Source organism: Schistocerca cancellata, chromosome 1 (genome assembly GCF_023864275.1).
Source record: "Schistocerca cancellata isolate TAMUIC-IGC-003103 chromosome 1, iqSchCanc2.1, whole genome shotgun sequence".
Taxonomy (NCBI): domain Eukaryota; kingdom Metazoa; phylum Arthropoda; class Insecta; order Orthoptera; family Acrididae; genus Schistocerca; species Schistocerca cancellata.
In genome coordinates this window covers 681,425,835-682,002,550 of record NC_064626.1, presented here as the reverse complement: position 1 = coordinate 682,002,550, position 576,716 = coordinate 681,425,835, and the positions used below count along the sequence as shown (strand labels likewise).

The window sequence follows — 576,716 nt, the reverse complement described above, 5'->3', positions numbered from 1 at the left end:
ATCCAAATTTCGTTAATTGCTGTTGATTTTACGCATAATATACTTTTTAAAGACTTACTGATGTGAAAGTAGGGTCCTGAACCTGAAAATACTGAATATGACATTCATTGTGAAAAGCCACATCTACTACTTTAACTGAAATTTTGTATTAAATTTAGCTGATAATTTTTTTTAAATTAAGGAATCTAGTGGAAGATCTCAATAAAAACAACTAATATATTTTTCGAAATCTTAAAATATGACGTATCTGACTAGATTAAAATAGTTTTAAAAGGCGGGCAGGAGGTAAATGTCTCCTCCCGTAACCCGCACGCCTTTGGTATTGTGGCGGTTAATCGCATTTTATGTTCGTTGCTGCAATGAACTAAATTTCATAATGTGCATCTTAATTAGTTCACACTGTTCATGTAATTCGCCACTGAATACTTTTTTTTTATTTCCGCAATCACGTTCTTGTCATCGGTGCAGCATGTAGAGCAATGGTATTTGCACTGTTGCCTGAGAGTTTTGCATATTTCGGAGAGAGAGTTTCCGATTCATCCCCGGGCGTATGAAAGATAACCCTTTTAGCTCAGTGGCCATCATCAGATGATATATCCGAGTTCTGTGCAGAGATATCGCAGGCGTTTGTTTGACGGTTTTTGGTACTTTTCTTTGTCCGGACGCGACAATAGCTGGTTTCGGCCCCGTGCGCGTCGTCGCAATAAATCTCACGCCGGGCACAGGTGGGGGACACGGCGCGCTGGTCCGAAGTGTCCCCCTTTAATCTCGGTGTCCGCTTTGTTGTGATGCACTCTGCCGCCGGCGCATTAAATTATCGTAGCGTGAAACAGCGAGGCGCGGCGCCGCGCTATGATCGAGTTTTATCGAACGGCACCGTCGATACTGCTTCCGATACGCTGGCCACGAACGGACGCGCTGTGGCAGGAGCACACCGCGGATGGCTGGATGGTTGCCTGTCTACCTGCACAACAGCCGCGCATGCCAGCCTGGCCGCTTGTTGTGGTTTCCACAACAAATTTTACTTTCGCTCTTCACGCCTGTGTCTGGTCTCAGCGAAGGAGACGTTCACAGACGCACTGTCATTGCATCCGGAATCGGGGAAAGGAAGTAAAACATCTTCAATCATTTTCACTGGGAGCACCAATTAATACCTATTACAAAAATCAGTTGCTACATCTATGAAATATCATCAGCTGAGAATGTCTTAACCGGTTACGTTTATTTTTGTCTTTGGTGTGTTCGTAATTGCCAGGACAAGATTTGTATGAACGAAAATTTTTGGAAAAACCGCCGGAAAAATCTAAAAGTAAAGTCAATTGCGAAACATCATCACTTGAGAATAGCTCGACCGGTTTGGTTCATTTCTTTTCTTCTTAATTGCCTTCGTAATTATGAATGCTAATGGTGTTTTTAGTATGAGAAAGAAAATAAAAAACGCATTCAGTTTGACAGTTCTGTTGTCAAATGTTTTCATAACATGAAACATTAATTTGACAGTTATATATAAAATACATAAGCACATATATAAAGGGAAATCGTTGTTACCGAAAATCTCGAAAGTTCTTGGCCGATTTACTACAAATTTTTACACGACAGTCTAATTAATGTTCACATCGACATAGGTTACATATTTTTTTTGTAATCAGTTTATATACATATATATATATAATGTGTGTGTGTGTGTGTGTGTGTGTGTGTGTGTAATATATAAAGGGAAAACGTAGTTACCACAAATCTCTTTAAAGTTCTTGGCCAATTTGTTTCTAATTTTTACACTATATTCTAATGAACATTCGGGCAAAAAAATGGTTCAAATGGCTCTGAGCACTATGGGACTTAACATCTGAGGTAATCAGTCACCTAGAACTTAGAACTACTTAAACCTAACTAACCTAAGGACATCACACACATCCATGCCCGAGGCAGGATTCGAACCTGCGACTGTAGTGGTCGCGCGGTTCCAGACTGATGCGCCTAGAACCGCTCGGCCACACCGGCCGGCGAACATTCGGGCAAACAAAGCTATATATTTTTAATACATAATATAAATATATCTATAAATGAATATAAATATAATATAAATAAATAATAAATAAATATGTATGTGATACATAAAGGGGAAACGTCGCTATGAAAAATCTTGATAAGATCTTGACGGATGTACTATAAAGTTTTACACTATACCGAACACTCAGAAAAAAACTGACAGAGTGGAGGAGGAGATGCACAGAGAGATAGGGGAGAAGGAGATGTACGGAGAGGGAGGAAGCATTAGAAGAGAGGCAGAGAGGGGGATAAGGAATTTAGGTTGTATATGTAATTCCCATACATATTTAACAACTGCGAAGCATTGCCGAATTTGCTAATTATTAATTAAAAATTTATCTACTCTTCCAGCTGAGCCATTCGAGCACGCCTCACAGACGATTCACAACTAGAATTAGGTTCCTCTCCACTCGTTCTGCTGACGTTAAGTCGAATTCAGTGCTAGAACAATTCTTTCAGAGATGCAGAGGAACTCTGTCGACTGTGGAAGAAACGAAACACTAATTGACGGAAGAATATCCTCACGTGGCTCAATAGCAAGACCAGTGGCTGCGAGAGGCAGGTATGCGGCTTCGAGTGCGGAGTAATGTACAGTTTTAGTTTGTTACGAAATATAACACAGCCTGAACCGCGACATTAATAATAGAATATTTCTCAATATGTAACACCACGTTTCTTCAGTAGTGGCTTCCTTTTGTGTTATGGTTACGATGAACGTTTGAAATCTGGATTTTTCCACCTACAATCTTTGGTGTAACGTAGTGGCATAGTGATTAAACACTGGCCTTGTTTTCAGACGGATACGTGTGGCAGTCTTGCACTCCTGGTTAATATTTTCCTTGACTGTCCTGAAGAACTTCAGATGAATGCCGAGATGGTTCCTTTAAGGAGGGAAACACCGATTCCTTCTCCCCTACTTGTCGCACCGAACTAGTGATACCCTCGCGGTCACCATGTGTTCATTTAAAATATTCTTTATGGTGTTTTTTGTCATCTCTATGGAACATACTGATATCAAAGAAAAGAACGCAGATTACCGCACACCATTTCTAGTGAAATGGTCGAAATTACCTCACGTTTGTAACAGTATTTAATTAACGCTCAGTCAAGATGTCAGAGAGCGGTAACGTGTTCTAAGACCAACTCGTAATTATACTAACTGACAAACGCAGTATTGCTCGGGTATTTATTTTGCCACTTTTCTATTAGAAACAAAAACGAAAAAAAAAATTAACTGTGTTTGTAGTGTACTGTCGAAAAATTTTTATTTCTGTGCCTTCGTGAAAACACTTTCGAAATTATGAAACAATGGTACAAAGAAGTATGGATAATGGACAAATGTGTATGTACAGTATCCCGAACAGTTTCTGTACGCTGGGCGCAACTGCTTCACGTATCTACAGCGCGATTTTGTAAGCGACTGTATAGCAACGCCCTTTCACACCCTATATACGGCGAAGACGTTTGCACTTCGCTCAAATGGTTCAAATGGCTCTGAGCACTATGTGACTTAACATCTGAGGTCATCAGTCCTCTAGTACTTAGAACTACTTAAAACTAAGGACATCACACACATCCATGCCTGAGGCAGGATTCGAACCTGCGACTGTAGCAGTCGCGCGGTTCCAAACTGAAGCGCCTAGAACCGCTCGGCCACCACGGCCGGCTTTGCACTTCGCAGTTGAAAAGATTTCAAAAAGCGCTCCCTGGTGTCAGGGATTTCCTTAAGCTCACTTGACTGTAAGAGTGTCTTAGTAGTGAAGATTAAATTTATTAACACTTCATACATGATGAGTTTTTCACGCATCTCAATGTCTATCGCGTCATATCTCCTGAACTGAGTGTGGTACCATGATATAATTTTGTAGATATATTCAGATATGTGGATACCGTCTGCATATATGCAGATATGTGGATACCGTCTGCATATATGCAGATATGTGGATACCGTCTGCAAAATTTGTTGCGGATAGAGTTAGTATCAAAGAAGTAATTAAATTAAAACGCATGGAAAATGCGGCAGTTTATCACGCATCTCACTGTATATGATGTCATGTTTCCTGAACTATGATAGGCACGTGGTTCTCACAGCGACTGTTGTCTGAAAGTAACGGATATGTGTACCAAGTATGGCTGAAATCGGTCCAGTTGTGTAGGAAGTAAAGTGGAAAACAAACACACACACACTTTATAAAGTGTATGAATATGTAGCTATACATAATAAGAAGGAGGGCAGGATAAAAGTAACTGTCGAGAACAAGCAGTTTGCATGGAAATTCCATTTAGCTCGTGTATTTCAATTTACATTTGCTGCGAGAATATGTATAAAGCAATAGAACAACATTGTCTGAGTGTTCGTTCCGAAAAGAAAGTAGTTAATGAAGTGCTTCATTTACTGAAACGCTGGTTATCTTCCGTTTGAGGCAGTCCACTGCTCGAGAATGTTGTTATAATGCCAATATGTTTATGTTCCTAAATGCAAGATATTGATTACAGTATTGGTAATCATGACATGCAGCTGATGCATGTAAAGAAACAAGAATATCTCTGTTTTGAGAAATTCTGCCTCGATAATAATATTGGACCTGCTCCTCTCGAAAACACGTCAGTGGAACATTAGCATATTTTTGAAGTCCCCACGACCTCCTATTTTGCTGCGGGCCAGGTTATCCGCCAGCTGCCGCCGCTCCCAAGTCGCGAGGCGGCAAAATCTGCGAGGTGAGAAGCGGCGCAGCGTTGATCGGATTTCCGTATAAATACTTAAACGGCAGGGCCGGCCAAGTTGGGCGGCAGCATTGTGTCTGGCGTGGAGGCAGCAGATTAGCTGCCGGTGGCCGCCTCACTCGGGAAACACTGTGGCTTTCGTACCACCTCTGCGGCCACTCAGAGCCGAGGCGGGATGCGCCACCAGGAACGTTTAGGGAACAGTCAGTGACGGCAATGTGCCGTAGCGTGTCAAAGACGTGGATACCAATATAAAAAAAAAAAAGATGTACTCAGTTCGTGAATTGCTTCCAGAAGAAATATCGGCGATGCGATTAGTTCTTTTATGAAAGATTAGTGATCTGCAGTGCATTTTGTTGCGTAGGATTTAGGTGGAGTGTTGAATTGTGAGTCTCAATTTAATAGTATTTTTTAAATATCAAATTATTTCTGATTACAGAATAATAATAAAACTTCAATAAAACAATACATCTTTCAGTAGCCCATATAGATCCTAAACTAGGACTCAAAACAATCAATACGAATTCCATCCAACCAATAAACACAGGCCGGCCGGAGTGGCCGTGCGGTTCTAGGCGCTACAGTCTGGAACCGAGCGACCGCTACGGTCGCAGGTTCGAATCATGCCTCGGGCATGGATGTGTGTGATGTCCTTAGGTTAGTTAGGTTTAATTAGTTCTAAGTTCTAGGCGACTGATGACCTCAGAAGTTAAGTCGCATAGCGCTCAGAGCCATTTGAACCATTTTGAATAAACACAGTTAAAATAGACTCTTTGCCCGATACTCAATCTGGCAACAGCATTAAGAATTTAAAATGCTTGGCCCTCAGCCATAACTGCAAACACACACACACACACACACACACACACACACACACACACACACACACACACACATACGCGCGCGCGCTGATGCATGTACGTGTATGAATATGTAGCTCCAGCTTCCAGCGTGCCATCAATAAACAGCCACAACTTGTCATATGACAACCACAGATTTCCGTGCAGAACTTTGTTTGCTAGTGAATATACCCAATACATGGCTCGTACAAAGAACTTTTTTTTACAAGAGGGAAAGCACCACCTGGTTTCAGTACATGTGTCCCTCTTCAGATACATTGTACTAACCACAAAATCGGCACGATTCAACCATCAGCTGCTAAAGCATGCAGATAGTGCTCTTCTTAATACCCAAAGCCCGTTTATCCACCTCTAATGGGATCGTTGTCCTTGCGGCCAGGGAAAGGTACTAACTGCTCCACCAGACTTGTTGCGTCCACACAACAGCCACACCCTGCACTGACCGAACCGCAGCGCACCAGGTACTTGAGGCCTTCGCTCTTCACTCTGCCCAGTCGTTCATGTCCGTGCAGCAAATTGGCTACCCACTCCAACACCTGTAGGTCCAGCCCCCCATTAAGCCGTCGGCACACAGACCGTGCATTCGAACGTTGAAGTTTCTGGCGTCACTGCGTGGAAAAGCACATTAGGGAGCCTTTCCGAACGTGGAGAGGAATATCTAGCATGACAGATATTCTGAACGTGTGTTCGAACGTTGACCAATGAGATGGCATGCCATCTCTCATCACTAGAGCCGCGGGACGCCATATTGGCTTTCAGTTGAAGCCCTTATGTAATATTCCGTTTGTAAGCATCAGCAAACTGAGCATCTCTCGAAAACGCGTCGTTAATTATTCTATGTCTTGTTGTAATGAAATGAAGGGAAACGTCGTATTGCTGAGTAAAGAATTACTGTAAATTGCATATTATGAATGTATGTATGGCACACTGAGGATCCACAAGAAATGCAATGTTCTTGGTACAATTTGTTATAACTAAATGGCAGTTAATAACATATCTATGATTAAAGCTTTCAGTTAATATATCTACGATTGATGCTTTCAGCAGAGGGTAACACGCAAAATATGGCCGTATAACAGTCTTGGCCGGTATAACGTAGAGTCGTAATAGTGTAAGGTATCGGGCGATGTGGTGGTGGTTCGCGTCTCACAGTATTCAAAAATCTTTTTACCATCTTCGCGTTTTCCGAATGGGTTATGATACTTCCTTATTAGGGTAGAAAAAGTATATTCTATAATATTTACTATTATTTAAATAAGTGCGCTCTTTGTCATGAGTAATTTTGTCCAGTTGGCTTGATCTACAAGACAGCTTGCACAACTTGCAAAGCACATTTTTTGTTTTAAGTAGTGTAAAGATTCTGCTGCTGAATAGTAAGGGTGATCAAGTAAGAATGACCTTAGAGTACTACTAAAAAGTGAGAATGATGGAGTAATTTTTATCTTGCGTGGAGAATTATTGTAAGTTTGCATCGCACTATTTGTGATGGAACTTTTGTGAGCCAATGCGCTTATTGACTGGACTTGCTCCCCCCCCCCCCCCCCCCCCATGCCTTGTAACATGTCCACTGATATTGAAGTTCTTGTTTATCTATGCTACAGACAGAACAACATGATTAGCATATGGACAACGTAGGAAATGTGAGTTTTAATAGAACTCACGTAGGAAATTTACTTCTGTCCATTTCGTAAACAGTGCGATTTGCGGGCCAGTCACAGTCGACTGCGGCTGCAGCACGCAGCAATCGCGTACACCACGTTAAGACACACGTACCATGTGTAAGAGTCGCATCGTTTCGGAGCGTTCAGCAGCACGCGGAACTCAGCACGTTCAGCGTTGACGTTCGACAGCACGGTCCGTGTGCAGACGGCGTTAGGGACATTTCCACTGCCGGGCCCATGCGGTCCCTGGCGACACCCTGGAGGCTTGTTCACCGCAGCACGGCGCCGGCCTCCAGAAGATGTTGAGGTTCCACTTCCTGCCGCTGAACGACCACACCGCTTACGACGCAGCTCGGCAACGTAAGCGCTCGCCGGTCGTCCTCTCTCGCGGCTCCAGTGCGGCGCTCCACTAAAACGACTCTCCGGAGTCGGGGAAAACAACTGTGCCTCTCGACACGGCGTAATTCTCCCCCGTAAATCGACTAGAAATGCTCGATTTTGTTCCAATATAATTACCAAGCACGCGACGGTAGAGTCGGAAATTCATTCAAAAGTTACTGAAATTACGCCTGGCTTTTTGATATGCTCCCTTATCGACGGTAGATATCCGTACCACGAGAAATGTCTGACACCTGTAATCTCTACGTATCGGCGACATTTGCTTCACCTACTCGTTCTCTGCAGTACACATTCACAACGCGGTGAGTGTTATTGGGCACATGCTGTACCCGTGCCATTTCCCCTACTTTGTTCCATCTGCGGGTGGTGCATTGGATGACCTACCATCGCTATGCATCCATGTTGCCAACAATTTAGTAATTTTACTTCATGGTTACTTATCTAAGAGGAATAACGGAACGTTTCAATAACATTAATCATGTGTCACAAAACCGTTTCTTCTACACTAGGAAGACTGAAATTTGGGATAAAATTTGAATACGCATAAGAGTACTGAAGCGTGATTTATTTTAAAAAAATATTCTTAAGAATTTATTTTATTTATTAGCGATTCATCAAGAACATTAACACATTTAATCACACTATGTAAGCATGGAAGTAGTTGCCAGGGAGTAACTGATGAAATCATAACCAAATTCCGTTTAACAAATGGGAATTTTATTCACTTTAATAGTGCCTAAAAGCATTTTTTAAAAGAAACAGTTTTAAAATTATAATCAGAAAGCACCCTCTAAGTATCAAAGTTACAATTTATTCAGAGGCAGAAAGAAACAAGTTTTGACTGTATGAGCTTTCAGGCAGAGAACTTTGCCGCTCCCTTTTGACACGGCCGTAGTTATGACCGCTCACAACAGCCTCTGAAAGACTACACTGGTGCAAATCTGTAACACACCAGATAACTTTAAAATAAGAATTTTAACAATTTACACAAGCACACACAGCTATCCACCCCCCCCCCTCCCCTGTAGGAGGGATGGAAATGGTACAAAACACTAACAATTAAAATATTAACCTTGCTACCGAAGGTGCAACTTGATTTTAATTTCCAAGAAAAGTCTTACGGTGAAAGGGTGGCAACTTTATATACTAAAATGATCATTTAAATAAAATCCCATGAAATGCAATCTTATATAAAATTTTACAAGGTTGACCAAACAATAGTTAAGATGCTCTACAGTACACAGACACCGCCTCTCAAGATCTTAGGCAATAATATCAAAGCTTCCAAAGATCAAATCATATTTCAGGTATTAGGCCGTTACACTCTAAGCAATAAATTCGTTAACACACCAAATCCAACAAACATGACAGAGGCAGTTACTAACGTACGATAGATTGATAGGGAGATTACAGAACAACCCGAACCGCAGGTTGCTCTAACCCACCCCTACTCCACAAGGGAAAAACGGACCACCCAATTTATAGACAACCACCTCCCAGCGGGTGGGCAAACGGAAAAGAATGGTGGGACGACCCCAAAGCAAAACGGCTGGTGACCTCACCAAGAAAACAAGTAGAATTTCACAAGAGTAAATCAAACAACATATCACCAATCACTTAACTTCTAATAAACTGCGATTTATCGAGAAGACCTGGCGCAGCACCCCCAATCGCTCTCCCGAACCGTCCGCTGCCAGCCGCTTTAACGGACGCAGGAAGGCGCGCCGATCTCCCGTCTCATGGCGTCGCAGCTCGCACCGGCCAGACTGATGTCGTGGGTTGATTCCTGTTGCTCTCGTGTCGACCGCGAAGTCACTACCCCTCGCTATACGCCGCGGCGCACTGGACTCACGTGGCGACCTCACATGCGCCGACGCTCAAGACGGACAAGTCATCTTGTGTCTCAGTGCGCGACTGACCAACCGATCGATCCAACCGCCAATGACCATTGCCTGAGCAAAATCGAGCAGACTGGCGGCCTAACGCGCAGATTCAGATGCAGGAACTAAGCCCCGACCGGGCAACCACTCGCTGAGTTCTCTTACTGGCGGAGTGGAAAGACTCTCATTTTGCCGGCTTTAAAGGTTGATCCGAACGACAGACATACTAGCACTCTGAACGACAGGCAGACACTAACTGCCTAAAATGATGCGAACTAGAGACAGACTAGCAAGCTGGGGACGAGAGACTGGCCGACTGGCGAGCTCATAGCGCCCCTTAAATGCACGTCAACAGGCAACCTTTCCCCTTTCCCACCAGAGGGAGACACCAAAGCTGCGATTGCCACAGCGGCGCCACCGCCAGAAACGGAGGGCGACTGCTTCACACTACGCGCTGCGGCGCGCTCTTCAAAACAGTAATTTTTACCACGTCTCAAGTACAATGTCTTCAAAAGCACCATCTGAATGTTTTCATCGTAAAAATCACCACATCTATTATATGGGCGCACATAATACCTCGAGGTACTTGTTACAATAGTGTAAGATCAAACTTTTCATTTATTTATCCCAAATGTTCAATGTACTCTCCGCCGGACGCACGACGAACACCCAGACGAGAGTCAAACTCGTCCATACTTCTACTAGCACGTCTCTAGTTGTTTCATTCACTCGTATTGCTATATCGTGACATGGTTCATCCAAAGTTGATGTAAGGGAAGGCACATAGACGGGGGATTCCATAAAACCCATATTTAAAAAGAGTTACCTGCCGTGTGATCAGGCGACCTTTGAGGCTTTAAGAGGTATGTGGTAGTGCCTTACCCTCGACGGAAAGCACACCGCACTATTGCAACTGAATTGAAGCTATTCAAACTGAGAACACAAAACGGCTTTTGCTGCTGAATTATCCTTATTTGGACTTGACACACATTGGAGACAGAGAGCTACACCTACATCAAGGAGACCTCTATCGGCACCAAGATAAACTCTTAGTTTCATTATCTATGTTAAAATTCTTCCCAACTTTCTATATTTACTGATGCGGAACATATAGTCATGTGAAATGAGTTGAACGGTTTAGAAACAATCTGTAACATGTTTCTAGATTCGTCTGCGAATGTCCCACTGTTGGAATTTTAAAAAGGAAAATTTTGACGGTGCTCTACATCTTGCTTGTGCGTCTTCCTCCAGAGTTTGTTGGACATTTCTCCGACGGTCACTCGCTGAATAAGCAAACTCATAACGAATTATTACACAGAGCTCATTTAAATTTTCTGTGTAGTGCAGATTGCTGCTCTAGATTCAAACAACGTGTCCCCTTTGAGAGCGAGGTATTGAGTTACATCTGTAAACGAGTCTTCAGTCCACAGTAATCCTAACGCTGGTGAGCTGTTTCGTAGGCACGTATTTTGTTTACAAGGCAGCAGTCGTGGACTGTGGCGGAGGTTTTCCGGAAGTCTATGAACATCCCGTCAACTAGAGCTTTGCTCCCGGCATTTTTCACCCTCTCATAAACTAAAACAGTTGCGTTTTCTAAGGCCTTCGCTTGCGGAGTCCGTATTGATTTGTTACAGAGAGATCTTTTGACCGTGAAATACACTCCTGGAAATGGAAAAAAGAACACATTGACACCGGTGTGTCAGACCCACCATACTTGCTCCGGACACTGCGAGAAGGCTGTACAAGCAATGATCACACGCACGGCACAGCGGACACACCAGGAACCGCGGTGTTGGCCGTCGAATGGCGCTAGCTGCGCAGCATTTGTGCACCGCCGCCGTCAGTGTCAGCCAGGTTGCCGTAGCATACGGAGCTCCATCGCAGTCTTTAACACTGGTAGCATGCCGCGACAGCGTGGACGTGAACCGTATGTGCAGTTGACGGACTTTGAGCGAGGGCGTACAGTGGGCATGCGGGAGGCCGGGTGGACGTACCGCCGAATTGCTCAACACGTGGGGCGTGAGGTCTCCACAGTACATCGATGTTGTCGCCAGTGGTCGGCGGAAGGTGCACGTGCCCGTCGACCTGGGACCAGACCGTAGCGACGCACGGATGCACGCCAAGACCGTAGGATCCTACGCAGTGCCGTAGGGGACCGCACCGCCACTTCCCAGCAAATTAGGGACACTGTTGCTCCTGGGGTATCGGCGAGGACCATTCGCAACCGTCTCCATGAAGCTGGGCTACGGTCCCGCACACCGTTAGGCCGTCTTCCGCTCACGCCCCAACATCGTGCAGCCCGCCTCCAGTGGTGTCGCGACAGGCGTGAATGGAGGGACGAATGGAGACGTGTCGTCTTCAGCGATGAGAGTCGCTTCTGCCTTGGTGCCAATGATGGTCGTATGCGTGTTTGGCGCCGTGCAGGTGAGCGCCACAATCAGGACTGCATACGACCGAGGCACACAGGGCCAACACCCGGCATCATGGTGCGGGGAGCGATCTCCTACACTGGCCGTACACCACTGGTGATCGTCGAGGGGACACTGAATAGTGCACGGTACATCCAAACCGTCATCGAACCCATCGTTCTACCATTCCTAGACCGGCAAGGGAACTTGCTGTTCCAACAGGACAATGCACGTCCGCATGTATCCCGTGCCACCCAACGTGCTCTAGAAGGTGTAAGTCAACTACCCTGGCCAGCAAGATCTCCGGATCTGTCCCCCATTGAGCATGTTTGGGACTGGATGAAGCGTCGTCTCACGCGGTCTGCACGTCCAGCACGAACGCTTGTCCAACTGAGGCGCCAGGTGGAAATGGCATGGCAAGCCGTTCCACAGGACTACATCCAGCATCTCTACGATCGTCTCCATGGGAGAATAGCAGCCTGCATTGCTGCGAAAGGTGGATATACACTGTACTAGTGCCGACATTGTGCATGCTCTGTTGCCTGTGTCTGTGTGCCTGTGGTTCTGTCAGTGTGATCATGTGATGTATCTGACCCCAGGAATGTGTCAATAAAGTTTCCCCTTCCTGGGACAATGAATTCACGGTGTTCTTATTTCAATTTCCAGGAGTGTTGTTTTCCAAGGCCTTCGCTTGCGGAGTCCGTATTGATTTGTTACAGAGAGATCTTTTGACCGTGAAATAAGTTATCATACTCGATTCCAACAAATATTTCCGAAATCTACCTCTGCGGCCATTTGTGACAATTATGCTCGGAGTTTAGCTGCCACCACCACTGAGACTTTTATGTGTTGTGCAGCGGCGCGTCGTCTTACGTATTTCTGCGCATGTCATATTACTCACCTTGGTGAGTTCTTCAGAAGTACAGCCTACCCTGAAGCGACATATTTCTCACCTAAGAAAAGCTGTGAAGAAACTAGCTGCATTACACGTGTCAGCAGGGTGAATAGAGCATTTTAATGCATTATAGCTCTAAACTGTTCCTTTCATTAGGTCTGACTATAACTACTAAATCAAGAAACATTCTTTAGTAAAGTTTCTGTCCTGTATTATCACTTTGAGTACACAAGTACTGATACCACGTCAGTCTTAGAACACAGCTTCAAAAATGGAAGTACGAAAATAGTCACACTTCACATTGATTCTCCCACTCTTACAGGACCCTTTCTCCTTTTGTTAGCCAGCTTAAGATTTGAACTAGTAGCTTGTTATTCAGAGAACCGCACATTTTAACCAGCAGCTTGTAAAAGCGCACAACGTTCCGTGATTTTCAGTGCCTGCTCGAATACTGCGTAGATAATCACTTTTGGACTCTGAAAGTTCAAGGTTATGACTGCTCAGCAAGGCACGTGGAATTTACACCCTCCGAAAGAAAGTCTCAGTTCTCACTGAAATACTAGAAATTTCAGTAGATGTCATCCACTACTGATCACAAAAGTCTTAGACACTAATCCAGTTCTCCGAAAAAAAAGAAAAAAAAAACACCTACTGCGAAATCTTAACGAAACCGACTAGAGCATCGCACTACATGACCTCAAATCACAAGAGCTGAGCACGGACTCCTTGTGACTTGCGATCATCTCTCGATAACAAAGCACGCTAAAGATTTCTTGCCTGATTGGTTTCGTAACACAGTGGCCAATCAGTTTCCTATTTCGATCCGTACAACTCGTTATAGTTCCTGTTTTCGCTAATCCCATTTACGCGAACACAGAAAATAATAAATTCCAAAAAGCAAGTAAATAAAATTAATTCTGCCTGAACCTGACCATACGCCGGCCGCTTCTACTTCCGGCACAACGCCCGCGACCAGCGGGTAGCGTGTTCAAGTGCGGCAGGCGCCCCTCCACCGGAGACAGAACGCGCCGATCATCGCTAGTACACGGCGTGTTGTGGGAACTCTAATGTAGACAAACCATAACACTCCTGTTGCCTAACCGATCTCTAGCAGGTTCCACCAGGGCCGCCAGCGTAGCTCTCGAGCAGTCCGACGGTGTACATCGGCAGTAGTGTTGCTGCCAACACCGCCATCACGCGCTCGCCGACGGCTGCACGACATCCTACTGCCTGCTGCCTATAAACTTGCCGTTTGGTTGCAAGTAGGTAGCAGTGCGCAGCTCCCGCTTCGGGCTTAACGAAGGTTTCAAGGCCCACCACAGGAGCTCACACCAGGCACGACAGTCGCTTTCCGAGTTTTCGGCCATCCGACAGTGGCCTTCCCCGAACTCGGTACCTCAGCGTCCACTGCAGTTACCATCACGACCCAAGTCACGATGGAACACCATAACGAACTAAGTCGCGATATCAGCACGACCCAGGTCACGACAGACACTTGGCTATGCCACATTACCAGATCGGGAGGATCCCCGATCCCTTTCAGTTGTACCATCCAGAAGGAACATTATGTTAAACCTTTGTTGTTTCTGTGTAGTGTTAATAAAGCATCGTTTTCATGCCACTTGGGAACTCATCATTTATTGTATGCAGCCTACCACTCAGAACACTAAAATCCCCATCTTTACTCGTCTGAAGGACCGAAATAAGCATTACACATCCGAAGTTCTGAAAACTGACTACTTTACAATCATTACATTCCCCCATGTATACGATTCACATCAACGTTTCACAGTTTGATTCCCACATTCTCTCAGTTATTACCAATTTCTGTGATTCGTACAACAAATAACACCACATCCACGCACACAATACAACAGACGAAAATAATGGAATGCAACAAGTGAAATGCTAATGGCTACGTAAAACTGAAAATGTTTTGTAAATAGTATCTATTTAGCCAAAATACTGTTTACTTTGTTGTTTAGTGATACAGTGTTTAGTTAAAGTTCTTCACTGACTTTTACACAATAAAGATTATTAGCGGATAGAGAAAGAATGCCCACTGTTAGCACTTCACTGGGGTCTTGAAATATAGGTGTTTCAATATTTTGCTAACCGTGTGAACACATGTGTGGCTACACTGACCAGTCCTACATTAGAAATCCTGACGCCTAGGTGTCAATCTACAGTCGCTCCTACGGTTTGATCCGACACCTATTGCTTCTTTCACCTCTGATAAAGATTTGTTAATGGGAGAAATACTCAACTACACCGTGGTTCTAAGTCCACGTTAGCCTGTAGTAGTCCCTGTGTCTGCTTGGATAAGTCAGTTGAAAGGTCGGAGGAAACCAAGGGCATATTATTTCCAGTCAAATATCCCGAATGGTTAAAACGCATCGGTGTTCAAATAACTTAGCTTTTTAATACGTGTATACTGGAATTTGTTACTGTCAATGGTGGTGTGGCATTAAAATTGAGAAAGTTACATTGTGGCAATAAAAACTCAGAATGTCGCCGTTTTGAGTAATGGCACGTGGAATCCCGCCAGAGTCTGTTATCTCCACAAGTGCGCTCCCTCGGGAGAGCTTTGCATCCGAAACCAAACTGGCAGCAATTTTTCCTACCGGCGCCTGGAATAAGCCCCTCGCGCAACTACATCCCACCCTCTTCTCTTCTCAACAGCACGGTGAAATAAGGCCGCTCTGGAAAAGAACGTCATTAGTTCGTGAATGTCACTTCTCTCACGAGTTCGCCGGAAAGGGGCGCTTCCTTTTCTCTCCTTCCTCTTGTTATGGATCAGGCACTCAGACTCTACGTTTTCTCATCAGAAATGAATGAACTTAACATCGCTTGACGTTATAAAACAGCCCGCAGAGCGGTACGTAATGATTTCTGGAGATTTTTTGGGATATCTTTCGCCATATGCCTCCTCTACCACTCCATTTTCCACCTCCCCTCCCCCCTTTCTTTTTCTAATTAGTATATTCTTTTCGTAGTCAGCGAAACACTGTCTAAAATCAGAAATGGGCCAAGAATTTTGATGTGTGTTCGATTAACGGGTATCTCACAGACACTGCTTTATTACACCATATATCGAAAATGAGCCAGTATGGTCAGGACAAACTACACGATACTCGGAATAAATAATTAAATAAATAGTGATTATAAGCTAGTCGCAGATGAGAGAAATCCACTTTCATTTAATCAGATGGCATTTTAGAAATCGCAGCTGAAGTGACACAGTGACCGTCGGACTTTTTCCATTGTCCCTTGAAATTTGTTATTACGAAAGGCAATTGTGCGATAAGTCGTCAATTACTAAAAGTAATAAAATAGAAAAGATTCGTAACATATCTAAAAAATAAAATAACCTGGTAAATAATTGCTCATTTCTTCTAGCCATGGTTAAACTATTCACCGTCGTTCCATAAGGATAAGTTCCGACAACGTAGAAATATCTCTCGACAACGTAAAATAGTACAAGATGTATACCATATTCCTATTTTAATGAGGATAAAAATATAAATGTAGTTTACGGCTGCATTTGTAACATGCAATGTACATAAACTAGAGGGAACAATAAGGACGAAAGACCAAGAAAGAAGTGCTCGGACTGGAAAAGAGCTAATGCAGAGAGGCACTGAAGAAAATAAAAAGAAAGTTTCTGATGTGAGATTAAAATTCATTGCGTAAGAATGTTAATGATAAGATTTGGAGACGATATTGATATCCTACGTAGAAGTGAAGAATTACAAGAAATGGATATACTGAAAGTAAGCTGTAAACATTTAGGGAGCAGCAGTTAAGGGAAAAGCGACTGACTTAATATCAGAATTGGGACCACGTAGTGGAAGGAGGGAAAACTCTAGTAACTTGAAATGAAATAACGTATGAGGATCAAAAATACTCTGTTAATATAAAGAATACTGCTGAAGTTGAGAAAAAACTCTGATAATGGACGTCTGGAGCACAGAACTGTATGGCTGTGATTAAGAAATGTAGGAAAACAGGAAAAGAAGAAAATCGAAGCGTTCGAGGTGTGGCTTTACAGAACGATGCTCACACAAGTGAGTCAGTTCTCCGCAGAATCGGCGAAAGAAGGAAAATGTGGCAAACACTTAACAGTTCGGGCAGGATGATGGTACAATATACTAAGACATCAGGGAATAACTTCTACGGTTATACAGGGCAGTCATAGATGACAAAACTTATAGAGAAGACAGACATTTCAACGTATTCAAAAATTGTAGAGGTTGGGTGTTAATGATACTATCATTTTAAGCGATTGCTTAGTCTGACAACACAAAATAATCACTTCTCCCAGCGTGCTAGTTGGTGAACACGTACCACACGTACTTGAGGTGGACTGAAGCCTTCGATTGGTACGTGTCACGTTCTCGGAGCCTCGGAAGGTAGCGCTTTACCTTATGATGGTGTACCGAAAAGTGGTACCTTACTCTGTTCTCAACATCGGTTGAGGTGTTACATTTCATGCATATTATTCGGTCAACCTGCAAGTTGCAACGCAATGTCGCCAGAGGGCTCCGAATTGCAGCGTGTAATACGGTGCTGTGTGGCGTAACTACGTCGCTGCGTGAGAAACAGCTTGCTGTAATCGAGTTTCTGGCTGCAGAAGAATTCGTCCACACATGACATCCTCTCTTTCAGCATGACAACGCCAGGCCATACACGAGCTCTGCGACGTCAGCAACAGTCTGACGCCATGGATTCGCTGTCATCGATCGTCCCCTATACAGTCCCGACTTGGCCTCATCCGATTTTCATGTATTTCCAGAAATTACAGAACACCTTCAAGAACTTTGATATTGACGAATCGCTGCAAGCAGGGATGAGGTTTTGGCTCCGGCAACAAAGTCAAACAGTGGCGGTATCAACGAACTGGTCTTCGTCGCCGTGGTGACTACGTTGAGAACGAAGAATAAAGATGTTAATAAAATTTGTTTTATTTAATACGCTTTAAGAGATTTCACATAAAAATTATGAGGTATTTTTCTCCACGACCTCGTAGAATGATACGGAAGGATATACCAATATTGAGCCGTTTGTTCAGGAAGACCGAGGAATTACTGAAACATAAACAAGTCACAATCAAAGGTATTTAACATATGTACACTGTGTAGCAGCAGATGAATCATATGAACGCTGTGTGATTTGAATCCCGTGTAGATATCGCTAACGGGTAAAGTTTACTGAGTCTCCAATTGCTTCGCCACATGAACCACTACAGCCTGTTGATTATATTGTTCCGTGGGTCCGCAGCAGCCAAGCCGTGCGTGGACAAATTGGACTGACTATGCTTTCACAATGCCCAACTTTTCAGTAGTTAATGTAGCTTCCAGGTTTCTGTAACTAGTCTTATTAGATCTCGTACTGTCTCGCCATGTACGAGTTGCTCATTAATATGATCAAACGACATTACTTGCTTCTGTTAGGAAGCATAACGAACTCAGTGTTCTCAGAATTAGCTGTGGGCGGCTTGCATATTTTACTAACGAAGCTGGAACTGCTTTCCAGCTACACACAAGCCTTATTCCTGAAGGTAAGTGCTGGGAGGCACTTGCCACTTGCATGCACGGGGGAGCTCGTTTTCTGAAATTGCCTCAGCTTGTCCCTCCCTCCCTTCCAGGTCTTGATAGCCTTGTGCTTCACTCTTCTGTCCAAGCAATTCCTCACTTGCAACGTGCCTGCACATAGTTTAGTAGCGGGATGTTAAAGAAACAGTTTTAATACCGGATACTCGAATGATAGAGCAGTTGTTAAGATTATTCGATAAATTGGGAAACTTCGAAATCGCTGTAGCGAATGCCGTTGTTAGGAAGTATTTCTGGCAGGGAAGTTTGCGGGTGGCGAGAGTAAAAGTTCCCCCTGAAAATTTCCTCCTGTAGGCTCGTAAACAAGATATGAACTTACAGATTTTCGGACGAGATTTATGACGAGATTCATGACTTCATGGTAGATGTAACTCAGTATGCCGTTATTAAATGGAAGAAATCGTCAAATGTAAACGTGAATTTAGGTGTATCCCGCCAAAAGTTGTAGAACTGTTTGTGTCCACGGTATATGTAAACGAAGTGGTGAATGGTGTTGGAAGGTCTTTGCGGCTGTTCGCGAGCGATGCTATTGTTTGCAGAAAAGTTACAGCATCGGGTAGTTGCAGCGACACGCAGAAAGGCCTGTAGACCAGCGACATTTGGTGCAGGGAGTGGCAATTAACCGTCAACATAAATGTAACTTTTTGTGCGTAAACAGGAGGAAAGACACATTGCTGTATGCTTACACGATTGGTGATCAGTCGCAGATAATAGTAACAACTGAAAACTACGTAGAAGTGTGCTTCCGTGGGGACCTAAAGTCGAAGGACCACATAAACAAATTGTGGGAAACGCAAATACAAGAATGAAATTCATTGGTCAGGTATGACGTATGGTCAGCTTGCTTTTCTTACCTATGCGTTTTGCAGTCATTCATAATGTTTTAAGCATTTTATTGAAAGTCTTTACTTGCATGTGTAATTAAGATATCTGCACTGCGTTTGACTTCAACAGTGACATCTGCAGTGACATCTAGAGCTCGTCTTCAGGGTCTTTTAGAAAAACAACACTTACAAGCACATTGAGAGGTCCTGTAACCAAAACTACATGCAGAGATGTTGTTTCGAACGCAAATACTTTCCTTATTAGTAAATTGTTCATCCTGTTCAACAGCTCCTGTAATGTATCCTCACTTTCACAGAAATCTTTTCATCTTGAATTTTAATCTCGCATTGAATTTTTATTTCTTTTATTGCTTCTTAGACATACAGAATGAAAAATAGACCGACTGTCTTTAATACGAGCACTTCTCTCTTGATTTCCCTTGGTTCTTGTACATGTTGCATATTATCCCTCTTTCCTTGTAACGTAAAGCTACTTTTCTGAGAATTTGTAACATTTAGTACCATTTTACATTGTCGCACTCTGTGAAGGTCGACTTTTCTGATACTTCTGTCTTTCCCTAAAACAAAACTTATGGTATTAATTCCCTGACATAGCCAGTATGGGAACAAGCGCTCTAAAAGTTTTACATAAAGTTAAACAATTGATAAATTCTTTGGATGGTCAAGATTGCAAGTAAATAACATTAAGTGATGACTAGTTTCAGCTGATTATACAGCCATCTTCAGATCTGGAATAACAGAAAACTGAGGAAAAAGACAAGAAAGGATTACATAAACCTTAATAATATAGGCAAAAGCTCAGGTACACACCGATTATAAAAAAATGTTTAGTGTCTGCTCGTAAAACGAAGATAAGACGCAACGTCTGCATCAATGTAGACGCTTACGTAACAGAAGAAAGTAGTGAAGCGTACTATTTAGGTGGTATCGAGAAAATCGCAGTAGAAGTTTCACGTGTCAATGATGACCAGTGCGTTGTGACCCAGAGCACGAGATGGCGGCGGTCATGTTGTAAGCGTTCAAGCTCCGGAGCCGATGGATCACTGGATCGAGTCCCTCTCATCTTTTTCTTTCAACTTTATAATTTTTCAACACTAGTCATATTATTGGTTACATATTTCATTTTAGAGGCAATATGGTGAAAAGACACATGTATATTTATGATCTGTTATTGAATTTTTGATGGCATTTGGATGTTTACTAATTTTTATTATAACAACAAATATTAGGCGACTTTTTTTCCATAGGCAAGCTATAAACTTTGTCAAGCGCGTTAAAACTTACTCATATTTGATGGACAACGAACGAAAAATTGCTGCCCGTAAAGATGCTCTTAAAATACATTCAATCGTACATAGCCAATTTTCGGCACCGATATTTACGATTATGTTGCGTTACGCTTCATTTGCATCCAAATTGTCAGAAGAAAGAAAACTTTTTCAAAATGTCAGCGAGCTTTGTTTTTCCTTAGAAACTCTGAAGATTCCTTGTGCAAACGGGAGAATTGCATTCATTCGATGTAGTAGATGCCGTTTTAATATTTGTTTTCCGTGCCTGCATGAAAAACATCATCCTGCAACTTGTAATGTCCAAAGCACATCGGACGGTTAATCGAACATTAGCCTCATATTCTGGTGTATTCTAACCATTGTATTATTGAATAAAGTCATTGACACCCCTGTTTATCGATGTTTGATTTGGGCTTTCCTAGCCTGTCCCTCGTCGTTGAAATCTGGCCCTGGAGATCGAAGCGTCGTGTGTTTGTCGAAAGTTATAAATATAATATTTGTTGTGATGATAAAAATTAGCAAACAACCAAATAACATTGGTAATTCAGTTAAAATTCTACGTCTGCATACATACTCTGCAAACCACTCTATGGTGCGTGGCAGAGGGTACCCTGTACCACAACCAGTCGTTCCCTTTCCTGTTCTACTCGCAGATAGAGCGAGGGAAAAGCGACTGTCTATTTGCCTCCGCATAAGCCCGAATTTCTCGTATCTTATCTTCGTGGTCCTACGCGAAACGTACGTAGGTGGCAGTAGGATCGTTCTGCAGTCAGCTTCAGATTCCGGCCCTCTAAACTTTCTCAGTGGTGTTCTTCGAAATGAATGTCTTCTTCCTCTCACGGATTCTCACTTGAGCCCCCGAAACATATCCGTAACACATGCTGATCGAACCTACCGGTAACAAATCTAGCAGCTCGCCGATGAATTGTATCCCAAACACTCGAGCTTAATTGTGTCCCAAACACTCGAGCAGTACTCAAGAATACATCGCACTAGCTACCTATATGCTGTTTCCCTTACACATGAACCACACTTTCTTAAAAGTCTACCAAAAAACCAAAGACGACCATTCGCCTTCCCTACCACAATCCTGACATGCTCGTTCAATTTCACATCGGTAAAGTCCCAGATATTTAAACGACTTGTCTGTCAAGCAAGACACTACTAATACTGCATCTGAACAGTACGGGTTTGTTTTTCCTATTCATCCGCGTTAACTTACATTTTTCTACATTAACAGCCAGCTGTCACTTATCACACAAATTAGAAAATTTTTCTACGTCATCTTATATCTTCGACATCTTCCTGTACAGATTTTCTCTGCCTCGTGATGACTGGGTGTTGTGTGATGTCCTTAGGTTAGTTAAGTTTAAGTAGTTCTAAGTTCTAAGGGACTGATGACCATAGATGTTAAGCCCCATAGTGCTCAGAGCCATTTGAGCCATTTTCTTCCTGTACACCACAGCGTCATCAGCGCACAAGCGCAGATTCCTGCCCACCCTGCTTGCCAGATAATTTATGTACACAGAAAACAGCAACAACCCTTTCACACTTCCCTGGGGCACTCCTGATGTTACCCCTATCTCCGATCTACACTCGCTGTCGAGGACAGTATACTGTGTTCTATTACTTAAGAAGTCTTCGAGCCAGTCACATATCTGGGAGCCTATTCCGTATGCATGTACCTTCGTTTAACAGTCTGCAGTGGGGTACCGTGGCGAATGCTGTTCGGACATCTAGAAATATGGAATTACCCTATTGCCCTTCGCCCGTAGTTCTCAGTATATGTTGTGAGAAAAGAGTAAGCTGGTTTTCTAAAGCCTTGCTGATTCGTGGACATGAGTTTTTCTGTCTTTAGGAAATTTATTATATTCGAATCCAGAACATGCTTTAGAATAGTGCAGAAAACCGATGTTAACGATATTGGTCTGTAAGTTTGCGGGTCCGTTCTTTTACCCTTCTTATATACAGGAGTCGCCTGCGTTTTTTTCCCAAACGCTTGGGACTGCGCTGGTCGATTCACAATAAAAGCAAACGAAGTAAGGCGCAGAGTACTCTTTGTAAAACCGAATTGAGATTCCATCCGGACCTGGCAATTTATTTGTTTTCAACTCTTTCAGTTGTTTCTCTACAGCAGGGATGCTAATTACTACGTGATCCATATGGGACTCTGGCCGAGGGTCAAGCGACGGAACGTTTGTACGATTCTCCTGCGTGAACGATTTCTTAAATGTGGAATTTAAAACTTCGGCCTTACTTTTGCTTTCTTCTCCTGACAAAGCAGCCTGGTCAACGACTGACTGAATGGAAGCCTTATAGTCGTTTAGCGATTTTACTGAGGAAGAGAATGGTTCTCTGCCAGATCTTTAGCCAAGGTATGACGGTGGTAGCTCTTGTATGCTTCGCGCATAGATCTTTTCACAAATCTGTACTAATCTTTGCCTGTCTTCGTTTGCGCGTCCTCAGCCTTTGCTTCCTCAGAATCTCGTTATTAAACCACAGTGGGTCTTTTCCGTCCTTAATCAACTTACTAGGCACATACTTGTCCAGAGAGATGAATACACTAAGCAGATTCAGAAGGATGTAGGTTGCAGTAGGTACTGGGAGATGAAGAAGCTTGCACAGGATAGAGTAGCATGGAGAGCTGCATCAAACCAGTCTCAGGACTGAAGACCACAACAACAACAACAACAACAATCTGTTTAACATTTTCCCATAATTCCTCTATGGCCATCATTCTGGAACTAAGTGCTAACAACTGCTTATCCGTTCTTTCTAGCAGAAAGTCCTCTTGACAGATTTATTAACTTTCGTAACCAAAGTCGCTATGATATCACGATCACTAATCGCCGTCTCTACACTGACGCCATTGATAAGGTCCGGCTTGTTTGTAGCGGCAAGGTCTAAGATACTTCCATTGCGTGCTGGCTGCCGAGCTAGTTGCTCAAGACAGTTTTCGGAAAACGTGTTTAAAAGTACTTCACAGGAATGTCTTTCTCCACCCCCTCCAATGAATCCGTGCATGTCCCAGTTTATACTCGGTAGGTTAAATTCACCACCAACTATTACTGCATAATCTGGGTATTTGTGCTCAACTGACCATAGACTTTCTTTGAATGACTCTAGAACTCTCACAGCGGAGTCGGGTGGTCGGTGAAAACAGCCAACAATTAACTTGATTTCACCTCGACCTGTTATGCGCCACCAGATAACTTCACTATCACACTCAATTTCAACCTCAGTGGAGACAATATTTTTGTCGACTACAATGAACACCCCCACCCCTCCTACGGCGTCTAATCTGTCTTTCCGATAAACATTCCAAGACTCGCTAAATATCTCAGAGCTTTTTACCTCGAGTCTTAGCCAGCTCTCAATCCCAAGAATAATTTGAGTTTGAGAATTTTCCTGGAGGGCAGTAAATTCGGGAACTTTGTTACGAATACTTCGACAATTTACTGATAAATTTTTTACAGTCGAACTGTCTTTATTATGAACGCGGTTTGATTTCCCTTTATGTGTGTCGAATGGCGAGTGTTCATGAGAGTTCATGCAAATACTCGTGTCTTTTCATCACATTATCTTTCAACTGGAATTTATATGAAATAATATGACTGGTTTTGAAACAAATATAAATTAAAAAATATATGAGCAGGACTCATTTCAGCAATGCACCGAAGACGGAGTTTGAACGCTTAGGACATGACCGACGCCATCTTATGCTTACGGTCGCAACAGAGCGGTACAACACGAGGCTGAAAATTTTTCTTGCGATTTTCTCGAATTCGACTAAGTAGTAAGCCTTACTACTTGTACATTATGTTGTCGTATTGGACTACGAGAAGTGTACAAAGTTTGAAGTAAGTCCGTCATCCGAACGTCGTGGCCACCTCCTGCCTGTAAAATAGTTGCACGTACCAAGGAGACAAAATATTAGGTATTCAAGACCTAAGAAAAAGAAACTAATGATCTTCTAACACACCATCATTTTTAAATTTCATTCTTCTTTGTATTATTCTGGTTGACAACATGGATACATGATCTGCCAAGCTGATAGTGAGGTAGCTGCCTTTGGGATTGTGTGGCTGACATCCCTCAGAAAGCCTGATTATATGTTGTTCAAATGTGTGTGAAATCTTATGGGACTTAACTGCTAAGGTCATCAGTCCCTAAGCTTACACACTACTCAACCTAAATTGTCCTAATGACAAACACACACACCAATGCCCGAGGGAGGACTCGAACCTCCTGATTATATGCCTCCAGTTTAATAGATTCTACACACAAACTTCAATAATTGTTTATTTCTCACTGCAATCAATGATTTTAGAAATTCTGAAGCAATGTAATCTATCCCTTCTGCCATATTTGATTGCAAGTCTTCCAAAGCAATGGCAGGCTCTGACTCTCTGAATGGACCCCCTGTGTGTGCCACAGCGACACACATTTCTTCTTATGTCACGTTAGCAAGCTGTTCTGCCTCCTGGAAGAATCCCTCAAATCACCCTTTCTACCTAACATCTCTTTTTTCTAGGTTTAATATTATAATTCGTTTGACAATCGTAGTGTTGAAACAACTAATTGTCCGAATGTTATTTTGACATTTCTGCATGCTGAGTGTACCGTTCCGATGACTATTTCTTGTTCGATGTCTTCACCTTTGCCTGCATCTATTTCGCTGTAGCATCCTTGCACTTGCTGTTGATTTCATTCCTAAGCGATTCTCGTTACTGTTATTGAGGAATTCCTTTTCTTGATCATTTTTTTATTCCCTTATTTCGCTGATCAATGAAATATTTATTACATTACCACAGTTTCCTAGCAGTCATCTTCCCTAGATTTACATTTGCGTATCCATCATTTTAGGTGTATGTTCCTCTTTCTCTTCTTGAGACTTTTGAGTAGTTGCATAACTCTAGGAATTTTCCTCCTCCCTTAGTCTTATTGCCGAGCCCATATTCTCTCATTTTCCGACATCTATTCCTTCCCCTACTAATTGCGAAAAAATCTCCTACGATTATTAGTTTTTGATCTCTCCTTCTTCCTTTACACGGTGAATTACGCGTTAAATTTCGTAGGGCAAATCCCAAAGAAATTCAGTTACTAAGCCTTCCTTCAAGAAATCAAATCGCTCTGAGCACTATGGGACTTAACTTCTGAGGTCATCAGTCCCCTAGAACTTAGAACTACTTAAACCTAACTAACCTAAGGACATCATACACATCCATGCCCGAGGCAGGATTCGAACCTGCAACCGTAGCGGTAGCGCGGTTCCAGACTGTAGCGCCTAGAACCGCTCGGCCACTCCGGCCGGCAAGCCTTCGTTCGAACGATTCTTGAGTATTGGTAGTCTGAGGACTTTACCAGATAAGATTAACAGAAAAAGATAGGAAACGTCGAAAGAAGAGCGGCTCGTTCAGCACGGATTCGATTACTAAGCGCGAGAGCGTAAGGGACATTACTGTGCCGCTACCCCTTATTAATAGATACTTTTGTGCAACGAGCATGGGTCAGTTTGCAGTGACCAACAAAAATTCCTGGTCCGCTCTCTCTGTTAGGGTCGACCACCCCATCGCGTAATATTTGGTCCATCAACCTGGAATGTCAGAATACAAAATTTTCAGTGGCTAAAATAAATATTGCTTTGGTACAAATGGCAGGCTTTAAATTGCTTTCGCTGACAAAATTTTGTGTGTTTCAGCTCTTTCATTTTAGTCTCCTATAGCTTTCAGTATATTGGTATGAATCAATCAGTATTCAATAACTCGAGATCACCTCAGTTAAATATACTTTCTCACTCAAATATTCATGAATTTTTCATATTTAAACCAATAACAAATGTTCACCTTTATCTGTATGAATTCAACATTACCTGTTCCGAAAGAATGTTTTACACTTGAAAACTAGCGGTCTTGTCGTTTCCATCCGTTACCCAAAGCGTCCCCAGCTCAACTCTTACCTCAACTCCCTCGCTCTCTATCTTCCCATAGGCTGTCCCAAGCGTTCCACCGCCATTTCGCGTACTAATGGACCCATCTCACTGCATGAATCATTACGTAATTAAATTAACACAGGGACATGCTAATTGGATCGTCGGATGCCCATTGGCACGGCGATTAAAATGGTATGTCGCTTACAATTTTATGGCTCAAACTACTATCTAAATCCTTAATTACTAAACTATACTAAATAATAATACACTAAATGATTCAATAGCAATAAATAAGAATACGTGTATCACATCAGTCCATTCTATTTTTGCCTGCTGGTAACACTGACAGAGTTAGTTTTTGCGTATCGCGCATCTGTTTGGACTATAGTAACTGTTTAAGCATTTAACTGCAGTGGCGCAATATACACTCACATCATCTGAAAAAGGTGAATATTTCAACAGATTAATCTCTAACTGTTCTGGTCGTACGTATTTGTTGCTGTTTACATTTTATGCCAACTGTTTATTGCAAATTGGCGTAATCATCGGCCTCTTGAACGTGGTATGGATTTGCATATTACTGGTGCTGAGGTCAAAAGAAAGCATTCCTCCGTAGTTTTCAACTATAAATGGTGCTGTGGGCAGAAGAAGGCATTGCTCAGTAGCTTTCAATTTAGCCCTGGAACATTGTCGTAATATTATTGTATAGCTTTTTATTAATCTACAAAAAAAAAAAAAAAAAAAAAAAATTGGAAAGGTAGGTGAGTGTGTGTGTGTGTGTGTGTGTGTGTGTGTGTGTGTGTGTGTGTGTGTGTAATTGTCGTTAAATGAGCTTTAAAATTGTGTATCTGCTCTCTGAAACCGACGATACTTCCTCGTAAAGACATATCTGTCCGACTGTACATTGCTTTAATATAAGCCATTTCTTCGCCCTCGTCCACAGTCTCTAGTGATATCTTGCGATCCGACCGCTGAGCGACGGGTATTCCTACAAACGTGCCTCCGCCTGCCTGCCTCTATACTCTGACTTGTCAAACTCTAAACGTCTGCGCAAGTATTCTCGTTAGGAATCCGACAGCACCCCTATGAGGGACATATTGACGTCTACTTCTAATGGCATAAGATGTTCATCAAGTTCCAGTGGCAGATGCTACGAGGGATGCGTTGTGCGTCAGGTACAAATTTTCTGTTGAAATTTCGTGTACGTAGATTTCCTCCCACATACACATCGTAATGTCCATGACGGAAAAACATCACTACTTTCAAGAGTAAAGAAAAGTTGTAAAACAATAGTTTTTCCAACGCACGTTTTTTTATGGTCGCTTCTTCGCTGCTGTGAATCGTAGTTGCATTTAACTTTTTTCACTGTTCATACTGATGTCTTGTAAATTTCTGTTAAGGATCATAGAGGAGGTGTGATGTAGGAGCGCGCACAGGTATGTTTTCCGTACGTGAATGAAACAGTAAAGATTTGACGGTAAATGCGTCAGAGTACCCTCCATCACATGCCATTCTATTGTCTGCGGAGTGTGTGTTTTTAATTTCCTTATTCGTGGTGGTATCAAAATGCTAATGAACGAGGTTATTACGTTGATACATATCGCCTTGGTAACCTCTACTCCGCACTAAGATTCTTTCCATATCGGACTGACGGACACTTTCAGGTTTGTGTCAAGAAGAGAAGCCATTCTCATCAAAGGAAGTGCAGTCCAGGAGACGATGCCATCCTTTTTCAGTATCAATAAATAGATTTTAAGGGAGTAAAGTCGACAAAATAAAAGAATGACTTTCCTTTTACTCCTTGGCTTTCACTACAGCCGTTTTACCGTAATGACAAAGTAGACTAGCCTCCAAGTGGTGTACCCCGGGCAAGGTAACTAAGTTACGGCTAAATAGTCTACAGATATAGGCTGCTGGACCTCTGGTGGTTGCAAATTACCTTAGGATATCCCAGCTGTTAGAGGATACATAGCAATGAAGCAAAACAGTTCTGCCAAGAACTACCTGACAAAGGACTTAGGGAATACCCTCCGGCTCTTACAGCTAAACATAGAGGCAACAAGCAGAGCAAAAAGTGAGTATCTCACTCAAATATTGATTGAAAACGAGGTGGACGTTGTTCTACTACAGGAAACCCACTGCTCAGACGAAACCCAACTTCATTCCAGGTGTAAGCTCCCTGGCTACACACGTTAGCTGCTGCGACGTACCGTGCAAGTTACGGATCTGCAACATATATCAAGAACGATGTTGAAGAGGTAACAGATGTCCAAACAAAAACGGAAAATAACATCCATACCATCAGGCTGAAAGTCGCCAACACAGAGATTGTGAACATCTATAAGCCCCCAGCACAACCATGGGTAAATGAAGCTGCTCAAAATATTCCACATCCAGGAATAGTAATTGGAGACTTCAACAGCCATAACACACAATGGGGCTACAGAACCACGAATGAAGATGGTGAGAAAGTATGGCTCAAATGGCTCTGAGCACTATGCGACTTAACTTCTCAGGTCATCAGTCGCCTAGAACTTAGAACTAATTAAACATAACTAACCTAAGAACATCACACACATCCATGCCCGAGGCAGGATTCGAACCTGCGACCGTAGCGGTCGCTCGGTTCCAGACTGTAGCGCCTAGAACCGCACGGCCACTCCGGCTGGCGGTGAGAAAGTATCAGAATGGGCTGAAATGGAACGCCTTTTCTTACTGTTTGACGGGAAGGACAAAGGGACATTCCGCTCAGCTAGATGGGCTCAGGACTACACTCCCGATCTCTGTTTCGTTATCACTAACAACAAAGGATTACCCTTGCAGAGCAGCAGGAAGGTGCTCACTGATTTCCCTAGAAGCCAACACCGACCTGTACTGGTGAAAATTGGACTCGAAATCCCAGTTGTGAAGTCTATACCAAAGCCACGATGGAACTTCCAAAAAGCCAAATGGGAAAAATTATCTGAAGAGGTTGATCATATTATTCAGTTTATTCCACCTAAAGTTAGACACTACGACCGCTTTGTTAGACTAATTCATTCCATTGCCAGAAAACATTTTCCAAGAGGCTACAGAGAGAACTACATTCCTGGATGGAGCCCTAGATGTCAAGAATTGTATGACGAATTTAAAACGACTCGAGACACCAAGGTAGCAGATGAATTGATTTCGGCCCTAGATTCAGCTAGGCAAAATGAATGGATGAAACTAACTGAAAACATGTCTTTCCAACACTCGAGTAAGAAAGCTTGGAATTTATTAAGAAAGCTTGGCAGTGCCACAAAAGTTAATATCTTATCAGACAAAATAAATCCTAACAAAATAGCAGCCAGGATTGTTAGTATAACAGGAACACCAAGCAACAACAACAAACAGAAAGCCAAAGAAATAAAACATGAGCTAAAGTCTAAAATGTCTCAAGCACAGCCTTCCGAATTTGCACAGAAAATCTCTGTAGCCGAAGTTGTTTCAGCCCTAGATACTCTGAAATCTGGTAAAGCGGCTGGTTGTGATGGTATATACCCGGAGTTCCTTAAACATGCTGGCCAGGGTGCAGTGCAGTGGCTAACTGCACTGTTTAATGAAATTCTCGCAACAGGAAGACTGCCAAATCTTTTTAAGAAAACTAAAATAATTGCCATCCTGAAACCGTCAAAATCTGGTAACAGTTCTGAAGACTATAGACCCATTGCACTTCTAAGTGTCTGCTATAAACTGCTGGAGAGAGTACTCTATAATAGAATTGCACCAACTATCCTGAAACACATTCCTGTAGAACAGGCTGGCTTCAGACGAGACCGCAGTTGTAGCGATCAAGTGCTAGCGTTGGCAACATACATAGAGAAGGGCTTCGAAGACGTGAAGAAAGCAATGGTCGTGTTTATTGACCTAACATCAGCATATGATACAGTGTGGCGGAAAGGCATGATTCTTAAGTTCTTAAGAATAATTCCATGTAAAAGAATTGCACAACTACTCAATAACATGCTGTCCAACAGGAAATTCCAAATTCACCTAAAAGGTCAAGTAAGCAAGGTATGCAATTTAAATGACGGACTACCACAAGGATCAGTATTGGCCCCCCTACTTTTCAATTTATATGTCGCTGACTTGCCAGAAACGAAAGCAAGAACATTTATCTATGCTGATGACATAGCCTTGGTGACGCAGGCTAACGATTTTACAACTTCAGAAATGACTCTCACTCAGGATCTGCGAATTCTAGATGAATTTTTTAATGGTTGGTGACTCAAAGTAAACAGAAATAAAACTGAATCCTCCACCTTCCATCTGAGTAATAGGCGTGCTCGCTATAAACCGCAAATTTCCTTTAGAAATCAGTTGCTGTTACATAACCCACTCCCAAAATATCTCGGCGTGACCTTGCATCGTTAGCTAACATATAGAAAACACCTAACTGAAACAGCTTTAAAAATGAGAACCAGAAACAATATATTACACAAACTCTCCGGAACAAGCTGGGGAGCTAAGGCATCAGTACTCAAAACAACTGCCCTCTCACTTGTATACTCTGTTGGGGAATACTGCAGCCCAGTATGGCTGAACAGCGCTCATACAGCCATGGTAGACACGCAGCTGAATGTAGCCATGAGAAGCGTATCCGGAACAATAAAATCCACACCCACAGAATGGCTACCTGTTCTGTCTAATATTGCACCATCGAAGTTACGACGTCAAGCAGCGTTGAAAAGGGAATGGGTTCAAAAATGGTTCAAATGGCTCTGAGCACTATGGGACTTAACATCTATGGTCATCAGTCCCCTAGAACTTAGAACTACTTAAACCTAACTAACCTAAGGGCAGCACACAACACCCAGCCATCACGAAGGGAATGGGAGAAATGCTCCAAGAATCCCGAGTTACCGCTACACCAGGACTGTGATGCCACTCAAAGGCAACGTCTTAAGTCCAGGAAACCCTCCTGGAGACTTGGAAAAAGGCTTACTTCTGAAGGATTCCAACCAGAAACAGCATGGCGGGAAGAATGGTTCGCAGCCAATCCCGATTCTGCAGGTCTCATTGCTGATCCTACACGAGTCCCTCCTGGATTCCACCTACCTAGGAGGCTGTGGACCACCTAAATCGCATACGCACCAAGCACGGAAGATGCCAGGACTTGAAGCATAAGTGGGGAATTGCTGAAAGTGCCGAGTGTGACTGCGGACACCAACGACAAACAATACACCACATAGTCACAGAGTGTCCCCTACGGAAATATGCTGGAACTCTGACCAGCATACATGAGGTCTCTGAGGAAGCAATCTCCTGGCTGGATACTTTAGATATTAACCTATAGTTTTTATTACAACTTGAAGCTCTGTTTGTCAATATTACTGTTTATAAAAACCACATTTTCTCTTTTACATGTAACTCATCCTAGTGTTTTTATCCATATGTATATTATTGATTTATCGATCTAATCTAAGACTTTTATTGGTTGGTTGGTTGGTTTGCGGAAGGAGACCAGACAGCGTGGTCATCGGTCTCATCGGATTAGGGAAGGATTGGGAAGGAAGTCGGCCGTGCCCTTTCAGAGGAACCATCCCGGCATTTGCCTGGAGTGATTTAGGGAAATCACGGAAAACCTAAATCAGGATGGCCGGACGCGGGATTGAACCGTCGTCCTCCCGAATAGACTTTTATTACCATAAATGAATGTAATCTATGTTATTTGTAGTATATGCATATTGTGTTACCAGTAACATCATTGCTGTTCAATTCAAGTAATGTATCCTTGATGCCAAACGAAATTAAAAAAAAAAAAAACCGTAATGACGCCACATCCGTTATGGAGGCCGTAGCGTCCTGCTACTGCGATAGAGGTGCACATTGGCTCTCAGGCTGCTAAAACTGGCGATCATTCAGCCTTTTGCGGTGTTCCGAGTTCTCCATGAACATTCAGTCCCTCTCTTCATGAACTTGTGTCAAAGTAAATACCTGCTTCAATTTGAAACAGATGTTTTCTACATTGCGCTGGGACCTCTGCAAAACGAAGGAAATTTCTTATTTTAATTCCATACACGTACTCTTACCACTATAGTGCAATAAATACTGTCCTCTGTTGTACAGAATACTGTTAGCAAAACAGTTTCGTGAAAAATTGTTTTTTCACTAATTGGTTTTGAGACCTTAATAACACATTACAATATTTTTGCTGCATTTCTTCGTAACTTATTACTAAGAAAGGCAAAGAAAAGATCAGGAAAAGAATCCCATGTGAATCTAAGATGACTCAATTTGAACTGCGCGTTTACAAGGAAAAACTGAAAGATTTGACGATGAAATCTTAGTAAACCAGCGTGACAGATTGCCTAAATAGTTGTATTTTTTATTTCCATTATACATTTGCTTCATCTGTCAATGATGTGCAAAAAATGAAGTATTAGTTTTTACACACAAGAGATGTCGTAGTTGGTGCACACAAAATATTACACATTAACTCTTCCTGAGAAGATCATTGAGACAGTAATACGGAAAAGATTGTAAATGTAATAATGAAATAAATGATTAGTACGTTAAAATATAGGAAATTTGTGGTAAGTTCTATGTAACAAAACTGTGGAGGTCATCGGTCCCTAGGCTTACACACTACTTAATCTAACTTCAACTTACACTAAGGACAACACACACGCCCATGTCCAAGGGAGGACTTGAACTTCCGACGGGGGAGCTGCGCGAACCGTAGTAAGACACCCTAGACCGCACGGCTGTTATATAATTTTATGCTTGGCAGTGTATAAAATATCTCGGAAGGCATTTTATTGTGATTGAGAGAATAATTTAATTAATACAGGATGAAAATTGCTAAAAACAACAAGTAATGACAGTAACAGCAATCGCAGAAATGAAGGTGCGAGAGGCAGATAAGGATAAAATGAAACGAATCTAGAGGCAAGACAAAGTAAATTAAGAAGAGTGTCTGCATAAAGACAAAAAATTCCACCACGCAGCTTCCACATAAAAAAACGTTAAAGCTGTCTCTTACCAGAAGGAATGCTTTAAAACCACAATACCTTCCTAGGAAACGTCCTACTGGAAGTGGTATGCCCCTGCCTCTTTGCCTTTCTTTAACCTATGAACACTCACTTATAGGGCGACGTACAATGTAACGTGGATTCCGAACCGCGGTGCATCTGGCTGTCTTTCACATTAACAAAGTATTGGTGGAAGCGATGGAAGCGTTAAATAATAAATAAAAGTTTTAGAAGCAACTGAGGATTTTGGCTTGGATCTGTAGATTTTTAATCTGACACCTGTTAAACCACCGAGCGACACAGCTAAATGCAATACCATGCTGGAATTTCTTTACCTTCTACAGCGAACCACATTACGCTATAAAGTGCAAAAGCTTCAGAGGGAGTAATGTGGGTAAAGTAAAAGATTCGACAGCTGGCAGAAGCTGTGACTTCGATAATAACTGAAAATGTGCCTCATCCCATTACTTCCCAACCTCACGTTCAGTTGTTTTTAAAAGATACAGCATGCCGTAAAATCGCACATAAAACAACTATAAAAAACGTCTTCTCGGTTACAAACTTTCCTTATAAAATCTCTTACCTTTGTGTAACCATCTCCTTCCGAAAAGTTTGATATTAAAATACGGAGTGAAGCGTTTTTAATCAGAGATTTTATTTATGAGAGTTGGGCAGTAAAATTTGTAATAAAAAAAGGGACCAGTTGTTGCGCAGGAGAGTAGCTGCAATGGAGAGAGTTCGAGAAATGTTTCTTTTTTCTGTAAGGACGTAGCAACAATAGCAGACTATGTGAACCGTGTCTTACAATAACGATAAGTCATGGGATACGTCCTAATATCGTGTCGGATCTCCTTTCGCTCGTCGCAGTGCAGCAACTCAACGTGGCGTGGACTCAACAAGTCCTTTGGACATGAATGCATGTCCAGTGGAACTCTGCATCGTAATTCAGAATAACGTAGGCACTGCAATACCGTATTTATCTGACGAAACAAAGACATGGTTGACGACATGTGGAAGTTTGGGTGTGGCCGCGAGTCGTGAAAGGATAGCCAAATGGTAAGGCGTTTGCTCGCGATAAGAGGGAAATCCGGGTTCGAGTCCCGGTCCGGCATAAATTTTGATTGTCGCCATTCCATTCTACAGCTGACCGTCATTTGTTCGCAATTTCGAATACATTTAATGTCTTTCATAACGGCTGTAGTCGCCGTAGCGCCTGTTTCTTTGGACATGCATGTATGTCCAAAGGAACTTCTTGTCGTAATTCAGAATAATGCAGACACTACAGTATCGTATCCTGATTTTAGGATTTTCGTTATTTCCCTAAATCGATTCAGGAAAATTCCGAGTTTCGATTTCTTCCCTCATTCTTCCCTAATTCAAGCTTGTGCTCCGTCTCTACTAAACTCGTTATCGACGGGACGTTAAACACTAATCTGCTCTTTCTCCTCCAACTTGGGTCCATGGCTTCTTGGGGTCTGCGCCACATTCCTGCTATCAGCTGAAATCGGGGCTCGTCTGACCAGGCCTCGGCTTTCCAGCCGTCTAGGGTCCAACCTGTATGGTGACGAACCCAGGAGAGGCGCTACTGGCGATGTCGTGCTGTTAGCAAGCGCACTCGCGTCGGTCGTCTGATGCCATAGCCCATTAAAATCAAATTTCGCCGCACTGTCGTGACGGATATGATCCTGGTACGTGTCACATTGATTTCTGCGGTTATTTCACGCAGTGTTGCTTGTCTGTTAGCACTAACAACTCTATGCAAAAGCTGCTGCTCACGGTCGTTAAGTGAAAATCGTCGGCCACTTCGTTGTCCGTGGTGAGAGGTAATGCCCGAAATTTGGTATTCTCGCCACACTCTTGACGCTGTGGATATGGGAATACTGAATTGCCTAGCGATTTCCGAAATGGAATGTCCCATGCCTCTAGCTCCAAATACCAGTCCGCGTTCAAAGTCTGTCAATCCCCGTTGGAAACCTTTTCACGTGAATCACGTGAGTGCGAATGACAGCTCAGCCGATGCACAACCCTTTCACACCTTGTGTACGCGATGCTACCGCCAATGTAATGTATATGTGTACATCGCTATCCCATGTCACCTTAGTGTAAATATCGAGACTCTGAAAAAGCTTACGGATACAGAGGAACGGAGAAAGAAGACAACACGTGGCATTCGGCATTCAGAAATGTGAAGGCGGGTTGACATGTGACAAGTGAAGGGATCAAAACAATGAATGTTGCCCGCGTCCTTATGAAATCGTGGACGGAACGTTGAACTCAAATCTACTTTTTTTCGTTGATAGCTCATGATTCAACTAGAGTTTGAGGTGAAAAATAGAAGGGATAACTATTTCTGGCTACGGAACATCAATAGTTGCGACCGTCCCATAGTGACTAGGATGTGACGCAAAATTCTTTTTGAATATACGAGTTTGATTTACAAGGCATGTCTTCCGACATAAAGCTGACTGTCCTCATGAGATACATGGACATACGATCGTGGCCAATTGTTTTAGAGGGACATACCTAGTATTACGCAGTTAGCCCTGCTGACGGCGGCGGCAAATCGTGGCGTGCTCCTATGAGACACTGAAAGTTTTAGAGCCGGCCGAAGTGGCCGTGCGGTTAAAGGCGCTGCAGTCTGGAACCGCAAGACCGCTACGGTCGCAGGTTCGAATCCTGCCTGGGGCATGGATGTTTGTGATGTCCTTAGGTTAGTTAGGTTTAAGTAGTTCTAAGTTCTAGGGGACTGATGACCTCAGATGTTAAGTCCCATAGTGCTCAGAGCCATTTGAACCAATTTAGGCAAAGTTTTAGAAGCCATTGAGGACCGTTTCCACCAAATCTTGCGTCGTAACTCATGGAAATTGCTCTGAGCTGGCAGCAAAATATCCACTCATTGATCTAAAGCATGCGGCCCAAAATTAACCTTATGTTTGATTCCCTACCAAAAAGGAGAGAGCGTTCCGTTGCCGAATTTAGCTCTTTTGAGACCAGTCTATCTGGCGTTGGGGCAGGGGGAGGGTTCCTCCGAGCCATAATACGTAGGTAGCGGTCATCCACTGCAGTAGTAGCCCCTGGGCGGCTTGAGCGAGGCACGTCATTGACAGCTCTTGTCTCTCTGTATCTCCTCCATGTCCGAACAACATCGCTTTGGTTCAGTCCGAGGCGCCTGGAAACTTCCCTTGTTGAGAGCCCTCCCTGGCACAAAGTAACAATGCGGATGCGATCGAACCGCGGAATTGACTGTCTAGGCATGGTTGAACTACAGACAACACGAGCCGTATTCCTCTTTCCTGGTGGAATGACAAATTGATCGCTGTCGGACCCCCTCCGTTTAATAGGCGCTGCTCCTGCATGGTTGTTTACATCTTTTGGCAGGTTTAGTGACATCTCTGAACAGTCAAAGCGACTGTGTCTGTGATACAATATCCACAGTCAACGTCTATCTTCAGGAGTTCTGGGAACCGCGATGATGCAAAACTTTTTTTGATGTGTGCATAATAAATTGCTGATAAGGGAATACAGAATTAATAAAGCGTAGCCTCCTGCAATCTGATCGGGCACTAATTCCAGAGTGAAACCCTGTTTTACAAGTTTAAATTCATATTTCGAGCGAAAGGTGCATTCGCCAAAGCGGTGGAGGAACGAGCTACAAAGCTTAACGACGTCACAGAGCCAGGAACAAAGAGAACAGCAATATTCAACTTAAGGACGAGATCGAGACAGAAGGCCAGCAACATGGATCCTGGTCTAACGAATCACAGTTCCACTGGCAACGGCCAGGTCGTCAAGCCGTGGTGCCACGTCCCACCGTACCGGACGAAATGCACTGCGCTCCGCACAGCTGAAACATAAATCAACTACAACAGCACACTTGATATCGCACATTCATATTACATAAAGGAATTGTAACATCAAAACAAGAAAGTTCGCTTTTTTTTAAACACAGCACTTAATAATTCATTTAAACACTTCAATACAAGCGTAAATAAGATTGTTCCTTGAAACATGATAGTAACAGCTGCGTATTATTTTAAACGGGCAAGAGTCCAATGGGCAAGAGCCCACCAGAGCTGCACTTTGATGGAATCTGATGTAGTTTTACAAGACAGCATAGTATTTCGTTACTCGTAAACTAAGGTGCAAATTTTGGTACTTGATCACCAAAGTTCAACAACTTTAGAGATACAATCACTAAATAATGAGCAGCTCCTTCCTCACATATAGCTGCAGATCCTTCATCGAGTGGTAGGAAACTAAGATGGAAAGCCCAAGCCCCGTTGTCATGCCGTGCGTGACATAACCTTGACATATCAGACTCGTCATCAAATTCACATTGAAGACAATATTAGTTAACCAGTTAACCATTAACAAATATAGATAAGGACACAATTGCACCTGTTTAAATGAAACCCACGCCATATGCCCAGGCGAATGGTTAAGGCGACGCTCCGGCGAGCTGTTCTTCTCAACGTGCACTGCGTGACGAGAAAAGCCAAACACCGTTGTTCGTGCCGGAACCTTTCCGCCGTCTCCGGCCGCAGCACTCCAGTAATACAACGCGCCATGAGCATGCGCACCAAGTGAGGGCCAACCTCCCGACCCCGTTGTAACCGCAACTGACAGACCACACCGTGAGACCAGCTGCCTCGACGCTGCAGACTTAAATAGCCGCACCCGCGATGAACGACCGACTTGCGGCCGGGCGAAGGGAAATCGATGGCAAAGATGACACTACAAGAAAGAGGTACTGACGCCAGCCGCGCGACCTACCAGCGACGTTCCTTTCGAGGAACACTACTGAGGAGACTTACAGGGCCAGCATTTGAAGCTGACTGCAGAATGATTCTACTGCCATCAACGTACATTCCGCGTAAGGAATAGGAAGGTAAGAGAAGAGAAATTAGGGCTCATATGGAAGGGTACAGAAAGTCATTTTTTTCCGTGCCTGTTTGCGAGTGGAACAGGAACCAAAATGACTAGAAGTGGTACAGGGTACCCTCCGCCACGCACCTTATGGTGGTATGCGGAATAAGTATGTAAATGTAGATGAAGATGTAAATGTACTTCCTAAAGTAAACGAGTCCCACTTTGTGCTTGCGGCATGTCACACGAGCGCACGTCTACCACCATAGGACATTGGAAGCATTGCTCTGTCAGTTGCGGTACGCACACCTATACCAGCTGCGCAGGACTATTATTCTAGCAAGCAGTGAAGGTATTCTCAAGTGGGGAACATTTACACGGTATGAAATTGAGTCTCTGATAAGTCAGGAGTCTACAGTATAACCAAGCGTACCCATTTGTTCACCAGCAACACCCCGTGAGTAGTCCATAATTTTCGAAAGGCAACAAACACACCACTTCATCCTCTTGAATTGTGTCAGAAAACTAGAAGTTTTTCGTGAATATGAGAACACTGGTGTCATTCCAGGTCACATATCTCCAATCATTCTGAGACGCCTTAAGAGTCAGATATGCGCTTCTAAGGTGCAGCTGCTACCAACCAGCGTGAGTTGATGTTGATTGAGGATGGCTTCCCACGCTATCTGTGTCTCAGTTGATTGTGAGTGTAATTCTGGCGATAGTACAGGCAAATTCATCACCAAGGGAAAACTTTACTTCACGATTTAGTCAACCGGTCTGTACAATCTCAGTATGGATTCAGTCACGTTTTGTGTAAGGGGTGCTATTTTAAAAATAGTACTTGTATATCCATGTTCACTTTATAATGACCACAACGACTACTTTCGCCTTTGGTTCTAATCTGATTCTGTCTCGCTGACGAGTTCACTGAGTTGCTCCATTACATAGTCATCCGTCGGGTAAGGGCTATCTGTATGCCTTCATTATGTCACTTGTATTATTTGGATTTTATAACTATTCTTAATTCAGTTCCCCAAGTCTGAGTCTTCGTCGCCTAGCTATGGTCTTGCGGAATTCCTAATCCTACTGGTATTCGCGCACATATTACGATGGCTTCTATAAGTTGCTCTGACCTCTCTTTAATTTTATTCTTCCCTGACATTTACACAAACGTTATCAGTATGTAATACAAACTAAAGGAGATCTTTATGTTTCTGACAGTCACAAAATTCGTAATCATGTGAAACAAGAATAGTATGAGAACACTGCCTCCCTATACTGAAACCTGAAAGATTTGTTCGTTTTCGCCAAGTTGATTTGAAGTCTTTGATTCGTTGATACTTCTCACTCGGGGTTCCTCAGTTGGCGTCAAGAGGCTGAGTGCAGCTTCTTCCCCGCCCCTCAAAGAAAAACCTCTGCCAGCACCGTGAATCGAACTCGGGTCCTACGCATAGCTGCAAGATACGCTGATCAATCAGCTACGGAAGCGGACGTGCGTCGCTACACGATAAAACTTAAACCAAAAGTTCTCAGGAACGTATCTGAGCATGATTGTACTTACCAGAAATTATTTTTACATAATACTCGGCGTCTTAGAATGAAACTTTTAACGCTCACGGATCATTCTTAAAGGCTTCCTGCAGCCAAATAAATACCATAGATTCTCTTTGATCATGTGTACGTTTTTCATTACTGATTTTGCAACATGCGTTACGCCTGTTTAGCCATCTGTATGGTAAAGCCAAACTGAAATTTGAGGGGATACTCATTTATGATTAATCCTGCTGTGAATCAAGCTTTATTTTTTCGTTAATACCATTAAATTAAAATGAAGCGTCGAAAATAGCCGCACTGCTCACCCTAGAGATTAGTAGGTGAGATTTTCGGTTAAAATTTGCTTTGCAATTTTGAGGCGACCTCATAAGACCACGCGTACTACTAGATCGTTTGAGTGGTGCACTAATTTTGAACTCTCTACGGAATTTAAGCACGGTGATGGTCCAGAAGACTTGTGTGCCTGGCCCTCACGTACGCCGCAAATATATCCTGTCATACAGTAACAAGAAGGGGGATGCGCAGCCCCTTGGCCAGCGCGCCCCCGATTCCCCTCTTCTCGATTTTCTCCTATGAAGCTACGTGCAGACTGTCGTCTACGTATCGTCACTAGAAACAGTGGATGAGCATAATATGTACAGCATTAGGCACCGAAGAAAGGGGTGGGTGAGCTTTCAGAGATGTAGCTCTAAAACTATGAGTGGTCCGTTATCCGACAATAAGTTATCCGTTGTAATATAAGGTAAAGCCTTATGGCGCTGTTGGGTGGGAAGCTCCGGGAATTTTCAGCATCCTCATTGGAAAAGTTTATCTTCCTTCACGCACAACGGTACCTTTCCTTCATGAAGTCTCAGCGTGTTAATGTATCTGTTGATTGCGTGTGATTGTTATGAGTGTGCATGCCGTGTAGTGTCATGCTTTGTCGTATGATGACGGAGAAAGGGAGAGGGTGAAACTCGATGTCGGCACGTAGCCTAATCCTCTCGAATAGTAACAAGGGGACTTCTGGGCTGAACGTCCCCATCTGAAGTACTGATCGGTATCGAGGCTCATGCCCTCACTCCACCTCACTGCAGAGGGGTTTGGATTTAACTCGTGGCATTTCAAAGTCGATTGGCCTGAAATGGTATAGTATCAGCTCTATTGTTCTAACTAGTCAAATAATGGCAATGAAAATTTCATCCACCCCAAGGATTCCAACAGGCTACACCCTAATTGAAGGCAGTCGCACATTTTTGCTGCTGATCGTGGCTAAAGGGAGTACGAATATGTAGAAAATTAGCCACCCCTGCAACAAGAAAATAAATCAGTCATAATGATATAAATAATGTATTTCTCATTTCAGGCTATAGATTTCCGGGTTACTTATGTTTCCCATAACTGTGCACAACAGAGGCGTGAAACCGCATCCCTTTACCATACCCCTATAAATAGTGTAGATGCGACGAGACCTGTTGAATCCAATCATCGAACATGTGGTCGTCTCCTTATTGCCATGCTACTTTGATGCTGGGGCTATTTAATCCAGCCCTTTTCATAACGTCGAGGGCAATTTAGGAGAGCAGCTGGAGTTAAGGTGTGAGCAGAGTTGGGGCGGTGGATCGGCCTTGCCCTTTAGCCGGGGCCCGGGCGGCAGCTGGCGGCGCTATCGAGTGCCAGGGCCGGGGCACACCCTGCAGCCGCCCACGTGCGGCCCACGTGCTGGCCGCGCCGCGCGACGGGCGTGGCCGCTGTATCGATCTGCCGCCAGGGGCGCCACCGTCTTCCACCCCCGCTGACGTCAGGCCGCGGCGCCCGGCGCCGGGGCGCCACCCCGGTAAACAACAACAGGCGCCGCTGCCCGCCCACCGGCTCGCAAACAACCTCCCAATCAGCGCAGACCTTCTCGGAAACAACCGCACCGGTGGCGGACCACTAAGTACACACAAGTTTGTCTCCTCTCTCAGTGGGCAGGCTGCCAGTATGAGCACCTCCTCGCTTTACGTATCGAGTCAAATGGCAAATATAATACCAGAGTGAGAGGCTACTGTTAGGTACAACGTAAAAAGGACAGATTGCACGCATTAAAATCGGACAAATTGCAACCATCACCGATATGCTGACACTACAACACTGCTTTCGACATCTGCGTGTCTTCTCCTCAAGCGAACTTGTGATGTGTGATGGAGGGTACTGTTGGTGCCACCATCATTTCACCTTACCCTGTTGCAATCGCGAATAAGCGCGGAAACGACGACTGCCTGTAGGCCTCTGTATGCGCTCTACCGTCTTGTGTTTACCCGTCGTGGTCGTTTCGCGAGAGATATGTGGGAGGAAGTAATATGTTGGAACGTACACTCTCGGAACTTTAAGGGTAAACATCTGCGTGATGCACAGCGGCGTTGTAGCATTGCTGTTGGAGTTCGTTGGGCATCTACGTAACATTGTCGCGCAGAGTAAACGAACCCATGACAAAACTGGCCAACCTTCGTTCGATTCTCTCTCTCTTCTATTACGGCAACCTAGTAAGGATCCCAGATTAATGTACAGTACAACACGTATCAGTTGAACAAGAGTTTTGTTAGCCACTCCTTTCGTGAATGAATTGCAGCTCCTTACTATTCTCTATTCTTCCAGTGAATGGCATCTACTTTTCCAGCAACTAGTTATATCTGATCATTTCACTTTCGTTGGCTTTAGATGGTTACTCCTAAATGTTTTACGGTTCTTAGTGTTTTCAGTGATTCGTCGCCAATATACAACTGTTTCCACGTATTTACGCCTGATATTTTACAATTATTTTCGTTCAAGATCAACTGTCAGTCACTTTACCAATCGTTGATTCTACGCAATTTATATGCAGGGTGATGCAGCTAAGACGGGCCACCGCAAATAAAGGACGAGTCAAAAAGGACTTTATAACTTTGGAATGATAAATTTATTGAAATAATTTCCAGAATCGATAACAAACGACATCAAGTTTCCCTTAAAAGTGCCAAGTGTCAATTTGGTTCGACGTGACTACCATTTGTGATGCGGAAAACATCCCACAGGTAGTCAATTTCTTCCCACACTCGTTGCAACAAATCGGGCGTAACTTGTGCAACGGCAGCGCGTAGATTCGATTTTTCAGGTCGGCTAATTTGTTTGGCATGGGAGAAACACACACACGGTCTTTAATGAAATCCCAGAGAAGGAAATTTAGTGGCATCGAGTCTGGGTAGCGAGGTGGCCATGCGATTGGCCCTTCACGGTCGGTCCACCGACCTGGGAAGGAATTATCGAGCAAAACCTCGAATTGTCCTGAAGAAATGAGGTGGTGCACCGTCTTGCAACGAAGTTCTTGTGCCAAGAATAAATTGTAGACCTGCCTGGAGCTTCGTAAACGTATTCGGTGCGAAATTTTACACCGAACAGTTGCTGCAGGCTTTGTTTCATGAAACTAAAACACAAAGCGAGCACGCTCCGCACCATTGAAAGTAGTCATTTAATTGTGCACTGAGCTGACAGTCCTGGTGGTGGAATGATGTACTGATGCACTACGCGAATCAAACTTGTTGTTTGCTAGAATATGACACATCTAAATGGTTCAAATGGCTCTGAGCACTATGGGACTTAACTTCTGAGGTCATCAGTCCCCTAGAACTTAAAACTACTTAAACCTAACCAACCTAAGGACATCACACACATCCATGCCCGAGGCAGGATTCGAACCTGCGACCGTAGCGGTATGACACATCTACCGTTTCCCGTAGTTACCTCTGAAAATTTCTGTATACCTCCAAAATTTTGAAGTCATTTTTGACTCACCCTGTATATTCAGAATGAACAAATTTATCGAGGTGGGGCTTTCGCCAAGATAGAGCAGACAATATAGCGAACTTCCCGACGTTCGCAAATAATTTTTATATTTTATATTTGGCAAATTACATCAACATTATTTTTTCTACCGGATCTATGTACTTTTTTTGGTGACATTTAAAAGAAGCTTCTAAGAGAACTTCAAGGACATAACTTGTATGGACTTGATCAAAAGGTATCAAGATAACAGCGCAGCAAACCACTGCTCCACCGTCAGGAGAAGAAGTTCCACAAACGTCTTTCCTATTACACAAAATGTAAGCAACCATGCAACTCGGATATGGTTCTTGTGTTTATTTGTGCTATTCAGACCTATAAATCTGTGCTCTGCTGTTGTAGCAATCAGATAACTTTCTCGTAAAGCTACTAAGACATTCACAATGTATGTGACAGTCGAAAAAGTAAATATCATTTATGGCGAATATCGCCAAACCATTAGAGCAGCGGGGCGGTTGTATGCCGCAGAGTATCCAGACCGTGCCGAGCATTCGCGTTGGTCTTTGCAAACATTATACAATAAAAGTTCTAGAAACTGGAGGTGTGAAGAATAAAATACGCCAAGGAAAAAGAGGAGCAGCTGATGAAAGAAAACATTGTGATTGTATTTGGCAGCAGAAATAAGCAATGCAAATGTCACTAAGAAGCATCTCGGAAGAACGACATGGATCAATCAAACGAGTGATCTGCCAGCATTGTATTTCATCCGTTTCACATGTCACTGCTTCTACAGCTTCGTGGCAATGGCTTCTAAAATGGCTTCCAGTTCTCCGAATGTTATCTACGAAAAAGGGCAAGGCTATGTGACATATCTATGCAAAATTTTGTTTAAGGAAGGACCATCGTTTAGAAAACATAGACAAGTCAGTCTTCGCAATATGCACTAATCACCAGTTGAAAATCCACGCTAACTCAAAGAACTGGGTAAAAACATGGTCTTGCTCTGTCAACGTTTCGTGCTTCTTTCTCAACACCAGCATCATTTGTCCCTGTTGATTGATGAGAATCTAAATACATTCAAGTAGGTCGAATTCCTAAGAGATGACGGATGTTCCATTCCGCACTCGTAATGACACACCCTCTTAAGGGAACATATGGAGAGCATGGGGTCGGTTGTTCAAGAAACGAAAAATGGTCTGCACACTCACCAGTCTTAACGCTTCTATACTTTTGAGTGTGACGAATGTGTTAGGAAACATAGACGACTCCTGAAGACATGCAATGCCTTATAACACGGGCCTGTGAATTTCAACGTGCAGAATTGTTCCTCCAGAATCACTTAAAAGCGTGTAGCATTGCTCAAGATCAATAATTTGAGCATTTGGTATAACAGCCGCGATAATAAGCACACGAACCGTAACTGAGATAGGTGCTTAATTACGTTTGGTATAACAGGGCAGACGCTTGTGGAAACTCTTTTCCTAATAGCTGGACAGTAGTTATCGACGCTGTTATCTTGATACGATTTGATGAAGTTCCATACATGTTATGTCGTTGAAATTCTCTCGGAAGCCTCTTTCAAATGCCATCAGATGCCACAGAAAAAAATTGGTTGTATTATGAAAAAAAATTAAGTCGATGTCGTAAGTCGGCGACTAAAGTCTATACACACTAAAGAGCCAAAGAAACTGGCACACCTACCTAATATCGTGAAGACATCCGCGAGCACGCAGAACTGCGCAACACGAAGTGGTATGCACTCGACTAATGTCTGAAGTAGTGCTGGAGGGAACTGACACCATGAATCCTGCAGGCTATCCACAAATCCGTAAGAGAACGAGGGGGTGGAGATCTCTTCTGAACAGCACGTTGCAAGGCATCCCAGATATGCTCAATAATGTTCATGTCCGGGGAGTGTGGTGGCCAGCGAAAGTGTTTAAACTCAGAAGAATGTTCCTGGAGCCACTCTGTAGCAATTCTGGACATGTGGGGTGTCGCATTATCCCGCTGGAACTGCCCAAGTCCGTCGGAATGCACACTTTGAAACGAGACTCGTCCGATCAGGCAACATGTTTCCAGTCATCAACAGTCCAATGTCGATGATTACGGGCTTAGGCGACGCTAAAGCTTTGTGTCGTGCAGTCATCAAGTGTACACGAGTGGGATTCGGCTCCGAAAGCCCATATCGAAGATGTTTCGTTGAATTGTACGATCGCGCGTAGACACTTGTGGATGGCCCAGCACTAAAATCTGCCGCAATTTGCGGAATGGTAGCACTTTTGTTACGTTGAACGATTCTCTTCAGTCGTTGGTGGTCTGGTTCTTGCAGAATCTTTTTCCAGCCGCAGCGATATCGGAGATTTGATGTTTTGCCGGTTTCCTGGTGTTCACGGTACACTCGTAAAATGGTCGTACGGGAAAATCCGCATTTCATCGCTACCTCGGAGATGCTATGTCCCATCGCTCGTGCGCCGACCATAACACCACGTTAAAACTCGCTTAAATCTTGATAACCAGCAATTGTAGCAGCAGTAACCGATCTAACGACTGCGTCAGACACTTGTCTTTCATAGGCGTTGCCGACCGCAACGCCTTATTCTTCGTGTTTACATCTCCCTGTATTTGAATACGCATGCCTATGACAGTTTCTTTGGCGCTTCAGTGTATATAATCTGCTGTAATAGCATTTATAACACGCCCTTGCTGCAGTCACGGACTGTGCGTATGGTCCTGGTGGAGGTTCGAGTCCTTCCTCGGGCATGGGTGTGTGTGTTTGTCCTTAGGATAATTTAGGTTAAGTAGTGTGTAAGCTTAGGGACTGGTGACCTTAGCAGTTAAGTCCCATAAGATTTCACGAACATTTGAACATTTTGAACACGCCCTTGGAATACGCTCGATGTTAACATTACTTCTTTCAATAATATAGTCCGATATTCGCCAATGTCCTGTTTTTTGCCCATTAGGCGACAGTGTGGAACTGTATAGAATACCTCTCAGAAGTCAGGGAACATGGCATCAACTTCGGTGCCCATATATCTACTGCTCTCTGGATCTCAAGGACGAACAGAGCGTGATGAGTTTGACAAGGCCTCTGTTTGCAGAATCCCAGTTGGTTCTTTTAGAGGCAATTATCTTTGTCCTGAAAGATTTGAGCATGAAACGTTTTCCAATATTCTGCGATATTGCTTTACAATCATGTACATCTGTCGTATAGCCCTTCATTAAAACGGGAATGACATGCGCTTTCTTTTTTTTCTTCAAAAGGCTTGGTACCCTTCGTTGCTCCTACGACGTAACGATAAATAAATTTTAGAAGGCGAGCAGTTTCTTTCGCAGAAACCCGTGTGGAATCGAACACGCAGACACAATAGTCTGCTCCTAGGATCCAACTTCGTATTGACCACACGTTTAGGGAATCCACAGAAGACCCTAAATCAGGATCGGCTAGTTCCTCGCGACTGCAGTACCAGAATATTAACTTCGCTGGGTTTTCAGAGGAGAGACAATGAAGAATTGAATACATAGGAAACAAAACTGTTAGACAGTACGATGGACGAATGAATAATGAGAATTTCTCGGCGTGATTGACTGTTGAGGAGGAGAGGCAGAAGGGACACGGGACATATCAGAGAGACGTGTGACTGAAGCACACAAGCTTGGCAGCTGTGCGTAAATGAGATACTTCTGTTCATTTAAGGGTACTGCAGACTAAAAGCCTCTGGGACAGCACAGTTAAGGAGCCTCGTACAGATAAGTTGGAATCGCGGTCATCATATTCATAAAAGTGTTCCAACAGAAATTATAATTTATCAGTATATGGTTTTCATGTTGCTATCTTCTGCACTATAGCTATTTATATACAGTTTCTTCCAAGTACGGTACTTTCTATGGAGCGAAAAAGTAGGCCTTGTACTACTGGTGACGTGTGCTATTTTTCAGTTATTTAACAATTACAGAACGAAATTTTCACTCTACAGCGGCACGTGCGCTGATACGAAACTTTCTGGCACATTAAAACTGTGTGCCGGACTGGGACTAGGGTAGTTTAGTCGTTAGAGCAGATACCTGGGAAAAGCAAAGGTCCCTGGTTCGAGGCCCAGCCCGGCATACAGTTTTAATGTGCCAGGAAGTTTCATTTAACGTATTACGGCTACTTATTTGTTACTTCTGTGTTAACACTGCTGTACTCATTTCATTTTTCGTTTCTTTAGGTTTTTGTGACTTTTTGAAGAAGTAATGTGTCTGATTATTCGTTTAGAGAACACGTTGTTAGTGATGGAGTTTGTAAAATTTTTGAGTGTGAGAATGTGCTCGTCATTTTCTTTAACTAGCTTCTTTTTTCGGTGTTAAGGAATCCCCGTTGTCACTACTCCATGAACTACGAATTTCATAAACTTCATCACGAGTAACGTATTTCCCCGACTAATGCAACAATCAGGCACATTATTTCGTAGTCACGTAAGTATAGGGGAAAATCTAGGAAAATAATGAGCGTAGCACTGTTGACAGTAGAAGTAACAAATAAACGGCGGCAGAAAGCTAAATAACTGAAAAATAGTAACAGTCATCACAGTATCAAATTAGGCCTACATTTTCACTCCTTACAGAGTACAGTACTTAAAGAAATAATTGTTTTGCAGTACTTAAAGAAATAACTGTTTGTTGCAACTGACAAAATTTTTCCACGTATCAGCCGTACTGAAGAAAGTGCTATGAGAAACGCACGTGTTGTTGTTGAAATATTTGTTAATACCGTAACCACAGTTCCAACAATGCTAACTGTTTGATAGCAAAATTAAGGTAAATCCAGCTACGTTGGTGTAACATCACCGAAACGTGTGCAGATAAAGGAATAATAATAGGGAATTTTGTTTTTGATCAAGGCCGAACCTTTCAAATTATTTGCAGTTTTGTCAGTTGTGTAATCAGACAGAAGATCTCCTGCGAACCTTGAAGAACTAGCACTCCTGAAAGAAAGGATATTGCGGAGACATGGCTTAGCCACAGCCTTGGGGATGTTTCCAGAATGAGATTTTCACTCTGCAGCGGAGTGTGCGCTGATATGAAACTTCCTGGCAGATTAAAACTGTTTGGAAGGTAGGAGACTAGGTACTGCCAGAAGTGAAGCTGTGAGGACGGGGCGTGAGTCGTGCTTGGGTAGCTCAGTTGGTAGAGCACTTGCCTGCGAAAGGCAAAGATCCCAAGTTCGAGTCTCGGTCCGGCACACAGTTTTAATCTGCCAGGAAGTTTCAACTATTAAACTGCTTATCGAGATTTTGATTCGTGATCTAAATGAGATGCACAAGACTAGATAGCCCCTGAGCGACCGCAACCCGCGGCTCTTGCGCGTGGTGCGGCAGCAGGAGTCTGCGGCTGCAGGAGTCTGCGGCTGCAGCTCAGTGCAGGTGGGACGTGACGCGCCTGCAGACAGCAGTCGGCGCGGACGCCGAGCTCTACAGACGGAATGTCTAACGGGGGGCACGCGAGCCTGAACGCTGTGTTTCGCGGCGCATGCTGCGGCGTGGCTAATCTCGCGAATGACACGCCAGCACATCATCTATGTCGATCTCTGTGCGGGGGACGGGGATTGCCGACACGTATCGGCGCCCACGATTTGCTAAACGTAGGCAATACAGGCGAACGACATGACACCGAAACATAATCGTCCTCGTTTCCCGTCTTTAGGTGTAGCTTGCGAGATGGTGATTGGATCGACACCCTAGATCGATAGTCCCGCACCTGTTGATCGCTGTCTCACTGGTAGGTCTGGTAACGTACGTGTCTATCTTAGTAAACATCTACTGTTTGCGCATATATATATTCAAGAAAGGTAGTAGGAGTAATCCACTAAATTACAGGCCCATAACGTTAACGTCGATATGCAGCAGGATTTTAGAACATATATTGTGTTCGAACATTATGAATTACCTCGAAGGAAACGGTCTATGGACATACAGTCAACATGGGTTTAGAAAACATCGTTCCTGTGAAACATAACTAGCTCTTTATTTACATGAAGTGCTGAGTGATACTGACAAGGGATTTCAGATCGATTCCGTATTCCTGGATTTCCGGAAGGCTTTTGACACTGTACCACACAAGCGCCTCGTAGTAAAATAGCGTGCTTATGAAATATCGTTTCAGTTATGTGACTGGATTTGCCATTTCCTGTCAGAGAGGTCACAGTTCGTAGTAATTGACGGAAAGTCATCGAGTAAAACAGAAGTGATTTCAGGCGTTCCCCAAGGTAGTGTTATAGGCCCTTTGGTGATCCTTATCTATATAAACGATTTGGGAGACAATCTGAGCAGCCATCTTCGGTTGTTTGCAGATTACCCTGTCGTTTATCGACTAATAAAGTCATCAGAAGATCAAAACAAACTGCAAAACGATTTAGAAAAATATCTGAATGGTGCGAAAAGTGGCAGTTGACCCTAAATAACGAAAAGTGTGAGGTCATCCAGCTGAGTACTAAAAGGAACTCATTAAATTTCGGTTACACGATAAATCAGTCTAATCTAGAAGCCGTAAATTCAACTAAATAGCTAGGTATTACAATTACGAATAACTTAAATTGGAAAGAACACACAGAAAATGTTGTGGGGAAGGCTAACCAAAGGCTGCGTTTTATTGGCAGGACACTTAGGAAATGTAACACACCTAGTAAGGAGACTGCGTACACTACGCTTGTCCGTCCTCTTTTAGAATACTGCTGCGCGGTGTGGGATCCTTACCAGGTAGGACTGACGGAGTACATCGAAAAAGTTCAAAGAAGGGCAGCACGTTTTGTATTATCGCGAAATATGGGAGAGAGTGTCACAGAAATGATACAGGATTTGGGCTGGGAATCATTAAAAGAAAGGCGTTTTTCGTTGCGACGGAATCTTCTCACGAAATTCCAGTCACCAACTTTCTCCTCCGAATGCCAAAATATTTTGTTGACACCGACCTACATAGGGCGGAACGATCACCACGATAAAATAAGGGAAATCGGAGCTCGTACGGAAAGATATAGGTGTTCATTCTTTCCGCGCGCTATACGAGATTGGAAAGTAGAGAATTGTGAAGGTGGTTCGATGAACCCTCTGCCAGGCACTTAAATTTGATTTGCAGAGTATCCATGTAGATGTAGATGTAGATGGTCTCAGGTAGCCCTATGAAGTGTACCCAGCAGTCGAATGAAAACCGAACACCCGCCACAACGTGACTATGAAATGGTTCGATTCAAAAGTAACCACAACACGTGCTCAGACATTTATTCGACTGGGAAACGAGAAGATCAATTCCTGTTCCGTAGAACGTGGTTGGCTGCTGACGGATCCACAACCGAAGCCACTCTTGCACTTCCTCATCCGATTGAAACCGAAGTCCACCCATGTCTCTCTTCAGGTCGCCAAAGACGTGACAATCATACTGTGAAACATCCTGGCTGTACGGAGTGTGTTGCAGTGTTTCCCAACCAAATCGCTGAAGCGTAGCCTGCATCCGATTGACAGTGTGGGAGCAACATGGTGCTCCTCGAGTTCCTCTAGCATGGAATCACAATCAGCGCGCACCACTTGAAGACATTTTGTAGAAATTGCGGCGCGCCATTAAGTCAAATCGCCCCAGAATGTTGTCAGACGGAAGCATCCTGTTGCACGATAACGCTCACCCCCACACTGCCGATCGGTCGAAGGCTACGCTTCAGCCATTTGGTTGGGAAACACTGCAACTCTCTCCGTAAAGCAAGGATGTTTCACAGTGTTATATTCACATCTTTGGCGACCTGAAGAAGGCATGCGTGGACGTCGGCTTGAACGGACGAGGAAGTGCAAGGATGGGTCCGATTGTGGATCCGTCAGCGGCCTACCGCGTTCTAAGAAACAGGAATTGATCGTCTCGCCTCCCAGTGGGATACATGTCTTAACGCGTGTGGTGATTACTTCTGAAGGCAACCTTTGTGGCGGATCTTTAGTTTTCATTTGGACGCCCCTCACATGACGAGCATTAAAATTTTTAAACAACAACAGAGGTGCTGCGCGTAAGGGAAACAACCAGCCGTGCAGCAGAATGGTGGTCGGAAGAAATAGAGGCGGCTGTTAAAGAAAAGAGGAACGCATTCAGCCAGTGCTTTAATGATAATTCGGAAACAACAAAATCAATCTACAAGGAAAAGAAGAATCAAGTGATTAAAAGATAAGGATAGCAAAGACTGAAGAATGTAAAAATACATGTGCCACTGTCATCAGCAAACAAGGAGATGGGGAACTAAAAAAGCGTGGTCAGTATCAAAAGGAAATCGACAAGAGACGAATGCCAAAACCAGTCTTCAACACCAAAAGAATAGGATGACTATTTATGGAAATTATTAAATGAGTGTAGAGAAGAGTATCTGGAGAAAAGAATGGAGAAGAGAATCTGGAGGGAAGGATGGGGAAGAGTTTCTGGAGGAAGGAACAGCGGAAAAAAACGGAACAGGAAGGGGAGGAGATCCAAATTTTGGAAAGCGACGTGAGTAAGTGTCTAGAACAGAAAAGAATGATAACTTACCTCGACGAGACAGTATCAGTCTGGAGTGCTTAAAATATGGTGGTGACAAAATTGTGAAACAAATAACACGGCTATTCAATAAAATGTTACATGGAGATTCAGTATCCAAGAAAATGAATCTGGGCTAGATTAAAACAATATTTAAGCAACGGGATCGCAAAATCTACTCGAACTATCGTGGAATTTGTGTTATAAACATAATCAGAATTTTTGGGAAAATAATCAAAAATAGCTGGAAATAAATTTTGAAATCCAGGAAAAACAGTGTGGCTTCACAGCTGGCAGATCATGCGTAGACCACATTTTCGCATTACGACACATCTTAGAGAAAGACAAGGAAAAATTAAAAAACACATAGAATTAATTTTAATTTTAATAGATTTAGAAAAAGCATATGATACTGCCCCGAGAAAACTACTTTAGAGAGCATTAAATATGGCGAATATAAAGGGTCCTTTAATTAAAATAATACAAGAAGTATATAAAGATATATGTCAAGTGAAAATTGGCAGTACACGTTCGCAGAAATTTAGAACAGGCAAGGGTCTCTTACAAGGCTGCCCCACGTCGCCAACATTATTTAAACTCTATATAGGCATAAGCCTTAAGACATGGTCCCGTAAATTCAAAGGGATGGGGCTATCACCTACCATTTGCTGATGATCAAATAGGTGTAGCACAAGTCGGGGAGGATGCATATTATACATGCAACCAGTTAGCAATGGATTGCAGAAACTGGGGATTGAAGATGAATTATCAGAAAACAGTGTACCTCACTAATGATACAAATGACTTTTACACAGAGGGAAAGAAAATTGAGAAGGCCAATACTTTCAGTTATTTGGGAACGACTTTATAGATAGAGGGAAAAATCAGAGGTAGAAATTAATAAAAGAGCAATGGAAGGAAGATCATTAGGATGTTCAACTCAATCTTATGAAGCAGAAATGTAATAAACCGAACCAAAAGAATCATATATAAATCAGTACTAGAGAACATTGTTATGTATGGAGTGGAGACTCGGGCTACTAATATGAAATATGTAAAAAAACTGCAGGCTGTAAAAGTGGACTCCCAGAGGAAAGATCAGCAAGAATTTCTAGAAGAGAGGAAATAAGATACGACGAAATAATAAAGAGAATGGAACTAAGGGAAATAATACATGATGTGATGGATAGAAAGAAGTTACAATGGTATGGCATGTAAAAAGAGTAGAGGAAGCCAGAATACCGAAAATGATCCGGGAATGGGAACCGGAAGGAAAGAAGAGAAGAGGATCCCCTATGACCACCTGGCTCCAAAATGTACGATTAACAATGAGAAGGCTTGGTGCAGAGGAAGAAGATATACAAGATCGAAACGCCTGGAGGGACATCCTGAGGAGATAAATTAAGATCTTACGTAACAGATGTAATAATTTCCGGGCATTTGTTGTGCTGGAGAAAAACCTTTGAGTAGAGAAAAATCTCAATTAGTATATAACAATTTTTTTTTAATTTTATATACAGATGCAGAGTGTTCTGAATGTAAGAAAACTTCAATTTCGGACCCATACGATTAAGATTTCATACGTAAAACATAGTTTTTCGGTATATCTACACACACGTGATAACGAAGGTAAAAACACATTTATTTTTTGCTGAAGATACATTTCTAAGAGAAAATAACTCCTGTTGTCGCACATAATAAATTAACCAAGGAATTGATCTTGCTTTGCGATTTTTCACAAAAATGTTGCATATAAATTCCATGTAGTAATTAGAATAAGTCAACAGCCTCGTCGCATTGGTAACACCGGTTCCCGTCAGATCACAGAAGTTAAGTGGTGTCGGGCTTGGCTAGCCCTTGCATGAGTGACCGTCCAGGTCTGCCGAGTGCTGTTGGCAAGCGGGGTGTACTCAGCCCTTGTGAGGACAGTTGAGGAGATACTTGACAGAGCAGTAGCGGCTCCGATCACGAAAACTGACATCAGCCAGGAGGGCAGTGTGCCGACCACGTTCTCTTCCATATCCGCATCCAATGACACCTACCGGCTGTGGATGACACGGCGGTCGGTCGTTACCGTTAGGCATTCTGCGGTCTGTTCGGACGGAGTTTAATTTAGTTTTAATAATTAGAATAAGTATGAGAGTACTGGTTATCAAGAGGTTTAGCGTTGAGGGTTTACTAGCACTTTTTCCCTTTTATTGCAAAATAAATATTTAGGTAGTAGTGAGTTTTTATCATTTTAAGACAGTGATTGAGACAGCTGCGACAGTGTTTACAAAATCATGCTCGCATAGTTCAAGAGAGGGAAGAGCGTGACTTATCCTTTTATGTTATTTTCTCCAGCATACGAGTAGTGTTGTTGTTTTAAATGGACGTCATGTACTTACATTAAAGTTGAAGAAATGTTTTCTACCAGCAGAACAGTATGAGAACAGCGATCGAGGCGTTTCCATACGCATCTTAAACCAACGTCGTGTGACAAACACATGGGTCACGTTGCTGCTTAATGTTCTCCGCGCGCCCAGAGATTTGCGGTACTTGACAGCTACACAGATGTTATCAGAAAATACCAATTCCTGTCTACGTTATGACACTATTCCACGAAAACACCATATATAATGCTCACTTTCTTTGAAAAGAAACAGTGTATATAAGGAATGGTGAATATTCATGGACATGGTAAAAACAATCATTCGAAGCATAAACGTCTAGTAAACATGGGATCTGAAGTGTATATCTTAATAGCTATGAGCACTTACTCACCTTCGTTATTGTGAAACAGTTCTTCTACTTAATAATTCCTCATAGCTTTTAAGCTATGCATTTTAAAGCCCATATTTACTAGACGCTGTTTTCTTCTTTTGGTCCTTAAAACCTCCGCCCAAAAGCTGGAAAGTAAAGAGCTTGCAGTAGAAGAAATGTGTTTCACAGTAGCGAAGATGAACAGTTGCTCATAGCTCTTAAGGTACGCATGCTGGGATGCTTCCGTCGAAAGCGCACGGCCGATTTCCTTCTCTTCCTTCCCTAATCCGCGCTTGCGCTCCGTCTCTAATGACCTCGTTGTCGACGGAACGTTAAACACTAATCTCATCCTCCTGTTAAGGTACGCATTTAGAGCCCATGTCATGTTTACTAGATTTTTTTTTCCTTCGATTGACCGTTCCTGTCAAAATGATGATACTTCATGTGACACCCTGTGCATACTGAAAGATCATATCCATTCTTGCAATGACAGAAACCTCTATCAGTTAGTGTGTAAGCCAATCTTCATATAATCTTTCGAGCGTGTAGAAAGACTACAGAACTAAATAACTTATTTTCGACTACGTCACCGCATACATCAATCGAAAATACTGAAATTGTGCTTCAACAATGAGATTTGAATTTTTGTATTATCAGTGAGTCCCAGATTTACCCCTGCGAACGGTGTGTGTCAGTTTAAGTCAAGTGTACGTTGGAGCATACGTTTAAGTGTGCAGTTGATATGCAGTGATCTAGGTCATGTAGGCGATAATTTTATCCCCCGCCCCCCGATGCTATTACAAGCACGAAATTTGTTGCTCCAGTGTTTCTCTAGCAGAGACCTGTCAAAAGATAATTGTTGTGTTAGACATATAATACGATCGTTTTCGGTGCCGTTTTATCTGTATTTACCAGCTACATTATTGCTCGTGCCCGAAGACAGTTTGTTACCAAGTTAATAAACCATAGTTAACTACGATCCCTAGATGAAGTTTTACACCAAATACATTGGTTGAACTAATTGCAGTGGCAGTCTGCTAGAAAGCAGCTTTTCCTGTAAAGTATGATGGATTGCCCGTAGAGAGCGTTAGGGATTTTCGCCGGCATTCTTTCCATAGGAGGGATGACCCGATGCTGTTCTCCATCCGCTCCAGGAGGGAGTGTATGGTGTGGGATGAGGTGGGATAGGTCGCTACAGGGTGGCATGCTTAACCGTACCAAGTATGTCCTACACGATTGGCGTCTGCACACCCCATATGCAACTCTATGCTTCTAACAGCAGTCTGCTGCACGGTAACCACTTAGACAACTCGCCCCCACTAATTTCCCTTTGGTTCTAGAAATTACAAAAAAACAAGACGCTCCCGCATAAATACAGAACAATCTTAACTGACAGCGCAGCAAAGTTGCTGGAAAGGTACGATGAGTCTTAAGAGAAAGGAAGGGAGATATTAGCAACATGTATGTACTTTGAAAGCCGCGGCATGGCGTTGGGCCGACGGTACTGGTTGTCCAACAAAAACACCTTGATGTTACAATTAAATAAAATGAAAACAAAGATCGATAGAAGAATGCAACAAACAGTTTATTTATTGTGAAAGCTGTGACAATTTTATACAGAAGTTTCGAAATAGGTACAAAATTCGCTAACAGATGACGCTGTACTGCTTGTAGCTGCACCATAATTAGAATCATCGTTTGCAAGCAGTCGTTGCAATAGTCGTTGCAATTACATCGCAATGCTTTTAAAATACTCACCTCTCGCAGTAAAGTGGGTGCATAAACAAACAGTAAAATCTGCCATAACATCTCGTAGTTTCTTGACGAAATGTATTCAGTTGGCACACATATCGACGATTCTGGGTCTTCCGGCGTGGTGGGATAGTCCCGCTAGACAGTATCTTTCAATGTGTCCCACACCAAGTAGCCACAAAGAGTCAGATAGATTGAATATGGAGACCAGTCCACGTCTGCACTAGTAAATTTAGGGAATTCAACGCAATGGTAATTTTCGAAGTATTCATCAAGATAGCGAACAGGCGTTGGTTGCGATGCCCTTGGCCCTCATCTTGCATGAACCACTCGATGCCTGGTAGATGCTACAACGATTGCTGTGTGGTGACAAATTGTTCCAAAATTGCAACGTAACCTTCCATGGTGATCGTTTGTCGCATGAAAAAAGGCCGATAATACCTCTGCTGCATACTGCAGCCCAAACAGTAACTTTGAGCGAATGCAGCGGTTTCGTTTCACGCAAATAGGGATTTTCAGAACCCGAAAATCGACAGTGTTGTTTATTCACGAACCAGTTCGTGTGGAAGTGTGCTTCATCTGTGAACCAGATGACGCCAACATCATACCCTTTGTCGCATCATGGGTACGTGTATACCTAGTGACTTTGGATTCTGAGTGGAAAACATGTGTAGACTGTTTATTAGTGTCGTATGCTTGCTGGAACGCTTCGTATCAGTCTCTGCTGCATTTTTTCAGACGGCGCTCCTCAGATGCTGCTGAAGAAGTCCAGAAACTGCGGCGACATTTTCAGGCACAGCTGCAGTTGACCTGGGACCAGCATTCTCCACTAGATCATCCGTCACACTGCCGGACCGAATTTAGTGCCGAAAAGCTTGCGAATGGTTTTTTTATCATAGTACTATATTCTGAACCTGTGATATTCCAGTACCAGAACACATCTTGTTCGTTGGAATACATGTTTTCAGCCTCTTACTTCTATACGTTAACGTCATTTCGCGTTTCATCAGTGGAACTGACGCTGTGGGCTTCGGAGACTATTAGTAGGCACTACATTACTGTTGCTTCTGTGTAAAATCCTATAGATTTCACAATAAACTTGGCAACGGCCTTGCCGCAGTGGATACACCGGTTCCCGTGAGATCACCGAAGTTAAGCGCTATCGGGCGTGGTCGGCACTTGGATGGGTGACCATCCAGGCCGCCATGCGCTGTTGCCATTTTTCGGGGTGCACTCAACCTCGTGATGCCAATTGAGGAGCTACTCGACCGAATAGTAGCGGCTTCGGTCAAGAATACCATCATAACGGCTGGGAGAGCGGTGTGCTGACCACACGCCCCTCCTATCCGCATCCTCCACCGAGGATGACACGGCAGTCGGATGGTCCCGGTAGGCCACTCGTGGCCTGAAGACGGAGTGCTTTTTTTTTCACAGTAAACTTACGTTTGGTTGCATTCTTGTATCGATTTTTGTTTTCATGTTATTTAATTTTAAAAACAAGGAGTCCTTTGTTAGACACTCTGTAGTTAATGTAGCAGAACCATCTACTCCATCGCCAGCCTATTTGCTGATGGTACGCAAGAAGACTGTAGATAATGCCCGGTGCGAGCCCGAATTTCTCTAATTTTAGTGTCGCGGTCATTATGCGAGAAATATCTTTAAAGATGTAGTACTTTGTCAACATATTCTGGAACGGGAGCTGTTGCAGTTTTATGAGTACGGTTCTCCGTAAAGCACGACGTATGTCGTGTAACTTCCGCCACTGCAGTTTGTTGGGCAGTTCCACAACTCTCTCACATTGATTGAAATAATCAGTGACGAATCGGGCTGTTCTTCGTCGAATCTTTTTTATCTCTTCCGTTCAGGCAGAATGTTAAGCATCCCAGACGGGGGCTAATGATTCGCAAGCGAACTCTTTCGCTCGTAATTTGGACTGCTTTAGAAAACTCTAAATAAATCTAACCCTGAAGGTCTACCTTTCTCACATTTTATGTGGTCTTCTAGATACAGTCATTTCAAACAGCATCTTCTAGATACTTGAAGGTTGTGACTGTCGACAACAAGTTCCTTACAGTCTTATCAGGGCATGCTCGTGCAGACCAAGGATAGGGAAAGAAATCAGGCATGTCCCTTTCAAAGCAACCATTCATCTTATTGGAAGTAGGGGAGGCTTTATGGTTTTGGATCCTGAATGAAGGTTCAGAGTGTTCACCACTTCTTCAACTCTGCGTAATTCTGGTGACGAAGAAAACATTATCGTTACTATCCCCCCGAACACGCATCGTATCATCGCGAACGTAATTAGATTAGTTCGATGGAGGTTCTTCAGTCTTTTTGCGGCGTTTGTAGCTGCGCACGATTTCGTAGTTTGCGTGATTTAACGAGGAAATTTATGAGCCTGTCTATTCACGGAGGAGACAATAGAGCCAGAAATAGTTTTTGTCGTGGTGGGCCCTGGGCATTAAAGGACAGAAAATCGTGGCTTATAAATAGAAGGCGCCCTCATTAAGTCGCGAGGTCGCGCCCATGCAAATGAAAGCCGCGCTAATCTGCTGAAGCGAGCGCCAGTTGAAAGCGAGGGCGGTGGCTGATGGGTGTCTCCCGCCCGCCAGCGGCCATACCTCCCCTTTGTGACTTCTAGTTCTCTCCTGTATCAACGGCAACTACTCGGCTACTACCTCATCATCACCACATTTAATTTCCGATAAATGGATTGAAATTTGTAAGATACTGAACGCTAATCCAAAAGCTGTTTCGTAAAGTTAATGATGCGTACTGTAATGAGCTTTAGTCATAATAGCTTGCAGTCTTCACGCTTATGAAACCTGCTACCGGGGTAGCAACTATTCTACAACCTTCAATCGCAGCTCGAAGTAGGTGCAGGAGGGGAGTTGCAGTTAAGAACGAACCGCACGGCGCCTTCTCAATTACTCAGTCTTTACCACAAACGGATTCTCGCCACTAACCGGTCGGCGTCAGCTATGTTAAATTTTTTAACTTGCTATGCACAAAAGCAGACCAATAGGTGGCTTTTACTAGAAATGCAGATGATTGTGCTATCACCGCCCAAGACCGCTGCTTTGAAATTGTTGAAGAGAATCTGTTCAGAGCATTGAGAAAACTGTCAGCTTACTACAGGGAAAACCAGTTGAAACCAAATCCTGGAAAAAAACCGGCACGCAGCTAGAGCCCTCAAAGTCACCTGGGAAGAAACATCACTAGAACACTGTACGTATCCCAAATACCTAGGGGTCACCCTTGACCGTGCATTAACATATAAGAAGCACTGCGTAAATACCAAGCAAAAGGTGGCAGCCAGGAACAATATCAACAGAAAGTTAACAGGCACGACGGGGGCAGCACACGCCAACACTGTGAGAACCTCTTTCCTTGCATTGTGTTACTCTGCCGGAGAATACGCAAGCCCAGTGTGGTTCAATTCTTGCCATGCCACAACAGTAGATGTCGCTCTTAATGATACTTGTCGTATCATCACCGGGTGCCTGAAGCCTACTCCTCTGGATAAACTGCACAGCCTTGCGGGAATTGCACCCCCCCCCCCCCCCCCCCCCGACATCCGCCGTGAGGTAGCAGCAAAAAGTGAGAAGAAAAAAATCAAAAACTTCTGAAGCTCACCCCCTGTATGGGTATCAACCAGCAAACCCACGACTAAAACCCAGAAAGAGCTTCCTCATATCTACCGAGGCTCTACTTGGGGCACCACAGCAATGCCGAATCGAACTATGGCGTGCAAGGCTTACCAGTACTGTGGGATGAATCACACCAAGCGAAGCACTACCTCCCGGCTACGCAGAGAATTGGAGTACATGGAGATCCTTCAACAGACTACGCGCGGGTGTCACGAAATGTAAGAGCAATTTGAATAAATGGGGTTACCTAGAGGAGCCGCCACTCTGTCAGTGTGGAGCAACGCAGACGACCTCCCACCTTCTCTAGGGTACCCAATGTCCAGCAACATGCACAACAGAAGACCTGCTACATGCAACGCTAGATGCAATAGAGGTTGCTAAATTGTGGATGGCAAAAGTGTAAATAATTGTCTTATAAATATATATATACACGACATGTAAATATTGTACATTATTTTATGCATCGTAAATGCTTCTGACACGAATAAATAAATAAACTAGAAATGCGAGTACACTTTGTTAGACTGACCTACGCTGCTTTTAAAAGATTGCATCTATTTAGTACCACATTCTGTGCGATTGACCATGATAATTTTAAACACTATAATAGGGCAACATTCCGCTTACATACAAGGTACATTTTCTAATTAAAAACGCTACAAAATCTGACACTGAAAGCTCCCTAAATGCAAGTCTACGCACTCAGCCTAGATCAATACTTTACACATCACTATTGGATGAAACTGAATCCGCCAAGACGTGTTGGCAGTATTACCAACTTTAAAGAACGCCACTGTGCGGCTGCTTGCATTGGTGGTATCACTGGAAAGTCAACAGATATTGCGAGCCTCCCGTTGCGGGCCAGATAGTCCGACCTCGCCAACAGCAAGTGTACAATCTTGCCACCATGTACTACAAAAGATGTAGAAATAGGCGGACGTGCTGCAAGCCACCAACTGAAGGCCGTATTCCTGCGCGATCGTGTGAATTGACTTCTGCATTCGACATAGTGCTACTGGAGTCACACTTCACCTACAGTCATTTTACCTCTCATCTGTGGTCATCACGTAATTAATTTTTCTAAATATATTCTATAAACTTTCAGATACGTCAGATACCATTTCTTCTACAACGTACAAGTATGTTAAGAAGTTCTCACGTAGGGCCGGCCGAGATGGCCGAGCGGTTCTAGGCGCTAGAGTCTGGAACCGCGCGACCGCTACGGTGGCAGGTTCGAATCCTGCCTCGGGCATGGATGTGTGTTACGTCCTTAGGTTAGTTAGGTTAAAGTAGTTCTAAGTTATAGGGGACTGATGACCTTAGAAATTGAGTCCCATAGTGCTCAGAGCCATTTGAACCATTTCCCACGTAGATCATGTTTATTAAGAGTGGCTCGTAAAATTTTCCCCGTGTGATCAGTTGAATGTCCGTTCGCGTCTCTTCCGCGTGATCTCCTGGTATATGTACGTGGACTTTGTAACACGTGGCTTAAATGGCAATTTTGCAATGAAATTGTCTGCCGAAAATCATTACTGCTGACAAGACAGAGTATTATAACATTTCTAGAGACCGGAAACCTCCTTTGTGGGCATCAACATGGATTCCGCAAACGACAGCCGTGACAGCTTGCTATCCAGAAAGCCCAGGCTGATGTCGTGCTCCTTTAATTCCAGAAATCGTTCGTCACGGTTTCACGCTGCCACTTAATGAACTATATACGAGCGTGCGGAATATTAGACCAGTTATGTGACTACTCTCAACAAACAGAACACAGCACGTCATTCTTAACAGAGAGAAAATGGGGAAGTTTTTTTTTTTTTTTTGAGGAAGGGGGGGGGGGGCGGTTCACCAGTCTTCTGACTAGTTTGATGCGAACGGTCACGTATTGCTCTCGTGCAACCCGCGCACTCAGTTACTCGTTCGATGTATTCCAATTTCTGTCTCCCCTTACAGTTTTTACTGTCTACAGCTCCCTCTTAATACCATGAAAGTTCTGTCACTTTGACACTCCTTGTGGTCGGTGTTCTCCTCACGTTCCTTCGCTGATTCTACGGAGAATCTCATTTATTACCTTATTAGACACCTAATTTTAAACATCAAATCTCAGCCGTTTCGAATTTCTTATTTTTCTATTTTCTCACAGTTCAAGAGTTACTTCCATAAAATGCTGTGCTCCAAACGCACGTTCTCATGGATTTATTCCTCAAATTAAGGCCAACGTTTGATACTAGTAGGATTCTCTTGGCCAGGAATGGCCCTCTTTTCCTATGCTAGTCTACCTTTTGTGTCTTCCTTGCTCAAGTCAAGGTAGTAGAATTCCTTCACTTAGTTTAATTTGTGGTCCCCAGTTTTTTATTAAACTTCTCGCTAATCTCATTTCTGCAGTCTCACTCCTGAACCTTTCATTTATTTCCATCATTGTTTCTTCGATGTAGAGATTGAACAGTAGGGACGAAAGACTGCATCCAAGTCTTATACCATTTCTAATCCGCGTACTTCGTTCTTGGTCATCGATTCTTGTTTTTCCCATTTGATCTTTGTATGTATCGTATACAACAGAAAATGATAGTGCTACATAAGATATTCTCCGCCCCCACATCCTAAGGCGGCTTACGGATTATAAATTTAGAGCTAGGTGTAGACAGCTGAGCAAGTAGCTTATATTATTCTTGCGCATTTCCGTTATATCCTCGTTCCATTTAAAAGGAAATTGCGATCTTCCATATACAGTGTGTCACGCAGTTGTTGTGCGCTACTCCCAGGCATAACTACAACCTTCATGGCCATTGCCTGGTGGCTTATGCGCCTTTTGGACGATATCAATGCTTCGACACACTGGAGGTCGCCGATTCTTCCCTCACAAGGAAGTCCTTGAATTCGAGGTCGCAAAAGGCCAATGATGTTTACGGTATTCAACGTCCCACATATTATCTACCATGCAACCATAATATTGGCTGCCAATGTCTACACGGAGCGGAACTGGACGTAACCAGTGATGAGCATAGTATGAGACTACGGAACTTAGTTGAACTGCTTAGTCGACGATTAATTCGCAACAGTGCTAGTGGTGTCGATACAAAGCAGAGCAATGGCGACAATAAACAAAGCAAACATTGCATTATATCTACAACAACAGTTGCCAAAGTTGACATTTCGTCAAAAAGGAACCTAGGGAATTTCGCAGAGTGAGAAAGAAATGGCAGATGAAATATTAGCATTTTTGCAAGATGAGTCAGTGGAATGTATAGTGTCGTATACGCTCGACTTTGCGGACAATGTATATAAGGAGTACAACGATGACGATACGTGCTTAACAAGTGAAAGTGACACTGAACGGGTGTCGAGCCATGTAGTTCATCATCCTTGTAGGATAGGGTGCCACAAATAGCGTCTCCAGTGAAATATATTAAAGGGTAATCGTTGTCAGGGAGTAGCTACTAAATATAATTCTCAGCATAGTATAAAAAAAAAAGAGAGAGAGAAAAAAAGAAAGCTATGAACAGATTTCGAATAAGTCCGCGACAATGTGACCGTGTAGTGCATTAGAAAAACTACGGATTTTCAAGGTAGGGTAAGGCGCAATTGTTATAAACTTGTGTTTGCGCGATTCAAGGAGGCTCGATACATGTTACAGGATGTGATCTACTACGTTGTGCACATCATACTGCGCGCGACATAGATTAAAGTGATTTTAATGGAATCAGTGGACGGTTGCATAGCTTGAAACGATGCTACAGATTTGGTAGACCTGAAGATAACGAAATTTCAGATAAAGTGTCAACTTGACGATGCACAGCAAACTCCGGAATCGGCCCGAAAATTTGATGAGGTAAACAAACTTATTCCATCGTTCAGTAAGAAACATGTTTTCAACTGTGACCAATCGGGATTTGAAGAGTAAATGCATATGAGAAGGAATCCTGAAAATTAGAGGTACCAAGACATTTGTATCAAGATCAACTAACATCAATGCCTTAACGCATTAGTATACAGTTACACCGATTGTGAATCCAGATGGTAAATTGGCTGAGAAGTTATTTATTGTGCTACGTGAAGCTGAAGGTGCTCTGTCCCCTACGATTATTTCTCGCGTGCATTACCTTGCAACGACAGTAGGAAATATTTACGTCACAGCAAGCAAGAGTGGGGAAATGGGCGTAAGAGAACAACAGCTATGGTATGATCATTGATTTTGGCCAATAGCTGGTCAAAATAATTTACATTTACATTTGCTTGATTCCTGGTCTAAGTACAAAAATCATATTCCTTTAGAGTAAACTGTCGCTCCTGAAAGTGTGTAACGTTGCAATTCATACCACCTGGAGCCACTGGACAAATTCAAGCTCTGTATGTTTGTCTTTTCGTGCGTGTAAAATATTTTATCGCACTATATGCAGGTACGCCTTAAAGGATAGCCAGTTTCACGATAAGCTCCACGACGGACTGTTTCCATTCGGTTACAAGCCATCACATTCCATCAGTTCTCATCACCCTGTTACACCAATATGATTCTATATGCATTCCTTAAGAGTGTATACCCAGCTGAACGTCCTGCACTCTCTGTAACTCCCAAGGAGTTCGCCTTCGATCTTGATGTTGCGAACCTTTCTAATCACTGTGGCGCGCCGTTTTTCATTCGATCTTCATGGTGCAAGTTAATGGTTTATTTTGAACATTTCTTGAATGTCGACAATGTCCATTTTATGAAGTGTAATACTTACATCCTATAGAAGGTTGAGCTGTGCGCCTCCCGGATACTCATTTTCTGTTGCCCTCCTGATGTACTTGGTGAGTTATTAGCAGCTGATATTTTTCCTGTCATAATTGTTAACTCAACACTCTCAAATGAGCCTTACAAAAGACTGAACTTGCAACCTCGCGCTCAAGGGATCCCTTGTCAAAGAATGGCACTCCATTATGCGTCTTACTGTTCATTATCGTCATTTGAAAGAATCTTTCTCTCTCTTACAGTCTCGTTCTTTTTGGAATTATTTCTCTACGCAAACGCTAACTCGTCGAGTAGATTATTTGCCCAGCATCCTTTTTCATGGATAAACCATCGCAACAGCAAACGTCCCTCTAAGTAGAAGTGAAGACTATATAGCGCTTCCCGGGGAGTCAGATTCATTGAGACATTCGCAGTGATTCTAGAAGCAGGAACAAAATTTGCTAACATCGCTCATATATTTTATGAGCTCTGCTGCAGGGTCAGGAACAATGATAGCGTCATTTACTGTATTATGTTTGATCATGAAATGATGTTAACACTAAAAAGAAACTCACCTTAATTCGAAATAAAATATTGTTTTGGTCTGTTTGTCATACGCCAGGAAGCGTTTCAATCAGACTATTGAAAAAACACAACGTAATCATTTTCCTGAAAATATTTTGGTACAGATAAGCAGTTCAAGTCAACGCCATCAATACTGAATCTTTGCTCAATTGTCTCGCAGCGTCACTTATTTAATTCTTCTGCACAGCTTCTAGATCGGCAGCTGTTTTTAATACATCGATGCGTTCTTGACGTAACAGGATCCTGTCAGTATTTCCGTTTCTTGTTGCCATTTTTCCACAGCAGAACGTTTGTTTGCTGACAGAACGACTTACAAGCGAACTAAATGAATGACTACAGCTTAACATTCAGTATTGTGTGCGGTAACAGTACATTTTCGCACTGAACGAGGGCAAAAAAGAAAAGAGGAGTAGCGAAAGCGCTTTCACACTTCTGTTTCCACCATCATAAAAGTCAATTGTACACTCAGGTCTGTTTGGAAAGAAGTCTCTGGGAGGAACGTGACGCGAGATCTGCTGGGAACAAGAGCTGTCCCTCGGCTGAACGAGTCAAAGCGCTCCTTTGATGTTTGTTTTCCGCGCCTGAGAGAGAAATGTGAGCTGTGCGCCGTAATAGCGGCTGTTTTCGCGGAGCGCAGCGCTACGGTAATCTCATTCCCCCGCGTCGCCGGCTCTTCACATCGCATCGCGTTTTCTGCTTACTCTTCTGCACTTCTTCCCTGGCTATTTGTTACGCGGAGAATGCGTTCTGTCAATAAGTTGCGTTCCATTTCATTGCGTGACCAAGCACTTTCCAATAATCTTACGGCCGGCGGTTCTCACCTTTTGCAATTTCTTCTCATACTCTTTTCTTTTATTTTCAGATAATAATTCCTGAATCCCCTTATTCCGATCTGAGTTCACCACAGACTTATTCCACCGCCTATTCCCGTAAATATTTCAATTCGTATTTTAGTTCTCCAGCAAAGATTTTTTTTTATGAAATGATTCCAGTTTTTTTCTCTGATTTTCTCACGGACATCATTTCTCTTACGCGCAAGATTGTGCTTCATATGTAGATATTCAGAACTCATTCCGGTGTAAAAGGAGAACGTTTGGTAGCCTGCCAAGTGAAGGGCATTCTATGATGACCTTGGTCTGTTGTAACTGGCGAATATTTGGTTGGTTCAAATGGCTCTGAGCACTATGGGACTTAACTGCTGTGGTCATTAGTCCCCTACAAGTTAGAACTACTTAAACCTATCTAACCTAAGCACGTCACACACATCTATGCCCGAGGCAGGATTCGAACCTGCGACCGTAGCGGTCGCGCGGCTCCAGACTGTAGCGCCTAGAACCGCTCGGCCATTCCGGCCGGCGCGACTATTTGGTTGATATTCACTACATTGAACATTCGCCAGACGTTCGATCAGAGAAATAAAATAAGGCTAAAACTGCAGTACCAAGGAATGATCTGTATCAAACCATTAGGCAATGACGAAACATCCTACAGGGTTAAGGAGGCTCACAGTGTGTTTATTGATCTTCATTGGAAGGTTTTCAGGATTACGATTATTTTTTACGGAACATTCCTCACTTGTACTGGAGAACGAGCTTTCCTTCTCATTTTGCTGTTGATCGTAGCTTTGGGCTCAAAGCGTTTCGAGAACAAGTCGACAATTACTTCATTTTTTATTTACATGAGAAATACTTTCCGGCGATATTCACACGCAACTCTCACGTCAGAGACGAAGTCTTGTGCCTAGTGCCTCGTAAAGTGGCAAGCAACCGGACACCAAAGTTCCGCGGATATGTAGCAGAAAATTCTCGATGTAACTTACCACGTACGGCACTGAAATACCGTTAAAAAAAACAACTGTATTATTTCGTTGTACTCACTATCACATTATTATTGCACTATTACCTATTTCGTATTTCCTAATTAGTGCTGATGCTACTCTTGGCAAAAACGAGTTCAATTTCTAGTCTTCCATCGCCCTAGTGATGAAAATGAGTTGCACCACGAACATTAGATCTGAGTGGCTATGAGCCGGAACTCACCACTCATTGAAGATTAGTTACCTTGGCTACGGAAATGGGTGCAACCGGTTACTTACTGAAAAAGGAAATGCGGTAACAACTCACTGTTTATATCAAATGAAAACAAACTTTATGAAAAACACAGAGTCACGTTACTGCAGTTCCTTCGTGTGTCGTTTACGATACAGTCACGGTATTTCTTAATTCATTATGTAGAAAATCTTGTCACTACAACCAATGTTTCGGGAACCTGTGACATTTCAGGAGACTTAATGTGCCTATAACCAGTCTTAGAACCGCATACAATTTGTCGGTTTGTTTAGAAAGTATTACAACAGTTGTCTCAGGAGACAACATGCAACCCATGAACGAGGTTAACACTGAAATCCTTCGCAGAATTGTGGAAGTTAGTAGCTGTTAAGACATAGTTAACAGCATAAGGCAGTCACGTTCATATGATGATAAAAAGAACTAAAAAATCCAGTAACAGAAGCAGAAATTCCTAGTTATCGTTCAATTTGTGTCTTGTTAAATATAAACAGACTCCGCCTGGATGAGAATAACGAAGTGGCTGCAGGTGAGCACGGAAGCGCAAGCGCACCACAGCTCTGCAGCAGCTGTGCACTTCGGTACTGACAAGGGAACCTTCCCATCGCACCCCCCTCAGATTTAGTTATACGTTGGCACAGTGGATAGGCCTTGAAACACTGTACACAGATCAATCGAGAAAACAAGAAGAAGTTGTGTGGAACTACGAAAAAAAAAGCAAAATATACAAACTGAGTAGTCCATGCGCAAGATATGCAACATCGAGGAGACTTGGTTCAAGTCTTCCCTCGAGTGAAAAAGGCTAATTTTTTATTTTCAACATCGAGGAGACTTGGTTCAAGTCTTCCCTCGAGTGAAAAAGGCTAATTTTTTATTTTCAACATCGAGGAGACTTGGTTCAAGTCTTCCCTCGAGTGAAAAAGGCTAATTTTTTTATTTTCAGACAATTATTATCTGTCCGTCCGTCCGTCCGATGCGATCACTTTTTTGGGAATGATTATCACATCCAGAAGAAAACCTTAATCGGGCAAGGTAGAAGAATCTTTTTACCCATTCGCCAAGTGTACAAGTTAGGTGGGTCGACAACATATTCCTGTCATTTGACGCACATGCCGTCACCAGTTTCGTATAGAATATATCAGACGTGTCTTCCTGTGGAGGAATCGGTTGACCTATGACCTTGCGATCAAATGTTTTCGGTTCCCATTGGAGAGGCACGTTTATTCGTCTACTAATCGCACGGTTTTGCGGTGCGGTCGCAAAACACAGACACTAAACTTATTACAGTGAACAGAGGCGTCAATGAACAAACGGACAGATCATAACTTTGCGAAAGTAAAGAAAGTAAACTTTTCACTCGAGGAAGACTTGAACCAAGGACCTCACGTTCCGCAGCTGCTCACGCTAACCACGGGACCACGGAGCTCCTGATGTGAGACTAACCTTGATGTTGCCTATCTTACGCATGGACTACTCAGTTTGTATATTTTGCTTATTTTTTTCGTAGTTCCATACAACTTCTTCCTGTTTTCTCGATTGATCTGTGTTCAGTTTTTCAAGGCCTATCCACTGTGCCAACTTATAACTAAATCTGAGGGGGGTGCGATGGGGCGGTTCCCTTGTGAGTGCGTTCATACGTTCCGCGTTAACGAGCAGTGGTGAGTTCGCTTTGCCTGATCGTAATAGTCTTATGACTTTCCTAAGCAATTTCACAGTTAGCTACACACAAAATGGTTCAAATGGCTCTAAGCACTATGGGACTTAACATCTGAGTCATCAGTCCCATAGGCTTAGAACTAATTAAACCTAACTAACCTAAGGACATCACACACAACCATACCCGAGGCAGGATTCGAACCTACGACCGTAGCAGCAGCGCGGTTCCGGACAGAAGCGCTTAGAGCCGCACGGCCACCTAGCTTCACACATTCTGCAAAGGAAACAAACCGCACATAGAAACAAAGCAAATAACAAATCACAACAGTTATGTTATACGCCACTATTGTCGCCCGCAGCTGAGGTAACAGAGCGGTATGAGAACTATGCACAAGACGGAGGGTCTGACGAAACCGTTGCTGTGGAAGCTGCCCTGTGAACCACTAGCTGTCAGTCACCTTTTTATTCTGGTCCAGGTACAGATCTACGGTTTGTAGTTACCTGGGTTATTAATGGCACATTTACCACTGAACACACTGAGAACAACTCAGATAAACGTTTCCAGCAATGTCTTCACATAGTCTGTGATTGACATTTGAGAAACCCGAGCGTTGGTGCAATCCACCGCCAACAATTTCCTGTTTACAGAAGGCCCGTTTCGGTCGAGCAACACCTCTTCGACCTTCCGCACACGTGGCCGTTTTTCAAGCGCTACCAACTGCTAACGAGCTTACTTAATTGACAATAAATTGCGTATTTATGAGAGAGGTACTGAAGACGGTATACAAAAATGGTTTTTTTTACAACTGCAACACAGCGTGTGATAGTAACGGTTGGAAGTATCCGAGCAGTTGTAGCTTGTGTAAGCTGTTACCTGACGACTGCGGATGACTAAGACCCACTGCCCCCTCTTCTTCATATGGTAACTATTCACCTTCTTAAAGAACCACTCCTCTTATGTTCTGGAAATGGAGCAACATAGGAAATATCTGTTGGACGTGCCATTCCATTGTCGTTATGGGTTTTCTCCCTCAGCGATCTTCGTAATGCGGTGATGACAGTATTAGTTTCTCGTACTGCCACTGGAGTCTTCACGATTAGAGAAAGCTCGTTCATAAATTCGGATTACGTTGGTTGTAGCAATGGGTGTCACTGCCCCCAACTCCTGATCGAATAACTGCACGTGCACTTTGCCTCTTTACGCTACGCTCCATGCAACCGGGGCTAATTACCCCCTGAGGGGGTAAAATTAAATATTTTGACGGGTAAGAACTAAACTATTCGATTCTGTTTCAGGTACAAAATTAAATTAATTTCAAAAAGTCGTTGCTATTATCACAATTTTGTAAGACTCTAATACTGATTATATAAGTTATCAATAATTACTTTTTCTCAATTAGTAGCATTAATAACGTGGTTATAGGTTCCTCACATAGTCCACTCATTACACACTTATGTTGTACTTTATCCCGGACTTTGCTGATGATAAATGCTAAATATCTCTTGAAAAGCTCTTCTCCAAGTCGTAGATAGTACCTGCGGGCGTCCAGAAATTATTTCATTACTCGCTTCAAAGCAGATAAATGAATTAATCGACAGCACGACACAGCAGTAACTACATAAGGCTGTTCACAGTATTATTTTTATTATTAGACTGGTTAGACACAAAGCATTAACAGCCTGAAGTCGTCCAATTTGTGCCGGTTCAGAAGTAAAGAGTTCAGCAATCAAGTGATTCACAAATAGTAAGTACAGTACACTCATCTGAACTTGTTTGATTTTAAACGGGCTTGCAGTGTGCAGGTAAAGCAAGTGCCGCAATGGGGAGGACTAATGCAGGGGAAGTACCGGGTGATCAAAAAGTCAGTATAAATTTGAAAACTGAATAAATCACGGAATAATGTAGATAGAAAGGTACAAATTGACACACATGCTTGGAATGGCATGGGTATTATTAGAACCAAAAAAATACAAACGTTCAAAAAATGTCCGACATATGGCGCTTCATCTGATCAGAATAGCAATAATTAGCGTAATAAAGTAAGACAAAGAAAAGATGATGTTCTTTACAGGAAATGCTCAATATGTCCACCATCATTACTCAACAATAGCTGTAGTCGAGGAATAATGTTGTGAACAGCACTGTAAAGCCGGCCGGAGTAGCCGTGCAGTTCCAGGCGCTTCAGTTTGGAACCGCGTTACCGCTACGGTCGCAGGTTCGAATCCTGCCTCGGGCATGGATGTGTGTTATGTCCGTAGGTTAGTTATGTTTAAGTAGTTCTAAGTTCTAGGGGACTGATGACCTCAGATGTTAAGTCCCATAGTGCTCAGAGCCATTTGAACCATTTGAACTAAAATAGCGTTGACCTACTTTTAACGTTACACGTAATGCTAACTATTTTTGTTTTACGGAATCGTAGCACTATTTTCTTTCACCGCACCTCCGTTTTCGTGATGTCCAGAATTGTCTCTCCGTGTCCTGCTTTTGCCGCTGTCAGACGCCTGCCTCCTGTAATCGCCGCCGCTCGGCGCGCCTCCGGCTGCCTCGATGCCCCTGTAATCAGCTGGCGGCCTTCGTTATGCCGGCGCGAGCCGCTCGCTCGTAATAACAGCTCTCATTTCGCAGCCCGCCGAGCGCGAGCGCGAGCGCGAGCACCCGCACGGGCGCCCAGCTGCCGCCGCCCACGCCGCCGATGTCTTCGTTTGCGGATGGCAGGTCGTCGCGCCCAGAAGAGGGGTCGAGGGCCGCGCTTTGGTGGCGTAATTAAAAAGTAGGCCAAGCGGAGGGCGCTCTGCCGCCCTAATTACCCTAATGACCTCCCACGCTGCCATTGCCGGCGCATGCGCGTTGCGTGTCATCATTCCAAACAGGCCGCACCTCGAGCCGAGCCGCTATTGACGTTACAGCGAGAGGAACTGATTACTCACTTTTATACGTCACACGCCGCACGAACATGCATAGCCTAGTGACACGACGAGTAAACTCTCTGCAAAGTGTGTGTGTTAACTTCGGGCGAGAAGTTCGTGCGTATGGCAGATATTTATTTTTCATTGTATAAACTTTGAAACTTGGATATTTGGTAGCTTCGATGTATGTGATGAACTTCACTTTTGACACACAAGTTTCGACATTTTTTAATTTGTTTAAACTTTTTTGCCGGACCAGTTTCAGGCATCTCTGTCCATTTCTTAGGCTTTGCCTACATTATGCGTTTCCCATGATGTTTACATATATGCATTCGTGGACGCTGTGGATTGTTCATAGCAGAATGTTGGTTTGCTACGTACGAGCTATAACATGCACAGGCTAATTGCATTGTAGCAGATAGTTTCCTATACCAATATACAAGATAAGAAGTTATAAGCTGACAAATTTACACGAGGCATCACAACAACGTTTCACCAGGCAACGCCGGTCAACTGCTGTTTGTGTATGAGAAATCGGATAGAAACTTTCTTCATGTCAGCACGTTGTAGGTGTCGCCACCGGCGCCAACCGTGTGTGAGTGCTCTGAAAAGCTAATCATTTGCATATCACAGCGTCTTCTTCCTGTCGGTTAAATTTCGCGTCTGTAGCACGTCATCTTCGCGGTGTAGCAACTTTAATGGCCAGTAGTTATTTCTATGCAAGAGATATCACAATTTCTAGCGGCCGCTTGGGGCGCCCAGCTGAGAGGTGCATACAGTGCATATCACAATAATTAGCGAAACTTGATACGATGAAAGTGTACGAGGAAAAGGGGAAGGGAGACTTGGTTGCCAAATGATATCTGGCTTGTGTGATAAATATTAGCGAACCAGCCCTGTAAAGTACACGCAGATGGGCGCCAAATAAGTGGACTTATTTCTTTTATTATTTTCAGTTCCATATGAGTTCTCCTATCTGCAGTAGAATATTCCAGGAAAGAAGAAACTACAGTAGCAGAATAGCACAAACATTGGTCTGCGTCATCCGCGCGAGGGAAATACTGTCGCGTGGGGGACGTGTGAAATTTAATATTCGTGGCGGGCGCTGCGCGTGTCAGCGGAATGAAGGCGCCCAGCGCAGCCTGGGGCGGCGCCAGGCAGCAGCAGCCGGCAGCGTCTGAAAGGAGAGGAAAGGCGACTCGGCCCTGTGTTGGTGGCCGCGCTGTGTGAATGGCCACGCTAATAACGGCGCGGCCTGGCTGCGCGTAGCGGTCGATCCCCAAACTGCGGCCACACATCCCGGGCCTTCCCCGAAACCGGCGCGCTGCACGCCTGTACCTGGCGCCCCACCTACGTTTTGTTCTGTAGCTGAGACGCACGGTGCCTGCTCAGGAAAATGGGGCTGTAGGTCGTGGCGTAATCTAAGGCAGTGTTTCACACGTCGTTGTAAAAATAGCGTCACTGTAATATCGGACAATGAAACACGCCACAGTCAGATTAACAATAAAGTCTACCGGTAGGGCACTGTTTTCCGATGGCCTTTACCACAGACCACGGGCAGCCGCAGGGCAGGGGGGAGCGACGGGAAGCACTGTGTCCCCATTGCTTCTTCGCCTCGTCCCTCACAAGATTCTTCAGCTGCGTACTGTACTCACTCCATGCACGCACCACGCCTCCGGTACAATTACGTCTACATGACTACTCTGGAGTTCACACTAAGTACCTGACACAGCGTTCATCGAATTACCTTTAGACTGTTTCTCTACCTGTTGTGCATTTTCAACTTCTCGCGGCGTAATGAATAATCCATTAAATTTCGGGCATGCAGCCGCGCATATAACATTTCCTCCACGGATATTTCGGCTGCGTATCGTCCGGCCATCCTCAGACTGGCAATGCCAGGCTAAGTAGTACGGATGTGCTTGTTAGTTTTGACGTGGTATCATTACACACCAAGGTACCTTTAAAGGACTCTTTTTCTCTCATCGGCCAACATTTTGATAAGAACATTACGGTCTTATTTGAACACGTGCTTTTATCATCTTATTTTCAGTTTAATGGTGAATTTTATGAGCAAATTGATGCTGTTGCCATGGGAAGCCCCCTCTCCCCTCTGGTAGCTAATTTATTCATGGAAGACTTCGATGACAAGGCACTGGACTCAGTAAGTTTTAAACCTACGGTCTTCAGGAGGTACGTGGACGACACATTCGTGGTATGGCCCCATGGAATGGATGAATTACATCGATTTCTTGAGCATTTGAATTCCATCCATGCTAGCATTAAATTTAGTACGGAAATAGAAAAAGACGGCTGCCTCCCCTTTTTGGATGTTGTCGTTCGCCGTAAAAGTGATGGCACATTAGGACATGCCGTATATCGGAAACCAACGCACACAAATCTATATCTTCATGCCAGTAGCTGTCATCACCCTTCACAGACCATAGGTGTCTTTAAGACCTTACTGCATCGGGCGCATTGTATATCCGATAAAGACAATTTGCAAGAAGAGCTCACATACCTCAAGAGCATTTTTAAATCGAATCGATTTTCTCCGCAACAAATTCGTAGAGCATTCGATGCAAAACCTAAAAAGCAGGTATGTGATGGGGAAGAAGATAGTAATTCCTTCATATCTAGTGCGTTTTTGCTCTATGTGGGTGCTCTTTCCTCGAAGATAGGCCATATTCTTGAGAAACACTGTGTCAAGGTGATCTTCCGGCCCCCCACGAAGATTGCAGCTTTACTCGGCTCTGTGAAGGACGATTTACAGCTTCGTAAAGCGGGTATGTATCAGATTCCTTGCGGAAATTGTGAGAAGTCGTACATAGGTCAAACAACACGCACCGTTCATGAGAGGTGTGTGGAGCATCGAAGATACACACGCTGATTACAGCCAGATAAGTCAGCTGTGGCCGAACATCGTATTGATACAAGTCATTCCATGAATTACAGTGATGTGAAGATTTTAATAGCCACCTCTTCTTTTTGGGAATCTGTCTTCAAAGAAGATATAGAAATTAGATTAGCTAACAATTTAATAAATTGAGATAATGGTTTTAATTTGGACAAAACATGCAATCCGGCTCTTGGAGTAATTAAACTGCAGAGAAGTCGTTATCGTGTCACCGCCGCCGATCATACGTCGATAAGCGAATCAAATGTCTGTACGCCTTAGCCACAGGCGGCGCATGTGTAAGCATATGTCTCTGCCGCCGACCAGCATCTGTGACCCGCATGTGCAGTACCGCCGCAGTGGAGCATATAAGGCCGCGCTTGGCATCTTGTCGTCAGTCTTGTGACTCACTCTGAGGATGACCGGACGATACGCAGCCGAAACATCAAAAAAATGGCTCTGAGCACTATGGGACTTAACTTCTGAGGTCATCAGCCCCCTAGAACTTAGAACTAATTAAACCTAACCAACCCAAGGACATCACACACAGGCATGCCCGAGGCAGGATTCGAACCTGCGACCGTAGCAGTCTCGCCGTTCCGGACTGAAGCGCCTAGAACCGCTTGGCCACCCCGGCCGGCCAGAAATATCAGTGGAGGAAATTTTATTTGCGCGGCTGCATGCCCGAAATTTAATGGATATTTCTCTACCGTTCCGCTCTCGAACGAAAACTTAAATCTTTCCTTGCGAGCTCTGCTGTCTCTTATTTTACAACAATGATAATTTCTTCGTATGTAGGTGGGTGTCAACAAAATATATTCGTATTCAAAGGAGAACTTGGAGACAGAAACTACGTGAAAAGATCTTGCCGCAACGAGAAACATCTTTGTTTGATAATTGCCACTATAAATCACTATCATATCCATGACACTCTCTCCCCTATTTCACGATGGTACAAAACGACATGCCCTCATCTAAACTTTATCAGTGTTCTCCGTCAATCCTACCTGGCAAGGATCGTACGCCGCACAGCAGTATTCAAGTAGAGGACGGACAAGCGTAGTCTAGACAGCCTCTTTAATAGACGTATTGCAGCTTCTAAGTGCTCTGCCACTAAAAAACAGTCCTTGGTTTGCCTGCGCCACAACATCGTCTATTATTGTTCCAACTTAAATGGTTGGTAAACAAAATGACTTGATATGTAGCTGAATTTGACAGCCTTTAGATTTGCGTGATTTATCATGTAACCGAAATTTAACGTATTCCGTTTAGTACACATGTGGATGATCTCACACTTTTCGTCATTTAAGGTCAAGTGCCACATTTCGCATCATAGAGATACATCTTCAAACAATCGAAGAGGGCTGTTCAAACTGTCTCCTAAAATATTTATGTAGATCATCAACATCACAGGGCCTGTAACACATCCATGGAGAACGCCAGATATAACTTCTATTTTACTCGATGACTTCCGTCACTCACAACGGACTGTGACCTTTCTGACAGGAAGCCACGAATCCTATCGCACAGCTGAGACGATACACTATAGGCAAGCAACTCGATTAGACGCTGCTTGAGAGGAACGGTATCAAAAGTCTAGAAATATGGAATCAGTTTGATATCCCCTGTCGATAGCATTCATTACTTCGAAAGAATAGAGTGCTAGTTGTGTTTCACAAGAAAGATATTTTCCGAATCCGTGATAACTGTGTGTCAACCGGTTATTTCCTTCGAGGTGATGCATAATGTTCGCACATAGTTTATATTCCAAAATCCTACCGCAAATGGACGTCATTGAGGTGAGACTGCAATTTATCGGATTACTCCTTCTTGCTTTTTTGAGTGTTGGTGCGACCTATGTAACTACCCAGTCTTTAGATACAAATCTCTCTTCGAGCGAAAGGTTGTATGTGACTGTTAAGTACGGATCTGTTATATCACTATACTCTGAAAGGACTCTAATTGATGTACGGTGTGCACCGGAGAACTTGACATTATTAAGTGATTTAAGCTGCTTTGCTGGAACTGGGATATCTAAGTTACGTTGGCAGTAGTTCTTGATTCGAATTCCGCCATATTTGCTTCGTCTCCTTTGGGGAAGGAATATCGGAACACGGTTTTTAGCGGCACTGTCATCGGTAACATTATCATTGGTAATGATTCTGTTTTGCTGCTGATGTGCGTCATATACGACAAGAATTTGTTTGTAACTTCTGCCAGATTTTGAGGCAGTTCCATTGTTTAAAGCATCTCGCAATGAAGTTCGCTCTAAATTTCAAGCTTCTGAAAAACTTCGCAAATTTTGGGGATTTTGCGTTCTTTTAAATTTGCCATACTTTTTTCGTGCTCCTGCAACAGTATTCTGACCTGTTTTGTATAATTATGGAGGGATTAGTTCCATGTAAAGCTCTCCATTACTGACGATACTATTTCTCTGAATTTAAGCCACACCTGGCCTGTGCTTACATTTTTCGGAACGAATGGAGGCAGTCACTCAGGAAGGTGACAAGCGAATTTTCATCTGCTTTTTTAAATAGACATATTTTGCTTTTGTTTTTGCGGATTTGGATGTTACGGTATTCAGTCTTACTACAATGATCTTGCGGTCACTAATCCCTCTGCCTATGCTATTGCTCCCTATTTTCTCAGGATTATTTGTTACTAAGAGCCGGCCGGAGTGGCCGAGCGGTTCTAGGCGCTACAGTCTGGAACCGCGAGACCGCTACGGTCGCAGGTTCGAATCCTGCTTCGGGCATGGGTGTGTGTGATGTCCTTAGGTTAGTTAGGTTTAAGTAGTTCTAAGTTCTAGGGGACTGATGACCACAGCAGTTAAGTCCCATAGTGCTCAGAGCCATTTTTTTGTTACTAAGAGGTCAACTATGTTTTCGCAACCATATACACTTCTAGTGGGCCCTCGAAGTAATTGTTCAAAACAATTTTCTGAGAAAGCATTTATTGCGATATATGACGATGTTTTATGCCTTCCGACTTTAAACGTGTATTTTCGTCAACATATCGAGGACAGAGTGAAGTTACCACCTATTTTAGTTGTATGCGTGGCGTATCCATGTGAAATGAGACTCAAGTCTTCTCTGAACTGTTCTCTACTGTATGATCTGATTGTGAGTCGGGTGACCGGTAAAAGGACCCCATTATTAATTTATTCCGATTATTCAATTATAACCTCTACCTATTTATTTAAATTTCGCCCAAGATAGATTACTAATTGGCTAAAACAGTAGCTCATATTGGCCTTTTCTGTGGGTTTATGCAATCTGAACGATCCACTGAGTTATTGCACGATCAACACAAGCCATTACAGCGGACGAACCTTTCAATTCCTGTAGCTATAAAATGGGTCGTTAATCGAAGCCCATCTCCAGAGCCGCAGTACGTATGCCTAATGGTTCAAATGGCTCTGAGCACTATGGGACTTAACTGCTGAGGTCATCAGTACCCTAGAACTTAGAACTACTTAAACCTAACTAACCTAAGGTCATCACACACATCCATGCCCGAGGCAGGATTCGAACCTGCGACCGTAACGGTCGCGCGGTTCCAGACTGTAGCGCCTAGAACCGCTCGGCCACTCCGGCCGGCTATGCCTAATGATCAGTAAGCTAAGCTTCAGTGCCGCAGAGTTTTCGAATTATAGTCACAGCAACAAAAATAAGAACCTGAAGCGTGTATTAAAGTAATTGCTGCGGCGAGGAATCGAGTCTGTTCAATGCGTAATAAATTTTATGTAATTTGTGATATCTCCCGGTTATTTTGCCCAAGGTTACTAACGTGAGTGCCCACACCAGAGGAGGAAAATGAGTAGCCACAGGTTAATACTGAATAACTCGTAGGAGACAAACTACATGGTAAAATAATTCAATAGATACTTAAACATGAAGTAATATACAAAAGGCGCTCGAAAAATCTGGAACGTAGAATGTGAAACATTTTAGCACTTTGCTATTGTAGCCAGTCTGAAAAACGCACTAATCGTTCTTTCTTCTATCTTTTGTCACTAGGAAAGGAAGCAGATATGGGCATGCGACAGGCATAGCACACAGACTGGCGCCTAAAGTGTTATTCATTTCTCTCTCTATGCAAACTATTTAATTATCTCCTCAGTCTTCTCCCTTCCTTTTACTCTACTCATTCTTAACTCCCCCCCCCCCCTTTGGACAGTTGAGCTACTCTGTACCTCCGTTAATTTTCCACGCCTTATACCCCCATTCTCCACCTCTTCGTACCCTTTCGCCCCTTTCAATGCACTCTTCACTTCACTCTTCTTCTTTCACTTCTCAGCCCCCTCTATTCCTTGTCGCATCTACACCTCTCTGTCACTCCCCCTTCACTTCTATCTCATCAACCATTGCACTCTTCCCTTCCACTTTTCCTCTAATCAACTATCGGCCCCTACCCGTCACCTCCACCCCTCTACCTTGCACCGAGCGAGGTGGCGCAGTGGTTAGCACACTGGACTCGCATCCGGGAGGACGAAGGTTCAATCCCGTTTCCAACCATCCGGATTTAGGTTTTCCGTGATTTCCCTAAATCGTTTCAGGCAAATTCCGGGATGGTTCCTTTGAAAGGGCACGGCCGATTTCCTTCCCAATCCTTCCCTCAACCGAGCTTGGGCTCCGTCTCTAATGACCTCGTTGTCGACGGGACGTTAAACACTAACCACCTACCTACCTACCTCTACCTTGCTCTCTTTTTATTTCCCTATCATCTGAACTCCTCCTTACCTATACCAGTTATCACCAGTTGTCGCCATCTCCCCCGTCCCTAACCCATTGCAACACTGTTTTGCTCTCTCTCTCTCTCTCTCTCTCTCTCTCTCTCTCTCTCTCTCTCTCTCTCCCTCTCTCCCTCCTTCCCTCCTTCCCTCTCTACCCCACTCCCATAACACTCACATACACACAGGGGAAGAGAATTCTACTCCAGTTAATGAGATTCCAGGTCGAAGTCGTCTATGGAGAAGTCCCGGGCAACGATGGGACACCAACTTGGCTAGCGCCCCCCATACGGACAACTAGGAGTGAGGGTCTGACATGCCATTTCACTTCACAGCAGGACACCGTTGGTTGTCATCCACAGCGCCTTTACGGCACAGCGGTACGTCGACGGTATTCTACGCCCCACTTTGCACTCCATGGTGAGCCAACATGGGCTTAAAATTTCAGCAAGATAATGGCCGCCCTCACAAGGTGAGAGCTTCTACTGCTTGCCTACATGCTTGACAATCCCTGTATTGCCCAGAAAGGCAGCCGCATCTCTCCCCAGTTGATAGCGTTTGGAAATTTATGGGCAGGGCCCCCAACTCGCTCGAGATACTGACGATCTAACGCGTTAGTTGACAGAGTTTGGCACGATATCCGTAAGGAGGACACCCAACAACCCTATCAATCAATGCCAGACCGATAACTGATTGCATAAGAGCCAGAGGTGGACCAACCCGTTATTTCAATTTGTGAAGTTCGTGAAAGATGTGTTCAAATGGTTCAAATGGCTCTGAGCACTATGCGACTTAACTTCTAAGGTCATCAGTCGCCTAGAACTTAGAACTAATTAAACCTAACTAACCTAAGGACATCACACACATCCATGCCCGAGACAGGATTCGAACCTGCGACCGTTGCGGTCGCTCGGCTCCAGACTGTAGCGCCCAGAACCGCACGGCCACTCCGGCCGGCGAAAGATGTGTCGATATACGCTCTGTCCCTCAAGAGACAACTGAATCAACGAGAAGAGAAGGAAAAAAAGGAAATAGAGAAAATCCCGTGGAAAATACAAAGCAAAAGAACAAGCCACAGTACGACAGATGCTTGTGCTACTCACGTCACATGCCCTAAACACGAGAGCTTCTCTTGAAAAGATTACTTCAGATTGAAAAATAAGTTTATCACGTATTATATCCTCAGTTACCGTTAGACAATACTTCTAGAAACACATATTTACGCGTGTAAATCAGCAGCTTTGTATTTTCTGACTGCTTATGAAATATTTTCGAATGCTTTGCCCCTCTTCATCGTTCAAAATACTGCGTGTGGTCACCAAATTATGTGGAGCTTACCTGCTCTAAATTGAAGCGTACGTCTGTGTTAACGACCTCTTTCTTAAACAGCCACAGGGGTCCCGATATTAAACATACGGTCTCACTGTGGCAAGGCATGAAACTCTCCTATTTGAATAACGCTAGCAAAGGCAGCGATATACGCCTATCGCCACGTTGAGTGGCTACCCGCAAGACAGCGCTGTTTGGCGGTTGCACAGCGAAAGCATGGACGGGGGGGAAAAGTTCAACATCCCATCGAACAAGCAGTTGCCAGATCCTACGATTCGGCGATTTTGAAGAGCATCGTCCTACTAGCCGAGGGCCACTTGAAAGCAGCTCCAGCGTAAGGATTTACGCCACTATAATATTATTTCCGAAAAAAACCGTGGACAATTATGACGCCCGATACGATACTTTCGTTAGAAGGTTTGAAAGTATGGGAATTTTACTATACATATCAAGCCCGCAACCTAATAGACTCCGAAAAGTGGATGAATTAGTGATTTAGATTCGTAGTACGCATAGAAGAGGACGAAAGAAGTCTCAGCATTTAAATGTCTGTTGCTAGCCGTAATATGTTTGCGTGAAGCAAGCAGTTCTTGCCGAGAAGTTGTGGTGGACACTGCTTGTAGCTGAAGTTAGAGTGAGATGTGGTAGTGGAGAGTGTTGTTCCATGTTTTATGCAGTGGTTTGATGGGAGAGATAGCAGATGTTGTTCTAATGGAGATATTGTAATGGTCAGAGTGCATTTCGTCAATATATGGAGGTATTTTCTTTTATTCTTTTATTCTTTCAGTGACCTGAATAATGTGTCATTACAGGTTCAGTCAACAAAGCATCTGGCGTGTGTTCTTGTATTAGAGTGTAATTTTGGTTTTCTTGTACAATTATAGTATTTCTAATTTTCTTTTATCACGTTCTTATCACGGTTCTTCTTCAACAAAATAAGAAATTTTAAATACCATTTATACTCACGTGATAAAAGAAAATTAGAAATACTATAATTGTACAAGAAAACCAAAATTACACTCTAATACAAGAACACACGCCAGATGCTTTGTTGACTGAACCTGTAATGACACATTATTCAGGTCACTGAAAGAATAAAAGAATAAAAGAAAATACCTCCATATATTGACGAAATGCACTCTGACCATTACAATATCTCCATTAGAACAACATCTGCTATCTCTCCCATCAAACCACTGCATAAAACATGGAACAACACTCTCCACTACCACATCTCACTCTAACTTCAGCTACAAGCAGTGTCCACCACAACTTCTCGGCAAGAACTGCTTGCCGCTACGTCTCAATAATCACTGCCAGTGGAGGCGGCGGAACAATACTCTCTGGCGCGATTTCTGACGCTGTGGCTCAGTGTAGCCACCTTTCAACTTTCGTGCGGGAAGATTACTCAGCTCAGCGCAATCCGTCAATTTCCTGCCTTCCTGTCACCTGGTTTCTTCTCACATAAAGACGGCAACGAGATTCTTAGTGCAAATTGAAGCAAGTGAATAACACACTGTCTTTAGAGGTTTCATCCAGCAAATGAGTGACAGTAATTGAACGTATTGTTTTCAGTTACCTGATTAGATATGACCATAAAAGACAATTTCTTGGTCACATGTTACTTTCTTATAATTGATTACTGCTTTCCAAATCAGTAGTGCACAGATGATAGTCATAAACAAGTGTATATAGTGTGATTTGTAGTAAACATTACAAGGTTTTGTTTCCTTGGTGCTTCTGGCCACATGTGACATTTTAATACACTACTGGCCATTAAAATTGCTACACCAAGAAGAAATGCAGATGATAAACGGGTATTCATTGGACAAATATATTATATTAGAACTGACATGTGATTACATTTTCACGCAATTTTGGTGCATAGATCCTGAGAAATCAGTACCCAGAACAACCACCTTGATACGCCTAGGCATTGAGTCAAACAGAGCTTGGATGGCGTTTACAGGGACAGCTGCCCATGCAGCTTCAACACGATACCACAGTTCATCAAGAGTAGTGACTGTCGTATTGTGACGAGCCAGTTGCTCGGCCACCATTGACCAGACGTTTTCAATTGGTGAGAGATCTGGAGAATGTGTTGGCCAGGGCAGCAGTCGAACATTTTCTGTATCCAGAAAGACCCGTACAGGACCTGCAACATGCAGTCGTGCATTATCCTGCTGAAATGTAAGGTTTCGCAGGGATCGAATGAAGGGTAGAGCCACGGGTCGTAACACATCTGAAATGTAACGTCCACTGATCAAAGTGCAGTCAATGCGAATAAGAGGTGACCGAGACGTGTAACCAATGGCACCCCATACCATCACGCTGGGTGATACGACAATATGGCTATGAGGAATACACGCTTCCAATGTGCGTTCACCGCGATGTCGCCAAACACGGATGCGACCATCACGATGCTGTAAATAGAACTTGGATTCATCCGAAAAAATGACATTTTGCCATTCGTGCACCCAGGTTCGTCGTTGAGTACACCATCGCAGGCGCTCCTGTCTGTGATGCAGCGTCAAGGGTAACCGCAGCCGTGGTCTCCGAGCTGATAGTCCATTCTGCTGCAAACGCCGTCGAACTGTTCGTGCAGATGGTTGTTGTCTTGCAAACGTCCCCATCTGTTGACTCAGGTATCGAGACCTAGCTGCACGATCCGTTACAGCCATGCGGGATGACTGGGTGTTGTGTGATGTCCTTAGGTTAGTTAGGTCTAAGTAGTTCTAAGTTCTAGGCGACTGATGACCATAGATGTTAAGTCCCATAGTGCTCAGAACCATTTGAACCATTTTGAACAGCCATGCGGATAAGATGCCTGTCATCTCGACTGCTAGTGATACGAGGCCGTTGGGATCCAGCTCGGCGTTCCGTATTACCCTCCTGAACCCACCGATTCCATATTCTGCTAACAGTCATTGGATCTCGACCAACGCGAGCAGCAATGTCGCGATGCGATAAACCGCAATCGCGATAGGCTACAATCCGACCTTTATCAAAGTCGGAAACATGATGATACGCATTTCTCCTCCTTACACGAGGCATCACAACAACGTTTCACGAGGCAACGCCGGTCAACTGCTGTTTGTGTATGAGAAATCGGTTGGAAACTTTCCTCATGTTAGCACGTTGTAGGTGTCGCCACCGGCGCCAACCTTGTGTGAATGTTCTGAAAAGCTAATCATTTGCATATCACAGCGTCTTCTTCCTGTCGGTTAAATTTCGCGTCTGTAGCACATCATCTTCGTGGTGTAGCAATTTTCATGGCCATTAGTTATTTATTTATTTAGCGTATGGCTAACACTGTGATGTGGGGCAGGAATTCTTCGTTCGGTCTGCCGCCAGTTGTGTTAGTTCATTTAGCGTTACCCAGGGTGCACCACGTGGAGGCGAACTAACTTTACACCCCATGGCCATTAGTGTAACTTAGTAATGTTGTTGTTCTTAAAAGCGCATTCATCTCGTGCATCTGGTACGTTAGATGATGACCGTTGACGGCCGTGGTTGGGTGGCCGGGTGGGGGGGGGGGGGGGGGGACCAAACAGCCAGGTCATCGGTCCCATCGGATTAGGGAAGGATTAGGAAGGAAGTCAGCAGTGCCCTTATCAAAGGAACCATCCCGACATTTGCCTGATACGATTTAGGGAAATCAAGGAAAACCTATATCACGATGACCGGACGCCGGTTTGAACCGTCGTCCTCCCGAATGCGAGTCCATTTTGTACTAACCACTGCGCCACCTCGCTCGGTGACGACCGTGCTATGCACAAATATGCATGGCATGCGATTTTTGTAACGAAACGACAACGGCGTATACAGATCTGTTACTACAGATGCGCTTAAGAATGGGCAGTGCCCGAAACTTGTAGTGCAAATAAAATATTTTAAAGCACGATCTAGTGAAATAATATCCTTCTTCAAAAAAATTGTGTTTCCAATGTGCGAATAAAGTGAACAGCTTACCTAAGTATTACATAAGCTCTAAGTAGGCACATAGTGAATACATTGAAGAATAAGAACAGGGAGGAAAAGTTTAGAACGATCTGTGATAGGAAAATACCAGCTGCAGACAGTTGAATATGTACCCCTGAAAGACGTCAGGCACATTCTCTCTGGCGTGTCGCAAGATACGTGCAATTTCGTTTTTTGCATCGTGTAACTGGAGTCAGCCCAAACATATATTCCTTATCACATCTTTCATGCGAAGCATCGTTTCAACGTAAATCGTCGGTATGTTTCTCGTTACAAACAAAATTATTTTTAAAGGACTTTACCTGCCCATTCCATACAGCGACACCAAGTTAATGTAGTGCGATATTCGCTTTAGCGTTGTGTATTAAAAGGGACAGTAAAAACACGAAACATAGTCAGTACGCCGGCCGCGGTGGTCTAGCGGTTCTAGGCGCGCAGTCGGGAACCGCGCGACTGCTACGGTCGCAGGTTCGAATCCTGCCTCGGGCATGGATGTGTGTGATGTCCTTAGGTTAGTTAGGTTTAAGTAGTTCTAAGTTCTAGGGGACTGATGACCTCCTCAGATGTTAAGTGTCATAGTGCTCAGAGCCATTTGAACCATTTTTGAACCATAATCAGTACTCCAACAGCGACTCGTGTGCCACCCTGACCCGCTGTCTGCTACAACCATGCAGCAGCGCTGCTCAGTCGCTGTTGTAGAACTGGTTATTGTTTGTGTTTCACTGTAGCTTTTAATACAAATCGCTAAACCGAGCATCATGGTTGACTGATCTGGGATCACTCTAACGAATGGGCTCGTAAAATTCCTCTTTAAAAATCATTTTGTTTGTAACAGGAAACAAACCGTCGCTTTCCGTTGACATTGTGCGTTGCATGAAACATGTGATGTGCCGTACTAGTTTGGGCTAACTCCATCTACACACTGCAAAAACGGAATTACAAATATCTGCCGAAAGAAGGGAAATGCGTTTGACTACTCTTTAGTGAGACAACCTGTGTGAGAGGAATAACTTTTTTATACATTTCTAAAATATGCAATAATCTGTATCTTTAAGACTAAATGATAAATTCTATATGTGTAAAAGCCGTAAATCACCTCGTTTTACGCCTCATAAGAGAGTGTAGCATATAATGCAAGATACAAGTTAAAAGCCTAAAAAAAGTTTAAAATTTGCTTGAAGATTATATTTATACGGTTGGATCGTGAAGGTGTTATAATGAAAAGTATACCGTACCGCAGCTGCTTACGCCGCCTGCAGAGCTTCGCCTACTTCTACATTACGTCGGATTTTAATTCCATCTTTCTCTCATATGTTTACTTCTTACAATTTTATTCAAATCATCTTACTGTATAGTTAGAATTTTCAAGCTTTTTTTATATCGTCTTTACTTTCGATACAATATCCTGCAATATATGCCATCGAGTGTAAAAGTCAAACATCGCTTGCGCAGTTCCAAACGGCCTCGTTTCACATGCTTGATTAGAGATGGAAAACTCGTTCTTCTTGGACACTCAAGAAAAGAGTTCAGTTTAGACAAAGTGTAGTAAGTATAATGGGCTGAGGTTCCTCAAAACACTTCATCACAGAATTCCCCTATGGGGTTTGCCGAACCACAGGAAGTCTTACTGTTATTTGGTTCTGCATTTACAATAACTGTCTTGATATGGAGAGAGACGGATTTCGTTACCAGTATGATAATGATGCTTGTATAATATGGACTACATTCGTATCTTCAATTTAACTGTTTTGGTACGTACCGTGGATACGTTCCGAAATGTCGTACAGCATTTTGCAATTGTACCCAGATGATGCGGGTTGCGGGGGGCTAGGATACTTGTAAAGTAGCGGTATGACTCATAGTAGAAGAACAGTAAAACAAAATCGAAAGAGATGAGACTGTGGAGGAGCCACAAGTCGCATGTGACGTTTGTTTATTACCAGGTCCGCTCGTCAGACGCATCTTCAGGTATTTGACAGCAAACGACTACACGTTAAATAAATCTGGCTATGTACAGCGTCAGATACATTTAACGTGCAGCTATTGGCTGCTAAATTTCTGAAGATACTCGCATCTGACGAGCGGACCTGGTAATAAAGGAAGTGATATGCGATTTCTGACTACTTCATTATTTTATTCCGAGAATTCAGTATGGTTAGGAGAGATCACACGCTGCAACCAGAGCCGTCAAACGTCGAGGAATGGAATCCAAAAGGCATAACTAGCGAAAACACAAAGCAGTAGTTGTATTTACAGGGGCGAGAATAACAGCTTTTCCACCATCCGCAAACCAAACGTTCCATGAGCGACAGGAGAAGTAAACGTGCTGACAAAGAAAACACTGATAACCGTTCTTCGAATGGCCTTAACATCTGAGGTCATCAGTCCCCTAGACTTAGAACTACTTAAACCTAACTAACTTAAGGACATCACACACATCCATTCCCGAGGCAGGATTCGAACCTGCGACCGTAGCAGCAGCGCGGTTCCAGACTGAAGCGCCTAAGACTGAAGCGCCTAGAACCGCTCGGCCACAGCCGCCGGCTCTTCGTTCTTCGACCAAGGTTTCCGCTACACATTTCATACGGTTATGTCGAGCTGCACGTCGCACACAGTCGTGTTCCAAATCAATCTTACATTGCCTTTGTATTCTATGCCGCCCAACAATTCAAACGGAGAGAAAAGATTAAAGTGTAACGTCCCCCCCAAGAAAGAGGACATCAGAGGAGGATCGGACTGTGCGAGAAATTTAACCGTGTTTCTCAGAGGAGGCATCCCTGCGCTCCTACATCTACATCTACATGTATACTCCGCAAGCCACCGAACGGTGTGTGGCGGAGGGCACTTTACGTGCCACTGTGCCACTGTCATTACCTCCCTTTCCTGTTCCAGTCGCGTATGGTTCGCGGGAAGAACGACTGCCGGAAAGCCTCCGTGCGCGCTCGAATCTTTCTAATTTTACATTCGTGATCTCCTCGGGAGGTATAAGTAGGGGGAAGCAATATATTCGATACCTCATCTAGAAACGCACCCTCTCGAAACCTGGATAGCAAGCTACACCGCGATGCAGAGCGCCGCTCTTGCAGAGTCTGCCACTTGAGTTTGCTAAACATCTCCGTAACGCTATCACGCTTACCAAATAACCCCGTGACGAAACGCACCACTCTTCTTTGGATCTTCTCTATCTCCTCCGCCAACCCGACCTGGTACGGATCCCACACTGATGAGCAATACTCAAGTATAGGTCGAACGAGTGTTTTGTAAGCCATCTCCTTTGTTGATGGACTACATTTTCTAAGGACTCTCCCAATGAAAACCTGGTACCCGCCTTACCAACAATTAATTTTATATGATCATTCCACTTCAAATCGTTCCGCACGCATACTCCCGGATATTTTACAGAAGTAACTGCTAGCAGTGTTTGTTCTGCTATCATATAATCATACAATAAAGGATCCTTCTTTCTATGTATTCGCAATACATTACATTTGTCTATGTTAAGGGCCAGTTGCCACTCCCTGCACCAAGTGCCTATCCTCTGCAGATCTTCCTGCATTTCGCTACAATTTTTTAATGCTACAACTTCTCTGTATACTACAGCATCATCCGCGAAAAGCCGCATGGAACTTCCGACACCATCCACTATCTACTAGGTCATTTATATATATTGTGAAAAGCAATGGTCCCATGACACTCCCCTGTGGCACGCCAGAGGTTACTTTAACGTCTGTAGACATCTCTCCATTGAGAACAACATGCTGTGTTCTGTTTGCTAAAAACTCTTCAATCCAGCCACACAGCTGGTCTGATATTCCGTAGGCGCTTACTTTGTTTATCAGGCGACAGTGCGGAACTGTATCGAACGCCTTCCGGAAGTCAAGGAAAATGGCATCTACCTGGGAGCCTGTATCTAATATTTTCTGGGTCTCATGAACAAATAAAACGAGTTGGGTCTCACACGATCGCTGTTTCCGGAATCCATGTCGATTCCTACAGAGTAGATTCAGGGTTTCCAGAAATGACATGATAAGTGAGCAAAAAACATGTTCTAAAATTCTACAACAGATCGATGTCAGAGATATAGGCCTGTAGTTTTGCGCATCTGCTCGACGACCCTTCTTGAAAACTGGGACTACCTGTGCTCTTTTTCCAATCATTTGGTACCTTCCGTTCCTCTAGAGACTTGCGGTACACGGCTGTTAGAAGGGGGACAAGCTCTTTCGCGTACTCTGTGTAGAATCGAATTGGTATCCCGTCAGGTCCAGTGGACGTTCCTCTGTTGAGTGATTTCAGTTACTTTTCTATTCCTTGGACACTTATTTCCCGCTCTCACCTGCCACTGCCAGTTGTCCCAATAATGGTCGCCGTAGCAACACCCAACAAGTATTTGGACATCACTGCCGAAACTGTCGAAACAGGCACTCGTCCGAAAACAATGCATTTTGGTACTGAGATCGCCAACGCTCACGTAGCCGTCGCAGTATGGGGCGCTCGTGTTTCTGGACAACACGGAGCAGCCAGCACTGTGGGCAGAGGAGGTGTGGACGTCCGCGTCAATGGGCGGCTGCAGTGGGTCACGGCGAGGAACAGAGGAGAAGGAGGCGGCGCAGGGCGGCGCTTCATTACTCTTGGCATCGACCCGGCTCGCAGCCCGCGGCCATCGCCGCCGAATTATTCCGGCAGGACCAGCCGCGCCGCAAGAACACGCCTATCGATCCAGCGGCGTGCCGGCACGCGGCCGTGCTCGCTCCGGCGGCCGCACCACCGCCCTGCCTGCCGCACCTGAGCCGTTTAGCGCCCCCTCTCCACGTCTCGCACTGCCTTAAGATGGGCCGCCGCCGTCGTCCGCGTGACGTACGCGATATCGCTTCGCGCCCTACTTAACGCCAGCAACTGTAGAGTGACAGAACTGATTGACCAAAGTGGCAGGAACATTCCTTCCAGTTGATCGACAGATCTGTGTGGCCGTAAAAATTTAAACAAATCGTTCGTTTAACCTTTTGTTAACTGCTGAAAATGAACGTTTTGAGGTACAGCAATAGTGCTGAACATTTGTAAAAAAATCCGTTTGATATGATTTTCTCAAAGTCAGAAAAGTTCTAAGTCCATGTTCAGCTATGCAGTGCTATCTGAGTCGGATTCTTAAATAGCTCGTTAGGCACTTACAACGCTGATCAACATTCCGTGGTCTGGAGTTTACAGTCAGCTAAAATTTGGCGAATGACATCACAGTCGCTTTTGTGAAATGCAACAGGTCGTAACAGTTAAAAGCAAATAATCAGTTTCGTTTTTCGGCGATCTCCGATGCTGCAGTGGCTGTAACAAAAAAATTGCGAACATGTGCTCCAACAAAATTTGCTGCAACTTGCTGAGTTCGTGACAGTGTAGCTAATGATTTGGGAGTGCCAAGAGAAATTTCTAGAAATTAGGGTTGACACGATGTTTCTTTTTCACAGTTACTGGTTTATTGCCGGCCGGTGTGGCCGAGCGGTCCTAGGCGCTTCAGTCTGGAACCGCGCGACCGCTACGGTCGCAGGTTCTAATCCTGCCTCGGGCGTGGATGTGTGTGATGTCCTTAGGTTAGTTAGGTTTAAGTAGTTCCAAGTTCTAGGGGACCGATGACCTCAGATGTTAAGTCCCATAGTGCTCAGAGCCATTTGAACCATTTTGAACTTGTTCATTGCGTAATACGGTTACAAAACTGTAACAAAACTGGCTCACAAAAACTGTCGGAAAATTGAGATCCTGACTGATTCGCCACTGCTGATATGTTGTTTTAACAATCACTAGTTATGTCATCCATTATTTAACAAACAGAAAATTTACGGATTACAATCAAAAACATGCTGGTGTAAACAGACTCATACCACGGAATCACGTATTAATTCGTTCCTCTCACAGTCTGAGGAAGTTTTACACGGCTTTTAGCTTTTAGTATTGAAATTCCTGAAATCGGTTCGTCAGTAATATTTTTTGTAAGGTTACTTCTTAATTGGAAAATGTTCGCAACATGTACATATCTTATTTACATAAATACTAGCGAAAAGCTAGTTTCACTTCTTGTGTAAAAAAATGGTTCAAATGGCTCTGAGCACTATGGGACTTAACATCTCAGGTCACCAGTCCCCTAGAACTTAGAACTACTTAAACCTAACTAACCTAAGGACATCACACACATCCATGCCCGAGGCAGGATTCGAACCTGCGACCGTAGCAGTCGCGCGGTTCCGGACTGAAACGCCTAGAACCGCTCGGCCATCGCGGCCGGCTTCTTGTGGAAAGTATTCTGGAATTATAAAATGAGAATTGGTTCTCACAGACCTACTCTGAGTAATTTTTACCGTGAATATCGATCATTTAAACTCATAAGAACCCGTTTTACTTCCAAACGTAACGAAAGTTACTTTGTCAACAGACACCAAAAGGACATAACACACGAAACCTCCCGTAAATAAATTCGTAAACAATTAACCAAATGACTACAGTTCTGTTTAGTTATTACTGTAAGAGCCAAATATTTTCGCACTTGGTCATGAGTGTGTCGTAATATGATGTCTTAAAGAATTGTAGATAGTTTACAGCTGTCATATTTAAAATTCCCACCTATAGCGTCCCTTGCACCAATAGCGGACGAGCCCCCTAACTGTCATTGGTCGGTACTCCGAGTCTAATGGCGCACAAACGCGGAACGCCACATACCACAACAAAATACATAAAACCGTCTGATTAAACACTGCAAAAATTCATAAAGGCATGTCTCTCCAAAAGAATACGTAAAACACATGTATCAACAGCCACAATAAAATAAAGGAGAAAGACAAAGGCAGCAAATAGCAAAAATATATTTGTGGTAGGTCAACAAAGTCAACGCAGACTGTAATACAATACACTTCACAATTTACATTTAGTTTTAAAGAAAACAGGTATTAAGAAAAGTTTGTCGCAGAAGAAAAAAAAAATTCATGAAATTGAGTCTTTACAGGGGGAGAGAGCGCCCGGCGTTGCAGTTTACCTTTTTGTAGACGACGCGTCGTGACGTCAGCAGTAACTTATTGGTACTGGCGGCGTAGTTATTATGACTCCATTATTCATGAAACTGACAGGGATACGTCCTCTTGTTTGGTATAGGCTCCTCCAGGCGGCAATATCTACCCTCCGTTATAGTCCTTCAATCACAGGCCGGTCGGACGTAGCTGTGCTGTATAAAATCCAAGGTCATGGGGGTGCGATTACGACGTTCCTTACACACACGATTCCGTTATCAACGTCCTGTACACACTTTTAAAACATTATAAAATCCACTCTGACTCGCTGATAGCGAGTTTATAGTCCTTCCACTTTCAGCAATCACGATCACGGATTCACTGCTATGGGGTAAAGAGCGCCACACGTAATAGGAAATTTAAAAGCCTCCAAGGCGACAGTTAATGTTCAACGCGCGCGAATGTTCATTTAGCTGCAAACGTGATAGTGACTCAAAAGTATATTAGTTTGTGCAGTTCGGTTAGCTGCAAACAGTGTACTTCTCACAACGACGATGACATCACAGTCCATTCGCACAAGCATTGCCACTGCTGTTTATGGTACTCCACGAAACTCACAGTACTCACTCAGTCCAACATCTTGTTCCGTAACGTCTACGCTGAAGTTTAGTTCAAGCCATGTCGGAGAAATAAGAATACGGCCGTAAATTTACGTTTGTTTCAGTCTAGCGCGGTTACACTACATACGAGGGTTAAAAAAAAAAAAAAAAAAAAAAAGGAATAACATTGCCGTGGGCGGAGCTTCTTTAGTACACATTTCTGCCGCTAGGCGCATTTCAAAACTCGATATGTGGGAAACAGGAAACTGGTTCTTCCACGACGATAATGCACCTGCATACACAGCCATCTTTAGTACCCAGTTTTTGGCTAGAAATTGTATGGTTCCGCTGCTCCACGCACCTTACTCGCTTAAACTGGCTCTGTGCGACTTTTTCTTGTTTCCACGTATGAAAAGGTGCATGAAAGGACATCGATTTGACAATACTCATGACGTCAAGAAAAAAATCAAGGGAAGAGCTGTCAGCCATTTCTAAAGATGACTACAAAAAATCTCCCGGTACAGGTGTGACAAATGTAGTAGTTGTAATGGACAGTGTTTTGAAGAGGTAAGGCTGTTCTGTAAATAAGCTGAAAATATATAGCGTTTAAAAAATAATTCCGGTTTTTCTTGGATACTCCCCTGTAAATGCGCGTGCGCCACGACACTGCACGCCCTCCCTTACTATCCAACTGCAATTATCAATGTCGCTCTCGGATTTCAATCCATACAACAGTCCTGCATATTACATTTAGCTTTACACGGTGCACTACATATAAGCATTACAAACAAAATGAAACACGCATTGAAACTTTCGCATACTCAGTTAAACCGTTCACGCAGTAATACAAATGAAGAAAAACATAGTAAAGTTTCATATTATTGAGCAAAACAAAAAAATATTCCACGCCATCAAAGATATACGTACAGAATAAAAGGATGTACAAGAAAAGAAAGAAAAAAATTATCCATTGTAATTAGCAATATCTTCAAATCCTGCATCAGTTATATGACTGTGGGGTAGAAGTGGTCATATCAACAAAAGTAATATCTTCTCATCCTGCATCAATTACATGACTTTGTGGGGTAGAAGAGGCCACATCAAGAAAACAGGTGTCCAGCTAAACGATACAGTGAAAATTGCCACTCGTACAGTAGAATGAACACCATTTCCCTAGTTTGTCTTACGTAACACAACACCAACAGGTCTCTGAAGACACCAGTTATAGGCCGAGAAAGGAGTAAGATATGCAACTTGTCAGTTTAGTAGACTGAGAATGGAATAAGATACGCAACAGGTCAGTTGGTAGAAACTCTCCAATCAAATTCTGTCTCGTCTTCCTAATACCAGGCTCAAATCTATAGAACTGCTATGGATAGCAAATGACGAAATTTTACTTTTTGTGGGTATGCAGCATAATTGACTATTTGCAAGTATATAGAACATCATGGGCAATATGTTATCTTGGATTATCGTGTTGAAAGGTGACATCAAGGATACCTCAAAGGAATGACACAGCCGCCAAGTATAAAACATCAGAAATATAATGTCAGCTGTCCAAACTACTTGTTATATAAACCAGGTTTTTTTTTTTTTTTGTGCGTCGGCAAGGGTACTACCTCCGGAGGAGGTTGTCCCCTCAAGTGTGCGGGGTAGGTTTGCTTACTGGGGACACCATTTATTTGACACAAATGGGACACCTTGTTTTCGTTGGAGAGCCTTTGGGCACAGTATATCGGTCCTTTAGGCCCACATTCTTGGTATTTTTATATTTTGTTGAATCTTCGTTGTTCTGATTGACCTGTTCTTGATTTTTACCTCTCTTAGTTGTCTTGCAGGATGGAGAGTGGAACTCTTATTTTTTGCCAGTGGGCTGGTTCTACCGTTGCTAGATCCTGTAATTGCTGCGTGGTAGGTCTGAGCCTTTGTATTTTCTCGATTAGTCTTCTTGTTGTGGTGATGATTTGAGTGTCGACGGTCGGCATATTAAGTTCTTCATGTATGCGATTTGTCCTTGTCCACCATGGCGCATTAAGGATTAGTTTTAGGCATCTGTTTTGCAATGTTTGGAGTGGTTTCCTATTTGTTCTGCTTGTTATGCCCCACGACGAGCAACCGTAGAGCATCATGGGTATGACTATTGCTTTGTATATGTTTAGTTTAGTTCGTTGAAACATTTCCTTGCTGGCCAGAAGAGGGTAAATTGCATGAATGGTTCTTGATATTCGTAGACGTTTCTGTTCTATGTGCTGCTTGAATAGCATTTTGTTGTCTATTGTTACACCAAGGTATTTGACAGATGTTGTCCATGGTATCAGCGTTCCGTGTAGCTCAATTTGGTCGTGGATCTGTGGTCGACGGCGTGTGAATAGTATGGCAACTGTCTTCTCCGGGTTTAGTTTGATCCTGTTTCTTTTGGCCCATTTTTCTGTGAGGTCCACTTGTTGTTGAAGTCTGTTTATTGTCGTTGATAGTCGTCGGTGTGTTTCTAGGAGTGCCGTGTCGTCTGCAAATTGCGCTATTATTGAAACCAGGGGTGATCATCTTATTTACCCAGTGACACTCCTTACTATCACGTCATGTGCTGGTTCCATATGACGATGACATATAGAACGTTCGTTCTCCTCGGAACCTCCACACCTCGGAATACCTCCATCGTGACACTGTACGCAGAATCTGGACACGTCTGAAAAGATGGCGTCATTAACTGCTGTGTGCAGTGTCGGCGCGCGCAACTCTCTCTCTGCTGTGTCAAAGGAAGCCGTAACAATGGTCGCCGTGCTGACAGTCGGTGGTTCTTCAGACGTCATCGCACTGTCAGTGTTAACTCGTTCTGCGACAGACGTTGGCCTTAAATACGTGACGTGGCTGTACGACCCTGCATGGCCGAGCCAACAATTTGATTGTGCTCTTGGGCGCTAGTCGCGTGTGGTCATTGAAATCGTGCATGGCACTGAATATGAGCTTCCTGCACCCACCGAGCCCATATTCACACGACAGCCATGGGATTCTGACCAACGAGAGCAGAACATCGCAGAACGATAAACTGCAGTATCTACAGGCCACGTTCCTGCCGCTGTCGAATTCCGACAAGTGCTGGTAGACTTTTATCCTTCTTACACGAGGCGTAACACGAACTTCTCACACACAACCAATATTCAAATGCGAGTTTTGAATAAGAAACGCGCTGCTTACTCTTTCCTTATACACAGACTGTAGAGGCTTTACTCCATTATACTTTGTGCGGTCGTGCTGAAATGCTATCCATTTGCATATCCAAGCACAGTACACTTAGTGCCTTTTGACCTTTCCTGCATACCGCCAACGTGGCGTAGAAAGTTTAGTGGCCAGCGGTGTAGAAGAGCGCAGAAGAGCTAGCTGGGTTGTACTCCGCAAGGCCAGGCATGCATCACGCAAGATACAAAGCGACGTTTTATAAATGTAGCATCGTACACAGAACAGATTGTGATTGAGGCAAACAGTGGAATAGAGTGTTAGTAAATGTCCAATAAGATGATGTCAAGGAGACTGAAACGACTGGGTACGACCGCTCAAAAGTACACGACCTGCCTGTCATACGTCTCAGTAACAAGAAAACCATTGAGTTTATCCCTCTCAACGCATTTAATGTACGTAAAGCCACACTATAAATAAATTGCTAAGGCTACTGCACGATTAAGTCCCCTTGATATAGGGACAAAGTCCTAACTGTTCGCTTGCATTAATTTCATACTACGTAGTATGCTAATGTTTTCGTATGTTTATTTTATTTTAGTTTTCCTTTTTATGTGTGTCACATTTTTGTGAAGTTTTTCTAAAGGCTAATAATCATAGTAAGTAATAACCACTGATATGAGCTGTTATGTGATTGCACGTAAAGAAACACGATACAGAATCACTGGATAAGAGATTAAATGCTGTAAATAGTCATAACTTAACCCCAAAACTGGTTTCTTGCAGCCGGCCGGTGTGGCCAAGCGGTTCTAGGCGCTTCAGTCTGGAACCGCGCGACCGCTACGGTCGCAGTTTCGAATCCAGCCTCAGGCATGGATGTGTGTGTTGTCCTTAGGTTGTTAGGTTTAAATAGTTCTAAGTTCTAGGGGACTGATGATCTCAGATGTTAAGTCTCTTAGTGCTCATAGCCATCTGAACCATTTTTTGAAAGGCAATAAGTAGGAACTCTCGCCGCATGGGGGCAGGCATTATCTTGCTGAAACGTAAGCCCAGGATGGCTTGCCATGAAGAGCAACAAAACGGGGCGTAGAGTGTCGTCGACTCACCGCTGTGCTGTAAGGGCGCCGCACATGACAACCAAAGGAGTCCTGCAACGAAAAGAAATGGCACCCCAGACCATCACTCCTGGTTGTCAGGCCGTATGGTGCCTGGAATCGCATTGACTGGAGTAGAATTGTCTCCGTGATAAGCCCCGCTTCGATATGAGCCCCGATGACCAGTTAAAGACGTGTCTGGAGACGCCCCGGACGACGGTGAAATACCAACCTGACTGTCTCTCTCCATACGGCCAGACAACCAGGAATGATGTTCTGGGGTGCCATTTCTTTTCGTAGCAGGATCTCTTTGGTTGTCATGTGCGGCGCCCTTACAGCACAGCGGTGAGTCGACGATATTCTACGCCCCGTTTTGTGAAGGCATCCTGGGCTTACGTTACAACAAGATAATGTCCTCCTGCCCCCCACACAGGGCGAGAGATTCTTCTGTTTGTCTTCGTCCTTGCCAAACCCTACGTTGGCCAGCTAGGTCGCAGAATTCCTCCGCATTTGGAGCATTATGGACAAGGCTCTCCAATCAGCTTTGGAGTTTGACGATCTAACGCTCCAATTGGACAAAACTTGACGAGATATCCCTCAGGAGGACATCCACCAAGTCTATCAGTCAATGCCAAGCTGAATAACTAACTGCTTGTGTAATGTCCAGAGGTGAACCAATACGTTATTAACTTGCTGAATATGTAAAGCTCTTTCTCTTGATTAAATCAATCATACAATTTTTCTGAAATTGCAATCATTTGTTTTGTCTGTATATGTACATCACATCTACTAATTTGCGTCTCATTCGGATGATTCCTTTGTGGTGCGTCGTTGAAAATAACGTTTAAACAGGTCGATATAATTGTTATTGGTAGGTAGGTGGGTATAACGCTAGTCTACTGGACATATGGTCAGGTGAAAAAGACACTGAAATAAACCTTAAATTTAATACAAATCCCTGTTAAAATCTCATCCAAATGTTTAAAATCCAATGAGAAGTTTCATACACACGAAATTAAAAAGCAGAAAATGATTATTTAAATAAAAATAAAATGTGGTTATAACACACTTTTAAACTGAGAAGTATAAAATAATTTTTCCTAGCCCCATCGAGATTCCTAACCGATGCAGACAGTGCTGAAAATTTGTCATTGTTAATGTTTAATAGCTATGAAAACACTTGTAAGATATTTAACGATAACCGTCGAATGCATGAATACATAGTTGATGCTTGAATAGTTCTCCTCTTTAACTATTATCTATTGCAGCGCCCCACGTAGGAGAACTTTTTTATACTTTTTAGTCCGTTTTAAAAAAGTACTGTATTAAAAATTTATCTTATTTATATTCGGTAGTTATTTGAAGACTGAAGTGTACTGTTATACAATCATTTATGTTTTTTATCATTCATGTGATGTAACTGTGTCAAATGTTTAATTACTTTGGTGAGAGTATAAAAAAAAGAGGGCCAAGCTTTGAAATACACGCCCATGCGTGTGAAAGCACTAACGACCTCTCGTCGTAAAGTTGATGACACATAAGCAGCCCTGAATTCCACAGGGTGGATCTGGCAATAAATATCGCAATCAAACTGATTTATAAGTAGGCGCTCGGTCTTTCGCGTAAAAGCGAGTCCGAGCGGGCTTACAACGTGGATCTTCTGTTTACGAGAAGACCGCCACGTATAGTGCAGTAGACTTGCTGTGCATTACAAACATCACAGGGGCTTCCAATTAGAATAGGCTTGGCCTTGTTCGTTGTCTGCTGTGTAATAAATACTCTCAAACCTAATAAGATTATCCCAGAGCAAAAAAAAAATCCACCTGACAGTAACGGAGTAGTTCGAAATTCAAGCTGCGTCAGCAGGAAGTTATACATGGGAAATTGCTGGGCTAGCTGGGTACGGGTGAGCTAATGATGTCCCATGAGCGATCTCACGCCACAGCGCGCCGACAGTTAATTACAGCTCAGCTTAGATTTCACGGTTGTCAAACCCGACTAACGACCACTTTGTTCTCGTGTGTTACAGTTTAAGTTACGCCGGTTAGAGAGTTAATATTTTACGGTTACTCGAATGGTATAATATACAATTGAGAGCCTCTCCATTAATCACATTCTAATCATTTCAACAATATTGTCATAACTAAGCATTGTTTCAAATCGTGAATGAATGGTCCATCGTTCAGGCTTCAATCATTATGATAATTTAATTATGTAGGTCTGCGTACCAGAAACGATGTTAAACTTTTTCAGTGTTAACAGTCTGCATCGCGGACAGCGTTTCCCGTTCTGTCTGTGTGTGTGTGTGTGTGTGCGCGCGCGTGCGTGTGCAATACCTCTATCACTCTGTATTGTATATTAATAAATTAAACACTTGCCTTATCAGAATGAACAATTAAATTTTTGTGGTTGTGGAATGAAACTTGATGGCCACTGTTTGCCATCCTAAGTTGGAGCACCGATTACCTCGCCGTCACCTGGATAGGGAACCTCATCATCCTTCCTTCGCGTAACCAGGATACAGGGTTCTCCACTTACTTCCAGAACACTGCCGAAACAGTTCACCGTTTCCGGCTGGGATGTGATGTATAAAAGCAGTTGATCAGTGTGAGTTTCTCAGTCACATGCGTGATATTCATGATTTTCGTCCTTAGCTCTGAATAACGGGGCATTGCAAGAGCAGAAAGGATTCCTCGCTCTAGAAGTAGCGCAGAATATTCGAGCAATTTGCTTTCAGCTGATATGAATCCACGAGGACAAATCGCTGCAAAAAGATGGTTCAAATGGCTCTTAGCACTATGGGACTTAACATCTGAGGTCATCAGTCCCCTAGAATTTAGAACTACTTAAACCTAACTAACCTAAGGACACCACACACACAGCGATGCCCGAGGCAGGATTCGAACCTGCGACCGTAGCCGTCGCGCGGTTCCGGACTGAAGCGCCTAGGACCGCTCGGCCACCGCTGCAGAATAGGAAAGCAAAAAACTACCAGTTTGAATTGGAAACCTGTCATTCTATTCAAAGGAACTTCAGTTCGACTAGGAAAAGGTGTTCATTAGAGACGGAAAACCATGTAAATTGCCGGCCGCGGTGGCCGAGTGGCTCTAGGCGCTTCAGTCCGGAACCGCGCGATTGCTACGGTCGCAGGAACGCATCCTGCCTCGGACATGGATGTGCGTGATGTTCTTGGGTTAGTTAGGTTTAAGTAGATCAAAGTTCTAGGAGACTAATGACCTCAGATGTTAAGTCCCATAGTGCTCAGAGCCATTTGAACCATCTAAGTTGTACAGGGACGTGGGAAGTATGTAGCCTTACCCCTTTCCATGAATCGTCCCGGCTTTTGCCGGAAATAATTTAGGGAAACCGGGAGTAGCTTAAACCCAGATGACCAGAAGAAGATTTGAACCCCATATTTCCATCTCCAGGTCCTGTAAATACTGCCTCAGGTATTCTACTTTTCTTCTCCTCGTAGTTATACGAAACTCGATCCCATTACAGGGTGTCCCGGCTAGAGGTATACAAAAACATTTGTTTGTATTTCAGTACCTATTACGGTTTATAAATTTATTTGTCCAACACTACACACAGAAGCTCAAACATTTTTTTGCGTGTTGGTAAAGTTCAATGCGGACACCATTTGTAGCTCGACAGATATCGAAATGGTACTCCACTTCTCGCCGTATGTTCGTAAGCATGACAGGCGTTGTGACCTCTGCTGCGTTGTAAATCCGTTGTCTCAAGTCCACCAGATCTTGAACCCTTGTTCTGCAAACAGTGTTCTTGATAAAGCCCTATGCGCTGAAATTCAGCGTAGCCAGATTGGGAGATCGAAGAGGCCTGGCAATGGCACCCCGATTCCGCTCCAAAGCTCAGGAGACGTCTCGTGGAGAAATGGGGTAACATCTCCATGATAGTCGGAGCGGCAGCATCCCGCTGAAAAAGATGTCGGGATGCACCTGTGGAACTGCATAGTTCGCCAACATGTCGAGATATGTGTGTCTTGTCATGCGCCACGCGATTCAGCGCTATTCATGAAATGGTGAGGATCACATCTTGGAGAGTGTCTCTGTCGGTCGCGCATTTATCCAACAACATAAAATGTCGACTTCTTTCCTTATAAGGATTTGTTTGTGTGTACCTCTATCCCCGACACCCTGTACTAGTCTTTATTCGTCATACTTTGCAAGGTTATGAACAACTCCTCCGTCTGCTGACGCTAAAGGAAAAAAAATTCTCCAGTGCTGAATGCTGCCTATTCACCTCGTACTGCAGCAGAAACAGCCCTTTACAACTATAATAGTGTGTTCGTTAGTCTGGAATTAAAATTCCGGTTGCCAAGTGACGACCTCCAATTTAAGCTTTACCCTATCGGATATTCGAGTCCCTGTTACTACAACGATCGCAGTTCTATCTTTCGTGACTAAGCGCAATCACTGTCCAGCGTACAAGCTTCTCGTGAAAGATTGTACTTTACTAAAAACAAAACATCAAGCGTATTTCAGAAAGATTCAGCCGGTTTCAGAAGGCTATATCTTCCACGGGAATGTGGCTACAAATTAGAGGTGAATTTTAAGTTACGCATAGAACTAAAATGTGTTATTTTCAAAACAACCATCCTGCTATACAAAGGTATATCTTTTACATGCGTACAGGTAACACCTTGGGGCACTTTTTAAGTTGTTTTTATTAGGTCGCGCTCTTGTCTGTTCGGTATACGTTTTGCAGTTGGTTTGAACTAACTTCAAAATGGTTCAAATGGCTCTGAGCACTATGTGACTCAACATCTTAGGTCATAAGTCCCCTAGAACTTAGAACTAATTAAACCTAACTAACCTAAGGACATCACACACACCCATGCCCGAGGCAGGATTCGAACCTGCGACCGTAGCAGTCCCGCGGTTCCGGACTGCAGCGCCAGAACCGGAACTAACTTCCCAATGAGCTAGAGACTTAAACTTTCAACATAGCTCAGAACTGCATGACAATACAATTCTTAACTCCCTTTGTTGTGTGGTGTGTGGCGGAGGGCAATTTGTGTACCACTGCCAGTTCCCCCTTTTCCTGTTCCAGTTCCGAATGGTTCGCGGGAAGAACGATTGCTGGCATGCCTCCGTGTAAGTTCGAATCTCTCCAATTGTTACCCTCACGGTCTTTCCTCAAGTTACACACACGTAGGAAGGACCTATACATTGATTGGCTGAGGTGAAGAGAAACTGAAGTAAACCTCAAATTTGCCACACGCCTCTGCTCTAATCTCATCAATTGGTCTGAAATCTACTGAAAAATTACACACACACACACACACACACACACACACACACACACACACACAAACGCGCGCGCGCGTACATACATACAATGGAGTAAAAGACAGAAAATAATTATTTAAATACAAATCAATTTTAATGTATCACGCTTCCGCGAGTCCGTGGCCTAGGTCGCTAACGCACGCTAGTGCAGGGTAAGCCGATTCGAATCCTGTGGGTGGAGACCTTAGCTTGGCGGCCCCCTTGGTGCTATTCGTGAGAAGTAGGCTGTGTGCCGGCACCGGGTTTCACCACCTCCCTAATTTCATCATCATCATTATAATCATCATCATCATCCAACACATGCACTGCAATAGACTCCGCAAAGCTCCACAAATACACATGTAGTATTACAAATATTGTAATGGAGCGCCGGCTGGAGTGGCCGTGCGGCTCTACGCACTACAGTCTGAAACCGAGCGACCGCTACGGTCGCAGGTTCGAATCCTGCCTCGGGCATAGACGTGTGTGTTGTCCTTAGGTTAGTTAGGTTTAATTAGTTCTAAGTTCTAGGCGACTGATGACCTCAGTAGTTAAGTCGCATAGTGCTCAGAGCCATTTGAATCATTTTTTGCAATGGAGCATGTTGCAAATAAATAGAGAAAAAATAATACATCGCGTTTTAAATCGGGCCAAAAAGTGTAAGAGAATTTCTAGTCCTGAAAATTTGTGATTGTGAATTTTCAGGCGCTATCAAAATGCTCGTAAGATTTAAAACGAAAACGTGGAGCACATGCAACAGATAATAGTATGGAGGTGAATTATTCATCCATCAATTGTGTATTTCATGCGCCCCAAGTTTTCCGCCTTAAACCTGACAAGTATTTTCATTTACTCTTACGCATAGTATCAAAGTTTCCATTCACTTGTCACAAATGTTCAACTGTGCATGTCCGCCGCTCGTGGTCTCGCGGTAGCGTTCTCGCTTCCCGAGCACGGGGTCCCGGGTTCGATTCCCGGCGGGGTCAGGGATTTTCACCTGCCTCGAAATGACTGGGTGTTTGTGTTGTCCTCATCATTTCATTATCATCCAGGAAAGTGGCGAAATTGGACTGAGCAAAGATTGGGTAATTGTACGGGCGCTGATAACCACGCAGTTGAGCGCCCCACAAACCAAACATCATCATCATCAACACGAGAAGCATCCAGACAATAGTCAAACTGGTACTATACTTTTCCAATCATGTCTGTAGATACTGCGTTCACTGATGTAGGTGTACGGCATTACTGTTCACCCTAATTCGTTGGAAAGAGAGGCACATAGACGGAATCTTTCACAAACCCTCACACAAAAGTCACGTCCTGCGATAATAGGCGATCTCTATCAAGCCAGTGCCGGCTAGCCGCACAGTCTGACGCGCTGCTTCCCGGGCGGGAAGGAGTGTCGGTCCCCGACACGAATCCGCCCGCCGGCCAACCTGTGGATAGTTTTTAAGGCGGCTTTCCATCTACCTCGGCGACTGCGGGCTGCTTCCCCTTATTTCACCTCAGTTACATTGTGTCGCCGATTGCTGCGCAAACACGGTTTCCACGCACGCGTACACCATAATTATTCAACCACGAAACATTTGATGTTACAGTCGTCTGATATTAGACGTTCCCGCAGGGAGGGTGGGGGGGGGGTGTTAGAGGGGGGGGGGCCCACTGCGGGCCGAACCGCACAATAACCCTGGGTTCGGTGTGGGGCGGCGGTGGGGAGGGTGGACTGCTGTGACCTGTTGTTGGGTTATGAACCACTGAGGGCTACGGCGGGACGAAGCCTCCCCGTCGTTTCTACGTCCCCGGTTTAATACATACATACATACCACATGGCCAAGATAGTTGGTGCCGCAGACCAGGGCATACTCTCCTTTGTCTAATGGTACGAGATGGGAGTAGCCAGTGTGCAGACACATTTGGACGCTGGAAGCGATTTTTTCTGTCGCGGAGCGCGCGTGTGTTGGTTGGTGGGTGTTTGCGCTGTGGGCGGGTGGGGCCTGCAGGCGGCTGGGGCTGCGGCGTCTCAGCGACCAACTGTTGCGCCTCTGCTGGCAGCTGCGCTCCTCACTGTTTACGTTCGCACACTACGGACCCTACCGCCGTCCGCTTGCCGTCTTCCGCCAGACCTTGCGCACTGATTCTGTGGACTCGTTCCAGAACATCACACACGCATTTCTCCACCGTTTTAAATCAACTACTATACACTGAGATGACAAAAATCATGGGATAGCCAGCCATATGTACATACACAGTTTTGGTCGTAACACGTACGCAAGGTATAAATAAATGTCGTGTGACTAGGGCCTCCCGTCGGGTAGACCGTTCGCCGGGTGCAAGTCTTTCGATTTGAGGCTACTTCGGCGACTTGCGCGTCGGTGAGGATGAAATGATGATGATTAGGACAACACAACAACCAGTCCCTGAGTGGAGAAAATCTCCGACCCAGCCGGGAATCGAACCCGGCCCCTTTTTTTTTTTTTAGCATTTTGTTCGTTGTTGATCGTTGTGTTTGGTCGTTGCTGACGTCACATGACATCCGTTCAAGTTCGTTTTATTGATCCTCCCACTCAGTTTTTTATTACAGAGGCCAACCAGCTCTCTGACCGAACACGCTGAGCTACCGTGCCGGCAGCCCTCAGGATTGACATTCTGTCGCGCTGACTACTCAGTTACCGGGGGCGGACCCACATGGTATAAAAGGGCAGTACATTGGCGGAGCTATCATTACTACTCACGCGATTCATGTGAAAAGGTTTCTGACGTGATTATTGCCGCACAGCGGGAATTAACACACTTTGAACGCGGCAAGGCTAGATGCATGGGACATTCCATTTCGGAAATCGTTAGGAAATTCAATAGTTCGAGATCCACAGTGTCAAAAGAGCGCTGAGAATACCAAATTTCAGGCATTACGGACAACGCAGTGGCTGTCGGCCTTCACTTAACGCCGCGCGCGGTAGCTGCGCAGTCCAAGGCGTCTTGTCACAGTCCGTGCGGCTTCCCCCGTCGGAAGTTCGAGTCCTTCCTCCGGCATGGGTGTGTGTTGTCCATAGCGTAAGTTAGATTAAGTAAGATTAAGTAGTGTGTAGGCTTAGGGACCGATGACCTCAGCAATTTGGTCCCATAAGACCTTACCACAAATTTCCAATTTTACTTCACTTCGAAAGTCGCGAGCTCTATCTTCTAATTTCGTGTTTTCTACTGAAAATCTCGTGCTTGTACTCTTGTTAACTTTACTATTACAGAGATCGCCTAAACTATTTTTTTTATTTGGTCCTGTGCGCAGCAAATAACTTGCGTGGTCTTTCTGCTGCCACTGCTTGATCTGCTGCATTCCATTATTTAACAAAAACATAAAAAACCTATTATTCATGCTGAGTGCAATGCATGTTCTGTATGGCGGCTCCTGCAGTTGCTGCGACTACTGCTGCTTACTACAATTACATATAATTCAAGAGAAAGGGTTTGGTCAAATCTAAACTCGATAAATGATAACCCAAACAAGTAATTCCCTTTTTCAATAACTATATTCTGAAAGCGATTCTTTCTCATTCAATTAACAAAACGCTAGGAGCTCTTTGAACAATCGCTTCGTATGTAAATCTGCCTCCAGTGGCATTAAAGCAATATTACAAATTAATCAAACTCTTGAGACAGACTCAAATACTTCTCAATTAAATACATAGTGAAACAATTCCCTGACAATTACAAAAGAAATCAATGACGAAAATCAATACTTAATCTATTCGCCTAACAATAGTTTCCCTTAAGAATTCAACTCCTATCATTATCAAAATTACCGTCTGCTGCTACGCACATACACGAACCCTTTTCTTAAATTAATAAGCGTGCTGCAAATTATAAAAAATATCAACTCAGTACCAAATCCTGTGTCGCTGCTGGCGGACACGGCAGTACGGCAGCTCGGCGACGACCCATCGCCCAACACACGTGCGCACCACAGCAGGCGGGTTCCTACACTGGCTTCTAAACTGCCACAAATTAATCTGTGCGCTGCGAAGCACGACAACAATATCTTAGATTCCAGAGCTTGTGTATTCGCGCTGTAGCCAACCTTTAAATCCTAAGAGAGTATTGCCAACTCTCAACTTAACGACCGAGAGCAGCGGTGTTCGCGTAGTATTGTTAGTGATAATAGACAGGCAATACAGCGTGAAATAACCGCTGAAATCAATGAGGGACGTACGACGAACGTATCCGTTAAGACAGTGCGGCGAAATTTGGTGTTACTGGGCTACGGCAGCAGACGACCGACGCGAGTGCCTCTGCCAACAGCACAACGTCACCTGCAGCGCCTCTCCTGGGCTCGTGACCATATCGGTTGGAACCTGGACTGCTGGAATACTGTGGTCAGGTCAGATAAGACCCGATTTCAGTTGGTAAGAGCTAACGGCAGGGTTTGGGTGCAGCGCAGACCCCACGAAGCCGTGGATCCAGGTCATCAACAAGGCACTGTGCAACCTCGTAGTGGCTGCGTAAGGATGTGGGCTGTGTTTACATTGGGTGGACTGCGTCCTCTAGTCCAACTAAACTGATCATTGACAGGAAATGGTTATTTTCGGGTACTTGGAGACCGTCTGCAGACATTCATGGACTTCATGTTCTCAAGCATCGATGGAATTTTTATGGGCGACAATTCGTCGTGTCACCAGGCTGCAATTTTTCGGATTGGTTTGAAGAACATTTTGGACAGTTCGAGCGAATGTTTAGGCCACCCTGATCGCCCGGCATGTACCCCATCGAACATTTATGGGACAATCGAGAGACCAGTTCGTCCACAAAATCCTGCACCAGCAATACTTTTACAATTATGGACGGATGTAGAGGCAGCTTGGCTCAGTGTTTCTGACTTGTTGAGTCCGACACGACATTAGGAGGTATTCCATGACTTTTGTCACCTCACTGTATAATTTTATACGAATGCATTCCATTTTTGTATTGACGAGAGCAAATATCTCTGTGTGTATTTCAGTCTTTCTTATCTTACTGTCATGATACTAGAAGTTGGTAGCTGACATTCACCCATCTTTGTTCCAGGGATATTTATTTCACTCCCCAAGAATTGATGTTACACTTTAGTATGGTCGATACCGACCTGTTAGGATCCCAACGCGCGTCTTTATTCGTTCGACGTCTGTTGGCACACCTATTTGATATGGACCCCCGTTCTCTAGAACTGGTCGCACTTGTGTTAGTAAACGTTTTCCTTCCTTCCGTTTGCCCACTCAGATATTGATTTTACGTGTACGATTTCATAGTAGTACTCTGAATATGTATTTAAATGGTGTGACATACTCCACATATTCGGCACTAACTTTGAAAGCAGATACTGTCAAGTTCTTTCTCTTTGTTACAGCCATTACATTTTGTTTCTTCACGTTTAAGGAGAGGTGCCATTCATTACACGAGCAAACAGTCTGACAATGTAGTGGCCTTATCAAATGTTTATGTCTATTTGAAACATTATCTGCCTATTAGGCCTACCTGGAACATGTTAAATGTTACTTTCGTTACTATTAGACACTTGGCACCCAATAAGTTACACCGTACGTGGGTTTTGGGAGTTAAAAATCGCGAATCTTCGGCACACTGCATATTTTCCTTTTTTTTCATTAGTGCAATCAACTATGCCAGTTCAATACGTGTTTCAATAACCGTCTCCGGCTTAGCGCGCTAATGATTATGTGAAACGTATATCTGTAATGCAGCGTAAGTGATGCACGCCGCAATGCTGTTACACTGTTTTCATGGTTGACGGCTACTTAGTTTGAAATAGAATCCTTCCAAAGCGAATATGTATTATAAAACAAGTAATTCATTTTTAAGGAATGTGGACGCCATTGTAACATACCCCTTATCTCGCTCGGAATTAGTGCAGCCACTTGAAAATAACTCGATACTTATATTTAAGTTTTCCATCATCGATAGGGCTGCGGAAAACGCAATCGTATGGTTAATCAAGAAAAAAGAAATTTCATCAAAATTTAATAAAAATTCTGCTGTTTTCTGCAACCAGCACCTGGGTACGTCGCTTTGTGGGTGGGGCTTTGGGTGCCTGAATTGACAGGGAGCGTTATTGAAGAACAGTTGACGTCAGTAAACATAATCCTAAAATGAACGTGCCGCGCGTCGTTCCTATGTGCATGTATCAAGTGCATCTGTTGACGAGGCTACAAGTCCCGAAATAGCTCATGATGTAATATAAATTGAAGACCATTTAATTGCAGTCTGAGGCAATTTTTTTTTCTAATTAACTCGATATTTTCCAACGACAGAATCTATCAATTTCAGGCTCGACTGCAGCTAGTGACAAAAGGGAAAGAATATTTGAATAAATAAAAAGTCAGCGATAAGTTGATCTTAGATTTTGGCAGCGTTTGTGGATGCAATATGGACCTTTATGCATGTTCCTTGAGTGATAAGCATGTAGCGGAAGGACAGTCATCCTTGTACGCTACATTATTTCCAAGGCCACCCGCAGACCCAGCCATTTCCAGTCTGCCCATGTCACCAACAATAACGACTGTGATCAGTTCTTCCGTCTTAACAATGTTCGTCTCTCTGAGTGTAGCCTATTGTGCAGTGGTTCCCAATCTTTCAGAGATCGTTACCTTCGAGTGCAATCAGAGGTTAGCTGGTTTGAATCAGCATCACACCGACACGTATTAATGACTGTACGATCGCATGGAGTATCAGACAAAATTCATGGTGGGATTCGGGAATTCTTGGTAGGGAGGACGCAGCATATTGTCTTGTACGGAGGGCTATCGGCAGGTATAAACGTAACTTCAGGCTTACCCTAAGACAGCGTGGTGGGACCCTTGCTCTCATGTCATATATTAATGACCTAGAAGACAACATTAACAGTAACCTCAGACAAATGGTGCCGTTCCATAATGAAGTACTACGTGAAGAAAAGCTGTACAAATATCCCGTTAGTGCTTGACATGATTTCAAAATGGAACAAATATTTTTAAGTTGCTTGAAATGTTCGGTTCAAAATGGTTCAAATGGTTCTGGGCACTATGGGACTTAACATCTGTGGTCATCAGTCCCCTAGAACTTAGAACTACTTAAACCTAACTAACCTAAGGACATCACACACATCCATGCGCGAGGCAGGATTCGAACCTGCGACCGTAGCAGTCGCGCGGTGCAAGAGGGGAAGGGTCAGATTATGTAAAGAAACACCGTAAGGAGCCTGCAGACGAACTTCATAAAGAAAACGCTGTTTTTAACCTAAAACAATAAAAAATGTACAAACGTGTGCATCCAGTTTACAGAATAACCACAGAAAATGCTTTGTAGCCGGCCGGAGTGGCCGAGCGGTTCTAGGCGCTACAGTCTGGAACCGCGCGACCGCTACGGTCGCAGGTTCGAATCCTGCCTCGGGCATGGATGTGTGTGGTGTCCTCAGATTAGTTAGGTTTAATTAGTTCTAAGTTCTAGGCGACTGATGACCTCAGAAGTTAAGTCGCATAGTGCTCAGAGCCATTTGAACCATTTGAATGCTTTGTAAATAAAATCGAAATGCGTTTGGCGTAATTCTTTTTAATCAGATTGCAGTCGCCCAAGACAGATAACCTATAGCAACTTAAACTAACTTATGCTAAGAACAACACACACACCCGTGCCCGTGGGAGGAGTCGTACCTCCGGCGGCAGGGGCCGCGCAATTCGTGACATGGCGCCTCAAACCGCGCGGCCACTCGGCGCGGCGGCGGAACAGATTTGATATTTCACGGCATATGGCTCTGGTCACACTTGCTACTGGAGCCCGGGACAGGTCGAGACGTAGACGGGGATTGCACTGTTGCCGGTTCCAAGCGACAGTTGCGGTATGACCATGCAAGTGCTTTGAGTTTCATGAGAGCGTGTTTCTTGCAAATTATGTCTCTTACTTGCTTGTGTAGAATTTATCGCTTACCACCACCATCAACAGTGACAACTCACAAGAAATGGAATAAAAAGTCACTAAATAATTCGCTACGACCACATTTAAGCCTTTCGTGGGCAAAATTATTGAGCAGTTTTTTTAAATTAATGGAGAGCAGATAGTAGTTAATAGATAGGTATATTTATCATACAGAATATCAAATTTGCTCCAACTGTGAAAGTGAGGTCACGCAACAAGGTGGGAAGTATTCTTCCCACTGCCCTTCCTTGGAGTTAAATGACAAAAACAACTTTTTCAATATATGTCATATTTATTTGACAAATTTACTTCTCTTGTTACAATGATTGTTCACAATTACTTGCCATGAAATGTTCTGAAACATGGGTCTATGCAAAGTGGTATTTGACAATATGTACAAACACAGCGAGTACTCTTTTCCGCAGCTTTGGTACTACAATGATGTCACGTCCAGTAGGTTTCTCCTAAAATGAGTTGATGCTCCCCTACAGCCACGTGACGAAAATCTTCAGGTACTTTACACCTTTTTGCCAGAAAGACAGGTTTTTGTCCACGCCTTTTTTGGGATGAGAAGCCAGCGATCAATTGTCTGGCTATATGGATCCTGTATAAGAGCTGATCATGCTGTCCACTTCCTCTTTTACTTATTTTCCACAGGATAAAACTGTTCACTTCAGCAACGTCCACCAGGAAATAAAATATTCTGTGCCACCATTTTACAGAACGTGTGCCAATAGCATACCTTTCTCGTAACTGATCAAACTTATGGACACCACCCATTATTTTGTTGTATTCAGCCACAACTTCAGGACAAGAAATCTCTGTACTAGTACCATCCTTGTTTTTCCTTTTCACTGTGGCTGTTTCTCATGGGTCATGAATTGAGGACAGGAAAGTGACTGGACGGTTATCCATCCATTTTACTGCAGAAATGGCTCCTTTTGTTTCAAACTGGAATTGTCCTCGTTCCAATTTTACGTTTTCCTTCATAAATTTGGGTAAATCAAAAGTATTTACCTTATACTATAGCTTTGAGGAAAAAATCACAAAATGTCATGCAAACAGCACTGAAAGGCTCCTCTACAGAGCAACACTCAGCTATACATTGCCTCTGCGCGTAGGTACAGCAAAAACGACGGGAACTTCCGATTGGAGGTAGTACCCTATACTGTTCACTAGGTGGTAGCACCGTACAGAGGTGGGAACTGTGAATCCCACGGGACTAGGCGCGAGTTCGTTGTAGTGGGAAACATGTTTCCCACGGCTCACGAAAGGGTTAATGTTCGCATTGACTACGACATTCATAGCTTGGCGCTCGGAACACAACTGAACATTCATTGGCTCTAGGAGAATGAATGATGAAGCGCAGACTCAGTCCGAGTAGACCTCAGAGGGAGCAGCGGTATCGACCTATCGCCGTGTCCTCCTCAGCCGATGGGCGTCACTAGACGCGAATATGAACGCAGAACAAGCAAAAATTCGATCGCCGTCGCTCGTGACTGCAGCTAAACGGATCGGGGAACTTAATTTTCGATGCGTTCATGGACACATCCAAACACGATAGCTCCCTCCTTACCATTCTAGGAGTTGGGAGACATGGCGTCTGTACCCCTCCCTTCGCCCCACCTCTCCCGCACCTTCAGGTACGCCCATGTGTAGATGTATACGCTGTTGTTACCTGTGTTGCAGGAGCACGTGTTCCGCTATCACGGACGCAAGATGGCGGCGCTGGAGCCGCACGTGTTCGCTCTGGCAGAGGCGGCGTACAAGTCCCTGCAGAGCACGTGCCGCAACCAGTCGACCGTCATCTCGGGGGAGAGCGGCGCCGGCAAGACCGAGACCACCAAGTTCATCCTGCAGTACCTCTGCTCCGTCACCAGCAACGTCAGCACCTGGGTTGAGCAGCAGATCCTCGAGGCCAACACCATACTCGAAGCCTTCGGTCAGTGCTCAGAATACAACACTTCTTATTTAAATGCGGTACATACTCGCTACAGCAACATGTTTATTTATTTTTGCGTATGGCTCATAACATCACAGTAAAAATTACAGAAACAACACGATCAAAAAAATCACATATGTATAAACAGAGCAATAAATAACAGTTTGTATATAAGGACACCACCAATTGTAAATTTACACTCACAGACGAGCAATCACAAGCAGACGTCCAGTTTAGATAATATATAGTCGATTGCCTCTTGGGTCGCCATTAGGAAATCCTGTGGGTCACCCTCATATGCCCTTAGTGGGCATTCCTGCACGATGTGTTTGACCGTCTGTCCCTCAGCGCTACAGTCGCAAGCGGCCGAAGGAAGTTTACCCCGTCTGTGTAAGGAGTCGGCGCATCTCCCACGCCCGCATCTCGTGGTCGTGCGGTAGCGTTCTCGCTTCCCACGCCCGGGTTCTCGGGTTCGATTCCCGGCGGGGTCAGGGATTTTCTCTGCCTCGTGATGGCTGGGTGTTGTGTGCTGTCCTTAGGTTAGTTATGTTTAAGTAGTTCTAAGTTCTAGGGGACTGATGACCATAGATGTTTAGTCCCATAGTGCTCAGAGCATCTCCCACAGTTGGTTCTGATGCGATTAAGAGTTGACCAAACTTTGCGAGGGCAATCAAATCCTTTTGGTTTACTAAAGATGCATGGCATACTGTGGCAGTTTACTGCTGTTCTGCTCTCCCATTCCTCTTTCCATCGGTCATTTATTTTAAAGTTGGTTTGGTGCAGAGCCTGTGCGGTCTTTAGTAGAGGATACCTAGACCGGCGTCGGTTTCCTTGGATTTGTAATTGAGGGTTGGTTATGATTTTTCGAAATTCTCTAACCAGAGCGTGTTCTCGGCGCAGGTTAGGAGGGGCTATGTTACTGAGAACGGGCAGCCACACTGTAGGAGTTGGCCTATTGTGCCTGATATAATACGCATTGTTGCATTAAGTTGGCTATGTACCATGTGTGTGTGTTTGCTGTTGAGCCACACTGGAGCACAGTATTCTGCCACTGGATACACCAAGCCAACTGCGGATGTTCTTAAGGTAGATGCTGTGGAGCCCCAAGTGGTGCCACAGAGCTGTATTCTTACCGCAACATGTAATCTCAACAGACAAAACACTGGTCCTTGGAACACTGGTGTTCCGCAGCAAACGAATAAGTGCTCCGCAAGAATTAATAACATGGAGTTCTCTTTTCTCGACATTCTTTAAAAATATTGTTATGATTTATATGTTATTAGCGAGGAAAGGATTTTAAGATTCAGCACTTTTACTAAAATATGATTTTCACATAGATACGTAAATACAGGCATTTGTACACATGAAATGAAGCCAAATAAGCACAATTTCTTGATCCTTTTTGCGAGATTACTACACTTTGCACTTTATCCTTTTATTTAATGCTTAAACACCTTTTTTACCTGCAGTTTTAGTAGATCAGACACAACGTTTTTTTTTAACTTCTTGCCCAGGACCTTAAGATTTTATTTAATCAAATACCTTACGAATTACAGTATTTATGAATTATAGTAATTATTCATATCCCTAACAACAACGGCCAACCTCAGAAACAATAGCTAACCTAAGTAACAGTGGTTAATTTGCAGCTGTGAAATCAAATAAAATTTAAGCAGTGAGGCTGCAACAGTTGAAACCAAAATTCAGTCAGTGCTGGTATGATTTTAAGATTCTCTATAGGATTCAGGTCAGGAATCTGTGCAGGCCAGTCAATTGCAGGGATGTTATTTTCGTTTCGTAACCACTCCACCACAGGTCGTGCATTATGAACAAGTGCTCGATCGTGTTGAAAGATGCAATCGCCATCCCCGAATTGCTCTTCAACAATGGTAAGCAAGAAGGCGCTTAAAACATCAACGTATGCCTGTGCTGTGATAGTGCCACGCAAAACAACAAGGGGTACAAACCCCTCCATGAAAAACACGACCACACCATATCACCACCGCCTACGAATTTTACTGTTGGGACTACACCCGCTGGCAGATGACGTTCACCGGGCATTCTCCATACCCACACCCTGCCATCGGATCGCCACATTCTGTACCGTGAATCTTCACTCCACACAATGCTTTTACACTGTTCAATCGTCCAGTGATTACGCTCCTGACACCAAGCGAGGCGTCGTTTTGCATTTACCAGCGTCATGTGTGGCTTATGAGCAGCCATTCGACCATGAAATAAGAGTTTTCTCACCTCCCGCCTAACTGTCATAGTACTTGCAGTGGATCCTGATGCAGTTTGGAATTCATGTGTGATGATCTGGACAGATGTCTGGCTATTACACATTACGACCCTCTTCAATTGTCAGCGGTCTCTGTCAGTCAACAGACGAGGCCGGCGTGTACGCTTTTGTGCTGTACGTGTCCTTTCACGCTTCCACTTCACAATCACGTCGGAAACAGTGTACCTAGGGATGTTTAGGAGTGTGGAAATCTCGCGTACAGACGTATGGCACAAGTGACACCCAATCACCTGACCACGTTCGAAGTCCGTGAGTTCCGCGGAGCGCCCCATTCTGCTCTCTCACGTGGCTAATGACTACTGAGGTATCTGGCAGTAGGTGGCAGCACAATGCACCTAATATGAAAAATGTATGTTCTTGGGGGTGTCCGGATACTTTTAATCACATAATGGATGTTCCTGGTTTGTCAGGCTCCCTAGTGCGCCTCGACTAGCCCTTATATCACCCATACTTAATCCCATAACGTATGTCTACGACTTTTGAGCAGCAGGTGGCATATCAATAGCCCCTCAATTTGCTAGCTCTATGGGCTCTGATCGTTAGTGGCTTCAGCCTCATATAGGTACCTGAAGGAACTCATGGACTTTTTTCCTCTCTGAACTGAGGCCATTATCAAGACCAGAGGCGTGACGTTTGCGTAATGTCTCCCGTTGATGACATAATTTTTTGTCTGCTCGCAGTGTTTCTAACTCTCCAAAACGAAGTAATCTAAATATGTCTACGAAAAAAGCCAGAAAAAGCTTAAATAAAGCAAGCTGTATTTTTGCAATAGTACACTTTGCTAGGTATTTAAGTGGGGGAAGGACGTAAACGAAAATCCAGTAAGGTAGATACTGTTATCCAACTACATGAAGAACAATCTGATCAAATTTTATACACAGATAAGCCAAAATGAAATCAACGCTGATATTATTCTGATGGACCTTTTTTTTATTTTTTGGAATCAGTTTCTTGAAAAATAGTTTACTCAAATTTAGTCATCTCAGGTATATAATTAAGTTTACAACGACCTGAGGAAATAACTGTTCCATAACATTTTGCATCTTATCTTACAGTGTGTACGATGTTCCATTTTAATGGCTTTAATAGCCCGAGAGGAAAGCACGAAGGAATGAAAATTTAGAATTATGCCTCATGATTTCTGGATGCACTAGTACTTCGATTGCAGATATAACCCTCTTAGATTTTATTCCTATGATATGCATATAAAACATCAGCCACTTTTTAAGGTCTTGATTTTTTACGCAAATATGTGTTTAAATAAACATCTGAATGTCAGTTTCTTTCGCATAACTTCCTTTTTCTCAGAACAAAAATGTAAATACTGCTTCTCCTAGGCACTTGCAGGACAAATTTCATAATATCCACCGAATAAAAAATCGTTGTTGCTCTCTTCAGTCCAGTCGCTGGTACAGTGTTTATTGCAACTGTGAGGTGTATGTCATCCTGCATAAAGTCCGCATTGCTCAGAATAGGTTCCTTAATTACTGGGAAGTCGCGATGTATACTATGCTGCAACAGCGTTTCCAGTAAGGCTCACAATTGTTTATTTTTCGTAGTTCTGTGTCTGGTCTTGTATATGACTATGCTGACGAGCCCATAACACACACAAACATAGACTCAGTTCGCTTTGTTGTGCTTTTTAATTCAATCTAATAATACATTTTCTGGACTATTGAAGTAAGTTTTGAAATCTTAGTTTAATACAAATAATTTTTATTCAGTCAACATGGATTTTAATGCTTTCCTGTTGTCAAGAAAGAAAACTAGGAAAAGCAATCAAATGATTGAAAAAAAAATCCGGACCCCACTGAAACCATTCATTTGCAAGCTAAATGCTATTAAGAAGAAGCCAGTGTTAGCCCTAAAAAGCTTATTTAGCAACACTGTCTGGTGTTCTTACTGAACAAGCCGTAATAGACCATATGGATGACCCCCACCCCTCGAGTCTTTTCAACGACGGAGTCGTTGCAGGTGAACCTCGTACTCAATTGGTAGAGGAAGTTAAGGTACTCGTGACCTGCCTAGGGAAAAATTTCGATATTCGCGTGAACAATCTGCGAAACGGTGATTTGGACTCCATATCTCACAAAATAATATGGATCAAGAGATTCATATTGTTGAGGCAAATAGTTTATAATGACCTCTCAACGACTGTTGACAAAAATACAATAATCAATTTCGTAACTGAAGCTGGTGTGCAGTAACTATACATTAGTGACAACCAATAAGCAGATCATAGTGCACGACTTGTAATTTTTTAATTCAGTGCTCTTATAAATATGTGAGTGGTTCCTGAAACGGCACATTCACTAAGAAGCTCTTGTTTTCTTTGACGCTATCTTATTCGTGAATGTAGCTATCTTAATTCACAGCTATTCTGTTTAGGAAACTACAAGCTAATCCTGTCTAACGTTAAGTGTCATCTTTCACTTAACGTAGTTGTTCTTGTAATTTGTTTGTAAAGACTAGAGTTTTTTTTGTAAAGCACTGCAGATAAAATTACCAATATCTTTTTACTGTCTTTTTTTTTCAGGCAACGCGAAGACCGTCAGGAATGACAACTCCAGTAGGTTTGGGAAGTTTATGCAAGTTTGTTTCGACAGCAAATGGATGATAAAGGGTTGTATAATACAAGACTACCTGCTGGAGCAGTCAAGGATCACGTTCCAGAGCCCCGGAGAAAGGAACTACCACGTTTTCTACCAGCTGGTTGAAGCGGCCAAGGTGAGCCAATACACTGACACTCTCATTATGTGAGCTTCTCTTGACGAGTGTCTGTGCTTCATAAAAAAAAAAAAAAGCGCAGAGGAAAATTTTGGCGAGAGTTGGCAACCTTAAATACTCTTTGGATGTTTTGTACTGAACAGAAGTGATGTATGTCACTAAAGAGACACACTGTTTCAATATGTGCTTTACAGCTTCGGTATATTATAACTTTCGGACTACGTAACGTATATGAAGCTTTTTTTTTGAGGTTGTATGATTCACACACTCGAAAAGATTTCGTTGATTTAGCTCAGGGATTCTCAAACCGGGGTCGCGTGGTCATTTTTGGGGGTCGCGTAATGATGTGGGAAGTAAAGTGTTTTTTCGTAACTTTTAATCACATCACTTTCGGCAACTGTGTTTGTATTGTGCTGTAAAAGATGAATAACTGTAACCACTCGCTTTTTATTACCACTCACACGACCCCAGTCTACCTCGTCATCCCAGCTGACTAATCCAGCACAGGGTTTTAATTTTGCAGTAATTCACCGGTATAGCAGCTTTGAGTACAAATTAATAATTGGCTGAGTGATGGATCGTGCGCTCTGTCTCTCCCCCTTACCCGGAGACTGCGCCTGGATGCGGTGCAGCCCCCCCCCCACCCCCCACCCCTTCCCCAACACTGGGGAAGGGCCGCCTCTGCAACGGTTGGTTGCAGGTTTTCCACTGGTAGTAAGAATGAATGAAATTATTCTGGACCAAAAATTCCCATACGAATAAAACAAGGTTCCTCTATCGTATGACACAATACGCCGACGTATTTTGGATATTAGAAATGACCAGTGGGAGCAAAAATTAAAGCGGGTTCGAAATGTACGATGCAAGTGGATGAATCGACTGATGCTACAAATATCACGCATCTGTTGATATTATGTCAGGTATAGTATTACTGGCCAACGGCCTTGCCGCAGTGGTAACACCGGTTCCCGTCAGATCACCTAAGTTAAGCGCTGTCGGGCTGGGCTAGCACTTGGATGGGTGACCATCCGGTCTGCCGAGCGCTGTTGGCAAGCGGGGTGCACTCAGCTCTTGTGAGGCAAACTGACGAATTACTTGATTGAAAAGTAACGGCTCCGGTCTCGGAGAGCGGGGTGCTGACCACATGACCCTCCATATCCGCATCCAGCGCTGTGGGCTGAGGATGAAACGGCGGCCGGTCGTTTCCGCTGGGCCCGCCAGAGCATGTGGGCGGAGTTTACGTATAGTACTGCTGTGATTGTGCACGAAAATTTGTTATTGTGTACGCTGGGCATGTTACAGGTGACCAGATGTTTAAAACAGTGAATGAACTTTTCTGTGAAATAGGCTTTGAATGGAACAAATGTGTTGGTGTGTGAACCGATGATGCAGCGGTAATGATAGGAAGAATGGCTGGATTCCATGTTAAACCGTCAAGTAATGGTCCTACTACTTCAGCTCTGCATGTTTCGTAGAGGAAATAGTTAAGAAAATTTCTACAGATTCGAATTTCGTATTACAAAATGCATTTATTGTCAAAAATCCTGTTAACATAAAAAAGAAAAATGTATGAAAAACAATTTGCAATTTTTATTTCCGCCATAACGAATTCCGTTAATAACATTTTTCCGTCAAACTTAGTGATTTATCCTTTTTTCTTCTTCTTTTGCAGAATTCTCATAGAAATTTTATGAAGTATGCCTAGAACGGCAAGAGATCCCCTTCCTTTTTTAACGTGAAAATATGCGGTACGCAGTTGGTATGGAACGATTTGTCTGCAATTGTCATGTTGGCAATGCAGGCAGCATACAGATCGTCGATCCCACGATCGTTGTGAATATGGTCCCTTACAGAGTTGAGAAACTGTATCGGAATTATTGTTGTGTTTCCAGGTTTTGAGTATGCGTGACTGAAATGTCTTCGAAGTGAAAGAATGTAATTACTTCCGTGGAGAAAAAGTTGATTGCAAAATGACAGTGTTGTCGGCTACACTACGATGACCGATTACGAAATTTTGATAGCCGTCTGTTGTATTACAGAGGGCGACAGTGGTGTTGAAGTACACAACGAAAGTGACATTTCAAGGGAAGAAATAATATCTCCTACGGAGACAATGGCACGGGTGGAAAGAGTTGTGGTTTACCTAGAGCGTCAATCAGAAACTACCCCAGCTGAACTGATGTTCGTGAAACGTCTACGCGATCGTACTGCCCCCAAACGCCATGTAAATTTGAAACAAACTTACACAATTTTGCAGTAAATAAACGTGAGTGGACTACAGTCTCAGTGCCAAAACACTGCTTCTCGTTAATGTCAAAATGAAAGATTTGTATATTGTACGTATTAGAGTTTTTGCGTTTGTAGAGTATTTTTGGTCATCCGGATTACAGCTTGTCCCACCTAATCTGGATTATAGTTACAAATGTACCGATACAGTACTTGGGTTACGGTTTACTTTCTTCGACAATCAGTGCTGCAATGGTGATATATCCACTGTCGAAAGTTGGCACGCTGGACATTATTATTTAACTTTTCAGTAGTGTTTTGTGTCTCGCTGTTGTTATTCTCGTCATCAGTTAGACACGCTTTTTGCTGGTAACAGCTTTTTAATTATGTGGCTTCAGTGGGGTATGATTAAAGACAGATTTTGTGCGTTCTGGAGAATTCAAATATTGAATCAAAATGCGACTTACCGGATTCAGGTGGTGATTTTCTTCCAGAGACAACTGACGCCGAGGGTAGTGAGGTTGAAAAAGAGAACCGTCAGTAGATGTCTTTCCATCTCAGTTTCCTCCACAACTTTCTCAAGAGCCAGCTGACCAACAGTGAAGATGACTGCTACAGTTGGTACGGAACAGAATGGATGGTCGCTAGCACGCGGTCACCTGGAAGAACAGCCGCTTTGAACGTCGTGAATAACACATGGCGGCCGACTGCGTATACCTGCCACTGGGTGGACGATTCTGTCACCAGTCCCTTCCTGTTTCTTTTTGACGAGTTGATGCTGCGAATCATCAAAAAAATCACAAATAATAATCAATGAAAAAGTCACAAATAACCAGGTGCTCGGAATGAAATGAAAAACACCACTTTCACCGTGTCATTTGAGAAAATGGAAGCTATGACTGCTATCACGTACGCCAGAACTGCTTTTTGTGCTTGAAGTGTTTCCTTGGATGACCCTTCGCTCGCTCTTGGAGGGCTAATTTTATTAGGGAGAAAATGACAAGAGGTAAGACACCGCGAAACTAGGTGAAATTTCCTCTGTTACTGTGGCCCAATAGATCGCAAAGATGATGTTTGCGTAGTTAAAAACACTTTTAATTTTATAAATGTAAAAAATTATTAAAAAATCACAAATAATCAGTTGCTTGGGACAGCAAGCTGAGAGCAGTGCTAGAGGTGCAAAATTTGTACACGGGCTTTATTACGAGCACTAGCGAAAACAACCCGTTTCCACGCTCACCAGATTCAGATATTTTTGTGAAACACTAAGAGCCCAAGGAACTGCAACTAATGTGTGAGAGAGCGATGGGAAGGGATCAGCAAATGATATGTTGCTTGTGTGAAAAAATGGATAGGGGTGGCACCAATGATGTTACCGCTTGAGTGCACATTAAGTGTAAAAATAAGAAACGGAATAGCTGAATTACCTGTATCTGATCATAAAACGGTCAGGAGGATATAATATTGTACGTTCTAGTGTTGGACGAGGCTTACCATTGCAGGGAATTTAATGTGAACTTTCCATCAGCTGCTATTTTCTGATGAATATGGCACAAAATAATCAAATAAAATGTATAAGCCGCAGTCTTGATCACATTTTAAATTATTAGAACGGACAATCGCTTTTGACTTCGCCAGTCCTTTCGAAAGGTCATAGCGACCTCATTTCATAGAGGTGCTTGGGAGAACCACAAATGGTTCAATTATTATGATTGAATGCGCATTTGGATTGTTGCCGACTAGCTTCGACTATTCGGTAAATCTTTAAAAGTTATACGGCAGTATCGTACAAGCGAACTAGTGTGCTGCCTAGACACCATATTTTGGTGACAGGGTAGGTTGTCAGATTCTATGCGGAAGTCCGGTCTGGTCTGGTTTTTTTATCCAGTTACGTTGTTATTGGTTTTGCCTCTTCGCCATCATGCAGGCACCAGTGACGTACAGCCCAATTCAACTGCGTAGTTGCCAATCGTAGGGAAGAAAAATATCCACTGCTGGGGAAACACTGACGATAGCAACTATTTTGAATATCTAAGACAATCAACACTTCGGATGTGCCCCAGGGAAGTGTGTTGGGACCCTTATTATTCATGTTGTATACTAATGACCTTGCAGACATTGTTAATAGTAACATCAGGCTTCTTGTAGATAATGCAGTTATCTGTAATGAAATACCATCTGAAAGAAGCTGCAACAAATATTCAGTCAGAGTTTTATAAGATTTCAAAGTGGTGCAAAGATTGGCAGCTCGCTGTCAATGTTCAGAAATATAAAATTGTGCACTTCACAAAACGAAATAACGTAGTGTGTTATGACTAAATCAGTGAGTTACTGTTGTAATCAGCCGACACATACAAATACCTGGATACAACACTTTGTGGGGATATAAATTGAATGGTCACATAGGCTGAGTCGTGGGTAAAACAGGTGGTAGACTTCGGTTTATTAGTAGAATACTGAGGAAGTGCAATTTGCTTTCAAATCGCTCCTGCGATCCATCCTAAAACATCGCTCAAGAGTGTGGGACCCAAATCAAATAGGACTAACATGGATATTGAACGTATATGGAGAAGAGCAGCACAAATGGTCACAGGTTTGTTTAATCCGTGGTAGAGTGTCACAGTAATTTTGAAGGAACTGAACTGGCAGACTCTTGAAGACAGACGTCTACTATCCTGAGAAAGTCTATTAACAAAGTTTCAAGAACTGACTTTAAATGATGACTCTAGGAATATACTACGATCCCCTATGTGTCGTTCACATAGGGATCGTGAGAATAATTACTGCACGCACAGAGGCATTGAGTCAATCATTCTTCCCGTGCTCCATACGTGAATGGAACGGGAAGAAACCCTAATAACTGGTACAATGGGACGTACCCTCTGCCATGTACTTCACAGTGGTTTTCATAGATGTAGATGAATTGCTCCGACTGGGGCTGACGTGCGATGACCGAAACCAGGGGTCCATCAGGCAACTTCTAGCGCGTTTTCTGTAATCTCTACACCTTTGTTACTTCCACAGTTACATTCTTAACTTCTGCTGCTGCAAGTGTTTTTCTCTCTTTGTTATGTGTTCACATGTTGAAAACAAATGTTAAACAGACCGCGTAGATCAGTTGAGGTCCTTTAACACTAACATAAACTGCTATAGTTTATTTTCTTTGGGGCGTGTAACTGTAGTATTGGTATTTTATTATTATTATTATTATGGTTTCAGCACCGAAAAAGCGAGTTACAAAACAGAAATTTAGGGAAGTGGCACGAGCAAGAATAATTTAATGGGTGGTTAGCTGCAGATCCCAAACACAGTTATCGTGTTCGCTGCAGGATCGCATGATGTTAGTTTGAGTGCTGGAAGAAGCGAACTTTTGAAACACGCGAATCGCGACTTGCCCAGTGGTCGAGTGTCACAATTTACTAAATAGACTGTTTTCATCGTGGGTGCATCGACCAACTACAAGCACCACCAGTCTTAAGCTCGAAGAGGACACCAAAGCTGCTAAAATAAGATTGGAGTCAGTATTTACTGAGCACTCACTATCGTTGCCAACGGTAGATCATATACGTGAGCTCATAAAAGACATTTACGTTGTTTCTAGTTGCCGAAAACTCTAGCAGGAGCAAGCTTCCCAAATAACACCATGAATATTTTGTTTGAAAACAATGATCGTTCAGTGTTTAGAATTGTTAATAAAGGGAAAATGTTATTAGCCAATACTTGATTAACTTTTTTTCCTTTTTGTGTTTCGTCAGTCTATAATTTTTTGCTTATGTAGGCACATTCTAGGTGAACGTAGGGACGTTGCACTTATCTTGTAGGGAAAATGAATTGGCAACACTGCTCAACTGTCACATCCTTATTAAACTAGACGTGCAAGAGATAGCACGCCGATTCAATTATGTCTGTACAATACGTAGCCACGAAATGGATTTTCGTCATTTTTCTGAAGGATTCGATTGAGTGGCATGTCCTCTTTGCTAAAATATAATTCTTTTACTAAGCTGATTGTCTTGAAGTTGTCCTCGACGCCTTCTTTCAGGTGTATGATGGTTTTGGGTACTTTCTGTATGAAGGAATAAACGTTTTATACGTTTGTTCAGTAGATGATTTACTAGCTGTGAAATGAAACAGTTTCGTCATTGAATCTTCGGGGATGATTGGTTCACAAAGTATGTCGTTCATAAGGATCCACAGGTCTCGTCTTTCAATAACTAACCATGATTACTCTTTAAACTTTCTTTCCATTACTTTTCATATAACACATTTTCCTGCCAGGTGTGACCACTGAGCAGACAGCACAAAGACTATTATGCCGGTATATGTACCGGTAATTCAAAGAATTTAGCCATTGGCACAGATATTCAGTAGAAATGTTCCGCATAGTTCTTACATAAATTGTCATTTAAATATTATGTTTGCAAAAAATATTTGTGCTAATGGTTTTACAAAATTACCACATTTATGTCTTAGTTAATTTTAAGTACATCAATGTTAAATATATAGGGTGTTTCAGAAGTGATGGTTAATACTGGGGGATATGCCAGGAATGATCATTCGAAACAAAAAAGTCGGGTAAACATGGGCTCTAAAACTTAAACCTTAAGAGCTATTACAATTCTATGAAACAAATCTCTTCTACTGCAAGCTCTTTGCTTTCTATATTTTGGGAAGTGGTAGCATGGATCAAAACAAGAATAATGTCCAGTAAACATGAGCTCTAAAATGCATACCTTAAGAGCTATGAGCCCTAGTTCATATTTGCTACTTTGAAACACAACTCTTCTAATGGCTAAGTGCTCATAACTTTTACTTTTAAGGTATGCGTTTTAGAGCACATGTTTTCTGGACTTTTTTTCTTGTTTTGGCCCATACTACCACTCCCAAAAATATGGAAAGCAAAGAGCTTGCAGTAGAAAAGATTTGTTTCACAGTATGGAAGATCAAGAATTGCTCATAGCAGATGTTACAGAGCCCATGTTTACTTGACTTTTTTGTTTCGAATGATCGTTCCTGGCATATCCCTGAATATTGACCATCACTTGTGAAAAACCCTGTGTATTCAGTGAAATGGTAGATAATTCACAACCTACAAAAATCGATTTTTGTGCAACATGTCTGTTTAATTTTATGTGAAGAGATCGATACCCACTCATGTTGTAAATTTTGTAATATGTGTTAGGTTTGATTACATCACAGAGTATATATGCAATTGAAAATGTAAATTATTTTTTTTTCTTCTTGCATAATATCATGAGACAGCATTAACTAATCTCAAGTGAGCTATTGCTTCATGGAGGAATTCACAAAAATAGGAGAGATCCCAATATAGTGAGTGTTGTATGGCACTCTGGTTTCAGAACAACAAAGAGCTGGCAGAGCAGCTGAGGCTGAAGCCAGCCGAGCACTACCGCTACCTCGACCAGTCGGGCTGCGTGCACATCGACGGTGTGTGCGATGCACGCAAGTTTGATGCACTGAGGCTCGCTTTCAACGTACTGCACATCCCAGCAGAGATGTGCGACGGCATTTTCAGCGTCTTGTCCGCCATCCTCTGGCTGGGCAACATGAGCTTTGAGGTATTGTCTTCACTTTTATTAATTTTTTACATTTTTGACATGGTGTTAAGGACAGTGTCTGCTGTTGTCACTGTGATGTGTTGAAGGTACCAGACAGTGTCATTGATTTAGGGACAAAAATCAGACAAGGGGGACATCAGCAGCAGCAGCAACTTCGAGTAAAAACAGAAAGTCAGAATGTCCACACGAGCAGTTATGATGCATGTTTTAACTGTGTTTTCTAGCATATGAACAGAGGCCTTGTATATGGTGATTATGAAGATGTGTCTTGTCCCAAGAACTAAATTTGACAGGGAGTGCACAAACGTTATTGTACCCCAAAAGATTGATAGTTATCCATTCAGTATTATTTTAATATAGATTACTTTGAGTGCTAAAAGTAATCGTATTCTACTAGCATACACAAAACACATAGTTTTAAATTCTTAATAATATGATTAAGGGTATCATTTTTTTCAGTTAAGGATCTGAAATTATAACTTCATGTTGTTAAATTCTGTGTGAGTCTAACTAAATGATTAATAAGTTAGAAAATGAAGCTAGAAAAAATATGAAAGATATTTTAATCATATACCAACCGACAGAGAAATTTATGAAAGGGGGGGGGGGGGGGGAGGAACCACTGAAAAAGGTCCTGTTTGTTGTTAGAAAAATTGGAATGATACCTCTACAAACTGAAAAGTATATAAACTAGAAAAATCTGTTGTTCAACTTTGATGATAATTATAACAATTCCTTTCCTTAAAAAACTTCAAAATTAACCATATTAATGGATATATTGAATTATTTTCATCTTTTCTATATTTTAAATGTGCACAATTAAAATTCTATGGACATCTTTTGAAAGATGGACTTCTGTGTTGCTTGTATAATGTGCATCCCAGGCCCAACATTTGAATTATGTTGATGAGAGGAAATCTAAAAACACACTCAAATTGTCTGGCAGAACCAATTTTTAAGATCTTAGGACTGAATTTTGCCATATTAATGTTCAGCTGTGCCAACTGTTTTGCAAAATTCGCTAACTCTAGGACTATATGTTATTCTGTTTTCTGTCTCATACAAATTGAGTATATGCAAACTCATGAAAAGAATATATTTTCAACTTTCAAATGTCATATATTTTTCCTGTTATCTAGCGTAGAAATTAATATTTTCTCTTTCCGACTGATGCTTTAGGATTCATAGGTGAACAAAGTTACACTGTAACTTGGTTGTGTTACACAAGTCTACTACACTTGCCCCTCTATGTAAAACTAAATGTTCTCTCAGCAAGTTGTAACAATTCTAGTTTATACAAAGACAAATACTCAATCTCTACATAATGCAACAATGTGGAACACACAGTCATAGAGTTATGAATTCTGGAACACAGATTCCACTGCTGCAACATTATATAGGATTATGTACAAGTGATTGTGCAGTATTTTTGAGGCATTGGAAATACATCACATATTATCAACAGGGATTATTTGCCTCAACATTCTTATCAAATCTCACCTAAGAATAGTTTATTGATGTATCCTCCTACCATACTGTGTGCCAGGACATTTTACTGTGTGGCACAGCACCTTTTCTGTTCATAACTTTGTGTAGCACTGTAGAGTATGTCGTAAATTTATATGTTTATAATAATATTTAATGTATTTCCTAAAATAAGCTGCTGTAGAAAACTGGTTGAGATAATAGGTACAAGTTTGGGCCTGCAACTGCAGGAAATTGAAAATCTGATGTATCAGTAATTTGAATCATGGTATTAATCTGGTGATAGTCATGAAATCTCTCAGCTATTTTGTTATTCACCTCAAAACTTAGGCAAGCTCACAGTTCATGTCCTCTAGTTTTTAGTCAGTCCTGAGACTAATACCCCAGCCATGTATGAATTCTTGCTTGTGGCTTCATATAACATTGGCTTGAAAATGACAATAGTACTAAAAGGTTAGGTATGGCTCTCAGATTTTCAAATCTTGCTCGGTGCAGTTCTGAACAAACGGTCTTTGCTAGTCATCCTGTCCGTTAAGTCTCCCCTGACCCATCGTTCTGGTTGACTGTACCAAACCCTACCCTTTTTCCTAAACCTCACAGGTTCTTTTCCTTCAATCCTCTTCCTTCATCACTTTTCCTTCACCTCTCTTCCTGACCCTTCAACCCTTCTACCAGAAGAAGTAGCCGCTGGCTCTGAAAGCTAGCAATTCTGTGGATGTTTGGTCTCCTGCTCCCACTTGATAGTAGATTTTCTAGCTTTCCAGTTACTTATATTTTCAAAAATTATTTTTGTCGAAAAGAATAGACTGCAATTCACTATGCAGGGGAGATGTTGGTTTTGCAGATGGCCTAAACAAAAAGATTGCCACTCATTTGAGCTTTCAGTCAAAAGGCCTTCGTCTAAAAATAGAAAACACAATCACACACATGTGACTACTATCTCTGGCTGGGGAGGCCAGACTGCATACAGCAACCGCATCTGATGGTAGAACCAGTCTGTGGGTGATGGAAGTAAGGAAGAGACACAAGTGGTGAGTGGAAGGGATAGCAGGGCAGAGGTGGGAGAAGGTGTACTTCTGCCTGTGGGAGCATGCCAGGAACCTGGTGGACATAGGGTAGGGCTGCTAGATGCAGTCAGGATATTTGAGGGGGGAGAAGGGGAGCACAAAAGGAGAGAAGTACAGGAGAGAAAAAGACTAGGTGTTTTAGTGGAATAGAACACTGTGTAGCACTGTAGTGTGAACAGGGAAGGGGATAGATGGGTAGAGGACAGGAACTAGCGCAGATTGAGGGCAGTTGGGGTAATGGGAATGTAGCATATATTGCAGGTAGAGTTCCCACTCGGACAATTTAGAAAAGCTGGTGTTGGTAGGAAGGACGCAGATGATGCAGACTGTGAAGCAGTCATTGAAGTGAAGCACATTGTGTTACGCAGCATATACAGCAACTAAATGCTACAGCTGCCTGTGTCAGTGGCCATTCATGTAGACAGACAGCTTGTTCATTGTCAAGTCCTTGAAGAAAGCAGCGCAGTGACTAAAGCTTAGTTTATAGACCACATGTCTGCTTTTACAGGTAGCCCTTTCATTGATGCTGTAAGTGATGCCTGTGACTGGACTAGAATAGATTGAGATGGAATGATCTACGGGACAGGTCTTGCATCTAGGTCTATTGCAGGGATTTGGGCCATGAAACAAGGGCTGGGAGCAGGCATTGTGTAGGGATGGACAAGGGCATTGTGTTTGTTCAATGGACAGTAAAATACCACTTTGGATGGGGTGGGAATGATAATTGATAGGATATTAACTCATTTCAGGGAATGATGTGAGGTAGTCAAAACCGTGGTTGAGAACGAGATTTAGTTGCTCCAATGCTGGGTTGTACTGAGTCACAGGGGCTCCTTTGTGGCCGGATTGGAGAAATGCTAGAGTTGGTAGGCGAGTGGAAGGGCAAGGCAGCAGAGATCTGTTGCTGTACAAGGTTTGGAGGGTATTTTGGTCTGTGAAGGCCTCAGCAGGACCCTTGGTGTATTAGGATAGGACTGCTTGTCACTACATATGTGATGGCCATGGGTGGATAACTTGTAGGAAAGTTTTTTTTTATATGGAATGGGGGGCAGCTGTCGATGTAGAGGTATTGCTGGTAGATTGGGAGGTCTGATGTGAATGGAGGTACTAATGTAGCCACCTTTGAGGTGAGGTCAACATCAAGGAAGGTGGCTTATTGGGTTGAAGAGGACCAGGTGAAGTGAATGAGTGTGAATGTGTTAAGGTTATGGAGGAATTTGGCTCAGTTGTCCTCACACTGAGTCCACATCATGAAGATGCCATGAATGAATCTGAACCAGGTGTGAGATTAGGGATTTTGTGTTGTTAGGAAGTATTCCTCTAGGGGGTGGCCCATGAATAGGTTGGCATAGTATGGTGCCATGCATATGTACATTGCTGTACCACGATTTGTTTGTAGGTGATTACTTCGAAGGTGAAATACACTCCTGGAAATTGAAATAAGAACACCGCGAATTCATTGTCCCAGGAAGGGGAAACTTTATTGACACATTCCTGGGGTCAGATACATCACATGATCACACTGACAGAACCACAGGCACATAGACACAGGCAACAGAGCATGCACAATGTCGGCACTAGTACAGTGTATATCCACCTTTCGCAGCAATGCAGGCTGCTATTCTCCCATGGAGACGATCGTAGAGATGCTGGATGTAGTCCTGTGGAACGGCTTGCCATGCCATTTCCACCTGGCGCCTCAGTTGGACCAGCGTTCGTGCTGGACGTGCAGACCGCGTGAGACGACGCTTCATCCAGTCCCAAACATGCTCAATGGGGGACAGATCCGGAGATCTTGCTGGCCAGGATAGTTGACTTACACCTTCTAGAGCACGTTGGGTGGCACGTGATACATGCGGACGTGCATTGTCCTGTTGGAACAGCAAGTTCCCTTGCCGGTCTAGGAATGGTAGAACGATGGGTTCGATGACGGTTTGGATGTACCGTGCACTATTCAGTGTCCCCTCGACGATCACCAGTGGTGTACGGCCAGTGTAGGAGATCACTCCCCACACCATGATGTTGGCCCTGTGTGCCTCGGTCGTATGCAGTCCTGATTGTGGCGCTCACCTGCACGGCGCCAAACACGCATACGACCATCATTGGCACCAAGGCAGAAGCGACTCTCATCGCTGAAGATGACACGTCTCCATTCGTCCCTCCATTCACGCCTGTCGTGACACCACTGGAGGCGGGCTGAACGATGTTGGGGCGTGAGCGGAAGCCGGGCTAACGGTGTGCGGGACCGTAGCCCAGCTTCATGGAGACGGTTGCGAATGGTCCTCGCCGATACCCCAGGAGCAACAGTGTCCCTAATTTGCTGGGAAGTGGCGGTGCGGTCCCCTACGGCACTGTGTAGGATCCTACGGTCTTGGCGTGCATCCGTGCGTCGCTGCGGCCCGGTCCCAGGTCGACGGGCACGTGCACCTTCCGCCGACCACTGGCGACAACATCGATGTACTGTGGAGACCTCACGCCCCACGTGTTGAGCAATTCGGCGGTACGTCCACCCGGCCTCCCGCATGCCCACTATACGCCCTCGCTCAAAGTCCGTCAACTGCACATACGGTTCACGTCCACGCTGTCACGGCATGCTACCAGTGTTAAAGACTGCGATGGAGCTCCGTATGCCACGGCAAACTGGCTGACACTGACGGCGGCGGTGCACAAATGCTGCGCAGCTAGCGCCATTCGACGGCCAACACCGCGGTTCCTGGTGTGTCCGCTGTGCCGTGCGTGTGATCATTGCTTGTACAGCCCTCTCGCAGTGTCCGGAGCAAGTATGGTGGGTCTGACACACCGGTGTCAATGTGTTCTTTTTTCCATTTCCAGGAGTGTAGTTATGTGTGTGAAGGGCATTGATAATCTTGGCATTTAGTGCCAGTAAATGCCAATAACACACACACACACACACACACACACACACACACACACACACACACACACACACACACACATTGATTGTAGGTGAGGCCATGATGTCCAGGAAGGGGGTTGAAGGTTTGATGTCAGTCTAGGTGTTGGGAAAATGGCAAGGCTAAGGGCATTAGGAATTTTGTATACAGGGAGGTGGCATCCATAGTGACAAGCAGGGTGGCGTGTGGTATAGGAACAGTAACAGGAAATCTGTTTGTGGACTAAGTTTTGATTTCCCATGCCATGTCCTCGTACAGACTCCCAGTTCTCCCACCATCCCCAAGATTCAGCTACAAAGGAGTGTCCCCCTCATCACTGATTATCACCTTGGGCTGGAACACCTGAACCATATCCTTCACCTGGGCTTTGATTATCCCTCATCCTGCCTTGAACTGAGGGACATTGTACCCAAGATCCTACCAACCCCTCCTAAAGTGGTGTTCTGTCACCTATCCAACCTACACATCATCTTATTCCATTCCTATCCCACTCTCTCTCCCAAGCCCTCATCACAGGGATCATATACCTTTGGCAGACAGAGGAGCAAGACCTGCCCAATCCACCTACCTACCATCTCATACTCCAGTCCTCTTACAGGCTTATCCTACCTCATCAGAGCCCAGACCACCTGCGAAAGCAGCTATGTAATATACCAACTGTGATGCAAACACTGCACAGCCTGTTATTTTGACATGACTACCAACCAGCTGTCCACCAGGATGAGTGGCCAATGCCAAACTGTTACCAAAAACAAAGTTGACCACCAATGGTGCAACATACAGCTGAGCACAGCATGCTCAGAGTTTCAATGGCTGCTTCACAACCTGAGCCATTTGGTTCCTACCCTCCACCAACAGCTTCTCTGAACTATGAAGAGAGGGAGTTATTTTTACAACACATCCTCTGCTCCTGTAATCGTCCTGGCCACACTGTCATGTGATCCTCTGTCCCCGCACCCTCCACCCAACAATTTCTGCTTTCTCTGCCCTGTCACCCCTTCCTAGTTCAAGTCCTCACATTGCCTTAAGCGTGTGCTGCTGCCCACAGGCCACTACAGTCATGCCAACCTATACACCTGCCAACCCTCCCTCCTGCATTCATAACCAGCAAACGAGGTGCCTCCCTCCGAGCCACTATCCACCCCGCCCCCAAGTCCCTCTCCCTGCCTCCTGTCTCCCTCCCACTCCACCTACCCCACCTGACACTACCCCTACCACAGCCAGTCGTACTGCAAAAGAGCATTAGCACTATCAGTCTATCCGGCACAATGCAAGGCCATAGGTTGTGTGTGTGTGTGTGTGTGTGTGTGTGTGTGTGTGTGTGTGTTGTACTTTAGTTTGTCAAAGGATAAGTCCAAAAGCTAGCAAGTATTTACATTCTATAAAAACTTTCTTAAATATTTTATTCCAATTTCAGTACTAACACAAGCTGTATACTTCCATTTTTGGTCAATTATCAGTTCAACATAATAAACATTAGCTCCAACATTAAAAATACATGTTTTTGTAGCTCCATTCACGTAGCAAAGACCTGCCATCCTCTGTTACATATGTGTCTCTTCATCATCAAGTCATGCTGTCTTGATTCAACCTAGCCTGTTCCAGGCTGGTTCTGATCATCATCCTGAATGTGGTTTTCAGACATGTCATTCTCATCTCAATATTAGGTAGAAAATTGTAACAGTAATTCAGACTAGATACCGTTATTGGCTTCTGAGTGCAAATAAATCAATGTTAATACACAGCTTCACAAATTCTTCTAAATAGAAATGGGATGTAAGACAGCAATACCACTCTATGTGAATTCTCTCTTTTTTGTAAGTTCATAAAATTGTGTACAGTTGCGATTTTTTCCAGATTAAAAGTTTATCTTTGCTGTAAACCACAAGTTATTTAAGCTCACCTGTAGCACTGTTAACAGCAGGACCCCTATTCATCAATATGTTATCATATTTTTTAAACGTATTATATAATTTCATGTTGCATGTGAAGTACAATGTTCCAAATTATGGAAAATCTGGAATGGAATAACGACAAAAATATGAATTGGGTAGATGGGTACTCACCACTCAAGGGAGGTGCTGAGTGGCAGATAGGCACCGGGTGTTGGGTATTATTCCTCTCTCTCTCTCTCTCTCTCTGTGTGTGTGTGTGTGTGTGTGTGTGTGTGTGTGTGTGTGTGTGTGTGTGACTCTGTCATCTTCAGGCATTGTGATCTAGCCTGGGGTGAGTAGTAGGGGTACAGAAAAAGCATGAGGTGGGCAGGGGGGGGGGGGGAGTTAAGCAGGGTAGGGGTTGAGGAAAATTCTTTAGTGGTGCCTGTGAGAGTGTGTCAGTACATGTCAGGGACAGGGATGATGGATTGCTAGTTGCAGCATTAGGAGAGATGTCCTTGTGTGGGGGGAGGGGGGGGGGTGTCAAAATGTCCCTGTCCACATGAACAATCACTACCAAACTGTGACAAAGAGAAAGCTGGGCATGCTGAGCATGCTACCCTTCATAGCCCTTACCATTGCATTTGTTCATACTAACAGTAGCTTACCTAAATTATGCTATTGGGAACTCTCCAAGCAACATTCTTTTGTGCCTTTAACCACATGGCCTCAGCCTTCACTAGTCCCTCTCCTCCACCTGCCTCTATCCCTTTTCCAGTCCCCACTTTAGCCTCATATTTTCCTCCACTTGACTTGCATTCAAGAGGACAACAGTTCAAACCTGCGCCCGGCCATCCTGATTTGGGTTTTTCATGATTTCCCTAAATCTCTTCAGGAAAATGCTGGGATGGTTTTTGAAATGGCACGGAGAGTTCCTTTCCTAATCCGATGGTACCGATGACCTCACTGTTTGGTCCCATCCCCCAAATCAACCAACTGACCAATCAACCATACATACTTTGTTTCACCAAAGCTCTTCAGCATAGTCCTTTCCCTTTCTCTGCTTCTCCCCATTCTCATTTTCCTCCAGCATAGCATCTCCTGATGCTATACCTTGTAAGTGGCACTAGAGCGTTTTCCCCAACTCTTACCCCACTATATCTCCCACTCCAACCCCACATCTATTCTGTACTCCCACAGCCAAGCTTGCTATCACACAGTGGAGTCACAGCAGCTGGAAACAGAAATATTTCAAGACTGTCAAATAGTGAGTACAAGTACCATCTGCATTTCATCCCAGTGACATCCTCAACATGCTCACTAGCATGTGAAAATCAAGTTTGATATTGTTTTCTACAATTGTTAAGTGGTAAGAACAAAGGATGGTAGAGTGTGTGTGTGGTATTACGTGGTATCATTGTTAAGAAACCATACCAGCCTGGTGCTGGTTACAGTCTAACACTGCCAAACCACCGCTTACATCAAATTTGAAAACTTACGTTGCAGACTAACTGTTGGCATTCAAAACAGCCATGAAAAATTTTTCTTTACAATAACGCCATTCCCTGTATTTCTAACAAAGAATTACATCTCAATATAAGTAGTTCTTTTAACTTTTTAGTATGTTTTGAAATAATTTCTGTTATTCTCATTTTATTTTCAGGATATAGATGGTGAGAAATGTAAACTTACAGAAGAGGACATAGAAATCTTATCAGTAGTTGCAAGTCTATTGGGTCTACAGCAGGAAGATCTAGTACAAGTGGCACTTTTACGGCAAATTAATGTACGAGGCAACATCACCGAAATTCCACTGAAGTTGCAGGAGGTCAGATACAAAACTTCTCATCATATGTGTGGTAGGATGTGTACTTCTGAAGATGTGCTTTATTTATTACTTCCATCTATTCTGTTGGTTGTTTCTTTAAATAAAATCTCTTACATTTACAGCTAGCTTGAAAATGAGTGTACTAGGTCTTGATTCTTCTGTCACATTACCTTGAAATCTGAAAATGTAACAAAACATAGTTAATACTAAATGACAAGATATATTATGGCTCTGCTTGCATGTTTACAATTTTGTTGCAATGATGTCTACATAGAAAAAATCTGTGATGTTTTTATTTGTATTTTAAATTCACCATATTAGGAAGGCCATTACTCTTTATTGAGACCAAATCTGGAAGCTATTGTAAAGCATTCTTGTTTGTACAGTGGTTTCACTATCATTGACCGATGCTATTAGCCCATCATAAATCGGGCCCAGGGATTAGCATATACAAGACGAGACGTTTCAGTGAAGGTGTACAGTTTCACAGCCTCTATCTGCACATCTGTTGTTATGAACTGCCACATGTATGATCACCTTACTTAATTATAATATGACAGAGTTCTGTTGTTAGGAATGCATGGCATCCAACATGTTTTTGTGAGTTATTCAGTAGATGTAGTGTCCTTATTTGAGGATGTTTTAATTCAGTCAGATACTGACAAGCTGTTCTGTTAGAGAACCAGGATGTACATGGATTAACAGTTTTGCATATTTTACACAAATTTTGTGCATCATCAAGCTCATGTATCTAGCAACATCTGCAATCTCAGAAGATAACTTACCAAAAAGGACACAAAATTCATTTTGGGGAAACTAAAAGTCCAACAGACTTCTTGAATTCTTTTATAAGGAAGTCTATGGAATGAACAGAAATACTGAACAATGAAGACTGTCTGTGACTGCATAGTGAATGGTGTTGGATATTATGTGGGATTATTTGTGCTTCACTTGAGACAACCTAACAACTGAGAGTTCAGTGTCAGTGCTTATCTTCTCACCTTACCATGGTTCATGCCTAAATGGGGGCAGTGCTTGACTGCTACCTCTGTTGTTAACACATTCAAATTATGCTGTCATTGAGATAACATAATGACATCATCAGCCATTAAGAGGACAAATATAAGGAGGAAGCTTCAGCAGTAAGTTGTACTTTATTCAAAGAAGACTGACAATTTGAAATTCAAAACTGATCCAATTTTATTATCTGCCAGCTCATACACTGAAAGGCTGCTACATCCTGAAGAAACAATTCACATTCCCTAGACATGGTCAGTGCCTCACATTTCCATTACCCATAACTGATGCAGTACCTGTATTTGTCATGCTATTGGTAGCCACTCCCCTCCTCCCTCACACTCTTCCAATTACCATTACTTCCGGAGCTGGCTCAGCTACGTTCTTGGTTCTTACCTGGTCTTAAGCTATATTTGATTATTTTCTCTTCTCAGTGCCACTGGCCCTGCTGCAGTGGTAACACTACTTCCGTCAGATCACAGAAGTTAAGTTCTGGTGGGCATGGCTAGCACTTAGATGGGTGACTATCTGGGGCTGCCGATTGCTGCTGCCAGGTGGGATACACTCAGCCCTTAAGAGACCAGTTGAGGAACTACGACTGAGAAGTAGCGGTTCCAGTCACAAAAGCTGACAAATTCTGGGAGAGCAGTGTGCTGACCATATGCCTCTCATATCTGCACCCAGTGATGCCTATCGGCCGATGATGACAAAGCGGTCTGTTTGTTCTGTTGGGTGTCTGAGGCAGGATCTGGTGGGATTTAATTTAGTCCCTTCTCAATGTATTTCTATGTCTTATTTCTCTGTCCTCTGTCTATTTACTCTCTGAACACTCTTCATCTTCATATCAGTGCCTATCTTTTATTTTTATATAACAATGAAAACAATCAGTTAATGACAAAATTATTTTATTGGATGGATAAAAAAATCTACCTACTGAGCAGTGCCAGAACACACACATAAAAGACTGTTGTAATTGGCAAGCTTCCAATTACAGCAGTCTCTTATGTGTGTGTGCTACTGTCGCTTGGTGAGCAGGTTTTTTTATCTATCCAATTAAATAAATTTGTCAATAATTGATTGTTTTTGTTCTTATGTTAGCCCATGTGGCCTCATCCCTTCTTATTTAACGCTCTTGACAGTCTTGTTCAAACAGTCATCTGTTTTCTACCTTAATGTGCTGATCCATTCATTTATTTATCTGTGTCACCAAGATTAATCAACACTTTGCTTCTACAGCTTTTCTAATATCGATTTCAAATGCTCGTAGAGGGTTCCGTTTTTATTTGCATATAACAGTTCCATTGCTATTTACGAATTAGCATACAACAATTTAAGATCCATTTCACTGCATGTTCTTCTCCTGATCATCTTTTGCCAATTTATTCACAAATTTGACAGCTGTTTTCTTTTCCACCATCCACTTATCTTGTTTATACATTAATTTCTTCACTTTTTGTGCGTTTGTTTTTAGCAAAGTGCTTTGATCGACTTTTATTGCCATTTCTTTTGTCACTTTAATTGCTAAGTTAAATAGTTTACATTTTCTCTCGTGACTTTTGCTTTCTGTTTACCCAGTTTCTAAAATTTCTGTTTTCATGATTTTCCCTGATTGATTTTTTTCCTTTTATCATTTTTTTCATATCATATAGACCTCTTATAAATGATTTTCGTATGAGTATTTCTAATTTTTCTGACTTTTTCCAACTTTTTTCCTTGCTTTTTTCTGATTACTTATCTTTTCCACACTCTGCTTATTTATTTTTTATTTTTTTGCCACTCCCACGATTTCTAACCCTCCAAACTGTCCTCTCTTGCCATGATGAATCCCATCTCTTATTACATCCATTCTTTTTGAAAAGATGCCTTTGTACAGTCAAAACTAAGGTCCCACATTCTGTTTCTTGAAACCTGCTTGTCCCTTGGAGTTACTCCAAAAGGTCTAACATTGAAAGTCCTTGTTTCTGGGTGCAATCCTACTCTACACCAGACTCCTTTACGTTTTAAATATAGCAATCTCTTACTCTTGCCTATCTAATCTGTGACAAAGGTGTCTGTATATGTGCGGATGGATATGTGTGTGTGTGCGAGTGTATACCTGTCCTTTTTCCCCCCTAAGGTAAGTCTTTCTGCTCCCGGGATTGGAATGACTCCTTACCCTCTCCCTTAAAACCCACATCCTTTCGTCTTTCCCTCTCCTTCCCTCTTTCCTGATGAAGCAACCATTGGTTGCGAAAGCTTGAAATTTGTGTGTGTGTTTGTGTTTGTTTGTGTGTTTATCAACATGCCAACGCTTTTGTTTGGTAAGGTACATCATCTTTGTTTTTAGATATATTTTTCCCACGTGGAATGTTTCCCTCTATTATATTCATACAATTAAATAATTTCATTTTTATATTTTATTGTGTACATATTTTATTTTTGTTATAAATTTTTCTGGAATATCTGGTAACTTCTTGTTTAATCTCTGTCCTCTCCAAATCCTTCTGTCAACTTCTTTTTGTAGTTTTGTCATTTGCAACCTGTAGGTCTTATATGTTAGTCTCTTATCTTTATATAGTTATTACTTTTAGCTTGTCAGTAACACTTCGTAGTTTAGATCATAGCTTTTATTCCTTTGTTAATGGCCTTATTATTTCATTTGATGTAAGTGACTTGCCCAGTCATTCAGAATCTATACACCAATGTTTTACTTTTTTTTTAGTATTATTATTATTATTATTATTATTATTACCTATTCCTGTCTCCTGATCAAAAGAATTGTTTAGTAGGTTCTGGAAGCTATATATTCAGTGTCATGAATATGAGTGTGTGCCCGCAAATACACGTCTGATTTCAGCAGCAGTTTCACTGTGGTCCAGATCTGCCTCTATGAAATGCTTGAACTTTTCAGTTTTGATTTTGGCATGTTATGTATTTTGTACTAAAGCCTCTTCTTCTTTCAAAGTAGACAATGAGAACTGTAAATTTCAATGGATACGTAAAATGATTTGTAATTAATTGATTTGGCCAACAGCAACAGCAAATGACACTCAGACATGAATTTCCAGATCCATTGTTCTGTTTTGAAAGCATTATAAAGAATGTTGATGATAGGATATTAAAGAATGGCAGAGACTGCAAAGCAAAGCGAAAATGTTATCAAACTCAGTTTCAGAGAAATCTAAAGTTGCAAGATAAGTTGGGGACTGAATACATATAGCAAAGTGCAGCATATAAAATTTAAAATTGAAATTTGGAGTGAGACAAAATACACAAATGGCCAAACTACAGTGATCAGTCACTTACTCAGTGTGTGCAACAGGCATTGGCACAGGAGCACTTGAACAGTTATGTATATGAAAAAGAAGCACTTTCTTGATCAAATTGAGGCAGAGATAAGTACCAAGTGCAACATAATGAGCCAGGGATCAAGAAAGAACCAATTAAGCTGAATCACCCATAATCACAGCATAATTATTGTTCAAGGCACAGGTATCAATTATGAAAGTTATGGACATTAACTTTTTGACTGTCAAGGATTGAATATTTGTGAAAATTTAAGAGAAGGATCAAACTCTGAATGGCGCTAACTACAATGACATGCGGTAAGGCCTGTATTATACTGCTTAAGACGTTTGACAAATCTGTCATAAAAGCTAGGTCAAAACTACAGCATTTACAAAAGTTAACATAAAAGTACCTCAGTATATTAAAAATATTTTATAAAATATTTTTATAACATTTTTCACAAAGTTATTTTTTAGTGTAATATGGGTCCACGGCAGTTAAAGCCTGCCACATAATGAAATTTCAGAGACTCCTCTAACATGGAAAACTCATACCTCTTAAAGCTGCATGTACTAAGAGTGACAGTTGTGGAAAAATGTTGCCAAGTGTCTTTGTTAGGAAAAATTTGGCCAGGTGCAAGAAGGACTTGCACATGACGATTCCGTACATACTTAATTACATATATAAACATTTCATACATGCTGGAAATCAAGAATATCGACCATTTTTGCCTTTTTTGACATTGATACTGGCAAGATGTCGGTCTCAGGAAGTCCTTGATTTTCAACAATATTTTAATTTCATTAATGTAAATGTGACAAAGTCACGCAGGTGGCCATTATTATAATAATCAGTAGTTGTGCATTCAGGCTGACTGGGTCGCACTGGTGAAAGTAGAAAATCAGGCAAGGAATGACAATTGCTGATGATGCATTTCAGACTTTATCCATCATCAGATACCCAGGAGCAATTGCTGCACTTAGATATGGGGTTTCAAGTTATATATGAAACAAATATTCACAGACTATTCTGCAGACAGCGTGGTAAAAGTTAAACACCAGGCAAGAAATGACTTTATTGGACATTTCGGAATTTCTGGATTTTTTCCTTTGGTTGTACTGTGCAACTTTGCTTCGTGCCAAATTTCATGATTCTAGGCCAACGGAAAGTACAATGTAGGTTTTGATGAGTGATTTTATGAGTATCAAAATAGGGACATAAATGGCTATATATTTTGACTAAATTGACTTAAAAGCTTCAATTTTTATACCAGGAAGGCCTTAGTACGTGTCATAAATTTCAACTTGATGTGTCTACCTGTTTCTTAGAAAAGGGGTTTTTAACAGTCAGACAGACAGACAGACAGACAGACAGATGGACAACAAAGAGATCCTATAAGGTTCTGTATTTGTCGACTGAGGACAAAATCCTAAAAAAGAAAAGAACTTACAGTACTCCAGTTGTCTTACGATGTACAGTAAGAGATAAAATGAAATGTGTAAAATGAAAATAACAAATGATAACTGAAAATATTGTTAATACTATTCCATGTCACAAAAAGTAAAGTGTTTAGTAAAATAAATAAAAAAACACAGGAAACGAAAAATAAAGTAGAAAGATTAAAACTAAGATGAGGTAACAGTTGAAGAAGAGTGCAAACAAGATCAAAAAAGGAGGGAAAGTACCAGAAAATCTAGTATGGATGGGAAAATGTGGATTGGAAGATGGATTCTCAATTAAAATCTGAAACAAAATTTAAATCTGTTCAGAAATTTACATAGAGGATTTACATTGTGTAATGTATTCTGTTTTCTAGCTAACATTCACTGACTTGAAGAACAAGGTGTCATACATTTTAAAAGATGGAGAACTTTATACTCCATTTACAAACCTTGCTCACAAGCAATTGAGATAAAAGTGTGTAAGATTGCTTTAAAAGCAAGTAAAAGAAAGGATGAAGAAAGACAGATTAAAAAGTATATAATAAGATCGTATGAGTAAAATTTTATATGAAAATTGAAAAGCAAGTAAAATGAAAATAACAAATGATAACTGAAAATATTGTTAATACTATTCCATGTCACAAAAAGAAGAGTGTTTTGTAAAAATAAATAAAAAAACACGGGAAGCAAAAGATAACTTATTACACACTAAAATTTGGTATATGACAAACATGCACTTGAAGTCTTGCTAGAATTGCATGAATTAATTAATTCTGCCAGGGAGAAAAGACAACAGTGTTAAAAAAATTATGACTTCTGTGTTTGCCCTTCCCTTTTTATGCTTATCTTTTTTAACCATGTTTTGAATTAGAACCTGTTCATGCTCTTTGTTATCTCTCACACATGGGTAGGTGTGCATCCCTCTTTTTTCGATCTTCATGTTGTTGATTAAAAGATCTTGTATTTTTATGTTACACACCCTTCATGTGTAATGCCTTGATCCAATAGACATCGCCAACAGATAAAAGTTAAGAAGTTCCATTAGAAAATACATATGTGATGTGCTTCATCCCAAAGTTACAGGAATTCTCATATTGACGAATATTTTGAATAATATTTTCTTTTTTTTTCCTTTTCGCAGCATTAGGCATTTCACTTTCCTTATGTTCTGTCATTGTATCAAAATCCTTTCACTGCCCTGTCACCCTCCCTCTCAACTGCCATACGATAGAGCATTAGGCTTTCCCGGGTTTTAAAAATATTCTAACATTCTTCAGTATTTGATATGTTACTCCTAAAATCCTCATAATTTTAATTTTATTTAATACAATTTCCTTAACAGCTATTGTGAACATTGACATTTTTGGTTACTCCTTACAATGGTTTGTTTTTTTCTGTCTGACACTGATTATTAATTTATATGTTTGTAAGCTCATTTATGATGTTTTTGTTGTTATTGCAGGCAAAGGAGAACAGACATGCCATGGCAAAGGCTCTTTACTCTCGGACATTTGCGTGGCTAGTCTCTCACATAAATACATGTACCAATCCTGGGCAGGATTCTTCCCGCTTCCTTGGTGTCCTCGATATTTTTGGTTTTGAGAACTTCACCGTGAATTCATTTGAACAGCTGTGCATCAATTATACAAATGAAAAACTTCACAAATTCTTCAATCACTATGTTTTTGCCTTGGAACAAGAGATTGTAAGTTTTGAGAGGTATACTATAAGTCAACATTATATAATAGTTCCTAGTAATATACTGTACACCAAAGAACTTTTTTACCAGACAAAAATTTAAAATATTTCCTTAAATTAAAGTTGTCATTGGAATAAGCTATGCTATTATGGATTTAACCAATTAACACATTCTCCATTTTTCTGCCTTTGTACGTAACCTATTTGCTAGCCCTTGGGGTAGTCCATCTATTGTCTTGGCATAACATATTGAAAGATTAATCACTGTTGTTTGATTTGTAGTAGAATCAAAGTAATGCTAGGTACAATGTGCAGAACTCTTATGTAGTTAGTAATAATTATTTGTAACTAGTCAAGATCCTGACTCCCAAGTGTCACACTCATATTTCCCCATGTATCCTTGCTTCTTTTCATGTTCATGGTTTGTAAATAAGTTTCACTGTGTTATTTCACAGCAGAAGGAAATTCATTAAGTATGTGCTAAGTTTTTATGTGAAATGCAGAAAATGATTACTTGGTCTGTCCAGAGTGTGGTAATTTGGTGATAAGAGATTTTATTTGACTGTTGGGAATGGATCTTTAGCAGTGGAAGTCAAAAAGCTGGATAACTCATTCAGAACATCATTAGTCTTCTTCCTCACGTTCAATGGTTCCCATACTGTAATGTAGATTTAGCCACTCTGTTGATTTCTTCAATCATTTATATAAGAGAGAGAGAGAGAGAGAGAGAGAGAGAGAGAGAGAAGGGAGGGGTGGGGGAGAGTATAATGTTGACAAGACGGAATAATGTGGTGGAAAATGACAGAAGAGGGCTAGGTGATACTTAAGGGGTAGGTGATGGTAGAGATGTTCAAGTCAGGTGGATTATGAGAATCGAAAATATGAATACCGCAGTGACGTTCGGGCCCTCTCCCTCGATCCCACCTGTGCCCTCCCTTGTGCAGTTCAGAGGAGTTGATGTTATAAAGCAAAGAGCAACCCGAAGGGACAGGTATTGAAGTAGCTGTTGTGTATTCACTGGTATTGCAGTGTACCAGTAACCATGTGAACAGTTAGCAGTTAGCTACAGTTTGGCAACTGCCATTTATGCAAGTAAACAGCTGGTTAGTTGCCATATCCATATACAGACGCACACATTAATTACGGTGCTGCTGGTGGAGTTCACACAGGATAAGATGGCCTGTGTGCAGAAGACTCACTCTTGCTCTAGATATTGGGTGAATCCATCACTTTGTTCCGAAAAAGTGGCCATCTCAGATGCCTAGTGGCTGCCAGCCAGAACACTTTTAAGTGTTGTTATTGCTATATCAGTCATATACATCACGGTATTGTACTCACCAAGTGCAGTAAGTGCAATCAGAGTACGTATTAGTCAGTCATGTGACGTCAAATTTTACTGAATATGTGTCCAAAGAGGCAACTCAGTGAGTTCAGCATTCACATACCCTGTGGTAGTTGTTCTAATGAAACTTCGATCACTACCCAGCACCACCATTATCTCCTCTCCTGACCAAACCATTTGCTTATGCACAGGCCAGTTCTATTACTTATCCTCAGTGTGATGTGGCTGCATGCAAATGTGATGCAACTGGATGGGAATTCCTTGTGATTTGAATACAGTGGGATGTTGTCGGTGAGTGTCTGGGACAAAACTTACACCTGTGTTGTGTACAGGGGAATGGTATGTGGGATTGGGAGAAAGGATGGCATAAGGATGGTCAAGGATACTGTGTAGGTTGGGTGAGCAATGGAATATCACACCAACAAATTGAATGTCATGATAAACCAGCCTACTGCTGATATTCCTCTCATTATCTGGTAGCAACTAAGCCTTGAAAAATGTAACCACATCCTTCATCATGGCTTTGACCCAAAATGAAAGATATCCTATCAGAAACTTATCTTCATTCCTCTAAGTAATATTCTTTCATCTACCTAAACTACTTAACACTTTGGTAGCTAAAAGTCATTTTACACATATTTGATAAATAAAAGGTAAAAAATTGTTTTCTGTTGTGGAAAATATTACACTTTCATCAACAACAAAATTTTAAGATGAAGTTTTGAAAATTGGTGAGGTGGTACGCATGTGTCTCATGAACCTAACTAGGTCCATTTTTTTATTTTCTGTAGGATTCTGTGTGTAAAGGCATCTCTCTTGTAAGTGACAGAAGCGACCAACAGCACAAATCAGTACCAAAACACATTTATTCTCACGACAATGAGAAACATGAAATATCACATACAAATTTTCAACATAAAATTTGAAGAGGACTCTGGCACACCATAGACCAATGTTTTTCACATTGTACGAAGATTGCCAGGGCATGTACATCCCACTAAGACCATGTCCCTTGTAAGTGATAGAAGCGACCAACAGTACACAACATATGAAATGTTACCCTCCAGTTACAAGTGGTAGCATTGTGTGATACGCTCAGGTATGCTATCTGCAAGTGACAAACTCCCACTACAACAAGGCTGCTATAGCGACAAGCTGTTTCTGTAAAACAGCACCCATAAACAGTAGAATATTGTAGCTCAAGAATTAGGTAACAAAATTAGCTTTACTTAGAAAATAAGGCAATACATGAGTGCTGTGTAAGAAATTTACAAAGGGAGCAATCTTCATGGAGAATTTCATAATTTATATCATCAAATACAAAGATCACTAAACAGATTCTTAGAATATCTGTGGATGAGTAGAGATACATTTGGCTATCACTTTCTTATATGGCCACAAACTTCCAGTTGCCGATAGTGCAGAAGAATTACTAATAAAGTAAGAAGGAAAAATGAATGCCTTTCTCCATGAGATCTCCATGGTGTGCTAGTAGTGTCTTTGTTAGTAATGTGAATTGTCGTGCAAAATTAGATCTCATGATGGTTACTTTGATAACCTATTTGTCTGTTTCTCACTCTTTGTTTGGTCTGAAAATTTGGAAACAACTAATTGTATAATTTATAGTGAGGCTTGGTTTTCCTCTGCTCAAACATTTGACCATAATGTTTTAAGTGTTAATCAGATGACAAAACACATCCTCTTTACATGCTGTCATTTCTGAAATATTTCATTTCAGTATCTTTAACCATTTATGAAATATAACAATTTTTACAACCAAGTGATTTGTGATGTGCAGAAATGAAATAGGGCACACTACCCATCCACCACACATACAATCCAAAAGAACTGAGAGAAAGAACATGCTGTTCTCAACTTTAAATACAATTTTGATATATGGGCAACATTTCATATGCATATATGTATGACTTAAAATGAGCTGCATGCAAAGTCTGTACAATGTTTTTTTCTCTCTGCAAACTCTTAATTTAAGTGCAGTTGCTTACTTATTTCCCTGCAGCACACAATTAACAAAAAGAAATTTCCTTAATCAAGTGAAGATATCAAGTTGTAAGATGAGAAAGTATCAAATTTTTTCATTGAATAGTTTTCTTAAAAGAGGTTGATAAGTATTTCATAACAGCTGGCGCATTCACTCCAACATTTCTCTGAGGAGACTCCTAGCTGTCGCTGTCACTGTCACATGTGTTGCAGTGACAAGATTCAAACACATTTGAATGTAAACATCATCCATTGCAGCATACAAGAAGCAGGGAAATGGATGTCACCAATCTGTGAAACTTCTGTAGCTATCTGCAGTTGTGTTTTGTCACCTGAAGCTGTCCCATGTTGTCAATCACTTGTGTCACTTACTCAGGACAAAGCCTAACTGCAAATTATGTCCATACCAGCAAAATTACTGAGAAGTGTAATAATGTATCATAACATATTCTTTGATTTTTAATGTTATCCATAATTTGCAGCTGCAAAAGTGACTGTATTCTATACACTGGATGTATGAATTAAAAATACACCTTCAGTCACAAATTTTCATGTTTTATTAAATGCATGATGCATTTCAGACCCTGTGGGTTCATTATCAGGTGTAACTTGTCTTAATACATGACTTATTTTTGCTCTTGAATGAAGTGAAGTGTATATTCCTGTCTTGAAAGGTTTGATGTTAGGTTATGAATTTTTTAAGCCAATTGCAGAAAATATATGTGAAACAGTGGGCAAAATGAACACTGTAAACTTACTACATAATACAAAAAAAAGCATTTTTGGTGTTAAAAAGTTAAAAACTCCTTTCATAGAACATTTAGTAAGTTTACACTGTTCATTTTCTCTGGTGTTCCACATATTTTTTCCACATTTGGCTTATGAAATTCTTAACCTAAAATCAAACCTTTTCATGATATGAATATGCATTTCTCCCCTTTCAAGAGCAAAAATAAATCATGTATTAAGACAATTTACATGCGATGATCACATCAGACATTCTTGGAACAGAGGTAGTGATGATTTGATTCGATTTTCATGAAGCAGGTTCACTATGCCAGGTGGAAACACACAAATGATTACTCACAGCAATCTTTATGTTCAGCCCAATGGTGCATAGTATTTTTCTCCGAGCTTGGAAAGCTTCTCACTAGCTGTTAACAGTAGGCAGGTATGGAACAGAGATGTCTCAATGTTGAAAACTGTATACTACATTAGTAAGACATATGTGTCCCATCAACCCTGAAACAGTTACCATAGTACCCCAGCCTTAAATTATACACGATGAAACTCCTGCATCCCATGGGTGATTTCCCTGTGGATGATGCAATTGCGAGATATTCACCCCAGAAATTGATCCTATGTAATAATTTGAGCCATATTTCTAATAGTACCCAATAATGACCTTCTGAATGTACAGTTTTTATACTTCACACGCACTAGTTGCTTCTCACTCGCTACGCCCCACTGCCACTGCGTAATGACTGAGCATGAAGTACTGTTCAGGGGAATGACAAACAGAGCTCTCCTATTCACTGGATGTTAAAAAAAAGGCCCAATGTGTTTTAAAATCTTGTTTAAGAACACTTGTTATTCTACGTGAAAAATAGATAGGTGATATGAATACGTAATACATCAACCAGATGCCCTTTTACATTCAGTATTTTTTAACAAGACTCTTGTATTGATATTATGAAGCTATGTATATATGCCTCAAAATCAAAATGAATAAATCTAAGCAGCGGAAGAATTATATTGGAATGAAGTGAAATACTTTCAACTTAACAGTGTCAGCCTTAAAGTGCAAAGAAAATAATACACAACAGTGATGTTAATAATTAAACAGTGCTTATGACACACTCATTTGTTTCATCATTCACACTTTATTTATGAATTGCAAGATAAAAATGTTTAAAGGAAAGAGGTCTCTGGCACAAGGTACACTTTAGAAACTGTGCATTTTCACACAATGGACAAAGTGGGTTACCAGTGCTGAAACATTATTTCATGAACCTCTTACTCACTTAATTGTACAGTTTATCATGTTAAATCTAACATAAATATGATTCTCTCTCTCTCTCTCTCTCTCTCTCTCTCTCTCTCTCTCTCTCTCACACACACACACACACACACACAAGCCAGACGGCGAGCAGCAGTGTATGATGGGAGAGGCAACCGGGTGGTGGGGGTATGGTGGAGGAGGGGTAGGGATAGCAGGGTAGAGGTGGGGAATGATAAAGTGCTGCTTGTGGGAGCATACAGGGACAAAGTGGAGAGAGGGTATGGTAGCTAGGTACAGTTGGGAGGTTAGATGGAGGGCAAGCGGGGAGAGGGTAATGGAAAAGGAGAGAAGTAAAAGACTGAGCATGTGTTGGTGGAATAGAGGTCTGTGTAGTGCTGGAATGGAAGCAGGGAAGGGGCTAGATGGGTAAGACAATGACTAACGAAGGTCGAGACCAGGAGGGTTGTGGGAACGTAGGATATATTGCAAGGAGAATTTCCACATGTGCAATTCAGAAAAGTTGCTGTTGGTGGGGAGGATCCAGATGCCACAGGATGTGAAGCAGTCATTAAAATGAAGAACTTCATGTTGGGTGGTGTGCACAGCTGCGGAGTGGCCCATCTGTTTCTTAGCCAGTTTGTCGGTGACCATTCATGTGAAAAGACAGCTCGTTGGTTGTCATGCCCACTTAGAATGCAACACAGTGGTTGCAGGTTAGCTTGTAGATTACATGACTGGTTTCACAGGTAGCCCTGCCTTTGATGGGAAACGTGATGTTTGTGGCCAAACTGGAGTAGGTGTCGGTGGGAGGATGTATGGGGCAGGTCTTGCATCTAGACCTGTTACAGGGATATGAGACATTAGGCAATGGTTTGTGTAGGGTTTGATGAGGATATTGTGTAAGTTCGGTGGGCAGTGGAATACCACTGTGAGAGATGGGAAGGATAGTGGGTAGGACATTTCTCATTTCAGGGCATGACAAGAGGTAGTCGAAACCCTGGCGGAGATTGTAATTCAGTTGCTCCAGTCCTGGGTGGTACTGAGATGTGAGGGGAATGCTCCACTGTGGCCAGACAGTTGAACTTTTGGGAGGTGTTGGGTGACAGGAAAGATATGGCATGGGAGATCTGCTTTTATCCAAGATTGGGAGGGTAATTACAGTCTGTCAAGGCCTCAGTGAGGTTCTCAGTATATTTCGAGGGGGACTGCTCATCACTACAGATACGACTGCCACAGGTGGCTAGGTTGTATGGAAGGGACTTTTGGTATGGAATGGGTGGCAGCTGTCGAAGTTGAGATATTGGTGGTGGTTGGTAGGTTTGATATGGACAGAGGTATAGATGTAACCATCTTTGAGGTGGAGGTCAACGTCTAGGAAGGTGACTTGATCGGTTGAGTAGGATCAGGTGAAGTGAATGGGTGAGAATGTGTTGAGGTTCTGGAGGAATGTGGTTAGGGAGTCCTCACCCTTGATACAGATCACGAAGATGTCATCAGTGAATCTGAACCTGATGAGGAGTTTGGGATTCTGGGTGTTTAGGATGGATTCCTCTAGACGGCCCATGAATAGGGTGGCATAGGATGGTGCCATGTGAGTGCCCATAGCCATACCCCAGATTTGTTTGTAGGTAATTCCTTCAAAGGAGAAATAATTGTGGTTGAGGATATAGTTGTTCATGGCGACTGGGAAGGAGGTTGTTGGTTTGGAAGCCATCGGGCATTGGGAAAGTAGCGTTCAATAGCGGTAAGGCCGTGGGCATTAGGGATGTTAGTGTAAAGGAAGGTAGCATCAACAGTGATGAGCAGGGCACCATGTGGTAAAGGAGCAGGAACTTTGGAGAATCAGTAAAGGAAATGGTTGGTATATTTTATGTACAAGCATAGGTTGTGAGTAATAGGCTAAAGGTGTTGGTCTACAAGAGCAGAGATTCTCTCAGTGGGAACACAGTAACCAGCCACAATGGGGAATCCTGGGTGGTTGGGTTTATGGACTTGAAGAAAGCATGTAGGAGGTAGGAGAGCAGAGATCGAGAGGGGTGAGGAGAGAGATGGACTCCGGGGAAAGGTTCTGGGATGGGCCCAATGATTTGAGGAAAGACTGTAGATCCTGCTGAATTTCTGGAATGAGGTGACTGTGGCAGGGTTTGTTGGTGGATGAATCAGACAGCTGGCAGAGTCCTTCTGCCAGGTAATCCATGCGGTTCAAGACAACAGTGGTGGAGCCTTTGTCAGCAGGTAGGATTATAAGATCGGGAGCAGTTTTTAGGTGATAGATTACAGTTCTTGCTGTGGATGTCAGGTTAGTTTGCATGTTGTGGGATTTGGGGAATGATAGTGAAGTAAGGTTAGAGGTTAAGAAATTCAGGAAAGCTAACAGGGGATGATTTAGGGTCAGTGGGGGTGGATCATGGTTGGATGGAGGAGTGAACTGAGTCAGGCAGGGAGGCAGTGATGACATCTTTATGATCTGGATTGAGGATGAGGACACCCTATCCAATTTCCTCCAGAACCTCAATTTCTTTCCCATTCGCTTCACCTTGTCCTACTCAACCCAACAAGCCATCTCCTTCAATGTTGACCTCAACCTTAAAGATGGCTATATCAGTACATCTGGCCATATCAGACCCACCAACCGCAAACAATACCTCCACTTCGACAGCTGTCATTCTTTACATACCCACAACTTCCTTCCATACAACCTAGCCATCTGTGGCTGTCCCATCTGTAGTGATGAGCAGTGTCTCTCAAAATATACCAAGGGTCTCACTGAGGCCTTCACAAACCCTAATTACCCATCAAACCTTGTACAAAAACAGATTTCCCATGCCTTATCTTTCTAGTCACCTACCACCTCCCAAAGTCCCACTGTATGGCCACAGAAGAACACTCTCCTCGTGACGCAGTACCACACATAATTGGAGCAACTGAATTACATTCTCCACTAGGGTTTCGACTAGCTCTTATCATGCCCTGAAATGAGAAATGTGCTATCCACTATCCTTCCCATCCCTCCCACAGCGGTATTCCTCTGCCCACCGAACCTACACAATATCCTCATCCAGCCCTATACAACCCCTGCTCCCAACCCCTTGCCTTGTGGCTCATATCCCTGTAATATCCAGATACAAGAGCTGTCCCATACATCCTCCCACCAGTACCTACTCCAGTCCGATTCATAGTTTTTTACTTCTCTCCTCTTCCACTACCCCCCCCCCCCCCTTTTCCCACCTCCCACTGTCTGGCTTCAGCTACCAGAGACTGTGGTCATGTGTGTGAGTTGTGTTTGTGGGAGTGTGTGGGTGTGTACATTATCGATTTTCAATGAAGGCCGTGCCTTGTTCGCCAAAAGCTCACTTTCTGACAGTCTCTTTATTGTGCATATCTGCAACTCAGCATCTCCGCTGTATGATGAGTAGGACTTCTCTTTTCATAATTTTGTTACATTCCGTCCTGGATTTGCCATTGTTTCATGTTTAAAATCAATATGTTCATGCTACAACTGTATACTAATGGAATTATAGCCCAAATTTTCATGTGGGCTCTGTTATATCTCCCATGGGGAAATGCTTGATAAGAAATAATAAGACCAAGTAAACAAGAACAAGGGGAAACTTTACTGAATGAAAAATAATACTGCTTCTCAGATACTAACAGGCATACACCTGGAACACACAGTGAATAAATGTAGTGAGATGTGAAGACTATGCTACTGATAATCCCTAACAATTGAGGTTGAGCATTATGTGTAGTTGGTGGACAGGTATGCCTCTGGATATTGCTGGAAAGTCGTAAGCCCCTCTACGGTGGCTTCCAACCAGGCTCTTACTGATGGGTTGCTAAGAGCCAGCACATAAATTGGCCCAGAGCTCCAGTGGAGCAGACTGCCACTATATTGACTTGTGCTGCCCTAAACAGTCAGGGCATGGAGGAATTCATGCCGATCCAGCTCCACACATGTGACACAGTGGAGGAAATAGGTTCTTGGCACAGAGGACCCCTGGTGGCTCTTGTCCTGCCATCTGCTGTCTGTCTTCCTTGTTGTGATCAATGCAGTTTGGGGAGGTAATGCCTTGTACGTATGCAACCCACGACACCTTAGTGTCTGACGCGTTGCCAATCCCTTTAGGCGAATGATGGGTACATGGCAGGCTACATTGGAGGGACTGATATCTTACAAATGTGTTTTTTTTCTCTGTAAAATGTGAGGTTAAGTTGATGTTTCCTTGTGAGGTGAGAGGTTGTGTAGAGTACAGGTGATGAGTGGAGAAAGAAGGCAAGAAGGGGGAGAGAAGTGTAGAGGGAAGGGTGACTGACAGCTGGGAGAGAGGCAGAATAGGAATTTGGGACTGGGGAGCCTGCCCAGGGATAGGCAGGACCAGCAGTGTGTAGTGAAGTGGAGGAGTGGATTAGGAGTGAGGGAAAGGGGTAGAACACACGAAGAGGGGACGGTTGGGTGTAACACGAGTGAAGTTGGTGGGCATGTAGAAAGCTAAGAGTTGGGTATGGGATAGACCTGCTGGCAGCTAAGGCCAGGAAGATCATGGGGTCGAAGTATGTGTTGTAAGGACATTCTCGTATATGCAAATCAGAGAAATGTGTTTTGAGGGAAATGGAGGGAGGAAGGAGCAGAGCTCACCATTGAAGTCAAGTATACTGTGTTCAACAGCATGTCCTGCCACAGGATGATCTACTTCTCTGTTGCTTATAGTTTGGCAGCAACCATTAGTTTGAGAGTACAGCTGGTTGGTGGTCATGCCCACATAAAAGTCTGTGCAAGAGTTGCTGCGTAGGTGCTGTATGACGTGCCTACTTTCACAGGGACTCGTACCTTTGGTAGTATAAGCTACATCTTTGACATAACTGGAATAGAATGTGCCAGATATGTGCATAGGACAGGTTTTGCAACTGAGTCTTCCATGGAGATGTGTCTCATGTGACAAGGGGTTGGAAGTAGGTATGGCATAAAGGTGGATCAGGATTTTTCATAAGTTGTGTGGGTGGCAAAGTAATGCTTTGAGAGGGGTAAGAAATATTTTTAGTAGGATGTTTCTCATTTCAGGACATGACAATCTGTAATCGAATTTTTGGTGAAGGATGTGGTTAAAATTTTCCACTCTGTAATCATATTGGGTAGTGAAGGATGTGTTCTTTTGTAGCTACTTTATGGGGATTGTTGGAGTAAATAGGGGTGTAAATAGATATGGCATTAGAGATCTCATTTTGATTGGATTTGGAGGGTAGTGTTTGTGTGTGAAAGGCTTTATAAGATCTTCAGCATACTGGACAATGAATTGCCCATCACTGCAGATGTGCCATCTGCAGGTGGTCAGGCGTGTAGCAGAGACTTTTTTGCATATAAAAGATGGAAAGCTATCAAACTGGAGTTACTGTTGATTGTGGGCTCATATGGAACCTCCGGCAAGATGGAGGTCAATGTCTAGAAAGGCGATGGTGAGAAAGTGTTGGGTCTGTGGAGGAAAAGATGTATTCTCTCTCTCTCTCTCTCTCTCTCTCTCTCTCTCTCTCTCTCTCTCTCTCCCCCCCCCCCCTCCCTCTCCCTACCACCCCCCTTCTCTCTCTCTCTCTCTCTCTCTCTCTCTCTCTCTCTGTGTGTGTGTGTGTGTGTGTGTGTGTGTGTATGTGTGTGTGTGTGTGTGTGTGTGTGTGTGTGTTGGTTGTGAAGAAGGACATTGTGTGAAAGCTCAAAAGCATTTTCTGTCTTGTGTATGTGTATATCAAACACTCAAAATCCCCAACTGTACGGTAAGTTGATACCTTCACTCTCTCTGTTATATGTATTTCTTCTGGCACAGATAGTCACTAGGCTTTTATAACACAGTTATTTTATGTTTTCATGGGAAGCTATTATATGACATGTCTTTTTTTGTTGCAGTACCAACAAGAAGGGATCGAATTTGCTCATATTCAGTTCACAGATAATACGTCTTGTTTGGAACTGATTGAGAAACCACCACGGTGCATACTTAAACTCCTAACTGAACAGTGTCATATGCCAAAGGTAAGCATACACCAAATCCAGTGATGTTCATTTAAAATTCTACATATTTGTGCTGGTGATGAAAATAACACTATTGAATCAGTGTTTGCAGACATGAAAATACTGCAGAATAATACAGTGTTTTAAAATTAAGTTTTGTTTGTTGACAAAAATTCAGTAAAATCGTTTTCATTTGTGCAGATTAATGTCTGACATCATGTTTTGAGGAGAGACAAACAATGTGCATTTAAGCAATAGAAGTAGAACAGTGTGTTCTCAGAGTCTTTCGAGACGGCATACATGAATAAAAAGTTCTCGGTTTTCAAGCCGCGTCAATTCGAATAAAATCCTCGAGCTTTTGATGACCATCTCTGCCATCATTGTCAGGAGTTCAGTGAACTCCTGATGACGATGGTGAAGATGGTCATCCAAAGCTCGAGGATTTTATTCGAAGTAGAGCAGTGGTTCTCAACTCAGGGGTAATAACCCTGTGAGGGATAATGAAATTTTTTGAGGAGTAAAAACAAAGGGGTTCAATTGCGTTTTGGTCATGAAACTGTATTATTTTTAAAAGATCATTACTGTTATCAGTAATTTGTAGGACTGTAATGCTAATTGTATAAGTTATGAATAATTACTTTTCTTCTGATACTAACATTGTGTGTGACACAGTGTGGATCTGTGGACAGTAACATTCAGACATATACATCACATATGTTTAAATATCTCTGAAAAATGCCTTATCTGAGTTGTAGTTAGTTCTTACAATACACCAAAAATTTCTTCATTATACACTTTGCAACCATAAATGAATAAACTGACAGCACAGCATAATGGTAATTATGTAATTGCTACTACACTGATGTATGGCTTACACTCTGTTGTTATTATTATTATTACTGTTGTTGTTGTTGTTATTACTGTTATTATTATTATTATTATTATTATTATTATTATTATTATTGTTTACAGTCTCTGGACTGAAGATCACACCAACAACAACATATTTTGTTTAGGCTTTTATTTCTGATGAGCAATTTTTATCCATTGTGGCCTCTTGTTTATGAAACTGAACCCAGATTTCATGTATCACATAAGGATTTTACAGAATTTCATTTTAGATAGGTACTTAACCTCTAATATGAGTATAGGAAATTAAGCACAGAAAGGTAACTATAACTATCTAAAAATGAAATCATTAAAGGTAACTGTGTAATGATTACATTGTTTGTCAATATATAACATTAGGTTTGGCACATGGAAAGTCTAGGATGTACAATTAATGACTTAAAACTCACTTCCTTTTGCTGCAGAAGTGTGATCTTCGAGATTACCTTACGTGTTGAGACTCCACATTGTCCCTCTTCATAGACAGCAATAGTCAGCTAAAAATGCAAAATTCCACTTACCATGATGATGCCTTTGTACCTTTTCTCATATTCTGGTGGAATCGATCCCCTTCTTCTTCACTAAAATCTCCCAAGTTTTCAGGGGAAAAGTCGAAATGGCTTTGAAGGAAATGCAGCTTGGAGCTCATATTACAACCTAAATTTTTCATATCTTCCACAAATTTCTTGTAGCCTGGGTACTTCATCAAATTCTTGAATCCTACCCAAGCCATTCTTTCCTCATAAGTCATCATATCCTTAAATCATACGTCTGTCATTACATTTCTTATCTGTCGTCCACAATGATTCCTTCTTTCAATTTAGCAACAGACAGGAAGGAGAATTTCTGATGGGTGGACTTAAGACTTTCACCATCTTTATTCAATTCCTTTGAAAATTGTTTTGTGATCCTGAGTGTAATGTGGAGGGGTGGAAGAATAATTTTCTCTCAATTCAACAAACTTGCTTTTATAACAGTTTTGTCTCCCGGATCCAGATCTGTTCTAGCTGCCCATTCCTTTCTAACCCAATGTAAATCAGATCCCTGACCATCCCATAGGCAAGGGAAGCATAGATATTTTGTGTAGCCTTTCTGTTGTCCATGAAGCATTCCTACAACCTTTACATCACCATGCACCATCCATTCATGCTCTGAAGATGCAGTGCAGTGTTTTGTAGTGTTCCTTCAAGACATGAGAGTACATTACAGGTATCGAACCACAGTTATTGGTAATGTGTAGGAGTACAGCCTTGATATTTTTTTGGGTTCCGTCAAGAAATAACCTCCATACTTTCTTGTTGTATGTGATTCCACATGTTGATACTACTCCTTCTATGTTATTACCATAAACAAGACAGCCATCTTCAGTGAACTACTAATGAAACTCCTCATCTGCTGTCTGATACTGGGAGAGTGTTGTTCCAAGGGCTATCAGTCTTCCCTTCTTTAAATGAGAACCCAAAATTTGTGACAAATCCTTTGAGAAACCCAGATGTCTTACTAAGTCATTTAGTTCACCTTGGATAAGCAGCTCTGCTTTCAGCTCTTCTGTGGGCACCAAAACTTCATTACTATCTGTAAAATTGGGTTATTACATAGAGTTACAGGTGGGTTAGTTTGGGGAATGCTGAGTCCATGTGGTACGGATGTGGTGGCTGATTTCAACTTTGTGTATACAATGCCTTTAATACTCTTTTTTTGTTATGGCCCTCAGCCTTTTCCATGCAAAAATAACAGTCATTATGTAGCTTGTTTGCTCTCGTCATATCATCAGAATTCCAAAAGATAATGTCTTCTGCTTCCTCTGGATCTGTTTTCTTAATGACACTTATGTGGCACGAATATTTTATCTTGGTCTCCTAATTTGACACCAAAATTAGCAAGGTAAGTTTTTTAGATGAAGCAAAAACATTGGAACTGCCTACACACTGTCATTTTTAGGAGCTTGCTTTTATCACTACTGGCTGTTTTCGATTACTCTAATGTATTATGTTGACCACTGTACATTGTGATTCACCAATTTTAGCAGAAGCAGAAATACATAATTATATAAAAACTGTGTGTGTTAAAGGAAATCTGATACCATATTTGTAAACAGCTCTAAGAAACAATTTAAAAACACCTATTTTCATGCAAAGCCCCAACGTGATGTTACCCAGTGTTATGACTAAACATGAGACACGAAACATTGACAGCCTGTGAAGCCTTAAATTTTAGCCATTTCTGAAGTAAGTAATTCAGCAATCACGTGAATTTACAAACTGTAATTTGTAGCACACAATTGCTGACTTGGTTGATTTTAAATGACGATGCAAGGATGGGCGAAGCAAGTGTCATGGGGAGAGGAGTAGTGGAGGGAAAGCACGTTTTGTAACAAATATCCACCCTCCTGTGGATAGTTAGCTTTCTTTTCTGAGAAGGAGTTGTAGGTAACACTTGTGATGAACTGATGATTGCTTCATCACTTTATTAAAAAAATGGCATTAAAAATAAGCAGCACCAGCTGTCTCATTGACTTTTTTAATAAAAACCTACAAAAGATAAATATCATATACCTTTTGTTGTTTTTAAAGTAAAAGTGTTCAAAAAAGTCTTTTTCATTCTAAAATTTAGTAAGGTGGTAATGTTGATGACAGAGGGGTGAGGAGGGTCTCTAGCTAAAATCTGTTTGCACTCAGTGGCACTGGTCTCAGGGAGGTTCGGAACCACTGAAGTAATGTGCATCATAATAGCTCAAATTAAAATTTGTGGATATTTTTAATGGTATAAATGTGAATGATTAGAGCTAAAGACAGGGAGAAATTTCATAGTGTTAGTGGAAATGAAAAGTTAATAACAACGAAAAATTGGAAGTGGAGGGAGGAAAGGAAGAGAAAAGATTAGAGTAAGTCAGTGGAATGAAGAAACCTTTGATGGAGACAAATATGTAGAATATTGTTTTACTTTAAGTTCTTTTTTCTGAATCTTTTTTATATATTCTTAATGAATTTCTTGCTAGGGATCCGATCTGGCATATTTGACCAATCTTCATGCTGAATTTGAAAATCATCCAAATTATGTGAAAGGTGATGATAGAAGAAAATGGGAGAAGGAATTTGGTATTCATCATTATGCTGGTTGTGTGACATACTGTGTTGAAGGATTTGTTGACAAGAACCGTGATGTCCAGCAGGATGTTTTCTTTGACTTCATGAGTCGCTCGACAAATGACTTTGTACAGGAGATAACCAAATATCAGGTATAGTATGCATTATTTTATTCCTTGTACATAGAGATGACACTCATCAGACATTAGTAATTGAAGAAGGCTCAGTTTGATGATGGCAGGCCTTTAAAAATTTTGAATGTACATAGTGAAATATTTGTTTTGGTCATGAATCTTTACATGGAAAAAATATTTTCATCTTAGTAGCTTTTATAGCAGATGTGCTTTTGAACACCAAAAATCCTTAAATACTGTCTTACCAAAGAGGGCAAAAAAGTAGTAGAACTTAAAGCATTTTGTGATGTTCTGAGACAGTTATAGTAGGACAGTCCACTTACCAGATTGTAACTTACTGTAAGATGAGAAAGCTTTTCTACAGAGAATTTCTTTATTACTACCTTTATAATATAACGTCCATCTCTGACATTAAATAAATAACTGTTTATTATTATTACTATTACTATTTTTAATATTTTACAGTGAAGTAATGCTGTAGATATGTTATTGTTACTGTAAAATACACGTATATAGCTGCAATATTTTAATTTTTCTGCAAGTTTATATAAAATTTTGCCAGCATATATGATGGTGCACCAATTCTTGTCATTAATAACTGTTTCCAGCATGCATTGAAAGATTCTCAATTCTTTTAACAGGATTTAATGTGTTGTGCCACTAGAATGGGTACAATGTCATCTCGTGGTACAAGTAAGGGTAAACCAACAGTAAGTGACACATTTCGCCATCAGCTGCAGGCACTTGTTGATGTACTCCAAGCTACAAATCCATGGTGTGTAAATAATTGTCTTCCTATACTATTGTTTGGTCATTTAATGTTCTGTGTGTTGTCTAATTAATGTAGTGGCCAGGAAATATGAGAATTCTTTCTTTTGTTTCACTGTAAGCACAGATAATAGGTGTCCTCATACAATCTTCTTCCTTTTCAATCCTTATAGACATTTCTCTGAGTTTCATCAGAACAGAACATTAGTTTTTTTAGCATAACATTTTTCCATATACTCGTTATCTCATAGTAAAGCAGCAATTCTATAGTAGGCTACATGTATTAACTATTTATATTAAAAACAGATAGAAAACTGTAAAATATTTTAATGAGCAATATCAGATTGGGATGTGTATGGATTCTATTTTAAGTTAACATGGGCATGTAAGACAAGAAATTATTGTAACTAGGATTAAACTGAATATTTAATTTTTCGGTCACAAGAAATAAAGCATTCATACATTGATGAGTCAAAACATTAAAACCACTGCTCACTATGAGATAGAATGCTGCCTGGTGTATTTATGGACACAGGATATGGACAAGGGACAAATTTTTATGGCTTGGCACCTGTAATCAAGAAACTTTGGAATGGTGAAGCTGTTCCTGTGCTACTGTCATGAGCATCAATGGAAAGTAGTTGGAGGTCAGTGAAATTATGAGTAGGTGAAAAGGTGTTGGGCATCCAGATCATCACAGAATGTGGCAGTTGGTGGCTGCCCTACTGTTAAGCAGAATAGGTGGCAATCTGTCACTATTCTGCTTAACAGTAGGGCAACCACCAACCGCCACATTCTGTGATGACAGAGTACAGTGCTGCTGCATTGCATATAATGTCCAAGTTTTTCAGAGAACAGTGTTCACTGTACATCACTGAGCGTGGGACTCTGCTACGGACAACACCTATGTGCTCCCATGTTGACCCAACAATATAGCCTATTAGAATTGCAGTGGTCATTGGATAATTGAGATTGCACCACAGATCAATGGAAATGTGTCACTTGGTCGTAGCTGTTGCGCTAGCTTGGTGGTCGTGTCCGATATGCTGTCACCCAGGTGAAAGGTTGCTCAAAGCATATACTGTGCCACAGATGCAGGCTGGTTGGAGCAGTATTGTGCTTTGGCGGCACATTCAACTGGGCTTCCAGAGGATCCTTGTTAGTAATTGAAGGCACCTTGACAGCTGTGGACTACATAAATATAATTGTGGACCACTTACATCTCTTCATGCTTGATTTCTTTCCCGAAGGCAAGAGCATCTTCCAGCAGGACCATGACAGCATAAATATAATTTTAAACCACCTACATCTCTTAATGCTTGATTTTTTCCCAATGGCTAGAGCATCTTCCAGCAGGATAACTGTTTGTGTCACGAGGCCAGGGGGTATGAGGAGCATGGTAGTGAACTTACAATAATGTCTTGCCCACCAAATTCACCTGATCTTAACCTGATGGATAACATCTGGGATGCCATCGGACAGGAGTTCTGCACCCGCAAACCACATACCCATAATTTACAGGAATTATGTGATTTGTAAGTAGACTTCTGGTGCCACATACTTCCAGAAACCTACCTAGGACTTGCTGAATCCATACCATCCAGAACTGCTGCTGTGTTATGTTTCAAAAATGGATGAATACCCTATTACAAAGGTGGTTGTAATGTTTTGATTCACCAGTTTATGTCACGATATACTACAGTACCAATGTTGCATATAATATCCAAAATGATAGAGGTAAAAGGGAAAGTTTTATTGTCATAATTAAAAGCACTTTTTTTTTTTTAAGCAAAGGGAAATCTCTGTATCTGTAGGTCAAGGCCTTCAAGCTTCACCGAAACTCAACTGTATCCTTGATTGACTCATAACTGTAGCTGATTGTTGATATGACGATTCCTGCTTCTTTTCATGTGACAGCCTTGGCATATTTTTGCTGATGATTTATCTAAAATTAGGTCCACTTAGTCAACTTTGGAGTTACTGTAATACTTTCTATTTTATATATCGTGTAAAATGATCACAAGATGAAATACTTGCACCTGCTGAATTACCAAATGGGTTTCAAGCAAAGCTCAAAAGCCTTATGCAGTGCACATAAACAGTGTAGTCTTGTTTTGAAATTTATTGTCTCTCACTATAACTTAAAGCAGATAATATTTGTCAACATTTTTAATCTGAATGAACAAGAGCAACAATCTTCACAGTTATGTTAAAAATAGTCGTCTTTGATTGTCGAGAAATCCCTTTCTGTTGGTGGGGTACACCTTGGACCATAACTGACTTCTTGTAAGTTCATTGTGTTGTTCCCTTCTGTTTCCGTCTTGTATTTTCCTGGCTTATCCAGGATTATACATGCTGTTAACATTATTACTTTACAAATGCAGGGTGTAAAACTAATTGATCTAAGTTCCAGGATTTTGGACTTGTGACAGTAAAAATTTTAACAGATTATTTATTTATTCTTTTGTTAAATGCTGAGAATGATGAGCATTTCCAGGTGCAGTAACAACTTTAAGAAAACTAGATCAAACAGATTTTTTTTACAATTTTTCAGTCAGAAAATACCCATATTAAATTTTCCATTCTGCTATAAGTCCAATCCTTATTAAGTTGTAAAATTTCAAATTTTCTTAATTTCTTTTTTAAATATCATCAACAGTAAATAAACATGAAAGTTATGAATTACACAGTAGAAACATAAGCCGTTAAAAAAATTGGAATGAAACCAAAAAAAGTAACAAAATTTATGCAAAACTTGTTTGTTGGTGTGGGGTCAGAGTTATACTTCCTACCAGTTCTTGAATCCTGTTCCATATTTCTTTTCTATTACTCTTTTCCATTTTCTGATAAACTGAAACCTTAGAGACCTACTTCACAAACACACAGATTTAAGTGGAACAGTGAACTGAAAAGGCAGCAAACTACATTACAGTAAGATATGGGTCCCATATCTTTGGTGTACAGTTATCTCTGGCCGTAGTGGTGGCACCAGCCATTGGCATTATAAATAACTACAAGGTGTAAGAGTTTCCACTTAAATCATACAGTTATGCTTTAATGTCCGTGCATAAATTACTGTGGAAGACTAAATTGCCTTTTGCCCATTTAGCTTTTCCACTCTATAAATTATTACTCAAATACTTTTTTTTTTCAGCTCCTTGATATTCCATCTTGCAAAATTTTTGTATTTTATTATTTTGTCCATCCCTTTCCAACACAGTGCTGTATGGTGTCCATGCAAGCATCTTACATTTGAGAGAGGAGCTTCGCAAGCATGGTACTAGAAATGGTGGCAGTACTTCCCTACATTGCTTATTGTTCTAATGAATGTGTTCAGAACTATTCAAGTGTGTTTGATACATTTGGGAAGTCAGTTTGTGATCTCAGATTAAAAATTATTACAAACCAATGAAAGATCATTAACTAGTGTTTAAAAATTAAAAAAAAGATTAGAAATAAAAACCATGTACAAATGAATCAATTGCAGTAAAAGATGGAAAATGCTGTTAATAAAAAGGAAGTTGTAGACTGACTCAATCAATGATAAAACATATTATATTCACCACTGTGGTCTGTTATATAATAATTGCTTCTTATTATACTCAAGCTCTTCTCTTTTTGTATAATATATATTAGTACTTACTTATTCATAACTGTGCAACGAAAATGAATATGCTATCAATGTAAATTGTGTTCTTTGTGGCAGGTATGTGCGATGTATTAAACCAAACATGCAGAAATCCCCTAATAACTATAACGAAAAGTTGGTGCTCGACCAACTTAAATATTTGGGCATGTTGGATATAATACGTATTCGCAAGGAGGGCTATCCAGTACACATGCCATTTGATGAGTTTATACAAAGATACAGGTGTCTCATTGGTTCGGCGCAAAAACTACCATCTTGCCCTAAAGAAGCTGTTAAGTAAGTTGTTGTCACAATTGCACATCTCTTTTCTGCTCTAATAATTCACTCAAAATTAAAGTGAATAATTAGTAGAAGAGGAGTTTTTACTTGTGAGTTTAAAAAATGGAGGAAAAGATAAGGCAATCCACTTTGTGGATCTGAAGAGATATAAGATCCAGGAAATAAAGGGTTTGGAGGGATTTTTCCTTTATTTTAGCAGAATTTCCAGTTTTCTTTTTCTTGCTGAACCAATTAAAGAAAACCCTGGAATCTCAAGATTCATCTGTGTTTTTAAACATATGTGTTCCAGACCAGTTCAGGTTTTTTCAGTTTCAGTGGTTGGAAACTCCTCTTCTGCAGCAGTGTTACCTGGTTTTATTTGGATTTGCTTGTTTCCTTATATTTTGAATGGTACACTGCAATTTGTATGCTAATTTGTATGAATGTGTTACACAAAACCACTGTGGTAAGGAAATTGTCATAAAACTTCAGTGACTTTTTGCACTTCTAGAGGACGTAATTCTTATGAAACCTATTTAGTGCTTAAACAGGCAAGTCCTCCTGCTCAGTGAGAAGGGGGAACCAGTTTTAAATTAACAACTGAGACAAAGATATGTGTTTATAAAATAAAAATAAAAAAAATAAAAAAACTGCAGAGTGTGGAAGGAGAGAAAGCTTTATAAAATATAAGACCAAAACTGCAAACCTGAGTTACAAAAGAGAGAGACAAAGAGGCAGAAAACTGAATGTGGGAAAGGGGTTGGAAAGTTGATAATGGAAATTAGATAGGAAGAAAGAGAGTGGAAAGTAGACAGAAATTACCAGACAATTAGAATGTAGTTTGAAGTTGGATAGATGCAACAGGTCATGGATATGGTCTTGGAAACCATAATTCAGTTTATGTAAACTTTTTATTGAGTAACTTAAAAGAGGATTTTATGGTTTCCAGGAAGCAGCAAACCATGGTGTCTGATACAGTGGTGGTATTATCACTTTCTGAATCCATGGAAAAGTGGGCTGTTGAATCTCAGTAGAAACCAAGGCTGAATTCCACAGCGCTATTATTGTAAGGAGATGAGCACAGATAGTCATCCATCTGTCTTGCCTTTGGTTTTCAATTATTCCCTTGAATCACATGGCGAAAATGTTTAACCTTTGCTTCACTGATACAGCACAATCAATAAAATGTTGACAGAGGAAAAATAATTCCTTCCTGATACATGTCATAATTTATTTACTTTCATTTTCTACCTGCAGATCTCAATAAAAGCTCTCAAATAATCAGCCTATTCATAAAGCTGGAAGTGCATTTGAAAATAAAGGTATTGTGTTTCACTGAGCTCCGCTACTAATTGCGAAGTGAAAGAAGACAGACTAGATTTTGTGATGTTATTGTTCTATTTCCTTGTTGACACAAGGTTAGGACTGCATAAGAGGCAGAGGAAAAAATAGGAAACAGCAATGGACCTCAATTTTCTGTATATACTCATCTATATTTTACAAGTTCAGAAATAAAATTCATCAACCTGTCTAGTTAACAAATCTAGTAACATGCAGATTAAGTTACTGGTTTTATATATAGTCTATCAGCAGTAGATATTTAATTTCTGTTTAACTATTCACATGTCTGCTTTGCCTCCAATTTGGTAGGTATGATCATTATTACCATTTAATAATTACATATTTTGTCATACATATTTTATTGTACTGTATCTCAAAATAGTTGTGAACTGGTATACATTCCTATATTGTCCACCTGCTGCCCCTCCCTCCCACTTTCTTATCCTATGAACCAATTTTCAGTCTTGTTTATGTGCCTTTTGACAACTCAGTACGTCTACTATTTGATGAGTTGATACTTTTCCTCTTAAACTATTTACATTCACCAGGACTTCCAATTACCATATTTATTCCTTCTTGTTCTATAATTTAAAAAGTATGCATCTTTTAATATTATTGCAGATCTATAATCAAACTACAGAAAGCAGAAAGTACAGAATGGCAAGTCGGTAAAAGCAAAGTATTCTTGCGGAATTGTGTACATGAACCCCTGGAAGATGCACGAGGTCAGATAGTGAGGTGCATGGCTACTCGTATTCAGACATGCTGGCGACGACATTGTTGTCAAAGGGGTGAGTGTTATCATAGTGTCATGCTTTCTACTTCACAGAGTGTTCAGTTATAATTTGTGATTAAAATATCACAGAAAACTTATAAAATAACCACTAAGGTTGTACGTCTTACACATTCAAACATCGGCCTTAGAAATATAAAGTCCAGTTTTTCGAATGCTACATTTTTTCATGCTATATCAGTTTCAGTTACTGAGGTTTTCATTTAATTTTGTAGAGAAAACTTACAGTTTGTTCCTTTTGCCTTTTGGAAATTTCTCAATTTTGTTTGCATTTCACATGTCTCTCCTCTTGATTAGGATCTGTTGTGAAGGGATGAAAACTGAACTTTATGAAGTCTCAGGAATTATACAATATCATCCATGTGATCTGGTAGAAAAGAGAATCTCTGCTAAGACAGGTACAAAAAGATAAAGGTCAAATCTCAATTTGATCAAGACGGAGGTCATGATTTAGCAATAAAAATGACATTTATTAGTAAAGTTCAAAAATTACAATACTGAATCAGCAAGTCAAAGACCTAAAGGATTTTACAAAATAATGAAAGTGCAATTGGAAATTAATGAAGGATGCAACATAAGGAAGATTCATTCTGGCATTAAGATTACTTTGGCATATTACAAAGTGGCATATTGTGAATATAAGTTTACAAACCTATGACAAATCAAAAGATAACTTATTGTTACTAGTGGTGGACACATGGTTCAAAATCATATGTCCACTACTAGAAACAGTAAGTTATTTTTAGATTTGTCTTAGATGTGTCACATGTTCATTAATCTGTCAGTGGTTTATGACTGGAAGCAAACACATTCTTTTTGTGTGCAGTAATTTCCTTACTTCTTGAATTGTCAAATACGAGAGCTTTGTTTAGACAAAGTGCAAGAAGTACTTTGACATTCGGGTAGGGGAGAGTGAGACAAAACTGAAACATAAGGCTGCCAAAGTTTATCATATTTTCATGAAATGCCACTTAAGTTGAAATGTTTTTTTTTTTTTTTCTTTTTGCTAATCTAAGGAAATCTCATTCATGTCGAAATATTATATTTTCATTGTCTGCAACAGAATACCTGAGGACACGAAAGGCTGCTCTCAGGATACAGCATGCATACCGTGGCTGGAGGCAACGTCTGCAATTTCTCAAGGAACGCCGCGCTGCAATTGTCATCCAGTCCCACTTACGAGGAGTTTTTGCACGAGAAGTATGTTCAGATCTTAACTGTATCAGTAAAAAGTTGTAGAATTAGCTTTTAAGTACACTGTGTGTGTATATGTGTGTGGGGGAGGGGGGTCGTTGTCAACATGGTCAAGCACATTATACATTTTTGGGTTATTGTATCTTGATTGTTGATATAACAAACAGCATGGACTAAAACTTTCTTAATTTGTCAAACAATGTAGAAATCTCACCAAAAATGCCAAGAAAATATTATAACAATATAATGAAAAGGGTAGCTGCTACTCATCATAAAGCACAGATGCTGAGTCACAGAAAGGCACAACAGAAAGATTGTCAAAAAGTTATCTTTCGGCCAACAAACCCTTTGTCAAAAATATACAACATACACACACTCAGACTAACGCAGCTCTCACACACATGACCACAGTCCCTGGCAGCTGCAGCTAGATTGCTAGCAGCAGGGAATTATGGGAGAGGCAACCAGGTGGGGTTAGGGAGGAGGCTGGGGTGGGGAGTGGGAGAGAGAGCAGGGTAGGGATCTGGGATGGTAAAATGCTGCTGGGAACATCAAGGGACAAGGCAGAGAGTGGAGCAGCTAGGTGCAGTCAGGAGGTGGGGGTAGCAGAAAAGGAGGGGAGTAAAAAGACCAGATGTGTTGGTGGAATAGAAGGTTGTGTAGTGCTGGAATGGGAACAGGAAAGGGGCTAGATGGATAAGGACAATGACTAATGAAGGGTAAGGCCAGGAGGGTTACGGGAACATAGGATGTATTGCAGGGAGAGTTCCCACCTGCACAATTCAGAAAAGCTGGTGTTGATGGATAAGATCCAGATGGCACAGGCTGTGAAGCAGTCATTGAAATGAAGGACGTTGTATTGGGCAGTGTGCTCAACAACAGGATGGTCCAGTTGTTTCCTGGCCACAGTTTGTTGGTGCCCGTTCTTGTTGGTTGTCATGCCTACATAGAATAAAGCACAGTAGTTGCAGGTTAGCTTGTAGATCACATGACTGGTGTCACAGGTAGCCCTACCTTCTATGCGACAGATGATGTTTGTGACAGGACTGGAGTAGGTGATGGTGGGAGGATGTATGGGACAGGTCTTGCATTAGGTCTATTATATGGATATGAGCCATGAGACAAGGGACTGGGAGCAGGGGTTGTGTAGGGATGGGCAAGGATATAGTGTAGGTTTTGGTGGGTGGTGGAATACCACTGTGGGAGGAGTGGGAAGGATAGTGGGTAGCACAATTCTCATTTCAGGGCACAATGAGAGTTAGTCAAAACCCTGGCAGAGAACATAATTCAGTTGCTCGAGCCCTGGGTGTGCTGAGTCAAGGGGGGGAATGTTCTTCTCTGGCTGGACTGTGTAGATTTTGGAGGTGACGGGAAAGATAAGGCATGGGAGATCTGTTCTTGTACAAGGTTTGGAGGGTAATTATGATCTGTAAAGGCCTCAATGAGACCCTCAGTATACACTCCTGGAAATGGAAAAAAGAACACATTGACACCGGTGTGTCAGACCCACCATACTTGCTCCGGACACTGCGAGAGGGCTGTACAAGCAATGATCACACGCACGGCACAGTGGACACACCAGGAACCGCGGTGTTGGCCGTCGAATGGCGCTAGCTGCGCAGCATTTGTGCACCGCCGCCGTCAGTGTCAGCCAGTTGGCCGTGGCATACGGAGCTCCATCGCAGTCTTTAACACTGGAAGCATGCCGCGATAGCGTGGACGTGAATCGTATGTGCAGTTGACGGACTTTGAGCGAGGGCGTATAGTGGGCATGCGGGAGGCCGGGTGGACGTACCGCCGAATTGCTCAACACGTGGGGCGTGAGGTCTCCACAGTACATCGATGTTGTCGCCAGTGGTCGGCGGAAGGTGCACATGCCCGTCGACCTGGGACCGGACCGCAGCGATGCACGGATGCACGCCAAGACCGTAGGATCCTACGCAGTGCCGTAGGGGACCGCACCGCCACTTCCCAGGAAATTAGGGACACTGTTGCTCCTGGGGTATCGGCAAGGAACCATTCGCAACCGTCTCCATGAAGCTGGGTTACGGTCCCGCACACTGTTAGGCCGTCTTCCGCTCACGCCCCAACATCGTGCAGCCCGCCTCCAGTGGTGTCGCAACAGGTGTGAATGGAGGGACGAATGGAGACGTGTCGTCTTCAGCGATGAGAGTCGCTTCTGCCTTGGTGCCAATGATGGTCGTATGCGTATTTGGCGCTGTGCAGGTGAGCGCCACAATCAGGACTGCATACGACCGAGGCACACAGGGCCAACATCATGGTGTGGGGAGTGATCTCCTACACTGGCCGTACACCACTGGTGATCGTCGAGGGGACACTGAATAGTGCACGGTACATCCAAACCGTCATCGAACCCATCGTTCTACCATTCCTAGACCGGCAAGGGAACTTGCTGTTCCAACAGGACAATGCACGTCCGCATGTATCACGTGCCACCCAACGTGCTCTAGAAGGTGTAAGTCAACTATCCTGGCCAGCAAGATCTCCGGATCTGTCCCCCATTGAGCATGTTTGGGACTGGATGAAGCGTCGTCTCACGCGGTCTGCACGTCCAGCACGAACGCTGGTCCAACTGAGGCGCCAGGTGGAAATGGCATGGCAAGCCGTTCCACAGGACTACATCCAGCATCTCTACGATCGTCTCCATGGGAGAATAGCAGCCTGCATTGCTGCGAAAGGTGGATATACACTGTACTAGTGCCGACATTGTGCATGCTCTGTTGCCTGTGTCTATGTGCCTGTGGTTCTGTCAGTGTGATCATGTGATGTATCTGACCCCAGGAATGTGTCAATAAAGTTTCCCCTTCCTGGGACAATGAATTCACGGTGTTCTTATTTCAATTTCCAGGAGTGTATTTCGAGAGGGGCTACTCATTACTACAGGTGCAATGGCCGTGGGTGACTAGGCTGTATGGAAGGGACTAGTTGGTATGGAATGGCTGGCAGCTGTCGAAGTGGAGGTATTGCTGGGGGTTGGTGGGTTTCATATGGAAAGTGTTATATCCTAGCCAGTAATGCCAACCGAGCCCGCTGCCAAAAGGTTGGCAGCATCAAAGTCCGGACGCCGTCCGCATAAGCAGCGCCAGCGATAGAGGAAATCGCCGCAAGTCTGCGCGCGCCACCGCTGGCTTCTGGCTTCTTAAGCGCTGGAGTCGCGAGCGCTAGGACAGTTCTGTATTCGCCGCTCAGTGGTATACTCGCCACCGATTTGTGTACTTGCTAGTCAGTTGTGTGTTCATCGCAGCAGAGTTGTTGTTTGTTGTCAGCCGACGCTGACCTAGCCGCTCCGACTCGAACTAGACAGATTTCTGTAGACACGGAGTTCACTACTGTGTTTCTGTATCTTCGTTAATAAAGATAAGTACCGACTTTTATTTAATCAGAGTGTTTGGGTTTTCATCTTTCTGTTCACTGTTCCAGCGGACCGGTCGGCCCGCTATTAAAAGTGTGGCGGTGACTTCGTAAGCCGTTTCTACAGCGAAGTGTTTGTCGCTACGAACCCCGCCACAAAAGAAAGAGGTATAGATGTAACCATCTTTGAGGTGGAGGTCAACATCGAGGAAGGTGGCTTGATCAGTTGAGTAGGTCCAGGTGAAGTGAATGGGTGAGAAGATGTTGAGGTTATGGAGGGATGTGATTAGGGAATTCTAATCCTTAATCTAGATCATGAAGATATCATCAGTGAATCTTAACGAGATGAGGAGTTTGGGATTCTGGGTGTTTAGGAAGGATTCCTCTAGACGGCCCATACGTAGGGTGGCATAGGATAGTGTGAGTGCCCATAGCCATACTCCAGATTTGTTTGTAGGTAATCCCTTCAAAGGAGAAGTAATTGTGAGTGAGGATGTAGTTGGTCACGGTGACTAGGAAGAAGATAGTTGGCTTCGAATTCCTCAGGCATTGGGAAGGATAGTGTTGAATAGTGATAAGGCCATGGAGATTAGGATATGTTAGTGTAAAGGGAGGTGGCATCAATAGTGACGAGCAGGGAACCATGTGGTGAAGGAACAGGAACTGTGGAGATTTGGTGGAGGAAATGGGTGGTATCTTTTTTATAGGGTAGTTGCGGGTAATAGGCTGAAAGTGTTGTCTACAAGAGCAGAGATTCTCTCAGTGGGGGCACAGTGACCAGCCACAATGGGGCATACTTGGTGGTTGGGTTTATGGACTTTAGGAAGCACGTAGAAGTTAGGAGTGCGGGGAATGGTAGGGGTGAGGAGAGAAATGGGCTCTAGGAAGAGATTCTTGGTCTGACCTAAGGAATTGAGGAGAGACTGGAGATCCTGCTGGAATGGGGTCACTGTGGCAGGGTTTGTAGATGGATGAGTCAGACAGCTGGTGGAGTCCTTCTGCCATGTAATTCTTGTGGTTAAAAACAACAGTGGTGGAGGCTTTGTCAGCAGTTAGGATTGTAAGGTGGAGATTAGTTTTTAGGTGGTGGATTGTGAGCCTTTGTGCAGATGTAAAATTAGTTTGCATGTTGAGGGATTTGGGAAATGTGGTGAGGCAAGGTTCGAGGTTAAGAAATTCTGGGAAGTTAACAGGGGGTGATTTGGGGGCAGTGGGGGTGGATCACAGTTGAAAGGATAGGTGAGCTGAGTTAGGCAGGGCTCAACACTGGTCTATGGTTGAGTCTGATTGGTAGAGTTGGTGGCACTGTAGGAACCTGGATAAGGAGAGAAAGTCTTTAACAAGTCTTGCATGATTGATTTTTTTTCTTTCTGAGGGGGGGGGGGGGGGGTTGTGACCGTGTTTCGTGTCTGTTTAAGTTCTGGATTCTGTGTGGTGTTGGGAGGGAGTTTCGGATGGTTGGGTAAATGAACTAGGTTTGCGAGAGAGAATTTGTCACCTATGAGGGGATGTAGGAGAGGTTTGGAGGTTGTTGTCGAGGTGGTGGTCAGTGTTAGTCCAAGGCAGGAGTAAGAAGCAAGCAGGTTGGAGAGTTTTTTGAGGTGGTGTTGTGATTGTTGCTTTAGTTCTGGAGGGCAAGAGTTTCAGTGTGTGTTATGGGATTTGGGAATTTGTGATTGCATAGCAGGAGAATTTTACGGATATAGAGAAGGTAGTGTAAGGAGATTTGGGCCTGACTGATATGGTTTTGCAATAGTATGTAGGTGAGTGCTAAGGAGTAGCAGAATCTGAACAGAGAGAGGTCATTGTGGAAGGAAAGGTGGCAGCTGGAGATGGGTAATTTGATAGTAAGGCAGTTTGGGGGATTCTATGAAGCAAGCAACAATGCAGGAACAGTATGTGGGACCGGATTCTGGCTAGGGATAAGGAAACTTTTCTGTATTGGTGCAGATGAAAAGAGCAAGGATCTATGGTGGTGGAAAAAATATGTAAGTAATGTAGAATTATGTGCGAAAAAATTTGCAAAAACACACTCAGACACATGGCGGAAAATTACAAAAGGGAAGAAACAGATGAAATAGAAATAAGTTGAAATCTTAGGGAGTACACAGATAGTGATAGGTGAGAACCAAATCAAATCAGGTCAATTCACAAGTCTTTGGCCAGAGCAGTCCCCTGTTGTGTCTTGGTTGACCTACGAATTACACAAAAAGCAGCAGACAACAAAAGAGAATAAAGTAGAACACTGAGAAAGACTCTTAAATATACTACTAACATGAAGTTTCCTATTGCTACGCAATTCCTCCACCTGAATGGCTGCTTATGCTTACTATTTTACAAGTTCCATGATAATGAGGCAGAACAAAATATGTTGCCTGTTCCAGAAGGCACAAACTAACACACTTCTTATAGTTCTGAGAACTCCAAACTGCACACACAAACACAATTGATTAACGTCAGGGAAAAGACTCAGTGACTGGCCATGACCCTTGTAGTAAAAAAGAAAAGTCGCTACACTCACCGTACAACGTGCGCCGCGTGTTGCAGCTTCTGACATATGGATGGCAGCAGTCACTTCTGTTGCCATTTTGACCCCTATGGTAGAGGGTGAATTGGGCTGCTGGTTTTTTTAAGATGTAGTGCAGTTCTCTCACCAGGGTTTGTCTGTAGTTGTGGTGGTGGTGGTGGTGGTGGTGGTGGTGGTGGTGGGTGGTGGTGGTGGTGGTGGTGGTGGTGTTGGCGACGGCAGGTGTCAAGCAGTGGCCCATCAGATAAACATTTCTGGTTGTGAAAGTATTTTATCCAAAACAGTTACATTTGTGGAATTGAAGGTGGAGAGGCAGTTGTTGGCCTCAGTGATGTAGGTGACCACGGCTGCTAAAGCATGCCAGCATCAGCAGTTGTCCACCGGGAGTGCAGAGTGATGGTGACTGGTGGTGTCGTGCTGTGAACAGCACAGCAATGGAGTGCTGGTGCAGCTGAGTGGAAACTACAGGCAATGAGCAGCAGGAAGCAGCCTTAGCTGCTGGCCTGCTTTTGTAACTTGGCTGAAAGTAATCTGGGGCAGGCTGATGACGATGAACAGACAGGATGGTGGTTGCTGTGTAGCTGGATAGCCCAGTTTTGAAGCCATTGCAGTTCTAAGGGATCAGATTCATTTCCCGGACAAGGCCCCAATAACAACAGTACCTAACAGTTGCTGCTTGTGTAATTGCTCTTTTAAAAACTTTCCATTCAAGCAAACCAGTTGTGTGTTTACCAGTTGTTACTTGTACTTTAGGTACTCGGACTATGCGCAGCTCTTTTTAGATAGAATAGCTCGATGTAGTCATAGCATCGAGCTGCGCACATCTGCTTTCATACCTGGCAGTTAGTTTGCTGCAAATAATAACCTCTAGCTGTGAATCTTATCTTAGAAGATAGGTTAAGGAAAGGCAAACCTATGTTTCTAGCATTTGTAGACTTAGAGAAAGTTTTTGACAGTGTTGACTGGAATACTCTCTTTCAAATTTTGACGGTGGCAGGAGTAAAATACAGGGAGAAAAAGGCTATTTACAATTTGTACAGAAACCAGATGGCAGTGATAAGAGTCGAGGGGCATGAAAGGGAAGCAGTGGTTGGGAAGGGAGTGAGACAGGGTTGTAGCCTATCCCCAATGTTATTCAATCTGTATATTGAGCAAGCAGTAAAGGAAACAAAAGTAAATTCGAAGTAGGAATTAAAATCCACGAAGAAGAAATAAAAACTTTGAGGTTCGCCGATGACATTGTAATTCTGTCAGAGACAGCAAAGGACTTGGAAGAGCAGTTGAACGGAATCGACAGTGTCTTGAAAGGAGGATATAAGATGAACATCAACAAAAGCAAAACAAGGATAATGGAAAGTAGTCGAATTAAGTCGGGTGATGATGAGGGAATTAGATTGGGAAATGAGACACTTAAAGTAGCAAAGGAGTTTTGCTATTTGGGGAGCAAAATAACTGAAGATGGTCGAAGTAGAGAGGATATAAAATGTAGACTGGCAATGGCAAGGAAAGCGTTTCTGAAGAAGAGAAATTTGTTAACATCGAGTATAGATTTAAGTGTCAGGAAGTCGTTTCTGAAAGTACTTGTATGGAGTGTAGCCATGTATGGAAGTGAAACATGGACGATAAATAGTTTGGACAAGGAGAGAATAGAAGCTTTCAAAGTGTGGTACTACAGAAGAACGCTGTAGATGAGATGGGTAGATCACATAAATAATGAGGAGGTATTGAATAGAATTGGGGAGAAGAGAAACTTGTGGCACAACTTGACTAAAAGAAGGGGTTGGTTGGTAGGACATGTTCTGAGGCATCAAGGGATCACAAATTTAGCATTGGAGGGCAGCGTGGGGGGCAAAAATCACGTAGGGAGACCAAGAGATGAATACACTAAGCAGATTCAGAAGGATGTGGGTTGTAGTAGGTACTGGGAGATGAAGAAGCTTGCACAGGATTAAGTTACATGGAGAGTTGCATCAAACCAGTCTCTGGACTGAAGACCACAACAACATCAGCTGTGATCCTGCAGTCAAATGGTCTACGCACTGGCTAGAACTGCAGGTTAATAAAGTACACAGAAATACAAAATAAAAGTTAAATGAATAATTGTATAATGCGGATTCTATTTTAATGTCTGTCATTGATTTAGATTACAGAGAATTATGTTGAATAATGTTTATTCAAGAAAGGACATCACAAATAAACAGGAAGTATACCTACTACATTTAGTTGAGATACAGACAGAAAATACACTTATCACAGGCTGTAAAGTTTTGTTGAGAGCATTATGAGAATCTTAGCAAAATTCCCAAACTAACTAGTCATCAAAGACTTATGAGAACTAAGTTCTTTCATGATCACAATGTGCAAAAGACCCACCAGTTCGAAATAGTTCAGAGTTCAGCATGATGATTTACAAATTAATAAATGTGATACAAAGAATATGCTGTCCATGCACAGTTCTGTATTTCAAGCAGAAAAAGTTAAGAATCCTACCGTGGAGCACATTTAAACCTCTTGAATTATAAAGTCCCTTTAGAAGTAAGATAGCGGCTGTTCGCTGCCCAGAATCAAAAACGTTCATGATAGAATCGTTCTCATTACCACAGTCAGTCTGCCTTCTTCCAGGACTCAACATAAAGGATCCAGAATCACTCCCTTGAGTGCTTTACTCGGAAAGTCACTGTTTCCAATTGATTCCAACAAGAATACATCATTCTCAAGCTCTACAGACATGACTTGACTCACTTGACCACTTTCCCCCACTAAACTAATATATTATAATATTTAAATAAAAGAAATATAATAAATGTTTGGTTACATTCAGATGATTTGCAGTAAATAAATAAGCCAGCATTCTTGCACAAGTGCACTCACATTAAATGACAATGAACTGTTGTTAAATATAGTTTGAACAGTTATTTAGCCTTGCTTGTCAGAATTGTCTTTTGGTTTTCTTTTACAAAGGTGGTGTCTACTAACACACACGACTCACCACTTTTAAATTAGCACAGTTTTTTAAGAGCACTTGCAATCAGTATTCAAATAAAATTGCTGACAAAATACTAAACTATTCATTAAATAAAAACACAATTATGACAAAATATGAGGTATTCATGCTGCAGTCCTTTGTTGTGTAAATGTGGAAAATACTATGTTCTGACAAACACTTGCATAATGAAAAAGATGTATAAGACAATGTAAATCAGTAAATGAAATGCATACAGATAGGCAGCTTTCAGGGATGACAGCTAAGGTTCAATACTATCATCTGAGATACCGTATGGAGAAATTGCATGAAACATTTAAAAGTTGTTAATTCAGAGGTTCTTTGTATAACTGTTTATTTACTGTGAGAGCTTAACTTCTGTGGTTTTCAAGATATTGAGATATTATCCTCATTTTTCTGAGATCCCAAAAGTATTCAGATTTGCATTAATAATTGATGTGAGTCATTGTCGAATCCCTAAGAGCTGTAACTTGACCATCTTTAAGATGATCTGACACGCTGCCATTTCTTGGAACATTTCCTGCACAAAGGCCAAATTCCCAGGTTAGAGATTTTCCCCATTTCCAGACCTTTGCTAAAGCATGTCACTCACCTGGAGTGGCCGTGGCTGTCTGCCTGGCTGCGATGCGCTCTCAGTCCTGGAGCTTCACAAACAAATTCTCCTTACCTTGCACCAGTTGTAGGTGAGCGATTATCTTGCCTAAATACGCGTAGCGATACACACCTCTATTTAATGTGGCACATTGGCTTCCTAACTTGGCACAGTAAATAGCACCAAATTTGTCATACATACACAAGATAATAAACACTTATGTAACATAATAAATAGAATACTCTACCGTATTTACTCAAATCTAAGCCGCACTCAAATCTAAGCCGCACCTAGAAAATGAGACTCGAAATCAAGGAAAAAAATATTTTCCCGAATCTAGGCCGCACCTGAAATTTGAGACTCGAAATTCAAGGGGAGAGAAACGTTTTAGGCCGCACCTCCAAATTGAAACAAAGTTGGTCCATTGTAATATGAGACACAATTTAGGTCGAATGAATGACGATACAGCTACAGTAGTTTGCTTTGAGTTGTAAGCTTAGCAGTTAAGCTTTACCAGGTAGCCACTGCTTTGTGTCAGGCGCTCCGTCCATCTTTATACGGGTACCCTTCCTTTTTCACGTGCTTCATCTGGTTTGAATTGATTGTTTATTTTTCTTTGATCTGATAAGCGCCGTTCTCTTTGTTATAGGTGTTTACATCACTCTAAGCTGAAAATGCATTACTGTATTGTGTCATGCACTGTTTGTCGCATTCTGATAATGAGTGTTTACGTCCTGTCACTGCTCACGGCATGGCTTTCTTTCGTGTACGCTACGGCCACTTTTTTTTTTTTTTTTAAAAAAAAAGGAATTGTCTCATTAGTGAAACAATGATAAGAGACTGCTATTTGTTGTTACTTACACTGCGCTTTCTTTGATAATGATCAACAAGAACCAAATAATATACTGCGTATGATAGAATTTTTGAACGAGAGTTTAGCGAAAATTTTTCTCTGTTTGAAAATCTTTGCAGACGCCTCTTTAGTACATAACATTCTGCACAAAAATTAGAGTCATCTTAGATTTAAAAATCTAGTCAATTGCCGTGCTTCATTTCTGACTGTATCACTATTAGGCATAAGGATAATACGCATATAAACATGACACGATATGTATATTCTTCCGCGTTTGCTGTTGTCTCACTCTAGTTTCATAGTTTATTAGGCAGACCGGATTTAAATGACATACCAGCAAACACGAAACAATACATGGCAAAATCCAGAGGTTTTAGCGCCAGTATTTATGTTTGTGCCTGCAAAGCATGCCTGTGTAGCGCTACATATATTCAACTGCAGAAGTTAGTTGTGGCGGCACCTACCAACAGTTTTCAGAACTTCCGCTTACGTTACACTTGGTTCTAAGCCGCAGGCGGTTTTTTGGATTACAAAAAACCGGAAAAAAGTGCAGCTTAGATTCGAGTAAATACGGTACTCGTGTCTCAGAACACTAATGTAATTATCTCTGTGGTGGTGCATGAAACAGCATAACATCTGTTATCAGCACAAATTTACTAAATCTAACACAAATTATAAAAATTACAACATATTAATTAAAAGCCCAACAAAACACTTAAATTTAAATAAACTCTCGAGTGAGCTCATATGCTTCAAAAAAATTTTTAGTGCTTTTGCACTCATTTGATAGCACTTTTTTACTGTGACCTTACTGCAGCTCTTCACCATCACAGCATGTGGTTGGTATTCTGGCGTCAAGGACAGTCCAGCCATCTCTGCCAAAAATCATGATGCTTTTGGCCATGTATTGTGCCACGAAATGCGTCAGTTCACAGTCACCGTCAGTGCTGAAGGATGATAGCTGTCGAATTATGTCTGTATTGTAGTTGACAATAATCGCATGACTTCTCGAATCCCCATAGATCAGGCACTGAACATTCTTCACTGTGGAATAGATAGATTCACAAGTAGGATAGCAAGCAAAAACTGATTTAAACCATCAGCAAAACACATTTGATTTAGCTCGACGTTTCAAACACTCTGTCCATGTTCATACTAGAAAACACAGCTTTTGTGCTATGAAATTTTTGAACACCATAAATCAACTAACATTTTATCATTTGTCTACAATTTTACCACATATATTTAGAAACTTTAAAACTAATAGTACCCTGCGCAGAAATCACCCCTTTAACTTTCTATTTTAACTCTGCGGATAACTGGATCATAAATTCGGCAAATTTTCACTCATATTTGCAATAAAAGCACCAGTTATCCCCAGACTTTTACGTATATAAATCTATTCATAAGCCTTTTCCAAACAAAATGCATTGTATGATTAACCTACATAATATACCCTCAAAAACTTAGCTTATATTTTGCACATCATAACCCCACATCTGTTCCCACAAGTAATTAAAATTTTAATGATGTCTTATGACCTCCATGTACCAAATTTTGTATGAACAATAATTATAATTAAACTAAACATATTGTTGTGACTCGCCGATCTTTCAAAGTGCCACCGCGCAGTTACGTGCGTCCTATACATGTGGCGCTGTCTGCCAGCCATGCAGCAGCCGCGCCACCCAAGCGGCCAGCCAGCCAGCGGCCGCTAGACTTGGACTCAGTGCTGATTTGACTGTTACTGTGTACACGTCTTACCTTGTCTACTTGCTCTGTGACTTACATGTGTTGTGTCATTTTTTGAAATATATGTGTTCAACTTGATGTTATAACAATTGGCGATGAGGTAGTGGATTTTTCCTTTTCATCGTTGACCCACAGGTTTCCATGGCTACTTTAGAGCAACTATAGCAAGGTCTCATTGAACAGCAAACACTTCTTACATCGGCGATTCGCGATTTCATCGTGGCATCAAATGCGGGGCATTTCTCGTCGTTGTCTATACCTCCTTTTCCTCCTTACGACGAGATGGCAGAAGACTGGTCTGATTACGAAAAACGACTTCGACAGCACTTCTTGGCATTTCATTTCGCGGATGAACAAACATGTAAGTCTCTGTTCCTTTCATGGATTTCACCTCAAATGTATCGGTTGTCGCAATTGGCTCCTTTGAAAGATCCTGCATCTTTGTCCTTTGCTGACATGTGCTCCCATCTGTCCGTATATTTTCAAAAGCATACGCATGTGGTAGCCTCTCGTGTTGCCTTTTATCTCTGTCAAAAACAACCGCATCTATCTTATCACGCTTAGGCTGCTGAACTTCACGGCCTCAGTAGAAAGTGTAAATTTGTTACTGAAGTTCACAAAGAATCCTACGCCGATTCCATGGTATGAGATGCTATTATCCAGTCAGTGCCTGACAAAGAAGTTAGGCAACGTGCCCTTCAGTTGGCAAATCCGACTCTAGATGAAGTCCTATCCATCGCGCAGTCGTTTGAAATTTCTCGCGCCGCTGGAGCACGAATAGAGGCGTGGGGTGACGTCGGGGAAATACAACCTTTGTGCGCAGTTGACGATGCGTGCGGCGTGTCCCTGCCAGCCGACGTGGCTGCAGTACGCTCCCAAGCACAGCCTCGGCCTAACCGTAAACAAACGTCTAAGAAACTGCAGCAAAACCCCCGGGAACTTCCTTCATGTCCGCGGTGTTTTACGAAACATTCACGGGAGGATTGGCCCCAACATTGGGCCATGTGTCACAATTGCAAAAAGAAGGGTCATGTGTCATCTGTTTGCAAATCCGACCACATACATGATGTTCATGAACGTGACGCTGATTCTGATTCTTTGTTGTCTGTCAATTGTACTTCTTCCCTTTCAGGGAAGTTATTCCTCACGGTCCAAATACTTGGTCGAGATGTTTGCATGCAGGTGGATACTGGTTCTGCTGTCACTATCATCAATTCTCAGACGTATGTTCAGTTGGGTTCTCCAACCCTATCACCTGTCACTAGGCAATTACAGACGTACAACAAACAGAAGATTTCTCTCTTGGCACAATTTGATGCTGAGGTATCTTACAAATCCGTCGTTCGCACTGTTCCCATATTTGTGGTGGACCATAGTAACGCAGAGAATCTTTTTGGTTTCGATGCCTTTCGCGTTTTTGGGTTCTCCATAGATGACTCTGTCAATATCACTTCTGATGCCATTCCTTATGCTCGATTGGATTCCTTGTCAATGACATTTTTGTCCCTTTTTTCTCATGGGTTAGGCTGTGCAAACGATTTTGAAGCTCATATCACGCTCAAACCCACTGCTCGGCCTAAGTTTTTTCGGCTCGGCCCATTCCTGTGGCCCTTTGTGATCAGGTCAAACGGGAGCTGGATCATCTCACTGCTTCAGGGGTCTTGCTTCCTGTCGCTTCAAGTGAGTGGTCCTCTCCTGTCGTTGTCATTGCTAAGCCTAATGGTGATAATTCGTCTCTGTGGTGATTTCAAAGCCACTGTAAATGCCCAATGCCTCATCGACACTTACGCTATGCCCCGACCTGAAGAATTGTTCACTAAACTTGCTGGAGGCCAGTATTTTTCTAAACTTGACCTGTCAGAAGCTTATCATCAACTTCCTCTCGACACTGCGTCCTGGCAGTTCCTGGTACTTAACACGCCTTTTGGCCTCTATCAATACCAATGATTGCCATTCGGGGTTGCCAGTGCTCCTGCTCTCTTTCAGCGCTTCTTGGAACAATTATTGCTCCCTGTCCCTGGGTGTATAAATTACATGGACGACATTGTTGTCACTGGCTCCACCACTGAAGAACATCTTCAGAATCACCACCAATTTTTTCATGTCTTAAGTGTTACCTTCAGAAATCAAAATTTTTTCAGGCATCTATCACGTACTTGGGGTTTCAAATCTCCCAGGATGGTATTCGTCCGCTTCAGCAAACTGTCACTGCAATCGATGCCCTTCCTCGCCCTACATCTGTTAAGGAGCTGCAGGCCTTCTTGGGGAAAATAGCATACTATCACAGGTTTTTACCGTCTGCTGCTTCGGTGGCTCAGCCGTTGCATCGCCTGTTGCATAAAAACGTGCCTTTTCACTGGTTCGCATCATGCGATGCGGCTTTCCAGAAATTGAAGACTATGCTGAACAGACCCCGTGCCTGGCTATTTATCAACCTGGCCGACATCTTGTTCTTGCCACGGATGCCTCTCAATATGGGGTTGGTGCAGTCCTTGCGCACCGTTTTTCTGACGGTTCTGAACAACCCATTGCTTATGCCTCCAAGACGCTCACAGATGCCCAACGAAAATATTCTCCAATTAAAAAAGAAGCTTTGGCCATTATTTATGCTCTGCATAAGTTTGGTGTTTTCCTTTATGGATCCAAGTTTCATCTTGTTATGGACCACAAGCCACTTGTTTCCTTGTTTCTTCCATCAATGTTGCTTCCCGACAAGGCTGCACACCGCCTCCAGCGTTGGGCTCTTTGCTTGTCTCGTTTCAATTTTGAGATTCATTTCGGGCCGATGGCTCAACATGCGAATGCTGATGCGCTGTCTTGCCTTCCCATGGGTCCTGATCTGGCATTCGATAGGGATGAACTTTTGTGTTTCCACCTGGATGTTGCCGAGCAGTGGGTTGTGGACGGGTTCCCTATCACCGGGGACCGGCTGGCAGCTGCTGTGGGTATTGACCCTACCCTCTCCTGGATTTTAAGCAGTATTCAGAAGGGTTGGCCAGATCGTCCATCTGCTAAGTCTTCTGATCTGTTGCGGAACTACTAAGCTTTGCGTTACCGCCTCACGGCTAGGGATGGTGTTATCCTCCTTTCCACCGAAAATGCTTCGCCGCTTGTAGTGGTACCTGCATCTTTGCGTGCTTCGGTCTTGCGTCTCCTTCACCAAGGGCACTGGGGTGTGTCTCGCACAAAATCTCTGGTGTGCCGTCAAGGGTACTGGCCCAGCATCGACTCTGAAATCTCATACATGGTCACTGCCTGCGGCCCTTGTGCATCACAGGCCGCCGCCCTGAAGTCATCTTTGTCATCGTTCCTTTCACTGAGACGCCCTGGGAGCGTATTCATGCTGACTTCGCGGGACCTTTTTTAGGTACATGTTGGCTGCTCGTAATTGACATCTATTCTAACTTCCCTTTCATTGTCCGTTGCATGTTGCCTACCACCGTGGCAACCACAAATGCTCTAGCTTGCATGTTCTCTTTGGAAGCCCTTCCCTCTACTCTTGGTACTGATAATGGTCCGCTATTTGCCTCTTCCGAATTTCCGGATTTTTGTGCCTGTCACAGCGTCAAGCAGGTCACGGCTCCGCCATTCCATCCACAGTCAAACGGTGAGGCTGAACGACTGGTCCGCACATTTAAGGCTCAGATGAGGAAACTCCTGACTTCTTTTGCTGCTGATGATGCGCTTCTCCAATTTCTGGCATCTTACCATTTCACCCCCATGAGCAACCACAGCCCAACTGAGACAGGTGAGGTATGAGTGGCGGCAACTTGAAATTAGCGGAGGTTGAGGCCTGGCGGATAACGAGAAGAGAAGATATACTGAAGGGCAAGTTCCCATCTCCGGAGTTCTGACAGGTTGGTGTTAGTGGGAAGTATCCAGATAACCCGGACGATGTAACACTGTGCCGAGATGTGCTGGCCGTGCACCAAGGCATGTTTAGCCACAGGGTGATCCTCATTACCAACAAACACTGTCTGCCTGTGTGCATTCATGCGAATGGACAATTTGCTGCTGGTCATTCCCACATAGAATGCGTTACAGTGTAGGCAGGTCAGTTGGTAAATCATGTGTGTGCTTTCACATGTGGCTCTGCCTTTGATCGCGTACACCTTCCGGGTTACAGGACTGGAGTAGGTGGTGGTGGGAGGGTGCATGGGACAGGTTTTACACCGGGGGCGGTTACAAGGGTAGGAGCCAGAGGGTAGGGAAGGTGGTTTGGGGATTTCATAGGGATGAACTAAGAGGTTACGAAGGTTAGGTGGACGGCGGAAAGACACTCTTGGTGGAGTGGGGAGGAATTCATGAAGGATGGATCTCATTTCAGGGCAGGATTTGAGGAAGTCGTATCCCTGCTGGAGAGCCACATTCAGAATCTGATCCAGTCCCGGAAAGTATCCTGTCACAAGTGGGGCACTTTTGTGGTTCTTCTGTGGGAGGTTCTGGGTTTGAGGGGGTGACGAAGTGGCTCTGGTTATTTGCTTCTGTACCAGGTCGGGAGGGTAGTTGCGGGATGCAAAAGCTGTTTTCAGGTTGTTGGTGTAATGGTTCAGGGATTCCGGACTGGAGCAGATTCGTTTGCCACGAAGACCTAGGCTGTAGGGAAGGGACCGTTTGATGTGGAATGGGTGGCAGCTGTCATAATGGAGGTACTGGTGCTTGTTGGTGGGTTTGATGTGGACGGCCGTGTGAAGCTGGCCATTGGACAGGTGGAGGTCCACGTCAAGGAAAGTGACATGGGATTTGGAGTAGGACCAGGTGAATCTGATGGAACCAAAGGAGTTGAGGTTGGAGAGGAAATTCTGGAGTTCTTCTTCACTGTGAGTCCAGATCACGAAGATGCCATCAATAAATCTGTACCAAACTTTGGGTTGGCAGGCCTGGGTAACCAAGAAGGCTTCCTCTAAGCGACCCATGAATAGGTTGGCGTACGAGGGGGCCATCCTGGTACCCGTGGCTGTTCCCTTTAATTGTTGGTATGTCTGGCCTTCAAAAGTGAAGTGTCATCAATGGTTACAAGGATGGTTTCCGGGGGTAACAGATTGGGTAAGGATTCCAGGCGTTCGAGAAACCATTGATGCCACTTCCTTATACACAAATATTCCGCACGTCCAGGGCCTCGCTGCGATGGAGCACTTCCTTTCACGCAGATCTCCTGCCACCCTACCTAAAACCTCTTTCCTCGTTACCTTAGCCAGCTTCATCCTGGCCCACAACTTCTTCACTTTTGAAGGCCAGACATACCAACAATTAAAGGGAACAGCCATGGGTACCAGGATGGCCCCCTCGTACGCCAACCTATTCATGGGTCGCTTAGAGGAAGCCTTCTTAGTTACCCAGGCCTGCCAACCCAAAGTTTGGTACAGATTTATTGATGACATCTTCATGATCTGGACTCACAGTGAAGAAGAACTCCAGAATTTCCTCTCCAACCTCAACTCCTTTGGTTCCATCAGATTCACCTGGTCCTACTCCAAATCCCATGCCACTTTCCTTGATGTTGACCTCCACCTGTCCAATGGCCAGCTTCACACGGCCATCCACATCAAACCCACCAACAAGCACCAGTACCTCCATTATGACAGCTGCCACCCATACCACATCAAACGGTCCCTTCCCTACAGCCTAGGTCTTTGTGGTAAACGAATCTGCTCCAGTCCGGAATCCCTGAACCATTACACCAACAACCTGAAAACAGCTTTTGCATCCCGCAACTACCCTCCCGACCTGGTACAGAAGCAAATAACCAGAGCCACTTCGCCACCCCCTCAAACCCAGAACCTCCCACAGAAGAACCACAAAAGTGCCCCACTTGTGACAGGATACTTTCCGGGACTGGATCAGACTCTGAATGTGGCTCTCCAGCAGGGATACGACTTCCTCAAATCCTGCCCTGAAATGAGATCCATCCTTCATGAAATCCTCCCCACTCCACCAAGAGTGTCTTTTCGCCGTCCACCTAACCTTCGTAACCTCTTAGTTCATCCCTATGAAATCCCCAAACCACCTTCCCTACCCTCTGGCTCCTACCCTTGTAACCGCCCCCGGTGTAAAACCTGTCCCATGCACCCTCCCACCACCACCTACTCCAGTCCTGTAACCCGGAAGGTGTACGCGATCAAAGGCAGAGCCACGTGTGAAAGCACCCACGTGATTTACCAACTGACCTGCCTACACTGTGACGCATTCTATGTGGGAATGACCAGCAGCAAATTGTCCATTCACATGAATGGACACAGGCAGACAGTGTTTGTTGGTAATGAGGATCACCCTGTGGCTAAACATGCCTTGGTGCACAGCCAGCACATCTTGGCATAGTGTTACGCCGTTATCTGGATACTTCCCACTAACACCAACCTATCCGAACTCCGGAGATGGGAACTTGCCCTTCAGTATATCCTCTCTTCCCGTTATACACCCGGCCTCAATCTCCGCTAATTTCAAGTTGCCGCCACTCATACCTCATCTGTCATTCAACAACATCTTTGCCTCCGCACTTCCGCCTCAACTGACATCTCTGCCCAAACTCTTTGCCATTGAATATGTCTGCTTGTGTCTGTATATGTGTGGATGGACAAGTATGTGTGTGTGTGCGAGTGTATACCCGTCCTTTTTTCCCCCTAAGGTAATTCTTTCCGCTCCCGGGATTGGAATGACTCCTTACCCTCTCCCTTAAAACCCACATCCTTTCGTCTTTCCCTCTCCTTCCCTCTTTCCTGACGAAGCAGCCGTTGGTTGCGAAAGCTAGAATTTTGTGTGTATGTTTGTGTTTGTTTGTGTGTCTATCGACCGGCCAGCACTTTCTTTTGGTAAGTCACGTCATCTTTGTTTTTAGATATATTTTTCCCATGTGGAATGTTTCCCTCTATATATATTTGAGTCTATATGCATTGAGGTGTGGACATTCAATGACGACAAATCGTCCATAGTGTATTTGGAGAAGCTTTTTTTTATTTCTCCATCTACTTCAGTAGATTTTTCTTTGATTTTCACCAAGATGCGGTCCCCAGTCTTGTTTTTAATCATCTTAAAATGCCCATCATGTCGCTTTTTTCTTTCATTTGCCATCTTCTCCATATGAGTCTCTACTGCTTCCTTTCTTTTGACTGCCAGATGGGTGTATTGATATCTTTATGTGTTTGATGGCTTGATTATTCATGAAGTCATTCCACATTTTAGTCGTAAATTGTGATCCATTGTCAGACAACAGCCCCTCTGGTTTAATTAATTTAGTAAAGAAATCCTTTTCCAGTTTGGTGATCTGAGTTTTGCTATTAGCTTTTCGTGTTGGATACAATTTGATAAATTTGGAACATACTTCAACAACCACATTCTTCGTACTTCACATGCTTCATGCTTCACATATTTCATACCACCAGTTATGAGTGGACTGAAATTGTGTACCGCCAATGGCTCGCCAACTTTTTTTAGGTATGATACTTTCCATTTCCCCCTGGGGTGAGGTAGAGCAATGTTTCACCCTCTAGTATTTGTCACAAGAGGCCAACTGAGCATGTACCCTTCTGACTAGATTGCTTGTGTATGCACATCAATGACTTATATACACTTTTGTGTCCCATAATGCACATAACTTAAGTGGGCATAGTCTATCAGCTGCTCCACATACTTTTTCGGAAAGTGCTGTCGCCACTGCTTTGTTTTCTCTTCTTTCCTACAAAACAAAACACCCTTCCTGCCAAAGTTTGTTTTTATATTTTTCAGTTCAGGGTCTTCATTTTGTGGTTGTCGCATGTCCTTGCAAACATCACAAATCTCTCTCTCTCCTTCTATTCCCTTGATGTGTAAGGGTTGGAACTCTTCAGTTACTTCTTTCTCACCGCTGCCCTCCTTCCTGACAAGTAGCTGTGGCAGTGCATCAGCTATCCAATTTTCGGTTCCATTTATACATTTTATGGTGTAGTTGAGTTGCTGCAACCAGCACATGAGACAGTCCTTTAGCAATCTACTATCCTGCAGAAAACTAAAAGCTTTATGATCAGATAGCACGTTTACCTTGCAGCCCTCCAGATACAGCTTGAAATTTTTGAATCTGTACATAACAACGAGTAACTCTTTTTCAAAAATGCTATAGCAGTGCTCACTGTTATTTAACATTTGGCTGGAAAAAGCCATACTCTTGTGTTCTATCTCTCCTCTTACTAACGTTTCCTGGAACACATCACACCTGATGCTGTAAGCTGAACTGTTCACAGCTAAACAGAATGGCAGTGACATGTCAGGTATTATAACATTTTACTACTGCATAAGCTGTTCCTTATTGCTAAGAATTCCCTTTCACACTCCTCACTCCGTGCCCAAGTTGAGTTCATATTTAACAGTTTGTGAAGGTCTGGAGTATTAATCACCCCATTACCCAGAAATTTTCAGTAAAAACTGCACAATGCTAGGTATGATTTTTAATTGTTCACCTTTTGCACTCTGAAATCACTGTAAGTTTCTCACTGCATGACAGAATACCTTTGGGTGAGAGTTTGTGACCTAAAAACTGAATTTCTGCTCTAACAAATTCACACTTAATGAGTTTTAAGATCATTCTTTCCTTTCTTAGGGTCAAGAGCATTTCCTCCAACAACTCACAATATTCTTGTCAAGATTCTGTGGCACTCAAAATATCGCCTTCATAGACAACAAGTTTGCGCCTTAATCAACCTCCTAGTATGTGACTTAGCACTCTCACTAAAACCACAACAGATATTGTTAATCTGAATGGCACCACTTTGAAGCAATAACTTCACCTATCCACCAGGGAAGTTGTGTAGTAGTAGTAGTAGTTGCAGCAGCAGCAGCAACTTTATTCATCCGTAGGTGTCTTTTTTACAAGGATATAGGACATGCTCCTTTCAGCCAGTGGAATCTGCCAAAAGCCAGAGGTCAGATCGATACTCGGCATCAGTTTTATATTACGAAAATTCAGTAGTAGTTCTTTCAAATTGCCTGGCTGATCTCGTTCTCTTGTCTTACTATTGCCTTATTCAACTTGCGAGTGTCTAAAACTATTCTAACTTAGTTATCCTTCTTTTTAACAATTACAATCAGTTCGCAGTAATAACTCTTACATTGTTCCACAATATCTCATTCTAGCATCTGCTGTAGTCTAGACCGCACTGCCTCCTGACCAGCAATAGCAATCACTTATGGTTTTGATCTGATAGGCTCATGTGGCCACACCTTAACTGAATTTAAAAGTCCACAAACATACCAGGCTTGTCTGAGAAAATATCTTCATACTGACTCAACAAATTACATAATTCCTCATTTGAAATATCTTGTTCCATTTCAGTAATCTGTATTATTCAGTCCCAACCTTCAGTAACTACTGGATGAACAATTTGTTGGTCTCCAGTTAACAGATTTTTTAATCTTATTTTTCTTTTCTTACCCTCCAATTCAAATTTAAGGTATTTCTCAACACAATTCAAAGAATTTTTATATTTACACAGGAAACCCTTACCCAGCATGATATCTTGAAATAAACTATTCACTATGAAACATCTTATACTAAAACAGTAATCACAACACATAAACTCTAAATGCATTTTATGTTTTATGGGTTTACTTAGGTCACCAACAGCACTCTTAATCTTAACACTGTTAACTGAAAAAATGTCATAGTTTCTATTCCTATTTCTGTTTACAAATTGCTCTCATATGGCCAAGACATTACTACCAGAACCTAAAAGTGCCCTTATGATTTCATTACCCACCTTGATTTCTAATACAGGTTGCACATTGATGATTTCATTATCATCATCAAACAATTCATTAAACACTTCCTTTGCCCTGATTTTGTCTTTCCTCCTTTCAAGATCTCTTGCTTCTTTATATTTCTCCTGTGCCCACAAGTGAGGTAGTAATGACTTCAAAATTTTCCCATACCATTTCCAACCATTTATAGAGCAGTGACTTTCTTCCTTGTCGTGCCACTCAGTATTAACGTCATGTCTTAAACAAATACTTTCCCCTTTATCCAATTCTATGTTCCTCCGAACCACCTCTAAATCATCTGTAGCCCTTAAATTGTCCTCAGAATCCTTAGTTTCACTGTCCCCTTCCTCTGAAGTAATGATATCAGTAGCTGCAACATTCTCACAACTAACCATGCAACTTAAAACTTCATCTCCCTTACACAACACCTCACTTATTTCTGCCAAATCGCTACAAACTTTATCACAGGTAACTCCATTAACACTCGTTAACAACTCATAAGGTTCATTACTTAAAACATACATTACGTCCATCGATACATTATAGAAACCACCAGCAATAAGGGGCAGATGACCTCAGATGTTAAGTCCCATAGTGCCTAGAGCCATTTGAACCATCACCAGCAATAACTGTCAACCTCCTCTGATATGCTACACAAATTGCTGTTACTGCACTGTACCACATCATGATTCCACCACTGTCTCCGTAACATTTTCTCTCCTCTCAGAATTGTCTAACACTTTGCATTCTGATCCACTACCTAACACATTAGTTTCACATTCATCCCTCAACATCTACTCATAAGCCATCAAAAGAAATTAATCCACAAACTCCTTCCTCTGAGATATCTAAATCAGTAGCCCCAGTTTTTGCAACTTCAGCCTCTAAAATATAAACGTTGCTTCCCTGTACCAATGAATCACCCACTTCTGCTGATACATTATCAAATTCATCACCAGCTAATGAGACTACTGCTATGCTGCCTTCACAAATTTCCTTCACATTTTTCCATCAATATATTACAGAATTCATCTCTGTCTTTTGTTAATGCATGTGGCTCACCAGTAGCGGTCATGGCTGTCCGCCCAGGTATGATGCACTCTCTGCCCTCAGGTCGCACAGCTTTGCAAACAAATTCACATTACCTTCTAGACGATTGGTTAGCTTGCCTAAATACACGTAATGTTACAATATAGAATCAGCTCAGGCAGAGGCCTGGAGCTATTAGCATCAAAGTCTGATGTTTGTGGATGTTTGCTTTTTGTGACTAGCAGCTGGTGTGGACTGTATTGATGGGCAAACTTTGTACAACTGAGCACTATTAAGACTGTAGGTCTAAGTTTGGTGGCATATATATGAGCCAGGCTGGCTAGTGTTTCTCAAACTGCAGCACTCCTGGCCTGTAAGCCACAAGCAGGGGCAGCCAGAAATAATTGTTGAGAAACTATGACTTCATTTGCCCTGGCTTTCCTGTGTGGTCAGCTGCTCCAAAAGCCTTGCTGGAGCTCTCAGGTGTCACAGCTTCTACTTCCAGAGATGCTGACTGGTGTCTTCTGAATAAGCATTCTTATGTACTGAAGATGCACTCTTATGCCATGACAGCTAGTTATCCAGCTGACATGCACTTACAGGTGAAACCATTCTGCAACATAAGGCAATGTTATGGGGGGATGAGAAACATGATTTTACTTCTGTGAAGAATTTACATGTCAGAGGCTTCATATAGCTTGTTTGTAACTTGTACTTCCATCTATAACAGCATCAGTTTTAGGTTTCCCCTAAATCGCTCCAGGCAAATGCTGGGATGGTTTCTATGAAAGGACATGGCTGACTTCCTTCCCCGTCCTTCCCTAATCCGATGAGACCAATGACCTCGCTGTCTGGTCTCCTCCACCACAACAACCCAACCCAACCCAGCACCAGAAACAGATATTTATTTGGGTTTAAGTGTCAATGCCAAAAGTCAGTACTGTATTTTCTCCTGATGTTAGCAGGTATCAGCTATTTATTTATATGCCTTTCCAGCAAATATCAGAGGGGGTGAGTGAACCAAGAAACTCTGTTTCATAAGATTAAGTTAGTCATATTGTTTCATTGAACTAGGTTGCTGCTGCTTTGCGTGAAATGCGCCGAGTAGAGGAGGAAATGAGGAAACGAGAACGCTTAGAGGAGGAACGAAGGCAGCGTCAAGAGGAGGTGGATCAGCAGCAGCAACAACAGCAAGAAATGGCGGAAAATCAGCAAGCATTAGAGGAAAGTGAAAGGTGAGTTTCCATTGTATAGTACTCTTGGCACTTTAGGTTGTATGGCAGCAATAGCTACAGTAATTTGAGAGACACTTCTGTATTTTATTTCCCCTGTGTTTTTGCAGGTAGTACCTTTAGATTTCTTCAGTATAGTATTTCTTTATTGATCTATTGCATTATTTTGTCCTTCATTTCCTATCCCTGAGGCAGAAGTTATTTTCACAAGTAATGTGGTTGCCAGCATCTGCTGTTATCCAATTCTGTAATACACTAACAGCAACTAGAGCACCATTGTTGATCACTGAGTTTCATTTGTTGTTTTGTGTTCTAAGTATTTTGTGGCAAATAAGACATTATGCAGCATGTATTACATTAGATATCCACTCATATTTCCTACATAAGATCACATTTCATATTTTATTACATGGAACATCTAGTTTGCTCTGAAGGTGTTTTTTAAGTCCACAGTTTCTCACTAAAATTACAGAATGCAGGCCACATTTATCTCATGTGCAGCACTACCCGAGAGAGACAGCACTAATTCATTCTGCTACTTACAACTCTATTGTTTGAAGTGAGGCTTGATTTCTGTGCGTTTTCTTTAAATCCTTCTGAAAACAAAAGAGAAAATTTAGCACAGATAGTATTTAACGATAGGTCGGCTTCAGTCTTTAAAATCTTATACGTAAAAAACATAGGGGACAGTGTGAAGAGTTTAACCTCCTGTTTTCCATTCTATAACAGCTGTGTGAATTAGTATATGTCTGTACTTACTGTACCCCTATATGTCTTTGAAAGTGCATAACTGATTGCATCATTGGGAAAAAATTAAGAAAGCTTGTTATGAGCGAGTAACTAAACCATTTACATAGTTGATTCCATTGAGTTCTGTGGGCTTTTGTTTATTTAAGAACCTTCAACATCGCAGTGCGTCAGCAATCGTTGGTTAATATATTAAAAAACTAGAAACCCACCCCGATTGCGAAAAAAGCACCTAGTGTTAACCTAGGTTTCGGCGTAGATAACTACACCTTCTTCAGAACAATAAAACCCACAAGTGCCTAAGTTGCAGTTTATGGCGGGTCATGGCCCATCGAACACAGGCCGGTGTGAGGTGGGGGTTACACCATTAAGTTAAGTAGTGGTTTAGACTTTGTATACATGTACTGTTTGTGTTTGCCTTTTTTCGTTTATAAATGTATAGCTATGGTGGTCTTTTAATCATTGACAAAGGTCTTCTTAGGCACTTGTGGGTTTTATTGTTCTGAAGAAGGTGTAGTTATCTACGCCGAAACCGAGGTTAACACTAGGTGCTTTTTTCGCAATCGAGGCGGGTTTCTAGTTTTTTCATATATCTTTTGTTTATTCTTCAGTTTTGTTGCAGTCACTGCCCTCATCTGTTAAAATAAGTAAATATTAACCAAACAAGTCATTTAAATTTGTATGTGAACCAATGTCCACCCTCTTATATTAACAGCAAGTTGCCAGTTAACTATGAACATATGAACTCGCTGTACCCTTTACAGAGCATGCTCTGCAGTGTGATAGTTATGTTTAGGGGCTTACTTTACAACTAGTATTGTGTGTATTTCCCTTCCTATTCACAGTTCCTCAGAACTTAGCAGATGAGAACTTGTTCTACATTATTTGCTCATTTTTTGCTAGCCACCTGACTTCCATTTATGGTAATTTCTCTCATTATGTTCTTCCTTTTTCCCTTGCCCCTGACAATCTTCTCCAGTTACTTCTTTTTTTACCTTTTATAATTTTTCCTGCACTTACTTGTCTCCTCTGTTTGGGTAATTGATGACATATTTTCACTAATCTCTGACTTGACTGCTACCCTCTCAATCACTTCTAAGTTCACAGGTTTTCCAATTTTTTATAGTACCAACATTCCATTTTCCCTTTCATCCTGTCCTGTATGAGAGGAGACTGTAGTAAATGAATATTTTTATGTTTGAAAAATTGTGACCTTTTTGTTTTGACACATTTATTATGACAGACCTCATTGTGGATGTCCATCAAGTATATGAACCAGTGCAAATGTCAAGAAAGTTCTTAAGTTTGTGCATAAAGATCAACAACTGACCATTGAGCAAATCGAGAGGTTAACCTAATTGCCTTGCACCTCAGTTCAGCAAATATGTATGAAAGATTTGGGAACAAGAAAGGTCACTGTCAAATTTGAGATTCAGGTTCTGACTGAACAGGAAAAATTCTTGAATAGAAGCATGCCTTCCGTTGAAAGAACAGTCAGAAATGATTCAGAATTTTTCCAACGTTATTACTAAATATTAGTCATGATGGTTCAGTTTTGATACTGAAACCAAATAACAATGAAGTCAGTGAAAAAAGTCATTGTTGTTTCATTTATGAAAAGTTTATCATGTTAAATCTAACATAAATATGATTCTCTCTCTCCCTCCCTCTCTCTCTCTCTCTCTCTCTCTCTCTCTCTCTCACACACACACACACACACACACACACACACACACACACACACTTAAAAAAATCTGAAAGGAATAGTGCATTCCGGGCTTGTTCCACAAATCAGGTCATTAACCAAGTTTTCTCTTTGGATATTCTGAGAAGATTGTCAAACAACAAGCTGCAAAGAAGACCCAATTTAAGGCAGATGAGGTACTGGTTTCTTTAACCATGCCAATGCACCTGCTCATGTAGCCATCTCACAAGGGAAGGTCACAATGTTGGAGTCACAGATTTACCTCAAACTTTGTTCATCTTTATTAAGCCATTAAAATGACGTAATGTACAAGCAGTAAGGTGCACTGCTCTGGCAATTCTGAGAAAATCACAAGAGAAGTTTTACATGTCCATTATATAATTGATGTATCTGTGCATGGAGCTGAAAGTTAAAAGTTCATAGTGGCCAGGTAATTAGCGTTTGAGCTTTAAAAGATGAACATGTATGAAGTGATGGTTTGACTCCTACTCAAACTTATTTTTTAATCTTTATTTTTTCATCACTGGTCCCATTATTTAATTTATTTGACATTTGAGAGGTAATATAATTTTAAAAACATCGCATGTATTTGCATGAAGTTTTAATGAATTTCATGTGATTTGACTATTTACTATTTTAAATTAAATTTAATTATTAGAACAAACATATTTATAACTATTGACAAGTAAATGAAGAAATGCATAGAGTTTTCCTTAAAATGTATTCCTATCATGGTTTGCGAAATCCCTTACATGTACAGTCTGGTAAGATACCCAGAACTACATTGCACCATGATGCTTCAAGCTGCAGACAAAGAGGCATGCCCCATTTGGCAATTAACCTGCGTAGCAGTGAGACTTTGCTAACACAGCAAGAGTGAATAATGTAGGTGCAAATTAATGGAATATCACAGAATTTACACTTGGACTACAAAAAGGAAGTTTTGAGTGGGAGCCAAAACTTTGCCTCAAACACATTCATCTTACGAAACTTGAATGCTAACCACTTGACCATCATGAACTCTTAACATCTGGCTCCTATGCACAGGTATATCAGTTACATAATAGACGGGTAAAACTTGTTTTGTGATTTTCTCGGAATTACCAGAGTAGTGCACCTTAGTACTTGCACATTTTGTTGTTTTAATGGACTGCTAAAGGTGTACAAAGTTTGAAGTAAATCTGTGTCCCAACATTGTGGCCTCCCCTAGTCAGTGTGCCACTGTTGCCTTGAATGGCTGGACTCACTTCGTCCTCTCCTTCCCTCTCCCCATCTCCCCCCCAAACCTTTCTCATCTCATCTAGCTCTGTGTGTGTATGTGTTGTTCCTGTCCCTGCATTTGAAAAGAGGCATGAAAGTACTATTTTTTGATGGCGTAGAAGTGGTCAATATAAAAAAGGAGCTGTTAGTCATTATCGCAGATGAGTACAAAGAATTTTCCAACAATGGAATCACCAACTGGATAAATGTATTAAGCATAATCAACAGTGCCTTGAAGGAGATAATTTTTATCTGTAAAAAATAAAATAAAATAAAAATCCATACCTCTCTCTTAACTTTGTGTTCTGGGGACATTTTTCTGTGTCCTTAGCAATACCAGTCCCCCTTCCTCATCCCCACTAAGAACAAACATTTTGAATTGTGCAGATGGGAATTGTGTGCAACATATCCTTTGTCCCAATTAGGTTTCATTCTCTGTTAGTCTGTTTCCCCTACTTACCTCCTCTCCCTTTTCTTCATTTCATATTTTCACAACATTCCACCCACCTGCCCCTGGTTTCTTTCTTTCTATTCCATTTCCCCTCTCTCTATTTGATGCCACTTCCATTTTGCCACAATCTGCCCCATGTGAGATCATTGCTTGCCCCAGTACTGTGTTCAAAATGTAAGGTGACTTTATAGTTTTATGAAAAAGTACTTATTTATTCATCAATATTCATGTTGTCCGCTTCAAAGTAATCCCCCTCAGATACAATACACTTCGTCAATGCTTCTTCCAATTCTCAAAGCACTTCTCATTACCACTTTTTGGTACAGCCTTGAGTATCTCCAGTGATGCAGTTTTTATTTCCTCAATCGTCGAAAATCTTCATCCTTTCATAGGTCTCTTCAGTTTTGAGAACAGGAAAAAGTCCCAGGAAGCTGAATCTGGTAAATATGGTGGCTGAGGCATGATTGTTGTGTTGTTTTTGGCCAAAAAATCTCTCACAAGCAACGATGAATGAGCAGGTGCATTGTCGTGATGCAAAAGTCATGAATTGTTTTTCCTCAATTTGAGAGGTTTTTTTTGTGAATTGCTTCTCACAAGCGGTGCATAACGTCAAGGTAATACTCCTTATTGACCGTACGACCTTGAGGCAATAATTTTTGATGCACTACACCATGGTAATTGAAAAATTCAGTGAGAAAAACTTACAACTGATATGCCAACATCTTCAGCAACTTCTCTTACAGTAGTTCGATGATTTTCCAAAACAATTTTCTTCGCAGCTTCGATATTATCGTCTGTTGTTGATGTGCTGGTGCATCCAGAGCGAGGTTTGTCATGGACATCTTCTCGGTCATCTTGGAGAGAGCTTGAACCACTTGTAAACAGTTTTTTTACTTAGAGCAGACTAACCATATGTCACAGTCAACGTTTCAAGTGTTTTAGAGCACTTGATTACATTTTTCACACTAAACTTGATGCAAATTCTTTGCTCCATTTTTTGTAGTAATCGAAAATCACTCTGCACACTAAAACACATCTAACCTTTCTATTTGTCAAAAACAAACGAAGTATGCTGAACACTTGAAACTGAACATATATTCAGGACATGTACAAACAGAACAAAAAAAAAAGGATCACCAACATAACAAAAAAAAAAGAATCAATAATTGAATGTACGTTGCCCGTACAATTTGAAAAGTCACTTTACTTTTTGAACAACCCTTGTATATAGGAGACAGATGTAGTTATGTTTGAATTTAAGCATATATGTGTGTACTTTTGTTAGTGCTGATAAATTACTTTGTCTGAAAAGTATGTGATTTTCAAATATGTGATTTTCTGCCATTTTTACAAGTCTTTCAACTGTTCACTACTGTTTCTATTTAGCGATCATTAATGTATCTTCTTCAATATATTGTATTCAATTCTAGATTTTCCATTAATAAATTTTGTTGCTTACAAATTTTAGATATAGTAAATGCTTTTTACATTAAATTAATTAACATTAGTTAAACCTCAGGGTAAAATGAAATAAGCTCAAGAAACATAATTTGGTGGACAAATAAATTTATTGTATGGATTTGTGTTTTTATCATTGATATGGTATTGTTTTTGTCTCATGCAGTTCTCTCATGTCTGTTATGTTTATGTTACAAGCAATCAGTATCATGGAATAGTTGGCATGGATAAAGGGTCAGTATGATATTATTAAGAACTATAACTAAGAGATCAAAATCACTGAACACATAAAGAAGCAGACATATTAGATGTTTACTTCTGCATCTTTTAAAAAATAATTTTATAATTGTATTCTGGAGATGTTATGTTTTGGTAATTTTCTTTTAGTACAGGAATGACTTCTGCACGAAACCTTTTTATATCTTTCAACAACTTCACAGTGGAGTGATTCTAACAGCAGAAGTGAATGGTCTCATGGTTTCTCACCTGCTAACATGGCACAAAAATGTATAATGCTGTGTTTCAGTGGGACATACTCATATATGTGAGGGTACATAGCTGCACAGGAAATAGGAATGTATTGAGCAAGAGGCATGCACATAGGAAAGGAACCTTTTTTTGTATGCCTGTTTGTTGGTCTGCACCTTCTTTATTTCAAGAGAAACAATGTATACTCATTTAAATAACTATTTTCCAATATGAGTATTTTATTCATTGAAAAATGTCATTTCAAGATGTATATTTGTCACCAGATGAATATTCACTCTGCATTGCAGTGTGCACAGATTTGAAACTTTCTGGCAAATGAAAACTATGTAACAGACTGGGACTTGAATGTGGGATTTTGCATATTATGGCATGTGCTGTAATCACAGCTATCCAAGCACAACTTATGACCCTCCCTGATAGCTTTACTTTCACCAGTACTCCTCTTCTGTTCACATTGTATTTGAACAAAGTGTACAAAATTATCAATTATATCAACAAAATATAAAGCTCCAACTGGGTGAGCTCATCAAAAAGGTATGAGTCTTTGGATGAATATCAATCTTACCATTTCTGATAAAGCATCAAGTTGGCATTTCTGTCTTCCTCATCTAAATGATGGGAGGGAGCAATTTGCTCCTCCCATTGCAGCAGGGCAAGCTACGGAAGAGGCTGTGTTTGAACATCTGTATAATCTATCAGGCTCTGCCTCACCTCCTATCCACAAGTATTTTGGGCTAGTTCATTCAATGTATTGTTCACAGCATTGACACAGTGCATGACATCCTTCCTGTTTAATGAGACTAATGGTCCTACTGTCTATGTTCTCCTTATTAAACAATCCCAAATCCATTGGCCATGCTGAACTTCCTAATATGTTCAAAATAATACACCAAGAGTATTTTTCTGAATCCAAGATGAGGGCTTTTCCAAAAACTATGTACTGAATAGAACCTTGAGCTTCCATTAAAATGCAACTACTCTCTGCCATGCCCGCTGCTTTAACCTAAAACATACGCATGTGCTTTGAGCATTGTTGTATGATAGCAGTAGGTGTATGTTGTGGCTATTTTTTTATCAGCTGTTGATTGGCTTTAGAGATACAATTTCTGAACTGTGTACTAAAATGCGTAATAGATTGTAGTTTGGAACAGCATGGCTCAGCATCCAATTATTCAACAGGCTTCAGGTGTTACTATGCAGCAAATGTCAGAATTATGGTTGTTTGGCATGCAGAAGCAACGAACAGCTGTGCAGCTTCGAGGAAGTATGGAGTTACAGAAGCCAATGTTCGGCAGTGGAAAGGGACTAATGACATCTGAAAAATATGAAGCCAACTAGGAAAGCTTTCAGCGGCCCACCAGTTGGACATTTCAAAAATATTAAAGTGGAAGTAGTGGTGTCTGTGCACAAAAAACGTAAAAAAGAAAGGGCATCTCCCATGATGTGATACGAAATAAAGCATTTCAGATGGCACAGGAACATGGTATCCATTTTAAAGCCAGCTGTACGAGGTATGCAATGATGATGTGATGCAATGTACTTGTGCTGCAACATTGAATATCCCTTGTTCAGCATCATATCTGGAGAAGTTGTTCAAGTATCAGTGACATACTATGAGACCAAGAAAGGAACATTCTTACCTCTTAGGTTAAATCAGAAATGCTGACAAGACTCCTGTTTACTTCAACATGCCATCCAGTTCAGCAACTAAAGAGAAAGGTGCCATGTTATATATTATTCCATACAGTCTGGGGGAGGAGGCTAGGAACTCTTATGAAGAATCAAGGGATACTGATCCTTGATGCTTTAAAATTGGCATCTAACACTGGCAGCGAAAGCAGAAATCTTGAAATTAAACGCAGACATTACCATCACTCCGGAAGGCATGACTTCACAACTGCAAGTGTTAAATGGGATGTTGAATAAGCCATTTAAAGGCCATCTGAAGCAGCTGTACAGCAGTTCATTACTTCACAGTGGTTGAATCCTGACCACTACTGGGAAGTTGATGAAGCCTAATTGCAGAATGGGTACTGACTGTTTGGACGTGCCTATCCAGTGTATCATTTGTGTACTGTTTTAAGAAGTGCTGTGCGACAAATGCATTAGATGGGAGTGAAGATGATCTGTGGGAAGAAATGCAACATAACCATGGCAGTGGCAGTGACACTTCAGAGTCTGTGGACCATTCCTGTGAGGAGGACTAAGTGGCATTTGTATCTGACTAAGAAAGGCCTTTATCTGGTTTTATTTTGTGTGTACTAGTACTTTTATTATCTCCTTCAGGTCTCTGTAATAAGGTAAACATTTGTAAGTTTTCAACATAAACCTAGTCTGTGTATGCATGTTTTTCTGTAGTCCCTTGTTAAACAATAGAGGGTCATCTTGGATTTGGAGGGTATACTTTCATTTATGCTACATTCAGTGGTTGTCATCTTACACCCTTGTATGTGTGTTCATTTGCTCACTGAAGAAGAAATCAGGCCTGCTGATTGAAATGTTGTCACAATAGATTCCTTACACTGTTAAGTGAATTCCTGAATTATGTGGATTTTTATGCAAAATCAACTATTATTCCAAGCTCTTCCCCCCATGGCTCACAGTGGGCATCCCCTCAGTAAGCCATGTAAAACGGATGTGCATCAGAACTGGACCCCTCCCTGTGCACCAGCTTTTACCCAATTTGAAACCCTGCTGAAATCTGCACATTTCCACGTGCCACTCTCTCCTGCTTGAACTTTGGCTGTGCTGTCCAACGCATCTGCCTTTGAAATCAGTGCAATCGTGGTGCACAGGAATGGGATTGACTCTGAACAGCCTGTAGCATATGCTTGTAAGACATTAATCCATGCACAGTGAAACCATTCCCACATTGAAAAGGAGTCATTGGCAGTATTGTTTGCCATTAAAAAATCTGATGTCTATCTTTTTAGGACAAAGTTCTCTCTAATTACGTTGGTGATATAACTTAAGCCTTGCTCCAGCCTCCCAGAGTGGCCAGCCCAACACCTCAAGCACTGAATGTTATTCCTCATCACATACAATTATCCCATCTGGTATAAGCCCACAGCATAGCACTCAAATGCCAATGTGTTGTCACTTCCACCCACAGACCTGGACCCTGATTTCTACCAACAGGAGGCCCTCTGCTTCCACATACATAGCTCGGAGAAACATTTGTTGGACGATTTCCCCATAATGCTCATGTCACCACCACTTCCATGTGCTGGGACCATGCCTTGGGGCACATGACTGATGGCTGATCAGCTTATGTCACCTGCCAATTGATAGCCAAACTCAGTTCCTGGAAACATATTTCTCATAGACTCTTGGTTGCAGATAATGTCTTTCAGTGGACAGAGAGACTGACATGCACTGGGTGGTCATCCCAGCGGAACTGTGCCAATTGTATCGAGCATGCTGCACTGGGGACATGACATTGTTACCTCACTGACATCTGTACTGTCCAGGAATCATCAGCAACATCAAAAGAAATGTGTGTGGCTGCATTGCATGCACCCAGTTCTGGGTGGCACCTCAACAATCTTTGACCCTTGGCCTACACCCGCCCCACCCTCACCTGCTCTGGGACCATATCCATCTTGATTTTGCACGCCTGTTTTTGGGATTGATGTGGGAACTTACTCAAAGTACCAACGTGTTGTACACCTTACGTCCACCACATCTCCTTGGCCCAGGTTTTGGACACCAAAGGCTGCCTCACATATTGGCCTTTGATAATGGGCCACAGTTCATCTGCCTTCAAAGAAAAACATATGTACATCTCTTCAATCCATTCTTCCTCAAATGGTGAAGTGGAATATCTCGTCGGACTTTCAAGCAGCAAATGAAAAGAGTTGTCAAATCCTCTTTCACTACATTGACTTTCACCCTGTTTTTGATCGTGTATTAAACCACACCTATCAACACGTCAGAGACAAGGTGCTTAGAGGAATATAAGGCTTAGGAAACTGGCCATTTAGCCATTATTTTGAGTTTTACTTGCACATACATAAGTGGTGTATCTTAAGAGTAATACATGCAAAAAAAGACCAAGTTTCAAGATTTATTTTTCATATTTGCTATAGTTCTTTGATAGATAACAAATTTTAAGATAATGATGACAGAAAGGATAATCCTCTTTCTAAAAAAAGTGCAAGGCAAATTATTGAGCAATTTATTCCTCTTGAGTTTCCAAAGTTTCTTGCTCACCAAACGAACAAGACATATTTGTAGCAGAATTCAAGCAAACTAAAAAACCTAATTACATTGGCTGATGTTTCTTTCTAAATAATTCTAGTAATTGACAGCAGAAGGCAGCACCAGCGACAGGGAAAGTAGCAGGATGTCCATACCGTCTTCTCAATACGCAATGAGTCCAGATTTCAAGTGAAAGATGGCTCACACGTCTAGAAAATTACAGCCAAACCTATACTTGGGTGTGGTCTTTTTAATACAAAGTTGTGGCCAGAGCTACACTTGGGCTTGGCTTGCAGAATGTTAACAGAATTAATGCTGTGTGAGCTGCTCCACAGGTGGCAACCATGGACCTTACTTCATCTTCTGATACTGCCCCCTTCAGAGAATCCCCCCCACCCGTCTGTCCCAGTGTTATGGGTCTGGTGCGGTTGTGTGGCTTGCTCATGTGCAAGCACTGAGGCTAGGGCACTGGCGACAGTAGTCAAGACCCACAGGCAGCGAGTTACTTTGGTCCAAACACCAATTGGGTTTGAGCGCCGCCGCCACAACTCAGTGGACACTACCTGATACCCTCCGTTCCCACTGACGGCAGTTGAAGAGACCAGGTCTTTGCTTGTATCTCTATTTCACCCCAATGGCACTGCCTGGGTTGTTTCCACTAGTATGTGCCTGTTTTTTATTTGGGGGGGGGGGGGGGGGGGAAGTCTGGTGTTACGCTCTGCAGATGTTAAATGCCTACTTGAGGAAATAGGTGTAGATGGCCATTAAAGGCATAGTATTGCCGCAGTGCTGTGCCCATGTAGCATGAGGGCCACATGTTTCAGCACACAATTACGCTGGTCAGTAGTGTTCCTTATGGCTGGTGTAAATAGGGCTGCCCAGCAAATGGTCAGTCAGTTCTGTACCTGTGTGTGATATTGTTGGTTGTTATCATTGCTATAGGACACAGTATTTGATAGCAAACTCATTTGGCATTTGGTTCTGCTCTCTGTTTGCATTTTGGATTCTCTCTTTCTTTGTTCTTGACTTGTTGACATTGTTGTGATGAAGACTTTGCATCTTTTTGTTGCCTAGGTGGCTTTGGGCTTATAGCAGTCTGTGTCTTGTCAGCTGTCAGTCAGCTGTGTTTAGCTTGACCCTTCCACCTTGTGGCTTCTCCCATTTCTCTTCTTGGTTTTGACATATGTGCGGATATCTGGCTACTCATGGATAAATCAGATTTTTATGACTGATCTCTTCATATAAGAGTTAATCAAATTGAAACTTCTTTGGTAAATGTAGAATGTAACTGATAGAATACTGTAAAGACAGGTGGAATACAAACAGTGGAAGAGTGAAAGTAATCACTCACTGTATGCTGAGGCACTGAATAGTTGACAGGTACCTGTACATAAGAGTCATCAAACTCTCGAACAGTGTCAGTTCCCCAAGCAAGACACATACAGAGCTACATTGTTATGTGTCTGTTGATTACTCAAGTGGTTAGCATTACTCCTTCCATTGTTACAATGGACTTGAATTTGATCAAACTTGTTTGGGAGTGCTTTTCTTTGAAACAGTAGCTTATCCCTTAAGGAAGTGTTGTAACTCAGATTATCTCTAACTGACAGGAAAAAAGTATTAAATGTGTCTAATTTGGGAACTTTCTGTGGACAGCTTATTATTATGTACCTTTGATGGTGTTTCCTGTTTCTGAATTCAATGATTCTGTTTCATTTTAACTATGTTACAATTAGTTCTTGTCTTGTTGTTGGAGGAGCTAATTTTTCTAAATAATAACTACATTTTGATGCTGTGATGATGACAACATTGTGAAACTGGGTTTTCATTGTGTTCCCTGAATGCTGCCTACAAGATGGAATCCTTCCCAGTGGCCTAACCAGAATAATTACTTTCCCCGCATCCCACTCCTCCTTTCTCAGTGACTTTTACCTTTTCATATTCCGCCAGTCACTGTCTCTCACAAACCTGATACTGCAGAAACACATCTCCACAGAACAGGCATCCCAAAACCACTTTTGCTAAGATACTGCTACTGTGCAATCCCGACTATGTACATCACATCTCTAAAATTGAATCTCTTGCACTCCAGCAAATGGAAGAGCATAACAGACACCACCTCCATAAGTTATCCAGCCTGCTGACATCCTGTTGCTACCATGGGGCAATGCTATCCAACCCCTATCCTACTCACAGTTGGCCTCCTCATCGACCCCTCATAACACCCAGATGCTACCAAGCTCACCTTTCCAGCTTGCCACATACCCAAATATTCCACTAAACCCAGAGCTGAAACAATCCCAGAACATTGTCGTTAACCTTTCCACCAAAATCCTCAGCTTCACAGAAGTTTCTGTCCTACACAAAGGTCTCATCTTCAGCCCTACATCCAAATTTAACCATGTCGGTCTTGTCAGAGACCTACTCTCCTTCTCCTGATCCCTGCAATGGAAATACTTCTTTGCCACCAATCCCTCCAACCGAAGCCAATCTAATACCAACATTGAACCCTGCCTCTTCCAGTTCATACCACCCTCCAACCGTTATCTCCCCCCCCCCCCCCCCCCCCCCCCCCCCCATCTCAATGCTTCCTGGTCACCTTCCAAGAATTCCTTACCTCCAACATGGCCTCATCATCCTTCCCCAGGTCCTTTCATAAGAACACCAACATGTCAGCAGAATGAACTACAGCTACACTCCTCAAAACAGATCTTGACCTAATCATCCTACCTGTAGACAAAAGTTCCACCACTGTTGTTATGAATCACAGTGACTGCCTGCAAAAAGACCTCTGTCACTTGCCTGACTCCTCCACCTATAAACTCTGCCAGAGTGACCCCATCCCAGAAGTCCAACATAACCACTAATCCCTACTTAATCCTTAGGTCCTTCCCAAAACCTCTCTCCTCAGTCCATTTCCGTCCTCACCCCTGCTACATCCCATGCACCAGCCTCCTACATGCTCTCCAAAATCCACAAACTCAACAATCCTGGATGCTGCATCGTAGCTGGCTTTATGCTCCCACTGAAAGAATTTTGCCCATGATTAACCAACATCCCAAACCAAATGCTCAAAACCTAGTCTCCAACACAAAAATTACCAACCACTTCCTTCACTATTTGTCCACCACTCCCATCCATTTACCTCTTGGATTGCTACCCATCTCTGCTGATGCCACTTTCCTATACACCAACATCCCTCATGCCCATGGTCTTGCCTTGCAGCTGTTAACACTACCTCTCCCAATGGCCTTCAGACTCCAAACCCACTACCTCATTCCTCTTTGAAGGGATGGAATACATACAAATCTGTGGCATAGCTATGGGCACCTGTGTGGCACCATCCTGTGCCAACCTGTTTATGGGCCATCTGGAGCAAACTTTCCTAGCCTCCAAAATGTCAAACCCCTCGTCTGGTTCAGGTTCATTGATGATTTCTTCATGATCTGGACTCATGGCCAAGGCACCCCTCTCCTCAATCTCAAAACCACTCCCATCCTCTTCATCTGGTCCTTTTCAACCCACCAGGCCACCTTCCTGGACGTTGGCTTTTTTAAAAAAAAAAAAAAAGAAGAAGAAGAAAGAAAGAAAACTTCCATACAGCCTGACCACCCAGGGATGGTGTATCTTTGGTGAAAAGAGTTCCCATGCCCAGTGTGCTGATGGTCAAACAAATGCCTTCACAGATGGGCACTATACCCCAGACCTAGTCTGCAAACAGATTTCCCTTGACATATCCCCACATACCTCCAGTTCTCCCACCATCCCCATGAACCAGCTACAAAAATGTGCCCCCTTTGTCATCCAATATCAGCCGGACTGGAACAACTGTAGAAGACCCAGTTGTAAGACCCACTCTGTCCACCCACCCAGCACTTCTTACTCCAGTCCTGTCACTGGCTTATCCTACCCCAACAGAGACTGGGTCACCTGTGAAAGCAACCATTTCATAAGCTAGCTCTGCTGCAGTCATTGCACAGTTTTTTATGTCGGTATGACTACCAACCAGGATAGGGTTACCTTATGTCCTCTTTTTGAGGCAAGAAGATGTGTCCAAGTCAATTTCATAAAAGTGTAGAGAGTGCCCTGTTTTTTGGACTCAGAAAAAAACGCAAGTTTTGAATGAAGGAAATCAGTTGTCACTGTAATTAACCATAAACAAATGCAACTGTAATACTTTTGATGGAAAAAAATCTCTCTTTGATTTAGTATGTTTATTCTTGTGTTGTGGCTACATCATTAGGAAGTTGTATATCTTGCATTCAACCGATATTTTATGTCTTCCATGATATGTTATTTAGTGTTACTTCTGCTAGCCTTGGAGGCTGAGTTTAAAGTTGGATTGTTTATTTGAGGTAAAGTTGTATCTTTTGCATCAAATTAAATTAGGAACTAAAATTCAAAATGCCATAAAGAAAGTCAGTGTTTAATATGTGCTTATGGGGAAATACAAATCATTCAAGTTGTATTGAGAGGTTGGTTCATATGTTTCCGACATTGAAATCATACTTTTTTCTTAAAGTTCTATGCTTGTGATACTTGAAAGATCTTTTGAAGATAAACTAAGTGAAGCTAGATAGTTGTTTGTTCACTCATTGATGTCAACTTTCTAAAGTAATACACTGAACTTGGGGAAAGAATCAAATTCTGTAGCTGAATCTGTTTGTGTTTTAGAATGTACTGTATAGACTCTCAAGGGAAGGTACAAACCTAACTATATGCCTTTAAAAATAAATGCAATTCTTATACATAAAAGTGAAGAAGGTCACCCACAGGAGTGTGACAGCTTTGGCAAAGAGATGACAGTTGTTTACACTTCTGCTATTGAATATCTAAAGAAGTGGCTGGCTCTATACAGGTCTGAGCATCTAAGTAGATGCAGTTCTTATGAATTGCTATTTTGGAGGGTGATGAAAACTATGTCACTTATCTTAATCATCATCATCATCATCATCATCATCATCATCATTTATTGCATTTACAGTCCTTTAAGGCCTACAGTGGAATAAAAGTGGGTACAAACCACAATGTAAAGGGAATACAACAAACTGCACATTATAAAAATTTGTGAAGGTACACATTTAAAAAGAAAAAGAAAAAAAGAAGAAGAAAAGAAACATCTGTCCATCACAATCTCAGTATAGCATACTTTTATTGCAGATGGCGGCCCATTGCTGATTGTCCCCAGCCTCATAATCTACTGCTGTCGGCTCTATTTGTTTGAGTATTGCCAGCACCCAATCCTTCCATTGAGCCCTCAGTCATCCCTTTGGGCATCTCCCAGAAGGGTGGGAATGGAGAACAACAGTTAGGGACAGATCAACCAGCTTGGAAGATGTGGCGAAACCGCTGTAGCCTCTTCTGCCCAATATGCGGCCGATGTGTGGCTTTCCATACCACTGGTAAAGGTCTTCTTTTGTTCTTTTTTCCCATTTACCTTCCATGGTATTGTAGACAGGTCCAGATATATTTCAAAGTACCTTCCTATCAAACGCACAAATTGCTTCTTCAGTTGTCACTGAAGCTGCCCAGGTTTCGCAACCATATAAAAGTACTAATGTCATGTACAGCCAAATCTTGTTTTTTAGTGATATCAGCCGGGATTTGAATAGATTGTTTAGGCTGAAGAAAATGCGATTAGCATTTGTTAATTGCTGCTGCAACTCTTTTTTCAATTAATTTTTATTAGTCAGTATGGATGGCAACGGCTTTGCCTCAGTGGATACACCAGTTCCCGTAAGATCACCGAAGTTAAGCGCTGTCGGGCTTGGCTGGTGCTTGGATGGGTGACCATCCAGGCCACCATGCACTGTTGCCATTTTTCGGGGTGCACTCAGCCTCGTGATGGCAGTTGAGGAGCTACTCAATCGATTAGTAGCGGCTTCGGTCAAGAATACCATTGTAACGACCAGGAGAGCGGTGTGCTGACCACACGCCCCTCCTATCCACATCCTCATCTGAGGATGACACGGCGGTCAGATGGTCCCGGTAGGCCACTTGTGGCCTGAAACGGAGTGCTTTAGTCAGTATGGATCCCAAGTACTTGAATTCTCTTACTCGTTTGAAGACATGCCTGTCAACAATAATGGAGACGAGAGGAGCTTGATGTTGCAGGACAACAAGATTTTTTGTTTTACTCTCATTCACTACCAGCCCTATTTGTTTTGCATTGCAGAGGAATCAAGAAGTGTCAGCACTTAATTGCTCGTGGATGTCGCCAAGGATCACAACATTATCAGCAATGCCAGGACTATATCTGTTCCCACCACCTCCGTTTCTCTGTTTCGACCAGTGTCGCAGCTTACTTTTTCCAAGGCCAAGTTGAATAGTATTGGTTCCAAAAGATCTCTTTGTTGAAATCCATTTTGAATACTGAATGGGAGTAGCAAGCTGTTATTAGTCAGATATATTTAGGTGGAATGTTGACATCATCTAACTTTTTCCATAGCATGGAGCGGTCAATTCTGTCATACACTACACATATGTCAATGGACAAACAGTTGAAAGCTTATATCAGTTTTGTAATTTCATAATATTTTTGAAAGACTATCAAAGGAAACAAAATCAACTGGCAGCTGAATTGTGCATATCTCAATCATTCATGTACTTTTGTTTGCCATTCTCAACTGCTGAAAATTGTATAATTCTTTTTTCCTGTACCTAGTGATAGTGCTAACATGGAATGTGTCTTTTCTTTTGTGAACACACAGGAGACCAAAGATAAGAATAGATTTAAAATAGGAAACATAAAAGATGTTGTGCATGCCAGTACAATTTCAAATTCTTGAACTGCCTGTGCTTTTTTGGGTAGTTGTTGGGAAACAAGAAATTGTTAACAGAGATTTTCTTCATCCTCCAAATATTCGAGGCATAAAAGTGAAAAAGGCAATAATGAGGTAATGGAGAGTAGTGATGATGAATAAACTGACAAGATACTGCATATTTAGTCTTAAAATAATTACAAAAACTCATTGTTTTAATTTAGAGTAGTTTTACTTGATTTATTTTTAAGTTGTAAAACACATGATTTTACTGATAAAGTATGTTCTCTTTTTTATGTGCACTGTTCCCCTTTTTATTATGAACTTAAAACAAGGATGAAAGGCCACCACCAAGTGGTGGCCAAGAGCAAAGTGCATCACCCTATGGCAAAACATTCAGTTGAATATAACATGTTTGATTTCAATGGCTGCTTCACAACCCAGGCAATTTGGATCCTCTCCTCCACCACCAGCTTTTCTGAACTATGCAGATGGGAATTGTACTTACAACACATTCACCACTCCTGAAATTATCCCGGCCTCAACCTATGGTCACCCACTGTTCTCACACCCTCCATCCAACAGTTCTTGCCCTCTCTGTCCTATCACCTCCTCCCTAGTCATGTCCCCTCACCCTCATTGTGTCCTGCTCTCTGAAATTTCACCCAACAGTCTTTTCCCCTTCTCTGCTTCTCTCATTTTCCACTCCCCATTTCTCTCCCCCCCCCCCCCCCCCTTTGCCACCCTTCCCCCACAAACTCCCATTGCTGCACCCAGCATCCTTGTTCTGCCACCATCAAGTCCCTGGACATTCTGCCAAACAGGCCAGACTTCCATCCCCCCACTCGTAACCTACTATCTCTCCCCATTTCCTACCCCACTCTGAATTGCTCTGTCCATTCAACACAACGCAGTTGCATTATGGCCAGAATGGCCGGAGATAGCAGTCATGTACACATGAAGTGCACCTGCTTGTGTGAATGTATGTGTTTTTTTGTTTTCCATTATGAAGAAGGCTTTGGCTGAAAGCTCAGTGTGTAACAGTCTTTTCATTGTGCCTGTTTGTAGCTGAACATGTCATCTCTATAGTGAGTAACAATTTATCCTTTTCATAATACTGTTAAAATGTTATCAGTAGCAATGATGTTGATTCCCATAAGTCTTGGTGTGAACTGTATCAAGTTAGTTAAACTATATGAAATGCCAAGGGATAGATATGCTCAAATAAATTAAGATAAAATGTTACTTTTGAAAAAGATTACTATTTATCTACTTGGTACAGGCTTCTTCACTCTTTCATTGTTTATGCAGATGTTCTTTATATTGGAAATTGCTAGTGACTAATAGCTTCACTGTGCAAAGTCTCTTATCTTGACCCTATATTTTAATCGGCCCTGTGATTAAATATTTCATTTTCCTTCATTACCTTCCTTAGTGACACTTTTCACAAAACTGAGCACCTGTATTATGCCTACAAATGCATTGTATGTTTTCATTTTCTATTTTCCAATTAGCTGCTGTATCTTAAACAGGGAGTTAATGTTTTGTAGATTGGTAAAAAGTTGGTGATACTACCCTCCATGTTGACAGAATTTCCGCTTAATATGTTGCTACTGCTGCTGTCAATTATGGGTTTAAGGAGCCTAACCATCTAAGGTCATAATTCTTCTGTCCCCCCCACCCCCCTGCTGCCCCCCAGTACAGAATAAGTGCATTCCATCTGTTTGCATGTAGAGGAAATTCTATGTGCAAGTGTGAGGAAGTTTTCTAAATGTTTGCATAGTGTGTGTCAGAGGCGAAACATGGGTACCAGCTTGCTATTCATGTAGTGGGGCATGGAAAACAGCATAAAAACACATCCAAGTGGCCAAACATGTTGCCAGTCATAATGGGGAAACCACCTGCTTTGCATATCATGCAACGAATTGTGTACAACTAGCTTAAGGCATCAGATGTGTATTGACAGAAGCTGTTTCTGTTTGAAATGTAATGTGTTATTTTTCAAACAGATATAAAACTGCATATAGTTGAGAAGATTCATCTTTTTCAGGGCTGCCCAACAGGAGATTGCAGCTCTTTCACAAATGGCAGAACAAATTAACTCAAAACTTGCATCATCTGAACCATCAGGTGATTCTGTTGATTTGGACAATCTGTTTGCATTCTTGTCTGATGTGCAACCTCGTAGTAATAACATTATTGATGAAATTGGAGAACAAATGGATGAACTTGTGGAAGACTTGGATGTTGAGGTAATTCATTTTAAGATTAAATTGCCTTCTAATAACATATCAAAGATGGAAAGAGAACTTCTTTTGGCATACTGTGGATTGGATCCAATTTATTTGCAGCTGGAGTCGGTGATGAAGGAAGCACCAGTACCACCCTCTAGTTTGGATCTGTCTCGTACATTGGGTCCACCCTCTCTGCCAGAACCTACTGGACCACCCCCACCTCCACCACCAACTAGCCCACCAGCTACTTCAGAGCCCATCTATGAATCAGTAAGCTTTTGTTTTGAAAATTCTTATATATATATATATATACACAGTGTAAATACATACAGAGGTAAAGAAGGGGTGGGTATTGTTATTCTGAACAGTTATTTCCCAACACAATTTACCGTGCAACACCCTTACAAGCTTTTCAGACTGTTTCTGACCACTTTGTATATTGCAAAGTCTAATTAATTTATCAAACTGTATCTCCAATAGTATTACTTGTAAATTAATATTCAAGCTTGATTTTAAAGGGCACGGATTGACACACGTTTTCAGGTGTGGGTGAGCACTGTAGCTCAAAACTTTGTCTGTTAAGCCTGTTCTGCTTAAAATATATTGAAAATGTAATTAATTTATCAAACTATATCTCCAATATGAAGTTGAGAATTAAGGCTGACAGGAGGCGTGCTAGTGTAGTCCGTACTATTGCAATGACCACCATGTCCAGATGGCTTAATGGTCAGAGTGTCTGCCCAGTAAGCAGGAGACGATTGTGTGTTCTGTCATTCTCTACCCTTTAAAATCAACCTTGAGACTTAATTTACTAGTAATACTTCTGGAGATACATATAAACAACTGAAATAATCAATTTTTGACAGTATAATGTAATTGGATAGATAAAAAGTCTACTCACCAAGCGGTGGCTGAACACATGTTTAAAAAAGGTTTTATGTTTGCAAGCTTTCAGAGTCTGTGGCTCCTTCTTCCAGCACAAGGGTTGAAGGGAAAGTACTGGAGGCGTTTAGGAAAAGAGACAGAGTTTGGAAAAATCACGAAGAACTCTTATATCCCCTTTTCATTCCGTCAGGTTAGTCACCCCGGACTTGGGGTTCTGGGTGACTTTTCCAAACTCTGCCCCTTTTCATAAATTTCTCCAATCCTTCCCTTCATTCCTCTTCCTTACCCTTCAATTCTTATGCTGGAAGAAGGAGCCATTGGCTCCAAAAACTTGCATATGTAAAACCTTTTTTTATATGTGTGTTCTCATGCCACTGCTTGGAGAGTAGATTTTTGTACCTATCCAATTAATTATATTGTTAAAAAATTATTATTTCAGTTATTTTTGTATATCTCCAGTAGTAGTACAAGTAGTAGTAGTAGTAGTAAATTAAGATTCAAGCTCGATTTTAAAGGGTGGAAAATGACACATTTTGAGGTGTAGGTGAATACTGTAGCTCAAAACTGTATCTGTTAAGCCTTTTCTATTTACAATTTTTTTATTCATGGATTGTGTTCTGGATGACTGATTTGAGACGAGAATATGTAAGACCAAGCGAGCAAGCAGGTAAAATAATAAGACTTTGGATACTAAATGGTTGGAACCTGTAATTATTTCTCAGTGTTTCAGTCACCATTTTCAGACTTATTATTCTTTATGGCAGAAGACATGCAGAATGTATAAAATATCAGACTTGAACTTTTCTCTCTACTGTAGTCCAGGGATTCGTTAAAATAATTTATCAAAGTTTTGGAAGACTGTTTTCTTCACCATGCAGAAACATTGTGCATTTAAAATTTAATACTACCAGCAACAGAATACTAGATCTTTATAATTTTTCAGAGAGGCTCATATGCATGACTAAAATTATTCATGCATGTGGATGTGAGTGAGTACTGTAACACATTTGCACTGGCTTTTAGTGAATTTGCATGATTCAGAACTCTGCCTGATATCAATCATGGTGCAAAGGGTAATGATTCCCCTTAAATGTGCAGGCCAGGTGTTCATTGTGTGCAGAGTAGTGATTACTCTTAAATATGGAAACCAGATGTTTCTGCCAATTTAATACAATTTTCTTTATTTGTTCCTATGCTTTACACGCAGCCTTATACTCATTTAGTGTGCCAGTAATCATGGATTACAAGCTATGATTTTGAGTAAACAAACATTAAATTAAAAGTCAGTGTGTATGACTGACCATCATCAGCTCTGAACCTACTATACGAAAATAAGGGAAAGGCGAACACTCACCTATAGCGGGTCAATGTGTGGAGCACAGAAACACATAGCACGCACCGTTACGCTACAGGCAATTGGATGATTTTCACTTATTTTATGTATTGCTCCACCCACGAATTTCTATTATTGATATGTCTACTATCGTATAGAAGCAAAGCTTTTCAGATAGCTACTTGAAGTTCCAACCTGGACTTCAGGAGTGGAATAAGGCAGTGTGTGGCCATGCCCTTGGCTGGATGGTGAACCAAACTGACAGCACATTGTCCCACCATCTGGTGGGTAAGCTGTTTAACAGACATGTCACCAGAGAGCTGTTCTGCAGGTCGACCTACAGCGAACTGTAGTCCCTGGTGGTATTGTCATACTGCAGTTACCAGTATTTTCACTAGACCTTTTTCAAAGCAAATGACCCTGAAAGACATAGTTAATGGAAAGAAAATGAAAGTATAAAAAAAGGAAAACTTGAAACAGATGTCGATTTTTCCATCAAAACATACAAAGCCTTTCAAATTCTCTTAATGCTATAGAAAACTGAAAAATATTAGATTATTTTTACATTTGTGTTATGCGTAACAGAAAACCAGATGGAAGTTAAAGAAATAGGACAGCTGTTCCTAGATGGCTACAAGGTGACATCAAATCACTGTTGGATAATGTAATGCAAGAAGGTGAGTGACTGTTACACAAAATATGGAATAAAGTCCCATGCCATAGACCTAAATGAGTACTGCAATGAACAAATTTCTGAGTTCTGTGCTTCACCAACGGACTTCAAAACACACAAGCTAACATTTCTGGCAGTGAACAGTTCTGATGGTGAACAGACCCTCAGCAGGAAACAGTTTGAACTTCATTAGGCGATTAGAGAGATAAGTAGTGTAGTTGTTGCTTCAAACATGGGTTGCTGTTAGATATGTATAACAGCAGTTTGACTGTGTACTTCCCATGTTGATCTTCTTTACTCCATCACCAAAGCTGTACATACTACTTAAAATTCAAAAAATATAATTATCTTTATGGTACCTTTCAGAAAAGAACTCTCCACTCCAGTTGTAAGGTAATATTCAATATACTTTCGTAGTATGGTATGTTAGTTCTTTTGATTACAAAATCGTTCTCAGTCTCAAAAGTTCCTCCAGTTCCCTTTACTACTTCTGAGTATTGTAAACTAAATTCTTGAGAAGTCTGCACCTCTTCAGGTCAGGATGATAATCTACGGTATTCTTATTACTGCGTCTGAGTTGAAATTTCCTCTCGGTATGCCATAGCAACAGTTGTCCCATGCTGAAGATATCCGTTGTCCCTCAGTATGACTGTCCACATGCACAATATATGAAATGTTATTAGACATAATCTTTTACCTTATTATTTTTTTTACATAAATTATGTGGCCTGACAAAAAATATGAAGCGCCCAGAAGCGGAGGTCAAAATGAAATGAAACTTCACGAGTTGAGAGGGTATGTGATGTTGGTGGAATGATTAAAAAATCTAGTCAACTTTACAAAGGCTTCATCAATATGACCCCAATCTATATGACATTGCACTGCCTCTGGCATGGATGCTTGCACTGATTCAGTTGGTAAGGGTGTCATAAAGCCATTATATCCTCTCCTGAGGCAAGCTGACCCATAACTTTTGTAACTGGCCCTTACTGCACCAAATATAGGCACTGGCACAGAATTAACATCTGAGATGTTCCCACACATGTTCTAGTGGGGACGGCTCTGGGGATCTTTCTTGTCTTTTGAGTATCTCAGAACCATACAGAGAGTTCATAGAGACACCATTTGTGGGTGAACATTGCCTTGTTGAAAAAAGGCGTCATGATGCCGTCACAGGAAAAGTAACACTTGAGGAAAAAGGATGTCTGTGCAGTACTGTTGTGCCATCAGAGTTTCTCAGTTACTACAACCTGTGACCTGAAGTCATATCTGGTGGGTCCCCACACCATGATGGCAGGGTGCTCTACCTTTCCAAAATGTTGGAACAGTGGGACATCTCGAGGTTGTTGCCATGCTCACCCAACAAAGGTCATCTGGGGTAGTGTAGAACTGCGATTCATTGCTGAATACATTATTGTGACACCATTTATCAGCAGTCCGTGCTTCCTGGTCATGACACCACTCCAAATGCAGCCATTTGAGAAGTGGTGTCAAAGGAAGCCTACACGCTACACGTGGAATGATAACTCTCTAGGCCATGCTGCTGCCAGTCTTTGACCAATGATGTGAGGTGACACGGAAACTTGCAGGCAGTCCATTACTTGTTCTTAGATAGCAGACACAGACATGAGTGGGTTAAGGTGTGTTTGGGGGACACTACCTTGTGGTGGTCAGATATGGTCAACTGGAACTTTGAAGATAAGTGTACATGCCGTCACATTCCCACACAGTTCAATGTCAGGCTATTGTTACAGTGATTCACAAATTTGGATATCATATGATTCAACTTGCCAGCCAAAGTGGAAACCTGTAATGATGCCCCTTTCAAACTCTGTCAGGTGCTGATAATGCTGTCTCTAATGTGACATCTCCATGTCTCTGACAGTGATCACTCAACATCTGGTGCTCTTCGCGCCCCTTGTATACCATATCAGGCCTGGCACGAACACTAAACATGAACAGCACTAATACACCCTGGTGGCTGTTCTACCTGTTACAGAGGATTGCAGCTCTAATCATTTACATACCCACCGATGGTACATATGCGTATGAAGGTACATTGACATCCAACAATGTTTTCTGGATGCTTCACTTTCTTTTGGCAGGTAGTGTACTTTTGTTGCTAGTATCATTCGTCTGTAAAACGATGTAATGATATGCATCACTCTCCTTGAGTGATGTGTATCACTAGAGAGTGCAAATAAAACTTATGGAAATAGCTGGGAAGTCATTGTATGGAAGTTTCACTATTGACTTCATTTTAGATAGTACTGATTGAGGGCACTTACTGAATTTCTTCCCACAGTAACATTCGCAACTAGAATAGGACACAATGCAACAATGATCAATAATTTATTTTATAATCGAACTGTCTTTCACAAAATTGGTGTGAGCCCCATGACCTTTGGTCTCACCATGATAGTCAAATTTCAGCAATATTCTTTTCAATAAAGTATAGCCAAGAATGGACATGAACAGTTTCACAGTGTCATAAATGTTAATTCAGTCATATTATTCAGGAAGTGTTTATTCACTGAGCAATGGGAAGGTGATTATTGTAGTTGAGTTGGCATAAGTTGATCCCTGACAGTCGCAGGGCACTAGGTGTGGTAGCTTTGCACTCCTATCTCAGACAATAAAATAATGTGATTTTACGAACGTCTCTATGGTGATACCTCAGTGTTGTCACAGCTCTGTAACAGGTACTGTTTCCGCATGCAGCCATTAGTGCTTCACAGTTGAAACTGGCAACAGTACTGTGAGCGGTCAGAGATCTGAAACTTTCTGGCAGATTAAAACTGTGTGCCTGACCGAGACTCGAACTCAGGACCTTTGCCTTTCGTGGGCAAGTGCTCTACCATCTGAGCTACCGAAGCATGACTCACGGCCGGTCCTCACAGCTTTACTTCTGCCAGTATCTCGTCTCCTACCTTCCAAACTTCACAGAAGGTTCGCAGGAGAGCTTCTGTAAAGTTTGGAAGGTAGGATAGGAGACGAGATACTGGCAGAAGTAAAGCTGTGAGGACCAGCCGTGAATCGTGCTTCAGTAGCTCAGATAGTAGAGCACTTGCCCGCGAAAGGCAAAGGTCCCGAGTTCGAGTCTCGGTCGGGCACACAGTTTTAATCTGCCAGGAAGTTTCATATCAGCGCACACTCCGCTGCAGAGTGAAAATCTCATTCTGGTCAGGGATCTACTTACACCATTTTCACCACAGGACCCACAGTAGGTGAGCAATTTATTTTTTTCATCAAAAATATTCTTACAGTGCTATGAATTCAGTTTTCCTTTACAACAGCTGTGGGTCAGTTGTTGTGGGAGCTTAGGGTGGCGAGCACCAACCAGGAGTAAGTGAAATTAAAGTAGTAAGTTACCAAGAGAGAAGGAAATCAGCGTCTTCCTGTCGATGATACTCAACTAAAGGAGTAAATTTCTCCAGGAGTAAATTTTTCATTTACTTCCAAAGTAAATTTATTTATTCCATAATTGGTGGAGAGCACCATTGAAGAGTAACTTGAGTAAAAAAGGCCAAAATTTACTCCTAGGTAGTAGTAGGAGTAAAGTGGGAGAGTAAGGTGTGATCTGTGAGCTCTGTGTTTTAAGTGTCAAATTCTATGGATTACCTGGACTACAAAGAATATGTGGAGATGGAGGAAGAGGTGAACATCTCAAAGAATGTGGGTTGTAATGGAAAGAAGAGACCTATTTGTGATGTATAGCGACAGTGATTTCAAAGAGCAGTTTGGGTTTCGTAAGGAATTCTTTGAGTTGCTGCTTGCTATGTTGGACCATTACTGCAGCATAATTCTGACAGGAACTGTGCTTTGTCACTTAGGCTGCAACTTCTTTGTGGACTGTGAATCTTTCGCACAGGTACTTATCAAATCATAGCAAGAGATCTCATTAATATCCATCATACTACTGCCGGAAGAGCTTTTAACAGTGTGATAAACAGTTTAATTGCCTTAAAGCCACTGCATATGTTCATTCCACAGAGCCAAGAATATATGTCAAAGAACAAAAGGGAAATCTATTGAACTGGCAGATTCGCAAATGTCGTAGGGGCCATAGACTGTGTACATATACCCATACTTTGCCCTTCTGTAACACAAGCAGAACTATACAGAAATCGCAAGAATTTATTTTCTATCAATACATAAATCATCGGTGATGTCAGTATGAAGATTTTGAATGTGGTAAGTCGTTGGCCGGGTTCCACGCATGATGCATGCATTTGGAGCAATAGTAGAGTTGCTGCAGAATTCGAAACTGGGCAGTATGATGGGTTGCTTGTTGGAGATAGTGGATATGTTGTCTCCAAACATTCCTGTGTTCCGAGCCCATACAGGAACAAAATGGCACTACAATAGAGCCCACATTGGTACCAGATGTGTAATAGAGCAAGTGTTTGGTTTTTGGAAGAAACTTTTCCAAATTCTCACTGAAATAACGCGATCTAAACCAAACAAGTGTGAGAATGTTATTGTGGCTGCTGCAGTTCTACAAAACTTTGGAATAGAAGTTAGAGATGTGTTTCATCCTGATATTGTGGAGGTGAATGACATCAAACAATATGCATTTCAGCCAAAAGCAGATGCTGCAGGCCAAGCTGTCAGAAGGTCTATTATACTTTCACTTTAATGAGAATTGTACCTAGTTTGCTAGTAAAGTTGGAAGTTAGTTTAAAGACTTTCCCTTCTGAAATGAATAAATAAGCCACCAGATTGTCACTACAGTAGTGAAAAGTGACTCATTTAATTTATGTGTAATTTTATAGTTTTTTCACTAGGGGATTAACATTCTCATTTTATTTCTTAACTGAGTATACAAAGTCATACAATGTTTCAATTATTTCTAAAATAAAATAGACTTCTTTTACAATATTGCAAATTCAGATAAATATTAGAATGTGGTATTAACAAAAATTAGCACTGATTCTGAAATGATAAACAAAAATATTATGCCATACAAGAAACAAGAACATATTAACTATTTGAAAAAATGTCAGGAAATAAAAGTTGTTTTATACATATGAATATTTTCTTATTCATTCGCAAAAACCCAAATTTCTAGAGCACATTGGCTGAAGAACTGGGACCTTAAGTTTGCTCCATTACATTCTTGAACTTATTCAAAATTTCCATTTTAAGGTTTCGCTCTTCTTCTATGATTTCTCTTTGTCTTTCTGTTAATAAAATTTTTGCATTGTATTCCTCTCATATTAAACAAATTTTTAAGGAATGAAGCTCATCTGCTTTTTTCAACAACTCCCAGTTATTCACTGCAACCACTGGTTCTCTCCCTCTTTTGCTTGGCGCATCTTTTGATAAGCTCCCACCAGAGAACGCAGGCCAAGGTTCATGACTATGGGATAAAGCTCCACCTTCAGCAGTTTCAGTGCTACCTTGAGAGAAGTTATCATCATCAAAGTTGCTTGAAAGTATCACATTATCTTCAAATGTGTCATTGTTGTTAACTCCAGCTATACCCTCAAAAACTTGCGGGATTATATCAACAACGATTTGGCTTACGTTGGCTATCTTTGTCTCAACTACTCCACCACCAGTTTGAAACTGTTCTCAATTACATTTAACTTTCATTTTCTTTGCTTTCACTTTCATGTCCTTCCAAATTACTTTAAGCTGCTCTTGTTGTGTTTGTGTAAGAGCTTCTGCATTGTATTCAAAGTGTATTTTTTCCCAAACACCCTTTTTCCTTTTTAGCATGTTGACATCATGCTTTTTAGATTCAATAGTAATGTACTTTTTCATTATTTCAGCAAACGGCTCTTTTTCATTTCCTGTATGTTTTTGAATGTTTCTTGGCTACCTCAATGTTGCTGCTAGCTCCTTTCTCAAACTGACACTTAAATTAATACGCGTCACCAACCAACAATGGACGTTATTAGCTGTAGACGGCGGGGTTACCAATAGATTCATCCATCAACAGCATGTTTCTTTTTCATAATGACCTTATCATTAATTAATGTACTAGCATTTAGATTTTCCATTTTTAATAATTCAATTTAATAATCCTATCTAGCTTCTAAAACTATAGCGATGGACATAAATCACGCAAAAGGTGATGCAAGAATGTCTGCCGACAATCAATATTTTTCAAGAGGGAACGTAATGTTGGTGCCAGCAGTGTGCAGAAATGGCTTACTTCTTTAGTAAATAGGCATTACTACTTTAGTTACAACTAAAAAAGTAAACAGAAATTGAGCTCCCCAACAGTTACTAAAAAAGTATATTACTGCAGAAGTAATTTACTAAAGTAGTCCAAGCTAAAGAAGTTACTACAAGAGTAATTCATACTAGTTTGGTGCTCGCCACCCTTTGAGTAGGATTGGGAAAAAACTTTATTAACAGAATTAAAAGAACAAAGTAAGACAATTTGGAGAATTGTTAACTATGAAGTTAACAAAAGAGGTAAAGAAAATTATATTCCTACCATCTCTGAAAGTTTGTTGGTGGAGTTATGTTCACCCTGAGAGAGAGAGAGAGAGAGAGAGAGAGAGAGAGAGAGAGAGAGAGAAAGGGTTTAAAGAGTGGGTGAGAGAGATATTCCCATAGTTATTGATATAAGTAGATGAGTACTAGTTGTAAATGGTTGTTAGTAAATTTTTCAGAAACAGCCTGCACTACCCACTTATGTCTTTTTAATGTACAAGTTGATTCATTACCCATCCCTGAAGTCTCTCCTTCACAATGGGATTTATAGAACACAATATGTGAATGAATTAATGGGTTTTCAGAATCGGTAAATGTCACTCTATAGCCAACTTCAAGAAAGATGAAAAAATGCGTTTAATGATTCTTGCTAGTACTCGATTGTAGTGTTGATTCCTCTTTTCATTCCTGTTACTCTTAATTCTGGACTGGTAGGGAGCTGTGATCTGGGAGTAGTAAGGTGCTGAGCGAAAATAAATAGTATTAAAAGTAAAATCATTTATTGAATCATCCCTCAGGGAAATTTTTAACTGCCAAAGTAAGTAATATTTGATCACCACAGAGGCTAACTTTGAAAACAAATTGTTACATTCTGAGAAATACCCAAATTGTATCAAAACACGTATTCATATGTCCGTAAAGCAGACAAGATAAAATGTAGACAAAAACATCAGAAAATACTAAAAATGTCAACTAGTTTACATACACAGCAAAAAGCTAAACAGGAAAGAATTATTATTTCACTATTTTGGACTATAAGGGAAAGCAGACATCTGAATCGTGAAGCAGACTTGCACCAAGTGAAATCAAATGCCAGATGAGGAAATTAGTATTAAAGTTATAAAAGTTTATAGAGTCACTTCTGAAGCAGCCAAAAGGAATTGCTCTTTTGCTGATATAAACAGTGTACATGTCTGTAAAGCAGACTTTGTCATTTACAAACTTCAATTATATAAAAATAGAATTTAAAAAAAAGTTTCACACAGACAAAAATTATAGCTTTACATACACAGCTACAAAACAAGCAAAGAGAAATATCTGTTTCACTAATACACATAATCATAGTAAACAGAGAAGTTAAACAAGTGTATGCATCTGTGAAGCAGGCTTTTGCTTTTTGGCTTTACATAAACGGCTGTGAATCAGCCTATCTCACTAATATACAAACCATAAAAAGCAACAAAATTTAAAATGTACACATGTGTAAAGCAGACTGAGGAATTAACCAAGTACTTTTATGAGCAACAAAACCTCAGACAAGCAAAAAGCTTGAAGCATACAAATGAGACAAATAGAGAACGGCTCAGTTTTGGCCGATCTCTGAGTCAGTTGCTCAGCAAATTATAAAACATCTGCTCAGAGTACAAATTAAATTTGAACAGCAATTGGATACAACTGAAACACGATGGTTTACCACTGAGTCCATGTGGCCCACTAGTATCAAAAGAAGTCAAATATGGAGACAACATGCTAAAATTTTAATTGAGAAATAATAATAATAATAAAACACATACGCCTTCTGAAACAGACACTCTCTAATAACCAAATGAGTATTTGTCTCAGACAGATTCTTATTACCAGGGTGCTGATCCACAGAAAGGCATCAGCAAATGTCCCAATAGAATGACCTGAATCAGTTTACTGCCAAAATAACAAATGATACTCTGAAGTGACTGCATAACGAAGGGGCATTTTCTCGTGAATCTTGACCAACACTCAAAAAACAATTTTGCTCTCTGTCATTCTTGCATTATGCCAAAGCAAATCGGGGGCAGTGTATGAGGCCAAATCCACCAGCAAAGGCAAGAGGCACCTGTCGTATAACTGCAGAATATAGCCTGTCACTGCACAGACAGGGTAAAGTTGCAGTTGCCCAATAGGTGACAGCTCAGTCCGTGAAGTAAACAACAATCTTGCAGACTACCATGGCTTTGGGGTGCAAGACAGTATACTGTGTGAGATTCCATGCATACCCAAACCCCAGCTAATAATGAGTGAGCTACGCTTGTGCCTGAATCCTTTGCAGAGCCACCCCGGGCCCCACCACTCGGGATGCAAAGAAACCCACTGCTAAGCAGTACTAACAAAGAGTTTACTCAAGCAAGGAACTGATGCAGGCCCACGCATGTCTCAAATTCCATACTTAATTCTCACTCTGTCCCTTCTATCACTTCCGAAGTGAACCTAGAAAAGTCCTTAACTTTGACCTATCGTATCTGACAGTTTTTCCTTCATCTTTATCTCCTCATTTTCTCAAGTGCACCCTCTTAACTTGGAGTCTGAGTGACATACTCTTCCTTTCCAACCTTCCCCATCCATGTCCTCTTTCATTGTTGAGGAAGCAAAATAAAAGATCCAATGGCTAGTGTTTTCCTTTGGTAATACTTCCAAATCTCATATCTAAAAGTAAACATTTGTCCCACAACTTACTGTCATGCCAACTTTTTTGTCACTTTTTATCAAGATCAACTTTTTTTATCTGTTCAATATATTAGAGAAACCTTTTGTTTATTTGTTTTAGTCTGTAGTCTATATTCTATATTAAATATAAATTTAATTCTCTACCAGGTTCTTCCTCGGGATGATGACGATGATGATGTAACATCACCAACCAGTGTATCTGCTCCTGCAGCTCCACACAAGCTAGTACGACCAAAAAGTCCTGGAGTAGAACGTGTTCAGCAACACCGCACACCAGGCTCTCCTCTTGCTGGCTCTCCACGACACAGCAGGCCAAGTTCACGTGGATCTACAGTATCAGGGGTCAGCTACTTTCATTTATTTGAGTCGTCATTTTTGTTTATGTATTTCAAACTGAACCAAACAGGAAACTTTAGTTATTTATGTAAATGTGCATAAAAACCATAGAGCATACCCATTTTCCTTGAACCATACATCGGCAGCATGCTTTCTTCTTACTTCTCTTATAGGTTGCCTTTTTTTCGCATAAACAGCAATGTACTACCTTTTGTTTTTCTGTTCTTTTCTTTTCTTTCTTTCTTTCTTCCTTTTTCTTTCTGTATTTACTGACGTTTATTCAGTCTTTGTCTGCCTCACCATTTCGCACCAAAATTTCACTAACTTGCACTGTTATTGTTTATATGATGATTTTACTGAATCCTTGAAATCAGAATGTGTAGTAGATACTTCTTGTTCAATAAATAAGACTGAAGACAGTAGCTGTGAATAAACCAGAAGTTGAAATTAATCTGTCACCATATGCTCTTATCAAATAAAAGACAAGTATGACATAACATACTGAATTTTTGCAGTACCATATCCCCTTTGACATGATTAGTCTCTCTCTCTCTCTCTCTCTCTCTCTCTCTCTCTCTCTCTCTCTCTCTCTCTCTCAAATACATCCTTAATTCTGAGTGAAGTAGTATAATGGCTAATGCCCTGAGCTCTCATTTGGGAGAACCAAGTTTCAAGTCCTGTCTGGCTATGCTGATTAATATTTTCCATGAAAAGAACATAGCTGATTTCCTTCTTGATCCTTGTACTTTCTGAGCTTGAGCTCCATCTCTGATGCCCTTGTTGATTGGTCACCAAACCTGAATCTTCCTTCCTTTCCAACTCTCTTGGAACCTAGTTCTTCACTTTTACAGAATATGGGATGAGACAGGGGGAGGAGGGAGGAGGCAGAATGTTATTAAGTATTTGTTAGTAATGATTTTTTACTTTGGTTCAACAGGGTGTGCAATCCTCATACTCCTGGCGTTACAATGGTCGTGCTGAAGAAGATGCTGAGAGAGAACAACGTCGGAAGTTCAGAGTTGAAAAGAAACTTCAAGAACTTGAAGAGCAACAGGAAAAGGAGGTGCTGGATGATGCTTATCACGATATTGTGGAGTTTGCCCATAATTATTTCAACTCACATGAACGAACTCCTGAAGGTAAGTTTTTGTGTGCCAACTAAGAATCAAATCATCAATTCATTGCATTTCTTCTTCTGTAACTCCTATCCACCCTGCAGCTTGTCCAGGAGGCTTTCCAGCAGATTTGTGGTTTTTAGTTATGGTTCTGAATTTTGTTCTGCCTTGAACAACTTCATATCTACCCATCTTTTTGATTTGCAGCTCCTTGTATTGGCCATGTTTGCAGTTAAAATTTTTGGATGTGAGGTCCGCCTGTTATGCAAGACAATGTTTTGCATAACTGGTGGACCTCACATCCAAAAATTCATATCTACCATTTCACTTCAGGATTTCATGAAATTCCATTGCCAGTTTGTGCAATTCTTCATTGATAAATTTTAGTTGAGAATTTTATTTGCGAGCCTATTATTTATTCTGTATATGTGGCCACAACTGCCATTTTCTAATTGTACCTGTTTTGTTTTTTATTAATTATAGATTTAATTTGATTTCTTCTTCATCTAAATTCCATTTGTACTGTACAATTATGTAACATGTTATGCTAATGTTTTGTAAGGTTTTTGAAGAACAGAAAACTCATTTGTAAAAATCAACATGCATACTGCAAATAGGAACCTTGTGAAACTCGGCTTGCTCTGTTCATCCATGAGATCCAGAGCACCATAGACAGGAAGGCATTCAACAAAGTTCTGTACTGTCTTATGCTGAACAAAATATGAGCTTTCTGAGTATCTGACTGTATTTGTGACTGGCTTCAGGACATTCTTGCATAAAGAACTCAACACATCATTTGTAATGGCACAAAATTGACAGATATAGAAGCAGAGATACATTGTGCATCATGGAGAGGTTTAATGTTTTGAGAGAGTGCTTTCCAGAAAGACTTGGGAAACATATTTCCTATCACTTTAATTTTTTTATCTGTGTCTTCAGCCTGCACATGAGTCTGGTGTCTACTTTCTTTCAACCATGATGTGCTTGCCAGATGTCTTTCCCCATTCATTTATCCTTTCTGTCTTCAGATCACCTTCCCTGTACTATCACACTCTATCTGAAGCTCCATCAATCAGTATTAACAACAACCACAACCTGGAATTGGAGGAGAGTTTTCTTGTTTTTAAACCAGAGGTGATCCCTGCTCTTTTACTGGTGTGTGACTACTGCTGTTGTTTTGTAATTAAAATATATTGTCTTGTCATTTTTCTGGAGTTATAACGTCTGACTGGAGTATTGATTATTGTTACAGTGTCGAAGAAGTAAAACTTCAATAAGCTAATGTTGACCTTACCTTATATTTAAGAAAAGTGATGCTGCAAATGTGTAATATGTTGAACAACCAATGTAATGGAAAGAAAGGGAATTTATCCTCAGTGACTAGACCACTGTACTGATGCCCAGTCTAACTGTGCAACTAATAGAGTAGAGAAATGCAAAGAAAATGCAAGAATGTGAGGCACACATTGAAATGCAAACAAAGATGCTGCTTCACTGAGTGAATCTAAATGCCATAGCAATCAACTGCTAAGAAAAAGTACACATAAGTTGCTATGAGACTCATATGAATGTTCTGAAAAGTGTCAACACAACTTAAGGGACTGTTTACTTGATTATGAGCTGCAGAACTGTATTAAAAATTGTAGATGATACAAATGCACTCATACAGAGCATTAATGTTACACACACTCAGGACTATCAACCATTTTCACATCAAGAGATATTGCAAACTTAAGCAGTCTGATCTTTCTGATAAACTCCTACTTACCTTTCTCAGTTTATATTTGATCAACATTGGGTTATGTTAGTCTCTCCCTCCCAACTGACTTACTTACTCAGTTTTCAATGGCCCTATTGTTCTACAGTTAAAAAGGATTCCAAACCATGATACATATTGGCATCCTTTCATATATACAAATCATTGCCAGAGGTGAAAGAAGCAATAAGTGACAGAAAAATGTCTAAATACTGATGATTTAACTATAAATATTTACCCACTAAGCCCATGAGCCTTGCTTATTAGGAAAAAATTGTGATATTAGTCATAGCCATGTATCATTCCACGCGGCTTGAACAATAGCATTTATGCGATTCATGAATTCATTTGTTTCCTGTAATAACTTCAGACTTAATTTTTTGTATTTAATATCAAACATCGCTTGAACATTTCACAATACCATAACCAGTGTAGACCAAACAATGCTCTCTCTTCAGATTGTCTATGGTTAGAAAGAGGAGAGGCATTTTGTAGGTTCTACAATGATTCTTTGTCTTTTTCTTGTTATCAATTATAGTCTGAAAACGACGTCTGGCTAGTGAAAACTATTTAAGGTACTGTAAAATGCTCATGCATGTGATTGTGTTGTGCAAAATATAAAAAAAGTAAAAGAAAAATTTAATGTGATGACAATATTTTAGCTTTTTCAACATTAGTTCCTTCTTCAAAGAGGAGAGAGGGATAGAATAGAGAAGTTTTAAAAAAGGAAAGGCAGGTCACTCAGAACCCAGAATGAAAGGAAGTTCCTATACTCATGTCTCTTCCCCCACCCCCCTCCTCCAGGAAGGAATGAATAGTGAAAGCTAGAATAATGTCATCACTTTTACTTTTGTGTTTGTTTATTGTCATTTCACCTCCTGAAGGTAAATATTACCAAAGAATTATGTATATTTATTAAAGAACATAATCAATGACTTAATAACTTCAGAGTCTAATTAATGTCTTACATTTTGTTTGCTGATCTCATATCACAAAATGTGAAAGCATTGGACACCACAGCTTCTGTCCATAGCCAAATGCAAGTTACATCCACCCATTTATCTGCAAAATGACTACAATTTTCAACTTTTTTTGTTGTCATTCAGAGTTCACAAGTTTATATAAAACCCACACAACACTCATTTATGAAAGCATAGAACAGGTAGTCATGATAACATTAATGTCTTATGAGACATATTCAATATGTGACTTTTAATAAATAAACACAGACCCGTCCGATTAGACACAGGCATTAGCATGTTGCTTCTGGGATCTGGGGAGGTGCACCAGTCCCAGTTCGAATCTGCCTGGTGGATTAATGATGAGGCCCAGTGTGCCAGCTAGACTGGATGTGTTTTTTAGCTGGTTTCCCACATGTGACTGGGTTAATACTAGACTGGTACCTGCGAGCATCCTCAGTTATGCAATCCACGAAAATTTTGAAAATATTTCTCATTTTCACAAAGGGTAATGCTAGACACACAGAGGCTGGGTACACACATTTCATTGGGGAGTGGGGATGGTGGTTGGGGGAGGAGGTGGCAACAGGAAGGGCATCTAGCCATTCTCTACCACTGACATTGCCAAATCCAGAATAACATTGTAATCCTATAATAACACCAGATGAGGCCAGGAAGAAGAAGAAATATAAATAAATAGATGGATAGGTATACACATCCTTAAGAAATCATTGTATACCATAAAAATGCATTATTTTTGCTTTAAATACAGGTTTTTTCCATAGAGATGCCAGTTTTAGTTTTTCTTTTCCTTCGTTCTTTCTTATTGTAGCGTTAAACTCACCTGATTTCCCTGAAGCACTTAAGATGAATACCAGATTGGTTCATTTGCAAAGGCTGTGGTTGATTTCTTCCCCCATTCCAGGCCATTCTGACTTTGTGGTCTGTTGCTTCTGATATTGTTATCGACAAGACAGTAAACCCTAATCTTTCTTCCATTTCCACTTGTGCGCGTTTTCATCATTATATCCCTTATTTTGCTGTCTTGTTGTTGGCTGAAAGGACTTCTTGCAACCACTGTGTAGTATTAGATATAGGCACAAAGAGAAATCAAGCCATGGTCTAGGGTTAGCATCTTTCATTAGTAATGAAGATGTCATAGGTCCTGTATTTGAACCTGGCCACTCCTTACGTTTTGAACAAAAATTAGTGGCAATGATGTCTGAAGCCTTCCAGTGTAAGAAGTCACCCTTGTTCTGCCAACAGTCTTGTCAAAGAGAGCAGGGGAGTGGACAGAGCTCAGGGCACTTCCTTGCACTTGGGATGGGAAACAACTCATTAAAATATTGAAGAATTGGTAATGATCAACAGCATGTGAATGCAGAAGGCAATGGAAACCACTGCCTTAACAGACACATAATGTGTATCCACAGGCATGTGGACTGTAATTGAAAACAATATAATGATGATCTCTTCATTGGCAAAAGATTCTAGATTAGTCCCCCATTTGGATCTCCATAAACGAACTGCTGAACCCTGAGAAAAAATGGAATAACCAACAAAAGGATAACATTCTAAGAGTTGGAGTGTGGAACATTAGAAAATTGGATATGATAGGAAAGCTAAAAAACCGAATAGGGAAATGCAAAGGCTCAACCTAGGTATGTTTGGGGGGGAGGCGGGGGGGGGGGGGGGGGGGGGGGGTGAATTGAAATGGAATGAAGATAAGGATTTCTGGTTAGATGAATATTGGATAATATCAAGAGCAGCAGACAATTGTATAATGGGATTGGGATTTGTTATGGATGGGAAAGGTAGTGCAGGGAGTTAATTACTGTGACCAGTTCAGTGACAGGATTGTTCTCATCAGATTCAACAGCAAATCAGTGCTGACAATAGTTCAGATATACATGCAGATGTCGCAAGCAGAAGATGAAGAAATCGGGAAAGTATATGAGGATACTGAACTGTATAATTCAGTATGTAAAGGAATGTGAAAATTTGATAATCATGCAGACTGGAATGTGGTTGTAGGAGCAACTGTAAGAGAAAGGGTTACAGAAAAATATGGGTTTGGTAGTAGGATTGAGAGAGGAGAGAGACTAATTCAGTTTTGCAGTAAATTTCAGATAGTAAAAGTGAATGATCTGTTCAAGAATCACAAGAGGAGTAGATATACTTGGAAAAGGCCCAGAGACGTGGGAAAATTTCAGCAGAGTTGCATCACGGTGATACAGAGATTCTGAAGTCAGATATTGGGTTGTGAGGCATAGCCATGGTCGGATATAGACCTGGATCACAATTTAGTAATGATGAAGAGTAGACTGAAATTTTAAGAGAATCATCCAGAAGAGTCAGTGTGGGAGGAAGTGGGGATATAGAAAAACCGAGGAATGTTGAGATGTGTTTGAAGTGTGCTAAAGATGTGGATACTCTGGTAAGGAATATCTCAGTTGAAGAAGAATGGACATACCTAAGAATGGTAATCATAGACATTGGGGATAAAATCATAGATACAAGGATGTTCCTGCAAAGAAATCGTAGGTAAAGAAGAAATCAACTGATCATTGTAAGGAGGAACTACAAAAATGTTCGGGGAGAGTCAGGAATACAGCAACACAGATTAGTTAGAAATGAAATAAGTGAGGAAGCCAAGACACAATGGCTGCAGGGAAAATACAAAGAAACTGAAAAAGGAGTAATCATTCTGACTCAGCATATAGTGAAGTCAAAGCAACTTTCGGTGAAATTAAAACCAAGGGTGGCAACTTTAAAAGTGCAATGGGAATTCCATTGTTAAGTGCATGTGAGAGCAGATAGGTGGAAAGAGTACATTGAAGACCTCTATGAGGGAAAGTAATTGTCTGATGACATGAAAGAAGAAGGAACTTGATTTAATATGGAAGAGATAGGGGATCCAATATCACAATCAAAATTTAAAATAGCTTTGAAAAACTTGAAGTCACATAAGGTAGAAGAGGTAGATATCATTCCATGAGAATTTCTAAAATATCATTGGAGAAAGTGGCAACCAAAAGACTATTCAAGATGAGTGTCGAATCTATAAGGGAGGTGACATACCATCAGACTTTTGGAAAAATATCATCTACACAATTCTGAAGATACCAAAAGCAGGTACGTCTGAGAATTATGACACAATCAGCACAACAACTCATGCAGCCAAGTTGCTGACAAGAATGATGTACAGAATAATGGAAAATAAAATAAAAGCTCTATTAGATGAGAGTCAGTTTGGTTTTACGAAAGGTAAAGGCACCAGAGAGGCAGTCCTGATGCGCTTGATAATGGAAATAAGACTGAAGAGAAGTCAAGACATGTTCATAGCATTTGTTGTCCTGGAGAAGATTCAGTAATGTAAAATGGTGTATGATGTTCGAATTGTAAGAAAAATATGCATAACCTATAGAAACAGACAGGGAATATACAATATAAGCCTTAATTTGGGGAAGAAATTTCTGAGAATGTACATATGGAGCACAGCGGTGTATGATAGTGAATCGTAGATGATGGGAAAACCAGGAAGAATTGAGGCCTTTGAGCTTTGGCGCTACAAAAGAATGTTGATAGTTAGGTGGATTGAAAAGGTAAGGATTGAGGAGGTTCTCTATGGGAAAAACTGACAAGAAGAAGGGACAGGATGATAGGACATGTGCTAAAATATCAGGAAATAACTTCATTGGTACTAGAGAGAGCTGTAGATTGGAATACATTCATCAAACAATTAAGAACACAGGGTGCAAGTTCTACTCAGAGATGAAGAGGTTGTCACAGGAGAGGAATCCATGGCAGATCATTTCAAACAAGTCTGAAGACTGGTGATCAGAAAAAAATGCAAAGTCCAGGATGGAATAACAATATGATATGGATGTATTGCTACTCACTACATATAGGAGCCACTGAACAACACACAAACATGTTTAAAAGTAGGTTGTTGGATATTCCTATTGATAGACACAAGTAGAAAACTATATAAATACCTGATTTTGGAACTTGGGGTTCTTTCATCTGGCAATAGGTAGAAAAAGAATTGTGGATGAAACAGGCAAGTCTTGTAAGACTCCCTGTTTTAGAACAAGAGTGGGGCAACATGAGGGAGAATCCATAATAATGATTGTGTGTGTGTGTGTGTGTGTGTGTGTGTGTGTGTGTGTGTGTCTGTCTGTCTGTGTCTACATTACCTTAAATTTAGAAGTGATGACTGAGAATCTCATAAAAACCAAAGCATGAAATATTCTGTTTAGTGCATTGTCATTGATTCCAGTCTCTCTCATGCACATTGTAATTTATCTGAAATGTTTGTGATCTTGTAGATTATTTATTATTACAGCCTTCTGAGAGACACTTTTATGTTTGTTCTGGTTTTACATAGAACTAAAATGGTCAAAATATCAAATATTTGTTACAAACTTATTTTTAATGGTTCTGCTTCCGATACCAAATAATTTCTATTTATGTTGTTGGAATGTACATAACATTATCTTTCTTTGGGTGGTTGATGGTAGCTATGTATCATTTTCACAGGTACAATTATGGCAACACTTACTCGCAAAAATAAACCTGTTGAGGTGATGCCAAAATATGAGATGGTGACATATTATCGTGGCTCCAGCATTCCTAACTCACACATACATATGTATGATCCAGACAATGTCAGTGTTGCATGTGTAATTTTTCGGGTAAGTGCTTATATTTTTGCATATTACAAATGAAAGTAATATCACAAGTGATTGCATATTATGTAAGATGTTTGTATTTAGAGTGATGAATAACCTTGCTTTAATTGTTATTGAAAAATTACTGTGTCATGGCAGTTCAAATGTTCCCATTGTGATGGATTAGAAGCTATCTTCAAAAGTGTAGGAAATAAGCTCTGTGTTGTTTTTTAGTGAAGATATGAATAGTAACAAGAAATTATGGTGTCTGATATCTAAGATGTCTCATATCTGTGGTATCTAATATCTAAGGTATCAAATGTAGTTGGTGAATTTACATTTTTTGTGGGAGAGATTATGATAAAAAGTGATTTGGCTTTGTGCAATTTCAGCAAAACATTTATGATTTTAATTTGAATTACCATTGTAAAATGTGTTACTAGCTGTACAGTTACATTCTTGCTATTCACTAATGTCAAAATGAGTAAACATATTACGTTATGCCTCCTCCCATGAACCATGGACGTTGCCGTTGGTGGGGAGGCTTGCGTACCTCAGTGATAGGTGCAAACACAACGGAGGGGTATCTGTTGAGAGGCCAGACAAACTTATGGTTCCTGAAGAGGGGCAGCAGCCTTTCAGTAGTTGCAGGGGCAACAGTCTGGATGATTGACTGATTTGGCCTTGTAACATTAACCAAAACGGCCTTGCTATGCTGGTACTGCAAACAGCTGAAAGCAAGGGGAAACTATAGCCATAATTTTTCCCGGCAGCATGCAGCTGTACTGTATGGTTAAATGATGATGATGTCCTCTTGGGTAAAATATTCTGGAGGTAAAATAATCCCCCGTTCAGATCCCCGGGTGGGGACTACTCAGGAGGATGTCGTTATCAGGAGAAAGAAAACTGGCGTTCTACGAATCGGAGCGTGGAATGTCAGCTCCCTTAATCAGGCAGATAGGTTAGAAATTTAAAAATAGAAATGGATAGGTTAAAGCTAGATATAGCGGGAATTAGTGAAGTACAGTGGTGGGAGGAACAAGACTGCTGGTCAGTTGAACACAGGGTTATAAATACGAAATCAAATCGGGGTAATGCAGGAGTAGGTTGAATAATGAATAAAAAATAGAAGCGCAGGAAAGCTTCTACGAACAGCTTAATGAATGCACTACTGTAGTCAAGATAGACATGAAGCCCACACCTACCACCGTAGTACAAGTTTACATGCCTGCTAGCTCTGCAGATGTCGAAGAGATTGAAGAAATGTATGATGAGATAAAAGAAATTATTCAGATAGTGAAGAGAGATGAAAATTCAATAGTCATGGGGGACTGGAATTCAATAGTAGGAAAAGGGAGAGAAGAAAAAATAGTAGGTGAATATGGAATGTGGGTAGGGAATGTAAGAGGAAGCCATCTGGTAGAATTTTGCACAGAACATAACTTAATCATAGCTAACACTTGGTTTAAGAATCGTGAAAGAAGGTTGTATACATTGAAGTGGCCTGGAGACACTGGTAGGTTTCAGATAGATTATATAATGGTAAGATAGAGATTAAGGAACCAGGTTTCAAATTGTAAGACTTTCAAGGGGGCAGATGTGAGCTCGACCACAATCTATTGGTTATGAATTGTATATCAAAACTGAAGAAACTGCAAAAAGGTGGAAATTTAAGGAGATGGGACCTGGATAAACTGGAAGAACCAAAGGTTGTAGGGAGTTTCAGAGAGAGCATTATGGAATTATTGACAAGGATGGGGGAAAGAAATACAGTAGAAGAAGAATGAGTAGCTTTGAGAGATGAAATAGTAGTGAAGGCAGCAGAGGATCATGTGGGTAAAAGGACAAGGGCTAATATAAAAATGCAGTAAATAAAGCAGGAAAAATGGAATACAAATGTCTCAAAAATGAGATCGAAAGGAAGTGCAAAATGGCTAAGCAGGGATGGTTAGATGACAAATGTACGTATGTAGAGTCATATATTGCTAGGGGTAAGATAGATACTGCTTACAGAAAAATTAAAGAGACCTTTGGAGAAAAGAGAACCACTTCTGTGAATAGCAAGAGCTCAGATGGAAAATCAGTTGTAAGCAAATAAGGGAAGGCAGAAAGGTGGAAGGAGTTCATAGAGGGTCTATAGAAGGGCAATGTACTTGAGGGCCATAATAGTGAAATGAAATGGAAAAGGATGTAGATGATGATGAGATTGGAGATATGATACTGCGTGAAGAATTCGACAGAGCACTGAAAGACGTAAGTTGAAACAAGGCCCCGGAAGTAGACAACATTCCATTAGAATTACTGATAACCTTGGGAGAGACAGCCATGACAACTCATCTGGTGAGCAAGATGTATGAGACAGGTGAAATACCGTCAGACTTCAAGAAGAATATATTAATTCCAATCCAAATGAAAGCTAGTATTGACAGGTGTGAAAAGTACTGAACTATCAGTTTAATAAATCATGGCTGTAAAATACTAACACTAATTCCTTACAGACAGATGGAAAAACTGGTAGAAGCTGACCTCAGGAAAAATCAGTTTGGATTTCATGGAAATGTTGGAACACGTGAAGCAATACTGACTCTGCGACTTATCTTAGAAGATAGATTAAGCAAAGGCGAACCTATGTTCTAGCATTTGTAGACTTAGAGAAAGCTTTTGACAATGTTGACTGGAATACTGGGAGTGAAAGGCTATTTACAATTTGTACAGAAACCAGATGACAGTTATAAGAGTTAAGGGGCACAAAAGGGAAGCAGTGGTTCAGAAGGGTTGTAGTCAATCTCCGATGTTATTCAATCTTTATATTGAGCAAGCAGAGAAGGAAACAAAAACAAAACAAAAAAATTGGAGTAGGAATTAAAATCCATGGAGAAGAAATAAAAACTTTGAGGTTTGTAATTCTGTCAGAGACAGCGAAGGACCTGGAAGAGCAGTTGAATGAAATGGACTGTGTCTTGAAAGGAGGATATAAGATGAACATCAACAAAAGCAAAACAAGGATAATGGAATGTAGTCTAATTAAATCAGGTGATGCTGAGGGAATTAGATTAGGAAATGAGACACTTAAAGAAGTAGCTATTTTGGGAGCAAAATAACTGATGATGGTTGAAGTAGAGAGGATATAAAATGTAGACTGTCAATCGCAAGGAAAGCGTTTCTGAAGAAGAGTATTTTGTTAACATTGAGTTTAGATTTAAATGTCAGAAGTCTTTTCTGAAAGTATTTGTATGGAGTGTAGCCATGTATGGAAGTGATACGTGGACGATAAATAGTTCAGACAAGAAGAGAATAGAAGCTTTCGAAATGTGGTGCTACAGAAGAATGCTGAAGATAAGATGAGTAGATCATGTAACTAATGGGGAGGTACTGAATAGAATTGGGGAGAAGAGGAATTTGTGGCATGACTTGACTAGAAGAAGGGATCGGTTGGTAGGACACGTTCTGAGGCATCAAGGGATCATCAGTTTGGTGTTGGAGGGAAGTGCGGAGGGTAAAAGTCGTAGATTGAGACCAAGGCATGAGTACACTAAACAGATTCAGAGGAATGTAGATTGCAGTAGTTACTTGGCGATGAAGAACTTTGCACAGGATAGAGTAACGTGGAGATCTGCATCAGACCAGTCTCTGGACTGAAGCCCACAATAACAATAACATTACATTACACATTTTGGTTAACACATTATTTGCAATAGATATTTCTAGATCAAGTAGCTTTGCTTAGCTGCTATCTGGTATGCATAATATTCATAATGAATCCTGCTTCTGTTATACCATTTTCTGCTGCTTTTGGTATTACCTTACATTCATCTGACTAGAAACCCTTATCTTGTTTCCATTTCGCTTCACTGACCTTGACTGTATCTAGCTGAGCCTTTTCATTTCCCTTTTTCTAGCTCCCCAATCATGTTCAAACTGGACATTCCACCCTCTGACCTGTTGAATGTTGTCTTTCACTGACTATACAATCTCTTTCTCGTGGTTAAATCTGGGCAGTCTTCTCCTGGGGAGGAAGGCATTATCAGAGAGAGGTAGCTATCATTAAGATACTGTCTTCAATTGCAGGACACATGTGCTGTGGATACACATTATGTATCTTTAATGTAGGGGTTTCCACTCCCTTGTACATCCTTGTGCCATTGATCATTGGTAATTCTTCTGCTTTTAGGAACAATTTCTAACCCCAATGGCAAGAGATTGCCCTGAACCTCTGTCCACTCCTCTGCCTTCTTTGACAAGGCAGTGGGCAGAATGTCTCCTTATACCAGGAGTCTTCGGCCGCCATTGTAGATGATTTTTATATAAAATTTAAGCAGTGTCTGTGTTTGAACCCAAGAAATTTTGATTGCTAGTCAAAAACACTCCCACTAGACCACATACTATTATTACTGAAAGGATATAGTTCTACTCACAGTAAAGATAAGATATTAAGTTGCAGACAGGCACAATGAAAAGACTGTTACATATAAGCTTTTGGTCAAAGTCGTCTTCTTTTCTGAAGAAGGCTTTGGCCGAAAGCTTATACGTAATAGTCTTTTCATCGTGCCTGTCTGCAATTCAGTGTGTCATCTTCACGTTGAGTAGCAATCTATCCTTTTTATAATATTGTTGATATTCCAACCTGAGCTTTCTACTGTTTGTTTTTACTATTATTGCAGTCATTTCCATTCTATAATTGTTAACTTAGTGGTGTATTGAAATAATTTTATACAGATGGACAATTAACTAAATGAACTTTGTCCATGATAGCTACAAATGGGGGAAATTAGCATTGGCAGGTTGCAACTAGTACACTATGGGACAAATTAAGGTTCTTAGTGCTTGCCCTCTCTTATTCACACTTTTCTGCAACTTCACTGGTATCTACAAGTGAGATCCAAACTGGCACACATTTTCAACAGTTATTAAAAACAAAGATATAATTTCCCATTTATTGTTATTCATTAAGCATTATTGTAGAACACGGAAGCGTCAAGTTTCGTACTTACATCTATCAAATTGTCTGACTTAAGTTAAACCAGTAAAATATTTTTACTGGTGTAATTGTTAATCAGAAATTCCTCCTGTTGGGCTGTATGTAACAGATAATTTTCTCATTTTCTAAGGACCTGTGCAAATACATTCGTGGAGAACTGAAAGCTGATGCTGAGCTGCAGACAATACAATCTATTGTTGGCTATGGTATTGAACGTGAAGAGCTTCGGGATGAGATATTTGTCCAGTGTATTCGCCAAGCTACAAATAATCCAAATTCTGAATCAACTGAACGGGTGTGGCTCTTGCTGTGTTTATGTATTGTGTCCTTTCCTCCAAGTAAACTTCTTTTCAAGGTACTAAGTAACATATGTTATTTCAGATTATTTTTATCAAACACATTATTTACAATAAAGGCTTTTCATTTATGGACTGCATGGTTGTTACTTTATTTTTGCCTTCACTGGGTCTGAATGCAAATCAGTAACTAATGTTCAAATTATTTACTTTCAGTATTTTGTGTGCTTCCTAAAGAAAAATCTTGCCTTAGAAGGGAAACTTCGCCAATATGTTCAGTGGTGCTTAGATAACTGCAAGAATACAAAAGTATCATGTCGTCAGTATCCACCATCTGCAGTGGAAATAGCTGTAAGTTGCTTCTAATAACTGAAGTAATAAACTTTTCAATTATCTTGTTATTCATAAGTCTGAATAATATTTATGTTTCTCTTTTCATCTTAAAGATATCTAACATTGACAGGTAAGAGTTATCAGTTTGTATTTGTTCATAACAGAAAGTGACAAATATGATTATGCCTTAAAAAATTGTGGATAGGAAACCACTTATCCACTGAAGAAAAATAGATAACAAATAAACATGCATACAAAGGTTAGTTAATATAGAGCTACTATCCTTTTACTCGCCCCCCCTCCCTCTGACCATCTCCTCATTCCCTTCTCTTTGATGATCCCCTCCTCCCTCTCCCTCTCATAATCCCCTCCTCCCCTTCTATGTCCATCTCCTCCTCCCCCTCTCTCTGTCTACCCCTTCCTCCGCTCCCTCTCTGCCCATCTCCTCCTCCTGACTCTCTGTCTTTGCATCTGCTCCTCCCCCTCCCACTTTCCCAGTGCATCTCATCCACCCCCTTTCATTGTTCATCTCATCCACACTCTTTCACTGTCCATCTCCTCCTCCCCTCTCTCTCTCTGCCTGAGTGTGCCCATCTGCACCTTGCCACTTGTGCAGGGCATTCTAGATGTTGGGGGTTACCAATCAATTCACCCCCATTTGCACCACTATGGGAACCAGGTGGTTCTTACTCCTGCAGAACTTCTTCCCAAATAATAAGTAGTTTGTGTACCAAATTTGGTTCAAATCAGTCCAGTGGCTTAGGAGAAGATATGGAACATACATGCATTCATACATTTTTATATATGTGTGTGATAGTTTATCATCCCATTTTTGTAGCTGCCCACAAACCAGACATTCTTCTCTGCAGCTGTTCATATAATAGTTTATATACTTATACAGGACGAAAAGATAGTAACATTCATAAATTAGAGTTTCTTTGATATTTGTAGATGTGCTTTGCACATATCATGTTTTTTTAGCTAAGAAGTAGCATGTCATTTTTTGTGTGTTGTTTCACACTTGTGGTTGCTAATGTATGACTGATGACATAGCTTTATACCTGATGCAATACTCAAAGAGTAACAGAACTTTCTGCCCAGTTGTGCAAAGTATGTTATGCTTCCTTGTGCTTAGAGCTTTCAGTATTTACATTAAGCATTGAGTTTATATAATTGTTTGCAGATATTGCAACAATTTCTTACAATACCATGCCATTTACTTATTTCCAGCCTAAAAACCTATTCATTTTTACACCCTAAACATATTATGTATGCAGTCAGGGACACACATGTGCACCTCTTGCAGAACACCATGATTGTTCCACAGTTGTGTGAGATTTGTGACAGTGGAACTGTTCTGAAGAAGAGTAATTGTGCTGTGTAAGTATAGTGACTGCAAGTATTAAGTGATATGGAGGTTCTCCATTTCTTTTATATGGTTTACAGCCCAATATCATGTCAGTACACAGTTCCTCAATGAAATTGTTCATTGCACCATAATAAAGGCACTGTGGATAGAATCATCTGGTGGAATCAAATACAGTGGAGACATCACTCTTAGTGAAGTTGGTTTTGGGCCTTTTCAATATTTTGTATATCTGTTTAGCATCAAAACCATGTTGTTGATTGCTAGAAACATGACAGAGAAGACTGCAGAGATTTTTTATGTCTGAAAGGATTATCTTGTGTTATTAAAAGGTGGTGTATTGCCTTGAGTATTGGAAATGTAATTGTCTCTTCTTTTGAATATGCAAAACATTTTTCAAACCTTGGACTTCTCAGCTTAAGGTTAAGCCTCATACCTACATTTAATTGTTCTGGATTCTTCAAGGGACAAAAATTTTGCATTTTTAAACATTCAGGATATTTTTTGATGTGTATGTCCAGTACTCTTATTCAAATTCTTGCCATGCATTTGAACCTCTGTTTCAACATCTGCAGGAGGCACCAGCCTTTACCACCAACATAATATGCACGTAGCTTCCTGCAGATTAAAACTGTGTGCCAGACTGGGACTCAAACCTGGGATCTTTACCTTTTGTGGGCAAGTGCACTACCAAACACAACTTACAAAATGCCCATACGGTACTTTCACCAGTACCTTATACCCTGTCTTCCAGACCTCACAGAAGTTCTGCATAACTTTCAGGACGAGCACTCGTGGAATTTATAACAACATGTTTGAATATTATATGCCAATTTAAATAAGTTTGCCCATTAAGTAAATGAAAGATATTTAATAATATTACAATTGTGTACATGATGATGACATAGTAATGTTGTTTCTAATGAGTATTGCAGTTCATAGTCCACCTTTCATTGGCAACATGAAGAGAACATTCAATCTTAAATTTCTGAACAGAAGAACTTGTTGTCATTGTTCTCTCTTGTGCTGCCAAATGCAGAACCTCCAGCAATAATGGAATCTTTGTGACAGCAAGTTTGTGCATCAGATTCTCCTTCTTCATGATACTACTTGAGGAATTTTACATCTGCTGACATTCATAATGTCTGTTTCTCTCTCTCTTTTCTCTTTTTCAGAGTGTCATTTATCATTTTTCATATGTTGATTGTATCTCATGATATTATGTATGGATTTACAATAAATATTATCATAATAATTTATGCTAACATTTGAAATGTTTTTTATGTTTAAAAAAATGATAAGCTGAGAATTTTTTCTACAGGCAATGCGTCGACTTGGAACAATAGTATGTAGGTTTTTCTTCTTGGATGGGCGTACAAAAGCAATTGATGTACATCCAACTGACACAGCAAGTGATGCAGCAGCAAAGCTAGCAGAAAAGCTTGGTCTGAGAAACCTGGAAGGTTGGGCCATCTATCAGAGTAGACCAGATGGAGAGGAACATGTCCGTGCCCATGACTTCCTCTATGATGTCATTGCTGCTTGGGAGATGTTAGTAATTTTTTCCCCTACCAGAAGTTAATATTTGAAACTGTACTTCTGTTTAGAATATAAATTATAGTATGACAACCAGTTATCCTACAACTGAGATGTTGAGCAGTAAATAAGCAGACATAAATGAGAAATTAATGTTGAACTTAAGATTACAAACTTGCATTCTTCTCCAGAGTACTGGCACAGAATTGTCCCGTAGCTGTTGTTTTCAAACTTCCATTCTTTTCTGTTTATCCCTTTTCTTTCATGAATTCTATACGCTTTAAAATGAGAGTATGTGTAAGTTATTGTGACCGAAAGACAGCTTTGTTACAGAAAGCTCATTTTATGTCTGTATACTTGTTTTATTTCAGGAAACAGAGTAAAGGTGGAAGTTTCGCTACCCTGAGTCGGCGAGGCAACAGTACTACACTTGGAAGTGGAGAGAATCGTTTTGTTTTCAAGAGACGGTTGTTCAGAACAACTCGTGAACTATCACAAGACCCTGTGGAGTTGAATATGCTTTATGCGCAAGCTGTCTACAGTGTTGTTAAGGTCAGAGACTTTTTTAATGCAATTAACAAAGAAGGTAGCATCATAGAAAACAATATAATTATAATAATGATATTATGAAAAGGGTAGATCGCTACTCATCACATAGAAAAGATGTTGAGTTGCAGACAGATACAACAAAAAGATTGCTTAACAAGTAAGCTTTGACCAAAAGGCCTGTGCTGAAAAGTGTACACACACACACACACACACACACCAGATATTCATGCAAGTACAATTCACACACGCGTGAACAGTGTCTGGCCGCCTAGGCTGGCCTGCAAGCAAACACGCATAATGGGAGAAGGAATCTGTGTGGTGGGGCAAGGAGGAGGATGCGACAAGGAATGGGGGGTGATAGCAGGCTAGGGGTAGGGGCAGTAAAGTGCTGTTTGTGGGAGCATACAGGAGTATGATGGAGACAGGGTAGGGCAGCTAGGAGCAGTTTATTAGGCAGGACATGGGGGTAGGGGGGAGTGGTGGTAAAGGAGAGAAGTAACTGTGGGTGCACTGGTGGAATAGAAGGCTGTGTAATGCTGGAATGGAAGTAGGAATAGGGATAGACAGGTGAAGGACAGTGGGGAAAAAAAAGATTGAGGAGGACAGGGGAAGTTACGGGAATGTAGTGGTGGGAGGATGTATGGAACAGGTCTTGCATCTAGGTCTATTGCAGGGATACGAGCCATGAGGCAATGGGTTGGGGGCAGGGATGGAGTAGGGATGTATGAGGATATTGTGTAGGTTCGGTGGGTGGTGGAATACTACTGTGAGAGGGGTGGGAAGGATAGTGTGTAAGCTATTCCTCATTTCAGATCACGACAGGAGATAGTCAAAACCCTGATGGAGAATGTGATTCAGTTGCTCAAGTCCTGGTTGTTGCTGAGTCATGGGGGAATGCTTCTTTGTAGCCAGATGTTGGGACTTTGGGAGGTGATGGGGAACTGGAGAGATAAGACATGGAAGATCTGTTTCTCTACAAGGTTGGAAGGGTAATTTCAGTTTGTGAAGGCTTTCATGAGACCCTTGGTATATTTTGAGAGGGGCTGCTTGTTATTACATAGCAACATAGGCCATAGCACAGGAAGGCCATGTAGTTTCAGCACTCGAGCCAATGGCAAGTTTGGTAACCACGTGTGGTTTTCGCCAAAGTTCAATAGATGGAACCTCTGAATTTTTGCAATAAGTTTTCAATGTTAAGAGAGCAGTCACTCTTTCTTACACCATTTTGTTCAGGTTAGGTGGATATAGTATCAAACTGACATTGTGATTCTACTGTGTTACTAGAAACAAAGGACTGTTACAGACATTTACAGTGCATTTTGTTAATCCACCAAATGGCATTTACTGTATTTCCCCTCGTGGGTTTGTTATTGTGAAACTTTTATTTGATAAGGTGTGTTAGAAAATCTTTGTTGAGATTTAATCACGAAGTAAAATAAAAAAAAAAAACTTATCTGCTTTTATACACTCCTGGAAATTGAAATAAGAACACCGTGAATTCATTGTCCCAGGAAGGGGAAACTTTATTGACACATTCCTGGGGTCAGATACATCACATGATCACACTGACAGAACCACAGGCACATAGACACAGGCAACAGAGCATGCACAATGTCGGCACTAGTACAGTGTATATCCACCTTTCGCAGCAATGCAGGCTGCTATTCTCACATGGAGACGATCGTAGAGATGCTGGATGTAGTCCTGTGGAACAGCTTGCCATGCCATTTCCACCTGGCACCTCAGTTGGACCAGCGTCCGTGCTGGACGTGCAGACCGCGTGAGACGACACTTCATCCAGTCCCAAACATGCTCAATGGAGGACAGATCCGGAGATCTTGCTGGCCAGGGTAGTTGACTTACACCTTCTAGAGCACGTTGGGTGGCACGGGATACATGCGGACGTGCATTGTCCTGTTGGAAGAGCAAGTTCCCTTGCCGGTCTAGGAGTGGTAGAACGATGGGTTCGATGACGGTTTGGATGTACCGTGCACTATTCAGTGTCCCCTCGACGATCACCAGTGGTGTACGGCCAGTGTAGGAGATCGCTCCCCACACCATGATGCCGGGTGTTTGCCCTGTGTGCCTTGGTCGTATGCAGTCCTGATTGTGGCGCTCACCTGCACGGCGCCAAACACACATACAACCATCATTGGCGCCAAGGCAGAAGCGACTTTCATCGCTGAAGACGACACATCTCCATTCGTCCCTCCATTCACGCCTGTCGCGACACCACTGGAGGCGGGCTGCACGATGTTGGGGCGTGAGCGGAAGATGGCCTAACGGTGTGCGGGACCGTAGCCCAGCTTCATGGAGATGGTTGCGAATGGGCCTCGCCGATACCCCAGGAGCAACAGTGTCCCTAATTTGCTGGGAAGTGGCGGTGCGGTCCCCTACGGCACTGCGTAGGATCCTACGGTCTTGGCGTGCATCCGTGCGTCGCTGCGGTCCGGTCCCAGGTCGACGGGCACGTGGACCTTCCGCCGACCACTGGCGACAACATCGATGTACTGTGGAGACCTCACGCCCCACGTGTTGAGCAATTCGGCGGTACGTCCACCCGGCCTCCCGCATGCCCACTATACGCCCTCACTCAAAGTCCGTCAACTGCACATACGGTTCACGTCCATGCTGTCGCGGCATGCTACCAGTGTTAAAGACTGCGATGGAGCTCCGTATGCCACGGCAAACTGGCTGACACTGACGGCGGCGGTGCACAAATGCTGCGCAGCTAGCGCCATTCGACGGCCAACACCGCGGTTCCTGGTGTGTCCGCTGTGCCGTGCGTGTGATCATTGCTTGTACAGCCCTCTCGCAGTGTCCGGAGCAAGTATGGTGGGTCTGACACACCGGTGTCAATGTGTTCTTTTTTCCATTTCCAGGAGTGTAGTTTGAAAATACACACCATTGCTTGATCAGCACATTTTCGAATTCTTTGCTTCTCTGATGTATCCAGGGAGTAATGCTTGCTATGTCCATAGTATCTTATAAACCACACATACTTCCTGGATTTTACCAAATGATGAGCTACTCATGCATATCAAATCTGACTGTATTTCTGGTTGTTAGTGAACCTGAAGCTCCTGAGCAGGGGACTGGGTCAGCACTGATGGCAGTTTTCTGTAACCATACGTTCTGTGCATGATTCAGTGACCACCATTCAGTGCACCAGTAGAACATTTTGTGTTATTGGGAATGGGGATTTGTGGTTAACCAACTGGATCACAATAGCAGTGCAAAATTCAATGGAGAAAAACTTCAACTTCAAGGTGTACTATTTGCTGATGGGGCAGATAGCTGTTGAGGCAAAACAGTTTTTAGTGGCAACCTCTAGGGTCATGTTGCATCACTTTTGGATGAGTTTATTTCAAATAAAATAATAATCCAGGTAGCTTGACCTTTATTTCACGACCTGCTCATGAGAACAACAAGGTTTGCAGTTCTTCACCAATGGACCCTATAATGAGATGGGTGGTACCATTTGGGAGCAGAGATTCAGCTCGGAAAGAAACTCTGAGGAGCAACAGGGCACTTTAAGTGTCTCAGAAAGTGTACTAACTTTTTATGCATAATAAAGTTCTCAATGCAGAATGAGATTTTCACTCAGCAGCGGAGTGTGCGCTGATATGAAACTTCCTGGCAGATTAAATTTGTGTGCAAGAACAAGACTCAAACTCAGGACCTTTGCCTTTTGCGGGCAAGTGCTCTACCATCTGAGCTACCCAAGCACAACTCACGCTCCGTCCTCACAATTTCACTTCTGCCAGTACCTCGTTTCCTACCTTCTAGAGCACTTGCCCGCATAAGGCAAAGGTCCCGAGTTCGAGTCTCAGTCCGGCACACAGTTTTAATCTGCCAGGAAGTTTGAAGGTCTCAATGCTCTCTTAAAATCTGTGAGGTACTTGAGGAATGGCATATGTTTGATGGAAACAGCTATTTCACATTGAGCTAAAGATAAACATAAGACAAAGGTGCTTAATGAGTGCCCAATCGCGACAATTACACAGCAGCATCAATTCTAACAAGGGGTTCCATGTTGTGTAGGGATCTAGTGCATTTGTATATCCAGAAACTGGAACAAGGATTATGATGGTGACATGACAAGAGTCGAAAGAATCAAGAAATGAATGAAGATTAGACTAGACAAGACAACTACATTTGTACTGATCTTCTGCTCTCCAACATTTGTCAGGGACAATACAGCTGCATTTGTACTGATCTTCAGGTCTCCAACATTGGCAGAGTGTATAACAGTTGGGTTCAACTTGAAAGTGAGACCATACAACCCTAACCCAGTGTACTGTTTGTAGTCATCACTACCTCCAATGATGAAGTGTTAAGAAAGGAAAAAAAAGGCTCAGGAAATTACAGTGAGGGGTGAATACTTATTCAGAAGAAGAATTTGTCTTGTTTACGTGCCTATCGACAACTCATCACGTCAGTTACTTAGCAAGTTGTTACAGATACTCCTACCATTATTTACATTCAACCCAGGGGTATGATATCAAAATGAAACTACAAATGAAATGAAAATTTAAATGTTCCTGAATGAACCAGAAAGTCCCACCAACAACACCCCTTCTGTCATAATGTCCACAGGTTGATGGAGAGATAGGAGCACAGAAAATATGAAACTTCTCCTGTGCTGAGGGATTATAATCTCCACAGAAAGAACAACCTTGATTGATTGAGAGAGAGAGGGGGGCGGGGGGGGGGGGGGGGGGGAGATCTGAAGGAGAAATAGCTGTGTATATAGATGATGCTGGCTACTCCTTAATCTCCCTATAAACACCAGTTGACAAATGTGCTGGTTACAGTGTATGTACATCAGTACATCATAGGGCTGCTTTATGTTCTCTTTTATCTTCCACTCCTCCCATGAACCATAACCCTTGCTAAGGTTCCTCTTAGAAAAAGGATACCAACAGTTGTAATTCTTCCTAAAACTTTTATAATTTAAGCACCCAGTTTCAACACTTCATTGGCATCATCTTCAGGCTCCGATGCGAGAAACAAATGGAAATATTCAAACATTGGGGCACACAGATTAGGTGACTTCTGTTTATTTGACATGTACACTCCAAATGCATAGCAACAGCTTTGTCAGTTGTCAGATAAGTTTGGGTTCAGGAGAAATGCAGAAACAAGTGAGGTGATACTGACCATATGACTTATCTTAGAAGGTACATTAAAGAAAGGAAAAACTACATTTATAGTATTTTTAGATTTAGAGAAAACTTTTGACATTGTTAACTAGAATACACTCTTTGAAAGTCTAAAGACAGCATGGGTAAAATACTGGGAGCAGAAGGTTATCTATAACTTGTGCAGAAACCATACTGCAGTTATAATAGTCAAAGTGGTGAACCACAACAAAAGTAAAACAAGAATAATGGAATGTAGTCAGATTAAATCAGCTCAAGCTGAAGGAATTATATTAGGAATCTTGCCATTTGGGTAGCAAAATGACTGATTATGGCTGAAATAGAGAATATAAAATGGAGACTGGCTATAGTAAGAAAATCATTTCTGAGAAGGAGAATTTTTTTATTTACTAATACAAATGGAAGTGTAAAGAAGTCTGTTTTGAAGATACCTGCCTGGAGTGTAACCTTTTCTGGCAATAACATGTATGTGATGGACAGCTCAGACATAGAGAGAACAGAAGCTTTTTAAATGTTTTTCTGTAGGAGAATGCTGAAGGTTAGATGGGGGATTGAATAAACTAATGAGGAAGTACTGAAACACATTGGAGAAAAAAGAAATTTATTGTGCAACTTAACTAAAAGAAGGTAGCAGTTGATAGGTCACATCATACAGATACTGAGGTGTGAAGGAATTATTAGTTTGGCAATGAAGGAACTTTTTTTTGGGGGGAGGGGGGGTTAAAAATGGTAGATGGAGACAAGGGATGAACACATCAAGCAGATTAAAATGGCTGTAGGTTGCAGAAGTTATTCAGAGATGAAGAGACTTGCACAGGACAGAGTGGCATGGAGACCTGCATAAAACCAGTCTTCAGACTGAAGAGCACATTAACATTCCACTGTCAGTCCCCCTCCCCCGTGAACTAGCTGACCGAGAGGCTTTCACTAACCATGTCACACAATATGGTCTCTCTTCCTTCTCTGTGGGAATTTTACTGCACACTATTTGCACTGGAGGCTCTGCTACCACCTGGCCTCAGAGTCAAGTTGTTGAGAGCCTTGTGCTGAAAGAGGTCTATCTACTGAACATGCTCTAGAACAGGGACCTCGTGAAGAGCTGACAAGAAGTGGGTGTCATTCTTATATTTCTGTAAACTTTATGACACCTGTTTTGTTATTTTCTTTACCCTTACCAGCATATGTTTTGAAATTGTACCAGTAACCATTATTTGAAGAGCACATTATATACAGGATGCTTCTTGATGTGTACAAAAAAATCAAGTAATGCTGAAAGGAACATAAAAATTGTGTACTATTTTTCATGCAAACCCATATTGACAAAGCTGTTGCTATTTTCCCATCTTTCATGGACAAAAAATTAGAAAAACATAAAACTAACTAATTCATACACAAAATAATCACTTTAAAAAGATTTTATGGAAATGCTTTATTTAAATGAAGCACAGTGGTCACAAAATGTGCAAGAAGTTTCAATAGTGACAAAGTGAAAGAGGATTATTACCATACTTCCTCCGGGTTTGGCCTGCAGAGTTACTCTGCAAGAGTCATTGAGTGAATATGACATAATTTTCCGTTGTCAATATGAACCACAATGTCTCCTGCACAGATGCTTGTTCTGACATCTGTATGCAGCTGCAGCTTCTGAAGGTTGTTCCTGTAAATGAAAAGCTTTGGCTTTACTTATTGACTCTACATCTCTAAGCAGATTACCTGCACTTCTTGCAGGTGACATTTCTGTATGCACTGTGAGGTCACCCTGTGTATATTGATTCCAGATTTGGATTTATTTGGTGGATTATGTTGGACATGTGATAGTGTGCCCTGAATTTCATAAGGTTTTCATCAGTGCAGATAATTTTGGATTGAACATGTAGTCCTTGAAACTTATCAGTTGTCCCCAGTTTATCACCGTTGTGTTCGTGAAGATTCAGTAGCAAACCACAAGTACCTGGAGATGTGAATCATCTCAATGGCATTATTTCAGTGAAAATGGTGTCTCAGTTATTTTTCTTTTCAAGCAGTTATTTTGAATGGAAAATTTTCATGACTGCATTGAGCGCTGTATACTTTCAGCTCACCAAAAGTTAACAACAAAAAATACTATTGCATTGTTTGAATTGGTGGAATCCTCAGTTAATATTTGACCGCATAAGAATACATTTTCTTTGTAGTTCAGTCAAATGCTATCACTATGAGAAATTTCCTAGCAACATGGAGTTATTTAGGATTCTGTGACAGGCATCATAGAACAACAAAATATATTTCAGATAAGATGCTGAAGTGTGACTGTTAAGATTGTTAGCTACAGATACAGTTGCATAGTCAAGAAATAATCTTGAACATCACTTTGCATAGTCAGCCACACATTATGGTGCAACATCAGCATGTTTTGTAACATATTTCTTGGCTGTGCCTCTTACCTCCCCTCCGCTCCTGAAAATGATAGGCCACTCTCTTCCAAATCCACATAAACGGGTTGTGGTCAGAGCCAGCTAGGCTGATTTTAAGGGTGAGAAATTTTCCTATGACACCCAGTGTTTTTTTTTTTTTTTAATCCCATTACAGAGAAACTTGTGAAAGCCCTGTCAGGAAGCAACACCTTACAGAAGTGCTGTAAGTGAGAGAAGAAAATGACTGTGAAATGCATTTATTCTGCACCTGACCGTAATTGATTGGAAAACGTAAAAATCAAATAATCTTGTGAAATGCTTAGAGCTCCTGAACTTGGGAAAACTCAAATGCACTTCTCATGGAGAGTAGAAGTATTGTATTTTCTGGGGTGGAAGTTGTTTTTTCATAGTGTATTACAGAAGTCAGGAGATATGAATTCTTCATGGTCACCTGAGTTATTTCTTACAGAAAGGAAACTTGATAGATTTTGAAAATGTGTTCCCATGTGGGGGGCATAGCTCTCAGGTTGAACCATTTTGGTATTCTAGCCAAGATTTACTATTAATGAGTATGCAGACACTAAATATGCAGAGACCTCAAATTACAGTGTGGGGACAAGTAACTAGCTAGACATCAGTGTTTTCTGAATGAGATGGTGTTGCCAAGGGTTTCATTGAAGCCAATAAATTATGTTTGTAATTTTTACTGGGCTGTTTTTGAGTGACTTTTTTCCTATTGACTTTGAACTGTATCCCTGTTTTGTTGCTGTGGAGGTTATAGACAGTAGTTTCTAGAAACCAGATGGAGGCAGTGTATGGACTTCCAGAGCTATAAACATTCCTGTCAAGTGGTCGGATCTTGGGATCTTTCTTAAACTGACTTAACTGCTACAGGGAGAATTAACTATTGGCTGTGGAGTAGTGGGAAGTTAACTCCATCTCACAGCTTAAATCATGGCTGGAAACACGTATTTTGACTGTGTAGTATGGCAGTGCAGAGAATTAGTCTGGGTCCACCAGTAAACATCTCTGACTACATCTGCAGAGCAATATGTCACATAATTTGTATTTTGTACTGCTGATCACCTAGAGTGCATGGATTCTGGCTGTGACCATGAGCGTTATTTTGTACAACACCATGGAAACTCTAAAGACAAGTGAAAGAAACATTTCAGTTTGTTATGTTATCACATTTTGTTGTGAGCCACATTTCAGTTACATAACATCTAAAATTTTACTATGTTCAACACTTTCTGAACAATTACTAAAATTATTTTCACTGCTTTCATTGCCATTTCAATCAGTAAGTATACTTTCCTTTAAAAATGGTCAAATTTTTTCAGTTTCCTATTCTTTAAACTTGCATCATGAGCCATTTATCAGTGCAACTACAGTACAACAACAAAGACTATCAGTAAAGTAGTGTGCTAACCCTGGATGTAAATAAATGTGATGTATTACACTTAAGCAGGAGGAGAGATCCATCAATATTTTATTACAATATTGGAAATTAATCACTAGAAACAGCAACAACTGTAAAAATGTGATTAACTGTCTGGAGTGACCTACAGGAGAAAGACCACATAAATCTAGTTGTAGGAAAATGTGATTCATCCTTGACAAAAGTAGTGATTTGTAATAAAAGTGATTTTAATCAAAAATTGTGGTTTATCATTCCATCAATGTCAATGGGGAATCAGCACCTGCCTTGTTTGTACAAGGATGGTGAAGGAAAGAAACTGTGTCTTTTTTAAAGAAATAAACACTCAGTTCACCTTAAGCAGCTGAAGGAAACTACAGAACATGTAAATCTTGGATGACTGGATAAGCACTTAAACCAACTGATTTTTAAATGCAAATCAAATATGAGGTTCCCTCACTCAATTATTTCTATTTAAATATAACTAAGGAGAAGGGGTGACATTATGAGACAATCCAAGTATGTTTTGAAAACTGGAAATTCACTGTGACTTCATTTTTCTTTCAGTGTGATGACTTTCCAGTCAGTGAAAAAGTAGCTCTGCAGCTGGCAGGACTTCAGGCACAGGTTGCTCTGGGAGAACCTAAAGAACAAAACAAATTGGATTACTATTCTGATGTAGATAGTTATTTACCAGCTCGCATTAGCAGAATACGAACAGATGACCAGTGGGTAAGTAGTTCATCTATATTCTCCAAAAAGCTTGCTGTCTGATCAAGTATTTTTAAGAACTATAACTCTAGTGATTGGATGTTCAGTAAATCAAAAGAACATTCAGTTAGAGTTATTCATATGCTGGTTCCAGCAACTTGTTTGCCCCATTATATGATAATACAAACATAAACAAAGGCTAAGTATTATTTTGCTCATTATATTTCAGAGGTATTAACAAAATAATATGTTGTCAGTTTTACCGAGTCATCCAAAGTTGCTAAAATAACTTCAGCAGTTACCTGAAAGAATTATGGCAGATTTGGTTGAGATTCGTATTTGGGAGACAGTGCACCATTCTTTCCTTTTTTACAAGGAGTGATATATCTATGTTTGTTTATCCTAAATTTCAAATGTATGTAATGTGTGTCCTGCAGATGCTAACATGATCAAGTTTATTTTCATACACGGTGCAGTTCATAAGTTTGTTGAGTGATTTTTTTGCACCCTGCCCATTTTGTAAGTTGAAACTTGTGTAAACGTTTGCTGATAATAATATAATATAGTGTGTGTTTGTGTGCGTGTATGAGACAGAGAGAGAGAAATAACTCAGGAGATGGGGATTAGGAGGATTAATAGCAAGTAACAACTGAAGTTTACTACAGAGCCACTTTTCAAATGACATTTGAACTCTTTCAGTAGCTGTACCTATATCTATGTACATACCTCACAAGCCACCATAATGTGTATGAGGCCAAGAGTACCTCGTACCACTATTAGTCATTTCCTTTCCTGTTCTGCTCACAAATGGAGTAAGGGAAAAAGAGTGTCTATACACCTCAGTAGGAGCCCTAATTACTCTTTGTGATCCTTAAACAAAATGTACAGTGGCAGCAGTATAATCATTCTGTATTCAGTCACAAATGCCGGTTTTCCAAGTTTTCTCAATATTGTGTCTCAAAGAGAACATTACCTTCCCTCCAGAGTTCATGAAGTATCTCCATAGCATTCACATGTTGATGGAACCTACCAGTAACAAATCCAGCAGTGCGCCTCTAAATTGCTTCAGTGTCTTCCTTTCATCCAACCTCACTGGATTCCAACCACTTCAGCAGTGCACAAGAACAGGTCAAAGCAGTGTTCTATATGTGGTCTCCTTTATAGGTGAGTTACACTTTCCTAAAATACTGCAAATAAACCGAAACCTTACCTAGTAACAACCTTACATGCTCACTCCATCTCGTATTTTTTTGCAATGTTACGCATAGATGTTTAATTGATGTGACTGTGTCAAGCAACACATCACTTATACTTCATTCAAACATTATTACATAACTGTTTCTCCTACTCCTCTACATTAACTTAAATTTTTCTGCATTTAGAGGAAGCTGACATCTTACATTTTTCTGCGTTTAGAGGAAGCTGCCATACATCACACCAAAGAGAAGTTCTGTCAAAGTCATTCTGAAGATTTTTTTTTAACACTAAACCATCATCAGCAACCAGTTGCATATTTCTGATCACCATATTCATCAAATCATTTATGTGTATAGAGAACAAGAGTTGTACTTGGTTCTATTACTTATAAAAGTCTTTAAGCCATTCACATATCTGGGAACTTATTCCATATGCTTGGAGCTTTGTTAACAGTCTGCAGTGGGGTACTGTGTCAAATGCTTTCCAGGAATCTGACTGTTACCCCTCATTCACACTTCACAGAATATTGTGTGAGCAAAGGGCAGTCTGAACATACAGCCAGTGCTTTCTAAATCCATTCTGATTTATGGACAAAATCTGTCATATGTCAAAGAAATGTATTATTTTTGAATTTAGAATATGCTCAAGAATTCTTCAGCAAATCGATGTTAACGATATGGGTATATAACCTTTCGTCTCTGTTCTTTTACCCTTCTTGTATATAAGAATCACCTGTGCTTTTTTCTAGTCATTTGGGACTTTGTTATAAAGGAGAGATTAAGATAAATAAGAGCTAAGTAAGGGGCCAGTGCTGAAGAATACTCTCTGTAAAACTGAATTGGGGATACCATATCCCATCTGGATGTGGTGACTTGTTTGTTTTCAATGCTAAGTTGCTTCTGAACACGAGGGATGACTATTTCTATATCCTCCATGCAGGAGTCTGTATGATGGTCAAGCAAATATATAATACAATATAATTAAACAAAGGCATGTATGTATGATCCTCCTGCATGAAAAATTTTTTAAATGTGAAATTTCAAACTTCAGCTTTTGTTTCGCTGTCTTCTGTTGCCACACCAGACTGGTCAGTGAGTGAGTAGATGGAAGACTTTGACTCACATAGTGATTTTATGTGGTCTCAGAACTTTCTTGAGTTCTCGGCAAGACCTTTTATTAACGTACGAGAGAGGAAGTTGTGTGGTTCACATGTCACTTGTCACGAATTTCTATTAACTTTTGCATGTTAGCATTCGTGCATTCTCTTTTGAACCATGAGTGCAAAAATCTCTGTTTCCTCAGCATTTTCCAAATTTTGTTACTAAACGATGCGTCTTTTCTGTCCTTAATCCACTCACTCATCACATACCTTTCCAGAGCACAATTCACATTTGCTTCAAACGTTGTCCATAATATCTCTATGTAATCATAGTGGAACTAAGTGATGTTCACTCATTGTCTAAGAAAGATGCTAACATCTACTTATCTACTCTCTATAAAAATAGCCTTCTTGATGGATTTATTAACTTTAGTAACCAATAAAGTCAGCATTGTTTGTAATTACAGAGTATAAAGTACTTCCACTGCATGAAGGTTGTCAAACTAGCTGCTCAAGACAGCCCTTGTAAAATGCGTATGGAACTACTTCACAAGAATGTCTGTCCATACCACCTAAATGGAGTCCATAGATGTCTCAAACTATACTCGGTTGGTTAAAGTTGCCTCCAACTAATATTGCATGATTGGGTTACTTCTGCAGTACTGAGCGTAGACTTTCTTTGAATGGTTCTACACTATTACTGGGAATTCAGGTGACTGGCAGAACATCCAATGATTAACTGTAGTTCATTTTGGTCAGTCACTCAAGTCCAGATAACTTTGCAGTCAGACTCAATTTTGACCTCGATAGACTCCTGTAGTTCATTTTGGTCAGTCACTCAAGTCCAGATAACTTTGCAGTCAGACTCAATTTTGACCTCGATAGACTCAATATTTTTGTCATTGGCAATGAACACTCCCCCTCCTGTGGCATCTAACCTGTCTTTTTACATCCTTTCCAAGCCTCATTAAATATTTTGAAGTTTTCTACTTCACTTTTAATCCAGCTCTTGGTTCCAAGTTTATTTTGAACATGACAGTTTTCCTGTAGTTCAGAAAATTCAGGAACTTTGTTACGAATGCTTCAGCAATTTACTGTTAAAATTTTGACATTCAAAGTGTCTTTAATATGCACATGATCTGATTTTGTTTTATGTGTATCGACTGGTGAGCATTCATTTGAGGACTTCAAGCCGTTACCTGGCCAAGAGAGGGTGGGGACCATTTTGAACTCCACAAGTACAGTGGAACCTCGCATAGCAAGCATAATTCATTTCAGAATTGTACTTGTAGTGCGAAACATTCGTTAAGTGAAATAGTCTATCCCATATAAATTAATGTAAAATATGATAATGTGTTCCATGCAGAAAAGGTACTAAAAGTTTTATCTTATTCATGCCATTTATTCAAAGAAAATTATACATACAGTATTATCTACATTATTATTAATGAGACATAAGTAATTCTTTTTCCTAGGACGCTATCTATAGTTATTTGTTTCTGCCAGCACTTCAACACTTAGCGAAAGTGCAACATTATCATCAAATAAATTTGTAGCGTGCATAGCCACCGTTTTATTGGGATGATGATTTTTAATGTGCAATGCAACTGATTCCCATGCTTTTAGCATTTCTCTTATTGTGTCAGAAGATTGCTGTTTTGCTGTTACCACCACCTCCTCCTCCTCCTCCTCCTCTGAAAGACTCCTTTACACATCTTCCTGCTGTGAAACTCACTTCAACTCCATAAGCTCTTTGGTGGTTATTTCTTTGTTATGATCTTCCACAAGCTCATTGATATCTTTGTTATCTACATCTAGTCCTATGCTGTTGGCCAAAGACACAATCTCACTGACTACAGGATCCACAGGTACTGACTCAAAGGCCTCAGAGTCCCATTCAACAATGCACTCTGGCCAAAGCTTCTTCCAAGCAGAAGTGAAAGTTCTCTTGATAACCCCTTCCCATGCCCTTTTGATCATCTTCATGCAGTCAACGATGTTGAAGTGATATTTCCAAAACTCTCTGAAAATGAGATTGCCAGCATCAGTCATCTGAAAACAATGCTCGAAGAGTGCTTTAGTGTAGAGCTTCTTAAAGTTGGAAATAATCTGCTGGTTCACGGGAGTCAGAAATTGGATCTTGATAAATTGAAATTCGTCATGGAGGTTGTCCAGTAGGCCTGCAGAATGGGCAGGAGCGCTGTCCATAACAAGCAAGACATGGAGTGGCAGATTCAACTCAAGCAAATAGTTTTTTCACCGAAGGGTGAATGACTTGATTGACCCACTCACAAACGAGGTCGGGTGTCACCCAAGCCTTGTTGCTGGACCTCCACATCACATTTAACCTGCTCTTGTGGACTTAAAATTCTTGAAAGCTCTTGGAGTTTCTGAATGGTAAACAAGCAGTGGTTTGATTTTCAAATTGTCACTTGCATTGGCACAGAATAGCAGTGTGAGATGATCTTTCATTGGTATGTGACTGGGCAGTTCATTCTCCTCTGCTGTTATAAAGGTATGCTTCGGCATCTTTTTCCTGAATAGACCTGTCTCATCACAATTCAAAACCTGTAGTGGCAGATAACCCTCACAAACTCCGAGCATCTTGAAGTCGCTGATGAAGTTCTTTGCTGCCTCATTGTTGGAGCTTGCTGCTTTGCCATACCTCACAAAGCTTTGGATGCTGATTCTTATCTTAAACTTCTCAAACCACCCACAGCTTCCTGTAAACATTTCTTCAGCCGCTGGTGATCATGGCGTCTTCTTAACGATGTCATTGAAAATCATTCTTGCCTTCTCACAAATGATGTTCTTGTTAATAGTGTTGCCTTGCAATTGCTTTTCATTTATCTATAGAAGGAGCAACCTATCAACATCACCCAGAATACAAAACCGTTGTTTATTTAATCGGATGGGTAAAAAAATCTACTCACCAAGCGGTGGCAGAACACAAACATAAGAGACTGTTGTGATTGGCTAGCTTTCAGAGCCAGTGGCTCCTTCTTCAGGCAGAAGGGTTGAAGGGAAAGGAAGAAGGGTGACAGAAAATGACTGGAGAGGTCTAGGGAAAGGGGTAGATTTCAGGAAAGTTGCCCAGAACCGCGGGTCAGGGAGACACCGTACGGGATGAGAAGAAAAGACTGATTGTTTGGGACTTCATTAAATGAGATTTGAAAACCTGCAGGTTTACAGGTTGAAGACAGGCTAATATGCAAGACAGAGGTTACTACTAAAACATTATGCACAAATTAATAAGAGTGAAAAGCTATATGCATTGTACATAACAGAGGTGGGAGGGGGGCAGTGAAAAATAGATGCAAAAGACAGTGAAAGATGTAGGAAACTGAAATGGAGTGAGCAAAGAGTAGTTAAAGTGAAGAAAAGCTGAGACAGAATAAATTAACATAAACTAAGGCCAGGTGGGTGGCGAGAACCAGGGACATGTTGTAGTGCTAGTTCCCACCTGCAGAGTTTTGAGAAACTGATGTCTGGGGGAAGAATCCAGATGGCTCGTGTGGTAAAACAGGCACTGAGGTCACGAATGTCATGCTGTAGAACATGCTCTGCAACAGGATATTGTGAGATGCCAGTGTACACCCTCTGCCTATGCCATTCATCCAATTGATAATTTGGTGGTAGTCATGCCGATGTAGAAGGCTGAACAGTGTGTCCATAATAGCTGGTATATGATGTGTCATTCCACAGGTGACTTTCCCTTTGATAGTATATGTTTCGTCAGTTATAGGGCTAATATAGGTGGTGGTAGGAGGGTGTATGGGGCAAGTCATGCAGCAGGATGGTCATAGGGGTAGGAGCCATAGGGTAGGGAGATGGGTGCAGAAGGAGCATAGGGTCTGACAAGAATATTGGGAGGGTGACGGAAAGCGATTCTAGGTGTGGTGGGCAAAATTTAAGACAGAATGGATCTCGTTTCAGGTAATGATTTTAGGACGTCGTGGCCTTGTCAAAATAGCTGATTGACACATTCCAAACCAGGATAATACTGAGTCACCAGTGATGTGCTCTACTATAGGTATTTAGCCATTTGCTTATTTATTTATCTGTATCATGAAGGTTAATCAATATTTTGTCCCTACATCTTTTCTAGTACTGATTTCCATGCTCGTAGATGGGTCTGTTTTCATTTGCATTTGCATATAAGAATTCCATTGTTATATATGAATTTGCATTTCAAAATTTATGGTTCATTACACTGCATGGCCTTCTCCCGATCATCTTTCGCTGATTTATTCGCAAATTTGCAGCTACTTTCTTTTCCACTATCCACTTATCTTGTTTATACGTAATTCGTTCATGTTGTTTAATTTTTTTTTTTTTTTTTTTTCCGGCAAACCACTCTGGTTGACTTTTATTGCCATCTCTTATGACACTTTAACTGCCAAGCTAAGTAGTTTGCATTTTCTTCCATGACTTTCACTTTCTGTTTACCCAGTTTCTATGGGTTATTCTTGGTTTGGGAAGCAGTGGTGAAGGCTGTGGGATGTTAAGGAGGTTGGCCAAACTCGATTTGTAGGAGAGGGGAGGTGGTTGATGGTGTGGCCGTTTAGGGAGTTGCAGAGGTGCGGGAAGGGAAATACCACTGTTCAGGTAGTTTATGAGAAGGTGGGATAGCTTTTTGAGGTGAAGTCTGGCATGTTGTTGCAGTTTGAAGTTGGCTTAGCAGATGATACCATTCAGTGAATCATGAGGGTCAGATAACTGCAGAATTTTGTAGAAGAAGAGAAGTCTGGTAGAGTGGAAATCTGCTGATGAGGCATATAGGTCACAGATAAGATGGGTAAGAGCAAGAGATTGCTGTATTTGAAACTGTAAAAGAGCCTGGTGTAGGGTAGGATTGCATCCAGAAACAGGGATTTTCAATGTTAAGCCCTTTGGAGTAACCCCAAGGGACAAGCAGGTTTCAAGAAACAGAATGTGGGACCTTAGTTTTGATAGTGCAAAGGCACATTTTCAAAAAGCACAGATGTAATATGAGATGGGATGCATCATGGTAACAGAGGGCAATTTGGAGAGTTAGAAATTGTGAGAGTGGCCAAAAACTAATTAAGCAGAGGGTGGAAAAAATAAAAAGGAAAAATGTCAGAACAATTAGAAAAATTCGTATGGAAATTGTTAATAAGAGGTAATGAGTGGGCAATCTATATTGACACTAAAAATGATAAAAGAAAAAATCAATTGGGAAAGTCATGAAAACAGATGAAATTTTAAAAACTGGGTAAACAGAAACTGAAAGTCATAGGAGAAAATGCAAACTACTTAGCCTGGCAAAGTGTCATAAGAGATGGCAATAAAAGTCAAGCAGAGCAGTTTGCCAAAAAACAAACGCACAAATACATGAAAGGATTATGTATAAACATGATAAGTGGATGATGGAAAAGAAACTAGCTGTCAAATTTGTAAATAAATCAGCAAAAGACGATCGAGAGAAGGCAAAGCAGTCTAATGAACTGTAAATTGTGGTATGCAAATTCATAAATAACAATGGAATTGTTGTATGCAAATAAAAATGGAAATGGACCCATCTCCAAGCATGGAAATCAATATTAGAAAAGGTGTACGAGATGGAATCCAAAATTTTTGGGACTGGTGCTGCCACCTGGAAAGTAGGAGTAGTAGATCTTTGCACCGCTAGGTGGCTGGAGCTGCATATCTCATGAGTCAGTGTGCAGAGTGGAAGTCAGCTGGGAGGATGTTTTGCATGTGCACAGTGATTTCCTTAATACTCTGTGTTTGGTGTGTGGCGATTTTACGATGGATCCACAAACAGAATATCGTGTGTGTATCAGATTCGGTGCGAATCTCGGGAAAAGTGGTACTGAGACCCTTGCAGTGATTCAACAAGTGTTTGGGGGAAGGAGGATGAGCCATATGCGTGTGTTTGAGTGGCATGCTCGGTTCAGGGCTGGCCATACAGATGTTGAAGATGATGCTCACACTGGAAGGCCCGTTAGCCGCACAACGCCAGACATTGTTGCCAAACTCCAACAGTTGGTTCGTGAAGATCGAAGTCGAACCATTCAAGACCTTGCGGATGAAGTGGGTATTGGTTATGGGACAGGTCAACAAATGTTGACTGATGAATTGTGCATGCATCGTGTCGCTGCAAAATTTGTACCAAGGATCTTGACTGCCAGCCAGAAGGCACAGCATGTTGAAGTGTGCACAGACCTTCGTCAGACCACATCTGATGATCCAACCTTCTTGTCACGAGTTATCACTGCCGACGAGAGCTGGATTTACGGTTATGACCCAGAGACAAAGCAACAATCGATCCAGTGGAAGAGCCCGGGCTCTCCAAGACCCAAAAAAGCGAGACAGGTGAAGAGCAAAGTGAAGAGCATGATCATCATTTTCTTTGATACCAAGGGAATTGTGCACAAAAAATTCATCCCACCCAACCAAACAGTGAATTCCATGTACTACTGTGACGTTTTGCGACGGCTCCGTGAAAATGTGCGGCAATGACGGCCTGATCATTGGCGTCAAGGGAACTGGCTGCTGCATCACAACAACACATCCTGTCACATGTCCTTGCTCACCAGGACCTTTTTGGCAAAAAACAACATGGTGGTTACATCCCACCCACCATACTCACCAGATTTGGGACCTTGTGACTTCACGCTATTCCCAAAACTGAAACTCAAGTTGAAAGGCCATCGGTTCGACACTCTAGAGAGGATTCAGGAAGTGTCGCTGGTGGTGGTAAATACTCTCAAAGAACAGGACTTCCAGAAAATGTTTTACCATTGGCAGAAGTGCTGGGATCAGTGTGTTCGTGCGGATTGGAACTACTTCGAGGGTGGTCATGACCATTAGTCCAAAGGTAAGGTTTTCAACAGATGGCACCACCAGTCTCGAAAATTTTGGATAGCACCTCGTAGGGGCAAAGTGTTGATTAATCTTGTTGATACAGATAAGTAAACAATAAATAAATAAACAAATTGATTAGCACATAGAGTAGAGCACACCATTGGTGACTCAGTTTTATCCTGGTCTGGAATGTGTCAGTCGGCTAGTTTGACAAGGCCACAACTTACAAAGATCATGCCCTGAAATAAGATCCACTCTGTCTGAAATTTTGCCCACCACACCTAGAATAGCTTTCCGTCGCCCTCCCAATTTTCTTGTCAGACCCTATGCTCCTTCTGCACCCATCTCCCTACCCTATGGCTCGTACCCCTGTGACCACCCCGCTGCATAACTTGCCCCATGCACCCACCTACCACCACCTATAATAGCCCTACAACTGACGAAACATATACTATCAAAGGGAAAGCCACTAACAGAACGACACATGTCATATAACAGCTGTTATGGAAACACTGTTCAGCCTTCTACATCGACATGACTACCACCAAATTATCAATTGGATGAATGGGCATAGGCAGAGGGTGCATACTGGCAGCTTGCAATATCCAGTTGCTGAGTGTGCTCTACAACATGACATTCATGACCTTGGCACATGTTTTACCACACGTGCCATCTCAATTCTTTCCCCAGACACCAGTTTCTCAGAACTCCGCAGGTGGGAACTAGCAGTACAACATGTCCTTGGTTCTCGCCACCCACCTGACCTTAATTTACACACTCTTCCGTCTCAGATTTTCTTCATTGTAACTACACTTTGCTTCACTCCATTTTGGTTTTCTACATCATTCATTGTCTTTCCCATCTATTTTTCACCCCCCTCCCCCCCCCCCTCTCCCACCTCTGTTACATACAACACACTTAACTTTTCACTCTTATTAACTTGTGCATATGATGTTTTAGTAGGAATCTCTGTTTTGCATATTAGCCTGTCTTCCACCTGTAAGCTCTCAGGTTTTAAAATGTCGTCTGATGCAGTCCCAAACAATCAGTCTTTCCTTCTCATCCCATACAGTAAGTCTCGCTGACCCACAGTTCAGGGTGACTTTCCCAATAACTACCCCTTTTCCTAGAACTCTCCAGTCCTTTTTCTTCACTCTTCTTCCTTCCCTTTCAACCCTTCTGCCTGAAGAAGGAGTCACTGGTTTCCAAAAGCTTGCCGATCACAGCGGTCTTTTATGTGTGTGTTCTGCCACCACTTGGTTAGAAGATTTTTTTACCTATCCAATTAAATAATTTTATCAATAATTGATTGAAACAATTGTTTACATACTCTTGTCACTCCTTTTGAAGCATCTATGTCCTTAATCTTGTCCTTGTTCTTGAGGATAGTGCGAACAGTGGATGTAGACTGATCGTATGTGCGTGCTAATCCAGCAAAGCTCGCACCAAGCTATCATTTTTCAGTGATGTTACATTTCATTTCTAAGGTCATATTCTTCCTCTTCTTGTAGCTTTATGTTCAAGGACATGTCTACAAAGGTTATTAATGTTTGCACACAATAAAACATTGTGTGAAGACAAGTTTAGAATAATGTTTGATCATAAACTGTAGCAGAAAGAGTGCTAAACCCAGATTGCAGTATGTACTGAAGACTTATTCATATGCCGCTGCAGACAATGAAAAGTGAGTGACTTGTGATGTCACACTGAATCATCATCACTCGTTATATGAAACATCGCTTGTTAAATGAGTCATTTTTATTACACTTTGTTTTGCTCATTATGCGAATTGTGCATTATGGGAGGTGTTCGTTAAGCAAGGTTCCACTGTACTCTGCTACCCAAGTAGCTGCTTCCTCTGCCTCGTAAGTCAGCAGTGAATTCGAGGTTTGCTTTTAAGGAACAAAATCCATGAATGTTGGAAAACAATTAAGAAGACAAACACTCCGGTTACCCACCAAAACCCCTACAGAAATATTACTGTTGTCATTGAATTGATTGAAGAAGTTTGGAGAGTAACATCTCAAAGGGTAGAAGAAATGTTAAGCATTACTAAAAATTTGTTGTACAGATCTTGCATGAAGATTTGAACAGATGGAATCTGGAGCAATTGGACAATTTAGCTGAGATTTATGAAGACCTCTTGTCCGTGAGTGCCTATGTCAGGAACTGGTTAAGCAAGATTATTGCTGGACTTCTTGCCAAGAACTTTCTATGGCCAGAACTGCATAGGCGAGATTATTGTTGACAATGGGACTTGGTGTTTTTCCAGTGATCCTGAGATTAAAATGTCAGAATTCTGAATTTATCAGCAAAACATCTCAAAGACTGAAAAAAATGCACTTTATATTTACTTGTGGAGATGTCATCTGTGATGTGGAAAGGGTCTGCCATGGTTTTGGAATGGAGTACACGGGGTGTAGGTTATTTGTATATTGTGGCAGGTGTCAGTATGAAAGATGTCTGCCATCTCAGTCCTGAGGATATTATTGATTCCTTTAGACAGGTGGCTGAAGTTGTGAAGACAGCTCATCTTGCATTCAGAGTGGCAAAACAGAATGTGATTTTGTTACGAGAACCAGTTGTGGCCTTTGGACATGGAGCCATGGGAGGACAGATTTCTGGACTTCCTCTATCAGATGGAGGATTTTAGGGCCCCTCTCAACAGGTCAACCAAATACTACAGCAGAGTTGGCCAGGTAATCAAGTGTTTTTAAGTGTAAATAAGCTATTCTTCCTTGTGACTCAGAAAAAGAGAATGGTAATGTAGTAGTAAGGTTTGTATGATATTAATCAAGTACATCTATGATTAAGTTCCATAAGTTGGCTCACTTATTAATAGTAATAATACTTACTTAGCACAATGCTGGCTAAAACCAGAAGTGAATAGCAGAAAAATCTTAAATTCTGACTGGGATATAATTTGCAAGCATAAACTGGATGCTGTTGATGGCAACATATGTATTATTGTGAAGAAATGGGTCATATACATGAAGGTTAATTACAGATACCAAATATGAAATATTTGAGTGAAGATAAGCATCAAATATAGTTCAAATATGGTAATCAGATATGTTTATTGGTTAATAAACATATCTCAGGAGCCATAGTGGTAGAATGCTTCAGGGAAATTTTAAGAATGTTGCGAATACATTTTTTGATAATGCTGTGGCAATAGAGAAGGTTTCAACTTAGTTTCTGTAACTTTTAAGACACAAACAATCAAAATAGCTTACAGTGATGAGGATTTGTGTGTTATTGTATGAGGAGTGTCCATAAAATAAGGTTCCCAATTTTTTTTTTTTTTTTTTAATTATAAATCGTGGTAGTTACGTCCCATCCCTCACAACCTTTCTTGACATATACAACATGTTGTGTAACACTTCTGAACTTATGTTTATTTCATGAATGCGTACATTTTTGGAAAGTTCAGACTTTAACCTATTTTTCTACATCCACTGAGCTCAATATATTTTTGCATGTGGTGCAAGAGCTTTTGAATGCCCAAGTAAAAAATATCTTCTGCCAAGCCACGCAGATACGTGAGAACCGCTTCTTCCAGCTCTTCTCTGTCACCAAAATGCGTTCCACCCAGGTTTTTCTTCATGTCAGGGAAGAGATGGTGGTCACTTGGGGCTAAGTCCAGGCTGTAGGGTGGGTGTTTGACAATACCCCATCCAAATTTTGTGATGAGCTCGTTGGTGGGTTTAGTGGTGCACAGTTGAGCGTTATCCTGATGCAAACGCACCCCCTTGGACAGCAAACGCCTCCTTTTGTTTTGAACTGCACGGCACAATTTTTGTAGTGTATCGCAGTACCCAGCAGCGTTGATTGTTGTACTGGTGGGTAAGAACTCGCACAACAATAACCCCTTCCTGTCCCAAAACACTGCTGCCATCACTTTGCCAACACTTTGCGTTTGTTTGAATTTTCACGATCTCGGCGACTCTGGGTGCTTCCATTGTTTTGACTGTTCTTTGCTTTCGGGTGTGTGGTAGTATACCCAAGTCTTGTCTCCAGTGATGATGGAGTTCAGGTATTCCTCGCCGTGAGTTCCATGATCTTGAAGAAGTTCTTGGTCTGCTTCAATGCGTTGATATTTGTGGTCTTCGGTCAACATTCTTGGCACCCACTTCGCGCAAACCTTAGCATACCCTAGATGCTCCATCAAAATCTTGTCAATAGAGGTTTTGCTGACATCAGGGATCATTTTGGAGAGCTCATGAACTGTCACTCTTCAGAGTGAGAGCATTCCTGCCTCCACTCTTGCGATTGTTTTGTCAGAAACAGATGGCTGTCCGGAACGCTCCTCATCATGGACATCAGTACGCCCATTCTTGAACTCTCTGCACCATTTGCGTACATGTTGTATGCTCATACACTTGTCTCCATAGATTTCACATAGCTGGGAATGGATTTCTGCCAGTGCAATGTTTTTTGCAGACAGGAAACGGATGACCGAGCGCAGCTCACACATGGTGGGCGAAGCATGGGGGAGATGCATCACATATGGCTGCCAAGCCAAGACTGAGCTCTGCAGGTAGCTTGCTAGGGAGGGGATTTGGAGTGGGGGAACCAAGGTAAACTACAGAATTGCGGAATTCACTGTAACAGTGCTTTTCAGGACTGTAGCGCCATGGGAATCTTATTTTACGGACAACCCTCATACTAAATCCTTGTCTGGAAATTACTTCAGAGCTAGAGAACAAACTCATGAGGGTAATGTCGTAGGTCTCCTACTGACAAAAGGACACAAACTTCACAATTCAGTTAAAGTAAAGGATTGAACTAGTGGATATAAGGCTATAATGATATCAGTGACAGCAGATGTTGAAAAGAACATTAAAAAAGATAGGAAAACAGGTATGCGTAACAAGTCTAACGATAAACACCATGTATATATTATTTTCAGCTCCAGAGATGAATGTTTAAAACTATGACATATTAGTGGACAAAGTTCAGAAGTGTACACAACATGTTGTAGACAGGTACATGTTAAGAAAGGTTGTGAGGGTGAGATGTAACTACCATGGTTCAGAATACAATTTTGAAAGTTAATATGAAACCAGTGTATCCGTTCTCGGAGTTGAATGAACCCAAAGCCTTCTTGACAAAGAATTGATTAATGAAACTAAACTGTGAGTAAGATGAGCAATGACAAAAACAGTCTGTGAAATAGAAAGTAAAATTTTTGGGAATCAATCGTAAGAAGAATCCGAAGAAGTTGAAATGTAACTGCTTCTTAAAAATTATTAGGAGTGAGATGATATGAACTTGCTGCAAATAAGCCTCATCCAAATTATACAGCTCAGGCGGGCAGTGTAAAGCAGATACTTCTTATGTGATATCCTGGTGATCTGGACAAAAACTGAAATGGTAGAATGACCATCAGTGTAGAGTGTGACTTGAAATAACAGGTACATATTAATAAGTTTTTTTCCCCTCAGAGTGACACTAGTGGTCCATCGCAAAGAACAGGTCAACAGTGAACCTCAAACTTCCCAAAAGCCATCCTTATATACACTTTCAAACAATTATGATATTGTTGATTTTATAGTTTCCAGTAATTACAATTGAAAAGTATTTCATCAGTTCAATTTGATATACATACAGAAAGAGTTTAAACATTGCTATTTCTTTTGCACATACAAATTAGCCAGAAACCATGATAAAATTTGAATTTACATCATATATGTGGAATAACCCATTATTGGGTTTGACCTACCACTTTTCCATATTTTACTGAAGTGTGTGTAGTGCTGGGGAGGTCACCCACTGTGGTGTATGCTATGCCTCTGTACCCTTGCACCCTTCCTTCCTGTTTGGTAGCCCCCCGGCCACACAAGGATTACTCTGTTGGTGCCTGTGCTGCACACTCCCCATGTATGCCACGGCCTATGTGCCCATCATGACTGGGTACGGGGACTCCTAGAAATGGATTACTGGTGAGGTAGCAATTGCTGTGGCTGGTTGGCAGCCATGGGGAGAGTCACTCTTCAGAGTGGGTGACACCACGGTGGATAGTTCGCACATGAAGCGATATCAACTTTCTCCCACTAGTGGTGACATGGCCCCAGCAGTTTCTTCAAATGGAAAGACCTTGTATGATGCTACAAAGTATGAACCCAATATGATCCCTTCACTGGCTGAGCTGTGGGATGAATGAGGGCTAGATGACAAGGGCCAAACTTCTCCACACAATACTGGTCTGTACCTGGATCAGTGGGGACATCCTTTTGGCCATAAAGCTTTTATATTTTCTGGAACAAGTTTTAGGCAAATACGGACAATGTCGTCGCCTCCCCCCCCCCCCCCCTGCCTGATTAGAACGACACCTCCTGCCTAGTCACAGGCGCTGCTCAATTGTGAAAGACTGGATAACATTCCCGTGACTGTCACTCCCCACAAGAGTCTCAGTATGGTCAAGGGCATCATCTTTCACCGCAGTCTTCTTTGCCAATCTGACAATGAGTTGTGGGCTAACTTAGAGCAACAGGGTGTGCTTTTCATCTGTTGTGTCCATAGGGGACCAAGGGAAAACAGTGTTGCTACTGGGGCCTGCATCTTGGCTTTCAAGGGTGATGTTGCATGAGAAGGTCAGGATGATGGCCTACTGGTGTGATGTGAAACGCTATGTTACTACTCCTGTGAAATGCTTTTGGTGTATGAAGTTTGGACATATGTCTTCCTGTTGCACTGTTACGCCTCTCTGCAGGGATTGTGGATGAGCGCTGCATGTGAATGTTCCTTGTGTCTCTGCCCCCATCTGTGTAAACTCTTGCGAGCTCCATTCCCCCTGCTCACCAGATTGCTCTGTTTTTAAGCATTAGAAAAAAATCCAGAAGTAAAACACCCTGAACCAGCTCATACATCAAGAGGCCAGAAAAAAGTATGAGCATTGTAATTCCATACAAATGGACATAATCTTATTCTACAGTTGCAACATCGTCACCTTCTCTGTCGACGGTGCCTTTACAGTTGCAACATCGTCACCTTCTCTGTCGACGGTGCCTTCCTCTGTTGATTCTTTCACAACAGAGCCACCTGCTGGTACCTGCCCCCCACCCCCCACCCCCACCCCACCCCCACCCCTACCCCCCAGGCAATTGGGGGCCCTCCTGGTACTTCCACCGCACCCACTTTTTGAGCATTGGCTCCCTACCTGCTAGGGAAGCCAGTCTCCATCCTCCAGACTAGACACGAGCCTGTGCTGAAGGAACCACAGGCTGCTGGCTGTCAGACTTCTCATTTTTCCTCTGTCCCCGAAACCAACTGTCTCAGTCCTCTTCTTATAAGGAGAAGAAGGACAAGGAGAAGTCCTCTAAGGTGAAGGAAACTCCATTGGCCTCCATGGCATCAGACTGCTTGTACTCCTTCTGTGCCCAAAGTGGAGATCCCAGTGGCCCCTGGGACACCAGATCTCCCCAGGCAATGTGCCGCAGAACCTATAACTGAGGATCCCCTGATGTCTCAACTGGTGGCAACACATGACCCTGGGTCATAACCTGCTCCCCGTCCCCCCCTTCCAGTCACATCATGCCCCCAATGTATTCACACAGTCTGATCCTCCAGTGGAGTTGCAACAGATTCTTCTACCACCTGGCTGAGCTACAGCAGCTTTTAAGCACTTACCTTGCATTCTGTATTGCCATCCAGGAAACATGGTTTCTGGAAACTCAAACCCCTGCCTTTTGTGGCTACCGAGGTTATTTTAAGAACTGTACAGACTACGATAGGGTATCAGGTGGAGTTTGTATGTATGCGCTGGACTTGAGCAACTTCAAAACCCATAACGCTTTGTGGTGTGGTACAGTGATCACTGGCTGTGGTAAAGACATCAAAACTGTACTGGCATGGCTCAATCTTTGCCTCTTGGACTCTGGTGCTCCCACACACTTCAGCGTGGCACACAGAACTTTTTTGGCCATTAGTCTCTCCTTGTGCAGGCCTGATGTTGTACCATCTATCCTCTGGAAGGTCCACGATGACCTGTGTGGTAGTGACCACTTCCTAACCTTCCTGTCTCTCCCTCAGCCTTGCTTCCCTGGACACCCAAGCAGATGGGTTCTCAGTAATGCTGACTAGAATGGGTTCACGACTACTGTCATCCCTAGCTCCCTATCGAAAGGCAGTATTGATGCAGCTGTTCAGAATACAATGGCAGCCATTCTTTAGGCAACCAACCAACCAAGCCATCCCGTCTTCCTAGGGATCCCCCAGTCAGAAGACAGTGCCCTGGTGGACGTCAGAGGTCACTGCAGCCATTAGAAATCATAGGCGGGTTAGCTTGTAGATCACGATTGCTTTCACAGGTAGCTCTGTCTTTGTTGGGATAGGTGATGCTTGTGACCGGACTGCAGTAGGTGATGTGGGAGTGTGTATGGGACAGGCCTTTCATGTAGGTCTATCGCAGTCCTATGACCCATGAGGCAAGGGGTTGGGAGCAGGGGTTGTGTAGGGATGGATGAGGATATTGTGTAGGTTCGGTGGGTGGCAAATATCACTGTGGAAGGGGTGGGAAGGATAGTGGGTAGGAAATTCCTAATTTCAGGGTGCAACAAGAGGAGTCGAAACCATGATGGAGAATTTGATTCAGTTGCTCCAGTCCTGAGTGGTACTGAGGAATGAGGGGAATGCTCCTCTGTGGCCAGACAGTGGGACTTAGGGAGGTGGTGAGTGACTGGAGAGATAAGGCAATGGAGATCTGTTTTTATATATGGTTGTGCCTGTCTGTAACTCAACATCTCCATTAAACGATGAGTATCAATCTGTCCTTTTCATAATATTGTCATTATTCTGGCCTAGATTTTCCATTGTTTGATTTTGTTAATGTTTCATGAGGCAGTTTTTCTTTCAGGTTCCCATATTGGCACAAGCTCATCGGCAGTATGGAGCTGGACGCTCTGAACTGACTGCCAAAGCTCTGTATCTTTCATGTGTCATGCAGTATCCTCTTTATGGTACAACAATGTTCCATGTTACATATCGTGGCTACTGGTCATATGGTAAGTGACAACTTTGTTTCATTCTTGCTTTCAGTTCTATATGAGTAAACCATTTTATAACTTTAAACTCACAATTTAAACCAATAAAGAAAGATGTAATAGAAGGCTATAAACATATTGAGGGTGAACTGTTGTCTGATTCTTTGATTATTGTTACTGTTAATGAGAAAAAAAATGTAAGAAAAATATAGAAGAAAGCAAGAAAGTCAGTGGTATATCATTCTGAATCAGAATTCATATAGCAAAGTGAAGCCACTTGTAACCTCCCCCTCACTTATTGACCTTAATGACAGTGAAAAATTAAACCGCGTGTACCTAATGGGAATTTGGGAAAAGCAATCGTCACCAAAGTTAATCTGTCGGTAAGGAGGGAGGAAAGGGTTACATCTATATGAAAGGAAAAATGCTAATGAAACTGGTGGAAATTAATTTTGAAAAGGGGTAAAGTTAATAAAGAAAGTAAATGTGCGGCCGTTACGCTAACAGTTAACTAGCGGTAATTAGATATTTGAGATTTGGGGGAAATTACGGTCGCCAGTCCTAAGGACAATTACCATAGTAACTGAAAAAGAAAGCTTATTACACATATAATTAGCACTAGAAGCGTGGCAACTGAAGGTTGACACGTGTAGTGTGAAAACTGAAAGTTTGTCAGAGGTAATAAATTTCGCTACACTCTGACTTAATTTAGCAAAGGATTAATAAAACCGGAAAATCGAAAGTTAATTTAGTGACTGAAGTTAATAGTGAGCTTTCTTTCTGAAGCACATCGAAATTCAGTAAAATACGGCTAGTTTTGGACTACCTCAACAATCATTTCAAAAGCTACTTGAATCTACGCAATTTAGAAATAAGAGATTTAACTTTGAACTTGAATTAAATGATTCTGAACAATTAACAATAGTAAAATTTAGTACATACCAAGCTGAGCTGCAGCCACAGGTAAGCTAAAATACGGTAACAAAACTCGCACTCTTAATTTGTGCTTGTGTAATCTAAATATTGTAGCCAGCTATGAATACTTTAACTGAACTTTGAAATTAAAGCAGCGAAATTGAATTATATTGTACTTTAATGCTGGCGTCTGAATTTCAACGACACTCGGGTTCATTTCGTGAAAGGAAGGGACCCTGCTTGGTAATGCAATTGGGACAATGAGCAACAAACGTTCATGCTAAGTTGCTGTAATTTTGTTACGAAAATGATACAGTTTGAAAAGCTGAGGTCTTCCATACAGTTCTAAAACTTTACGTGCTTCCAGTCTTCCTTGTTGGTTGATTGAAGGTTTGAAGCCGTCGATCGAGGAGGTGGCAACAGTCACTCATTGTCGGCCGTCGCTGTTGCAGAAGCTGGATGTTGGCGCGCCTTCTTCTCGACACGGTCACCAGGCGAAATGGGCTCTTGATGTGCGCCAGCTAATGCTTCCCGTCCGCGACACCATGTCAGAAACTATCATAGCAAGTCGAGCGCAATTACATGCTGCCCAACCCCGAAAGCGCGGCAACTCGCGGGAGCATCACACAACACACCTGCTCCACTCGCTACTCCAGCCAGACTCTCTCTGCCTGCACTCCACGCGGCAGAGTTAACACTACCAAAGATCCTACACACTTTGATTCTTCACACGACCTATCGATGTAATCGTTCGATAGCAGTTTTCCCTAGGCAAGACCCAGCGTAAAAATACAAATAATATTTACGAAACAAACCAATTATACATCAACATAAATGCATAAATATATATATACAAATAGTAAAACAATTACAATATGTAAGGACATAGAAATGTCATATATTCAGGTAACAAAAATAAGGAAAACAAATTTATAGTACAATAGATGGAAATAGGAGGATATGCATTTCCGGCGTTACACACTGAAGCAATTAGGTATTCTCCTTGGCCTTAAACTACTGCCCGAGTTCCCTCAATCCATTATTCCTTATATTCTTTCACCTGGGTCAGAATACAAGATGGTACCCCCCCCCCCCCCCCCAAAAAAAAAAAAATAAATAAATAAATAAATAAATGGGAAATTTGTTTCAATGTCTGTATTTCTTAATATTTTTACACCAAATTTTGATCACCTTCAGAATATTCTCCATTGACCACAATGCACTTCTTCAAATGATCCTTCCATTGTTCAAAACAGTCACTTATCAGGATGTTCCTTATGCCGTCCAGCAATTTTTGTTTTACCTCCTCCACAGTGGCAAAATGCTTTCCTTTCATATCCCGTTTGAGTCTGGGGAATAAAAGGAAATCACAGGGGGGGAGGGGGTAGATCTGATGAGCAGGGTGGAGGGGGGGGGGGGTGACAATCGGTGTCATGCCGTTTTTGGTCAAAAACAGCTTTATGGAGAGGGCGGCGTGGGCCGGCTCGTTGTAATACTGGAAGAACGAGTTGCTTGTGTACCAAAGATCCACCCTTTTCATCCGGGTATTCTCCCTCAAACCTTTCAAAACCTCCAAGTAGAACTTCCGATTGACAGTTTGACCCAGTGGAATGAACTCCGCATGCACAACACCTCTGCAATCGAAGAAATAAACGAGCATTGTCTTGATGTTTGACTTTACTTAGCGAGCTTTTTTGAGATGAGGAGAAACATTGGTCTTCCACTGGCTTTAGTGCTGCTTTGTTTCGAGGTCGTATCCATAGTACCACCATTCATCACAGTAGTTACCTTGGAAAAAAATTCAAGGTCCTATTTGAGCTAATTTTTGAGCTCAAAACATGCCATAAGTTGATGCTCCCTTTGCTCGTCTGTGAGAAGGCGAGGGACAAGTTTGGCTGCAACCCTCCTTGTGTGCAAATCTTTGGATAAAACCCTCTGAATTGAACCCCATGATATTCCAGGCATCTCACAGAGTTCATCAATGGTTTGGCAACAGCCTTCACAAATGAGGGTATTGATTTTGTTGACATTTTTGTCACTTCTTGATGTTGATGGATGTCCTGAAGGGGGTTGGTCTTCAATTGACATTTCTCCATTTTTAAAACGTGAAAACCACTGTTAGACTCTGGTTTCGTTTAGGGCAGCATCCCCATGAGCAGTCTTAAGCATTACAGTAGTTTCCACGGCCGATTTCCCCAACAGGAAACAAAATTTCACAGCCGCACATTGCTCTCAAAAATCTGCCATCATGTTTTTGCCGAAATGGAAAAAGTTGTGTTACTAAAAAAACTCTCATGGGTGAACCAATGCACTCACTGCGACACAACTTCACGCACTGAATCAGGTGGCATGACTGTAACGGACACATGGTAGAACAGTAGGTTCTCCCACTCTCCTTCCCCAAAGCACCCCAATTCCCGTTACTTTTGAGTCCTCCCTCGTACGAGGAATTTGTGCATTGTGGTAGTGCCTCAGACAATTCTGCTCATGGTTCACTGGCTTGTGAGGGCCCAAAGATTCCAGTGCAACAGCAGAGCTTGATTAACAGCAGTCTCATCCCAGACCTGAGCCTTCTGAATTTTGGAGCCACTGATGAAGACAGTCAGTTTGTATACTAATCACAAGATTTCAGAACCCTAAAATTTCCAGTTGATATCATAATTTGACAATTACTCAGTCTTTATGTCACTCAATACATTTAGTTGAGAATGTAGTAGACTTTGACTACCACACTGTCTGCTATGTATGTTTGTGAGCACCTCATCCATATTTTTTCTTCATAAGGCAATCCATACCTGTTCATTCATTGACCCCATTGGAAAGAATACTCAGGGATGTGGAATGAGCCAAAGTATGTATTAACAAAAGACCAGCAAACCATAAAAATTGTATCTGGACACTGCACTAACAATATTCTATCACTATATTGCATAATGCTATTCATGCTTATGCCAGCCAAATTTAAACAAGTAAATTAGAAAGCTAACCGCTGTTTTGAAACAAAAAAAAAGTCTGGTGTTTTCTTGGTTATATTAAATTGTGCTGTTTATCTACTATAGGTTGCTTAGTATTTACCTCATTGTTTGCTTAATATTTACTCTGTTTCACTAGTGGTTTTCAAAGAAAATAGCCCTGTTTACAATATATTACTATTATTAAGTAAATTTTTAATTTTCTTTTGAACTGGTTGATATTACCTATTTAGTGCTTTGTGTTGGATGGGAGCTTGTAGTTTGTACCAGCATACATAACCACTTTATGGACCCTAGTCAATGAGACAAAGCCCACATGAAAATTGTTTTTGTGTCTTGTGTGTGACTGGTTAAATCACAGCTCAGTTGAAGATTATTTTCATTGGCAGCAATGAAAACCATCACTTAGCAAAAGAAGTGAGAAGGCAAGAGCTAAATAGCGCGAATGTGTGAATTAGATGTAAAGATCTACCCTGGTGGTTCCCCAACAGTTTCTAGTAGATGCGCCTTGATGTCTTTGTACTTCCATTTTAAGTTCCTCTGGCTTACCAGGTTAAAATCTAGAAAAATTCCTAAGTTTTTTGTTGTAATGACAGTATGATGAAAAGGATAGAGTGCTACTCATCATATAGCAGGATGATGAGTCACAGAGAGGCACAACAAAAAGATTGTAGACAACTAAGCTTTCGACCAGAAGGCCTCCTTCCGAATTAGACAACATGCTCACACGTACTCATATACGTGTGTGTGTGTGGGGGGGAGGGGGGGGGGGGGGCGCGTGCGTGCGTGTGTGTGCGTGCGCGCATGTGCATGCTTGTATGTGTGTATCATAGAGTACATAGTCTCCTAGGCATGAGATACACCAAAACCCACCCACCACTTTCAGGATAATATACACGAACGGTACAGCTGCTGTCCCTGATATGATAAGTTGCGGATAGTCTCAGATTTTCATTGTTGGAGCTCAAATCTGAGGACTGCAATGCAAACCAGAGTTGTGATTGCTTCTGAAAGATCACTGTGTTGAAGTGCTTACAGCTTTATCCTCTGAGATGTGAGAATTATCATAGGGTTCATTAAGATGACAAGGAAACACAAAACCTGATTTTATAGTGTCCGCATGTAGCTGTTTAGATTTGATGTTCTTGGCATTTTCATTAAATTGCCCAATTAGATGTAAATGAAATATTGCCAGGGCACAGAACATCCTCCAGCTCACATCACCCCTTGCACACTATCCTCTAGAACACTTCATGAGACCTACGAAGCACACGACAAATTACATGGCTCACATAAAAGCGGAAATGTGTTTCATCTGACCAGGAAACACATTTCTTGTTCTTCACAATTTACTACTGGTGCCCAGGAATCCACTGTAACTTAGAAACTTTGTGATAAGGTGTGTAACCTTACTTAAGACAGGGTTAACCTGTTTCGATATTCTTTGTCAGTTTATGTTCTGCAGTATTGTGATTGATCACAAACTGGAACACATATCCATTGTCAGAATTCTTTGGAGACTTAATTGTCTGCCAATGCTGATAAAGCTATAGAAAAATGTGTGGCATTGACCTCTTGCAGCCTCTCACAGGTTCACATATGGTCCTCCCTAAACCAATGACTCCCATCTAATTCTCTATCACATAGGTCCTCTGCCCTCGTTAATCACAGTGGATTATTAAGAAATCCTTTGTCAATACTTTGGGCACTAGTAGACCTATACACTCCCCAGCAGCACCTGCTGCTCCTCCTTATTCCTGCACCACTGAGCAAATTCTGAAGAACGAGAAGATACTCATTTTTAAGTAGTCTCTCTCTCCTCACTCTCACTTCTTTGTTAACAATATATTGTAGATAAGAACAGTTTATTATTAATGGAGTACTGCTTTATTGTAGTGCTGTGTTTATTTATGACTAATGTTAAATTTTCAGGCAACAACCTGATCCTTGGTGTGAATTGTGATGGCTTGATGCTGATAAAACCTGATGATAAATTTGTTTTATACGAGTTTCGGTATCCAGATATAGAATCTATTTTTCTGGATCCTAGTGACAGTTTCATCACAATTAATCTGATGCGACAACAACAAGACAACGCACATAGATGTTTTGTCTTTGAGACAACTCAGAAATCAGAAATTGGTTCACTGATAGTGAGTTATTGGCCTGGTCTTGCCTCTTGGATCACAGAAAGTGAGGCTCCCATCAAGAAGGTATGTTGTTTGATTGGATGGTAATGACATTTTCATGCAAAATAAAGAAATAATTTTGATCACTATTAAACAACAAGGAAAAGATATAGTGTGCCATTTCAGAAGCTGCATGAACAATGTTTACTTCATTCACCACACTTAGTGCAAAGTAGGTTTAAAAATTGGAGAAGGGCATTTTAAATATAAAAATAAAAAATTATTTTCAACTGTGTTTGTTATAGAAGTGACTACTTACAGGATGCTGAAACAAAGCCAATCAGCACAAAGTACATTTTTTTGTCCAGTCCTCTTATGTGATTTGATGTTGGTCACTTTAGCATTGTTAAATACACACCCATTTACTAAGTTCATTAACTATAATGTAGAACTCACAAAAATGACAATCAAGTACGATCCTGCAGATGTATATTTGGTGGCACATAGACATGTAACCTATCAGAGAATCCCACTTGCTCTTCCCCTTTTTCTTATATGAGTACATAATCTCACTCTTACAGGCACTTACATTCACACCTCTGAGGCCACAGACATTCTAACTGCTTACAAACAGCTGCCCAGACAGACTGATGGGAGGGTGGGAGAAGAAAAGATTGGAGCTGAAAGAGTAGTGAAGTATTGTGATGCAAGTAGGGGCTATAGGTCATGATCAACAGTAACAGTAAAATGCTAGAAGTATTTAAGCAGCTTTTGAAACCATAAGTTTGATTGTGAGCAGCATGCTTAACAGCTGGCTATCAAGTTGGTGGATATCCACAGACTAGCAATGGCCATTCATGTGGGTAGACTCTTGGTTAGTTGTTATACCCATATGCGCATTCATTGCAGCGCAACTGATATATGATATGACTGTTTACACATGAGACAGTCTTCTCATTGATAGGAAGTGCCTTTGACTAGACTGCAGGAGGAGGTGGTGGGTGGGTGTCTGGATCAGGTTTTACACCTGTGCAGTATGTAGAGTAATGATTACTGCATTGCATGAGTGGGTGACAGAAAATCAATTTAATGAATGAGGATAAGATATTGTGTGAGGTTCTCTTCAGTTCAGAGCGTCCTTTAAGGCAGTTGAAGACCTGGTGAGACTAGCTAAGCAGAATTTCGTCAGTCTATAGCTACTTTGCCTGTAGGTGAATGATTGTTATTGCTCATTTCTGTCTGTTACCTACATCCTGGATTTTCTATTATCACAATATTGAACTGCATTATACCTGATAAGCATGTCAACTACCATCCTCCTGTCAGCCTGCAAATGAATCTTTGTGATCTCATACTGCTTCTTTAGCATGATTGTACAGTGGCTATGGTTCTTCTTACAACATAAAATGTTTAATTCCTGAAAACTTTTGTTAATTTTTTGACTTTTCAGAATTTGAAGCATTAATTTAAGAAACCCAGAGCACGAATAGCTTCACAGTCCAGTAGTTCCGAAGTTTTCGCAATAGATAACAAACATATTCAGCCAACAAAATGCAAATTTGACCTTAGTGTTGACAACGAATAATATGTATCAGAGAGATTAAGGCAGCATATAAAAAATTAAACATGAGACTACAGAATTGGAAATGAATAAAAATCTTTTGATTCTATCAGCCTATTACTATCTGGTAGGCAGTTCTACAAGAGATGCGATGAGCATTAAAAACTTATGACAGCACTGATGTTCAGTTGCTCCAAATCACACGTGGTGGACAGAAGCTAAATATACTAGCTGAAAAACAGGTCTTTATTGATTGCACAAACTGTACCATGAAAACAAAATCAATTTGTATGAAGATGTAGAGTTTATCTATATGTCCATGAAGATGACTGTTTAGTAGGGGGAGGGGAAGAAGTGAAGCTGTAGCTCTCTTTAAGTAAAAAATTTACACACCAAGCGGTGGCAGGAGAACACCCACATAAAGTTATTAAAACATGCAAGCTTTTCAAGCCAGTGTCTCCCCTTCTGATAGAAAGGTTGAAGAGGGAGGAAGAGAGATGAAGGAAAAGGACTGCTGAGGTTTAGGAAATGGGGAGAATTCAGAAAAGTCACCCAAAACCCTAGGTCAGGGGGAACCTACTGGATGGGATAAGAAGGAAAGACTGATTGTTGGGGACTGCACCAGGCAAGATTTGGAAACCTAAGAGCTAAAAGATGGAAGATGGGTAATATGCAAGACCACCAAATTATCCATTAAGATGGATGGGCATAGGCAGAGGGTGTATACTGGTAACACACAATATCCTATTGCAGAGCATACTCTGCAATATATGCCCATTTCACCACATGTGCCACATAAATTCTTCCCCCACACACCAGTTTCTCAGGACTTTGCAGATGGGAACTGGTGTTACATGTCCTTGGTTCTCACCATCCCCTGGCCTAAATTTACATTAATGTCTTCTATCTCAGCATTTCTTCACAGTAACTATTATTTTCTTCATTCCCTTTAAGTTTTCTATATCTTTAATTTTCTGGCCTGTCTATTTCCTCCTCCTACCTCTATCACCTGCAATGCACTTATCCTCCCACTCTTAGTATCTCAAAGGATGTTTTGGCAGTAAATTCTATATTATGTATTACCCTGTATTCCACCTTTAAGCTCTCATATTTTCAAACCTTGTCCATTGTAGTCCACAACAATCAGTCTTTCTTTCTCATCCCATTAAGTTAGTCTCCCATGACACAGGGTTCTGTGCGACTTTTCTGAACTTCTCCATTTCCTAAACCTCACCAGTCCTTTTCCTTCACCCCTCTTCCTTCCCCTTCAATCCTTGTGCCAGAGGAAGGAACCACTGGCTTTGAAAGCTTGCATATTTTAATAACTTTATATGGGTGTTCTCCTGCCGCTGCTTGGTGAATAGATTTTTTTATCTGTCCAATTACATTATGTTTTCAAACATTAATTGTTTTTGTTGATATGTAGCTCTCTTTAGATGTTTCCAAAAAATATAATTTGATCTCTAAAATCTTTGTCCCTAAATTCTAAATTAAATGCTGTCACTCAGTTATTTATTGCAGTTACAGTCATGACCCAGTAATACTTAAATTTTTTAAACACAAATTAACAAAAAATATCTCCATTTGAGGATGGAAATGCCTTGGAAACACATCTCTGTGAAATTTATATTAGTGACCTGACCTGGTTTTGCACATGTAGCACAAAGTATCTACAGACGGACACTTTGTCTGGCATAGCTGTTGTAAATTATACACGACAAACCTTTCTCATGAATCAGTCTATCTGTTAATGAAAACTGTGTCAAAATCCCCACAGTTGTTTCTGAAATTAGCCTTCACATACAAACAGAAAGATGCAGCAGGTAATGTGTATAGATGTAGATGTAGAAGATATGTGTAGATTCTGCTCAGCTTTTCTGTTCTCTGGAGATGTGGTGGCTGTTTACTTTAATGTTTCTCCTACCAGATACTGCATCCTCCGTAGCTGATCAGCTCATAGTTCCCATCATTGTAACAAGATTTCTCTCCAATCACCACTTAAATATGGGACAGATAACAATACATATATTACACACTCATCATTACTGCATATGATTATAAATTATATACATAAAGCTTCCTCATGAAAATCATTTCATAATCCTACAGTAGTTTCTGAGATTAGCTTTCATACACAGACAGAAAAATGCATTGGGGTTTTCAAAATATATAACTGTATAAATGAATGACAGTGAATTTTCAGTGGCGTAGTATGAAATGCTCATCTGTGGTGAATGCTGCCATAATCTGTGATTCAAAATGTCTTGAGACTATTATTTCCTTTTTGCCTTCTGATGCAATGAAATTAACATAGTGAAATATTCATCTTGAGTCCATCTAAATTACCAAGCTATGTTGGTAAGTACTGTATATGTGTTTCAGACCCTGGTCATTTTGGTCCTGTGGTTATTATTAGTATCATCATCCTCATCAATTGGTTTCTCTGTGGACATGCCTCAGAAAACATCTTTGGGAATGTATTTTACAGAGATTATATATTTTTAGCCTTTAGCAGAGTATTTTCTGTTATGCTAAGCAGCAATTTGCACCTGTGTCCCTGCTTTTTGCAGACTGAATATGTTGTAATTTGGACATGCGTCACAACTAAGAATGTTAATACAACTTCATTAAACTGTGACATGTATGCCAATCACCATAAGATACACGGAACACAATAAGATAAGGCAAATGTATCCAAGCAGTAATAACATGATAACTGAATGTGAGTGTAGAGTGGCAGGATTTAAATAGGCAACCATCTGTAGCAGGCTCTATCAGAAGTTCCCAATATTGTTCTTTCATGGTACACTCTCGCAGATGACAACACACTGCTAATGCACGTGGCCTTCAAGTGTGGGTACATTACTTTGTTCCTCTTCCCTTGGGGTACAGTTTGGATTCGTGAGATGTCCATGGCTGAGATGATGTGCTGATACTGTGGTGTATAGTTGGAAGTACTTTGGGTGTGGGTAGTGTCACAATCCACGTTCTCCTGTCAACCTATATGGCAGGGTGGGTGATGTTGGTGTGAGCTCCAAGTCCACATCAGGTACAGGGCCTGGTGATGTTGGTACCCCACCAGTTGGTGGCAGAGGCGGAGGAGATGGCTCCGGTGTGGGCGGCAGCTGCATTGGTTTAGTGGTATTGGAGAAGCTGTGCCATATTTGTCCACCAGTGATGGAAGACCCCTTGTGTTTGTCATGGCAGGGACCTGCCACATCAGGTGACCTGTCGAGTGACGCAGACCGGTGTCCTGGCCGAGGTTGTCTGGTCGTCCACACCAAGGTGCAGCTGGTCATAATGACAAGTACACAGGCCCTTCTCTGTATGGATGCCACAGAGACAGTGGCCACAGCATCTGTAGATGATAGTGGGAATCCATTTTGGGTGATGATCAAACTCATGTGCTCAGACAGCCAACTCAGGCCAAAAACGGGACGATGGCTGCACAGGTCAGCATTCTTGGCTGCTGTGCAGGAGATGCTGGAGCATCTGAGGTGATGCCAGTGAAGCATTTTGGCAGAACTTTTGTCATTGAATGGCATGAACTGATAGGAAGACGGCAATTGATCCAAGGCAATGTTGGACAGGGACTGAATCATGTACTTTTTCATTTGCATTTTGAATATTGTAACTAATCTTTCAGCCTCACCGTTGGACTGTTGGTGGAAGGGCAGGCGAAAATGTGGCAAACCCCTTGGGCGTTGCAGAAGGAGGCAAACTCCTGCAACACAAACCGAGGGCCAATATCAGAGATCGACACGGCCGGAAGTCCTTCGATGGAAAAAATTCTCGATGGCGCTGCCACAGTCTAAAGTTGATGGTTAATGAACAACATATGGAAACTGAAAGAATTCCTCAATTACTATTATCCAGTATGCATTAAGGAAAGGGCCAGTGAAATCAATGTGGAGTTGGTCCCATGCTTGCGAAGGTTGTGGCCATGTGGAGAATGTTTCCTGCAGTTTCAGCTTACTACGATGCGCATTGAGAACATGCTGTAACCAAATGAGTGATGTCACCATCCAAACAAGACCAGAAAACGTGATGGTGGGCTAATGACTTGGGGTGTGACAGCCCTCAGTGATCAGCATAAAGCAACTCCAGGATCTCCGAACAGAGTACTGAGGGAACCACTATACAAGGAGCTGAATAGTCCATATCAAGGAGCAGGACACCATCACTGACAGAGAAGTAATGCTGAAACACATAGTAGCTACAGAGGGGGTCAGATGCCCATGTTGGAGGCACCTCAGGCCAGCCATGTTGTACACAATGTATCACTTTCCATGAAATCGAATCGGTAGTGCTAGCTTGCACAACCTGAGCACTGATGATTGGAAAATGATTGACAGTTTGTTGAACACATTCACAAACGTGGAAACAGAGTAACTCCTCCTGATCAGAAACTTGATCCATACTGGTCGGAAAATGGAAGAACGCATCAGCATTCACATGTTTAGCCGTGGGTCGGAAGTGAATCTCATAGGTGTATTGAGAGAGGAACAGTGCCCAACATTGAAGGTAATGCACTGCTGTGTCTGGCAGTGACTCTGAGGGTTTAAAAGTTTAAACAGTGAAACTACCGGCATGTGATCCTTGATGAGGTGGAATTTTACACCATACAGGAAAACATGACATTCCTTTAATGCATAAACAATGGCGAGTGCTTCTTTCTCTGATGGTGAATATATAGTCCAAGCCGAATTAAGCGTCTTCGACGCATATGCAATAGGCCACTCAGAGACATCAGAGTATTTATGAGCTAACAACGTGCCCAGCCCATGCTAGGATGCGTCTTTTGCTAACACTGATTGGTGACATGTTGCTAGGTTACAAGGCAAGATGCAGACATAGACTTCAGTTTGGAAAATGCCATTTCACATGTGTGCGGGCAGCCGAAGTAATCCCCTTATGCAGCAAGGCATGTAACAGTTGTGCAACCAGCTGATGATAATAAGCAATCTTAACTGACAGAGGACGTGGAAGAGCCGTGATGCCAGAGACATTCTGATGAAGGCGTTTCATATCAGTGCTAGAGACCTCAAACCCAAGATAAACAATAGAAGGCTGAAAGAAGCAGCATTTTTCAAAATTGCGTTTTAACCCAGTGGCCTACGACACCAAAGAGAGTTTATGTAAGTTGTTGAGATGCTCAGCAGTGGAGCAGCCAGAGACCACAATATCATCACGATAGCTGACATAGCCAGGCATAACCACAAATACTGATACAACCCAAAAGGTATGTTAATGACCAAGAGCCATTGAGAGTCAGCATCAACGGGAAACTGCAAATACGTATCGGAGCAGTCAATCTTGGGAAACACTGACCACCAGGAAGCTTAGCAAAATGTTTGACAGGGCACAACAAGTGATGCATATCAATGATAGACTGAACATTGACAGAAACTTTGAAAGCACCACAAAGGCATTACTGTACTGTTGGTTTCTTGACAATGACTAAGGGGATAGCCCATTCACTGAATGTGATTAGTTGGACAACCCTAGAGGCTGTGAGGTGGTCAAGCTCTGCATTGGCTTGGTCACAGACGCCAGCGCACTGGCCCGTGAGCCTGAAAGAAACGAAGTCTGGCTAAAGGTTTCATGATGATGTGGGCTTTGAAATTATTCGCATAGCTTGAACCCACAGGAAACAGGGTGGAGAATTCAGAGCATAAAGAGTTGAACTGTGTATAAGGCACTTGATCAGAGACAAGATTAAACTTCATCACAAATAGTAAACCTGAAAAGGTTAAAGGTGTCCACACCAAATAATTTTTTGGTGCATACATTGTCCAGCACTAGAAAAGTCAGCAGAAAAACCACAGATATACATGTGACGGGGCCCAAGAAACTACCAGATATTGGAATGCTTTGTTTATTATAGGTGACTAATGTATGTGACACTGGCACTAAGATCATGTTTGTTTGCAAGATGAGTAATGTCACACCAGCACCAGTGTCGACTTGCAAAAATGGTTCAAATGGCTCTGAGCACTATGAGACTTAACTTCTGAGGTCATCAATCCCCTAGAACTTAGAACTACTTAAAGCTAACTAACCTAAGGACATCACACACATCCATGCTCGAGGCAGGATTCGAACCTGCGACCGTAGCGGTCTCGTGGTTCCTGACTGTAACACCTAGAACCACTCGGCCACTCCAGCCGCCTGGCGACTTGCATGTGCAAAACATTCTGATAAACGTTGACATCAGTGAAAAGCTTATTGGCTGCAATGGACATCCATGTCAGCATCTGCAATAGGTTGTTGGAATTTTGCATTACACAAACAGGTGTGATGTGACCCATTTTGTTATGCTGGCAGCAAACGACCCTCCATGTATGACAATTAGGCCTATCATGAGTGACAAAACGTGACGGACAAGAGGAAAGCATGGAGTAATGCATGCTGTGGCCGTGGGTGCCACAGTCAGGTGGGCCGGCCACTGTGATGTTTTGCCCATATGTGGATCACTGCCACCATATTGTCCCTCTGTGAACCATCTGACAAACAGCAAGGAGAAGTGGGTTGAAATTCTGCAACCTCACACCACGATTCAATCTGACTACCTGTAGCCCTCAAAACCTTAAATGATTGTGCTATAGTTAGAATGTTGGAGAGGGAGAGGATTTCACATTGTAAGGGCCCATTCATGAACCTCATGATCAGGGGGCAACCAAATGATTGCATCACAATTCATTTGGTCAGCATATGACTCCTTACGTACATCAGTGAAAAAGTGACAATGTCTGCTTAAACCCTGAAGCTCATCTGCCCAAGTCTTGTAAGAATGTTCCAGTTTCTTGCATCGCTGATAGAACTCAACTCGAGCGTCAGTGATATGTGTCTGTTTGCTGTAGTATTTTGAAAGATGGGTGCACATGTTATCAAAAGAGAGTGAAGACAGATCCTGCAGGGGGGCCAGTTGGCAAAGTATTTGATACATGCGAGGGGATAACCAAGACAAAAAGAAAGCACGGCGTAAGGTAACAACAGTCAGCCCAAACGCATGAAAATGTTGCAGCAACCGATTTTCATAGACTGCCCACTCATTGACAGACTCATCATAAGCCAAGAATGGCAAGGGATAAGCAGCTTATGTCCATTAATCATAATGGTTTTAGAAAGAATCACTTGTATGAAACTCAGCTTGTCCTTTACTCACATGATATACTGAGAACTGTGGATGAAGAACAACAGACAGATTCCATATTTCTAGATTTCCAGAAAGCGTTTGACATGGTGCCTCATTGCAGGCTATTAATAAAGGTAGGTGCATATGGAATAAGTTCACAGATATGTGAGTGGCTCAGAGACTTCTTAAATAATATAACCCAGTATGTTGTCCTTGATGGCGAGTGTTCATCAGAGACAAGGGTATTGTCAGGAGTGCCCCAGGGAAGTGTGTTCTCTGCACATAAATGATTTGGCAGACAGAGTGGCCAGCAGTCTGCAGTTGTTTGCTGATGGTACCGTGGTGTACAGACAGATGTCAAACCTGAGTAACTTTAGGAAGATACAAGATGACTTAGACAAAATTTCTAGTTGGCGTTATGAATGGCAGCTATCCCTAAATATTGAAAGATGTAAGTTAATGCGGATGAGTATGAAGATCAAACCTGTAATGTTCAGATACAGTATTACTAATGTCCAGCTTGATACAGTCATGTCATTTAAATATTTGGGCATAATGTTGCAAAGTGATGTGAGGTCAAACAAGCATGTGAAAACTGTGGTAGGGAAGGCAGATGGTCGACTTCAGTTTATTGGGAGAATTTTTGGATAGAGTGGTTCCCCTGTAAAGAAGACTGCATATAGGATGCTGGTTGACTTATTCTTGAGTACTGCTTGAGTGTCTAGGATCCATACCAGGTCAGATGGAAGGAAGACATCGAAGGAATTCAGTGGAGGGCTGCTTAGATTTGTTATTGGTAGGTTTGAACAAAATGTAAGTGTTACAGGGATGCTACAGGAACTAAAATGAGAATTCCTGGAGGGAAGGTAGCATTCTTTTTGGGAAACATTATTAAAAAAATTTAGAGAACCGGCATTTGAAGCTAACTGCTGAATGGTTCTGCTCCTGCCAACATACATCATGCATAAGGACCACAAAGATAAGATCAAGAAACAGCTCATATGGAGGCGTACAGATAGTCTTATTTCTCTCGCTCTATGTGCGAGTGGAACAAGAGGAGAAATGACAAGTAGTGGTACAGAGTACCATTCACCACACACTTGATGGTGGCTGAAGGAGTGTCTATGTAGATGTAGATTTAGATTTAGACCAGGGTAGTGACAGGCAAAACAGGAGATGCAAGGGGTAACGTGGCAGGAGGTGTAGATTGAGATGGATCCAAACTGACCAAAACAGAGGCAGATATTAGCAATATTTGGGTTTGATTGTGTTGCACTGTAGCTAATGCCTCCTGCTGTTGATTGAAATGTTGCAATGCTGCCATAAGAACCTCTAGCTGATCAACTAGCAGGCTTAAAAACTCATCAGTAGCACTGTCAGACATCGTAGAAGCAATGGAGAACCAACCAGAGACTGAAACTATGTGGAGAACAATCTCCTCTTCATTGCCACTTGTGTTGTAACTTGGACTCATAACACAACCAAGAACGTTAGTACAATTTTATTTAACTGTGGCAAGTATGCCAATCATCATAACATACACTGAACACAATAAGGTAAGGCAAATGTATGCACACAGTAATAACATGATAACTGAATGCAAGCATAGTGCAGCAGGGTTTAAATAGGCAGCTTCCCAAGGCAGGCTCTATCAGAAGTTGACAGTATTGCTCTTTCGAGGCACAATTTCGTGGATGAAAAGACACTGCTAATGCATGCAGCTTTCAAGTCTGTGCCCATTACTTCAGAGTACTGTGTTAGATATGCTGTCTAAAAGTGCCTCCTGGACTGATGCAAAGTGCAGAATAAATCATCTCAGTAAAATGCAAGTGGTTGTGATTCAATCAACTCTCTGCTATATCAATAATTAACACTTAAAGTGCTGAACTTGTAGGTACCTTCCATTTCCTGTGGACTGGCTGAAATTTATTTATTTATTTATTTATTTATTTATTTTTTAAAGTTACAGCTCATGTGTTCAAATATGTAGCTGTAATTTCAAAACTTTTTACATTTATTGGACTTCCTTCATTAAATACACATGTTTTGATATTGCTAGAGTTAAATCTGAACATACAGATGAAACTTCAATTTAATAGTATTTATTGCAGAAAAAATTGAAAATGAAGTCTGTTATGCAAACAAATGCATGATCTCCATGTTTAGGTATCTTTTACATTTTGTTTACATCACAGAGAAACACACAAAACACAGGATCAAAGCAAAATTTAACATTCGTAGTTGAGTACGCAACCCCCCCCAAGAACCATGGACCTTGCCGTTGGTGGGGAGGCCTGCGTGCCTCAGCGATACAGATAGCCGTACCGTAGGTGCAACCACAACAGAGGGGTATCTGTTGAGAGGCCAGACAAATGTGTGGTTCCTGAAGAGGGGCAGCAGCCTTTTCAGTAGTTGCAGGGGCAACAGTCTGGATGATTGACTGATCTGGCCTTGTAACACTAACCAAAACAGCCTTGCTGTGCTGGTACTGCGAATGGCTGAAAGCAAGGGGAAACTATGGCCGTAATTTTTCCCGAGGGCATGCAGCTTTACTGTATGATTAAATGATGATGGTGCCCTCTTGGGTAAAATATTCCGGATGTAAAATAGTCCCCCATTCGGATCTCCGGGGGGGGCTACTCAGGAGGATATCGTTATCAGGAGAAAGAAAACTGGCGTTCTACGGATCGGAGCGTGGAATGTCAGATCTCTTAATTGGGCAGGTAGGTTAGAAAATTTAAAAAGGGAAATGGATAGGTTGAAGTTAGATATAGTGGGAATTAGTGAAGTTCGGTGGCAGGAGGAACAAGACTTTTGGTCAGGTGAATACAGGGTTGTAAATACAAAATCAAATAGGGGTAATGCAGGAGTAGGTTTAATAATGAATTAAAAAAAATAGGAGTACGGGTAAGCTACTACAAACAGCATAGTGAACGCATTATTGTGGCCAAGATAGACACGAAGCCCACGCCTACTACAGTAGTACAAGTTTATATGCTAACTAGCTCTGCAGAAGACGAAGAAATTGATGAAATATATGATGAAATAAAAGAAATTATTCAGATAGTGAAGGGAGATGGAAATTTAATAGTCATGGGTGACTGGAATTCAAGAGTAGGAAAAAGGAGAAGGAAACATAGTAGATGAATATGGATTGGGGCTAAGAAATGAAAGAGGAAGCCGCCTGGTGGAATTTTGTGCAGAGCATAACATAATCATAGCTAACACTTGGTTTAAGAATCATGAAAGAAGGTTGTGTACATGGAAGAACCCTGGAGATACTAAAAGGTATCAGATAGATTATATAATGGTAAGATAGAGATTTAGGAACCAGGTTTTAAATTGTAAGACATTTCCAGGGGCAGATGTGGACTCTGACTACAATCTATTGGTTATGAACTGTAGATTAAAACTTAAGAAATTGCAAAAAGGTGGAAATTCAAGGAGATGGGACCTGGATAAACTGAAAGAACCAGAGGTTGTAGAGCGTTTCAGGGAGAGCATGAGGGAACAATTGACAGGAATGGGGGAAAGAAATACAGTAGAAGAAGAATGGGTAGCTTTGAGGGATGAAATAGTGAAGGCAGCAGAGGATCAAATAGGTAAAAAGACGAGGGCTAGTAGAAACCCTTGGGTAACAGAAGAAATATTGAATTTAATTGATCAAAGGAGAAAATATAAAAATGCAGTAAATGAAGCAGGCAAAAAGGAATACAAACATCTCAAAAATGAGATCAACAGGAAGTGCGAAATGGCTAAGCAGGGATGGCTAGAAGACAAATGTAAGGATGTAGAGGCTTATCTCACTAGGGGTAAGATAGATACTGCCTACAGGAAAATTAAAGAGACCTTTGGAGATAAGAGAACCATTTGTATGAATATCAAGAGCTCAGATGGAAACCCAGTTCTAAGCAAAGAAGGGAAAGCAGAAAGGTGGAAGGAGTATATAGAGGGTCTATACAAGGGCGATGTACTTGAGGACAATATTATGGAAAAGGAAGAGGATGTAGATGAAGATGAAATGGGAGATATGATACTGTGTGAAGAGTTTGACAGAGCACTTAAAGACCTGAATCGAAACAAGGCTCCGGGAGTAGATAACATTCCATTAGAACTACTGACAGTCTTGGAAGAGCCAGTCCTGACAAAACTCTACCATCTGGTGAGCAAGATGTATGAGACAGGCGAAATACCCTCAGACTTCAAGAAGAATATAATAATTCCAATCCCAAAAAAAGCAGGTGCTGACAGATGTGAAAATTACTGGACAATCAGTTTAATAAGTCACGGATGCAAAATACTAATGCGTATTCTCTACAGACGAATGGAAAAATTGGTAGAAGCTGACCTCGGGAAAGATCAGTTTGGATTCCGTAGAAATATTGGAACACGTGAGGCAATACTGACACTACGACATATCTTAGAAGCAAGGTTAAGGATAGGCAAACCTATGTTTCTAGCATTTTTAGACTTAGAGAAAGCTTTTGACAATGTTGATTGGAATACTCTCTTTCAAATTCTGAAGGTGGCAGGGGTAAAATACAGGGAGCAAAAGGCTATTTACAATTTGTAGAGAAACCAGATGGCAGTTATAAGAGTTGAGGGACACGAAAGGGAATCAGTGGTTGGGAAGGGAGTGAGACATGGTTGTAGCCTCTCCCCGATGTTATTCAATTTGTATATTGAGCAAGCAGTGAAGGAAACAAAAGAAAAATTTGGAGTAGGTATTAAAATCCATGGAGAAGAACTTTGAGGTTCGCCGATGACATTGTAATTCTGTCAGAGACAGCAAAGGACTTGGAAGAGCAGTTGAACGGAATGGACAGTGTCATGAAAGGAGGGTATAAGATGAACATCAACAAAAGCAAAACGAGGATGATGGAATGTAGTCGAATTAAGTCGGGTGATGCTGAGGGAATTAGATTAGGAAATGAGACACTTAAAGTAGTAAAGGAGTTTTGCTATTTGGGGAGCAAAATAACTGATGATGGTCGAAGTAGAGAGGATATAAAATGTAGACTGGCAATGGCAAGGAAAGCGTTTCTGAAGAAGAGAAATTTGTTAACATCGAGTATTGATTTAAGTGTCAGGAAGTCGTTTGTGAAAGTATTTGTATGGAGCGTAGCCATGTATGGAAGTGAAACATGGACGATAACTAGTTTAGACAAGAAGAGAATAGAAGCTTTCGAAATGTGGTGTTACAGAAGAATGCTGAAGATTAGATGGGTAGATCATATAACTAATGAGGAGGTATTGAATAGGATTGGGGAGAAGAGAAGTTTGTGGCACAACTTAACTAGAAGAAGGGATCGGTTGGTAGGACATGTTCTGAGGCATCAAGGAATCACCAATTTAGTATTGGAGGGCAGTGTGGAGGGTAGAAATCGTAGAGGGGGACCAAGAGATGAATACACTAAACAGATTCAGAAGGATGTAGGTCGCAGTAGGTACTGGGAGATGAAGAAGCTTGCACAGGATAGAGTAGCATGGAGAGCTGCATCAAACCAGTCTCAGGACTGAAGACCACAACAACAACAACAGTTGAGTACAGTGCAGTACACCTTGAAATACAGAATCCAACATTACATTTGCTGCAATTATGTGCTCGGATTTATTTTTTTATGTACGTACAGGAGAATCGTGCATACCAACACAATCTGCAAGAAAATAAGATGAACATATGCAGCAACCCAACTTCAAGAAAATCTAGAAGTTGTACTATTTTCAGATGACATGTAATCTGAACTGTCATCAGATACTTTATTTTCTTCATCTGTAGATTTGTCAAGGATTTTGTGAATCATTTGCCCCAACTATGTCTCCTCTTCACTGAATATTTTTCACTGCATATTTTGAATGCAAAAACTCACAGAATGCATGAAACAGAGAGAACTCAGATGTCTGCTAATGCCTATGAAGCAAAAGGCAGTATTAAAGTTTACAAAAATGGCAAGTTTTTACATTGTTGCAGTCACAGTGCAAACTGTGAAGTCTGCAGACCTCTCAGACATTTTCAGGAGTCATAAATATATATTTGACACCAGAAAATCATTGTAACTGGCAATTTCTGCAGTTATCGCTGAGGCATTGAGTGATCAATTGGCATGTGACAAAGACCAAAAACATTGCTAACCTTTCATATGATCTCCTTCAGAGTTACCTAGTGATAAATTCGTAAAACCACACACACACACACACACACACACACACACACACACACACACACACAAAAACTACACACACTAGCATGGCTACATAGTTCTAGCCTTCTACAGTATACGGACACTGCAGCTTGTGGGAGTGCGAGTTTGTGTTGGTTGAAGGGAGCAAGGGGAGAAAGTAGTAGAGGAAGGAAGGAAGGTTTGGAGGGGAGGATTGTGAGAGGGAAAGGTGGTAGGATTGTTGTTTACCAATGAGCTTGCCCTGGCACATGCATCAGGAGTTGCATATAGCACAATGACTTGGAGGAGTTGAATAGGAGGAGGAGATAGGACAGAGTACAGAGGAAGAAGGGAGACAACAGGGGGGAAGGCACGAATGCAAAATAAATGAAGTGATTGGTTTGGGAATAGGAGTAAAGGTGGATGTGGAACAGGGGTTAGTGCAGCCTGAGGCTTGGAGGATTGTGGAACCTAAGGATGCATTGTAAGAAAAATTCCCATTTATCAAACAATGGAAAATCCAGTATGGAATCTAACAATATTATGAGAAGGAAAGTTGCCACTCACCATATAGCAGAGATGCTGAGTCACAGATAGGCACAACAATAAGATTTTCACACTTAAAGCTTTCGGCCGATGGCATTTGTCAACGATAGACACACACATGCACACACACACTCACGCAAGTGGAACTCACACACACGACTGCAGTCTCAAGCACCTGCAACCACACTGCAAGCAGCAGCACCAGTGCATGATGGGAGTGGTGACTGGATGGGGGAAAGGAGGCTGGGGCAAGGAGGGGGATGGACAGTGAAGTGCTCCAGGTTGGGCGGTGGGCAGGGGAGAGATGGGGAGAGGGAGAAGTAGCGGAAAAGGAGAGAAATAAAGAGAAATAAATAAAAACGAGAATAACTTTTATTTATTAAACAGTATTGAGACAATTTAGAGAACAATATTTGAAGCTGACTGCTGAGGCAGTCTATTGCTGGCAGCACAAGTTTTGTGTAATTTAGAGAACCAGCTTTTGAAGTTGATGGCTGAACTATTCTACTGCCTGAAGCATACATTTTGTGTAAGGACCATGAGGATAAGATAAGAGAAATTAAGGATCATATGAAGGAACTGAGAAGACGATAACTAGTAGTGGTACAAGGTACCCACATGCATCATATGGTGGCCTGCTGAGTATGTACGTAGAAGTAGATTGGGGGAAGAGCTCTTGGGATATATTCTCCTCATGAGAGAATATCTGTGGAGCTTGTAAGATATGGAGGGAAAGTAGTGAAATGTCGAAGCTGCAAGGGATATTCAGATACTGCACTTAGCAGCTTACAGCCTGTGAAAACTGGAACACAAGTTTGATTCATGCTATGGTACATAGTTTTAACTTGTCACAAAATATTTGTTTCTCTTATATTTTTCAGTCTTTCTTTTTCCTATTCTTTTTTTCTCACTACTGATCTAACCATTGCCACCTCAAACAGTCCCTTACTTGTTTTGAAATTCCATTCGTGAATTGTTAGAATGTAACTGCCCGATTAGTTATTGGCATCTTTTTCCTCATAGAGAATTGAAATCACTTATATATATTTAATTAATGAGAGGCCAATCCAGTTGTTGATAGATACTTCAGTTAAGCCCATGGCCAGCTTTGGCCTTCACATCTGGGCCAAATCCAAGTGAATCTGAAAACTGTGCCATTCTAGGGCAATGTCAAATGATCATTTGATTATCTGATGTTGCATCATAACAGCACAGTTTTCAGATTCACTTAATAATGCCCTAGATGTGAAGGTCAAAACTGGTCTTGAACATGAATAAAGTATCTATCAGCAAATGGAGTGGCCTTGCATTAGTTGAATATACAATTGCAGAACAACAGTAGTCTTTGAACGTGGAGAACCTAATACATGCATGTTTACTCATAAGCACTTGTTACTCTTATAACATGCTTTAATAATAAAATAAAAATATTATATACCAAATGCAATTCATCACAAATAAATGTCATTACTTATGCTTAAATTAAATGAAAAAAGAAACCTTATTCTTCTTTCACAAACACTTCTTCTTCTTCTTCTTCTTCTTCTTCCATGTCTGGATGCACCAATTATATCTTCCCTTCCCAGTAGTTAGCAACGTAGATTGCTTTGTCATTGACTTTCAAAATATCATCTTTAGTGCATGTTATAGACATATCTGGACAGATCAGTAGGTGGTCCAAGTCCTGTATTGCTCCGCATTCACACCTATCGCTATCACTGTAACCCCATTTAAATAGGTTCGATTTGCACCCAGTTACTCCAGTGCGCAGCCGGTTTAATGACCTCCAAGTTGTAAAAGGTAGTTGAAATCCTGCAGATCCCTCCTCAAGTAGTTCCATTGTGGAGTGTGGCACCATTTCTTCCCAAAGAGATAGCTGCCTTGTGACGGGCTTGGTGGCGAGCTCTTCAGTAGTTTCAATGAAACTCCTGCGGGATTTCAGCCGGACACGTTGTTTTCGGTGCATATGCATTGGGTGTCGAGGATCATTCTTTTGTTTTGATCTTTCGATCTCGGTGGCTACTTGTCTGCGGATGCTATGGGTGCTATGGGTGGGTGGTGCTATGCCTATGATGGGGTAAATGATGTCTGTGGGAGTTGGTTTGCGGCATCCTGTGGCAATACGTACAGTTTCGTTTACGGCGGCGTCAACTTGCTTAGTGTGAGCAGAGTTCCTCCAAACTGGCGCCGCATATTCCGCTGCTGAGATACTCAGCACCAGACCCGTGGTGCGCAAAACATGTGATTGAGCTCCCCACGATGAACCTGTTAGCTTCCGCAGTATGTTGTTCCTGGCACAGACCTTTTTTTTAGTGTTGTGACAGTGCTGCTTAAAAGTAAGTGCTCTGTCCAATGTTACTACCAGGTAACACTGCTTTCACTGTACTGTAGATCTAAAAAAGGTAACTACAAAATCAAAGTATAGTGTACATGTAGAGATTTCAGGTAGCTATGAGATCAGTATGTGTGTGTGTGTGTGTGTGTGTGTGTGTGTGTGTGTGTGTGTGTGTGTGTGTGCCGTTGCCTCCTGTAAACTATTGTTATGTTTGTGCTGTGTTCCCCCTTATTCCTTGTCTTTGTGACCTCTTGAAGCTAGAACTTTCACTTTCTTTAGCTCAGAATACTGATCTGACCAATTATATTTATCATTATTTTGAAATCCTTTGCATTTATTATACTTGAAATTTTCTACACCTTTAAAATAGGAATTGAGAGTGCCGCATGATAAAAGTTTAACCATTAAATTTAAAAGCTCATTATGTGTAAACTGTTTTTAAAATTAAATGTAATTTTTTTTTATTTCAGAATTTTATCTTAATTATAAAACAATCCGATGTGTATCTTCATTGTTGTATTTGGTACTGTTAATTTTTAATTAATATTACATTATAGTACAGCAAAATATCGATAATCTTTGTATTGCAGGTGAAACCAATAACTAATGAAGATCGTATTAGACTCTATCAGAATTTAGTCAACTGCCGGCGAAACCTCATAGACAGTGAAATATTAAGGAAGCCCCAAGATACTGGAGGTAGTTTCCTTAGGAACACACTTAGAAGGTTTGTTTGTATGCATTTTCCAATGAAAAATTTCTCTTTTTCAGGGTTCTGAAAGATGTTTCACTCTATTGTTGGGCTCTCAAAATGCTTTATCCTGTTAGTCAAAAATTATTCTCCATTACTCTCAATTAATGCGTAGATCTGCGAAATATTATTTACACTGTGAAATAATTCTATCATCTAAAATATCTCTCATTTATTCTTCAGTCTGAGTTGGACATTTTTAATTACATGACATGTTTTCATCTCCCTGGATCACCTTCAGATCTGAAACAAAGTAAAACTAAATATGTACCATTTAATATTTTACAAGAAGTAGAAAAAAATTGCACATGACTGTAGAATTTACCTATTGTGTCAGCAGTTTGTCTTGTCTGTGTAAAAACCTCATATCAAGGGACTGTTTTTTGCAATTTCAATCAGTGTTTTAAATTTTTATCTAGTGGAGGAAGGGTAGAGGGGAAGGGGAATGGGGATGGGGAACATGGAGGGACAGTGAGTAGAAGAGGCAAAGGAAGCAGGGAGTGGGAGTGGTGGGGATGTCTTGAATTTAACAAAAGAAGGTCTTATGCTAAAATTATAAAAAAATACAATAATGTAGAAATTGCCATTCAGATATTAATAGTGTAGAACAGTAGTTGTGTAAACTGTAAACAGCACAAACTAGTAACATTATAGAATTGACTGAAGGGGACTGAGAACACAAGACACACTATCCTCATTCCTTCACAACTTCAACACCTTCTCTCCCATCCACTTCAGCTGGTCCTTCTCAACCCAGTGTGCCATCTTTCTGGACGTTGACCACTTTCTCTTTGAGAATCCCATCCACACCTCTGTGCACATTAAACTCACCAACCACCAGTAGTGCATCCATTTTGACAGCTGCCATCCCTTCCCCACCAAAACAACCTTCCCATATAGCGTGACCACACAGGGACAGCATATCTGCAGTGACAAGAATTTCCTTGCCCAGTATGCTGACAGTCTAACACAAAGGCCTTCACAGGCAGGCACTATCCCCAAGATCTAGTCCACAAACAGATTTTCCATGCCATATAACCACACACTGCCAGTCCTCCCACCACCCCCAACAACCAGCTAAGAAGGAGCACCCCCTTTGTCACCCAATACTACTGTGGCTGGAACAACTGAACCACATTCTTTGTCATGGCTTTGATTGTCTATCATCATGTCCTGGAATGAGGGACATCCTACCCAAGATCCTTCCCAATGCTCCTAAAGTGGTGTTCTGTTGCCCACCTGACCTCCACTACATCCTAGTCCATCCTTATGCCACTTCTGATCTCAACCCCTTCCCACAGGGATCATATCCCTGTGGAAGACCAAGGTGTGAGATCTGCCCAATCCACCCACTCAGCACTTCCTATTCCAGTCCTGTCACAGGCTTGTCCTACTCCATCAGAGGCAAGGCCACCTGTGAAAGCAGCCATGTCATATACCAGGCTCTGCTGCAATCATAGCACAACTTTTATGTTGGCATGACTACTAACCAGCTTAGACCAGGCTGAGCAAACATCACCAGAGTGCAGCCAAGAGTATTGTAGACCTCCCTTGGCACAACATGCAGCTGACCATAACATTAATTGCTGCTTCACAACCTGGACCATCTGGATCTTCCCCTCCACCAGCAGCTTTTCTGAACTGTGCAGATGGAAGTTGTTCTTACAATACTTTGTCCGCACCCAAAATTACCTTGACCTCAGACTGTAATAGCCTACTATTCCCACATCCTCCATCCAACAGTTTCTGCCTCTTCTGTCATATCACCTCCTACTAATTCCTGTCCCCTCACCCTCATTGTGCACTTCTCTCTGCCAACACACCCACCAGTCCTTTTTCCCATTCTATGGTGTAGCTTCTCTCCTTTCCACTCGATCCCCCCCCCCCCCCCCCCCCTGCCTCTGCCCCTCAGTCTCCCACAGCCTTCTGACACTGTACCTGGCAACATTCTAGTCCCTGCACACTCCACTAGACAGCACTCTTCTTTTCCCCCACCCATACCCTGCTATCCTTCTCCCTTCCCTGTCCCACTCCAGATTGCTGTTTTCGTTCAACATGACATTTGTGTTCCGGCCATAGCGAGCAGAGCTAGTGGTCATGTGTGCTTGAGATGTGCTTGCTTGTGTGAATGTGTGTGTGTTATTTTCTGAAAAAGGATTTGTCTGAAATCTAAATGTGAAAGTCTTTTTGTTATGCCTGTCTGCAACTCAATTCACCAACTCTATGGTGTAGCAATTTATCCTTTTCATAATATTGTTTGTACACATTTTGCTTTTTATCTAGGAATAAATACTTTTGACAAAATTATTTAATTGGATAGATTAAAAATCTACTCGCCAAGCGAATCAGTCTTTTCTTCTCATCCCGTGCGGTAAGTCTCCCCTGACCCATGGTTCTAGGTGACTTTCCCGAAATCTACCCCTTTTCCTAGACCTCTTCAGTTCTTTTCCTTCACCATTCTTCGTTCCCCTTCAACCATTCTGCCTGAAGAAGGAGCCACTAGCTCTCAAAGCCTGCTAATCACAACAGTCTTTTATGTTGTGTTCATCCACCCCTTGGTGAGTAGATTTTTTATCCATCCAATTAAGTAATACATACTTTTGGGATGAGTTGCACCTATCACTGCTGTTTTTGGGTATAGGAATGCAAAAGTGGTGAAATATAAGCATCTGAAACACAAGGAGTGATTTCAATGACATGTGGTGCTTATGTTTGGTATATGGAATATGAAAAATATACTTACAGGGTAAAGCCTGCCTGGTGAGCTTAGAGGTACAGTGAAGGTGTGACAAGTAAACAATACCAAAAGCAAGTTATATGATTGTCAGATTCCTAGTTTGTGGTTGCTAGGCTGTTTGGTGACTGCTCTAGTGACATTTAACCTCCTAGAATTGATAGTGGTGATACTAAGGCATGACATATAAAGCATAACTGTAAATAGTTGGAGCAATTTTAGCCAAAGATTATTTTACTCAGTGTTAAATCCTGAGCTTTCTGGGGTTGTGGCTCATGGCATGATGCCACAGGTACACGTAGTGCTGCCACTAGGTGTCATATTAAGTGAGTCGTCTTTAGAGAGGTAGTGGCCAACACCCCTACTGTATGGCAGCCATGTTTCTGCTTAACTGCAGTGGCACATACAAATGAACACTAGCTGATAACAAACTTCACTGTTACACCTCTGACACTGAGGCAAAAACATGAGGGAATTGTGGAAAATACATTAGTAAACATGTTTTGAATTGTATGCATACTGGACCAATTATACGCGTGTGTAATACTGTTTAGTCTAAAAGTATATGGAGATCAATACAGTGAATGTAAAATATATTTATGCAGCTACATATTTCTGCTTTGAAGCATGTTCAGGTGTCAAATCACTGAACTAACAAGAACATAGACTACAAATTTAGGTGCTTTAAGATTTGTTTTCTATGTCAAGTGCAAGAAGTTTAACATGGAACACACATTATGCCAGATAAGATAAAATCCCACAATAAATATTAAACCTGCATGTGTGCTATGTCATGAGACTACAAACTTGGTAGTTAAAGTATTATCAATCTGATTTATTCAGCAAAATATCTTCAAATGGATGCTTATTTACAGTAAACTGTGCTACAGCAACTATCTCAACTTCACAACTTTAGTCATCTAGTGAACTGTAGCACACAAAAATTCTTAAGGCAGGACTGAATCTATAGGAAGATTAGCTGGTCAACTGCAAATGCATTTTTTTCCTGGATATTCAGTATCTCATCTATTTACTGCTAATGACACTAATTTGTTCTTTCTCAATTCAGCAGTTGAACGAGCTTACAATATGAACCAGTATTATTGATGAAACTTCCTTGCAGATTAATTTGCAAGGAAATTTCATTTCAGTGCTTACTCCACTGCTGAGTGAAAATTTATTCTGGATTATTTTTGATATACATAAGTCATTTCACATGTCTCTCTCAAATTTTAATTTGTTTCATCTAACCTGTAATTGAAAATAATATGATATTTTCAATAGAAAATTATCGTTCAATATTTGTTTATTATAATTTCTACTTGAGAGAAAATATTGAGTTTTTCAATAAAAGTTAAAAAAAAGAAAAGATATTTTCCATGTAGGAGATCTGAACGTGAGACTCTTTGATTACCAGATTGCAGTGCTGCTCGTTCAGCTACAAGCATGAGTTTGACTTGAGTGAACTGTTTTGTACTTAACAGAGCTAGAAATCATCTCCTTTTTAGAGGTAACTTTTTCAAGTTTTTCTTCTTTGAAATGGTGTGGCACTGCTTTAGGAAACTGATTACCAATAAATATACATAAAGAAAATTGCTTATGGTCAATCCATAAGGTTCCTTTGTCAGGTAAAAGCTCATTACATGCTCATAAGCATAAAATCTATACAGGCTGCTGTCTGACTGGAGTGCAAACACATACAGCCTTACGGATCTGTCGGTAACTAGAATACTTTGCAGTCATTTTCAAAAGTCTGGAAAAGAATGACTCACCTGACATATACTGGCAGATGTAGGTACTGGTTGGTGTGATGGCACATACCTCAACACCAGAAAGCTCATAATTTAATGTCAAGTGTATTTTTCTTTGGGGGAAGGGGGGGGGCGGGGAGGGGGAGATACAGTGGGACTAGGATGCCCTGGCAGTTCTAGGGATACAGTAATAATTGGAGGGTAGGGTAGGGGGATGACAGAAGGTGAGAAGGGAAGGGAGCAACGTGGAAGCATAACTCTGGATTCATGAAGGAATTTCAATCAAACATAGAACACAAATGGCTTATTATCTAGAAATAAAACTGTGGGGGCTGAGGGGTTAAGACACACCTATTTGCGGGAATGGTTGTGAGAAAGCGGTAATATGTAAACAGCTTCTGGAAACACATTTGAGGAGAGGATGGGGTAGGGAGGGGGTTATTAGCCTTTTAGCCATCAATATATTCTTGTGAAGTGATGTTAAAAAAGTAAATAAATAGAATATGACAAACACCAAGATGTGTTGGAACATTTCTTTTATAAACCATGATTTTAAATTTACACAGAACAGTGCACTTATGGCGAAGGAAAACTATGGGTGTAATACAAATACCAGTGAAACAGATAGCTGGTGTAATTATGGTATTGTCTATATTTAATGTCAAGCCATATGTGTATATAATATTTCACACAAATATTTTACCTTTACTTGAGTTCCCGGTTGATTAGTGCAGCTAAGTAATGAGTGTTAATTTGTTATTATGAAAACATTTCCCATTGTGGCATATGTTGAGTAATTGATTTTAGCTTGATTTTGTTAATTTGAATTCCATTTGTGTCAACAGGTTAAGTAAACATCGTCTTGAAAAATTACGACAGGAACATGGTTCAACTGCAGAACATGGAGAAACCTACAAAGGTTTTCCTTATGCGTATTGGGCATTTAGTCGTCAGCCCATACCTCAGAGCCTGAGCAAGATGCCTGAATCTGAAGAGACAGTAGCAATCCAGATATTTAATCTTATATTAGCCTATGCAGGGCTAAGTCAGAATGGTAAAGATAGTTTTCATACATGTATTAATAAATACAACTGTAAAATGTATGAAACCACACATTTTATTTTTAACGCACATATTACATAGTGAGCACCATATAAAGATAAATGAAACATATTATTGAACATTTTGCTTGGTTATAAACTATGATGAAATAATGGAAATTCCTGGAGGGAACAATATGTAAAATAAGGGGAAGGCAATCAGTCACCAATATCAGACTTTTGTGCGTTGTGTAGACATTCATAACAGAAAACTATGTTCCGAACTGTGGCCCTTTTTTAAGTAGGAAGTACACACATTTACACACTAAACCACACTGACCCCCAAATGCACACTATCGTGGCCATAGTGACACTGATTTTCGATTATCAATTATTAAGAGCAGTTGCTAGGGTTGATGGATGTGGGGATGAGGTAGGGAAGGACACACAAGGCAAGAAGGAGGTAATGGAGTAGTGTGAGACAGGAGGAGGAAAAACAGATAACTAAGCTGCTGCACAACAAAACGAAAGGAATGCTGTGGGGATAGAACATATAAGAGATATAGAAAGAGGGGGGAGGGGCAAAAGAGAGGAAGGTGTAGATGGAGAGGGAGAAGGGGAGGGGGAGACGTGGAAAGGGGGAAAGGGAGAAGAGAGACATGATATGATTGATTGATTTTTTTATTAGTCCATTTTATCATGCATCATAAATTGTACAATGGATGGGGAAAGAATAGCACAGACAATGACAGAAGAGATAAGAAAAAAGGTAAAGTGAGATCAGTGGGTAACAGATTAGTGGAAGCTTAGCCCAGGGGGATTGTGAGAATCCAGAATATGGAGCGAGAATCCCCATCTGTGTAGTTCAGAGAAACTTGTGCTGGAAGAGAGTACCCAAATTTCACATGCAGCTCTTAAAGTCATTTGTGTTATGATGTGCAGTATGTTCGGCCACTGGATGGTCAAGTTTGTGACTGATCATAGTTTTGTAGTGGCCGTTCATACTACTGGACAGTTGGTTACCTGTCACACCCTCATAGAATGCTACACAGTAATTGCAGCATAGCTGGTGTATAACATGGCTTCTTTCACACCTGACTTACCTTGTATAGGGTAGGACTAACTTGTGACTGGACTGCAGTCCATGATATGGCACATCTCTTGCACCTGGGTTGTCTACAAGGGAATAACCCGTAATGTGCTGGTTTGGGTGCAGGATAGAAAAGGGATGATCAAGGTTGGTCTGTAGGATGGATGGGCAGTGGAACTCTACTTTGGGTGATGTGAGTGGGATTTTGGGTAGGATATCCCTCATCTCAGGGCACACCGAGAGTTAGACGAAGCTCAGGTGAAGAATGTGTGACATTTGCAAGGCCAGTGTGATACTGGGTGATTAGAAGAGTGCTGTTTGGTGGTTGATTAGCAGGTTTACTAGTCTCAGAGAAGGAGACGATACGGGGTATTTGTTTATGGGTGAGCAGGATGGGTTATTGCCTGTCATGGTTATTGTTATATTTCGACAATTCCTGCTTTCGACTACAGATGCGGCATCTGTGCTTGGTGAAGCTGAAAGGCAGGGGCGGGCAGGAATCCTGCACGTGTGCGGTGCACTTGCACGCGTGCAGTTAACAGGTGTTCCGTGTGTACGCAGGGGCAAGCTAGCCACCCGCTTCTCTCCCCTCCCCACCATACCGTCTCTCCACTCCTTCCTCTGTAATGCGGTTTGTTTCCTAGCTTGCTTTACTGAATGAAGGAATAAGGTTAGTAGGAGTGCTTGAAAGAAATCATGGTTTGAAAGAGTGCCTTTTACCTACGATATGCTTTATTTAATTATCACAGGTGGAGTTTTCAATACGTTTAATGTCCGGAACAAAATTTCTACATGCAGACAAACGCAAACAGTTACGTAAATTTGCATCACTGATGTTTGCTCTTAACCGAGACTTATTAATTTTCATAATAGAAAAAAATCTCTGACAAACATATGTCGAGCCAAACACTGACATTATCTTCGCGGATTCACGATGGAGACAAGGAAACTCTTGCTGTGGAAAGTCCTGATAAAAGTCTATTACACGTCTTGCCAAAAGGAACTTGTCTCTCAGATGTGAATCCAAATCACTTGAGAAATTCCTCTTTTATTACACTAAGTACGGAAACATATTCTTTGCAATTCTGTTCTCGCACAGCAGACAGAGTAGGGAAATGGACTGTGTTCCCTGACGAGAGCTGTCTTTCCCACAGATCAAGCTTGCTAGTGAAAGCTTGCACCTTTTCAGCCATTTCACAAATTAGCTGATTTTCTCCTTGTAAACTTGTGTTCAGTGCATTCATGTGTCCAGTAATGTCCAGTAAAAATGCAAGGGCGGAAACCCACTCTGGATCTTCTAACTTGGGGTCGTACCTTCCTTTGTCCTTTAAGAACTGATTTATTGGTATTCTCAGCTCAAAAAAACTTTTGAGTACATTACCGCGGCTAAGCCAGTGGACTTCACTGTGGTAAGGTATGTCACCGTATTCTTCCCCAATTTCAGCTAAGTATGTGTGAAACTGTCTATGTGTAAGCCCGTGGCATCTCAAATAATTAACTGCCCGAATAACCACTTGCGTGACGTCCCCCAGTTTTGCTGCTTTTGCACAGAGTACTTCTTGGTGCAAAATACAGTGGATGCTGTACAATGATTCTTCTGTACGCTGTAGCTTTTTTCTGAGTAATCCAACAAATCCCATTTGTTCCCCTTTTCATTGCAGGTGCTCCGTCTGTTGTCACTGACACCAAACGTTCCCAGTTTAAGCCAGCTGAATCGGCAGCTTCTTCAACGGCTTTTAGGATGTCCGTGCCAGTGGTCGTGCTTCTTAAAGATATCATATCTAAAAAATCCTCTGTTATGTACAGAGCAGTGTCCACGCCGCGGACATAAATCACTAATTGTGCGGTGTCTGAAATATCTGTGGATTCATCAAGTGCGATAGAAAATGCAATAAACTCGTGCACTGCACTCCTTAATTGATGGTAAACGTCACCTGCCATGGCACTTATACGACGACTTACATTCCGCTGAGAAAGAGTGATAGCTCGAAACTGATTTGCATTCAGTGGGCAAAGTAAATCAACAGCATCATTGATGCACTCCTTTATAAACTCACCTTTAGCAAATGGTTTTCCAGATCTCGCTATATTAAGCGCAATCTTATAACTTGCACGTACCGCTGGGCTATCATTGTTGTCGTCCTGAAAAATTGAAAACAGTTCTCCATAAAATGTAAAATCAGTTAGATGAGAGACACGACGAGAGAAAGTCGCAGATCTCGCGTGACAACAGCAACTTACGTCAGATTCATCTAGTATTGTCAGATCGCTCTTCTTAAGTTCAGTCAATTTCCCCATCCACTCAGAATCCGACAATAAATTGTACTCGTCCTTGTGAAATTTATTATAATGGCATTCAATAACTAAACTTCTGCTGACCAATGAGAACACTGCCACATATTAAACATTTTGAATTTTCACGTTTTTGTACAAAGAAAAATTGATTCTCCCATTCCTTTTTAAAAGATAGCAAATCTCCGCTTCTCCGTTTCCTTGATTCACTCTGCATTTTCCGGCACTTCAAATATAACGTTCACTGCATAGTGGTCGCTTTGCATCGACGTCCGTAGCTTAGTCTGGTACTACACTGCCGCAACCTGCTGGCTGTCGCCACTGCCCCATTCGACGACTGCACGCGAGCCGTACATGTGCAGCGCTGTGCGCTCATGAGCCGCGTGCAACGTTTGCCCACCCCTGCTGTAAGGCATAGGCTTTTTGACATGGAACAAGTTACAGCTGTCAAACTGGAGGTACTGTTGGTGATTGGTGCTCTTGATATGAGCAAACATATTTATGGAGCTGTCTGAATAGCCTGTAAATACACCTGTTCATATCAAGTGCACCAACCATCAACAGTACCTCCACTTTGAAGCTGTCATCCATTCCTGGTCAAAAAATCTTTCTTAGCATCACCATCTGTGTCCATTGCATCTGCAGTGGAGAACAGGAATTGTCAAAATATACCAGTAATACTACCAGAGCCTTTATACATACAATATCTTATCCAACTCATCCATAAATAGACCTACCAAGCCATGTCTTCCTCTGACATCGTGCGTGAAAGCAGCCATGTTATATATCAACTATACTGTGGTTAACTACCTGTTGGGTTCTGTCTCAGGTTCTTCGGCCGATGCTGATGGTGGACTGGAGCCAAGCTCACAACTGCAGATTATATGTACCTGGCGCGCACGCCAATATCAGAGGGCTTCTCTGTGATCATTTCCAGTGTAGTTCTCCTCTTGCTGTTGTTCACTGCAGCATGGGAATCCAGGATCCACTTACCTTGAGGCTTTCTTCTTTCTTGTTGAAGAAGCGGGTGTGATAACTCTTCTCTACAGCCAGAATGTCCATGTCGGTGAATTTTACTATGTGGTCGGCCTCACACAGTGTGTGCTCTGCCACGGCTGATTTCTCCACCTGCCCCAACCTGCAATGTTGCTTATGTTCTGTGATCCTGGTGTTGACTGATCGTCCAGTCATTCCAACAAAAATTTCCTACATGTACGTGATATGTGGTATATTCCCGACATTGCAAGTGGGTCTCTTTTTTTCCTTTGCAATCTGATACACTCGTTGATCTTTGTTGTCGGTTTGTAAATAGTCTTTGTGCAATATACGGCTCATTCTGTCCATCATTCTGGGAATGTATGGCAGAAATCCCATACCCAAATTTCTTTTTCTGGTGTGTCACTTTGCTGAGTGTTTGACTGTGTTATACTTCTAATATAACTGGTGGAATACCTGTTACTCCTCAGAAGCCATTTGCATATTCCCTTCCAGAAAAAGTTTCTCTGAACTATGCATGTGGGAATTCTCTCTACAGCATATAGTGCGTTCTCACAATCTCCTGGCATAAAACTCTGCTAAGCTTGTCTTTTATGTTTGGTGCTCTGCAGCCTGTAGAAATTGTAAATATGTCATAGCAGTAATTAACTGTTCGACAGAAGCTGCTTGTTGGTAGTATTTTATTTTACTCAACTAAAAAATTCTTATGCTGGTTATATGTATTTGTATATATAATTTATGGAATCATATCACTACATGAATATTACAAAATATTGTCACTGGTACATGCTAGAGAACATGAAGATACCATTGACAGTGGGCAATGTCCGGAAAAAAAAAAAAAAAAAAAAGAAATGGTATGCATGACATAAGTGTAATTGATTTACATTCAGTAACAATCATGTTACTATGTAAAATACAGGTTGCTACCCACAGTACAGAGAAGACATTGAGTTGCAAATAAGCGCAATGAAAAGACTGCTAAACATTTAAGCTTTTGGTCAAAATGCCTTTTTCTGAAGTAGAAAACACACACACATTATCACAAGCAACACTGATATGCATATGACCGCTGTCTCTGGCCAATATGTTTTCTACTTCAAAAGAATGTTTTTTTGCCAAAAGCAGTTTTTTCATTGCACCTGTCTGTGACTCAGTGTCTCCACTATATAGTGAATGGTAGTCTATCCTTTTCATAACATCATCATCACTCCATCCAAAACTTTCCAGTGTTTGATATTAGTATGTAACTTGAGTAAGAGAGATAGACTTACAGTAAATTTATAAAATGGAGAAATTATATAAATGCAATTAATGCTACAATATTAAAAGTGTAAACAACAGAAGTGCAAAATTTAAAACTTATCAAACAGTAAAATTGTATAAGTGAAATTATATGAAGTAACAAAAAATACAGAAAACAGCAATGACATTTTGAGTTAATTACATTCGCTTCTGCTCAGTGGTGTACAGCAAACAGGTTGTGTGATGTTTTGGAAGCCAGTCTGTTTCTGGCTGGTTGCTAGGATCGAGCATGAGCAGACACACCACCAATATCTTCTCTCAGTAAGTGAGGCTTTTGTTGACAAAGGGACTGGGTCGATGTAGAGGGCTGAAAGAAGCCTTCAGAGTCTCACTGAGAGAAGACAGCAGTGATGTGTTGGCTCATGCTCCATTCTAGTTGCAGGCCAGCATTAAGACTGGCTTCCATGCATACTAAAAAACCTGCTTGCTGAGCAGTGCCAGCATGAGGATGCAAATGGAATTAACTATATATGTCACATGCTGTTTTCTGCAATTTTAGTCACTTCACATAACTCCACTTCTATAATTTTATTGTTTTATATATTTTACAATTTTGTACTTTATTGATTTACACTTTTCATGTATCAACTTGATTTCCATCTTTTATAATTCCATTGTAAGCCTATCTCTTATATAAATCTGTTACACAGATGTCATCCACTTCTAGTACTTACTGTGTTCTCTTACCTATCCTACACCCCATTGTCACATTCTTTCCCCACTCCCCACTCTTCACCCCTACCCACTCTCGTTATGTGTTTATACTATTTTTCACAGTTGCAAACCAGTAGTGTTCTGATGTGTAGTTCTATGTGGCTACAATGGGTTGCTTACACAAGTACATAGTTAAAAGGAAAAATTATCAGTAATACTTTTCTCTTTATTAGAAAGTAGATATTTAGTTTTATTCATAGATTTGAAGATAGTAAAATACTTATCAGAACCAGTCACCCTAAAAAAGCATGCAACTGGGCTGGTGAAATAAAGGAAGGTTGTTGAATTTCTACGTATACATCTACATACATGCTCTGCAAGTCACTGTACAGTGCATGGTCTAGGGAACCGTGTAGCATTACATTTCCCTCCTGTTCCACTCACAAATGGAATGAGGGAAAAACAAATGCCTGTATGCCTCTGTACAAGCCCTAATATCTCTTATCTTATATTTTTGGTTCTTAGGCAAAGTGTATGTTGGCAACAGCAGAATTGTTTTGCAGTCAGCCTCATTGTTGGTTCTGTAAATTTTTTTAATAATGCCTTGTCAAAAGAATATCATCTTCTATCCAGGGATTCCATTTGAATTCACGAAGCATCTCCGCAGTACTTGCATGCTGGTTACAAATCTAGCAGCACGCCATTGAATTGTTTCAATGTCTTCCTCTAATCTGACCTGGTGGGAATCCCACACCCTCGAGCAGTAATCAAGATTGTGTTCTGTATTCAATCTCCTTATAGGTGAACTAAACTTGCCTAAAATTCTCCCAAAAACTGAAGCCAACCATTCACGTTCCCTACTGTCATCCTTATATGCTCATTCCATTTCATATCTCCAATGACAAATATGTTAGCATTAGTGTAATGATACATGTATGTGCTTCCACAGTGACTGAGATTTTTTCTTATTTCTCACATTTATTAACCAAATTGTTACCATTTCATGTGTTTGATGTAGTTAGTTCATTAGTTAATAAGTTCTATGGGTAATTTGTATGATTTATTGCAGTGGAATGGAGTGAGTCGTCTCAAATTCATGTGTGAGTACGGCTACAAGCTGACCATTTACAAGTTGGATCATTGGATTGAGGATCAAACATTTTTTTGCATCTTTGTGCACACCTTTTTGTGCTAAAGTCAACCTTAATACATCACTATTCCTTTTGAACTGTAGTGGGTTATGGGGAAATGTACCACATAAACAATATTTTTTTTAAAAAATGCACTCAAGAGAATTATAAAATTAAGAGTCAGAATTTCTGGCCATAACTTAACTTCAGGACATTAAACTTCGGTAGTGCTAATAGTCACATACAAAAATACAACAGTATACTGGCTTTCAGAAGTGATGAGAAAAGGTGTACAGGTTGGGGAAGGTTGAAAAGGAAGGGTAGGTCAGTCAGACCACAGGACGAGTGGGCCAACCGGTTGTGAGGTCGAGGGGAGGACTGTTGAAACCTGGTGAAGGTTGGTTGAAAATTCACATATCCCACAGTGAAGCTTTAAATTAAAAGGATGCATTAAAATAATTTACCAAGTTTTTGTGTACGCTGTCTTTGCTGAGTGGTCAGCATGTCTGACTGCCATGCAGTGGGCATGGTTTCCATTCCCAGCCGGGTCAGAGATTTTCTTCATTCAGGGACTTGGTGTTGTTTTGTCCTCATTATCCTTTCATTATCATTGACAAACAGGTCACCGAATGTGGCATCAACTGAAAAGATTTGCAACTCAGTGGCTGAAATTCCTAAAGGGGGGACTCACGGCCATTTATGCCATATAATTGTTTTATTTAATTACACCAAGTTTTGGTTGCGAATTTGATAACTGAGTTTATTAATTATGCCTGAAGCCAGAATTCTCACTGCCTTTGGTATTATGTTGAGCTCAATAAAATATGTTGTGGAACATGTTGCTTTTTTTTTTTAAATTTGTTGCTAGAACGTTTTTGCTATATCTTCCTTTGTCACCAAATGTCACTGGATGCCCTCTGGATATGTATTAGTATTCTTCATGTTTGCTGATCTAATTTATGCAAAACATACTGTAGTTTTCTTACAAGGAAACAGCCTGGTTGAGCCATACTTACAATCAGTAGGTGCAATTTCAAGTGCTGCCAATAGATACCTTAAAAAGTTGAAAATATCAATCTCTTGCACACATTAATTTCTTCTTCAGAGAGGAAAGAGGAATATATTGGGTAAGGTTGGAAAGACGGGGCAGGTGACTCAGACTCCAGCCGAGTCCTTCTCTTGCAGTCATTCATTCATTCAATCAGTACATCATTCATTCTTTCATTCAATTCTGCTTAACCTGGTCCTTCTCAACTGAATGAGCCATCTACCTAGATGCTGATATCCACCTCTCAGGTTGCTCCATAAGTACGTCTGTTCACATCAAGCACACCAACTAGCAACAGTGCCTCCACTTTGACAGCTGTCACCAAAGTCCATGTTCACATTAAATGTATAAAAATAATTATAAATGTGGTACAGAGCAGAGTGATAATTTTTATAAAAATTTCTGAGAAATACGTAGGAATGTTCAAATGTGTTTGAATTCCTAAGGGACAAAACTGCTGAGGTCATCAGTTCCTCATAGAAACCCCCAACAGTTGCAGGGCAGCTTGAGACAATGTAACATAACACATTACTGACCAAACTCAACAAAAATTCAGACTGATGCAGAGAACCTAAATAAATACTTAACTACTTCAGTACATTAATTGAGACAAAAAAAATTTTTCAGTCAGACACATCTGCAACTGTTAAACAGATTCCTTGAATGCAAAAGAATTCCATTGGGATCTCGTTACACACACAGACAGTTTAAAAGCTGCATCAAAATTCTCAAATTCTGAAAGTTGGCTATCTGACCACATAATAGAAAGGAGATTATACACTGAAGCGCCAAAGAAAGTGGTATAGGCATGCATATTCAAATACAGAATATGGTGCTGCAGTCAGCAATGCCTATATAAGACAACAAGTGTCTGGTGCAGTTGTTACATTGATTACTGCTGCTGCAATGGCAGGTTATCAAGACTTTTGTGAGTTTGAACATGGTGCTATAGTTGGCCCATGAGTAATGGGTCACAGCATCTCTGAGGTGGTGATGAAGTGGTAATTTTCCTGTATAATCATTTCACAAATGTACTGTGAATATCAGGAATCTGGTAAAACATCAAATCTCCTACACTGCTGTGGCCGGAAAAAGATCATGCAAGAACAGGACCAACAGTGACTGAAGAGAATCATACAGTGTGATAGAAGTGCAACCCTTCTGCAAATAGCTGCAGATTTCAGTGCCAGGCCATCAACAAGTGTCAACGTGCAAACTGTTCAATGAAACACCATTGATATGAGCTTTCGGAGCTGGAGGCCCACTCGTGTACTCTTAATGACTGCGTGACACAAAGCTTTATGCCCTGCCTGGGCCCGTCATCACTGACATGAACTGTTGATGACTAGAAGCATGTTCCCTGGTCAGATGAGTCTCATTTCAAATTTTATCAAGCAGATGGACATGTACAGGTATGGAGACAATCTCATGAATCCAGAGACCCTGCATGTCAGCAAGGGTCTATTCAAGCTGGTGGAGGCTCTGTAATGGTAAGGGGCATGTGCAGTTACAGTGATGTGGGACCCCTGATTTGTCTAGATACAACTCTGACAGGTGACGTGTATGCAAGCGCCCTGTCTGATCACCTGCGTCCATGCATGTCCATTGAGCATTCTGACGGGCTTGGGAAATTCCAGCAGGTCAGTGTGACATCTCATACATCCAGAATTGCTACAGAGTGGCTCCAGGAACACACATCTAAGTTTAAACACTTCCACTGGCCACCAAACTCCCTAGACATCCCTATCTGGGATGCTGTGCAATGTGCCGTTCAGGAGAGATCTCCACTCCCTTGTACTCTTATGGATTCATGGACAACCCTGTGGGATTCATGGTGTCAGTTCCCACCAGCACTACTTCAGACATTAGTGGAGTCCAAGCCTCGTCGCGTTGTGGCATTTGTGCATGCTCATGGGGCCCCTACACAATATTAGGCAGGTGTACCAGTTCCTTAGGCTCTTCAGTGTATATTATTTGCAAACCACTCATTTTCATCATTAATAAATGCTTGTTGTTGTTGTTGTTGTGGTCTTCAGTCCTGAGACTGGTTTGATGCAGCTCTCCATGCTACTCTATCCTGTGCAAGCTTCTTCATCTCCCAGTGCCTACTGCAACCTACATCCTTCTGAATCTGCTTAGTGTATTCATCTCTTGGTCTCCCCCTACGATTTTTACCCTCCACGCTGCCCTCCAATACTAAATTGGTGATCCCTTGATGCCTCAGAACATGTCCTACCAACCAATCCCTTCTTCTGGTCAAGTTGTGCCACAAACTTCTCTTCTCCCCAATCCTATTCAATACTTCCTCATTAGTTATGTGATCTACCCATCTAATCTTTAGCATTCTTCTGTAGCACCACATTTCGAAAGCTTCTATTCTCTTCTTGTCCAAACTATTTACCGTCCATGTTTCACTTCCATACATGGCTACACTCCATACAAATACTTTCAGAAATGACTTCCTGACACTTAAATCTATACTCAATGTTAACAAATTTCTCTTCTTCAGAAACGCTTTCCTTGCCATTGCCAGTCTACATTTTATATCCTCTCTACTTTGACCATCATCAGTTATTTTGCTCCCCAAATAGCAAAACTCCTTTACTACTTTAAGTGTCTCATTTCCTAATCTAATTCTCTCAGCATCACCCGACTTAATTCGACTACATTCCATTATCCTTGTTTTGCTTTTGTTGATGTTCATCTTATATCCTCCTTTCAAGACACTGTCCATTCCGTTCAACTGCTCTTCCAAGTCCTTTGCTGTCTCTGACAGAATTACAATGTCATCGGCGAACCTAAAAGTTTTTATTTCTTCTCCATGGATTTTAATACCTACTCCGAATTTTTCTTTTGTTTCCTTTACTGCTTGCTCAGTATACAGATTGAATAACATCGGGGAGAGGCTACAACCCTGTCTTACTCCCTTCCCAACCACTGCTTCCCTTTCATGTCCCTCGACTCTTATAACTGCCATCTGGTTTCTGTACAAATTGTAAATAGCCTTTCGCTCCCTGTATTTTACCCCTGCCACCTTTAGAATTTGAAAGAGAGTATTCCAGTCAACATTGTCAAAAGCTTTCTCTAAGTCTACAAATGCTAGAAACGTAGGTTTGCCTTTCCTTAATCTTTCTTCTAAGATAAGTCGTAAGGTCAGTATTGCCTCACGTCTTCCAGTATTTCTACGGAATCCAAACTGATCTTCCCCCAGGTCGGCTTCTACTAGTTTTTCCATTCGTCTGTAAAGAATTCGTGTTAGTATTTTGCAGCTGTGGCGTATTAAACTGATTACTCGGTAATTTTCACATCTGTCAACACCTGCTTTCTTTGGGATTGGAATTATTATATTCATCTTGAAGTCTGAGGGTATTTCGCCAGTTTCATACATCTTGCTCACCAGATGGTAGAGTTTTGTCAGGACTGGCTCTCCCAAGGCCGTCAGTAGTTCCAATGGAATGTTGTCTACTCCGGGGGCCTTGTTTCGACTCAGGTCTTTCAGTGCTCTATCAAACTCTTCACGCAGTATCGTATCTCCCATTTCATCTTCATCTACATCCTCTTCCATTTCCATAATATTGTCCTCAAGTACATCGCCTTTGTATAGACCCTCTATATACTCCTTCCACCTTTCTGCTTTCCCTTCTTTGCTTAGAACTGGGTTTCCATCTGAGCTCTTGATGTTCATACAAGTGGTTCTCTTATCTCCAAAGGTGTCTTTAATTTTCCTGTAGGCAGTATCTATCTTACCCCTAGTGAGATAAGCCTCTACATCCATACATTTGTCTTCTAGCCATCCCTGCTTAGCCATTTTGCACTTCCTGTCAATCTCATTTTTGAGACGTTTGTATTCCTTTTTGCCTGCTTCATTTACAGCATTTTTATATTTTCTCCTTTCATCAATTAAATTCAGTATTTCTTCTGTTACCCAAGGATTTCTACTAGCCCTCGTCTTTTTACCTACTTCATCCTCTGCTGCCTTCACTACTTCCTCCCTCAAAGCTAACCATTCTTCTTCTACTGTATTTCTTTCCCTCATTCCTGTCAATTGTTCCCTTATGTTCTCCCTGAAACTCTGTACAACCTCTGGTTCTTTCAGTTTTTCCAGGTCCCATCTCCTTAAATTCCCACCTTTTTGAAGTTTCTTCAGTTTTAATCTACAGGTCATAACCAATAGATTGTGGTCAGAGTCCACATCTGCTCCTGGAAATGTCTTACAACTTAAAACCTGGTTCCTAAATCTCTGTCTTACCATTATATAATCTATCTGATACCTTTTAGTATCTCCAGGTTTCTTCCATGTATACAACCTTCTATCATGATTTTTAAACCAAGTGTTAGCTATGATTAAGTTGTGCTCTGTGCAAAATTCTACCAGGCGGCTTCCTCTTTCATTTCTTAGCCCCAATCCATATTCGCCTACTACGTTTCCTTCTCTCCCTTTTCCTACACTCGAATTCCAGTCACCCATGACTATTAAATTTTCGTCTCCCTTCACTATCTGAATAATTTCTTTTATTTCATCATACATTTCTTCAATTTCTTCATCATCTGCAGAGCTAGTTGGCATATAAACTTGTACTACTGTAGTAGGTGTGGGCTTCGTATCTATCTTGGCCACAATAATGCGTTCACTATGCTGTTTGTAGTAGCTTACCTGCATTCCTATTTTCCTATTCATTATTAAACCCACTCCTGCATTACCCCTATTTGACTTTGTGTTTATAACCCTGTAGTCACCTGACCAAAAGTCTTGTTCCTCCTGCCACCGAACTTCACTAATTCCCACTATATCTAACTTTAACCTATCCATGCTTAGAATTTGGAATTCTACAGGATCACCTCAAAATTTCAGAAGTTATATCAGTATTCTAAAATGGTGAGAAGCAATTCCCCCAAAACTACAGTTCATTATATGTTGTTCCTATATATGAAAACATGCCTTCTCTGCAATAGACAGCATGGTTTATGAGAAGGAAAAGGTACTACCTCCGCTGTCATTGAAATTTTAGATCAGACATTAACAGCATTTGAAATACAGAATACAGTGTCGCTCACATTGTGTGACTTAAATAAGCCTTTTGATTGTATTTCTTTTGACATTTTATATGCTAAACTGCAGTTTTATGGAATAAATAACTCACCATTCGAAATAATTAACTCTTATTTAAAAAAATAGGAGACAATTTGTGTTAGTTAAAGATTGCCATTTTTTTTCCTAAAGGAAGCCACACCTGGTATACTCAAGGTTCTTTCCTTTCACCATTCCTCTTCATTGTAGCAGTTAATGGTTTTCTACATTTTGTTGCCCCCCCCCCCTGCATGCCTCAACGATACAGATAGCCGTACCGTAGGTGCAACCACAACGGAGAGGGGCAGCAGCCTTTTCAGTAGTTGCAGGGGCAACAGTCTGGATGATTGACTGATCTGGCCTTGTTACACTAACCAAAATGGCCTTGCTGTTCTGGTACTGCAAACGGCTGAAAGCAAGGGGCAATCACAGCCGTAATTTTTCCCGAGGGCATGCAGCTTTACTGTATGATTAAATGATGATGGCATCCTCTTGGGTAAAATATTCCGGATGTAAAATAGTCCCCCATTCGGATCTCCGGGCGGGGACTACACAGGAGGACATCGTTATCGGGAGAAAGAAAACTGGCGTTCTACGGATCGGAGCGTGGAATGTCAGATCTCTTAATTGGGCAGGTAGGTTAGAAAATTTAAAAAGGGAAATGGATAGGTTGAAGTTAGATATAGTGGGAATTAGTGAAGTTCGGTGGCAGGAGGAACAAGACTTTTGGTCAGGTGAATACAGGGTTGTAAATACAAAATCAAATAGGGGTAATGCAGGAGTAGGTTTAATAATGAAAAAAAAAAAATTAGGAGTACGGGTAAGCTACTACAAACAGCATAGTGAACGCATTATTGTGGCCAAGATAGACACGAAGCCCACGCCTACTACAGTAGTACAAGTTTATATGCTAACTAGCTCTGTAGAAGACGAAGAAATTGATGAAATATATGATGAAATAAAAGAAATTATTCAGATAGTGAAGGGAGATGGAAATTTAATAGTCATGGGTGACTGGAATTCAAGAGTAGGAAAAAGGAGAAGGAAACATAGTAGATGAATATGGATTGGGGCTAAGAAATGAAAGAGGAAGCCGCCTGGTGGAATTTTGTGCAGAGCATAACTTAATCATAGCTAACACTTGGTTTAAGAATCATGAAAGAAGGTTGTGTACATGGAAGAACCCTGGAGATACTAAAAGGTATCAGATAGATTATATAATGGTAAGACAGAGATTTAGGAACCAGGTTTTAAATTGTAAGACATTTCCAGGGGCAGATGTGGACTCTGACTACAATCTCTTGGTTATGAACTGTAGATTAAAACTTAAGAAATTGCAAAAAGGTGGAAATTCAAGGAGATGGGACCTGGATAAACTGAAAGAACCAGAGGTTGTAGAGCGTTTCAGGGAGAGCATGAGGGAACAATTGACAGGAATGGGGGAAAGAAATACAGTAGAAGAAGAATGGGTAGCTTTGAGGGATGAAATAGTGAAGGCAGCAGAGGATCAAATAGGTAAAAAGACGAGGGCTAGTAGAAACCCTTGGGTAACAGAAGAAATATTGAATTTAATTGATCAAAGGAGAAAATATAAAAATGCAGTAAATGAAGCAGGCAAAAAGGAATACAAACATCTCAAAAACGAGATCAACAGGAAGTGCGAAATGGCTAAGCAGGGATGGCTAGAAGACAAATGTAAGGATGTAGAGGCTTATCTCACTAGGGGTAAGATAGATACTGCCTACAGAAAAATTAAAGAGACCTTTGGAGATAAGAGAACCATTTGTATGAATATCAAGAGCTCAGATGGAAACCCAGTTCTAAGCAAAGAAGGGAAAGCAGAAAGGTGGAAGGAGTATATAGAGGGTCTATACAAAGGCGATGTACTTGAAGACAATATTATGGAAAAGGAAGAGGATGTAGATGAAGATGAAATGGGAGATATGATACTGTGTGAAGAGTTTGACAGAGCACTGAAAGACCCAAGTCGAAACAAGGCCCCTGGAGTAGACAACATTCCATTAGAACAACTGACGGCCTTGGGAGCGCCAGTCCTGACAAAACTCTACCATCTGGTGAGCAAGATGTGTGGGACGGTGAAATACCCACAGACTTCAAGAAGAATATAATAATTCCAATCCCAAAGAAAGCAGGTGTTGACAGATGTGAAAATTACTGTTTAATAAGTCACCGCTGCAAAATACTAATGCGAATTCTTTACAGACGAATGGAAAAACTGATAGAAGCCGACCTCGGGGAAGATCAGTTTGGATTCCGTAGAAATGTTGGCACACTTGAAGTAATACTGACCCTACGACTTCTCTTAGAAGAAAGATTAAGGAAAGGCAAACCTACGTTTCTAGCATTTGTAGACTTAGAGAAAGCTTTTGACAATGTTGATTGGAATACTGCCGGCCGCAGTGGTCTAGCGGTTCTAGGCGGTCAGTCCGGAACCGCACGACTGCTACGGTCGCAGGTTCGAATCCTGCCTCGGACATGGATGTGTGTGATGTCCTTAGGTTAGTTAGGTTTAAGTAGTTCTAAGTTCTAGGGGACTGATGACCACAGATGTTAAGTCCCATGGTGCTCAGAGCCATTTGAACCATTTGATTGGAATACTCTCTTTCAAATTCTGAAGGTGGCAGGGGTAAAATACAGGGAGCGAAATGCTATTTACAATTTGTACAGAAACCAGATGGCAGTTATAAGAGTCGAGGGGCATGAAAGGGAAGCAGTGGTTGGGAAGGACGTGAGACAGGGTTGTAGCCTATCCCTGATGTTATTCAATCAGTATATTGAGCAAGCAATAAAGGAAACAAAAGAAAAGTTCGGAGTAGATATTAAAATCCATGGTGAAGAAATAAAAACTTTGAGGTTCGCCGAAGACATTGTAATTCTGTCAGAGACAGCAAAAGACTTGGAAGAGCAGGTGAATGGAATGGACAGTGTCTTGAAAGGAGGGTATAAGATGAACATCAACAAAAGCAAAACGAGGATATTGGAATGTAGTCTAATTAAGTCGGGTGATGCTGATGGAATTAGATTAGGTAATGAGACACTTAAAGTAGCAAAGGAGTTTTGCTATTTGGGAAACAAAATAACTGATGATGGTCGAAGTAGAGAGGATATAAAAGGTAGACTGGCAATGGCAAGGAAAGCGTTTCTGAAGAAGAAAAATTTGTTAACATTGAGTATAGATTTAAATGTCAGGAAGTCATTTCTGAAAGTATTTGTATGGAGTGTAGCCATGTATGAAAGTGAAACTTGGATGATAAATAGTTTAGACAAGAAGAGAATAGAAGCTTTCAAAATGTGGTGCTACAGAAGAATGCTGAAGATTAGATGGGTAGATCACATAACTAATGAGGAGGTATTGGATAGAATTGGGGAGAAGAGGAGCTTGTGGCACAACGTGAGTAGAAGAAGGGATTGGTCGGTAGGACATGTTCTGAGACATCGAGGGATCACCAATTTAGTATTGGAGGGCAGCGTGGTGGGTAAAAATTGTAGAGGGAGACCAAGAGATGAATACACTAAGCAGATTCAGAAGGATGTAGGTTGCAGTAGGTACTGGGAGATGAAGAAGCTTGCACGGGATATAGTAGCATGGAGAGCTGCATCAAACTAGTCTCAGGACTGAAGACCACAACAACAACAACAACAACAACAACAACAACATTTTGTTGGGACTCATTCAGTTTTTTTTGTGAGAATGTTACTACATTACTAACTACAGATCAAGACATATCAGATTTACATCAGAATATGCAGAACGCCTTTGTGTTAGCAGTCAGTTGGTTGCCACCTAACAGACTAGTGTGTAGTCCAGAGAAAACCCAACTCTTTATTCTTAGGCTGTCTAAAGAAGTTGAATCAAACTCTGTAAAAGTTGTAGAAATAAGTATCAGCTTGAAACTGAACTGGGAACCCCACATCAGCTGTGTCTGCAAATACATCTCATGCGGAAATTTAGTTATACAGTTAGCAAGGGATATTTAAGAATAGGTTACTTTAGAATTTTTCAGTCATAAATACCTTAGAGAGTGTTGTTGTTTGGACACTCTTGTCTTATCAGAAATGCTCTACTTACGCAGAAAAAGGTACTATGAATAATTTATAAGGTTGACCCCAAAGAGCATTGCTGTCCTGGGTTTACTAAGGTCAAAATATTGACAGTTTTAAATCCTTATACCCATTTCTTGTTAATCCACATTGTAAAAAATAACGGATTTTGGTACTAGAGAGAAATTCATTATTGTGACACCAGAGGCAAATTGAGTATTAACGTATCTAGGGAAAGACTGACAAAGACGAGAAAGTGAATTGTTTGAAGACATATAATAAAGTATCACATTCTGCTCTGACCACAACTTTAAACAGTCTCAAAATAATCTCTTTAACTGGCTGGCTGACAATCCATTCTGGAGTATAAAAGAATTCTTTGATACTTTTAATGTTGAAATTAATTTTTAAGATTCTAATTTTAAAGCTATATAACTGGTTATTATACAATATTTAATTTGTACATGTAGTTTTTGATATTTTCACTTATACTTGTAACATGCTATCACTTATAAACCCTATTCCACAGTACATGGTCAATGGTGAATTAAGAATTTGAGGGGGAAGTTGAACATCTTTCTTTCCGTCTTTCCCCAAACTGTCCCTTGTTCCTCTTTGATGTAGGAACTAACAGTTCTGAGAGCTGTTATCTACTTTTTAATGTGTATATTGACAGGTTTTGGAAATTCAGCGTATACCGGCAAGTATTGTCCAATCATTCTGTCCACTTGTAATTTATTGGTTTTATCAACTGAATTTTTATTTCATGCAAATAGCAAAGTTTTTGAGTTGATACTGTAATAAACACACCAAGAACTTTACTATTTTTGACTTCTCAGGTGATGCAGTTCGGAATATGGAAGATGACCACATCAGGCAAATGCAGGTGGTGATGGAACGATGTATGCGTAAAGATAGTTTACTTGTAGAACTGTACTTGCAGTTGATCAAGCAAACTACAGACCATCCTGATCCTAACTCAAGGGTTAATTTACGACACTGGGCACTGCTTTCACTTGCTTGTTCAGTTATTCTTCCACCAAGCAAACCAGTACGCAAATATCTTGCTGCCCATCTCCGGAGATGTGCATCTGATTATATCACAGAGGAAGGGAAGTATGCACGATTTGCTGAAAAGGTGAGCTTAATAAAAATAAGTACTGAGTTTTAGATGATTGTGTTTTGCCCTCAGAATATTTCAAAATCTTTAAACGAGGTAATTTTATTGTGTACACTTGAGTCTGTGTGATTCTTGTTGGATTATACAGTTTTAGTCAGTCCAGTGGAACCAACTGACATCGTCAACCCCTGTTTGAAAAACTGAGCTGATTTAAAGAGCACTTGTAGCATTTGAAAAATCTCTTCTAACGTTAAGTTCTAATACTGAAGGTAGTGCTACTCAATACACTTAACAAAATAGTATTGTTTCTTAAGTTAATGATTTGGATAAAACGCTGCTCAATAGAAATGTTAAATTCACGTAAAGAAAGAAGGCCAAAGAGAAGTAACAAAACTTCTAAATAATTAAATTAAAAAGGACTTTGTTCTTTTGTTTCTTGCTAGCCTTGTTTTGTGCAGTTCATTGATGCATCTTAACCTTGTTTCTGAATAAACTGCTACCTCCAACAAACTGCTTTATTTATTCTCAAAGCTATAGTTTATAAAATTGAAGTACTATATTATGCATTTTTAAGCTGTTCTAAAAACAAGTGTTTCTTGAAAGTAAGTACTAACAATTCCTTCTTTCTTTGTGTGAATTTAACATTTCTAGATTGGGTTCTCTGGACACATGGCACTACAAAAGTTTGAGTGTGACATTGATGCAAATCTTATTTTCTGTGGTATAAACTATGTATGGTAACATTATAATTTTGTGAAATGATGTGATCTTTCTGTTCTCAGTGTCTCCATAAAACCCAAGGAACACGTCGTCGCCAGTGGCCACCTTCTCGAGAAGAAGTACTGTGTACAATTAACCGGAGGCCCATATATGCACGTTTTCATTTTATGGATGGCCAATACCATGCAGTTGAATTTCACCCCTCTGCCACTGCAAGGGATGTCATGGAAATTGTTAAAAATAAAATTGGCCTTCGAGAAACAGCAATGGGTGAGTTTTGGTTCTAATTGTGTGTCATATTTACATTAAAAGTCTGTAATTTTTGTGATTAATATTTCACACCCTCTTAGTCCTGCAACTACTGTATCATCCTTTTATGAAGGAAGTAAAGTAAGAAAATTGATGTTTGTAGGAACAAAACACCTGCCAATAATTTTAGAATGACACTAGGTGCTATTACAGATAAGTCAAAAGCTAATAATTGACCTATGGTCAGACAGTTCAGGGAACACTTTGGCTAACTTGATCAAAGGCTAGATACTTTCTGCTCAAATTTGAGATTTTCAGAGACCACCATATGTTTGTAGTATTTTTTTAAAATCTTGTTAGAAGATTAGATGTGTTTTCTGAGGCATTCTGAAACTCCAGAAAAGCTTTTTTTGTTTTGAACCAGTACACAGAAGTTTCTTTCATTTCAGGATATGCCATATATGAAGTACTTGGTTCATCAGAACGGAGCCTCATGCCAGAAGAAAAAGTAGCAGATGTTATGTCAAAATGGGAACGATACAGAACAGCAAATGCAGCAGCAAGTCAGGTAGCATCTGGCACAGGTAGCATGAAAGGTGCCCGGCGTCCACAACAACACTTGTTCCTATTCAAAAAACACCTGTTTCTTGATGAATACATGGACTTGGATGATCCTGTTGAAAAAGAGTTGCTGTACCATCAAGTCCTACACAGTCTTCGTGCTGATCGATTTCCAGTCACAGAGAAAGAAGCTGTAAGTCTGCTACCCCTTGCCTTGTGGAAAACAATGCCCCTTGTGTGCTGATCATGAGAATGTTAAGGAGTCACCTTGCATTGGGTGCAGTGATATTACATATTCCAAACACTTGTTCAATGTTTCTTAAGTATATAATTTATTTTTGTGTAACTATAGAAAGCAGTTGCTTTAAATGACATCTATTTTTGCAGTAACTAGTTTTAAATGTCAAAGCTCATCATCAGATGCTGTGATTTTATGTTCACGGTTGAGAATCTTCTTGTTAGAGACATCTCTATTTCACTTACATGTGGGCTAAATACACTGAAGAGCCAGAGAAACTTGTACATCTGCCTAATATTGTGTAGGGTCCCCGCGAGCACATAGAAGTGCCATTACACAACATGGCAGGGATTTGACTAATGTCTGAAATAGTGGTAGAGGGAATTGACACCATGAATCTTGCAAGGTTGTCCATAAATCCATAAGAGTACAAGAGGGTGGAGATCTCTTCTGAACAGCACATTGCAAGGCAGCCCAGATATGCCTGATAGTTTAAAAGTCTGGGGAGTTTGGTGGCCAGCAGAAGTATTTAAATTCAGAAGAGCATTCCTGATGCCACTCTGTAGCAATTCTGGATGTGTGGGGTGATGCATTGTCCTACTGAAATTGCCCAAGTCAGTCAAAATGCACAGTGGACATGAATGGATGTAGGTGATCAGAGAGGATGCTTACGTACATTCATGTGTGAGAGTCATATCTTGACGTATCAGCGATCCCACATCACTCCAACTGCACATGCCCCACACCATTACAGAGCCTCCACCAGCTTGAACAGCCCCCTTCTGATGCAGGGTCCATGGATTCATGAGGTTGCCTCCATACCCGTACACATCTATCCACTCTATACAATTTGAAACAAGATTCGTCTGACCATGCAACAGGTTTCCAGTCATCGACAGTCCAACGTCCATGTTGACGGGTCCAGGTGAGGTGTAAAGCTTTGTGTCAAGCAGCCATCAAGGGTACACGAGTGGGCCTTTGGCTCCGAAAGCCCATATCTTTGAGTGGTTCATTCACTGACATTTGTTGATGGTCCAGCATTGACATCTGCAGCAATCTGCTGAAGGGTAGAACTCCTGTTACATTGAAGAATTCTCTTCATTCATCATTGGTCCCATTCTTGCAGGAACTTTTTGCAGTCACAGCGACATCAGAGATTTGATGTTTTACACTACTGGCAATTAAAATTGCTACACCATGAAGATGATGTGCTACAGACGTGAAATTTAACCAACAGGAAGAAGATGCTGTGATATGCAGATGATTAGCTTTTCAGAGCATTCAAACAAGGTTGGCACCGGTGGCGACACCTACAACATGCTGACATGAGGAAAGTTTCCAACCGATTTCTCATACACAAACAGCAGTTGACCGGCGTTGCCTGGTGAAACGTTGTTGTGATGCCTCGTGTAAGGAGGAGAAATGCGTACCATCACGTTTCCGACTTTGATAAAGGTCAGACTGTAGCCTATCACGATTGCAGTTTATCATATCACGACATTTCTGCTCGCGTTGGTCGAGATCCAATGACTGTTAGCAGAATATAGAATCGATGGGTTCAGGAGGGCAATGTGGAACACAGTGCTGGATTCCAACAGCCTTGTATCACTAGCAGTCGAGATGACAGGCATCTTATCCGCATGGCTGTAATGGATCGTGCAGCCATGTCTCGATCCCTGAGTCAGCAGATGGGGACATTTGCAAGACAACAACCATCTGCATGAAAATTTGGATGATGTTTACAGCAGCATGAAATATCAGCTCGGAGACCATGGCCGCGATTACCCTTTACACTGCATCACAGACAGGAGCGCCGGTGATGGTGTACTCAATGATGAACCTGGGTGCATGAATGGCAAAACATCATTTTTTCGGATGAATCTAGGTTCTGTTTACAGCATCATGATGGTTGCATCCGTGTTTGGCGACATCACGGTGAATGCACATTGGAAGCATGTATTCGTCATCGCCATACTGGCGTATCACCAGGCATGATGGTATGGGGTGCCATTGGTTACACGTCTCAGTCACTTATTGTTCACATTGACGGCATGTTGAACAGTGGATGTTACATTTCAGTCCCTGCGAAACCCTACATTTCAGCAGGATAATTCACGACCGCATGTTGCAGGTCCTGTACGGGCATTTCTGGATACAGAAAATGTTCGACTGCTGCCCTGGCCAGCACATTCTCCAGATCTCTCACCAATTGAAAACGTCTGGTCAATGGTGACCGAGCAACTGGCTTGTCACAATACGCCAGTCAATATTCTTGATGCATTGTGGTATTGTGTTGAAGCTGCATGGGCAGCTGTACCTGTACCCACCATCCAAGCTCTGTTTGACTCAATGCCCAGGCGTATCAAGGCCGTTATTACGGCCAGAGGTGGTTGCTCTGGGTACTGATTTCTCAGGATCTGTGCACCCAAACTGCGTGAAAATGTAATCACATGTCAGTTCTAGTATAATATATTTGTTCAGTGAATACCCGTTTATCATCTGCATTTCTGCTTGGTGTAGCAATTTTAGTGGCCAGTAGTGTACTGCGGGAATATCCTCACTTCATTACTACGTTGGAGATGCTGTGTCCCATCAGTTGTGCACCGACTAAACACCACGTTCAAACTCACTTAAATCTTGATAACCTGCCATTGTAGCAGCAGTAACCAGTCTAACAACTGTGTCAGACCCTAGTTGTCTTATATAGGCATTGCCGAACACACTGTCGTATTCTTCCTGTTTATATATCTCTTTATTTGAATACACATGCCAGTATCAGTTTATTTGGCACTCCATAATCCAATCCACATTTATATTCTTCATCACAAAGGAGGTGCCAGGTACACTAAACATTCACTTGACAATACAGCAGGACTTGTTTATCTAACCAGCTGCTACTGTAGCCCCATGTAGTGAAATAAATACATTAATTCTATGTCAGATCTGGAGAGAGAACAACAAATTATTCTCTGCTCAGATTAAATTAACTTTTTGCTTGATGTTTCAGTGAGTTGCATTGTAGAAGCCGATTGCTGGTCAGTTGTAATTCTTCTTCGAGTGCCAGAGCTGACTTTGTTGCCTAATTTGAAGGTACATGTAGGCCTGTCAACCCCTCCTCCACTGCAGCCTGTTAATCATGAAATTATATTTTTCAAGCCATGAACACGTAAGTCCCATCACCTATCTGTTGAGCTTTGCCATTCAAGAAGGTGATGGCTTTAATGGATGTTATTTATAAATTCAGTAGCTGCTGTGTTAACTCAGTTTCCCATTATTTATTACATTCAAGTAGTCTCATGAAATATTAATTAATAAAATTACAAATTTATAAAAGCAGATTGTTAAGCCTATTAGCTCCTGAATATTCCTTGTTGTAAACACATATTGCTACAGTTGCTGAGTAACATAATAGTTCCAATTACAGTTTAGAAGTGGGATACATGAGTCCGGAATACATTTTTTGGTTGATTTTCACTTTTACTGTGGTTACATTAGACCTTACATTGTTGCTTAAATGTGTTTTAAAAATAAAATTAATAGTGCTATGATTTGGGTTCCATTCCTGAATTATCTGTAACTGCTTTGATGAGATGCTTCTCTTGTCAGGTGAGCCATGGGCAAACTATAATCAACATAATTAGTAAATACTTGTGATCAAATTATCCCAAAGGTTGATGACTGTTCTACTTATTAGAACAGCAACCTGATGATGATAACTCCTTGTTCATTTTGATGTACGAACATCTGCCTTTACATGGGAAAGGAATTAATCTTTAAAATTATGAAATACAATTGTTGACCAGTACTTACTTTCAAAAGGCAAGAGTCCAGCACTGTCAATACACACATATAAAAGTATGAATACTGTCCTATGTTTCAGAGAGATAGGTTCAGGAATGTTAAAAAGGAAGAGCAGCTTACTTAGGTGAGAGATATCCGTTGTGAGGATGAGGAGAGAGTAACATGTATTAATCTTCCCCGACAAGTAAAACTTGTATGCTTGATGGCAAAATCATATACTGGAATGGGACCTTACCTTTTGTGGGCTGAGTTTTACCAATACAGAAATATAATGCACAAGTTGAAATGAAATTTTGTTATTACCATTCTTCACACACACTTTTCGCAGATCTTTTAAAGTCTGCAGAATTAGTTTTATATGGAAAAAACATGACAGACTAGCACAGCTTACAAAATCTAGTTCTGTTGTCTGTTTTGATATCGTTGCATATATTTCGATGGCTAATCTTTAATAGACATCTTCTGTCTGAAATATGTATGTTGTAGGTTATGCTGACAGCACTCCAAGCACAACTGGAGATGGGGGATTGTGGAGATACGGTGATGGACTATAGACACACGGCATCCCACTGTTTGCCACCACGCTTTGTGCCTAACATACCATGCGAGGCAGTGGCACAGCATCACCAGAGCTTACATGGAATGGGACCAGCAGAAGCCAAGAAGGCTTTCCTGAACCTTATACAAAGTTGGCCATTGCACAGAGCTACTATTTTTAATGTTATGGTATGTTCTTTTCACATTTTGGCTGTGTTATGGCATTATCAGCTCAGCAAAGTTGCCCATACCCTTTTAACAACTCAGTAGTATAATAACTGGTAGAAACTTTTAGTTAATTTTTATCTATATTTGGCACAAAAAATGGGTATAATCTATCAAATCTGCTTAAAAATTAACATATTAAGTTAAAAAATTGATTACTTAATGTGCCAGATTATCCACTGATTTAAGGAGATATGTTCATGGTTAGAAGTGTATTACTCTCTGGGAAGTGGGGATCAATTAATGGTACCAGAAGCACCCTCCACCACACACAATTAGTGGCTTGCAGAGAATGGGAAATCACTTACTTGCAGGTGACATTCTTCCAGAACCTCAGCAAATTCTCCCCCATTCACTTCACTTGGTCCTACTCAACCCAACAGGCCACCTTCCCAAATGTTGACCTCCACCCCAAAGATGGTTGCATCCATATCAAACCCACTAATGACCAGCAGTACCTCCACTTCAACAGCTGCCACCCGTTCCATACCAAGAAGTCTCTTCCATACAGCCTAGGCCATCACATCTGCAGCGACAAGCAGTTATACTCTCAAAATATACTGAGGGTCTCTCTGAGCTCTTTACAGACCGTAATTACCCTCCCAGCCTTGTTCAAAAACAAATCTCTTGGGCCTTATCATTCCAGTCACCCACCACCTCCCAAAGAGTCACCTTCTGATGACAGAGGAGCATTCCCCTCCTAACTCAGTACCACACAGGTCTGAGCAAATGAATTACATTCTCCGCCAGGGTCCTGACTACCTTTCATCGTGCCCTGAAATGGAAAATGTCGTGCCCACTATCCTTCCCATCCCACCTACAGTGGTATTCTGCTGTCCACCCAACATAAACAATATACTCTTCCATCCCTACACAACCCCTGCTCCCAACCTCTTACCTCATTGTCCGTATCCCTGTAATAGACCTAGATGTAAGAACTGTTCCATACATCCTCCTACCACCTACTCCAGTCCAGTCACAAAAATAACCTATCTCATCAAAGGCAGGGCTACCTGTGAAATCAGTCACATGGTCTACAAGCTAAGCTGCAACCAATGTGCTGCATTCTATGTGGGCATGACAACCAACATGCTTTTGTGTCCACATGAGTGGCCACTGACAAACTGTGGCCAAGAAACAACTGGACTACCCTGTTGCTGAGCATGTGGCCGAACACGACATTTTTCATTTCATTGACTGCTTCACTGCCTGTGCCATATGGAGCCTTCCCACCAATACAAGCTTTTCTGAATTGTGCAGGTGGAAACTCTCCCTGCAATATATCCTACATTCCCATTACCCTCTTGGCCTCAACCTTCGTTATTGATTGTCCTCACCCATCAGCCCCTTCCCTGTTCTGTTCCCATTCAATCACTACATGACCATGTTCCGCCAATGCACCCAGCCTTTTTACTTCTTTTCTACTATCGCCCCCCCCCCCCAAACCTCCCTTCTAACCTCCTGAGTGCACTTAGCTGCTCCGACCTATAATTGTGGTCTTTTTGGTTTTTCGCTTCTCGTTTCTTCCTTCCTTTGGTTGGTTCCTTTCTTTGTTCTTCTCCATCTCACTGTCTTCCTTACTCTTCCCCTTGCCTTCTTCTCCTTGCCTTCTTCTCCTTGCCTTCTCTGGTCTCTGCCTCGGCGTTTGAGACAGTCTGTCCTCTCTCTTCCTTTTCCTCTTCTTCCTTCCTCCCTGTGCGTGCCTGAAGGCCGACCCACGCGTTCGCACGCGTAGCCGGTGACGGGGTAACGCGTAATTCCCCGCCCTGGGTAGACAAGTAAGGCACGCACGTACCCCCTGGTAAAGGCCAGGCCCAGGGAGGGGTGATTGCCTGAGCTGATACCTTCTGACCATGGCGATTGGTCCCTCCGTCTGTTTCTCGGGAGGTGTGACCTGAGGTGTAAACATTCACCTAAGGCGGGAGCGCCCTCTGAGAGGGTCCCCATAAGGAAGGAGAGCGCCATCGGAGACGCTGGCAATCATGGGGGATTCCTCTGCAATGGATTTCTCTTCTTCTCTCTCGACTTCTGCCCACAAACAGAAACATGACCAGCCACCAGTGACAAAGGTACTACCGCCTGCCCCACAGTTCCTCGTCGTTTCTCGATCTGAGGATGGAAAGGATTTTTCCTCTGTCAACCCTTTCGTTATCCAGAAGGGCGTAGATGCCATAGCCGGTACTGTTAAGTCTTGTACAAGGTTGCATAATGGTACCTTGCTACTAGAAACTGAGAGCGCCTTTCAGGCACAGAAACTGCTTCGAGCCACACTCCTGTGCACATTCCCTGTCTGGGTGGAGGCTCACCGAACTTTGAATTCATCTCGTGGTGTGGTCTATACTCGATCTCTCGACGGATTGACTGACGAGGAGATTCAGTCGTTCCTCGCTGAGCAGGGCGTGACGGCTGTCCATAGGGTCATGAGAAAGGTCAACAATGACCTTGTACCGACCCGGACGCTTTTCTTGACCTTTGATAGTGTTCAGCTGCCATCGCGCATCAAAGTGGGCTACGAGGTTATTTCTGTTCGCCCCTATGTCCCGACACCTACGCGTTGCTACCAGTGTCAGCGTTTTAATCACACTCGCCAGTCTTGTTCCAATGCGGCTAAATGTGTCACTTGTGGCAGGGACGCCCATGAGGGTGACTGTCCACCTCCGTCTCCTCGTTGTGTGAACTGTCAGGGTGACCATGCAGCGTCCTCCCGCGACTGTCCCATCTATAAGGAAGAGCGATGTATCCAAGAAATTCGGGTCAAAGAGAAAGTGTCCACCCCGGCTGCTCGCAAGCTATTTGCTAGTAGGAAGCCCACGCTGCTCCCAGCGGGCAAATTCAGTACTGTCCTCGCCTCTCCTCGGACTACCAGGGAGGTGGCAACCCAGACATGCGATCTGATCCTTCAGCACCACGGTCGTCCGTTCGGCCAGTGCTAAGATCGCGCGGTCGACGTCTCCTCTTCCTCCCATCACCCCACAGACACAAGCCCCTTCATCAGCTTCTGCTAAGACGAAGACCCAGAAGTCAGATGCACGGGCCTTGAAGAAGGAACCGTCCTGTGCAGACTTCCTACGTACCTCGACCTCCCAGCCATCGACCAGTACTTCCACCAAACGACCTTCCAAGACGGCTCATAGGAAGCACAGCTCTCCTTCTCCGCCACGGCGCATTTCTTCTCCTGCGCCACCCAGCGGTTGCCGCCCCAGGCCGTCATCCGTTTCGCCTGGCCGCACCGCTGGTAGCCGAACATCTGGCCATTCACCAGCGGAGGAAGCTCCCCCTCCCGGCCATCTTACCGAGATGGCCGATGAACCTATACCCCCAATGGACAATGACTGTCCGCCTACTGATAGCGGCGGCAGTGCTCGCTCGAAGCCACGCCCTCAGCGGCCTTCGAGGTGACCCCTTCTTTCATCTTCCTTTTTTTCTTACGATGGCACTTATTCACTGGAATATTCGCAGCATTCACTCCAACCGAGAGGACTTGACGTTGCTGCTCCGCTTGCACCGTCCGCTCGTCGTAGCCCTCCAGGAAACGAAGCTACGCCCATGCGATCAAATTGCCTTGGCACACTACACCTCTGTGCGTTTTGACCTACCCCCTGTGGTAGGTATTCCGGCTCATGGAGGGGTTATGTTGCTGGTCCGGGATGATATTTACTACGATCCCATCACATTGCACACCGGCCTGCAGGCAGTTGCCATCCGCATTACTCTCCCCACTTTTACATTTTCCATTTGTACCGTTTACACTCCATCGTCGTCTGCCGTTACCAGGGCAGACATGATGCAAATTATAGCTCAGCTCCCTGCACCATTTTTGTTAACTGGAGACTTCAATGCCCACCATCCCCTTTGGGGCTCTCCAGCATCCTGCCCGAGGGGCTCCCTGTTAGCAGACCTTTTCAACCAGCTCAATCTTGTCTGCCTCAATACTGGCGCCCCTACTTTTCTTTCGGACACATCTCATACCTATTCCCATTTAGACCTCTCTATATGTACTCCCCAACTTGCACGCCGGTTTGAGTGGTATGCCCTTTCTGATACATATTCGAGCGACCACTTCCCGTGTGTTATCCATCTCCTGCAGCATACCCCATCTCCGTGCTCATCTAGTTGGAACATCTCCAAAGCAGACTGGGGGCTCTTCTCTTCCAGGGCGACCTTTCAGGATGAAACCTTCACAAGCTGCGATCGTCAGGTCGCACACCTCACAGAAGTCATTCTCACTGCTGCTGAATATTCCATCCCTCAACCTACTTCTTCTCCACGTCGCGTACCGGTCCCCTGGTGGACTGCAGCATGTAGAGATGCTTTACGTGCTCGTCGACGTGCTTTACGCACCTTTAAACGCCACCCTACAGTGGCGAATTGTATCAGTTATAAACGATTACGTGCACAGTGTCGTCGTATTATTAAAGAAAGCAAGAAAGCCAGCTGGGCTGCTTTCACAAGCACCTTCAACAGTTTTACTCCTTCTTCTGTTGTCTGGCGTAGCCTGCGCCGGCTATCTGGCACTAAGGTCCACTCACCAGTTTCTGGCTTGACGGTCACGAATGACGTCCTTGTGGCCCCTGAGGATGTCTCCAATGCCTTCGGCCGCTTTTTCGCAGAGGTTTCGAGCTCCGCTCATTACCACCCTGCCTTCCTCCCCCGAAAACATGCAGAGGAGGCTAGGCCACCTAACTTCCGCTCCTCAAATCGTGAAAGTTATAATGCCCCATTCACCATGCGGGAACTCGAAAACGCACTTGCCCGGTCACGGTCCTCCGCTCCAGGGCCTGATTCAATTCATATTCAGATGCTGAAGAACCTTTCTCCTGCGGGTAAAGGTTTCCTTCTTCGTACTTACAATCGCATCTGGATTGAGGGACATGTTCCCGCATGCTGGCGCGAGTCTATTGTTGTCCTGATTCCTAAGCCGGGGAAGGACAAGCACTTGCCTTCCAGTTATCGACCTATCTCGCTTACCAGCTGTGTCTGTAAAGTGATGGAGCGAATGGTTCACTCTCGTTTGGTTTGGCTGCTCGAGTCTCGAAGCTTCCTTACCAATGTACAATGTGGATTTCATAGGCGCCGCTCTGCTGTTGACCATCTGGTTACCTTGTCGACCTTCATCATGAATAACTTCTTGCGAAAGCGCCTGACCGCAGCTGCGTTCTTTGATTTGGAGAAGGCTTACGACACCTGTTGGAGGGCGGGCATTCTCCGCACAATGCATACATGGGGCCTTCGCGGTCGCCTCCCTCTTTTTATTCATTCCTTTTTAATGGATCGCCAGTTCAGGGTACGTGTAGGTTCTGTCCTGTCAGACACCTTTCGCCAGGAGAATGGGGTGCCACAGGGCTCAGTTTTGAGCGTCGCTCTCTTCGCCATAGCGATCAATCCAATAATGGATTGCCTCCCAGCTGATGTATCGGGCTCCCTTTTCGTGGACGATTTTACCATCTATTGCAGCGCTCAGCGTACATGTTTCCTGGAGTGCTGTCTTCAGCGTTCTCTTGACCGTCTTTACTCTTGGAGTGTCGCCAATGGCTTCCGTTTTTCTGCCAAGAAGATGGTCTGTATTAACTTCTGGCGTTACAAAGAGTTTCTCCCACTGTCCTTACGACTCGGTCCCGTTGCTCTCCAATTCGTGGAGACAACAAAATTTTTAGGTCTTACATTTGACAGGAAACTTAGCTGGTCTCCACATGTGTCATATTTGGCTTCCCGTTGTACCCGTCATCTAAATGTCCTCCGTGTTCTCAGTGGTATGTCGTGGGGAGCGGATCGAACCATCCTACTTCGTCTATATCGGTCGATCGTCCGCTCCAAGCTGGATTATGGGAGCTTCGTATACTCCTCTGCACAGCCATCCATCTTACGCCGCCTCAACTCCATACAACATCGGGGTTTACGTCTTGCGATCGGAGCGTTTTATACTAGTCCCGTCGAGAGTCTTCATGCTGACGCTGGTGAATTGCCACTCACCTACCGGCGCGATATACTGCTTTGTCGGTATGCCTGTCGGCTACTGTCAATGCCTGACCACCCGTCTTATCGTTCCTTTTTTGACGACTCACTCGACCGTCAATACGGGTTGTATGTCTCTGCCCTGCTACCCCCTGGAGTTCGCTTTTGTCGCCTCCTTCAACACCTTAATTTTTCACTCCCTGCAACCTTTCGAGTGGGCGAGAGCCACACGCCACCTTGGCTCCAGGCTCAGGTTCGCGTTCACCTTGACCTCAGCTCGCTCCCAAAGGAGGTTACCCCCGGTTCGGTCTAGCACTCCCGTTTTGTCGAACTTCGAACGAAGTTCATTAATATGACCTTCATTTATACAGATGGCTCTAAGACCAATGACGGGGTCAGGTGTTCTTTTATTGTCGGGGCACAAAGTTTCAAATACCGGCTCCATGGCCATTGTTCGGTCTTCACAGCTGAGCTCTTTGCCCTCTACCAGGCTGTTCTTTACATCTGCCGCCACCGACTTTCTGCTTATGTCATCTGCTCCGATTCCCTGAGCGCCATCCAGAGCCTCAGTGATCCGTATCCGGTTCACCCTTTTGTGCACCGGATCCAACGCTCTCTTCAGCAGCTGGTGGACGTCGGTTCTCCGGTTAGTTTTATGTGGGTTCCTGGCCATGTCGGTATCCCTGGGAACGAAGCTGCAGATGCAGCGGCCAAGGCTGCGGTCCTCCAGCCTCGGACAGCTTCTTGTTGTGTCCCTTCGTCAGATTGTAGCAGGGTCATTTGTCGGCGCATTTAATCGCTGTGGCATGCCAATTGGGCTGCACTTACAGACAACAAGCTTCGGGCCTTGAAACCTCTTCCCGTGGCTTGGACGTCATCCTCCCGCCCTTCTCGGCAGGAGGAGGTCGTTTTGGCCCGGTTACGAATTGGACACTGCCGGTTCAGCCACCGCCATCTGCTGATGGCTGCGCCGGTGCCGTTCTGCCCATGTGGGCAATTGCTGACGGTCCGCCACATTTTAACGTCCTGCCCGGATTTTAACACACTGCGTCTTGATCTTGGCCTGCCCTGTAGTCTAGATGCCATTTTAGCGGATGACCCACGAGCAGCTGCTCGCGTTCTTCATTTTATCAACTTGACCAACCTCTCTAAGGACCTTTGATTACCGTATTTACTCGAATCTAAGCCACACTTTTTTTCCAGTTTTCGTAATCCAAAAAACCGCCTGCAGCTTAGAATCGAGTGCAAAGCAAGCGGAAGTTATAAAAAATGTTGGTACGTGCCGCCACAACTAACTTCTGCCGTCGAATATATGTAGCACTACGCACGCATGCTCTGTAGGCACAAAGATAAATACTGATGCCAAAACCTCTGCGTCAGTAAATAAATATAAAAAAAAAAAAAGTGGAAGACGAGTTTTTTTTTCTCCGCCGCGAGTTTTGACCACTGCATTTTCATACATTATCCAACGAGGTAAATACAAATTCCGTATTGTTCATCTTCGAATGTAGCACAATTTCAGTGTACTACGAAAATCTGACTGGCAAGACTGTTTGGGATGTTTGTCAATATGGCCAACTCTACGTTCTGAATTTTTTCCTATCTGTGAGAAGAGATGATTGCTAATAGGAACCTGATGAAATTTGAATCACATACAGTATTCTCTTCACCATAAGAATAATACGGATATAAACATTTTGCCATGTATTCTTTCGTGTTTGCTGCTCTCTCATTTAAATCCTGTCTGCCTAATAAACTACAAAACTAGAGTGAGACAACAGCAAACGCGGAAGAATATACGTATCGTGTCATGTTTATATTCGTATTATTCTTATGCCCAACAGCGATACAGTCAGAAATTAAGCACGGCAAATGACTAGATTTTTAAATCTAAGATGACTCTAATTTCTGTGCAGAATTTGATGTAATAAAGAAGCGGCCGCAAAGATTTTCAAACGGAGAAATATTTTCCCCTAACTCTCGTTCAGAACATGTTCTATCATACGCAGTCTATTATTTGATTCTTGTTGATCATTATCAAAGAAAGCAGCAGTGTAAGTAACAACAAATAGCAGTCTCTTGCCATTGTTTCGCTAATGAGACGATTCCTCACTTTTTTTTTTTAATTGTACGCGGCGGTAGCGCGCACAAAAGCAAGCCATGCTGCGAGCCGCGACAGGCCGTAAACACGCACTATCAGAATGCGACAAACAATGCGTGACACAGTGCAGTAATGCATTTTCAGCTTAAGAGTGACGCAAACACCTATAACAAAGAAAACGGCACTTGTCAGCTCAAAGAAAAATAAGCAATCGATTCAAACCAGACGAAGCACGTGAAAAAGGAAAGGTACCCGTATAAATACGGACGGAGCGCCTGACACGTAGCAATGGCTACCTGGTAAAGCTTAACTGCTAAGCTTACGACTCGAACCAAACTACTGTAACTGTATCGTCATTCATTCGACCTAAATTGTGTCTCATATTACAATGGACCAATTTTGTTTCGATTTGGAGGTGCGGCCTAAAACTTTTCTCTCCCCTTGAATTTCGAGTCTCAAATTTCAGGTGCGGCGTAGATTCGGGAAATGTTTTTTCCCTTTATTTCGAGTCTCATTTTTCAGGTGCGGCTTAGATTCGAGTGCGGCTTAGATTCGAGTAAAGACGGTATGCTGTTTTTTTTTTTTTTTTTTAATCCTATGGCTGTCAGTCTGTCTTTTATCGTGTTTTCCCTTTTAGTTGCTGTTTTAAACTTGCGCAAAAAAAAAAAAAAAAAAAAAAAAAAAGAAGCCCTCTCTCCATCTCATCTCTGCATTCTCCAGCAGCACTTGACTGTTCCCCACTCCTACTCTGCTATCCCTCCCCTTCTCCGACCCAGTCTCCTCCTTACTCCCACCCAGTGGTCATATGTGTGTGTGTGTGTGTGTGTGTGTGTGTGTGTGTGTGTGTGTGTGTGTGTGTGTATTTTTGACAAAGGCCTTGTTGGCTGAAAACTTATTTTGTAACAGTCTTTCTGTTGTGCCTATCTGCAACTCAGCATCTCTGCTTTACGGTGAGTAGCAACTATCACTTTCATATTGTTGTTACATTTCATCCTGGAATTTCCATTGTTTGATGATACGTGAAAAAAAATTATGTATACTATACCATAACAAATTTCCACTCTATATGTTGCACAGATGTACCTAATAAATAAATTAAAAATTCCATGATTGCCAGCCGGAGTGGCCGTGCGGTTCTAGGCGCTACAGTCTGGAACCAAGCGACTGCTACGGTCGCAGGTTCGAATCCTGCCTCAGGCATGGATGTGTGTGATGTCCTTAGGTTAGTTAGGTTTAATTAGTTCTAAGTTCTAGGCGACTGATGACCTCAGAAGTTAAGTCGCATAGTGCTCAGAGCCATTTGAACCATTCCATGATTAAAAACTGGTCAGTTGGATGATACTCTGACCTGCAAAATCCTGACGTAAACTCACCAATCTACAAAAATTTGTAGAAAATGATAGATGTACAAAAGAAATGACAATAGTAAACAAGTAAGTAAACCAAAGAAATATGCATCTATGTGCAAGCAGTCCATGCAAAAGAACAACATCAACACTATCTGAGCATGTCAAAATGACAGTATAAGTATACCTATATGTCATGTAAAAGTTATAAAATGCTGAGGTGCAAACCAAAGAGGGTTATACTTACATGATATTCATAAAGTGAGTGTCCAAAATCTATCAAAAGGCCAAATGTAGGAAACCACCTATGTCATAACATACACAGAATATATGAAAAACCCACACAAGATACTATTTGGGTGAACAACATTCTTGTATGAATGCATCGACATATCGTTTACTGCCCTAAAACAGATATCAAACAAGCACTACTATCTAACTCGCATAAATGTCAGGAACTAATACTATATAGCCACATAACATGTATTATCCATAGATCATAAGATAAGCTATCAGTAATAGCAAAGGTGAAAAAACTTCACCTCTATCCAACATTGTACCAAGGAATTAGATACTGATGCAAATCATATTATATCTAATAATGTGTATTTAATCCCCTAATTCCATCCAGACAAAGCAGTCAACAGCAAAACATAACAACCACAAAACAGCACAAAAATATATCATACCTATCCATATATCCTGTATTGAATAGAGCCAATTATGGCCTGGACATGTGAATATAATACTTACGCTGAACTGAGAAAGTTCATAGAAGACCTCCTAATATCATGTCTGACCTCCTTTTGCTTGTGTAGTGCAGTTAGTCAATGTGGCATGGACCCAACAAGTTGTTGGAAATCCCCTGCAGAAATATTGACCCACTCTGCCTCTATAGCTGTCCATAACTGTGAAAGTGTTGCTGGAGCAAGATTTTGTGCACAAACTGACCTCCCAGTTATGTTCCATAAATGCTCGTGGGATTCACGTCGGGTGATCTGCCAGGCCAAATCATTTGCTTGAATTGTCCAGAACATTCTTCAAACCAATCACAAACAGTTGAAACCGGGTGATATGGTGTACTGTCATTGATAAAATGCCATCATTGTTTGCGAATATGAAGTCCATGAATGGGTGCAAATGGTCTCCAGCTAACCAGACATAAACAGTGGACCCAGTCCATTGCATGTAAACACAGCCCACACCATTATGGAGACACCATCAGCTTGCACAGTGCCTTGTTGACAACTTAGGTCCATGGTGTCATGGGGTCTGCGCCACACCAGAACCTACCAACAGCTCCTGTTAACTGAAATTGGGACTCATCTGATCAAGCCCCATTTTTCCAGTCCTATAGGTTTCACCTGTTATGGTCACTAGCCTAGGAGAGGCATTGCAGACGATGTCATACTGTTAACTAAGGCACATGTGTCAGTCTTCCGCTGCCTTAGCCCGTTAATATCAAATTTTGCCTCACTGTCCTAATGGATGCATTTGTCACACACCCCACATTGATTTCTGCAGTTATTTCATGCAGTATTGGTTGTCTGTCAGCACTGTCAACTCTATGCAAATGCTGCAGCTCTCAGTTGTTAAGTGAAGGCATTGGGCCACTGCTTTGTCAGTGGTGTGAGGTAATGCATGAAATTTGGTATTCTTGGCACACTCTTGACACCGTGAATCTCGGAATATTGAATTTCCTAACAATTTATGAAATGGAATATCCCATATGTCTAGCTCCAACTACTATTCCATGTTCAAAGTCTGTTAATTCCCATGTTGCAGCCATAATCATGTCAGAAAGCAATTCACATGAATCACCTGAGTACAAATGATGGTTCCCCCAATGTGCTACCTTTTTCTGTCTTGTGTACGCGATACTTCCACTATGTGTAAGTGTGTGTATTGCCGTTCCATGACTTTTGTCACCTCAGTGTATGTCGTGCAGCAAAACATGGAATATCTGTATGGAACTAACATGAAATACCGTGTAATGCCACAAAAGGGTGTAACAGTATAAGACAAGAACATGCACCAACCTCTGTGCATTTTGGGAAGCCAGTTAAAAAACCAGCCACTAATATAATATAATGTCAGCAAATGTCACAGACATTAAGGTTGCAAAGTTAACTAGGGGACAGAGAAACAAATGTTAGGGTCGCTACCCTGTACTGAACTTCCCCTTTAAAAGGCACACACAGATCATATAATATGTCATACCATACCAAAAAGATACACTATGTGATCAAAAGTATCAGGACACCTGGCTGAAAATGACTTACAAGTTCGTGGTGCCCTCCATTGGTAATGCTCGAATTCAATATGATGTTGGCCCATCCTTAGCCTTCATGATCGCTGCCACTCTCGCAGGCATACATTCAATCAGGTGCTGGAAGGTTTCTCGGGGAATGGCAGACCCATTCTTTACAGAGTGCTGCGCTGGGGAGAGGTATTGATGTTGGTCGGTGAGGTCTGGCATGAAGTTGGCATTCCAAAACATCCCAAAGGTGTTCTGTAGGATTCAGGTCAGGACTCTGTGCAGGCCAGTTCATTACAGGGATGTTATTGTCGTATAACCACTCCGCCACAGGCTGTGCATTATGAACAGGTGCTCGATCACGTTGAAATCGCCATCCCCGAATTGCTCTTCAACAGTGGGAAGCAAGAAGTTGCTTAAAACAGCAATGTAGGCCTGTACTGTGATAGTGCCACACAAAACAATAAGGGGTGCAAGCCCCCTCCATGAGAAATGCGAGCACACCGTAACATCACCACCTCCAAATTTTACTGTTGGCACTACACACGCTGGCAGATGACGTTCACCAGGTATTCGCCATACCCACACCTTGGCATCAGATTGCGACATTGTGTACCGTGATTTGTCACTCCACACAACATTTTTCCACTGTTCAATTGTCCAATGTTTACACTCCTCACACCAAGCAATGCATCGTTTGGCAGTAACTGGCATGATGTGTGGCTTATGAGCAGTCGCTCGACCATGAAATCCAAGATTTCTCACCTCCTGCCTAACTGTCATAGTACTTGTAGTGGATCCTGATGCAGTTTGGAATTCCTGTGTGATGGTCTGGACAGATGTCTGCCTATTGCACATTATGAGCCTCTTCAACTGTCGGCGGTCTCTGTCAGTCAACAGACAAGGTTGGCCTGTACGTTTGTGTGCTGTACGTGTCCCTTCACGTTTCCACTTCACTATAACATCGGAAACAGTGGACCTAGGGATGTTTACGAGTTTGGTAATCTTGGGTACAGACATATGACACAAGTGACACTCAATCACCTTGTCACGTTCAAAGTCTGTGAGTTCCATGGAGCACCCCATTCTGCTCTCTCATGATGTCTAATGACTACTGAGGTCATTGATATGCAGTACCTGGCAGTAGGTGGCAGCACAATGCACCTAATATGAAAAATGTATGTTTTGGGGGGTGTCTGGATACTTTTGATCACATAGTGTAGGTGCAAGTCTGCGAAGATGCAGTACAACATAAAGGATATTTCAACAGCAGACAAAAATAAATAAATAAATATGACCTATCCACATATCCTGTACTGAATATGGTCAGATATAGTCTAGGCATGTGAAGAAAATATTTGCATCTTTATATTAATTAATCCATGCTTAAAGTTAAGAGACAGTGTCATGTGTCAATATTACTATATGATGTGCCTGGACATATTGCACAGATACCTGAGTACTGCATATAGCAAACAGATACCAACGTTCTTCTGCCCAGGTTAATACAATTGGGCTATCTATACTGGACATTTAACTCTTTGAGCACTGCAGTCGTGAAATCCTGCTGCACTTCACTTTTCCATATGGGCTGCGGATGTCGTTAACCGCTGCAGTGGTATTTCCTGTGGGCGCTGTGGACAGCTTTTACCCTCACGGCCTCGCCAGTACCTGAATCCTAATGATGGCTTTTACCATCAGCCGATTCCACTACCTGTTGTCCTGCAGACATCTATAGCCACTCAGCTGCTGTTCAACATTCATACTAGGTGGTTCATGTGATCATCTTCATTCTGCTTCTCTGGTGTCGTTTAGCTTTCTGCCTATTCATCAGAGTTTTTAGAGTGCCATCACTTTTGAGTTCCACAAACAATAGCACGTCAGTGTGGTTGCACGGATGAAGAGATACTGGAGATACTCACCATGAGTGACAGTGAGTGTGGCCTCTTCAGTGACTGTAGTGATGATGATGATGATTCTTCAGAAGAGTCTCATAGTAATACGCATCCATGTACTTTACCAGTAGAGCTCACAACGCTAGCTCTTCTTCTGTGTCTGAAAGTGAAGATGAATCAATCCGTAAAAGGCCATGCCTTAGTGACAAATATGATTGGCAAAAGTGTGATTTTAATCCAGCACTTCAAGCATTTGATGGCTCACCTTCAGGACATATTTGCCAACTAGCACCTGATTCAAGTATTCTATTCTTTTTCATGCTGTTTCAATCTGAAAATCTGATGAAATTTATAGTGCTTGAAACAAACCAATTTTACACTTTCATCATGGCAGATACATTGGAATCAATTCATTCTCTACTGTCCACTTGGAAAGATATTGATCTTGAAGAACTGTATTACTTGACTGGTATTTGGCTTCTCGTGGCCCCTGTTAAAAAGTTGAGAATAAGGGAATATTGGTTCAGAGATGTACTTCTGAGCACTCCAATTTTTGGCAAAGTTATGTCCTGTGATCATTTTATGTTACTTTTGAGAATGTTACATTTTAGTGACAACTCTGCTAATCATGGAGATGACAGTTTGTTTAAAATTAGGAAAATAATTGATACAGTTCATATGGCATTCCACAGTCTGTTTAATCCATACAAAAAGTTCTGTATTGATAAACACCTATTATTGTTCTAAGGTTGCTTATATTTTAAACAATTCATTCCTTGAAAACGAAATATATTTGGAATCAAAGCATTTGTGTTGTACTACTGTAAAACTGGATACATCTTGGATTTCATTGTATACACAGGCAAACAACAGAAATTGAAGTCCATAATTTGGCGAAATCTGACGATATAGTGGCAACACTAATCAAACCATACTGTGAATGTGGACATGCCCTGTATGTTGACAGTTGATATACAAGTCCAGTCTTGTTCTTCTGGCATGACAACCATAGAACACCAGCATGCGGTACTGAGCAGAGTAACAGCCATAATTTGCCAAAGCTACAAAAGAAATTGAAACAAGGAAAGGTGACTTCATGTCAACTGATCTAATACTTGCTATCAAATGACGTGACAAGAGAGAAGTGTTGATGTTGACTACCTGTAACACCATAAAAATGCATGACATGAGAAAGACAAACCGGAAGACCAGCGAGAAAGTAATGAAGCCACAATGCGTTGTCAACTACAATGCAAGTATGGGTGTAGTAGACCGCTCTGATGTGCTATTAATCTCAGTTGGACCTGTGCATAAATCTGTTAAATAGTACAAAAAGGTGTTTTTTCATGTTGTGGACCTTTGTGTTTTGAATCCTCACACTCTTCACGGATTGGGGACAGGGAGAAAAATACAATTAGCAGATTTTCATTTATGTCTGGTACGAGAACTTGTGGAAAAATTTGCTACCGAAATGGAGAAGAGATAGGAAAGGAAGACACTCTGATGATGAGAATCCTCTGCACTTTACTGGAAGGCATGTTCCAAACATCATTCCAAATGACTAGTCCAAGAAACGCAGACTATGACATAGATGTGCAGCCTGCTCGATACAGAATGTGTGCCGAGAAATGAAATGTGAATGTGAAACATGCAATGTACCCTTGTGTATTGTACTGTGTTTTGAAACATACACACAAAGAAGAATATTTAGTGAAGTTGCTACATCTGGAAGATGATATTAAGCCCTTACTTCTGAAAAAATTATTAAAAAATTAAAAATAAGTACAAAAATTTAAAAAAAAATACCAGTCCAAAGCCCGGATGAGAAATACAGATGGGTGATATAATAGTGGGAAAAAAGAGAGAGGAAATAAATAAAAATAAAAGTAAATAAATAAAAACACAGAATTATCTGAGCTTGAAAAGCCTCTCCAGATGAATCACACTGCTGACAAACACCTTTTGTCAAACATGTGAAACATCCACTCTGTGTTGACAAACACAGACTAGATGCTTGAAGTCCAAGACCATAATGAACAAACAAAAAAAAAAAAAAAAAAAAACAAAGAATTACTCATATCGATTGTTTCAGTTGTGAATAATGAAAATCATATAAAAAAAACTCTTTCAATATGTCCAAAATTTTTTGATTGTCTAGGCAACTTTTCAAAACTTTTCTTCCATACAAACCTTGCTTAACAATTACGAACACAAGAAATAAATCATCTGAATCGGTGAAGCCATTTTTGAATTTTAGTGAGACATATATATAAAAATGAAGGTTAACTTCATTGGACAATGGTCAGTTGCACACACTCAAACTCGACCATTTCTGAAGCACAAAAGGTCATTAGGAGAATGAAAGGTGACATTTAATTAGGCAATATAGAATCTTTAGTATTTCCTTATCCCTTATCAAATTCTTAAACAAAATCATCATTTATTTCTACTGTATAATAACAATTGCGTCCCATTTAAAAAGAATTCAGAATCATTGACTTTTTGGTTATTAAGTGTCTTTGAGGATAAATTATTGGGTCAATGAGCTCAAAATATAGTGATGATCTTTTAAAGTGTGTGTCTGCATCCAGACGCTTGCCTTGAAAGTTGCTTGCAGAGAAATTATTACACTAGTGCAGACAAACATCAGCCATGGTTGTTACGGATTCTCCAAAGATTACGTCATAAGTTACATACTAAAACCTGATGATTAAGTATCAGTATGCTAAATAAAACTCAGATGTAAACAGAGATCTTATGATGATTCGCAAGAACTAATTGCAAATGAAAGAAAGCCCTTGATGGGGAGTTACATGTTAGCAGCAAAGCAGTTTCAGTGTACATTATGCCTGTCGAGCAATTCACCTCCAGATTCAAAGCTATTGAATAAGTATCCAGGTACACTGTGTATATTTGTAACGCCAGTAATCACACTCAGACTGCCAGACATTCGCAACCGTCCTGGCTCTCAGCACAGGGCGAGGTTGGCCGAGCAGAGAGCTCAGGCAAAGACAGCAGTCCACGGAGGTGGCTATTAGTGCAGGTAAATGGCTTAGGAAACCTCAAGAGTGCACTCGGCATGTAGCTGCAGCAGCCAAAAGGTTAAATACCGAGGTCAATGCTATGTTCATTTCTGATTCTTCAAATGTTTGTTGACGTAATAGTAATATGAGCTGGCACAATCATTCTAGTTGCTTCCAGGAAGACCTTCCATTTATATCACATTTTCCTTTTGGCTCCTTCTTGCCAAGCAAGATAGGATATAATGACTAACACACTGGACTTGTGTCATGGAACACAGTACTGAAATTCCCGTAGCCATTTCAATATAGATTGTCAGTGGTTTGCCTGTATGATTTCTTCTAAAAGCCATGCAGATTTCCTTCCTCATCCCCATCCAAATGAGATGGCATTCTATCTCTAGTGGCCTTAACACTAAGAGTTAAACTCTAGCATATATGCTTAGCCCCTAGAAGCTGTGGTTCTCTGCAATTACAGTGTTTTAAAAGCACTTTTGTTCTCATTTCCTTTGGGTTCTATACCTTTCTAAATATTGAATTATAATTATAACGTCATAAAAATGTCCTTTTAAATTTTTCAAATCACTGGATAGTTGGAAAAAACCAATGAGCATTTGCTGCTCAAGCTTCTTCATTTCTCTCAAAACTTGGCTTTCTCTTACATTGCATTCACATGGCTGATTCAATGTAAATGCATTGTCTTTCATTTCCATCTCTTTCTGTGTTAATCCAGTTGTATTTTCATTTTTTCTCTATTCCTTCAGCCTTGGAAGGCTGCCTTCCATCTACCATGATGAATTTAAATCATATTGCATTGTTTCTTCATTTATGATTACTACAAATTTGCAATCCCATGTAAAATGCTCTGGAATCTAACCTTGAACAGATTAGTGCATATCCACTCATTAGGAAAGAAAAATATTTAAACAACTGGTACAAATGTTTGTTATACTCTTAATAATTGCTATACACATACTGTCCAACATAATAAGTGCAGAAGCTGGCGGTGGTGGTGTTTAATTTTATTTTTTATTTTTTTATTTATTTATTTTTGCCAGTTAATAGATCCCATCAACTGTGTAGAAAGTGCTCTCTTTCAGCCATTATTCTATTGTCTTTCTGAACTTATTTTCAACTGCCTCATCCCACTTGCTAATTTCTTAATGTAAGGTTTTCCTCCATGCGAAAGGTTTTCATTTTTTAAATTTTTTTAGTCCAGGGAATATTCAGAGTTACTGCTCTTCATTCTTTAACAGTTGAAATGTGATCTTGTATTATGCTCCTCCTAACTGATCTTAGTGTGCACAAAGATGTGAAATATTTATAGAATCTGAATAATCTGTATTTAATTTTAATAAAATGTTCTGTTCACATAATCAAAGTAAATATAGTGGCCAAGAATGTCATGCCTGCAGAACTAATCACCAACCAAATGACCAGGAAGGCCTAAGATTTGTGTACATGGGCAGTGAACTACTATCCAGATGGAAAAAAAATTGGCAACAAAATCACTAAAAAGAGATCCAAATGTTATAGAATTTATAACCACCTTACTTGATAAGCAGCATACTTATTTTGTTTTTCAAACATTAATACTGCAAATTTATGTTTTCTTTGTGTATTTCAGCAATCTTTCACTTCTAACTGGCCCCGTGTACTATGGCTTGCTGTTGATCAAGTAGGGTTACATCTTTTGGAGCACCGGTCTCGTAATGCTCTCTGCACATATGAATATGACAGCATACTTAGTTATAGCCCAGCTCTCAATTGCCTTATGATAATCACAGGAAGTGAGAAGAAACAAAGCAAGATCATCCTCACTACATCTCAGGTTAGTTACAGTGAAATTTTTATTCTCTCTACAACCTATATTAAGGATTCAAAGGAAACAAGGAAACATGAAATATTTTATTCTCTCTGCAGTCTGTATGAAGGATTCAAAAAGAAACCAGAACATATGAGGTGCTGAAAACCATAAAGTTCTAAATGCACTGTCATCGATTTTGAGATTGCAGTGTGTATGCATGCTTCTGACATTTGTTAATCTTACTGTGAACAAGCTTTAAAATATGTGCCGACTAAGTTCACACTCGGCACAGTGACTGATGGGAGCATTTATAAATGAGAATGCCTTTACAGTCACTCTCACAACCACTGTGCTGAGTATCAACTTAGGTTGTGCCTATAGGATCTATATCTGCAGCCCTATAGTGCACATATGAACGTTCATGAAAAGCTGTCTCACCAATTTCTCAGATATTCATTTCCATATGAGCACAAAGCATAATTTTGGTGGTCTGTGCTGCTCAATTGTTATCAAGGCTTGACAACATAATTTAATGTCTACATCATGTATGTAGTATTAGTAGCTCATAATCGGATGTTTATCAGCAGTTTTATATGTTTATCAGCAGTTTTATCTGAACCTCAAGCCACAGAATGTGCATAACTAAAATGATGATATTGAAGACCATGAAGTCTTGAAATAGGCCATAAATGTGCATGTGGCGCATTTACTATCTGTTCTTTATGTTCTGGTTCTAGCTTTACATTGATTATAGAGTTTACAACTGTCAAAAGACACCATTGTCACTAGCCTATATACAAATTTTTGTGAATTAACATAAATAATGAATATGGTCCTAAATAAACATAAAGTGAGTACATCATTTTTTTTCATACGAAATATAGTATGTGGAGACTTGGTTAAAAAACAATACAGACCGGTTTTGTGCAAACATCTATTTTTTCTCAAAACATTGTCTCTGTGTTTTGGGCTCTTATGTTCCTCAGTGCATCAGATATTTCCAGCTGGTGAAGGTGGGCTCTCATCTCTTACAGTGGAGTACAACAAAAGTAGTGACTATATTAAGCAAATATAATTACAAAAAATGTAAAAAATCAATGCAATAGCTCACAGCAATGCTGTTGGTGAATATTGTAAAATACAGCTAATATTTTGACAAGCAACTCCCCAGTCATTCTCCAGACAAGAACTGCAGCATGACTGACTTGTGCTGTGTAAATCAAACCCACAGTTGGCACGATTCCACCACTACAATCAGTATAACAGTACATGTGTGAATGCAACAAGATATTGCAGTCACTTAGGATATTAGCCAAAAGGGGATAGCTTCTACTAAAATGTCAGTCATAGTAAACACTAATATTCTGAGGAAAGAGTGATGCTTATTCACACTCTCTTTTGTTTCAGGTGTTAATTTAATCTCCATAGACTCATAGGTTACCTTTGAATACTATCCCAGTAGATACACCAGAAAACTAGTATGAAAACTTTAACCGTCATATCTAGCTATTGGTCATGATGCATTTCATGTCTTTAGAATGAGTGCCTGTCAAAATATCAACTATATTAGATTATTTTATTTGGCTGCGTTCCCATGAGCTAGTTCGGCAATCTGTGATGTGAAAAGCTTAGAGTTCACTAACCAAAATTATTTACATAGTGAACAGACTGGAGCTTTTTATCAAATACTTGAGCAGAGCAAAAACAAGACTCCTCGTAAATTACACAATGAGTTTTTTTCCAGATTTTCATAACCAAAAAAAAAAGTTGAAAATTGAAAAATGGGGTATTGAATTGACCAATGTGAGGCCTGGTTTTGCAAAAACATATTAAATTTCTTGAAATTCATCAGGGTAAATAAGAAAAACTTATTGGTGATTTGAGGGAAAATTGACATATTTCACAAGCAGCTATTGTTAGCTATGTAAATGAAGTATAAAAAATTCCTCTCTTCAAGGCCTAGCAACTCTGTACATAAAAATTTGGAAAGGTGCAATATTTAACTGTCAAACATACTTCCATCAAATCAAGAACTAAATTCAGGACATTCTAGAGCAGAAGACACTACGAAAGCAAATAATGTGTGTAAAAAAATCTTGCTTTCTAACAAAATTTTAAAATTGAAAACAATGGAAAAATTGGTGAATGTTTAGTAAAAGATTTGGCTTAAAGTAAGAAATGAAGTTCATTTGATATGCCTTTGAATGATGCTGAAAATCATGTACAGCAGCTGAGGTGTCAACTGAAAATTTAGAAGTTCCATTTTTGTCTTGAGAGTCCTAGAATTTTAAAGAGCAGTAGATAATATTTGTCTGATGGGTTATGTAGACTGTGCAATGTGATGTTGCGTGGCCTTGGTGGCATATTGTTATCATATTTGGCCGAAGATGTAAAAAAATTCCAAAAATTTTTCAGTCTCAGAAATTTTCAATAGAGAATCCTTCAGGTATCAGAAAGAGAGTGAGCATTTTCAGTTTTCTGTATGTGATTTTGAGCATCATTCAAAGGTGCATCAAATGTTTTCCTAACCTATTTTAATTAATTAATTAATTAATGTGAAACTAGAACCAGAGCATAAAGAACAGATAGTAAATGCGCCACATGCACATTTATAAAAAAGAATAGATAATAGGACCATTAAAAACATGTAGTTACCAATTTATAGGAGATGCTGGAAATGGTAGCAATGGACATCTAAACACTGCTGACTTCATGTGATGATATTACCAGCAACACACTGTGATTCTGCAGGCGCAATGTTCTTAATTTCTCTAGTAATGCTCTGTTTAAGATCGTCTGTTGTGTGATGATTGTCAGCGTACACTTTGCTTTTTAGTGTGCTCCATAAATAAAAATTACATGATGTTAAGTCTGGGGACCTTGGGAGCCAGAGGCCTCTACTGACAAGTCTGCCTTCAGGGAACACATTGGTGATGTGGGCCATACTTTGCTTGGATGCGTGAACGATTGCTCCACCTTGTTGGAAGATTGCATACAGCTTTCCTACATCTCTTAATTGTGCACAGAAAGAGCCAAAGATCTCTAGATATATGGTACTGTTTAAGGTGTAATTGAAAAATGTGGGGTGAATAATGTGCATGCCGGACGATGCAAACCAAACATCTATCTTCTCTGAACAGAGAGGTTCTTCATGCAGAATATGTGGGTTGTCCTGCGACCAGTATTTGCAAATCTGGGAGTTTATGTAACCAGACAAATGACACCACTAGACCTCATCTGAGATGAAGTAAAGGAAGGGGTCCAAGTAACCATTAACAATTGCTGTTAATAACCAGTTACAATAATGAACTCTTGTTTCTTGATCCTCACATTTCAATTCTTGCACCACTCTCTCATGATAGCCTTTTAATTTTATATCTTTTAGTACACAATGGCACAGTGTACGAGATACGCCAACCAGCTGTGATAACCTCTTTACCAACTTGCAGGTACATATCATATAATGTCCATGTGAATTCTGTCTAGAGTTTCAGTGGTTCTCACTGTCAGTTGTGTATTCCTCTGCAGATTCTGAATGGATCCTACAGCCCTCTATTTCTTGTACTGATCTTGAATAGTGCTGATTGTGGGGAGATTACCACCAGCATACTTTGCTTGAAAGACTTCTTTACGTTCCTTGACTAGAGCCTGTCTTTATGTAACACTCCACAATATCAATGCACTGTTCTAATGCAAACTGCCCCATTTCTGTACAATTCAACAATTGCACTAAACTTTACAATAAAATGCAGTGTATCCAACTTTTAAGACGGTATTGCCACTTCAAAAGCAATTCAACTAGGGATGATTAACCGGACAGTGAGGCATACCAATTTTGTGTGGGACACACTGTATACTGCACCATAGCTATAAATTTCTGTTTTTGTGAGTGACAGAAAAAAAAAATTATTTTTGTTTCGTCACCTGCATACTACACTGTGCAATACAATTAAAGGCTCTCTTTTTTTGAAACCCTATAATTGTCTCCCATTGCAATGCAGAAGTTTGAAACTTGGCTTAAAGGTGCCTACAACCTTCCTCTATAATGGTGCAAAAGCATTGTGCTCTGAGACTTGGTTGGTGATGCTTCAGACAGCAAGGTGTCAACACTTGTGAAAAAAAGGCCAAGTTAAAGAGTTCATGTGAGGTGTAAGGTCAGCTAATGATGTCATATTAGCACCTCAGTTCTGCTCAGTGCCACTGTGGACATGTCATATGATGGGAAGGTCATTAACCCCATCATACATTTCACCCCTTCTTCTGAGGTCTCTGTGATGGAACTCAGAACCGCAACATACAGTGCTGAAATCAAGTGGTTTTATTATGCCAAGGAAAATCTTTCGAACAAACCATCACTCAGAATCAACATGAAATTACTTCAGAAGATGGCATAAAGGGTGAAAATGAAACTACCCCTTCCTTGGGGCATTCATTCCCACAGATTCTGTGATCAAAAACAACAGCTCACAGTGTGATAAGCAGCACCAGAATGTTCTTGACAATATTCAACTCTGCTAACAACCCCTGGATGATTCAACCCTTCTCTAGGGACACTGTGGGACTGCAGCCCCACTGAACATGATCTGACACCTTTGAGGTTCTGTCTTTGCTCTGGTATACATGGTGGAACCACTAGTGATCATTCAAAACCATTCGATAATCTATGAATGTGATCTGAAGCAGTACAGGTTGTTCGTGCTTTTTCAGTCCTCCTGTTTCACACCCACCTGTGGTACAACAACAGAGGCCTGCAACACTGACACATGTGAATAAAACAGCAAAGGGTCCCTCTCAGAACCATCCACGCATCTTTGTTGAGCACTTTAAAAATGCACTGCACAGAGACTTCAACACCTATTCAGGTTGCTGTTACGCTAGCGTCTGCTTATGGACACGCGGAATTAAGCAATGTCGAATGGGTTGCATGCTCCCAGGTGCTAGAGCAGCGGCAGAGCATCACTCTGTACATTTACATTTCTAAGTGCTCAGCAAATATAGGTGGTTGGTACTGAGAGTGTTGACAAACTGATGGTCCTATAGTGACACTTTGCTGTTTTGTGCACACATGTCAATATTGTGTCTCCCTCTGATCAAGCTACAGGAGTGCTGAAAAACCATAAACACCTTTTGCTGTTTCAGATCACATTCAGATTTTGTCAAATGATTTTGAACAGTCCCTAGTGGTTCCAGTCTGCACACGAGAGCAAAAATTGTGGTCATGCTGCAATCCAAGCAGGTCAGATCATGTTCAGTAGGGTTGCAGCCCACAATTTCCTTAAAAAAGCGATGAATCGACTGGAAGGGAAAATTGCACGTTGTCAAGATCATCATCCTGTTGGTCAATACATTGTGAACTATCATTTTGACTGCAAACTGTGTGGAAATCAATGTCCCAAGGGAAGGGGTGATTTCATTGACACCTTTTACGCCACCTCTTGAGGCCTTTTTGCATCGTTTCTGAGTGTTGGTGTGACTGAAATGTTATCCTTGGCCACCCATAATTAAACTGCATGATTTCAGGGGCGAAATGTGGGTGAGACAGGGTGTGACGACCTTCACATCGTTTCACACATCCACGGTGGCGATGCACACGATTACGGGGTTTCAAAAAAGTGGCCCTTCAATTGTGTTGCACATTGTACATATCCTTGCATCTGTGCTCTCCTCAGCGCATCCAGTTATCCAATTCAATAAACATAATATTTCAAACAGTTTAAGTCTTTTAACCTTGAGAATATTCATTCATCAATTGTCATACATTGTTTCTTTTTTGCTTTCAGGCGTTCCAAATAGCAAATCTCATACGGGAGTATACTGAGGTCTTGCATTCTCCACAGGAGGTTCAACTACGTGGTGAAAATGTTAACCGCAAATCAAGAGTCTCAAGCCGGCCTGTCAGCATTCTACATAAATCTGTCCCCAGTATAGATGCTGTTGTTTCGTAGTATGTCAACAAGAAGTATAACATGCACTTCACAGCCAGATAATGGCTGCAAATAAATAAATGCTAGAAATTCCATAATGTGCCCTGTCAGTACTGATGTTCTGCTGAGTTATTCCATGTTTGCTTTATTCCTTTTCTTCTTTTCATCTACTGAGCATTCCAAGAACAGTTTGCAATGCTGTTGTCAACAAAGCTGTTGTTTAAATTTGTAGTAATTTATTATTTTTTGTAAGTGAACTGACACATAATTTTATTACCTTTTGATGTGCTGCATATACAAAATCAAACTGTTTTCATATTTGGCCTTTTATTGTTGTGAGATCAGTAGAGTGGTGCACTGAGAAGTAATGTTCATCATACTCTTCTGACTGTCTTCTCAGTTTGTTTTCACAATGAAAATTGGTTATTAAAATCAAATAAAGTTTTCAAGCTCTACAATGTGTACTGAAAAGATAATATATGTCAAGCAACAATGAAGTGCAAATAGAATACAAGAATTGTTTATCAGTATTGGCAGCAGTTGAATTCCTTATTGCGAAGGAGAAAAGAAGACTTGTGTAATTACTTTAGATCTTTTTCCCTTTAATGACATTAACTTTTGTGTGTTCCATAAACTACCCATGTATTACACACCATATTATCGCAATACTTAAACTGAGAATAGGTGCTAAGTTAATTTCAGTATTTCTTTTAATTGCATGGAAGTTCTGTTGCTGACATGTGTTCTTTGGATTTTGAGATAATAGCTCCCAAGCTTTATCTGGAAGTGATATTTTGTAATAACATAACATTCATATTGTGAAGTGTTGCAGGAATGTATATAGCTCTGACAAGGTGACAAATGTACAAAGTCTTAACAAATGAGAATTTATAACAAGTTTTGTTTTTATGTTGTATTTGAGTTTAGTGCGTACTAGACAACCCTGTTATAAATTATTTGTATAGTTGCAGAATATGTAAATAGCTGGATGGTCCTTATGAATGAATATTTTAAATCTTCACATACCTGAGAAAACTTCAGTGTGTACCATTTACATACAGTATAGCTAATACCAATGGTTCTGAAGTGTACAATATGAAATTAATAATCACACTGTCATGTATTCAGGCTCTTTTTCAATATATTGAAATGTCATAAACTTGATTTTAAAGGAGCGGATATAATTATGTTGTTCTGAGACACTAAAAAATTAATTCCTATTGAAAATGTAATATTTTATAATGTTCTTGGTGAAGACTGAATATGTGGCCCAATGGGGACGACTGTACAGTAACATTAAAATTATGTAACAGTATTATTAGTGTTATTATTTTAATATGAAGGTACAAGCTCAGATATAATTGGATTAACACTCCTGTAATGTATGATTCATTGACTGTGTCCATGGGAAGCTGGGAAGTTTCATCAGCATATAACTGCATAAATGTGCTAGTCTAGTCCTTACATGCTGTACATGGTAAGAAAAAAGTTAATATATTGTGCATCCCTAGCTTAAGTATTTATTTTTAAATACTTTCTTATCAGTAGATGTAAAATTTTATAAAGTATGTTATTCATGACAACGTATTTTCTTTTATATTTAGTTGAGTACAGTACAGTGTACTGATAGTAACTAAACAAAGGCAAGACATTATGTTTAACTTGTTTTAAAGGACTAGTGGTGATATTGTAACTTTCATTTTCTGTTAGACACTTATTGACATTAGTGTACTGTACCCTCATTCATTTCCACAATCTGTGGAAGATCATTGAAAGAGACTGGTTAGCTGATCAAGTTTTATATAAGGATGTGGATCACATTTGAAATCAACAATCATTGGTACTTGCCTTCCAGTCTTTCAGTAAACATGGACCAATGTTGTGTTTTATTGCTGCAGTACGTAGACTTAAAACGATAAGTTTATTTAACTACTTGTAATGTATTTCATCAGTGCTCCTATACAGTTCTTGTACATCTTTAGTGTTGGTAATAGAATTTCAGGTTACGTCTTGTGAGACAATTAAGTCACATCTGAAAGTTTGGCCTTATAACTGTGTGTTGGAAATTATGCACATCAGTATTAATTTTGTGAACTGATCTTTCACCATTTTTACACAGGGGGAAAACTATAGGTAGATTGACAGTACAAATTACAGGACTGATTGAAGCACTGATATGGTAAATTACAATAACGATTTTCTTCATTGCGAGAACAGTTTTACCAGTTCAGTTATGGAGACACGCCTACATTGCCATGAAAAATGTTCTTGAACTGTGCCTTAAATTTATTATTACTTTCACTGTTACCAATTCTTCAGCTTGTCTAATGCTGTCTCCACCTTCCTGTCTTTATCAAATTTTATGGTTGAATTTCCTCACTGTTTATTTGCTTCTTGAAAATCCACATAAAATAGGAACAATAAAGATGGTGGGCATCTGACTGGTTTTTAGTTTTTGAATAATTAACGGAGATCATGTACTGAATTATTAGAATATCAGTCTGTTTCATTTAACTACAACAATGAAGCATTTTTCTTCCTCTTCCTTAATCCTTGTTCTTAAATTTAAAACAAAATTATTTGTCATGTGCTTTTACTACAACAATATGTAGTTCATATTTTTATGTAAATATAATTTGGTTTGTTATTTAGATGCGTGAGGAAGTAACAAACATAGTATGGCTGAGGTAGCATTCTCGCTTGTTAATTACGGGTTAACCAGCACATTTCATAAAATTTTCTAGGGTGAAATTATTACAGATTATGTGGATCAGCTTGAAGAGCTAAAGAATTACTAACTATCAATTGTTCATATTCCATTTTTGATTGTGGAGCTCCTATAGTATTGCAAAATCAGTGTACAGTATTGCTCTTCTGCCGCCCTGCTCCCCCTCCCCCTCCCCCACTCCTTTGTCCCCACTATCACTTTATTTCTTCTTCCTTTTACCACATACACCTTTTTTTTTTCAACTGAGAACGAATGTGTAATTATCTGAACAATTATTTTTAGGTTCAGCTATCAAATTTTACAGTACAGTGAAAATTCCTTTGAGTGAAATTTGGCTATTCTGTTTTAAAAATCATTTCAGACTTTTTTAATTAGGTTTTCTTCAAGTATACTGTGTTTGTTGCCAAATAAAATTATACAACGTTTAAAGTACTGGGAGGACTGGGGTACAATTCCTTTCTCAATTCAGGCTTATAATCCATCTCTAATTAGCTCATCATCGACAGGATGTTAAACTTTAATCTCCATTTTAATTTTATTTTGAAGATGTGTGGACGTGCACATCAGAGAATGTACCAAACCTTTGATGATATCAACAACTGTTGTATGAGACACCATCAAAGTCTGCAAAAAAAATTTAAAAATCCATCCAATTCATATATTACACGTCCATTACGTAAATAAAATACTCTGCTTGCCTCTTGACTGTTTCTAGCCTACAGCTTGTTGGATGAAACTGAATGTAAAAATCACGAACCAGTAAGGCAGTTACCCGATTTCTTCAGCAACTGTATTTTACACAAATCTCATTTGCTTCCCCAGTCCCCCTTGGTATTTTATTTTGATATGTAGCTGTAGTTTAAATGTTAGACCGAAAATTTGCAGCAAAATATGCCCTCTCTGGCACCTGCTTTCCTTCTATGTACTCAAGCTTTTTTTTCCTAGTTTAAGGCTCCATAAAATTACAAAATAAAAGGAACAGTTTGTAATTGAGTAACATTCTACTCTTTGACATCCTTGACCGATCTAGTAAACTTTGCATTCTTTTACTGGAGGTGCCCAAATATGCATTGAGAATTGAGAATTGAGAACACTTTCCTGTCTTGATCAACTTTGTTGGCGCATTATTTCTCATCTTTCTTTCATTAATCATGTGTCTTATTGATTCATTTTGCTGTTGAGCTTTTCCTTCAATTCATTTTGAGCTGCATACACAATCAAGTTTCATATACAGTGAAAACACACTTTATTTTTAGGATTTAAAATATGCAGAGAAATGTATTCTTTTTTATCAAGAAAATCAACTGGAACAGTTAAAATTATATGAAGTGCCTTTCATATCATTTTACTTTATTAGCAAGGTACCAATCAACAGTAGCACATGATAGCTCTTTGACATTTCTAGTTACATACTCTGTGCAAGATGAATAAGATGAATTTCTTACACACACACAACCTGCAGATAAGACTTCTTAGATTAGCTATTTTTATATCATAACAGTAAAACAGGTACAAATTTTCTGCATCTCTTGTAAAAACTGTCATTTCTGAAAAAAGCACATAATGGTTGTAGGCTTGGAAAACTGTCACACCCTGGAAATCCTTATCTCAGTTCATTTTCTTTGAGTGGTAGAAAATATATTTTATATTTATTTCTACTCATAGCTACAAATATATCTTACATAGCATTCCATGGGATTGTAATTGTATAATTATTCAGAAAATGATAGTACCACGATTGTTGAACACAGTTTATGGAGTCACTGAACTGGAAACTGATTCTCTGCATCTTTGTGTGTATCATACTTTAATTATTATTTCAGTAATGTCGTAAAAATGCCACTCCATACCTTAGTTTCAAGGGATGCTTTACCACCATAGCAAGTAGCACAATGTCACATGCTGATTTTTCTACTAGATATTCTGTATTTTTCTTTGCTTGTGAGAAAAATAGCTCCAGTTTCATTACTATCTGTAATCATAATTTTTGTATGTTAAAACAGAAAAGGAAAATTGACGAACCATGTATAGATCTGACACTGTTCTGTGTGGAGTGGTGACGCTATAGGTGCTACTATGCGTAATAATTTTAATGTATTGCACATTGAAGATTTTACTATTGACTCACTTAGCTTTGTACATGTGTATAATACATTTGTGTGTGAGAGAGGATGACTATGTTCTTGTTATTTTAGAACTGTTATCTGTTGCCATCTGAGCATACGTGGACATTGTTATTTTGCCTCAATTCTCTTGAAGCACAAGCTTAAGTCTGTGATTTGTAAATGTAGGTGGCTGTAAGAAGAATGTTGGATCAGATCAATTTGTAACATTTATATGATGGTCGTTTTATGATACCAATTTTATTTGTATTTATAAATAAATAATTTGTGCATATAAACATTGGAATTTATGACTCCAGACATTGCTTCTGGTTCCTTCCATCGCCTACTGAAGTATACTACACTTTGTAAAGATTAGGGGAAAATTTTGGCTTAAATGGGTATGGTATAGAAGTTACTTCTTTTGCTCGACTAATTGATCAAAACACGACTATGATCAACAGCAACAAGAAAGAACTACCTATGGGGTTATTATTCAGGATGTGATTGTATCAGTTTGTTGTTGTGGTCTTCAGTCCAGAGACTGATTTGATGCAGCTCTCCATGCTACTCTATCCTGTGCAAGCTTCTTCATCCCCAAGTAACTACTGCAACCTACATCCTTCTGAATGTGCTTTTCATCTCTTGGTCTCCCTCTATGATTTTTACTCTCCAATACTAAATTGGTGATCCTTTGATGCCTCAGAAGGTGTCTTTGTGTGTATCATACTTTAATTATTATTTCAGTAATGTCATAAAAACGTCACTCCATACCTTAGTTTCAAGGGTTGTGGTACCACCATAGCAAGTAGCACAATGTCACATGCTAATTTTTCTACTAGATATTCTGTATTTTTCTTTGCTTGTGAGCAAGTCACGTTGTGCCACAAATTCCTCTTCTCCCCAATTCTGTTCAGCACCTCGTCATTAGTTATGTGATCTACCCATCTAATCTTCAGCATTCTTCTGTAGCACCGCTTTTCGAAAGCTTCTATTCTCTTCTTGTCTAAACTATTTATTGTTCATGTTTTGCTTCCATACATGGCCACACTCCATACAAAAATACTTTCAGAAAAGACTCCCTGACACTTAAATCTATACTTGATGTTCATTTCAGTTTATACTGCTATTAAATTCTGTACGAGCAAAGGAGACCCCTCACAAACAGCAGAAGCATTGAATCATCGGCAGGTATACAGAAAAGAATGAAAACTTTGCTAGCTTTTGAAAGAAATCCTTTAAAAATACGAAGTTGGAACACACGCACTCTCATCCTCACTCTCTCTCTCTCTCTCTCTCTCTCTCTCTCTCTCTCTCTCTCTCTGTACTGCTGGACACACAATTAGTGTGATGAATGTGTCCATAAGTATTTTTACTCTAGCTCATTAAAGGTTTTCTTCCAAAGGCTAGCAAAGAGTTTTCTTTGCTTTTTGTGCACCTGTCAACAACTTATTGCCTCTGCTATTCACTCCTATAAGTAAAATGTATACATTCTACCAGAACTTTCCTTACTATATCTATATTGTTACTAGCCTTTTACCCACAGCTTCACCTGTGTAAGTAAATGTTACATATACTGCACACATCTCCTCTTTCTCACTCTGTCCACTTTCTATGTCTCCCCATCACAGTGGGAGGCAGGTGGTTCTTACACCTACAGTACTTCTTTCCAGACAGTAAAGTGTTGATGAGTACAAAGTTTAGTTTAATTGATCCAGTGGAACATACACACCTACACCCATTTTTATAATATACTAGCGTTTTCCACATGGAATCACCCACAGATGTTTTTGAAACATATATTGAATACACCTCCTCCTCCTCTTCCTCCTCCTGTGTATCCCCTCCTCCCCACTCCCTCTGTCTCTTCATCTCCTCCACCACTCTCTCTGTCCATTTACTCCTCCTCGTCCCTCTTTCCATCTGTGCCTCTCTCTCTTTCTTTTCTATCTGTCCACCACCCCTTTATACCTCCCACCTCCCTCATGCATCTCTCTCTGTCCTCTCCTCCCTCTGCCATTTCCCCCTACCCCTCAAACTGTTGACCCTCTCTATCTGTCTCCAGCCATAATCCTCAGCATGTGTAAAAAAATGAAATGAGTGAGTGGCATCGTTGGCCGGCAGGCCCATATTCAGGGAAGTTCAGCTGCCAAGTGCATGTCTTATTTCATTCAACATCACATAGGGTGACTTGTACGCCACTGATAAGGATGAAATGATGAGGAGGACAACAAAACACCCAGTCTCCAAGTGGAAAATATCTCCAACCCGGCTGGAAATCGAACCTGGGCCCGCTTGCATGGGAGGTGAGCACGTTACCACCCAGCTAAGCAGGTGGACTAGTATGTGTAGTCCCTGCAATACAGTTCAATAAAGTAGACTAGTACTACTCACACAACACACCTGTCATGCAGGACAGGCTGTCCAGCAGGGGCTTGAAAATCATTTATTTGCCTATGATGTACAGATTGCCAGGCATTGCAGATCAAAAAAGCCAATACTACTCCAACACAACATGCCTGTCATGCAGAACGACAGCCTACATGCCGAACCTGGAAAACTGTTTCTTGTCACTGAAATGTAAGCCACATTGCAAAGCAGGTTGATTTGGCAAGTGGCTACTGTTCCCACACAACATGCTTGTTGTGTAGGGCAGCCTATATGCTTGGGGCTGGTAAAAAAACATTTTTTTCTGTACTCCGCTCCTGTTGGAGCTAAGAGGTTATAAACCTTGATACTCATGAGTCCTGCTGTTTCTGTCTGTGCCAAATCTGGTTGAAATTGTTCCAGGGGTTAGGGAGGAGACCCCAGACAGGACAGTCGTCCTCTGTCAAAACTGGCATTTCCTTACTTTATTGACTTTGCAGTTATCCAAAATCATTCATTTTTAAAGGTATCTCTGTACTATACAGCATCTCAAAACAACAAGTAAGACATTGTAGTGATAATTAAAATGGCTATTTTTTCATTGTTATATAGTATAAAGATTCAATCTCCACAGTTGAATGGTCAGCATGTCTGAGTGCCACATGCCAGGGAGTAATGGAACAGGGTCCACTCAAGTCTCATAATGCAAAATCAGCAGCTACAATCATGAGAAGCATCTGCTCCAAGGTCTGGAAAGCTGAAAACAGTTGGGAAAGTGGCGTGCTGTCATCATGACCCTCCATTCTGCATCCAAATGACACCATATGTCAGAGAAAGACACAGCGGCCAGTTGGCATCACACACTCACAGGACCTGATCGTGAAGTTTAAATTTGGGAAAGGCAAGCATGCAATTGCAAAAGATTGATGGATGGTGCTGACACTCATTTAACAGTTCACAAAATTCACTGTTGTTAAGTGCCTGGCAGAGTGTTCATCGAACAACCTTCACGTCATTTTTTTACCGTTCCACGCAAACAGCACTTCGAAAAAACAATCTATTTTGTGTGAACTCTAAATTCCCTTATTTTATTACAGTGATCATTTCTCCCTATGTACGAGGAGCCAACAAATATTTTCGTATTCAGAGGAGACAGTTGGTGGTTGAAATTTCATGAAAAATATCACACTTCAGTGGAAAATGCCTTTGTTGTAGTGATTGTCACCTCAACTTGTGTATCATGTCTTTGTTTTAATGACTGTCACCCAAACATATATATAATATGCATGACACTCTCTCTTCTATTTTGTTATAATACAAAACGAGCTGTCCTCGGTCAGTCCTATCTGATACAGATCACACACCATACAGCAGTACTACAGAAGAAGATGGACAGGCAAAGAGTAGACAGTGTCTTTCATAGACCTGTTGCATGCTCTAAGTGTTCTTTCCATTATTTAGAGTCAATTGCTACTTTTCACACCATACAGTTACCTTGTCTAAATCACTTGGCAATTGGTTTCGATCTTCTGATGGCAAACAATCTAAAAGGACTGTACATATTGTCTCCTAAATCATTTATATAGATTAGGTACAGTTGAGGGTCTATAACACTTCCTTGTGGAGAATAGGATGTCACTTCTATTTTACTCGACGACTTTCAACCAGTTACTGTGAACTGTGACCTTTCCAACAGGAAATCACAAAGCCAGTTGCACAACTGAGACATTATAGGCACCCAATTTGATTAGAAATCACTTGCGAGAAGTGGTGTCAAAAGCCTTCTGGAAATCTAGAAATATGGAATCATTTAAGATCCCATGTTGATAACATCCATTACTTTATGGGAATAAAGAGCTACTTTGTTTCACAAGAACCATATTTTCTGAACCCATGCCGACTATTTGTCATTAGATTGTTTTCTTCGAGGTAATTTGTAGTGTTCAAACATAGTATATGCTCCAAAATTCTATGGCAAATTGATGTAAATGATATGGAGTTTTCACACTCTTTTCTAGTGCATACGAGGGATGTTAAAAAAAAAAGAGACTTTTCAAACTGCGCAGGCAACGTACATTCAATTATTGATCTTTCTTTTTTGGTATGTTGGTACACATGTCCTGAACATATGTTCACAGTTTCAAGTGTACGGCATACTTTGTTTTTGACCGACAGAAAGGTTAGACATATTTTAGTGTGCTTGGCAATTTTCGATTATTGTAAAAAATGGAGCAAAGAATTTGCATCAAATTTTGTGTGAAAAACGGAATGAAGTGCTCTAAAACACTTGAAATGTTGAGAGTGGCACACAGTGAGTCTGGTCTAAATAAAAAAACGTTTACAAATGGTACAAGCTCTTCCAAGATGGCTGAGAAGATGCCAACGACAAACCTCACTCTGGACGCCCCAGCACATCAACAGATGAGAACATCAAAACTCTGAAGAAAATTGTTTTGGAAAATCATTGAATTAACATAAGAGTTACTGAGGATGTTGGCATATTGGTCGGCTCATGTCATGCAATTTTTTCGGATGTTTTAGGCAAGAGATGTGTGTCAGCAAAGTTTGTTCCAAAAGTTCTCAATTTTGATCAGAACCATCGCATGAGCATCGCTCAGGAGCTCTTGAATAACGTCAGTGATGATCCTTATTTGTTCAAAAGCAAAACATAGGTCTACTTATGATTATGATGTCAAAACCAAGGCCCACTTGCACCCCAACTCACACCAAGTTCAATCAAATGTCAAAGTTTTGCTCACTGTTTTTTTCAATTGCTGTGGCGTAGTGCATCATAAATTTTTGCCTGAAGGTCGTATGATCAAAAAGGAGTTACATGCTGTTTGCAGGAAGCAATATGTAAACAAAGACTGGAATTGTGGAAATACAATTCATGGATTTTGCATCATGACAATCCACCTATTCATTCGTCATTTGTGTGTGAGACATTTTTTGGTCGAAAACAACACAACAATCCTTCCTCAGCCACCATATTCACAGGATTTGGCCCCCTGCGACTTTTTCCTGTTCCCAGAACTAAAGAGACCTATGAAAGGAAAAAGATTTTCAATGACTGCATCTCTGCAAGACTGTACCAAAAAGTGCTTATGAGAAGTGCTTCAAGGACTGGAATAGGTGTTGGCACAAGTGTATTGTATCTGAGTAAGGGGACAACAGGAATACTGATGAATAAATAAATATTTTTTTCACAAAAATATAAAGTCACCTTACTTTTTAAACAAACCTCGTTCACTTGCCACACCCATATAGCAATAACTGTTTATGACTGGTTGGCCACGCAAGCCAGTATGAGAAGGGGAGAAAAGGATTGGGAAAATTGAGAGGGGGTAGGAAAATATTGGGAGGCAGGGAAGACCAGGAGGCAAGTCACTCTTGGCAGCAGATGCAAAGCAAGGTTTAAGTATGGTAACTCTTTCCAAACCTGTGGGGTAGAGCAGATCATTGGGTGGAGATTACAATGTGGGAATGAGAGAAATGTAGAGCAAAATGATGCAAGAGTGGTAAGTGAGAATTGGCCAGTTGAGGATGGAGGTAGTGGAGGTTTGGACTAATGGCTCCCACACACATCCCATCCATTTGGCTTGAGTCAATTTGAACAGTCTGTTTAGTTACAGTCCAAATTAGTACACTCACAAATGAGGCCCTGCCACTCTGCACCACCATTTCACAGTGGTCTGTGACTGTGAAGTGTGTAGTATGTTGAATAAATAGGAGTGGCCATGAATGAGTAGGAATTCATTAATATAGCTGCCACTGCCGTTCCAATATCTGCCTTCCCCTATAATTTTTATCCTCTACACATTTTCTAGTACAAAGGAAGTCCTATCGCCCTCTCACTTCTTGTCACTTCTGCAGAGAATTTCAACATCCTTTAAAAGCACCACATCTCAGACACTCCAGTTCTCTTATTTTCTGGTGACTGAATGAGGTGGATCAGTGGTTGGCACACTGGACTCACATTCAGGAGGATGACAGTTCAAATCCATGTACAGCCATCCAGATTTCAGTTTTCCACGATTTCCCTAAATTGCTATAGGCAACGACCAGGATGGTTCCAATTTCCTTCATCATCTTTGAGATGTTCCAAGCCTGTGCTCCATCTCTAATGACCTTGATGTTGATGGGACATTCTAATTTTCCATATTTTTTTCTCTCGCAGTCCAAGATTCACTGCCACAAAATGCTGTGCTCCAAAATTCCGTTCTCATAAACTACTTCCTCAAATTAAGTTTGATATTAATAGACTTCTTTTGGCCAGGAATGCCCTCTTTGAATATAATAGACTGCTTTTGATGGTTTCCTTGCTTTGTGGACCGTGTGTTATTTTGCTTCCAAGGTAGCAAGATTCCTTAACTTCATCTACTGCGTGGTCATCAGTTCTTGTGTTATGTTTATCGCTAATGACATTAGTTTTGTCTTTCTTCAGTTTACTCTCAATCCATGTTCTATACTCTTTAGACTGTTCATTCCATTCAACATCTCCCATAATTTTTCTTCACTATCACAGAGAATAGCAATGTCAATTATCAGCTAAATCTCATCACTGATGTTTTTTCACCATCAATTTTAACCCCACTCCTGAATCTTTCATTCATTTCCATCATTGATTCTTTGAGGTATGGTCTGAACAGAAGTGGCAAAAGACCGCATTTCTGGGCACGCCATTTTTAATCTGGGCACTTCATTCTTGGTCTTCCAGTCTTGTTGTTTCCATTTAGTTCTTGTACATATTATATTTCATCTGACAAAACAAATGAAGCACCCAGAAGCAGAGGAGAAAACAAAACAAAATTTCACGAGTTGAGAGATGTGACGTCATTGCAGTGATTACAAAATCAAGTCAATCTTTCAAAGAAGTTGGCAATATGAGCCCACTTACAAATATGGTGCTTCATGCCCCCTGTCTTGGATGCATGCATGAATTTTGTTGGGAAGGGTGTAAAGACGTATCATCGTCTGAAGAAGTTGTATCTGGTCCTCGATATCCTGGATACCTGCAAGAGGACAGAAGTAATGTCTGTCTTGATCCACACATTCTATTGGGAACAGATCTATGGATCTTGCTGGTCACATGAGTACCTCAGTATCATGCACACAGTTGATAGAAGTATGTGACACATGTGGATGAGCATTGTCTTAGAGAAAAATGGCACCACTGTACTTTTGTGTGAGATGTAACACAAGGATGCATGATGTACCATTATGCAGTCAGAGTTCTCTGTCACTACCAGCCATGACCTGTAGTCATACCCAGTGCAACCCCTCATTCTGGCAGCAGGAGTAAATCGAGCGAGGTGGCACAGTGGTTAGCACACTGGACCCACATTCGGGAGGATGACGGTTCATACCCGCGCCCAGCTGTACCGATTTAGGTTTTCCGTGATTTCCCTAAATCGCTTCAGGAAAATGCCAGGATGGTTCCTTTGAAAGGGCACAGCCGACTTCCCTCCCCAACCTTCCCTAATCCGATGGGATCGATGACCTCGCTCTTTGGTCACCTCCCCCACATCAACCAACCAACCAACCAGCAGGAGTAACACTGTTCTGCCTCTCCAAAATAATGAAAGAATGGGACATCTCACTAGCCACAGTCACATTTGGCAACAATGGTCACCTGTGGTTCTGCAGAACCAAGATTCATCAGTGAACACAATATGAGACCACTCATCAGCGGTTGATGCTTCCCATTCACGGCGTCACTCCAAACGTAACCATTTGTGTTGTGGTATTAGCAGCCTATGCTTGGGATGATAATCCCCTTGTCTGGCTGCTGCTAGTCTCTGACCAATGCTAATGCAGCATAATGGCACACAGTGTTGCAGAAGTTCATTACTTGTTCTCGGATGGCAGGTGCAGATATGAAGGGGTTACAACGGGCTTGGTGCATAATACAGTGATCCTCCCTGGTGGTAGGTAGACATGGTTGACCAGAACCTTGACAAGTATGCCTACCTTCAAATTCCTGTACACTACATCAGGCCAGTGCCAAATCCAAATGCACAACAAATCAGGATATTGCATGGTTCGACCAGCCAGCCAAATGGAGACCCACAGTAAGGCACCCTTAAAGCTCTGTCAGGTGCTGATAACACTGTCTCTTATGTGTATGCAGCATTTCCATGTCCTTCACAGTGATCATTCAACTTTTATACATAATTTCATGTCTTTTTCTCACTAATCTTCCCACCCCCAAAAAGAAAGTGGGGGAGGCAACTTACTACATTTCCGTTGTTTATGCAGTAACATGGCAGCATCAGGCATGATGTTTTAGTTGATTACATCTTTACTACTAACTCTATTTGCAACACAGTTTGCAGACAATGTCCATACATACCATTGAACGTAGCTGCAAAATTATATTATTGTATGACGCATAGTTCGGGAGATAAGATGCCATAAACATTTAGATGTGTGAAAAACTAGATTGTGCTTAAAATCGACTTTAAATTACTCCGTTTATATTGATCCTTTCGTAATGAGAACACTTAGTGTATTACAGCAAACTTTTAAGCATAATTTTTAATCTTCACTAAGCTTTTTCTTGCTTACATGCTTAAAGGCAAATATTTAACACATTAACTTGTTTCTAAAGTAATTTGATGTTTGAAGCCAATTTTACCTGCAAGTTTGATTCTTTAAAGAATTAGTGGTTCACTGGTATACCCTACCACTGGTATACCCTAACCACTAAACATAAACAACACTAATGCACTCTAGTGGCTTTTCAACCTGTCATAGAGAATTGCAGCTCTAATCGTTTCCGTACACAAAATTACTTTGACTTCTGACCGTATCCTCTGGATGCTTCACTTGTCTTGCCAGGAAATGTATACAACCCATCTTTTCCTATAGCTTGCTCCTATTTTTCCCAGAATTTAGAACTTTTTGCAGCATTTACAGTGTTGAACGCTTTCTCTAGTTTGACAAGTCTATGAACATGTCTTGATTTTTCTTAAATCCTGCTTCCATTATCAAGTGGAATGTCAGTGCTGCTTTGCTGGTGCCTTTACCTTTCTGGAAGCCAAACTGATGATGATGGTGATCATAATCATCATCACAAATGTGTTACACAACAACTGTGTCAGATGTTTAAATTCAACATGAAGTTATATCAGAATTTATTGTTACTTTCCTCTCTGTCAAAACTATTATTTCAACAATGAAAATAATCAATTACTGATAATATAATGTAATATATTATTGATGATATTTTTATCTATCCATTTACATTAAAACTATTACTTTGTACCACACCATTTTTGCTCCATCCCCACTCAAATTTGATGGATGCATCCATCCTCCAGGAGTGCATTCACACACTTATAGGAACTTACATTTTATGGACACTGAACACTCTTGGCAAACTGACCAGAGCCTGCACATGAACACCTTCCAGTTATGTTCTGACTTTGCATCTTGCCCCTCCATCAAAGTTGTACGTCGTACATCACTCTTTTAAAAGACTCTGAAGGCTCTTCCGTATTAATAAAATGGTTTGCTGCTTGTTCTATTGTGTTCATCCCAATTCAGGGATTACTTGCTTTATTTTCAATAAACCTAATAATATTTTTCATATCAGAAAATAGCTCCTTTCATCAGATAGAGACAAACTGATAAAATCACCAACTGACATTAAAATACGATTAAAATTTAGATTGGTATGTGACGTAGGAAACTTAGCTAGGGCACAAAGATTGTATGTTACTCTAACTCATGAAAACAATTGGGTTGCCATGCATCAAATATTGTCATTTTTCCACACCATTTAACAATAAGCATTTACTCTATTTCATTTAATCTCACACTATCCGTGAAATCAAGTGGAAACATTCACATGCCTATTAACCCTTTCATTACGAGCACCGTATTTAGCCAGCATCCATGCATTGCTCTGTGTGTAAGTGCTCTGTAGTTTGCCGGCATCCACATGATGCTTTATATGTACAAGAGCCGTATTTAGCAGACATCCACACGCTGATCTGTGTTTACGAGAGCCGCAGTTTGAAGGCATCCACATGCTGATGTGTGTGTACGAGCAACGTATATAGACAGCATTAGCATAAATCTTTCTTCAAGCATTACAGGACACTGGAAAACAGTTAATTTTTTCAAGGTTCATAACATTCTTTTGAAAATTGTATTTGTAGCTATGTTTAGTTTGTTTTATAAAATATTTTACCTCCTTTTCAGAATGCTACAGAGGAGGTCAAAAAGAATTCTATTTGCTAACGGACTAACTGTTGCAAAAAATGAAAATCAACATACTGTTACATCACCTACAAAAACTAAGAAAAGAAGAGCTGTATGTAATACTTCAGAAGCAGAAGTAGAGAATATTGAACCCATTAACAGTGACCGTGAAATATGGATATCAAAAATATTCGTGCCTCAAATACATAAATTTGCATCAGAAACTTCGAGGGATTAAAGTAAACATAACTCGATCACCGAAAATCTTAGATTACATTCAGCTTTTCATCTCTGAAGCTCTCATAGAGTTAATTGCAAATGAAACAAATCACTATTGGTCTTGGAAATATAATATTAACATAAACAATTCAGAAGGAATTGGAATAGCCAAACTATACTGTTTTTTTGCCATATCATTTTTAATAACGCGCAACAAGAAATTATCTTTAGTATTGTGTTGGAGTAAAGACAAACTTCTGCATAGCGATATTTCTGGAGAAGTAATGGCTAGAGCCTGCTATTTCAAATGATTACAAATGCTACATTTCTACCATGATGCTGGTTCTGCCAATGATTGACTGTATAAAAAAGGAACGTCATTGATTTATTAGAAAAAAAAAATTTAGTCAGTCATTTCAATCGTTCCAAAAGCTATGCATAGACGAGAGTTTACTGTTATATAAAGGGCGGCTGTCTTTCAAACAATACATCCTGTCAAAAAGAAACAGATTTGGGATAAAATCTTTTGTTCTCTATGACTGTGAGACAAGATTTGTACTAGGTTTAATTGTTTACGCCACATCATCTACCCTGGTGGATACCAAAAATAAGGATACTGGAAAGTTGGGAGCAATAGTTGAAGCACTTACAAAGCCTTATTTCGGAAAGGACCATCTCATTTATGTAGATAATTGGTATTCCAGTCCAGTTTTATTTAGAATGCTACACAATAATTGTACAAATGTCTGTGGGACCATAAGAAAGAGAAGGAAAGGAATGCTTAAAATTGATGAACGCTTCAAAAGAGAACAGGCAATCTCTTGGTCATGCAAAAACTTAATACTCATAAAGTGGATGGATAAGAAAGAGGTTTATATGCTTTCTACCACGCACTCGGATGAATTTGATGTAGTAATCAAGCAATCAAGTATGGCAGGAAAAAAGTTATCCAAAAACTTGTATGCATATTGGATCATAATAGTACAATGGGTGCAGTTGATGAAGCTGACATGGGTATAAGCAGTGAGGAATCAACACGCAAATCTCTGAAATGGAATCACAAATATTTCTTTCACTTGTTCGACATGTGTGTGTGGAATGCCTATTGTCTTTATAAAAACAAAAGGAAAGAACCGGTATCCAAGGCAAAATTTCAATTGCAGTTAATTCGGGAAATACCGGAAAAGTATCACGGAAGTATAAAAGTCAACATTCAACAGGCAATAATCATCCACTTAGATTAACAGAAAGACATTTTCCTTCGGTTTACAAATCGGTAAAAAGAAATCGAAATAGAAGGTGCATCGTTTGGAGTGCAGACTAGAATCTAAGTGTGAGTGTAAAAACTGTAATGCGGGTTTGTGTGTTGACCCTTGTTTTCAAATTTATCACACTGAATTACTTTATTAAGAATCTTTTGAATGATCCTGAATTGCATTTTTATTTATAATACTTGTAAAATCTCCAAATAGATTGTTATGTAAAACCTAAATAATGTAACCTGCACGTCAGTTTACTGACGTGAAATGTGCACAGTTCACGACACACTGCACCCATCAGTGCAGCGTTCAGTGGTGCCACTGCAGCAGAACAGACGGCCATAACAAAAGGGTTAATGTACCATGTACTTGAATTTGCAATTTTCACCAAGAAAATCTGTCACTGAAGATTATGATTAGTCAATATTTATCCTCAAAAGAGAAAATTCAAAGTGCCACAGAAGACACATAAAAAAGAAGAAAAAAATTAACCTAGTTTAAAATCTGTCAGTTCCTTCCTCAGAGAGGAAGAATCTTCATCACCCCTCACCTTAGGGTCCTCTCAATCTGTTGTCTACATGACCCAGGTTCCAAAAGCTAGCATAGTTCATTTTTTTACTTTTTTGTGTCTCTATTGTCTGTATGTAGAATTCTGCATCTTTAAGGTAAGTACTGGCCAGCCATAGTTTTCTTGTAATGATATAATTATCACAAGTAAATTTTCCTTCTGATAAAATTGCAATCATTATCAGTTATATTCTAAGTGAAAAGATGGTAATCTGTCCTTTAACTATATTTACTTAAGGAAAACAAACAGGAGATTGTGTATCTCATTTATTACTGCTTTTTAATACACTAACAACAGTACAAGTCCATTACAACCTCTCAATACTGCTGATTCGTGAGAGAAAGAAACCACACATAACAAGGTAAAACATTTATTATAACCAAAATCAATTTTAAAATATTAACGCTATACATATGATACAAAACAATATTTTAGTCTTTCAGACGAGCAACATTTTTAAATTCTACATTATAAACAAGAGCAGCAACACTATCATACAAGGTACTTGAACTAGGTACCCTTAGCAACATGTTTCCAAGTGATGCATTCACTATTTATGTAAGCCCATGTAAAATCTTACTTTTTTTTTTACAGATAGATTCAAATATATGTTCCCTGCGTACAGAAACAGAAAACTGTGTACGAAGTCAGTATTTCTTCCGTGCAAAAACATCTTTCCCGGATGCCTTTATTTTCTGTTGATAAATCAGGCCTGAATTTGCTGAAACAAGCAATATAACACAGTCTAAGTAAATATATTTTTAAATAAGACACTGTCTTACAATGACTCACTTTTAATAAAACATTTCTTACCAGGTTCTCTCTTATGGCGATTTCCAAACATCATGTTCTGGCGGAATTCAGCTGCTTTCTGCGCTGCTGACTTAGAAACATTTACCACTTTATCATAGGACATGATACCAAATTTTGTTGAAGCACTGCTCTTCAGTGGAATGTAATCAAGAGTAGTTGGTTTCTTGAAGCTCTGAGAATCTGTAATTAGAAAGATGTAGCAAAATTTTGAGTCATATAATGCAATAAGACCTAATTAATGGAATGGGTAAACCAATAAAGCAATTCACTAATGGAAAACAATATGGGCTGGGGAGAGGGGGAGGGGAGACCAACACTAACACACAATAGCCTGTGGGATCATTAACAAGAGCTATGGACGAATAACTTTCAGAGTATTGTTTGTATTAAAAACATATCATATACCATGTGGGTCAGGTTTTAAGACAGTCCAAAAATTTTTTAATTAATCCTTGAACTGCAAGCTTATCTGATCTGACACATTTCAAGGCTGGCAAATGGAATTTCTTGTCCATATCTGTTCACTTAATTTTTTTCTTTCTTTATATGGTTAACAAAGGAATCAGTTATAACTATCATTATTCAAGTAGAAAAATTACTGTATAAAATATTTGTTAGTTAATATATTCATAAAGCATACTCCTGTTCCTGTTTCCTGCAGAGGTTCTTGGTGTAACTGATAATGATTTTTCAGAACTCTAACACTGACTGCTTAGTTACTTCACATGCCCTGATAAATGCAGCCATGCTACATCATAAGATAGGAGAATTTCAGGATCAATTGGATCAATCTTTCCATTGTGCACAGACTACAACAGCTAGATACAGTACTGATGTCAAACAAGAGTATCTGAATTGGTCAGTTAGTTCACTAGCACTACTTTTGAAAGTTTCTGTGAGAGTTTGTGGACCGCTTTGTGAGAAGATGATAGTAACACTGCAGTCACTGGCATGCTAAACAGCATGATTTTCTCAGACTTCTCCCAAATGCATACAGATTATTTTCAATCAAACCCAATACACCACCTGCAACAAATTAAACCCACTACACCATCTGCAACACTATCCAAGCTAAAGTCTGAACCATTATGTGATCATCCAATAACTGGAGTGCAAAGGTTTTGTTAACCATCATGCCTTGTGTGTTCTTGTGGACACATTTCCATAGCAACTTTCATCCCCTAACAAATATTTTTTTATGTCTAAGCAAGAAGTAAAATAACAATTTTCATAAATTTAGATTTAATTCTTTTTAATGTAATAAATTTTTTTTTTTTCAAAATTTCTTTTCCCTACTGCACTACCTCAAGCATCAAATTTCCAGGAACACTGAAACACATATTTTTTTGTCTTTTGGATACATGGTTATGGATTAACAGCGATTAATATAAATTAACTTAGTATTCAGATCACAGTCTTGATCGCGTTTTCAATTTATTACTTAATACTAAGTTATTATAGATATCACCTTAAAAACTTTTAGTAGTTCTTTAGTAATTATTTATTAAAAAATCTTTCACCCACTACTTTATCCCCTAAGTGGCTGAATTTCAAAAAATACTGAAACTTTTTTTTATTTTCTGACTGAGAAAACTGTTTTCATAGACAAAGCTTCAAAATTCTGCTAATACTGACTTACTTTCAAAAAGTCTTTCATCCCATATTTCACCCCATGTAGGAGTGGAATTTCTCAGACAATTCCTTCTTAAACACTGTCTACAGTAAAAGATCCACACCCTCTTCAAACTTTAAGTTTCTATCCTTTGCGGTTTGGCCTGGGAGATGATGAGTAAGTGAATCAGTTTGAGCCTATTTCAACCCCTTAGGGGTTGAATTTCCAGAAACAGTGACATGCATATGCTTTATTTCCAACAGAGAACCCAAATACAAATTTTTATATATCTAGCTGCAAAAATGCTTGCATAACTTCCATGAAAACTTTCATCCCCCCCCCCCCCCCCCCCCCTTTCACCCGCCAGGGGTTGAATTTCCAGAAACAGTGGGACATATGTTTTTTTAATTTTTTTTTATTTCTGAAAAGCAAAATTTAAATTTCATGCATTTAGCTTTAAAAATGCTGACATCAAATACCTATGTTCATATGTAGCTTTAAAAATACTTTGGTAGTTCTTTAATAATGATATATTTACAAAAAAAAAGCATTCACCACTATTTCACCCTCAAAAAGTCAAATTTTCAAAAATGCTGAAACACATATTTCTTTATTTCTGACCAACAAACCAAATACCAATTTTTGGAGTTCTAAATTTCAAGTTTGTATCCTAAGCCGTTTGAGCTAGGCAATGATGATTCGGTCAGACAGGGCAGGGCAAGGTAAGGCAGGACAATGCTTTACGTATATACGTTATGAATAACAGTTATAAAGATGTAGGACATCCTTTTCATAACTGGTGCCCTGGGATTGCCACCACCCAATCTTAAGATATCTGGCTTTTTCATTATAGCATCTCATGTCTTGGTGGAAATTTGTTCATAGCCATGGAACATGGTATTGTTGTGAATCATCAGTCAACCACTAACCCTTACTGCTCATCCCACCCAATGAACCTCATTTTTCTGCTGCTTTTCTGGTAATGTTTCTGTTTTTGTTGTAGGCATCACATCTTAAATACGACCCTTGGATAATGAACTGGACAATGGCTGACCTTTATTATCACAAAAAAATTCTGTTGAACACAGAGTAAGCTGAAGTTACAAGATTACTCATATTCCACTTACAGTTGTAAGTTCCCTATTGGAAATGATATTTACATCCATTCTTGCCAAGTTGTGTGTGTGTGTGTGTGTGTGTGTGTGTGTGTGTGTGTGTGTGTGTGTGTGTGTGTGTGAGTGAGGGGAGGGAGGGAGGGAGGGAGGGAGGGAGGGAGGGAGGGAGGGAGGGGGAGAGGGGAGGGAGGGAGGGAGAGAGAGAGAGAGAGAGAGAGAGAGAGAGAGAGAGAGAGAGAGAGGTGGGGGTGGGGAATAGAGGGGGGCAGAATTTGTTTGCCTATTTGCCTATGATAGTAGACACTAGTCAGACAGTTTCCACATTGACAAATTATGCATAAAAAATTGTTCATACCCAGTAGCTGCATGCTGCACAAATTTTGTTTGAGAGCTTCATTTAAGAGCTACAAAGTAAGTGGCAGACAGTAGAGTTCTTACACTCTCTTAATAGAAAATATTCATGGATCTGAAAGCACATGATAGTATAAGGCCATGAGACAACACCAACATGTACAACTAATACTCCTTCAGTGGTTAGAATGGCAGGGAGTTGGTTTCCATTCTAAGAAAATCATATTAATCAGTAGAAAGTCACACCTAAATTAAGATGATGTAAAACAGGGTTGTATGAATGGAGTCACATGTATCAAGGAGCCAAAAGCTGAGAAATTCAAAATTATTAATTATGAACTGCTCTTAATTAGCCTCAAAAAATTGCAAATGGAAATGAAAGATAAATAGTATGTAAGACAAGATGAGAAAGTTAAGTGAGGAAGGGTGGAATGGAGGGGTAAGGGATGCTGAAACTAGGATAACTACACTACAAAACATAGCCAGTGACAAAGTTCTGCCCCATGGATCGAAAACTTAGCATAAAGTTAACAATGATAACATACTTGTTGTGCATGATCCTTTAGATTGGAAAAATAAAATGAATAAGTTCACTAACAAACAATCCTTACCTGATGGTTCATCACTCTGTTCGCTGCTGGGAAGTACAACCTTCTTGCGTTTCTTTTGTATGGAAGTAACATTATTATTAATTCCATTTTCCTCTGTCTTTTCAGAAAGTGTCACTTTCATTGTGGTAGGGGCTTTTTCTGAAAGACGTTCAAGTAATTCATCCGGTAATCTTTTTGTTAAACCATTGCTTATACCAGTGTGATGCTGTAAAGACAATAAACGTGGATTGTTAATTTTTTTCATGATGAAGAAACCACAAGAAAGGTTTGTAACAACAAATTTTAAAGGGAGCAAAGAACCATTTGACCTGACTTGATTACGATACTTCTTTTTCTAGTAACAAACCTGGCCATACAGCATAGTTTCAAAGCAACAACTTTTTTTGGGAACAATGTCAGATATAATGTTATTACAACTGCATATTTAAATGGATCATGTGCTTATTATCCAATAAAATCTACTAGTGTCTGCACAGATGGCAAATTCAATCGCTGTTAAGACAAGTGGCAAAGAACACATGTATTAAATTGCTGTAAACATATTTGTTATATAACACATATTGTAGCTGCTCAAATCCAAGATGTTATAAACTGATATACTGTTACCTAGGTTCCCCTAAACACTTAATAGAATGAGATCTTTCAGGGTAAAAGAACTGAAATGAAGGCAAAATCTATGCTGTAAACAAAAGCATTTTTCAATCAAATGATTAAGTTTTAACAATATACAGAAGCTGTGATCCTGTACTTCAAGGGTGGGTGGAATTAGCAAGTATTTCACCTATCTGCTTTTCTGAGCGAAGACTGAGCACAACTTGTGTGGCAGTGATGCTGCAACCGTCCCCACAACTGAGCTCTGCTATTCTTCACCAATTTGAAGCGTTTTTACTATGCTCACAGCTTCTACTCAGATTAGGCACACTGTGAATTAGCCTCTTCATGCTTGAGCAACTGTCAGAATTGTTTTGAAATTCTCTCAGCATTCTTGAAGGACATGTGGCACTGTAGTTTTAAAGTGTTTCTCGTTGTACTAGACCAATGTTCACAACGGAAGTGTCACAACATACTGCTACCTGGGTTCTCCTAAACACTTACTAGAATGAGATCTTTCAGGGTAAATGAACTGAAATGAAGGTAAAATCTATGCTGTAAACAAAAGCATGTTGTGACATTTCAGTTGTGAACATTGGTGTAGTACAACAAAAAACACTTTAAAACTACCGTGCCACATGTCATTGCAGCACAGCATACTTGAGTGATGTCCTTCAAGAATGCTGAGAAAATTTCAAAAAAATTCAGACAGTTGCTCAAGCAAATACATGTCAGGTGCATTGAGAGATTTTTAAGTTCCTGCTTAAGAGTGATAAGCTTCTTTTATTGCATGCCTTATCTTCACATTCATACATTCCTGTTCAAGAGTTTTATGTAACAAATGTGTGAAATTTGTATCTCATAGTCGTTTCATAGTAATAATAATAATAATAATAATAATGTATTTTGTAGTTTTGCTTTTTTGCATCTGGGGAGGGGGAGGGAGCGATCACACATAGGGGTGTCGTGAAAGTTTGAAATGTAAACAAAAGGGTCGAGGGAAACAGAACCAGATGTTGGTAGGCAACCCACCAGGCAGTGCTACTGCACTGCAATCATGCACTGCTCTGTTGCATGTACATCTAGCCACCTGGCTCAACTCCATTCTCCGAGGAAAAAAACTCCCGGGAATGTATTAAGAATCACATTGCGGAAATTTAAGGCACTGCAATTGTTTCAAAATTATGCATGAACTACTTGTCTTTTGAATACAGTTCTCTCATAAGTTTTCTATGACAGTTATGTGACAAATGAGGTAACATATCTTTATTCCACAGTTTATGCTGTATGTTTCACAAATAAAACTGGTGACATGGATTTGTTAGAGACAACCTTGAAGCCAGAAACAGAGATTATGTGGAAAACTATCTGCGTAGAAAGGTGTGTCTGGAAATCTTATTGGTTGCAACAACACTTCAAGAGAACTCATGACATTTTTAGACCTATTGAAAGTTATGCCAATAACTCTTAAAGACAACAAATATCTTACAATTCAGTTTGTTCTGTTGTATGTGCACATCTAAAAAATAAAAGCAACTCAAAGCCCAATACAGAGATACATTTCCTTAAATTAGTGGATGGCCAATTTTCTTCTTTAATGGATGCTCCGTTATACAGCAAGTGCCAATTGTACTTCATTGCCAAATGCCGTATTCAACATCACTTGTTTCTGGCAAAATTGTATAGCTTTTGCATTATCATCAACACAGAACAGTGTCTCTCTTATCATAGAGCATGAAGTCAAAATTCGAGTGTTGTACAAAGCAACATTTCTGAGGCTGAACTTCTCCTACTAGAAATGATGTCCACTGGAGATAAGTTCTGTGCTCACATCTGTGACAAAACATCAGTTTCAGATAAGCTAGTATACAATTACAGGGTGGCAGTAATATTTTACTCTGCTTTTGCTGTCTGTACATACAGGGTGTTTTGGGGTGGGGAATAGCAAATATTTTAGGAAGCAGTAGTATAGACTAATTCGAACAACACATTCTAATTTCTACTGGTTACAGAATATACGGCTGTTTGTGGTGGTACATCCCATTCCTTGAATAAAAGGTATCACATCCTTAAATATATAAGTCAGAGAAAAGATCACCGTGACTCAGTAGTCGAGAAGTGGTGAGCACCCCTCTGTTGGGAGGTGTTTTAAATCGCAGATGCTGATACCAGAGCTAACGATCCAGTGACTGTACAGAAGAGGGTAGCAGTCAGATGACTCTTCCTCCTGAGGTGGAGATAGGAGTTCCATGGAGTGGGCAATGCGGAAGAAAGAGCTCCATGAAATCTAAGGACATGAGATGTCAAAGATAATAAATGTATTGTAATTGTTATTTATCAAGTTGTATATCAGATCTGTTATGTACGTAGTACAGAGAGGATGTATACGAGTTGGTAGCTGTCCTCATTTTCACGTATTGAGTTATAATTTTGAAGATAATATAAGAAGGTGAATTGAATCTCATTCCTTATTTATGTAATGGAGCAAATGTGAAATTAATTTTCAGCATCTTTATCTGCAGCCTGAAGGAGGCGAAGCCGGAGCAAAGTTGGAGGAACAAGGCACACGGTTTCGGGGCACAGACTAGCTGTTCCCTGATCAATAATACTTAACGACAACTGAATATTCAGTAAGCACCATTCATTATATATAAAACGAGTGGTGTTTGGTGCATGAAGTGAAGTATAACGAACCAACATGCAGTCCAAGCCAAGCCGAAACACTTCACATGGTGATCTTACCAGCTGAAAGATACATAAAATGTAGTGAAAAGACCAGACCTCAAGACAATTTTGTAAGAAAGTGCCAAGGAGGAAATGTGTTGCCAAGGGTAACAGGAATAAAACAAGATGTTCTATACAATACAGATGCTAAACTGAATCAGAAATGAATAATAAAATTAAATGAAAAAGGAAAATGAACTCTGTTGGGGAGAAATGGACCAGTATTCAACCAACGACATTATACAATCTACAATCAGTTGTCAAAAGATTGCAGTGCACACACAGTCGTCGGCACATTGCGGCCTATACACAGTTCATTGGCAGCATGCAGTCATCTGCAGATTGCAGACTACACGCAGCACATCGGCAGCATGGAGCCGTGAGCAACTAGCAGTCGATAAGCAGCCCGTTGGTAGCACACAGTATAAAGTTAACGGTGAGCTGTTCTCATGACCAATTAAAAAAGTTGTATGTGTTGTGAGTGATACAACAAGAGTAAAATACAATTAATTTTAAAATTAAAAACGTAAATACAGACGATAAGCATGTTGAGACAATAAATAAAATATTTATTTATGCCTGTCATCACAAGAAATGACCCCACATGAGGGGAAATGAATTTAGAAATAATTTGAGAAAAATTCAACAAATTCACTAAGCAGACACCAACTCTTTAACAAGGAAAATAATAAGAAGATGCAAAATAAATTCAAAGAGATCGATGATAAAATACAATCATCCAAAGAGGAAGTACTTAACAGTAATAATACCAGATTTGTTCGATTTGATGAGAAACGTGAATATTTGGAGGAGTGTTTAGTGCATACACTAGATCATAAACTAAATGTTTTTAAAAACAAAATTCAACAAGACCTTGGGCGTAACACAATTCAAGAACATATTAGGGATATTCATACTGATGTAGAAAAAATTGCGAGAAATTGCAGTAAAGGAGTGTTAACTTGTAAAGGATCAGATCTCAGATGCGCAGAATCATATTTAACTTTTAAAGAAACAGTGCAAGAATGGAGATTCCGTTCCTTCACATGATATCTTTATGGGTTTGGAGGAAAAAGTACAAGCCTTAGAACATAACCCAAAGAAATAAAACATTCAGGTGGTTTTAACAAAAGACAAATGTTTAAGTTCAGAACTCATTTTCTTAATCCATCTCTGGTATTAAAGTTCATTTGACAAACCATGTGTAGCTCTTCTGAGGTTGTCTTAGTGTTCTTTTACTGGGAAACCACTATTTATAAACCAGTCAATTCATATTTTATGTTTACTTTTTCTTTGTGGTCTTCATCTTTCAACCCTCATCACATGCCAAAATTTAAATGAGTAAGTTATGAGCACCTTGATGGCCATTTCTGCTTATCCACAATCTGGTAAATGTCTAGTCTGTGTGATATTATACCTGACAATTAGAATATGCAGGTGTCTCATCTGCTGGAAGAGTACCCACCACAAATTTAGCAATTCCGAAACAGAAGCCTACTCTGGACTCAGTAATTTTATCATAGAATATACAGCAAAGGAAATCAAAATGTGCCTTTTATCACTGTCAAACAGAGTATTAGATGAAGGAATATCTCAAGAATGTCTTAAACTTACAATTACACTGTATATTTATAAAAATGTGATAAAAACCTCCCAAATAACTACAGATCCGCTTCGACAGTATAATCATATCCAAGATAACAGAACATTGTATCCATAAACGGATACATAGCTATTCTGAAAGCGACAACATTTTAAATGCACAACAATTTGGCTTCAGATTTCACATGTCAACTGCAAAAGCTACTGATGCTTTAGTGAATAATGTTTCTGAAGGGTAATTGGAACAGTTATTGATTGAAGCAAAGCATTTGACTCAGTGTCACAACACAACTTATTCATCAAAAAATTAGAATACTTTGGTACTGAAGATAAATCACTCAGTTTATTCAAGTCTTATTTAAGCAATATGTTACAACTTATAATTTCAAGTAAGCAGTGAACAGCAATACTCCCTATAACAACAGGAATCCCCAAAGACTCTGTACTTGGACCTTTGACCAAAAGCTCTCTTGCAAAGAATATACCAATTATCTGTGCACCAAACTAGCTGGTGTACTTTTTAATTGTGTAAATTAAGAAACAATATGAGCAAACAGTTGTTTCTCTACTCATACTATGTTTTCTTCCGTTCCTGTCTGCAATATGGAATACTGCTCTGGAGAAATTCCTCAGGAGCTAAATGTATTTTCAGACAGCAGAAGAAAGCAATCAGATATGTACTGGGATTAGCACTAGAGTCCTTCAGAAACTAATTTAAATGTCACAGCATAATGACAGTGTCTAGCCAGTACATATATACCTGTTTAATATACGCTAGAGAAAATTTGGAATAGTTCAACATGAGATGTGATGTGCATGTACACAATACCAGGAACAGTCACTTGTGGGAGTTGTCTTCCTCAAGGCTTGGTACAGTCCATAGTAACAATAAACACTTGAGCATAAAACTGTTCATTAAATTACCATACTCAGCTTGTACAGTACTACCAAATAAATATAAGAGTGTATTAAAAACTTGGCTAAACTACAATGAATTCTATTCAACTGAAGAATTACTAGAAACTAATCATTAGAATATATGTTGGAATATGTGTCTCTTCAAAGTGATGAAGAAAATTCTTAAATAAGCTAGTTATTTACTGTGTGTGTAACTGGTCACTGGGCAAAACATGACTCCACTGTAAACTTTGTCAAAGCCAACTGTATGAAACATACCGGAAGGTAAATAAATAAATAAATATTCATTCTTGTAGCCAAAGGAACCTCTTGCAATAAAGCTGGAGAAGCTTGGTTTCAAGAAAGTTCAGGTAAGACAATGCAGTAACACAACAGACACAATCAACTGATTGTCTACCATACCACACCACACATTATTTACACAACAGAGAACTTGAAAATGTGTCTGCATTCAGGCAAATGTGTTTTTGTAGGACCAACTATGTGAGTTACAAGTCATACTGAAATCTTGTTGATACCATCATGAATGACACTGGCTTCATCATTTTACAGTTAGCCAATGACCAAATTCCAATAGTCTACTGGCCTCTCCTCCTCAATGATATTGAATGCACTGTACATGGTAAGGACAGCAGTCGTACGTACAAAATGTCTGCCATATTCTTGTATGTGGAACAGTGAAATGTGCTTGTTAAAGGACAGCTTTCTACCAACTCAATAATGTCTTCTTCTGCCACATACTGTTCATTTAAATGTTCATATGAAATATGACTACTGGGTGCCACACCAGTTTCACTTGTTGTTGTGGTCTTCAGTCCTGAGACTGGTTTGATGCAGCTCTCCATGCTATTCTATCCTGTGCAAGATTCTTCATGTCCCAGTACCTACTGCAACCTACATCCTTCTGAATCTGCTTAGTGTATTCATCTCTTGGTCTCCCTCTACAATTTCTACCTTCCACACTGCCCTCCAATACTAAATTGGTGATCCCTCGATGTCTCAGAACATGTCCTACCAACCGATCCCTTCTTCTAGTCAAGTTGTGCCACAAGCTCCTCTTCTCCCCAATTCTATTCAATACCTCCTCATTAGTTATGTGATGTACCCATCTAATCTTCAGCCTTCTTCTGTAGCACTACATTTCGAAAGCTTCTATTCTCTTTTTGTCTAAACTATTTATCGTCCACGTTTCACTTCCATACATGGCTACACTCCATACAAATACTTTCAGAAACGACTTCCTGACATTTAAATTTATACTCAATCTTAACAAATTTTTCTTCTTCAGAAACGCTTTCCTTGCCATTGCCAGTCTACATTTCATATCCTCTCTACTTCGACCATCTTCAGTTATTTTGCTCCCCAAATAGCAAAACTCCTTTGCTACTTTAAGTGTCTCATTTCCTAATCTAATTCCCTCAGCATCACCCAACTTAATTCGTCTACATTCCATTATCCTTGTTTTGCTTTTGTTGATGTTCATCTTATACCCTCCTTTCAAAACACTGTCCATTCCATTCAACTGCTCTTCCAAGTCCTTTGCTGTCTCTGACAGAATTACAATGTCATCGGCAAACCTCAAAGTTTTTATTTCATCTCCATGGATTTTAATACCTACTCCGAATTTTTCTTTTGTTTCCTTTATTGCTTGCTCAATATACAGATTGAATAACATCAGCGATAGGCTACAACCCTGTCTCACTTCCTTCCTAACCACTGCTTCCCTTTCATACCTCTAGACTCTTGTAACTGCCATCTGGTTTCTGTACAAATTGTAAATAGCCTTTCGCTCCCTGTATTTTACCCATGCCACCTTTAGAATTTGAAAGAGAGTATTCCAATCAACACTGTCAAAAGCTTTCTCTAAGTCTACAAATGCTAGAAATGTAGGTTTGCCTTTCCTTAATCTTTCTTCTAAGATAAGTCGTAGGGTCAGTATTACCTCACGTGTTCCAACATTTCTACGGAATCCAAACTGATCTTCCCCGAGGTCGGCTTCTATCAGTTTTTCCATTCGTCTGTAAAGAATTCGCATTAGTATTTTGCAGCTGTGACTTATTAAACTGATAGTTCAGTAATTTTCACATCTGTCAACACCTGCTTTCTTTGGGATTGGAATTATTATATTTTTCTTGAAGTCTGAGGGTATTTCGCCTGTCTCATACACCTTGTTCACCAGATGGTAGAGTTTTGTCAGGACTGGCTCTCCCAAGGCCGTCAGTAGTTCTAATGGAATGTTGTCTACTCCCAGGGCCTTGTTTCGACTCAGGTCTTTCAGTGCTCTGTCAAACTCTTCACGCAGTATCATATCTCTCATTTCATCTTCATCTACATCCTCTTCCATTTCTATAATATTGTCCTCAAGTACATCACCCTTGTATAGACCCTCTATGTACTCCTTCCACCTTTCTGCTTTCCCTTCTTTGCTTGGAAATGGGTTTCCATCGGAGCTCTTGATATTCATACAAGTGGCTCTCTTCTCTCCAAAGGTATCTCCAACTTTCCTGTAGCCGGTATCTATCTTACCCCTAGTGAGATAAGTCTCTACATCCTTACATTTGTCCTCTAGCAATCCCTACTTAGTCATTTTGCACTTCCTGTCAATCTCATTTTTGAGACGTTTGTATTCCTTTTTGCCTGCTTCATTTACTGCATTTTTAAATTTTCTCCTTTAATCAATTAAATTCAATATTTCTTCTGTTACCCAAGGGTTTCTACTAGCCCTCATCTTTTTGCCTATTTGATCATCTGCTGCCTTCACTATTTCATCGCTCAAAGCTACCCATTCTTCTTCTACTGTATTTCTTTCCCCCATTCCTGTCAATTGTTCCCTTATGCTCTCCCTTAAACCCTGTACAACTTCTGGTTCTTTCAGTTTATCCAGGTCCCATCTCCTTGAATTCCCACCTTTTTGCAGTTTCTTCAGTTTTAATCTACAGTTCATAACCAATAGATTGTGGTCAGAGTCCACATCTGCCCCTGGAAATGTCTTACAATTTAAAACCTGGTCCCTAAATCTCTGCCTTACCATTATATAATCTATCTGATACCTTCTAGTATCTCCAGGATTCTTCCATGTATACAACCTTCTTTTATAATTCTTGAACCAAGAGTTAGCTATGATTAAGTTATGCTCTGCACAAAATTCCACCAGGCGGCTTCCTCTTTCATTTCTTAGCCCCAATCCATATTCACCTACTATGTTTCCTTCTCTCCCTTTTCCTACTCTCGAATTCCAGTCACCCGTGACTATTAAATTTTCGTCTCCCTTCACTACCTGAATAATTTCTTTTATATTTCATCAATTTCTTTGTCATCTGCAGAGCTAGTTAGCATATAAACTTGGACTACTGTAGTAGGTGTGGTCTTTGTGTCTATCTTGGCCACAATAATGCGTTCACTATGCTGTTTGTAGTAGCTTACCCGTACTCCTATTTTTTTACTCATTATAAAACCTACTCCTGCATTACCCCTATTCGATTTTGTATTTATAACCCTGTATTCACCTGACCAAAAGTCTTGTTCCTCCTGCCACCGAACTTCACTAATTCCCACTATATCTGACTTTAACCTATCCATTTCCCTTTTTAAATTTTCTAACCTACCTGCCCGATTAAGGGATCTGACATTCCATGCTCCGATCCGTAGAACACCAGTTTTCTTTCTCCTGATAACAACGTCCTCGAGTCATCCCCGCCCGGAGATCCGAATGGGGGACTATTTTACCTCTGGAATATTTTACCCAAGAGGACGCCATCATCATTTAATCATACAGTAAAGCTGCATGCCCTCGGGAAAAATTATGGCTGTAGTTGCCCCTTGCTTTCAGCTGTTCGCAGTACCAGAACAGCAAGGCCATTTTGGTTAATGTTACAAGGCCAGATCAGTCAATCATCCAGACTGTTACCCCTGCAACTACTGAAAAGGCTGCTGCCCCTCTTCAGATACCCCTCCGTTGTGGCGTTGTGGTTGCACCTACGGTACAGCTATCTGTATCGTTGGGGTACGCAAGCCTCCCCACCAACGGCAAGGTCCATGGTTCACTTAGTTTAGTGAAAATGATACTCTGTGACTAGGAAATCCCCTAACGTATTCTCTACAAGCAGCAGCAGCCTTTTCATTACAAAACCCATACACACATACCGTACAGGAAATGTGTGCAGCATGCTTAAATAATACAGTACAATTGTCCAACAAATACTAATCACAGTTGAAAGCATTACATTATGCAAACTCAAGCACAACCACAAAATTTAAACTTTGACAAGAAAATGGAAATCGATAAACAAACCCATATCTACTGAAGTACCAACACGCCAAATGAAAAATTTTATGTTGCCAATAAAAATTGGATGTGTGTGTTTACAGAATGTTGAATTCGAATTAGTTTATACAGTACCACCTCCTAAGATATTTACTATTTTTCCATGAAACAAACAGTTTTTACTTTGTGTCTTACACGATGCTGCTGTACTGGTTAGTAAGAAAAAGGGGGCAGAGGGGAGGCGGGGGGGGGGGGGGGGGGGCCTTACGATGCTCAATCTACTGCTGAGTTTGATTTATATATTTTAATAAGAAAGTATGAAGGATGGCAGTAACGGTCCACTTCAGTGATAGTAGCTACCTAATTTAGTGCAAAGAATGTTTTGTGTTTCAGCTCCCAATGGATTTTGCGAAAGAAATTTTAGTACAGCAGGGAATCTTATCTTGGAGAGATGAAACGGATTCAACACAATTTTAAAACAAGTACATATCCTGACAGTCAGCTGTAATTACTATGCTAACAGAGAAGAATCTGGAGATAGTTTTCTTGCTGTTAGATTTTTATGTGTAAATTTATATTAATAAAGCATAGCATGTTAAAAAAAAGAAGCTATGTGAAGTTTCATTCTGAGATCAACCGTTACTACAAAGGCTGATTATTAATGAATGTTTCTTCTCTGAAATTTTTAATTGGTTTCAAATATTTGCTGTTTTTTGGTTCAAATGGCTCTGAGCACTATGGGACTTAACATCTGAGGTCATCAGTCCCCTAGAACTTAGAACTACTTAAACCTAACTAACCTAAGGACATCACACACATCCATACCCGAGGCAGGATTCGAACCTGCGACCGTAGCGGTCACGCTGTTCCAGACTGAAGCGCCTACAACAGCTCGTAAACACCGGCTGGCCTGCCATTTTTTACTGGAAGATCTTTTTTCTATTATTGGCATTTGTGATTAATTGCTGTAGCAGATATTGTTAACTTACATATTGTGTTACATTTAGTTTTCTATTTCATATTATCTACATTTACTGTAATTTACTCTATTTTTAAGTTTGTTTGTGACTACAATTAACCTCGAAAAGTTTTATCACAGGTTTTTCTGTTGCCTCAATAGAAATTTCATGATTATAGGGAATTAGTAATTTTTTAGCTCAACAGATTAAAAATAAGTCATCAGGCTTAGTTTAATGTTATTTGTTCACTGCCCTGAAAAACACTGCACCAACCACAATGCAGCCACACTGTGAATGATGTTCTTGAACACAGGATGAGTTACCTGACATTTGTAAGCAGCTGGAAATCGCCCTGGCCACTGTCAAACGGCTGGCACTTGCTGTGAATCAATATGCTGGAAGAGCTCCAGAGAGTCATATATCTGTGGTACCAAAGGTATCTGAAGTACTATCCTCTCCTGTCAATCCTATCTCCTCTGCAGGAAGTATGGGATCTGGCATTACTGGTCTGCTTGGCTGCAAGTGGCGTGTCAATGGTAGATCTAGCTTCAGGACGTTATACAGATTCCCCCATCCAACAAGCTCGAGGTGCTGTCTTTTAGTGAAACTGAGCCAGTGGGACTCACTTCACCTGTTTCAGGGAAACTTACTTTGTCCGATTTCAAGAGGAAGTAAATGCAATAGAACAGGAATCTAATAATCATCAGCAGTTCAAACGTAAGGTCAATAATGGTACCTCTAAGGGAAATGGCAGCAAGGAACAGGAAGGAATGTGAGGTGCACTCAGTATGTATGGCTGGGGGCCTCATTCAACATGCTGAAGATGCTATTCCAGCAGCCAGTGAGGGAACACGGCACAACCAACTGTGGATTGTGGCACACATTGGAGCAAACAATACCTGTCCTTTGGGCTCTGAGGTCATACTTGGATCATTCCAGTAAATGGCAGAGAAGGTTGAGAAGACCAACCTTGGGCATACAGTTTCAACAAAGTCCACAATTTACGGCATTGTCTCCAGAACTGATCGTGGTCCCCTAGTTCTGAGTCATGTGGAAAGAACGAACCAGAGACTTCAAGGGTTCCGTGACAACCAATGCTGCAACTTACCGGATGTGCATCATAGGGTTAAGAATTTCGAGTCCCCCCCTAAACAGGTCAGCTGTGCACTACACATCAGAGGCTGCTAGTAATGTAGCTGACTGTGTGTGGGGTGCACATTACAGTGTTTTAGATTAGGCATCTCGCCGTCCACTCCAGATGATGGCTGTAGGAGATGCAGACATAAAAGTGTAAGGTCAAAATGAATGCTCCCTACATGTCAGAGCATTAAAATCCTAATAGCTAATGTCAAAGCATTCACAACTAAGTGCCAGAGGTAGCTCCTGAAAAGCAGTGAAGCTCACATAATACTACATACTGAAACCTGGTTGAAACATGAAATTGACAGCAGTGAGATTGTTGGGGACAATTAAAGTGTTTATTGTAAGAATAGGTTAATGAGAAGTACAAGTACAGGGGGTTTATTTGTTACAGTAACACACTCAAACCCATCGAGACAAATACTGAAGCTGCATGCAAGATTGTCTGGGCAAGTCTCAGTAACAGGAATGGCAATAAAATAGTAATTGCCTCCTTTTATCACCCGCCATACTCACTTACTGACGTAATCAAAAACTTTTTAGACAAATCTCAGTTCACTTGTATGTGAGTTCCCCAATCATCCAGTAATCATCACTAGATACTTACTCACACACAATCAATTGGGAAAATTACAGTTTTATTAGTGAAGGGCATGACAAGACGTCCTGTGAAACATTATTAAATGCCTTCTCAGAAAACTATCTAGAACAGATAGTCTGGAATGCCACACATTATGGAAATATATTAGAACTAATGGCAACAAACAGACCTGACCTCTTAGAGGATGTCCACATCAAAACTCATTTCAGCAACAGTGAAGTGGCTGAGGCCACAATGATTACCAAAGTACATAAGATAACTAAACAAGTAGAAGGATATGTATGTTCAGTAAACTGGATAAAAATCAGTAGCATTATATCTCAATGAGAAACTTGAAACTTTCAGCACAGGGTAGGAGCATGCAGAGGAACTGTGGTCAAGTTCAAAATGCACTGGACAGACGTGTACACTGAAAAACAGTTCACAATAGGAGACACCCTCCGTGGTATAGAGTCACTATAAAGAACCTTCTAAAGACACTGAGATTACTTCATAATACATGAAAAACAAAGCTTATGCCTATAGCTAGAGAGATGTTGAATGAAATGTGTTTGGCTGTCAAGAGGGCAATGCATGATGTCTTCAATGACTACTGTTGCAGAATATTGTCAAACAATATTTCACAAAATCCAAAGAAATTCTGGTAATTTGTAAAGGCTGTTAGTGGCACCCAAGTTACTGTCCAGTCCCTAGCAAATGAGACAGAAACTGAAATCAAGGGTAGCAAAGCAAAAGATGAAATGCTAAACTCCATTCTCAAATGTTCCTTTACAAAGGAAAACCCAGGAGAGCTGCCTCCATTTTATACTCGAACGACTGAAAAGATGAATTAAGTGTCAGTGTTGTTGAGAGACAGCTGAAATCGTTAAAATTGAACAAAGCTCCAGGGCTCAATGGAATCCCTGCCATATTCTACACTGAATCTGTGACTGAGTTAGCACCTCTTCTAACTACAATCTACTGTAGATCCCTTGAACAAAAAAATGTGTACAGCTTAGAACAAGGTTAGTAGAAGTGATCCATAAAACTGCTGTATCCTTGATACTGATTTGTTGTACAATTTTATAACACATTCTGAGGTCAAACATAATGAAATCTCTCTAATAGAATGATCTCCAAGCCAATCATATGGATTCCAAAACAATGATCATGCAAAAGCGAACTCATGCTTTTCTCACATGATATACTGAAAGCTATGGATCAAGGCAGTCAGGCAGATTGTATATTTCTCGATTTCCGAAAAGCACTGGATTCAGTATCTCATCTATGCTTATTGTCAAAAGTATGATCATGTGTGGTATCAAGTGAAATTTGTGACTAGATTGAGGATTTCTTGGTAAGTAGGTTGCAACATGTTATCTTGGATGGAGAGTCATTGTCAGACAGAGAAGTAACTTCAGGTGTACCCCAGGGGTATGTATTGGGACCCTTGCTGCTCATGTTGCGTATTAATGACCTTAATATTAATAGTAACATCAGGATTTTTGCAGATGATGCAGTTTTCTATAATGAAGCACTATCTGAAAGAAGCTGCATAAATAGTCAGTTAGATCTTGATACAATTTCAAATTGGTGCATGGGTTGGCATCTTGCTTTAAATGTTCAGGAATGTAAAACTGTGCACTCCACAAAACGGAAAAACATAGTATCCTATGACTATAATATCAATGAGTCACTATTGGAATCGGACAACTCAAACCAATGAAATGGAATGATCACATAGGCTTAGCTGTGGCTAAAGCAAATGGTAGACTTCAGTTCACTGGTAGAATACTGGGAAAGTGCAGTCAATCTACAAAGGAGATTGCTTACAAATCACTCGTGCAACCCATTCTGGAATATTGCTCAAGTGTGTGGGACCCATACAAATAGGACTATCAGGGGATATTAAACGCATACAAATAAGGGCAATATGAATGGTCACAGGGATATTGAACACATATAGAGAAGGGTAGTACAAATGGTCAAAGATTTGACTCACGGGAGTGTGTCACAGGCATGCTGAAGAAACTTAACTGACAGATTCTTGAAGATTGAGGTAAACTATCCCAGGAAAGCCTACTTACCAAGTTTCACAAATTGGCTTTAAATAATGATTCTATTAATATGCTACAACCCCCAGCTTATCACTCACATAGGGATTGTGAGGACAAGATTAGAATAATTACAGCATACACGGGGACATGAAACAATTGTTCTGCCAACACTCAACGTGTGAATGGAACTGGAACAACCTTTACTAACTGACACAATGAGAGGTGCCCTCTACCACCCACTTCACAGTGGTTTGCAGAGTATAGATGTAGATTATGGGCCACAATGATGCCGCAATTAAATGTTGTGACATATAGGTATAGCATAATCTAAATTGATCATAGTATAGTTCCACTAACATGAGGGAATATCAGGATCAACACCAGGCTTTCAACACTGAGTTACAGTCACAACAGAGTGGTGAACATGCCAGACCTGCTGGTGTCTGTCCTTTCCAGAGTGCCCCTGTTCAATCGCAGCAGGCTCACTTCAAGAATTTGCACACCACGCCTGAATGTAGACATGCTTGATCAAGTATGAGCAAGAAACACCCCAATTTGTAGATATCGAAGATGCACCCCACAAATATCTCTCAGGATGTGCTCATGTGGGTGTGAGTTACTTTTGCACAAGTGTGTGGGTTATTGTTGTCTATTTCTGATGAAGGCCTTGTTAGCCAAAAGCTTACTATCTGACAGTCTTTTTGTTGTGCTTATATGCGACTCGACATCTCCGCTATATGGTGAGTAGCAACTATCCTTTTCCTAATAATAATAATAATAATAACAACATATATCTAAAAACAAAGATGATGTGACTTACCAAACGAAAGTGCTGGCAGGTCGATAAGACACACAAACAAACACAAACATACACAAAAAATTCAAGCTTTCGCAAAAAACGGTTGCTTCATCAGGAAAGAGGAAAGGAGAGGGAAAGACGAAAGGATGTGGGTTTTAAGGGAGAGGGTAAGGAGTCATTCCAATCCCGGGAGCGGAAAGACCTACCTTAGGGGGAAGAAAGGACAGGTATACACACACACACACACACACACACACATATCCATCCGCACATACACAGACACAAGCAGACATTTGTAAAGGCAAAGAGTTTGGGCAGAGATGTCAGTCGAGGCGGAAGTACAGAGGCAAAGATGTTGTTGAAAGACAGGTGAGGTATGAGCGGCGGCAATTTGAAATTAGAAATTAGCGGAGATTGAGGCCTGGCAGATAACGAGAAGAGAGGATATACTGAAGGGGAAGTTCCCATCTCCAGAGTTCTGACAGGTTGGTGTTAGTGGGAAGTATCCAGATAACCCGGACAGTGTAACACCGTGCCAAGATCTGCTGGCCGTGCACCAAGGCACGTTTAGCCACAGGGTGATCCTCATTACCAACAAACACTGTCTGCCTGTGTCCATTCATGCGAATGGACAGTTTGTTGCTGGTCATTCCCACATAGAAAGCTTCACAGTGTAGGCAGGTCAGTTGGTAAATTACGTGGGTGCTTTCACACGTGGCTCTGCCTTTGATCATGTACACCTTCCAGGTTACAGGACTGGAGTAGGTGGTGGTGGGAGGGTGCATGGGACAGGTTTTACACCGGGGGCGGTTACAAGGGTAGGAGCCAGAGGGTAGGGAAGGTGGTTTGGGGATTTCATAGGGATGAACTAAGAGGTTACGAAGGTTAGGTGGACGGCGGAAAGACACTCTTGGTGGAGTGGGGAGGATTTCATGAAGGATGGATCTCATTTCAGGGCAGGATTTGAGGAAGTCGTATCCCTGCTGGAGAGCCACATTCAGAGTATGATCCAGTCCCAGAAAGTATCCTGTCACAAGTGGGGCACTTTTGGGGTTCTTCTGTGGGAGGTTCTGGGTTTCACAACAAATATATATGCAGATGAAAATTAACAGCTGGAAAAACTGACAACTGACAACTCACATCCTCCTGAGTACCACTGTCCATCTCCTTTGTTTTTGTAACTCGCCCTTCTGTATTGGAAGACTTTTTCTTTGATTTTGTTGTTCGCTCAGAAATTTCCTTTTCTGTTTTAGCTTTTTCTCTAGACAGAGGTTTCTTCTTGTCTGCAACAGAGTGAACTGTGAATTACACATAATGAAAACAAAAGACAAAATCTTATAGTACAAGAGCACACTCCAATCAATAGTGCTATACTCCAATTAAAATTACTTTGTAACTGACAGACAGAATTGTTGGGGAGCAGAGCTGCCAGCATGTCATGCACTTATGCAATCGATAAGTTACATGTGCACCAAGAAAGGAACAAATTGTTTACTGACTGACTGTTGCCAACGTCTTTGTGGGTACAGGAAAGGGCATAGGTAGGGGCTGCTGCTTCTGTAGGTACAGTGATGCATTAAGGTGCCATAATCACAATTTACAGGTGAATAACAACACTAAGATGAGTTTCAATAACAGGCATGTTGGAATATAACAAATCATGTAAAAAATTGGAGAAAATTGTAAGAGGTGACCACAACTGAATTTTTGGCAACATGCTATACCACTAAAGGATGCACACCAGTTACATCTGAATCACTTTCACTATCTTCTGTGGAGTCACTAAAACTGCTGTCAGAATGTTATGAAATAGTAAGTTGTCCTACATTACTTTCTATGACACTTCCATGCTCCCATGCTTTCATTATTACTTCCCTCATATGTCAAGAACAGTATGAAAATCTGATGAAGTTTGGTTTGTAGCATTCTTTATCAATATTTCCACTTCTGCCAGCATCCATTTTTTGTTGTTTCTTGCCACATAACCCTTAAGTTGAAACCATATGAGTTCAACGGAACTGAAATGGCAGTGATATGAAAGCAGTCTGAGGACTCTACAGCCAATTTCTTTGCAGTTCATCTATAACTCGCAGAGGTAAGAGAGGTTTATTCTGGGCCACAAGATCCAGTAATTCAACCTTTCTACAGTCGTGTTGTTGTTGTAGCCAGCTGACAATGTCTTGTTTTCTGCAAGTTACTGCTGATGTCTTATCAAGGATAGTAGAATGATAACTATTACTGAAGCTTTGCTCAAGTTTTGATGATATCGACATGAGATACAGAACAAATCAGTGATTCCAATTCTGTATGCCCTTAGCTGAGACAAATCTTCATTGCAATCTAATACACTGATCAGCTACTACAACCAGGGAATAATAATTCACGTAAATTATCAGCTTTTTCCATTCAGGATACAGAAATAAAATAACAAAACAGTTTATTACAGTGATAAAAGCACTATAGTACGCAATCTGAGAGCTATTAATTTGATAACCGCTTTACTATGAGAACACAGTTTTCTTATAGAAAGTTAACTGTAAGCTTAAATAAAGGTTTAACATGTCTTTGAATTAACAATATTTCTATTAACACACCAATGCTGTGTTTTCATGCTAATGTGTAAAACAGACAATTTTGTTAAATTTAATCTTACCACAGTACACTGTAACTGTAATGTCAACTTAGAATGCAGATGTGAGAAGTATGATGGTCTCTTTTGTGAGCAGTAACATACGACATCATCATCTTGAACAATTTCCAGCCCCAGGCTGGGTCTGTTGGAACATAAGTCCTGTTTTCTCAACATCTTTCTGTGTTCACTCAGGTTCAGTCCTCGCCTCTTTTCTCACAACACTCTTCCACGCCTTTTAGCAGCCATATATCCTTTGGTCTTACCTTGGTTGTTTCCTTCACATCTCAATTTCATGTATCTTCTTGGGAATCATCTAGTTTTCAATATTTTCAATACTTTTTCTTTCTTTCTTTGTGCGATGTCTTTATTCCAAACCAGGCTCCTAACACTACCTGCCTACCACATTTTAGTGGTCTTTTTCGCATTTCTTCCATTCTCCTCTATCGCACTTCCCAAGTCCATGACACTTTCCACCTCCTTTAATTGTTCAAATCCAATCTTGATTCTACTAACTGGTCTATCTTTCTTCCTAGTTGTAAGCAGTATTTCACATTTGTTTTCATTAAACTTCATCGCAAACTGTCTGATGCTTTCTTCCCAAGCATCCAGCTGTTCCTGAATCTCCTCCTTCCTGTTTCTCCAGACTGTCAGGTCATCCACAAACACCACTGCTTTCATCTTATCTTCTCCAGTTTTTTCTGCCACATTAGTGGCATCTCATGCAAGGTCACAATGAAGAGGACAATGCACTGCCTTGTTCCATACCTGTTTGCTGGAAACAATCTGTCCATTCATTTCCCACTTTCAGTCAAATCAGTCTTCTACAGTACATCTCCTTCACTGTGCTTGTCGTCTCTTTTTCCACTCCCTTCTTTTCTAAAGCCCATTAAATGTCAAGCTACCACATTTTTCACTAAGAGCTCTTCAAGTTAAGTGCTGTAGGTTTTTTTTAATTTTCAAAACATCATAATAACTGTCACCACAGAAGGAAAGATATAACATCAGACTATAAGATTTAAGCTTTTAACCAAATAGTTCATTTACAATTGTGTAATAAAGATTGAGAGTCTGACATTTTTTCAACATCTTTGTACAGAAACTAAAACTTTACCAAGAACTAACCTCAGCAGCAAATATACCTTGACCTTAGTAGCATAAAAATAGATTTATAGTAGCGCAATGTGAAAACCAATGTGTACTGGGCACTCCTTCCCCTCCTTCCCCATGTGGCTAGCACCACCTGGCCCCCTTCAAAACCCTGCAGGCACAACCACATCACCTGGCAAAATGGCCTGTGCTCGCAGAACAGGCAACACAGCAAGAATATGGAGCCCAAGAAACGGCCACAATTGGCTGACAATCAATCCTTACCAATAGGCTCATTGAAACTTGCTTGAGTCAAAAGATTATTTTAATTGGATTACAACAGCTAAGGAAATTTTTTGATTACACAGCAACAAGTTCTCAGCTTAGGAATATGTTTTAATATTTCAACAATTTAATTTGAAATTACACACATCAGAAAATGTTTATTAATACCTATTTCAATACCAGTGACATTACTAAAAGAAGAAGTCATACAGTTTGGGTATACAAATGTCACCCATGACCCAAGAGTCACACAACATAGAGCAAAAGTAACAACAGAAATTCAGAGTGATGATTCAAAGTCAGAGTACTAATAATGAACTGTCGGTATTATTTTTAACTCCTACTCTCCATGCTGACAGTGTCTCTGTGCTAAGTTTCTTCTTAAGAGGAATGAATGTGAAACCAACAAACAGAAATCGATTGCCTCAGTGCTTAACTGGACACTCCTGGATCACAGAATCATAGTCTTTTCCATTTGATGTACAGATTCACTGTTGTTGCAGATATTCTGCTTCTAAAACCAACATATCAGTGACAATGCACGTTGCAAATATATTCTATAATATTTGATTTTACACTGATTATACGGTATTGGTTTACCTGTAACTGCATATGTTCTGTCTAGAGAGAGAGGGGGGGGGGAGGGGGAGAGGGGGAGAGGGAGACAGAATGTGGCCGCGTGCACTCACCTGCTTGTGTGCATTCTAACACTAATTTTCTGCACTCGCATGCTCATGTGCATTCTAACACTAATTTTCTGTCAATACCTGTATATTTTATGTAAGTATGAGCTGGCTGTATGGTGTAAGCTATCAGCCAAAAAAGCCACTACTCCTACCAAGTGCTTCTCATGGTCCACAATCAGAGTAACATTCTACATGTGACAATAGTTTCCTATCTTTTATTTTAAATATGTTGCACACATTGAAGTTCTGAAAGCTGGTAATTTTGGGCTGTGATATCAAACCCATTGTTTTCCTTTGCAGTATTCACATGGGTAGCTGAGTTGGGACAGACCAAGACAATGACATCAATTATATTTAACACTGCCTGCACAAGCGGGCAGAGCCAAGTTTGGACTTCTGTAGTAAAAAATTCACATATTTCTTATGAACGTTTTCACTGCTAATATCTGTCACCTGTATATCACTGTACCCCTCAAGCCACACCTCTTGAACAATGGAAAAGTGTTTTCCTCACCATCCTCCCTTTAAATAAAAAAAAGGAGAAAGGAAAAACGAGAATGAAGAAATTGCCTAAACATATCAATGACCAAAAAAATTACAAGTCTTGTCAATATTTTATATCTTAAACATGGGGTTCACAGCTTAAAATTATTAAGTAACATACTTTTACTTTTATTGGCCTGTAATTATTAGTTTGGAGAGATTTACAAAAATCAGCCAACTAGTTGCAAATAAAGGTTTATTGGAACTGCTTATCCAGGCTTTAGCAATTTTAAAACCGTCTTTTTCAGAAGGTATAATGGACCTGGTTACAACATAAGCCAACAGAGTACATTGAATAAAACCAAATGGCTCATGTTATATGAGACATTCATCTTCTGAACACAAATAACTACAAGCCATGACTTAAGACTGCAGCAACATAATATTTCAGGTGTGTTCTTTAAATGCATAGCATAGTGGCCCATTAACATAAGACTCTAGTCAATGTTAAAGCTGAACACATGCATTAAAACAAAGTGAAGGCCCTACATTAAACAGTGTGCACACAACAAATAGCAAAAATCAGCTGTAATTATTAGACAAAATTCTATCACACCCAGTGATTTTTCTCTCTACTGCCATTTTCAGGTGATCACTATGTGCGAAAGGTAGGAAGATCAGGATTAGAAATGGAGAACATGCACAGAGTTCAGATTGTGGAAGATAATCGGCCATGCTCTTAACAAAGGAACCATTCCAGCATTGGCATTAAGTTACTTAGGGAAACCATTGAAATGCAAACTCTAAAATGCCCAATGACAATTTGAACAGTTGTCTTTCTGAACACACACAATTTAGTTACACTGGTCTGTGGCAATGGGGAAGTAAAATGCCATACCTTCTTATACCTTTTTATTTTTCTTTCAGTTGAAACAGTACAATCAAACTGGAGAGAGTTTAGATGTAGTTTCAGAGAATAACCCTAAAAACTTGGTAAGAATAAAAATCAGGTGACCAAGAACAAGTCCACCGAAACACAATTCTACTTGCCATGGTTTCATAAATTTTAATTTCAGAAAGTGGGAATAGTGTTGAACCTCAACATGCAATTATATACAACTATGGTACTACAAGCTTCCAGAACCATGGAACCAAAATTGGAAAAACAAACAGTGACTGTCTTAGTCACAGGAACAGTTATAAATGTATTTGTACTTTTGACACTTGCCATGCTTCATCTGCAAGTGGGAAACAACTTCGTAAAATGACAAAGGCTTTTATTACAGTCCTTCCACATTAACTTATTTATGGAATATTCTCCACTTCTGGTTTCAAATGCAAATGTACATTCAGTTAACTGCACGATTTAGATGATGTTTTTATAATGTATGGTGTGAGTTATTGTAAGACTGTACCAAAGGATTGTATATTTTAAATGATTTCCGTCAAGGAAAAAGTTACAATTTATTTGGAGTTTCTGTTTGTCGATAATTAAACTCGTACAGGAATCTAAAAGTACAGTTTATGGCTATGCTGAACATGGGTGGAAAACTTTCAGCAAGCTGTCATGACAATAACTCACATTTACCTCTGAAAGAAGGCAGATAAAAGTATCATTCCTAATTCAAATTATTTTTCTCAATTTTATCAAAGCTTCACTTGCAGTAATGCATAGTGAAGGGGAAATAGCAGGTGATTATTGTTTTCAAAACAACACTTGTAAACCACACAATATTGCTTGACAAATAGTACCATTTCCAACAGCAGTGACCAACTAGGGAAAGGTGAACAGTTCACTACAGATCTTTTAACCAAATACCCTCTTCAAACTGACTAAAAAATGTTCCAAGAATTAAAAAAATCAGTGTGGAAAGTACACCATATATTAAGACAAACAATAACTTCATAAATTGACGCGACTGACTTCTCTTATCTGCTTTGAAGTATTAAAAAACAGAATCCCCCCCCCCCCTTTCAACCTCCTGGCCCAGTGTGCAATAGTGGCATGAGCTGTCTCACAATGAGACTGTGCCTACTCCTCATCACTGATTTTACCTAAATTTTTGGTAGATGCAGGGCTTGGTCTGAAATGGAAGTGACAGAATTGGGAGCTTCATATATCTGAGCTTTCAGGAAAAACAGTATTTTTGAGGCGGACCTGGCGAGGCATGTACTATTTATGCAATTGTAGTTTCCAGGCAATGGTTGTTGCAGTGAAAACAGCGCAGAACGGTAATCGGAGGCACGTGTGATCGAGTCCTTTGATGGAAATGTTTTTATTTACAATTTTTGAATTACTTACATTGTAAACTCACTGAAATGATGATCAATATATTGTGTTTATTAAGGTTTCCGCAACGCAGAAAGGAAATTTTGAGAAATCACTGCATCAAAATACATTCCATTGAATATCACCAGGTATCCACTCCAACATTTGCCGAAATGATGTGATAAGCATAATTTGTTGTCAAACTTTATGGCGAGAGAGAACTTTTACAAATGAAAACAAAATCAGTTTTTACTTAGAACTTCAGAACAACCTTGCAATTGTAAAATTGTGGCATTTATCACATGCGAAAGATGCTTCCACTACTTTTACAACAAATATCACCCTAGTACATGAAATCACCAACAGTAAAATAACAACAATATCTAATTTTATATACAAAGTTCTCACATACATCTTATAACCCCTTCCTGGAAATTTACTTTCAATCCTAAATTATCAGTCGCCTTTCCTTTTCATGCCTTTTTATGAAAATGTTAGTATATACAATACCTACATCAATCACTGTTTTCGTTTATCTGCAGTGTAAGAAGATAAAAACTAAAAATAAAAAGAAACATTTTCAGACAAGGACTCGAATCATCAATCCTCACATTATCATTCTGTCCTCTTGCCACTGTACCACCCCTGCCTGGAAACTATGCTCAAATAAATGCCTCATGCCTTGCAAGACCTGCTCCGAAAATGCTATTTATTCTAAATGGTTGCTCATTTGGGGCTCCCACTTCTGTCATTTTCATTCCTGGCCAAGCTCTGCATATATCATAAATTTGAATGAAATTGGTGATGATGAGTAGATGTGATTCCCCTGTCAGTGTGGCTTGGCTCAGCACTTCCCAGGACTGGGGCAGTGTGAATGAACACCAGAACTTTACTTGGCACAACACTAATGGCAATAGTTACGGACTTGAAAAATTCTCATTTGCTATAAATGTGAACAAATAAGCGAGTTCTGCCTCAAAATCCGAAAATACAAACTTCCTAATAAATGTTATTTCATAGTGAATTGTATCCCAATGAACTACTTTATCACAGACAGTTTGAAGTAGCTTTATTTTCTGCATATAAATATAAAAAATTGAACCACTTTTTGGCTGCTGGTATTGCACATTATCTGCTCAAGCCCAGTTTGGAAGGATAATGTGTGTAAGAACGTGTATGCAAAATAAGAAGTGTACAGATGCAAAGACAAATCAATGCGCTAGATGCTCTCGTGCCACATCAATTGTGGGCAGTTGAAAGGCTTGTATATGAGCCACATAACACCCATGAAGGACTCGACCATGGACCTAGCACCTTTAGAACAAAGAATCACATATGTTTGTCTGGCAGCTAAACTTCAAAAGGTGGTGTAATGCAGACACTTTAACACGCAGTTTTAGGTGGCGGATGTTTTGAACTGTGATTGCATCAAATGCTGGCCGAAATTGGGCCTAAACTACCTCATTACAACACTCCCAATCCCAGCAAGCACTTTCGTAGTAGCTGTTATCAAATGCTTTGTGATGTGCATTGCTCACTGTTTTCATATTTTGAAATGAGTGAAGAGACTAATCCCAGTCCAACACAGAGTTGGATTATAACCCTCATGACACCAGAAGAGATCACCACTCCCTATGAGTGTGGGTCAGTTCTGGTTTTGCAAAAAGACAGAATATATAATATTGATAAAAACCTTAAACTAGAGAAGTGCTGTATTTAGTGGTGGGAAGTTACAGCTGCTTCTCAACAAAAACAATCATTTGTTGAATGCTTAAATAAATCCAAAAGAAGAAAACAAACGAAGAACATTTCGGGGGAAAGACTGCTGAAGTTTTAATAAAAGTAAACATTTCAGTAAAAAGATCCCCAATCACAAGTTGTTTTAACAGCCAATTTCCAAGCAATAAGGTTTCGTCTTCATGCCGGTAGCATGACAACCTTTAAAAATTATACATCTAATGTCTCTCTGTATCTCTTGCCCAAACACACACATTACATATTGAGACCAAAAACCCAAAGAATCAAGTTTAACCTGTAGTTGGTCTTGACTGGATAACAGAGCCTTATGAAGGCAAGGTGCAACATGGCCATGTCTAACTCAGTACTGTGCGCGTGTTACAAACCTTCTGATTGAGTGCAGCTCAAATTTGGAATGTCTGATGTTCTGTGGCAACAAATATAAATTCTGGATCAAAACTAATATTCAGTTACAACTTTTATGCTGAGAGAATCTAGTGACAGCATATGGCAAGCAACACTAATGTTATGGCAGCAAGTTACACACATCTGCCAGATTGCCAGAAATTTTATAGAACAATCTATGTACAGGGAAAGCTTCAAATCACCACAATTTTTGTTTGTTTGCAGGTAAATGTCAGTTGTCCAAGTACACACTGAAATCAACATGCCATCATGCCGTTACAGAAGCCAAAACAAAATGGCACAGCACACTGCCAGTAAGAAGTATCACATGGTAATTTACTTACAGCAACAGTGAAAATGTTACCATCTCTGTCCAATCCAGATGGCTGAATAAGTCATCTGGATTGTCTAGACTTCTTAGGCATGTGGATTGGCCTGACACGGCAGCAACATTTCCACTGCTACCGAAAACCACACAATATTCCACTTCATCAATGGGCTGTGATATTTTGTTTTGGTTTCTTTAGTAGCATGCTATGGTACTGTGGTATGGGGATTCAGTTGTGTACCTGCAAAACAAACAAAGAACTAGTTACTAGTACTTTTTTTGAGGTTATAATTAGAACTTCAGAACTGCACTTTGTTGTGGTATGTGGTGGTTGTTCTCATGTGCTTACGTACCACACACATTTTTCATAATCATCTAATGATATTATTATACTGTTATTATAAAAATGAAGCAAATTTTGCCATTTATATATTTGCCCCCCATGAACCATGGACCTTGCCGTTGGTGGGGAGCCTTGCGAGCCTCAGCGATACAGATAGCCGTACCGTAGGTACAACCACAACGGACGGGTATCTGTTGAGAGGCCAGACAAACATGTGGTTCCTGAAGAGGGGCAGCAGCCTTTTCAGTAGTTGCAAGGGCAACAGTCTGGATGATTGACTGATCTGGCCTTGTAACAATAACCAAAACAGCCTTGCTGTGCTGGTACTGCGAACAGCTGAAAGCAAGGGGAAACTACGGCCGTAATTTTTCCCAAGGGCATGCAGCTTTACTGTATGATTAAATGATGATGGCGTCCTCTTGGGTAAAATATTCCGGAGGTAAAATAGTCCCCCATTCGGATCTCCGGGCGGTGACTACTCAAGAGGATGTCGTCATCAGGAGAAAGAAAACTGGCGTTCTACGGATCAGAGCGTGGAATGTCAGATCCCTTAATCGGGCAGGTAGGTTAGAAAATTTAAAAAGGGAAATGGATAGGTTAAAGTTAGATATAGTGGGAATTAGTGAAGTTCGGTGGCAGGAGGAACAAGACTTCTGGTCAGGTGACTACAGGGTTATAAACACAAAGTCAAATAGGGGTAATGCAGGAGTAGGTTTAATAATGAATAGGAAAATAGGAATGCGGGTAAGCTACTACAAACAGCATAGTGAACGCATTATTGTGGCCAAGATAGATACGAAGCCCACACCTACTACAGTAGTACAAGTTTATATGCCAACTAGCTCTGCAGATGACGAAGAAATTGAAGAAATGTATGATGAAATAAAAGAAATTATTCAGACAGTGAAAGGAGACGAAAATTTAATAGTCATTGGTGACTGGAATTCGAGTGTAGGAAAAGGGAGAGAAGGAAACGTAGTAGGTGAATATGGATTGGGGCTAAGAAATGAAAGAGGAAGCCGCCTGGTAGAATTTTGCACAGAGCACAACTTAATCATAGCTAACTCTTGGTTTAAGAATCATGATAGAAGGTTGTATACATGGAAGAACCCTGGAGACACTAAAAGGTATCAGATAAATTATATAATGGTAAGACAGAGATTTAGGAACCAGGTTTTAAATTGTAAGACATTTCCAGGGGCAGATGTGGACTCTGACCATAATCTATTGGTTATGACCTGTAGATTAAAACTGAAGAAACTGCAAAAAGGTGGGAACTTAAGGAGATGGGACCTGGATAAACTGAAAGAACCAGAGGTTGTACAGAGTTTCAGGGAGAGCATAAGGGAAAAATTGACAGGAATGGGGGAAAGAAATACAGTAGAAGAAGAATGGGTAGCTTTCATGGGGGAAGTAGTGAAGGCAGCAGAGGATCAAGTAGGTAAAAAGACGAGGGCTAGTAGAAATCCTTGGGTAACAGAAGAAATATTGAATTTAATTGATGAAAGGAGAAAATATAAAAATGCAGTAAATGAAGCAGGCAAAAAGGAATACAAACGTCTCAAAAATGAGATCGACAGGAAGTGCAAAATGGCTAAGCAGGGATGGCTAGAGGACAAATGTAAGGATGTAGAGGCGTATCTCACTAGGGGTAAGATAGATACTGCCTACAGGAAAATTAAAGAGACTTTTGGAGATAAGAGAACCACTTGTATGAACATCAAGAGCTCAGATGGAAACCCAGTTCTAAGCAAAGAAGGGAAAGCGGAAAGGTGGAAGGAGTATATAGAAGGTCTATATAAGGGCGATGCACTTGAGGACAATGTTATGGAAATGGAAGAGGATGTAGATGAAGATGAAATGGGAGATACGATACTGCGTGAAGAGTTTGAGAGAGCACTGAAAGCCCTGAGTCGAAACAAGGCCCCCGGAGAAGACAACATTCCATTGGAACTACTGACGGCCTTGGGAGAACCAGTCCTGACAAAACTCTACCATCTGGTGAGCAAGATGTATGAGACAGGTGAAATACCCTCAGACTTCAAGAAGAATATAATAATTCCAATACCAAAGAAAGCAGGTGTTGACAGATGTGAAAATTACCGAACAATCAGTTTAATAAGCCACAGCTGCAAAATACTAACACGAATTCTTTACATACGAATGGAAAAACTAGTAGAAGCCAAACTCGGGGAAGATCAGTTTGGATTCCGTAGAAATACTGGAACACGTGAGGCAATACTGACCTTACGACTTATCTTAGAAGAAAGATTAAGGAAAGGCAAACCTACGTTTCTAGCATTTGTAGACTTAGAGAAAGCTTTTGACAATGTTGACTGGAATACTCTCTTTCAAATTCTAAAGGTGGCCGGGGTAAAATACAGGGAGCAAATGCTATTTACAATTTGTACAGAAACCAGATGGCAGTTATAAGAGTCGAGGGACATGAAAGGGAAGCAGTGGTTGGGAAGGGAGTAAGACAAGGTTGTAGCCTCTTCCCGATGTTATTCAATCTGTATATTGAGCAAGCAGTAAAGGAAACAAAAGAAAAATTCGGGGTAGGTATTAAAATCCATGGAGAAGAAATAAAAACTTTGAGGTTCGCCGATGACATTGTAATTCTGTCAGAGACAGCAAAGGACTTGGAAGAGCAGTTGAACGGAATGGATGGTGTCTTGAAGGGAGGATATAAGATGAACATCAACAAAAACAAAACGAGAATAATGGAATGTAGTCGAATTAAGTCGGGTGATGTTGAGGGTATTAGATTAGGAAATGAGACACTGAAAGTAGTAAAGGAGTTTTGCTATTTGGGGAGCAGCAAAATAACTGATGATGGTCGAAGTAGAGAGGATATAAAATGTAGACTGGCAATGGCAAGGAAAGCGTTTCTGAAGAAGAGAAATTTGTTAACATCGAGTATAGATTTAAGTGTCAGGAAGTCATTTCTGATAGTATTTGTATGGAGTGTAGCCTTGTATGGAAGTGAAACATGGACGGTAAATAGTTTGGACAAGAAGAGAATAGAAGCTTTCGAAATGTGGTGCTACAGAAGAATGCTGAAGATTAGATGGGTAGATCACATAACTAATGAGGAAGTATTGAATAGGATTGGGGAGAAGTTTGTGTCACAACTTGACCAGAAGAAGGGATCGGTTGGTAGGACATGTTCTGAGACTTCGAGGGATCACCAATTTAGTATTGGAGGGCAGCGTGGAGGGTAAAAATCGTAGGGGGAGACCAAGAGATGAATACACTAAGCAGATTCAGAAGGATGTAGGTTGCAGTAGGTACTGGGAGATGAAGAAGCTTGCACAGGATAGAGTAGCATGGAGAGCTGCATCAAACCAGTCTCAGGACTGAAGACCACAACAACAACAACAACAACAACAACATATTAAAGAAGAAAAATCATACACTGATTGTCTGTCATAAATAAGAAACTCAGCACTACTTCGGTTGGGAAATGTTGAGGAAAGCAAGTAACTGTTGTCTGTTTAAGGAGTTCTCAATTCTAAAATGTGATTACCAGATTGTGATTTGAACTGTGCTATGCTTACACGTCTCTGGTGCCTTATGATTAGAGCCCGGATTTTAATGACAAGTCATATTTTTTTCTGAACTATAGGGTGAATTTTAGAACAATTTACACACAAATTTAGGCATTTTAGTGTCGAAAAATGTATTTTGATTGTGCATTTAAAGTCATATTTCAACAAGTTTTAGTAGTAGGTCATATTGCGTCTTACTTTTAATATAATAGGTCATATTTTTCTCGTATCTTACGGATCACACGAATAAGAAAATGAATATGTTGCTCACGAGACAATATTTAACGTGCTATTATGAAAGATAAACAGATAAATTAGTACACAGCTTTTTTCTCAGGACTGTAGCAGAAAATCGGTGTACCACAACAGTCGTTTCGTGAACATAAAACATTGTTGCGCAGAGTCGACAATACGCTCTCAGAGCCAACAAAGGCGGCTTCTGCCATAATAGTCATCGCAGTCACACAGGTGTTCCCAGTAACCAGTCTGAATACAGCCTTTGCCTTGTTCAACAAAACAAAGTGCTCCGACAGCGTGAAGTTGCAAGAATATGTTCGAGAATTTGGAGAGAAGTTCTTTAGTACTGATGGGAAAATATTATTTTATAAACTGTGTGAAATTAAAGTTAGTGCAGAAAAGCACTTTAATGTGCAACAACACTGCAATACCGCTAAACACAGCAGCTGTGTGAAATGAAGTGCTGAAAATAACAGCAGGCAAACGTTGTTAATTGAACAGACAGATCAATCATCAACCGTGCAAGGATTTGTGTGAGATGATGGTGTCCTGCAACATCCCATTGGAAAAGCTGAAGAATCCACACTTCAGACGGTTCTTGGAGAACTACACAACACATCCAGTTCCAGATGAATCTACACTGAGAAAGAACTATTTATCCGTATGCTACAATGTGTGCTCAAGAAAATACGAATTACTATTGCTGAGCAAAAGATCTGGCTGTCAATAAGATTAAACTACGGATATTAGTGGGCGATATATTGCAAATGTTGTTGTTGGTGTTCTAAAAGATGATGGCCCTGGAGATGAAGCTCTCGATAGAGTAAACAATTCGACGATTGCTATTCTGTTTGACAACTCTCTGAAGCTACTGTGGCCAGATGGTTTGAAAAGAGACAACATTTTGCTGCTTGTAACAGATGGTGCTTCATATATGACTAAAGCAACCAAAGGGATTCAGATTCTCTACCCCAGTATGGTGTACGCCACTTGCCTTGCACATGCGTTGCACAGAGTTGCCAAAGAGGTGCAATCAAATTACCCTGACAAGGATAAATTAATTTCCTGTGGCAAGAAAATCTATGTGAAGGCTCCGCTACGAGTGCAAAAATTCAAGGAACAAGCACCTTCAATGCCCCTCCCACCTAAACCTGTTCTTACACGATGGGGTTCTTGGCTTAATGCTGCTGAGTATTATTGCACCAACTACACCCAAATAAAGACAATTTTCTGTGAGCTTGATAGCGATGAATCAAGTGCTATCAAAATTGTGAAAGAAGTTTTTACAGATACATTGTCTCGAAACTTGGCATACCTCAATGCCAATTTTTCAGTGATATCAAAAGCCATCAAACGACTGGAAGCCGTTGGCACTCAGCTATGTGAGGTCCTGAGTATTGTGCAACATGTGCAGAATGAGTTGGGTCGAGCTCGTGGTCATGTGGCTGACAAAGTGAAAACCAAATTGCAAAGTGTTCTCCAATGGAATCCTGGATATTCTACACTGTGCAAAATTAGTGACAGTCTGTCAGGGAATGCCGCAACTTTTGAACATACTGAAACAAAGCTGAACTCCAGTGACCTGGCTGCCTTCAAATACACTCCAGTGACGTCTTGTGAAGTGGAGAGGAGTTTTTCCAGGTACAAAACTATCCTCAGCGACAACCGTAGATCTTTGACAATGGAAAACCTAAAAATGCACATTTTGATCCACTGCAACTTTGGTGACATAATGTGAAACGCTTTAAATACTATGTAGAAATAAAAACATTGTTTTACTGTTTCGATAGATGATCTTTTCACTGTTCTTTGTGTTTAGAAAATAAAACATTCAGACATTCAAAAAAATAGGTGCAAATTAGCCACAAACCATACAGAAAGAAAGAACTATACTTACAATATTTTGATAAGTGGATTTTGTATACATTATGGCGAATGAAAAATTAAATAAATAAACAAGAATGCTTTAAATAAACTTCTATCAAGTCATATTTTATTTTTAAGGTCATATTTATGTAAGTTTTAGGTCATAAATGCTTGCATATTTCACTGTTTTTTAGGCAATTAAAATCCGGGCCCTACTTATGACTTACTACAGTATATTTATACAATATTTTAGTGTGCTTCTTAATGTAATTTTATTCTAGCTGAGCTCTGGTGTAGAGATTTTGAGGTTTAAACCCCCCTTCCCTTTTTGTTTCCTTCTCCACTCATCATCGTCAGCTACAACTCAAATCCAAGCATGCAAATATCTTCCCGTATAGAATGAGCATTTCAACTCAACTTATGAATGTGTTTCCAGTGGCTGAACAGACCAATCCTGGCATAAAGCATGTGTCTCCACAAATCATACTGAGTGGTTGCAGGAGAACAGGCAATAATTGACGGAGCTTGTCGCTTGGACTCTTCATGTCTAGGGATTCCCCTTCAAACGACGTGAAAGTGGTGGATGCAGTGTTCTTCCGCAGAAAGTGGTCCAGAGCATATTCTTTCCTTGTTTATACAAGTCATCTGCATGTTGGTCCCTAAAGCACTTAAAGAGGGGCTCCATGAGTTCTAGTGCCAGAGCAGAGTTCACCATAAAGGATTTGGCAGGGAAGCCTTGTATAACTCATGCAATGAACATGGCCTAACCACCTCAGTTGATGAGGAATGATGGTTGCTTCAATGCTGTTTAAATGCCCTTTCTCGAGAGCCACAATGTTGGTCACAAGGTCCTCCCATTTAATGTTCAAATCTCTCTCCTTTTTTTTGTGGAAGTGCTCAATTTTTTGATATCACAGCAATAGACTGTCCAAGTTTCACAGCCATACAGGAGTGAGGAAATGACAGCAGCTCTCAACACCATGAGTTTGGTATGTGTGAAGACTGTGTATTATTAGTCTTAAAAAAACTGGAATGACAAATGAAGATAAGTTTCCTTGTACACAATGATCTGTATTCAAGAATAATGAGACAGTTGGTGCTTTGCAAACTAGCATTGCAGCTGCTGACTGTTCATCTTATCAGGAGGTCGGAAGAGTGATTTATCAATAGAGTAATGCATAAACAAGAAAGCCTTCACGAGATCTAAAGTTTTCTTAGACATTCTTCAGTGCAGCAGATAATAACTAGATTGATGAATTCTGATTTGACAGAATTTTTATAACAGTTGTTTATAAAAGCTGAAGGGCACATAAGATAACCACCAATGCAACATCTGAGATTAACATCAATTTATGGTATTTTTGAATTTCTGAAGAAAAGAATTTGTAAACGTTGCAGTAAAAATGACCACGGCGGAGGTTCATCTCAAACAAGTTTTGACATCCTGATGAAAAACTATAAAATTTAGTAATTCATAAAAAGGCACACGTAAGTTTGATATATTTCTAAGATTGTGTTGGAAGTAAAATCAAAGCATACCATTCCAATACAGAATGAAATAACAGTTGGCTCAGTGGTTATTATGTTTTTCTTCATAGTGGGTACCACAGCAATACTTTTATTAAAAAAGGGAGCATTTTTATTTTATTTGTTCACAACTAGTTTCTGCCTTTTAGGCTATTCACAAGTGATTTTCTGCAGTAGAAAAATATCTTCAAATTTGTGTTCTGTTCATTTTGGTTCACATAGCCTGTCTTGAATATGGCAACCTGTCAGACCAACAAGATAGCCTATGTGAACCAAAACGAATAGACACACAAATTTAAAGATGTGGCCATTTCAGAGTATATGACATTTTTCTATTGGCGAAAATAACTTCGAATAGCCTAAAATGCGAAAAATTAGGTGTGAACTATTAAAATAGATACAGGAAAAGTGAAAAATGCCTCCTTTTTTTATAGTTATTACAATGTTCTCCAAAACAGTACAAAGGACATACAGCTGCATTTTCCAACATCTCCTTCAAACTGTTTTTATTGTTTCTGTGAGAGATTAGCATGGCTTTGGACTAAGCCTTCAAAAGAGAACAATATCTTCATATAAATGTAGCTGACATGTCTCCAGTCAGGAAGTAAATAGTGAATCAGCATCTTTTCATGAAGCTGATGCAGAGATAAAGTGCAAAAACCTAATACAGATTATGTACTGCAGTAACAATTCTTATGAAAGAAGGAATGGACCTAGACATGTGACACGGCCTATAGAATGAGATGAACAAAATGTTTGTGATGTTCTGTGTTGAAGTTTTTTCTAGGTGCCTAAATGTTTGTGACTTACTTTCGGTTTTAACAATGAGTAGACAAAACCATTAAATATACATGGAAAAAATAGACGTACAAGTCATTCGTTACGAAAGTGGGCACATCCCAATTAAAAGTAGTTCCTTAATATCTCTTTCATATTTAAAACATAATACATAATATTTGATGTATTGTTACAACTGAAGAAACAAAAGCACTCCTATTGTTCAGATTGTTCTACTATTCTACTGGTATAAGATGAACATCAACAAAAGCAAAACAAGAATAATGGAATGTAGTCGAATTAAGTTGGGTGATGCTGAGGGAATTAGATTAGGAAATGAGACACTTAAAGTAGTAAAAGAGTTTTGCTATTTGGGGAGCAAAATAACAGATGATAGTCGAAGTAGAGAGGATATAAAACGTAGACTGGCAATGGCAAGGAAAGCGTTTCTGAAGAAGAGAAATTTGTTAACATCGAGTATTGATTTAAGTGTCAGGAAGTCGTTTCTGAAAGTATTTGTATGGAGTGTAGCCATGTATGGAAGTGAAACATGGACGATAAATAGTTTAGACAAGAAGAGAATAGAAGCTTTCGAAATGTGGTGCTACACAAGAATGCTGAAGATTAGATTGGTAGATCACATAACTAATGAGGAGGTATTGAATAGGATTGGGGAGAAGAGGAGTTTGTGGCACAACTTGACTAAAAGAAGGGATGGGTTGGTAGGACATGTTCTGAGGCATCAAGGGATCACCAATTTGGTACTGGAGGGCAGCGTGAAGGCTAAAAATCGTAGAGGGAGACCAAGAGATGAATACACTAAGCAGATTCAGAAGGATGTAGGCTGCAGTAGGTACTGGGAGATGAAGAAGCTTGCACAGGATAGAGTAGCATGGAGAGCTGCATCAAACCAGTCTCAGGACTGAAGACCACCACCACAACAACAACAACAACAACAACAACAACAACAACGACAACAACTGGTATGTTTCATTATCACGAACGAGGTAGGTTTGGAATTTACTTACAATGCCTGACCTCTTCATCTTCATAACCAGATTCCTCTGAGCTGCTACAAGAGGCATCTTCCTGACTTGCAAGCCGCTCCTTCAATCTTATTAACTAGAGGGAAAGAAAAAACAAGTCGTAATTAAATATTTAACTGATTACAATGATTACAGAAATGGGATACGAGACAATTTTATTTAAAGCAATCAACACATGGCCTACAATACAATACATACACACTGCTGTCCAAAATTAAAGCAACAAATGTAAATTTTTCAAGGTTGCACTTATTTTCCCACTAAACACTACAAACAGCTCATAGTTAAGTAGAAACAATGTAACGAATACATATTGTAAACAACTGCAACATGCATAGTCATAGACAAAAATGTTCTTTGTTTTTCCCAGCTTAACGGATTTGCACATATAGACAAAAATGTTCCTCATTTTTCCCAGCTTAACGGATTTACACATACATTCTGACAACTGGTTAATGTGTGACCACCTATGGCAGCAATACAGGTCTGACAACGACAGTGCATGCTGTGAATGATGCCATCAATCTCATGTTTTGGCAGTAACACCCATTCTCCCAGAAGAGCTGCTCTCAAGTCTTCAGGAGTGGTTGGTGGTCGCAACCTGTGCCCCTAGTGCATCCCAAACGTGCTCTATGGGATTCAAATCAGAAGTGTGTGCAGGCTACGCCATCCATGCAATATCTTCCATCTCCAAGAAAACATCAACCACCTGTGCTCTATGAGGTTGAGCATTACTGTCCATCAAAATCAAGTCTACGCCCACAGCACCTATCAACAACCGCGCATGAGATCCAAAGATTTCATCGTAATACTTGACAGCAGTTAAACCTTGCCGATTCACCCATACAATTTCAAGAAGAGGTGGTCGAGTGGTCAACCTACTCCCTGCCCACACCATTAGCGATCCTCCTTGATTGATGTTGGTTTCTTTCCACAATGTTTGGACCCCAAAATGGTGTCCCACATTTCCTCCATATGAGAAGCCATCGATAATCACTCTCGGGTTAAAATTGGGACTCATTTACGAAAAGAACATTGGCCCACTATTCGAATGTCCAGGTGGCGTCTTGAAGCTTCTACTACAAACATTTCCTTCTGTGAAGAAGCCTCAAAGATACACGTACAGCGGGCCTCTAACAATAAAGGCCACTCTGGCCAGAGCCTTCTGTGCACTATTTGCCACGTTACAGTGTGTCCAAAGAATGCTGTGTGGTCAGATGCTAGTAGCTGTGCAGTACTATAAGAGGTACCATCTTGTCTTTACAACCAAATCATGGTATTCTCTTTCTGATGTCACACGTGGTCGGCCCTGTTCTGGTCTTTGGGATACGGTCTTGGCCTCCATAAACTGCTACCACACCTCAGAAATAACAGAATGATTCACATTATGCCAGTGGGCCATACGAGTTTGTTACTGTTCTTCCTAGGCCCTTCACTGCAGAGAATCTGGAAGACGTCTTCTCTGTGCCACGCTGCACCATCTGGTACTGTGTATACAGCGACTGAAGATATGGGACTACCCGGCAAACACTACCTTCTTTGCCAGATGCTCTGATATCATTGGTGTGGTTGTCCATTGCCTCAAATGCCATATTCCACATGGAACATGATCATACAGACATCTGTTGACAGTTTGCACGGTTATATTGTGAATGAGAGACACGACAGAGAAATAACAGCTGTTGCTGACACCAGTGTACTCTGAGCTGTTGGTAAGGTCTTGGGAATAATGTATCATTCACAAAACTGACATGGTAATATGTAAGTCCATGTTGGTTGGTAAAATAATTTCATACTTAAAATAGTGAAAGTTTAGAATTGTGGCTATTTAAGTTTCCTGAAATTATAAGCTGCTTAAATAAATTGGCATAAAAGATTTCTAATTTTGTCTTTCTTGCTACAAACTAACTGTCTTTAACACTTGACATAAATTTTAATAGCTATCAGTGAAAGTTTGGTTCTTTCACGTACTTTGTAACTTTCTTTCCTCTGGCTGTTTCTTCATTATTTGCATAATGTCTTTTTTTCTCTTGCATTTCGATCTTTATCTCCTCCATGATTTACTTCGAAATACTGTCTTTCACAGTTGCTTTCTGCTCTACTCCCTCAGCATAAGGACCTGGATGAATTTTCTGCATAATGCCTCACTAGTCCCAGGTTCCTCCAGTCATTTTTTCCCTGACTGATGCAAAAACCCTAACTCTGTGGTTCTGTCCTCTTCTTTGATTAACTTGGGTTAGATTCAGTTTTTGTTCCATAGACCCAAAAATGAGACGATTCTCATGGGTGTGGAACATGTCAGAAAGAATAACACAAAAACACATTAAAAAATTTGAATAAAATACTTACTACATTGTTCATTTGTCAGAAGATTGTCAAAATAGGTGAATACATTACAGTAAATTGGAACTGCTAATATTTACAGAATTAATACACAATCAGAATGAAATACTGTTATGTGCTTTTAATACATTCATCATACACAAAATATTTAATCCTGACTGTTGTGACCATATGCTGTCAAAACTGAAATCTAACAGACATTTTTACTTAACCTGGTCTAACAGTCCCTGTTAAGATATGCATCTATAGAGTAGGAGGAGTTGCTTCTCAAAAAATCTTTGAAACTAAGTTTAAACTGTGCTTTATCTGAAACCAAGTTTCTAATGGATGCTGGCAATTAACTGAAAATGTGTGTTCCTGAATACTGGATCCCTTTTTGGACCAAGGTCTTTTGTAGGTTGTTCTTATTCCTAGTATTGATGCTATGTATTGAGCTATTGGTTGGAAATAGATATATATTACTTGTAACAAATTTCATTGGAGTAAATCGACTGAAAAGCAGTGGCTATGAACAAAGTTCCTTGAACAGGTTTCTACACTATGTTCTTGAATTTACCCAACAAATGATTCTTATTACATGCTTTTGCACGCTTCAGCAATTCTGTGGTATGCCCTTCCCAACTGAATTTATACTCGAGTTGTAATCCCAGAAATTTAACACTGTCAACCTCTTCGATCTGCATGTCTTCATGTTATGCACATGCTGGAAGGCAATCTCTTACAGGTTCTGAACTGCAAATAATGGGTCTTCTCAAAGTTTAATGACAGTGAATTAGCTTTAAACCATTGATTAAGGTCAGTGAAAATTTTATTAACAGCTATTCCTAAATCTGTACTTGACCTGCTACTTATTGCAATGTTTGTATCATCTGTAAACAAAACAAACTTGGCATCTGGAAATGGAACAGATGAGAAATCATTGATGTACACAAGAAAAAGCAACAGACCCAAGATTGAACCGGGGGGAACACCACATGTAATTGATTCCCAATCAGATGAAGACTGACTGCTTACTGCACAGGTATTTCACGACGCCTCCGTTTGTTTCCTGTTTGTTAGTTACGACTCAAACCATTTCGCAGCATTGCCAGTGACACCATAATATTAAAAGAATGGTGTGGTTCACATAGTCAAGAGGTTTTGACAGGTCACACAAAATGTCAGTAGCCTCTAATTTATTATTTAATGAATTAAGTACATTCTCACTGTAAGTGTAAATAACAATATTACTGAAAGGAAAGTTGCCTCTCACCGTACAGCGGAGATGGGAAATGCTGAATCGCGGACAGGCACAACAAAAAGATTTGTCACAAGACTTGGCGTGTGGCTACAGTTGCATGAGACTGCAGTCATGTGTGTGTGAGTTGCATTTGAGTGAGTGTGACTCTCTCTCTCTCTCTCTCTCTCTCTCTCTCTCTCTCTCTCTCTCTCTGTGTGTGTGTGTGTGTGTGTGTGTGTGTGTGTGTGTGAGATTTATCTATTTTTGATTTTTGACAAAGGTCTTATCGGCTGAAAGCTGTATTTGTGACAGGCTTCTTGTTGTGCCTATCTGCAACTCAGCATCTCGGCTATATGGTGAGTGGAAATTTTCCTTTTCATACTAAAGGACAAACATTCCTATCCACTTCCATGCAAATTAGTCTTACTCAATTGCATGCAATTTATTGAATTTTTGGTTCATACATTTTTTTCTCTTTGACACACACACACACACACACACACACACACACTTTTCTCACATCCGTTACCCTGCATTTATAGGCAGCTTAATTCTGTTTCAGAACACACTGTCCGTGCTAAATGACATATGAGATATTATTCTTTGCTTTCTGAGATGTTTCCCCGCCTGGAAACTCCTTTGCTTTTTTTTTTTTAGCATGATACTGATATTCAAATATCAAAAAAGGTATTCCTGGATCCTATGAAATGGAACTTTCACAGCACAAATGATGTACAGAAGGAATTCTTCCACTGTTCTTTGATAGGCAGTTTGCTCAAGAAAAAGAAGCAAATGTGATTAATAAATATTTCTTTTTAAGTCAACAGTAGTTCACTGTCCTTGAAAAACTCTTTGTCACAATTAGAAAAAAAATCAACACTTACTTAAATGTAGGGAATCAAATTTTAAACGTACAGAAATATATGACATTTATAATTCCCCATACAAAGAAAATCTCCAGAACCACACCTGGTAAGTACATTCAAACAATTGAGAATGGATGCATTAATTACAAAAGAGTAAGGTTGTTAATATGTTGTACAGCATAGTACCCTGACTATTTTCTGAAAGTTTCCCAATATTTTTTCTTTATCATTTTGGAAAAAAGTGGCTTATTATCAAGTCCGTCCACCCCTAAAATCTGTGCAAACTGTCTAACAAACATCTTTGTTCTAAATTTGCAAAAAACTCACAGTGAACTCAACTAGCCTTCTGTGTCTCCAATAATTTTTGGATTACAACTTTATGCTTTAGCAAAATTGTTAATATTCAACAATATTTAAGTATTAACAATGTGCATTTTAGTTGTGGCTGTCCTGTGTACAAAATAGAATGTTTAGCAATAGCAAAACTGTCTGAAAATTAGATTAGTGTAATCTCCATAACGGTTTTTGCACTTACAGTAAAAACCTATCAAATAACTTTTAAACTATATTACATTTTATATGATTTCACTACCAAGTTATTCTGCTATGTTAACTAAATACTGAGATATGAAGCTTGGAATATCACTTTCGAAAAATGTGACATACATTTGTGATTTTATTCATAGCTGTTATTTTCTCAGCAACTATGGTACATATTTCAGAATAAAATTCAGCCATCAGTTGCAAAATTGGAAAGTTTATTTCCCTTTACTGTTTCAACAGATTAATTCATTATCTGCAGAAAACTACAAAATCTGGGGCATTATAAGTAATTAGGCCTATTCTCTAATCCAGACACGTAAAAAAAACTAGACATACTTTTATAGAAAAAACAAATTTTAGCAGTTCAAGAAATAAGGTTCCTAGATGAAAATGTAGTAAATATTTGTAACTACAGAATCTTAAGTGACAAACCAGCAATCAAAATTATGAATCAGATTCCATTATTGGGTACAGCTTTCTATGTTCATAAAAATATGATAGGAAAAGTTACAGAACATAAATCCACCTCAGAGAGAGTATCTTTCCCATCAGTTAAATGCAAAAACAAGATAAAAACACTTGTTAATTGCACACGCATCAATAAATCTAGACAACAGGAAAAATACACAAAAAACAGAGGAATTCTGAGATCTTTTAGGAAGTGAAATACCTAAAATTTGAAAGATGAACACCATATTACCGTTAGGTGACTTCAATGCACAAATAGGCAAAGAAAAGGAGTTTAGAAACATAGCAGGCCAACACCCAGCTCATAGAAGAACCAGTGCAAATGGTATGAGGCTAATCTGTTTGTGTCAAAACTCTCACCTGACACTAATGTCAAATTTCTTTAGGAAACTCTCAAGAAAAGCTAAAACACGGATATCTTCCAACCCCATGTTAGGAGACTTTCAGTTAAATCATGTGGCTATTTCCCAAAGAAGTACAATGGAAACTGTGAATGTGAAAGTAGTAAGGAATGGTGAATTTAATTCTGATCGTTAGGTACCTATCTAAAATTAAAGTCAAACTCCTACCTAACAAAGAAAGTCACCAAGTATAATAAAATATAATACACACAGGCTTAAATAACAAAAGAATCAATTAAAAGTTGTCAAGGTGAAATTAAAGTGGATAAACATGGTCAAGTGAAGAGAAATATCCAAAGCAATTAATAATGCTGCAAAGAAAACATTTGGGTCAATAACACATAGAAGAAAAATAAGGTAGAATGAAATATGTGAAGAAACCATAGCAGAGAGGACTAAAAATGGGAAAAATGGAAATGCTCAAAGAAAATTGATGATTATGATCAATTTAAATAACGAAGAAAGAAAACAGCCAGGTTAATCAGAAATACCAAAGGAGCCTTTCAAAAGGAGATACTTTTGGAAATAGGCAAAACTTTTGTAAAAAATAATATTCGAGACTTTTATCAAACTTTTAAAAAATTAAAGGGGTAGCTAACTCCAAATGTCTGTTTCAAAAATGAAAACAGCGAAACTGGGTTAAGCAATACCGAAAATTGTGAAATACTAGCAAGATATTTTCATCAACTTCTGAACTGTTCTAAACCAGTTGATAAATTGGAATTCTCAGATATTAAATAATATTTGGAAGAAGATTTACCATCAACTATAGAAGAAATTGAAGTAGTAATTAAGACCCTCAAAAACAATAAACCTAGTGGAGAAAATTCTATTACAGCTGAACTTTTGAAGTGGGCCTTGCCAAATACAGCAAAGGAGCTAAATTTACTCTTTGAAGAAATCTGGTAAACAGAAAAAAATCCCAGAGGAATGGAAAGTCACCTTGATGCATCGGCTCCGCAAAAAAAGTAACGAACAGGATGTAAACAACTAAGAGGAATTTCTTTAGTGCCAGTAGTGCATAAAATATCTTCCAAGATTTTATTAAGCAGAACAGAAACAACACTAGATAGTCATTTAGGTGAATATCAAGGTGGTTTTAGGAAAGGAAATTCATGCTGAGAACAAATATTTAATTTCAAGTCAGTAATTCATGACTGATTATGTTTGTGGATTTCAAAAATGCTTTTGATTTTGTTGATTGAGAAACTATAGACAAAATAATTTGTGGATTTGGCATAAAACCTAACAAACGTTAATAATACTCCGAAATTCCTGAAAACACATACTGGCCAAATAGAGAGTGTAAAAAATTCAAACATCTACAGGAGATAATCCAAGAAAATGCTTCGGAAAAAACTGCAGTAGAGGAAAGGTTGCATAAAATGGAGAGCATAGGGTATCGCCAAAGACCTCTACAATAAAAAGTGCCTATCGAAAAATTCCAAAATAAGACATTACAACACAGTGGTGAAGCCAGAATGCCTATAAGCAAGCGAATGCCTGTCATTAAACTATAATTTAGATAAATTAGAAACACTAGAATGGTGAATAACAAGGATATTGGGATGACATAACAGGGCAGGAGGTTGGAAATTACAAAGTAATGCTGTAATATACCAAAATATAGTAAATATTCCAAATGAAATAAGAAAAATTAGACTCGTGGTTTTTGTACATTTATTTCAAATGCAATACAATAGATTAACTAATAAGATTTTCAAACTTCTGTGGGATAAGAAGTCCAAAAGCCGGGTCAATGAAGTAAAAAAGGATTTAGAAAGAAATAACATAAAAAAGTAGGTATGAACAACAGAGAAGCCTTTCGGGGAAAAAAAGCGTTGAAAATTAAAGGATTCCGAGGCAGGGTAGCTAAAAAGACTGGTTCAAAATGGTCTGAGGGCTGTCGAAGAAACATAGTGAACAGGTGAAAGCATAATGGAAGAAAAGAAAAGAATGAAGAATTGAAACTGGAATGTGGTCCTTAGATGGCCTATTAGTAAAAGAGCTCGGTTTTAACACATATGTTAAGTGTAACAATATCTTCTTCAAGCATAATGTTATGGCACATCCAAAACGTACATATTGTAAGTGATAATTATAAACACAGAGTGATAATTTAAAGAAATGAATCACATTTTGTACATAGTCAATTTGTTGTGCCAGTCTTAAGGAACACACATAAAGGCAAATTAAAAGTGTAAACACAGTCTAACAAATGGTTGCAACACTCACTGCTGTGAGAGTTTTTACCGTCTGACAGTTTAAATGACACTGGCACTCCTATAGCTGAGTCAGCATAAGTTGATCCCTGACAGTTGCAGTGGGCTTAATGTGCCAGCTTCACAGGCCTACCACAACCAATAACACAATGTGATTTGGTAAACACCTCTATGGTAATGCCTCAGTGTAGCCATAGCTCTGTAGGCAGTTACTGTTTTTGCCTGCAGCCATTACGGCTTTTGTAGCTACTTATACAGTCTCGACTATAGCAGTGAAGGAAGTCATTATATTTCTACTTAGTTAAAGAAATGATTATTATATTTTTGTGTTACACACATAAATGATCACAAAATAAATGTAAGGAGCAGAATCTCACTGATTTAGTGACATAAGCTACAACTTATTCATGAAGAAATACTTTCAAGTATTTTTTATAGAGAAGCATATATTTCTCCTGATATCGTCTTATTCTCACAGCAGCTTTTCCTGACACGCAATAATTTTGTATGGGATTTAATGGTTAGCATTCTCACACTTCATTCATCTTTCTAACATGCACATGAATATTTTTGTAAATGTACGTACTTTTTATCCACAAGACGACTGTGTTGAAGATTATTGCCGTATTTTGCTCAGAGATAGCAATAATTGCAGAATTGGTTTCTTCTGTGTTGGGAAACAGTTTTATTGCATCTGACATTTTATCATCGTGTCTATATGGCTTTCTCTTCAGCTACAGTTCTGGTGGCTTATTTGGCACTTTAAATAATATAGATACTGCATTTCACACAAGTTTCCTACATTCCACATTCGGTAATTTGGTTTGAAGCATAGTGAACAAAACTTCATGTTCTAGGGTACTTATAAGCTGTCTTTCTGCAAAAGGTCACGTCCTCTGCTGTGTACGTCATTTTTTGTTCATAAAGGAACGTGACATTCCTTAGTACATATCCATATGTTCCAAGAGAATCATAAATAAACTTCCCTGTAATGTACTGTCTTGTGCCTTATGGAGTCCTTCCCAAATTAAAGAAAGAGAAATGTGGTGTAATTTTTTTAGTTACTGCAGATTTTTATTGGGCTACATATGCTTCCTTTTGTAGAAAATATGTTACAAACCAATATAAATACTATTCCCATTCATATATGTATCCAAAAGTATAGTTTACTGTCTACTGGAGCACCGTTGTCATAGTATATAACAAAAATGAGCAGGAGTGTTGTGACCATATGTAGACTGTGATATAACTTAAAAGAAGTTAGGCTATGCAAAAGACATGAAAAACATGTTGCATAGTTCCAAATAAGCTATAATTGACAGCAATTACTAAAAGAAATAGGCTAATTTTTATGATTTTATAATAAGAGATGCTATACAATCAAAATAGTGTGTATTTTTCAATGCAAACTAATCATTCAACAAATCTTTGGAATTTAAGGAGGAATGTTTCTATATTTCAAACTCTTACAAGAGATTCATTTCGTAGCCCTTGTCACTTATGTGCAAAATTTCCATATTAAGCAAAGTTGGAAGAGGAAGTGTGTGTTTCTTGATTTCGAGACATTCTGAAAAGTTGACTTATATGAATTTTCACTGTCTATGACGAACAAGCACTAATAAGTGTTTTTATACATAATAGAGAAACCTGTCAGTTATAGGCTTTTCTATTAAATACTGTTTCAGTCACGTGAGGTAATACTGACCCTGCGACTTATCTTAGAAAATAGATTAAGGAAATGAAATGATGATTAAATGGACACCCTAGCTGCAAACAGGCGTTGATGTACTTCATTGGGGACATGTTGAAAATGTTACATTTTCAACATGTCCCCAATGAAGTACATCAAACGCATGTTTGCAGCTAGGGTGTCCATTTAATCATCATTTCATTTCTAGCAAAGCTGCATGGTCATCCACAGTAACTGTTCTTTCGGGAACAGATACTACCGTCATACATAGATTAAGGAAAGGCAAACCTACGTTTCTAGCATTTGTAGACTTAGAGAAAGCTTTTGACAATGTTGACTGGAATACTCTCTTTCAAATTCTGAAGGTGGAAGGGGTAAAATACAGGGAGCAAAAGGCTATTTACAATTTGTACATAAACCAGATGGCATTTATAAGAGTCGAGAGACATGAAAGGGAAGCAGTGGTTGGGAAGGGCGTGAGACAGGGTTGTAGCCTCTCCCCGATGTTATTCAATCTATATATTGAACAAGCAGTAAAGGAAACAAAAGAAAAATTTGGAGTAGGAATTAAAATCCTGGAGAAGAAATAAAAACTTTGAGGTTCGCCAATGACATTGTAATTCTGTCAGACAGCAAAGGACCTGGAAGAGCAGTTGAACGGAATGGACAGTGTCTTGAAAGGAGGATATAAGATGAACATCAACAAAAGCAAACTGAGCATAATGGAATGTAGTCGAATTAAATCAGGTGATGCTGAGGGAATTAGATTAGGAAATGAGACACTTAAAGTAGTAAAGGAGTTCTGCTATTTGGGGAGCAAAATAACTGATGATGGTCAAAGTAGAGAGGATATAAGATGTAGACTGGCAACGGCAAGGAAAGCGTTTCTGAAGAAGAGAAATTTGTTAACATCAAGTATAGATTTAAGTGTCAGGAAGTCGTTTCTGAAAGTATTTGTATGGAGTGTAGCCATGTATGGAAGTGAAACATGGACGATAAATAGTTTAGACAAGAAGAGAATAGAAGCTTTCGAAATGTGGTGCTAAACAAGAATGCTGAAGATTAGATGGGTAGATCACATAACTAATGAGGAGGTATTGAATAGAATTGCAGAGAAGAGAAATTTGTAGCACAACTTGACTAGAAGAAGGGATCGGCTGGTAGGGCATATTCTGAGGCATCAAGGGATCACCAATTTAGTATTGGAGGGCAGTGTGAAGGGTAAAAATCGCAGAGCGAGACCAAGAGATGAATACACTAAACAGATTCAGAAGGATATAGGTTGCAGTAGGTACTGGGAGATGAAGAACCTTGCACAGGATAGAGTAGCATGGAGAACTGCATCAAACCAGTCTCAGGACTGAAGACCACAACAACAACACTGTTTCAGTTCAGGTTTGAGAAGCTAAGTTCATTATATCGATTTTCTACTTCATATGTTAATTTAATTTTAGGGTGGAAGTAATCAGTGAGCGACTAAGTGATATGACATCATTCTCATCTGCTTTTTTAGTACCATGATATTATCATCAACGTACAATCTACAGGAAGAAATGCTGTTAGCTAAAGGGGTAGGGATTTAAAAAAAAAACTAATATAGTTGACCAGTGAAATTGCATTTAGTACACAGTACAATTAACTTTGATTTTTAGAAGTAGCCCACCACAACAGAAAACATCATTCATACTCCTCCTTCTTACTCCTTTAAGCAAAAACCGGTGCTCTTCAACACTGTGATCGACCATATGACTGAGGTCCCCACTACTCCCTCCTGCTATTGTTACTGAACTTAATAAAATGGATACTAAGCAAGCCTTGTACAAGAACTTGATGAACATAAACTCCAAAGAGTATAAATTTTTTCACACTTAGTAAAAGTATTATTGCTGTTGAGAAAAACGCAACACTCTTTTAATAGTTGACATTTCATATTGTATATCTAATTAGTTTCAAAAATAAGACATTTCATATTGTATAGCTAATTAGTTTCAAAAATATGATGTCAATGCAGGCTTTACTATCAATAATGTCACCCACCTGCTCTTTATACACATAGAGAAGCCTACAACTGAAAAGTTTCTCAACACAACTGAAAAATTTCAGTGTCAGATATGTCAGTTTTTGCATAGGACACACACAGAAGGCATTCAAGATCCACTTCATGAGCAGTTGCTCAACAAAGACACTCAATTTATATAAGTCACAACATCTCAAAATCTAGAATCACACACTTCCTCCTCCATATTTGCTTGATATGGAAATTCTGCATATAGATGACAAGAGCTACAATGTGAACCTCTTAGAAGAGTTCAAAACATGTAAACATTCCTACCTACCCTCCAAAGCTTTGTTGAACAATCAGTTTGCACTGAAAAATACACACTATTTTCATTGTACAACATCTCTTTCAAAATTATGAAAATCAGACCTTTTCTTTTAGATATAAATGTCAGCAATAGCTTAAGTGGAGAACTATGTGCTGTGTTTTTCTTATGTATTATATGTAACTTCCTTTCTATACCTCAGTTATACTTGTTATGTGCTTTTATGTATAAACCTTCCTGCTAGCACAACAGCTTGACTATGTACATAAGTGTGATTCATTTACTGTACATTACCCATATGTACGTATGATTATCAAGCACAAAGAACACATTTTTGTACATGTTGTTGCATTATGGTTCTTTGAAGAAAATATTGAAATCTGCTAAACCAACATCAAGTAGTTTCTGTAATACATTTCTTGTCATTTAAATAAATTTGGTCTAGTTCTAATGATTTATAATATCCCAAATTTACTCCATTGAAACAGCACAGCGAAATAAATTTCCTGATAGAGCAACTGACACTGAATTTTATTCTGAAATAACATACATGTTACGATATTTATATGTGCACATTGCAATAATACTGTAAATCAGTTTTATGCAAATTAAAAAGATTTATGAGCAGTAAAATGCAATAGCATTTACAGGATACCAGCATAAAAATATTTTCAAACTACAAAATTTAAAATCTTTGGCATTTTGAATGGCTGGGTAGTATTAGGAAACAAAGTGTTGAGAAAACACTCCATTGTTTTGCATCATCCTCTTATTTCTGCCAACATTATCTCGCAAATCTGCGTGATGTCATGCCACATATTTATCAATTTCACAACAAATTCTTGGAGGATACCTCCTCTCCAGTATTCAGTGAGTATGGAGTACAATCTAAAATCTAATGGTCTGCTAGCAGTCTTCTAGGCATGTTCAGCACCCATTAGAGTATGCCGTGGTTGGTCCATACACCAGATGAGAACTTTAGGGAGTACATGAAATTGAACCATCCACAGTTTGCAAATATATTACATGCATTGGGTCCATCTTTGCAGCAAAGGCTAACAAATATTGGAAATGTAAGTGAGAGTATTTCACATACAAGTGTCTTACAGCATGAATGCAAGGCAGTATTTTCGTAAATACATGTCACATGGAGACGTGCAAGTTTTCCAATCCTGCTACCTCAATGAAGTGCTTCAGTGAAGCGAAAATCTGTAAATACAAATCCACAAGTTAGCAGTGATCCATGACTTGTAAGGACATGGTTTGCCTTTCCAAATTTAGTGGTGACATTTCTGTTCCTTAAAAATAAATAAATAAATGAGACGAGATGTCTTCCAGTAAGTAATCACGTTTCACACTGTTCATGTTCTCCCCCCAAAACAAACTAAATTATGGGTTATAAATGCATACTCCATACTGAGCAACTCCAGAAGGTCACTTCCAGTCAAATGGTTCTCATGGCAGAACATGATGAACATGTCAAATATGGTGGAGGGATCACATTCTCCAATGCATGTTCATTACAATTCCATATCATGTCCTGATCATGGATGCAGACACACTGTCTGAAGGTGACAACAAACATCTTTTGACTATCTGCTTTGCAGTACAAGACAAACAGTACAAATAGTGTCAGAATATTCCTGCTCAAAGAAAGATACAAAATTTTGTAAAATACAAAGCACCCATCTGCATGAATGAACGTCCTGCTGCTAATGGCAGATATTCCTGGGGTTCGACCTACTGTCTGGGTATCATAATTATAGGAGTACAGTATACTCCAATTTTTCTGTTTACAATGAACAACTTATCTCAGTATTTTATATTAAAAGGTAAGGCTTTGTTATTAGGTTATCAACTGAAAGTCAGTATTCATCAAACCTTCCCCTTAGGTATAAAATAATCTATGGACCACGTCTCACCATATGGAGATTTAACACTAGAAATTTTTATAATATTAGAATACTGTCTACTGTTATTACCTGGGCGAAAGTAATGGGGTTGAAATCTGTGGGGTGGTGACTGAATGGCATATTGAACATGAATTATCTAAAGACGTATTTTATGTACTGTAATCAACAATACTCAAATTGTAACAAATTTACTCTAATTTGAAAATTAAATAATGGGAACTCCAGGTTGGAATATCAACAATATATTGCTAATCTGAAAACAGTTTTATTCAATTTTTCTGTAATGCCCACTGTGAAGTCCTCATTAAGAAACTAAGTGAAATGGTATGGTGGTTAGCACACTGGCCTCATTCCCATCCAGATGTAGGTTCTCCATGGAGCCTCAGATCACATAAAGGCCAATATCAGCTAGGGTGGTTCACTGTCCAATCCAAGCTCAATGTCCATCACAAATGAGGTCACTAATGGCCCATTAAACTATAAGATACTTTTCTGCCTTCCTTTCTTTTAGAAGCCACATACTTTGTAGTAGGAACTAGCAGAAAATTTGCACTTTACTTTTCTACTTTTTGAAACAGTTTACAAAAATTTCAAGAACTGTAGCTTTGAAACTACCGAATGGGTAAAATGGAGGCGGGGGGGCGGGGGGGGGGGGGGGGGGGGGGGAGATTTTGTTGGCAAACTTGACCAAATTTTTCAGGTTATCACCATGTACACGAAACTGGACACTGTTTTGAGAAGCTGGGAAGAGACGCAAGAACTAATAACCATTTCACAGCTTTACTGTTATGACTCTAAATAGAGGGCAGGTCTCCAGTCAAACTGTGGATTATCCTCTCATTAGTAAATAGGGTGCACTCTTCCAAATGTTCAGTGATGTTCACACTTCATACGCGCTACATGCTGTTGGACCATCTCACCACAGCAGAAAAATATATTTCAAAGAGCAGTGTACAAGCCAGACTACGTCAACAGACTTCATTCCACTTCAAGTTCTATGGTACAGCCTTGTTGTTGGCTTTACTGGTGGGAACTTCTTGTGTTTCACTTTCAACCACCACTCCTCCCAATGATGAATGGCTCTGTGACTCAACAGCAAGGTTACTCCGTGAATGGGGAGACTCGTAAAGTTGTTATTGAAGATGTTGTACATGCTGCTTTAACTGCTGATCCGTCAATTCACTGTCAAAAATTCCTATAAGCCGTAACACCCAGTTAACCTTGCTTAGAATCGAATTTGGCAGCTCCTTTATGATACTGTTTGATTGACAAGGTGTATCCAGATGGAGAAGTGGTGGTCACTATAGGGCAAATCATCAACTACGAGGGGGTACCCAAAGAAACCGGAATAACACTGCCGTGGGTGAAACTTGTATAGTATGCATTTCTGCCGCTAGGCGTATATAGAACAACTCGTTGCCAGTGCTGTGCCACCTGTGTTGTTGAGCTAGCTTGTTATGTTCAGCTGCAATGATTGTTTTCGCTAGCGCTGATTTGTTCTTGTTTTGTTTTTTATGATGGTAAGTTAAAGTTAACAAAATGCAGATATGAAATTTTGTTTCCTGCTCAGTAAAAATGCTGCTGCAACTGTTTTAATGTTGAAAACAGCTTACCAATGGGAAAAACTCAAGTGTATGAGTGGTTTGCTTGATTTAAAAATGGCAACATGTTGACTGTTGACATGCATTGTTCTCAACATCCATCAACTGCCTGAATTGATTAAAATATTGAAAAATTTCAAGAGCTTGTGCTCATAGACCGTCGACATACAACTGATGAACTGTTTTAAGAAGACTGCGCAATAGTGTTTGTCAAAAAAGATCTGCTTTGTGGCAGACAGAGAGTAGTTCTTCCACCACAACAATGCAAATGCACACACAGCCATATCCGTTAGCCAGTTTTTGGCTAAAAATGGCATGGTTTTGTCATCCCACGCACCTTACTTGCCTGACCTGGCTCCGTGTGACTTTTTCTTATTTCCACACATGACAAGGGGCATGAAAGGACAATGACTTGACAAAACTGAAGAAAGAAATGAGGGAGGAGCTGTCAGCCATTTCTAAAGATGACAGCAAAAATTTTTTCAACAGTGTAAGCACAGGTGGGACAAATGAATTAGTTGTAGTGGAGTGTATTTTGAAGGGGATAAGATTGTTTTGTAAAGAATTTGAAAATATACAGCTTTTAAAAAATAATTCCAGTGTTTTTGGGTACCTCCTTGTACATCCTACTGAGCGGTGTGAGAGAAGGGTGAAAAGCATATCAATAGAGCAATGCCAGAGACCAAAACTGTAGCTGTGCTGAAGTGCATATACTGTCCTGTCCTGCTCAAGTCATTAGACACTTCCTCTTGTGATTTGTTGGAAACCATAAGATAAGAATAGTTTCATATTTTTGGTACAGTTATTTTAAGGTTCTGTTGAATCCTTATTTTTTGACATAATGGTTTTTTCTTTGTGAGACTAGTACTAATGCATCAATATTGGTTACATTTGTTTCTCTGCCCAATGGCCACTCAGCACTGAATGATGCAAAAGGTATGTTCACAGCTCTGTGTCTACATTTGTAATTACAGGTATTTGAGCCACACTAATGCTGGATATGGGTTTTTTACTATTATCTCAAAGATTTTAAGCGAGTAGTGGCTATATAGTTATAAACACTTTCTTTTCCTCTGAGTATAGCATTCACTGCATGACTTTGTTCTAGTGGATCTTTCTCTGCTCATTGAAAGCTGGGCATTCACTGCTCCTTACATGTTCAATGTTACAATAACTTGCACATTTCATTACATTAGTCCAGTGAGCACCCAATTTTTTGAGCTGGTAAACCACATCTGCCACAATAGACTGACCCTTACGAAGTAAGAAGGTATGACTGGATTAATATCAAATGTAGGAAAAGATAGATTGCTATTTAGTGTAAAGAAGACATGTCAAGTTGCAGACAGGCACTATTAGAAGAAACTCACATTCTTGGCATTCTGGTCTGAGATGCTGGAGTTGGCAGTCAAGTGTGTCAAGTGTGCTTGCTGTGTGTGTGTGTGTGTGTGTGTGTGTGTGAATAAAGGTTGTGGCCCAAAGCCATATGTGAGTGTCTTCTAATCGCACCTGTTTGCAACTTGATCTATCTTCTTTACGATAAGTAGCAATCTATATTTTCCTACAGTGTTGATATTCCTACCTGGAGTTTTCACTGTTTGACTGGATTAATAATCAATTTAGAACCTCCACCCACCATTTTTTAACATGATTGCTTCCTCACATGGCCTGTGGCAGAGCAGCATTTAACGCATTAAAGAGGCCTTTCTCGAAGTATATAACCCCATGCTGAATCAAGACTTGTAGTGTCAATCTTTAAAATAAGGGGCCAGGGCAGGTGGGGTGGGGGTTGTGATTGGTGTGTATATATATATACATTATTTTTTTTAATGCCATCCTGATGTTTTCAGTATCTCAAGTGATTAATTTACAATGAACAAATCATTTGCGTATCACATTTTCAAAACATTTTATGCCAGGAAGTACTGAGACAAAGTATATTTACCACTGTTTTGGGTATTTAGTGGCATCACTAAAGTTACAAATGGAGACACCCAGAAGTAAATGGCACCACTTTTTATCGTGCCATTATAATTACAAATTATTCTTCACTTAGTGATGAGGTGAGTCTTTTCCCCTTCCCAACCAATTCTTCGACTGCAACCTGACAGTTGCATTTTGAGAACGAGTGAGACATCAGTAGTGAGTGTGGAATGAATCAAAGTGGAGCCATGAATGGGTGTAGGACACCGGCTAGCAGAGACTGAGGCCAGAAGAGTTGTGAATTTGAAGGGTGTGTACAATGACAGTTCCCATCTCTCAGTTGTGAGAAGCTGGTGTGTGGGGACTGAGGTGGAGTGGTGTACTGGGGGAGGGGGACAACAACTAAAGTCAATTATGTTGTGCTCCACAGTGTGCTCTGCCACAGGTTGGTCAACTCTGCTCTTGGCCATTGCTCGATGGTGGTCGTTCAACCAGGTGGACGGTTTTGTAGAAGTTATAGTACAGTAAGGTATAATATGCTTGTCACTTGAATAATAAACTTTAATAATTACCTTCTCTTCCTTCTGTTGGCGCAACTTTTCAAGCCTCGCTCTCCTCTTCTCTTTACGTCGCTGTCGGTCACGCCTTATGCTTTCAACAGCATCACGTAAGGATTCTGTAGCAGTGTTCCGTCCTGCCTCAAATGTCATGCTCTCAGGTGGTGCATCATCTGAATCTTCAGCATCAGGTAAACTGGAAGTTGGTGTTTGGTGTGATGAAAATCTACGCCCTTCTGAATCTGTTGTGCTCAAATTTTGTTCGATACGTCGTTGTGCAGATAGCATAATAGCTTTACGAGATTCTGCATCTGAATCAGAGTCTACAGGCTCTTCATTCATTGTTGGCCTCATTCGTAAGAGAAATGGTGGCCTAACTTCTGATGTTTTTCCACCACTGCATGAAGGAATACCTTCATGTGGCAGTAAACTTGATGCTTTCGCAATACTTCCTGAACTATTTATGACACTGCTTTTTCCAGAAATATTATGTTGCTCCTCTTTTGTTATGTTGTCTGGATAACTTATTAACTTTTGAGTGCCATCAAGAGTTTGTTGTTTGTCACTTGTACAACTGTCAGAATCACAGTATGGATTGCTGTCTACCATGCCAGTAATCCCGGAATCTGTTGTTTTGGTAGACAAAGACTGCTCTTTAGATACAACTAGTGATTTTGATGGAGTGATTTCATAGCCAGAATTGTAACTGCTGCTTGTTGCACTGCTAACTTCTGATGATTTTTGTGCTCCCTGATTAACAGATAATTTATCTTTCTTCAATAATTTTGTTTTCCCGTTAGTTATTGACCCCTCCTGAGCTAAATTTTTACGATTTTCAGCAAGTGATTCAGATACTTCAGAGTCGCTCGGTGCAGATTTTGAAAGGTACCGTATTTTCTCTGTTCCACTGCAGTCTTCACTGATTGACATGTCAACAGGTTCACATATTGAATTATTTCGCTCCAATGCAGAATTCCCCCTTTCCTTTGGGTATATGGTGTCTAATATTTCTTCTTCTGATGCACTGCTGATTTTAGAAAATCCTTTACGTTTTCTGCCTATTTTCTTACCTAAAGCACTCTTCTTGTCATACACATCACAACTCTTCAACGTAGTTTTATTACCAGAGCGCAAGCTCTCATCATCATTTTTACTATCTGTTTCCATATTATCTGTTTTGGAATCCACTGAATCAATGCCTGCTTCTTGGTTTGCCTTCTTTTTCTCAAAGCTTTTTTCTTGTGATAGAACTGTGACTGATTCTTTAGTTGCAACACTTTCTCCTTCACTGAATTCCATTTTACTAGTAGCCTGCTCTCCTGAACTACTGTCACACATGCTATTGAAAGCACTCTCGTCCACTTTGTCTTCCTTCTTTCTTTTATTCTTTGGTCTTACTCTTTCTCTTGCACTTCCTGCTGATTTTGGAGTATTAACTACACTTTCTTCTGCAGATAAATCAGCATCATCACGCATTTCAACATCGAAGCTTTCTTCTATCTCTAAAGAATTGTTTTGTTCAGATGAACTCTGTATTTTCTCCTTCTGATTCAATTTCTTTGATACTCTTCTGGCCTTTGTAGTAGCAGAAGGCTTACGTGGAGATGGCAGTTTTTCAGTATTAAGAGACTTCCCATGCTTCTGATTTCTTCGATTTGGCTGGGCTTCTCCAAGAACATGTTTGTATTCTTCTGGAACTGACTTGGCATTGGCAAGTTGTTTCAACTGTGATCTTGTGATTACTCCTGGAGAGGCTACACTATTTTCATTGCTTACAGATTTACGTGATTTGTTTGTTTTCTGTGACATTTCTTCAGCAATATCTTCTAAGTCCTGTAAGCAGAATAAACAATTATTAACATTACGTGGGAATTCAATTATTTCAAAGTGGTATTATTTCAACCAAATTCTTTAATTACTACACGAATAGAAACTCCACTATCATCATCTCCATTCTAAAATATTTACTCAAAAGAGTAGTAAAATGAATAATTACCCACAAATTAGAACTTTATTTATTAATAATTACATAATTGGATCAGTATATATAATCACACATGTAAAAATTGTCTTGCAATACATTGTCGATTTTAGAGTCATATTACAACTTTAAAAGATGTTCTGTTTTAAGACGTGTATGTAAGACATGTAAGTGGTTGCATTAATGTCATAGACAGTGTCATTAATTTGAAGTGACGCAGATAATCAAACTTACTGGAGACAAAAGGCAATGTGTTAATGAAATGAATAACACTTTTAAGAATCTAAAAATAAATAATCCTGAAACTAGAATAAAAGAGTCTTGAGTAGAGATGATGATGATAAAATAATAATAATAATAAATAATAATAATAATAGTAACCTCAGGGAAATAACTAAAGGGCTTTGTTAACTTAGGCTTATGTTTCACCTTGATAAATAAACTGCACTAAGTTCACTACGTAATCAGCTAAAAACTGCAGTACTCTAGCACTACCTACCATGCAATATTTCGGATGAACTATCAAGAGTGTAATATTTAGTGCACAATGAGTTTTCTTCCACTCTATTGTAAATCTTAGAAACAAATTTCAGTGTTAATAGACTACAATTATGAATCAATCTCAACACATATTAAAAACAAAGATCTTTGTTTTTATATATATATTTCCCACGTGGAATGTTTCCCTCTATTATATTCATATCATTAACACATATTAAAATAGTTAATAACATAATGGGGGGGAGTGCTGATGACAAAACTATAGAAATAGGCAAACTGTGTGGATGTTTGCTGCCTGAAAGTTCATATTTAGGGCATTTCTGCCTCCTCTAACACCCCGCCCACCATTTCCACGCAAAATATTTGTGTGGTTCATTACATAAAAGTTTGTTTGAGTACAGAAAGATCTGGTAATATATATGAAATTGCCACTTTCTTACTGGTCATTGTCTATATTTTGAATTTTTACCATTTTCTACTAATGGCAACAGCATGCTACTTTGATTAATAGACAATACACAAACAACTGTGAGGTGGGCACTTTCCCATTAACAGGTCCTTATTATGTTATTACTTATGTGTCATGATTAAGGAACAGGCAAAGAAACAGAGAATAAGCCGTCCGAACACTCACAAATTAAGAAATAAAGAAAATAAAGGGAAATGACTACAGCAAAACAAAGTCAAACTTCATTTCCATATAATAATGAAAGTTCTTTTGAGAAAGCAAAAAAGTTCTACTGAATTCACCATGAAAGAAAGTCTGTCTTGTTACAAAAATGTTTGGAAGTTATGTTGAAGACATTTCAGTCACTGGTAGTAAAGGAAAAGAATTCACCACTACTTCCAACCAACTGGATGACACTACTGTCCCAGCTGCCCACAAGCTTTATTCAGGAGATGATGTAAGTTGCCAAGCACCGGGACTGACAGATGCGAAAAGTCATTCGTAATCCAAATGGTTCAAAAAAGAATCATCATCTTCTCTGAGTGAGCCATATGCTGTTTTGTTTCTGAATATAGCAAGATATAAAATGTTTATGAACCCAAAGACAAAGCCATAAGTTTAAGTAAATGCAATCAAGACAACATAGGAATCAGCTTAATTTTTCAAGGAACTCCTCGACAGAATAAGAGAGACTCATGAGGAAACTTTTCAGCTTCGAATTGAAAGGGCATGGATTACTGCAAAGATTTTTGAATTCTTGTGGTAGCTTATTGAAAATGGATGCAGCAGTATACTGCACACCTTTCTGCACAAGAGTAAAGGAAGTGCAATCCAAATGCAGACAGGATGTCTGCCTAGCATTAACTGAGTGAAAGCTGTTAATTCCTCAGAATAAGCTGATACTGTTAACAAGAAATGACAGTAAAGAATACATATGTCGAGAGGCCAATGTCAGAATACCCATAGCAGTGAACAGGGGTTGACAAGAAGCTCGCGAACTTACACCACTTACTGCCCGAACTGCTCATTTCCGAGCCAAAAATATCTGTTGAGAATGCAAAGAGTTACCCCAAAATATAATGCCATACAACATAAGCGAATGAAAATAAGCAAAGTAAACTACTTTTTGTGTTGAATGATCACTTAACTCAGATATTGTTCAAATAGCAAAAATGTCAGCATTAAATCTTTGAACAAGATCCTGAAGTGGGCTTTCCATGACAGTTTACTAGCTGAACACATAGAAATTTGAACTGTTCAGTTTCAATAATCATATGCCCATCCTGTGAAATTAAAATGTTGGGTTTTGGTGAATTGTTTGTTAGAAACTGTAAAAACTGTGTCTTACTGTGATTCAGTGTTAGTTTATTTTCTACAAGCCATGAACTGCACTATTTGAAACAGAGCCGATGTTGCATACATCATCCTTTACGAACAAGCTAGTGTCATCAGCTAACGAAATATTTTGGATTACCTGTAATACTAGAGGACATATCATTTATATAAATAAGGAACAGGAATGGTTGCAACACTGATCCTGAGACACCCCCCCCCCCCCAACCCGATTTGACGGTATCCCACTCAGACCATCACTGCCATTCTCAATACTGTGAATAATAACCTTTCGCTGTCTGTTGTTAAAGCAAGAAATGAACCATTTGTGAGCCAATCCATGTATTCCATAATGGTCCAACTTCTGGAGCAATATTTTGTGATCAACACAATGAAACACCTTAGTTAAATCAAAAGCATTTGAAAACTTTTGTTTCATCCATCCAGTCCCTCACAGAGAAAAGAGAATGTAGCATTTGCAGTTGTTAAACCACTTCTAAAGCTGAACTGCACATTTGACAGCAAATTACGTGATATAAAATGATCAATTACCCTTACATACATAATCTTTTCAATAACTTTAGCAAACACTGATGGCATAGAAATAGATCTAAAATTGTCTATATTATCTCTTTCTCACTTTTTATAAAGCAGTTTTACTACTGAGTACTTTAATCGTTCAGGAAACTTCAGGAAAAATTACAAATATAGCTAAGTACAGGGCTAACATGTGCATCACAATACTTTAATATTCTGCTAGGCTCTCCATCATATCCATGAGAGTCCTTAGACTTCAGTGATTTAATTATTGACTCACTCCCCCATGTCAGTATCACAGAGTAGTATTTCAGACATCAGTCTCGGAAAGGCGTTTTATATCATCGACCTTGTGCTGTCTGAAAGGCCATTCACACTTTTACTAACAGAATGTCTATCTAGTAATGAAGAATGAATAAAAATATTGTCTATGGCTGTGCTACTGTTCCCCTGCATCCTAGCTGGAGAAAACACAGTCTGGATCAGAGCATATGATTTTAGGAGATCTTCTAACATCCTTTTTCTTGCACAATCACATAAAAAATTTATACTGACATCACCACATATAACTGAGTTTTGGTACTTCCTATAAAGAGAACCAAGAACCTTCTCTAGCTTGAGCAGAAATGCTCTGAAGACAGAGTTAGGAGACCTATAAACAACAACAATTTGAAGTTTAATTTCACTAAATTTAACTGCCCCTGCACACCACAATCACATACCAGTTCAATGAAGTGCTGTGATACGTCAACAGACTCAAATGGAATACTGTTTTTTGTGCACATAGCCAATCCCCCACTCCACAAAGAACTCCTTGAAAAAAGCCCAGCTAATCTGTATCCCGGTAAAGGAAACCTCTGAATTGTCAAAATATTTAATGATGCTCCAATATATCAATACTGTCAGAGTCAACACCTATAAGCAGTTCACTACCTCTTATATTTTGATGAAATATGCTAATTCCTTCTCTACTTGGATACCTGACCACCTCTGAAGGTGATTCCTTTGTTAGAGGACTCCTTTAAGCAGGTATAACTACCAGCTGACTTCAATCTAAAATTTGTGTAACTCTAACACCAACTACTACATGAATTTTTCCATGAGTGATCCCACCACCATCCACTAGATTGTCACCTATAAGCACTGCCAGCCTCCCCTTCCCATACCTAACACTATCTATTGATAGACTCAACTGGCATCACTGTAGTGTGAGCCATGCCCTCTGCCATCAGTGCCTACTCCAGCCCCATGTAAACATGCCTAACAGCAGCATCAAGATAAGGCTGATCATTATGCTGAAAAGTTGCACAAAGTGCACATTAGAGCCACCAGTTTGAGTAGCTATCTTTACCAGGTCACCATCTACAACATATTCTCTGTCCCTATCAAGACTATTCCCTGCTCCACCCACAGTCACTACCTGATCCTCTTTCATAAAATTCCTCCATAACACCCGTACGCTGTCATTCAGCTCAGCCAACTCTGCACTAGACTTCACAATGCTGACGACCTGGTACTCACTCCCCAACACTTACTGCAACTGCTGGCCCCCACCTCTGCCAAGCGAACTACCTAGCAGCAGAGCCTTGCTTTTTCTGTTAGTAATTGCAACTGACTTAGGCTTCCTAACTGCTTAAGACTGTTGCATGTTCCTAAACCTACAGCTACAAGAAGCTCCTCTCCACTCAACTCTGACAGTTGGTCTTATCTATTGCTTACACACAACGTACAACTGTCTGAATATCTCCTCCTTCTAGCTGCCTTCTTACCAACTGCCAGTTCCCATTCCCCAGCACCCTTCACTCTCCTCAACCTATCTCGTTCCTCCTTTGCATCTTGTAACTGCTCCTGAAGGGCACAGATCTTACACTCCTGCTCCTCTATAAAATTATTTCTGCTACAAATTCTGTTTTTCCAAGAGAGGAACTCACTAGAATGCCCACTGGCTTCTCCACTGCATTACCCCAATGAAAATACTTTGAACAAATCCCACACCGTAACCCACTATTCACAAACCTACAACAAAGCCCACACTTCTCACTCGTGGAAAAATTTTAACTGTTACTGAAAAATCTACATTACCTAAGTTCAGTTACAACAGTAGAACTATTTACAAAACTAACAAGAGTAGTCTTGAAATTCTCTCTCTACTACGAAAGTAACAATTTTTATTAATACTACTAAACCACAACTAACACCAACACCACCAAAACTTCACACAATTACTTAGCCAAAACCAAAAATTCAAGCGCCTAGTGGAACACTCAAAGAAATCAAAACAGTTAATGAAAATTTTACTGAAATGTTTCACTAGAAACAATAAGAAACATCAGCTGAAAACTACCGCACAGAATTTACCAAACGACTTCAGCGTGCAAACAACTATAAAAAACTCAGTGGGTGAAAGTTTCTGAAAGTTTATTAAACTGTTATTTAACCAGAAACAGCACGAGACACTGTTGAAAACTACTATACCTGATAACTGTATAACAGTGCACAAACAACTTAATAACTGCTACAGCTGCAACCACATGTAGCGAAATGTAAACACACTGCTGAGGCCTGCGACTCGGATGAATGACGTTAAGCACACTCATGAATAACAGACCACTCGAATAAATAACACAGAAAGAAAGACTGAGATGAATGAAAATCCACTAATACATTATTTTGATAGCAAAAATTAATACAAATAAACTTTGAAATGAGTATTTGAAGTCTAAAACATTATAAAATATTGGCGAGCAATTTGAACAGCAGTCCAGCACAGGCGGCGCCAAAGCTTCATTTAAACATAAAGACATATTTCAACATAAAGTTATTATCTTTAAAACAACACCAACGAAATAATACATGAAACTGAGATAGCCTACAGCATTTTAAAGTATTTCCCGAAAATTGCGAGTTCAAAATGGGGCTCAAGGCTTTGTCTTCAGTGGCTTGTATCTCGGACCTGGAATTTTTTTGGGCAAAACAAAAAAAAATACAGCTTTCTTCCCTTGTCTCAAGTTGTAACATAAATATTAAAATCCAATAAAAATTGATACTATGGATTACGTGAGAAGCAGAGGTGAGAAAAAGCTGAGTATTTGAAAAAACTTGCCCAGTGGGCAAAACTGAGTTTTAAGAGTTTTTTTTATACCGAAGATTAAATAGTTCAGTTTCAATTCCTATAATTAATTTATAGGAATTTATAGGAATTTAGTCATTCTTATGACTAATTTATTAGTGCCTCTTTTCTTGCTCTGCCAGGACAGCATCCACTGAGAGGATCTCTACCTGTGGACTTGTTTGGTTTGGTTAAAATTAAGAAATGATTTAGGAGTGAAAAGACACAATTAAGTGATCAAAAAATTTCAAGCTAGAACCCTTAAGGGAATCGATGAGACACCACGAGTAACGAGGCTAATAAGCAAGGTCAGCACATCTGCCTAGTCAAATCACCCCATCAATATAAATCAATGCACACTGGCAGCTAATGTCTTTAATGCCTTCGTGCCTCAATATATTTCTGCCTGCTTCCAAAGAGTAGTAAATGTTACTTTATAGTCATTACGATTCATAAATTTTTTAACTGGAAGTGTAAGTGTTGTTTACCTGTGCTTCTTATATTGTAAGAAAAATTAAAGCACAATATTAATAAAATAAATTCATGGGACACTAAATAGTTGCTTCAATAAATATGACACTTAATTTGTGTAAAGTTAACTATGTAACATTTTTCATGTTAATTACATTTTCGTAATTAATTACAGCTGGTTTTTTGGTAGGTTTTTTAAATTACAACAAACATGGTCAGAGGTAACTTCAAATTTGCCCCATGAAAGCATGTTAGGACACTTGCTGTTCATGTTTTATGTTAATGGCCTGGATGATGATTTTAATAGCAACCTCAGATGTGTTTTCAAATGGCACAGTTATCTATAATGAAGTATATGCTACAATAAGCTTGTGATAAGCAGGAAATCCAGGTTTGAGTCCCGGTCTGGCAAGATCTGGGTTTGAGTCCAGGTCCAGCACAAATTTTCATTTTCATAATTCCATTATACAGCTGATGGTAGTCCTGATTCATAATCGCGACTTCATTTGATGTATAATGAAGTATTGTCTAACAAATATGCTCAAAAAACCAGTCAGATCTTACAAAATGGAACAAGTGGAACAAAGATTGGCAACTTGTTTAAATGTTCAAAAATACAAAATTGTGCATATCACAAAACTTGTTGGGAATATATGAACAATATTCAGGATGTAACAAGGAAGTACAGCCCAAATTACAGGAGACATTTCTCACACACAGACAAAGAAATTATGTTACATGAACATGGGTTTGGAAACACTTTGTTTCCATGTTACAACATGTTTTCTCCAACTCATTAATCATGGGAAACACACAAGGAACATAATTTTAGAATCATTGGGAACATGCACTCTTGGTGACATCTGGTTTGTTGTGCACCACCAGTGTTTTGTTTTACAAGTCCCTGTTGCCATGGGATGTATGTCATTGCTTGTTTACAGTAACATCTACCGTTCTAGCGATCAGAATGACCATTGCAAGTACACGGATTACTACATAGAGTTAATCACAGACTTGGCTCATACAATGGCAGTGTACATGAATGCAGAGATGGGAGATGCCTATTTGACGTATGGATTAGCCGATGACAAAGGCGCACATGCTCAACGTTTATACCATGAGAGATTTCCAGGACGAAGGTCCCCCATTTGAAGCCACTGATCACAACCTTACAGAACAATGGGCATTTATGCCTGATACTCGAGACTGGGGGAGGCCAAGAAGAAGAGACACCACAACAGGAGGTGGCAATTCTTCATGTAGTTGATGAAAACCCTAGTGTCGGTATATGACATGTAGCTGCAACACTAAATGTTGATCACATGACTGTCTGGTGGGAGTTATATGAGGACCAGCTGTATCCGCACCATTTACAATGCGTGCATGGCAAGAGTTATATGAGGACCAGCTGTATCCGCACCATTTACAGTGTGTGCAGGCATTACCAGCAGCTGATTTTTCTGCACAGGTACCCTTTAAGAAAGTGTCAACCCTAATTTTTGTGCAATGGTGCTGTTCAGAGATGAGGTGTTGTTTCAATGAGATAATATTGTTAACTTTCAGAATTTGAATGTATGGGCAGATGCCAATCCTCAAGCAACTGTTGAAGCAAGTCATCAACAAAGATTTTCTGTCAATGCTTGGGACAGCATTGTTGGTGACTGTTTAGTAGGGCCTCTCTTTGTTCCACTTAGGCTTAATGGACAATGTTAACACAATTTTGTAGAGAATTTTCTACCTGATCTGTTAGCAGATGTACCTTTAGCTGTGCAACAAAACATGTACTATATGCAAGATGGAGCATCCCCATTTTAATGCTAATGTCCATCAGCTGCTAAATAACAGATCTGGTGATAGAAGGGGAGGTAGAGCCTGCTCTCCACAGTTTCTGATGCTAAACCCACTGGACTTTTACTTGTGGGGGCATTTGAAAGCTCTTGTGTATGGAACCCCAGTACAAGATGTTCATAATCTCCATGGCCATATCTTGGAAGGCTGTGAAAGAATACTCTAGGGATACGTCTGCACATCCAAGATTCACTACGACAGTTGATGCATGTGTCAATGTCCACAAAGGGCATATTGAACATCAACTGTGAGAAAGAGTTGCATGTGTTATGCTTGTGCATTTACCATGATTAATGAGTTGGAGAAAGTGAGTTCTAATTTAGAAACAAAACGTTTCCAGACCCACTTTCATATAACGTAATTTCTTTGTCTGTGTGTGTACACTCTAGTGTTAACATGACAACATATTATATTGTTATGGGCTAGTCTATGAAGTGTGGCTGTAATTTAACTTAAAATAAAACTCTCATTGAGATACAAAATGTTACACAGTTAGCCTTACACAAATTGGAAAGAGCAGTCATATTTATTGAAGACAACTATTTACTGTGACAAGAATTTATTTTATTAATATTGAGTTTTAACTTTTCTTTCAATGTAAAAACACAGCTAAATAACATTTACACTTCCAGTAAAAAAAATAATTCAATGTTGAATAGTTGTGACTGTAAAGTACAATTTACTGCATTTTGAAACCATGCAGAAGTTTGAAGACCTTCATTAATGATTTCTTAATTTTGACCCAACAAATCCTTAGGCAGAGAAGATTCTCTCAATGGATACAGTGCTGGTATGGCAAGCAAAGAGGCACTAATAAAGTAGCTGTAAGAAAGGGTTAGTGTTTTGAATAAACTAAGTACAGGAACTGAAATTCAACTATTTAATCGTCTATATGAAAAAATCCAAAAACCCTGTTTTATGCTCTCTGCTAGTTGATTAAAAAAAACACTGGTTTCTTCTCAACCCTGATTCTATCCTATGGTAATGTTTTAATATGCTTTGCCTTATTCCTGCAATTTAGTGTTCAGAATAACTTACTTCACTAGGCTAGCTCTAACAGGTTATGGGCCCGGTGAATGCATTCTGAATAACAAGTATTCCGATATATAGAAGGAAAAAACCACTGGAATAGTCTTAAATAAGAAAGTATGTAGTGAAAGCTATCGGGATGAGTCAGTTGAGCAACAGACTGCATAGTACTGTCCATTAATCAACAAAAGGTAATTGTGAAAAATACGTGTGGCACAAATGCTGCAAATACAGTGTCTTTTAGCGAGAATTACGCTATGTGCAAATTTACTGAGGAAGCCTACTTACACTTGGACAATTTATTGGAAGTGGTGATTGGTACACTGAAGCCCACTGAGCAAAATTTACACGAAAAGTCTGATTACTCCGTGAATTTATAACCACTTGGCAGAATACGTTAAGAACACAGACTAGTAAGTCAACAATACAACATCTCCATCAAACTGACTAAGGAATATTGTGTTCAAGTTTGCTGATGAATAAATAGGCACCTTATTGTTAGCAGTACTCCTCAAAAAACTTTCACCAAAGATTATTCACCAATGATTAGTGTGTTAGAAAGCTTACGCACACAAATTACGGGAGACAGCGTAATAATGAAGATCCTGGAGAATGTGAAAAGTATATCACAGTGTCATAATACAGAGAAGGAAACAGCTTCAGCATTTTATTCTAAGAAGAAACCAGTGAAGTGCTGTAATTGTCAGAAGGTGGGTCACATCACATCCTAATGTCACGGAAGGTCAAGAACAGTGGAAAAAGGTATGATGCAAATGGTCAAGAAAGGAGAACAGCTGATCAAGGCATAGCACACTCCATTTATTACTGTTTTGCAGACAAGGGTATTAGAGAACTAGAATGGATATAAAATTCAGAAGTATCGTTGGATACAATTAGAGATAAAACAGCTCTTTATGATGCTCCTACTAAAACATGTATAGGTATACCTATAGTGGATAGCTCCAAGTTACAATGTGAAATTGCTAGAAAGATTGACCTTACTATAATTGTAAGTGGAGAATCAGAAAGTACGGGGCGTGTTTCTTAAGTAAGTACCGTTTTGAAATTAAAAAGAGACGTGCTAAGATACCTCAACAATTTTATTTTTACAATAAAGCCTGTACCTTAATCTACGCACTGATGCCATTACAGTCTGATTCTTCCTTCTTTACATTGTGTACTGAGTGTTTAAGATGCCTCCGATAATCGTGAGTCCTGCCAACTGTGAAGTATGGGATGTTATAAGATTTCTTAGTGCTAAAGGCCTAAAAGCGATCGATATTCATCATGAGATCTGTGCAGTTTACGGAGCAAACATTATGAGTGACAGAATGGTGAGTAAGTGGGTGAGAGCATTTAAAGGTGGCTGCACAAATGTGCATGATTAACAACGGAGTGGGCGTCCTTCAGTCGTTAATGAAAGTTTGGTGCAGGAAATAGACAATAAGGTGAGAGAAAACAGACGCTTTACGATTTCCTCCTTGCGGGATGACTTTCCTAATGTTTCTCATGGTGTTTTGTATGGCATTGTGACCGAGCACTTTAATTACTGAAAATTGTGCGCATGTTGGGTACCGAAAATGTTGACGGATGCACACAAAACCAAACATTTAGACAGTGCATTGACATTCCTTGAGCGGTACCACAACGCCAGTGATGATTTCTTAAGCCAAATTGTTACAGGTGATGAAACACGGGTGGCCTACGTCACACCAGAATCAAAGCAACAGCCCACGGAATTTGAGCAAGGGCATCGTTTTGCTGCAAGACAATGCCCGCCCGCATCTGGCAAATCAGACCAAAGATCTCATCACACCTTTTTGATGGGAAACTCTAGAGCATCCTCGTGCAGCCCCAATCTTGCGCCCAGTGACTACCTTCTGTTCCTGCACTTGAAGAAACACCTGGGCGGTCAGTGTCTTCAAGACAATGTCAAAACAGTGGTGATGCAGTGGTTAACAAGTCAGGCGGCCAACTTCTATGAGGAGAGTATTCAAAAACTGGTACAACGTTATGACAAGTGCCTCAATATTGACAGAAATTATGTAGAAAAGTAGATTAAGGTACAGGGTTTCATGTAAAAATAAAATTATTGAGATATCTTAGCACGTCTTTTTTTTTAATTTCAAAATGGTACTTACTTAAAAAGCACGCCTTGGCCCATACTACTTAATTATCAAAAGGAAATGATTTTGACCAATAAAGCATATTGTAAAGGTTTAGCCAGCACTTTTTGGGAACTGCCTCATATCCAACTCAAGGCTGAGAGAACTCACGAAAGGGAAAGTGTGAGAAGGTGGAAATAGCATGAGGAAGTAAACACCGGAGAGACCAAGGGCAGCAGATCTCCCAAGTACAAACATCCCTCTCCAGGTCTCTACAGCACAGGAAGAAACCAATGTAGGTCCACAGCAAAAGGAATAATCCGGAAGACAAAAAAGGCTAGGGAAAGCAGTACAAGGTACTGTGTCGGAACAGGGATAACCTTCAAAATGAGAATGTAAGGGCATTTATGAGCAGTGAGAGTGAGAGGCAGGGTAGAAGCTGAAGAGAGTGCAAGTAGGCACACCACCCAGCAGCACTGAGAAGGTAGCAGCCGCTACTAAGGTGACGATACAGACATTGACTACAAGAAGACTGTGATACTCCAGTGAAGCATCTGCAACTGATGGTTAAGTAAAAACTGTACCTTTTCATTGGGACAGTAATGAACAGAGACTGCCTGCCTCTGTGGTGGTGGTGGTTGTTAGGATGTTTAAGGGGGACTAAACAGCTAAGGTCATCAGTCCCCCATTCCAAAAACAGGCGAGACATTAAGGCGCGGAGCAGATAAAACCCCAAGGGGAAGGATACTCGCCCCCAGGCCCTAAAAGAACACAAATGCGGTAACGAAAACGAGCGACACGAAGAGGACAGATGAACACCAGACAGAAAGAAACAGAAGAAAAGAAGATGGCCGGAGACTGGTTGACTGCCCATGACAACAAAAAAGGGAAAGAGTCAACCAACCGACTACACACTAAAAGCTGCAACCAAATATGAGAGACTCGAGGACAAGAGACACACAAAGGGAAAGGTGCAGGACCACTCTAAATGGAACCATAAAAAGGACTAGCACAGATCAAATGTAAAACACTGTCAGCCATGGAGGCATCGTCGCATAAAATCAAAGGCAAGGTGCCCGGGAGATTAAAAGACTGCCGAAGGGTGCGCAGTCGGGGACACTCCAATAAAACGTGGGCGACCGTCAGCCGGGACCCACACCGACACAGGGGGGGATCCTCCTGACGCAAAAGATGGCCGTGTGTCAGGTAGGTATGGCCGATGCGGAGCCGACACAGGATGACAGAGTCCCTGCGAGAAGACCGCAGGGAGGAGCGCCACACATCGGTCGTCTCCTTGACAGCCCGCAGTTTATTCTGGGCTGTCATGCCATGCCACTCAACAGACCACACCCCAAGCACCTTACGGCGCAACACCAGCTGCAGGTCGCGAGCTGTGAGGCCGATCTCCAAAGCTGGGGCGTCGATCGCCCCTTTGGCCAGCCTGTCAACACGTTCGTTCCCCGGGATGCCAACGTGACCTGGCGTCCAAACCAAGACCAACGAACGACCAGAGCGGGCAATGGCGGAAACAGACTCCTGAATAGAGGACACCAGAGGAGAAGAGGGATAGCAGCGGTCGATGGCCTGAAGGCTGCTCAGGGAGTCACTGCAGATGACGACGGACCTACCTGAGCAGAAACGCATATGCTCAAGAGCGCGCAAGATGGCCACCAGCTCTGCAGTAAAAATACTGCAGCCAGCCGGCAAGGAGTGTTGCTCAACATGGGCAGCGTGAGCAAAAGCGTAGGCAGTGCGACCCTCAACCAGGGAACCATCAGTGTAGACAGGCTCACAGCCCGGATATGATGCCAAATCCAGACGGACGGACGGCCGGGACAAACACCAGGGAGGCGTAGGTGTACGGACCCGGAAGGGAGGCAGAAGAGGGAACGACCCCAGTTCTGACAGCAGGGACTGGACACGGACAGCTACGGAAAGCCCAGACCTAGGTCGCCGTTCGGGCAGATGGAGGACCATGGCAGGGAAAAGCAGGCGACGATTGGGATGGCCTGGCGAGCAATGCACGTGGATAGCATAGTCGGCGAGCAGATGATGGCAGCGAATCCGCAGCGGGGGAACCCCGGCCTCGACCAGTAGACTATCCACGGGGCTGGTGCGAAAAGCGCCAGTTGCAAGCCGAACCCCACAGTGGTGTATGGGGTCTAACAACTGCAACACTGAGGGTGACGCAGACCCGTAGGCCAGGCTCCCATAATCAAGCCGGGACTGCACAAGGGCTCTGTACAATCGCAGCAACGTGCAGCGATCTGCACCCCAAGACGTGTGGCTAAGGCAGCGGAGGGCGTTGAGGTGCCGCCAGCATTTTTGCTTCAGCTGAGTAACATGAGGAACCCATGTGAGCCGGGCATCAAACACGAGGCCCAAGAAGCGGCAAGTGTCCACCACGTCAAGCAGGTGGCCGTCGAGGTAAAGTGCAGGATGAGGGTGGACCGTCCGACGCCTGCAGAAGTGCATAACTCGAGTCTTGGCAGCAGAGAACTGAAAACCATGAGTCAGAGCCCATGATGCTGCCTTGCGAACGGCGACTTGCAGCCTGCGTTCGGCGACTCCCGTAGTTGTGGAGCTAAATGAGATGCAGAAGTCGTCGGCATACAAAGAAGGAGACACCAACGACCCCACTGCTGCAGCCAGACCATTAATGGGCACTAGAAATAAGGAGACGCTCAACACCGAGCCCTGCGGGACCCCATTTTCCTGTATATAAGAGGAACTAGAGGTGGCACCGACTTGCACCCGGAAAGAGCGGCGCAATAAAAAGCTTTGAAGAAAAGCCGGGAGCCGACCACGAAGACCCCAGTCATGCAACGTGGCGAGGATATGATGCCGCCATGTGGTGTCATACGTCTTCCGCAGATCGAAAAATACAGCAACGAGATGCTGACATCGGGCAAAGGCCATACGGACAGCAGATTCCAGCCGCACCAAATTGTCCGCTGCAGACCGGCCCCGGCGGAAGCCACCCTGGGAGGGAGCGAGGAGACCGCGCGACTCAAGGACCCAACACAAACGCCGCCCCACCATACGTTCGAGCAATTTGCTCAAAACGTTGGTGAGGGTAATGGGACGATAGCTGTCCACCGCCAGTGGGTCCGCACCGGGCTTCAAGATGGGGACAATAAGACCCTCTCGCCATTGCGACGGGAACACGCCCTCGCTCCAGATGCGGTTAAAGATGGTGAGGATGTGTCTCTGGCAGTCCCTGGAGAGATGCTTCAGCATCTGTGCGTGGATGCAGTCTGGGCCTGGTGCTGTATCAGGGCAATCGGCGAGGGCAGCGAGGAATTCCCTCTCGCTGAAAGGAGCATTGTATTCTTCAGAACGACGCGTGCGGAACGATAACGGCGTCTGCTCGGCTCGCTCCTTGAGAGAGCGAAAGGTGGGGGGATAAGTTGCAGTCGCAGAGCTCTTAGCGAAGTGCGCAGCAAGGTGTTCAGCAATGGCGGCAGCGTCCGTGCAGACAGCGCCGGCCAGGGAGATCCCAGGGACACCCGTAGGGGTCTGGGATCCATAAATCCGCCGGATCCGGGACCACACAAGCGAGGGGGAGACACGGGAGCCCAGGGATGAGACGTACCTCTCCCAGCACTCCTGCTTACGCCGTGCAATAAGACGACGGGCGAAGGCACGGAGCCTCTTAAACGCGATGAGGGTCTCCAGAGACGGGTGCCGCCTAAGACGCTGAAGAGCCCGCCTACGGTCGCGAATAGCCTCAGCAATCTCCGGCGACCACCAGGGGACAGCCTTCCTCCGAGGGAGGCCAGAAGAACGGGGGATGGAAGCCTCGGCCGCTGAAATGATGGACGTGGTTAAAACACGGACCACCTCGTCAATGTCACCCTGTGGGGGAGACTCAATGGTTGCAGCGGAAGTAAAAGACGGCCAGTCAGCCCTGTGGAGAGCCCAGCGGGGCAGGCGCCCAGAAGAATGACACTTGGGCAGTGACAAATAGATGGGAAAATGGTCACTACCACACAGGTCAGGATGCACTCTCCAGTGGAGGGATGGGACAAGTCCAGGGCTGCAAATAGAGAGATCGATGACCGAGAATGAGCCATGGGCCACACTGAAACGCGTGGGAGCACCGGTGTTCAAGAGGCTAAGGTCGTGCTGAGCCAACACATGCTCCACGGCCCGGCCGCGGTCATCGGAAACAGTCCCACCCCATAGAGGGTTGTGGGCATTGAAATCGCCCAGCAGCAAAAAAGGTGGCGGCAGTTGGGCTATCAGAGCAGCCAGTACATGCTGCGCGACAGCACCATCAGGTGGAAGGTAAATACTGCAGACTGTAATAGCCTGTGGCGTCCACACCCGAACAGCGACAGCCTCTAAAGCTGTTTGTAGAGGTACAAACTCGCTGTGAAGAGAGTTAAGGACATATATGCAGACGCCACCAGACACCCTTGCATAAGCTGCCCGGTTCTTAAAATAACCCCGATAGCCACAGAGGGCGGGGGTTCGCATTGCTGGAAACCAAGTTTCCTGCAGAGCAATGCAAAGGAAAGGATGACGGCTGAGAAGTTGGCGGAGCTCAGCTAGATGGTGGAAGAAACCGCTGCAGTTCCACTGGAGGATGGTATTAGCCATGGATGGGAAAGGCGTGAAGGGACTGGGGAGGCAGATTACGCCTCCGGGGCCCCTGCTGCTACTGAGTCACCACCTGGACAACAGCTATCTATTGCATCCGAGGGACTGGCGAGATCCACGTCCTCAGCGGACGCCAGAATCTCCACCTCATCCTCAGACGCAGAGCTTGTAGGAAGCGGTGGAATGGGTGCCACCGCAATGTCGGTAGCCTTGGGGAGTTTCTTCTTCTTCTGCTTCTCGCGCTGTGCCTTTGGTGACTCAGGCTGGGAGGGCGTCATTGGGTCAGTCTCAGGGACAGACGACGACCGTGTGTCCCGACGACCAGGGACCGGCGGTTGTTTAAGCCACTTGCGGCTTTCGGCCTTGGTACCGGTCGGAACTTGGGAAGGGAGGTCCCCAAGGGACCCCTTCCTTACGAGAGTAGCCGAAGAAGTCTTACGCTTCTCCGGCTGGGAAGGGGGAACTGATGTCCCCGATAGGTGGGGGGGTGTTGCTCCTGAAGTAGATGGAGCAGGAGCAACAGTGGGTTTAGTGCCCCCCACCATCAAGGGGGCAGGTGTGGGATTCGACTCTGAGAGCTGATTGGAGCGGATGGAACTGTAGCAGGAGTGACAGTTGCGGCATAAGAAGCTGTCATGCACACTGGATGAAGCCGATCATATTTCCGCTTCGCCTCAGTGTACGTCAGGCGGTCGAGAGTCTTGATTTCCATGATCTTCCGCTCCCTCTCCAGAATCGGACAGTCTGGCGAGCAAGGCGGATGGTGCGCACCACAGTTCACACAGTTTGGAGGCGGGGCACAGGGATGATCAGGATGGGATGGTCGACCGCAATCGCGACAGACGAGGTCGGAAGCACAGCGTGAAGACATATGGCCGAACTTCCAACACTTGAAGCACCGCATCGGGGGAGGGATATAAGGCTTGACATCACAACGGTACACCATCACCTTGACCTTCTCAGGTAACGTGTCACCCTCGAAGGCCAAGATGAAGGCACCGGTGGCAACTTGACGATCCCTCGGACCCCGGTGGACGCGCCGGACGAAATGGACACCGCGGTGCTCCAAGTTGGCGCGCAGCTCGTCATCGGACTGTAAAAGGAGATCCCTGTGGAAGATGATGCCCTGGACCATATTCAGACTTTTATGGGGCGTGATAGTGACGGAGACATCCCCCAGCTTAGTACAAGCGAGCAAGGCCCGCGACTGGGCTGAGGATGCCGTTTTTATCAACACCGATCCGGACCGCATCTTGGACAAGCCCTCCACCTCCCCAAACTTGTCCTGTAAATGCTCTACAAAGAACTGAGGCTTCACGGACATAAAAGATTCCCCATCAGCTCTGGTACAGACAAGATATCTGGGCGAATACGTCTCACTTTCATGCAATGCCTTTCGTTCCTCCCATGGTGTGGCGAGGGAGGGGAACGATTTGGGGTCATACACATTAGCCTTAAAGTGAGCTTTGGAACGCTTAGAGACTGCTGACGGCTGGCCGCCAGCGAGAGACTATGTACCACGCTTCATTGCGGGTCATCCGCCCTGATGCCACCTACTCCGACCAAGGGCCCTCCCCACGGGCGCCACCGAGCCACAGCAAAGGCCATCTGGCAGGATGGCCATTGCCGGGAGTCCCGATGCCCCAGGGAGATGGGCACCTACTCCTTGGCATACGTGGGGAGTTAACGGCGCAGGCATCAGTAGAGCGATCCCTGTGTTGTCAGGGGGCTACAACCAAGAGGGTACATGGCGGCCCCACCACAACAGACTGGCTACCGTGCTGGATGTTAGGTGACATGTGGTCCATGGGCGTCGTCAGTGCAGAAAATGGCCCTGCACAGTGCTTGGCAGAAAGTGCACGCAGGAGCGTATCCATGCCCAAGCGATGGAGAGCGGGCAGGACTGCAATGCAACGACGAATAAGATGGCGAAAGTTCTCAACACAACATGGACACAATGCACCAAGTAAGGCGCCCTTCCCCAATCGGCTCGCTCTTCGGAAAAATTTTGAGATATGGAGGTCAAACCCGACAGGGGACCATCACATAAGGCCGAAACATTTGAGACTCCTTTTAGTCGCCTCTTACGACAGGCAGGAATACCGCGGGCCTATTCTAACCCCCGAACCCGCAGGGGAAGCCTGCCTCTGTCTCAAGAAGTTTGTTGTGTAGAATTTCAGTTGATGATGGGAATAAGTCACAGTCTGGTGCTTGTCTCCTGGAAGATAGGACAAAGGTGCAGGGATTAAGAGTGAGTTACACCAATGTTCTATGCCCAGTGGTTCTGAAGTGACCAGAACCAGTGGTAAAAACACAGTTGTGTTAAAATATGGAAACTAAGTTCTGGCTGAATCTGTAGGCAATTATATGAAACAGTGTACTTAATAAGGGGCAAAGAGTCAGATGTCTCACATCTCTTTTGTATTAATAGTTAAATAAACTCGTTTAAAGGGGAAATCTGCATTTATCATTTCGGTAGACCAGTGATGACAAATCCTCCCCACTGTACCTGCACAATCTTAAGCAGCCAAGGAGATCCTACGCCATCTCATCACCATTACAAAGGTTGATTAAAGTAATCACAGACCCACAGTGCCGTTGACGCCCTGATTATGTCATGCTGACTAATATCAACCCTATATTGGTGAACTGGAGCCTAGGATATGACATATGTAAAAGATGTTGCTATTAAATTGTTACCTGTAAATGAACTAGTCAAGAAGTGCAACAGAGTAACCTTCAACAAAAAGGAGTAATTACAGCTATGGCAACAAATTAAAGGATAAATCTTCATGTTAGATACTGCTGAAGATGTAGATGAAGAGATGTAGATAAAGTGTAAACCATTTTGTGTACCCTGTAAAAGGTTTGTTATTGTGTGAAAGGATACGGCATCTAAACAGAAGAAGTGTGTCATTAATAAATATATGATAACAAGACTGGAAGATAGCAGTAAATGCAAGGAACACTGTGATATATGTTTACAAGAGAAACATGCTACATTACTGCTGAAGTCTACTAAAAGCAGAACAATGGACATCTCATTGTTAATACATATGGACATTTGTGGACCAATAATGTGCGAGTCTGTAGGAGGAAGTCATTTTTTTCTTATGTTTACAGAAGACTACTCAAGATACAAACTTTTTTTCCATTCTAAAGATAAAGTGAGTGAGATATTGAGGACTTTCGCAATATGATACATAGGTAAAAATGGGAAAGACGATTAAAATGTTCAATTTTCACATCTGATGATAGGACAGAGTATAACAACCAAAAACTCAAAAAATGTTTGAAAGGAGTACAAATTAGATACCAAACCAGCATCAGATACAGTCCATCCCAAAATGGGAGCTGCAGGGTCATCAAACAGGACAACTATTGAAAGCACATGAAGCAGTTTGCCATAGCTACACCTACATCCACTCTCTGTAAATCACCATGAAGTGTATGGCAGAGGGTAAGCCCCATTGTACCAGTTATCAGGGTTTCTTCCTGCTCCATTCATGTATGGAGTGCGGGAAGAATGATTGTTTAAATGCCTCTGTGTGTGCAGTAATTATTCTAGCCTTATCCTCATGATCCCTATGTGAGTGATACATTTGGCGGGGGGGGGTTAGTATATCCCTGAAGTACTCATTTAAAGCTGGTTCTTGAAACTTTGTTAGTAGACTTTCTCAGGAGTCTTCTCCTCAAGAGTCTGCCAGTTCAGTTCCTTCAGTATCTCTCTGCCACTCTCCCCTAGATTAAACAAATCTGTGAGCATTCATGCTGCTCTTCTCTGTACACATTCCACATCCCCTGTTAGTCCTATCTGGTATGGGTACCACACATTTGGACAATATTCTAGGATGGGTTACATGTGTGATTTGTAAGCAATCTCTTTAGTAGACTGACTGCACTCCCCCAATATTCTACCAATAAACCAAAGTCTACCTCCAGCTTTACTCATGACTGAACATACATGATCATTCCATTTCATATCCCTACAAAGTGTTACACCCAGGTATTTGTAAAAGTTGGCTGATTCCAACAGTCACTCATTAATATTATAGTCTTTGGATACTATGTTTTTAGGTTCTGTGAAGTGCAAAATTTTACACATTTCTGAACATTTAGAGCCAGCTGCCAATCTCTGCACCATGTTGAAATCTTTTATGAAGATCTGACTGAATATTCATGCAGCTTCTCCCACACAGTACTTCATTGTGGATAATTTCATCATCTGCAAAAAGCCTGATTTTACTGTTATTATTGCCTGCAAAGTCATTAATGTACAACATTAACAGCAAGAGTCCAAACACACTTATCCTGGGACACAATCGAAGTTCCTTCTACATCCAACAATGACTCTCCATCCAAGATAACATGCAGTGCCCTCCCTACCAAAAGGTCCTCTGTCCAGCCACAAATTTTACTTGATACTCCACATGATCGTACTTTTGGCAATAAGCATAGGTACTGAATCCAATGCTTTTTAGAAATCAAGAAGTACTGCATCTACCCGACTGCTTGATTCAAAGCTTTCAGTATGTTATGTGAGAAAAGTGGGAGTTGGGTTTCACATGATAGATGTTTTTCAAAATCCATGCTGGTTGATACTGAGGAGGTTGTTCTGTTCACGATACTTCATTATGTTTGGGCTGAGAATATGTTCTAAGATTCTACAACAAATTATGTCAAGGAGAGTGGACAGTAGTTTTGTGGATCACTTTTAGTACCCTTCCTGTAGTCAGGTGTGACCTCTACCTTTTTCCAAGAAATGGGCATGGTTTTTTGTTCGAGAGATCTACAATAGATTATAGTTAGAAGAGCGGCTAACTCAGACACAAATTCAGTATAAAGTCTGACAAGGATTGAATCAGAGCCTAGAGCTTTGTTCTATCTTAACAATTTCAGTGGTTTCTTAACACCATTGATTAATACTTACTTCATTCATCTTTTCAGTGGTGCAAGGATTAAACAGGAGCAATACTCCTGGGTTTTGTAAAGGAACTTTAGAAAAGAGAGTTAAGTATTTTAGCTTTTGCTCTGCAACCCACAATTTCAGTTTGTCTCATCTGCTAGGGACTTCATACAAACTTTGGGGCCACTAACAGCCTTACACATCACCAGAATTTCTTCAGGTTTTGTGAAATGGCATTTCATAATATTCTACTACTGTATTCAATGAAGGTATCATGCACTGCTCTCTTGACAGCCAAACGCGTTTCACTATATGTTTTTGGGTATGCGCAGTTTGACAGCAGAGGATGGCATTAGATAATATTCTACTACTGTAGATCAGTTTGGATTCGGTAGAAATACTGGAACACGTGAGGCAATACTGACCTTACGACTTATCTTAGAAGAAAGATTAAGGAAAGGCAAACCTACGTTTCTAGCATTTGTAGACTTAGAGAAAGCTTTTGACAATGTTGACTGGAATACTCTCTTTCAAATTCTAAAGGTGGCAGGGGTAAAATACAGGGAGCGAAAGGCTATTTACAATTTGTACAGAAACCAGATGGTAGTTATACGAGTCGAGGGACGTGAAAGGGTAGCAGTGGTTGGGAAGGGAGTGAGACAGGGTTGTAGCCTGTCCCCGATGTTATTCAATCTGTATATTGAGCAAGCAGTAAAGGAAACAAAAGAAAAATCTGGAGTATGCATTAAAATCCATGGAGAAGAAATAAAAACTTTGAGGTTCGCCAATGACATTGTAATTCTGTCAGAGACAGCAAAGGACTTGGAAGAGCAGTTGAACAGAATGGACAGTGTCTTGAAAGGAGGATATAAGATGAACATCAACAAAAGCAAAACAAGGATAATGGAATGTAGTCGAGTTAACTCGGGTGATGCTGAGGGAATTAGATTAGGATATGAGACACTTAAAGAAGTAAAGGAGTTTTGCTATTTGGCTATTTGAGAAGCAAAATAACTTATGATGGTCAAGGTAGAGAGGATATCAAATGTAGACTGGCAATGGCAAGGAAAGCGTTTCTGAAGAAGAGAAATTTGTTAACATCGAGTATAGATTTAAGTGTCAGGAAGTCTTTTCTGAAAGTATTTGTATGGAGTGTAGCCATGTATGGAAGTGAAACATGGACGATACATAGTTTGGACAAGAAGAGAATAGAAGCTTTCGAAATGTGATGCTACAGAAGAATGCTGAAGATTAGATGGGTAGATCACATAACTAATGAGGAACTATTGAACAGAATTGGGGAGAAGAGCAGTTTGTGGCACAACTTGACAAGAAGAAGGGACCGGTTGGTAGGACATGTTCTGAGGCATCAAGGGATCACAAATTTAGCATTGGAGGGCAGCGTGGAGGGTAAAAATCGTAGAGGGAGACCAAGTGATGAATACACTAAGCAGATTCAGAAGGATGTAGGTTGCAGTAAGTACTGGGAGATGAAGAAGCTTGTACAGGATAGAGTAGCATGGAGAGCTGCATCAAACCAGTCTCAGGACTGAAGACTACAACAACAACAACAACAACAACACTGTAGTAAATGAAGGCATCGTGCGTTGCTCTCTTGACCACCAAACGTGTTTCACTATATGTTTTTGGATAGGCTCAGTTCAACAGCAGAGTATGGGAAAACAGAGCCCCAAATCTTAGAAAGATATTTTTGGAGGATATTGTGGACACTTAAAGAGTAATAAAAGTCATAAATCCAACAAACGAGAAGGTACTGTGGACACTTGAGGCTTATAAAAATGAATTAAGTGATATCATCAATAGGGTACTATCACGTCATTAATGTCATCAAGTCCAAGAAAAACTAATTCTTGAAGAGAAATAGAAACTGAAGAAGATGAAGAAGACATTGTTCTCATCTACCTAAACCTAAAGAATACCTTGGTTATTAAATGCAAGAAGTACAATATTTTAATGGAGAACCTACAACGGCTGAAGAGTGTATGAGTGGTCCACAATCTCAACAAGCACAATGGGTGTTTAACATAATAAAAAACTTGCCTGTGCAGCACCGAAATAAAAAACACGACTTGCAATCACAGAATATTTTAAAAAAGAAGGGAAATACTACAGAGAAAGGCTCTTGCCAGTGATAAAATATCAAGCACTTAGATACCTTTAGTCCTGGCAATAAGAGATTTTCTAAATCACCAAATGGACCTGAATGCGGCCTACATTGAAAAAAGTATTTCTGCACTGAAAAAAAGTATTTACAGAGTGAAGTAAAGTGGACATTGCTGGAACAGATGTTTGCATGAAATCTTGATAAACATGGGTATGAAACGATCTAAGGCAGAACCTGGATCTATTATAGCAAAGGTAAAGAAGAGATCACAATAATGACTATATGGATGGATGATTTTATTCTGACTAAAAATGAAAAACAGAAGAACAATGACTTTAAGAGAGAACTCCAACAAAAGTTTAACTTGCGTGATTTGGAAATGGATTGTTAAAAATAAAGAGACCGAAGAGTTATAGAAAGAGCAATCAACAACACTGAGAATTTTTTGGAAAAAAATAAATATCTGAATGACTTCAAACCCTTTCTTCATCAATGAAACCAGGAGCCAAGTTAACAACCAATGAAAGAGCTCTAGAGAGCAATGAAAATTTGGAGACAGTAGAGAGCCTTCAGTATTTGTTGCAAACTTCAATGACTGAATATCAAAAGGGAACTGCAGACTACAATGTAAGATATTGTAAAAAGGGAAATACAAAATGTTCAAATGTGTGTGAAATCTTATGGGACTTAACTGCTATGGTCATCAGTCCCTAAGCTTACACACTACTTAACCTAAATTATCCTAAGGACAATCTCTCTCTCTCTCTCTCTCTCTCTTTCTCTCTCTCTCTCTCTATCACACACACACAGAGAGGACTGCAGTGCCTTAGACCGCTCGGCTAATCCCACGCGGCGGGAATACAAAATTTGAGGGAAATAGTGATGCAGATTGTAGATGTGAATTAGAGAATGTTGTTGTTGGATGATGTTTTAGATTAATGGGAGAACTTAAATCCTGGTAACGTGAAAGACAGTCTGAACAGTACCCTTGGGCACTGTAGAAGCTTAGTATATGGCTTTATGACAAACAATTCATGATGTATTGTGGATCAAAACTCTAAATTAAGAGCCTAATATAAATATGGAACATAACAAGGTTTTTTGTGACATCAGTGGAGCTATAAACTTAGCCAAAAATGTCACTTGTGCCAGAACCAAACTCACTGATATAAAGCACAATTTCATAAGGAATCTTATGATCTCACAGAGCAAAGTTCTATTGTGGTAGAATATTTATGCAGAGAGCAGATTTTGGCAGATCTACTAACCAAACCATTGAGTTGGGCAAATATCACATGACACTATGAACATCTGAAGCATGTTCAAAGGGGTAAATTGAGGATATATGGACAAAATATTTTGTAAGAATACGTGTGCATAGCCAAGGCACTAAATGGAATTGCTTTGTATACTGTGTAGTGTTTCCTTGACAACAAACTGTTGTGATATAGTCTACTTAATGAAGAATATTAAGAGAGTATCATCAAAAGAGTAGGCCTACTACCACTTCATTAGTGCTACGAAGCCTAAGAAATACTAACTCTGGAATAGTAACAGAAACTGAAGAAAAGGAAGAAGACATTGTTTTCATCTACTTAACTCTAAGACTACTCTGGTTACGAAATATATGAAGCCCACTTTAGTATTCAGAATTACTTCTTTTGCTACGCTACTTACAACCAAACAAAATGTGTGCCATTCTATCAGTAGGATTACAATCACAATGTGTCACAACTGACATCAGTCAACTAGTACAAATGTCTGACTTAGGTTCATTGGTGGGGTATCAGAAAACTGCAATCAGCCTACAAAAAGGATTGCTTAAAAAACACTTGAGTGACCCCATTTTAGCATATTGCTCAAGTGTTTGGACTCATGCCAAACAGGAACAATAATGCAAACTGAATGTAGGCTATATATGAAAAAGGACTGCAAAAATGGGCACAGGTTTGTTGGGCCCACAAGAGAGCTTTATGGATATATTGAAAATCCTGACCAGGCAGACACTTGATGATTGATGCAACTATCCTTTGAAAGTCTAAAAAGTTTCTTGTAACAGCTCTATGGGACGAGTCATGGAGGACAGTACAACCTTCCATCATATCGTTCCTGCAGGGATCATGAAGACAATATGAGACAGGGATCTTGAAGACAATATGAGACAGGGATCGTGAAGACAATATGAGACTAATTACAGAACACACATAGATGTTTACTCAATAATTCTTATTGCACTCCATGCATACATGAATCGAGTAGGAGCTCTAAAAAGTAGCACAATGGGAAGTACCTTCTGCCATGCACTTCAATGCTCATTACACATGGAGATAACCAATAATGAGAATGAAACGGATAGCTGTGGGTGCACACTTTCATGAGTATTGTCCAACTATGGGAGGGAGGGATAAGGCCTGTCAGGTACACACAAGACCGTCTTTCTGTAACGATTTTTTTTTCATCGTTAACAAAGGTTATCGCTTTTTATGTAAAGGCATCGAGCAGTGGGGTCGGTGGGAGGAATAATATTTTAAAAAAACTAACAGACAGATCTACAAAAAATTAATATCATCAACATATAACGAAGAACGGTCTATTTACTGCCAACAAGCGCCAGAAAATAGGGTTATATTCAGCCCCATTGATGCAGCAAGAAACTTGCCATGGAAGTTTATTATCTGTGCTTATCCTAGACGTAACAGGCGCTCAGATTCTTCTCATCCTCAAAGCTAGAATCAGAACACGGACATATACCGTGGACGTAAGGCGCCTATTATAAGAATGGTTATACCAAAATAACAAGCTGCAATTATTTATTACGCCTAAGTAGGATAAAACTGCATAAAATTACTACAGCACGAAGAATAAAAAAGGTACGTAGTCTATGAGCACAATAAGGCCAGTATTTTCCTCGCAACCGGAAGGCTCTTCCTTACACTACTTCACAAAGTTTTCTAGTAGTATTTTCTCTGCCGCACAAACGTAATTTTTCATTGGGAAGTTAGAAATTTATACTGTATTTCATCTGTCTAATCAATATTTTAAACAACCATAGTTTATCACATAAAAGGATGAGTAGCAGTACTAGCCCTATAGGCTTCACAATAGTTTATTCGCACCTTTATCAAGTGTATGGGAAATCAACTAATTCTTTACGCACCTTGATAATAAATACTTTACAACGCCGATTACTTACACAGCTAATACTACAAACACAGTAACAACAACCTCAAAGACATCTCAGACATTTCAGAGATATACATGGATGAAATATGGGGAAAGACTCTCAGACTTCGGTACCACATTTACATTAAAATACTGCGTTTCCACGGGAACTGAAATTAAACCCTAAGTATAAATTTGCAGTTCAGTACCTAGGTGCCTCAAAACTGCAATCTGCACAAGACGATAGTAAATGGTCTATTTACATTAGATGTCAACGGAACGGACGTTACCGTCAAACGGTGGAATGTTCACACTGAACGACGAAAGTCAATAGTTCGCATAATCCAATTGGTCTTCTACCGAACGGCGAAAATGAGATACCATACGCGATACAAAAAGTCTGTGTTTAGTATCTGAATTAAGGAACTAGTAAATATAAAGTTTATTAAAGGCAAAAGCAAACTTCATAAGGCGGTTCTTGATCGATTTTTTATGGTAAATGCCAAGAAGAGAAACATTTTAAAACATCGGCATTTATTTGCTAGCGAAAATACACAGCCTGCAAACACACACATCAAAAAAACATTAATAAGGGAATACACAGAGCCTGTTTGCTTTATCCACTGAGCGTTTCCCCCCTACGTAACAAATAATGTTTCACAAAAACAAAGCAAAATAATTAAATATGGACTAAGAAGATACAAAAGCACGAAATCCATTAATATGAGTTGGCGTGGCAAAATGGTTAAGTTTTGAAGTTAGACGACGACGACGACGACACCCTTCCCCCTCACCGTCACCATCACCAACATCAACGTCAACACTTTCTTCCGGTAAACGGCTTGTGTGAATGCCACAATATAAATGCATGGTGAAATGTTTTGACAATCCATTCCATATCATTGGGGTGAATTGATCTAAATGACATTACAAAATTGCTTTTTTGGTAAAAATGTAAGAAGCAATCAAAACGTTTCCATTCAAAGGCCATACAGTCCAGAATCGGTATGCTAATCAGGCAAAATTGCTGTAAGCACTGAGGCAATCATCCCACCAATGCACCAGGCCGAAGATACCCATGGGTGAAACACTGTATCTTGCTGTGTGCAGAAGTCCATAACTGCTACACATCCTTGCCTGATAGGAATCCTATAAGGGGCCGAAGGCATGATAAATGCGTGGAGAAAGATCAGGACTATTGGGCAGGTGCTCAAGTGTCTCAAACTCGAGTTGACATATTTCTGCATTACAACAGTTGCAGTATCAGTATGTGCATTTCATGAAGCATTGGCACCCCTTGGTGCATCATTCCACAATGATGGTTTTTGAAGACATGCTGCAAACACAATCTTCAGTCTCTGATGTATATCTAACAGTATTTGTCCTTTGGCAGCCATGAGATGTTGGTTCTGTTTGGAAGCATTTGTTAATGATGTCGCCATATTTCACATTTCCACATTTACCACAAAAATGTCAGAAAAACACGTATGCCACACTAATCCCTTTCCTACATGTCATTGCTTATATACCTGCATTGGAACTGTGCGATGTCGCATATATGCTGTGTTAATGCCCTGAACTTTCTATTCATCCCTTATAATTATAATATTTTGTCACATGGCTAAACAGCTTCTATATGATATGGGACTTTGTAACGTGTATATCAGCTGTTTAAATCCTCACCTCAGTTCATTACTGTAAATTGGTTGATAAACAACTTAATCTTATAATTTCTTTCTTTAATTTGAAAGCAAATTTAAACTACAAAACTGCCACTTCTAAATGATAGCCATCGGTATGTGAAGTATATGGAAGTCTGAACTCACAAGCAGGAGATAAAAATAAATAAAGAGATTTTAGACTTCTCATCCAACACTGACATATTAAAAGCTATGTTGAGAAAAGAACAGTTGGCAGAAACCCTTAAATCTTTGGGAACAAATGAAAAATACTATCCAGAATGAGATTTTCACTCTGCAGCGGAGTGTGCGCTGATATGAAACTTCCTGGCAGATTAAAACTGTGTGCCCGACCGAGACTCGAACTCGGGACCTTTGCCTTTCGCGGGCAAGTGCTCTACCATCTGAGCTACCGAAGCACGACTCACGCCCGGTACTCACAGCTTTACTTCTGCCAGTATCTCGTCTCCTACCTTCCAAACTTTACAGGAGCTCTCCTGCGAACCTTGCAGAACTAGCACTCCTGAAAGAAAGGATATAGCGGAGACATGGCTTAGCCACAGCCTGGGGGATGTTTCCAGAATGAGATTTTCACTCTGCAGCGGAGTGTGCGCTGATATGAAACTTCCTGGCAGATTAAAACTGTGTGCCCGACCGAGACTCGAACTCGGGACCTTTGCCTTTCGCGGGCAAGTGCTCTACCATCTGAGCTACCGAAGCTTGTATCATCTACCTCGAAAACACAGTCCTTACTGGTCCCACCACCAAGGACCATCTCCGCAATCTTCATTTTTGTTTCAAAACTCATCTGATGCGAGTCTTAAGTGCAACTTGGAATAGCCACATTTCTTCTAATCATCTACAGATTACTTTGGTCATGTTACTTCTCATCGGGGGATTCCGCTGACCAACAGCCACATAGCTGTTATTGTGGCCCTCCTGCATCCTACAAATGTGTAAGAAGTCCACGCATTCTTAGCCAAAGTTGCATATTACCACATGTTTCTTCTGCAGACTGCTTCAGTTACCTATCCTCTCAATCAGCTGCTTAAGAAATGTGGACCCCTGGCTGCTACCATTCTTTCATGACTTTGAAAGATTGTTTGTGTTCCACCCTATGCTTGGCCACCAATCAGCTGAGACTTCAGCTCGTGGTTACAGCGGACACACTGCAGTATGGCTTGAGCCTGTATTGCCTCAATATCTTGCTGATGGTTCAGAACAGCTAGTCAATTTTCTATCAAAGACGCTTAATGATGTACAGAAAAATTACTCTCAAATTGAGTAGGCGGCTTTCACTTTTCATGTGTTTCTATACACAGTTAAGTTTCATATGGTGACTGATGGCACACCATTAGTGTCTCTTTTTAGGCCCATGGCACATTTATGAGACAAGACAGCCCATGAACTACAATGGTGGATCCTAATCCTTAGTCGATATAATTATGAGATTCATTTCCGCCTGACGCTAGTTTTGATAAAGATGAAGTATTTTGTTTTTATTTTAATAAGGAAGCTCGCCAGACAGTGGACAGAGTCCCTATTACCAGTTCTTCCATTTCTGAAGTTGTCAATATGTTTTGCAAGGGTGGCTTGAGTGAACTCCGGCTCGTGCCTTTGATCCCATCTGCAATTACTTTTTGCTAAGACACAGAGTCGTACTCTTGAATGGTGTTCTCTTATTGTCCACAAAAAATGCTGTTCCACAGGTGGTCTTTCAGGCAGCTCTCTGGAAAATCATTCATCACTTTCTACATTGGGATCATTGGGATGCCTCGTGCACAAAGATGCTGGCTCATCGCCATGTCCACTGGTCTCACATTGATTGTAAGAGTGAACATTCAATCAATGCTTTCTCTAAATGTGCAGGTCATCAGGCCTATCCAAGGCAATTTTATTCACAGTGGCCTGTCCATCACAGCCATGGGAGCGGATCTATATCAGCTTTGCTAGCACCTCTTGGATGTTTATTGGTTGGTGGTCATTGACACTTATTCCCAATTTTCGTACATAGCTAACTGCCACTCCACCCCAGCAGATGCGTCAATGTGGGCTCTCACTCGATTTCTCCATTGAAGGCTTGCCCTACAATCTGGTAACTGACAATGGTCTTCAATTCATCCCTCAGACTTTTCAAAATTTTTGTGCAACATGTTCATTCACCTGTGTTCCACCCTCAATCAAATGTGAAGGTGGAATGCTTCATTGACACTTTTAAGACGTAAATGAAGAAGTATATTGGTGATATCCCTCCAGATGCTTTCTTAGTTTCTATATGTTTATGCCCATCAGTGAGAAGAACCTGGCGGAGATTCTGCATAGCCACCACCAGTACTGTATCTCCTGCTTCCTGCACCAAGGCTGCCCAAGGCTTCTACAGAAATGAATTTACATGGCTGGTACTCCAGTCTGGGCTTGCATGTTTGGTCAAGATCAGTGCTGGAGCTCAGCTATTATTCACAGCCAATGCTGTCAGCGTGTCTTCATGTTGCAGACAGAAGACTGGCTGGTGACCCACCAGTGAAATCAAATCTGCCCTCCAAGTGGAGGACTGGTCTCCACCACCTCCACCCACACCTGTCAGATTGTCCACTCTGCCCGGTCCGTCCCCTCCATTCCCTGTCACCCTTTCACTAATTCTGCCCATATATGATACTGCATCTTGTTCACCTTCCTCCATTGTTTCCAGCCCTCGGCCAATTCCTCAGGGCCTGGTCATGAATGATCATTTACAGCAGCCAGGGGCATCACATGAACTGCAGGCACTGCTTCCACTGGAGCCATTTTCTGACCCTGAGTTGTAGGTCACCTCCACGAATTCGGTGCCGGCGTTAGTGCTGCCAACGGTCGGCATCCCACCCACGTGTGTCCACCCTTAGCGATCCATTACTGTCCAGGTCACTTTCAAGTCTATTCTCCAATGCAGGATATGTGGGAACTCTTTGCAGTACAGGGGGAATCCACCGGCAACACACAGAAGAAACGGACATCACGACCTCGAGCACCAAGCACTGTCTCACATTGTGGACGAGGGATTCTGTGGTGACACTGGCCTACAGGTGACCCAACAACAGGAGAGGACTCTGGAAACCTGTAGTTACCACACTAGCTGCAGCAGCACATCATCATCTGTTGAAGTCAGCAGGACACGAGGCACTGGTCTGTCACGTGTTTGATCAGCTCACGCCATTGTGTGGCAGCTAAGCTTGACACCAGGAGGTAGCAACTTCTGGTAGCACGGACAGCTGCACCTCCCTCCCCAGACAGCTGCCATCAAGTGCCACCAAGTAGAATATTCTAATGTTTGTCTATTTAAGCATGGAGCAGAGTGATCTCTCCCTCACTCTGCTATGTTCCACGTGACTTCACTCCACCCACAGATCTCTGATGGAGTAAAGGTACTGCCCTGCCAGTGCACAAGTACGCTATAATGAATGGATTTTTTGTTGTGAGCATTGAAGTAATCATACTTTTACTGCTGTTCTCTACTGTGTGTGTTACTACAGGGGGGAAAGTTAATTCAGGGCTGCTAGTAGGAAATCTGCCTGGTGCTTCTACAGATATGAAAGGCAGATCAATTAAATGCTTTAACTGTGGAAAGGGGGGCTGTATTAGTAAGAAGTGCTGGCAATGACCAAAGATCAAGAACAGTTGTATGATCAATAAAGAGAAGTATAGTGAGGGTAACAGGATTTGTGGCATATGCCGTAAGGATAGAAATGGGTTGCCTGTCATTTGTTGCTCCATCAACAACAAATCAGTTTGTGCCCTTATGGATACAGGTAGTTTCCTTAGCGCAGTTGATAAAGGTTGGAAAACCAGAATATTTGTAAATGGGGCATGTTAGAATCAGAGAAAAGCAACTATACTGCTGCTATCAAGATGTGCATTGGGGTGAAGGGAGTAATTTTGGTGAAGGTTAGCATTAGTGGCTGTTCCTTGAGAACTAACGTGAGAGTCATTTGGATTTATCAACACCTTGCATTCTAGGTGCTGTATTCATCAGAAAATTCAGTTAGTGATTAACTGGGCAGATAATAACAATTTCTTCAAATTTTGACATGGTTCTAAAGTTACCTTTTGTCAGCAGACTAGGCAGTACCATTGAGTAGCACTTTGCACAAATGGGATGGTGTGCTAAGTCAGAGGGAAAGGTGAAATCCAATGAAGTTAACATGTAGCATTTGGATCCTGAGTACCTACAGTAGAAAAATTAAGGCCCTTCATGAAGATTTTTCTGACATGCTAACCACTAAATTTGGGTTAACAATCTTTACAGAATATCAGATAGAGGCCAATAACATTCTGGTGCAGAAACCACCTAACCGTCTCTATCTCTCCTCCCATCAGGTGGAGGAAATTAAGGTTACAGAGAAACTTTTAGATCAAGAAATTATTTGGCCAATCAGCTCACAAAATGCAGCCACAGTTCTCCAAGGCTCCTAAATCAGATTGAGATAGCTGCCCAGTGGTTGATTTCAGGAGCAGAACAAAAAGATAGTTGCTTTCTGTCCCACTTCCTGATTTGCTTTCTTACTTTGGTTGGTTCAGTGGGGCTCGAGTCTTTACTACATTGGATTTAAATCAAGCAGATAATCATATCTCATTAGTGGAGAATTCCAGGAGGCTGAAAGCATTTGTGACCATCTGGAATTTATTTTAGTTCACCTGACTGCCCTTTTGGAATGTCCACTGGAGCCACAGTTCCATCACAGCTGATGAATAAGATGTACTTGATATATTTGTATACCACTACCCTAATGGTTTAGTGACATACAGCCATAATTTGCAGAAATATCTATAGCATTTGAGGGAGGTTTCTGTGTGACTGTGGGAGACAGGATTGATGGTTAACCCTAAGAGAGTGAAGTTGTTATGCACCAGTATGCGATTTTTGGAACATACATTTTCTTCAGAGGGAGTAACAGTTGATCTACAGAGCATTGCCTTAATAGAACTCTGATAGTTCCTCTGTCCAGGTATGTTAAGGGAGCGGCTGGATTCATAGGGATAGCAAAATTTTTCAAGAAATTAACTCCCGAATTTGCACATAACGCTGCCCCACTGAATGTATTACGGAGAAAGGGACAAAAATTCGAATGGGGTGATTCCCAGGAAATGGCATTTGTAGGACTGAAGGAATCTGTTGGTAATGCTTCTGTATTGGCACTATGAGTCTTTAACATTGTGTGTGAAATCTTATGGGACTTAACTGCTAAGGTCATAAGTCCCTATGTCTTTAACAAACTTTATATTGCAGACAGCTGTGTCATTGTCAAGGTTAGGAGCTGTTCTACTCCAGGAAGACGAAGAAGGACGATCAGTCATTGCTTATGCCTTTAGAGGTCTTAATGAGCTAGAGCATAAATATTCAGTCTATGCGCTAGAGGCTCTGGCTGTGTAGTTTGGTGTAGAGAAGTTCAAGTATTACATGGAACATAGAGAGTTTACGTTGGAAACAAACAACCAAACACTGAGGCAGGGTTTAGGGCAGCTGCGGAAAACTGGGCTGCTAGCCCATTTAAATTCGAGGTGGTTAATATACATGGTAGTGACAATCAGATAGCTGATTGATTGAAATTTTCACTCTGCAATGGAATATGCGCTGATATGAAACTTCCTGGCAGATCAAAACTGTGCACCAGATCGAGACTCAAACTCAGGACCTTTGCCTTTCATGGGAAAGTGCTCTACTGACTGAGCTACCCAAGCATGACTCAGGACCCGTCCTCACAGCTTTGCTTCCACCAGAACCTCGTATCCTACCTTCCAAACTTCACAGCAGCTCTCCTGTGAATCTTGCAAGACTAGCATTCCTGGAAGAAAGGACACTGTGGAGACATGGCTTTGCCACAGTCTAGGGGATCTTTCTCATGAAAGATAAAGGTCCCCAGTTTGAGTCTCAGTCTGGTACACAGTTTTAATCTGCCAGGATGTTTCAGGTAGCTGATAGTTTAAGCAGGATGTTTGACAAGAAAATTGGAGGGAAGGACCTTGATATTCCCTCATCAGGCATACAGCCAAATACCATCAACCTTATACTTCATGAATTTCCAGCATTATTCCAGGGATCCACCCTTATCAGGAACAGGACCCAAATGCAAAAGCTGTCAAAGTACTAACAAATGTAGTAGATGAGTTTTACTATTTAGACAGTAAAAGAATGTATATGGCTGAAGTAGAGAGGATACAGAATGTAGAATGGCAAAGATAAGAAAATCTTTTCTGAATAAGAGAAATTTGTTAACATTGAATACAAGTGTTATAATGTCTATTCTGAAGGCATTTGTCTGACATGTAGCTTTGTACAGAAATGAAATGTGGATAATACAGTGCAGACAAGAAGAGAATGGAAGCTTTTGAAATGTGGTGCTACAGAAGAATGCTGAAGATTTAAATAATGAAGAGATACTGAATCAAATTGGGGACAAAGAAATTTGTGGCATAGCTGGACTAAACAAAGGGATCGGTTGATCAGACACATTTTCAGACATTATATTTAGTACTGGAGGGAAATGTGGGATGGGAGGGGGGATTGCAGAGAGTGACCAAGACATGAGTACAGTGAGCAGGTTCAAATGGCTATGGCTTGTAGTAGTAATTCAGAGAGGATGAGCCTTGCACAGGATAGAGTAACATGAAGAGCTACATCAAGCCAATCTTCGGACTAAAGATCACAACAACAGGCTAAATTATCCATGCTGGCAGCATTAGGTATGACTGATAATCTCTACAGATCATCATCATCATCATCATCATTTAAGACTGATTATGCCTTTCAGCATTCAGTCTGGAGCATAGCCCCCCCCCCCCCCCCCCCCCCTTATACAGTTCCTCCATGATCCCCTATTCAGTGCTAACATTGGTGCCTCTTCTGATGTTAAACCTATTATTTCAAAATCATTCTTAACCGAATCCAGGTACCTTCTCCTCGGTCTGCCCCGACTCCTCCTACCCTCTACTGCTGAATCCATGAGTCTCTTGGGTAACCTTGCTTCTCCCATGCGTGTAACATGACCCCACCATCTAAGCCTGTTTGCCCTGACTGCTACATCTATAGACTTCATTCCCAGTTTTTCTTTCATTTCCTCATTGTGGACACCCTCCTGCCATTGTTCCCATCTACTAGTACCTGCAATCATCCTAGCTACTTTCATATCCGTAACCTCAACCTTGTTGATAAGGTAACCTGAATCCACCCAGCTTTCACTCCCATACAATAAAGTTGGTCGAAAGATTGAACGGTGCACAGATAACTTAGTCTTGGTACTGACTTCCTTCTTGCAGAAGAGAGTAGATCGTAGCTGAGCGTTCACTGCATTAGCTTTGCTACACCTTGCTTCCAGTTCTTTCACTATGTTGCCATCCTGTGAGAATATGCATCCTAAGTACTTGAAACCGTCCACCTGTTCTAACTTTGTTCCTCCTATTTGGCACTCAATCCGTTTATATTTCTTTCCCACTGACATTACTTTCGTTTTGGAGATGCTAATCTTCATACCATAGTCCTTACATTTCTGATCTAGCTCTGAAATATTACTTTGCAAACTTTCAATCGAATCTGCCATCACAACTAAGTCATCCGCATATGCGAGACTGCTTATTTTGTGTTCACATATCTTAATCTCACCCAGCCAGTCTATTGTTTTCAACATATGATCCATAAATAATATGAACGACAGTGGAGACAGGTTGCAGCCTTGTCTTACCCCTGAAACTACTCTGAACCATGAACTCAATTTACCGTCAACTCTAACTGCTGCCTGACTATCCATGTAAAGACCTTTAATTGCTTGGAAAAGTTTGCCTCCTATTCCATAATTTCGTAGAACAGACAATAACTTCCTCCTATGAACCCGGTCATATGCCTTTTCTAGATCTATAAAGCATAGATACAATTCCCTGTTCCACTCATAACACTTCTCCATTATTTGCCGTAAGGTAAAGATCTGGTCCTGATAACCTCTAAGAGGCTTAAACCCACATTGATTTTCATCCAATTGGTCCTCAACTAATACTCGCACTTTCCTTTCAACAATACCTGAGAAGATTTTACCCACAATGCTGATTAAAGAGATACCTCTGTAGTTGTTACAATCTTTTCTGTGTCCATGTTTAAAGATTGGTGTGATTACTGCTTTTGTCCAGTCTGATGGAACCTGTCCCGACTCCCAGACCATTTCAATTATCCTGTGTAGCCATTTAAGACCTGACATTCCACTGTATTTGATGAGTTCCGACTTAATTTCATCCACCCCAGCCGCTTTATTGCACTGCAATCTATTGACCATTTTTTCCACTTCCTCAAATGTGATCCTATTTCCATCATCATTCCTATCCCATTCTACCTCGAAGTCTGAAACATTACTGATCACATTTTCACCTACATTGAGCAACTCTTCAAAATATTCCCACCATCTGCCCAAGGCATCCACAGGATTCACCAGCAGTTTTCCTGACCTGTCCAAAATACTTCTCATTTCCTTCTTACCTCCCTTTCGAAGACTGCTAATTACACTCCAGAATGGTTGACCCATAGTCTCCAACCTGTTTTCAAAGTCTTCCCACGATTTCTTCTTGGATGCTGCAATTATCTGTTTGGCTTTGTTTCTTTCTTCAACATAACTTTCTCTGTCTACCTGGGTTTTGGTATGTAGCCATTTTTAGTACGCCTTCTTTTTCCTTTTACAGGCTGCCTTGACTGTATCATTCCACCAAGCTGTTTGCTTCATCCTACTTTTACACACTACTGTTCCAAGACATTCTTTAGCCACTTCTAGTACTGTGTCCCTGTACCTTGTCCATTCCTTTTCCAATGACTGTAACTGACTGCATTCAACTAACTGGTACCTTTCTGAGATCGCTGTTATGTACTTGTGCCTGATTTCCTTATCCTGAAGTTTCTCCACTCTTATCCTCCTACATATGGACCTGACCTCCTGCACTTTCGGCCTCACAATCCCAATTTCACTGCAGATTAAATAATGATCAGTGTCATCAAAGAATCCCCTGAATACACGTGTGTCCCTCACAGCCTTCCTGAATCCCTGATCTGTTATTGTATAGTCAATGACAGATCTGGTTCCCCTGCCTTCCCAAGTATACCGGTGAATGTTCTTATGTTTAAAAAAGGAGTTTGTGATTACTAAGCCCATACTGGCACAGAAATCCAAGAGTTGTTTCCCGTTCCTGTTGGCCTCCATATCCTCTCCAAATTTACCCATAACCTTTTCATACCCTTCTGTTCGATTTCCAATCCTGGCGTTAAAATCACCCATGAGCAGAACACTGTCCTTGTCCTTTACTCTAACAACTACATCACTGAGTGCCTCATAAAAACTATCCATCTTATCTTGATCTGTCCCTTCACAATGCGAATATACTGACACAATCCTAATTTTCTTGCTAGACACTGTCAAATCTATCCACATCAGTCGTTCGTTTACATACCTTATTGCAACTACGCTGGGTTCCATTTCTTTCCTGATGTAAAGCCCTACACCCCATTGTGCTATTCCTGCTTTGACTCCTGACAGGTAGACCTTGTATTCTCCCACTTCCTCTTCTTTCTCACCCCTTACCCGAATGTCACTAACAGCTAAAACGTCCAGCCCCATCTTACTTGCAGCCTCTGCCAGCTCTACCTTCTTCCCAGAGTAGCCCCCATTGATATTAATAGCTCCCCATCTCATTACCATTTGTTTGCCAAGTCGTATCTTAGGAGTCCCTGGTCTGTCAGTTAGAGGTGGGACTCCGTCACCTCCAAAGGTCCGAGGCATTTTGCTCTGATTGTTGCCAGCATCATATTTGAAGTACCATGGAAGCAGGTTGCTAGCCTTACTTGCCCTGAGTCCCGTTGGGTTTTACCCCTAACGGCTGAGGGACTAACTGGTGGATTTGGTAGTCTTTGCCGTATGAGCACAAAGGTGACCACGACTCAGAATATGTCCGAGATGCCCAGACTTATTCCAAAGTAACTGGTATCCCGACTGTCGGGACCACTTACTTGGTCACTCATACGTTGCCCGTGGTTCATGAACTAGGACATGACTACAGGAACCCACACCATGAACCACAAATCTCTATAGAGACATTAAAAATTTTAAATTCATTGTTCTTTTACTACAATTCTACAGTGATTGACAAAAAATGTGAAGCACCCAAAATACATCATAGGATGTTAATGCAACTTTGTAAACGCCCACACCGTCATCAGGTATGTAAATGAATACAGCTGCAATCATCTGTGACAAGAAGAATGGCCACCAGAGTGCATTACTGTTGTTTGTTTTTAATGTTGTTACCAGCTCTGGTAGGGTATACAAAAGGTGTGAACAGCTTCAGAAGTTGAGTGATCACTGTGAATGCAATGGAGGTAGCTTGTACTCATATGAGGCAGCTTTCTCAGCACCTCGTATAGAGTTTGAAGGGAGCCTCACTGTGGGTCTCTGCCGGACCAGCTGATCGAATTGTGCAATATCCAGATTTGTAGGACACACAGGAGCAACAGTGACCCAATGTTGGACAGCATGAGAATATGAGAGCACGCACACCTGTTGACAAGATTCCAGTTAAAAACATGTGACCACAATAAGGGAGGGTTGCTGAATTATGCAACAAGCACACTGTAAGCCCTTCACACCTGTGCCTGCAATCCAATAGCAAATAGTGCACTCCCTGCAATATTCTGTCTCATTCTGCACCGTTGTCGGGAACAAGCAGCAGTGGACTAGTGAATAAGCATCCATGCATAGCTGTTAACACCACAACACAAGTAGCTGTATTTGTGGCAGTGCCATGTCTGAGAAGCAAAGGCTGTTGATGAACAGCATAGCACAGTGACCCATACAGTGTCAATAGGATGTGGTACATCTTCCGGATGCCATCTTTGGGGGTGTGCTCTAGTGGGGGTGTGCTGTTTTGACATAAGCAAGTGGCGGTGTGAAGAGCAAGTCACACGATGGCAGGCAGCAGAGCAGGAGTGGCTCTTCAGGCACAGCATGTTGTGATTTGGGCCATGTGATTTCTTTGTTGGACAACTGGACTTCGGAATTCTGCTTGGGGTCGCATGTCCGAGAATAAGTTTTCATTCTGACAGCTCTGGAGGACACGAGGTGGCTGAAGCTATTCCTACTGTGGAAGTTCATGGTTGTCATGCCTTGGTTAAGAGGGAAGCATACCATCTTAGAACTATGGTCACATACCTTACTTCCATTGAGTAAATTTGGGGACAGCATAAGGTTTGCAAAATGTTCATTTCTATTGTGTTCCCCAGTGCACCACCATCTGCTTATGAACCTTATCCGCCTTCACGGCTATTAAAACTCTAAAAATACTGATTCAATTTTCCTGCTTGATTAAGACCTGGTTGTGGGTATGTTGATTGCGAGTCCTGCACATGTTTTTACCAACCACTTATTATACCAACATAAATTTACAATTTTCTGCAATTAAGGCATACTGTGTTTTTACCTTCTTGTTTATGATAGCTTTGTGAACTTTGATTTAAGTTACCTCATTTATTGCTGTGAGTGGCTTTGATGCTCACTAGTTAACTTTAGGAGAAAAGGATTCATGCCAACTTCTTGGTATTTAAGGTACTGCCTGCTAATGTAATTGAAGTTCGTTTGCCCACCATGTGCATCCATTCAAATCTCATTGATCTTCCATCTCACGTGGCAGCCCTTTGCTACTGTCACGCCACTGAGTGTTATGAAAATGAATTACTTGTGGCAGGTGAATTTACTTATCTCCATCCCCCCCCCCCTTTTTTTCTTTTTTTTTTTTTTTTTTGCTGGAGGGCTTGGTTTCTGCCCCTTGCAAAATATGTGTACAGTTCCATGATTGAATGGCTAAAGTTAATTTATGATTTGATTGCTTGCTGAACTTAAAGATCCTTTTCTTGCCAGGTAATACTGTACTAGCAGTTACTAGTGCCATGCACAGAATTGTCTTATTATCTGGGATGTGCATACATCAGATTTATGCCATAGCTACCTGGATATAGCTAGTTGGATTTTGAGGTCACAGCTGTGCTGGCTCTTGCTCAACAGTACTCATGTGGCCAAAGAAAAGTTGCTTGACACAATATTGTAACTGTTTTGGTTTCTTAAAAATTATGAATTTTTCAAAGTGTGTGTGTGTGTGTGTGTGTGTGTGTGTGTGTGTGTGTGTGTGTGTGTGTGTGTGTGTGTTTTCTGTTGGGGGATTGAATGTGAATTTTTAAGGTCATTGTTTTAGTAAGTTTTCATTCCTTTGGTCAGTAGTGTTGTGGCACATTCTGTGATACCAAGAAATTGTAAATCAGTAAACAGGCTGTCAGAAAATACCAGGCGAATTGTGAAATTGTTTGTGGCACAAATTACTCTTCTTGTAGTTGTCATTTTGAAGCATAGATACTGTGTTAAATTTTTGCATCATTCTTCTGTCACATAAGCTTGTATTAAAATATAATATGTATATTAATTAGTGATGTGGGTGGGTAAAAGCCCAGAGGGCAGGACATTTATAAATGGGTGTCTGCCTGGGAATTTACCCAAAGAGTCTTAAATGACCAAAATCTTGGCATGTATAAAAGTACTTTTTACAGTTTTTACTGCTAGAATGTATACTTTACCAATTAAAATAAGAGGAAGGATGATACTCCTGACATTAAAAGTCAGGAATTACTTACACTTAAACATACATATGTAACTTATTGCCTTTGTTGCTAAGAACAAAAGGAAAGAAGAGAGAAGCATTTTTAACTAGCATTCCAACTTGCTGTACCACAGAGGGCATATGCTGCAAACAGCTGCTTATATTTACAATTTCATTTCTCTTTTTACCAGTTCTACTCTTCACTCTCAGTCTCTCTGTCTCTAGCATGCACACACCCATCCATGCTCACATGAGTGCTCCCCCTTTCCCCTCCCCCCTCACACGCACACAAAACCACCAAGTATAACAGCCAGTGTATAGTGGTAAACCAACACAAAAAGGTCTTTAGGTCATTGCTTTGTAACGTAACACACTTTATAATTCTTGTCAGATCTCTAAATATTATTGCAGAATGATTATTGATAGCAAAATTATTACTTAATGTATGTACTACTGACGGGTTTCTTGATGAGAAATGTATTGTAGCATGACGATACAGCGACATTTGAGATAGACTATAGTTTTCAATTCTGCTGCTTTCTTCATGTACTTTTTCATATGACTGCATTGCCATGAAGATACTATAAGAACACTAATAGCCAAGAACTGGTGGCCAAGAAGTTGGAATCATTCTATTCTGATACTAGTCTATTCCTAGAGAATCATTGATTCTTGGAATTGCTGAATTGGGACATGACACATCCCTAATTAAAATCATTATTACAGATTAACTTTCTTACTCTAATTTTTTGCAGCAGTGCAACATAAGTAAAAATACTATGTACAGGCTTGATACTTAATATAAACTATACTTTATTTCAAAAATTACTTTCAGACTTGAATGTTGTTTTCTTTTTTTATTATGTACTACCCCAAGAATTGACATAATTAAAGATGTATAAAATTATGTTACAGTCCAACTTATTTTCTCTACTAACTCCCTGCTAACTCTTAAGAAGCTTTTTTCAATTCTGTTACCCAACCATTACAGAAGCAGTGTTGCAGAACACCTTTTCCGATACAAATACCAGCTTACAAATTTTATAAGTGCCAGAATGAGATTTTCACTCTGCAGCGGAGTGTGCACTGATATGAAACTTCCTGGCAGATTAAAACTGTGTGCCCGACCGAGACTCAAACTCGGGACCTTTGCCTTTCGCGGGCAAGTGCTCTACCATCTGAGCTACCGAAGCTGTGAGACCGGGTGTGAGTCGTGCTTCGGTAGCTCAGATGGTAGAGCACTTGCCCGCGAAAGGCAAAAAGCTGTGAGACCGGGCGTGAGTCGTGCTTCGGTAGCTCAGATGGTAGAGCACTTGCCTGCGAAAGGCAAAGGTCCCGAGTTCGAGTCTCGGTCGGGCACACAGTTTTAATCTGCCAGGAAGTTTTATAAGTGCCGCTTATCAATTAAACTCTGAAACGCATAAATGCCTGGGCATTTATGAATTTTGGGCATTTGCCCAGGCATTTATCCTGGGCATTTGCCTCAATTTATATGCCCAGGCATTTTACTCCACTAGTCCTAATAATTACGAGGTATTTCATTATAGGAATTGAAACTTAGTGATAAGTGGTTAGTTCTCAAGCCACTGCAACAAATTTCTTTGCCTCTATGATGTGGGTTGTTGAAAGTACCTGCTTCCACAACTGTGAAAGTTAAGTACAAAGCTCATTTGTTATCTTTGACCACATACATTTTGGGTTTCCTATGTTTTTAATGGTACAATGTGTATCAAGTCTGACTTGAATGCAAAGTAAACACTGTAGCAGTCATTCGGGGATATGTACATTTATGAAATTTGATCATCTTTGAAACTCGTTGTTGTTGTTCTTAATGTGTTTTTTAATTAATTGTTGAAAGCTTGCCATACTCTCTCCACCCATGAAGTTCTGTTTTCTCCTCCCCTTCTGACTGCTTCACTTTTTTTGTCAGGCAGTGCATATTTGGTTTTTGCCCCCCGCAAGTATTGAGAAATCATATTTATGTAATTTAAAATGATACAGCAAACCACCAGTGCTTGTAGAACCTGGAATCCCATTTGGAATTAATTTCCTTTACAATCTATTTAGAGCTTTGTGGATTAAATCAAACCAATCATTTCTATCCTGGTCCATAAAATTCTGGTATGGTATAAATGCACTGAGCATCATCCATGCTGGTTGGTTGGTTAATTAGTTAGATAGATAGTATATGTGCCTCACACTGATTACAAAGTTCAATATTCTCACATCAAAGCCATGGAGCTCTTTCCAGCTGTATTACTATTAAGTATTTCCCTGTACACTACTTAAATTTTAGCCATTTGTAGCTTGTCAAGATCCGTGGATTTCTGAATCTAAATTTTGAAATAATTATACAAAGTCAACCTGAAAAGATAGTAGTCTCCCCAAGGACCTTCTTTTTCAAGTGATCAACTGTTTCATTGTGAGAGCCTCTGTGTTTGCTTCCAATATTTCCAAAATATGCCTGTTGGTTTGGTTACCCAATCTAATTTTTTTAAATTTCTATATTGACTCCTAAAATGTATGTGTATGAATGTACTCTTGAGTATGTGTGGTCAATAATAAATTGCTTCTCTGATTGCCAACAGTTATGGTCTATAGACAATAGTTTCTTTCACCAATTCTAGTATTTTGTAGGTTCCATTATTATTTCTCTGGAAGTAATATCCCCATTCACTTCTCTCTTAGAACCAAAAATATATTTAAAATCACATTTGTAGTCAAATATATTTAATGAATTGTGTTATCCCTTGATCAATGCCCTCATATTTTCCTATCATTTGGAACGTATAGAATAGAAGTTGTATCAGAGAAAATGTATCTTAAATGACAGTAGTGCCACATTCTGAGGATTGATGGCCTTAATCATGCCATTCCTTATAACTTTTCATTAGCACAGGAGAATGTGTGGAATTCTTTTATATGGCATGTGAATGTGCAGGCAAAGTTTGGACACCACCCTTATGGCAAAAGAATTGGAATGTATTTAACTATCTCAGATGAATGTTCATCAGAGATAAGGATATCATGGGGAGTGCCCCACAAAAATGATCTGAAGGAGAGAGTGAGCAGCAATCTGCAGCTGTAAGCTGATGATGCTCCAGTGTACAGGAAGGTTTGCATGTGAGGAATGTGGTAGAGAAGGTGAAAAACCGACTTTGGTTTACTGGGAGAATTTTTGGAAAGTGAGTCATCTGTACAGGAGACCACATACAGGACACTAGTGTGACCTATTCTTGGATACTACTTAAGCGTTTGGTATCTGCACCAGGTTGGATTAAACAACGACATCAAAGCAATTCAAAGGTGGTCTGCTTGATTTGTTAGCAGTAGGTATGAACAACACACAGGTACTACAGAGATGCTTTAGGAACTCGATTTGGAGGAACATGATTGAGAAAATTTAAAGAACCAACATTTGAAGCTGAGTGCATGATGATACTTATCCAGCCAACACAGATTTTGCATAAGAACTACAGAGATAAGATGGGAGAAATTAGGGCTCATACAGAGGCTACATTTGTGAGTGGAACAAGAAAGGAGATGATTAGTAGTGAACCAGGTACCCTCCACCATGTACCATATGGTGGTTGCAGACTGTGTATGTAAATGTAGACTGAATACCACCAAGTGGCGCTGCAGGGAAGTGACGCACTAAGGAAAGTATATGCCGGTAAATGCAGCAAATATGAAAGGAGAATCATTATAGAAATACTGCAGATGGTAAGTGAGGAAGTCCACTGACTTAAGTGACTTTGACAAAGAGTAGATTTTTATGGCCCAGTGCCTTAAACAAGCATCTCCAATTTGGCAAAGCTAGTTGACAGTTCAACTGCTACTGTCTTAAGCACCTAGGGAAAGTGGCTGAAGGAGAGTGAAACCACGAATAGACATCAAGGTGTTGAACGTCCATGTCTCTTTGCAAAACAGGAGTGTCTGGAAGCTTTTTCCACTATGTGAAGTGGGACAGACAGCTATTTATGGCAGCTTTGATGACAAGTGTCAATTATGATTGCAGAGGGTCTGGGACAATAGAGATTGAACCAGGGATCAGCAGAACTGTGTCACCTGGTAGGATGAATTACATTTATTGTTACATGATGTCGATGGTCATGTACGGATATGTACGGATATGTTGTCACACAGGAAAATGGCTGCTCAAAACATGCCCTGTGTCATGTATGCAGTTGTGAACTACGTGAACATTATTGCAGACCACCTGCATCCCTTCATACTTGATAATATCTTCTAGTAGGATATCTAACTGTGTCACAAGGCTTCCATCATGCCACAGTTGTTTGAGGAACATGATACTGAACTCACATTGTTGAGTTGGTAAACACCATGGTGAATTACAAAAAGCACAAGAAGAAACACACTGTGATTCACACATTACTAAAGAAAACAAAATATTGAAAACTATGCTTAGAGATGGAAAAGATGTGTCTGATAAGAATATCTATGAAATTTAACATATTTTTCCTTGAGCTGAGACACATTCAGTGCCAAAATCTGAACAAACTAACTGGTTCGAAGACATATGTACATTTCATGAGAATATGAATCCAGCAATGATGTTGATGAAAAAGAAGTGGTTTAACACAGCCCTGTTTGCATTGTAAGCCTACTGATCATGATAAAAATTTGGAACTGAATGAATATTTTTAAAACTTTACACATATTTTCTTGTTTAAATCATATTTGTGTTTTTCATACAAAACTAATGTTGTCATATATATTTTGAAGGCGGTGCCCGACAGCTCATAAGTAGTTGAAATATGTGGTAGTTTGACTACCATGAGATGTTAATAAATACTTCTCTATTAAAACCAGTTTCAATCCTCAAATGATCATTAAGGAATCTAAAGTCATCTGAAATGGCTTACATGGCAACATTAAGAAACTGCTGTTGCTGTTGTTGTTGTCTTCAGTCCAAAGACTGGTTTGATGCAGCTCTCCCTGCTACTCTATCCTGTGCAAGCATCTTCATATCCAAGTAGCTACTGCAACCTATCCTTCTGAATCTGCTTACTATATTCATCTCTTGGTCTCCCTCTATGATTTTTATCCTCTAAACTTCCCTTCAATACTAAACTGGTGATCCCCTAATACCTCAGAACATGTCCTACCAACCAATCCCTTCTTCTAATCAAGTTGTGCCACAAATTCCTCTCCTGCCCAATTCTATTCAGTACTTCCTCATTAGTTACATGGTCTACCCATCTAATCTTCAGCATTATTCTGTAGCTCCACATTTCGAAAGCTTCTATTCTCTTCTTGCCCAAAATTTTTTTTCGTCCATGTTTCACTTTCATACATTGCTACACTCCATACAAATACTTTCAGAAAAAAAACTTCCTGACACTTAAATCTATACTCCATGTTAACAAATTTCTCTTTTTCAGGAACACTTTCCTTGCCATTGCCAGTCTACATTTTATATCCTCTCTACTTCAACCATCATCAGTTATTTTGCTGCCCAAATGGCAAAATTCATCTACTACTCAAGTGTCTCATTTCCTAGTCTAATTCCCTCAGTATCACCTGATTTAATCTGACTACATTCCATTATCCTCATTTTGCTTTTGTTGATGTTCCTCTTATATCCTCCTTCCAAGATACTGTCCATTCCATTCAACTGCTCTTCCAAGTCCTCTGCTGTCTCCGACAGAATTACAGTGTCATCAGCAAACCTGAAAGTTTTGAGGGATATCCTACCCAAAGTCCCACCCATAACACCTAAAGTAGCGTTCTGCTAACCATCTTGTCCATACCTACTCCAGTCCTGCACCACATGGGTCATTCCCTTGTGATCAACCCAAGCGCAAGACCTGTTCCATACATCCACCCACCACATCCTAGTAGAGTCCAGTCACAGGGGTCTCTCACCCAACAAAAGGTGAGGCGACATGTGAATGCAGCCATGTTATATATCAGCTATGCTGCAATTATTATATAGAATTCTCTGTAGGCATAACAATTATGTAGTACTGACTGGAACAGCTAGTATTTCCAAACAAGGTGCTTACAATTCCCGAAAAAGAGGACCATCAAATAGTTTTTTTAAATTTTTTATGGCCCCTGAAGGAGCTACGAGTCTTTGCACAGCACAGGCACAAACGTAACTGAGTGAAGATACTTCTCTCTCTTGCTCACCAGCACCTGACTAGCTAACACATTCTTCTCCCACCTCCCAAGCCATCCTATACATTGGGGTCTTAGTGGTTGCTTCCCTAGGTGCCTCAAGTGTATAACCTTTTTCATGAATAAACCTTTCAAAATTCTTTTTTGGAAATTGGCTAACTGTTCATTTACTTGACCAACCTGATCCAGATGCCCGCCCCATGCCTGCTCCTGTCATACCATACAAATCTACAAATCTGGTGCCACAAGTGTGAAATATATTCTCACCATCCAATCTGAAACAGTGGTTCGCTGCAGTTCGGCACTGAAAATATCAGTGTTAGTGTGGCCAGCTGCTGCATGAAACTTTTGGTGTGGCCTGTCGCCACCTATGGCTCACGGTAGCCAGCATTGTGAAGTGTGGGGACACTGTCCTCATCATGTAGGACATACCATCAGCACTCGATGTCTCCCCCCTCCCCCCCCCCATCCTCCACCCCCTTCAAACAAACAAACAAACAAAAAACACACACACACAAATATCAGGCTGCATTAGTGATGAGATTGCATGAGAGGGTCACATAGAGTCTCAAAGGTGGGTGCGCATGGGACTAAGCAAAGACACTACTCTCTTTTGCTCCCTGGTGCCTGACCAGCTAATATGTTCCTCTCCCCCTCTCCTAAGCCATGCTATACATTTTAGTCTTAGTGGCCACCTCTACAGGCAGTGACTGTTTTCCTAGCTGCCTCAAACGTATACCCTTTTTCATGAATAAACTCTTTGGGGTTCTTTTTGGAATTGGCTGATTTCTCATTTACTCGCCCACCCTGATCTGGATGCCCACTCCATGCCCGCTCCTGTTGTCCCATATAACATTTTTGAAGTTAGAACACTTTCTGCTTTATTTATTAAAATGGATAAATTTTGGCCCATAATGTTTCCAAAGAATGCAAGAGAAGACGTGTCCTTCCTGGTAATCTTAATTGGCTGGGAGTTACATCTCCCTGACAGTCCACCAAAATCATAAGGACTTTCAATCACATTATCTACAGGTTCTACTCAGATCCAATAAATACTATTTAATTAAACATGCACTAAGACTAATATACCTAGGCTGTGGGAAGTTCCCAGTACATTGCCTACACTTGATTGGTTTGCCTTCAGAGCTGTCTAGATCATCAGAGTTTCAAGACAAGGAGGTTGCAGAAATCAAGGAAAACCTGATTCATGGAACAAAGCATGTGTACTATCTAAACTGAAAAATGTGTGATTGCTACTTTTGTTACTTGAAAGGGAGATAGAATCTTAAAGTAAACAGTCCCAGAAAACACTACAGAACCTTCCAAAATTACTCATGGGTTACATCACTCTCAGACTGCTCAGTGATGATGCTGTCTTGTGCAGGAAAGTATCATAACTCAGTGGTCACATGAAAATGTACAATGTGGTGTACTGAATGGCAGCTCTTTCTAAACATGGATAAATGCTAGATAATGGTTGTAACACAGAGAAAGAATGTAAGAGAATCTGATTACATGATACTGCACCAGCATTTGGAGTCCTCCTCAAATAGGACAAAACACATCCGACAAATTCAGAGATGTCCTACTATGATAGTTACAGTCCAGTCAAGTTTGCATACAAGTGCAAAAGAGATGTCAGGAAACTTAGGCGATAATCTCTGGACGAAAGACAATGTTTTCACAAAACTCTATAATGTTAACCATCATTGTGGAAGACTGTGCAACAACCTGACTATGCACTGTGCAAAAGAGCCTTGAGATAAGGGAGATTATTCCATGTACCAAGCCATAAAACTCAATACTTGCTCCATATGTGAATAGAATATAACAAAGTCACTAACACTGGTATTAAGTACCCTCTGATTAGCACTGTATAGCAGCTTGTGGAGTATCTATGTACCGGTAGATATAGGTTAACCAGAAAGACCTAAGAGTTTTTTGTACTAAACATAAAGTGCAATGTGCTGTTTTAGAAGCATCCAAGAAGACCCTGAAGTACTAAGCACCAAATCTGAAGCAGCCTTCAACCAGCAGAATGAACTAGGATGAATAGCCTACAAGACAAAGAAAATTGTCACAGGTGTGCAAGCAGAACCACTCCCAAGGAATGTGGAAATTCTGAATGCACAAAAAAGCAAAGGTCCCAGTCAAATTCAATAAGGCTTAATATGGTACTTGGCTTTAGTAAAATAATGTGGTGGATAAAGTGGGTGGAGGAAGAGGAGGAGGAGGAGGAGGAGGAGGAGGAGGAGGAGGAGGAGGAGGAGGGAAGGAATAACATGCATGATTAATATCTATGCATTGTCTATTCCTCAGTGGACTACATGGGACTTTGGATTTTTTCAGTGTTGCTGAGTTTAGAATTTAGAACATTCTGTTCCCAGACCAAGAGGACAGTATGAAGAATTTGTTTTTAGATAGTGTAAGTCAGGTTTGATGTACGGGATAATTTTATCCAAGCATAATCTAGTAACCATCTCACCAGCCTTAGTCTTGCACCTATTAATTTAAATAATGGAAGGAGTAAAGGCAACATCTCAACAAATAATTGAGCCACTGAGTCATTGGTAGGCACATAAACTAGACTCTGTGTGTGTGTGTGTGTGTGTGTGTGTGTGTGTGTGTGTGTGTGTGTGTGTGTGTGCGCTTGGGCGTGCGTGTGCACGTGTCCTCGCATGAGTATACGCCTCCTCTCGATATCTTCTTTCTGTGCTAGAAATGGAATCCTGCTTATCTACTTCCAATAAGTTACTAATTAGCAGAAGTCACTCTTTGAAGATGTACATACATGTGTACTTCAAGCTCATACAGTATTGACACATCTCATAAAATATCTGTCTGTGATTATGATTAGCTTATTACAGCAAGTAATACAAAATGATAAACAGTTCAGAGCCAACTCTTGTCATACTTCAGAGAAGACTGACTCACTCTTCTTTCTTTCATGATATAGTCCACTGTCATAGTGTTCACTATTCCACTGAGTGGAGCATGTCTCCAATGCAGGGGCACAGCGGCATGGGGTAATTGCCAAACCAGTGGGTGCTGCAAAGCGTGACCAAACTCCCCGTATAGCCCTGTCTTGCAGAAACGCTGCATCTGCACTCGGTTGGATGCAAACATAATACAAAATCTCCACACAATATATGTGTCCAAACTTACTAAACCAACAAATAAAAATTAATTTCATGTTTGGCAATCATTATTCATTGGTACTACAAACACTGTGCAACACATCACTTCACTGAATTGGTATGTTACACCTCAGTGCACTCTTATAACTCTGAAGAATTGTGTGTGTGAAAGCTAATAATGTTCTCAGTCTTGTTTAATTGGCTTTCCATGACTTAGCACTTCAGGTATATAGTGAGTTGTTACCTTTACTCCTCCCGTTATTTATATGTGGAACAAGGACTTCCCATTACCAAATTTATATCAGTGTTAGATTTTTCCTGGATGTACTTCAGTTAATGTCTGTCGCTCTATTACTGAGAGTTATATTTCCAAAATGGTTGCCTTATTAAGGGTAGTCAGAGTCTTAATTATCACCTCAAAAAAATAGTTACAGAATTAATTTTTTGTTTGTTGCAGGTACATGTATGTGCCCTGGTATATATTGAAATCCCCACACCACAGTACTGGTAACAGACCTGTAACAAAACTGCACAACCAATCCCCAATTTATCAATGGTTTGTGTCATTTTGCTTTGGCTCCTCAGGTAGCATGTTGTGCAGAGATTTAAGTGTGTACCAGAACTACAGACATGTGCTTCCAACAACCAAAAATTTAATTACATAACTATTTTTTGAGTTGATGGTTACAACTTTATGATTACCCCCTTGCACATACTCCACTTTATCAAATGAGCCATGCCATTTTGTTTTAGCTTCTTTAAACTGCACAGGGTACTGTGGCATGAGGATTTCAATGTGTACCAGAATACAACACGTACCTCAAAAAAAAAGTTACTCTATTTTTTTTATTGATGATTAAAACTTTAAGACAACCCCATATATTCTGTGTTGAGATTTCTGAATCAACCAATAAATTTTTTGCTAGGCTGCAGCACAAACAATACACATTAAAGGAAATTCAAAACGTATTACAGGATTTAATTGGATATCCAAAACAGATTAGTGGGTTTGGTTATGCAAAGAGTGGAAAGTGTTTTCTTTCAATGGTTACAGTCTTAGTAGTTCGTAATTTGGTGTTCCAGTACGAACTGCCGGAGATGGTGGTTATGAGTGCTTGAGATGTGCTTACTTGTGTGTGTGTGTGTGTGTGTGTTTTTCCTTTTCTGATGAAGGCTTTGGCTGAAAGCTAAATGTGTAACAGTCTTTCAACTGCAATTCAACATGTCATCTTTATGGTAAGTAGCAGTCTATGCTTTTCCTTATATTGTTAATATTCCAACCTGGAGTCTGATTTAGTTCGTAAGTTACATTCGCAGCATCATTTTGTTGAAGCACCATTCTCAAAGGAATCACGTACTTTCCATTCATTGCTTAGGTGAGTGATAACACAATTACTGGTGAAGCTGCAGAGCAAATAATAAGTTTCTTCATGATTATTTACAACAATGTACAGAAATACAAACCACAAAAATTTGCTAATAGATGTGTGTACAAGTACCACATATTGCAGCTTTACAGAAGCTCTCCTGCGAACCTTGCAGAACTAGCACTCCTGAAAGAAAGGATATTGTGGAGACATGGCTAAAGTTTGGAAGGTAGGAGACGAGGTACTGGCAGAAGTAAAGCTGTGAGTACCGGGCGTGAGTCGTGCTTCGGTAGCTCAGATGGTAGAGCACTTGCCCGCGAAAGGCAAAGGTCCCAAGTTCGAGTCTCGGTCGGGCACACAGTTTTAATCTGCCAGGAAGTTTCTATCAGCACACACTCCGCTGCAGAGTGAAAATCTCATTCTGGAAACATCCCCCAGGCTGTGGCTAAGCCATGTCTCCGCAATATCCTTTCTTTCAGGAGTGCTAGTTCTGCAAGATTCGCAGGAGAGGTTCTGTAAAGTTTGGAAGGTAGGAGACGAGGTACTGGCAGAAGTAAAGCTGTGAGTACCGGGCGTGAGTCATGCTTCGGTAGCTCAGATGGTAGAGCACTTGCCCACGAAAGGCAAAGGTCACGAGTTCGAGTCTCGGTCGGGCACACAGTTTTAATCTGCCAGGAAGTTACATAATCTTTGCTACCAAAATTAAGTGATAGAGGAAATGTATCTTGTAATGATACTGGTAGTTTCTTAAGCCTCCTCAGTCCTCATGTAGCATATGTGCTGCAATCAGCTTTTATTTTTTTCTAGCTCAGGCAATTAATTAAACTTGCCCTGCCTGACTGTAGTGATTACTGTACACCAAGTGCTTTCTGTGCATCACTTCTTTTAATTTCTTGAAGCTCTTAGTAGGTTTCAGAATCTGATTCAAGAAAGTTGTTTTTCACAGTGTTAGCATGGCTTCAAGAAATAAAGGCAATTTCTGCTTATTTTAGTGATGTTTGACTGTGTTTAGAAGAAACTGTAATATGCTAACATAACCTATGCCACCAAAAAAGAATAAGTAATTGTTTATTTCCCCACAAAGATACAGTGATTCATATTTTTTTCATACAGCATTGGGTCTACATTCAGCAATGACCTATACAATCACAGCACAAAATACAAGAGGAAGAAGAGAGTGTAGAAGGAAATGAAGAATATGGCAATGATGTTGATGCACTTCCAATGAGTAAATGCCCCAGAATGCCAAAGCATGTGCCATCACCAACAGCCATGATTTTCCATGCCATGCATCTACCTGAGATGATGACTAAAACTCAGAAAAGTGTTTCAGATGTTGGAGTTTTACATTTTTGTACTGTTTCACAGAAAACAGGAACTTTTCTGCAATTCTATGAAAAACTGTAGAACGGACCATGTATGAAAGGACTCTAGAAAGTAATCTATGCATGTAGCTTCATGCCAAGATTATTACATTGTCAGAAGTGAGTACATATACTGGGTGTCCTCCAGAGACAGTTCTGCTGCAGTACGGATAACAGTGCATTACACTGTAGGAATAGAATAGCACAGAAAATGCAAACTTACTCCCAAGTAGAAGTACATGGGACACCACAATCCTTTTGGGCAAAATATTTAAACTGGCCACTACCCTTTGCTCCCATGACTCTACATCACATTTACACCAGCCCATTTCAGTAATATTATTGCCTCACACATCCATCTTTATGACAGGGTGCATTGTCGTGCTGATACAGTCAGTCATCATCTCCAAACTGTTCATCATTATTTACATTTAAAAGCATCCTTTTGTGGATGTTATTTCTATCTTAATATCTTGCAGTTCCTGTAGTCCTGATTTCACATCACAAATTACTAAAACTATCAGAATTACACCACATTTTTTCCTCTCTGTCCAGGCCTTTAAATCTCAAGTGATGTCAACCTGCCACCATGTCATCCTCTGACATGTAACATCATGTAGATGCAGTACAGAGGAGCATGGGATCAGTACACTGCTCTCCATGCCATTATGCCAACTTTCTAGACCTTACACTAGTTATAGAACCAAATCAAGTACTCACTTTCCCTAAGATAAATCCCATTCAACACTACAGACAACAACTACTTTGTCACTGCTTCATCCTCTCATCCCTATCAGTCATTTGATTCAACTTGTAATCATGTCAGTACCTCTCTTTGCAATATATTTGAAGACCAGAACATAAATCAGTATAGTTTACAATTGCCTCTCCCAAAAAAATCCTTCCTCAATATGCTTAACAACACTTCAATTGCAACATCTTTTCTTTAGGACAGTAGGCAGATATCCAATAGCCTACGGCAACACCCACATTGTCTTTCACATTTCCGTGTCCTCATACCCTCATGGGTCAACTAAACACATCCTAGAGGAAGCAGATCAATTTTCATCCTTTAATTTCTCCTGCAAGTCATCCACAAGTCTGAGTCACTCAGGAAAAGTTGTTTCAAACTTGCTTTCAATTCCCTCAGTTATCTGCTAAAACTCCATTATCAATTAGCATGTTAACTGCCAAGAACTGATAAGCTCTCCATCGAATGTATGATCCATTATTAGTACAATAAGTGACACTTACCATGGAATGATCAATAAAACATTTACTTTCCTCATCCACATGTTAACTGCTCAGTTTCACCAGAGCCAGAAACAATAGCAATCATCCACTACCACTGATACTTCTGTTGATGCTAGTTTAAATTTGATTAGTTATTCAAGCAGTATACAGGAAATTTTACAACAGCCACAATCTGTTTCATTGTCTCTGAACAAACAAATGTACTCCTATTTGACTACCCACATACCATTTTATGTGATCTACAATATTTCCATTTTCATAATATGATCTCTCCTTACTTTCACTCTCCCAGTCTTACACATTTTGTTATTCTCCCAACCCTCTTTCTCCTCTATCTCCATTAAACTACATGACCATTATGTAACAAAGTAAAAAGTCACTGCATACTGTGCAAGTAGTGCTCACCATTACATATGTGAGAAATCTGTTGGGGAGGGGGAGAGGGGGGGGGGGGTCTTCCCTCAAAGAATTTTGTTCACAGCCATCTCTACCGATTAGGGCACTGCCACTTTCACAACACTCTCAGAATGAAAGAGAGCCTGTAATACCAAGGCCTACTATTGCAATAATCATGGATGTGCTGGATCACACTTATGCCACTTTTGTTGAAATAATGACCAACTATTTAATTTAACCTTGTATGTTTATTGTCTGATACAACAAGACAAATTGGCTCATTCCCATCCATAACAAGCCTGTCTGTTCTGTGTGACTTGCTGAAAGTGCTGAAATTTGCTAACTTCGTTTATTTTCAGATAGCTTCAGCTGTAATCACTGTTATAATGTTGTTTGTTTGTTTTAATAATCCTCAACACTTAATGGCAAATACACTATCTTATAACCAGGCTATGAAATGCGGAACTGACCACTAAATGTCACAAGAGGCAGACTTGCCACTTTTAAAGGAGGTGGGGAGTATTGTGTTGTCAGTAGTGGATGAATGGAAATGATTTATTTGAAGTGACAAGTCACGCTATGCCCTGTGGCAATCCAGTGGAAGGGTTTGGGTTTAGTAAATGCCTGGAGAACATTATCTGCCAACATGTGTAATACCAACAGTAAGAAGGTTGTGGGGTTATGGCATGGGGGCATTTCTCATGGTTAGGATGTAGTTCCCTTGTTGGGCTTAAGAAAACATTACATGTTGGAGAATATGAACATATTTCATTGCACTGTGCAATGTAGATGAACAGTTTGGAGATGATGACTGACTGTATCAGCACGACAATGCACCCTGTCATAAAGATGGATGTGTGAGGCAATAATACAATAATATATGGGCAATAATATTCCTGAAATGGACTGGTCTACCCAGAGTCATGACCTGAACCCAAGGAACATCTTTGGAATGTGTTTGAATGCTGACTAACCTCCACATACCAGAGTCCAATATCACTACCTTTAATAGTTTTGACCTGTGAGGTAGAATGGACTGTCATTCATCCACAGACATTCAGACAAGTGGTATTTTGCAAAGGAGAGCAGTGAGTAACTCTTACATAGACAAGATAAACAATGGAATTAAGAACCAGTGTGATAAGCCTGGCATGGTATTTATAAACCCAAACAAATTTATAAGTAACAAATGTATGGGTATAGATGGCGTACATCTTAATAGGCTGGGCTCAGTGACTCTGAGTAAAATGTTTTTGGATGTTTGCAAAATCATCAATAATAAGGGAAACTGACAAAGTGTAGAAGGGATGTTAAAGCAAAAGAATCAACTGAAAATAAAAAATATAAATATATTCCAACAAATGATTTACTTAAAATCATTCAAAACAGTGATAAACATTTTCTAATGCATTGGAATATAAATGGTACAGCCTCAGAATTTTGTAACCCAAGTTACTCTAAAATTGATGAAATTCAAGTTTTACTTTCAGAATGTTCAAATTTAAAAATTGTGTGTTTAAACAAATATTGGGTGACAAAATACAGTATAGGGGTTTTAAACAAAATTGAATATTCTACAGTTGCCAGTAGTTTTTGCAGAGGTAACAGATCTCATGGAGGCTGCTGCATCTGTCTAAATGACTTAATAAACTTTAAAGAGAGAACTGAGTTCAACTGTTTGAAAGAGGAAGGTAATTTTGAAAGTTGTGCTGTGGAGCTAATTGATTTAAATACTGTAATTGCACCTCTGTACAGAATTCCTGGAAGTGTGTAACAAAATTCTTTTTATCCAAATTTCAATGTTTATTAGGAAGACTTGAGAAAGACAGAACAAAAAAAAAATTGTAACTACAGCAGCCTTTAATATACACTCCTGGAAACTGAAATAAGAACACCGTGAATTCATTGTCCCAGGAAGGGGAAACTTTATTGACACATTCCTGGGGTCAGATACATCACATGATCACACTGACAGAACCACAGGCACATAGACACAGGCAACAGAGCATGCACAATGTCGGCACTAGTACAGTGTATATCCAGCTTTCGCAGCAATGCAGGCTGCTATTCTCCCATGGAGACGATCGTAGAGATGCTGGATGTAGTCCTGTGGAACGGCTTGCCATGCCATTTCCACCTGGCGCCTCAGTTGGACCAGCGTTCCTGCTGGACGTGCAGACCGCGTGAGACGACGCTTCATCCAGTCCCAAACATGCTCAATGGGGGACACATCCGGAGATCTTGCTGGCCATGTTAGTTGACTTACACCTTCTAGAGCACGTTGGGTGGCACGGGATACATGCGGACGTGCATTGTCCTGTTGGAACAGCAAGTTCCCTTGCCGGTCTAGGAATGGTAGAACGATGGGTTCGATGACGGTTTGGATGTACCGTGCACTATTCAGTGTCCCCTCGACGATCACCAGTGGTGTACGGCCATTGTAGGAGATCGCTCCCCACACCATGATGCCGGGTGTTGGCCCTGTGTGCCTCGGTCGTATGCAGTCCTGATTGTGGCGCTCACCTGCACGGCGCTAAACACGCATACGACCATCATTGGCACCAAGGCAGAAGCGACTCTCATCGCTGAAGACGACACGTCTCCATTCGTCCCTCCATTCACACCTGTCGCGACACCACTGGAGGCGGGCTGCACGATGTTGGGACGTGAGCGGAAGACGGCCTAACGGTGTGCGGGACCGTAGCCCAGCTTCATGGAGACGGTTGCGAATGGTCCTCGCCGATACCCCAGGAGCAACAGTGTCCCTAATTTGCTGGGAAGTGGCGGTGCGGTCCCCTACGGCACTGCGTAGGATCCTACGGTCTTGGCGTGCATCCGTGCGTCGCTGCGGTCCGGTCCCAGGTCGACGGGCACGTGCACCTTCCGCCGACCACTGGCGACAACATCGATGTACTGTGGAGACCTCACGCCCCACATGTTGAGCAATTCGGCGGTACGTCCACCCGGCCTCCCGCATGCCCACTATACGCCCTCCCTCAAAGTCCGTCAACTGCACATACGGTTCACGTCCACGCTGTCGCGGCATGCTACCAGTGTTAAAGACTGCGATGGAGCTCCGTATGCCACGGCAAACTGGCTGACACTGACGGCGGCGGTGCACAAATGCTGCGCAGCTAGCGCCATTCGACGGCCAACACCGCGGTTCCTGGTGTGTCCGCTGTGCCGTGCGTGTGATCATTGCTTGTACAGCCCTCTCGCAGTGTCCGGAGCAAGTATGGTGGGTCTGACACACCGGTGTCAATGTGTTCTTTTTTCCATTTCCAGGAGTGTAAATGTATTAAATAATAATAATGACACTGTAAATTTTTGTGACTTAATTCAGAAATATGCTTTTAATTTAAATTTCACTGGATGTACTAGAAGAAATACCACTCTGAAACATGTATTGAAAATATTCTGACAAATAATCAGTTTGAGGATGGAAGTAAATTCTGTTTAGATTTAGGCAAAGCACATCATTTAGCACTGCTCAAAGAGCTTCCAAAACTAGGGAAACCTAAGAGAGATAAGAATACATTCAAAAAGTTGTACAGGCAGCAAAAAAATTGGCTAACAACCAGTACATTAACAAACATGAAAATAAATAAAAGGCAATTTGGGGTGTCGTCGAATCTGAGTTGGGAGTAAAGAACAAGTGCCAAGAAAGTGTCCACATAAAAATGATATAATTATAGATCCTTTACATTTGTCAAAATGTTTCAATTATTTCTTCATAAATGTGGCAAAATCTGAAGTAATATCACAGCCCGCCAGGACAAGGTAGATGTCAACTTTGCAAATATAAAACAAAATGCAAGACAAAACATTCAAAAGAATTATCCCCAAAGATGTACAAGATGCTATAGCACCTTTTTTAAAAAAAAGAAAGAAAGAAAGAAAGAAAACAGCTGGGTGGGATGAAATTCAAACCACTGTAGTCAAGGCTGTTTATAACATCATTTCTCATCCATTGGCTAAAATTATAAATCATTCATGTGAGGAAGGATATTTCCCGGATGTGTTAAAATATGCTGAAATAAGACCACTGTTCAAGAAAGGCTCACCAGATGACATGGGAAATTACTGCCCTATTTCCCTGCTGCCAGTGTATGCTATGTTTATAGAAAGGATTGTTGCAAAACATCTTGAAAACATTCTTACAGAGAATGATATTATAGATAAAAATCAATTTGAAATTCAAAACAGGAAAAATACAATAAATGCTAACAAGGAATTCAGTGAAAAGATAAGCTCTGCTTTAGATAAGGATAAAAAATTCAGAGGTATTTTTTGTGATTTGACCAAAGCTTTTGACTCAGTCAGTAACTTACTACTGCTACACAAGTTAGAGAAATATGGTATTGTGGACAGGGCATTGCAGTGGTTCAAATCTTATTTGTCAGAACGAAAACAGAGATTTATTCTAAATTCAAATTTTTTTTGAGCCATAGGGCTCAATTTTAGGTCCTTACAGGTGCTGTACATTAATGGTTTAACTTTAAGCATTGATGTTCACACCATTTTATTTGCAGATGACAGCTCGGTTTTAACTGAAAATGACAATTTAGAACAAATTCATGGTACTGTGGAAAATATAATGGGAAACCTAGAATTATGGTTTCAGCAAAATGAATCAAAACTCAGTCACAAAAACACAATTAGTGCAGTTCAGTGCTAAAACAACATCAACATCTCTCACAAAAATAGCGTATGGTGACCAGGAAATGACTGAAGCAAGTTGTGTAAAATTTCTGGGTCAAAATCTTAACAAAATTTTAAATTGGAAGGCACATGTAGACCACTTAGCAAACAAACTAAACAGTCTCGCTTATGTGATGAATGTCTTATCTGGTTCCACCCTCATGGACACCAGGAAGATAGTTTACCACAGCTACTTTGAGACTATAATTCGATACGAAATAATTTTCTGGGGAAACTCAACGAACAGCCCGAGATTACTCACTCTTCAAAAGAGAATCATAAGAAACATGTGTTTAGTCCAAAAAAGAACATCAGGTCACCCATTATTTAAAAAAGTAAAAATACTAGCCATTCCTTCTCTGTACATCTACGAAATTATTATTTTCATATATAAAAATCAAAACTCGCTTGACAATTTTCTTTTCAACCAGAATTACAGTACTCGTCACAGACACAGTTTCAAACTTCCCTCTCATAATTGAAAACTTTATGTTCAAACACCATTGTACATGGGATTAAAAATTTATAGTCAATTAAATAACACAACTCTGTTAAATATGGAGTTTGACCCACTAAAAAGATTGTTATTTAATATGCTAGTGGAAAAATGTTACTACTCAATTGAAGAATTCATGCAGGACAGTTTGGCATTTTGAAAAGAAAAGAAACAATAAAGATTATTTATTGTAGAATAAATTGTTAATGCATTGTATAAATTGTATTGAAAGCTGTAAAATTACCGTAAGTGTTATATATGTTCTTGTAAATTGTTCATGTCTAAAAATTCAGAAATGCCTGCTTAAATATGTTAATTATTATAACCTTATTTTTTTAAAAGTTATTTGATGTGTCTCCTGTACAAAAATGTTTGATTTGTAACTGTACGTTATGAGACGAATAAACTACATTCTACATTCAAAGTGTTCCCAGCAGTGTTCAAGCCATCATGAACGCAACAGTGTTGGCTCATCCTGTATTAATGTCCACTAATAGGTATCCATATACATTTGATCAAATAGTGTATCAACTGTACTTTAACCAAGAAACAATCCAATAACCACTATGTGATGCAGATATTCTGCCTAGAGCTATGTAAAAGTATGTGTGTCTGTTGCCACCCCAATGATCAGCTTCAGCCATGTATCGAAATAAAATTGTATATAAATATGATCTGGAACGAACTGCCACAACTCCCTGCATTTGCTTCATTCCAATACCAAAATTATACACACCCAACTTTATGTCAAAAATACATCCAATCGTCATCCTTGCTGTATCCAAGTTCAGTCACCACTGTGTGTGGTACAATTAATACTCAGCCTCATCATTCTCTTACCAATCACGCCAGTACAACACAAACAAAATTTTCAAATTCAAATTTTCCGTCCATTTGTTTATCGTAATCTTCAACTGGACGTGGCAAATGTGAACAGCCAAAACAGCTATATAGAAAAGAATGGTTTACTGTTATGTAACAATGGAAAATCCAGGATAGAATGTCACAATATCACAAAAAGGAAAGTTGCCACTCTCCATATAGTGAAGACGCTGAATCGCAGATAGGCACAACAAAAAGACTGTCACAAATAAATGAAGCTCTCAACCTGTAAGGCCTTCAGCTTTGTGGTTTCAGTTGCCTGAGACTGCAGGAGAGAGAGAGAGAGAGAGAGAGAGAGAGAGAGAGAGAGACTGTTTTTGACACAGGCCTTACTGGCCAAAAGCTTTATTTATTTGTGACAGTCTTTATGTTGTACCTATCTGTGACTCTGCATCTCCATCTCCACTATATGGTGACTGGCAACTTTCCGTTTCATAACACTGTTACTCTTATGTAACATATCTGATACAGCCAACTTGTACTTACAGAATATGCCTCTGACTGCCACTGGAGGTCACTTTCAGATGAAGGAGAAACTGAAGATAACACTGAATGTTGTTTTCCCAATTCATGTGCATTGGAGAAGGATGTTTTGCGAACACAGTTATCCCTGTCTTCTTCTCCTATGTCCTCAGGAGAATCTTCATTTAGATTGTCCCAAGAAAGACTTCTACAATCATAATCGAGCAATGTTTCCTCACTAACTTGACTAATATCTTCATTTAATTGTTCTTCCGTCCTCTCTTCACTACCCTTACATGAAGACCTGGAACGAATGTCTGGAGCCCTAAACAACTTGCGTTTTCTTCGTTGGCTTCTAACGACTTCTTTATATATTTCAGGTGTTTGTTTGGCCCTCACAAGCTTTTTGAGCAGTGATCTTGTAACATGAGTGTTCTCATCACAGATGATCGAGCAATATTTTTGCCGTCGTCTTTTTGGTGTTTGGCCTGCCATACTTGTAGATTCCTGCAGACCAAAATCTCATTTAAATATTTTTTGCATATTTATTTCTATAATATGTTGCACTGACAGATTTATTTCATTCATCCACTCAGCATGTTTGCTAAATCCTATAATGAAGCAGAACTTTCGACGATGTGGAATGAGATAACATATAAATTAAAAAATAAAACTGGTGGTTAGAAACTAATTCTGTAGACAATACTACTAACTATCTATTGTTATAATGTTATATATTTTCTATAAATTTACTACAGTAAATTTATCAGGAAAGCTGTTACTTTTTTTTCCAAGTTCCTGTTTCCTCTGTTACATTAAATTACTGGAATTTGTCTACTTCTGGCACTATGTTGGTATGTAACAGGCCACACGGCAGTTACAAAAGGATAACAGTTATTTATGGATTGTGCTGCAGATGTGCGTTTACAATTGACATTAGTCCTCATTAGCAAACTGAAGTCTTCAATTTTTAAATCACGATAATTTGCAAAATAAGTGTGCCAGTAATACAATATGTTTTTAATTTGTAGGGTTCCCTACTTCTTTACTCCGTTTTTGTTGGAAACTTGAAGGCCTTTGCAGTAGAAGAAAGCAGCCAGTTAGAATCCTAGACAAGGAGGCAAAATCTACATGTGATTGCATAAATCAGAAACTGATTTTTGTTATCAGCAACAAATACCACAAACCTACTGGGAAGTGATAATAAGAACTCCAAGGTCTCTGAAGAGGCGTCACCAAAATGACTGGTAATCTGTTATACCCAAAATTCCTACGGCTCACATGTGCTGAAGAAGAATGTTCTTAATTGTAGGTGTACTAGCTCGGATGACAACGGAAAGTGAAAGTATGCTGAGACTAGCTGTCACCTTTATCTTTAATTTGAGACACTGAGACATACTAACATGTGTAAAGTCAGCAAAGCGGAGCTTCTTGATTAGATATACTGTATATATATAGAGATTCTATTTTAGTTAGTTGTCCATGAATTTTCCACAAAGTGTTCATTTAGTAGAGATAAACCTAGAAGTATTCAATATGTGCCAATTGAAGGCCACTTTAGCTTTCATTTGAGGTGCTCATGGAGATACCGAGCCTGGGTTGTTACATTAGCAAACACTGCGATTTTTTGACACGAAACAGCTCAGTATCAGATAATTTGGAATCCTGTGTTTCATATTCCAATATTCTGAGTTAATTTTTATTCCCATAATGTAGTTAATCAATGTGGCCCTCTGCTATTTCCTATGAAGGTATAATTAGAGGCAGGGAAGAAGGTTGTCATTAATGCCACTAGATTTTAGTTCACAGGACTGCATGCAGGGGCATCCACAGGTTTTCATATCAATAGAGGCAAAACATTTTCCCGTAACTTTTTGTTATTTTCTGTTGGCCCAGTAAATTGGTTTCTTACCATTAAAAATTTCTTGAGCAAATAAACACAAATTTTACTGTTTATTTTACATAGTTTCACTGCTTCCTGCTTATGTAGTGAATAGAACTGGATTTAAGTTAAGAGTTGGGAGAGAAAGCAAGTCATTACAGTCAACTCCAGAAAGTTTTCAAACTTGCTTTCATCGCAATGAAACCTATCACATCCAAGACATCATTATCTCACTAATCATTAGTAACTAATAAATTTCCACTGAGCTATTGTGATAAGTTTCTGGATAATGCAGAAGTGAAGCAAATGCCAACTGACAGTAACCAATTGAGGTTTGTGAAGATGTGTGCATCTAGTGCCACAAGAACTGGATGGATGACTTTTTCGTTCACTAGAAATAGGCCTGCCATCACTTGAATTGTTGACCCCAGTTAAAGACTTCGAAAAACCCAGCCATTTGTGTCAAATCAGGTTATTTTCCCTGCCTCATTCAAACTTTCTTAATATGGTGTACTGCAGTATCAAGGTATTATCTTTATGTCATGATCATGTGGAATGAAAAGTACACTTGCACAATTGGCCTGATCGGCAGGCAGGTGGCACACTGCAGGTGTTCGTTGATTGTCAGCAGCTTCTCACAGTTCTCAAATACAGAAAATAATGTGCACAGGAGAGGGTCTAAGTGTGCTTGCCGCTGGTGTGTGTGTGTGTGTGTGTGTGTGTGTGTGTGTGTGTGTGTCAGATATCTATATATATATATATATATATATATATATATATATATATATATATATATGAGAGAGAGAGAGAGAGAGAGAGAGAGAGAATTTCTAAGGAACAAAACTGCTGAGGTCGCCGCTCCCTAGACTTACACACTACTTAAACATGGACTAACACAAACTACCTCATGCTAAGAACAACACAGGCACCCTGCCCAAGGGAGGACTTGAACCTCCGGTGGGAGGGGCTGTGCAATTCGAGACATAGCACCTCAAACCACGCAGCCACTCCGCGCGGCACTTGCCACTGGTTTTTTTAAATGTAAAACAAAAGAAACTACCTATACGCCAGTCCTTATTTAGAGAATCTTATCTAATGTTTGTAATTGCCTAAAGAACCACGACTGTACCCAGGCGTGCACCTCTTTGCCTGAAGAAATCGATGGCCACGAATGTGTTTCTTCTTTACTCCAAAACAGTGAAAATTGCATGGGTATCAACTGGGACTGTATGTATGACGTGTACGGGCTGTCGGGCATAGTCTAAACCACCTTGGCAACATGAGGGAGGGCCGTATCTTGCAACAGAATGACACCACCCATCAACATTCCTGGGTTTCTGAACTTGATGGCACACTTCAATTTTTGGCAAAGTGTTCCAGAAAGTCAATGAGCAATGGTCCTTTGCAGTCAAAGAAAAAACTCATCATGACTTTCCTGGAGATGCTGGGCCCGTTGTTTCGACTTCATTGCAGAAATGGCGCTAGGTAGCCCTCGTATATCCTCCATGCAGTCCCAATCTCTACCCAGGTGATTTCCATATTTTTGGAGCCCTGAAGGAGGACTATTGTAGCTGTCGAATTGCTTTGAACAATGAGTTGTGTGCCTGGGTACAACTGTGGTTCTGTAGGCAATCACAATCATTTTTCCATGAAGGCATTTACGGTGTTGACTCACCATTGGGTCAAATGTATTGGTATTTATGGTGGTTACTTCTAAAATAACAAAAAGTTTACTTACATTTTTCCATCTGCCTCATTTTCATTTGACCGTCACTTATAAGTACAGTTGTATATTTAATTTTTCAAGGATAATGTATTTTTAAGACATTATTTCATTTTATTGTCTTTTAACTTATACTATTAACTTAACCCAGCTATGGATACTGAAACAAAAATATTGATATCCTACCAAATGTAATGCCCACTGGTGAAATATTGATATTTATGTACTGACTTTTGAGATTTGTTTTTGAAACCGAAGGAAAACAGTGAATTGCATGCTCCAGTTGTTTCAGAAAATGTTGAAAGATTTTTAAACTACAAGCACATGTTGTCCAAAAACAGACATTCCCACTCTCTCAAAAACCTCTGCAATTTGACTGTTCTACACTGCATGCCAGTTATCAACAGTGAATTGACTGTTGGCAGCAAACACAACAGTGATATTTCTTAGATCAGAGATATTTGAAAGTACTGTTCTAGCCTGTTGTTGATGTACATGTTTGTTCCATTGTGTCTGTTACAACTTGATTGTAAATAATATTTGTACAAAACTTGGGTTTCCTGTTCTACCATGATCGAGTGTAGTAATGTCTACACAAATTGGCGACCCTAAGTCATTTATTTTTCTTGTTGTCCATCTCATGTGTTAGTCCATGACAATGATTGAAGACAATGGATTGCTATAAGTGGAGTGATACGACACCAGTGTTTCCTAGTTTCACGTGTGCGTATGACTGTGAACCAACAGTATCAACACTGGCACAGCAGAGAGACAGAAATAACATCGTGTTTTATACTACTCCTGGGACCCCAGTGGCCTACCTAACCTTCATGGCCCCGCCACGGTAGGAAACACTTATACCAGCATTGGCTCACACACAAGATTTTGTTGACCATTGAGTTTTGTCTGCGGTTCCAGCCTTCAGCCTGCTAACCTTGAAGCCTGATGTTACTTCCCACTGTTTTAACACTGTTAGTTGTCACAGAGGTCCCTCCCATGCATCACACACTCACTGCCTCATGCTGCATAAGTTACAACATGCGAAGATGATTGTCAATGAACTGCTATCCACTGTGATTGTACGACCCTCAGCTGGTAAGTAGGCCTACTTGTTGCCTCCCCATCTTGTGCTCAAGGGCAGTTCATTCCATTTCTGCGGGGACTATTGCCAGCTTAATGCCTGCACTATTATTAACAATTGCATTACTTGTAAGGGGTCCGTAGGCCCTTACTATAACTTTGCACTCGGCACAGGTTGATAGGGCGAACAACCGATTGTGACGTGTTGCGAGAGCGAGTGTTGAGTTGCGCCAGTGTGGTTGGCGGGAATATGTGTGTGTGAAGGCCATTGTTGGAATACAAGGTCCTTAACCAAGAAGGGTGTCACCATCGCCGTGGTTAGACCCCTAAATAATAAATAAATACCGGGAAAGTGATGAAGTATCTTTATAAAAGTGGTCAGTGACATTACCAGTGCCGATATTTAGTTTCGCGTCTACTGCGCCGGCCTAACCTTGGATTGCAGTGTTGGTTGCAGTGATGGATTAGCGTGTGACAATAATGAAAAATGAAGAAAGCCTGTGCTGAGATAAGCCGTAATTAGATATGTATGACAAAGGCAGTGGCTGTTTCCTTTTTGTGTTTTGAGAAGAATATAAGTTCATAATTAGTAAAACTGTGTCGGGGTTCCTTATTACCAGACATTTAGTATTATAGTATTGAACAGGACGAACTGAAAAGTAACAACTTCGTAGCATTCAATTCCGATTACCAGCCCCATTAGGTTCACGGTCATGTTAATAAAAAATATTGGGCTGCTATTCGATCTGATGAGGTCAGGATAAAAATGGAGGTGTTACATACTCCACACATCAACGATTTTGCCCAGCTACTTAATGGTGTTCAAGTGTTGAGCATCTTCACTTGTATGAAGTTGTAATTGTAGATTCCTATGTTTAGTGACGACATTTCAAAAATAGTGATCATAAGCCCTTTTGGCCTTTCCGAGTTCTGTTTTACACCTTATGGTCTCAAAAATGCAGCTCAGATTCTCAACACTCCCTTGACTCTGTATTGTTCAATTTCCCATATTGTTATGTCTATCTTCATCATATCATCTTCTCCTCCTCAGTTGAGGGACATGAACAAACACATGGGTCAGATTTGGACAGCCCTCAGTGCCAATGGGGTCAAGATTAACACTGACAAGTTACAGCTTAACTGCACAAGTATAACCTTCCTCAGTCTCACTGTAATGACTGAAGGTATTAGACTAATGTCTGATCATGTTGAGTTCATTCAGGACCTTCCATTATCCAGAATTTATCCCGATTTGTGTCTTTTCTGAGTATGGTAAACTTTTATTGTAAACATTGACATAAAATGCTTCAGTTCAGATTCCCTTCACAGAGGCTCTGTCTTGGAAGAACACCTCCAGGAAACACAAGGTTCTATGGTTGGAAGTAATGCTCCAGAAGGTCAACATACTAAAGACTGCATTATCAAATGCTGTTATGCTCATGCACCCAGTGCCTGATGTGTGCATTTCCTTTATAGTTGATGCAAGTGACATATTGATGGGTGCTGTCTTTCAGCAACACATCAGTGACATGGCTCAGCACCTCTAGATCTTTTTGAAGAAACTAATGACCTCCCAATACAAGTGGTTGGCATTCAACTGCAACTTATACATGGTTTATAAAGCTGAGAGATACTTTCACAACAATATGAAAGCATGTGCAGTCACAGTTTTTACAGACCATAAGCCACTTGTTGACACCATCCGCAACCCAGATTCCAAACATTCGACACACATGAGGAGCAGACAATGTAGTAGCAAATTATCATTCCCGGGTAGACTCAATCACTACCCCTACACACTCAGATGAGTCGGCTAAGTTACAATTATGAGAAAGAAGTTGCTACTCACCATATAGTGAACATGCAGACTCAACCAAAGACCAATATTGAACCTTGACTAACTCAGTTCACTCCTCCATCCAACCATTATCCACCCCCACTGCCCCCAAACCAAGCCCTGTTAACTTCCCAGAATTTCTTAACCTCGAACCTTGCCTCACCATTATTCTCCATATCCCTCAACAAGCAAAGTAACCTTACATCCGCAGAAAGAGCCATAGTCCACCATCTAAAAACTGATCTACACCTTTTAATCCTACCTGCAGACAAGTGCTCCACCACTGTTGTTTTGAACTGCAAGGATTACCTGGTGGAAGGACTGTCAGCTGTCAGATACTTCCACCAACAAACCTTGCCAGTGACCCCATTCCAGTAATCCAGCAGGATCTCCAGTCACTACCAAAATCCTTAGGCCCATCCCAGAACAACTCCCCAGAGTCCATCTCTCTACTCACCCCTAAAATTCCCCACACTCCTACCTTCTACATGCTTCCTAAAGTCCATAAACCTAACCACCCAGGACGCCCCATTATGGCTGGTTACTGTGTTCCAACTGAGATAATTTCTGCTCTCATAGACCAGCACCTTCAACTTATTACCCGGAACCTACCCTCTTATATAAAAGATACCATCCATTTCCTCCACCGACTCTCCACAGTTCCTGTCCCTTTACCACACAGTGCCCTGCTCTCACTATGCCACCTCCCTGCACACTAACATTCCTAATGCCTATGGCTTTACCACTATTGAACACTACCATACACAATGGCTGATGGATTCCAAACCAACAACCTCCTTCCTAGTCGCCATGACCAATTACATCCTCACCCACAAATACTGTTCCTTTGAAGGGGTTACCTATAAACAAATCCGGGGTATGGCTATGGGCACCTGCATGGCACAATCCTATGCCAACCTATTCATGGCCCATCTAGAGGAATCCTTCCTAAAAGCCCAGAGTCCTAAACCCCTCACTTGGTTCAGATTCACTGATGACATCTTTGCTATCTGGATCAAAGGTGAGGACACCCTATCCACATTCCTCCAGAACCTCAACAACTTCTCCCCCATTTGTTTCACCTCGTCCTACTCAACCCAAAAGCCACCTTCCTAGATGTTGACCTCCACCTCAAAGATGGCTAGATCAGTACCTCTGTCCATATCAGACCTACTAACCACCAACAATACCTCCACTTCAACAGCTGCCAGCCGTTCCATATCAAGAAGTTCCTTTCGTACAGCCTAGCCACTCGTGGTCATCACATCTGCAGTGATGAGGAGTCCCTCTCAAAATATACCGAGGGTCTCATGGAAGCATTCACTGACCGTAATTATCCTCCCAACCTTGTACAAAAAACAAATCTCCCGTGCCTTATCTTTCCAGTCTCCCACCACCTCCCAAAGTCCTACCATCCAGCCAGAGGAGTATTCCCCTCGTAACTCAGAACCAACCAGGATAGGAGCATCTGAATTACATTCTCCACCAGGACTTCGATTACATCTCATTGTGCCCTGAAATGAGAAATGTCCTGCCCACTATTTCCCACCCCCTCCCACAGTGGTATTCTGCCGTCCACCGAACCTACACACTATACTCATCCATCCTTACACAACCACCACTCCCAATCCCTTACCTCATGGTTCATACCCCTGTAATAGACCTAGATGCAAGACCTGTCCCATACATCCACCAATCACCACCTACTCCAGTCCGGTCACTAATATCACCTATCCCATCAAAGGCAGGGCTACCTGTGAAACCAGTCATGTGGTCTACAATCTATGCTGTAACCACTGTGCTACATTCTATGTAGACATGACAAAGAACAAGCTGTCTGTCCGCATGAATGGCCACCAACAAACTGTAGCCAAGAAACAAGTGGACCACCCTGTTGCTGAACACGATGCCAAACATGACATCCTTCATTTCAATGATTGCTTCACAGCCTGTGCAATATGGATTCTCCCCACCAACACCAGTTTTTCTGAATTGCGCAGGTGGGAACTTTCTCTGCAGTACATCCTACATTCCCGTAATCCTCCTGACTTCAACCTTCATTAGTCACTGTCCTCATCCATCCAGCCCTTTCCCTTTCCCATTCCAGCACTACACAGCCATCATTCCACCACCACACCCAGTCTTTCTATTTCTTTTTATTTCTCTCCTTTTCCACTATTCCCCCCCCCCTCCCCAGCCCTCCGTCTGACCTGCAGCACTTCACTGTCCACCACCCCCACCATACTATCCCTCCCCCTCCCCACCACAGCTTCCTCCTTACCCCTCCACCCAGTCTGCTCAGTGTGGTTCCAGTTGCCCGAGACTGCAGTCGTATGTGCGTGTGTGTGAGCTGTGTTTGTTTGTGTGTGTGTGTGTGTGTTTGTGTGCATGTGCGTATGTGTGTGTAGTGCTGACGAAGGCCTTAATGGCCGAAAGCTTTAACTGTGAAATTCTTTTTTTGTAGCGCCTATTTGCAACTCAGCATCTCCGCTATATGGTGAGTAGCAACTTTCCTTCTCATAATTGTTACATTCCATTTTGGATTCTCCATTGTTTGGTTAAGTTAGAGATGGACGACACCGAATTTCTACGCTTGTGCCAAGACGTCAATTGAGTCCCAAACTTGGTGTCCCACCCTCTCGCTGCCCTGCTACTTTTGTTTGGCGTGATTCATTGACTGGCAACCTTCATCCTTTTGTTCTGGCTACTCCCCTTCAGACAGCTTTTTCAGTCATACATGATCTCCAACAACCTGGCATTAAAACTGCTATATGCCTCGTTGTACAATGTTTCATGTGGCGAAGCATGCAAAAGGACTGCCACATTTAGTCATGGGTTTGTATTCTGTGCCAATGTAGCAAAGGTCACTCTATGGTGGCTATTGACAGTGAACTGACTATTGACACTAAACACAAGAATGGTATCTCTGAGATCAGAGATCTTTGAGAGTTCTGTTCTAGCCTGTTGTTGATGCACATATTTGTTCCATTATATTTGTTACATCTAGATAATAAATTGTCTTCATACAAAAGTTGGGTTTTCTGTTCTGCCATGATCCGGTGTAGTAACATCTACCCACAACTGTAACAGCTCTAAGACGGTACAGTTATACAACTATTTTCGTACATCTTCAAACAGTAAGAACACTTACAGAAAAACAACAATTTTAAATTAATTATGCTTTTTGTAACTTCAGATCCTACTGGATATAAAGTTTTTCATTACTCTAGTTCATTTTATAACTCACTTCACATGTTTTATCTATATTCTAAGGTCATTTTAGTGATAATTTTATAGGTATTTTGGGTCATAAAAATCTGGACCTACTGTTTACAGCTCCTTTTCACATTTGTAAACTCTAATGAAATTTCCCTGGCTGCCCCTCTGTGAGTGCTCCTGGCGACATGTGTGACACTGAGTAATTGCACCGAAAGTGAGCATGTTGCGGCTGCTTCGCGTGTCTACCACGAACGATCGCATAACATAATGGCAACTAAAGCAATGCCTCAATATTGATGCAGTTCAGTCTCATAGCTTTAGTACTGCCAGCAGCCTTTCATGCTTCACAATAGAAAACTGACAACACTCCTGCCAGGGCTCTTCTTTCACAATACAGAGTATATATTGGAAACCCAGGTTACGCAAAATGGTAACTAGCCAATGAAAACTGAGCTCCCTGAGATAAGTGCCATTTAGCATATCCCAGGTAGCACAGCTTATCCAGTTCCACAGGCAGGCAAACATTATGCACTTCTTTCATTGGATATTAGTACTAGCCTAACATTTAACTAACTCTGTAACACTTCTACATCATATACATGTGTTTCATCTTCAGAATAAATATTATTGTCAGTCTTTTTAAGTAAATAAACAGTAACAAGTCTTGTAATTGCAATTTCTCATTAAACAAGAATCACTAAGTAATCTTGTCTATACTAATAAAATATCATTACAGAGAACAAATGTGGAAACTGGCAGAGTGATGAGAAGTGGAAACAGTGTGAAGATTACCTAGAACTTTTTCTTGTTGGCTGCTGTGAAGCAGTCAGCTCTAACAAAGATGTGGCTGCTCTTTGCCACTGCAGGGTATCACAAGTATGGAGAAGGTGCAGTTGCTCTTAAAACTCAAAGCTGATTTGGTAGTAGTATAGGCAGAATTAGAGCAGCTGAAAACTGAAGGTGGCATCAGTAAGCTCAAAAATAGGTCAGATGCTTGTATTATTATTATTATTATTATTATTAATATTATCTCTTTCCTTTCTCATACATTATGTCTGGTTAAAAATGGAAAGTGACGCAGACCTTGATCAAGCGTGACTTCTTTTTAACTGTACGGTATATGTTCCAATGCATTTAGGAACTTTCGGGTAATTGAACATGTATCAATAATTACAGATTTCTGTAGTTGTATATATACGTTTGGATGTAGCTGTATTGCGTTGATGTACTGATGGATATTGTGTGGTATGACTCCTGTAGTTGATAGTATAAATGGTATAATGTCGACTTCATCCTGATGCCACATGTCCTTGACTTCCTCAGCTAGTTGGATGTATTTTTCAATTTTTTCTCCTGTTTTGTTCTGTATATTTGTTGTATTGGGTATGGATATTTCGATTAGTTGTGTCACTTTTTCTTCTTTTTATTGATGAGTATGATGTCAGGTTTGTTATGTGGTGTTGTTTTATCTGTTATAATGGTTCTGTTCCAGTATAATTTGTATTCATCATTCTCCAGTACATTCTGTGGTGCATACTTGTATGTGGGAATGTGTTGTTTTATTAGTTTATGATGTATGGTAAGTTGTTAATGTATTATTTTTGATACATTGTCATGTCTTCTGGTGTATTCTGTTTTTGCTAGTATTGTAAATCCGCTTTTGATGTGATCTACTGTTTCTATTTGTTGTTTGCAAAGTCTGCATTTATCTGTTATGGTATTGGGATCTTTAATAATACGCTTGCTGTAATATCTGGTGTTTATTGATTGATCCTGTATTGCAATCATGAATCCTTCCATCTCACTGTATATATTGCCTTTTCTTAGCCATGTGTTGGATGCGTCTTCATCAATGTGTGGCTGTGTTAGATGATACGGGTGCTTGCCATGTAGTGTTTTCTTTTTCCAATTTACTTTCTTTGTATCTGTTGATGTTATGTGATCTAGAGGGTTGTAGAAGTGGTTATGAAATTGCAGTGGTGTAGCCGATGTATTTATATGAGTGATTGCTTTGTGTATTTTGCTAGTTTCTGCTTGTTCTAGAAAGAATTTTCTTAAATTGTCTACCTGTCCATAATGTAGGTTTTTTATGTCGATAAATTCCCTTTCTCCTTCCTTTCTGCTTAATGTGAATCTTTCTGTTGCTGAATGTATGTGATATATTCTATATTTGTGGCATTGTGATCGTGTAAGTGTATTGAGTGCTTCTAGGTCTGTGTTACTCCATTTCACTACTCCAAATGAATAGGTCAATATTGGTATAGCATAAGTATTTGTAGCTTTTGTCTTGTTCCTTGCTGTCAATTCTGTTTTCAGTATTTTTGTTGGTCTTTGTATATATTTTTCTTTTGATTCTCCTTTAATATTTGTATTATCTATTCCTATTTTTTGTCTGTATCCTAGATATTTATAGGCATCTGTTTTTTCCATCGCTTCTATGCAGTCGCTGTGGTTATCCAATATGTAATCATCTTGTTTAGTGTGTTTTCCCTTGGCTACGCTATTTTTCTTACATTTGTCTGTTCCAAAAGCAATATTTATATCATTGCTGAATACTTCTGTTATCTTTAGTAATTGGTTGAGTTGTTGATTTGTTGCTGCCAGTAGTTTTAGATCATCCATGTATAGCAAATGTGTGATTTTGTGTTGGTATGTTCCAGTAATATTATATCCATAATTTGTATTATTTAGCATGTTGGATAGTGGGTTCAGAGCAAGGCAGAACCAGAAAGGACTTAATGAGTCTTCTTGGTATATTCCACACTTAATCTGTATTGGCTGTGATGTGATATTATTTGAATTTGTTTGGATATTAAGTGTGGTTTTCCAATTACTATGTTTAGGAACTGTTTCGATGTTGCTCTTTACATCCTCATGCTCCTTTGCAACAGCCTTTTTGTTCTTCATTTATAATTTTGTTCTGTGTTGTATGTGTCATTAATTTCTGTGATTAGATTAGATTTACTTTCATTCCAATTGATCCATAGTGAGGAGGTCCTCCAGGATGTGGAACATGTCAGAAAAACAACAATACATGACAAATATTTACAACTAAAACAAATAAGCTAATGTACCATTCCACAGGTCCCAAGTGGAATGATCGTCATTTTTTAATGAACACTAAGAGTCATTTTAGAAATACTAATGCACTGAATTTAAAATAAAAAAGTTTTTTATTTATTTATAAGGTAATAAACATGTAATACAACTACTGTAATACTTATTTACAATGAACACATTACTGCACTGAAATGGTGCAGAAGTTAGATTATACTTACACACACACACACACACACACACACACACACACACACACAGAGAATTTCATTGGTTGTTAAGCTTTTTATGGCTGCTGGCAAGTTATTGAAAATGTGTGTTCCTGAATAATGCACACCTTTTTGTACAAGACTAAGTGACTTTAAATCCTTGTGAAGATTATTCTTATTTCTAGTATTGATTCCATGAATTGAGCTGTTGGTTTGAAAAAGTGATATATTTTTAATGACAAATTTCATTAAGGAATAAATATATTGGGAAGCTGTAGTTAGTATCCCTAGTTCCCTAAACAGGCTTCTGCAGGATTTTTCATTTTTTTTTTTTTGTGGTTTTAGGGCGCACAACTTCAATGGTCATTAGCGCCCAGACTATGTTAGGAATGCACCGCGCGTCACAAGTTTAAAACAGCAACGAAACGGAAAACACGATAAAAGACAGACTGAGGCATAGGATTAAAAAAAAGGAAAACAGCATAATCAAATGTCTTTAGAGAGGGTTGTCAAATTGATAAAATGAAGAACGTGAGCAGCTGCTCGTGGGTCATCCGCTAAAAGGGCTTCTAGAGTACATGGCAGGCCAAGATCAAGACGCAGTGCGTTAAAAACCAGACAGGACGTTAAAATGTGGCGGACCGTCAGCAATTGCCCACATGGACAGAACGGTGCCGGCGCAGCCGTCAGCAGATGGCGATGGCTGAACCGGCAGTGTCCAATTCGTAACCGGGCCAAAACTACCTCCTCCCGCCGAGAAGGGCGTGAGGAGGACATCCAAGCCACGGGAAGCGGTTTCAAGGCCCAAAGCTTGTTGTCTGTAAGTGCAGCCCAATCGGCATGCCACAGCGATAAAATGCGCCGACAAATGACCCTGCTAAAATCTGATGAAGGGACACAACAAGAAACTGTCCGAGGCTGGAGGACCGCAGCCTTGGCCGCGGCATCTGCAGCTTCGTTCCCAGGGATACCGACATGGCCAGGAACCCACATAAAGCTAACCGGAGAACCGACGTCCACCAGCTGCTGAAGAGAGCGTTGGATCCGGTGCACGAAAGGGTGAACCGGGTACGGATCACTGAGGCTCTGGATAGCTCTCAGGGAATCGGAGCAGATGACGTATGCAGAATGTCGGTGGCAGCAGATGTAAAGAACAGCCTGGTAGAGGGCAAAGAGCTCAGCTGTGAAGACCGAACAATGGCCATGGAGCCGGTATTTGAAACTTTGTGCCCCGACAATAAAAGAACACCCGACACCGTCATTGGTCTTAGAGCCATCTGTATAAATGAAGGTCATATTAATGAACTTCGAATGAAGTTCGACAAAACGGGAGTGGTGGACTGAACCGGGGGTAACCTCCTTCGGGAGCGAGCAGAGGTCAAGTTGGACGCGAACCTCAGCCTGGAGCCAAGGTGGCGTGTGGCTCTCGTCCACTCGAAAGGTTGCAGGGAGTGAAAAATTAAGGTGTTGAAGGAGGCGACGAAAGCGAACTCCAGGGGGTAGCAGGGCAGAGACATACAACCCGTATTGACGGTCGAGAGAGTCATCAAAAAAGGAACGATAAGACGGGTGGTCAGGCATTGCCAGTAGCCGACAGGCATACCGACAAAGCAGTATATCACGCCGGTAGGTGAGTGGCAACTCACCAGCGTCAGCATGAAGACTCTCGATGGGACTAGTATAAAACTCGCCGATCGCAAGTCGTAAACCCCGATGTTGTATGGAGTTGAGGCGGCGTAAGATGGATGGCCGTGCAGAGGAGTATACGAAGCTCCCATAATCCAGCTTGGAGCGGACGATCGACCGATATAGGCGAAGTAGGACGGTTCGATCCGCTCCCCACGACATACCACTGAGAACACGGAGGACATTTAGAGAACGGGTACAACGGGCAGCCAAATATGACACATGTGAGGACCAACTAAGTTTCCTGTCAAATGTAAGACCTAAAAATTGTAAGACCTAAAAATTTTGTTGTCTCCACGAATGGGAGAGCAACGGGACCGAGTCGTAAGGACGGTGGGAGAAACTCTTTGTAGCACCAGAAGTTAATACAGACCGTCTTCTCGGCACAAAAACGGAAGCCATTGGCGACACTCCAGGAGTAAAGACGGTCAAGAGAACGCTGAAGACAGCGCTCCAGGAAACACGTACGCTGCGCGCTGCAATAGATGGTAAAATCGTCCACGAAAAGGGAGCCTGATACATCAGCTGGGAGGCAATCCATTATTGGATTGATCGCTATGGCGAAGAGAGCGACGCTCAAAACTGAGCCCTGTGGCACCCCATTCTCCTGGCGAAAGGTGTCCGACAGGACAGAACCCACACATACCCTGAACTGTCGATCCATTAAAAAGGAACGAATAAAAAGAGGGAGGCGACCGCGAAGGCCCCATGTATGCATGGTGCGGAGAATGCCCGCCCTCCAACAGGTGTCGTAAGCCTTCTCCAAATCAAAGAACACAGCCACGGTCGGGCGCTTCCGCAAGAAGTTATTCATAATGAAGGTCGACAAGGTAACCAGATGGTTAACAGCAGAACAGCGCCTACGAAATCCATATTGTGCACTGGTAAGTAGGCGTCGAGACTCGAGCAGCCAAACCAATCGAGAGTTAACCATTCGCTCCATTACTTTACAGACACAGCTGGTAAGCGAGATGGGTCGATAACTGGAAGGCAAGTGCCTGTCCTTCCCCGGCTTAGGACTCGGGACAACAATAGACTCGCGCCAGCATGCGGGAACATGTCCCTCAATCCATATGCGATTGTAAGTACGAAGAAGAAAACCTTTACCCGCAGGAGAAAGGTTCTTCAGCATCTGAATATGAATAGAATCAGGCCCTGGAGCGGAGGACCGTGATCGGCCAAGGGCGTTTTCGAGTTCCCGCATGGTGAATGGGGCATTATAACTTTCGCGATTCGAGGAGCGGAAGTTAGGTGGCCTAGCCTCCTCTGCCTGTTTGCGGGGGAGGAAGGCAGGGTGGTAATGAGCGGAGCTCGAAACCTCTGCGAAAAAGCGGCCGAAGGCATTGGAGACAGCCTCAGGGGCAACAAGGATGTCATTCGCGACCTCAAAGCCAGAAACTGGTGGTGGACCTTAGTGCCAGATAGCCGGCGCAGGCTACCCCAGACAACAGAAGAAGGAGTAAAACTGTTGAAGGTGCCTGTGAAAGCAGCCCAGCTGGCTTTCTTGCTTTCTTTAATAATACGACGACACTGTGCACGTAATCGTTTATAATTGATACAATTCGCCACTGTGGGGTGGCGTTTAAAGGTGCGTAAAGCACGTCGACGAGCACGTAAAGCGTCTCTACATGCTGCGGTCCACCAGGGGACCGGTACGCGACGTGGAGAAGAAGGAGGGTGAGGGATGGAATATTCAGCAGAAGTGAGAATGACTTCCGTCAGGTGTGCGACCTGACGATCGCAGCTTGTGAAGGTGTGATCCTGGAAGGTCACCCTGGAAGAGAAGAGCCCCCAGTCTGCTTTGGAGATGGTCCAACTAGATGAGCACAGAGAGGGAGTATGCTGCAGGAGATGGATAACACACGGGAAGTGGTCGCTCAAATATGTATCAGAAAGTGCATACCACTCAAACCGGCGTGCAAGTTGGGGAGTACATATAGAGAGGTCTAAATGGGAATAGGTGTGAGATGTGTCCGAAAGAAAAGTAGGGGCGCCAGTATTGAGGCAGACAAGATTAAGCTGATTGAAAAGGTCTGCTAACAGGGAGCCCCTCGGGCAGGATGCTGGAGAGCCCCAAAGGGGATGGTGGGCATTGAAGTCTCCAGTTAACAAAAATTGTGCAGGTAGCTGAGCAATAAGTTGCATCATGTCTGCCCTGGTAACGGCAGACGACGATGGAGTGTAAACGGAACAAATGGAAAAATATAAAAGTGGGGAGAGTAATGCGGATGGCAACTGCCTACAGGCCGGTGTGCAACGGGATGGGATCGTAGTAAATATCATCCCGGACCAGCAACACAACCCCTCCATGAGCCGGGATACCTACCACAGGGGGTAGGTCAAAACGCACAGAGGTGTAGTGTGCCAAGGCAATGTGATCGCATGGGCGTAGCTTCGTTTCCTGGAGGGCTACGACGAGTGGACGGTGCAAGCGGAGCAGCAACTTCAAGTCCTCTCGGTTGGAGCGAATGCTGTGAATATTCCAGTGAATAAGTGCCATCGTAAGAAGAAAAGGAAGATGAAAGAAGGGGTCACCTCGAAGGCCGCTGAGGGCCTGACTTCGAGCGAGCACTGCCGCCGCTATCAGTAGGCAGACAGTCATCGTCCATTGGGTCTATAGGTTCATCGGCCGTCTCGGGAAGATGGCCGGGAGGGGAAGCTTCCGCCGCCGGTGAACGGCCAGATGTTCGGCTACCAGCGGTGCGGCCAGGCGAAATGGATGACGGCCTGGGGCGGCAACCGCTGGGTGGTGCAGGAGAAGAAAGGCGTCGTGGCGGAGAAGGAGAACTGTGCTTCCTATGAGCCTTCTTGGAAGGTCGTTTGGTGGAAGTACCGGTCGAAGGCTGGGAGGTCGAGGGACGTAGGAAGTCTGCACGGGACGGTTCCTTCTTCAAGGCCCGTGCATCTGACTTCGGGGTCTTCGTCTTAGCAGAAGCTGATGAAGGGGCTGGTGTCTGTGGGGTGATGGGAGGAAGAGGAGACGTCGACCGCGCGATCTTAGCACTGGCCGAATGGACGACCGTGGTGCTGAAGGTCAGATCGCATGTCTGGGTTGCCACCTCCCTGGTAGTCCGAGGAGAGGCGAGGACAGTACTGTACTTCCCCGCTGGGAGCAGCGTGGGCTTCCTACTAGCCAATAGCTTGCGAGCAGCCGAGGTGGACACTTTTTCTTTTACCCGAATTTCTTGGATACAGCGTTCTTCCTTATAGACAGGACAGTCGCGGGAGGATGTGGCATGGTCACCCTGACAGTTCACACAACGAGGAGACGGAGGTGGACAGTCACCCTCATGGGCATCCCTGCCACAAGTGACACATTTAGCCGCATTGGAACAAGACTGTCGAGTGTGATTGAAACGCTGACACTGGTAGCAGCGCGTAGGTGTCGGGACATAGGGGCGAACAGAAATAACCTCGTAGCCCGCCTTGATGTGCGATGGCAGCTTAACACTATCAAAGTTCAAGAAAAGTGTCCGGGTCGGTACAAGGTCATTGTTGACCTTTTTCATGACCCTATGGGCAGCCGTCACGCCCTGCTCAGCGAGGAAAGATTGAATCTCCTCGTCAGTCAATCCGTCGAGGGATCGAGTATAGACCACACCACGAGACGAATTCAAAGTTCGGTGAGCCTCCACCCGGACAGGGAACGTGTACAGGAGTGTGGCCCGAAGCAGTTTTTGTGCCTGAAAGGCGCTCACAGTTTCTAGTAATAAGGTACCGTTACGCAACCTGGTACAAGCTTTGACAGATCCGGCTATGGCATCTACGCCCTTCTGAATAACGAAAGGGTTGACAGAAGAAAAATCCTTTCCGTCCTCAGATCGAGAAACGACGAGGAACTGTGGGGCAGGCGGTAGGACTTTTGTCACTGTTGGCTGGTCATGTTTCCGTTTTTGGGCAGAAGTCGAGAGAGATGGAGTGAAATCCATTGCGGAGGAATCCCCCATGATTGCCAGCGTCTCCGATGGCGCGCTCCTTCCTTGTGGGGACCCTCTCAGAGGGCACTCCCGCCTTAGGTGAATGTTTACACCTCAGGTCACACCTCCCGAGAAACAGACGGAGGGACCAATCGGCATGGTCAGAAGGTATCAGCTCAGGCAATCACCCCTCCCTGGGCCTGGCCTTTACCAGGGGGTACGCGCGTGCTTTACATGTCTACCCAGGGCGGGGAATTACGCGTTACCCCATCACTGGCTACGCGTGCGAACGCGTGGGTCGGCCTTCAGGCACGCACAGGGAGGAAGGAAGAAGAGGAAAAAGAAGAGAGAGAGGGAGAAAGAGGACAGACTGTCTCAAACGCCGAGGCGGAGACCAGAGAAGGCAAGGAGAAGAAGGCAATGAGAAGGCAAGGAGAAGAAGGCAATGAGAAGGCAAGGAGAAGAAGGCAATGAGAAGGCAAGGAGAAGAAAGCAATGAGGAGGCAAGGAGAAGAAGTCAAGGGAAAGAGTAAGGAAGACAGTGAGGTGGAGAAGAGCAAAGAAAGGAACCAACCAAAGGAAGGAAGAAAGGAGAAGTGAAAAACCAAAAAGACCACAATTATAGGTCGTGGAACCGTCCGTCTCCCGACGCAGGCGCTAACTACCCCCGTGAGGGGGATGGACTCCTTTTAGTCGCCTCTTACGACAGGCAGGAATACCTCGGGCCTATTCTAAACCCCGGACCTGCAGGGGGGGCTTCTGCAGGATGTTCTTGAGTTCACACCACGTATAATTCTTACTGCACGTTTTTGTGCCCGGAAAACTTTAGCTTGGCTTGATGAATTACCCCAAAAAATAATCCCATATGACATTATGGAATGAAAGTAAGCATAGTATGCCAGCTTTTTCATTTTTATATCCCCTATGTCTGACAAAATTCGCATTGCAAACAGAGATTTGTTAAGACGCTTCAGCAGTTCTGTGGTGTACTCCTCCCAGTTGAATTTATTATCAAGCTGTAATCCCAATGATGACTGAAGTCAATATTTTGTATATTGTTGGTAGGCATGTTATGGAGCGATATTTTGCTGGGTTTGCTGCGTCTGCTTGATCTTTAGGTTTCAGATAAGTTATTCCTTGTGTAAGTGTATCAGGGGCTGAGTATGGATCTGCAATGTAACTGTTAAATAATTTAGTTAGATGTGAATGTGTTGAGGTGAACTTCTTTAGCCAGAAATTTGCTATTTTATCTTTTCCAGAGGTTTTCCAATTGTGCATAGAATTAATTGCTCGGATGACTTTATGTTGCAAAATTATCACTTCAGGCATTTGTGGTATCATCTTGTATGTGTCTGTTTCTGCTTGTATCCACCGTCAGGGTGTATACGCGGACAAGGAAAAAAAATTCCCGTATTTTTCCCGGATTTCTCGGTTAAAAATAAACTTTCCCCCGTGTAGAAACACACTTTTTCCGTCCTAAGTAACAGTATATTTTCCTTCGGAACTGCAAAAATTTATCAATCCTTTGAATGGTTATGGTTTTGGGCACGGGCGTAGAATTTTCCGGCACTTTATAAAACGAAACTCAGGGAAAAAGACAAGTTTTGGACATATCTTTGATGTACAACATGTACGCTGCGTATTTTCGTATTACGAAAGTATACATCGGAATTACACCACACATCGCATGTTACTTTCCGAATGACTGAAATCGAGATTGCGATGTGCTTTTGTAAGACAGTTAGCTCATGTCACGTGATCTCGCCAGCTGATGACAGCGCATATTTAGAGCATAGGGCGTGTGATGTAGTCAGCCAATAGCAACATCATTGTTAAGTAGCACGAACACACAAGTTAATGGTTTAAATTAATATACACCGTGTTGCTACAAGAAAAGCAAAGCTTTCACATATAATATTGGTCTCTAAGGTTAATAAGCTGCAAGAGAAGCTAATTCTTATATAATGTTGATTTTTTTGCGCGTGTTACACTTGAAGGTATATCACACAAATGTGCCAGTAAAATTTTTAATAATGACATAAATGTCTGATCTTCAGGGTTCGAAATTCTTCTAAATGGCTCGTCATCAAAGAGTTGATTTTTAAATGAGACTCAAACGCTCTGTAATTTAAGAAATTCATGGTACATTCTCGCGCATAGTCCAACTTATGTTAAAGGATATTTACTTTGAAAGTAACGCTTTTCAAACCAGCATTCGCAATATTTTTCCACGACCTGTTAGAAATAGGTTCGTTTCAGCAGTTTCCATAGAGCGCCAGGTGACAGGCGACACGGCGCTTGCGCAGCTACCATAACGTAGGAAGCCCGTATTTATGTACATGTAAAACATTAAAAGATCTTACAGTCTGTTGTAAAAGCAGCAAGACATCACAGGGTACTCCAAGAGCATCAGAATTTCGTGAACCATACTAAAATGTGCACATTTAAACTGCAACTTAAAGTACACATTCGTATGTCCATATTTCCAATGAAGTAGACCTCGACCTGATATTAAGCTTTTCAGTGTGGTTTTCGGGGTGTAAATTTTCTTGGAGCACCAGTACTGTATTACATCATGTTTGGTTCTTTATTATGGCATAATGCCATACGTGCTAGAAGATGAAAACGTGCACTTGAAACACAGCGAACAGTTGAAATTAGCCAGTACTGTGGAATTAAAAATTTCGTTTCAAATACATTGACTGCCTCTGCGGAAAAGGTTAATAAAAGCCCAATTTCTTTAACAAACAGACAAAAATAACTTCATTGTTCCGCAAGGCGATTAATGCTTGACTGTCCGAAAGGTGGAAATAAAATAAAATCTTAAACTTATTAAATATTTAAGCCTTTCGTAATTATGTGGATGTATTATAATTCACTTGATATCTCCCGGCCACAGATATCCGTTTTGTTTTCATTTGACGTGAGAGTAAAAGAAGGGGAAACAGCAAAATTACTAAACGTAAACACGGGTCACGTGGAGACTACCTACTATAACTCAGGCTGCTCTGCGCATCAGCCCCGGATCTACGATATTTGCGAACCGGGTCAATATTTAAAAAAATCGAATTTTCGAAAATATGTGCATCTTGTAGGGCACATCATTCTGAAAAGTTTGAAACATAAAACATATGTGTTCGAGAAAACGTATGACTTGTTATTTGGTCTTAAGTGTGCCAAAGTGCAGTGCCACGCCTCTTCATACAGCATTCTTCTATCGCACGTCACTGTATTTCGCTCTGTGGAATTGGAAGGTGTATATTTTGTAAGCGATGCCATCAAACTGTATTCAGGACAGTGGAAATTGAAATGTTCTGTGGTGCCTCTCCTGCTCCCAGTCGGACGGTTTGACAGCCTGCCCCTCTTTTTTATTATTATTTTTTTAAAAACTCTTCATTAATAGCGGATTGGGTTATTTGTAATCGGGAGTACATGAAATCTTCAGAAAATTTGCACTCTTTATTGTCTGTTAGCTGATAACTTGCTGTTTTGTGTGACATAAAATTAAATACAGGATACATAAAACCAATAGAGGCAAGAGACAAGCAATAAAGTACACATTTCTTCAGTCCTTCCCTCCCAGCATTTTTTTCTTTCTAATCTTGTTACAGCTTTACATCGCGTGCTTTCCTTTCTACGCAGGAATCTATTACCTCACCAAAGTTCGTCAAACGTTTTGCTACATGAAAAATCGAAATTTCGTTATCTAATACTGAAAAAGCTGTTAACACTAATAATATCCTAGGGTGGCGTGGTTTCTCGATCTGATTACGTCTATTTTGTCACTGTATGCTAGATAAAACAAAATAGGCCTTTCTCATATTGCAGCAATTTTGTAACACACACCAAATAAGCAAGACTGTATTGGCACAAATGGTCATTTTTATAACACGACAGAATATAATTCACGAAATAACAATATCAAATGCCTATTAGGCATACTACAAGCAAAAAGCTTTATGTTAGGAAATAGTTTCACATTTCATTCATACGCACCAGTTTCTCAAGCATGAGATCGAAAAGTAGTATTACCAAATTTTTATATAGATTTGGAATCGTCTTATTCTTCCATAATTTGTGTGATGTCCCCGTTTCATCTGCTTCCTCGTTCTAACAAACAATCTTGTCATCACCAATTCTGTAGCTATTCCTGCCACTGTGAAAATTTGTTCGCCGATTAACTTCACTAACCCTGCCAGAATCACTGGTTTAGTTACCCCGCGATTATTCTGCGGTGAAGCGTTGTTACATATTCGTACAAAACGTTTTCTGCGTTACTTCCCAAATAGAACTTAAGCGGCTGCTACCCGGGGACTGTACAACTGGTCCTTACTAGTGTAGCGATCTGGACAAAATTTTTCTGCCAAAATTTCATTTTCTTGGATACAACGAGAAGATAATACGTAATCTTTCTCACTTGTTATTCCTGTAGTCGTTTAGTTCCATTCTGGTAGACTGAATCTATGGATTTCGCTAGTAATTATAACAACGCTGATCATTCGAAAACCCAATCAACTACATAATACGACAGCGATTGGCATCATCCGTTCGGCTTTACTCCGCTCAGCTCATATAGCCCCACCTCCTTTTGTCTGTGGAAAGTTTATTTCTAGATGCGACGAGGATTCTCCTGACAGACAAATCACGTACACTATGCACGCATTCAAAAATCAACTTACGATTCATTCAGAAATGAACCTAAAGTGTATTCAAAAATGTTCATAAACCAACAGGGATGCGTTTCAAAATCATATAAATGATCGATAGATCAACGTGCGCTGGATGCTAGGTGTTTTGTGAAACAAGTTTTTTTCCCCCCTCGAGAATATGAATTTGGCGCCCCTTTTCCCGGCAGCATCTAGCCGCTTGCTGCCACTGCTTGCACAGCCAACAGCCACATTCCTGTAGCCAGAAGCGGGAGGATCTATTACTAAAACGCGACTCAACTGCGCATGCGCATGAGCCCGCTCGTAACTGCTAACACGAATCAAATGTAAACAGTTGTGACTTCACGCTCATCGGAGGGAATTTGTTGTTAAGAAGTACTGCATAATCTTCGTAAAGCCTTTGACACATTTGCTGTTGGCAGACGATTGCATGAGGACTATGTGTCGTTGTTGTATAGGCGCATTTCCTTTACAATTTTTTTTCTCTCGTTTATGTTTTATTGTTGAAGTATTATTCTGCAGTAGCGGGATACAGTAATATCCTTAGAGTAACGGTTCTTACCAGACAAAATTACAAAAATTTGACTGAAAACTAAAACAATGAAAAATTCCCGGAATTCTAAAAAAATTCCCGGGTTTTTCCCGGATGAAAAAATTCCCGGGTTTTTGGTCATCTCATGTTTGGTTCTTTATTATGGCACAATGCCATACGTGCTAGAAATTGAAAACGTTTCAAATATATTGTCTGCCTCAGTGGGAAAAGATTTATAAAAGAAAATTTCTTTAGCAAGCCGACAAAAAGATCATCATTGTTCTCCAAGGCAATTAATACTTGACTGTCAGAAAGGCGGAAATAAAATAAAATCTGCAACACATTTTAGCCTGCAACACATTTTAGTTGTCAAAAAACTTAAAAAATCCAATTTTCAAAAATATGTTCATTTTGTAGCGCACGTCTTTCTGAAGAGTCTGATGCACGAAACATACGTGTTCGCGGAAATGTACAACATTATTTGGTCGTAAGTGTGCCAAAGTGCAGTGCCTCGCCTCCGCACACAGCATTCTTCTATCGCACGTCACTGTATTTCGCTCTGTGGAATTGAAACGTGTATATTTTGTAATGGATGCCATCAAACCATGTTCTGGACAGTGGAAATCTGTGGGGCTTACAGTCGGCTGGTTTGACATCCTGTCCCTCTTTTTTTTTTGGGTGAAAATTTGCACTCTTTATTGACTATCAGCTAACAACTTGCTGTTTAGTGTGACAAAAAATTAAATATAGGACACATAAACCCAGTAAATACATGAGACAAGCAAGACAATATCCATTTCTTCAATCCTTATCTCCTACAATTTTTTTTTTCTCTCTAATCTTGCTACAGTTTTACATGGTGTGCTTTCCTTTCTGCGAAAGAATCTGTTACCTTATCAAAGTTCGTCAAATGTTTTGCTACATGAAAAATCGAAATGTCGTTGTCTAATATCGAAAAAGCTGTTATACAAATAGGACCCAAGACTGGTGTGGTTTCCCAATCTGATAACGTCTATTTTGTCACTGTCTGCATGATAAAACAAAATAGGCCTTTCCAATACTGCAACAATTGTACACACACCTAATAAACGAGACTGTTTTGGCCCAAACGGTTTTTTTTTTTTTTGTAACGACAGAATACAATTCACAAAGCACACAAAATCATATGCCTGTTAGGCCTACTACAAGCAAAAAGCTTTACGTTAGGAAATAGTTTCACACTTCATTCATACGCTCCAATTTCTCAAGCTTGAGATCGAAAAGTAGTACGAAATTTTTATACAAACTTGGAATCGTCATTTTGTTTCATAATTTGTGTAATGTCCCCGTTTCTTCTCCCTCCTCGTTCTAACAAACAGTCTTGTTATCACTAATTCTGTAACTATTCCTGCAATGTCAAGGTTTGTTCGCAGGTTAACTTCACTAACTCTGCCAGAATCACCGGTCTAGTTCCCCGCGATTATTCTCCGGTTAGGCACTATTAAACGTTCGTACAATGCGATTTCCGCGCTTCTTCCAGAATATAACTTAAAGCGTGTGCTAGCTGGGGACTGTTCAACTGGCCCTTACAAGTATAGCGATCTGGCCAAAAATTTTCTGTCAAAATTTCATTTTCTTGGATACACCAAGAAGGTAATACGAAATCTTTCTTACCTATTATTTGTTTATTTCCACTCCTGTAGCCTGAATCAATGGATTTTGCTAGTAATTATAACAATGCTCATCATTTGCAAACCCAATCAACCACACAATCAGACAGTGGTTGGCATTCTTCCGTTCGGCCTTAACTCTGCTCAGCTCGTATAGCCCCTTTAGTCTGTAGGAAACTGTTTCTACATGCGACGAGGATTCCCCTGACAGAGACATCATGTACACTATGCACGCATTCACAGATCAACTTACGATTCATTCAGAAATCTACTTAGAATGTGTTCAAAAACCGACAGGGATGCGTTTCAAAGTCATATGAATAATCGACAGATTAACGTGCACTGGATGCTAGTCGCTTTGTGAAAAAAGGTTTTTTCCCCCCCACAAGAATATGAATTTGACCCCCCCCCTTCCTAGATTCCTAGATTGGGGCCTGCTGCGCATGCATGAACCTGGCACCTTCGGCACTCCAGTAAAATTTGGGCGCTCCAGTAAAATTTTTCCCAGTAGCATCTAGCTGTTTGCTGCGACTGCTTACACAGCCAACAGCCACATTTCTGTAACCAGAAGCGGGAGAAGGTGCTACTCAACTGCACATGTGCTTGATCCCGCTCGTAACTGCTAAAACGAAACTATGTAAACAGTTGTGACGTCACGCTCATCGGAGGAAATTTGTTGTTACGAAGCACTGCACAGTCTTCCTAAGGCCTTTGACATATTTTCCTGTTGGCAGACGCTTGTATGAGCACTGTGTTTTGTTGCTGTATATGGCACATTTCCTTTGCAACTTAAGTTTTATTTTCGCTTTTTCTCTCGTTCATGTTTTATTGCTGCAGTATTATTCTGCAGTATCAGGATACAGTAATATCCTTTGTTGGAGTATTGGTTCTTACCAGTCAAAACTACAAAAATTTAACTGAAAACAAAAGCAATGAAAACTTCCCGGAATTCTAAAATATTCCCAGGTTTTTCCCGGATGAAAAAAATTCCCGGGTTTTTTCCGGATCTCTCGGGTTGTATACACCTTGAGTGTCCTTCGGAAGACAATGAAGGCCAAGGTTAACACCGGCCACTTCACAAAGCCAAGGTGGTGCAGGGCTCACACCCACTGGGAAAGTTGCACGTAGTGTGAACTTAAGCCGCCGTAGCAAGTTCCTAAAGCAGTCACCAGGAGATAACAGAGAAGAGGGACGAGCCCCATACTGGCGATCAAAGGAATCATCAAAGACAGAGGCATAGAACGAATGGCCACAGAAAACGGCATGCATACCTGCTGAGGAGAACGTCACGGCAATGGGACAGTGATAGTTCAGCAGCTTCAGCATCCACACTCCAAACCGGGCTGGTGTAAAAGGTGCCCGTGGCCAAACGGATGCCACGATGGTGGATATTGTTGAGATGGCATAAGAGGGATGGGCAGGCAGATGTATAAACAAAGCTACCCTAGTCAAATTTCGAACAGACAAGGGACCGGTACAAACTGAGGAGGGGGGTTCGATCGGCACCCCAGGAAGTAACATTGAGGACACGTAGGACATTGAGGGACCACGTACAGTGGGCTGCCAGTTAAAATACATGGGAGGACCAAGAGTGTTTCCTATCGAGCATGAGCCTCAGGAATTTCATAGTTACAACGAATGGAAGTGCAACAGGCCCAAGATGCAAAGATGGTGGATGACAGAAATTAATAAGACGGTTTTGTCAGTGGGAAAGTGGAAGCCACTGTTGATGCTCCAGGAGTAAAGATGATCAAGACAGCTCTGAAGACGCGGCTCAGTGAGATACATCCATGGAGAACTAAAATAGATGGCAAAATCATCAACAAAAAGGGAGCCGGAGATGTCCGGTGGAGACAGGCCATTGTAGGGTTAATGGTGATAGCAAAGAGTACGACACTCAGGGTGGCACCCTGAGGCATACTATTTTCCTGGATAAAGGCGTCCAACAAGGCAAACCCACACGACCTTGAAAACTTGGTCTTGTAAAAATGGCCGAAGAAAACGGCAGGCACCCATGGAAGCCCCACATGTAAAGAATATGGAGGATACCAGTTCTCCAGCAGGTGTCGTAGGCCTTCTCCAAATCGAAAAACATGGCCACAGTCTGGGATTTCTGCTGGAAACTATTCATGACGTGGGTGGACAAAGAATGAGCTCGTCAACTGCAGAACACTGTGCTGAAATCCACACTGTGCATTCGTTAGTAAATGGTGAGAATTGAGCCACCACACCAGTCTAGCATGAATCATACATTCCATCACCTTGCAAAAAAAAAAAAAAAAAAATGGTTCAAATGGCTCTGAGCACTGTGGGACTCAACATCTTAGGTCATAAGTCCCCTAGAAATTAGAACTACTTAAACCTAACTAACCTAAGGACATCACACACACCCATGCCCGAGGCAGGATTCGAACCTGAGACCGTAGCAGTCCCGCAGTTCCTGACTGCAGCGCCAGAACCGCACGGCCACCGCGGCCGGCCCATCACCTTGCAGATGCAGCTCGTAAGAGAGATGGTGTGGTAGCTAGAAGGAAGGTTTTTGTTCTTACCGGATCAGGTATTGGTATGATGGTGGCTTCACGCAAGCGTCCAGGAAATGTGCCCTCTACCCAGTTGCGGTTGTACGTGTTAAGCAGGAAGTGCTTGTCTGGAAGAGAAACGTGCTGCGGCACTAGAATGTGGACGGCATCTGGTCCTGGGGCGGAGGGTTGGGATGAATTGAGAGCATGATCTAGCTCCCTCATAGTAAAGGCGGCATTGTACCACTCACAATTCGAAGAACAGAAGGGTATCGCCTGAGCCTCCTCCACTCATTTCTGATGGAGGAAGGCAGGGTGATAGTGGGAAGAGGTCGATACCTCTCAAAATGTCGGCCCAAGGTGTTGGAGATATTAATAGGGTCCAAGATGATAACGGTAGCTACTGTCAGGTCGGAATTTGAGGAATGGATCTTGGTTCTAGAGAGCTGTTGGAGGCTCAACTGGCTCTGAGCGCTATGGGACTTAACATCTGAGGTCATCAGTCCCCTAGAACTTAGAACTAAACTTATAACTAATTAAACCTACCTAACCTAAGGACATCACACACACCCATGCCCGAGGCACGATTCGAACCTGCAACCATAGCGGTCGCGTGGTTCCAGACTGAAGCACCTAGAACCGCTCGGCCACCCTGGCCGATCCGTCGGAGGTTGGCCGACACAATAGAAGAAGGTGTGGAATTGTTAAAAGAACTAGTGAATGTTATCCAGCTAGCTGTTTCGCTATCCCAAAGAACACAACGACACTTTGCATGCATCTGTTTATAATGAATGCAATTTGCCAGCGTAGAGTGGTGGTTAAAAACGCGGAGAGCACATCTCCGTGGGAAAATTGTGTCACGGAATGCCTCAGTCCACCAAGGGACTGGGACACGGCATGGTAAAGAGGAAATGCAACAAATGGAATGTTCTGCAGCAGTAAGGATAACGTTTGTAAGGTAGCCCACCTGGGCATCACAACTGGGGAAATCTTGTTCTTCGAAGGTCGCCAGGGAGGGGTAAAGCTGCCAGTCAGCCTTAGTAAGCTGCCATTTGGGCATGCACATGGATGGAGTAGGAGTCAACAAACGGAGAGCACATGATAAATGGTCACTCGAGTAGGTGTCAGATAGAGTGGACCACTCAAGATGAGGAGCAAGGTGGGCAGTGCACAAGGAGAAGCCCAGATGGGAAAACGTGTGAGGAGTCGGAAAGGAAAGTGGGTGCGCCAGTGTTAAGGGAGAAGAGGTTAAGTTGGTTGAGAAGGTCAGCCAACAGGGCATCTCTCTGACATCCCAGGAGAACCCCAAAGGGGATGATGTGCATTAAAGTCATCAAGTAGCAGAAATGGGGGGGGGAGCTAGCTGCCCAATAAGTTGAAAAGAGTCTGCCCAGGTGACATTGAATGACGGAGGTACATAAATGGTACAGAGGGACTAAGTCAGGTGGGGAAGGAAAAGGTGAAGTGCAACAGCATCCCCTATGAGCAGCATGATGCCCCCATGAGGTGGAATGCTGACCTCATGGGGAAGGTCAAAATGAATCAGTAAGAAATGTCAAAGTTCGAAGTGGTTGTGAGCGCGCAATTCCATTTCCTGAAGGCAGAGTACAAGGGGATGCTGCAACACTAAAAGCAGCCATAAATCCTCTTTGTGGGACCGAAGGCCACGAACATTAAATTGAAGGAGAATCATGACGAGGAAGAGATGTAGCTTGCTTGTGTGGCCAGTCAGTAGAGTCCAATGCTGGAAAACGATTGTTGGTGCGTACCAGCAACACGGAGGCTGGCCAGGCTAAGGTGTCACCTGCCGACACTGTCGAAGAGGATCTTCGAGGTGGCAAAGGGGAAGACCGTTTGCCTTTGGTGGACTTCTTCAAGCCTTTATGGTTAGATGAATACTCAGGTGTTGTTTGGCTGGCGGGATGGAGGAAGTCTTCACAAGTGTACTACTTCTGCCCTTTCCGGCCTACTGGTTGTGTAGCTGATGGCTTTGCCCCTTGCGGCAAGAGTTTGACGGCTTGTTGCACAGCTGGACGGAGGGATGGCAATGCTACATTGACACTGGGTGATTTCACAACCTGAGAGCTGAATTGGAGGTTTCATATCTGCATGGTCATGTCCTCCATGGAATAAAGGGTAACAAGAACAGAACTAAAGGTGCCAGATGGGAAAATGCAGGGTTTGTGATTAGCCATTAATGTGCGAGCGACTGGGGAAAGCACTTTTTCCTTTACCCGGATCTCTTGGAGACGCACTGGAAAATCCCGAGAAGAGGTGGCATGGCCGCCATTGCAATTGATACAGCGGGGAGGAGGTGGTCAATCGCCCACGTGCGCATCCCTACCGCAGGCGACACATTTGTCTGGGTGTCGACACGACACACAGTGGGCCAGAATCTTGAAAACGTGGCCAAAAAGGAAAAATAAAAGTTTAAAGATGGGGATTTTGGACTATCAGGTTGGCAGCAGCAATGCTGGGACAACTGAATGCCGGCTGTGCGGACGACCAGATGTTCATTTGTTCGGTAATATCTCAGGTCAAATGCGGCAGTTCATTGATAGCGTGCGCGCAGCTGGCCAGGCTACAAAAACAGTCGTGTTGTTGAAGGAAGATATTTATGTTTTGTGTAAGTGAAACCAATACTTTCAATATGGAATGTATTCCAGGAGGTATGTACTAGTGAAAAAACACTTATATCACTATTAAATCGTCAATTATGCCCGTTTACATATCAATTAACGTACTACAGGGAAATGAATGACAAAATCGTAAAATGCGCTTAAAAATAGAGATAAGTTACGAATTCCACGACATTCTGCTTTCTTTTGCGCTGTGTAAGCAAGTATATATTATTACCTTTGTAAATTAAGCTTCAAATCCTGCGACTAGTTGCGACTCTGGCTTTGAGCCACGTTTTAAGTGACACTTGCAAAATGTCATTGTTCAGACATCTTCAAAAATGACAGGAGAATCAATTAATTATGAGTTTTATTTCTACAATTTAAATTACAATCGACACGTAGAAGCATTGTAAAGAATAAAATAATTAGAAAAATGACGAAAAGTGTAACACAGATTTTTTTTTAAAATTTCAGTTTCATCTGATCCAGCGTATTCCAGAATCGGATTTTCGAGGAAAGATATTTTTCTAATAACAAAAGAGTATTTGTCAAATGATTTGGAAGGCGTCATAGAACATTTGGAAAGGTCGTTGACAGAAAAAAGTGGACATGCAATTAAAATTCCCTATGATATGAGGCCTACCATTTCGATTTTGTTAACAAAGTTAAGAAGCAAGTATAAGGAAGCAACTCGGCGACAAGGATATTTTTTCAAGAAGAACGAAACATGGTTAAATACAATAGTATATATTCCGATTGATTCGAAACCTGCAAGTGTGACTAAATCAACAGGCCGACCTGCCACAAAATTTGAAACATTATCTGATAGGTCTAAAAGAAGGAGAACTGAGGAGATTCGTACGAAGTTCAGTCCTGTCGAATTATCGTTCGCCGCGCAAATGAGTCTTCGATCTTCGGGGCACCCAGATGCTGCGAAGATTGTGAAAGACGTCACACTGTCAAGTCCATCCAAGGTGAAATAATACAACGCCATCCTCATATGATGCAAATGAAGGTCTAGCACGCCTTTTCGACTTTAAATTATCAAAAGAATCTTACCAGCATTTCAGAAATGGGGCTAAAGGAAAAGGCTTAAACACACCATATCCACCGTATTCAGCTGTTTTGGTAGCAAAAAAAGCTTGTTGCCCTCCAGACGTAAGCCTCACTTTTACCGAATCAAAAGCTGAGGTACGGTTGCAAGCTTTGTTAGACCACACTGTTCAACGTGTTCTACTGCTGAAACGAGACGATATTTTACATATGAGTGATTCGGAAATGTCTAATATGGCCCTTATTTGTTAGTGGGGCTTTGACGGAACCTCCGGGCAAAGAATGTATAAAATGAAGTTTTCAGATTCGAGTATTTCAGATGCAACTTTATTTTTCACTTCGCTTGTTCCACTGAAACTTGCAGGTGTAAATGAAGAAACTAAAGAAGAAAAGATCTTATGGATTAATCCGAAGCAATCTTCAACACTCTTTTGCAGACCACTGAAGTTAGAAGTTACAAAGGAAACAGAGCAAACGTCTTTAAATGAGAAAGCGTATTACGACAAACAGATCGAACAACTCCAATCATTCGAAAGTTATTCAAGGGAAAGACATTTCCATTAAATACAATTTAAGCATGACCATGGCAGATGGTAAAGTGTGCAATGCTATCACCAACACGAAATCTGCGCATAGGTGCTATCTCTGCAAGGCTACGTCTGCTCAATTTAGTAACATTGACGATGTTTTGAAAAAACAAGTTACCGCCGATTATCTGCAGTACGGACTATCAACTCTTCACGCCTGGATTCGATGTTTTCAATGTTGTATTCATTTGGCATACCAAATGAAAACAAAAAAGTGGCAGGCACATAAACCAGAAGATAAAGAGGAAAAAGCAATACTGAAAGCCAACATTCAAAAAGCTTTCAAAGAGCAGCTTGGAATTGTAACTGACATGCCGAAACAAGGGTTTGGCAGTACGAATGACGGAAACACCGCTCGACGTTTTTTTGAAAACACTCCAACATTAGCGCTGATAACTGGAGTTTCCGAAGAACTAATCCACCGTTTCCATATAGTTTTGCAGACGATTTCGAGCGGACGTCAGATCGACGTTGAAAAGTTTCGAGCATACGCCGTAGCAACTGCCAGGCACTACGTGAAAGAATACCCCTGGTACAACATGCCAACAGCAGTCCATAGATTGTTGATTCACGGTCCAGACATTATTTCTTCGGCCATTTTACCCATCGGTCAACTATCGGAGGATGCTCAGGAATCAACCAATAAGTTGATAAAGCAATAACGCCTGAGTTTTTCTCGAAAGTTTTCAAGAGTTAAGACTATGGAAGACGTGTTCAGGAGATCGTTGGCAACGACAGACCCCTACGTTTCTTCCTTACGCAAATCTTCGCCGAAGAAACTGAAGAGTTTGTCACCAGAAGCCGTTGCCCTCTTAGTTCCTGTGGCGGAAGACCATGAAGATTCAGATGCAGATGCAGATAATGAGGAAACTGTTTGAGGATGATGACGATTCAGTTGAAGCAGAAGATGAAAAAGAATAAGAAAATGAAAACTTGAAAATTAAGTTATAAAAAATTTACAAAATAAATAATTGTAATTAAAATGAAATAATTTTTTGTAATATTTTACACCATCTTGTAACCTATATTTGGTCCTTTCTTCGAGTTTTCCACTTTTTTGGTTTATTTTTTAAGCATTAACTACAATAACCCCTAAATACTGACTTTTATATGAATAAAAATATATAAATATAAATAAATAAAAAGACATAGATTTTGACCGCCATCTTGGATCCACCATTTTTAAATTTTTTGAACTCTGTCATCATCAGTAACCTCGATAATTCCCTAAAAATTACTTTTATACGTAAAAAATGATAGTAGTGTACATAGAGCTTGCCATCTTGGGTCCGCCATTTTGTTTTTTCACTTTTTGATATCATATTCTTAATCAGTAACTCCGTAAACCCTTACATACCAAGTTTGGTACAAATTGAACAACTACTTATATTTTGACCAGCTTTTTGGGATTCTGACCCACTGTGCGACGTTCTCATTTGGCTGAAACGATGACACTGGTAGCAGCGCATCGGGTTCATAGCCTGTTCTGAGCTTGGATGGAAGCACCACTCTATCAAAAGTGAGAAAGAGAGTGTGGGAGGGCACTAAGGAGGAACCTACCTGTTTCATTACACGACAGGTGGCAATGACACCCTGATCAGACAGGTAAGATTGGATTTTAGCCTCGGTTAGACCGTCGAGCAGCCTGGTGTAAATGACACCACGGGAAGAAGTCAAAGTTCTGTGGGCCTCGACACGAACAGGGTAACCATGGAGAAGCGAAGCAGCAAGCAGTTGTTGTGCCTGAGAATCAGAAGTGGTCTCCAAAAGCAAAGTGCCGTTCCGTTAACAAGAGCAGGATTTCACAGGGCCAGCAATTGCATCTACACCTTTCTGAATAATGAACGGATATCTGGGTAGTCAGCTGCTCAACAGTTGCATGTCTATTTGCCCATACAAATCTCCAAATTCGTTGTTCACCTGTCAGTTTTGGGCTATGAGGCACCATAGTTGCTTGGCACAAGATATGGAAAGTGCATTTTGCCATCCACAGTACGTGTTAACCACAACGGCACACAAACATTTTACAAACTTAGCCGTTTCAGAAATGCTTTCACCCTTGACCTGAAAACCAATGACCATGCCCTTTTGGAAATCAGATAAATCACTCTCTTTCCACTTTACGTTAACAACTGTGGTGTTTTCAACCTCCCCTGCCATGCTTTATACACCCTCCACGACTAGTTCTGCACCTGCTGTCTATGGCTGGTTATTGCACTTTGATGCCAAATACAGGTGGTAGTCACATTAACTTGATTGGACTGTGTATAAATAATGGTTACAAACTAATAAACCTAGGGTAGTATTTCTATAACTCTTCCAGTATTGCGAAGTACACTCATGCTCATAAATTAAGGGTAATTGTAGAATGTGGTGCCACACAACGTGGCACTACACAAAACTGGCACTAATAGCATAGGCACATAGGGAACACTCACAACACAGATCTGTAAGTCCACGGTATTGGTGATAAGTTAAGAAAACCGTCCCAAAACACGTGCTACAAAACCCCACTGTTTCCTGCGCGTGTACCCTGACATCAATATGGGATATGATTTCTTTGCACACATACACAGGCCGGATAACGGGTTGGCATACTCTGGATCAGGTGGTCGAGGAGCTGTTGGGGTACAGCCTCCCATTCTTGCACCAGTGCCTGTCGGAGCTCCTGAAGTTTCCTAGGGGTTTGAAGACGTGCAGCAATATGTCGACCAAGAGCATTCCAGACGTGCTTGATGGGGTTTAGCTCTGGAGAACAAGCAGGCCACTCCATTCGCCTGATATCTTCTGTTTCAAGGTACTCCTCCACGATGGCAACTCAGTGGGACCGTGTGTTATCATCCATCAGGAGGAAGGTGGGACCCACTGCACCACTGAAAAGGTGGACATACTGGTGCAAAATGACGTCCCGATACACCTGACCTGTTACAGTTCCTCTGTCAACGACATGCAGGGGTGTACATGCACCAATCATAATCCCACCCTATACCATCAAACCATGACCTCCATACAGGTCCTTTCAAGGACATTAAGGGGTTGGTATCTTGTTCCTGGATCATGCCAGATGAAAACTCAGTAAGAATCACTGTTCAGACTATACCTGTACTCGTCCATGAACATAACCTGGGACCAATGTTCCAATGGCCATGTACTATGTTCTTGACACCAGGCTTTACGGGCTCTCCTGTGACCAGGGGTCAGTGGAATGCACCTTGCAGGTCTCTGAGTGAATAATCCACGTCTGTTGAGTCGTCTGTAGACTTTGTGTCTGGAGACCACTGTTTCAGTGGCTGCGGTAAGGGTCTGAGCAAGGCTACCTGCAGTACTCCGTGGCCGTCTGCAGTAGAGATGGGCAAAACTGTTCTTTTCAGAGATTGGATCAGAACTGTTCACTCCCTGAAATGAATTAGCTCTTTTTCATGACTCACCACACATTTACAATAGAAAATAAATGGAAGGCACATTGCCCTTTAAACTTGGTTTATTCCAGTACTATACCTGTATTTTGATCTTATTTGATCCTATTTTGAAGTAACACAGATAATGAATAAGAATTTTGTATTGTTTATTGAAATTTCCACGATATGACAAAGTTTTTGATTATTGATTTATTTTGCACTATCGTGGTTTTTTGGGTGATCGGAAAATGTTGTAACTTGAGATTTACATTAACAATATATTTGGCTATAATGTATTAAAATTTCATTAACCTCATACAAATACATCGCAAGCCATATATTTTTAAAGTGAACGTTTCCTTCCAAAGACGCCTAAAATCGCAAAATCCGTACCAGAATAAGAAAAAAATATATAAATTTGACTGTAAAACGAAAGTGCTGCATATAGCCTTACGCAGAATAAAACAAGGAAAATATTGGTGTATCACATTTTGCAATACGTTTATCGGTTCGCTCGTAATTAAAGCGTAAATTCGAGTGTCCATTATAAAAATCCTATAGTAAGAGGAGTCATCAGGAACCTAATCTAATCAGTTTAAACAAATAAAAAAAAATAAAAACAATTGATGTATAAATAATGTAATATACATAGCGGTATTACTACAAAGAACAATATCCAGTGGGGACGAACTTCGATGCAGAGGCGCTGAGTCGAGCACGTCGAGCCGCGAGCTGTATTACTGCATGAGCTGAGACCGCAGAGACCAGAGTGACACCTGAGTCGCTTTGCTCAACGCTCTGGCTAGAGTCGAGATGGTGGGGTGAGCGTTGAGCGGGCGAGTTCCGAGGGTAGGGGGAGCGGTGAACTCACCCGCTCCGAGACAAATCGTCCGTTCCCTTGCGAGCAGGTTTTTGCAAGTAGTTCCTATGTTATCCGCTAGGTGGCTCTCTGTCCTGTTGCTCGCATCAACTGCCCAGAGGGCAGGACGTGCGACTGAAACGATCGCCGGCAGAGTGCGATGCGAAGTTAAGCTGCGCCAGACACTGCACACGGCAGACGACGCACAGAGACGGCACGGCATATGTGAAACACAAAATCCAATGGGGCACTGCACAATGCAGGCAGCCAAGGTAGAAGCAGGGCAGAGGCCGGCGCTGGCTGTGTTGTGTGGCGTGCACTGTGCTCTGACCAGCAGAGGCGCTGCTGATATGCTCTCTCTCGCTCTCTCGCTCTCTCGCTCTCTCGCTCTCTCGCTCTCTCGCTCTCTCTCTCTCTCTCTCTCTCTCTCTCTCTCTCTCTCTCTCTCTCTCTGCCGTGGGAAACGTTTGGAGCTACCGTTCTTTTTTTCAGAATCACTGATTGTTCACTCCTTTGAAAGATTCAACTCTATGAATTAGTTCAAGAGCGGATCCCCCATCTCTAGTCTGCAGGCGCAGATAGTGAATATCGGTCTTCTTGTGGTGTAGCACACTGTGGACATCCCGTAGTGTAGTGCATGGACACGTTTACTGTCTGCTGCAATCATTGCCATAAACTTGAGCTTACACTTTGTGGCACACAGAGGGCCCATGTTACGACTTGCTGTGTTTGACCAGCCTCCAGTCGCCCTAGTATTCTACCCCTCATAACGTCATCAATGTGTGTTCTTTGAGCCATTTTCAACACACAGTCGCCATTAGCACGTCTGAAAACATCTGCACACTTACTCGCTGCAATGTACTCTGACATGCAACAACACACCTCTGCATATGTGGACTGCTGCCAGCGCCACCTTGCGACAACTGCAGGTCAAATGCACCGCATGGTCATGTCCCGAGGTGATTTAAACCCACAAACTACCAACCAGAGCATTGTTTCACCATGTATCAGCATTATCCTTAATTTATGAGCACAAGTGTAGTATATGATTCATTTGAAGGAATATTCATAAAAAAACATTGCTGGATCTGAAGCAAGAATAGTCACCACCGATGGTGTAGCAGTGGTTGAACTCTGCACAGGGACAAGCAACATATTTGAAAAATAGAAGAAGCCAATGATAAGAAAAATCTCAATGAGTCCGTCTTGGCTTTGTCCAGCTGCTCATTCAAAAGTAACATGAATTTAGTTTTCAGATCTCTTCTAAATCTGTCACAAAGTTCCCTGAAAATAAATCCAATCAGCATCAGCTGCTGAGGATTGCTGGTGTCTTTTCATTTCGCTGAGTTTTTCATTTCCAGCTTCAGCTTGTATCGGTAGCATATGGAAAAAGAAGGAACACGAGGACAGTGCACATTCCTCACAGTAGGCCTCAGCAGTTGAGAATAGCGTTGTGTGTGTGCGCGCCATGTAGACGCTCACCTCATCATGGACATCAATTATATCTCACGTATTTTCTTGAAAATGGAATAAGGTATCACTCGCCTTCCACTGTTAAAAGCCATTTGGATGTATTAGCTATATTGCACATGCAGCAATCTATGACCTAACACCCATCAAATATTAACTGGTGGGCAACTTCATTCTTCACTGCAAATTTCTCAAAATATTCCCAGTGGTTTACTCATTTGTGAAGTATCACAAGACTTATGGGCAATAATGACAGAAAAGACAGTTCATTATGAATCTGTGATCTCAGGCAGTAAGATGCAGAAGAAAGACTGCATAGGAGACAAAACCCGTTGTTGTTGTTATTGATGTTGTTGTCTTCAGTCCTGAGACTGGTTTGATGCAGCTCTCCATGCTACTCTATCCTGTGCAAGCTTCTTCATCTCCCAGTACCTACTGCAGCCTACATCCTTCTGAATCAGCTTAGTGTATTCATCTCTTGGTCTCCCTCTTCGATTTTTACCCTCCAATACTAAATTGGTTATCTCTCGATGTCTCAGAACATGTCCTACCAACCGATCCCTTCTTCTAGTCAAGTTGTGCCACAAACTTCTCTTCTCCCCAATCCTATTCAATAGTTCCTCATTAGTTATGTGATCTACCCATCTAATCTTCAGCATTCTTCTGTAGCACCACATTTCAAAAGCTTCTATTCTCTTCTTGTCTAAACTATTTATTGTCCACGTTTCACTTCCATACATGGCTACACTCCATACAAATACTTTCAAAAACGACTTCCTGACATTTAAATCAATACTCGATGTTAACAAATTTTTCTTCTTCAGAAATGCTTTCCTTGCCATTGCCAGTCTACATTTTATATCTTCTCTACTTCGACCATCATCAGTTATTTTGCTCCCCAAATAGCAAAACTTCTTTACTACTTTAAGTATCTCATTTCTCAATCTAATTCCCTCAGCATCACCCAACTTCATTCGACTACATTCCATTATCCTTGTTTTGCTTTAGTTGATGTTCATCTTATACTCTCCTTTCAAGACACTGTCCATTCCATTCAACTGCTCTTCCAAGTCCTTTGCTGTCTCTGACAGAATTACAATGTCATCGGCGAACCTCAAAGTCTATTTTTTCTCCATGGATTTTAATATCTACTCTGAACTTTTCTTTTGTTTCCTTTGTTGCTTCCTCAATATACAGATTGAATAACATTGGGGATAGGCTACAACCCTGTCTCACTCCCTTCCCAACCACTGCTTCCCTTTCATACCCCTCCACTCTTATAACTGCTATCTGATTTCTGTACAAATTGTAAATAGATTAGATTAATACTTGTTCCATAGATCATGAATACAACACTTCGTAATGATGTGGAACGTGTCAGGTTAATAAAAGATGTCTATACAAGATATTAAATTACACAAAATATTGCATGACACTAATGTTTAAGTTTTTTTCCCCCCTTAATTTATATCTAAAAATTCAGCCAATGAGTAGAAAGAGTTGTCATCTAGAAATTCTTTTAATTTATTTTTAAATATTAGTTGGCTATCTGTCACGCTTTTAATGCCGTTTGGTAGGTGACCGAAAGCTTTTGTGGCAGCATAATTTACCCCTTTCTGTGCCAAAGTCAGATTTAACCCTGCACAGTGAAGATCATCCTTTCTCCTGGTGTTATAGCTATGCACACTGCTATTACTTTTGAACTGGGTTGGATTATTAACAACAAATTTCATAAGTGATTATATATACTGTGAGGATCCCTAGATCCTTAAATAGATGTCTGCAGGATGACCATGGGTGGGCTCCAGCAATTATTCTGATTATGTGTTTTTGAGCAATGAATACTTTTCTACTCAACGATGAATTACCCCAGAATATAATGCCATACGAAAGCAGTGAATGAAAGTAGGCATAGTAAGCTAATTTACTGAGATTCTTATCACCAAAATTTGCAATAATCCTACCAGCATACGTAGCTGAACTCAGACGTTTCAGCAGACCATCAATGTGTTGCTTCCAGTATAACCTCTCATCAATGTACACACCTAAAAATTTTGAAAATTCTACCTCAGCTACAGACTTCTGTTCAAAGTCTATATATTTATCACTGGAGTTGTGCCATTTACTGTACGGAACTGTATATACTGTGTTTTATCAAAATTTAAAGAGAGTCCGTTTGCTGAGAACCGCTTAATAATTTTGTGAAAAACATAATTTACAATTACATCACTTAGTTCTTGGTTTTTGGATGTTATTACTATACTTGTATCATCAGCAAAAAGAACTAACTTTGCATCTTCATCAATGTGGAATGGTAAGTAATTAATGTATATCAAGAACAGTAAAGGACCTAAGACCGAACCCTGTGGGACCCCGTACTTGATAGCCCCCCAGTTTGAGGAATCAGCTGTTGTTTTAACATTACATGAACCATTTATTTCAACTTTCTGCATTCTTCCAGTTAAGTATGAATTAAACCATTTGTGCACTGCCCCACTCAAACCATAATGATTTAGCTTATCTAAAAGAAGTCCATGATTTACACAAACAAAGGCCTTTGAGAGATCACAAAAAATACCAACGGGTGATGTCTGGTTATTCAGAGCATTTAATATTTGATCAGTGAAAGTGTATATAGCATTTTCTGTTGAAAAGCCTTTCTGAAAACCAAACTGACATTTTGTTAGTACTTTATTTTTACAAATATGGGAGGCTACTCTTGAATACATTACTTTCTCAAAAATTTTTGATAGATCTGTCAGAAGAGAGATTGGGCGGTAGTTGTTGACATCCGACGTATCCCCCTTTTTATACAATGGTTTTACAATGGCATATTTCAGTCTATCGGGGAAAACACCCTGCTCCAAAGAGCTATTGCATATGTGGCTGAGAATCCTACTTATCTGTGGGGAATAAGCTTTAAGTACCTTGCTAGAAATGCCATCAATTCCGTAAGAGCTTTTACTTTTTAATGAGTTTATTATTTTACTGATTCCAGAGGGAGAGGTTGGTGGAATTACAGTTGTTTCAAACTGCACAGGTATGGCCTCTTCTATTAGTAGCCTTGCCTCTTCTAGTGAAGATCTAGATCCTATTTTCTCCACAACATTTAAAAAATGATTATTGAAAATATTTTCAATTTCTGATTGTTTGTTAGTACACTTGTCATTCAGTTTTATGGCACTAAAGTGTTCCAGTGCTCTTGGTTGCCCTGTTTCCCTTTCAATAATATTCCAAATTGCTTTAATTTTATTATCAGAGTTACTGATCTCAGACATGATACACATGCTTCTAGACTTTTTAATAACTTTTCTTAGTACCGCACAATAGTTTTTATAATACTGAACAATTTCGGGGTCAGTACTCCCTCTTGCTGTTAGATACAGTTCTCTTTTACGGTTGCTTTTCGCTCCCTGTATTTTACCCCTGCCACCTTCAGAATTTGAAAGAGAGTATTCCAATCAACATTGTCAAAAGCTTTCACTAAGTCTACAAATGCTAGAAACGTAGGTTTGCCTTTCCTTAATCTTTCTTCTAAGATAAGTCGTAGGGTCAGTATTACCTCACGTGTTCCAACATTTCTACGGAATCCAAACTGATCTTCCCCGAGGTCGGCTTCTATCAGTTTTTCCATTCGTCTGTAAAGAATTCGCATTAGTATTTTGCAGCTGTGACTTATTAAATTGACAGTTTGGCAATTTTTCACATCTGTCAACACCTGCTTTCTTTGGGATTGGAATTATTATATTCTTCTTGAAGTCTGAGTCGTATTTCGCCAGTTTCATACATCTTGCTCACCAGATGGTAGAGTTTTGTCAGGACTGGCTCTCCCAAGGCCGTCAGTAGTTCCAATGGAATGTTGTCTACTCCGGGGGCCTTGTTTCGACTCAGGTCTTTCAGTGCTCTATCAAACTCTTCACGCAGTATCGTATCTCCCATTTCATCTTCATCTACATCCTCTTCCTTTTCCATAATATTGTCCTCAAGTACATCGCCTTTGTATAGACCCTCTATATACTCCTTCCACCTTTCTGCTTTCCCTTCTTTGCTTAGAACTGGGTTTCCATCTGAGCTCTTGATGTTCATACAAGTGGTTCTCTTATCTCCAAAGGTGTCTTTAATTTTCCTGTAGGCAGTATCTATCTTACCCCTAGTGAGATAAGCCTCTACATCCTTACATTTGTCCTCTAGCCATCCCTGCTTAGCCATTTTGCACTTCCTGTCAATCTCATTTTTGAGACGTTTGTATTCCTTTTTGCCTGCTTCATTTACAGCATTTTTATATTTTCTCCTTTCATCAATTAAATTCAATATTTCTTCTGTTACCCAAGGATTTCTACTAGCCCTCGTCTTTTTACCTACTTTATCCTCTGCTGCCTTCACTACTTCATCCCTCAAAGCTACCCATTCTTCTTCTACTGTATTTCTTTCCCTCATTCCTGTCAATTGTTCCCTTATGCTCTCCCTGAAACTCTGTACAACCTCTGGTTCTTTCTGTTTTTCCAGGTCCCATCTCCTTAAATTCCCACCTTTTTGAAGTTTCTTCAGTTTTAATCTACAGGTCATAACCAAAAGATTGTGGTCAGAGTCCACATCTGCTCCTGGAAATGTCTTACAACTTAAAACCTGGTTCCTAATTCTCTGTCTTACCATGATATAATCTATCTGATACCTTTTCGTATCTCCAGGTTTCTTCCATGTATACAACCTTCTATCATGATTTTTAAACCAAGTGTTAGCTATGATTAAGTTGTGCTCTGTGCAAAATTCTACCAGGCGGCTTCCTCTTTCATTTCTTAGCCCCAATCCATATTCACCTACTATGTTTCCTTCTCTCCCTTTTCCTACTCTCGAATTCCAGTCACCCATGAATATTAAATTTTCGTCTCCCTTCATTACCTGAATTTTTTTTTTTTATCTCATCATACATTTCATCAATTTCTTTGTCATCTGCAGAACTAGTTGGCATATAAACTTGTACTACTGTAGTAGGCGTGGGCTTCGTGTCTATCTTGGCCACAATAATGTGTTCACTGTGCTGTTTGTAGTGGCTTACCCATACTCCTATTTTTTTATTCATTATAAAACCTACTCCTGCATTACCCCTATTCGATTTTGTATTTATAACCCTGTACTCACCTGACCAAAAGTCTTGTTCCTCCTGCCACCGAACTTCACTAATTCCCACTACGTCTAAGTTTAACCTATCGATTTCCCTTTTTAAATTTTCTAACCTACCTGCCCGATTAAGGGATCTGACATTCCATGCTCCAATCCGTAGAACGCCAGTTTTCTTTCTCCTGAGAATGACGTCCTCTTGAGTAGTCCCCGCCCAGAGATCCGAGTGGAGGACTATTTTACCTCTGGAATATTTTACCCAAGAGGACGCCATCATCATTTAACCATACAGTAAAGCTGCATGCCCTTAATTTTTTAAGCAAAAAGTAAAAGTTTTACTGAGAAACTAACTACTGAGATGGACACAGTTTTGCTTCACCTACATAAAACAATTTCTTTAGGCGTATAGGATGACTTGAAATTTCCCTCATCATGTGTCGTACAACACAAGTTGCTTGGAGCAGCCATTAATTAGCCCAGTCAACGAAGACCAAAAAAGTTGATTGGGGAGAAAAATTATGTAGTTGCAAATTTTTAACTTCGAAAACTGTGGCATCTAGTAAAGATTTTTTCCAGTACAAAAGTAAACTGCATACAGCTTCCTACAAAAAAGTCCTATTTATTTTTTCTCTAGGGCTAATAGTTTCTGTACTGAAGGAGACAGAAACATCACAGATTATTAAAAATGCTGTTCTTATGAAATTGATATTTACTGTAAAATGAAGTGTGTTATGAACAAAGATTAAAAGTGTGTACCAGATCTAAGTGCAGTAAAAATATATTAATGGTTAAATTATGTTCTGTGTGTGTAACAGGGCGGAAAGATGGAAGATGAGGTTAGAAGCATGAGGGAAGGTAGGCCATTGAATGTGGTCATGCACTTCTCTCCTTCATAGGTCCGCAAAACGTCTCTGCTGCACTACATCACAAAATGCAACCACAGGGTATTTCACAAAGTTACACTGACCATTTATCAGCTTGACTTATGAATCACTGGTGATACAGTGTGCAGACACACACAGGTTCAGGGGGGGTGGGGGGGGAGGGGCAGATATATTTTCCACAAAGTGTGTTAATTTTACACTGAATACAGATATAAGTTGTTGTTAATACAAACACAAGATCTAAGTGTAGTAGAACTGTATTAAGGGTTAAACTGATTCTTAGTCATCCCTTATGGCAGTTGTGGCATTCTTCTGGGAAGGTGACTTCCTCTGCCTTGAGTGCTATTTGCTTTTCAGTTTACAGGCAGACTAGTCAAATACCTCCCCAGCATACCCAATCCAGTTCTCTTATGTAAGTACAAAAAATAACTTCACAGGAGTTGTTTTTATGTTGTTAGGTGAGCTCTAATGTAAAATACATTGCTACAGTCAATTGCAGAGAAGTGCTTAATTTGTAACTGTGATGTTGTCAGTGACCTATATAACACAGGTGGAAAAGGAATTGGTAAATGTAGCATCTTGGTGCTGTCTGTTATTGACAGCATATTGTACAGCCTTATAAATGTTTTAGGCCTGACCATGTTTAAATCCAGAATATTAATCTGCTGTAATGCATTATTAATCCTGTCAAATAGTGATCCTTAGAGGAAGTTGTTGAAGAAGATTTTGACAAGCTTTCTAAATTTTTTTGAGGTGCTGAATCTGAATATTAAAAGTATCACCAAGTTTTCACACAGAAGTGGATGAAAAATGAGGAAAAAACACAAAAAATGTGACTTGCCTTTTTGACTTTTCATTTATAACTCAGAAATGACACAGTTTTCGACAAAGCTGACTATTAATGAAAATGAAGAGGATAAAATTTCCCACAAAATATGTTTTGATGACTTTTTTCATCAGACCAGCCATATGGCATGTAGCACATACTGAAGTAAGCATAATTTTGGGTGCCACCACCAAAAAACAAGATGCTTCTTCAGCATGCTATGATGTTCAGACAGCAACACGAAAGCTTTCATCACTCCTATAATGTAAACATGTTCAAATAACTAGCATAAATGACTTAATAATTATGCTTTATTTTCCATTTGTTTACACTAATAATAATAATAATAATAATGATAATGATGATAATAATAATAATAATACTAATAATAATACATTATTAATAAAATAATTTTAAAGAACTTTCACAGAAGTTTCATCTTCTTCATACTTCCTGCACCACAGCCCTTTCGCTTGATTCATCTGCAAAATGAGAATATTTGTGGCTATGTTACAGGTATGTAAGACAATACATCACTAATTTTTAATTGATACCAGTAATAGGTACATAATTAGAGTCAAAAACCACAGTAAGTGTCTGTTATAATAATGAAGTCATGAGATTTCCAATGGGAAATTATAATAAAAACAATGCGAACTATGGCTTATCTTCATGTAGTGTGGTACATAGGTTTCTCCTCATTACATGGAAACTGGTGTCCATCAAGAGTCTGCATGCTGCAGTCATGCATTGTCAATGGTAAATTGAAATGATGTGGATGGATCAAATTATAACCTTTTTGCCATCATTGCTTGCACCTCAAAGCATACTGCTTTTCTATAGTAGACACTGTGTTCTAAAGCAGACAGTACATCAAGTAGTTTCTGAAAGCCATACTTCTTGTAGATGAATGCGGCAAGGCCAACTTGCAATGGTGACAAGAAAGAGTTGAGTCAAGCCATGTGCTACGTTCATACCTTTGGTCTTCCATTTATTCAAGTTTTATTGCTTCTGCTTCTTCACTAATCAATTACCAAAATTTTGGGCAGCAACAGGGATAACGACACTGTTGTCTGTAAGAAACTGGTCTGGAGGGGAACATTCTGTTATTGTAAGCCTGTGATTGAATTATCTTCAACAAGTATGTCTGCTACTGTTTCAACCACATGTCAACACACTTCCTCTGGAGATAACTTTGACTGATGCCAACTACCTGTAATAATTATTTGTAGCCTGTGTTTTTGAAACAAACAGTTGATTTTTTTCATGAATGAGGCATCACTATATCACTTCAACACTTCAACAGTAGAGCTTTCACTGTCTTGACATCAGAACAGTAGTCACAGTGGATCTGATCTGTTAATTGCTGAAGGGAAACTTGACAGCTCTCATCATTTGCAGTGAGGTAATTGTAAATTTGCTGCATAGCACCATTAATTTCAGAGGCATTTGGACCTTGTTCCCTCCCACCCCCTACCAGTTTTGGATTGCCATGCAGGACCTTCATGCATTTGATGGGGTACTGGGCATCTGCTACAAGGAAGTCAGGAACTGGTCCAATTTGGCTTATTACTGAGCTACCCAATTCATGGTTTTGTCTCTCAGCAAGTTTTAGAATAGTCTCTTGCAGTCCCAGCTTACACACACCACATACTACACTCCTGGAAATTGAAATAAGAACACCATGAATTCATTGTCCCAGGAAGAGGAAACTTTATTGACACATTCCTGGGGTCAGATACATCACATGTTCACACTGACAGAACCACAGGCACATAGACACAGGCAACAGAGCATGCACAATGTCGGCACTAGTACAGTGTATATCCACCTTTTGCAGCAATGCAGGCTGCTATTCTCCCATGGAGACGATCGTAGAGATGCTGGATGTAGTCCTGTGGAACGGCTTGCCATGCCATTTCCACCTGGCACCTCAGTTGGACCAGCGTTCGTGCTGGACGTGCAGACCGCGTGAGACGACGCTTCATACAGTCCCAAACATGCTCAATGGGGGACAGATCCGGAGATCTTGCTGGCCAGGGTAGTTGACTTACACCTTCTAGAGCACATTGGGTGGCACGGGATACATGCGGACGTGCATTGTCCTGTTGGAACAGCAAGTTCCCTTGCCGGTCTAGGAATGGTAGAACGATGGGTTCGATGACGGTTTGGATGTACCGTGCACTATTCAGTGTCCCCTCGACGATCACCAGTTGTGTACGGCCAGTGTAGGAGATCGCTCCCCACACCATGATGCCGGGTGTTGGCCCTGTGTGCCTCGGTCATATGCAGTCCTGATTGTGGCGCTCACCTGCACGGCGCCAAACACGCATACGACCATCATTGGCACCAAGGCAGAAGCGACTCTCATCGCTGAAGACGACACGTCTCCATTCGTCCCTCCATTCATACCTGTCGCGACACCACTGGAGGCGGGCTGCACGATGTTGGGGCGTGAGCGGAAGACGGCCTAACGGTGTGCGGGACCGTAGCCCAGCTTCATGGAGACGGTTGCGAATGGTCCTCGCCGATACCCCAGGAGCAACAGTGTCCCTAATTTGCTGGGAAGTGGCGGTGCGGTCCCCTTCGGCACTGCGTAGGATCCTACGGTCTTGGCGTGCATCCGTGCGTCGCTGCGGTCCGGTCCCAGGTCGACGGGCACATGCACCTTCCGCCGACCACTGGCGACAACATCGATGTACTGTGGAGACCTCACGCCCCACGTGTTGAGCAATTCGGCGGTACGTCCACCCGGCCTCCTGCATGCCCACTATATGCCCTTGCTCAAAGTCCGTCAACTGCACATATGGTTCACGTCCACGCTGTCGCGGCATGCTACCAGTGTTAAAGACTGCGATGGAGCTCCTTATGCCACGGCAAACTGGCTGACACTGACGGCGGCGGTGCACAAATGCTGCGCAGCTAGCGCCATTCGACGGCCAACACCGTGGTTCCTGGTGTGTCCGCTGTGCCGTGCGTGTGATCATTGCTTGTACAGCCCTCTCGCAGTGTCCGGAGCAAGTATGGTGGGTCTGACACACCGGTGTCAATGTGTTCTTTTTTCCATTTCCAGGAGTGTACATTTCAATAATTAGCAGGAAGCTTGTTCTGCTGAGTCAGAAATTCTGACATAATAGCTGACCCACACAAAAAACAGTTGGTTTTGAAATCAAAATCCAGTTGCGTTTCTCTTCGGCTACTACCAGAAATCAATTTTTTGCTTGTGTACTTTTTTTGACACAGTTTATGAATCTTCAGAATGGCAGCTATCCACTCCATCATCTTCTTACTTCCTTCAAGAATGTTCTTCAAGACCACTTTGGGCATATGTGATTACACTTTTCTCCCATCACCCAGTACACCCTCACTTAGAACACACTTCTCACTTTGAATTATGTATTACTATTTTATGCATTTAAATTGTATTTACCAACCACAAATATGTTCTATGCAACCATCCGAAGATGAAATTGTAAACAATGTTCTATGCAACCAACGGAGAAAAAAAAAATTGTAAACAACTACCAGCACAGGAGACCAACATAAAGGACTGGCCTTCTCCCCATCAGGAGTGACATGTTACCAACATCTCACAAACATCTTACCCCTCCACCACAGCAAGGATCAACTACCAACCACTCTATTAACACGGTGACACTACTGGATGACGGAATTCTGCAATGGATGTGCAACAAAGTATGGTAACGATGCAGGAGGTAGGTCCTGAGATGGCCCATCTCCTCAGCTTTGAAATTGTGTTGCCATATGATTGGTCTGATGAAAAAAATTAACCAAGACCTATTTTGTGGAAGATTTTACCCTCTTTATTTTCATAAACAGTCAACTATTGCTGAAAATTGCATCTTCTCTGAGCTATTAATTAAGAACCCAAAAACCTTCCACTTTGTTGGTGTTATTTCCATGTTTGACCCATTTCTGGGACAAAACTTTGGTGGAACTTTGAAAATTTGGATTCAGCACATAAAAACTTGACAGCAAAACAATAATTTCCACTATTAGACCTTTTTGAGCAACATTTGACTGGACTAAACTTGCCTTTTGTTGAAATATCTGAAGTTCTGTAACACCTAGGTGACCTACTTCAGCTACAGAGGAAACCAATTTAACTCTCTGGGCCTCTTCTCATGTTGGGGAAGAGCTGAGGCTGGGATAATGCATTTGATACTCTCAAGCTGAGAAAAATATTCCAGCCATTGATAGTGAACAACAAAAACTGAAATTGTTGAATACGTATTGACAGACTGTTACACTTGGCGCATGCTCTTCAGTGTGGTAGACAGCTGGCAACTCCAGTTACTGAGCTTTTTAAAAAAAGTTCATTAAACAAAGCAAATAAATATTCACGCAACAAACTGAAAATAACTCCAGTACCTAAACATGAGCTCAATGAAGTTATTTTGTCTACACATTTGAGAGAATTGGACAGCAGATGCTGGGGAAGCATTGTCCATCTGTAAACTGAAAAACAACCAATACTTGTGATGGTGGAAGTTGCCTTTCCCAGAAGAATGGTGTAGCTGCCATACAGGATGACTAAGAATCAATTTCCCTCTAGCATTGTGGAACTTGTGCAGAGATTTCTTACATCATTTGTAACTCATGTCTGTATTCCATCAGGTGTAAACAGACTTTGTGGAAAATAAAAACCCCTGGAAATGTCTGCACACTGTGTCGCCAGTGATCCATAAGCTGAACTCCAGAAGGGTCAGTACAACTTTGTGAAATACTCTGTAGTTGCTTTTTGTGAAATAGTGCAATAGAGAAAAGCTGCCTGCTCACTCTTCATTTTGTAGACCTATGAAGGACAGGAGTGCATGACCACAATCCGGTGATCTACCTACTTTCATGCTTTTAACTTCCACCCAAGCCTTTCCAAACAATTACACCCCCAGTACCCAATTTATCCCTTAATATGGACCCTTGGCTCAGATATATGAATCACATCTTTGTGATCTTGGTTCAACAAAGAAATTCCCCAACTCCCTACTTAATTCCTTGTTCCAACTAAAATTCATCTGGTATTTCTCCCAATCCAAAGCCCCCTTAATGTTGTACTTTGTCTCATTGAAACTCACATCCAAACATCAGACAATATAAAATCAACCACTAAGTACCAATAATTCATTTTGAAAGTTGCTACACCTTTCACATCAAATGCTTCCTCCCTTACAACCTCAGGCTGCTCCAATCCATGGGCATCTCTCAGCTCATTTTCACGCAGGGGCTTTTAGTATAAGGCTACCTGCCAGGTAGCCCTATTGCACACATGCTGTGCATGCAAGAGTCACTTGGCCACCACTGAGCATGGCAGCTGGTCAGAACAACATGGTCATTTAGGCTACGCTCCAGCCATCTGACTGTCCCCATGTTGGTGTGTTTGGCTACTCTTGCCCATCACTAGAACAGCCTAGCCTAAGAATTTGCAGCATTCACCAATTCCTTTAATACCTAAAACAACATACCTCCTCCAGGCTTTCCTCTCCCCACAGATCTTGTCCATAAATATGCTAGGCAGTCTTCTCCTCTTACAATTACTGTTCCCACTTCCAAAAACCTCATAAGCATCCTTCTTTTCCCAGTACCACCCATGCCACTCTGCCAACACTATGTATGACCTTCTCAAGTCAAGACCTGAATGAGATCATCTCTTCCTTTATCCTTTGCAAAACAACCACTGTCATCTTCCTAGCCATTGTAACACCTTTGCCAAACAATCTCCTACAGGATACACTTGAGAACTTTTACAAATTTGGAAAGGCACGAGAAGAGATACTGGTAGAACTAAAGCTATGAGGGCAGGCACGAGTCATGCTTGGATATCTTGGGCAATAGAGCACTTGCCTACTACGATTGAAAATGTCCCTGGTTTGAGTTATGGTTCATTACACAGTTTTGATCTGCATGGAAGTTTCACACAGCGCAAACTCCACTGCAGAGTGCTTCCTGAGCATGGGGTCTCGGGATTTTCACCTGCCTCGAGATGACTGGGTGTTTGTGTTGTCCTCCTCCTCCTCCTCCTCCTCCTCCTCCTCCTCCTCCTCATCATCATCATCATCATCATCATCATCATCATCATCATCATCATCATCATCATCATCATCATTCAGGAAAGTGGCGAGATTGGACTGAGCAAAGGTTGGGGATTTGTACGGGTGCTGATAACCACGCAGTTGAGCACCCCACAAACCAAACATCATCATAATGATGTTTCCGATAACAACTCCAAGTTCCTGTGCCTCATGACACACCTTCACGATCACTCAGACTTGATCTGTGACCTACTCGTCTCTCCACCACTGGCCATGAAGTGTGACTTCGTCAAGAAGACAATTATCAAGCACCTCACTTGCCCCCCCCCCTCCCCCCAGAGCTATTCCTAAAAAATTTATATGATGAACACCTTGAGGACAAGACACCGTCGCCACTCTGGCACTGCCTATGGTTGCTGGCCAACAAGCAAACTTTGCTGGATGTAACGTTCTGGGCAGTGTGGTCTGCTAAGCTACCCACCGATCTCCAGATACACCTGCTACCACATTCCTTCGAGTCGATCGTGCCACCTCCACATTCTCTACCACTGGCTGGTATGTCTGCACCGCAGATTCGCCCATTTGCTGGTAGGGGCAGGGCCTGTTCCACTGCTCCGTCCTTCACAATGCCTGGTGGCCTGCACTCGCACTCTCTGCTCTCCAAACACTCCCGGATCCCGCACAGCCCGTATGCCTTCGCCACATCCAGCTCACCCATACTGCTGGTATCACAAGGGCTTCAGTGACGCAGCACAAGTGTTGATCGCCTTGCCAGCACCCAAACGCCGTCCACAGGGTACAGTAGGCGCCAAACCGTGTGGGGGATCAGACAGGCGTACCCTATGCTGCACTCCGTACATTCCCCCGTTTTCTCAACGGCCATTCCTTCGAAACTCAATTTTTTTGGCCAACACAGGCGTGCAAATGTATCTGTAATCCCTACACTGAGGGCTCCACCTGCATCTTCTCCGTCGACTTCGCTCCTCCAAGCAATCAACGCTTCAACCCTAGAAACTTCGGGCTCAGTCAAAGTTAAAGTTCACCTATCACAATCCTTGTGTTTCCCCTAGACTTTTTACATAGCCAACATAGACGAGCTGATCCTAGGGATGGATTTCTTGTCACACCACAAACTACAAACTTTCTCTGAACGTCATTCAGAGTATGGTGCTGCGCCACCCTATGAATACACACATACAGTGCACTTGCCTTTCACTGTCCCACTCGTGTTCTCACAGCAAATAGTTTGGTGCGCGAGTGTTTCACAGTCACAGGTGACATTCTGAGGAGTGTGAACGTTTTACTGTCAGAGAGCAAGGCTCCAACGAAAAGTCATCGGTAGAACAAAAATCTCCAATGCCGCATTTCGCTCACCTCCAGGGAATTTGCCTCTGCCCGCATGCAGCTGCAGAACCTGCAAGTCACGACACCAGTGACAGAACAAGTTTCTTCCGCCGGCTAAAGCCCGGCCACTTCTCAGGTCAGTCCAATGAAACATTTTGCATGTGACGAACCGTTTTCTGCGGCAGGCACACCACCCACACCCTGCCTGTCCCACCCTGTGTCGCGCGTGGTAGTCAGTGTGCCCGAACACCAACCCTGCCCTCACACACGACATGCCCATCTCCTCCATGCAGACTGACACACCACGTGTTGATAAACAATCCCCCTCTCCCACATGCCAGCCACGTGACTCAGCTGATACCTCTGTTTCTCACACTCATCCAGCATCAGTTGCCCCCGCGCTCTAGTGACAGTCGACGTCCGCCACGAGTTCCTGCTCACCACTCACTATCAGTCTTCTGGCATTTGTGCACATCACACATGCAATCCAAACATGTCACTTTCCCACTGCTATTCCCATTGGTGTACTCTCCACATGACAGACATGTTTGTTAATGAGGAACCCCCTCTTGTGCCACATTCAGTATTCTCAATCACAGACGGGACAGGGCATAAGATAGTTACTACTGACGGTCCCTCCTACCCGGCATAAACTCAAGACACCTCAACCCTATTAAATTATGCATGGCATGACAGGAAATTAATGATCTGTTAGCTGAAGGTATATTACAGCCCTCAGACAGTAATTTGTCGTCGTCTATTCACTTTGCTACCAAACAAGACGACTCATTTCACATGTGAGGGGACTACAGGCATTTAAAAGTGAGTATCATAATAGACAGTTACCCAGTCCCAAACATCAACGACTTCACCCATATGTTATCAGGCACTTCCATCTTCAGTGTAATTGACTGTAAACGCACTTATCACCAGATACCTGTGGAACTGGAGGATACACCCAAGACTGCAATTATTGGACCACTAGGTTTGTTCCAGTACCATTACATGCCGTTAAGCCTTAAAAATGCTTCCCAGACATGGCAACGATTTATTAACTCCATTCAATGAAAGTTCGAGTTTTGTTTCACATACCTGGATGACTTACTCATTTCAGTAAGACAGCTGAGGAGCACGAGCATGACTTATCCATGGTACTGAAGACCTTACAGTCGAAAAGTGTAGTAGTCAACAAAGATAAGTTACAATTATGGCAGACGTCTGTAACCTGCCTCAGCTACACATTATCTGCTGATGGTATACAACCTCCAAAAGCTCATGTGCAAGCCATATCATCTATGTCACCCCCTTTGACTTATAAAGAACTGTGCCAATTCCTCGCCACTGTCAACTGCTACTACCATCACTTGCCCTCACTGGCTGCAGTACAAACTCCTCTCACGGATGCACTGTCAGACAAGCAAACCTCGGGACTTCGACCCGTCCATTGGACCGACGCCATGGTCAAAGCATTTGAGGTGCTAAAAGTTTCCCTGGCCTGGGCTGTGACACTCCCCCACCCGCATCCCTCAACCAAACTATTCATTACCTCAGATGCCAGTGACACAGCAGTAGATGTTCTTCAAAACACTCTGGTGACAAGGAGTCTTGCAGTGAACCAAAGCGATGTTGTTCGGACATGGAGGAGATATTGACATGCCTCGCTCTGGCCGCCCAAAGGGCTACTACTGCAGTGGGTGACCGTTACTATGGATTATGGCTTGGAGGAACCCTGACAGCAACTCCACCATGTTGAATAATGCTTTTCGTGCAACCACAGCATGTCATGTTATGACTCAAACTGTGCACAATAGGCTGCATGATGAGCAACTTCACTCCCGACGCCCACAGTGAGGTCCAACTTTGCAACCACGATACCATACAGCTTGGTACAGATGGGCCCACCAACATGCTGAATGGACTGCTCCGGATTAGCATCACATTCTCTTCACCGCTTCACCGATGAGTGTCGCATATGCCTTCAAACAGACGATCGTCGGAGATGTGTTAGGAGGCAACATGGTCAGACTGAACGCCTTAGACACACTGTCCAATGAGTGCAGCAAGATGGAGGTTTGTTGATGTTTTGGGGTGGCACTACATGGGGACGACGTACGCCGTTGGTGGTCACAGAAGGCGCCGTAATGGCTGTACGATACACGAATGTCGTCCTCTGACCAATAGTGCAACCATATCGGCATTCGTCTTCATGGATGACAATTCGCATCCCCATCATGCCCGTCTTGTGAATGACTTCCTTCAGGATAACGACATCACTCGACTACAGTGGCCAGCATGTTCTCCAGACATGAACCCCATCGACATTGCCTGGGATAGATTTGAAAGGGCTATTTACGGATGATGTGATCCAGCAACAACTCTGAGGGAGCTACACTGAATCAGCATTGAGGAGTGGAACAATCTGGACCAACAATGCCTTGACGAACTTGTGGATAGTATGCCACTACAAATACAGGTATGCATCAATGCAAAAGAACATGCTACTGGATATTAGAGGTACCGGTGTGTACAGCAGTCTGACCTCTGAAGGGATCGCTGTGTGATGGTACAACATGCAATGTGTGGTTTTCATGAGCAATAAAAAATGGCGGAAACAATGTTTATGTTGATCTCTATTCCAATTTTCTGTACGGGTTCTAGAACTCTCGGAACTGAGGTGATGCAAAACTATTTTCGATGTGTGTATATCCTCACAGACCACAAACCACTTATGAACGCTTTTCGAAACCCTCCGGAGGACCCACCCCCTCGTCATTTCCACCATTTCGACTTGGTGTCTCAGTTTGCAACAGATGTCCACTATATCACAGGCACGGATAATATCGCTGCCAATTTTTTCTCATGCATCAATGCAGTGTCCAACATCATAGATATGTCTAATCTCGCTACTCTTCAAGCAACAGAAGAGGGCACCCAAGCACTCCTTGCGGTCCTGACAACCTGACTTGTGTTCACCAAGGCACGATTCCCCAGTGTCGCCGACGAGGTCTGGTGCAATTTTTTGAGTGGAGTCTTATGCCCAGTGTTACTGGCTCCCTTATGCCATCAAGTTTTCGATGCCTTACACAACCCTGCTCATTTGGGCATTCATGCCTCTATCCTGCTCATTACTGAGCACTTTGTCTGGAAAGATATCAAAAGAGACAGCCAGACGTGGGCTCGCAATTGTATCCCTTGCCAGTGCAACAAAGGCCACCATACGGTCCCCCCACTAGGTAAATTTTGCGTTTCTCTAGGATGTTTCAGGCATGTCCATATCAATCTAATCGGACCCCTACCACCATCAGAAGGTTTTAGTTTTAGATATGTCCTGTCTTCTACTGATCACTTGTCCCAAAGGGTTGAAGCCATACCTTTGTTGAACATCGCGGCCGAGATGGTTGCCAAAGGTTTTGTTTTCTCTTCAATCACCCAGTCATGCTGCCCAGCCACACTCACAACTGACCAAGGCTGGCAATTTGAGTCTCCCTGTTCACTTTGCTGTGTCGCATGTGCGGTATCTACAAAATCCACACCACCTTGTAACGGTTTGGCGGAACAGTGGCATCGCACTTTAAAGACCGCCCTCAGATGCAATAACTGCCTTTGGTCAGAAGCTCTACCTTGGGTCCTTTTAGGTTTGAGGTCAACCAGACATCCAAGGCACCATTTTAGAGGTGGTTTACGTCCAGCCAGGTGAACTAGTCCAGCTGACGGTTCAGGATGATTCCTCCCCCCCCCCCCCCCCCCCAGACTTCATTAGCCACTGGTGTATGCATTTCAAGCACATATGCCTCTATCCACCAGTTAGCTATACGCCCCAGCCTCCTATGTGCCTCCTCCTCTTCAATACTGTTCCCACATCATGTTACCATACGCCAACCTTTACAGCCCCCCTACCAGGGGCCCTTCAAGGTTCTGCAACATGGGGATTCAACATGTGACATTCTCGTCAAAGACACCCCACACACAGTTTCACTGCATCGGGTCAAACCTGCATTTGCAGGCCCAATTCTCTGGCATCAGGCTCTCCCGACACGGCTGACATCCTAGGCCCCCGTCATGTTTCAGACTCCTTGAATGATACAGCCCAAGTCCCTCGGGCCCATGGACCCTCACTGGTGTGCAGCCCTAGCAGCTCTCCTTTTGCTGGCTTCCCAGATAGTTCAAGGGACTCTCCATTTGCAGGTTTTCCAGCCCACGCCACTCACACAATCCTCCTACGATCGTCTTTCACGACTCAGTTCCGCCACATTGCATGGAAGATGTTTCGCTAGTAGTAAATAACAGCCATGTCCTTGTCCTTCTGATAGACTCGAACTCTTCGTTATCAGATGAGTGTCTGGAAGTCAAGGTACTGCAGTGGTTCATCCTCCCTCAACACTGTGACCCTGCCCTCCTACGTGCTTTCATCTCTCCACTCGGTGAGATTCGAATTGTCTCTTTGTTTGGGCTTCGGTTCTTCTCCACACTTCAGCCCACCGGTTTTCTCTCGAGCCGGCCGTCTCTTTGCCCTACCACGCCATCTGCAGGACTTCATGATGGACCTACCACACTGTGTTCCACCACCGACTTCATTGTCAGATGACATGAAGGTACCAATCGCCCAGCTCCCAGACCCCAGAACATCCTTGAATCCGACACAGACACTACACCTCCCCCCCCCCTCTCCTCCCAGGACTAATCACAAGTACTCTGTACAGTGGCGGGGGGAGGGGGGACGGCACTACTGGCTGTGTGGCCTCAATATAAAAATCGACCCACGGACAAGGACACACTCTCCAATCGCGAGTTCTTTGGATGAAAAGTTTGGATGATTCAGTCTGTTTATGTGACTTCTTGTATATACACATTTAAATGCTTGTACTTAAATATACACCTGTATTGAAATATTAAGTGGAAGTGTTTGCATATTAGACATATTTTTTAAGGTTGTGGTGACAGACTGAAATGTAACAGTGCCCATGGTCAAGCTTAGGTGCGAAAGTGATAGTCTGGCTGTAAGTTAGCAAAGCCAGCAAAGGTGTCGTGCCACAATTTTTATTATACAGAATGCGCATAACCATTACATTCATATTCCTGATCAACCCTTATATGCACTGTGGTTTTATATGTTCACATTTTTATATGTATAAAGCCATTAATAACAAGAACATTCTTGACCCAAAATCCCCTATACTCGTGGAAGTCGTGTTAATATGCAGGATTTTATTTTGTTCCTGTTTCCATGTTGTCACTGGTGATGCCAACCATTAGTCATTTCTTAATGTTTGTATTACCACCATGTTGAGGATATCTTAAGTTTATCAGTGTGGCTACCACACTTTAGTGCTGTTACTAGTCTCATGTCAAATTCGTCAGAAGCAGTTGCATCAGCTACTGGTGGCCAGTAATCACAGTTTGGCTACACGTAGGTTACAGCAACTTGTACACAAAAGGATTGAGAGACAGGCTAGCCATATTCAGCGAAACATGTAATAAGCAGTAGTACTAGCCAGAGCGGGCAGAAGGGTATCACCACACGATGGCTAGAACTCTGTTATGAGCTATGTGACCAGGAGCTGGGCAAAGGTGCAACAAATATGCCCTGGGGCAGTATATACAACTGAATTTTGAAACATAACTTTTCAATGCCCAGCTGTACTACTACAACACCAAATGGTTCAAAGCTCTATGGGACTTAACATATGAGGTCATCAGTCTGCTAGACTTAGAACTATTTAAACCTAACTAACCTAAGGATATCACACACATCCATGCCCAAGGCAGTATTCAAACCAGCGACCATAGCAGCAGTGCGGTTCTGGACTTAATCGCCTAGAACCGCTCGGCCACAGCGGCCGGCCACCACAACAGGCCTGGTCTATACAACAATGCAACTACAATAGTGTTGACTAATTCTAATGATATTTCCTGATGCTGATTTGTAAACTGCCAATACTACTACCTTTCGTTTTTCTATGCCTAACGTTGTGGCAGAGCACTTAAAAGACGAGTTCAAAACAATATTCAATGAGGTTAACAGATTTTATTAATTAATTAACAGATTTTTCGTGTATACAGCTACAAACTTAAATCCTCAGATTCTATAGTAGTACAACATGAATTTGCGTTCAGCTAGATAAATCTGATAGATTTCAGCATCCATATCTGACAGATATAACATGTCTACTAACATACTACTTGTCCTTCGTCTTCCTGGATTGATATTAGACATTTGTTGGAAGGAGGTACAGTGGGAATCAAGGGAAATACTCAGAACTATACAGGGTTATTCTAAATGATGGACTCATTTTCAAAACTTCATATTTATTCAACTAAAAATCCAAAATGAGCAAGCTTTGTACCAATGAAAATAGGAAGTTTCAAAGTTTTTTTCATAATTTAATAATTTGTAATTAAATAGTTTGTATTAATTATTTAATACTTAGAAGTGTGATAAATGTTATAGATGTTCAATGTGGCCACCACTGACTGCATGGCAAACATAAATGCAGTAGCCAAACTCGCCACACACACACGAAAATGTAGCTGCTGTTACTGAATGCACGGTAGCAGTGATTTGGTTCCACAGATCGTTCAGAATGGTTGGTAGGTGGCGGGACATAAACATCTTCCTTCACATAACCCCATAAGAAATAGATGTAAGATCAGGAGATCTCTGTGGCCGGAAGTGCAGAGCCAGGTCCTCAAGTGCCCTGCAACCGATCCAGTGCTGATGATGTGAGTCATTCAAAAAGGCTCATACAACATGGTGTCAATGGAGCGGAGCTCCATCCTGTTGGAAAATGAAGTCTTGGGAATCTTCCATACTTTGGGCAAACAGCCACTATTCCAACATGTACAGGTATGTGATTCCCGTTACAGTTCTTTCTGCAAAGAAAAAAGGTTCAAAAACCTTTGTAAGGGATACAGCACAGAACATATTGACCTACAGTGAGTCTCATTCATGTTCAACGGTGAATGTGGATTTTCCAAACCCCACATGCGAACACTGTGTCTCTTGACTTTTCCACTACGGTGGAACGTCGCTCATCGGTAAAAACTACATGCTGTAGAAATGTCTCATCCTCCATCTTTGCTAGCACATAACCACAAAATGCGAGACACTTCTCTTTGTCATTGGGTTTGAGAGCCTACATAAACTGTAATCATTAAGGCTTGTATAGTACATGCCATCTCAGAACTTTTCATACATATGATTGAGGTATTCTAAGTTCTTGTTCACAGCTCGTGGTCGCATTCTCGCTTTCCGAGAATGGGCCCCAGCTTCGATTCCTACCAGGGTCAGGGATTTTCACCTGCCTCAAGGTGACTGGGTGTTTGTGTTGTCCTCATTGTTTCATCATCATTCATAAAATGGTTGGACCGAGTAAAGGTTGGTAATTTGTACGGGTGTTGATAACCACGCAGTTGAGCACCCCACCATCCAAAACATCATCCAGTTTCTCAGCTGGCTCTATTTGTAGACTTACTGTGACCACGCACAAAGCTTTCTTGCATCCGTTGGTCATCATCCTGTCTGACGCGTGATTGGCCTGTGCTCTTTCCTTTGCACACACTCCCAGTTTTTTTTTTTTTTTTTTTGTGGTTTTAGGGCGCAAAACTTCTATGGTCATTAGCGCCCAGCCCGTGACTTAAGACAGTAAAAAACCGAAATTGAAAACCAGCAGCAATGGGAACAAAGTCATAAAATTGGAGAAACTAAAAGTAGAAGGAATGCTTAAAAATCCACTACAGAAAGGGGGTGGTTGTCCCCAAAAAAACCTTCAAATGACTGACGTCATTTCACTGTCACTAATAAACTGGAGAACGCGGTCGGCTGAGCGCGTGTCATCTGCTAAAATCGACGATAGATCAGGCGATAGCTGTAGACGGGAGCGTAACGGATTAAAATAGGGGCATTCAATTAAAAGGTGTCTTACCGTCCACAGCTGAGAGCAGTGGGGACAGAGTGGGGGAGGATCACCGCTTAAAAGATGTCGATGGCTAAAAAGACAGTGCCCTATCCGGAGTCTAGCTAAAATTACCTCCTCCCGACGACGCGTTCAGGAGGAAGAGGTCCAAGCGCAAGGAAGGGCTTTCACTTCCCGCAATTTATTACGGGGAAGTGTTGACCAATGCGCATGCCATAAATGAGCTACTTTGCGACATAAACCGCTCCGTAGATCGGTGAAGGGAAGCGACTGAATAGCTGGCCGAGGAAGAGAGACTGCAGCCTTGGCCGTTATATCGGCCGCCTCATTCCCACAGATACCAGCGTGTCCCGGGAGCCAGAGGAACGCCACCGAGACGCCCCCCAGGTGGAGCAAGCGCAGACAGTCCTGAATCCGGTGGACCAGAGGGTGCACAGGGTAAAGAGCTTGGAGACTGAGGAGAGAGCTGAGAGAATCTGAGCAGATAACGTACTGTATCCGCTGATGGCGGCGGATGTAGTGGACAGCCTGGAGAACAGCGTAAAGCTCCACAGTATAAACCGAACACTGGTCGGGAAGCCGAAAGCGATTTGGGGTGTCGCCAACAATATAGGCACTCCCTACACCTAACGATGTTTTCGAGCCGTCGGTGTAAATAAATGTGGCGTCCGTCATTTCTGCACATAGAGCAGCAAATGCCCAACGATAAACAAGTGTAGGGGTACCATCCTTGGGAAATTGACAAAGGTCACGGAGCAGGCAGATCCGGGGACGGAGCCAAGGCGGTGCTGTACCCCAAGTTCTCAAGAAGATTTAGGAAAGCGGAAGGAAAGAGAATGGAGCAGTTGACGGAAGCGGACTCCCGGGGGTAGTAGGGAGGAGGAGCGGCCTGCATACCCTACATCAAAGGAGGCATCGTAAAAAAAGTCATGGGCTGGATTAGCAGGCATGGAAGACAGATGGCTAGCATAACGACTCAGGGGGACTGCTCGCCGATTGGACAGCAGAGGTTCAGCAGTCTCAGCATAAAGGCTTTCCACAGGGCTAGTGTAAAAAGCTCCAGACACTAAACGTAATCCACGGTGGTGGATAGAGTCGAGACGCCGAAGAATAGACGGCCGAGCAGAGGAGTAGACTATGCTTCCATAATCCAATTTCGAGCGCACTAAGGCGCGATAGAGGTGGAGAAGGACCACTCGGTCCGCTCCCCAGGAGGTACCATCCAGGACACGGAGGGTGTTAAGCGATCGCAGACAGCGAGCCAAAAGATAGGAAACGTGGGAGGACCAGCACAGTTTTCTGTCAAACATAAGACCCAAGAATTTAGCGACGTCTGAAAACGGAAGGTTGACAGGACCGAGATGTAAGGAGGGCGGAAGAAACTCCTTACGTCGCCAAAATTTGACACAAACGGTCTTACTGGGTGAGAAACGGAAGCCGGTTTCGATGCTCCACGAGTGGAGGCGATCGAGACATCCTTGAAGACGTCGTTCAAGAAGGCTGGTCCATTGAGAGCTGTAGTAGATCGCAAAATCGTCCACAAAGAGGGAGCCCGAGACATCAGGAAGGAGACAATCCATAATTGGATTTATGGCGATGGCAAACAGTACAACACTCAGCACGGATCCCTGGGGTACCCCGTTTTCTTGGGAGAAAGTACGAGAGAGAGTAGTGTTCACCCGCACCCTAAAAGTGCGCTCTGCCATAAATTCGCGAAGAAAAAGGGGCAGCCAGCCTCGAAAGCCCCAAGAGAACAGTGTGCGGAGGATGCCTGTCCTCCAACAGGTATCGTATGCTCTCTCCAGATCAAAAAATATTGCTACCGTTTGGCGTTTCCGGAGAAAATTGTTCATGATATAAGTGGAGAGAGCAACGAGATGGTCAACTGCAGAACGATGCTTCCGAAAACCGCATTGGGCTGGTGTTAAAAGACTGCGGGATTCCAGCCACCAAGCTAAACGGTAATTCACCATACACTCCAAAACCTTACAGACTCTACTCGTGAGAGAAATGGGGCGATAGCTAGAGGGGAGATGTTTGTCCTTTCCAGGTTTCGGAACGGGAATGACAATAGCTTCCCGCCACCGTCTGGGAAAGGTACTGTCGGTCCAAATTCGATTATAAAGGCGAAGGAGGTAATGCAGACTATGGGTTGATAAATGCAGCAACATTTGGACATGGATACCATCCGGTCCTGGGGCGGAGGAGCGAGAAGAAGAGAGGGCATGTTGGAGTTCCCGCATGGAGAATACAGTATTGTAGCTTTCGCGATTTGGAGAGGAGAAAGCAAGAGGCCGCGCTTCCGCTGCACGTTTCTTTGGGAGAAATGCTGGCGGGTAATTGGAAGAGCTCGAAATCTCAGCAAAGTGCTGACCCAACGAGTTAGAAATTGCGACGGGGTCCACTAAGGTACCATGCGCGACAGTGAGCCCAGAGACCGGGGAGAAACTAGGCGCGCCTGAGAACTGTCGAAGCCGACTCCAAACTTCCAAGGAGGGAGTGAAGGTGTTAAATGAGCTAATAAAGAATTTCCAGCTTGCCTTCTTGCTATCGCGGATGACGCGACGGCATCGCGCACGGAGCTGCTTATAGCGGATACAGTTGGCCAAAGTGGGATGGTGACGGAAAATGCGAAGAGCACGTCGCCGCTCACGTATTGCGTCACGGCATGCTTCGTTCCACCAAGGAACTGGGGGGCGCAGGGGCAATTCGAAGGTGCGTGGTATTGAACGTTCCGCAGCTGTAAGAATAACGTCGGTAACGTGTGTGACCTCATCGTCAACGCTGGGAAAGTGACGGTCATCGAATGTCGTTAGGGACGAAAAAAGTGTCCAGTCGGCCTGGGCAAACTTCCAGCGTCTCAGACGCATATATGGCAGTTAAGGCTGCAGTCGAAGGACACATGGAAAGTGGTCACTCGAGTGTGTATCATCAAGGGCGAACCATTCGAAGCGCCGAGCCAGCGGAACTGTCGTGGAGGCAGACAAAAATGTAGGGACCCCAGTGTTGAGGCAAACTAGATCCGCTTGGTGGAAGACGTCTAGCAATAGTGAGCCACGTGGACAAGGATGTGGAGATCCCCAAAGCGGGTGGTGGGCATTGAAGTCCCCAACCAGCAAATAGGGGGGGTGGAAGCTGACCAAGAAGATGAAGGAGATCAGCTCGTGCCATTGGTGTGGACGATGGAATGTATACAGTACAAAGAGAGAACGTGTATCCAGAAAGGGAAAGACGGACAGCGACAGCTTGGAAGGAAGTGTTTAAGGGGATTGGGTGATAATGGAGAGTATCATGCAGAAGAATCATGAGTCCTCCATGGGCTGGAGAGCCTTCAACAGAGGGGAGATCATATCGGATGGACTGAAAATGAGGGAGAACAAAGCGGTCATGGGGACGCAGCTTTGTTTCCTGAAGACAGAAGATGACCGGCGAGTAGGATCGTAAGAGGATCGACAATTCATCCCTATTGGCTCGAATGCCGCGGATATTCCAGTGGATAATGGACATGGGGTGAACAGAAAATGGAGGAATGTGACCAAAGTTGCTGTCAACTCAAAGACTGCTCGGAGCTAGCGACCGACAGCATGGAATGGCATTCAGCCGAAGGCAGAAGATCCTGATCCATAGGTTGGTCAGGAGCTGCTCCTGCCACCAGCGATCGGCCGGTTGACCGGCCACCAGCAGTGCGCCTCGGCGACACAGAAGACGGCCGAGGGCGATTTCCGCCAAGTGGTGCTGTAGATGGGACACGCCTTGGCGGAGAAGGAGAGGAACTGGGTTTCTTTTGAGCCTTCTTAGAAGTATGATGTTTAGATGAAGGAGGAACCGATGGTTGGGAAGTTGCGGTACGTAAAAAATCTTCACGGGTATGCTCTTTTTTGGAAGGCTTGGTGTCTGACTTTTGGGCTCGAGATTTAGCAGAACCCGATGAAGGGTGAGCCATAGAGTGGGCAGGCGAAAGTGGTGAGGTTGAACGGGCGATCTTTGCGCTGGCCGATCTGACGACCGTGGCACTAAAGGTGAGGTCGCAAGTCTGCGTGGCCGCCTCCTTTGTTGGCCGAGGAGAAACAAGGACAGTGCTGTATTTTCCTGCCTGAGGCATGGTGGGCTGTCGACTGGCGAATAATTTTCGAGCAGCAAAGGTCGACACCTTTTCCTTCACTCGTATTTCCTGGATCAGCTTTTCGTCCTTAAAAACGGGGCAATCTCGAGAGGAAGCAGGGTGGTCACCCATACAGTTGATGCAGCGAGGGGATGGAGGTGGACAAGCACCCTCATGGGCATCCTTGCCACACGTAACACATTTGGCCGGATTGGAACAGGACTGGCTGGTGTGATTGAACCACTGACATCGATAGCAACGCTTAGGGTTTGGGACGTAAGGGGGAACGGAAATTATCTCATAACCTGCTTTGATTTTCGATGGGAGTTGAACTCTGTCAAATGTCAAGAAGACAGTGCGGGTTGGGATGATGTTCGCGTCAACCCGTTTCATAACTGATGATGATGATGTTTGGTTTGTGGGGCGCTCAACTGCGTGGTTATCAGCGCCCGTACAATTACCCAATCTTTGCACAGTCCAATTTCGCCACTTTCCTGGATGATGATGAAATGATGAGGACAACACAAACACCCAGTCATCTCGAGGCAGGTGAAAATCCCTGACCCCGCCGGGAATCGAACCCGGGACCCCGTGCTCGGGAAGCGAGAACGCTACCACGAGACCACGAGCGGCGGACCGTTTCATAACTCTATGAACAGCCGTTACGCCCTGGTCAGACAGATAGTGCTGAATTTCTTCGTCAGACAATCCATCGAGGGAGTGTGTATAAACGACTCCACGCGCGGAATTTAAGGTACGGTGCGGTTCCACCCGGACAGGGAAGGTGTGGAGCAGAGAAGTACGCAGCAATTTTTGTGCCTGGAGGGCACTGTGTGTTTCTAACAACAGGGTGCCATTCCGTAATCTGGAACAAGACTTTACAGGACCTGCAATTGCGTCGACACCTTTCTGAATAATGAACGGGTTGACCGTGGAGAAGTCGTGACCTTCGTCAGACCGAGAAACAACAAGGAACTGTGGCAATGATGGAAGAACCGTCTGTGGCTGAGATTCAGTATACTTACGTTTGTGAGCAGACATAGTGGAAGGTGAGGAAACCATTGCGGAAGAATCCCCCATGATTACCAGCGTCTCCGATGGTGCGCTCCTCCCTTGTGGGTGCCCTCTCTGAGGGCACTCCCGCCTTAGGTGATTGTTCACACCTCAGGTCACACCTCCCGACAAACGGACGGAGGGACCAATCGGCACTTTCGGAAGGTATCAGCTCGGGTAATCACCCCTCCCTGGGCCTGGCCGTTACCAGGGGGTACGTTCGTGTCCTACCTGTCTACCCGGGGCGGGGAATTACACGTTACCCCGTCACCGGCTACGCACAAAAGGCGTGGGTCAGCCTTCAGACACGCACAGGGAGGAAGAAAGAGAAAGGGAAAGGAAAGAAGAGAGGTCTCAAACGCCGCAGTGGAGAAAAAGGTAAAGAGAAGAGGTAAGGAAAAGAGATGGACAAAGGAAGGAAGAAGACATAACCGCAAGGAAGGCGAAGAATGCAGTACATTTACGAGCGTCCGTCTCCGGACGTAGGCACAAACCATACTCCCAGATGGGGAGAAAGGGAAGGAAAGAGCCAGAGGTGAGGGGAGGAGGGGCGAAGATGGGGATGGGGAAGGATGTGGAAAGGGAAGGTATGCAGCCCGGAAAGGAAGGAAGGCCACATTAGCTCGGGGTATCCACAAAAGAGTTGTGGACCCCCTGGGGGGACACTCCCAGTTTGTTTAAATTGCTTAAACCAATGACTAACACTTTAGTGAGTTGGTATGAATTGCCCGCTGCACTACAATTTGCCACTCATTTTTCACGAACTCAAGAGTGCAGAAAACTCCACAGTTGCCATCTCACTCACAACTGACTTAACTGACACTGAAACAGAATGACGGCTCTATTAAGCAACGAACTCTACCAGCCGTTTCTGGAACCATCACCATCCACCTGCAAAAGCTTTGAAACTTCCTCTTTTCATTGATAAAAAGTTTGTTAATTTTGGATTATTAATTGAATACATATGAATTTTTATAAATGGGTCCATCATTTGGAATAACCCTATATAGGCGGCGCCAGTGACAAGTAGCAAATGGCCCAGAGATCACCAGTGTGTGTGTGTGTGTGTGTGTGTGTGTGTGTGTGTGGTGCTACGAAATAATGTGCGTATAGTGTTGCAGTGACCCGTGACATATGAGTGAACAGTGTGACATTACATTATTTAATAAGTTATTTGTAAAAAAAAGTATTGTATATCAGGGGTAAATCTAATGACTGTCTTTAACTAGAAGTCTGTAAATGTATGTGTATACGAATTTGCTTATTTTAAATTGGTCTAAACTTGACAATACTTTCACATGTCCTACATCCTTGTAAAAAGAGATCTACGGATGAATAACGCTGCTGTTGCTGCAACTCCGATAAAAATATGTTGTCACAGACAGATTTGAACCTTAGTCCGTTTGAAAAAAAATCCTCAACTAATATCACTATATAGTCACCATGTTTTGACATTTATCGCTTGTTTCCTAAATCACTGGTCGATGCCGACGATTAGTATCGAATATACTTCTTTGACAGATATACGTACAAATGGCATGCGACGGGTGGGACTATGTAAATTTTAACCTACGTTGCTAGAAGTATTGAAATTACTGCCGATAGTGACCACAATAGTAAAAGCAAATTTGGTACACAACCTTGGCGACACTCTAATCTTCCGTCAGTTGACAGAGGCAGAGCTCAGCTTGTCAATCTAACAAGTGTGGAGCGAATTATATGTATTCTTCTAAATATTGGCTTCCTTTGAAGTGGCGAACTTCCTGCCGGGTGGAAGGCAACACACAAACTTACAATTATGTATCAATGCAAAAGACTTGCCTGTAAGAAAGTCCATAAGACAATGACATTATCTCCTGATAGTGAAGCAGGTGTCCACAGTGATAAATTGGGATATGTGACTACTTAAGGGCACTCCCAGTTACGAAAAAAAACACGCCACCCCAACCAGTCCCCACACTAGTGTGATAGCTCGTAAACATTTCGCGTCACAACAAGCCAAAGCTCATACAAGTAAAGATATGTGAAAGTCCATTTGCGTATAAAACGCAAACTTACAAACCCATTACCCCGCCGTCGCACTGATCTATCAAATAATTCTGCTGGGTCACTGGGCCTTAAGAATAAAATTAAGAATGTAGTCTATTCTCAGATTTCGCATAAAATACTCAAATTCGCATGAATAAAGCGAGTCGGAGAGTGCACTTCATACGAGAGTATTCTTAGCGACAATAAAATTGCGGGGAAAATTGCTCAGCACGAAGAAAATTCTCCGATTTCGTATGAATGCAAGGAAAGAACTTCTCCGTTTTCAGAAGTGAGCTCTGGACTATACTTTGAGCTGAGTAAGTTGTGTTGAGGTTAAGTTTTACCGATTAGTTTCTTTAGTAAATATAGCAGAATTTGTGGTGCTCGAAAGGCAAAAAGAAAAAAAGCTTTAAATAGCTCAAAGAAACCAAGTAGAGAGAAACTGTAGAATTTTACACATGGTTAACTCTAAAGACATATTTGGCTGGTGACCTTCCTTCCTGGAAATCATGAAAGAAGAAGGGGGCGACCTTTCAAATGGGGCGAAAATGAAAACATTTTTGTGCTATATAGCAGACACATGATTTCAGACTGTGTAGGACAAGACTTATTAGGCATTCACCACAAACTGTGTCACTGACATTTTCAGATATTCATCATCATGATTTCTCACAGCATATACCTTACATTTTTTTATGTCCGAAACATGTAGGTTTGTTAAAACCCTAGCCATTTCTTTCTCGTAGCAAAACTGGACGCGCGACCGCTTAAGTACTTGATGTGTGAGTGAATCATATTGCACCGTATTTAACCAAAATTATCTCGAGTGAGAAAACTCTCACACAGTTGTAGTTTAGAGTAAATGAAAATGTGTTCACCTAACTTCAACAACAAAAACGTTTCCTGAATGTCGAAAAATCGATAACATCGTCAGATAATACATTTTCGTACAGAGTCCGTAATTCTTTTCACAATTTGTTACAACACATAAAACTAAACCCGAAATATATCGCTAAAACTCATTGACGCCAGTTCCATATTTGCATACAGAATACTCTTATCTGCTTATGCGAGTTGAACGAAATTAGGGTGTGTTCTGTGCCAGAACACAACATACACGGAGAATCTTCCCAATAAGTTGGAAGTGTAGTGGGAAAGAACTCCACCGTCAGAGAATATGCTTCGAATTTTTTATTCAACGAAAAGGAATGTTCTTTTGCTCCAAGAATCTTCTCCACAGGATGTTCTTATATGAGCCACTGTCATGCCTTGGATTGTGATTGTAATCTCGCAGTATGACATGAACGAATTAGTTTTACAATTGTAGTACATCTTCTCAGCGGAAAATGTGGAAACATGCTGATATTTCCGAACGATTCACATTCGACAGCAATGGAACTGAACAGCAGGCGACGTCACTGTCTAATGATGGTGTGTCACAAAAGATGGAATGTCAATTCGCTTAGCCCAAAACCGAGTGGCGAATATGAGTTGTGAGAAACCATCTGAGAAACAAAAAATCAGAAAATAGTATTAGAATTAAGGTATTAGCAATGATAAAGTTTATTAAAGCAAAATTCATAACAGAAGTTTTCGATGCATTTTGTGCGGCAAACTGCTGAGAAATGTAGTAACATTTCAAAACGATGAGCTTTATTAATAGCGAAAGTATAAACACGCAAGCCCATCAAGGGAATGGATAGAATCTGTTGGCATTATCCATTGCGTCTTTTTGCCACGAACAAAACAATGTCAGAAACAACTGTATGTTTCACCTTCACTTGAGAAACAGTAATTTAATGTAAACTGTTTCATCAATTTATGCTCTTATTTGTACACATTGTTGGCCTCATTTCTTGTAAAATCCAGATTAATTATCGATTTCTGATATTTGACCATTGTTGTAGAAGAACACTCAGTGTAAAAGATATGCAGGTCATCCAGGAACATTTGCATTGTGTCACGAAAACAAAAGCTGAATTCTGAAATAAAGAATAACAAGACTCAAAACCGCGAAATCCACTTTGATTTATTTTTCGAGTTCCATGGATCCATGATGCGGGTGTATCGCCAGGTTGTAGACCACGTTGGATTAATACTGTAATAATCATATGTAAATGGTCATTAGGTGTACGATCTAAATCACATGCAGGGAGGTTCATGAGGTTCAAGTGTTCAAATAACAGCACAGATTATAGTAGTAATGATGGTTACACAAACAAGCTATAAGGCAAACATTCTAACCAAGTATTCTGTCAACAGTTGATATACCAGTGCTACATAGTCATTCATTAGGAATGCTTAAAATTAAACACATTTCACTAGTTATTACACATTTTCAAAAAATTGCTGCCAAGAATAGAAAGAACTATTCAAAAGACAAAGTTCTACCGGTTTTTTGAATTTAGTATTACACCCAGTGTCAGATTTAACATGAACTGGAAGTTTACTGTATACTTTTATGCTTGATTAATATACTTCTTTCTTGTATATCTGTGTGAAGCTAATATTTACTTCTAGTATCATGATCACGGTATTCACAGCTTGTGCTGTAAATGGTATCGTTATTGTTCATCAATCACATTAATGAAAAACTGTATTTGCATGGCATATTGAATAAATTTTCACAAGATCATCTAGGGTGCACTTTACACCTAATTCTGATAACTGTCTTCTGTGAACTATAGATTTCATTGCTCGTGACTGGTTTCTCGCGAGCATAATACCATATGTCATAAGTGAATGAAAATATCCAAAGTATCCATTGATTATTATCAAGTCACAAACAGATGGAACTGAGTGAATCGCAAATGCTGCCCAATTTACCCTTTTACATAGGTTGTTGATGTGAAGTGACAAGTTTAGAGTGTTGTTACCATGTTCCCAGGAATCCGTAAGACTAAACTCTCCAAACTTCTTTGTCAACACAGTTTATTTCAATATTTTCCAATTTTTTGTTTGCTGTTTGAAATAGAATGAACTGGGTCATGTTAACGTTGAGGGACAGAACATCTGAAGTGAATCAGTCTAGAGCTTCTTTGAATATAGACTGCAGTTTGGTACTTTGTTTATCATAAAGCTATGTCGTCTGCAAATTTGGTGAAATGTGCTTCTTGTGTGCAAGCAAGTGACTGTGGAGAAAATACATCAGCTTCAGAAGTTAGCAACCCCCTCCACAAAAACACCCAGTTAATAACATTAAAACTTTATTCCTGAAAAACCTCAAGCTTTTGTGAATACTGTCAAATCACATCAAGTCACACATGTCCACAAATCTTTGTGCAAACGTGATGACATTTTGATATCACTTGCACTTATCAAAAATATATGCACTTAGTTCATCGACCTAAAAATCATGGAGGTAAAAAAAGAAGGGCGATGACACTGCAGGCATACACTGTATTTTATTTTGAAGCCAGAGTGTGTGGGGGCCTGCCACCATCTTAACCCTCGAACGAGCGAGCCGTTTTTTATAATGTGAATGGGTGGTCTGTGCACTTTCTGTATATCTCAGGAATAACTGTCTTAGCAAGGTTAACATATATGAGCATCATCACAGTATAATCTTAGTCTACTACAACAACAATGAAATAAACCTAAGTTATACAAGTTAAATCATTGTTTAATTTAACAATAATAACATAAACTTCCATTACAGATTGTGTTGCTGCATAGAAGTGTTACCCGACAATAATGACCCAGTAATGACCCACTCGAAGCGCTAAACAGCGCAGTTCCATCAGATTCCAGTCAACTGCCAATTCGATTACTAATTATCTTGTCGAAAACTGCCTCATAGTGGGGTTGTGTTGGTAGCTCGGAATCTGGGTCATTTTCTTACATAGATCACAAATTTCTAACCTAGCTCACTGTTTATTTTACATTCAGGCTGCTCTCTTGGATGTATGATAATACAGCTTATGATAGTGTTAGATGAAGCAATAATGAAGGAATAGATATGGGCTCACAACTGTAAAACAACTATAGAATGGTACAAGACTATGTTATTTGCAGATGGAGCACATTACACATAGGCGTACCTGGTATATATATGCCACAATCATGTAATTCCACTTTTACTGCATTCTTAGCGATAGCAGGTGAAGCAGGAACTACACATTGTGTACAGTGATGAAGACACAAAGGATGCTATTGTATCTTATGCATATCAACAAGGTGAACGGTTGTTGAAATGTCAAAGGAACAGAACAGCTTAGTAGTGCACCTACTTGCAGAACTGAGTACTTCTTTTATTGCACACTTTCTCATTTTTAAATCTTACTTATGATGTGGCATTCAGTGTGTAACCAGTAATAGCAATTTACATGATAAAAAAGGATATTTTTAAACATGTTTCAGCATTGTGTAATACTATAAATGTGACTAAGGGAATGGATATTTTACTTTCACATGTATGTAAGTGGTTTTTTAATAATGATAGCATAACCTGTGTAACATATAGGTATACATTTGCAGAAGTTTTTGTTTACTTTCCCAGTATTTCTCGCCAAACATATCACAATTTGAATGTACATTTACTTTGTTCATCTGCTTCAGTTTACCTTTGACTTTCATTCTGAGGATTTCAAAGTGTGTAGTTCTACGCAATTCTTTGTGATATGCCTACAGTTAGTTAATTTTATGTTCCTGTACCATTTGCAAGATATATCATAATTATGTGGAATGAGTCATTATATATTCAAATGACTTTTTTGTAAATATTCCTGATCATTTATTAGATTTTTGTTTTTTAATTAAAGACATACATATGTTAGTCAGTAATACCTACCCACCACCACTTACATATAACAATAACAGACAGTCTTCTGTGAAACAGGAGGGGTTGCCAAAGATAATTTTTTTCGCTTTTGTTTCAAATTTTACATTGCTGTTTATCAGGCATTTTACATCATTGTGGAAGTGATCAAAACTTTTGGTTGGATATGTGATCAAAACTTTTGGTTGGATATGTGATCAAAACTTTTGCTTGCAGCATTGTGAATCCCTGTTTGTGCTACAGACAACCTTAATATGGCACAATAAATGTCATTTCTTCTGGTATTCCAATTATGTGCATCATTGTTCATATTGAAGTGCAGTTGATTACCTGCAACAAACTTCGTGAGGGAATAAATATACTGTGAATTGGCTGATTGTTACATGCCAAGCATGATGGAAAGAGTATTCACATAAGTTTTTGGCCAAAGCTTTCTTTAGAAAGCAAGCAAAGCACAAATAGACACACACACCCACACACACACACACATTCCAATAATTATACACACAGATGTCACACACAAATGACCCCTGTTTCTGGCCAGAATTTTTTTTTATGGAGGGAGGAAATGTGAACAATGAATAATTATCAGGTGGAGGAATTTAGAGTATGGGATGCTGCACCAACAATCAGGGCAGTCACATAGCCATGTGTTATGTGGGAACGAGACAATTCATACATTGTGACTTAGATGATGATGCCCTTTTTTTGCCGATGGAAAGGCAATGAAAAGCCAAGAATGAAGAAAAGTAAGTACTGCAACCATAATTCGTGTATACAAAAGAAAATATTGCTGCAGCAGCTCCACTTACGAATTAAATGTGATTCCTTTAAGCTTTAAATTACGATCATATCGATTATAGTTCAATTCTTTTATCTTGGCGGCTCGTGCATGCCCGCCCAGACGCGGGAGATTGCTGCGTTGCCAGTTGCACACAACGCACGCGCCAATAGAAGTAGCGCCATAGTATAGCATAGTTCGCAAGCTTACGTTTAGGGGGGAGCGCGCAGTTCATGAAGTAAAGCCACCACGGCCGCATTAACCCTTTCGCTGCTACAAAGACGTGCTCCCTGCATTCCGCGCTGTGCGCGATTTTGTCACTGCACTGCTCGCCTGTGCAGACACATCGTGTTCCGAATGCTTTGGCACTCTTATCAATCGATTCCACAAAAACTATTTGGCCCAAAAATTAGATTTTTACACATCTTCTTGACTGATACCTTCCCCCCATAAATGACTTAATTTTGTTTCGATGTTCAACGCAGTTATTATGCAGGATTAAATATAGTAAACCATTGCACGAAATTTTGAAGAGTTTGCAGAGGTAAAAGTCCATAGGGTATACTTTCCGTATGGTCGATTTTAGTTGCCACAATGTTGAGAATGAAACGTGGACAAGATACCTAGATTTCATATAAAATTTTTTGTAAAATCGAATGATAAGTGCGTCAAAGCAGTGGGAACACCATGTGTCTGCACAGGCGAGCAGCGCAGTGATGACAAAATCGCGCACAGCGCGGAATGCGGCGAGCACGTTTCTGCAGCAACGAAAGGGTTAATGAAGAGACAAAGCACTAGAAATTTCAAAAAATTGCATTCAAACGAATATAATTCGTGAAGTAAGGCACTTCGATATTGTTTTTAAATAATTAAAACATTTAACCACCGCACAAGGTTTGAACTCATAACCTTACGTGTAGCAGCCAAACACCATAACCGCAACAGTCTACATAACGCCATGAGGAATATAACACGTCACGCAAAATACTGACAAACACTGTTGGTATGTCTATGAATTACTCACGTTTCGTCGAAGTACAATAGGAAATAAACAATTACCGCTGTTCTTTATTGCGAAAAAGCGGTTCGTGTGATTGATACAAACACCTTTCCTTGCTATCGCCTGAATTAGGAGTCTTATTGCTTGTTTGGTTTAATTAATTAATAGAATATGAAGCAATTGGTACAAACAATGTTTTTTCCAAACTTTCTATAAAAGAATGTCTGCTATCAAGACATTGCTTTTGTTCTATTACTTTATTTATGACTGAACGTTTCTGAAACTGAAAACACTCGTCCATGCTCTGCACTGCAGTCGAGATGTGGCAACGTCGTTCTCTGTTCATTGGCTGACTGTGTTTTGTGACGTCAGATGCGCAGAACGAACCTAAACTCGGCCGCAAACATAAATGACGCGCACTTTAGTACACCGTAAACAACTCAAGCAGGAATTTTTGGTGAAACAATTAAGTCTTCACACAGTCATGGTGTCACATGCTATTTGAGATACAACCACATATGTCGACAGATGTTCCCAACAGTCGAAACTGGGCACAGGTGCATCAGAGTGAATCATAAGGAAGTATCACCACAGTAAACCATGGAGGTATAAATGCAATGTTTTCAGGTACATAGGATGGAGGACATAAGCTTCTAGTTTGTGACCATGGAGGTAAAAAAAGAAGGGAAATGGGACTATAGACTTATGCTGTACGTTGTTTTGAAGCTAGAATGGGCATAGCCTGTCTCCATATTAAATAGCACAAAACATTAGCAGACTACTACTTACAGTAGTTTCTTATTAATTATTTCTGTTGAGTGTATGTAACAACTTGTTTAAATACTAAAAATTAGTGCTTACATGAATCATGTATTGTCAGCAAGGCTGTTTCGAACGTTTTTCTGTTCCTGAATGTATATTTGCTCTAGTAATACAACACATTTGGCGTCATTGCTGTAACTGGGTTTTTGTTGATTTATTTCGAATAACCGAGAAGAGAAGCATGTGGCGTGAAAAGTATGCTTTCTTAACCCACGTAATTCCACTTTACAGTATTTGCACCGATAGCAGATGAAACTGCAACTCAGAAACCAATACTTATCATCTTAATGTTTGCATGAAACATACCTGCGAGTTCTTTGTTAGCCCATAAACCTATGCAATGAGGAAAAAAGCTAGGCGTTCTATTATATATTGTACATGTTGACAAATTGAAAGTTTTTTGAAATGTCAATTTTTAATGAGACAACTACATCTCCACACAATCAAATCACCAGATGTTATTTTGGATATGACCACGAAAGTTGATAGTTATTCCTTATGGTCGAAAGTGGGTCAGAGTGACGTCACAGGGAAGTATCGCCACAGTGAACCATGCCAGTGTAAATGCAGTTAAACTTTCTTTTTTTGGGCTACATAAGATGGCGCACATCAACTTAAAGTAAGTGACGAAATGACAACTCCTTCCTTATTTACCTCCATGCTGATGCTCCATGTTGTTTCGAAGCCAGAGTGTGCAGGGCCAGCCAGCTGGGGTGGCCGAGCGGTTCTAGGCGCTACAGTCAGAGCCACAGGACCGATACTGTCGCAGGTTTGAATACTGCTTCGGGCATAGATGTGTGTGATGTCCTTAGGTTAGTTAGGGTTAAGTAGTTCTAAGTTCTAGGGGACTGATGACCTCAGAAGTTAAGTCCCATAGTGCTCAGAGCCATTTGAACCATTTTTTGTGCATTGCCCATTGAGCTCAATACTTAACTGCAGCGACTACTCAAAGGCGTCTTTGCTTGGAAAACCATGTGGTGGAGTCGCCATATTGTAACAGGGCAATAATACTTCTTGTCGTTCTTCTGCATGAGACTTTTAAGTGATTGTTACTTTTTTAACAAATATGATGAGTTGTATTGCATACGGATGCAGTAATCTATGTACAACAGGAAATGGTATTCAATTCCACTTGTAAGTAATATATGCTTTAATGTATGGTAAAGGAAATAGTGCCCGAGAAATTCACATACTGTACAAAGATAATCTAAAAGCTTTTCAGTTTTCGTCACTCACGTCCAGAACTTTGAAGGAAATGGGTGCATGCTGTAGGAATGGAATACTGGACTTCATCGAAACCATTCCACAAAAGACAGCTACATGCTTTTACCAGGAGCTGATAGACAGCTACTGAAGGATGACACTGTACCAAGTTTATTCAGTTTTCTGACCATTTGTAAGTGAAAATCAATCAGAGAAGTAAACCATTGTCAGATGTAGTGAATGAAATTGTGAGAGTTTGTATACTGAAACTATTTTATATGGGGGATATTGTGAGGTCAGTGACATGTAATGGTGCTGCTGCCAACATCCGGACACTGAAATATCTTGGATGCTCATTGAATCTGGAAAATTTGTCACCTCACTTCAAGCATCCTTCCAATGACAGTAATGTTTATGAAATTCTTGATCCACGCCATATGCTGAAATTAGTTCATAATACATTAGCTGAAAAGATAATTATTAACTGCGAAGCTGGAAATGTGAAGTGGGACTTTATTTTGATGTTACATTACCTGCAACAATACGAATCTTTAAAATTTGCCAATTCACTCATTGGTTCACATGCGAATTTCTATAATAAGAAAATGAATATCTCTTTAGCAGCCCAGACAGTTAGCTCCAGTGTGCCTGATGTCACTGAATTTCTAGCTTGTTCCCAGCATCCAGATTTTCAGGATGCCTCTGCCACTGTAGAATTTATCAGAATTCTTAATAAACTGTCTGATGTGTGCAACTCTGGGAATGCTCATGCCAAGGGCTTTAAACAACCATTGAGAACTGGATATGTAAATTACTGGACTGATTTCTTTGTCGCACAGAAGAACATTAGTGCTGGGATTTTTGATGTGCATAAACGGTGTTAGAAACCTCGCTCTAGACTTTCTGTTTCAGGATACTGAGCCTGTAATGCATTTTTTAACATACTCTGACAGGATCATCTAGAACCCTTTTTTTCTTCTTTTCGTACATCGGATCTAGGTTTGGTTGGAACAATAATCCCATTATATTATAGTTCTAGTCTGCTCTAAGAACAATGTTGCTTATAGTGACAAGAGTAATGTTTTAAATAACTTCAGCTAGGTAACACTTTCAGCGACCGCCGATATTTCGGCGGGAGCACACCCCGCCATTTTCAAGGCAAACTGCAATGGACAGGCGGCGTACATGCAAATTTAAAACCTCGGTTCTCGGACTGAAGCAGGAAAGATAACACACACACTGAACATTAGTGCCACCAAAGATGACCAAAGTCAGAGCTATCGATAGTGAGACTATGAATTCGCAGGTGAGGTAGCATTGACTCTGTCCCTCTGTTTTTTGACAAGGGAGAGAGCCGGATTCCAAACAGAGTTTAAACAGAAACCTCCATCCCTGTTAATGAGGTTGCTCGCTAATTTAATCTCAACTGCCTCCCTAATAACACTGTCCCAATAGCTGGGCGTGGATGCCAATATCTCGGTGTTATTATATAACGTGGGGTGACCAGTACCCAAGCAATGTTCAGCAATAGCAGATCTACTTGGCTGCTGTAATCGTGTGTGCTATTTATGCTCAGGACATCGGTCCTCCACGGTCATGATAATTTGACCAATATATGCCATGCCGCAGCTACATGGAATACGATATATACCCGCCTTACGCAGTCCAAGATCATCCTTAACGGAACTCAAAAGTGCTCTAATTTTAGGAGGTCGGAAAACACATTTCACATCGTATTTCCGTAAAATACGACCAATCTTGTTGGACGTGTTTCCTACGTAAGGCAAAAAGGCAGTAGACTTAGGTGTTGACTCAGAATGATCATCAATCACCCGATGTACAGTTGGTCGATAGCACAATTCACGTTCAATCTGTCTATCACTATAACCATTTTGACGAAATGTAACTTCAAGATGGGACAGCTCAGCTGGCAAAGTCTCAACGTCAGAAACGACATGTGCCCTGTGTACCAAGGTATGAAGTACCCCTTCACGCTGAGCCGGATGGTGACAACTATTAGCCTGTAAGTACAAGTCGGTGTGAGTACGTTTCCTGTAGACTGCATGTCCCAATGATCCATCATCCTTCCTCCTAACCAACATGTCAAGAAAGGGAAGGCAACCATCATCTTCCACCACCATCATAAAACGAATGTTCTGGTGGATCGAGTTCGGATGTTCAAGAAAGACATTCAAATTCTCCCTACCATGAGGCGAAACAACGAAGGTATCGTCAACTTATGTAAAGAAACAGGCGGGTTTCAAGGGCGCCGACTCCAGTCACGTTCCTCGAAGTCTTCCATAAAGAAATTCGCGATCACAGGAGACAACGGACTACCCATCGCAACTCCATCTGTCTGCTCGTAATACTGGTCATTAAATAAAAAGTAAGTGGATGTCAACACATGCCAAAAGCGATTAGTTAATTCAGCACCAAACCTGGCCTCAATTAACCACAATGAATCAGACAGAGGAACACGAGTGAAGAGAGAGACCACATCGAAACCCACTAAAATATCAGAGTCATTCAACCATAGTCCCTCCAACGACGTAAAAAATCAGCTGAGTTCCTGATATGATGTTCACACTGACCTACTTGTGGACTCAACAGAGAAGCAAGATGCTTGGCTACATGATATGTCGGAGCGCCGATGTTACTCACTGTAGGACGGAAAAGAACACCTTCCTTGTGAACCTTCGGAAGGCCATATAACCTAGGGGGAACAGCACTATAGGTGTTAAGACTCTTGATAGTGTCCTGCGACAGACCACTTTTCTTCAGGTGGTTGTTGGTCTTTCTCTCAACACTTTTTGTGGGGTCAGCATCGATTCTGCGATATGCTGAATCAGATAGAAAACGTTGCATCTTTTGTACATAATCATGTTTATTTAAAACAATGGTGGCATTGCTCGTCCACCCAAGGGTAATGTAACAACAGCAGAGAGGGCTGCTTTATGCTCTCTCAAAGTTCATCCTGTTATTGTTATTTTACCTGCAGTCAAGGGCAATGCCACCATTGTGTGCTGACCACATACCCCTCCTATCCACATACTCAGATGAGGACACAGTGGTTGGATGGTCCTGATGGACCACTTGTGGCCTGAAGACGGAGTGCATCAGAATATATTGCAAGAAATATTTTGCAGATGTGCTGACTGAAAAGATCTTACTAGTGTTCCCCACATGTGACCAAATGATCACGCCTTGACTATGAACGTTGAAAGATGTGGTATGCTTCAACCTTCTGTAAGTGTGTTTAAAATAGTGCATCATACAGAAATTCGCTTTCGTTCTGCTCTAGTGAGCTCTACTTTAAACTCCAACCTTTTTATGACAGGCTTATTAATTATGTTTGTTGTTTCCTTGGTGAACAAACCAATGTATTTGGCAAAGTGTATAGGCTAATCTCTGCCACTGAATCTGAAGGCATGTATGAGTCACAATTAGTAAGACATATTGCTACTGTGTGCTGTCAGATTAGGTTAAAGACACACACACACAAAAAAATCAACAGCTGTTGCACAGGGTAACTATTATGGCATGAGGCAGAGGTTGGGAAAGCTAATTACATTCGCCAATGTATGGCATGTGAATATGTATTGAATGAAGCAAAACAATAAATAAAAATTAAAATTTGATGTTTACATGTTACTAATTTACTTCGTTTCCCAAAGTCCTTAACTGTAAATTCTTATCATAAAAACCTATAAAACGATTCAGATTAACATTAAAGATTTTTCCGCTCTTAGCAGCTGAAATTAGCAACAAAGCAATGATTTCACAGTTTTGTTGCGTAATGATGTGTACAGAACTTTTCTCGTTAAGATTAAAGAGAAATGCACCTTGCATTTAATGTGTCATTGTGAGAATGTACGCCACATATCTGCCGAGCTAACTATATTAAGAACTTTTTCACGTTAGTGTTTAAGTCATTTTGTACCGCTATATAGTTTCGTCATTCAGGAAATAAAATGCGAAAGCTAAAAATCTGTTGCGCAGATGTACGATTTTTTAAGAAGCATAATTTGTCTGCAGCCTTACCGGCAGTATGGAAATTATGGATATAAATTCAGCAGAATTATTGCGAAATTGTTCTTGCATGGAAATGTTAGAAGGTACAAGGCAATACGTAACAGGAAGAATAAACTAAAACACACAATGACATATAGTTTACATAACTGGGAATTGTTTATTCTCTATGTAGCTCTGTAGTAGCCTCTCCAGTTACTTGCCTCTCGCGTCGCGCTGGTTGCGAAGCTGATTGGCTGAGAATCTAACCTTCAATTTCACGCAATGAGCATCGCGAGCAGCGGATCTCGAGACGTAAGTCTCCAGTTTAGTATTGATTTCACTGGTAGAGTCCCCAGCTTAAAAAGCCCAAAACATTAGCAGACAATTGTTTACAGTTGTTTCTTGTTCATTATTTCTGTCGCGTGCACACAACAACTGTACGTGTATAACAGTTTAGGATAGCAATTTCGAACATTTTTCTGTTCTGGAATGCGTATTTGCTCTATACTACACATTTGGCCTCGTCAATGCAACTTATTTTTTGTTGATATATTTGTAAAATGAAGCGATGTGAAATCATAGAGGTAAAAATAAGAGGAGTTGTCATGAAGTCACAAACTTGAAGCTGACCCAAGTGAAGATCCGCCATGTTAGCTACCTCAAAACATTCGCTTCTGGTGGTTTGATTCCGTGTAGTCGTGAAGTGTTTTGATAAAAAATACCGGATGACGTCGCTTATGGGTGTACTAATCGTAGACAAAGTTTAAACAAATCACATTTCATTCGTAAGTGGACTTATTTAAGCGCTATTTTCTTATGTTTACTTGAAATTCTGATGCACTGCAAAGTTTTAGAGTATGCTTTTATTTCTGCGATTTGACTTTAGATTTCCTATCACTCCAACGTGGAGATCTCTTTGGAGGTGAGCAATACACATGGTTTTCATTGTTTGGTTATTCCCAAGCAACCATAAAGTCCTGGCAAGAAATATCCTGGAAATGGGGACTCATGTTTTAAAATGCAATAAGTAGATCACATAACTAATGAAGAGGTATTGAATAGAATAGGGGAGGAGTTTGTGGCACAACTTGACAAGAAGAAGGGAACGGTTGGTAGGGCATGTTCTGAGGCATCAAGGGATCACAAATTTAGCATTGAAGGTCTGCGTGGAGGGTAAAAATCGTAGAGGGAGACCAAGAGATGAATACGCTAAGCAGATTCAGAAGGATGTAGGTTGCACTAAGTACTGGGAGACGAAGGAGCTTGCACAGGATAGAGTAGCATGGAGAGCTGCATCAAACCAGTCTCAGGACTGAAGACCACAACAACAACAGTAATAATTTAATATAAAAGTAATGTAACTACATGTAGTTAATTAAATCTCCAATAAAATGTGTGGAACACTTGTTACAGTGGTTAAATTATAAGTACTTAAAGGGTTACATATTTGTTAAAGCAAAGTTCCCTATCTAAGTCCAGGCTATTTATATCATTACATTGATCACTGTGCTGTCGTGTTACCCTGTAAATTGCTGTTATTTGCCACACTGAATGTCACTTGGTAGGTACAATTTAAAAACAGCGCAGATGTGTAAACTATAGTGGGTCTGACAATTTTAAATTCAAATCTTTCCCTTCGTAATTTAACGAATCTTTCACTTTGTTAAGATGACAGCTGGCTTGTTTATATCATCCCTGCATACATGTATGAGACACAAACGAAAAAAGGTAATTTTTTTATCAAACTTGAACATTTAAAATTTGCATTTGACTTGAAAATGCAACGAATACAAATCGGTACCTATAACTATCAATCATTGCTTTTGGAGTTCTGGTGTTATCAATTATCGACACAAACACGATGAAAATGAATAGAAATGGATTACGAAAGCACACTTTTCATAGCACATACTTCTCTTCTCGGTTATTCGAAGTGTATAAACAAAAAGGAATTACAGTACAGAGGCCAGAAGCGTATTTTTTCGTGTCGTATTACTGTATCGAATACGTTTTTAAGACCAGAAAAACGTTTGAAGTTGCGTTCCTTATGCTGTGTTGTTCACTAAAACAGTGTAACATTTACTATATAAATCAAATATCGCGTGTACATGACACAAATAACGAACAAGAAGAAATTGTAAACACTCACCTGCTATTGTTTTGGGGGATCCAAGATGGCGGCATGCCCCGCCCACTGAGTTTGAAACAACGTACAGCGTAAGTCTGTAGCGCCATCTCCCCTTATTCTACCTCCATGTGTGAAATGCATGCGTCCTTAATCCAGTGTTATTTTATTGATAGCAAATGAAGCTGGAAGCCCGAAATCAGAGCTTGTTTCTTACTTGTACTGCGTCTGTTTCATTACATTTCCAGCATTCAACTCATATGCACATTTTTAATGTTCACATTTGCAAAAAACTTACCCATATGTTCTTTGCTAGCTCATAAACATGAGTAGTGATGGGCTAAACTGCGATTTTCCGATATCAGTGATTTCTGTGAATGCTACTTTTCAGTATCTGTTATTCTTAACTGTGATTTGTCGCAGTTAAGAGTCGCAGTTAAGGAACATAGGTCGTGTATCCCTCCGCCACTGCTATTTCTGCTACTTCCGTGATTTCTGCTACTTCTGCGACTTCTCCTACTTCTGCGATTTCTGTGACTCCTGCGATTTCTGCGACTTACCACCGTATGAAAAAGTTACATCTGTCAATACAGAAAATTGCATCTCAACAAACCTGTCATTGGCAAGTATGTTTTACGTTTTTTCTTCCGCTGGCTTTAATTTTGTATTAAAGAAACAACTGTGAATATATTAATAGTATAATTAATATGTAAGTAGCCGTACAGTACCATAATAGTTTGTGTTTAAAAAATGAATTCTAACATATTGTTATGTTCACAGGTACCTGAACTACATTTCAGTCACTCAGTAAAGTGATAACTCAAAATATCATTGTCAACAGATCTGAAGAAATTGCCACTGCGTCTTTAGACCGTTTTCGTCAGAGGAGAGGTTAGTTTCTAAGCGTTTCGATGGACTCAATTACTTCAGTGAGATCGTTCTTGCGAATGTGATATTCATTATAGCAAATATTAGCAATCTACTCTGTCAATTATATTGCTAGTAATTAGTGACAGCAAAAATTGTCTAATAATCCTTGTGTTTTTGCAGACACAGTTCTGACTCTGATTACTGGTTGCTGTACGTATCTATCCACATCAAGGCTGTTGAGAGAGACTCGTGAAGATTCAAGACAGCTCTTAGAGGATTTGCAGTTTAAAAGTGAAATAAGTGTGTGAATGATTAAACTGTGTTTTATTGAAGCTGTGCGATTTTAAAGAAATAATAAATGTTAAATACAGTGAGTGAATAATAAAAATCACATTTTCCACATGTTAAGCCGTCCAATACCCGTAATTTTCCACCACTTACTTTTTAAAACACTTGTTGGAGAGTGACATGCCGCCTCCCCCCCTTTCACCACAATCTTGGTGTGACACTGACCTGTAACATATGCCGAAGTCTACAATACGCATTTTGAGGCTGTTGATATGAAAGTGAGAAGTACAGATCTTCCAGTTAAATCAGGAATCGCTTAAGTGCATTACTTGAAAGTAATACAGGAAAAGCTTACTTATGTAGGTGGTAGTAGTGTTGGCAAAAAGTTCTTGTGTGTGAAGTTGCCATTTAGAACACCAGGTGTAAAACTTTTCTCCCGAGTCTTGAACTGTGTCGGAACAAAAGTGAGGCATTCATATGACTGTTTTCATTTCACTACACTTATACAGATGTCTGAGTTCTACTGTGTTAACATCGCAAAGTCCTGTAGGCATATGGAGTATTAACCAAAACTGTCATATTGGAAGCAGAATCAAACACATTTGTTACGTTACTTGATATTTTCAGGAGAAAAAGGCAATGTTGCTTCTTATTAATATAATACATTCAGAGTCACAGCAGTATTTGACCAACCATAACTGATGCTGAATGTGCATGTCGTCATATAATATGAAGGGCTTATTTCAATAGTGGTACAAGTCCATTACCTCCACTTTTCTGTCTATAATGCTTCTGAAATTAATGATCCAAACAAACATAAATCATCTCTGGCAAAAGCCATATGCTTGAATATTTCTGGTATCTCAACTGCAGATTTTTCAGCGCTCATTTAACTTTACGACTCTGTATCTCAAAATGAACAAAAATGGACTTGTACCACTATTGAAATAAGCCCTTCATATGCACACACAGCACATCGATCTCGCGAGGCACAAGGCTCTCATAACGAAGTACGTACATCGGTCTACAGATGCCACTAGGAAAAGTATGTTAACTGCGCTTTTTAGTTGCTACTTGCGACTCTTAATTGCGATGTGTCACAGAAATCGCAGTTTGACTCGATAGCGAGTCGCAGAGATGTGCGTAGTACGAACTTTGGCCTACAGATGGCACTGTTAACTGCGCTTTTTAGTTGCTACTTGCGACTTCTAGCCGCGACTTGTCACTGAAATCGCTTAAAGGAGTATGGAATTCGGCCCACAGATGGCTCACGGCGTTGAATGTGAAATGCTACTTCCGACTGCTAACTGTGACTGAAATCGCAGTTAGATTTTGTAAAGTTGTTATTGTGATATCTGTGACTTCTCAATCACAGTGATTTCTAACAGATACGCGTTTTCCTGCCCACCACTAAACATGAGCAATGAGAAAAGAAGCAAGGTATGCTACAGTACGTAGTGCATTTCAACAAAGTGAACGATTATTGAAATATCAAAGAAAGATGACTGCATAGAGGTGTACCTCCAAGCAGAATTAGAGTTCTTGTTTTGTTAGATGTGACTGTAGTTTACATATCTTCTTTCTTTGAAATATTAACTATGATGGCGTTATTCAGTGTGTGCCGAAAAATAACAATTCACAGGGGTAAAAAAGGATATAATTTTTAACATGTACCAGCATTATGCGATACTTTTAATGTGATTAGACCCCGTAAAAATGATATTTTTTCACATGTTTTCAGTCATTTTTATAGTCATGATACCACAAAATGTGTAACAAATGTAGGTCTAGTGCAGCAGGGGATACAACCCGTCGGCTTTGAACAATGACGTCATTCCTTAGTCATAGATCGTAATGTCTTCACTTCGAGGCATAGATAATAAAGCAGTTCTGTGTTCTAATAAGCACTATCATTAAAATAATTGAATGTAAATCTAAAAGCGATCGCTTGATATTGGGTGCATCATTAAGCGTGTGACTTAATTAACTTAATTATTTGTTTTTTATTCGGCCGGTACTTAATATTTTTCGTAATGATATTGAGGTAATGTGGATTATTAATTTTTTGTTATAGAAAATTTGTAGAGATATTGCTTAATAAAGTAGGATCAGTTTATTCTATCTCGTGAGATTTTTTTTTAAAAAGTCAAAAAACACTTATTACGTACTAAAGGGAGCTAGAACACTAAGAAGAATCGCTTCTCGGCTTTTGACAAGATATTGCTTAATAAAGTAGGATCAGTTTATTCTATCTCGTGAGATTTTTTTAAAAAAAAGTCAAAAAACACTTATGCTTTTGACAAGATCAATGTTTATCTCTCTCGCATTCCTTTGTTTCTCAACATTCTCCTCAGCTCTTTCATCTCTGTAATACATGCTCTCTGGAGACTTGTGACGTCATTGTTCAAAGCCGACGGGTTGTATCCCCTGCTGCACTAGTCCCACAAATGTGCCTGAATAAGCAAACATATCACGATTGGAATGTATGTTGACCGTCTGCGACATTTCACTCACGAATTTCGACGTTTTGAAAATCTATGAGATTATAACATGCCCTGTGATATACCAAAAGTTAGTTTCATGTTACATGTATCATTTGCATGATAAACAGTTATCACACACACACAAGTGCGCGCGCCCGACTGCTGTCTCCGGATGTTATATCCAGTATCCTTTTTGAGGGCGGAAGAAATGTGGTATGGAAGGCAATCAAAAACACAAAGACTAAAAGTAAACAGCGAAGCCATAATTCGTGTACATATGAAAGTAAATTAGTGTTCGAAAGGCTCCACTTGTGAATGAAATGTGATTCTTTTAAACTTTAGATTGCTGTCGGACTTGGTACACCGACAAACAATGAAAACTAGAATTTTTGATGAAACAACTATGTCTCCTCATTATCAAAGCACCGTATGCTATTTAAAGTAAGGGGGTTATGTAAGATGGCAAACGTCAGCTTCAAGTTTGTGATGAAGTAACAATTCCCTTCTTTTTTTTGTCTACATGGTTCTTCATCAGTTTTGTGTGGTAAAGTGTTGAGAAATGAAACAATATTACACAAATCTGCATTTATTTGCTTGCAAAAATATAAACATACAAACACAGCGAACAATATTTATAAGGAAATAAATAGATCCTGATAACCTTATTCCTTAGTTTTTTTTCCTTACATAATCAATAACATCATCAAAAATTGCATTTTTCTCCTTCATCAGAACTACCTTTCTTATTTAAAATGTTATTTAATGAAAATTGTTTCATCTACTTTATTATTTATACACACATCAAAAAAAGTTTTGCATCAGCCCAGTTCTTGGAACTACTGAAGATAGAAGTTGACTGTGGATATTGTATAACAGACACAGTCCCTGTGACTGTTCAGAGATGACACTAAACCAGCCCAAAGATGTAAACAACCACGCATGAGCATTGCCTATAAGACGGAGGGATCCGACAGCTGACCAGTTCCAGTCATTCCACCATGAAGGAGGTACACGGCTCATGTTGTCTTTAGTTCAATCATGTCTAGACGGTTAATACTTGCGGTTCGATCGCGTTCACATTGTTACTTTGTGCCAGAAAGGGCTCTCAACAAGGGAAGCGTCCAGGCGTCTCGGAGTGGACCAAAGCGAGTTGTTTGGACACGGGGGAGTTACAGAGAGACAGGAACTGTCGATGACATGCCTCACCCAGGCCGCTCAAGCACTGCTACTGCACTGCATTGAATGATCACTACCTATGGATTATGGCTCGGAGGAACCCTGACAGCAATGCCACCATGTTGAATAATGCTTTCTGTGCAGCCACAAGACATCATGTTAAGACTCAAACTATGCACAACAGTCCTTGGCGAGGTCTATATTTGCAACCACAGAACCATGCAGCACAGTACAGATGGCCCAGCAACATGCTGAATGGACCGCTCAGGATTGGCATCAAGTTATCTTCACTGATGAGTGTTGCATATGCCTTCAACCAGACAATCGTCGGAGACGTATTTGCAGGCAACCCAGTCAGGCTAAGTGCCTTAGACACACTGTGCAGCAAGGTGGAAGTTCCCTGATGTTTTGGGATGGCATCATGTGGCGCCGACATACACCATCATGCAGGGCCGACATAAGCCGCTGGTGGTCATGGAAGGCGTCATGATGGCTGTATGATACGTGAATTCCATCCTCCGACTGATAGTGCAACCATATCGGCACCATATTGGCGAGGCATTCGCCTTCATGGACAACAATTCGCACCCCCATGGTGCACATCTTGTGAATAGCTTCCTTCAAGATAATGGCATTGCTCAACTAGAGTGGCCATCATGTACTCCAGACATGAACCCTATCGAACATGCCTGGGATAGATTGAAAAGGGCTCTTTATGGATGACGTGACCCACCAACCACTCTGAGGGATCTACACTGCATCACCGTTGAGGAGTGGGACAATCTGGACCAACAGTGTCTTGATGAACTTGTGGATAGTATGGATTACGAATACAGGCATGCATCAATGCAAGAGGATGTGCTACTGGGTATTAGAGGTACCAGTGTGTACAGCAATCTGGACCTCTGAACGTCTCGCTGTATGGTGGTACAACATGCAATGTGTGGTTTTCTTGAGCAATAAAAAATGTCGGAAATGATGTTCATGTTGATTTCTATTCCAATTTTCTGTACAGGTTCCAGAACTCTCGGAGCTGAGGTGATGCAAAACTTTTTTTGATGGTGTGTATAAAGTGTTGGTGTCATCTCTATTCTTTTATTGTAAAATCCTTATAATTTTTCATTTTTAGATATCTGATCTCACTTGTGAAAGAACACTTTACGGGAAAACATCTAAGTTGTCATGGAACATTTGCAATTTACCACTAAAACAAAACTCAATAATGAAATAAAGACTAAGAAGACGCAAAAAGCATCAAATCCACTACTGGAATACAAGTGAGTGCAGCTAGCTTAACTTCCCATGAAATCTCGACATGACATCACAGTCTGTAGGCGGCCTTTGTGAATGCCACCATTCGAAATGCACTGTGGAAAGTTTTCATGTGACATGATGGCCAGTGTGACTTTGCCTGTATGCTTAATTGTTCCTGCAGCCAACTGTTTCAGCATTGATCTTACACTGCACCAAACTAACAAACTTTATCAGACAGTTGCATTGCCAATTATCTCACCCACACACCACGAAACTACAATTAGACCAAAAAATCAATTTGAGTCAAACACCCCTCACTGAAGGTTCATGGTGATCTTGCAACATAGCACCATCGACGAGATGCTAATCCGACGCAGTGGGTGAACTGCATTATTGCTGTTGCTGCCAGGTTGTTGCTCAGTGAATGGCCAACTAGACCGTAACTAGCTGCCATATGTCAACATGGAATTGCTGACACGGAAGTGTCCATCTTCCCAATTGTAGACTTAATATTCTATTCTGGTTCTCAGATATTGCCACTGGATTCAATCTATACTCTTCAACCATTTGACTTCTCACGAATTTTCCTTTTAACTGCAATTCTAGTAATATAACTCAAGTACCTAACCTCCTCATCAAATATCAAGTAATGAAAGTTGTTGCCCAGTTGCTATGGAAAACAACAATTTCCTTTTAATTTATACTACTTCTCAATCCTACTTGCTGACACAGACATGTCCGATCATCCCTGTGCGGGTGCTAGACATGCTATGTATCATGTGTCTGTAAGAGACTGTTTGTGTGTATATTTTACGGTTGCTGTAGATTACAAACTTTATCTTCATGCACTTTGAATTAGTTGCAGAAGTACTGTGACCCAGATATCTTAGTGTCAGATTCCTTTTCTTCCACTGTGATGCCTGTGTCAGCCTGGAATGTTACTTTAGAGACCAGGTATTGGATGCTTTCAGACTCTTCTTCTTTGCAATACACATATTCAATTTCCATTACAATAAGTATATTACATTTCTACAGTTGGTTACACTCCAAGTTATACAATATTAGCCTCGTACAACATCTAGTGTATCTTAGCTATCAACCAGCGGCGGCTGGCTTATCTTCCTGTCTCTATCCACGAGGCTTGTAGCCGAGTTTTATATCCTTGTTGTGGAAGAATTTCATTCAGGTGGCTCCTACATTCAATGCACAATTATTTTTGTAATTAGAGTGCTTCCAAATTTTAGGAATCACAAGGAACATGACAACAGAATTAGCACACAGGAGGAAAACAATTTGTTGAATGAAGCTAAGAGCAAGAGTTTAGCAAGTAGTCAACAGTGGAGTAATCTAAATATAACACTCAAAAACTGCGGAACATCTATGTACCATGGCAAGGTGTAACAACACGTCAGCCAGTACTCCTAGTGGCCACTGTGCGAGCTCAGTAGACACTCTTAAGCAATCAGCTGATCGTGCGATGATAGCTACATGACTGCCTGTCGCCACACAGCCGCTGCCCGCCCCCCCCCCTCCCCCATGGGTAAGCAGAGTGTCATTTTTGTTAGTTGCCTCGGGCGCCATCCTTTAATCTTGCTGGGGAACTGTAACTGGCATCAGGACTGCATCTGAATTGCTGAGGTTGTGGGAGGTGGCTGGCTGCTGATGGACAATGATGTTGATCAGTGTAGGGGAAAGTGATCATCTAAAGATTCCTCCAAGACAAATGCTAATTTAACTCAGTCAATTGACACATTGCCATTAATTGCCATCATCTTCTTGTCTTGCTACCATACAGTGTGATCCATCATATGGTGGTGCAAGTGTGTGCTTGATGCTGTCTTTTTGTAGCATGACTTGAGTGCAACACTTGAACTCTTTATGGACAAACATTTTCTGCGTGCCAGTTAATGACATTGGTTGCAGTTGTATGTGCGAGATCTGATCTCTCAAATGTGCTAAGAACTGCAATGATTGTGGTATGTCCTCTGTCAAGGCACCCAGATCAACAAGCCCACCTGGAAGCCGTTGCATTTCCCCATAGCCCAATTCAGCAGGGGACGCGTCGAGGTCAGGCTTGCTTATGGTGCGGAGGCTAAGCAGAACTAACAGTAGGGCTGTCGTAGACATAAATTCGGGACACACGAGAGTGGCTTTTAGGGACCGGTGTCACCACTTGACCATGCCATTGCTGGCTGGATAATAACTCATTATATAATGTGATGCGCTGCAAAACTTGCTCAGTTGTATAAACACATCGTAGTTGTTATATGCAGTAAGTAGCATCTCAACGGAGATGATATATACAGGAACAGCTTCCGGCCAGCGCATGGGTATAGTCTCGTAGCAGAGGCCCAGGAATATGGTCTGGGATAAAGTGCAGTAGTTGCCACCTGGCTACCAGACACCATTCTTTTTTTGGGAACAAATGCAAAGGTGATGGCCATGGTCCTTTAGAGGGGCACATGATGGCCTCTTTTAGCATAGTGTACAACTCTGACTTACTGATTGCGTAGCAGTCAGTAGCTAATCATATGGGCCTGTGTGAAATTGGATGGCCTACTGCTGTACTAATGTAGTGCATGATATCATGAAGTACCTGTTGCAGAGCTCCCAGAGGCCTCACGAAAACAGACAGCTTGATGTACCCATTTCCTGTAGCCTGGGTCACCTCAGTATCCAATGCGGCAGCATAATGCCAAAACCCAGTGGTGGTCAGCCTGGTGACAGTGTCCAGAAGCTGAGTGTTGAAGCATGCCTGAGTCCCAGGTCCAATTCCAAATGCTACAAGCTGTACATCCAGACAGCAGAGCTGTTAGTGGCCGACAGTTGAAATGTTGTGGCCAGATGATACTTGTGTAGCTTATCCCAAGCTAGAATGCTGAGACCAGATCCTGTACCTATCCTGGATACAACATTTTGACTGTCGGCCACTAACAGCTCTGCTGTCTGGATGTACAGCTTGCAGCATTTGGAATTGGGCGTGGGACTGAGCCGTGCTTTTGCCCCGACTTGTGGTCCATTACAAATAGGCATAAAGAATGACGACTTGGTGCAAGTACTTCTGAAGTTTATGGTTGCACATGCACAGCACACTACCTTTGTGTGCCTGGTCTCCAAACTGCTGGTGATACCAACATATGCTCGCTGACTGTAAGTTAATGGCGGAGGGTGCATTTGATGAAGAGCGACTCTGCAATCTCCATTGGAACTGTCCTCTAACGTTCTGTCCAGTGAGCAGCTCACTCAGAGGGTGTTGACATAGCTCCAGATGCTATCATTCATCTGTTTGTTCAGTGCCAAAACTTAATTCAATAGACAGTTGCAGTCAGGTCTGGTTCCCATCTAAGCGCTGTTACACACCATTGTAGGGTTAGAACAGGAAATTAGCACAATTGGATCTTGAATACGGACAGCCAGATCAGCTACAATGTCAAGGGAGATATACATTTGTGAGGCCATGATAGCTTTCACGTGAGCTCCCAATCTATTACCCCACAAGATATGAAGTAGTGCGCCTGGAACTGTGCATGCATCAACTTTACTCCTCAACTGAAATGAAATGTCGTGTGGCTAGGGCCTCCCGTCGGGTAGACCGTTCGCCTGGTGCAGGTCTTTCGATTTGACGCCACTTCGGCAACCTGCGCGTCGATGGGGATGAAATGATGATGATGAGGACAACACAACACCCAGTCCCTGAGCGGAGAAAATCTCCGACCCAGCCGGGAATCGAACCCGGGCCCTTTGGATTGACAGTCTGTCACGCTGACCACTCAGCTACCGGGGGCGGACTACTCCTCAACTAATGGAGGTATTGTGTCAGTTTCTTGTCCCCAATATCCTCCTGTGTTAGCACTTGCCACACTCTTTCTTCTTCTTGTGATGCTGATAGTCACTGTATGAATTCCATCTTGAGTTTCAGGTCAACTTCTGTGTCAGGTGGTGAAGTTATAATATCTTGCACTTCGGCAGCATATTGATGATCAAACTGACTAATTACAACAGCAAACTTGATGGAATCAGACATCACACTGGCACAAAGGAAACTTGCCTCAAACTGTAATGTAGAGATGAGGGGCCAGAACGGTGGTAGCAGTACTGCCATCTCAAGATTGCCGATGTATCTGCCTCCGACACATGACTGTTATTGAATGCTATGTTCTTGAGCCTTGTAAATCCTTGACCCTAAATCATGGCGGGGTCAGCACTGTCACAAGTATCACTGTGTGCGAGGTTTTGTGGCTTAATTTCATGTTCTTATTCTGCAAAAATTGTGTTCAGGCAGCTCCTACATTCAATGCACTTTGTTTTCATAACTAGAGTGCTTTCAAATTATTACAGGAATCACAAGAAACATGAGAGAATAGAATTAATACACAGAAGGAAAACAATTCGTTGACTGAAGCTATGAGCAGAAGTTTAGTAAGTAGCCAACAATGGAATAATAATATTATATAACACTAAAAATCCATGGAATGTGCATGCACTGCAGCAAAGAATAACAAGATGTCTGTCAGTGACATTAGCCGATTCCATGATGACAGCTGCGTGACTGTCTGTCACCATATAGAGATGTCAACAGCCAAGTCTTCCTCTCCTGGAGGTTCTGTGGATCAGAGTGTACCTCCTTGGCAGGACGTAAGTCGAAGGGCTAATCACTAACTGCAACAAGTGCTGCAATGCGTCATAATACTGTCACTCACTGCCTCGTTTCACAGATACCCTGCATTCACCCCAGCACATGCTACATGTACAAAACAAAACAAAAATTCCACACAGAAGGCTGGTCACAAATATCTAATAAACTAAAAAAGAAAATTCCTTTTTAAAAGTCGTGGACATCAATCATTGGATGGGAAGGGTAAAATATGACATCATTTTAAGCCAAAGCGATCTGTTGCACCTCATCTTGACTGCACACTGCCCACACTAATACATTGCAAGGTGTGAAATAATTTATTTCTGGTTTGATGGAGATGCATTTAAAAAGAAAATTGCATTTTAGAAGGGACAAATCCTGACACACACACACACACACACACACACACACACACACACGCGCACACACACACACACACACACACAGAGAGAGAGAGAGAGAGAGAGGGAGAGTACAGTTCTCTAATCTCACTGGCAAGAAAAGATGAGGCTTAAGGAATTCATTGTGGCCTTGAAAGAATTAAAAGGACAATTTTCTAAAATTTGAGCACTGCCAATCTTACATCTGTATTCAAGACTGTTTGCTGTTTCAGCTGAAAGTGCCCTTGTGCATGTAGATGTAACTAACTGATCTGTAATGTAATTCCCATTTTAAAGACAAATTTTTTATGGTAAAACTGTCCAGGACATCTACACTGTTTTCCTCAGGTCTCCATAATGAAGTAGCAAAAGTGCTACAGTATTTCAATCGTCATGTGTGTGTAAAAATCTTTAAAAAAAATCATGGAACTGTGAAATTGTCACCGTCTGTCTGTATACTGACAGTTTGTACCAGATAAAAATTATAATATACCTTCAGTGCAACAAAAATAATTAAATAATACTGAAAATTTGTTTTGCTTCTGCTCTATGTTGTTGAGAAACTTAATACCCAGTTGTACGCA

General features: G+C 41.1%; 2 protein-coding genes, 1 long non-coding RNA gene and 2 pseudogenes across 8 annotated transcripts; 4 read left to right on the top strand and 1 right to left on the bottom strand.

Moving 5' to 3' along the window:
* The first annotated feature begins 57,861 nt into the window (after positions 1–57,861).
* Positions 57,862–57,979, top strand: LOC126095740 (5S ribosomal RNA; annotated as a pseudogene).
* Positions 57,980–111,939: 53,960 nt separating this feature from the next.
* Positions 111,940–350,564, top strand: LOC126094508 (myosin-I heavy chain). Its single transcript, XM_049908960.1, has 33 exons — positions 111,940–111,948; positions 112,033–112,285; positions 117,124–117,314; positions 124,901–125,119; positions 134,124–134,288; positions 141,477–141,719; positions 152,951–153,076; positions 156,942–157,181; positions 157,805–157,938; positions 161,638–161,856; positions 163,801–163,970; positions 165,036–165,172; positions 189,096–189,256; positions 208,375–208,576; positions 208,676–208,828; positions 220,468–220,662; positions 221,594–221,795; positions 229,029–229,183; positions 234,268–234,492; positions 234,650–234,784; positions 237,454–237,683; positions 238,040–238,220; positions 247,763–247,927; positions 265,891–266,038; positions 271,837–272,117; positions 290,365–290,501; positions 295,856–296,064; positions 314,535–314,833; positions 315,598–315,805; positions 316,234–316,538; positions 320,871–321,110; positions 339,345–339,548; positions 345,305–350,564. Exons 1-33 carry the CDS (start codon positions 111,940–111,942, stop codon positions 345,467–345,469), a joined length of 6,306 nt encoding a protein of 2,101 aa, XP_049764917.1. The 3' UTR covers positions 345,470–350,564.
* On the top strand, positions 118,249–118,366 carry LOC126103349 (5S ribosomal RNA; annotated as a pseudogene).
* Positions 350,565–363,150: 12,586 nt separating the features above from the next.
* On the bottom strand, positions 363,151–550,262 carry LOC126184175 (SAFB-like transcription modulator). Of its 6 annotated transcripts, XM_049926547.1 has the most exons (8): positions 550,120–550,262; positions 483,068–483,550; positions 420,379–422,196; positions 402,276–402,369; positions 384,176–384,318; positions 367,402–367,606; positions 363,713–363,892; positions 363,151–363,620 (listed from the first exon to the last, which is right to left on the bottom strand). In XM_049926547.1, exons 2-8 carry the CDS (start codon positions 483,536–483,538, stop codon positions 363,547–363,549), a joined length of 2,985 nt encoding a protein of 994 aa, XP_049782504.1. In that variant the 5' UTR covers positions 483,539–483,550; positions 550,120–550,262; the 3' UTR covers positions 363,151–363,546. The 6 variants fall into 6 exon arrangements, with proteins under 6 accessions (XP_049782504.1, XP_049782516.1, XP_049782529.1 ...); XM_049926559.1 differs by lacking the exon at positions 483,068–483,550 and having other exon boundaries at positions 550,120–550,253; XM_049926572.1 differs by lacking the exons at positions 483,068–483,550; positions 550,120–550,262 and adding an exon at positions 448,732–448,755.
* A 15,324-nt stretch (positions 550,263–565,586) lies between these two features.
* On the top strand, positions 565,587–566,217 carry LOC126162096 (uncharacterized). Its single transcript, XR_007535018.1, has 3 exons — positions 565,587–565,671; positions 565,826–565,936; positions 566,096–566,217. It is a non-coding gene; the product is annotated as an uncharacterized LOC126162096 (long non-coding RNA).
* Positions 566,218–576,716: the final 10,499 nt, after the last annotated feature.

Bases quoted from the DNA above. Each gene is read 5' to 3' on its own strand.
- LOC126094508 (XM_049908960.1), top strand. The intron at 229,184-234,267 runs GTAAGTGCTTAT...TCATTTTCTAAG, and splicing joins TTGCATGTGTAATTTTTCGG to GACCTGTGCAAATACATTCG. The intron at 272,118-290,364 runs GTATGTTGTTTG...TTTGTATTGCAG, and splicing joins GTGAGGCTCCCATCAAGAAG to GTGAAACCAATAACTAATGA.
- LOC126184175 (XM_049926547.1), bottom strand. From the start codon at position 483,538: ATGGCAGGCCAAACACCAAAAAGACGACGGCAAAAATATTGCTCGATC. The intron at 402,370-420,378 runs GTAATTATTAAA...CTTTCCCTCTAG, and splicing joins GCCAACAGAAGGAAGAGAAG to TTAATAAGATTGAAGGAGCG. The intron at 367,607-384,175 runs GTGAGTTGTCAG...TTGTCTTTACAG, and splicing joins ACAGTGGTACTCAGGAGGAT to CATCACACTGGTATAAGCAA.